General features: G+C 41.3%; 1 protein-coding gene and 1 long non-coding RNA gene across 4 annotated transcripts; one reads left to right on the plus strand and one right to left on the minus strand.

The window, feature by feature from the left end:
* Positions 1-449: 449 nt before the first annotated feature.
* On the minus strand, positions 450-8117 carry LOC140476956 (uncharacterized). Of its 2 annotated transcripts, none has more exons than XR_011960633.1 (3): positions 7986-8117; positions 1689-1722; positions 450-1556 (listed from the first exon to the last, which is right to left on the minus strand). It is a non-coding gene; the product is annotated as an uncharacterized lncRNA (long non-coding RNA). The 2 variants fall into 2 exon arrangements; XR_011960632.1 differs by having other exon boundaries at positions 7956-8117.
* A 25-nt stretch (positions 8118-8142) lies between these two features.
* On the plus strand, positions 8143-375924 carry fam135b (family with sequence similarity 135 member B). Of its 2 annotated transcripts, none has more exons than XM_072569977.1 (20): positions 8143-8374; positions 109040-109136; positions 129354-129433; positions 205030-205169; positions 215439-215509; positions 227374-227547; positions 228427-228553; positions 264753-264906; positions 270033-270082; positions 272966-273121; positions 276171-276244; positions 294313-294467; positions 302556-304614; positions 309029-309201; positions 310644-310735; positions 328820-328917; positions 351809-351960; positions 359986-360096; positions 373441-373554; positions 374739-375924. In XM_072569977.1, exons 2-20 carry the CDS (start codon positions 109060-109062, stop codon positions 374942-374944), a joined length of 4263 nt encoding a protein of 1420 aa, XP_072426078.1. In that variant the 5' UTR covers positions 8143-8374; positions 109040-109059; the 3' UTR covers positions 374945-375924. The 2 variants fall into 2 exon arrangements, with proteins under 2 accessions (XP_072426078.1, XP_072426079.1); XM_072569978.1 differs by lacking the exon at positions 8143-8374 and adding an exon at positions 61780-61787.
* The last annotated feature ends 200792 nt before the right edge of the window (positions 375925-576716 follow it).

Here is a 576716-nt window from a genome sequence, read left to right on the forward strand (position 1 = left end):
TTAGCCAAAAGCTAAGGGAATGATCCCTGAGAAATCTCATACTTCGGAGCATTGCATACTGAGGAGAAACTAAAATTAATTCTGCAGAATCATGGTATTTGTTTAGGAAAGTGAGTGGACCTTCAAAGTTTTAAGTTAAGAGAAATAATGGTGCAGGAGAGGTGAGGCAAAGGAGTAAAATGTAGAACTGAGTTTATTATGTTAAAAATCACACTACACCAGATTATAGTCCGACAGGTTTATCTGGAAGCACTAGCTTTCGGAGCGCTGCTCCTTAGACAACCACCTGATGAAGGAGCGGTGCTCCAAAAGCTAGTGCTTTCAAATAAACCAGTTGGACTATAACTTGATATTGTGTGATTTTTAACTTTGTACACCCCAATCCAACACCGGTATCTCTAAATCAGCAGTGAATTTATCACATTTTCTTTACAAATTGTCATGTGAAGTTGGCAGCGCTTGTTGTAATTGTTTATATATACAATGAAGTTTTTGATAAATGTGTGAAATCTTGTGGAGTCATTTATTTTGGTTATTTGGGTATTTAAAATCTTTAATGGTACCTACTGGAATTGTAATAGAATGCATTTAGTCTATCACTTGCTCCTTTCTCAATGATGAGCAGCAAGTCAGTGTCAGTTGTGTCATTATTTTGTGTCCACACCTTACCATTCTGTGGGCCACCCCCACACCAGCCCAAAGGAGTAGGCAATTTGGCCCTTCAAGCCTCACCAACTATTCAATATGATCAAGGCTGATCATCCAACTAGTTTTGTGTTCCTGCCTTCCCCCCCATATCTTTTAGACTTCAGAACTAAAGCTGATGTTTTTCTTTTAAACATTCAATGTTTTGACCTCAACTGCTTCCTCTGGAAGGTAATTCGTCAGGCTTACGATACTCTGAATGAGATTGATAAATTTCTCTTCACCTCAGTTCCAAATGACTTTCCCCACATCCTCAGACTGTGACTCTTGGTTCTGGGCTCCCCAGTCATCAGGAACATCCTGCCTGCATCTATCGTTTTAGAATTTTAGGGGTTTCTATGCAATCCGCCCTTGTACTTCTGAATTCCAGTGAATGTTCTCCTAACCGATCCAGTCTGTCTTCATACGTCAGTCTTACCACCCAGGAATCAGTCTGGTAAATATTAGTTGCACTCCTTCTGTAGCCAACACATTGTTCCACGGATAAGGAGTCAGAAACTGCACGCAATACATTAGAAGTAGTTTCGCCAAGATCTTACACAGTTACAAGAAGATTACAATTACAAGAAAACACCCCAGCACCTGTAGCTCCCCTCCTATTCCCACCGTCCCAACATCCCTTGCTGTTGGTCAGCCTCTCACTGCTCCCCCTACTGTCTCAGGAACTGGGCACAAACTCGATACTGGGCCCACCAGGCCGAAGCAGCCAGTGCCTCATTCTGGCTTGCAATGTTGTCATTGCCACCTCCTGGGAACGCCATGTTAGCAAAGAAACCCGCTGCTGCTGACCACTCCCGCAGGAAAGAACTGCTCCTGCCACTGCTGACATGCTGTGAAGGGAACTTGTCCAACTGAAAAAGGAAGAAAAAGAAAAAAACAAAAGTAAAAGGAAGAGAAAAAACAAAGGCTGATGGAAATGATGGGCCCTGAGCTCAGGACCCATGCTAAACGCTGCTTCTCCTCTGCCGCCATCTTGGAATTACCTTGGTTAGTCAACCCTTTGTGTTTTCTTCAGTTCTGTAATAATAAAGAGAAATAATTAGTAATTGTGATCAGGAAGTTATTTCCTCTCATATTGCAACTCTGAATATGTCTTCAGTTGGCCAATCTTCCCTTGTAGTTTTCTCACATTGACCAGCCAACAATTACCCAGTTGTAACTTCAGATAATAATGCAGTTAACTCTTGTTCTGCCCTTGAGGAGGATAGTATTCATATTCTTTCAATTCTGGATGTGCACATGCTTGACTTATTTTCTCTCCAGTAAGATAGCAAATGACAATATTCACAATACCTTGACATAATCACATGTACAGGCAGTTCTGCTATAACAAGTCTTTCGTTAATATGATTGTGTGAACAGGGAATGCTTTTTCTAGAACATGAAATTTTAAAGTGTGTGTTGGCTACCACGTGATTACGTCACCAATGCTTTAAGTGTATTTTTATTGTACAAATTTTGTGTAGCACAGGCTCGCTCAAGATTGCAACTATCACGTAATAGCAGCACTACATGTAGAGCCAGTCCGTATCCAATTAGAAAGACTAGTTAACACCAGTATTTAGAAAACTGTTTCTCGGGACCCTCTTGTGATGCAGTGGGTTGTCCCCACCCCTTGGACTGGGAAGCCCATGTATAAGTCAGGTCTGTAACAACATCTCTGAACTGTTTGATTAGAAAAATAAGTTAAAGAAAATAAATAAAACTTCCTGTTATTTTGCCATTCTAACATGCATTTATCTGTTTGGGCTACTGAGTATCAATTATTTTACACTCAGGTGGTTAAAGTGCCCCCATTGAATAGTCACCATCTAGATTGCTAAGGCTAGCAGCCCATTGTTATATTTAGAAATTTGCACCTTACAGTGGCCCTATAGTTTTGCAAATTGTTCTATTTTTGGCAGTTAATTTAACATGTCTGGAAGGATATGCACCTGATGGTTTAACTGCATTCTGCAGATGCTGGCTGATCTGTATGCTTCCAAATTTTGCTATTCTTTTTGTTTAAGACTTCCAATTTTTATTAGTAAAAGAGAGGTTTCCTTTTTTTGTAGTAAAATAAAGTACTGACCTTTGGACATTGCATGATTTCAGTACAGACCACAAACTGCACTTCAAAGCCAATATAGGGTGGAATCAAATACAGCGATGTAGACTGTATTGCAGAATCAGATGTAAAGTCTGACAAGTCCCAGCATAACATCAAAATCATCTTGTTCTACCTTTTATGCTTTTCACAAGTGACATGGTGAGATTCTCATTAGGTTGTTGTGAGACATGTCATTTGATGGGGATTAATGCTTGCTAAACACCTTGTTAATGCCACAATTCTCTTCTTTAACATTCAATTTACCAAACTCACCAAACTCTCAATGTTAGGAAAACTGGACAATGAAATCAGAGTATGTACCTGGCTAATCCAGCTCATCACTGGGTCTGAATAATCTTCATGTTGCCTGTGACAAAACTCCAGTCCACATCATGATGAATGGGCACAGACATTGGCATCCTGAATCTGCTGACTCATCGTGAGCATTGTGGCAACTTTCTGATATACCAGCAGTGTACTCTGGATGATTAGACTTACGTTGTGTTTTAAGGCTATGGTTGTGGGTCCAGTTGAGGTTATTCTCAGTCAGGAGATTCATGTCTCTGAGTGGATCATGGTCACTCTGCTGCTTCCCTGGTGCTTAGTCTGAGGGCTAAGGTAATGCTCCAAAAATCTCAATGCACCTCTGATTAAGACAAAAAAAAGTGTCTGCCCGCATTTTTGTAGACACTGTGGTGGGGAAATAAGGTAAAAACAAGGGCTGCAGATGCTGGAAACCAGATTCTAGATTAGAGTGGTGCTGGAAACGAACAGCAGTTTAGGCAGCATCCGAGGAGCAGAAAAATCGACGTTTGGGGCAAAAGACGTCGATTTTCCTGCTCCTCAGATGCTGCTTGAACTGCTGTGCTTTTCCAGCACCACCCTAATCTAGAATCTGGTGGGGAAATAAGTCAGCTAAATTGCTCAAACAACAGTAAGATAAACAGAGTGTCGGAGGCTGAGGGGTGACCTGAAAGAGCTTTATAAAATCATGAGGACCATAGATAGGGAGAATAGTCAAGTTTTTTCCCCAGGATAGGGGAGTCCAAAACTCGACAGCATCGGTTTAAGGTGAGAGAAGAAAGATTTAAAAATGACCTAAGGGACAACTTTTTCACACAGAGGGTGGTGAGTGTATAGAATCAGCTGCCAGTGGAGGTGGAGGAAGCTGGCAAATGGGACTACATTAATTTAGGATCTGTGGTTGGCATGAACCAGTAGACCGAAGGGCCTGTTTCCATGCTGTACATCTCTATGACTCTATAATTCATAGATTCAACGACTTGGCAGTAGCAATGTTTTTCTCATTTCAATCCTAAACAATTGGCTTCTAATACAATTGGCTTCTACACCATGTTTTAGAATCTCTGTCTCGTGGAACTCTAAACATTTATCCTCAGAAACCCATTCAGAATCTTAGATGTCTGAATAAAGTTACTTCTAATTCTTCTAAATTTCAGTAAATACAGACCCAGTTTAGTGTCTTATTACAGGACATCAACCATGAGTGGCTTAGCAGCGCCACCACTCATTGAGCTGGTCGCAACCTAAAGGATATAACTGCTGGACTGGGATTGCAGCAGGCAATGAGGGAACCAATAAGATACAAAATTATACATGACCTTATCCTCATCAAGTTGCCTGCTGAAAATTCATCTGTCCCTAACAACATCGGTAGGACAGAACACCGCACATTTCTTGTGGAGACAAAGCCCTGTCTTCACATTGAAATACTCTACATCGTTGGAAGGATGTGGAAGCATTGAAAAGTGTGTAGAGGAGATTTACCAGGATGTTGCCTGGTGTGGAGGGAAGGTCTTTTGAGGAAAGGCTGAGGGACTTGAGGCTGTTTTCATTGGAAAGAAGGTTAAGAGGTGACTTGAAAGAGGCATAAAACCTAATTAGAGAATTGGATAGGGTGGACAAGGAGAGCCTTTTTCCTCGGATGGTGATGGCTAGTACGAGGAGACTTAGCTTTAAATTGAAGGGTGATAGACATAGGACAGATGTCAGAGGTAGGTTTTTTTTACTCAAAGAGTCATAAGGGTGTGGAATGCCCTGCCTGCAACAGTAGTGGGCTCGCCAACATTAAGGGCATTAAATGGTCATTGGATAAACATATAAATGATAATGGAATAGTGTAGGTTGGATGAGTTATAGATTAGTTTCACAGGTCAGTGCATCATCAAGAGCCAAAGAGCTTGCACTGCGCTGTAATGTCCTATGTTCTATGTGTGGTGTGGCAATATCACTGTGCTAAATGGGATACACTGCAAGCTTACTTAGTGACTCAAGGTTGAGCATCTATGAGCTACTATGGGCTATCAATTGCAGAACTATACTCCATAGCAACCTGCTAATCTACCATTATCAACAAGCCAGAGGATCAATCTGGTTCAATAGAGAGTGCAGGAGGGTATGCCAGGATCAGGACCAGGTATACATAAACATGAGGCGTCAACCTGGTGAGGCAACAAAACAGTCTAGAGTTGAACAAGGCTAAGCGATTCCACAACCAATAGATCAGATCTAAGCTTTGCAATCCTGCCACATCCAGTCGTGATTAGGGGTGGACCAGGTGGCTCAACAAATACCTTCATGCTGAAAACGAGGGGTGCTCAGCACATCAGCGCAAAGGTAAGGCTGTTGCATTCACAACAATCTCTGGCTAGAAGGTCTGAGCAGATGATCCACCTCAGCCTTCTCCCCAGTTCCCCACCATGACAGGTTCAACCAATTTGATTCTCTCCATATGATATCAAGAAATGGGTGGAGGGCCTGGACACTGCAAAGCCTATAGGCTCTGGCAACATTCCAGCAAGAGTAGTGCATATGTGGTCCCTCATTCCTGTACCAGCTGAGGTCACCATGAAGGTCCTGCCTTTGCAACTTGTCCCTTGCCTGAGGCATGGTGACCCTCAGGTTAAACTCACAACCAGTTATGTCTCTCTCCCATGAGAGTGTGGTTCCCTGAGACTATGATAAGTACCCAACAATGTATAAAATTGCTTGAGTATGTCATGTACACAAAAACTGAACAAATACAACCTGGCCAATTACTGCCCTTTCCGTCTAATTGTGATAGTGTCATAGACTAATACACATGGAACCGAACCTTTGGTCCCACTTGTTCATGCCAACCAAGTTTCCCAAACTAATCTCGTCCCATTTTCCTGCATTTGGCCGATATCCCTTTAAATGGTTCCTATCATGTACCTGTCTAAATGCCTTTTAAATGTTCTAACTGCAGAAGATATGGATGATGTCTTCAAAGCAGCACTTACATAGCAATAACCTTCTCCATAGTGCTCAGCTCAAGTTCCACCAGGAACCACTCAGCTCCTGATATCATTACAGCTCACATCATGACTACCAAAGCCTGTCCACCACCTATAAGGCACATGTCAGTAGTGTAATGGAATACTCCACATGGATGCTGCTCCAATAACACTCAAGAAGCTTGATACACGCAGGAGAAAGTACTTAGCTTTGATTGGTACCACATCCACAAATATCCATTCCCTTCATCACCTTTGTTCAGCAGCAGCAATGCTTACCATCTACACAACTGCAGAAATTCTTCAAGACTCGTTACAGAGCACTTTACAAACCTACAAAGAATTACAAGGACAGCAGATACATGGGAACACCATCACCATCAAGATCCCCTCCAACCTACTCACTATCCTGACTCGGAAATATATTGCCATTCTTTCAGTGTCACTGTGTCAACATCATGATACTCCCTCCCTAACAGTTGGGTTGCCTCCACAAAAGGAACTGCAGCGGTTCAAGAAGACAACTCATCACTGCCTTCTCAAAGCCAACTAGTGATGGGCAAACAATGTTGGCTTAGCCAGTGACACTCACGGTGAATCACAGAATTAAAAAAAAACTCCTCCCAGAATTGAATGTAATGACCATCCAGTACACAGTAATCCAGCTATGGTCTTTCAATTTTAACAAGCCTTTTAAATTTTTTTTTTCACTTGAATCCTGTTAAAGTCAAAATATAGTTTGCTCTCTGAATAGCTTGCTGCATCAGCATATTGCCTTTCTCAATTACTTGTGCTGTACAAGAACACCCACACTTCTTTACTCTTTTAAATTATAGTGAAAGTCATCAGAGGGCCACTCTCTCATTAGAGAGATTGGACTGGTGGTGAGAGGAGAGGTTACCAAGGCAGGATCATCATAGTGACCTCAGCTGGTGCAGGAATTGAACCCACACTGCTGGCATACTGTTACCTCATAAACCAGTTGCCTAGTCAACTGAGTTAACTGGCACATACTGATCAGTCTCAGACTGTTACATGATATTCTGCACTATACTCCATCCAGGCGTATGATGGAGTTTTCCCCATTTCTCTATAGAGCATAGAACATTACAGCGCAGTACAGGCCCTTCGGCCCTCGATGTTGCGCCGACCTGTCATACCAATCTGAAGCCCATCTAACCTACACTATTCCATGTACGTCCATATGCTTGTCCAATTACGACTTAAATGTATTTAAAGTTGGCGAATCTACTACCATTGCAGGCAAAGCATTCCATACCCTTACTACTCTCTGAGTAAAGAAATTACCTCTGACATCTGTCCTATATGAATGCAGTTTCAAGAACACTCGAGAAACTCCACATTGTCCAGATCAAAGCAGCTGCTTGATTGGCACCACATCCACCAACTCCCACTGCCTCTCCCACCAACGCTTAGAAGCAGCAGTATGTATCATCTGTAAGACACACTGCAGATATTCACCAAAATTCCAAGAAGGACAAGGAAAGGACATGGGAACACCACCATTTGCAAATCCCCCTCCAAGCCATACACCATGATGTAGAAATATATCACGGTTCCTTCAATGGTACTGGGTCATAATTCTGGATCACCATGGCATTGTGGTGCACCTACAGCACATGGACTGCAGAGGATCAAGAAGGGAGCTCACTATCATCCGCTCAAGGGGCAACTGTGGCCTGGGTGTTAAATGCCAGATCGAGAGAGGCTCGCATTCCTTGAATGAATAAAACACACACACACACACACACACACTCTTTCTCTTTGTGTGAACGGGCCAAAAAATGCAGGCTAGCCACAACTGGTCGGTGCGCTTGCTAACTGCTGCTTTCTGTGTGTAATTCGGAGGAACGCGAACACACCGTGAGAGATGCTCGGGGAAGCAGACCCACCAGGGAATCGGGCGGGCAGAAATCAGGATGAGCTGAGAGAACTCCGGGTGTTGGTGCAGTTGGCCGCACTCTCCTTCACTTTCTCATCATTTTGGATGCCGTGTTTTAGTTGTTGCTGTGACTGACGTGACGTCAGCAGCCCAGAAGAGATTTCCTTCACAACAGAGATCTCCAGTACCCAGCGAGACAGGGCACTAGCAATAGAGAGAGAGAGAGAGAGTCAGATCCAGAGGAGGGCAACATGTGAAACATTCTCTGTTCTGGAAAGGGAAAGATAACCATGGCAACAGGAACATTGACCAACTAAGAGTGAAATAACAGAAAAGGAGAGCCAATCTTTCTTTTGGAAGGGACGACAAAAAGAAAATCGTACAGATCCCTGGAAACAGGTAGGAGGGAGTGATTGTGATGACCTATAGGTACAGTAATGGTTTCGTCCACGTGTTCACAGAGAAAATTGTATCAATGTCATTACATAAGTTGGCACAATGCGGAGAAGATGAGGATCAACTTTGCAAAATGCATATGTCATGTCATTTGAAGGATGATTTGGAAGATATTGTAATGGTTTAGCGGGAGCAGCACGCATTGTAGTGGACTGGTGAATTCAGTGTAATCTGGGGCTGGCTGTGTTTGCAGTCGGTGGCGTTGTTTTACTGCGGGTTGCAACACGACACAGGGAGCAACTGGAGGCGACAGTGTAGGCGACTTAGTGTGTCAGACAACGAAACGCATAAACAGCAAGGCTGTACGATACTACACAGCCAATTGACTTTTAAGCATTAAACCCGCTTGCTCTTCTAGAGATACAAGGGAATCCGAAAGCTCAGTTCTGGTATAAACAAGTAGTTTGAGTAAAGTCATATTTTATTCCCGTCAAACCCAATATCAGTCTTTTATTTAAAGTTATGCATTGAACGTATCTTGGCATTGTGAGTTATTAATGTGTTTTTTTTAACCTGGGGGTTGACTGTAAGTTAAAATGTAGAGGGACCTAGTGAGCTTTCGACAGAGGGGAAAAAGAAGATTGAGGTTAGATATCATCACCACCTCGTTGTGTGATTGCTTTAGATTTTTTTTCTGCTGTATTACCTGGTGCTGTTATTCCGTCTTGGCTTGTCTATTGATATTGAAGCCTGAATTATATAAAAAAAGTTCTATTTACATTGACATGTATCACATCATCAGGATAAATATTATATATGCTTATGATATCATTCAGACCACGTACCGTGCATCAAATCATGCCTCACATATTGCGTAGCCCCTTTCGATCTTACCTGCCTCACTCGTAGTACACTGTGATTGTTAACGAAATACGTTGACCATTAACTTGTCAGTCAGTATGTGACTGTGTTTATACATGTACATAAATGCAATATCTATTAATTTATATATCAATGTGTACACAGAATGTTCGGACATCTAATGTGTGTAATGTGCATTTACGTGCATTTATGCCACTATGTCTGTATGCAAATATGTATGTATGTATTCTTCTGTGGGTACCTGAGTTTGTGAATAAGTACGTGTGCATGGATGCATGCATGGGCACATACATGTTATTGACATTGTTCTGTGTGTATACTTGCATGTGTGCCTGTGTGTATGTGAATAAGAATAGGTGTTTATATATCCATAGATGCATGAACATTAAAATATGATTCTGGTTACATACATCTATATTATATATGCATATAGATATGTGCATATGTGAAATGTATATATGTACATATGTTTTTGTGTACAAATGTGTATATGCATATGAGTGCATGCATACATTATACACATATGTGTGCACATATTTGCAGACATGTTGATGTCTGTGCATTTATGTATACACATAGATAAGAATTTCTCTGAGACTATTCAGGCTAAGAAGCCAGACTGCAGCATTGGGATTAGCCTTATTTCTGCAAGCATTATTATCTGCAACAAGAATAGCACATAATAGTAACATGAAGCAACTTAATTAGAGTGCTGTTTGCTTTCATTATTTCATTGGGGCATATTTGTATTTAACCAAGACATAAACCCATCTTTTATGTTGCTATTATCGCTTCATGTTTGGATGTAGCAAGCAATGTGCGAATAAATATCTCTTGGTTTTTTTCAAATGGGTACAGAAAAGAAGTGGTTTCACCTCTCCTCCGAACCCTACCCTCACTCGATGACATTAAGGCAAGGCAGCCATTCTGAATCCACACTGAGCTCATCAAATGTAGCATCATAATTCAGTAACTCTATTCCATTTTGGGTGATGGTGTAGTAAAACTTGATAATGTTATTAACATTGATTCATTGGAAGAAAAATTTACTTATACCAATACATTTCCAAAGTTGTGCGATATTGTTATATCTTTCAAAACAAATTACTCCAGCACGGTTACCATGACCTGACAACAGGAGCGAAGCAACCTTTATGCAAGAGCTTTGCTTGAGATTTTCTCAAGGGCTACATATGTGGTTTTCAGTGCCTCCTTTTTCATTTCTCAGACACTCCCTTTTAACAGGTGAGGCAGTCATGCAAGTAACATTATCTGCAGTATTCATGTTGTGTTTTAGAGATTTCAGTATATACCATAGCCTTGAATCATTAAATAAACATGTTTTGTTAACTTATTGTAAATGAGTGACTCAGTTTCCAAAACTCAGTCCTTTTCAAAATAAAAAAACCCAGAAATTGTAGGAAAAACTCAATGGGTCTGGCAGCATTTGTGGAGAGAAAACAGAGTTAATGTTTCAGGTCCAGTGATTCTTCTTCAGAATCGATTTTAGGCAAGAAAGGGTTGGTATGTATGCCGAAGTTTGGGTGTGGGGAGAGGGAAGGAGTAAACAACAGGTGAAGATGGAGCTAGAGAGACAGAATAACAGTTGGTCAGACAAAAGAATGGGTGCTGTTCAATTTGAAATCATTCATTGCTAATTGGGACTGTCCGTGGCTGACAATGGGATGTTTGTGGTAGCAGATCAACTAGGAGAAAGTGAGGACTGCAGATGCTGGAGACCAGGGTTGAAAAATGTGGTGCTGGAAAAACACAGCAGGCCAGGCAGCATCTGAGGAGCAGGAGAATCGACGTTTCGGGCATAAGCCCTGAAGAGGGGCTTATGCTTGAAACGTCGATTCTCCTGCTCCTCAGATGCTGCCTGGCCTGCTGTGTTTTTCCAGCATCACATTTTTCATCTCTGTGGCAGCAGTCTGTATAATGACAATGTCTGATGTGTGGTGGTTTGGGTAAGGACATGGGAGAAGGTACTTAGGCCCTAAAATGATTGAACTCGACAGTGAGTCCAGAAGGTTGCAGGGTCTCTGAAGAGAAAATGATATGCTATTCTTCCAGATCGTACTGATCCTAACTGGAGCACAGCACCAATCCTGAGACAGAGATATTGGCCAAGGAACATGGTGCTATGTTGAAATGGCGGTTTCAGGGTCATTCTTCCAGACAGAATGTAGGTACTCTGTAAAACATTCTGCTAGTCTATATTTTGTCTTCCCAATTTTGAAGCTTTTCGAGGCTAAGTCAGTCTCCCAGCTGAGTGTATTGAGAATCTCGTCTGACAAGCCTGTGATCAATGATGGATTATCTAAATTCTAATTTTGGACTGATGTCTTAGTCTAGTAGTCTTACTCAGACAATCTAATAATTCAAGTTTTTTGGGATTTGAGTTTCCAGCTTGTAGTTTTTCTACTTCTTTGGGGGTGGCATGATGGCACAGTGGTTAGCACTGCTACCTCACAGCGCCAGAGACCTGGGTTCAATTCCTGCCTCAGGCAACTGTCTGTGTGGAGTTTGCATATTCTCCCTGTGTCTGCGTGGGTTTCCTCTGGGTGCTCTGGTTTCCTCCCACTTTCCAAAGAAATATGCATGTTAGGTGAATTGGCCATGCTAAATTGCCTGTAGTGTTAGGTGAAGGGGTAAATGGAGAGAAATGAGTCTGGGTGGGTTGCTGTTTAGAGGGTCGGTGTGGATTTGTTGGGCTGAAGGACCTGTTTCTACACTGTAAGTAATCTAAATCTTAATTCAAATTACTGCATAACTGATGCAGATCAATCTTCATATTGTCAGGAATAAACTGTGCCCCAAAGTGTTTTACTCATAGTAATTTTTTTTGGAATGGTAGGTCCTTAGTTGTCATACAAACTTTTCCTTACAGTTCCAAGTGCACATAATATGAACTTGTCCCACTCCAGGCACTGTGCTTGGCTGCTCTTCTTTCAGTTTGCGAATGATGGCAACACCCTGTCAGGGTGCAACAAAAAATACATTGTTATGTGAGTCTTTGAAAACAAATCTTGAATCTGTTCAGTTCAAATACTATACGTTGTGTGACATGCATTAGAAGCATTAAGGTAGGAATGAGTTCTGCAGGAAGTCTCTATTTATAATTTCATATTTTTCATGTCTAGTATCAACTATATAATCAAAGAAAGAAGGCTGTGATTTTAAAGAACACCTTTCATGAACAACAAATGTTTGCAAAGCATTTTTCAGACAGAAAACATTTTAAATGTTGTTTATGTTAAGGCAATGTGAGAAATGTGACAGCCAATTTGTGTGCATCAAACTCCCACAAATGGTACGAAACCAAATGACCACATGAATGAATTTTGAGATATTCATTTAAGGATCAATGTTTTGGAAGAATATCAAAGAGATTTTGCTTCCTCTTTGAAAACAGTCAAGGGGTCTTATAGACAGGGCAAGCATGCAGACATCTCAATAACATTTCCAACGGTGTAGTATTGTTCTATATTGCACTGTTGCATCAACCTAGTTTTTTTGCTTATCTCTCTGGAGACCTCAGGACCTTCTAATAGTACTGCCTAGATCACAACCGATGTGGTGGGGAATAGAGTCCAAATCAGAGGCCCCTTTTTGATGTTCTGTCCAAAGTATGATACTGTGCAATTATATGCAACGTTCTGCAAACTGCAATTGAGAGCAAGCTCTAAATAATGGGCGTAGAAAATGTGCCCGAAAGTGAGAAACCTAGAAAGTAAGGGGCAAACAAAGCCAGAACCGTGTGATACACTGAGCTTCAGAAAGTGAGAGTACACAAGAAAGCTAAAGGGTTATAGGTTGAGGGAGATAACCCAATCATTGGTATACCTGTGAGGAGAAGGGAGGACAGGTTTGAACTGGATGAACATGGACTGTCCAGCAGCCGACTGTGGGTGGAGATTGTAATTCAGGAATGTGCAACTCAACGTATTCCTGTTATCATACTAATTGCAAGTGAGAACTTTAGCTGACTTGCCTCCTCTCTATGCTTTGAGTTTAGTTGTATTGTCCAGTTAACTGTGATGGCTGCAATCAGGTAACTCTGTCCTTACTGGTGACAGTGCTGGGGCTTTGGACTTTTGCTGTGCAGCATTCTGAACAGTTGCACAGCTTTTAGGGAGCCTAGCTTTTTTTTCCACAAAGACAAATGGATTATTCAAAAGGAGTGCCAACTTCAAGCTTGGTGCAATGAAGCCAGCAGAAACACTAAATCTTGATGATGTATTTTTTTCATATATTGTTCCAGGTCTTTCAGGTATTTCAGTACTGAACTAAATGGCAACAAGGGAAAAATTATTCATTTATTTGTAACTTTCTACGCCTGACAACCCAAAGACAGTAAACTTCATTAGTTTCTCAAATTGAATGAGACCATTTCTCTTTTGATTGTGTTTTTATTTTATTACCTCTTCTGGAGGCAGAATGTTTGTTGGACGAAGGTAAAATTCCATTGCAGACTAGACTTTATGGTAGTATTAGAGAGGGTGCAGAAACGATTATGAGGATGAATCTTGGGATGAGGGACTTCTATGGTGCAGGTTGGAGAAGCTGAGTTTGTTCTCTTGGATAAGAGATGATATAGAGGTGTGAAAATGCTTACGGATGTGGACAGAACAGATGGAGGGAAAGCTGTTCCCATTGTAGCAGGTCGAGAACTGGAGGACTCTGATTTAAGGTAACGGCCAGTGAGATCAATGATGACATGAGGAAAAGACTCAAAAGGGAATTTGATGATTATTTGAAGAGGGAAAAAAAAGACTTCTAATGCTCAACGTGGCCCCTGGAACTCTGAAAGAAGTCCTTAGAAAATGTCAAGAAGAGCTTTTGAATGGTGGAGGGAAGGGGTATTGGGAGTGGGAAAATCGTGTTGATGCCCAGACAGGACAGGATTGAGTAGAGTTATGACCTTGTGACTTAGCAACAAGTAGATGTTCTGTTCACAAGAAGTTATGTCAAACTCTTTCACTGTGCGAGAATCTTGCTATTTGTGGAGCTGTACCGTAGTACTAAACTCAACTCAGCAGTGGGAATGGTAGAAATGGAAAGGATTTGAGGTTGGATGGGCAATGTACAGGAGACAGAAGGGTCGAGTACTGTATCACACATTAACTGCATGGATAAAATAGTTAAATAAAACCAAAATCCAATCAGAAACATTTTATTTTGACTCGCCAGAATATGGAAGAGTGGTAGGAGGAAACCAAACAACTGTCTACACATAGTTTGCCAGAAAGAGTGCTCTTCAGTGCATAACGATAAACAAAGATGGTTATCTAAGACCTTTTTCTGCCTTTAACCTTCCAATATAGCTTTAAAGATTAAATTTGAGAAATGTTTTGGGCTAATTAGGGAAAATAGAGTTGGAGTGTCATACAAAGATAGATAAGTGCTTCTGAGGTTACAATATTAGTTTGATGAAAAACGTAGAGAAAATAGCATCCTTGCGTGTTCTTCTATTGGAGATTTTCGGATCACGTCGGTGTGGCATTAGAGATATTCGATTCAGTGCACCTTTGTGTCAGGGCAGTGACTCTGATTGATGTGAATTATGAGGTGGGCAGGAACCTCTCAGCTGTTTTGCTCCAGCAGTGTTACACCACTGATACTATGCTATTGTAAGCGACACCACACTGCTGAATTAATATGTCAGCGACAGCACTGTCAGGACTGTGCAACAAGCTTGTAACACATTAGAGTATTGAGAAGACTGCCGATTCAAACTCAAATTGTGTGAATCTGGAGGAACACATTCATTGGAATATGAAGTAACACCAAAGTATTTATTTTTTGCTCCAGGTGCTAATTTTAGTGAAGCAAAAGCTGAAATGTGGGTGGGGAGCACTATTTTATGCTTGATAGCTATTAGCTTTCTCCATGTTTAATGCCCATTTTCTCTGTTTTGCTGGTTGGGTGTCACAACAGGCAGTTCCTGCACCTGCCAGCTTTGTTTATGTTCATTCAATCATTTGAGCATTTAATCGTAATTGACACCTCAATACCGGATCAAGGGGTGTTGCATTGTCACAGTTGCTGTCTTTTAAATGTGATGGTGCGACTACCAGTTGGGGTGAGAGATACCGTGGCACAACTGCACAGTGAGCAGAAGAGTTCTCTTCATGCCTTGACAACATTTGTTTTTTGGAAGTATGTCTGGTGTTCCCTAAACTAGTGGGGGGTTAGCCCTTTTACTTAGCAAATGCAGATCCCTGAAACCAAATGATGGCCTCCTTATTTGCTGATTTTAAGAGGGTTATGCAATCAGTCAGCTTTGTACGGGGGACACTTGTTGGACAATGTGCAGCATTGCTTATAGCTTTGCAAAAGGGTTTGAACAAAGGCCCAATGTTGAATGCTGCACAGGGACCCTATCCTCTCCTAAAATTATTTAGGAGGGAGTCCTCTTGCTGTGGTAGCTCAAGGTAGATAATCAGTCAGCAGCATGAGAAGGAAAGGTGTTGTAGAATAATCACTCCTGGACTCTATAAAAGAAGGAATCTGAATGGTTAAATATCCTCTTCCTTTGGACATTTTGATATTTTTCCTTCTGTCAGTACCATTAAAATAGATCAATTTTAATCCTTCTTTGCTGTGTGCATACTGGTGACTGTTTGTTATGTAACAACAATGAATCACTTTGAGACAATTAATTGTACACAGAGCACTTTGGGGCATCCTGATAATCATGATATGGTGCTGGAAAAATATAAGTTCTTTTTAGGTATCTCCAGAGTAGTCCTGGTTAATGCAGATTTGGTAACTGTTGGATTCTGGAACCTTTCCTAAGGAGATGAACTGAACTGGACATTATCAGTGACAGAACTAGGCAATCTGAAACTCCCTGAAACTGCCTCTAGCTAGAGAAACCACTACAATTAGTTCAGATTGAAATCATTGACTTGAATTTAAGTTACTTTGCAAGTGCTAACAAGAATGGACAAGTTCAGGAGATGAGTTCCACTATCTATTATAAAGTGTGGGTTTAAATTTTAATCGTAGCTAATAGCAGGGTCACAGAATAGACATTGTAAACTATTGTTTTAGTGTTAGCTTCTCCTGTTTTCTGTTCTTTCCTGACATACAATACTGTTTTATTAGCTTGATTAAATTCTGACAGTAGGTACAATGAACTCCAGTCTCTTCTTTCTCAATATTTATTTTTCAAGTAAAACTGGGAGATACAACAAATTAGAAAACTTTTCTCCAACAGTGGAATCCTGGTTGTTCAAATTCTGTAGGACTGTAGTATGGTTACTGATAGTTTATCTCCTTGTAGTACCTTGGATTGCTGACCCTTTTGTATTGTCTGAGTGTTGTAGATTCAGTCAAGAATACTATGAGCATTGATGCTAACAAGCTGTGACAATTTCACCCTCTAAATCTCATGCATTTATGGATGTCCTTGCTGCTTTGTGGCTTCACTAGGGTCCATTTTCTAGCGATCTCTGCTTGGTGGTGACAGTGCTGCCTGCTGTAGCACTTCTACCCTCCCCCATTGTTCTGAAAGAACCAATCTCTGCTTCGGGGATACCAGAAATAGCACCACTGTTGGAAAAAAAAGTTGGGAGTGTTTGAGAGAGAAAGAGAGTTGGAGCTTACAATAGAGTCACTGTATACATGTGGATGAGGAATTGGGGCTTAGAGGTGGCGGTTGGTGTTCTGGCAGATTGAATGCAGATCAAAAGGCCAGAGGCAGAGGATTTTCATCAGAAAGACAAAGGATGTTTTTGAGCAAAGAGCTGTGTGACCATTGGATGTTTCATGATACATGTAGGCATGCTCTTGAAAGCTGGTGGACAATTTAAAAAGTGGAGCAATTACTCCAAATGCAACAGCAGCTGTTAAAATGTACACCGGTCTCGATGCATGCACATATGGGGCCGGTGATGTCAGCTGCCCATGCCAAGTTTCGTGCGTGTGTTGATGATGTGTGCATTGACATCAGCACCAGCACATGCACAGACGGCAACACCTTTATTTCATTCACATTAATTTTAATTACTTTTAAGAAAAGAATGACTGATCCCCTGTGCTGTCTTGGTGGCTTCCTATGCTCCCTGCTGGCTCCTTGTGTCTGTTGAGTCTGGAGCTCAAGCATATATTGCCGTACTTTTTAGTGCCTTGTGTCATTTATATCTTCCCTTTTTGTACTTGTTTTTTCTCCTTGCTAAATATTTCACTCAGGTACCTAACCAATTGCAGAGCCTCACTCTCGGTCGTTCTGCTATAACGAACGTTTCATTAATGTGAATTCTTTATAACACAAGTGACAAATTGTGGACACTTTCTAAAGCGCAAACTTTTAAAATGTGTATGGACTATAACACGATTACACTGCCAACACTTGAAGCACTGTTTCTAAAGCGTGATTTTTTTGTAATGCAGGGCTGCACAAGAATGCAACCATCATATTGTAGAACCATCTGTAAATGCTCTTTCCTCTGTTGCTTTTTGACTACATTTTGGGATTAATAATCTTCCTGATGTATTCAGGAATGAATGTCTGGGACATTACCCAAAATAACTGTAAAGTTTCCCGATGCATTTGAAAAACTTTCAATTATCATTGTTATAAAAAAGCCTCCTCTGCTTCAGCATGACATGGCTTCCTCTTACACAATTTGCACCACCTAAAGGTGGTGTTTGAGTCATTCACAGCCTTAAGCAACTGACAGGAGAAATAGGCTCTACAACAATCCACAGCTTCCACAATGGGGAATACATGAAGTGCCAAATGGATGATTCATCTGAGCCTCCTCCTGAGGTCTCCAGCAGCACAAATGCCAGTCTTCAACCAACTTTATTCACTCATGGGATATGAAGAAATAATTTAAAGGTGCTGGGAATCACAAAGGTTGTGGTCCTGACAATATTCTGAAAGACATACTGAAGTACTTGTGTTCCACAACTATGAATGAATGATTTTATTATCGGCCACTCACCCCACTTTGTGTGATAAACTTGCCTCGCACATCTCTTTTCAACTACCCCCAGCCCCCGCACCCTGAACTTGTGTCCCCCAGCAATTGACACATCCAATCTGGGAAAAGAGCCTCATCCTTTCCACTCTCTCCATGCCATTCACAATCTTATAGACTTCTGTCAAGTCGCCCCTCAACCTTCTGCATTGCAGAGAAAGCAAACCCAGACTAAAATCTTTCTTCATAGTGTGTGGCACTGGAAAACCACAGCCAGGTAGGTAGCATTCAAGGAACAAGTGAATTGATATTTCGAGCATAAGCTCTTCTTCAGGAATTTAAGCTCAAAATGTCGATTCTCCTGCTGCTCGGATGCTGCCTGACCGGCTGTGCTTTTTCAGCGCCACAGTCTTTGACTCTGATCTCCAGCATCTGCAGTCCTCACTTTCTCCTAATCTTTCTTCATAGCTAAACTCCCCCATACCAGGCAACATTCTGGTAAACCTTTTCAGTACCCTATCCAAATCCTTTACATCCTTCTGGTGGTGTGGTCATCAGCATTGTACATAATATTCCAAGTGTGGCCTAACTAAAGTTTGATAAGCTGCAGCATAACTTGTCTATCCTTATACTCAAAGCCTCTTACAATGACAGCAGGCATGGCATAGGCCTTGTTTACCACCTTTTCTACCTGTGCTGCCACCCTCAGTGATCTGTGGACATGCACACCCAGCTTCCTCTGCTTATCAATATTCCTAAGTAGAGAGAGAGAGGAGAAGCTGCTGCTGGCATGGAGTGGATTGGCTTAGGAGTCTGAACACTACGTACTCTGCCAGTGCCACCATCTTGAAGACTAGCTGCCCTTAGACAAACTATTCCAGTATAGCTACAACAAGATGTTTATATGGCAACGAGCAATGTTGCTCAGGTATGACCTGTTCACAAAGCAGGACAAATCGAATCCAGATAAGTGCGAACTTGTCAGTCCACTTTCTACCATTAGCAAAGTGATGGAAGGGGTCATCGATGTGTTATCAAATGATACATACTCAACAACAATCTGCTCGCTGATGGTAAGCTTGGTCCCCCAGGGTCAGCACTTGGTCTAACATAGGCAAAGGCACTGAGGTGCAGAGGTGACTGCCCTTAACATCATGACTGCATTTAACTGAATGTGGCATAAGGAGCTCAAGGGAAAATGAAAACAAATGGGTAGTGGTGAAGAGATTGGAGTCATGGCCAGCAATAAGAATATTGGTTGTGTCTATTGGAGGTCTAGCAATCACTATTCTGGCATATTTCTGCATGAGTTCCTCAGCATAGTGTCCTAGGCTCAGCTGTCTCCTACTACCAGACGGTAAGAGGTGGGGATGATTGCGATTGATTGCACAGACTGTTCAGATTTAGACACAGACTGAAGCAGTCGGTATTCATAAGCAGCAAAACTTGGGCAATTTCTGGGCTTGGACTGAAAAATGGCAAGTGACATTTGTGGTACACCAATGTCTGGCAGTGACCATCTCTAATGAGAGAGATCCTAACCATGAGCCCTTGACATTCAGTGGTATTACTGTCGCTGACTCTCTTTCTGTCGACATCCTGGGGATTACCATTGATCAGAAATTATGCTGGACTACCCATATAATCTTGCATTTAATAACTCGCCTCTTGACTCCCTACAGATGGATACTCTCCAGTTGCCTGGATGAGACTTGAGAGGCCAATTGGACTTCCATTGCACTGTTTGATTCTAGGATTCTGTCCTTAAAGGATGATTTAATGTCTTTCTTGTCTTCAGGTTTGTTGGTGCAGTTGTTAAAGAGGTTGTCACTGGCACCCCAGGCTGACTCTGCCTGCAGTACTAGCCTGCTATTTCCATCAGAGTCAAAGCAATTTCCACCGCAGCACAAAACAGCCTATGCCTTGTGCAAATTTGCTGATCCTCTAGGCCTTTGTGCCACGAGAATGCATTTCATCAGTAATTAAGACGGAAGAGTGAAATGCTTACATATGAATTTGTAAACATGATATTATGGCACCAGCTTGGTAATTATATCCAAAATAATTAATCTCTTTAAAAGAATGTGTTATGATAGCAATGTTGCAAGAGACTATTGTCCTGACTGAGATGCAAGGCAGTCTAGGAGGAATCCTGACTTCTGCTGAGTTTACAAAGTTCAGCCAGGACAAATCAAGCACTTTCTGTGTGGATTTGCCCATTAGAGATGGGTTGGGAGGTGGGCAAGGATTGGGGTTAGGGTAGAGGTGCTTCGAATCAGGAGGCAAAGTGCAGAGTGGAGTGTCCATCATCTTCTTGGATCCTTTTCCACAATAGAGTCAGGGTGGGGGATGACCTTCCTGCTGGCACTTCAATCAGTCCTGATAAGCAGTTCATTGACAGCTGCTGCAGTTCATACAGCATTGCACACATTCTGTTTGATGAGAGTGGAGTAGGAGTTGTCAGGGTGTAGTGCTCTACATTGGGAGGTCAGTCAGTAATCGCTGCTGTCGGTGGACTTGGTGAAGTCCTTGGGATCAAACACCACCCTCTGATTCCATCCCCTCACTGTGGCTGCTGTGATCCATTCAGAGTGAGCCTACCCCATTCTGAGAGAGGATTGATCACGGTCCCAGCAGTGGCTGCCACTACGCGGTGGTACAGCTGAAGAGCTGTCATCCCTCCAATTTCCTGGTGGAATCTCTGCCTTTACAGAAGAGGAAAACCCAGTAACATCTTTACAGTGAGAGCTCTGGGAATGGCCCCTGTCTTTCTCGCTGTTTGACTAAGGCTACCATTGTGGCTATCAGTTTTTTAAATAATTCATCCACATGATGTGTGTGTCATTGGCTAAGCCAGCATTTGTTGTTCATCCTTAATTGGCCAGAGGGCAGTGAGGAGCCACTCATATTGTTGGAGTCACATGTAGGTCAGACCAGGTAAGGACGACAGTTTCCTTCCCTAAAATGAATCAGATATCTTTTTCCTGACAGTCGACGATGGTTTCATGATCATCATTAAACTCTTACTTTCACATTTGTTATTGAATTCAAATTCCACCATCTGCCATGGTGGAGTTTGAACCCAGGGTTTCTGGAACATTCTCTAGGCTGCTGGGTTAGTAGTCTCGCAATAATACACTAGGCCATTGCCTCCCATTGACACTTATATTAACTCTTGAGCGTGGTTGCTCTTGGACGTTATTACTATCACGTCCTCCCTATAGCTAGTGCTTGGGAGCTTGGACTTCAGAGTGTGGGGAGGCAATGACCTTATGGTGCTATCACTAGACTATTCAGTCCAGAGACCCAGGTAATGTTCTGGAGGTCTGAGTTTGAATTTCATCATGGCAGATGGTGGAATCTGAATCCAATAAAAGAATCTAATAATAACCATGCCATCACAATCAATTATTGGGGAAAAGCCCATCTGGTTCACTCATGTCTTTTAGGGAGGGAAACTGCCACGCTTATCTGGTCTGGTATACATTTGATTCCAGACCCACAGCAATGTAGTTCATTGTTAAAACGCTGGCCTGGACAGTGATGTCCACTTTCTGTGAATGAATTTAAAACAACAGTTGGTGAAAGAACTTTACTTGTTTGAAATGTTGAACCAGTTTAACAGTCTGCAGTAGCTGTATAGGTTACCACACAGATGAGTACACAAGGGATGTATTGGTGGACACCCCAATGTCTATGACTTCAGGATAAGGAGAAGGTTGAGAATATGAAGATGAAATGTCCTGGTTAAATTTAAAGCCTTCTCCTGTTGGCAGGAGAGGATTGGAGGGGTCATCATGGTGTTAAAGTAGCAAGACCAGAAACTCAATCCTTTTTTAATTTTAAAGTGCAGGATTCAAGTCACAGGTGTAGCTACCACAAAAAAGCAGGCTGGGACTTAATTATTATCTACCATGGTGTAATAAAAAATTACCAGAGACTGAGGGTACATTGTTGTCTGGGAGATCTACTTTCTCAACTGAGTGACTTTCAACTGACTTTATTGAATATAACTATACATGAGAGAGGACAGTTTTCGTGGAGCTGCACAGACCAATGCTGCCGTTCCAGTTACTCTGACATCAATAGGACAAAGCTCCATTCAGTATCAATACCCAGAGTGACGGTCCAATTCTCTTTACTCTGCAGATATCTGACCTGTAGGATTTCCAGCAGCCAAACTGATGCAGGAGCCAAAGAACTTTGGAAACTGAGCACTTGCCACTAAAATTCTGCCTCATGCTATAATTGAATGTTACGAGGCAGTGGGCCACTCGTATTAGTGAAATGTGTACCATGTTGGCTCATTGGGAGGCTGAGTTTGAGACCTCACTTTCCAAGAAATCCTGCCCTTTGTGTTTCAACATAATCGCCCTTCATTAATGTCAACTCCACAGAGTATAAGCACATTTTACGAATTGTAAAATGAATGTTGTTCTGAGTTGTTATGAATTTGAGGCAAACTCTTCCACATTGATAAGTGAAACAATGTATTTGCTATCTGAAAAGTTTACTTTTCTATTTGTAAAACAAATGCGAAACTCTAGTAAATTATGAAGGATTACAGAGTGCTCCTTTTGATGGCTGACATCCATTATCAACCTCCTGTTTTAGTTAAAAATCACACAACGCTAGGTTATAATCCAACAGGTTTAATTGGAAGTACTAGCATTTGGATCATTGATTCTTTGTCAGGTAGCTGTGGAGCAGGATCATAAGTCACAGAATTTATATACAACTGAAACAATATATTGAACAAACCTATTGCTGTTAAGTCTTTCATCTTTTAGAATGGGTTGCAGATTTTGGTTCATTAATATGTAAATCCCAGAACTTATTTTAGGTCACGATCTTGAGAAAACTTAAGGTTTTACTAATAAAAATGACATCCTAGCTCAGGCAGTGCAGTAATGGTGTGAGGTTAGAGTCTGTCTGTATCCCAATCTTGATTCAGACTGGTTCTATTTCCAAAGTAGGAATTTATAAAATATTACATGGATTGACTGCATGTAGATTGTGTGCTTTTTGAGCAAAATAGAACGTATCTGAAATTACAATTCTGCAAATGCAAATTCACCCCAAAGACTCATATGTGTTTGTGCGTGAGAGAGAGAGTGAGCGTGAGTGCGTGTGAGAGAGTGTGTGTTTGCTTGTGCGTGTGCTTGGTTGAATGTGTGTGTGAGTGTGATGGAGCATAAGCCTGTGAGAGGGTGTATGCGTGGGTGTGAGTGTGGGGTGTGTGTGGGGTGTGTGTGTGTGTGTGTGTGTGTGTGTGTGTGTACACAGTGTAATGGGGTCACCTGTCGTGTGACATGAACCAAAGGTCCCGGTTGAGGCCAGCCTCATGGGTACCGAACTCGGCTATCAGCTTCTGCTTGGCCACTCTGCATTATTGCCTATCCTGAAGTGCGCCTTGGAGGATGGTCACCCAAGGGTCTGAGGCCAAATGTCCCTCTAGTGTTCCCTGACTAGGAGGGAACACCCCTGTCTGGGCGATTGTTGTGCAGTGTCCATTCATCTGTTGTTGCGTATGCTTGGCCTAGCCAATGAACCATGCCTCAGGGCATCCTTGCCTGCAGCGTATGAGATGGACAACAAGGGCTTATGCCTAAACTCCTATTCTGTGGATGCTGCCTGACCTGCTGTGCTTTCTCAGCGCCACCCTTTTCAACATGCACTATCAACTGCATTACTGTGTCTTTTGAGCATCCGCCCAATGAACTTGGTAAGTGATGAAGTTAACAGAAGATGTATTTTAAAGTGCTGTCTGAACTGAAGGCTGCCTCACCGAAACAGGCAGAGCAGCTGTGTCCTCACTGTTGTCAAAGCACACAGACTCATATTTCCAGGATTTATCAGGTTTAAAATTAATGTGGGAATAATTGGTTTAGTGTTTGATAGTTACATTTGGCTGGCTTAGACATGAAAAATGGAAGGCTTTTGGATTGCAAGCCACCATCTAGGTTGAGAAAGATATGCTGTAAATTATAAAGTATGCAGGGTTTAAGTTCCTGACAGCCTGTGTAAATCACATTGTTGGTGTTGTATCTGCTGACTAACGATTGCATTGGAGTAATGAGTGTACAGATGCTTATTCTGTGATATGTCTCCTATTAATCAGCTAACTATGACTTGGTAAACTTCCAGCCATCAAATTACATTTGTTAATCATTCAGGTTAGGCATCATTAGGAATTGAATGAATTAGCACTACAGTATTTGGTCTTGAACAAAGTGTGGCGATTAAGGGGCATTTATTAGAGGGAGGAATTATGATTTTTTTGAAGAGACAAACAAAGAAGAAACCATTTCCACTGTTGGAAGGATTGGGACCGGGAGACACAGATTTGAGCTAATTGACAAAAGAACCAAAGGAAGATAAGAATTTTCTACGGTGGATTACTGTAACTTTGAACACACTGCCTGCAAAGTAGGTGGAAGCAGATTCGGTTGTAACTTGGAAGATGAAACTTGAAAGGGAGACATTTGCTGAGTTGTGGGGAATGGAACTATTTGTTAGTTCTTTCAAAGCATCAACCCATACTGGCTGAGTGGCTTCCTTCAGTGTGATTGTGTAATCCCAATATTTACCGTTTGATTGTAATGGAGCAGGAGTACCATAGAGATCGACAGCAAAGAAAAAGGCCCTTTGGCCCATTGAGTCACCACCTAGGAAGCAAACACCTAACTAACTATTCCAATCACATTTTCCATTACTTGGCCTATAGATGTGTATGCCTTGGAATCCCAAGTGTATGTCAAGATACTTTTTGAATGTTATGAGGGTTTCCCTTCCAGATTCTTACGACTGTCTGGGTGAAAATCTTTTTCCACATATCCTCTCTAAACATTTTACCTGTTACCTTGAATCTGTGACCCTGGTCATTGATCCCTCCATCAATGGGAAGACTTTCTTCCTGTCTACACCCAATCTATGATCCTTATAATTTCATACATCTCAATCATGTACACACTCAATCTCCTCTGCTCCAAGGAATACAGCCCCAGTCTATCTAGTCTGTCTTCATAACTAAGACTCTCCAGCCCAGGCAACATCCTGGTAAATATCTGCACTGCACCTTCTCCACTGCAATCACATCTCTCCTATAATGTGGTTTCCAGAACTGCACATAATAGTCTTGATTGCACTAACCAAGTTTTTATGCAGTTTCAGCATATCCTCCCTACTTAACTGTATGTCTCGGCTAATAAAGCAAGTATCTGGATTAGTGGTGCTGGAAGAGCACAGCAGTTCAGGCAGCATCCAAGGAGCAGCGAAATCGACGTTTCAGGCAAAGGCCTTTTGCCCGAAATGTCGATTTCGCTGCTCCTTGGATGCTGCCTGAACTGCTGTGCTCTTCCAGCACCACTAATCCAGAAACTGGTTTCCAGCATCTGCAGTCGTTGTTTTTACCTAATAAAACAAGTATCCATATGTCTCCTTGACCACTTTGTCTACATGTACATTCTGCTCTTCTGGGAGTGTTATCAAAATATTTCTCAATACAACAAATCTTATTTACATTTAAAAATTGAAAGTGGATTCTGTAAATCAGAAACAAAAACAGAAATTGTTGGAACAGCTCAGCAGGTCTGGCAGCATGTTTGCAGAGAAATCAGACTTAATGTTTTGGGTCTGGTAAGAACAATGACTGCAGATGCTGGAAACCAGATTCTGGATTAGAGTAGTGCTGGAAAAGCACAGAGTTCAAGCAGCATCCGAGGAGCAGGAAAATCGACGTTTCGGGCAAAAGCCCTTCATCAGGAATACAGGCAGAGTGCCTGAAGGGTGGAGAGATAAATGTGAGGAGGATAGGGGTGGGGAGAAAGTAGCATAGAGTACAATAGGTGATTGGGGGTGGGGATGAAGGTGATAAGTCAGGGAGGAGGGTGGGGAAAGGTAGCAAAGAGTACAAAGGGTGGATGGGGGTGAGATGAAGGCAATAGGTCAGAGAGGAGGGTGGAGTGGATAGGTGGAAAGGAAGATAGGCAGGTAGGACAAGTCATGGGGACAGTGCTGAGCTGGAAGTTTGGAACTGGGGTGAGGTGGGGGAAGGGGAAATGAGGAAACTGGTGAAGTTTCCCTGGGATGCCCTGGGGTTGAAGTGTTCTGAGGCGGAAGATGAGGCGTTCTTCCTCCAGGCGTCGGGTGGTGAGGGAGCGTCGGTGAAGGAGGCCCAGGATCTCCATGTCCTCGGCAGAGTGGGAGGGGGAGTTGAGGTGTTGGGCCACAGGCGGTGTGGTTGATTGGTGCGGGTGTCCCGGAGATGTTCCCTAAAGCACTCTGCTAGGAGGTGTCCAGTCTCCCCAAAGTAGAGGAGACTGCATCGGTTGGGTCTGGTGACCTTTCCTTAGAACCCAACTCAACTCAGACCTTACTTACATTTTGTTCAGGAGTTTCGAGTTCAGGAGAACTGAGTTGAAGCAACAAATGTGAATCAGTCTCATAATTGGGTTGTGGTAGACTGATTTAAATCAGTGAATGCATTGTCTGATTGTCCAAACAAGTACACTCACACAACTTGATATCTATGCTTTTTTTTCAGTTAGCCACTTGTCTTCCTCACCTTCATCATGGTTGGGTTCAATTTAAGGCCAGTGTTTTAGTTTTTCTTAAAAAAATGATTCATAAAATATTCATTCACGCCAAGCTATAGAATCTATTCATCGGCTCAGTAGTTAGAAACAGTCAACTATACAGACCTGGAAGGACTCCCCTTCAGTCTCTGCCCTATGATTTAAGCTGTCCTGTGATGCGCAAATTGTAGTTAGCTTCGATGGCCTTCGGTCAGAAGAGAGTAACAATTAATTTGGAGTCTTGCTCTTGACTGCTATTTAGTAACCTTGATAAAAAGAGCAGAACTGAGAACATGATTGGGCATGATTTTGATATTCCGCCACAACAGAATAGCCTGCAAACAAATTTCATTCTTGTGATGAATGGTCATTTGCATGATACTCCCTACAGCAATGGCAGCTGTGACCATATGCAAGATTGAGTTGGCACAGAGAACATGATTAATTGAATATTCACATTCATTCAGTCCTTTTACTGAGGAAGATACAGCTTTGCTACACTGATTTGTGTTGCTTCATTATGTTAACATTGGTATTAGTGCCCCTCTCTGTGTAGATCCCTTATCACTCCTCACAACAACCACCACCATCATCACGCCACGACTTCCAACTCAACCTAAAGGTAATAACTAAAAGGCAACAGTAACTGATAAGATGCTTGATTTGTTCTCACAATTGGAGCAGTTACTTTTTGCTGATAGGATACATTGGATGTGCCAAGCCCAGTGAAACAAGGCAATAGACCATTCAGACTCTTGATCCTTCTTAGTGATTTTGAAAACCTCAATCAAAACTCTCAGCCTTCATTTTTCCAAGGAGAACCATCCCAAGTTCCTCAATCTATCCTCAAAATTGAAGTTTCTCATTCCTGGAACCATTCTTGTAAATTGTTCCTGCACTCTCTACAATGTGTACACCTCTTTCCTGTCATCCGGAGTCCCAAACTATACGTGCCAACACGCTAACCGACACCAAATATTAACACCAATTTGTGAACAGTGTGGCATTAAAATTTAAAGTTGACCACAATCAAAAATAACTTAGAATTCTTTGACTCTATGTTGCTACAATTTTGTGACCATTTGTACATGTAGCTGTCCGATGTAAATTTCTGAATTCCAAACATAATTTTTAAAATAGATTTAACCATCTAAACACAGAGTACTGATTGCACACTCTAGCAATCAAAATGTCTGCAACTCGGTCAAAATAATCTAAAGTCACTTTAATTTGACCATTAGTTTCCTCAGAAACGGAAATTTCTAGTGTATAATATAACAAAAAAATGGTGTTTCAAAATGATGCAATTAAACGTCTTAATTTAGTTGGTCTTTTTAGTTTTGTTTTATTATGATTTTAATTAAAGGATTATCCCAAAAATGTTAGCTTTGAATAAATATTTTTGACCAGAACTGCAATTTTGAAATTTGTTTTGGTAATTTGTGCCTTTATTGTGTGCATAATTTGCCATGATGCATCACAGTCAGGGGTAAAGGTAAAGTCACAGTAACCCTACTGATTATTGTACTGCTTTCTCATTTGAGAGAGACGACTGGTGGCTGTTTAACCTGAAGGTCATTACACCTCACACAAGGCGAGAGGTTGAGAAGAAGAGTCCTGCATTGTCACCTCAGGAAGTGCAGCAATGTAACCTACACTGCTGGTCCATTCTGCATCACAAGCCAGCTGTCCAGCCAACAAAGCTAACCAACCCACCTTTGCCTTTTTGTTAGTCGCTTTAATGGAACATTTGAGCACTTGCACTTTATTTTGAAGAAAAACAACATTCAAAAACCTTTGGATAAGATTCGTATTTACTGTTTTATCAACAGCATTTCTATTGTTACTTTTCTTTATTCATTAGGGAATGTGGGATTCACTGGCCATTCCCTGGTTGCACCTTAGAAGGTGGACATAAGCTGCCTTCTCGAACAGTTACATCCACTTCATGTAGGGACACTCACAATGTTGTTAGTGAGGGAGTTCCAGGATATCAACTGAACAACAGTGGAGAAATGATAATATTTTCAACTCTGAATGGTGTGTGGCTTGGAGATGAACTTGATGATGTTCTCACGTATCTGCTCCAGATGGTAGTGATTGTGTTTGGAAGGTGCTTTCTAAAGAGCATTGGGCCTATTGCAGGAATGTTGCCAAGTTTTGTAACCTTTATACTTTTTACTGTGTTGTGTTGTAGCTTCTGACTTGTGTCCTATAAACTTGGAAAAGTGCAGTAAGCTTGGAAATTATAATTAAGTTGTTTTGCAATTGTATTTGAGCAGCAGCCTCTAAGTGTCACATCTGATTGTCAGCCTGCACTTCAACAATAGAAAATGTAAATAATTTACTCTCTAAAAGCAGTTAGAGAGACAAAGCACCTTTCTTCATTTGATGTTATTGCTTTTCAGAAAGAAAATAAGCTCTAATTGTAACCTGTGTTTTCTTGACGGCAGTATTCATGTTTATATTTTTATATTTTTCCTTGGATGTAAAACAGAGTATGAAAAACAGACAGAAGGCAAATGAATCAGAAGCACATATTATGATGCATACCCAAGAATTAATCTTAAATGTGCAACTCAGTATTTGGAGATCTATTAAAATGTGTTGTGAAAGATTGCTGACAGATGCTGTGCTCGGAGTGAAGCTAAATGGTATTTTTCTTTTCTTTTGTCCGTAAAACATGTCCAAAACTACCTTTTGTGCCGCTAATTGCATGTAATCAATATATCCACATTGATGTGGGCAATCTTTAGTTCTCTGTGCATGCCTGAAATCAGTGCAAAGCTAATTACAATATTGAAATTGTGATTTTTAGGTTATGTTAGCGTCCATTTCTGAAATCTGCCCAGCTTAATGCTTGATCCTTCATTTTAAAAAAGATTCTGTCAGTAAATCATAGCGAGAACGGTAGACGAGTAGTTTTTCAATTGCTAATTAACTATATCCTGTATCCTCTTTGATGGACAGACTAAAAACTGCTGAAGTGTACAGAGCATGAACACTGAACTAGGGATGCATTTGTTCTTGTCCTTCAATTGAATTTTCTCCTTCGTTCTTATTGAAGGAAAGATATACTGGCATTGGAGGCAGTCCAGCGAATGTTCGCTCGGCTGTTACCAGGTATGGAGGGACTGTCTTATGAGGAGAGGTTGAGTAGATTGAGTCTATACCCATTGGAATATTGAAGAGTGAGACCTTGTTGAAACATGCAAGTTTCTAGGAGAATTTAGCACAGTAGATGCAGAAAGGTTGTTTCTCCTTGTGGGAGAGTTTGGGGAGAGGGCACACTGTAAGGTTTTTGCATATTTAAACAGAAATAAGCACTGATGTCTTCTCTCAGTGCTGTAAGTCTGTGGAATTGTTGACCCCAGAGGGTTGTTCAGGTTATGTCATGAAGTATGTTCAAGGCTGAGATAGACATATTTGTCTTATCAGTAAGAGGATCACGGATTATGAGAAAAAGGCAGGAAAGTGGCATTCAGGATTATTAGATATGCCATGATCTCATTGAATGGCAGAACAGACTCAAGGGGTGAGTGGCCCACTCTGCCTTTCCTCTTATGGTCTTTCAGACATGTCTGTCTCTGACTTAATTCTAAACATTTTTTACGTACAACTTTTGCTGGAAAAACTATTGCTACTCCATTTACGTCTAAAATATGCAATTAATCCTTTCCAACTCTCCGCTTCGTGAACCTCTGAAGGTAAAACTTGATCACCACCACGTAAAAATTGAACCTTTCCAACAACAACCATCTGCCTAAATGTGTGTGGGGACCACATGTTTTTACAAGTCCTTCCTGTTAGCTAGTTCACCACTAATGATAATGTTTTTCACTCAGTTCATCTTCAGACTACTTTTGCCCAGTCTTCCTGACTCATGACTCTTTCTCTGTTTCTTTTCTTCTACTGACTGCTAACTGTGGTTTCAGCATGGAAAATCTCATTTTCTAATGTCTACAAGAAATAATTCAGCTGGTGTTCTCCTGGTAGCAGTGTGAGGTGTTATAATAAACAGAATATTTGTCAGTTTTTGATTCAACGATGTCTGACATTTCTTCCAGTTTGCATCTAGTATATATTTAACAAGAGCACTGTTAACGATTTTGCAGCATATGCTCTGTGGCTCTGTTTGAAGCAGGATACTGTGATGAAATTTGAGCATGTTTTATTCCATTCATTCTCATGAAATTTGAAAAATCTTCTGTCTGAAACTGAGCTTTACTGTTAGGCAGATTCCTCAGGGAGCTAATAAGTTGCAATCCAATTACACTACATCTCCAAAGCTTTGCTGGCTGTTCGATTCATCAGAAACGCCTCAGCCCACTTTCAGTGGCTATCTGCGACATATCTATCTTGTGGCCTTTCAAATTCTGCAAAAATCAATGTGTAGCGGTAGCCTACTTCCTGCTGTCTGTTTCCATGCTTGTACTAATGGCAGCTTTCCTACAGCTTGACACACTTGACACTGTTTCACTGTGTCTTCAATGCCCTTGTCTAACCCTGGCCACCAAAAATAGCTTTGCACTAGACTCTTCCGTAAGTGTTAATTATGAAAGGCATGTAGCAATTGTGATCTGTATGTTTCCATATTTACAACTCTGGCTCCGCACATTATGCAACCTTTATCGACTAACAATTCAGCATTACAGATTAAAAAAAAGGCTGGGTTCCTCATCTCAGCATTTGAGATGCCCTCCCATGTAATATAATTGTATAGCCTTAATGATACAGGGTCCCTACAGTTTCTCTCTCTGATGTCATCTGATGAAAGAGGCAACTTTTCGATATCCTGTTGGGTTGTACACCAGAACATATTGCAATCTGGATATTCCATCAGAGTTGCAATGATCTGATCGTCTGTACTTAAATGTCATGTTCGCAAGCTGCAGCTCAGCTAGGTACTGGTGTCTTCAGATTGAAAATAGCCATCAGTGGCTTATCAATTTTATCAAAAAGATGTATCTACTAAATTGCCTTATTTCAAAAATTAAAGGCAGTGCTTCATGTTCTAACTGAACATAAATTTGTTATTTGGCACAGAGGGTATTTCAGGCAGGTGTAATTAATCTCTCCTCACGATTATTCAACAGATATGGAGGTCCAAATGGAGAGGCATCATATGCTAGCTTAATCTTTTTGAATATGTTGTAATATATAAGCGTTGTATTTTTACCTAACTAAAGAGCTTAGTCACGTCCCTTTGATTAAAACCATGGACTCCTTTGCTCAAAAGGATGCAGTAAGATTGCCAAATTTGGTATCAATTTACTGTAATGATTCACTCAAACAGGCAAAACTGAGCTTAGAAATAGTCTGAGGCATGGCAAATTTCCTGTGGCTTAGGATGCTGCAGGACCTAGACCATTTATCTCTACTCTTTAACCCAAATCGTCTACAAAGTATAGAAATATTACTTGTTTGAATATGTTCACAAAAGCGCATGCTTTCCTAAACATTAGAACACCTTTTTCAACTGGTCACCATGTGCTGATCTATTCAGAGCTTGAATGAAACAAAAGAAAACTGCAGGTGCTGCAAATCTGAAACAAGGCCTTGTCATCACACAGGCTGCTTTCAGTGCAGCCAATCACAGAGCTGTTGGTATGTGCAACTCACAGAGTGACCAATAAACTAACTGGACTGTCCTCATCTGTACTGCTGAAGGGGTTCAGGAGGCAGTCTTTACAATGGTCCCTCCAGTGTCAGGCCATATGGGTAGAACCCAGGAATAAGAAAGGTGTAGTCACTATGATGGGCCTATTCTGTAGGCCTCTCCCAGTAGCTAGCAAATGAAAGAGGAACAGATATGTAAACAACTCATGGAAAGATGTAAAAATATCAGGTTTATTGTCTTTGGTGATTTTAACTTTCTCAGTATTGCCTGGGAATCCGTTTGTGACAGAGACAAAAAAAAACTACAGATGCTAGAATCCAAAGTAGTCAGGCAGCAGGCTGGAAGAACACAGCAAGCCAGGTAGCATCAGGAGATGGAGACGTTACGGATGTAACCCTTCTTTAGGACCATTTCCGCATCTGGCAACAGTCTCCAGATGGACGTTTGCTACAAATCCATAGACTCCTGGACTACATCTCCTCACACTCAGTATCCTGCAAGGACTCCATCCCATTCTCCCAATTCTTCTGCCTCCTCCGTATCTGTTCGAACAAGGAGATATTCCACTCACGAGCATCCCAGATATCCACCTATTTTGAACAACCTGCTTTTCCTCCTTCTATTATCCAGAGAGCCCTCTTCCACATTCCACTGCTCTAAACTCCCCCTTCCATCGCAATAAAGACTGACCTCACCTACAACTCCACTGTCTTCGCATCCAATGATCATCCTTAAACCTTCTGCCAACTCCAACTGGACGCCATCCCCAAGAACATCTTCCCCTCCCGACCCCTCTTTGTTTTCCGCAAGGACCATTCCCTTCAACAGTTCTTGGTTTGTGCCACTCTCCCCACCTCTGAACATCCTCTGAACGTCCAGTACTTTCCCCTGCAACAGGAAAAGATGCACATCACCCCTCTCACCTCCATCCAGAACCCCAAACAGTCCTTCCAGTTGAGGCAGAGGTTCACCTGCCTCTCATCCAACCTAGTTTACTGCATCAGGTGCACCCAATGTGGCCTTCTCTACATCAGGGAGATCGACGTAAAAAAGGGAATGGTTCTTCGAGCATCACAGCTGGTTGCATAGGGGCCTACCAGACTTCCCTGTCACCGCCCATTTTCATTCCCCTTTCCACTCTCTTTCTGTCATGACCATCCTTGGCAAAAACATGCAGCCCAGAGGACTTGGCATTGAGTTCTCCAATTTCAAATAACATCCCTTCTCTTCTCCTGACTCCCTTCTCAGCCTCTCCCCCTCCTTTCCACTCCTCCCTGCCACCAACTGGATTCCTTCCTCCCATTGACCAACCAGGTTGTACCCTCTACCTTTCTTCACCTATCCCCACTTCACCACTCCAGCCCCATCGCTCCCTTTGTCTACAGCTCCCCCTGCACCCACTCCAGTTCTGAAGAAGGGTTACACCCGAAACGTCGACTTCTCCACCTCCTGATGCTGCCTGGCTTGTTGTGTTCTTCCAGCCTCCTCCTATCTACTTGGGAATCTGTTTGCACCAGGTGCTTAGATGGGACAGAGTTTGTTAGGTACCTCAGGAAAGTTGACAGTTGAGGGAGCGAACCCTGATCTAAGTTCTGGTGTGGAGCCTAAAGATGGACCAAAATCTAAATATGTCATCTTTTCAGCCACTCCTGCAACCAAGTCCATGTAGTGCTTCCCATTCCTTTGGATTCACTTGGGAGGTTGAGAGGTAGACCCGACATTTGGGATATGTTTTACACAGGGTTGCATCCTGGAGAGGAACACAGAGTTGACCACAATGAGGCAAACCACTGTGTAGGCAAACCATTGCGTAATGGAAGGTAAGGCTACAAGAAAGTGACAGAACTGCCATCTGATGCAGTACCATCTGCAATCCTACACTCGAGCATGACAACATATACTATCGTTCTTAAGGTAACCCTGGTCCTTAATGTCTATGGGAGTGGTTTTCAGCCTCTGTACTTACCAAGTGAGAAGTGTGCCGCAGAAGGTTTGGAAAGCAGTGCTGTTTTATCTGAATGCCAAGTTTGCTTCTCTACTTATGATCTCTGTTAGAACCTCGATGTCCATTACTGAAGGTGGTATCTGCTGACACCAGGTGCCCCCATCGACTGCGCTTACCCAAACCTCAAAGTTGGGTGTGCAATGGAGTTGTTTGTCTCATTGAACTGTGCCTTGATTTTGAAAAGTTCGATAACTATGGCCTGTGGCACATGTTGCATTGCAACAGGTGCCAGAAGCATTGCAGCCTCGCTTGTTGTCCCTTTCAGTATCAAAATACAATGAGGCTCTGTCACCCACAAGTAACAACTTCATTTTAGTTAAGGCAGGTGAAGTTGAGGAAAACAGCGTTGCTCATTCCCTAACAGTGCACAGAATAATAAACTGCACACACATTGCCTTGTGAGTTCCACATTCAGATTTGGGAATACACATGGCTAGTACGGAATTCCACTCTTCAGTGTAGGGAGGTAATTGCCTCGTGGTTTATTGCTAGACTATTAATCCAGAAACTCAGTTAATGTTCTGAGGACCTGGATTCAAATCCTGTCATGGCAGAAAGTCGAATTGGAGTTCAGTAAAGAATCTGGAATTAAGAGTCTAAAGATGACCATTAATCCATTGTCAATTGTTGGAAAAACCCATCTGGAAGCTGCCATCCTTACCTGGTCTGGCATACATATGACTCCAGAGCCACAGCAATGTGATTGACTCTTAACTACCCTCTGGGTAAATAGGATTGGGCAATAAATGTTGTCCTAGCCAGAGATGCCCACATCCCATGAGTGAATAAAAAAAAGTGTGACAGCTTGCAGCAAAGTCTACATGCTGGTGCCCTTTGTCCTGAGAGTAGCCAAGAAGATGTCATCCTTTTATTGTTCATTCTTGAAATGTGTCAATAGCATTTATTGCAATCCCTTATGCTTCTGAGAAGATGGTGTTTCTGGATCTTCCTCTTGAGTCATTTGATGATTGAAATTACAATTTAAGCATTAGACTGGAGTCATGCATAGTTAGATTGGACAAGGACAAGGATTGTTCCCTAAAAGGCTTCGCATTCACCTATTTGTTTAAATCCATCTTTTTTCCTGGATATAAATTTAATTAAAATTCTCAAACTGCCATGGTTGCACTTGAACTTGCAATCTCTGGACTATTAGTCACTATCTCTGGATTATTAGCCCCCAAAACAGCCTCTCATACCTGACAGTCCTCATTATCCTATCTCTTAAACTCAACCCGTCAGATTGCTGCTTAGGGATATGGTAAGCTGGCTATGTAAGGGTCATAGCTCCAGCCTATAAACTGAAAGTAGAAAATGTGCAATGCCTTCAGTTGTTTTGCAAGCATTATTTGAGTTCCGAGACTGAGCTTCCTGGTTTGAGTTATTCTGGAAGAATACTGCTATACTTCCCTGACAGAGTCTGCAGATTTCTGGTTCTTTGTTGTTCACTCCATATCTTTATTGTCCTCAGGAGCCACTCCTTAAAACCACTCCTGATGGTGGCATGGTGACTCAGTGGTTAGCACTGCTGCCTCACAGCGTCAGGGACCCAGGTTTGATTCCAACCTCAGACAACTGCCAGTGTGGAGTTTGCACATTCTTCCTGTGTCTGCATGGGTTTCCTCCGGGTGCTCCGGTTTCCTCCCGCAGTCGAAAGATGTGCAGTTTAAGTGAATTGGCCATGCTAAATCATCCATAATGTTCAGGGATGGGTCGGCTAGGTGCATTAGTCAGGCGTAAATATAGAATAGGGGAGGATGGGTCTGGGTGGGTTATTCTTTGGAGGGTCAGTGTGCATCTGTTGGGCTGAAGGGTCTGTTTCCACATGACAGGGATTCTGTGATTCAACCACAGTGGAAGCAAGAATGAAAGAAAAAAAAGTAAAATGTAAAGTTGCCAGGATCTTAACAGACCACAGGGCTACTCTGTAATGAGAGAGAGATGACTGGTGGTGGCTTAATCTGAGGATCACCTCAGATGAAGGGAGAGGTTGACAACATGAGTCCTTAATGGTAACATCAGCCAGTGCAGGAATTGAACCCATACTGTTGACATTGCATTGCAAATTAGCCATCCAGTCAATTGAACTAACTGACCCCATGGAGCAGGAGAATTTTCTGCAGGATGAGGAAGAAAATGGAAAGAAAGGAATTCCATTGGAATCCACATTCTAGGATAGTTGGGATAGAGTACCGAAGACATTTACCAGGATGCTGCCTCAGCTGGAGAGTTTCAGTTTTGAAGAGAATTTGGACAGACTGGGGTTGGTTTCCTTAGAGCAGAGGAGATTGAGAGGAGACATGTTTAAGATGTATAAAATGATGACGGTCTAGACAGGAAGAAACCTTACCCCTTGATGGGGGGATCAGTGACCAGAGGACACAAACGTAAGGGGCAGGAGATTGAGAGGGGATGTGAGGAAAACATTTTGTCCCCAGAGGGTGGTGAGAATCTGGAACTCACTGCCTGTAAAGTTGGTAGAGGCAGAAAACCATAATATTCAAGGAGTATTTGGATGTGCACTTTTGATGCCAAGGCATAAAAGACTATAAGCCAAATGCTGGGAATTGGATTACATTAGTTTTATGGTAGTTTGTGACCAGTGCAGACATGATGGAGAGCTGAAGGGCCTTCATCTGTACTATAGGTCTCTGTCAGAGCTGCATAGTAGCAAATAATTGAAAGGTTTGTCCAAAGAATCCCTCTCCTTTCCAACGGTACCAACAGTCCCTCATCCTATGTGTCTCCAAGAATACTCTCAAAGTGTATGCATACCCGAAGTGAAGCTACAAATGGCGTCGAGCTTTGGAAAGAGTAATGTATAAATTAGGAGTCACATTTTAACAACCCTGGTTAGGCTGTTAAACTTAGACCGATGTTGACATCAAATTATCTCTGTGGCCTTTTGCCCATGCAGTTGAACTGTTAGCTTGATGGTCTTTAGACTGTGGCAGGGATAATATCTCACTCTATTGGACTGCCCTCGCTAAGATCCACAGGGCAGCACCTGAGAAACTCAAGCCCCCACAGCAGCTGCTTCTGATAGTTTGTACAGCAATTGATGGTTATAGTAATCAAAGTACACCATGTCTCTAGGGTGGCATGTTGTCTCAGTGGTTAGCCCTGCTGTTTCACATTGCCACAAATCCAGGTTCGATTTCTACCTTCAAGCAACTGTCTGTGTGAAGTTTGCACATTCTCCCCATGTCTGCCTGGGTTTCCTCTGGGTGCTCCAGTTTCCTCCCACAGTCCAAAGATTTGCAGGTGAGGTGGATTGGCCATGCTAAATTGCTCCCGTAAGTGGTCCAGGTAGATTAACAATGGGAAATGCGGGGTTACATTGGGAGGAGCATGGGTCTGGGTGGGATGCTCTTCAGAGGTTACTGTGGACCTGATGGGCTGAATGGCCTGATTCCGCAATGTAGGAATTCTATGATCTATGATCCAGATGTACAGGCTACCTTTAAAGGGCAACAGAGGAGCCCAATACCCTCGTTCTTCTTGCCATTGGGTGAGTTGCCAATGTGTGAGTCATGCCAGAATGTGCTAATGTATGCAACTATTCCTGGGATTGTAACTTTTGCACTATTCAAGGGCCTGGAACAGATCCAAATGTTCTTAATAACCTCTGGGATTGTGAATCGGGCCTTTCTGCTTTTGTGGCCTTTTCCTATTGCCTTCTCCTCCCTGCTCAAATAGAAGCCAAACCAGTCCATCAGGAAATTTACAACAAACACGGAAACCCAGACTCAGTCTGTACTTCACCCTTTAATTTATGTAAACCCAACTCCTGGTCGTATCCAGACGGATGCTTCAGGCTGATGCTGGGCTTTCATTAGAACAAGCTTTTTGAGTAATGTTATAGTGCGACTTTGGGTTGAAAGGAAATCACACATGGACAGTGTGAGGTACAGAGCAGGAAGAAAAGCCATCTCAAGGGATTGTTTCATGACAGTTGATGAATAAGGTAATTTTGGTTTGTGATGGATTATTAGAAAAAGCTTATTTGCAATTCCTTAAGACAGAAAGCCAAGTAGAAGGTATAAACTTTGCTATTAATAGCTGTGATCTAAGTATATACATATCGCAGATGTTCCAGCCAGGAAAAAGATATAGTGACTTTATTAAATGGTGGACACCACATGAATGATAGTTCTATTTTTCATACACTTCTACTGATCAGATAACAATCAAAATAAAACATTAACCTGATTTTCTGCATCACATATGTAGCAGCGAGCAAAATTCTCAAAGGGAGCATTAATAATACGATAAGAATCAATAAAAAAAACATGAAAATATTAGCTAACAGGAGCAACAATCATGTGATACTGATCAAACTCTTAATCTTTTTCTTCACAGAATTTCCATTGTAGATTTCTGAGACTTGCACATCTTTCACAACACGGGCCACGGCTGCACAACTAACCCAGTCTCTTTTCCTTCCCTTCCACAATTAACCCAGTCTCTTCCCCTTCCCTCCCACAACAAACCCAGGCTCTTCCCCTTCCCTCCCACAACAAACCCAGGCTCTTCCCCTTCCCTCCCACAACAAAACCGGGCTCTTCTCCCTCCATCCTCCTTAAATCCATTTACCTTTTTAACATCAGGAAATAATAATGCACAGCTTTTATCAAAGGTGTGATGAATTAATGTTGCAAGAAAAGTTAATGAACAAACAAAGAGAAAATAACATCACCCATGTGCTCTAAACTGTGTGTGTTGCCATGGTTTCCTGCCCGCTCTCCTGTACCTGAGGATGAGGTGGAGGAACCAGCCCGTTCTCTTATCGCTGCTTGAGGTGGAGATGCCCAAGGCTTTCATACTTGCCTTGGAGGTTCTTAAAAAGCTGCAGCATTGCAGGGCAGCCTTCGTCATGGGACTTGATGGCAGGGATGGCAGGGGTGTCGAGAGGAGGAGGGATAACTCCAGTGCCTGTGAGGGATGGTCCTACTCATCAGTTTCTTCGACAGCCTCAGGCCTTTCCTGGAGCCCTGAATTGCCAGCTGAGGCCAGCTGCTGATATGGGATCCATTCCAAGCATCTCTGTGGTAAATGGAAATGTGTTTTATCATGCTGCTACTGAACCCAACTAAAGTTTTGCTGCATATGTCTTGCCAAGAGTTTGAACACTCTTTCTTTCTCACTTTCTCTGTCTCTGTCTCTATCTCTCTCTCTCTCTCTCTCTCCCTCAGTGAAGGGGCTCATGCTGTTAAATCTGTAAAATCTACAGAGATTTATGAACGCATCCCAGTCCATCATGCAAGCTAACCTTCCATCCATTGACTCCACCTACACCTCTCACTGCCTTGCAAAGGCAGCCAACATCATCAGAGGCCACTATGGCCACCACACACCAACCTCTCCCACCGCCACCGCACCCCCCCAACCCCCCCGAACTGCAGTTATAATCTCTTCCAATCTCTTCCATTAGGCAGAGGATGCAAAAGCCAAGACCAACAGGTTCAAGGAAAACTTCTTCCCCACTGTTATTAGACGTCTGAATGAACCTCTCAAATTTCAAATCCAGTGTTGATCTCGCTCTTTGTGCACGTTCTCTGCAGCCGTAACATTGTATTCCTCGCTGTGTTCTGTTACGCTTAAGCACTTTGTACAGTATGATCTGCCAGTACTGCATGCAAAACAAAACTTTTCACTGAACCTAGTTACATGTGACAATAATAAATCAGATCTCTGAGCACATGAGCTATCTAAATTCCTCCATTGTCTGTCAATGGCTTCACATGGCTTCAGGCATCTCCAACATTTTAGATCTAAGTTGCCAGAAAACCACTCTCTGTGACACACAAGGTATAATCGCTTTGCCCATTGAGGTATCTGCCCTCTATCCCTGAAGGGCACAGCCTATAGCTGATTCTGTCTCACTCTCCCCCTCTTGTATGCACGTCTCATGATCATCCAGTACTACCCTTTCAGAGGAGGGGGTCTTTGCTGCTGGCAGGTCTGGAGGAATGACATAGCGGCGCAGCCACGAGAATCTCTCTCTCTCCACAAAGGAGGCTGGAGGTTGGGACGCTCTGCTCCCCTCTGTGGTTAGCTTTGTGGAAAACACAAAAAAATTGGTCTTGACAACTCTGGCTGCTCAGCTGAAACCTCAGCCTAACTGACGGTAGTTGTGTAGATACAGCGTGCAATATGCTCCACACATTTTATGCCTGATAGTCGAGCGAGGGACTTGCCTTGCTCTTCCCAGCCACTGGTCTTGCATATGACCTAGATGACAGCAATGCACAGTTCCAGAGCTGCCCTCTTCAATGGGATCAGAGTGTTGGTCAAGTAACACATTGCCGTCATCCGAAATGTTTCCACTAAGTTGTATAACCTCATTTCCCGCAGGCTGTGGAGATAAAGGCTTCTGAGAAGGCTGCTCTCTCGCCTATTCCTCCCTGACATGTGCCTGAGACATAGCTCTCCTCCTGTTCGATTACGTACAATGTGAATATTGCACATGTCACAATGACACAACTGCATTCTTAATCTGATAGCTTTAAGGAAGGTTATGGACACTCAGGTTAGCTCACATGAATTCTCCCATGTACAGACATAGAGATCTGTCATCCTGGATATAATTTGCCCCTCACCTTTGCAAACCTTACCAGATCTTTGGATCTGTTTTTACACAGGATCCTCATCTTTCTGCTGTTACTCCTCAACTATTGACCTCTGTTACAACTCCATCCACAATCTCCCTGTGCGTCTGAGCATGTTTCATCTTTGGGAATCTGGGTAAAGGAGTTTTCTACCTGTCTCCTATTGCACCATTTAACATATCCCAAAGCAAGGGGGTGGATAGATGGTGCTGCTGTGAATACCAGCTTCTGCCAGCACTCATATTTTGAAGTCTTTGCTGCTTCATTACCTCTGGTCCCATCATGGCTGCCATTGACCTTTTGTAAAGGGCTTTTGGGAACAGTATCATGTTTCTGTGCTGCCCCAGGCATTGCCAATTGAGTGCAGAACTGCAGTCTCCATGATGTAGATTCAGGATCCAGAAATGTTTCAGGCGTTGGGTTGCTGACTCCGGATGGAAGCGTCAGAAATGCTGTTGCACTGGAGTGAAACAGTTTCTTGTTGGGTTTTGATTTGCATTTGTTTTAAATCTCAACAATTGGCTGTCGCTCAGCATCACAAAATAAACCTTTAGCCTGATCTCAATAGAGTATTTAGAGGTGAACAGATGGATAACAAGTTAAGTTGGAATTTTAATCATATTTTGCGATATAGGTGGCAAATGTGCTCTCTGATATGGTACAAAAGTACACACACTAGCAAGGATTCAGGTTGGCTGTTGACTTACTTCATTGCAGCCATCATCCAACTCATCTGATATGATTGATTGAAAGGGAAAGAAAGTTATGAAATCTGTTATTAGATATTAGATTCCAACAGTGTGGAAACAGGCCCTTTGGCCCAACAAGTCCACGCCGACCTTTCGAAGAGTAACGCACCCAGACTAATTTCCTTACATTTACCCCTGACTAATACACCCAGCACGATGGGCAATTTAACATGGCCAATTCACTTGACCTGCACATCTTTGGACTGTGGGATGAAACCAGAGCAGACACAGGAAGAATTTGCAAACTCTACGCAGACAGTCATCAGAGACCGGAGTCGAACCCGGGTCCCTGGTGCTGTGAGGCCCTAATGTTGAGGCCAATCATCAGATATTTTTAAGAATAAGTTAGATATAGTTCTTAGGGTTAAAGGGATCAAAGCATATAGGACAAAGACGAGAACTGGGTGCTGAGTTGGATGATCGGGAGCTGAATGGTCCAGTTCTGCTCCTGTTGTTTATGTTTCTATGAAAGTCCCACCAAATCAGATTGCTTTCTGATGGAAAAAAGCTTAGCCGTGGCATCCTCTGAAGAGCGTACAAGACCTTACCTTCACTGAATATGTTCAAGGCTGAGTTTGATAGCTTTTTAATGAGCAAGAGACTCCATGGTCATGGGGAATGGACAGGAACAGAAGTTAAAGGCCACAATCAAATCAGGTGTGATCTTATTGACTGATGGAGGCCTGAAGTGCCAACTAACCAACTGCTGCTTGAATTCTTGTGTTCCTGTCTTCAAGTTTACACATTATAAGTAGTCACCTGCTTGAGAAGTAAATGTGTGCTGGTAAACAAACTGTGGTTCAAGACAGATTAGTGAGATTCCGTGAAGACAAAAATGAGCCACACCTCACATATCGGAGTTGAAGTGTTTTTTTTAATCACTGATCTGAACTTGAGTATGGAAAAAACATTCATATGAAAATGATTGATAATGCACTGTCTAACATTGGAAACAAGTGTCATACATGTTAAAGGACGTAACACCATCTCATACAACTGTCTAACCCTGGATATGCAGTGGGTAAGGCACAGCAAAAGTAACATGGAGATTATGAGCTAGGAACTCACCATGTCATGTTGTAAAGTTAAGCTCAATAAATCCAGTAAAGTGTGAGCTAGCATCATAAGAATGATGCTATTCACGTACATTCTTCTTCTTACCTGTTTGGATCTGGTGTGAGATGTAGGCCATTGTGTCTGAATGAATCTAAATGCTACCAGGTCACTTGGACAATAAATTGCCAGCATTTTACTCATGCCAAGCAAAAAAGCAAAATTTGAGCTCCTGGTATTAGAGAAATAAGTGTAAAGCGTATCAGATAATGCTAAACAACTAATAAATATGGAGTGGAAACTCAATGGACAATATGGGCTCTGGTGCGAAATATGGTTGAAACATGCGAAAAGTCAGATGGGGCCTATCTTGACGTCAGGAACATCTTGCTGCAACTTTTATGCAAATGTTGAGTGCTGAGGTGAGATTCTCATTAAGCAGCAGCAAGATGCCTGTTAAGAGGGATTATTGCTTGTGAAGGATTTTGTGAATATGCAGCTTTTTATTTTGCCAATCCACCAAACATTAGTGGCATGGAATTCAGAGCAGGTTCAGCTCACCACTTACTCCAAAATCTCAGGGCCTGCTCCATGGGCAACGGCCACACATACCCCTTGTCCATATGTGTTGCCATCCAACATGTCATAGCCTTTAAGAAGCTTCATGACACATCTCCAAACCACTGAAATTATGCTTCTGTTCTTCAGTGCTGCACCTCGGGTTGCAACAGCACTATCATAGTAATGCTGCTATACAGACACTGTGCTCAGGGACATGTACCCAGCACAAAGAGCAGACTGGGCTACTCCTCTTAGTTGTTCATTTGCTGTCATAGCATTCACGTTGAACCTGCCTGGATGTTCAGCATATTGCCTTGCCTTGACTTTTTGCACCTTGCCTCTCAGCCAGGGGTGCCAGGCTGACAGTACTGTTGTCTTACTGTGTTGTTTAGTGCAGACACAAACACAGGAAGCTGGTCATGGTTGTCAGCCTCCTTCAAGTCAAGGGAAGTGACCCTTAGTCACGTTGTCTCAATGTCCCAGCAAGGACAGACCCTGATGCCAGTCCAGGGGCTTGGACACGATGAGTCAGAGACAGGATTCTGTCCTCATGAGGGGTGAGGAGGAGAATGTTGGGCGGGTCACCATGTGTACTGATTCTTTCCTCTTGGAATCAGAGAGAGACACACATTCGAGGAGATGAAAGTAGGTGGCACAACTGTTACCTTATATGCAGGTGGGGAGGTGTCCCAAGTGAGTGAGTACAGAATGCTTGCAGGGTTTGTGCTTTTGGTGGCAGGGATGAGCAACAGTGAGCTAGAGAAGATGTCGCAGGCAGTAGGAGAGTGATAGAGCATGATCCTTGATGAGAGGTGGTTACATTAGCAGAGATAGAGTGAGCTTGAGGCATCGGAGAGAAGATAGCAGCATTTATGCTAGCCGAGTGGAGAATCTGCTTCCTGCACTGTTGGATATTCTTCAAGAGGGCTGAGACTACACTGAGTTGAGATACGACCTCTGACCTCCTGTTCTGGTCCTGGGGGAGAGGATGCCTCAGTCTGCCCAGAGGCATACTTCCAAAAACAGGAAATGATAGTCATTGCACAGAGAGCCACTTGGGGAATATGTTACCTCTGATTTGTTACAATTAGAAGTTGCATTCACTGAAGTGCTTACATGATTAACATGCCACTGGTAATAGAATCTCAGCATTGATGGGTTACAGGTGGAAGTGTAAAGATACTTGGATTTCTACTGAAGGTCATGGGGGAAGACTGGAATAGCGCTGCATAGGGAATTCACATTTAGTCTTTGGAGATTAAGTCTTCAATAACTTTAATCACAATGCTTATTAGTTATAGGAATGTAATCAGTTTGAAGCAAGTGTGACATTTATTGCTGTGGTTTGATCAGAGAAAGTGACTTGTGTTCAAATCAATCCTCTTAGCTAAATTATTTCTGTTTTGGGTAATACTTAATGTAGGTTGTTGGCTGATAGCCATGCTTGCCATTGAAATAATGAAATGACAAAATGGCTCAGCAATGCATTACACTTGAGTGTTATTGCCTATACATGTTATAGTCATAGTGAGATATATTGGGTTATCAAATGTACTGCAATACATTTATGTGTTAAGTGTTTATTGAAATACTTCACTCATCTTGCTGCCTTCTTTTCAGTAGTCTGGAGACATTTTGATTGTGATTGTTTGATAATTGTAGTATGATTAAAATTGTTAAGATAAACAAAAACAAACACTTAAAGTTCCTCTGGTTCACTTACTGTAATGACCTGACTCATACAAATAGCTGGATCACAAATGGGAGGCCTTCACTCTGCATTAATTCAAGGAGACTCTGTTATGAAGGATTTTTCCATCAATTCAATTCTCTTTCACGTATTCCTTTCCTTTTCATGAAATGCTGATGCTGCTATGAGCCATTTTCTTCACTACACCAGTGATTGAGTTATTTCAGAGTATATTCAGAAAGACCTGCTTAGTCTGCATGGCGCAATGCCATAGCACCTGAAACTTTGTAAACTCAAGCATCAGTGCTGTTGCTACTTTCCCTGCTTTGTTATGTCTTTATTGAGTGAATGTTATAGTGTTTTCCTCTGCTTCACAGATCATCTTCTGTATAGGACTTTAGTGCCCCCCTCCAATTGCTGAACTGAGTTTCAACCATAAACCCCATTAATACTGTGGCATATTGGACAGAGAAAGGTTTTCACAACTCACTGTGATTTTCCATAAGGTGTTTTATAGATCACGTTTGGAAAATATTCACTTTTTTAATACCAGAAACTCAATTTTCATTGATTGTTGCTTGACTGATTGGATATACCAAGGAGCCGATGGAAGACTTCTTCAACACTTCTGGTCAGTTTCGGCCGAGATTACCACTTAATGTTCTGGGATGATGATCAGAAACTGTACACTGCTCTGTATTTCAGAGTGGGCAAAGCTGAAAATGAGAGTACTCCTGTATCTCTGGGCCCAGAGAAACGATTTAATGTAGCTCTTCAAACAATCCAACTCAATAGCAATGTGAGTAAAACCCAATTGGAGAATGCGTATAGCCCACTTTGACATGTTAACAAAAAGCTAGTCAATCATGAGACTTATAGAACCCTGAATGCACATGGAAACACACAAATTAGAAACAGATTGGCCCCTTAAGCCTGCTCCACCATTCAATAATATCATGGCTCTTTTTGAATTCCACATTCTCATCTACTATTGATAACTTTAACTTTTGTTAAGTAATCAATCTACCTCTGCCTTAAAGATGACTCCACTGCCTTCTGAGGCAGAGAATCTATTGTCTGATAAAAGTATGCAACCCAGTGTTAGGCTGTCGCAAAATAAATAATGCCAATCAGAGTAGCTGTGTGACTGGGGTCTTCTGAGCACTATATATGTTAAACTCTTGATTTTTTTTTATTTGGCAAGCTTAATTCTGTCTCTAAGTGTCCTCTGCCCCGAATAGTACACCTGACATATCCTAAATTGATTTACTGTGCTACACTTCCTGATTGTTTCTCTCACAGAGAATGTTCTTCTCTTCACACCTCGTAATCTCAAGAGCAAAAACAGCCTTTTGTTTAACAGTAGCTAGTTGAGAGAAAGAAGTTGCTTGTTCTTTTCTGATTTTATTCCAGTGACCTTCTGTGATCCAGATTAAAGAGAGAAAACAGATTTGTAATGCCACAAAATTGCAATTTGAAACTAAAATGACGAGTACAAAGGTCAGTGAGTAATATAACTTTGCACAGTTCATCAGCAGTTACCCATTTCCTGGCACTCCTATTCTCAGTTGGATCTGTTTTATCTGTGGAGATACTCATTAACCGGAATAGTACAAAGCATCTTCTGGAACAATAATGAAACAAAAAAGCTAGCAAAGCTTTACTGACTGTTTATTTACTGTGTTGCAGGTGTGTTTAAATATTAAGGGAATTGAGATTCCAGATGATTAACTGCCGTTACATTATAATTCATGCACAGAACTCGATAAATAGCTCATCATATTGATACCAGATTTTACAGTAGATATACAAGTCATTTTTTAGAGCCCCTTCCAGAGATTACAATTGTTACACCATTTGTGCATGTGTTCGTCTCTCTCGCAAACGGAAAAATCTTCAATCCAAAACTGTTTGGCTATCTATGCCAGTACTACATAATTGGCCCTAACCCTTTGCTTTCTGCCCATAACCCTGCGGATTGTTTGTTTGTATTCAAAACTCTTTTCTGAGAATAACAGCTACATCTGCTTCCACCAGTTGTGGAAATCTTCCCTCCCCAATTGACGTTTTTGCTAATTACCTCAAGTATTGCTGCAATTTTCTTCTCTTCTTACATCAATGTTGTGTTTATAAACAGCACGTTACATAAATTTAAAAGAATAACTGCAAATGCTGGAAGGTAGAAAAGCTAGCAGAAATCATTCTGAATGGTCAGCAGCCAATTGGCATCTGACTGAAGAAGTCCAGTATTATCTAGAGGTCTGCTCCTTCACAGTAGATGAAGGGATCCATTCCAAAGGGCGCGACGGTTGTTTATTTTTCAGTGCTGACTGACCTGCCATGTATTTTGATTCTTATTCATCTAAGCTTTCTGCTGTGTGTCGTAATGATGAGGTCAAATGTCATTTTAAAGCTATAATACAAAGTAAATTCACTATCCTCAATTTATCACATCAAACTCATTCGTTACAAGTGCATTAGTGAACACATTAAATTTATTTTATGAAAGAGTTTAATGACAAATAATGTAAATGAGGCTTGAAATAAAGCTGTAATAACAACCATGATACAATTGTATTAGGAAGCTACCACGGGTGCATGGAAGAATGAGTGGAAATCCATTAGCCATGGTAAATATGCAACCAGGCAAAAGAAATTTGTTTCATCTGAATAATAGAGGGAAGGTGTTGAAGGAGCCTGATGTGGTCACTTTTGTCAAAGATTGGAGATAGGATACGATGGATTTTATGGAACAATGTGCTATGGTCACAATCGTTTGGTTTTGCACTCACAAACATTTTAAGGCAAGAATTAGGCTGGATATTTTTCATTGTCCAGAGAATAGTTGCCTGTGGAACAGGTTGATTTGCTCCACTACTTCAAAAGGTAATATTGCAGCGATCATTGTATATAAAAGGTACTTATCCCTGTATTATATGTCAGGGTTAGTATGATCTCCTATGCAGGCTTTGGTCAGCTAAACAGATTGAAGATAAATTTTTCAGATTAATTTTTTTCCCCAATTGCCAGGGGATTTTATTATCTTACCTCTCCCAGGGAATTTCATGTATTGGCTTGATAGATCAATGTGTCATTCTTTTTTGGGCTAAGCCACTTTGTTATATATGTCCTTCTTCTGTATTTTTAACCCATCTACTAAGTTATTCCTTATCTTTCATCCTATCTGATTACCATATTCTTTTCTGAAAACTAAAGGAAATTACTCTGCCATTGCTTCATCCTTTCTCTTATTTCTTTTTGATATTTAATCAGCTCCATCAATTAATTTACTGTTTAAAGTGTCTCAAATCCCACACTAGCACTTTAGCAGAAACACTAAGTGGGCAATTTTTGCATTCTAACAATGTTGCGTTTGAATGCGGCGCTTTGATAAGATGTTAAATATTGTCTCACGCCGTCAGATAAATATTGATGTGTCTCTTATGTCACTATTGTAAGAAAAGTGCTTCTAATATCTGAGACCGTACAGCTCCCTCATCCAATAATAGCAAAATCGTTCATCTTGGGGCTGATGCTATTTCAGAATGGAATGGTAGACTTGTTTGCTAAAATAGCCTCAGTTAATGCATTCCAAAACCAAGTGTGAAGTTTAAAATGTGATAATAAATTGCGCTCTAAGTGCAGGCTCTGTAATCTTTCCATTATGCTCTGGTGTCAAGCAATTTGGAAGGTAGTACAATGCTCCTTTTGTGAGCATATGTTGCTTCCATCCTGTGAGTTGATCATATGACCGTTTGGATTGCTCTCTCCATAGTCATGCTATCTAGATTCTGAGCTACGTCCGGTTAGGTCAGTGAATTCACTTTTCAGTGCAGTGTCTATCAATGTAAGGTCTGTGATCCTTCTAGTGTCGCTTTATCCCCGTGCAGAACTGGTGAGCCTGTGGGATTTTTGATCCATTTTTTGATCCTTTCTTTTTTTGATCCTTTCTTCCAAAATCACTTTTTTTTCCTGTGAAAGTGTTGTCTTATGCTGCAATACTGTTCTGTCAATGCTACTTAGAACACAAAAACATAGAAACTAGGAGGAAGGGAAGACTATTTGGTTCATTGATTCTACTTTAGTATTCAAAATGCTCAAGACTAATCTTGTGTCTCAGTGTTATACTCCCACTTTCTCCCCATACCCCTTGATATCTTTAATCTTAAGAAATCTTTCTATTCCTTAAGAGCATAACCATAAAATCATAAAAAATAGGGACAGGAATAGCCTGTTTGGCCTCTCGTGTCTGCTCCACCATTCAATAGGATCATGGCTAATCCAACATTCCTCACATCCACTTTCCTGTGTTTTCCCTATTATCTTTGATTCCCCAACTGATCAAGAATTTATCTATCTCAGTTCAGAAAATAAACAAGATCCACCACCTTCCCCCCTCCCCACCCCCCACACCCTCAGATGTCTTTGGCAAAGAGTTCCAAAGACTCTTAACACTCTGAGGGAAGAAATGCCTCCTTTTCTCATTCTTAAAATGGTGCTTCCTGATCTCAGTCTGACGTAACAGCATAAGGTCACATTGTGTAGGAGCAGAATTAGGCCATTCAGCCCATTGAGCCAGCTGTGCCATTCAAGGAGATGATAGATGATCTGTGAATCTTCAACTCCATTTTCCTAACTTTTTTCCCCATAACCCTTGATTCCCTTACTGATTAAAAAATCTGTCTGTCTCAAATTTGACTACGCCTAATGACTCAGTGTTGACAGCCTACTATGGTAGACAATTCACTGCCCTCTGAGAGCACAAATTCCTCTTTATCTGTGTCTTTAATGTGCAACCCCTTATTTATGGCTTCTGGACCTGGATTCTCCCACAGGGGGCAACAATATCTCCTCATCTACTTTATCAGGTCCCCTAAGAACCTTGTATGTTTCACATAGGACATCTCTTATTGTTCTACATTCCAATGCATACAGACCTATCTACTCCACCTCTCCTCATAAAGCAGTCCCTCTATACCTGACATCCGCCTAGTGAACCCGCTCTCAACTGTATCCAATACTAGTATATCTTTCCTCAGCAAAGGGGCCCATATCTGTTCAGTGTTCCAGCTGTGGTCAGACGAGTGTTTGGTAAGCTCTTAGCAAAAGTTACCAACTGTTATGCTCCATTCCTTTGGAAATGGACTTAAAAGCCAGTGAGTTGCATCAAATTGCTGTGAAAAGGATGAATAAGCTTGAAGAAGCGGATGGAACACTGGTCACTGATTCAGACACTGGAAATGACCAAAGCTGCATACAGTTCTCCACATCAACAGGAAAGTAAATTGTGAAGCGTGTATAAGGAAATTACAAATGAATGTGGATAGATTAAGCAAGTGTTCAAAGATCTGGCCAATGGACATTCTGTGGGAGAGTGTGAAAGTGTCAATTTTGTTGAGGAAATACAGAAAAGCATAATTTGTAAATTGTAGTAATTGCAAAACTTTGAGATGCAGAGGGATCTCGGTGCATCAATCACAAAATGTTAATGGGTGTGTGCAGTATGTAGTTAGGATAGCTGGTAGAACATTATTGTTGGTTGCAATGTAAATTGAATACAAGTGAAGTATGTTATGCTTCAGCTATAAAAAGCATTATTGGTGAGATAATTGCTAATGCACGATGCACATAATAAATCTCCTTATTTAAGGAGGGATATGAATATATTGAGGCAATACAGGAAAGTTTAGAATTGAACAGCTTCTCTTATGAGGACAAGTTTGACAGTCTATCTGCTGGAGTTCAGAAATATAAGAACTGACTTGACTAAAACATAACATCCTGAGGGGACTTCACAAAGTCTATGTAGAATGGATGGTTCTTGTTGTGGGAGAATCTAGAATTCGGGGTCACTTTGAAAATAAGAGGTCATCGATTTAAGCCTGAGATGAGGAGATTTTTTTTCTCTCAGGAAGTCATGAAGCTGTGGAACTTGGTTCCTTGAAAGGTGATGTAAGGCAGACACAGATAATTCTTGACGAGCAAGGTTGAAAGGTTATCGTGTTTGAGTGGGAATGATATTCACTTAGGTATATCTATTATCTACAGTGCGCTCAATCTTGCACTGTACTTGAAAGTACATAACGGAATCTGGTAGAGTTACTGTTGTTATACAGCAGTCAAATAGATCTCCTAACTTGCCCTAAAATATTTTCACCCCACACTGTGATTTACTTGTAACCTTGAAGGCTAATTTGAAGAGCTTGAGAGAAGTTGTTGCTGGCATAATTGCATTGCATCTGTTTCATTGCTGCATTGTCTGAGTGTTTTCATTATAGGTCAAAGAAATGTACTGTTGTTGACTGTAATTGCGATCACTGAGGCAGAGGTAAGGTTACTGTGGACTGTTTTACAAATTGTTGCATTATTCCGCATAATCTTTGGATCAGTGTAAATTTAATGTAAACCATTGTGTATGAAGTGGTGAAAATGAATCACTTATGTTGAGATCAATTTTATGTGGTCTGCACCTTCTATTGACTTTTTTTTAGTGTTTCATTGTTTTCTTTATGAGTCAGAATACAAATGTACAAATTAGAAGCAAGAGTTGGCAACTCAGCCCCTTGAGCTTGCTCAATCATTTCATGAGAACACAACTGCTAGGATTAATCAATGTTCATAATCTGTGCCTGATAACCTTTCACTCCCTCGCTGATCAAGAATCCATCGATCCCGCCTTAAAAGTATTCAAGTACTCTGCTTCCATCACCTTTTGAAGAACTGAGTTCCATAGACGCAGTATCCTCTGTGTGAAAAGTATTCTGCTTTTATCTTAAATTTAAACAGTGACCCTTAGTTTTAGATTCTTCTACAAGTGGAAACATCCATTCCAAATTGACCCTGTCAAGACCCCTAAGGATCACATATTTATCAATTAAGTCACCTCTTAGACTTCTAAACCCCAGTGAATACCAGCCTAAACAGGAGATCAGAATTCAAAAATAGCAAGATGTTAAAGTCTAGAGAAACAGGTAAGAGTTTCTTTGCTGTAATTTAGAATAATACTTTGGATTTGATTTTGAAACTTTAAGATTCACAAGATAAACTGCAAACCAGTTAAGATAATCAGTTAACAGAAACTGCTTTCCAGTGGCTCTGGTAGTTAGCTGTCAATTCGTTGGAGTGCAGGTAGACAGGATAGTGATAAAAGGCATTTGGTACATTTGTCTTTATTGGTCAGTGCATTGTGTGTAGTAGTTGGAAGGTCGTGTTGCAACTGTGCTGGGCATTGGTTCGGCCACTTTTGGACGACTGTATACAGCTCTGGTCTCCCTGCTGTAGGAAAGATGTTATGAAACATGAAAGGGTTCAGAAAAGATCTACAAGGATGTTACCAGGGTTGGTTGGTTTGAGGTATAAGCAGAGATTGAATAGGTTGGGGTTATTTTCTCTGGAGCATCAGAGGCTAAGGGGTGACTTTATAGAAATTTTTAAAATTGTGAGGGGCATGAATAGGATGAATAGTCAAGGTTGTTTCCAAGGGTAGCAGGATCCAAAACTAAAGGGCATAGGTTTAAGGTGAGAGGGGTAAAATTAAAAATGGACCTAAAAGGTACCTTTTTTATGCAAAGGATGGCGTACGTATGAAATGAACTGCTGGAGGAAATAATGGAGGACAGTACAATTACAACATTTAAAAGGCATCAGGATGGGTATATGAATAGGAAAGGGTTTAGAAGGATATGAGCCAAGTTCTGAAATGGGACTCGATAAATTTAGACTATCTAAATGGTCGAGTTAACCTGAAGTGTCTGTTTCTGTGCTGTACATCTCTGTGACTTTATAATTGGCTGGAAGCAGTTGTATGAATAGGATTTTTTTGTAGCATAAGTGACAACTTTAACATAATGAAACATCCCTGCCTGCTTCAGGGGAGCATTGTAAAACAAAATACTTTATGACACCAAGGTTCATAATGCAATATTTGGACAGGCAACAAATCACTTCATCTAAAGAGTGTCTTAAAGAAGAAATGATTCGGAGATGCCGGTGTTGGACTGGGGTGTACAAAGTTAAAAATCACACAACACCAAGTTATAGTCCAGCAGGTTTAATTGGAAGCACACTAGTTTGGAAGCACAACAGGTTGAATTGGAAGCTAGTGTGCTTCCAATTAAACCTGTTGGACTCTAACCTGGTGTTGTGTGATTTTTAACTTTAAAGAAGAAGGGTATGGTAGATAGGACAAAAGGAGTATGGCAGGCTCTTCAGAACAATTGAAATTGGTTGTGCAAGTGGGCCAGAATTAGAAGAGTGCAGGAATTCCAGTAGGTGGTGGAATTGTAGGAGATCATAGAGATTGGGAAGGGTGGTGGGATGTGAGAAAGGATTGAATAATCTGGAGTAACCAGAGGTCTCATCAATTGGCTGAATAACTGGTGAAAGACCTGCACTACTTCTTCCAGGGAAGGCCTTTTGCTACACCAATCATGCAGTGGTGAGATCAGCATTGGGTTTCACTTGGACTCTGGTTCCCTGGAGAGACAGAAGTTCCTTTCATTGAGAGCTATGTCTGAATAGATGATCGGGAGTGCAGGGGATCAGAGGCTGGGGTAGCAGAATAACCCCCAGCAGGTACCCCTGCTGATGACCAGCCCCACGGTCAAGTATGTTGCCTTTATTTGAGAGATCTACAACCCCAGCTCTTACACAGGTGATATCTTGTCTGCATCTGTTATGAATGTCACCATGTGGCTGTCTCTCATTAACTTGTGTTGATTCGAACAGCAATAGGCTTGAGACCCTTTGGTCATCCTTAATTGGCGGCAGGAGCTGGAAGGTCAACCACATGCCTGACCCACCTTAAGCCTATCTTTGGCTAAGGTGGGAATGTGGCAGTGTTTAAATATACCACCACCCTGCCTAATGAAGTATTTACCCTCTCTCCTCAAACTCACCAACAACATGATGATTAGATTTAAGGATGTGGATTTTAAATTCAAGCCGTTGTTTCATAAACTGCCAGTGTAGGTGAGAGAACAGAGAGTCATCCTTACAGGGTAAAATTGGGGAAAGAAAGGTGAATCTAGAAGCAGGGGTCAGAATCTCAGAAAAGAGACCACCAATTTATGACTGAGATGAGGAAGAATGTCTTCATATGGAAGGGGGTGAATCTTTGGAGTTCTCCGCCTCAGCAATCCTTTTGTACCTGCACAAAATGGACAGCAGCAGTTCTAAGAGGTGGCTCAATGCTACCATCTCTAGGGCAATTAGAGATGGTCAGTAAGTACTGATCTTTCCAATGATACCCACGTCCCGTTGAAAGATTCTTATCAATGATTGCTAATCTGATACAAAGCAACATTTAGCTGTTTGAGTCTGCTCCACCATTCAATATAATCAAGGTTCATCTACTGTCTCTCTCTGCCTTTACATTTTTTTAATAAAATCTATCTCTGCCTTGAATGTATTCAGTGATTTGGCCTCTACTGCCTTCTGTCATGGAGATTTCCTCATCTCACTCTTAAATTGTGTACTCTGTGTCCTGAGATTGTGACCACTGGTTCTCGAGTCCCCAGTCAAGGCAAACATTCTCTCTGCATCTAGTCTTCTCCAGCCCAGCTAGAATTTTTTAGGTTTCAATCAAAATCCCCTTTGATGCTTCTGCACTTGAGTGAAGACAGGCCATTTCCTCCTCATATGATAGTCTTGCCATCCTCAATATCAGCTTAGTGAACATCAAACATCCATTGCACTCCCTCTATGGCAAGTATATCTTTTCTTAGGTAGGAAGACCAAAACTGCACACAGTTTTCTAGTGTGGTCTCACCAAGGCCCCATATAACTGTAGTAAGACATCCCCACTTATGAACTCCAATCTAATTACAATGAAGGTGAACATACCATTTGTCTTTCTAACTACTTGATGCACCTGCCTGTATGCTTTCATTGACTGGTGCTCAAGGACAACCAGATCCCTTTGTACATTCACACTTCCATTAGATCACTTTTTAAATAATGTCCTTCCTTTCTGCTTTTCAGGCCTAACTGCAGAATTTCACACTTAGCCATGTGTTTGCTAACTCACTCAACTTGTTTAAATCACATGAAGCCTTTTTATTCCAATCACAACTCATAATCCCATCCAATTTTGTGTGTCAGTAAACTTGAAAATGTTACATTTGGTTCTCTCATTGCTGTATGTTGTCAATAGCTAGGACCTCAAACACTATCCTTCTGGTACCTCACTCATCACTGCCGTCAATTCAGAAAAAAAAACATTCATTCCCACTTTCCTGTCTCTAAACCAATTATCGGTCCATGCCCCTGTCCCATGTGCTTTAATTTGGCAAAAAGCCACCAATAAATTCAGTATCAAGATTGTAGTGTTGGAAAAGCACAACAGGTCAGGCAGCATCCTAGGAGCAGGAGAATCGACGTTTCAGGCATCAGCCCTTCATCACTAATCATGGCTTATGCCCGAAACATCGATTCTCCTGCTTCTCGGATGCTGCCTGACCTGATGTGCTTTTCCAGCCCTACACTCTCGACCCTATTCTCCAGCACCTGCAGTCCTCACTTTCTCCTACTACATTCAGTATGTCCAGGGCTATTTTCTTTAGCATGCTGGGATATCGATTATCAGGCCCTAGTGATCTGTAAGCCTTTAACCCCACGAAAATCCTCAGCAGCATTTACTTATTTATACTGATTTCATTCAATTCTGTCCTCTCTCTTTCAGCTTTTGGTTTCCTAGCATTTCTGGAAAATTACTTCTATCATTTTTTGTGAAGACAGAGCTAAAGTACATGTTCGATTCTTCTTCAATTTCTTTGTACCCCATTATAATGTCCCCAGCTTCTGACTGTAAAGGGCCTGCATTTACCTTCACTAATCATGTTCTCTTCAAATATTTAAGCAAGCATTTATGATCCGTTCCTATGTTTCCTGCAATTTTACACTCCTACTCAATTTTCCTCCGCTTGACCAAACATTTTGTTGTCTTTTTCTGAATTCTAAAATGCTCTCAGGCTTGCTGCATTTTCTGGCAAATTTATTTGTCTCCTGTTTGGATCTAATACTAACCCTTCAGTTGTTGCCCCAAATAAGAATGAATAGTTGTGTAATTTGTGAACACGTTCTTTAAGTATGAGCCATTACCTATCTGCTGTCAACCCCTTCAGTAAAGTTCCTCAATCCATCCTTGCCAATTAGTGTCTCATACCTTCCTTGTTCCCTTTGTTTAGATTCTTGATCCTAGTTTTGGATTGGACTACTTCACTTTCCATTTTATTTCAGAGTTCTGTCATATTATGGTCACACTGTCTCAAATCTGGTCGGCCTGGACGGGTTGGACCGAAGGGTCCGTTTCCATGCTTTATGACTCTAAGACTCTGAATGACCCCATACAAAATTGCTTAGTAATTCTTTCTTATTGCAAAGTACGCTGTCTAGAATAGACTGCTCCTCAAAGTACTGTTGAACAAAAATCATTATGTACACACACAGGAAGTCCTCCTCCACAACACCATTGCATTGGTTTGTTCAATCTGCAGTATATGTAAATTCAAGTTTCCCAGGATTACAGCTGCATCCTTATTGCATGCATCACTGATTTCTTGTTTGGTGTCTTCCTTTGCATCTCCACAACTGTTTAAGGTCTTTAGGTAATCCCCAACCATGTTTTTTGCTTCTTGGCATAACACGTGCTGTCGATATATCTATTCTTCTATTAGGGTGGGAGCTTTAGGATTTTGATCCAGGGACAATGAAGGGATGACAATGTAAATTAATGTCAGGATGGTGTGTAGATTAGAGGAGAACTTGCAGGTGTTCCCATGTCTCTTGTCCTTTTCGTCAGTGAAGGAAGGTGCTGTTGGAAGGAGAGGTCACATATCTGGATACTGTTATCAATACAGATGTTGGGATGCAACTGTTTTGGAGATTCCATTATCCAATACAACAGGTTTGGTTAATAATCCACAGCAAATAATCTTCTGGGGAAAGAAAGTACAACATAATTGAATTGCACACTACATTTGAGAGGAGCTCCAGGCTAAGGTTGTTTGGTTAAACAGACTCAATGGTATGCTGCTAAATAAACCTTGGGAAACATGTCAAGAAATTACTCAAATTGTTCAAAAATACATTTTTAAAAAAATGGCATTGGAGGTCCACCTGTGATGTAGTCTGATCCACCTAATCTGGACACTGTGGGCAGTTTAGCATGACCAATCCTCCTAACATGGACTGTGGGAGGAAACCGAAGCATTTGGAGGAAACCCCATGAGAGAATGTGTGAACTCCACACAGACAGCCTGAGACTAGAATCCCTTGGGCTGTGAAGGCAGCAGTGCTAACCACTGAGCCACCATGCCATGAATAGCTTGATAAAAGTTAAAGATAGTATTAGATTGAAAGGGGAGGATAATAATGTTGCCTAGAATAGTGGTCAGTCATAGAATCATACAGTAACAAAGAGGTCCTTCGTCGCTGAGACTGCCCTGACAAAACAAATCTTAAGTTTACATGAGTCTTACTTTCTAGAACTTGATCCAGAGCCTTGAATGTAATGACATGTCAAGTACTCATCATGTGCCTTTTAAATATTATGAAGTTTCCCACCTCAACTACTATCTCAGGCAGTTTGTTTCAGACTCCCATCAGTTTCTGGGTGAAAAAATATTCTTAAAATCTCCTAGACAACCTCCTGTTATCTAACCAAAGATTTTGCCCCTTTTTAATGATCTATCAACGAAGGGGAACAGCTGCTTCCTATTCACCCTGTCCATGCACCTCATAATGTTATGTACCTCAATCACACTCTCCTCTCAGCCTTCTCTGCTATAAAGAAACAAACCTGAGCTTATCCAGCCTCTCTTCATAGTTGAGACTCTCCATCCCTGGTGACATCATGGCGAATTTCCTCTTCACCCCCTCCATTGCAAAAACATCCTTCCTATAGTGTGGTGATCAGAACTCTAGCTGTGGCCTAACTAAAGTTCTGTACTGCTCCAACATGACCTCCCAGCTCTTATATTCTATATCTTGACTGATAAAGACAGGCATTCTGAATACCTTCTTACCTACTCTATTAAAAAGGTACCCCAAGATCCCGCTGGTTCTCTGAGTCTGAGAATTGGGTGTTTTTCTCAAATAAACAAATGGTCATAAAAACCTTTGAAAGACTGGTATACCAGAATAAATTAATATCGCAATTGTAAACCAAAATAGCCAAAATCTGCCAAATAAATATCCAGGCGAGACATTCTCAACAGGAATTCACATTTTGTAACTTTTTTTATTTCACATAGATCAACACCAACATACATGAAACATAAATTTAACAAGTACAAAAGTAAGTTTCACTTTAAATTGTTGGTACAACGAAGACATGTCTCACAGGACTACAGCACTGACTGTAAACATGACAGTATGTATGCCTGCACAGTTTCAAATATGTTGTTCTTTCTTCATAAGTTGTCACAAAATTGGGTGTCATCTTCAATTTTTGCAGGCATGATTATCATCAGTAAATCAGAGCTCTGTGAAAACTATCCCTTGGTTCCTCATAATCCTGCTGCTTTCAATTTCCATAGTTCCTTTTCAACCAAGCAACCAGTAAAACCCTGATTCAGCCATTTCTAAGCAAACACTCAACTCTGAAGTATCTCTGAGCTACTGACACAGTTTTTGAGGTTTGACACTTTTCTTTAGTCAGCTCACACATTGCTTTTCAGAGCTCCTGTTTTCTTTACTGCCAGAAAAAAAGGTATCTTCTTTAGAGTAATTTATTTTGCACCTGACATGAATTTTATGTGCTCTTCTTTCCATTTGTTTTCTCTTTGTACCTGCATCTAGACCTTCATCCTGTGGTGCTGTCCTTTGTGCTTTGTCTGCCAACTCATGGCTGCTTATCTTCACTTTCTAGCACCTTTCAAGGGTTACCAGGTAATTGTGGCCAGCATTCCTCTCTCTCCAAAAAAATTGCAAATGACCTCTTTGCAACTGTTGCAAACCCTTGAGTTTATTTCAAACATCCTCCAAAACAGTTATTGATTTCATAGATATTTTGAAGCAAATACAGTTCATTATTGGACTGCTTTTGGGTCAAAGGACAACATGCTTACCAGGAATGTAAGAATAAATTTTAAGAACTTTTATTAGTATGTTGAAAAAAAAGGATCAAATAATTGTTGGTCCTTCAGAGCCAGGACAATTATTGTCACAAACAAGGAAATGGCAGAAATGTTGAACAAATATTTTGCTGAATTCACTGTGGAAAAAAGATTACATGTCAGAAATGCGGGGTACCCTATGGGTGAGAAAGAGTGAGAAACTGGAGGTAATTAATGTCAGCAGAGAAAATGTATCGGAGAAACATGAACAACTAAGATACAGCAAAACCTGGGATTCGATGGTTTGCATTCAAGCATTCTAAAACAGGTAACTTTGGAAATGTTGGATGCACTAGATATAATTTTCCAAAGATCCTCAGAATTTTGAATGGGAAAGTAGAAAATGGCACAACACCATCCAAGAAAAGAGAACAAGGGAAAACAAGGGAATTTGCGGTTCATTTGTTCAGCAACATTCCCAAGAAAAATGTGGAATGTATTATTAAGGAATTCTTAACAATGGATGAAGAAATCCATAATATGATTTGACGAGATCGACATGCTTTTACAAAATGAAAATCAGGCAGGGCAAATGTGCTAGAATTCTGTGGGATATAACTAGTTGGGTTAAAATGGAACCATTAACTGTGGTAGTGAGGCAGGGATGATATTGTAGTCTGGATAGTCTAGATGGAGGATTGGCTCGTGAACAAGAAGCAGAAAACAGGGATAAATGGGCAAGTTTGCAGGCTGTGACCAGTAGAGCTATCAGATTAATGCCACGGCCTCAGCCTATTTACTCACAGTACCTTTATCTGGGTATTAATGTAGGTTGTAACATAGCTAGATTTGCTGATGATACAAATTTAGGTGGTAATCTAAACTGTAGGATACAAAGGAGCTATACAGAGATATTTACAGTTTAAATGGGTGGGCAACAAAGTGGCAGATAGAGTTGATTGTGGGTAAGTATGAAATTATGGTCAGAATAGTGTTCAGATTTTGTTTTAAAGGTGTAAAATCTTTAAGTGTTCATGTTCAAAGTGGCTTGGGTGTACTTATAACAAGGAACACAAACTTAGCATGCAGCTTTAGCTTGCAAATAGATGGCAAGCAATGTGTTGGTCTTTATTGTTTTTATAAGATGCCTGATAATCTGCCCCATACAGAGATTTGATGCATGAATAGTTATCTTATTGAAGCATGCATATTCTGCACAGCCTTAATAGAGAGGACCTTTGTTTCCCTTGATTGAGGAATCTAGAGCAATGATTACAGTGTCATCTGTGCCGTTTCCATGTAAAGGGACTCTGTTCTCTGCAGACAAGACTAATATGTTCAAGTCTCATGCCTTAATTTATTTACCCAGAAGCATGGGGAACCAATAATTCCTTATTACTTTCTCCATGGCAGTGTCTCGATCAATTGGAAATAACATACCAACCAATTAGTACCATCTTTTCTCCCTCATTATAAATTGTTGTCATCTGGTATTCTTGCATTTGTCCTGGTGAATGAAAAAGAAAAAAAACGCTTTGACGACATGATCCTCTTTTCAGTAACATCCAAGTCCCACAGTGTAGAATTGGGGTGTGGAGAAACTCTTCATTCAAAAGATTGCAAACGTTTGAGAATTCTCCAGCTGGAGGTTTGCAGTTGCTCTGTCATTGACTATGTTTAAGGCTGAGATAGACAGATTGGTGTCTTAGCACGTCAAGTGATTTGGGAGCCAATGGGAAGGTGGTGTTGAAATAATGACTACCTATGAAATCCATGTTGAATGGCAGAACAAGCTCAAGAGTGCATATCATGTTCACCTGCTTTGTGATCAAGAATGAAAAAAAAACACCCTGGGAAGCTGGAAAAGTGGGAAATGGGACAAAAGCACAGAATTAGTATCACTGAATTTGGAAATGGCACTTAACAAACAAATGAAGAAAAAAATATGGTTGACAAATAAATAGAAAAACTAAAGAATAAATAGAAATTCAAGAACCAGAAGTATTGAAAGGAGAAAGCACTGCAAAGGAAGAAAAAAGCAAAACCAAAGTAACTCTGTTAATAGGGCAAGAAATGAGAAGTGCATAGTGGAAACAGAATAAGTACAAAGAGCAAAATGAAAAAAAGGGGGAATTTAGTCAAGAGAAGTTTGTTTTTCTTAAAAAGATAAATGTTTTTCATAGAAAATGGGATGCACACTTCCCTGTCTGCAAATTACTTTCCTTTTCAACAGAAAACAGAAATGATTTATGTTAATGCAGTACCCGTCACACAGTGTGCTTCACAAGCTGTTTGCAATGGTGGACACGAATGTCATTTTATGTATTTGAAAGCCAAGGAAAATCTTACCTGCCTGTAGCATTTTCCACCTTACACTTCTTAATTTTAATTTTATTTACAGTGCTACTTTAGTATTCTTTGTCTTCCTTTGCGGCATTTTTTCCCTTCAATATTTCTGGTTCTTCAAGTTGTGTTCAGTTTTAATTATATAGTCAAGCGCCATCAGGATCCTTAATGAGTTCTTGTTCTATTAAACTTTAGGTCCTTTGCAGAGGAGGAAAATAACTTCACATTGCATGCACTATGATGAAGACTAAGCTGATAGATTTCTCATGCGGATAAAGCAGAAGGTGAATGTGAGATGCATTCAAATATCTGAACTTCTTGCTTCCAGTCAAGGTGAATGTTGATGCCAGTCTCTACGTCACTCATTTATTCTCCATCACAGTTGAATGGTCACAGAATAACCTTGTAATTGCATCTACTTTCAGGGCAATTATTTTCCCCCCATCCCTTGATTAACACTTTTATAAAAGATCTGGAACTGCTTTCTCCTTCAATTTCTCCCCTCCTTTAAACATTTAGTTATGGATTCTAAAGTATTTGCTTCCTTTCTGATCAGACATAACTGCTTAGAATCCTCTCTGTTATGTTATCTTTATGTTAATGGGAGGAGGAAACTAGTCGATAAAAAGATGAACAAAAGGCTAGAAAAAAGATTGAAAATGTTCTGGAGAGATCACTATAGTTGAGGATTTGTTTCTGTGTTTCTTTTCTGAAATCATGGTGCTAATTATTGCACAAGTCACTATTTAGGGTATCTGTTTCACTGAAACCCAAGTCGATTTTAAATTCACATATTTGACATTTTTGAAGAATTGCACAGTCATGAATTTAGATGTTATCACCAGATGCATGACGAAGGATCAACTCCCATGCCTAAACACCGGATATGCCTAAAACCTTAATTGTAAGTTGTTTTTTAGCTGCTGCAGCGCTGTACCTAGCATTGACCAAAAGATGCTGCATGTTTTCCATTTAATATTAGTACGAGATGTATTTGGCTAGATTTTCTGGGGAGTGACAGGTTGCCACTCTGGCCTCTTTTCTTTTATGGAAGACAGAGGCCATATATTTCTTAAAGGAGATTCCACTTAGAACTCCCTTCGTAATGTGGGACTGTCATTCTTTCGTAGTGTAGAACTGTCAGGGAAAGGCATTATTTATTCACATCCCTTCAAGGAGAAAGTCAAGTTCCTGGTCACGTGCGTGCTAATGAACATAGGAATTATAAGCAAGCGTCAGCCATTAGGACCTGCAAGCCTGTCCACCATTCAATAAGGTCACGGATCAGTTCCAAATTTTGTTTTTAATTCATTCTTGGGATGTGTGCTCCACTGGTTGGGCCAGTACTTATTTACTGCTTCTCTAGCCACCACCTTAAGCATTCGTTCCCTTTTCTTCCCAAACAGAGTATGCAGTTGAGTAGTACAGCAACCCTTCAACATCAGCTTCTAAATGCACAATCCCTACCAATGGAAAAATAAGATACAGCAGCAATACCACCATCTCCAAGTTTCCTTCTAAATCGCGCACCATCATGACTATATCACTGTTTTTTCACTGTCATTGGACCAAAATATTACAACTTCATCCCTGACACACCGAAGACAAACCTATGCAACTCCGAGTGCAGCAGTTCAAGAGATGGCTAACCAACTTAAGGTCAATTTGCAAGAGAAAACAGATGCTGCACATGCAGATGAACACATCCGAAAACACCAGTAATAATTCTGCTTTGTTTCCAGCGACCAAGCCAATTTTATATTTCTCCTGGATTCCATAGGCTTTTTTTTTAGCCAGTCTGCCATTTGGGACCTTGGCGAACACCTTGCCAAAATCCATTTCTACCATATCAACTGTATTATTCTCATCAATGTTCTTTGTTACTTCTTGAAAAATTTAATCAAGTTAGTTGGACCTGATCTTTTCTCCCTATTTATCTTCTTTTCTATCAACAAATGTTTGATGGAAAGACAAGCAGAAGTCTACTAATTGTCTGGAAAAATCTAAAGAAATGGGAGGCACGGTGGCTCAGTGGTTAGGACTGCTGCCTCACAGCACCAGGGTCCCAGGTTTGATTCTAGCCTCGGGTGGCTGTCTGTGTGGAGTTTGCACATTCTCCCCGTGTCTGCGTAGGTTTCCTTTCAAAGATGTGCAGGTCAGGTGAATTGGCCGTACTAAATAGTCATATAGTCACACTACGACCCACTGCCCCCAACTGAGGGTGCGGGGCGGGGGAGGGGAGAGTAAGAGAGTGGTAGATTTGGGGATGAAGGGGTGACTGAGGGAGGGGAGAAAGGCTGCCTCAGCCATTTTGACCAACCCCTCTGTCACGAACCTGAGGATTCCCTCACCCCCCCACCCCGTGTATCGGGGGGAAGCAGAGAGGGGGAGGAAATAGGGGTGCAGTTTGGAAGTTCGCTACCAAGGGCTCTTTGTTATAAAAGGCAGTGGGGGATAGAACATATATTTACAGGCCCATCATTCTAATCTCAGTAGTGGTCAGATTGTTGTAGTGAATTCTGAGAGAAAGGATAAACCATTACTTTTATAGGCACGGATTAACAGACGGCAGTTTGCATAGTTTTATGTGAGGCAGTGACTATGGCAGAAACAAGAGAAAAGGAGTTACCATCTGTCCCTGAAAGCCATTTGAAAAGGCGTCAGGCATTTACACTAATGAAGACCAGGTCCATCAAACATATGTTGATAGAAAAGAAGACAAATCGAGAGAAAAGATCAGGTCCATTTAACTTGATTGAATTTTTCAAGAAGTAACAAAGAACATTGATGAGAATAATACAGTTGACGTGGTAGAAATGGATTTTGGCAAGGTGTTCGCCAAGGTCCCAAATGGCAGACTGGCTAAAAAAAAAAGCCTATGGAATCCAGGAGAAATATAAAATTGGCTTGATAGCTGGAAACAAAGCAGAATTATTGACTAGTGTCTTTGTGAGTTTGTGGCTTTTTCTACTGGGATTCCGTAGGGCCTCGTACAAAAATATCTCTTTATTTTCTGGTGTATATTTATGATTTGGATGTAAATGCAGGTGAATTAATAAAGAAGTTTGTAGACGATAAAAGAAATGGCTATTGGGGTATTGTAGGTGTGAATGAGTGTAGTCCACAGGAAGATGTCAATAGACTAGTCACTTGGGCAAATGGAATTTAACCAAGAGAATTGTGATATGCTGCATTTTGGAAGATCAAACATGGTATAATGATACACAATTAATGGAAGAATATGAAAACGTATTGAGGAGGTGAGGGATCTTGAAGTGAACATCCACAAATCCCCAACGAGAACAGGTCGATAAGTTAGTTAAGAAGGGGCATGCAGAATCATTCTAGGCCTTTCCATGGTTTGAATATAAGAACAGGTTGGATACACTGGTACTGTCTAAATCACTAGTTAGACCACAACTGTGTGCAACCAGGTCACGTCATGGCAGAATGGATATAGTTGCACGAGAAATGGAATGGGGAGATTAATTCTCATTCTGTCAGGATACGTCAAATGCAACTATTAGGAAAGATGAGATAGGCTGGCCTTGTTCTTCTTAGAACGGAGACAGTTCCAGGCAGACTTCTTTGAGACATTCAAAATTGTGAGAATCCTGATTGGAGTGGTTGGGAGCTACATCTTTACCCCATCAAACAGATTAGTGATAAAGGGCATGGCTTTAAAATGTGGGTTGAAATCTTAGAGGGGAGATGTGTTGTGTTGTGACTCACAGTCAGTATGCCAGTATATCTTTAAGAGATACAATATCACAGCATATCTTCAAATGACATACTCATGACATCATTGTGCCATTGTATGTGACCTAAGAGTATCCAGACTTCATCCTCCATCTTATCTTTAAATTACTTGAAGAATGGCACACTACTGGAAACACCCCTTACTCTATTGTGGCTTATTGATGCAGTATGTTATGATGCCCCTATTTCTTATGTCAACTCCTTCCCAGCTCTCCTTTCTTTGAACTTCACATTTAATCCAGAAAATGCCTTCCCCTATATGGGCCTAGAAGTAAAAGGTTAAAAAGAGAGAAAACGAGTAGATATTCAAGTTATTCACAAGGTTGGCTAATGGACAGAAATTCTGATAAAAGGCTAGGGAGAAGCAAATGTACGGTCTCTTCAATGGGGTAACCCAGTGATTTGTAACCTGTGGGTTTGGTATAACTTACGGATAAAATAATGCAATGTGTTCCTGTGAGAACAGCAAGGAATCGAGAGAAGTATAGTCACAATGTTATCGGCATAATCTTAGAGATGGAAAAATTTGCTTCGCAAATATGTTGGAATATTTTGAAGGTATTGCATTCAATTAAGATAACTAGACAGATTTTAGCAAACTAAATTTCAGCCAAGTCTTTACATAATATCATTCTGGGGGTTGAACACATAGCAGAAGGGTCAAGCGATGCAAGTAGGTCACTGACTGAGATAATGCAAAGTAATCTTTAAGGGACCAGCGTGAGTTTGAAAGGAGATGATGGTGCACCATGGAGATTAGAAGAAACTGAGGACTGCAGATGCTGGAGATCAAAGTTGAGAGTGTGATGCTGGAAAAGCACAGCAGGTCAGGCAGCATCTGAAGAGGAGGAGAATCGATGTTTTGGAAATAATCCTGATTCCTGATGAAGGGCTTATGCCCAAAACGTTAATTTTCCTGCTCCTTGGATGCTGCCTGACCTGCTGTGCTTTTCCAGCACCATACTGTCGACCATGGAGATTAGCTCTGAGACCAATTTTGTGTTTTAGCTATATTAATGATTTGGTAGAATCAACTGTAACAAAAATGATCAAGTTGTCCAATTTTGTAAAATTAGGATTTAATTAGCAGGAGCAAGTGAGCAGTTGTAGGAGTATCTGCATTTACATTGGATCCAAAAGGGAAAGAGGGCTATTCATGTAGAAAAACACAATAATGGAGCTGGAAAAGTGAAACAAGTATTCGGAGTTAAAATGAAATGGGATGGGATTCAGAATCCGATTTGACCTTCTAGTGGTAAATCGCCTTGAACCATTAATTCAATATATCACCAGTATGAACAAGTATAAATATGATAGAAAACTGTGTAGCTTTAGTGATTGAGATGAATTCCTTGGGGCAAAAAAATAATTTTATCAGTAAGCCTCCTGGATGGTTAATGATTATTTTTGGATATCCCTGTGTGGTATTTATTCTTGGGAACATTGGAACATATTCCACTGGCTGAGTTAGCTAAAGTATTTCCAGTATTTCTGTGTAACTGCAGCCTCTGAGAACATTTTTTCCTGAGGGAGTCTTAGATTTGCCTAAAGTTAGCCTCTTTGTTATTTGTTATTTGTTATTTGTCTGGATGAATTAATGGATAACATGAATATCATTATGACTTTTGAGGTTGCATTGATGGTGTAGTGAGTTAAAGATGCAGGCAGAGGATGGAAATTTAGAGTTAATGACCATGATGCCCCAGTCCTCCATAAGATGCACTGCTGCTGTTTTCACAGATGCAATCAGCATGGACATCAGCAATTTGATCTCAAATGAAATTTTTTTTCCACTGCATTTCCACTGTTGTTAAATGATATAAAATTCAGTTTAATACAGTGTATTAAGCCATATTTATTGCTGAACAACCTGGCTGGCCCTGAAAAACTAATCGTTGAAGCCTGCAGTGTAACTTCTCCATTCCATGACTATAAATTGCATAGATTTTAAAATAAAAATTGAAGGAAAAATAAAGATCAAGACATACAGATAGTAACTGTAGAAGGTAGACATTGGCTGGGGTTGGGGGAGGAGGGATTGGTAAGTGGTCCAAGTGGAACAGTAGTAGTGTCATTAGGCAGGTAATCCAGAACCCAAGGCTCATCCTCTGGGGACACAGCTTTGAATCTCACCGGGGCAGATAGTGAAATTTGAATTCTATAAAATACAGAAATAAAAAAAAACTGACTTGATGCCAACCATGTTGATTGTTGTAAATTTCCATTGAGTTTTCTAATGTCTTTCAGAAGGGAAAATCTGCCATTCTTCTCTGGTCTGACCTACATGTATTTCCAGGCTCCTCAGTGCTCTCTGGATAATTCGAGATGGGCAGCAAATCTGAGTGTAGCTGTGACACCATCTTTGAACGAATAATGAAAATGGACAAAGGATGATGAATCTTGGGTCATATTAGCACTAAGTTGGCACATTATGTTTAATAGATCATACTTAGAGTCACAGAGTCATGCAGTATGGAAACAGGCCCTTCAGTCCAGCTCGTCCATGCCAGCCAGGAATCCTAAACCAAACTAGTCCTACTTGCCTGCGTTTGGCCCATATTCCTCTAAACCTTTACTATTTATGTACCTGTCCAAATATCTTTTAAACGTAATTTGTAGCTGTACCTGCCTCTACCACTTCCTCTGGCAGCTCATTGCATATATATATATACCATCCTCTGTGTAAAATGGTTGCTCCTCAAGTCCCTTTTAGATCTTTCCCCTCTCACCTTAAGCTTATGTCCTCTAGTTTTGGACTGCCCTACACTTGGAAAATTCCTTATCAATATCCCTCATGATTTTATAAACATCTATAAGGTCACCCCTCAGCCTTCTACCCTCCAGTCTGTTCATATAATTCAAACCTTCCAGTCCCAGCCATATTATTATTAATTTTTTTCTGCACCTTTTCCAGTTTAATAACATCCCTCCTACAGCAGGATGACCAGAATTGTATGTGGTATTCTGAAAGCGGCCTCACCAATTTCTTGTACAGTTGTAACATGACTTCCCCACTCCTGTACTCAATGCTCTGACAAATGAAGGCAGAGCCTTCTTCACCATGTTGTCTACTTGCCATGCCACTTTCAAGGAATTATGTACTCACACCCCTGGGTCTCTTTTGTCAGCAACACTCCCCAGGACCCTACTATTCACTGAGCAAGTCCTACGCTGGTTTGCCTAGCCAAAATGCAACGCCTTGCATTTATCTGAATTGAACCTAAACTGCAACTTCTTGGCCCATTGGCCCATCTGATCAAGATCTCGTTTTACTCTCAGATACCCTTCTTCACAGTCCATTATACTTCCGATTTTGCAATCTGTAAATATACTAACCATACTTCCTATATTTTCATCTAAATCGTTGATATAAATGACAAACAACAGTGGACCCTGAACCAATCCTTGTGGCACACTGCTTGGTTACTGCCCAACAGTCCTTAGAGGCATGGGTTGGCCTGTAGAGTATTAGGGACCCATGGGGAAAGGGAAGGATGGGTTAGCATGTGTTGGTATGGTGAATGGGTGCATAAATGTGATTGTCCATGACTGTGAAGCCGAATGTTTAAATACAACTGAAGGGAAGGCCAAGAAAACCAAGACAAATCTTTCAAACAGCCATGTTAGTACACAGCAGCCCCGTGTTAGTCCCTGATTTACATCTGGAGATCATTGGCCCAACTCCAACTTGTACCCACCACCATCCACCGAATAGAAGTCTCTCCACTTTTTCCTTAGATGGAGGTGGCGAGCCAGAAAATTTCATGACAGTTGTTACCCAACCAGGGAATAGCTTCACTTTTCAAAACTGACTTTAAAGTAGCAAAATTAATTGAGACCGGTCTTCATGCGTACAGAGCTGACAAGTTAACGGCTTTGAGGACTCTGTTGCATGTATTGAAACATTTAATTAGTTCAGTTAAGCTTACAATTCGAACTTCAAGTTCTTGACCTGAAATAATCTCATCCTTCTGTATTGATATAGAACTTGTTCACCTCTTTTTACATACATCCAGGGTCCTGGTGTGGTGTATGCGGCATTGTGGTAAATGTCATCTGCTAATATTGCAAATCTGCTTTCTCTATCTTCAAATCATGGGCGTTGGGTTCACTTACGGAAACTCCTTTGAATTTGTCTGCCCTTAAATAATATCAGAAGACTGTATGAGATAGAGGTTGCTCTTTACCTGTGAATCGTCCCAGGTCATTCTTAAACTGGTGACACAGTATGACCTGCCAATCAATTCAGACATGCCTGGGTGAAAAATCTAGTATCCTAGCACGTGCATCTTAGTTTTTACTCTGCTTCCCAGAGTTTAACAGTACTGTCAGAAATGGCGTTTCTAAGGTACTTTCAGGTTACTTCTGTAGAGAGTATGAGCACAATGTAGACTCACACATAAAGAGATACTTTATTTTGAAAACCAATGTTAGGCCTGAGTTTTGTGTTCACAGTAGAGAAATATGTTACAAATCCTGCAATATTAAACAATGATTTTCAACATCAGACTGCCCCAAAATGTTATGTAGCTAATTGAGCATGTTGAACTGCAGATGCTGTTGTCTTTGGGTAATGTGACAGACAGTTTGTGCACAGCATGCTGCAAACAGCAGCAATGCAACAACAGCTATTTATTAAACTGTGTGACTGATGTAGCTAAGAACCTGTCTGCTCTTCATATTCATTGGGACCACAGGGTCTGTATTAGTTCATCTGAGAATTTTTAGCAGCCCATCAAAAAGATGGCATCTTCAACAGGCCAGCATATCCACAACATTGCACTGAATTGCCACTGAAACACTTCAGTACATTTAATGTGTTGTGACAAGCTTTGAAACCTTGAACAGGTAAAACAAAACCTCAATTTGCATGCTGATATTGATTGTTCCAGCACTTGCCTATGCACAACTGTTATTGCCCACTGGGGGTATTAAGTTCCAAAGAAATCATTGACGGGATTATAGTTTTGATTGTTAATATGCATTCCCATCTCATTTGATATTGTTCTCCTGTTCTGCTCTAACTCATTCGTTCCAGATCCTTAAATCAGCCCTGCTTGACAAATAAAGACAGGCGAACATTCTAGAAGGGAGCTCTTCATCTAATCAAACAAGTTGAATAGCTGCCTAAAACAGAGAAAGGAAAATGAGGTCTGCTTCTCTCTTTAGAAGTGCTCAGTATTTGTCCAATGTTCTGGTTTTATTGCTTATTATCAGCTTTCACAGTAATTTGTTGAAGCATTTCTTGATGAGTATTCATGTGCATACAAGGATACAGTGTTCTGCATCAAACAGTGTTTTCTGCTGTGCAGACCTACAAGATCCATGTGTGTCATCAGTTTCTGAAGTGGAAACCAGGCAATCAGTACTTTTCTCCTTGAGAACAATATCAAGCTGTTTTCTTGGAAATATCCAATGGCTTCAACCACTTTCTGTGACAAAGAGTTCTACAGGCTCACCACTCCATGGGTTAAGAAATTTCACCTCATCTCAGTTGCTTGATTGCACATGGCAGAATTTCAACACTTTTACATGGAACAAATCTTGAAGTCATTGCCGACAATCATTCATAACGAGTCTGATTGTCCAGCGAGGAAATTCCATTTCATTGGTCATGGGTGCTGTAGGTTGTTGCATGGTTAATAAGTTTAGAGCTGCAACTCCGTCCACATCTGGCAGGTGATTCCTGGAGGTGGAATTGGTTTTTGGCCTCGAGATAATTGACATGCCTTCTCTCACTGCTTTCCATACTTCCTCTTGCTGCCACTATTCCCAAAACACTGTGTCCCTTCATTCAGGAGTTTCTTCCAAGTCAATTTGTTCTGTCTCCTATGTGTTAACATCTATGCTATATTTCTTGAGGGATTCCTTCATGAATCTTTTGAAACTATTCCGTTGTTGTTCTCTCATTTGATTGCCTTCTTGAGCAGGTTGAGAACGATTTCCTTTGGTAGTTGGAACTCAGGCGTCCTACACATATGCCTGGTTCAGAGGAGTTGGTTTTGGATGATCATGGCCTTGATGCTGGTGCTGTTAATTACTTCTAGGGTATTGATGTTAGTATGTCTGTCCTCTCAGCTGATACAGAGAATTCAGCATTGATGGTACATGTCAAGGGTCTTGAAGTACAATAGGCCAGATTTCTTAGCTATATGGAAGAATGAGAAGTATCACTGCCTTATACTCAAGGATCTTAACATCAACAGGATGTCAGGGGGAGTGAAGACTTTATGTATCTGAAAGTCGTGCTTGCATATCAGATGCAATGTTGAATCTCTACATCGATGTCAATCTTAGATGAGAAATAGTTCCCATATTTTGGAGAATTTCTCCTTTGATCTTAATGGAGGGATGGACCAGAACTTGACCCTCAATGGATTGGTAAAGGGTTGGAGTTGTCTTGAGGTTGAGACTTTGGTAAGTTTTGGCAGAAGAATTAAGTGAAGCTTAAAGATTCTCTTCTGAGAGAGCAGAGATGACGTTGTTATCCATATCCTGAAATTCCACAAGTGAGGTTGGTGTCACTTCTTGTATTTCAAGTGGTTGAGATTGGACTGTTTTCCATCTATCCTGTAGATAATATCCATATCCGTGGGAGGTTTGTTCTTGACAAGATGAAGAAAGGTAGTGATGAAGGTTGAGAAAATGATGGGGTTGATAACACATCATTGCTTAACCTCAAAGAATTCTATCATATTACCATTTAGTGAGGACCAACGTGAACATTTTGTCATGGAGGATAAGAAGGATGTTGCTGAATTTCACTGAGTAGTGAAATTTGTCAGGGTCTTCCATAGCGTTACCTGACTAACTGAGTCAAAACCCTTGGTCAGGTCAATGAAGGCCAACTGGGGTGGTTGGTGTTGTTCCTAGTATTTCTTTCAGAGTTGCTGAGCAGTGAAAATCATGTCCATCATTCTAGGTCTCGGTTGGAAGTCACATTGACTTTCAGATAGGATTCCCTCAGAGACTGGGAGAGCGCACCTCGCAAGTAATTAGGCCATGATCTTCCCAGCGATGGAGAGTAGGAAAATTCCTCAGAAGTTCCCACTATCCACTTTGTCTCCTTTCTTGAAGATTATGGTGATGGCAGTATTCCTGAGATTGGCAGAGATTTCTATTTTATCTCAAATTTTCAAGAACAGTTGTTGGAAATGGCAGGTATGTTCTACTCCTCAAAATTTGAAAGCCCCTGCTGGAATCCTGCCTACTCCTGAGGCTTTTACAATCTTCATGTGCCGAATAGTGACTTCAACCTCTTCTGCCACACTAAGTAAGATCGTCTTTGATGGGAGGTTGTGGATTTCCTCAAATTTGTCCTCATCAACAATTTTATTACAGTTGAGAAGGCCTTTGTCCGCCAGAGGCTGACGTTTTCTCTGTCTCTCAAAAAAGTGCCATCTTACTCTGAGCCAGTTTGTGACCAAGGGACAGGTCCCTATTTTGTCTTGATAGCAGTGAAGAAACCTTGAGTGCTCTGCTTGTCAGCAAGAAGTTGCTTAGCTTTATCATAATTTCCCTGTTTTTACTTTGTAACTCTGCCTTTGCTATTTGGTGAGCTCTCGCCTTTGCCTCATTTGATAATGTTGTTTTGCCTGGCTCAGAGAGTTGTCCTCTTCTTTTGGTTAGGTCTTGGATGATGTGGGCATTTTTGTTGAACCAGTCTTGGCGATTTCTGGTCTTGTAGCCTATGGTTTAGTCACAGCCGGAGGTGATGGCTATCTTCAGTTCTTTTGAGATTTTCTCTACTTCACTACAATGAAAGTCTTGCAGATTTTGGTGAAGACATTGTTTATATATTTGCTATGAATTCAAGTTATCATGCATTAATTTGATTGGACTAGCTGGCCACCCCATAGCAATAGATCCTGCTACTCGGGAATCAGTAGGTCACTCAGAATCATTCAGGTGTAACTGAAGAATGGTTCCAAGGTGATATTTAGTTGGAGAAGATGACAGAGGGAGCGAGAAGCAAATTCCCTGTTAGGTAGGGCTTCTGTTAGCTGTGCTTCTTTAAATAACTAAACAATGTGGGATCTGCATTGTGGGGACTGGGGAAGGTTCCTGGAGCAGTTGAGTAGTTCTGTGCCTTGAAGAGTTTATGGAGGCCATAGGAGCTATGAAGGGCTAAAAATGACCGAACCATTCAGGAAGAGATGTTGGAAAGCCCTTCTCCTCACACAGTCAGGTAGAGATTTGGAATCCTCTTCCATAAGCTGCAGTTGATGCGAGATCAGTTGTTAATTTTAATAAGAGTAGAAGTTTTGTTAGACAAACATATTAAAGAATATGAATCAAAGGCAAATATGTGGAGTTAGGCCGACTGTGATCTAATTGAATGGCAGTTGAACAGGCTTGAGGGGTTGAATGGCCTACTCTAGTTCCTCTGTAAATGTGCACAAACCGTTAAGCAGGTTAAATAAAATGGTTACAGTCTCTTACAGCATGCTGATAAAAGCCACACGACACCAGGTTATAGTCTAACAGGTTTATTTGAAAGCACTAGCTTTCGGAGCGCTGCTCCTTCATCAGGTGGTTGTAGAGTATAAGATTATAAGATCCAGAATCTATAGCAAAAATTTACGTTGTGATGTAACTGAAATTATATATTGAATACGACCTGGATTGTTTGTTAAGTCTATCATCTTTTAGAATGAACATGTTGGTTTCAGTTGTTTCATATGTAAATCACAGAACATTTTTAAAAGTTACGTTCTCAAGTGAACTTTAACAATTGGTGTCATGTTCGTCCAGATAATGCAATAAAGTGTGAACTGCCCTGTGTGAGACTGTCTTTAGATTAGATTACTTATTCTGTGGAAACAGGCCCTTTGGCCCAACAAATCCACACCGACCCTCTGAAGAGCAACCCACCCAGACCCATTCCCCTACATTTACCCCTTTACCTAACACTACGGGCAATTTAGCATGGCCAGTTCGTCTAACCTGCACATTTTTGGACTATGGGAAGAAACCGGAGCACCCGGAGGAAACCCACACAGGCACAGGGAGAACGTGCAAACTCCACAGTCATTTGCCTGAGGCAGGAAATGAACCCGGGTCTCTGGCGCTGTGAGACAGCAGTGCTAACCACTGTGCCACTGTGCCACCGTGCTACCTGTCTGTCTGGGTCAGACTGATTCTAGTCTAAAAAAAATGGATTTACAAAATCTTACATGGATTCATGCAATTCTTGAGCAAAATAAAATGTAATTCTGCAAGTACAAATTCACTCCATAACCTTAAGTGTGCATGTGGGGGAAGTTTATGAGTGTCTGTGAGAGAGTGTGTGTGTGTGAGTGTGAGTGTAAAGGGGTATAAGTCTGTAGAGGGTGCATGTGTGGGTGTATGAGAGAGAGTCTGCGTGAGTGTATGGGTCTGTAGAGTGTGTGTGCGTATATGGTCAAGAAAATTGGACAAGTTGTAGAGTTAAGAGACTTCAATTGCATGGTAGATTGATGCAGCTGTGGTTGTTTCCTTTGAAGAGAAGACTGAAAGGCCATTTTTTTGAGTGTTCAACATTTTGAGGGGTCGGACAGAGGAGATGAAAAGAAACCAATCTCATTGGTGGGATAATTGAGAAGAAGAAGTAATTGGCAAAAGAATAAGAGTTGATTTGAGGATACTTTTTATAGACCAAGTGGTTTTACGAGCAACAATGCATTTCCTGTAAACGTGATGAAGACACATTCATGGGGCGGCACGGTGGCATAGTGGTTAGCACTGCTGCCTCACAGCGCCAGAGACCCGGGTTCAATTCCCACCTCAGGCGACTCTCTGTGTGGAGTTTGCACATTCTCCCCGTGTCTGCGTGGGTTTGCTCCGGTTTCCTCCCACACTCCAAAGATGTGCAGGTTAGGTGAATTGGCCATGCTAAATTGCCCGTAGTGTTAGGTAAAGGGTCGATGTAGGGGTATGGGTGGGTTGCGCTTCGGCGGGGCGGTGTGGACTTGTTGGGCCGAAGGGCCTGTTTCCACACTGTAAGTAATCTAATCTAATTTCAAGCAGGGTAATCTAATCTAACATTCAGTTGTGCATTTTGAAAGGGAACTGGTTAAGTACCTAAAGGGAGAAAAATATTTCAGAATTTGGGAAAAGGATTGGTGAACTGGACTAGCCGTTGCTTTTTGCCTTGAGCTGACAGGATAAATGGCTTCCCTGTGGGCCATTGTACTTTTAAAAATTCATCCCTTTCTACTTATTGTGTGCTCACCTGCTAATCAATCATCACATTTGACAAAACAGCTTATTATTTGTGCAGATGGCCATCCTCTATCCTTAAGGTGGAAAGAACCACCTCAAAATGTTTTGAAATTGTGTGTGAAGTTGTTAAGGTAAATTCTCCAGTTCCATGTTCCTAGTAGTGAGATGGATTTGAATGGAGTACTGTATTTGCATTGTTTTCTAGAATGGCTTCCCTTTGGAATTGGGGGACTCATTGAATTTGCTTTTTCTATATATTCATTCATGGGATGAGGGCGTTGTTGACTAGGCCAGCATTTATTGCACATCTCTAATTGCTCAGAAGGCAGTTTAGAGTCAACCATACAGCTGTGTGGAGGCACATGCAGGCCACACCAGGGAAGGTTGGTCGTTTTTCCCCCCGAAAGGACATTTTTATTGAACTCACATTCCATCATCTGCCATGATGGGATTCAAACTCCAATCCATCACCCGGATCTTTGGATTAACACTTGCCTCCCCCAACTCAATCTTCTTGCTTTCAGCCAAAATTATATGAGCAATGAATGAAAATTCAATAAGTTGCTGCACATACGAAAGGAAATTGCACATTCCATACTCATAACGAGATTATTCTTTTCTGATTTGCCATTCTTAATAGAGTGATAGTGGAAAAGATGGAGACCAGTCAGTCCATTCCAACCCAGACATGCTGTCAATCAAGCAATCCAGTCAGTCCTATCCTCCTGGTCTATCTGCATAATTATACAAGATTACTTTCTTGAAGTGCCATCCATTGCTTTAACGTTGGCTCAGTGGTTAGCACTGCTGCCTCAAAGCACCAGGGTCCCAGGTTTGATTCTAGCCTTGGGCAACTGTCTGTGTGGAGTTTGCACATTCTCCCTGTGTCTGCGTGGGTTTCCTCTGGGTGCTGCAGTTTCCTCCCACAGTCCAAAGATGTGCAGGTCAGGTGATTTGGCCATGCTAAATTGCCCGGCGTGTTAGGTTCATCAGTCAGTGGGAAATGGGTCTGGGTGGGTCACTCTTCGGAGGATCAGTGTGGACTGGTTGGGTCAAAGGGCCTGTTTCCACACGGTAGGGAATCTAATCTAATCTAAATAATTATTTGTTTCTGTTTCCACCAGGCTTTTTAAATAATAAGTTCCAGGTCATTGCCACCAAACTGCAGAAATGGCTGTTCTTCACATTTCCCCCCTGCAAGTCTTGTCAAAACCTTAAATGTGTGTCCCCTAGTCTTTGACCCATCAGCTCCTCAGAAAAGCTTTTCTTCAGTTTCCTTATTTAGACCTGTACTAGTCCTTAGTAAATCACCCCTCAATCAGTCTCATTTACTCTAAGGAGAACAATATCATTGGGCACAACAAAACAAAATATTGCAAATGCTGGAAATCTGAAACAAACATAGAAACCCAGCAGATCTATCAGCACTTGTGCAGAGAAAAACAGAGTTAACGTTTCAAATTTAGTCTGACCCTTCTTCAGAAAAACACCAACCTAAACCTGTGGCTAAGTCCACCATCCCTGGAATCAATCCAGGATCCTGAAGTTGAATTTTTGAAATCCTTTTTAAGAACAGTTGGAATCCCTGAATTATTCTAAAATAAAGTGACTATCTGTTATCCTAAATCTGTGAAATGATGACCATGCCTCATTAGCATTCAGTACATTATCTTTCTTGTAAGGCTCATTCATGAACTCTTAACAGAAGGTCCATACCTTCACCAGCATTCCAGTGAGATGCATCCAACTCACAAAACACTTGACTTTGGGTTTTGGAAGAAGAAACAAAGCTGAAGCCATATCCTGTCTTCTCTTTGGTAGAGATGTAACCTATTGGCATATTTCCATTTCATGCCTTCAGCTGGATTTTTGGTTTATTCTCTGTGAAGGTTGCAGAGTAATCATATCCCAACAACTTATATTTGCTTGCTGCTCTTTTTCACAAATGCCACTGGACATTTAACTTCAGCTTTCTGCCTGAAAAATGTTTCATCATTTCCACCTGCACCTTCAGGCAATGTCGTTTGCTTCCATGTATTTTTCTTTATTGTTGAACTCGAGCAAGGAATGTTGCCAAATCATTAGCCTGGAACTGTAGATTACATGTCAAGTGACTTTGCCACTCCAATAGTACCACCCCACGCATATGTATGAAGCCTTTGCTTAATGCCAACCTGCAGAACGCATATCGTATTAACTCTGATCTCCAATTACCCTCCCTTTGCATTGCAATACTACTGTTTTGTGCCTGGACCTGCCCAAGTATCTCTCCAGTTGAGCCTGTGAAAGCTTGGTCTTTGACAAGGTGGAGGAGCAAGTACTCTTGCAGTCATAGAGTTATAGAGGTATACAGCACGGAAGCGGACCTTTCAGTCCAACTTATCCATGTCAAACAGATATTCTAACCTAATCTAGTCTCATTTGCCAGCACTTGGCCCATATCCCTCCCTTCCTATTCATATACCCATCCAAATGCCTTTTAAATGCTGTAGTTTTACCAGTCTCCACCACTCCCTCTGGCAGCTCATTCTTTACATGCACCATCCTCTGCATGAAAAAGTTGACCCTTAGGCCCCTTTTATATCTTGCTGCCCTCATCCTAAACCTATGCCCTCTAGTTCTGGACTCCCCCACCTCAGGGAAAAGACCTTGTCTGTTTATCTTATCCATGCCCCTCATAATTTTATAAACCTCTATAAGATCACCCCTCAGCCTCCGACACTTCAGGAAAAACAGCTCCAGTCTATTTAGCCTCTCCCTGTAGCTCAAATCCTCCAACCCTGGCATCATCCTTATAAATCTTTTCTGAACCCTTTCAAGTTTCGCAACATCCTTCTGATAGGAAGGAAATCAGAATTGCACGCAATATTCCAACAGTGGTCTAACCAATGTCCTGTACAGCCAAAACATGACCTCCCAACTCCTGTACTCAATACTCTGACCCATAAAGGAAAGCATACCAAACACCTTCTTCACTATCTTATCTATCTGCCACTCTACTTGCAAAGAACTGTGAACCTGCAATCCAAGGTCTCTTTTGTTCAGCAACACTCCCTAAGACCTTACTATTAAGTGTATAAGTCCTGCTCTGGTTTGCTTTCCCAAAATGCAGCACCTTTATTTATCAAATTTATCACATTTATCAAAATTAAATGCAATTTGCCACTTCTCACCCCATTAGCCCATCTGATCAAGATCCTGTTGTAATGTGAGGTAACTTTCCTCACTGCCCACTACATCTCCAATTTTGGTGTCATCTGCAAATTTACTGACTATACCACGTATGTTCACATCCAAATCATTTATATAAATGGCAAAAAGTAGTGAACCCACCACCGATCCTTGTGGCACTCCCCTGGTCACAGGCCTCCAGTCTGCAAAACAACCCTCCGCCTCCACTCTCTGTCAGTCACGCTTCTCAGATTGGAGGTAGCCAAAATTAGTTTTAGCATTAGTCCAGGTTGCACTAAACCGCAATATCTCTGGTCATTATCTGAAAACAAACTGGTGCTGAATTGCCTTGTACAAATGGGTGGAGTTTTGTTTTTGATCAAAATATCAGTTACCTTGCATCTCCATCTTGACATCCTTGAATTGTTGTGGTATTATTTGTTCAATTTAGCTTTGAAATTCATTCATAATAGTACAGAAAGAGGGCTAGTGGTTCTGAAGTGCTTTATGCTGAATAAAGACAGTGAAAATATGTTACACTTGAAATGAAGTTAGATATTATAAATTGCTTTGGAATGGGTGAAAATGCAGTGAGTTTTGCTCAAGCTCTTGACTTGCCAGCAACAATGGTGAGAATAATTATTAAAAATACTGATAAATGAGTTGCTATCCTGATAGTGTTATCCTTTGCTTGCGGATAAATTAAGTAGAATTAATCAGCGTAGAATTATAATGGACATGGAAAGACTGCTAACCTTTAGAATTGAAAATCAAACTCAACAATACACATCTCTTAGTTTAATGCATAGTCAGGAAAAGATTAGGATTTTTTATGATGATATATTGTCAAGAAGGCAAGACTTCACGGCTTGATCAATACACGCATTTGATTTCCTCAGCTTTCTCATGGTAGGGTAAATAGATTGCTGACAGTTCCTACACTTTCATTGCTGTGGGTCCTGAGTCACATATAAGGCACATCAGCCAAGGATGACAATTTCCTTCCTTAAAGGACATTAGCGAATCAGGTGGATTTTTCTGACAATCGGCAAAAGTTTCATGATCGTCATTAGACTTCTAATTCCAGATATTCACGAATTCAAATTCACCATCTGCCATAACAGTATTTAAAGTGGGCCCCTGGAAAATCAGCTGGTTTCTGGCCTAACAGTCTTACGAAAGTACCAGTAGGTTATCACCTTTATTAACTTAATAATGCTAATGTACATGTTTAGATGGAAATGTATATTTCGCTTGGAATATGACGCTTGATTTGTAAATTGTTTTGACATCATGTTGCATAATGCTAAATTTTCAGCAATAAACTTCTGACTTTAATTGTGTCCTTCCTGTACATACATGGTGGATAATGCAAAACAAGACCAGAGCCAATCTTAACATGTTGTAAGTTTGCTCGTTGAGCTGGTAGATTTGTCACATGAAGGTTTGTCATGGTTCGTCACCAAACTAGGGAACATCATTAGTGTGCCGCCAGTCAAGGGCTGGTGTTATGTCCCACTTTCTATTTATGTGTCTTGGCCTGTTATGGTGGGTGGTTCTTTTTCTCAGAGGTTGGTAAGTAGAGTCCAAATCAATGTGTTTATTGATGGAGTTCTGGTTTGAATGCCGAGCCGCTAAGAATTTCCATGGGTGTCTCTGTTTAGCCTGTCCTAGGATGGATGTCTCAGTTGAAGAGATGTCCTTCTTTGTCTGTGTGCAAGGCTACTAGTGATAGCTGGTCTTGTCTTTTGGTAGCTAGTTGGTGTTTGCGTATCCTGGTGGCTAGTTACCTGCCTGTCTATCGAATGTAGTGTTTGTTGCAGTTCTTGCAAGTTATTTTGTAAATGACATCCATTTTGCTGGTTGTTGGTACAGGAAATGATATCACTCACCTTAGCAGACCAAGGCACATAAATAGAAAGTGGGACAGAACACCAATGCTTCACCAGAGGCTCACTGATGATGTTCAGAGTGTGATGCTGGAAAAGCACAGCAGATCAGGCATCATCAGATGAGCAAGATAATCAACATTTCGGGCAGAAGCCCTTTGTTTCCTGATGAAGGGCTTTTGCCCGAAATGTTGATTCTCTTGCTCCTTGGATGATGCCTGACCTGCTGTGATTTTCCAGCACCACACTCTCGACTCTGGCACAGATCATAGTGAATGATTATGATGTGGTAGGCATCACAGAGACTTGGTTACAGGGGGGGTCAGGACTAGCAGTTAAACCTCCAAGGATTTTCAACTTATCGAAAAGACAGGGAGGTCGGCAGAGGGGGTGGGGTTGCCTTGTTAGTTAAGAACAATATTAAATCTATGGCTCTGAATGACAAAGCGTCAGATGATGTGGAGTCTGTGTGGGTGGAATTGAGGAACCACAAAGGCAAAAAAACCATAATTGGAGTTGTGTACAGCTCTCCTAACAGTGGTCAGGAGCAGGGATGCAACATGTACCAGGAAATAGAGAAGGCATGTCAGAAAGGCAAGGTCACGGTGATCATGGGAGACTTCAATATGCAGGTGGACTGGGTAAATAATGTTGCCAGTGGATCCAAAGAAAGGGAATTCATGGAATGCTTACAGGATGGCTTTTTGGAACAGCTTGTCATGGAGCCCACAAGGGAGCAGGCTATTCTGGACCTAGTGCTTTGCAATGAACCAGACTTTATAAAAGATCTTAAAGTAAGGGAACCCTTAGGAAGCAGCGATCGTAATATGGTAGAGTTCAGTCTGGAGTTTGAAAGAGAGAAGGCAAAGTCGGATGTAACGGTGTTATAGTTAAATAAAGGTAATTATGAGGGCTTCAGAGAGGAACTGACAAAAATAGACTGGAAGCAAAGGCTTGCGGGGAAGACATTAGAGCAAAAATGGCAGGAGTTTGTGGGTATAATTAAGGACACTGTACAGAGGTTCATCCCCAACAAAAGAAAGATTATCCAGGGAGGGATTAGACAGCTGTGGCTGACAAAGGAAGTCAGGAAATGTATTAAAGAAAAAGAGAGATCCTATAAAGTGGCCAAGAGCAGTGGGAAATCAGAAGATTGGGAAGGCTACAAAAACAAACAGAGGATAACAAGGAGAGAAATAAGAAAGGAGAGGATCAAATATGAAGGTAGGCTAGCCAGTAATATTAGAAACAATAGTAAAAGTTTCTTTCAATACATAAGAAACAAATGACAGACAAAAGTAGACATTGGGCCACTTCAAAGTGATGCTGGAAGCCTAGAGTTGGGAGATAAGGAAATAGCAGGAGAACTTAACAAGTACTTTGCATCAGTTTTCACAGTGGAAGACAGGAGTAATATCCCAACAGTTAAAGGGTGTCAGGAGGCTGAATTGAGTATGGTTGTCATTACAAAAGAGATAGTGCTAGAAAAGCTAAAAAGTCTTAAAATTGATAAATCTCCTGGCCTTGATGGGATACATCCTAGAGTTCTGAGAGAGGTGGCTGAGGAAATAGCGGAGGCATTGGTTGAGATCTTTCAAGAGTCACTGGAGTCACGGAAAGTCCCGGATGATTGGAAGATCGCAGTTGTAACCCCATTGTTCAAGAAAGGATCAAGACAAAAGATGGAAAATCATAGGCCAATTAGCCTAACCTCGGTTGTTGGTAAAATTCTAAAATCCATCATTAAGGATGAGGTTTCTAAATTCTTAGAAGAGCAGAGTCTGATTAGAACAAGTCAACATGGATTTACTAAGGGGAGGTCATGCCTGACAAACCTGTTGGTATTCTTTGAAGAGGTGACAAGTAGGTTAGACCAGGGAAACCCAGTGGATGTGGTCTATCTAGACTTCCAAAAGGCCTTTGATAAGGTGCCACACGGGAGGCTGCTGAGCAAGGTGAGGGCCCATGGTGTTCGAGGTGAGCTACTGGGATGGATTGAGGATTGGCTGTCTGATAGAAGGCAGAGAGTTGGGATAAAAGGTTCTTTTTCAGAATGGCAGCTGGTGACGAGCGGTGTCCCACAGGGTTCAGTGTTGGGGCCGCAGCTGTTCACGTTATATATTAATGATCTGGATGAAGGGACTGGGGGCATTGTGGCGAAGTTTGCCGATGATACGAAGATAGGTGGACAGGTAGGTAGTACTGAGGAAGTGGGGAGGCTGCAGAAGGATCTAGACAGTTTGGGAGAGTGGTCCAGGAAATGGCTGATGGAATTCAACGTGAACAAATGCGAGGTCTTGCACTTTGGCAAAAAGAATAAAAGCACAGACTACTTTCTAAATGGTGAGAAAATTCGTAAAGCCAAAGTACAAAGGGATCTGGGAGTGCTAGTCGAGGATTCTCTAAAGGTCAACATGCAGGTTGAGTCTGTGATTAAGAAAGCGAATGCTCTCAAGAGGGTTGGAATATAAAAACACCATTGTGCTACTGAGACTTTATAAAGCTCTGGTTAAGCCCCATTTGGAGTACTGTGTCCAGTTTTGGTCCCCACACCTCAGGAAGGACATACTGGCACTGGAACGTGTCCAGCGGAGATTCACACGGATGATCCCTGGAATGGTAGGTCTAACATATGTGGAACGGCTGAGGATTCTGGGATTGTATTCATCGGGGTTTAGAAGATTAAGATGAGACTTTATAGAGACGTACAAGATAATACATGGCTTGGAAAGGGTGGATGCTCGGAAATTGTTTCCGTTAGGTGAGGAGACTAGGACCCGTGGACACAGCCTTAGAATTAGAGGGTATAAATTCAGAACAGAAATGCGGAGACATTTCTTCAGCCAGAGAGTGGTGGGCCTGTGGAATTCATTGCCGCAGAGTGCAGTGGAAGCCGGGACACTAAATGTCTTCAAGGCAGAGATTGATAGATTCTTGTTGTCTCGGGGAATTAAGGGCTACGGGGAGAATGTGGGTAAGTGGAGCTGAAGTGCCCATCAGCCATGATTGAATGGCGGAGTGGACTCGATGGGCCGAATGGCCTTACTTCCACTCCTATGTCTTATGGTCTTATGGACTCTAATCTCCAACATCTGCAGTCTTCACTTTCTCTTCACTGATGATGTTACCGAGCATGGCGACAAAACGTCTGAGAAAAACCTACCAACTCAGCGAGCTAACTTACACCCTAAACCTCAACCTGAGCTACAAATCTTCTCAAAAATTGCAAACCAATCTTTGTTCGAATTAATTTACCTAAGTGTGTGGAGTTCGACCATTGATCAGCCATGATCTCATTGAATGGTGAAATAAGCTCAAGGGGCTGCATAGCCTTCTCCTGTTCCTTTGTCTTGAATGACTACAGTCCATTTTAGTGTTTCAACGTCATCAATACTGTGAGAAAGAGAATTTCAGGATTTTGACCAGTGAGAGTAAAGATGCATGTATATAAATGCAAAATATTTGCAAGTCAGAATGGTCTGTGGCTTGGAAGGGAACTTACAGGTGGTATTGTTCCCTTGTGTTTGCTGCCCTTGTCCTTCTAGCTGCTGGATTTTATGGGTTTGAAAGGTGCTGTCCATTGAGGGACCTTGGTGAGTTGTTGACTCTGTTGCATCTGTCGATGGTGCACACTGGCAGCAGTGTGAGCCATCACTGCTGGAGAGAATGCCAATTGTAGTGGATGGAGTGCCAATCGTGGATGGTGTCAAGTTTTTTTGAGTTTTTCGCGGAGCTTCACTCTTGTTGGAAGCAGCTGAAAATGGTTGGGTGTTAGACACTACCCTGAGGGACACCTCAGAAAGTCCTGAAGTTGAGGTGATAACGTCTAATAACTGCTGAAATCTTCCTTCGTGCCAGATTTGACTCCAACAAACTTCAGGTTCTCCCCCGATTCCTATTGTCTCTAGTTTTGCTCAGGTTCCTTGTTGCCACATATAGCCAAATGCCGACATGATTCCCAGGGTGGCATCTGACCTCACTCTCACCTTACCTCTGGAATTTAGCTGTTTTGTTTTTGTTTGTCTTTGAACCAAGGCTGGAATGAGGTCAGGAGCTGTGTGGCCCTGTCTGAACCCCAAACTGGGTGTCACTGAGCAGGTTATGCTGACCAGGTACTGCTTGATAGAACTTTGGTGATATCTTCCATAACTTCATTGATGACTGAGAGTCAACTGATAGGGCAATAATTGACCATGTTGGATCTGTCCTCTACTGGGCAATTTTCCACATTGGCACATAGGTACCAGTAATCTAATTGAACTGAAACTGCATGGCAATAGGCACTACGAGTGCTGAAGCACGTCTTCAGTACTAATGTTGTATGTTATCACATCACATTGCATATTTGCAAAGTTCAGAGTCTGCAGCTATTTCTTGATATCACTGTGGATTAAATTGATTGAAGACTGACATCTGTAATATTGGGGACCTCTGGTTGAGATGAAGCCATAAGATCCTCGCTCCCTCATCAATGAGGATGGGAATATCTATGAAACCTTTCCCTCCAGTGAATTGTTTATTTGTCCGCCATCATTCACAACTGGCACGGCAGCAGAGCTTAGATCTGCTTTGATCCAGTAGCTGTGGAATCATTTAGTCCTGTCTTTCACTTGCTGCTTATGATGTTTGGCATGCCAGTAGTCCTGTTTTGTAGCTCCACTAGATTGATGCTGCATTAGTAAGTGTGTCTCGTGGTGTTCCTGGCCATGCCCTTCTGCACTCTTCAATCAAAAATGAACTCTTTCAGACCAATTAGCAATGTGTCTTCCAAAAAAAAACCTCCCTCCAACCCTGTTTGTGTCTCCTGACACCCTTGAAGTGTTCACATTACACACGTAAAGATTTTTGCACATCCACAATTTGGTGTGGAATACCTGAGTAAAAAAAAACATGGTGCCACCCAAATAATGGCAACAAATACTGGGCAACCGCCATATCCATGGAATCTGTTCCGCAGTTTCAGTTATCCGTGGTTTGTTGCAGCCCGAAAGTATTACATGGAACATTCCAGAACCCGAAACCAGGAGACTGCCATGGAGGGAAGTTTCCCATTTAAATGAATGGGCTTGTTCCTATCCATAGTGTCGGGCATCCGGGGTAGGTCTTGGAATGTATCCCCTGCGGATGCGTGTGGGGAATTACTGTAGGAGCAAATGGAATGGGATAGTGTCACTGGTAAAACTAGAAGGGATACTGTGCTTTGATTATTGCAAATGTGTAGTGAGAACATTTTGGGGTGGTTGGGGTCAGCAGACATTCTCTATCACTACATATCCTCCAGATGTCTCTGACTAGGAGATATGGTTGTTCTGTCAGTGGTGACAACATTGGTCACCTAATGGTGAAGAATAGTCACTTACCCAGTTAAAGTGATACGCATTTTTCTTGCAAGTCTTTTGAAAGCCTGTGTTGTGAGTATCGATCTCCATTGTTATAAAAGGAATATTGAACAGAAATAAGTTGGACTGAACCTTTGTCACTTTTGGAATTGGAGGATGGTGTGTAGAGCACTTAGCCAGAGGTGGATGGTAAAGACAAATGAATATTTTGAAATCTTGAGCCATTTTTGAGGTGAGTGCATTATTTGAAACCCTATGGAAGGAATGGATTTAGATGATTTTATTTTGTTCTTTCTTCACTGATTTCCATAACCAAAATGTTCAGCACAGTACATTGCATTATTATAGATGCTTGTTATCTTTAGTGGAGGTAGATGAAAACAAGTTGCCCAAGGTGACTTACTCACTGAGCTTTCTGTTCACTTTCGTCACTGTTCAGCTTGACCTGACAACGCATCAAGATAACACAGCCAGCCCAAGTTACATGAACCATATTCTGTTGCTCTGTGATACGTCCCATTAATGACCATCCTATTATTACTGACCCGATGCAAATCAGGTTGAAGTATGTGTTGTCATTCTTGTGCTCCTGTTGAAATAATTTGACATGGTCAATCTTTTGGGATTTTCTGCAGATTCCCTGACAGAAGCTGTAAGTCAGCCAATAAAGTTGCTATGGCAATGTAGAAGCCTCTTGACACAGGTTAGACTAAAATAGCATTCCAAAAGCACACTTCAAAAGCTATCATGTAAATGGAAGAATTTTTAGCAGATGGTAAATGTATTGAGACTGCTCCTGTTTTACAGGCCAATCACTGTTACCTCCCACTCAATAAATCTGTCAATTCCTTCTTTGTTCACAAATACAGCTGATTGTCCCCTGACCCAGTTGCTCCAGGCACTGTCCACATCTATTATTACATTGTCTGTGAAACAGCTATACTGAATAAAAGCAGGACAGTTATATTGGAGTCAAACAAAACTTTGATCAAGCCACAGCTGTTATATTCTCTGTAGTTCTGGTCACTGCACTATATGTGATTGCACTGGAGGGAGTGCAGAGGAGATCCATAATGATATTGGCTGGGATGGAACACTTTAGCTATGAAGAGAGGATAGACTGGCTCATGTTGTTTTATTTAGAGCTGAGCAGACTGAGAGGGGACCTGATTGAAGTGTCTATGAAGGGCCTCCAGGGTGGATAGAAATAAGCTGTTCCCCTTCTTTGAAGGGTCCATATCAAAGGGGCATAATTTTAAGGTGAAAGGCAGGAGATTTAGAGGAGATTTCAGGAAAATCTTTTTCACCCAGAGGGTGGTAGGAATCTGGGAGGGTAGTTGAGGTAGAAGACTCACAATTTTTAATGAATACGTTGTTAAGCATTCAAGGCTGATGAGCCAAGTGCTGGAAATTGTGACAAGCGTAGATTTATACTAGTTTTGTAAGTGCAGATTCCATACTGAATGGTTCTATGTGCTGGAGGAGGCCAAGATAAACCATGTACTTTTCACTTCAGTCTGCAGATTGTTGTAAATACGTCAGCCATTTCTTTTGTACTGACGCTATGAGTTTACCCATCTTTGGGAACACAGTTATTCGTGGAACCTAATGTGGTGAATTCTCGTAGGAAGCCTTTAAAATCCAGCAGTGGACAATTTAAAAATTCAATAAGAGAGGAGATGATAAAACATCAGAGTAAGCTAGCTGGTAATATGAAAGAAGATTGCAGGAATTTTTGTTTCAATATCTAAAAGATAAGAGAGGCACGAGTGGACATTGGGTCATTGGAAAATGAGGCTGGAGAAGTAGTATTGAGGAACAAAGAAATAATGGAGGAAGTGAACTGGTACTTCACATCTGTTTTCACATCTGTTGACACAGCAGCATATCAAAATTTCAAGGAAGTCAGGGGGCAGAGGTGGCCATCAAAAAGGAGAAAGTACGGGGGAAGCAGAAAGATCTAAGTCACCTGGACCAGATGGACTACACCCCAGAGATAGCTGAGGAGATTGTAGAGGCATTGATGGTGATCTTTCAGGAATCACAGGATTCAGGGAAGGTCCCAGAGGTGTGGAAAATGGCTAATGTAACACCCTTGTTTATAAAGCAAGGAAGGTATAATATAGGAAACCATAGGCTGGTTAGCCTGACATTGGTTTTTAGTAAGATTTCAGGGTCTACTATTACTTGCAGAGTACTTGGAAGTGCATAGCAGAATAGAACTGAGTCAACATAGCTCCGTCAAGGGACTGTCATGCATGAAAAATGTGTTAGAAATCTTTGATAAGGTAATGAACAGGTTAGACAAAGGAGTAGCAGTGAATGTGATCTATTTAGATTTTGACAAAGTGGCACATAAGAGGCTGCTGAACAAGATAGGATCCCATAGTATTTGGGGCAGGTACTGGCATGGATAGAGAATTAGCTGACTGATAGAAAGGAAAGAGTACCGATAAAAGAGTCATTGTCACAATGGCAGCCAGTGACTCATAGAGTTCCACAGAGGTCCATTTTGGGACCACAACTAGTATTTATGTTATACATTAACCATCTTGACAAAGGATCTGAGGGCAATGTTGCTAGGTTTGAAGATGACACAAAGATACGTGGAGGGTCAGATAGTGTTGAGGAAATGGAGATGCTGCAGAAGAGCTTGGACAGGCTACGAGCCTGTGCAATAAAGTGGCAGATTGACTACAATGTGGGAAAGTGTGAGATTACATATTTTGGTGGTAAGAATAGAGGCAGAGACAATTTTCTACATCGAGAAAGGTTTCAGAAATCTAAAGCACAAAGGGACTTGGAAATCATCGTTTCAGATCCTCTCCAGGTTAACATGGAGATTGAGATCTGGATGGAAGCAACTGGGGAAAATATCAATAGTGGGCCCTCAATTCCTGATAAAAGGAAACTACCATTTTGGTTTTCTTTACTCTTGGTAGGAGTAATGGCATGAAGAACGTTCCTATGATTAGGTAACCAGAATTTCAAACTGTACTTAAGGGCATAATAGAGAAATGCTAACTTCCTGTATTTTTTTGTTTAATGATGTATTGACATAGCCTGCCTAAATGGTGATATATTATCTACCCAGTACCTGCAAATTGAAATTGCACATTGGTTTTCTGCTGAATGTGATTGCATTTGCCATTGTAATATATGTGGGTTGACCTATAATGATATTGGCAGGTTATTGAAATTGCAGCTTTTTTTCTGTGTTAAGTTGAATTAAGCAATTCATTCAATACACTGGTCAGTTTTCTGGACCTATGTTCACATTTTTATCTCATGCTTCTCCTTTAGCATATCCATTTGCTCCCTGTCAGGTCTGCAATCTGTTCATTTCTGTTATGAATTCTCCAGCCAAGTCTCCAGTCACTGACGTCAAATCCCACAACACATAACTGTCACATGTCTTTATTAACTCATTAGTTTGAGGTTCCTTGACTTCAAATTATAAGTCCAAGAACATTGCCTCCTTTATTGTGGCATTTCTCATTAAGTTCAGCCATGCAATTTTAACTGAATGTGTACAACTGTCTACATACAGATGTTTTCAGTATACAATCTATTTACTTGACTATAATTATACCATTACCGAAATATTGATATACATTTAAAGCATCACATCTTTCATGTGGAATGTTGTCTGACCATTAGCAACATAATCAGACCCTTTTAAATTGTTCTGCCTTACAATTGGATTATCAGTAATTTGTACCTCAACTCCAGGTATCTCCCTTAGTCATATAATTCTTACCATTCCAGCCTAAATTTAAGTTTTCTGAGATCAAGAATTCCAAATTTTCCATTACCCTTTGTGTGAAGAAGTGATTTTTGACATTTCACTGAAACAGCCCAGCTTTGTAGATCTTCCTTTTGTATTGATTGTGATTGTCACAGTTGCTGTGATTTGTGACCACAGGCTAGTATCCTGGGGATTCTGTTAGAAGTTTTTAGTGTTTAAATATAGCACCATATCTGTACTGCATATCATAATATTATGACAGTATATTTTTACATCATACTGGGGCAGGAAAGAAAAACTCTCAGAAGGCACCACCTCACAGAGATGCCTTTTCTGTTTAATTTTGTTTTATTTCTGATATGAATGCCTTTTGTGCTGCTGAATTATAAATTACATTGTATTCTACAGAGTAAAGAGCACTCTGGGATGATGTATAACTGGATGAATTAGGAAAGAACAAACAGTGCCTTGGGAATCAGAATCCCAGAGAATCAGCAGTAATGGAATCAATTTTGTCTGGTGACCTCAATGAATAGATCTATAAATGATGCTACTAATTTCAGAGTCAGTGAAGTGAAATGACTGCAGTCCTTAGCCAGTATCTTGAGTGGATAAATGAATATTAAGATAAAGTCTTCCCTAGTCATAACGTTTCCTTAGTACTAATGAATATCCTATTCACATCATTAGTTGATCTTTTGCCAAATAAGTATTAACTGTTTAAGAGTTACATACAGATCTGTTAGGGTATGTCAATTATACATGCCCTCTACTTGGAAATAATAGAATCATAAAATTATTGATGAACGTGGAAGCCATTTTTCCCACTGGGCCTTTGTTGTCCCTTTGATACAGTTGTCCAATTAATCCAACCGCTCTCCTTCTGTTGCTCTGTGATATTTTCCTTTCTAAGTGATGATCAAATTCTAATCTGACTGTTGCAATTGACTCTTCTACATCTTTTTCTTCATAAAGTTGTGCATTCTGGAGCACAGCGGAAAGTTTTGTTTCCGGTGTTTTTGACTAATATCACAAATCTCTTCTGACGAGAGGTTGCAGACTTGAAACATTCTCTCCACTGATGCTGGCAGGCCTGATGACTATTTCCAGCATTTTATGCTTCTCTTTCAGATTTCCAACATAAGCATTTTTTTGTTAACTTAAACCTTTTGTTTACTGACCCTGATTTTTTTTGATAAAGTAAGCAAGGAGAAACTTCCTCCAGTGATTTTCGATGATTCTTCCTCCAGTCAGCAAAATAATTTTTCCTCATTACTTTCCGTTTGTTAGCAACAGCATAGCTGGTAGTCAACTAGTGACTTTCCCAGGGGATGACTGTGTGCAGTGCTGAGCCTAGAATACCCCACTCCCTGCTGTTTTATCTTGATATGGATGGTAACTATCTGGTTTGGTTGGTTGATGGCGGCAATAACACACGCACTGGCTGAATGTTTTCTTGGTGAAAAGAATTAGGAAATTTGTGCTGTGTAGAACCACTGCTACCCTTTAAGGTCAGCACCTGAGCAAACATAGTAATCTGTTGGATGATATATTGCAGGACTGTGGTGATATAACTACAAACCCTTTTGTTAACTACAGTGCATAGCCATTAGTCGGAATTTGCATAGCACCAAGCTGAGTGTGCACTCGGCTGCAGTGGAAACAAAAGCATTGGTCATCAGATGCTCTAACATGGATGCTCCACATCTGCATAAATGGAGTTGTAACTAATTCCTTGCTGGAAAGATCAAGCTTCAAATTCTGAGGATTGCTCAGTCCCAGATTGATGCAGAATTTCTCTACGCTTCTTCACATAAATTGCAAGCTTGCAGGCTTTTTAACGCATCAAGTCTTTTGACATATGGACCCATTGACCTTCTTCCAGAACTCTGACAATGGTCATATTGGATTCTAAATGTTAACTCCACTTGTTGCTTCACGTAAGTGTTATTTCAGCATGCTGTATTTTTATTCTGGCCTTCTGTGGCTCAACCCATTACGATTCTTGTCTGAATTCTCAGCAGCAGAACTTGAGTGTGACCACCCTCTCCTGAAAGCTGGGTGCTACATTATCTTCAGCTCTGCCTGACCTCAGCACACTTCTGTCCAGTATGTCTCAATGATACTTTCTCTTTGGGATCCATGTATTGTCAATATAAAGGTCAGAGAATGTGAGTGTGAGTGGTGTGTCTTCATCGTCACCACCTTCTTGGTCTTTCTTAACTTTTCAGGCCAGGTTGCAATTCATGTGCAATGAAGAAGGGTCAAGGGTAAGGTGCAGGCTAGAATGGATGTAACTGTGGGATGAGAGGGATCTGATATGTGAGATGGACGATGATTAGTATAAGGTTACCTTCATTGTTAATAGGTTGGTTAGTTGCCTTCCTGATAATGGTCAACACTGTCTCCTCCATTTGGGGTTTGAACATGAAGGTATATGTCCCCCTCAGGTAATTCTCACTGCCCGTGGTACTTATGAGAACTATAGCAGCGCCAAGTGTGCGAGGTTAAAGTAAAGCTCATAAATATTAGGTATGAACCTGAAAAGTACTTCGTTGGTTGGAAATTGCTTTGAGAAGTCTAGCTTCTTTTCTGACAAATTAGCTATTGTCTGAGTAAAAGTTAGAGATATTGGTTGTGTCTTTGGACTGTAATGCCTTTCTCAAAAGTGCTGAAGAAAAGGTTGGGAAGTCTGCAACTTCTGAATCTCCATCTCATGGTTGAAGTATGGAGCTGCAGGCATTTCTGGGAACCACTGATACTCTCGCTTGTAGCTTAGTAATTGTTCATCTGGGGGAGCTGACAAACAAGGGATGTGTGACATACCGACTAAATATAACCCATAGCATGGCTTAAGCATTCTAAGCAAGTGTCAAAAAAATCTAAGTATGCAAGTACAGCATTATAGATTACGTTTCAATTTAGCAATGTGCAATTTCAATTTGATCTTATGTTGACATTTCTGATGTAGTTGAAGGTGATGAACCAACATCTGGAGAACTGCATTGCAATTCATAATTCATAAAAACATGTCTCACCCCATACAAAGAACACTTATGCATTGAAATTCCTACTGATTTATCTTCCTTCTGCTCACTGGGGAGTTACTGATGGATAAATAGTACTTTAGTTATTTTATAAAACCTTAAATCTTTCTAATGGTATTTCTGTTCCAGTACACACAATGGATTATGCACTAGGTTTTTTTTTAAATTTGAAAAATAGCTTTTCCTTTTTAATTTTCTTGCTTGTTTTGAAAGCAGTAACATGCTGAATTGTGTACTGCTGGTATTCTAATGTGTCAAACAAACAACTAGATTAAAGCCTGAAAGGCCTGATCATGTGGGTAGCTTAGTTGAATTATATCGTCCTTATTTGATGTCCACAAATGGGCACTTCTAACAGACCATAAGATATAGGAGCTGACGTGGGCCATTCAGCCCATCAAGATCACATCAACTCTCAACCGTGGCTGAGCTGAGAATCTGCATTGCCAGTTTCTTGCCTTTATTTTTCTAACCCTTGATTCCCATAATGATTAACAATCTGTCTATCCCAGCCTTGAACATACATAGTGACCCAAGCTCCTTAACCCTCTAGTATAAGGAGTTCCACAGGTTCACTGTCCTTTGAGAGAAGAAATTCCTTTTCGTCTCAGTGGGTGATGCCTTAAGTTAGGCCATCTGATCTTCGGCTTTCCCACAAGGAGAAACAACCGTTCCACATCCACCCAGAGAAATCCCTAAAAATCTTCATGTCTCAGTAAGAATACCTCTCATTCTTGAATGAGTACAACCCTGAATGATTCAACCTCTTCTCGTGACATCATCCAAGCACACATCTCTTCCACTAGGATCAACCTAGTGAATCTTCTCTCAATTACCTCAAATACCCATACATCTTTCTTTAGTAAACGAGTTTTAACAAGTCCTTAATATTTCTATACTTGATTCCTTTTGAATTAAAGGGCAACACTTCATTATTTGTTACCTGTTGAACTTGTCTGGTTGCTTTTTTGTGATTGATGCACTCCCAAATCCCTCTGCGGTGTAGCTTTTGCCATATAAATAGTATTCAGTTCCTCTACTCTGTCTGCCAAAGTGCATTACGTCACATTTTTCCACATTATTTCACTTCATATTTCATCTGCCAAGTTTTGGCTGACTTGCTTAGCCTCTATATGTCCCACTGCAGAGTTATCCTTACCAGTTGCTTTCCAACTTATTTTTGTTTCATCTGCATCTTGGCAGTATTACATTTACTTTCTTCATCCAAGGTGTTAATATATTGTAAATAATTGTAGCCCCAGCATAGATTCTTGTGGCACTCTACTAGTTTGAGTTTGCTGTCTGAAAATGCCATCCCCACTTAATTCTAGCTTTGTTTTTGATTAGTGAGGCAATTGTCTATTCATGCTAATATAATGCCGCCAACACTGTGGGTTCTAATTATGTTGCATAATCCAACATTACCCTATTAAATGCCTCTGAAATTCCAAGTTTATTAAATCTGCTGCTTCCCCTTTATCTATCTGCATGTTGCCTCCTTAACAAATTCTAATAAATTTGTCAGGCTTGATTTCGACTTAATGAAATCATACTAAGTCTGCTGATTCATACTATGTTATAAATCAGACTACATCATCTTATAATCCAATGGGGTTTATTTGAAACTATAAACTTTTGGAGTGCTGCTCCTTTGTCAGGTAGCTAGTGAGCAGAACATAGAAAACAGAATGTAATAGAAGAGCATTTGGAAATGCGTAGTATGAACATGATGTGGTGGTGCCAGTGTCAGACTGGGTTAAACAAAGTTAAAAATCACACAACACCATGTTATAGTCCAACAGGTTTATTTGGAAGTATAAACTTTTGTCAGGTAGCTAGTGGGGCAGGCGGACAAAACACAGAATTCTGTGTACTTCCAAATAAACCTGTTGGACTATAACCTGGTGTTATGTGACTTTTAACTTTGTCCATTCCAGACCAACACAGGCACCTCCAAATCAGACTCGACTTCAGTTAACTCCACCCTCAATTCTTGACAATTACTCCTTATTTAAACTTAGCACCGAATTTCCAACCTAAGTTCCTCCCTCTCAAAGTGACTGCTAATTTCTACCGTGTTGTGGTCGCTGTTTCCGAGGGGCTCTTTTACTCTAACATCATTTATTGGACTGCCTTATTACCTTTCGCCAGAGCCATTAATAGCCTGATGCCTGATTGAATTCACATCATATTGATCTTGGAGACTTTTCCAAATGTACCCTATAAGAATCTTCCTTGTGGCTACCTCTGCCAGTCTGACTATCCCAATATAAGTTAAGATTCAACTCACTCACGATTAGTCTACTACTTTTGTTACGTGCCCTTGTTTTCTCCTGATTTATTCTTTGTCCCACGGGATAACGATGGTTACGGTGCCAATAGATTACTCCTATCAGTGTCTTCTTCCTCTTTTTGTTTCTTATCTCCACCCTTCTGTATTGTGCATTTTCCAATCCAAGATCAGGAGGTGTACCATGATTACCAGAAGCTTGAAATTCTGCCATGCTTTTTATAATCCCGTTATTTTGCATCCCCGGCATACCCACCAACATGCCCCTCCCTTGCCCCAAGCGCACGTGCTCTTCACTCCTGCCAACCACTTCTACCTTAATTTCCTCATGATTCTTTTAGGTCATTCAGTCACAGGCCAGACTGAAGAAAGAAATCACACCAGTGATCACACTTATGATCTTGCAAGTCTGTGTGACTCCATGCAGCAGTGTATGGCCTGTCCCATTCTTTTTTGTAAGAAGGAAATCTCTGCACAGTACAAAGTAAAGTTGGAGACAGCATCTTTTAGAATATTGATATCAGAAGATTTAACCCCTTGTGCCTCTTTCACCTATTAGTGAGATCATGGCTGAGCTGTGATCCAACACCTCTTATTCCATAAATAATAGAAACCCCTAAATAATAAATTTTAAAATAGCAATTGGCCTAACAAAAGCAACCATGTTTGCAAAGCAGTGTTCTGAACTGTGCCATCTTTTAACCGATAATTTTGTTCTGCTGGAGATTCAAGTTTCCAGGAACTACTAGAAGAGGCTGTTAACAACTCACAACATCCAATCTAATCAAAAACAAGAAACTGGCTCTCACCAACTGTACACCCTTAGCCCACGTCATCAGAAGCAAAATCCCTGGGCACCTCTGTTCATATAAAAAAGAAATTTAAATTATTATTAATTTTTCCACAGCAACGACCTTTATAATGATTCACATCACTGGGTGGCATGGTGGCTCACAGCGCCAGAGACCCAGGTTTGATTCCAGCCTTGGGCAACTGTGGAGTTTGCACATTCTCCCCGTGTCTGCGTGGGATTCCTCCGGGTGCTCCGGTTTCCTCCACAGTCCAAAGATGTGTGGGTCAGGTGAATTGGCCATGTTAAATTACCCATAATGTTAGGTGCATTAGTCAAAGGGAAATGGGTCTGGGTGGTTTACTCTTCAGAGGGTTGGTGTGGACTTGTTGGGCCGAAGGGCCTGTTTCCATACTGTAGGGAATCTAATCAGTGAACTATCACTGCTACTTTTCAGTCTGAAACCTCTTCCTCAACTGATGAGGTTTCAAGTGTCTCCTTTTGGTGAATGTCTGCACATTCATCACATGCGATTGTCTTTTTACTGAAATAAATAGTTAAAAATCACACAACACCAGGTTATAGTCCAGGTTATTTGGAAGGACTAGCTTTCAGAGCACTGCTCCTTCATCAGATAGCTAAATAGTCACAGACTAATTCTCTGACTCTTCACTGAGTTTTCAGAAAAGCTGCAGGCTTTTCCTAGTCCTGTGAATTTCGATTGTGAAAACATCTCAAAACCTTTTCCAGCTCTAGTAGCCTAGAGACCTGCCAAAGTTAAACAAAAAGCTGAAAGAACTGCTGATGCTGGAAAATATAAACAAAAACAAAAATTGCTGGAAAGATTCAGCCAGCCTGGCAGTGTGTCCAGTGACCCTTCTTCAGAACACTTGCAGGAAAAAAAGAATCTGGAATTAAAAATCTGCTGATGACTATGAAAGCATCGCTAAGCTTCAGTAAGAAGAAGGAGAGTTGACTCTATTCATAAGAAACAAATTTGAAAATAAATGCCTGAAGGTTGCATATGGAAATGGCTGTGATAACCTGTAAAATGTAAGAGAGTAACTATGAGGCAAGTAAGTCTTTTAAGGGATTAGAAAGATTGTGGAAGGTGAAGGTCTAAGTGATAGTAATTCTTTCTGTAAAGGACCATGGAACTGAGAAAATGATGCATTTAAGAAGGGTATGGAATTAGCCTCCTTGGTGAGGTGGAACCTTGAAACCTCTTCAGTGAGGTGCAAGCTCTTAATAAAACGATTCCTTTCTTCAGCTTTGTAGATACAGAATGCTATGCAGGTATGAAAATGTCTCAAAAGTGAACTGTGGAATTGTAGTAATATTGAGTTAGAAGAATGTAGACTACTCTGACCTTGCCACTTGTTAAATAATTTACTTTTCTCCCATACATTGTAGCAAAACTGGCCAGTTTTCAGCTGAACTGAGATTGTTTTGTACTTTTAAAGTGCATCGAGCATGTAAGTGATAAAGCAAAATCAATCTCCCTAGTACAACCTTCATAATGTAAGAGTACCCATCCTTTCAACTGATTGACGGAAGTAGAAATTGTACCAAATTACCCTTTCCCTCACTGACAATGGATTCTCACTGGACCATTCATCTTTATCCATCCTCAGGACAGATTGGACAGCAACTTCAGTTTGGCATGATCCTTCTGCCAACACCATCAAGAGGATGTTCCAGAAGCACCATAATTTTGTCCATCTGCTGAGTTGCAACTGCAATGCTTGTTTCTTTTACACGGTTCTTTCACACATTGTTTCATTAAGGCTGAAATAAGACATTGTGCACCACCCAATGTGATAGCTCTTCTTGATACTAGATTCCTGTTTCAGCCAGGATCCTGATACAATTGCAGGATTGATGTCTGTCCCAGCCTCCTCATAAAACCTTTAAATGCGTAATGAATCTCTAATGTTAACATACTGTAAGAGCTGTAATGTTTATGGATGCTTCTAGTATTCTGAAGTGGTGTTACTTCTAAGTACTGGCAGAGACGGTGTTTTGGTTCCCCTGCTTCAACTCCCTGAGTGCTGCAACTCTCAAGAGCTGAATAAAGATGGGTTTTCTTATAAGTTTAAAAAAAATGAAAAAATATATTTTACTCAATAGTGAAGATGAACATACTCACACTGTCGTCACACATACAAAAGAAAAGATGATTAGATAACAGGTAGCACACATTTTTCAGATTTTGAAAGTCATCCTCCAAAAAAAAACTTGATTGTCTTGACTGAAAGTTTGAAGTGTTGCAGTCCTGATAACTTTTGTTTGGGGGGGGGATCTATTGAAAAACCTCAAAGTTAGAATATAATGAAGATGGATTCATAGTCGTTTACTGCTTGTAGTACCAGGTTTCTCCAGCTTTACTACAGTTGAGGTGCAGTTGAACATTGGAGGCAGTCACCTGACTTGGTTCCATGATTAGGTAGTTTAACGTCTGTAGTGGGGAAAGTGCTCGAATCTATAATCAAGGAAGAAATAGTGAGAAATCTGGATATAAACCGTCCCAATGGGCAGATACAGCATGGGTTCATGAGAGGCAGGTCATGTTTGACTAATTGACTGGAATTCTTTTAGGACATTATGAACACGGTGCACAATGGGGATTTGGCGTATCTGGATTTCCAGAAGGCATTTGACAAGGTACCACAGAAAAGGCTGCTGTCAAGGATAAAGGTGCATGGCGTTATTGGTAATGTATTAGCATGGAGAGAAGATTGGTTAACTAACTGAAAGGTAAGAGTGGAGACAAATGTGTGTTTTTTTGGTTGGCTATTGGTGTGCTTCAGGGATCGGTGCTGGAATTGCAATCGTTTACAATTTACATCGGTGATTTGGGGACCACGTATAGTGTGTCAAAGTTTGCAGATGACAATAAAGTAGAGAAAAGGTGCAGAGGACATTGAAAGTCTGCAGAGAGATATTGATAGGTTAAGTGAAGGGACAAGGGTCTGACAGATGGAGTACAACTTAAGTAAATGTGAGGTCATCCATTTTAGTAGGAATAAAATAGAATATTATTAAAATGGTGAAAAATTGCAGCATGCGAAAAGTTGGTTTGCAGGTGCAGAAGGTAATTAAGAAGGCAAATGAAATATTATTCTTCATTGCTAGAGGGATTGAGTTTAAAAACAGAGAAGTTACGCTGCAGCTGTATAGGATGCTGGTAAGGCCACATCTGGAGTACTGTGTACAGTTTTGATCTCCTTACTTGAGAAAGGATGTACTGGCACTGGAGGAGGTGCAGTGGAGATTCACTGGATTGATTTTGGAATTGAGAGAGTTACATTATGAGGGAAGATTGAGTAGACTGGAACTATATTCATTGGAGTTTAGAAGACACATATAAAATTAGAAACATATAGAAACATATAAAATTATGAAGCCATTGGATAAGATAGAAGCAGTGAGGTTGTTTTCATTGGTGTGTGAAACTAGAGCTATGGGACAGAGCCTCAAAATAAGACGGAGCAGGTTTAGGACTGTGTTGAGGAGGAACTTCTTCACCCTAAGGGTTGTGAATCTATAGAATTCACTGCCCAGTGAAGCAGTTGAGGCTACCTCATTGAATGTTTTTAAGGCAAAGATATTTGAACAGTAAAGGAATTAAGGGCTATGGTGAGAGGGTGGGTAAGTGGAGCGGAGTCCACAAAGAGATCAGCCATGATCTTATTGAATGGCGGAGCAGGCTCAGTGGGCCAGATGGCCTCCTCCTGCTCCTAGTTCTTATGTTCTCATGTCAAGGCATGCTTGGATTCTGTGTCTTCCGATGGGTTGTAACATAGAGTACTGCGCCTTTTGCTGGTCTGAATGTCTTATATTTTTCTCCCTGCTGCTCACAAAATGTTCCTAATTTTGTCCTTTATAAGCAACCCGCTGTCCGTCAGGTGACTGAGTACCTGTTAGCCATGTCCTGGCAAATGATCCCAGTTTATCAATGTACATATCTTTATGATAAGGTGGGATTCCTCTCAAACCCAATCTTGGAAGTCCCACTCCAAAGCCCAGAAGTCTGCAAATCCGTTCTGACTGAGTTTCTGCAAATATTTGGATAATAGCAGCCATTCATCCACACAAAGATTGAGTTGCTCTTTAGTATAGTCTGGCTGAAATGTCCCAAAAATGTTCTAATATCCTGTCCAGCCATGTGAATATCTGTCAGGGCCTTGTGCAGTCACATGAATAGTGATTTAAAAAAATGGGGGGAAATGTCACCCGAACTCTCAATGCCAACTTGCTCTCTACTTTCTTTTAAAAGTTATGTCCTCATTTCACATAAATCTGAGAGTTCATAATACATAAGCATAACAATTAGCTGATTCAGATTTCAGCTTCCTTTGAAAGCAATTCATCGTAAGCAGATGAGCAGAATCCACTGCATGGGCAGAGGCTGACATCTTTAGTATTCAATTTACAACCTTTTATCACTATGCTCAAGTTAATTGATAGCGATAATCTATACCCTTGCTAGTTCACACATGTCATATCTATGATTTCTTAAGAATAGATTATTCTATATTATACAAACAATATGTTTTATGCGTGCTTACTTTGCATATTGTATTATGTCATATCCTCGTTCATTCCCCCACATCTTGCCCACCTTTGCTATATTTCCTCATATTTTCTTTACAATCCCGTAAAGGAAACAGGCTTATTTGAGACAGAGGTTCACAGGCCCCATCAAAATATTTGGAACATGAGTACAGGTGAAAATTTGTCAAGTATTAACATCAAGTTTCAGTGGTGTCTGATTTTAGGCTATAATTTTCCAAATTTACATGTTAATTTTGCGTTCTTCAAGCCATCACTTTAGCTTAGTTTTGAAAATCATTCGGCTTCCTATTTGCTTTAGCATACTCGATAGAATGATATTTCGGATCCAGTCATATGAATATGAGAGAATGTTGGAAACAACGGATGTAGATCGGCAAGATGTGACACAAGCATAGTTGATAATTGGCCTACTTTTACGTTATAAATTCTGTGATACTCGTCCAGCTTTTTGGAGAGTGATTGCTTCATTGCTGGTCATGTTAACATACTGATAATGTTTCTTTGCTGTCATAATTTTTTTTATAGGTTGTGCAGCATATGAATGTAGATCCATAGAAATGTTCTAGCACAGAGGGAAGCCCTTCAGCCCATCATGTCAGCACTGTCTGAATAAACTAGCCACCCCTTTTAATTCCACATCCAACACTTTGCCCACAGCCATGCAGGTTACAGCACTCCAGGTGCAAATCCAAGTTCATTTTAAATGAGCTGAGGATTTCTGCTGAAACCATCAAACTGGGCAGAGAATTCCAGGCACCATCACCCTCTAGGTATAAACATTTTCCTTCATGTCTACTGATCACATTACATCTGAGATTTCTGCTAATTGATTTCTGTGGAGAAAGTGAGGACTGCAGATGCTGGAGATCAGAGCTGAAAAATGTGTTGCTGGAAAAGCGCAGCAGGTCAGGCAGCATCCAAGGAGCAGGAGAATTGACGTTTTGGGCATAAGCCCTTCTTCAGGAATGAGGAGGGTGTGCAAAGCAGGCTATGATAAAAGGTAGGGAGGAGGGACTTGAGGGAGGGGCATTGGGAATGCGATAGGTGGAAGGAGGTTAAGGGGAGGGTGATAGGCCGGAGAGGGGGTGCGGGCGGAGAGGTCGGGAAGAAGATTGCAGGTCAAGAAGGCGGTGCTGAGTCAGAGGGTTGGGACTGAGATAAGGTGGGGGGAGGGGAAATGGGGAAGCTGGAGAAATCTGCATTCATCCCTTGTGGTTGGAGGGTTCCTGGGCGGAAGATGAGGCGCTCTTCCTCCAGGCGTCGTGTTGCCATGGTCTGGCGATGGAGGAGTCCAAGGACCTGCATGTCCTTGGTGGAGTGGGAGGGGGAGTTAAAGTATTCAGCCACGGGGCGGTTGGGTTGGTTGGTGCGGGTATCCCAGAGGTGTTCTTTGAAACGTTCCGCAAGTAGGCGGCCTGTTTCCCCGATGTCGAGGAGACCACATCGGGTGCAGCGGATGCAGTAAATGATGTGTGTGGAGGTGCAGGTGAATTTGTGACAGATATGGAAGGATCCCTTGGGGCCTTGGAAGGAAGTGAGGGGGGAGGTGTGGGCGCAAGTTTGACATTTCTTGTGGCTGCAGGGGAAGGTGCCGGGAGTGGAGGTTGGGTTGGTGGGGGGTGTGGACCTGACGAGGGAGTCACGGAGGGAGTGGTCTTTCCAGAATGCTGATAGGGGAGAGGAGGGAAATATATCCCTGGTGGTGGGGTCTGTTTGGAGGTGGCAGAAATGACGAAGGATGATACAATGTATCTCGAGGTTGGTGGGATGGTAGATGAGAACCAGTGGGATTCTGTCCTGGTGGCGATTGGAGGGGCGTGGTTCAAGGGTGGAGGAGCGGGAAGTGGAGGAGATGTGGTGGAGAGCATCGTCAACCACGTCTGAGGGGAAATTACAGTCTTTGAAAAAGGAGGCCATCTGGGTTGCTCAGTATTGGAATTGGTCCTCCTGGGAGCAGATGCAGTGGAGACGAAGGAATTGGGACTATGGGATGGCGTTTTTACAGGGGGCAGGGTGGGAGGAGGTGTAATCTAGGTAGCTGTGGGAGTCGGTCGGTTTATAGTAAATGTCCGTGTTGAGTCAGTAGCCTGAGATAGAAATGAAGAGGTCTAGGAAGGGGAGGAAGGAGTCTGAGACGGTCCAGGTAAATTTGAGGTCGGGGTGGAAGGTGTTAGTAAAGTGGATGAACTGTTCAACCTCCTTGTGGGAGCATGAGGTAGCGCCGATACAGTCATCGATGTAGCGGAGGAAAAGGTGGGGGTTGATGCCAGTGTAGCTGCGGAAGATGGACTGTTCCACATATCCGACGAAGAGGCAGGCATAACTGGGGCCCATGCGGGTGCCCATGGCTACTCCTTTGGTTTGGAGGAAGTGGGACGATTGGAAAGAGAAGTTGTTCAGAGTGAGGACCAGTTCAGTCAGTCGAAGGAGAGTGTCAGTGGAAGGGTACTGGTTGGTTCGGCGGGAAAGGAAGAAGCGGAGAGCTTTGAGGCCTTCGTGATGGGGGATGGAGGTGTATAGGGACTGGATGTCCATGGTGAAGATAAGGCGTTGGGGGCCAGGGAAGCGAAAATCATGGAGGAGGTGGAGGGCGTGGGTGGTGTCCCGAATGTAGGTGGAGACTTCTTGGACTAAGGGGGACAGGACCGTGTCGTGGTATGCAGAGATGAGTTCGGTGGGGCAGGAGCAGGCTGAGACAATGGGTTGGCCCGGGCAGTCAGGTTTGTGAATTTTGGGCAGGAGGTAGAAACAGGCAGTGCGGGATTGTGGGACTGTGAGGTTGGAGGCAGTGGATGGGAGATCCCCTGAGGTGATGAGGTTATGGATGGTCTGGGAGATGATAGTTTTGTGGTGGGAGGTGGGAGGTCAAGGGGGCAGTAGGAGGAGGTGTCCGCAAGCTGGTGTTTAGCCTCAGCAATGTAAAGATTGGTGCGCCAACTTGAGTCCTGCTCCTTGGATGCTGCCTGACCTGCTGCACTTTTCCAGCAACACATTTTCAGTAATTGATTTCTGTGCTGAGGTACTGAACTTCCCTGTCAAACCCTTCATTATTTTGTTCATCATCCTCAGACTCCTCCATTTTAAGGAAGGCAATGCTGCTCTCTTGAATCATTTCTCTTGCTGCAGTTTTCAAGCCCAAGCAAAGGTTTTGTAAATCTCCTCTGTGCTTTCCGTCAAGCAATTGTGTCCTCCCTGTAATATAATGATGAGAACTTTATGCACTTTTGTGGCTGCAATCTAACCAGTATCTTGTATAATTCCAATATTACAACTCTCTGCTTTTGTATTCAATATCTCACTCCAAAAAATGTTACATGCCATTTGTGTTCTTTAACACCTTACCTACCATTCTGACATCTTCAGGGAGGTGTGACCATGCACACCAAGGTCTCTCACTACTCCACTCCTCTCAATATCCTCCTGTTTATTGTGTATTCCCCTAGTTTGTTTGCCCTTCCCAAACGCATAACTTCAGATTTTTCTGGGTTGCATTCTATCATTTACTGTTTTTCTGCCTAGTCAGCTAAACTATCGATATTGTCGTGTAGTCAGCAACCATCATTTTCAATATCAATTGCACATTCAAGGTTTGTATTGTCTGTAAATTTCATGCCTCCCACATTTGAGCCTAGCTTCATAATATATACCAAAAGCAGCATGGAGCCCGACACTGAATCATGTGGAACACCACTGAATCTAATTTCCATTTTCATAAAACACCTACACCCCACAGTGTAGATAGAGGCCATCTGGCCCATCAAGTCTGCATGGAACCTCTGAAGAAATCTCATCAGGAATGAAGGGCTTATGCCTGAAACGTTGACTCTCCTCCTCCGTTACTGCTTGACCTATTCCAGCGCCATACTCTTCGACTCTGATCTCCAGCATCTGAGGTCTCCACTTTCTCCCAAGACAAAAACATGTTGACTCTTCCTGATTATTGTGCGCCTTTTCAAGGAACAGTCTACTGGAATCAAAGAATCAATATTGATTCTAGTAATTTTTCCACCATTGAGCAGACTGACTGATGTAGACTTATTTGGCCTGTCCCTTGCACCCTTTTTGAATACTAGTCTGATGTTCATACAGCTCCAATCCTCTGGTACTTTGCCTCTGTCTGGTGAGCATTGGAAAAATGACCCTCCAAGCATCTGCTGTTTCCTCCCTGGCAACCTCAGATGCAATTTATTCAGTCCTGGTGATTTATCTACCTGCAAGGAGGTCAGACCCTTCAGAAACTCACTCCTCCTTTTGCTTATAGTGTTTAGTAATTCAAACTCATCCTCTTTACCTTGGATGTCTGCATCATCCATCTCTTGTGTGAGACCGAGACAAAACTCACATTAAGAACCCTGCCCACACCTTCTGCCATGCAGAAGCCACCCTGAAGATCTTTGATAGTTCCTATCCCATTCTTAGACATCCCCCTAGTATGGATGAAACATCTTTTGATTTTCCTTTAACTTAGGTCTGCCATCTGCTACATTGTATTTTTTGGTGTGATTGTTGCAGTTCTGATCTATTTCTTCTGACTTTCTGCTCAGTTAGACCCCAATAAGAGTCCTTCTCTGATGTGGAAAACAATTCAACTGTGGTGTTGAAAAGGAAATTACATTGGTGCTTGAAGTTGATAAACGTGGAGGGTTTGGAGGGGAGGGTGGAAGAATGGGGCCAGCTGAATTGCTCTTGCAGAGTTAAAAATCACACAATATCAAGTTATAGTCCAACTGGTTTATTTGGAAGTACAAGCTGGGCTATAACCTGGGGTCGTGTGATTTTTAACTTTGGCCTCCTCAGTCTAACACCAGCACCTCCCCATCATGGCTGCCATCTTACAGAGAGGTGTGATCTCAATGTGCCAAATGAAATTCTTGTGTGCTGTAACTCTTCAATGCTTCTGATCAAATATATATGTGAACAGAGATCATTTATTGTTGATATCTGCTTATAATTTGCGTAACTGTTGCGTAGTTATAACAGGCGCAAGAAACTGCTGCTAGAAACAGGTGGTAACTTATAAATACTTCCAGTGCAGTGGAAATAACAGTCTTCAGACTTCCATGCTATTTCTTGATTTAGAATATGCAGTAAGCCATTAAATGTACAAAACATGCACTTAACTTGTCAGATTGGATATGGAAGTGATGATCCAAAGGGGAACAGTATTATTTTTCAAGGATGGTCTGCAAGTAGTTTCATGCACTTGTTTCTTGTTCAAAGTTTTTATTCTGCTCCAGGTCTGACATTGTTATATTTTACAATTATCTTTGGAAGATTTGGAAAACACATTTTCGTACAGAATCCTTGCTCTATCTGTTGCCCACAGGAAGAGAAGGAGAATGTAAAAAGGAATATGGGGGAGGTGAGGTTGCATTTCAGATGGATTTGTTAGTGGCTGTCCTACCAACCACAAAGTTCCCCATAGAGACAGTGTCAGAATTGCGCTGTATACTAGTAATTTGATTTGCAGTTAAACTCCACCACTGACAAAGTAGTTTGTGAAGATTACAATAGTCCGTCAGTTTTAGGCCTGAGGATCATTGCAGGGAGTTTGCTCTGCTGCCCAGCTGCCAGAAGGGGGAAGTGCTTAACAGGCAGCTGATCTTGCTTTCACAGAATACATCGTATTATCCCCAATTAAATGGGAATTGTGTACTGCAGACATACTGCAGACACTAAGGGGATGCAAAGGATAGCACTGTATGAGAGAAGCTCCCTAAAAACATGCAAGTGGGTGGAAAATTTACAGTCGTACTCTTCAGCATATCTTCCTGTGATTCGAAATGCGCCTCTGGGACTTTGTTGTAGAGTTCAATGCAGGTCTCCTGTTCCACTACTCAAATATAATCCATCACCAATTGTTGTTGGACTATCTGGATAAATACAAGTTGATTCAAGATTGCAAACATAAAATCTATGGATGAATATAGCATAGAAGGATGCAATTTGGCCCATTTTATCTATATCAGCACTTCTGTACACCTGCCCAATTACCTTGTCTTTCACCATAGCCCTCAAAGTGTGTTCCCCATCATGCATCCTGCTATATTTACATTTTTCCAGTTTGGTTTTGAAAGTTATTGCCTTTCAAGAATGCTTTTGGCATAATAACAACGTACCGATGAGACATGCTTTCTCATCTCATCACACTTGATTGTAAGGAGGAGGAATTTGATTTAAGGTTGGGTTTGAGAAACTAGACTCAATCTCTTTGGCTTGAATAGATTATTGGAAAATATGACAGCAAAGCAGAAAATAATGGAATCATATATGCACTACGCGCTGTGTAAAAAATCCCTAAGACCCCTTTTAAATCATTCTCCCTCTCACCTTAAACCTGTAGTTTTGAACTCCTGTACCCTGGGGAAAAGATGTTGGCTATTCCCCTTATCTCTGCCTCTCATGATTTTATAAACCTCTCCAAGGTCATCTGGTAAAGAGTCCCAGCCTATTCAGCCTTTCCTTATAACTCAAACCCTCCAGTCTTGGGAACATCCTTTTAAATCATCTTTGAACTCTTTCCAGTTTACTAGCGACCTTCCATTAGCAAGGTGAACTGAATTATATGCATTATTCTAAAAAGATTCTATGAAATTAGGGATTCTAAGTGGCCTCACCAATGTCTGATACAGCTGTAGGAGCAATGGAACTATTTTTTTTCTTGGAGTTTCACATGCCAGGATTTTAAATTGAATTTATATTTTCTTCATTGTGGGATGTGAGGATCTCAGGACTCAAGGAAATGGATGTATAAAGCTCAGCAGTTATGATTAGGAGAGAGAGGTAAATTGAGTTGCAAGAGATGGTGATTGTAAAGTGGCAACTCAGACAGATGCCGAGTTGGAGTGTACGGTGGGCAAGGGGAGACTTAGAATGGGAAGGGAAGAGGTAGGCTGACTGGGGCTTGGGGGTTTGGACTTGATTGGGATAGAGAAATATAGATGTGCAAGAGAAGGAAACCAGATTGGGTGTGGAGTCCATATTTTCTTAGGAGCTGAGAGTGACAACAATGTGCTGAGTGGTTGTAGAATCATTAAAGGAATAGCCAGTAAAATGTAACTAAAACCTGGGAACTCTCCAGACCATAGCAGTACAGGATGAGTATCAATAAATTAAAGAATTGTGTTATGATCTGATGATAATACTGGACAAGTCAGATTCTGGAGTGAAACCTGGCTTGATAGATCATAAGTTTATTTTTTGCAGTTTCTTTACTGTGGTAGTCTGTATTGTACTTCTCTCAAAAAAAATTATTACTCAAAAAAATGATGTATAACTGACAATTTACAAAGATTTTGGCAAAAACAGCAAAATAAGATTCACTTTTTCCCCAGCAATATCCTTTACCGACGTTCAACCCCAGTGAAATATTACTCCTATCTTCTCTTTAAAATCTCTTATTGAACTGATGTGCTTGTAAATATTTCCATTCAGTGACTTTCTGCACACTCACAGAATTTGATTCTTTCTGATAATACCTCCTGAGAGGCACAATCATCTCTGCTGACTCACTGAGTTTCTCACTGAACTCTAATAGTAATCTCAAGGCTTTGACCAATTTGAAACTGTTAATTAACATGTTTGCTAAAATGAATATTTTCTTCTGAATTGAAACCTACCCTTTGCCCCTGACCTTCACTTCTGTTGGTCATAAAAACCCAAGTAACAAAATTGACAGCATTCATCTCACCAGGTTGTTTATAGAGTCATTTACCTTAAGTAACAATACAGCTTGATATGGCTGTCTGACCAGCTGTGCTTTTCCACCACCCAGCATCTGCAGTCCTCACTTTTGCCCAGTTTGATATCCAGTAATATGCATTGAAGTAGTTTAGTGAATGGCATACTCCCAGAATCAGTAAGTGCATCATTCATAACATACTGAACCAAAAAAGTGACTGTTTTGAGTCTGTGCTAAGTTAGCTGATTTATATCAAAGGTAAATTGAGCTAATGCATACTGCTTTAGTACTGATGAACAAGCGAAGGAAATGCGGGAAATAAATTAGGTTTTCTGCTCCTGATCAATGATCTACTTCCATCTGTGAACATTGACTGAGGGTTGAAAGTTGCGCTACAAAGCCTCCTATTGTGAAAAATCTCACTGATTCCCTTCTCTCGGTTTGCACATGAAGAATCTTCTTTTAGATACCGATGGGCTACTGGTTTCCACATGACTGTACAGAACCTTGAGTCATTGCTTTGTAAGAAAAATATCAATAAGGGTATGTCGTGAATTCATTGGGAGATAGGGTTTACATAGATGGCATTTAAATTCTTTTGGAGAATGAATGAGTTCTCCCAGAGAACAAACTGTATTCCGAGAAAGCACTTAGGAAATAACAAAAATAGTCAATGACTAATTGTCAGCTGCTCATAGTCCCTATTAGCAGCTATTCATTATCCCAGGCTGACCCTTCACAAACTCCTTTGTCTGTTCATCTGTTTTTCTCTCTTTCGGCTCTATCTCCAACTATCATTTCATTCTCCTCTTCCTACCATCTTCTGCATAAACAGCAACCTTTTCCAAACTGCCATCAATTTTGAAGGAGGGTGACTGGACCCGAAATATTAATTCTACTTTCTCTCCACAGATGCTGCCAGACCTGCTGAGGTTTTCCAGCAATTTCTGTTTTTGTTTCTGTTGTTATGATAAAATGGAACAGAGTGAAAGTTTTAAAAGTGCACATTTTGGTTAAAGCAGCATTTTTAATGTTACTGAAACAGTTCCTGGTTGCGATGTAACTTGCTTTCTGCTATCTTTGCTTCCAGGTGATGCTCTGGTACAGATCATGTCTGAAGTTCAAGGAACCATTGAGTTTTCCGTTGAATTGCACAAGTTCTACAACGTTGATCTCTTTCAGCGAGGGTGAGAACTCTTTTAATTGCTGCACTTCCATGCTATGGTTATTTGCCACTAACAAGTCACACCGAACATCTTATGCAGATCATAGTGTTAACATACAATGCACATAAAAATACAATTCAGTGGTACTGTCATTTTCATCAGCATCTTGCATTTAGCTTTATATCCTCAGTGAACAGAAACACAACAATGAGCACCCGAGCTACAAATCTTCTCGCAAACTTTGAATCCTTAATACAATTATGAATACAATGCATAAACCACAGTTTCAGTGGTAGAATCTCCTTGTGACTTGAACTGGGTATTGTGTAAATTCCTTGCTTAACATTGTAGCAATACTCCTGTAAAATGCAACTTCATGTAAAACACTTGAAGTGAATCAGCAGCCAATGTAAAATCTTTGGGAGCTTTTACGTTAAGAAAAACAAGTAAAGTATTATAAGCTGTAAGTCTAAACACTGTAAATCACGATATTAGTATATTTGTTGATAAAAAATGGCTTCAAGTAATCAACTACAAGAGATCATTCGATCTGGTTGGCAATAAAAGCACCTCACCCTCTGGGTTTTTTCAATTCTCAAATATCTCAATGTTTGAGAGAAGGACAAAGAAAATGCTATAAAGACACTGAAAAATGACAGCATTGACATGATTAACTGGGTTGAGCCAGCTTCTAATCGTTCAAAATCGAGACAACTCTTCCATCAGTTTATGTCAGGACTCAAATGTCTTAATGATGGGTTGGAAGTAGTGGACAAAAAGGAAAGAAAAGTAAGCAAATCCTCCACTTTGCACTCTTCTGCCTCATGATTTTAAGGGGCGGGTGGTGTTAAAGAAGGCAAGCAAGATAGGCAGGATAGATGAGAGGATTTTAGAATTTGAGGCCTAGCTTTCCAAAGGCACAATTGCCCAGTGGTAGGACAAAGGGTTGCCCAAAAAATCAGACCTTTGGGGACAGGAGTGTGGATGGTACAGGATTGTCTGGAGGAAGTCACAGAGGTGGCAGGCAGGTATTTTTGTCCTCATATGGAATGGACGGACATGCAATTTTACGCTGTTGGTTTACTGATTCCATTTGGACAGTCAGCAATTTTACTGAAAAGGGAGCTGGAGTATCCTGGTAACCATTCTGATTTGGAACCAAGTTTGTTAACAAGCCTGTCTGGATGCTCAGGGATAATTGATAAGTTTTGTGGGCAGGCCGTGGGCGTACAGCATGAATCTGGGCACAAGGCCCTTGTGGTACATTGTAATGTCCCTACTTCTGAACTGGGACGTTTGGGTTCAAATCCCACCTACTCAAGAGGTATGTAAGAATATCTCCGAACACGTTAATTAGAAAATATCTACAACATGGATCTTTAGCAGCCCAAATAGAGGGAAATTGCAACACAACAGAAGGTTGTACCATTCACTGAGGGGTGCAAGCTGGGAGGAGTCTTCAATCATTGGCACAAAGGTAGCATTTCAAATAGTTTTTAAAGTTACAATCGCCTATAACTATACCTGTCTTGACCCCGGATTTGTTCCATAGTTCAGAGATGGATCTTGATGTGGTGTCTCCTGCAACATGTGTATTGCATCTCACTGATGTACTATTTGTGTACAAAGCATACAATTTCAAACAGGATGTGGGACAGTGAAACTCATCTCCATTGCTGGATTCCTGCAGTGTATGGCTTTATAAGTAGTGCCTATGTGACCATCAAAGTGCTGAGTGAGAGCCCAGACATTTATCAAAAGGAAGCCCTTCTAACTTTTGGTAATCCTGAGCACTGCTACTCTTCAAATTATCACAGCAACTCTGTGCCTCGATTTCAGGAAACAAGATGGCTATTTATACATCTACATGATCTTGAGGTGAAGGTACAGAGGTGTTAAAATGTCCATTGAATGGGCTGTTAAATTCCCGAGGATGCAACATTCATACTCGGAACAATCGAATGGCTCCCTGCAGCACACTGTTGCAAGGGTCTTGCATATTGTGGTCTCCAATGCTTCACAACATGGTGCTCAGAAATATGCCAAGTTTAAAGAGGACAAAACCCTAGATTAGTGTAGTTCACTGGAGAAAAAAAGAGGAGGGCAAGTAGGAGAATGATGCAGAACATAACATTACAGAGAGTTGGTCAGGAAATGCCTGATGCAAGACAATTTCAAAGAACATAACTCATCCTTAAGACTTACTGCTGTAGCACAAGCTTTGAACTGCCTTTTTGTTTAACAGATAAGATATGAAATGTCCCATTCTTATTGACAGTGCAAAGTACGCAACTCTCTAATAACTTCAATGCCTGTTCAAAGACGATTGATTCCCTTCATCAGTTTTTCCATTTCTCAGTCTTTGTCATTAAAGAATGGAAATGTTGTGTCATGTGGATCTCCAGTGTAGCACAAGAATAAAAATCTACACAGTTACAAATGAAAGTCACTGAAGTGATCCATTCAGTACAGTAATCGTTGTGGTGGCCTTTGCACCCAATAAATTTGACGTGATGTTCCCTTTCTAGGAGAACAGACTGCAAATGCTGGAGACCAGAGTGGTACTGGAAAAGCACAGCAGATCAGGCGGCATTGGAGGAGCAGGAGAATTAGATAATCAGGAATGCTTATGCTTGAAACATCGATTGTCCTGCTCCTCAGATGCTGCCTGAATGGCTTTGCTTTTCCAGCACCACACTTTTCGACTGTCCTCCTTTTCTGGCTTTGGCTGAGAGACTGACTGCCTGCTTGTGTGGGTCAGCTTGTAGCTGGGATGTCAGTGGTGACCTTTGTGACTGTGAAGGCATCTGCAGAGGACATTGCATAGGCATCAGTGTGGGAGTGACCTCTTCAATGGAGGCCTGCTGTTAGATGGACCCTTGGTCAGAGAGGCCACAAAGGCCAAACCTTTGGTGTCTCGTGATGGATGGTACCTTCACGCTGTTCTGTAACTGTTTCAGCCCTTGGCTGGTGCTCTATATCACTGGAGGTGTGCTACTGGCATTCCCTACATGTATTTTTAGACTCAATACCACAGACCCTTCAATGACACTTTTGAACCTATATTTTATGCATGCTAATGCATTGTTCCTGTGCTCACTAGGAGTGCTGCCACATGTGCCTGTTCATGAGGTTGGCTACTCTCTCATTAGAAAGCTACCATTGTTCAAAACCAAGAGTCACATGATGCTGATGAATAGAATGGGTTCTCTGGACCCCATTATGCCTGATCAAATCCTTCTATCTCCAAACCCAGCCTGCTGGTTTGACTCTTCATCAGAATTGTGAAGATTAATTGGACTCGAAATGTTTTGAATTTGTTTGTATGTATATTCAAACTTTTATATCTTTTACCCAAAGGAAGAGGGTGGAAGAGAGTATAGCTGCCAGCAATTTCTGTTTTTATTTCAGATCTCCAGCATCTGCAGTTCTTTGTTTTATTTTACTGTTAGTTTGGCTGCCTTCTCCTACCATCCCGCCAGACTTCACGAGCAGCATCTACACCACTGAGCAATGGCTGCTGCTGTGCCCTCAGGTTGGCTGGGCTTTCAGAATTCTGTCTCCAGCTCATGCCTGCCACTGCTAATTGGCTACCAAACCCATCTTCCAGCTGACTAGGTGTCGACCTCATGGAAAATTGTGGCCTTTGATTACTCTGTACATGACCTGAAAATGGTTTCAGTGTCAGAGTCCTGACCCCAAGTGGAAGACCTTGCCCAAGAGGCTAAGGATTGAACACAAGTATCATAATATTTAAATCAAAGCATTGCGTTAGAAGGAGCTTTGACAGAATTATCTGACTGAGAACAGTTGCTTGTATTTCATTAACTATGATGTAGAAAGTTAGCACTGGGGAATAGCCATTTATCGTTAACATCGAAGCTTTCAAGTCTGTTTAAGCACACCAATGTCCAGAGTAAAGTCGCAATTCTGCACAGCAATACATGCTTTGGTTTCAAATGCTGGAGAATACAATCTATTGTAATTGCATAATGTTTTTGTCGCTCTTATGCAAATTATCTATATTCCCTACAGTGTGGAAACAGGCCATTTGACCCATCAAGATCTTGCTGACCCTTAAGAGCATTCCACAGACACCGCCCCCCCCCCCCTTACTCTGTCTCTGTAACCCTGTATATCCCATGGCTGATCCACCTAACTTACACATCCCTGAACCCTATGGGCAATTTAGCATGGCCAATCCATCAAACATCTTTGGACTGTGGGAGCAAACCGGAGCAACCGAAGGAACCCCACACAGACATGGGGAGAACATGGAAACTCCACACAGATAGTCACCTGAACCAAACCCGGCTCCATGGCACTGTGAGGCAGCAGTGCTAACTACTGAGCCACTGTACTGCTCCAATTTTGTGCTCTCTTGACTCAAAACATCAGCTTTCAATCGGCCAATACCAAATTTGGACCAGTTAATGCTTTGTGAACGGCATATTCTTTCTTATCTCATTTTTATGTGGAAGCTATCCAGTAAACAGATATTTTGATTATATACAGTGGCTACATTGGAGCCCTTGGCTTAAGGCCAGTATCACAACACACAATCAAGAACATTTACTTGTTGGACTTGGTCCAACACGCTGCTGCAAAAAAGGTTATTTTGCTCAGTTGCTGCTGATAAGTGGAACTTCTGTTACTTATTTACAGATTATTGTTATCTCTTGTTTCTTTCTCTTTTCAAAGCAATATCATAAAGTACCATGAGAGATTTATGAGAAAGAGAGCTTAATGTTGGCTGGAACTCTAGCTGCATCAATAGAAATATATTGATGCACTGTTTATTAAAAGTTATATTAGATTTGGGCCAACCATCCAAACAAAAAAATGGCCAAGAATGTGCTATAAAAGTGTAATCTGTTATGATTGTGGTTTCTTTTTTGTCCACTTGTTCACCATCAATCAAACTGTTGTTGACAATATAGATAAGTTTCAGACATAAAACGAAAATAGTGAGTACAAGTTCAATATACAAACTGGTAAATTGGTACAACTGTAAAACAAGGTTTGATGGCTTGATGTCACTATTTGCATTTTAGTAGCTGAATCTTATTAGATTTTTTTCAACTATTGGAAGGAATATTCTTACTTAATTGCCAATGTCATGATATTTAGATAAAAATCACACAGCACCAGGTTATAGTCCAACATGTTTATTTGGAATCGCTAGCTTTCGGAGTGCTGCTCCTTCATCAGGTAGCTGTGGAGCAGTACCATAAACAGAGTTTATAGCAAAAGATTACAGTGTCATGCAACTGAAATTATATATTGAAAAAACCTAGATTGTTGTTAAGTTTTTCATCTTTTAGAATGAGTTGCAGTTTTCTATTAATTAATATGTAAATCCCAAAACATTTTTTAAAGTCACATTCTCAAGATAACTTAAGGTTTTATAATTGACCTTATAATTGGAAGAAATGTGAGTCAGGAATGTCTGGATGATCCAGGCCAATGTTTCATGCCAAACCAGTAAAAGTTCAAATGTTGATTGAAGTCTTGGTGTGTGGTTGAACATTAAATTATTGCTAACTAATGCTGCTCTCCGCAATGACTGAGTGAGTTTATATGGTACATTGCTGTGTCTCACACACACATGGTGAAGGGTGTTGGGATTGCAGTAAATTATTTCACTCAGAATGATAGGACATTGGCACGACAGGTCTCAATAGTTTTGGTCACAAAAGTGAAAACTGACCACATTTTGGAAAGCTAGTATCAAAACGGATTAACTGTGACAGCATTCCAGGTGTCTACACTTATATTGAAGATGAGGTGCGACTTACTGCTGATGCATTGACTGGTACAGAGTTAAATTCAGCCTGAGTATCTGCAGCAGAAAATGGTTTGTTTTCAGAACTGGTACTCACCTCTTAATAAGGACAAACATTATATTTATGGCATTGCTGAAAAATGCTCCAATGATGTTGGGCAGCTTTTCAAATTGGATTTTAAAGGAAATCCTGGCTCATAATGAAGTGCAGAGAATTTGAACTGGTATGTAGCAGCTTCCAGTTAAGATGAAAATATAGTGTGTGAACTTTTAATCATCAGGATTATGCTTCTAAATGCATAGAAGTGTACCTGTTTGTTGTTCTATTCTTAGAGTGCTTGACATTGCTGGTGAACTTTATTCATTTAATAATATCACATAGATGTCTTGCTTGTTATGCAAATTAGTGTTGGGATAAGGAGAGAAAAGTGTGTGAGAGAGAAAAAGCAGTGATAATAATTAATAATTAATGTATTTGCCATGAGCTATCAGGTAGTCTGTGCTTTTATTTCCTCCCTACTTCCCAATTCAATTGCTGCTCAAATTAGCATTTAAATCTGGAAGGAAGCCAGATTTGAGATATGAAATACTTCAATAGCCAGCAGTGTTAGGAGCCTGAACTGTTGCTGCAGTGAGAAGGATTATTCAGATACTTTTACATGTATCTGGCCTGGATAATTCTATCCCCTCCTCACCAAGCCTGTCCAGCACCTTGGACAAATGATGCCAATGTTTAAAGCAAAACCTGAAAGCTGATGATTGCCATAAACTTGGGGCTGCTTTACTATAGTTATTAAAAGAAGGGAATGTACCACATGTTGCTGGCTTGCTCTGTTGTGCTAAGAGTGCAGACTGCCTGTTTGAATGTGGTGGCATTCACATTGGTAGTGAGGCTGAATGACCTTTAAAAGCCACTGACCAGTACAACTTATCACCACATCATCAACAGTTGAAAAGTAAGTGCAGCCTTGCCATTATTAGCCACATTCAATGAATAAATTCAAGACATAACCTTATCGTTCAGGGGCTTGCTGTAGTCTGTGGGCACCCAGCCAAGATTTAAAATACTCAAAATGTGACAATGAATTCATATTATTGAGATTTGCCTAATTTATCTAGGGAAATGCTTCTTTAGAATTTCCCTTCATGAATTTAAATGTGTCAGATAGAGTGTGTGAAATAGATTAAAAGTCACGTGTAGAAGGAATCAAGGCTTGATAAAACAAATATTTGTTCCTTATTTCGTGTTTTCAATATCCTTTTACTTCGGCTTTACAAAACGTGACTATGTAATACCTTTCCCCATCCCCATCATTGATATACTCCGAAACATAAGGGAAAGAAATTGGATCATGCATGAACTACGAATACCACAAATGCATAATGAGTCTGTATAATATACCTCTTTGTACAGTATATTCATGGAAATATTGACAATTGAAAATAGATGGGTTTTCAGACCACAGGACCATTGGCAACAGGAACAGGTAGAGGCCATTCATCCCTTTGAGCGTGCTCCATCATTCAGGATCATTGCTGCTCTGACATTCCTTCTGTCCACTTTCCTGCCCTTTCCCTCTTAACTGTTGATTTCCCCTATTGATCAAGCATCTATTTACTTCAGCCTTAAATATACACAAAGATGCAGACACCACAGGTGGCTGTGGCAAGGAGTTTCAAAGACTCCTCATCATCTCAGTCTTAACTTGGCACCCCTTCATCCTGAGGCTATGCCCTCTCGTCCTGGAGGAGATGCTCAACATTTACATTGAACTAGTAATTTAAACGCATGATCACATTTAGCATTTATCTGCTGAAATGTTATTTGTAACCTTTGGATGATTCATTGCGAAAGCTTAGGGACAGAGGAATGGGAGGCAGATATTTTGCCCTTGAGCCTGTTCCATGATTGAATGAGATCATGGCTGATGTGTAACCTAACTCTGATTGTCCGCATTTGCATTTAATCCTTAATAACTTTGGTTAAAGTTACCTATCTAAAGACATCTATCAATCTTAGATTTAATATGACTGATTAATGTACTATTAATTGATGTTTGTGGAAGGTAGTTCCAAATCAGTGCTACTGTTTGTACATCAAAGTGTTCTAAATTTCATAATTGATAAGTCTAGCTTTATGTTTTGGATCATGCTGTTTGGTTCGAAACTTTGAAACAAGTGAGAATAGTTTTCTCAACACTTTCTCCAGCTGTTCCTATTTGCATCCTGAAAATTTCATCCAACTTGCTCCTCAATCCACAAGATGTCAAGATCTAAAATAAAATGTTCATATGGTGTACACATTTCTGATTAGGTTGGTAGTTGCTAAGTGCACTGCAGTAACTCACCACGACATCTCTGATAACACCTTAGGAATCCACAACCTCCACCACCTAGAAGGACAAAGACAACAGATGCAATAGGAACACCGTCACCCCCAAATTCCCGTCCAAGCCACACATCATCCTGACTTGGAAATATATCATTGTTCTTTCACAGTTGCTGGGTCAAAATCTGAAACTCCCTTCCTAAAAGCAGTGTGGGTGTCCCTCAGTGGAGTTTAAAAGAATGAGAAGCAAGCTTATTGAAACATACAAGATTCAGAGGAGGCATGATACATTGTTTCTTCTCATGGGAGAGTTTAGGACCAGACGATGTAACTTCAGGTCAAGGGTTGCCCAGTTAAGACAGAGATAAGAAAGATTTTTTTCCCCATCAGAGAGTAGTGAACCTATGGAATTCTTTACTGCACAACTTTGTTGAGGCTAGGTCATGAAGTTTATTCGAGGCTGAGATAGACAGATTTTTAATCAGTAAGGGAATCAAGGAAAGTGGAGCTGAGGGTTATCAGATCAGCAATGATCTCACTGAACAGCAGAACAACTTGATTGGCTGAATGGCCTAATTCTGCTCCTATGTCATATGTCTTAAGACAACTCACAACCAATTACTCAACAGTAGTTAGGGATAAATGCTGACCTAGCCAGCAATGCCCACAAGGCATGCGAGATATTATTTTTACAGAAAGCTTTCAGGCATAGCTATAACTTGTGAGAGTCACTCTTGTGACCAGTGAGTTGCAAATGTTCATATTTCAGTTACAGTTTCGCAAATAGCATGATAAGAAAATTAAGCTGATTCTAATAAAAGTTACACATCACAAAGAGTTTAATTGATTAAATGAAATAAATCAATGACTTTATTTGAACACTGCTATTGTGTTTTGGCAGGCAATGTATTGTGTTGTGAGTAATAGTGGCTTGAGGATCGATGAACTTTGTAGCCGTGAACTCTTGTTTTATTGTTCATTCCTTCCTTCCTGTGTGCTATTCTTTTTCCTTTTGAAGCCTGTGATGCAGAAATTGCAATTTAACACTGAGTGCTATTTTTTCAGAAACTCAAATTGCATGTATATTTGGTACACAGCTAGTGACTGTGGAAATTCCTTCAGTTTTGTCTTGAATTGCTAAGATGGTGTCAACTCAACTTGAATATAGAATCAGGGGCTGACTGACAATGAAGTGACGAGTGAGACTCCCAGTCAAAGTAGTCTTTTTGCTTCAGATAAGAATCAATGTTGACCTTGATGCTCAATCACAAACTGAGGTTCAGCTTCTATGCAGAAACAGAACTGTTTTGCACTTGTATTCACCATTGTGTGTGAATTCCTTTTAGTTTCCCATTTTTCTTTTAATCTAAAGTTTAATCCAGTCTAGGTCTTTGTAAACATGTTTTGGGTGATCTTTTTTAAGCCTGTTACTGATCAATGTTACGATATTTCAACCTTTCATTTACATTTGTCAATGAAATTGTTCATTCTTCTGTGATACTGAACCAACTCTCTATTCTAGCTCCCTTGTGATAAAGACTCATATTCCAAGTGCATTTTGTCTTCCTCTTTATATCAAAACATTTGCTTTTAATGATTAATAAGGCTTATTTATATATTCATTTGCTCATCCACAGATCCTGGTATCTCAGCATTAAGTTATGATTATTTATCTTCCTTGGATTTCAAGTGCATTACCTCATACTTCAACATTGTTTTGCCAAACATGCCTGATTGGTCTACATCATTTTCTAACTATTGTTTCCATCTACTCAACTAACTGTGCCAACTGGTTTAGGATCATAGAGATCTACAGCACCATCAAATTTGGACCAATTAAAATCGACCATCTAGCCTGCTGGCTCAGTGGTTAGCACTGCTGCCTCATAGCGCCAGTGACTCGGGTCTTTTCCAGCCTCGGGTGACTGTCTGTGCAGAGTTTGCACATTCTCCCTGTGTCTGCATGGGTTTCTTCCTGCAGTGCAAAGATATGCAGGTTAGATGGATTGGCCATGCTAAATTGCTCATAATGTCCGGGTGGGGGGGGGGGGGGGGTGCAAGATAGGTGGATTAATGCAGAAATACAGGTATAAAGTAGGGGAGGTGGGTCTTGGTGGGATGCTGTTCAGAGGTCGGTGTGGACTCGGTTGGCTGAATGGTCTACTTCCATACTGTAAAGTTTCTATAATTCTAACTATTCTGATCCCATTTTCTAGCACTTGGCCCATAGTCTTGTGCATTTGCGCTGCCAAGGCATACACCTAAATACTACTTAAACATTATGAGACTTTCTGCCTCTATCATTCTGAGTGCCAGATTCCCACCAACTTCAGGGGAAAAGTTCCTATTTGCTTACCCTATCTATGCCTCTAATAGTTTCATACATCTCAATCCTATCCATCCCCACCCCCTCCCCGCCCCCATTTAAGTCTCCTCTGTTCCAAAGAATAACTATCTATCCTATCTCTCTTCATAACTGGAACACTTCACTCCAGGCAACATCCTGGTGAATCTCCTTTGCACATTCTCCAGTGCAATCACATCCCTCCGATAATGTGATTCCAGACCTGCACAAAATTCTCTAGCTGTGTCCAAACTAAAATCCCAGTTGCATTCTCCATGGCAGTGTCTCAAACAATAAGAGCTCTGAAGAAAATATAAAATTTGTAAGTTATTAAAGTGAGCCCTTCCCATCTGATTAGCATCAAAAATGTGTCAGAAAGCAACTGCAAATGGACACTGAATATGTGTTACCAAAGGGCACAGTGCCATTGAGTAATTGGACAAGAGAAAGGGTTCCGCAGAATAGAAAATAACCTCCACTCCATTTGTCCATTCCCCCCATCAGTAATTAATTATTGCTAAAAGAAAATATCATTTTCAATGTTAAATGAAAGTAACTGGAGAAAATGGAATGACATACCACAAGCAAAACATTAGATTGCAGCATTTAGATTGATTGCTTTGAAACTACATTACAATATCATTTTAGCCAGCAAGCTGCTTGTCAGCTTGATTTCCCATTCTCTTCAATTCTAAATGAATGTCTCATCTCTCTACACTTAATTAAATGGTGACTGTTGCGATAGTTTACATTAAGTTTGCAGCTTCAGCTTGAAGACTGTGCTAACTCTGGCTCAATGTCCTTGGGCTGTGAAGGTTAATCAAGCTGTGTACTTTGTTCCTGCGCGTACATTCTGAGTTTCCTGGTTACCTCACACTGATTTCTTCTGAAAAATGTACACAAAATTTGGTTGAAATTAGAACAGTTGCAGCCACAATGCCTTTCATGACTGAATAGTCTTGGAGAAATTCACTATCTCTGCTTGCATATTAAAAATGGCTACTTGTGTCTAACTTACTGCACATCCAGCTCCTATACAGTTCAAATCACTTCACATCCCTTTCCGTTATTCTGGAACTGGTTGTTAGTTACTTCTTTGAGAAGGTGCTTACTGGATATCAACCCTGGGTATTTTGTTTATATTCTGTTCACCGGTGTGGGTATTGCTGTCAAGATTTGTTGCCCATGTCTAAGTGTGCTCAAATGGAGATACAAGACCGTTTCTGAGGGCAGTTAGGAGTCAGTCACATTATCATTGGCCTGGCATCACATAGGTTAGGTAGGTATGAAAGAGTCTAACAGGTTTTTTTTAATGTTAATTTATGGCACCATTATTAAGACTAACTTTCATTTCCCAATATTTATTAATTAATTGATTGAATTTGAATTCCAGTCACCACTATGATACAAGTGTATTAATTGGACATTTCAAAAACTAGTCGGGTGACTTTACTATTATTCCATCATCTCTGTTTGGCTTCTTGGATCATTTGGGATGAAGTGTCAAAGGTTGCTGGCAGATTAAGAACTATGTATCAAAGGAGATGGTAAATTCAGTGTAGGAGAGGAGAAAAGAAGTAGAGAAAATAATGCTGTTGTATCGCTGTGTATTTAAATGTATATATTCACTTTATTTTCTTTTTGAGTATATTGTTTGAGTTATGCACTGTCTAGGAGGAAGTAAGGACTCCAGATGCTGAAGATCAGAGTTGAAAAGTGTGGCGCTTGTAAAGCACAGCAGGTCAGGCAGCATCCGAGGAGCAGGAAAATTGTCATTTCGGGCATAAGACCTTCATCAGGATTGGCCACATTCTGATGAAGGGTTTATGCCCAAAACGTCGACTTTCCTGTTCCTTGGATGCTGCCTGACCTGCTGTGCTTTTTTAGTGCCACACTTTTTGATTTATGCATTGTCTGTCAGACATGAATGACCTCTCCAGCTGCCTCCATTCCAGTGTTGTTCATTTGCACACAATCCCTTCTGATAAGTGAACCAAGTGAACCAATTGCAACTGATAACTCCTTTTTTAAGAGTTGAACATTTTATTGGCATCCCAGAATTGGAGTTCGTTGAAATGGTGCCAAATGTCAGATCATTCAATATGCAGCTGACCTTCCTCGTGAGTGCATTTGCTGCTTACTTTTTCCCCAAAACTACGTTATCCAAAAATATCAATTAATAGCTTCAACGTAAAAAAAACATCTCATCACTGTGAAATTTGTGGATTGAGGTACATTGTTACCAAACATTTTTGCCTTGGCTGGATCTAAGGAGTGATTTGGTTTACCTTACTAGAGGACCAAATATTATTGAGTCTTAACAAGAGGAGGATCTTGATTTAAGAAGACATGGTTTATTACACTATAGCAATCAGAGATAATTATATTATTAAGATAGACAGTATTATGAGAATAGTGATTATAGGTGTGCATTCCTTATTCTTACCGAAGCCAGTGTGACATTGTCAGATTGTTTGCAGCACAACGCTTTCTCTAACATTAGCCCTTTCTGAATCACTTCTCAATACAAAATCAACAGCAATCATAGAAATTGCTAGAGAAGCTCAGCAAGTCTGACTGCATTTATGGAGAGAAAAACAAGGTTAATGTTTTGAGTCCAATATGACTTCTTCAGAACAGTTTTAATACATTTCATCAGTTCAGAAGTTTGTAGTGGGGGGAATCTTCCAGAAGTTCTTCTTGCACAACTTTAGTGTACACTACTGGAATGACTGTCTTCCTAACAGAAGATCTCAACTTTTGTATCTGTTGATGGGTGTACTTTTAATGTTGGCTTAGCACATATGTCTTTAGAGTGTTTATATCTTATGAAGTGATTAAGTTCTGTTTTTGTCATGTGACTGGGTTATTCATTGCCATCTCTCCTCAAGGTTTCTCTGTGATTCTTACTGGTTTTTGATTCTCGCATAATTTGGATAGCTTCCTCCAAATTCAACTCTTCCTCAGACTGTATTGAATCTGACAAAGACTCATCCATAATTCCAACCGCATTTCTATTTCTTATGAATTTTGATTCCATTTCCACAATTTTCCATTGATTTGTAAATTTTATCAATGAAACTATCTATAGATTTCCCTGGATGCTGAACTCTTCTGTCACATGTCGATCTTTGCAGAATTTTATTTGTTATCAGGTTAAGGTCTCCACTTGCTATCATAGCACCCTCATTGTGAACTGTAAGTACTCTCTTCTCCCCACTTCTAGTCCCATCAGCCTCTTTTTTGCACCATTAATATCATGTTGTTCCCTACCCTAGTGGGGATTGTTAACTTTACGTACTCCAATACGTTTGATTCTTGGCTAAACCTATAACGACTGATCCTACTGCTTTTTGGTGGAGTTTGTAACTTCCAGGTTGGACTAGCCTTTAAGCTCTTTCTAGCCCACACTGCTTCTTCTATGCTTCTTATCAAAAGGTCTGAAGTAAAGGCTTTAGCCTGGAGTGCTGTTTCTCCTTCATTGGCCTTTCCACGAGTTCCAACTGACTGTTTCTTCCAGTGCTTGTGGCTGCTTTTCTGGGATCCAGTAGATTGTTTTCAAAACATTTTATCATTTAATGTGGCAATTGTCATAGAAGTTTGCCACCATCAGCTCTCTTTCCTTAACTGGGCCTGAGACATCTGCATTACTCTAATTCTAGCATCTTGTACAATTTCATTGATTTTTGTTACTGTACTATTTGTGATCCTGGCTTCACTAGCCAAGGTAGTAAACACTGGAAGTCTCTTTTCTCCTTTCCAATCTTGCATCTTCCTAAATCTTTCCCTTTCAGCCTTTAAAACCCCTTTGAGCAAACTTTTGAGCAATTACTCATCGTCGATAAATTTAGTTTGGTGTCAGATATTCTCAGGTATTATGTCTCTGAAATATTGTGAAGTGCTTTACTGTGGTAAAGATGCTGTATGAATGCAGATTGTTATTATTGTTGTTTTTGTCTGGAAGAAGCTGAGAGTATTTAATAAAAGGGTTTTGTGTTTGAGAATTGTCACCATTTCTCACATTGCCAATAAGTTTCATTATATAATTTGAGAAAAGTTTGAGATTTTTTTGCCTTTTTCAATATCTTTATACTGCAGGAACTCAATTGGACAAGAAATGGGGTCATTCGAAATCTGAGCAACAACTGTTTCATGTAACATTATCCATGAAGTCAATTTTCGATCCATATTGGGCATATTTTTGCACGCTTGCCTTCATTGCTCAGACCATTGAGTAGAGGAGTTGGAATGTCATGTTGAGGTTGTACAAGACATTGGTGAGGCCTCTTCTGGAGTATTGTGGGCAGTTCTCATCACCCTTAATAAGAAAGATATTATTAAATTAGAAAGTGTTCAGAAAAGATTGACCAGGATGTTGCTGGGAATGGGTTTGAGATACAAAAAATAGAGTGAAAAGACTGGGACTTCTTTCACTGAAGCACAGGAGATTGAGGAATGACCTTATGAGGATTATAAAAGTCATGAAGGGCATAGATAAGGTGAATAGCAAGTGTGATTTCCCTAGAGCGTATGAGTTCAAAAGAAGGGTGTGTATTTTTAAGGTGAGTGGAAAAAGATTTAAAAAGGACATGAAGGGCAACATTTTTACACAGTGCGTGTGTGAAATGGCGGATGCAGATACAGTTACAACATTTCAAAGATGTTTGGTTAAGTTCATGAATAGGAAATGTTTGGGGGTATTATGGACCAAGCCAGACCCTTTCAAACCATTTCAAAGAATTAGCCTGGTTCCTAACTTTTCTACTTGTTTCAAGCAAGTATAAAGTGGATATTCCAGGAGTGATGCAGCTGGCTAAAACCCCTCGGTTCTAAACAGAATTTATTAACAAAGTACCGAATGAAACACAAGCAAAAGAGAACAAAATATAGAATAACAACCTATCAGAAAACTCAACTTAATGATGCTGTTCCAAACACCTGCAATGGTCCCCATAAACACCCCCTTGGCAAAAAGGTAAAATCAGACACAGATTCTTACAGGAGGGAGAGAGTGAGAGAGAGAGAGAGAGATGTAGGCAAGATTTAGCATGGAACCTCCTTCTTCCATGAAGCCGTCCCTTTGGATTGCTAGCTAACACCTGGCCAGCAGCTCCTGAACAGCCAGATTGCTAAAACCAAAACAAACCAGAGAAAAGCTGAGCTGGGAGAACTGGCCACTCCCCTTTCATTGCACAAGTGTTTATTTTAAACTTAAAAGCTTCTTCAAGTAGACAAATCCAAACATCTCGGAACCAATGACTTTATGTCCCCTCTGAAAAAAAAGACAAAATAACCTTGCTCAAGGAGCAGCATCATCACATACAGCTATGGGCCAAGTGCAGGCAGGTGGGATTAGTTTAATTTGGCAGCGTGGTCAAAGTGGACTGGTTGGACTGAATTTGTGGTTCCATGATGTATGATTTTATGACTCAAGCTTAAATTTTCTAATAAGTCTCTTGTGAAAGACCTAATTGGGAGAAAGTAAGGACTGCAATTGGGCACTTTCAGAAAATCTATGTTCAAAATATCAATTGCAATTTGCCTCTAGCTAGTCACTCTCGCAAAGAATTCAATTATGTTTGTCAAACACCACTTAACTTTGATGACTCAATACTCGCTGTCCAAGGATTCACCCTCTTTCATTTTGACCTTGTTATCGGTTCCAACAATTTTCCTGCAAAGCAATGCTCAACAAGTAGGTTGATTCTAGCTGACAGTGCAACAGGAACTTTGCCAACACTTTCCTGATTAAAAGCTAGCAGTATCCCACACAGAAAGAGAAGTTCCTAAGACCTTTGCCAACTTGCACTTAAATTCACGTAAATCAAGAAATGTTACCCACCCATTTGAGAGATATGTAGGCATTTTTCTTTGAACAAAGAGAAACAATCACATAGAGATTTTGTTCATGAACTAATTCCCAACAACTGTAACGTTTTGTTTTTGCAGGATCAATATTTCTAGTTTTAGGTTGGGAAGGAGGGAAGTTAAATGTGCAGGAAATGAAATTCTAATATGTAAATCTAATATGGCTCCAAATGAAAAAAAGAACACAAATTGACTCCTGCTGATCATCTATTGAAAATATATAGGGTCAGCAAAGGTCTGGTGATTGTGAATTCAGTGTTCATTCAGCTGAGGTCTGGAAGATAAATGAGAAACTGTGTCAGAGATTTGCTTTGGAAACTGAAGATTGTCAAAGCAGTAATAGAATACCAATTTTATTTCAACTTCTGGATTGAATTTCAGTGAACGTTCATGTCTTCCCACCTTTCATTCACATTGACATTTTGGAGCAGGTTTCTGGTATAATTGAGACTGAGATCGCCAGCCATTTACATATTACTCCTCCGAGCTGAACTTGTATCCTATTTGGTGCTACTGATATTAGCCAAAGCAACACAGACTGTTACCCAAGTAGGGAATCTTCAGCTTTCTATAAAGCACACTGTTACAAGTTTTGGAATTGTCTCTGATATGCTATTAGGCATAATACCACTCCTCCCAGCAGTCTTAGCATCTTCTGTTCAGTGTGTGCAACCCAATAACTAATTATACATCAATGTTAACGCAAGGATCCCTTTGTGAGTTGGATTGAACACTTTGGGCCAGATTGCTGTATAGATTAACCAACTCTGGAAGTGTTTAAAATGATGTGAGGGACCTGATTCTGGGATTTCCTTCCTCATTCCTGGAGCCAGTAATTTTTGCCAATGTAAGAGTGGATGGAGTGACCCCTCACCTTATATTCCTGGCCTGGATAGTTCCATTTCAGAGATGAAAATCTCTTACCCCTGTCTTCAGCCCCAACCCCATCCTCACCAAATGTTTTATGAAGTGAGGCCAGCTTCTCAAGGACACAGGGCTCAAGGACCCTGTGGGGGGCTGGGGGGGGGGGGTTCTGATTTGCTAATTGTCTTATTATTTAAAAAATGAGAAATTAATAGACCAGGACATTTCAAGCCACTCAATTTAACCTCGAAAATATACAAGTTATTAGAAAGAAGTGGGCGGCACGGTGGCACAGTGGTTAGCACTGCTGCCTCACAGCGCGAGAGACCCGGGTTCAATTCCCGCCTCAGGCAACTGACTGTGTGGAGTTTGCACATTCTCCCCGTGTCGGCGTGGGTTTCCTCCGGGTGCTCCGGTTTCCTCCCAAAGTCCAAAGATGTGCAGGTTAGGTAAATTGGCCACGCTTAATTGCCCGTAGTGTTAGGTAAAGGGTAAATGTAGGGGTATAGCTGGGTTGCGCTTCGGCGGGTCGGTGTGGACTTGTTGGGCCGAAGGGCCTGTTTCCACACTGTAATGTAATCTAAAAAATTCTGAGGAACAGAATTTACCTCTTTTTGTATCCATGCAGATGAATCAAAGATAGTCAGGATGTATTTGTTAAGGCAGGGTCATGTTTGACAAATTTAATCAGTTTGTTTTTGCAGCAGTTTTGATAATGGTTACACATTCACCATGGTCTACATGAACTTGATTAAGGCTGTTGACATGGGAGACTGGTCAAGAGAGGAAGATTCCATGGGTCCTAACACAAAGTGGTATTTGGGATCCAGATTTGGCTGAGAGGAAGGAAGCAGTGGATGATAAGTAGAGGGTTTCTGTGACTGGAAGCTGGTTTTGTTATGGGCCAGACTCCCTCAAAATATATTAAGAAGATGGACCAGGGCCTAATTGTTTCTTACTTGAAGGGCAAGCTGTGGGCAGTTCATTCCAGATGCAACTAGATTGGTCAAACTACCAAGTTTGAAGCAAAACACTTTACTCATATACTATAGTTAAAAGACAAAGGAAGAAAGAAGAAACTGGAACAACTTAACGTTATTGGAATAATAGATTATTTCCCTATTAAACTGTAACTGTTCCAATATAGTAACATCCTTTGAACACACCCTGGACAAAGACAAATTCAGGAAAATAGATTGCCTCACAGGCAATGTTCTGGTTTGGGAGGGAAAAGATCAAGAGAAAACTCTTAAAAGAGAGAAAGCAGGGAGAGATGTTCTGTAGCCCCCACTCAGCTTTAAGACCTAGCAACAGATGCCACTACTGAAAAACTAAAACCAAAAATCCTGGTTCTGTGAGAGGTTGCCCCTCCCATTCAGGCTGTTTCTACTTTTTTTAAAAAAAAACACAGGCCTCACAAGCTATTTACAGGCTGTCAGTAGATAGCCCAGCACCTCTGTCTTAAGAACTTAAAAAAAAAGTACACAGTACATCTCTGAAAGCTACAGTAACGTCACAGTTTCCAGTGGTGTTCCATAGGGCACAGTGCTGGGACTTTTGTGTTTGTGGTGTACTTTCATGGTTTGGGTTTCATTATTGGGGGATATGATCAGAAAGTTCATTGATGACATTTGGATGAAAATTAGCCAGGTGAGAAGGATCACCATAAACTGGAATAGGTTATCAATGGACTGGTCAGCTGAGCAGAGCAGTGGTAAATGGAATTTAATCTTGGAAAGTATGAACTACTTAGAAGTACTAACATGGCAAGGGATTACATTAGAATGGTAGGACTCTGAAGATCAGAGGGATCTTGGTGTGCACATCCATTAATCTGTGAAGATAGCAAGGCAGAGAATTTAGGTTGTTAGGAAGGCTGAGGGTACACTTGTCTTTATTAGCACGGGCATGGAGTACAAGAGCAGAGAGGTTATACTGGAACTGTATAAAACATTGGACAGGCCACAACTGAAGTACTATGTGCAGTTCTATTCACCACATTATTGGAAAAGTTTGATTGCTCTAGAGAGGATGCAGAGGAGATTCACCAAGATACTTCATGGCCTGGTGGGTCTGAGCTTTGAGGAAAGGATGGATGGGTTGTGGTTGTTTTCCTGAGAGCAGCAGAGTTTGAGAGGGGACTTGATAAAAGTACGTTAGATTATGAAGGGCATAGATAGGCTGAATAAGAAGGCACTTTTTCTAGTAGGGGAGGAATTAATAAGCAGGGGTAAAGATTTAAAATAAGACATAGAATGCTAAGAGGAGATGTGAGGACTATTATGTTCACCCAGAGGATGGTGGGAGGTGAGAACTCAGCTTTTGATTTGATTATTGTCACATGTACCAAGGTACAGTAAAAAAAAACTTGTTTTGTGTGAAAGAGAGATTTGTCAGAAGCTCTCATAAAGTTTAAACAGTATTTACACTTACATTGCCGTAGCCTCCAGGGCTCTGGGCCAAAGCTGGATTAGTGTTGTTTGATCTTTGTTGACCAGGAAGGAAATGATGAGCCAAATAGCCTCTTTCTGTACTGTGAATATCTATCAGGTTATAGCAAAGGATATGAGTTTTGATAGTCGAGGTAAAATAATGCATACTGTTGCTCTGCGATGCCACTTATCACTCTGTAGTTGTTTACCCGAGTGGTAAAGTCAAGGACCAGAGGGTATCACTGAGGGGGAGTTACTTCCCTTGTAAGGTAGTGAATTTGATTAATACTTCTCCACAGAGGGCTGTCAAAGCTGGGTCATTAACTGTGTTCAAGATTGAGACAGACAAACAGATATTTAATCAGGAAGGGAATCGAGAGTTATGGGGAAAAGGCAGGAAAGTGGAATTGAGGATTATCAGATCAGCCATGCTATCATTGAATGATGGAGTGGACTCGATGGGCTTAATTGGCCTATTTCTGCTCTTGCATCCTCTGATGTGTGATGAGACTATTCTCTATATGAAACTTTCAGCATGTCTTTCACTGTTAAACCAATGAATATGCTGTCAAAGCAACAAGCTTCTCTAATTTCTCAATCCTGTTCTATCTTTCAGGTATTACCAGGTGCGCACAGCTCTGAAAATCCCACCCCGAATTCCTCACAGGCTGACAGCAACACTGACAGGACCCACAGGTAAGAAACAGAAGCAGAACGCTGAGCTGGCCTTGCTGAATTACGAGCTCTTAGTCAAAGCTGCCCCACAGGAATGCCATTGTAAATTTGTTGTGAGAACTTTCTCTCCTACAGTGATCTTTTGCTTGAGTTTAACAAAAAATGCTTGGAAATGATTATTCAGAACTTCCAATTTGAAATATGCAAGATAAATTGGATCAGTTTGTATCATTCAGCAGTCCTCTTGGATTTCCTTTCCTCATGAGTTCAGATAGAATTTTAAATGAACCCGTGTGATTAAAGGCTACCGAATCACAGTCACTGGGACATCCTCTGTCTGCTGCCTGAATGGCTGTTCTGTTGATGATCTTGAATAGTGAACGTCAGGAAGCTGTTCTTCCCATTCTCATCTGCTGCCTGTGCATCTGCACTTTCCAGAGTCACTGGACCGTGTTCAGGAGTAAAAATCATGGCCTGAAGTGGCTAAGCTCAGTTGAGCACATAAGAAAATGAGAAATAGGAGTGTATTATTTAATCCCTTGAGGCTGCTGTGCCATTCAGTAAGATCAAGGCTGATCTGATTGTAGCCTGAACCCCAGTCTCTTACTTACCCGCTGCAACCTTTCACTCTGTTGTCAGTCACAGTTCTGTTCATTCACCTGTGATTTTGTTCATATTCTGACAGTAGCTTTGCTGAGCTGAGCCAACACAGCAGAGATCTTTGTTACCTCTGAGCTGTCAGTCAAACTCCAAGGCAAAGCTGGGATCACAGGTTGCAGTTCGTCCCTTGCACTAACCTGGCCCGCAGTCAGCCTGCCTGGCAGACTTTGCAGTAAACAATAGTACATTTTATGCTGGAAAAGCATCTGGAATCCATCCTTGATCAATCCCAGTGCACAGCTGAACCACAGAACCGCTGTGCTTTCAGCAAGGTGCAGAATGTTCTGGCACATACATAATGAATTAAAAGTTAAGACCAGTGAGTGGAAGGCACAGCAAGTGCATCATTAAAAGGCAGCTGTATCTGAAACTGGCATTTGTAATTCATTGGGTGTTGTCATAATTAGTCAAGTTAGGAGGATGAGATTTTTGAAAAATTTTAACTCCACAAAACAAGAGTCTTTGAATAATCTTAATTACATTATATGGCATGTTATTGGTGTACACTGAACCTGCTGAGATCGTCCTGTGACATCTTCCTGCAGTGTGCTGAAAGCTGCTGACAACCAGCTGTTAGAATTATTTCGTGACAGGGAACTTTTACAACCATTTAACAGTAACCTGCTGCTTAAGAGGAAAAACAACATTGTACAACTGACAGAGAAACAAATGTTAACGATGTCACATTGACAATGATTTTGATAGAATGAGTATATAGGAATGGAGAAAAGAGGGACAACTTGGGAATGGGATTTGTGGGGTATTTACACAATCATAAAGAGGTCATGGAACAGAAAGTGTCCAGTTGGCCTATTTAATCCGTACTCCAGGCATTCATCTTTTTATTCATTCTTATCTAACCTTATAGGGTCATAGAGATTTATAGCACAGAGATACACTGCACCAGTCAAAAAAAGCCCATTTATTCTAGTCCCATTTTCCAGCACTTGGCCCTTCACCTTTTATGCCATGATGTTGTAAGTGCACATCTAAATACCTCTTAACTGTTACGAGGATTTCTGCCTCTACACCTTTACAGGCAGTGAGATCCAGATTCTACATCCACACCTCCCTGGGCATTGATCCCTCTGCCAAGAGGAGAAGTCCCTTCCTGTATACCCTGTCTACGGCCCACGTAATTTTGTACATCTCAATCATGTCCCGCCTCAGTCTCCTCTGCTCCAATGGAAACAGCCCCAGTCTGTGCAATCTTTCTTCTTTTCTCACATGTCCAGTCCAGGCAACATCCTGGTAAATCTCCACTGCACCTCTGCAGTGTTATCACATCCCTCCTTGAATGTGGATTCCAGAACTGCATGCAATACCCACAGTGATCTTACCAACTTTTCAGACAGTTCCAGTATAACTTCCCTGCTCCTAAACTCTATGCCTGGGCTAATAAGGGCAAGTTTCCCATATGCCTTCTTAACCACTTTATCCAATTGCCCTGATACACTAAAGGGCCAATGGACGTGCACATCAAGATCACTCTGATTCTCAGTGCTTCCCAGGATCCCACCATCCATCTTGGATTCCTTTGCCTTGTGTGTCTTGCCTCAGCGCAGCACTTTACACTTGTCTGAACTGAATTCCATTTGCCACTGATCAGCCCATCTGTCAAACTGTCAACTTGCTTTTATTTACTAATCTAGATAGATATACCCCTTCAACTACTAGTGAGTTCGACTTCTCATCACTCTTCTTCTGAATTTCTTCTGAATCTTGGATTCAGTTTTTGTTGATGGCTAGCTTATATTGGTTGCGTCTGGCCATTCACTACCCCACCAGTGGTAATTTGGTCCATGGTTCCTAGTCAAACTGAATTAAGTCCAATCCACACTTTTGCAATCACACACACCCAGAATGTTGTGCACACAGCCTTGGGCCTGTGCATAGAGCTTTGCCCTTGTCTGTTCAATCTCTAGTGACAGCAACATCGATAGGACCTGTAGGTTAAGAACACAGAATGCAGCACACTAAGCTATTATTGGTGAATTATTATGCTTGAAGCTGTCTTTTGAACAGCATTTTGAGTGGAATTTTCTGGACTGCTGCTGGTGGGTTTGAAGGTGGTGGTGGGTTGGAGTTTGTAAAATGCAGCACATGGCCAGCCCACCACCACCTTGCCAGCTCCTGACTGTCTCCCATTTTATGGTGGACCTTTCAGGTAGCTCACACACCCTTCAGCTTTATTGAAGCACATACATTTGACTGGGAGAGGAACTTGCAGCTGATGGTATTACCAATCACCTGCTGCCCCTGTCCTTGTCGGCAGGACAGATCACGGGTTTGATTTGTTTTGTAAACTGTCTATACCCTTGGTGGTGACCAACCCTTCAATCTGCATGACAGTGCTGCAGCTCCCTATAATGGGACTTTGTCCTTAGAAGGGGCAAATATCTTGGCCTTAGCCAATTATCACCGTAATGAATGTTAAATAGCTACAGGGCAGCTGGCATTATTAGAGGTACATTGTCTGTTGGCCCTTTAACTGAAAAACTCCATCATCCAAAAAAACCTGTAAGTTTGACTACATCTGGAGTCATGCTATTTTCTATATTGTTAATTTGTTGACATGACATGGGTGTAGCTGGCAAGGGTAAGCATTAATTCCGGTTATTGCCCTTGGTGATGAACTGCAGACCTAGGCTGCTGCAGTTGCATGCTGCTGATACATCCACAGTGCTCTAACGGAGGAATTTTGGATCCATGATAGGAAAGTAATGTGATTGTGTCCCAAAGCATGTGACCTGGAGAGGAATTTGCAGCCGTGATGTTAGCAAACTGCCCATGTCCTTCTTGGCAGGACAGATCACAGGTTTGATTTGATTTATTATTGTCACATGTACCTAGGTACAGCGAAAAGATTTGTTGTGCGTGTAGTACAAGCAGATCATGCCATACAAAGTGCCTTGGGGTAATAGAACAGAGCATGAAGAGGGAGATCACCCTTTAAATTTAATATTTGAAAGGTCCATTCTGAAGTTTGATAACAATAAGTATGAACCTGTTCTTGAATCTGTTGGTAAGTGTGTGTTTAAGCTTTTGTATCTTCTGCCCAATGAGATGTTGGAAGAGATTATAACCAGGGTGGGTGTGGTCTTTGATTATAAAAAACCAAAATAACTCCGGATACTATAAACAGAAACACAGAGATTGCTGGAAAAGCTGAGGACCTCTGGTAGCATCTGTGGAGAGAAATCAGAGTTAATGTTTCAGGTGGACTGACCCTTTTTCAGAACTGAATTTTGAAGAGCAAGACTCTGCCAGACCTGCTAAGCTTTTCCAACAATCTGTTTGGGGGTCTTTGATGATGTTGGCTGCCTTCCTGAGGTGGTGAGAAGTATAGATGGAGTTAATTGATGGAAGGTTGGCTTGTGTGGTAGATTGGGCTGCGCTCCCAACTGTCTGTAGTTTCTTACTGACCTGGGTAGAGCAGTTGCTATACCAAGCCATGAAGCACCCAGAGAGATGCACTATAGAAAGCATTTTATCTAAACTGGTAAGAGTCTTTATGGACATGCCAAATTTCCCTAGCCTCCTGAGGAAGTAGATGCATTGTTGTGCGTTCTTGACCGTAGCATCAATGTGCGTGGACTAGGACAGAGTGTTGGTGATCCTCACTCCGAGGAACTTGATGCTTTCGACCATCTCCACCATTGATGTCGACAGGGACGTGCCCTTCACCTTGCTTCCTGAAGTCAACAACTAGCACTTTCATTTTGCTGATGTTGAGGGAGAAGTTATTATCTTTACACCGTGACACCAAGCACACTATCTCTTTCCTTTATTCTGTCTCATCATTGTTTGAGATCTGGCCTACAACAGTGGTGTCGTCAATGAACTTGTAGATGGAGTTAAAATGAAATTTAGTCCCACACTCATGAGTGTATAGGGAATCTTCAGTTGAATAATGAACTTTGGTAAGTTCCTGAATTGCATCTTGTAGATGGTAAACATTTTGTGGTAGCAAACAAGTGATTGCTTTGTCCAAGGTAGTTTCAAGATTCTCAAGTATTGTTGAAATTGATTTGATTTAGGCAAGTGGAGAATATTGAATCACAATCCTGTCTTACCCCTTATAGACAGAGAGCGGGCTTTTAGTAGTCAGGAGGCACGTTACCTCTTGCAGGACATCCATCCTCTGAAAGTCCCTTGTAGCCATCTTATTATTTAGTTATGATTCTGGTCAATGGTTACCCCTTACAATATTGATGGTGATAGATTAAGAATTAGCAATACTTTTGAATATGAAGAGAAGTTGATTTCATATTGGCCATTGCTTAGCCTTTCATGTGGCATGAATGTTAGTTGCTACTTTAGGTCTTTGCCTGAATGTTGTCCAAATAATTGAAGATGTAGGATCTGATCGTGATTGATCCTAGGACACTCCACTGAGGAGCACAAAAGGGTTTTTGTGGCCCTCCGAACCACGAGGCCTGAGCTCAACCTCTTCCTGCTCCAGGTTGATTTAAAAATATCTACCCTGATGAAAGCCTGTAGTGGTACAACTGTAATCTCCAACTGCAACCATTTTGCACTGTATGAGCTATGACTCCAGTCAGTGAAGAGTTTTTTCTAATTCTTACTATGTTCAATTTTGCCAAGATTGCTTATGCCGTACACAGTCTAATGTTGCCTTAATGTCAAGAGTTGTCACTTTCATCTCTGGACATCAATTCTTTTGACTATTTCAGAAGAAAGGCTGTATGAGGTAACCTGCTGAATCTCACATTGAACATGCAGTTGGTTGGTATGTTCTGCTAGAGGGCAGTATGACTGATGCCTTCCATCACCTGGCTGAGGATTGACTGAAGGTGTGGTACTTGGCCAGATTGGACTTGCCGTCTCTTTGAGGATTTGCCTGGGCACTTCTCTTCATTGCCAGTGTTGTAGCTGTACTGGCTTATCTTGCCAGGGAGCTTGGTTGATTCCGGAGCACAGATTTTGACCACCACCACCAAGAGATCAGCACAACCCATTGTCTTTGATCTATCCAGTGTGCTCAGTTTCTTTATCACATGGAATGTTTCAAATTAGCTGAGGATTGGCTTCTATAATTGGGGCTTGTCTAATGGTGAATATAAGATCTTTGTGGGAGGTCAAGATTCATCCTATGCTCGATGCTTCTGGTTGAAAATGGTTCCTTCTTGGCTTTTGCATACATGTGCCGAAGCTGTGTGAAATTGCTGGTGTTGGACTAGGGTGGACAAGCTGTGTGAGAGGAGCATGATCATAGTTGTACACTTTACATGTGAGTCTTGAATTTTGCAATTGAATTAAGAATAGTGATGCACAATGCCCTCAACTGGCTGAGGAATTAATGAGGTGTTTTTGGCACATCAGTGGTGTAGGGTAGTTGAATGTAATGAAGAGGTCTTTGAGAATTGGCACCATCATGTTGACGAAAGTGAGGACTGCAGATGCTGGAGATTAGAGTCGAGATTTTGGTGCTGGAAAAGCACAGCAGATCAGGCAGCATCTGAGGAGCAGGAGTATCAATGTTTTGGGCAAAAACCCTTCACCAGGAACCCTAATCCAAACCCTAACCCATCATGCTGGGCTAACTGACTTTCTAATAAATTATAACAATTCCATGACATTAACAGTGCCCCTTATCCCAGGTTGCCAGGAAAGATGACTGTTTGTTGTTGAGAAAGGATTCCTACTCCTGCCTAGAAATGATTTCTCCCAGTGCTACTGAAGGCAAATACTAGTTGTGGAAAATTGTTGTTAGTTTCAGCATTGGGAACAACATTAAAACCATAAGACCATAAGACATAGGAGCGGAAGTAAGGCCATTCGGCCCATCGAGTCCACTCTGCTATTCAATCATGGCTGATGGGCATTTCAACTCCACTTACCCACATTCTCCCCGTAGCCCTTAATTCCTTGTGACATCAAGAATTCATCAATTTCTGCCTTGAAGACATTTAGCGTCCCAGCCTCCACTGCACTCTGCGGCAACGAATTCCACAGGCCCACCACTCTCTGGCTGAAGAAATGTCTCCGCATTTCTGTTCTGAATTTACCCCCTCTAATTCTAAGTCTGTGTCCACAGGTCCTAGTCTCCTCGCCTAATGGAAACAATTTCCTAGCGTCCACCCTCTCCAAGCCATGTATTATCTTGTACTTTTCTATTAGATCTCCCCTTAATCTTCTAAATTCCAATGAATACAATCCCAGGATCCTCAGCCGTTCCTCATATGTTAGACCTACCATTCTAGGGATCATCCGTGTGAATCTCCGCTGGACACGCTCCACTGACTCAACCTGCATGTTTACCTTTAGAGAAACCTCAACTAGCACTCCCAGATCCCTCTTTACTTTGGCTTTACAAATTTTCCCACCCTTTAGAAAGTAGTCCATGCTTGTATTCTTTTTTCCAAAGTGCAAGACCTCGCATTTGCTCACATTGAATTCCATCAGCCATTTCCTAGACCACTCTCCCAAACTGTCTAGATCTTTCTGCAGCCTCCCCACTTCCTCAGTACTACCTGCCTGTCCACCTAACTTTGTATCATTGGCAAACTTCGCTAGAATGCCCCCAGTCCCTTCATCCAGATCATTAATATATAATGTGAACAGCTGCGGCCCCAACACTAAACCGTGTGGGACACCGCTTGTCACCGGCTGCCATTCTGAAAAGGAACCTTTTATCCCAACTCTCTGCCTTCTGTCAGACAGCCAATCCTCAATCCAACATTAAAGGTAATCAATTGTGCAAGCATACCATCAATCCTATATTCTGAGTTATAGCATGGTTTTCCAGCTAAGAATCTTGTATTCATTTGATCCTGGAAACCAAGAATAATGGGCAAGCTATTGCATTATATTCTTTCATGAGATCTGCAGCAATGACAATTTTATAATAGAGCAGGAGGGGTCCTTAGTGTATAAAGGTGGTGTTGCACATTCTACACAATTTGGTTTCCACCCCTGCTACTGCAATATAGGGGGCACTGCCACTAATTGTGCAGTATTATTAGGATGAGAGAAACTAGCTTGCCCATCATGGCTGTGCCAGCTCTCAAAGAAGAATCTGCTTAAGTTTCTTCTGCTGACTTTTCTCCAAGTATTTCTCCACTTCCCTTTCGAAAGTGCTTTAGGTTCTGCTTCTCTCATTATTTCCACGTTTGAACAATGTTGTAACATTTCTACTTGTCCTTCCCATTATTGAAGCACATCATCCACAATTCATGGCTCAGTGGTTAGCACTGCTGCCTCACAGCGTCAAGGATCCGGGCTCGATTTCCCCCCTCAGGCGACTGCCTGTGTAGAGTTTGCACATTCTCCCCGTGTCTGTGTGGGTTTCCTCCGGGTGCTCCGGTTCCCTCCCACACTCCAAAGCTGTGCAGGCAAGGTGAATTGGCCATGCTAAATTGCCCAGTGTTAGGTGCATTAGTCAGGGTTAAATATATGGGAATGGGTCTGGGTGGGTTACTCTCCAGAGGGTCGATGGGGACTTGTTGGGCAGAAGGGCCTGTTTCCATACTGCAGGGAATCTAATCTAATCAAACTCCAGCAACAATAGCATTAGTGGCGATATTATAGAAGCAATTTGGAGGAAATAAAATTTGGCAAAAGGTACAGAAGTATAAAATTCATCAAGTCTTTATGCAAATTAAAATAAAAGAATGCTGTAAAATAAATTTTAAAATATTGTTCAAGTTTAACTCAACATAATTCAGGGTGAGCAACACATGTTATACCTGTTGCTGGTTTGAGGCTTGGATGAAGGGAATGGGTGCCAATTTGATGTTTACATGGAAGCTGTAGTTACATGGTACAGGTGTATACCAATCTGATAGTTGTAATCAAAATGTTCAGTGTGTTGTTACTCACCTCTGCAGCAGCTGAGACCTGAACCAATGCCTTCTGGCCTGAAGCTATGGTCACCACCGCTGCGCCACAAGAGATCTCATGCATACCATTCTGTTCCTGAGTGATGATGGGCTCAGTTGCAGGCTAAATTCAATGGTTGGTCTGCTCAATGCTGAAACATTGATAGGAGAGAGAGATGCATGCAGATTGTACAAAACCAGCTTTGTGCACATTCTCTGTTCATTATGAGTAGACCCCTTGACATCTTCCCTCGAAACACTCGGAAGTCATAAATTGCTGGGACAGAAGAATCACCACAGTGCTTCTCTCCCTTTTAATGTTTCTTTGCTTCATGCAAGAACACATTATCAACACAGCTTGCTGCCTCAGACTAGAAACGAAGCTAAATGAAGGTTTCCAGATACGGCTCCTGAGAGACTGTTTCTGTTTCTATTCCAATGTACTTTTCATCCACACAGCCTTTGAAATATCCTTTGATTACTCTTGAGCTTCTTATTGATTTAGTATTAGTATTGAAACAGTGACAGAGTATTATTAGTTTTCATGTTGGTGCTAGTTAAGAAAGAAAGTGCCGTAACCTGGCAGGAGATCTTTCCTTTTTAAAGCAGAAAGTGACATCAATTTCTTCAGTCCACCCTGCCTTCAGTGATGGGTCCTGTCTTCCTGTTTAGTATTCTTTGCGTCTCTTGTGCTCACATTTCCATTTTAAATAATATGAAAAATAAAATTGATTGCTTCCTCCTCCTGCTCTGTGACATGCTTCATTTGATTGGGTCTAAGTGGAAGATCCACTAAGGTTTCTTTGCTCAGGTGGATATTGCAGTCAGGACCTGATAGCAGGGTTTCCATATTTGTAGAAGGATTCTGGAGAGGGATATTCTTGCTGCCTGCAGTTTAGTTTTGTAGTCAGCTCACTCAAAGCTCAAGACAGTGGATAAATTGTCACTCCTTTTTAACTGTGAGGCTTCAAATTTCACTATCATTGTTTGCACTTTGTATTTTGAGGAGGACTGGTTTAAGATGCTACTGCTGCTTATTCAGTAAGCTCTGCTCTGACAAGTCTTCGGTCTGGAAATGCTTGATAACATGTAGATGGTTTGCTTTTCGAAGCCATGACAGCAAGTCCTTACGGACTGAGCTCTTGGTGCTGTCTGTTAGCAGGCAGTCATATGCTAACAAATGCAATGCAATGTTTGTTCCAGTCTGCACTGGGAGGGAGCCTCCAAATTAGCTGCACTCACTGCAGTGCTGATGGGGAAGCATGCTGTCACTCGTTTGATGTTGTGTAATGTTGGAGCTGAATCATTAGCAGCAGTGACAAACATTACTTATTAAAAACAAAACTCGCTGACCAAATCACAGATGTTTTGCTCTCTGGTAGACATGTTCTGGAGCAGACGTGAGCCACAGCCAGCAACTCTTCGTTTTTACTACTCTTCGCTACCTTAACAAATTTCATCTCAGCAATGTAGATGTATGCAGCTGTAGACAAATGAAGAATGTAGATCCATCGGATCATGTAACACAGCAGCCAGAGAGCCTTCTCAAGGGCACTTAGGGATGGGGAATAAATGCTGAATGTGTCAGAATTGCACAGCACCAGTCAATGAGTGTAGGAAAATTGTAGCCTATCGGGCATATGTGGGAACCATCAAAAATGCGACCCAATTAGTTCCATTCCCCTGCTCCCAGGAAAGAGTTCCCCTTCAAGCAGTTAAAGAATTCAAATGCTAGGTTTTGAAAAAAAAAATCAGGGACCAAAAATAGAAATTGCTGAAAAAGCTCAGCAGGTCATAAGTTCAATAGGAGCAGAATCATGCTGATATGGTCCTCACCCCCATTTTTCTGCCTTCTCTCCATTTACCTTCAACCCATTACCAATTAATGATCTGTGTAATTCCTCCTTAAATTTACTCACTGTCCCAGCATCCATCACGCTTTGGGGTAGCGAATTCCACAGATTCACAACCCTTTGGGAGAAATAGTTTCTCCTCAACTCTGTTTTAAATTTGCTACCCCTTATCCTAAGACTATGATTTTTTAGCCTAGAATGCCCACAAGAAGAAGCATCCGCTCCATGTCTATTTTATCCATTCTTTTATCATCTTGAATATCTCAATTTGATCTCTGCTCATACTCCTAAATTCCAGAGAGTATAGGCCTAAACTGTTCAATCTCTCTTCATACAACAAACACCTTATCTCTGAGATCAATCTAATGAACCTCCTGTGAACTGTCTCCAATGCCACTACATCTTTCCTCAAATTCCTGATGAAGGGCTTATGCCCAAAACATCAGTTCTCCTGCTCCTCGGATGTTGCCTGAACTGCTGTGCTTTTCTAGCACCACACTCTCGACTCATGTATCCTGGTGGCTAGTTTCCTGCCCATTTGTCCAATGTAATGTTTGTTGCTGTCATTGCAGGGTATTTTGTATATAATGTTTGTTCTGCTGGATGTGTGTATGGGGTCCTTTAAGTTCATCAGTAGATTTTTTGAAGTGTGGTAGTAGGTTTGTGGGCTGCCATATTGCTCAGGAGCTGGAGTAGTCTGGTGGTCATTGCTGTCGGGTGTTTGTATCCCTGATTTGTCTAGCAGTGAGGCCAGTGTTTCTTTGGCCAGGCTGATGTTTATTGAAGTGAATAAAGTCATCACATCAAAGGAAACACTGACCTTGTTGTCCTGTATCTCGGTGTTTTTGATGATGTTAAGGAATTCCTGCGTAGAGTGGATGGAGTGTTGACTCTTCTAACAGCTGTTTTAGTTTTTGTTGCAGTTCCTGGTGATGAAACAACTGAAAACAAACCCACCAGCAAACCGACAACCTGACTTCTTTACATTTATGTTCCATTCCTTTAGCCATAATAGCCAAAATTCCGTTCACTTTATTTATTATCTTTACCTGTATGCTAGTTTTCTGAGATTTTGGATCCAAAGACACTTTCCTCAGAACTGTGCTCAGGATCACTGAACCCGAAATGTGAACTCTGATTTCTCTCCACAGATGCTGCCAGACTGGCTTTTTCAGCAATTGCTGTTTTGTTTCTGATTTACAGCATCCGCAGTTCTTCCAATTTTTGTCTAGTAATCACGGAAGTCAGGCTGTACTTTATGCTGTTTATGCTGTTAAATTTGTCAACCAGAAAAAGCACTTAGCAACATAAATGTCTGGATTCAAACAAATTGTGTAAATTTCTGAAAAGCAGATATCTTGAGGTAATTCTCCCTCGACTCAAACTTCCAGCCTGACCTGAGCTGATACAAAGTTCTGCTGTCTCTTGATTTGCAGCAAACCTGTTCTTCCATCACTTTGGTGCTTGTTTCCCTAGCCTGCTTTGAATTGCTTCAGCCCTGAACAAAGAAATACCATCCTGAAACCTCTGTAGCTGTCTCACCTCCTTTAATATCATCCTGACAATATACTTGTTTGACAAAGCATTTGGTTATCTGTCCTAGTATCTTCTTCCACGTTATATATTGTCTGAGAACACAGGTGAAACACCTTTTTAATATACATTTGTCATATTAAAGGTGCTATAAATTGTCAGTTACTGGTTGGAATGAGTGCACAAGGTGGTTTGTGCAACGGTGGCTGATCCCTCATATGACTTGAATGCACTAATTTTACCTCAGCATGTTTCAACAAATGAGGAAATAAATTGATCAGGTTTCTGGTACTAGTGGCTATCCAATTCTCCCACTGCTGATGGCAGTTTTTAATGTAAAACTGGCAGCTTCCATAAATTTAAGTTTATGATTTAATTCAAATCAACTTTAATTTCTCTATTTCTGAGATTACATTGTGGGTGGTAATGTGAGGAATAAATAACTGCACAGCAGGAAGATACATGCTAAATGGGATGATCGTTCTTTGAATAATACAACTGCTCCATGTTTTATATTCAACCGTATAATGATGGCAACAATGGTCGTGGCCCCTATGAACTACTTCATGAACCATGAACATAGCAACGTGGCACAGTATGCCATGGTATTGCCACATTGTCTAAATGTTGAGCTCCAAACTGCTTTTCTGCACAGAGTTTGAGTCCACTTAAAAAAAAATTTCCAACAAGCAACAGCAGGAGAGCAGGTAAATAGAACAAAGTGATCCATAAAGTGTTTTCATTTAAGCCCTGTGCCAAGTGCTCCTCATAAAAACAAATCAGCTTATTGAATGCAACCTGTTGATTTGCTTTTGTAAATGTACTGTACCTTGATTATGATTCAGTTGTGAGCTGAATCTATTGAAAGGCAGTAAAATCTGATTTTTAATTTAATGCAGCCCTACACAGAAATATCCCCAATGAGGTAAAACTTGTCTGATGCACATTTACCCTTGTTTTTCACTTAGCCACATCATGCTCAGGGATTAGATTTCAGTTTGTGGCTTGACTTTGATCATGATGGCAAAAGTGGAAACTAGAGTGGTGCTGGAAAAGGGGATGGAGGTGATAGGTCAGAGTGGATAGGAAGATAGATAAGACTAGATTACTTACAGGCCCTTCAGCCCAACAAGTCCACACCAACCCTCTGAAGAGCAACCATTCCCCTACATTTACTCCCTCACCTAACACTACAGGCAATTTAGCATGGCCAATTCACCTAATCTGTACATTTTGGACTGTGGGAGGAAACCGGAGCACCCGGAGGAAACCCAAGCAGACACGGGGAAAATGTTCAAACTCCACACAGACAGTTGCCTGAGGCAGGAATTGAACCCAGGTCTCTGGCGCTGTGAGGCAGCAGTGCTAACCACTATGCTACCATGCTGCCCATGGTGCACAGTGCTGAACTGGAAGGTTGGAACTGGGGTGAGGTGGGGGAAGGGGAAATGAGGAAATTGGTGAAGTCCATACATCTGTGCCCTTGTCCTTCAACTGGTCGTGGATTTGAAAGGTGTTTTTGAAGGAGCTTTGGTAAATTTCTGCAATGCATCTCATGGACGGTACACTCTGCTGAGCTTTGGTGGCAGTGGGTGTGGATGTTTGTGGATGTGATGCCAATCAAGTGGACTGCATTGCCCTGGATAGAACCGAATATCTCGAGTGTTGTTAGAGCTGTACTCATCCTGACTCCGGACTTGTGCCTGCTAGATGGTGAACAGCTGTTGGGGAGTCAGAAGGCAAGTTACTCACTGCAGTGTTTCTAGACTTTGACCTGATCTTATAGCCACATATTTATACGTTGAGTCCAGTTCAAATTCTGACTAATAGTAACCCCCAGGATGTTGATGATGGGGGATTCTGTAATGGCAACACATTTGAATGTCAAGGAGCGATGTTCATTTGTGCTTATTGAAGATGGTTATTGTTGAAGAGTGTGGTGCTGGAAAAGCACAGCTGCTCAGGCAGCATTTGAGAAGCAGGTGAGTCAACGTTTCAAGCATAAGCCTGTCATCATACGTCGACTCTCCTGCTCGTCGAATGCTGCCTGACTGGCTGTGCTTTTCCAGCACCGCAGTCTCAACTCTGACCTCCAGCATCTGGAGTGCTCACTTTCTCCTCCCTGAAGATGGTCATTACCTGGTAATTGTGTGATGTGAATGTTACTTGCCACTTTTCAGCCCAAGCCTTGATATTTTCCAGTCCTTGCTGTATTTGAATATGGACTGCTTCAGTGTCAGAAGAGTCACTCAATATGGTGCAATCAACAGTGAACATCCTAATTTCTGACTTGATGATGGAAAGAAGGTCATGGATGAATCAGTTGAAGATGGTTGTGTTTTGGACAAATAGCTGATTTAGACTTTTTGTGACTATACTACGACATTCAGTAAGTTTTCACTTTGAAATTAGTCACTGTGTGGGTTACATTGTAGCATCAGTAGCACTATCAGGCTGTCACTTTTATAGTTCAATTAAGTTTCAATTAAGATGGAGGGTTTACATGTGTATGAAACACTGGCATATGGGAACACAAGAACATAGTTCCTCGTGTATTTTAAACATCTGTCTCATTTATTCTAGCAGTTCGGTGTCAGATGAGGCAAATAGGCGTAGTGATGAGTAGTAATCATGAGTGAGTGAGCACTGGAAAGCACTGGAAATGACAACATTGTTGACCTTGCAAATTCCTATTGGGCAACATCAGAGGACACTGCCGAAATTGGAAGGGCTGTCCCACTGATTAGGTCTGCCATAGTTAGATAAAGTCATACTCACAGAATCATACCTTTCAGATGATACGCCACATATCACCATCACCATCCCTGCTTATTTCCTCTCCTACTACCAGGACAGACTGATCAGAGGTGTGGTGAAGTGGTATACATTCACTTTGATTCCTATGAGGTCTCATGACATCAGTTCAAACATGGGCAAGGCAATCTCCTGTTGATTTTAAAAGGACAAACAGTACAATGAAGCACTGCTGTCCTCAATGGCCGAGGTCATGTGCTCCATTTCATTAGAAGATGCCAGTTTTAGTACTGTTTGTCCTTTTGAAAGACACATAGTCTGAACTGAAAAATACCAAGCAAACAGAGGGGTACCCAATCTGAACATCATCACAGTAATGGAATATCAAACCATGGAAGAGTCTGAATTGCAGTTCAAGAGGAGATTAGCTGTGGCAGACCAGACATTCCAGTGTTCTTCGTATGCATCATCGAGATGTGCCCCCATAGTCTAGACACATAATTCATCTGACTTATTTGGGTCTCTTCTCCTGATTGTCTTTTTTCCAAATCAAGCCTATTTCTGGGTCTGGTGACTGTGCCAGGTTTAGAGAAGCAATTTGCCTCAGACCCATTCTGTGGGGTGAGTAGGTAGCCTTAGCACACACCCCTCCCATATCCAGGATATAGATTGAATTCTGAGGCTCCTAGGCTCATGTGTCTCTAAGAGGGTGAACAACCAGAGTCTTGTTGTAAAGCTTGGGTTGTTGGTACTCACCTTGGCAGGGCATATTGTGTCATTCTAACACTGACAATTACAGCAATCCCATCCTAAATTACCTGGTCTGTGTCGGTTCCCCTTCTCCTGCCACCTCCTCTCCATTATGGCTTCCGATAAGACCTCCAGGTCGATCTCCATGAGATCCTTGGGAGTTTCTGGGATCCAAATGTCACTGAGATGAATAATCAGGCCTAATATTCACAGTCCTCCTTCACTGTCCATTTTTAGCCACTTAATATCAACTATGTGGACTGTTTATGAGTTTGCTTGTGCTTTTTTTCCTGCTGCTGTATTTTAGCTGACAAATCTGCCTCCACATCAATAGGTGTCCCCATGGAACTTCTTATATATTTATTTGTTTTAGCTGGAAGAAGCTTCAGAATCTAAAATGTTTCTGACTCACATTGTATTAGCGGACTGCTGCTATCGTATATTCAAATGTCTGAGTCGCTGTATGACTTGAATAACCAATTAATTTGTGCCGAATTCCCAAGGTTGAATGTTTCTTTCGGAAATAGGTGTGATCTGACCTGTCTGTTCATTAATTGAACCATCTACTTTATTATGCATATACATAAACATGACACAGGATCCTGGAAGGAGTGTTGTTATAGTTAGAAACAGTCAAAGGCACAATCACAATTATAAAAGTGTGGTGGATTTTTGTCTTGTACCAGATAGATTGGGATGCCTGTGAAACTCATCATATCCTTCATTTTTCTCTTCCTCCGACAATTTGAACTTGTTGAGTTCATTCAGACAGCTGTTCTTGTATCTTCTTTCTATCTTGAAGGTATCCTGTACCAAAATGGCTCAAGGGTGTTACCTTGAATCAGGTGACCACAGAGTCAAGAGTCGAGACCGCATTGCTGGAAAAGCATAGTAGGTCAGGCGGCATCCGAGGAGCAGGAGAATCAACGTTTCGGGCTGGAGCCCTTCATCAGGGATGAGGCAGGGAGCCTCGGGAGTGGAGAGATAAATGGGAGGGGGGTGTGGGGTTGGGGAGAAGGTAGCTAAGAGTGCAATAGGTGAATAGAGGTGGGGGGTAAAAGTGATACGTCGGAGAGGAGGGTGGAGAGGATAGGTAGGAAGGAAGATTGACAGGTGGGACAGGTCATGAGGACAGTGCTGAGCTGGAAGGTTAGAACTGGGGTAAGGTGGGGGAGGGGAAATGAGGAATCTGGTGAAATCCACATTGGTGCCCTGGGGTTGAAGGGTCCCGAAGCAGAAGATAAGGCATTCTTCCTACAGGCGTCGGGTGGTGAGGGATTGACAATGGAGGAGGCCCATTACCTGCATGTCCTCAGCAGAGTGAGAGGGGGAATTGAAATGTTCAGCTACGGGGTGGTGGCGTTGATTGGTGTGGGTGTCCTGGAGATATTCTCTAAAGCTCTCTGCGAGAAGGCATCCAGTCTCCCCAATGTGGAGGAGACTGTATCAGGATCAACGGATACATTAAATGACATGTGTGGAAGTTCAGGTGAAACTTTGATGGATGTGGAAGGCTCCTTTGGGGCCTTGGATGGAGGTGAGGAGGGGAAGTGTGGGTGCAGGTTTTGCAATTCCTGCGGTGGCAGGGGAAGGTGCCAGGAGGGGAAGATGGATTGTTAGGGGGTGTGGATCTGACCAGGTAGTCACGGAGGGAACAGTCTTTGAGGAAAGCGTGTAGGGGTGGGGAGGGAAATATATCCCTGGTGGTGGGGTCCATTTGTAGGTGATGGAAATCTCAGGAGGAGACATGCTCTCAAAAAAATTTCCCAGACCTGCAGCAGACCTCTGTATTTCTATATCCTCAGGAGAATACATGCTCTCAAATAAGATTAATGAGTTCGACACATGCTGTGACCTTGAATGTTTCTTCACCGCCTTCACCTCTGTGCTTACTTTATTCAACCAAGACACCCACCCACCCCCAAGGACCCCTTCTCCCACCTCCAACACACTCCATCCACCTGGACACCCCGTACTGGCCTGCTACCTGCCCTTTATTTCTTCATTTCAAGCTGCCACCGTGACATCAACCGCCTCAACCTGTCCAACCACCTCACCCACTCCACCCTCTCACCCTCACAATGTACAGCCCTCCACTCCCTCTGCTCCAACCCCAACCTCACCATCAAACTAGAGGACAAAAGGGGTGCAGTGGTAGTTTGGCGCACTGAAGCCAGGCGCCAACTCGAAGACAGCTCGTCTTACAACTCCCTCGACCATGACCTCACCTTCCGCATCACCAAACCATCATCTCCCAGACCATACACAACCTCATCACCTCAGGAGATCTCCTACCCACAACTTCCAACCTCATAGTTCGGGAACCCCACAGAGCCCGATTCTACCTCCAACCCAAAATCCATAAGCCTGACTACCCTGGCCGATCTATCATCTCAGCCTGCTCCTGCCCCACCGAACTCATCTCCACCTACCTTAATCCTGTCCTATCCCTCGGTCTAGGAATTCCCCACGTATGTTCGAGACACCACCCATGCTCTCCACCTCTTCCAAAGCTTCCATTTCTCTGGCCCCCAATGCCTCATCTTCACCAGTCCCTTTACACTTCCATCCGCCATGACCAGGGCCTCCAAGCCCTCAGTTTCTTCCTCTCCTGACATCCCCACCAGTACCCTTCCACTGACACTCTCATTCATTTGGCTGAACTGGTCCTCACCCTCAACAATGTCTCCTTCGAATCCTCCCACTTCCTCCATTCGAAAGGGGTAGCCATGGGCACCTGCGTGGACCCCAGCTATGCCTGTCCCTTTGTCAGCTACGTAGAACAGTCACCATCTTCCGGAGTTACACTGGCACCAGTCCCCACTTCTTCCTCAGCTACATTGATGACTGCACCGGTGCCACCTTGTGCTCCCACAAGCAGGTTGAACAGTTCGTCAATTTCACACATTTCAACCCAACCTCAAGTTCATCTGACACCTCTCTCCCCTTCCTAGATCTCTCCATTTCCATCCACGAGGACCGACTCAACACCGACATTTTTTACAAACCCACCGACTCCCACAGCTACCTGGATTAAACCTCCTCCCACCCAACCTCCTGCAAAAATGCTATCCCGTATTCCCAATTCCTCCGCCTCCACCGCATCTGCTCCCAGGAGGACCAGTTCCACCACAGAACACATCAGATGACCTCCTTCTTTAAAGTCCGAAATTTCCCCTCCAACATGGTTAAAGATGCCCCCCAACACATCTCATCCACGTCCAGTATGTCCACCCTCAACCTAAATGGACCCCACCACCAGGGATATATTTCCTTCCCCACTCCTATACGTTTTCCACAAAGACTGTTTCCTTCGCGACTACCTGGTCAGGTCCATGCCCCCTAACAAGTCACCCTCCTCTCATGGCATCTTCCCCTGCCACCTCAGGAATTGCAAAACCTGCACCCATGTTTACCTCCATCCAAGGCCCCAAAGGAACCTTCCAAATCCATAAATGTTTCACCTGCACTTCCACATGTCACTTATTGTATCCGTTGATCCCGATGTGGTCTCCTCTATGCTGGGGAGACTGGACGCCTTATTGCAGAGAGCTTTAGAGAACATCTCTGGGACACCTGCACCACTCAACCTCACCACCCCCTGGCTGAACATTTTAACTCACCCTCCCACTCTGCCGAGGACATGCGGGTCCTGGGCCTCCTCCATTGCCACTCCCTCACCACCCGACACCAGGAGAAAGAATGCCTTATCTTCCACATCAGGACCCTTCAACCCCAGGGTATCAAGGTGGACTTCACCAGTTTCTTCATTTCCCCTCTCCTTGGGACCCTTCAACCCCAGTTCTAACCTTCCAGCTCAGCACCCCCCCTCATGACCTGTCCCACCTGTCAATCTTGCTTCCCACCTGTCAATCTTCCTTCCCACCTATCTGCTCCACCCTCCTCTCTGACCTATCACCTTTACCTCCACCTCCATCCACCTACTGCACTCTTAGTTACCTTCTCCACAGCACCACCCCCCCTCCCATTTATCTCTCCACCCCTGAGGCTCCCAGCCTCATTCCTGATGGAAGGCTCTGGCCCAAAACGTCGATTCTGCTGCTCCTTGGATGCTGCCTGACCTACTGTGCTTTTCCAGGAACACACTCGACCCTAAACTCCAGCATCTGCAGACCTCCCTTTCTCCTTGTTGACCACAGAGTCAAATCCAACTGCACAGATAAGAGTGCAAAATTTATACTGACATGCCATTGGAATATTGAGAGAGTACTGCCTTGTCAGAGGGTACTGTTTTTAAACTGAGGAGTCTCAGGGAGATGTAAACCCATCCCACTGCACTATTCTAAGACAAGACTTGCAGCTCTCTGTGGTGCCCTGATGAATGTTTATCCTTTACCAAGACCTTTTTTTTGAAAGAAAAAGTTTGTTTGATCATTATCAGATTGCTGTTTGCAGAAGTGTGGTGTTAACAGCTGACTGCCATGTTTCCTGCATGATCATAGTGAGTAAAAATAAAAAGCAAACTCACTGTTGTCTCACAGGACGATAGATAGGGCTGCTCTCTTGTTAGAGGGAGAGAGAGGCAACAGTCATGCTGAGTATACTTCAACAGTACTTCAGTGGATGCGAAGAGCTTTAGTCCAGAGACCAGGGTTGAGTTCCTGCCTCGGGCAACTGTCTGTGGAGTTTGCACATTCTCTCTGTGTCTGCGTGGGTTTCCTCTGGGTACTCCAGTTTCCTCCCACAGTCCAAAGATGTGCAGGTTAGGTGAATTGGCCATGCTAAATTGCATGTAGTGTTAGATGTAGGGGAATGGGTCTGGGTGGGTTGCTCTTCGGAAGGTCGGTGTGGACTTGTTGGGCTGAAGGGCCTGTTTCCACACTGTAAGCAGTCTAATCTAAAAATACCTGATCTTGTGAAACAGAAAATGCTCGAGAAACTCAACAGGTCTGGCACCATATTTGGCGAAAAAGCAGAGTTAATGTTTTAAATCCAGTGACCCTTCTTCAAAACTACTGGTAGCTCGGAAAAGATTTTTTTTAATGCTAATGACAGGGTCTGGGCAGGAAAGGACTAAGCAGATTTGTGGTGTTGGAGCTCAGAGAGAGAAAAAGAATGGAGGCTGACAAAGGAGTGATTGATAGTGAGCCAGGGAATGAGAAAAGCTGATATTGGGGACTATGAGTAAGTGAACATGGTTTGGCTGTGTTAATCAGCCCATGTTATGACAGGGCCCTGGGTGTGTAGATGGACAAAGAACATGGAATAAGGCTGTAAAATTAGTGAGCTTGTGAAAAGTGTTTTAAAAATACAAAGCGAATGCAACAGAAACAGTTGCTGGAAATATTGAGCAGCTCTGGCAGCATCTGTGAAGAGAAATCAGAGTTAATGTTTGTCATTGTTAACCTTTATCATTGGACCTGCATGTTATCTCTGATGTCTCTTCGCAGATACTGCCAGAGCAGCTTATTCACTGTGTCTTGGTACACATGGCAATAAAATCAATTCAATTCAATTTTTTCCAGCAACTTGCGTTTTTGTTTCTGATTTACATTATTTTTGTTTCTAACCAAATGCAACCTAGATTATGTTCCATACAGTGTGGAAACAGTCCTTTCAGTCCAACAAGTCCACACTGACCCTCTGAAGAGTAACCCACCCAGACCCATTCCCTATATTTACCAATGTACCTAACACTATAGGCAATTTAGCATGACCAGTTCACCTGATCTGCATATCGTTGGACCATGGGAGGAAACGGACCACCCAGAGGAAATCCACACAGACACGGAGAATGTGCAAACTCCAAACAGTCGCCCAAGGCAGGAATCAAACCTGGGTTCTGGGTGTTGTGAAGCTACAGTGCTAACCACTGAGCCACTGTGCTGCCCCAAACCTTGGTTTCTCAATTTGAAAGGTATTGAAGTGAAGTTTAATTGAATTCTGTCTGAAAATCATTTCATTACAGAGTACCAGCCCTTTAATTTTCTTGCCTTTATTTTAATTCATTCATCACATCTAGGTGTTGCTGGTTAAACCAACATTTATTGCCCATCCTTAGTTGGTCATGAGAAACCTGCCAATCCTGAAATTGTTGAGTCATGCTGAGGTACACTAGGGTGTGGGAGTAGAATGATGCCTGGCTATTTGAGAGGAATGTATTTGTTTCATTTGTTTTCACATGTGGCCTTCCAATAATGCTTACTCGTTAGAGTTTAAGACTGACACTGAGCATTTCGCTTGGATAACCTTAGTAAATCAAGATTAATTGCAATGTCTTTGTGATGTCCCAATAGAATTAACTAATTTATTGTAAATAATTTTTCTTGTGATCTGTGTGGCTCATTGGATAAGCCCAGTGATTTCATGGTCATTTCCATGGTATTTTTTGATCCAGGTGATTAAACATGTCAATTGAAATTGACTTGTAGTAGGGAGAGGCTGCATAGACTGGGACTTACTTCACTGGAGTGTAGGAGGCTGAAGGGTTATCTTAAAGTTCATAAAATCATGGGGGTTAGAGATAAGATGAATCGCAGGTCTCTTTTTCCTGAGGTTTGGGATTTCAAAACTTGGGGGTTTGTTTTTAATGTGAGCAGACAAAAAACTTACAAAAGACCTGAGCAGCTTTTTTCTCATTGAGTGATTTGTGTGTGGAATGAACCAGAGGAAATGGTGGATGTAGCTACAGTTGCAGTGTTTAAAAGACATTTGGAAAAGTATATGAGTAAGAAATGTTTAGAGGGACGTGGGTCAAGTACAGGCAAGTGGGCTGGTTTAGTTTGGGATTATGGTTGGCATGGACTGGTTGGGATCTGTTTTAATGCTCTATGAATCTATGATTTCTGGGAGGGAAAATGTGTTTTACAGCAAGTACTGATTTTAGGATTAGATTTGCTCAATGTAGGGTGATCGTTCTATTTAAATTGCACCTCTATGAACAAGATGATTATTGTTTTGAGTAGTCAACATTTGATACAGTTCACCGTTACCAAAATGGTTGCTTATGTGTATGGAGTCTCTCCATTCTGGTTTCAAATGACATTGCAATAGGTGGTGGTGAAATGATTCAAGTAAAATGAGGTTGATCTGTCAGAGTTAATGTGGTCCATTACCTAATGTGTTGGACAGAATAGAATGACATGGTTTGTGCTGCTAGTGCAATCTTTTACTGGAGGACTTTAGAGCTCATGTGTGCCATAGGCTTGCATTTCTTAATGGATTATCAATTGATTCATCAAAAGTAACAATGTTAAGGAAGTAGTTCAAATGTTTGAAACACCTCTGTCTATTGATTGTTAGAACTGCTTATTCTTTCTGAAGAAGATGAGTGCTGAGACAATTGATTTATGATATAACCCTGATATTGACTGAATCAGTGAAACATCTGACTTCATACCTTCTAGTTGAAATCTGTTTCCTCAATGATTTGGAGATACTTATTGGTTTTAATCTCCAACTTTGACCAGCAGTGAACAGTGACAAGTTCATTTTCAACCTCATTTGCTGTTTGACCTTCAGATGAACTTCCAATTGCATGTCGTAATTGACATGCAGGCTACCTACTTCCACCTTCCTAACATTGCCGGTCTCCATTCCTGCATCAGCCGGAACTTTTTCTCCTGTTGTTGCTCTCCTGGCTAGCCCTCCCTCCATAGACTTCAGCTTGTCAGAAACTCTGTTGCCAGTGCCCTAATCTCTACCAGTTCTGTATCTTCCAAGACCCTTGTGCTTACTGGCCCAAGTTGCTTCCTATCTGGTAAATGCCTCACTCTTAAGAATTCTTGGCTTTGCATAAATCTCTGCCTAACCCAGTGACTTTAGGCTCTAATTCTCTGAATGGTCTTAATGTTCTTACAACTTCAGGTTCTCGTTGATTGTCCACTAATTTCGCCGCACTCTGGCCTTCAGCCATCTTTGGATTAAGTTCTGGAATTTGCTGTTAATTCGTCATCCCTCTTTTTATTTTCCCCCTTTAAGATCAAAATTAAAACTGAGCCATATTTGCCAATCCTGCCTATTTTAAGCTCTCGGAGTGTGGCAGCATTGTCAATAATTATTAGGAGGAACTTGCTAACAATTATTCAAAATGGGGGCAATTTGCCCATCAAGGTGCACCATGCTTTGAGTTCTAGCATCTTAATGGTGAAGCAGAGAAAGAAGGAAAGGATCGGATCTTCACTTCAGGTCCCTCTACCTCATGTGCCCAAACATCTATGGTTTGACAATTGGCCTGATTGCTTAATTTAAAGGCCAGTGGCAGAATCCCATGACCCTGAGTGCACAATCTTCTTGGATCGAGGGATGGCTGCCAGTGATCTCCCGTCTGAATCAGTGTCAGTTTGTTATAAAAATTAATCATTCCTGTTGCAGTGTAGATTGAGTTCTTAAAGATCCTTGAGGATTTTTTTAGACTGAAGGGTCTGCATGTCAGGGGGGCAATTATTCCTTGTCTCATTATTCTTAGTACTAAAGAGATCAGAGTATGGGGAGAAAGCAGGAATAGGTTCTGAGTTGGATAATCAATGACCCCATTGAATGGTGGAGCAATTTTGAAGGGCTAAATGATCTGCTCCTGCTTCTATTTTCCATGTTTCCATTAGATAGTGAAGAGTTTCTAAAGTATTTATTTCTAAGGTCTTGAGCTGCAAGCCCACTTTAATGCAAAGTGTCCTCTTGCCGAAGGAATTGAAGTATGAGCAAGGACTGGGACCTTGTAGGGTCATTATTGGGGGTTTCAGTGACAAGCTGTCCCTTACTATTTATTATCACCACATATGCTAATTAAGTGGCTTGAATTACCACCCATCCCTGGCAGTGACTAGGTGATCCGCAGCCATGTTGCTGAGGATTTGGAGTGCTACTAAAAGGCACATTCTGTTTTCACTGTTCACTTGCTTCTGGAGATTTGATGGGAACTTTTGCAACACCCAGGAAGACTTGACTTTCTGAGGTAGATTATGAAGGTTTTACCAATTACTGTGAACTTTTATACTGAAACTTTTCTGAAGACTTCATCTGAAAACAAGTGCTGCACCATTCTAGTTTATCAGACTTTTGTTTTGATGTAATAATGAAAAAGGTGTGATTACTCTTGGGAATCTACTCTGGGACCCTTTAGTCTCTGGGAGAAGAGGAAAACCGTGAGGCTGGGCTGTAGCACCATGAGCTGCTGCAGGAGAGATGGCTAGGAGGTTGAGTTGAGCTGCTTGCCAGCACCCTATTTAACACCCTATATGTTCTGTCCCTCTATCCCTGAACCGACCTTTCAACATGCAATTTAGTGTCTGCTGCATTCCATACTTTCAATGGGAATGGGTAGACAGAGCATATGTATGTACTGCTGAGAATTGCTGGCAAATAAAGCATGACTGTTAAATCTTCAAATGTCATGTTTGAGTGCATGCAGGCAGTTTCAAATTGTGTAAGTCATCAATCAGGTCCAAAGCAGCATGCAAAACCCAGACTTACATAAAATTGTAGTGTACTAGCAAATGAAAATTGCTTTCTTTTCTCATCCTTTCACCACAAGAGCCCAGGATGGTATGACTTCAAATCCCAGCAACAAGCAATTCTGAAGCATTTTGATTGTTTTGTGTCATTTAATTTGTTTATTTCCTAATCAGGAGCTGGCTAAATGAGCATTGAGGTATCTTTTAAATCTGAATATATTAAGCAGGAGTTTCTTATTGCTAGTGTATTGTCTACGTATCTGTGCTGAGTTAACTGATGCCAAACAGAGGAGCAGCTAGGGTTTTATAATTCTAATGTCAGTAAAAATGGGAAAACTGTGTATTGTTGTCTGGTGGAAGTGAACATGTGGGGAACTTGTGTAAGTATCAATCCTTAAATTGAAAATAATGTCTAGACTAACAAAGAATGGATGGGGTAAGTGAGAGCATTTAATGTCATGGTGCAGAAATAAAATTATTCAGGACAGGCCATAAAAGAAAACAAATGCATGCACAGGAATGACATACCTTACTAAATGCTCTATTATTTTGATATGAAATCTGTGCACCATCATGACATCTTTCTTCAATTTGAATGTGTAGTTTTACACAATGAGAGCCAAATATTCTGAAGTAAAGACCTGGGTTAGTAGTGGTAACAAGATATACGTGAACATGAGATATGAAAACATTACTAAGCAAAATGAAACTGGATCAATTGTTGCTAATTTAAAAAAAACTTAAATCTGACAGCCATAAAATTTGGGATTAAATTAAGAGCCCCAAACCACTCTAACTTTGTTTTTATGTACAAGCATATCAATCTGCACGTGCTTGTTGAAGGAAGCTGACCAGGCCCAGGACAACAAAGGACCTGAAAGGTTGTATTGTGATCAAACAATACAACTGGGACAATCTATTGTCTGCCTGTTTCCTTTCTGCTGCTGCTTATGGGATATTGGATATCCTTTGGTCACCAAATGCATGTTATTTCCCTGAATGCAAGCATGTCTCAAGGAGCTAAAATTACCTGCAATGTTAATCATGGCCTTTGTACCTACTGTTAGCTCTGGGAATGAAATGAGCATTATGTCTCAATTATTGAGCACATGCTTTATGACTTAAAAGATTGCATCTGCACCATGACTGACAGCAGGTCCTTGGGCAGATGTTCTCTTGTGTTCAGATGAAATTGAAATATTTAATTGTGTGGATGTAAATACTCTGGAGGGACAAATGTTTGTCTTCCATTTTCACTTTTACCCCACAAATGTATTTAGGTAATTTCATTCTTCGGTTAACATTTATGAATATTCCTCCTTGCCTTATCCCAGATATTAGGCAACCAATACATCTTTCAAGAAGAAAGTGTCTTGTGTGATTTAAAACAATGTAGAGCAGTCTTTCATTGGAAAAGGAAATGAGGGGAAAAGTTTGAAATTATATACTTGGCAGTGATGAGGTGCTTTTATGCTGTTGAAGTGCCCCTGATATCTGATTGCTTGCACTAGCCAATATAAAATTACTCCTGTTTGATCATCTGGAGGTAATTTCATTTCTGCCATTTTTAATTCCATTTTCTTTTCAGTCTTCTGATGTGCTACTGGTTCCATAATGATCTTTTAATACTCTGAACTGATTGAAAGCCCTGTGTCCTGACCCAAAATTGTATTATCCTGCCAGCCATGCAGCTGCAGCTTTGTGCTTAAGTGTGAGGTGTTGCACTTTGACAGAACTAAGCAAGGAACTAGCAGATACACCAAATGGAAAATTGCTGATGGCTGCAGAAGGATAGGGAGATCCATGAGTGCAAATAACTTGATAATTCCCCAATTGTATGAGTGAGGGCAATTAAAGCAGTTCAGTTTTTAAGCCACAGCTTTCCTCAATCGGTAGTCTACATATCGCAGTCAGTAGCCTTGTTTCATGATGACTGAATCTGTCCCCATGTGGCTGCAGGAGGACCAGTCTTTATGGTCTCCAAGCGTCAGGGAATATTCACCAACAGCAACTCAGCACTTTATAGAAACAGCCTGCCTCTATCTCAACCTCCATAAGAGACATAAAAGACTGCAGATGCTGGAATCCAAAGTAGACAGGCAGCTTCAGGAGGCATGGATGTTTATGATAAGCCTACAGACTCCCATAACTACCTGGGTTATACCTCCTCCCACCCAGTATCCTGCAAGAATCTCATCCCATTCTCTGAATTCCTCTTCCTCCGCTGCAACTGCTCAGACGAGGAGACATTCCACTCCCAAGCATCCCAGATATCCTCTTATATTGAACAATGTACTTTTCCTGCCTCTGTCGTCCAGATAGCCCTCCACTGCACCACTTCTATTGCCTGTTCCACTGCTCTAAACACCTTTCCCACATAATGAAGACAGTCCCCCTTGTCCTCACCTACCACCCCACCAGTCTTTGCATCCAGCACATCATCCTTAAACACTTCCACCAACTCCAACTAACCTCCACACCAAGAACATATTCCCCACCCCAACGTCTCTACTTTCCACAAGGACCTTTCTCTTTGACAGTCCTTGGTTTGCACCACTCTCCCACCGAACCCCCAGGTACCTTTCTCTGCAACCGGAAAAGATGTAAAACTTCCTGGTACACCACCCCCTCACCTCCATCCAGGCCCCCAAACAGTCCTTCAAGGTGAGACAGAGGTTCACCTGCCTCTCCTCCTGCCTAGTTTATTGATCAGGTGCTCCCAATGTGGTCTTCTCCACTTTGGGGAGACAAAATGTAGACTTAGGGAAGAGTTCACCGAGCATCTCAGCCGGGCTCACAGAGGTTGCCCGGACCTCCCAGTCACCACCCATTTTAATTCCCTTTCCCACTCCCTTTCTGACATGGCCATCCTTGGCCTCCTCCATTGCCACCATGAGCCAAACCAAAAATTCCGCCTCATCTTCTGCCTGGGCAGCCTACAGCCTGGAGGACTCAACATTGAATTCTCCAATTTTAAATAACCTCCCTTCCCATCCCCCAACCCCGCTCCCCCTCATTTCCACTCCTCCCTGTCACCAACCAGATTCATTCCTCCCACTGATCAACCAGGTTGTACCCTCGACCTGTCTTCACCTATCCTCACTTCACCACCCTGCCCCTGCCACACTCTTCATCCGCTGCTCCCTCCACACCCACCCCCAGTCTTGAAGAAGGGTTACGCCCAAAATGTTGACTCCTCCAACTCCAGATGCTGCCTGGCTTGCTGTGTTCTTGCATGCCTACTCTATCTCAACCTCAGCCACATCGATGAAACCACATGGAAGTCACAAAAGAATCAGGCTTTGTAGTTGAACAGAAGTATGCACATGTTCATCTGATAAGGTATCGGTTTTGTTACGTTTGTTATTTTTTTAACAGCACATTCAAACTGCACTGAGAGGATGGTTCTGTTAAGCAGCAGTAATTGATTCTGGGCTCTGTGGCTAGATTAAAGTGAAAATCTGGAGTAATTACATGGGATCTTTTAAATCCATTGATGTAAATAGTGCAGCTTTTGTTTAACCTTTCAGTTTAAATTCTCTAATAATATAGTACCCCTTCACAGCGGCTTTAATTTAGATTGTGTTGAAAGCTTGGAATGGAACTTGAATGTAAAACTTTCTGCATCAGAGATGGGATTGCTGTGAGCTGATCAGTAGGGTTTGAAGAAGCAGGCTCTGCTTTACTGAGTCCCATTATGAACTGCACTCCTGTGTGCACATCAATGGACCTTTGTTTCACAAGGTACAAGCTTAGACTAAAAGTAGGTGGCATATTGATGCTGGTCATGGCTTATGTCAAGATCTTTGAAGCCAATGGCTGGATGAGGAAGAATTTCTTCATTGAGTTGTGAACCTGTGCAATTCTCTCCTACAGTAAGTTATTGGGGCCAGTTAATTAGATATATTCAAGAGAGAGCTGGACTCGATCTTTGCGGCTAAAGGGATCAAGTGGTATGGGGAGAAAGCGGGAATGGAATACTGAGATTGCGTGATCTGTCATAGTTAAAGATCACATAACACCAGGTTATACCCAACAGGTTTATTTGGAAGTACTAACATTCAGAGAGCTGCTTCTCCATCAGGTAGCTGTGGAGCAAGATCATAAGACTGTCTTATGACCTTGCTCCATAGCTACCTGACGAAGGAGCAGTGCTCCGAAAGCTAGTACTTCCAAATAAACCTTATGGACTATAACCTGGTATTGTGATTTTTACCTTTGTCCACCGCAGTCCAATACTGGCATCTCCACATCCATGATCAGCCATGATCATATTGAATGGTGGTGCAGTCTCAATGGGCTGAATGGCCTACTCCTGCACCTATTTTCTATATTTATATTATGGGATAGGCTTACTTGGAATCATAATAAATGTACATGAGGCCATACTGACCATTAAAGGTTTAATCCCTTGTACATATCCATTACACTAAAGTTGTCTTCAATAAAAATCCATTTTCTTTTTTGTAAACTGTAATAGGTTCTGTTTCCAGTATCATTTCTGTTCTGAGATTTCATATGCTAGTAAATCCCATGTTTCAAAAGTTAATTGTCTGGATCCTTCTGGTGATTTTAAATTTATGCAGACACTATTTTGGACTGACCAGTGATGACACTGGGGTAAGCATTCTGATAGGTAAAAACAATGACTGCAGATGCTGAAAATCAAATACTGGATTAGTGGTGCTGGAAGAGCACAGCAGTTCAGGCAGCATCCAACGAGCAGCGAAATCAACGTTTCGGGCAAAAGCCCTTCATCAGGAATAAAGGCAGTGAGCCTGCAGCATGGAGAGATAAGCTAGAGGAGGGTGGGGGTGGGGAGAGAGTAGCATAGAGTACAATGGGTGAGTGGGGGAGGAGATGAAGGTGATAGGTCAAAGAGAAGAGGGTGGAGTGGATAGGTGGAAAAGAAGATAAGCAGGTCGGACAAGTCAAGGAGACAGTAACTGAGCTGGAAGTTTGAAACTAGGATGAGGTGGGGGAAGGGGAAATGAGGAAGCTGTTGAAGTCCACATTGATGCCCTGGGGTTGAAGTGTTCCGAGGCGGAAGATGAGGCGTTCTTCCTCCAGGCGTCTGGTGGTGAGGGAGCGGCGGTGAAGGAGGCCCAGGACCTCCATGTCCTCGGCAGAGTGGGAGGGGGAGTTGAAATGTTGGGCCACGGGGCGGTTTGGTTGATTGGTGCGGGTGTCTCGGAGATGTTCCCTAAAGCGCTCTGCTAGGAGGCGCCCAGTCTCCCCAATGTAGAGGAGACCACATCGGGAGCAACGGATACAATAAATGATATTGGTGGATGTGCAGGTGAAACTTTGATGGATGTGGAAGGCTCCTTTAGGGCCTTGGATAGAGGTGAGGGAGGAGGTGTGGGCACAGGTTTTACAGTTCCTGCGGTGGCAGGGGAAAGTGCCAGAATGGGAGGGTGGGTCGTAGGGGGGTGTGGACCTGACCAGGTAGTCACGGAGGGAACGGTCTTTGCGGAAGGCGGAAAGGGGTGGGGAGGGAAATATATCCCTGGTGGTGGGGTCTTTTTGGAGGTGGCGGAAATGTCAGTGGATGATTTGGTTGATGCGAAGGTTTGTAGGGTGGAAGGTGAGCACCAGGGGCGTTCTGTCCTTGTTACGGTTGGAGGGGTGGGGTCTGAGGGCGGAGGTGCGGGATGTGGACGAGATGCGTTGGAGGGCATCTTTAACCACATGGGAAGGGAAATTGCGGTCTCTAAAGAAGGAGGCCATCTGGTGTGTCCTATGGTGGAACTGGTCCTCCTGGGAGCAGATCCGGCGGAGGCGGAGAAATTGGGAATACGGGATGGCATTTTTGCAAGAGATAGGGTGGGAAGAGGTGTAATCCAGGTAGCTATGGGAGTCAATAGGTTTGTAAAAATGTCAGTGTCAAGTCGGTCGTCACTAATGGAGATGGAGAGGTCCAGGAAGGGGAGCGAGGGAGAGATAGTCCAGGTAAATTTAAGGTCAGGGTGGAATGTGTTGGTGAAGTTGATGAATTGCTCAACCTCCTCGCGGGAGCACGAGGTGGCGCCAATGCAGTCATCAATGTAGCGGAGGAAGAGGTGGGAAGTGGTGCCGGTGTAATTACGGAAGATCAACTGTTCTACATAGCCAACAAAGAGACAGGCATAGCTGGGGCCCATACGTGTGCCCATGGCTACGCCTTTGGTCTGGAGGAAGTGGGAGGATTCAAAGGAGAAATTGTTAAGGGTGAGGACCAGTTCGGCCAAACGAATGAGAGTGTCAGTGGAAGGGTACTGTTGGGGACGTTTGGAGAGGAAAAAACGGAGGGCTTGGAGGCCCTGGTCATGGCGAATGGAGGTGTAGAGGGATTGGATATCCATGGTGAAGATAAGGCGTTGGGGGCCGGGGAAACGGAAGTCTTGGAGGAGGTGGAGGGCGTGGGTGGTGTCTCGAACGTATGTGGGGAGTTCCTGGACTAGGGGGGATAGGACAGTGTCGAGGTAGGTAGAGATGAGTTCAGTGGGGCAGGAGCATGCTGAGACAATGGGTCGGCCAGGGTGGTCAGGCTTGTGGATCTTGGGAAGGAGGTGGAACCGGGCAGTGCGGGGTTCCCGGACTATGAGGTTGGAAGCTGTGGGTGGGAGATCTCCTGAGGTGATGAGGTTCTGTATGGTCTGGGAGATGATGGTTTGGTGATGGGGGGTGGGGTCATGGTCGAGGGAGTAGTAGGAAGAGGTGTCCTCGAGTTGGCGTTTGGCTTCAGCGGTGTAGAGGTCAGTGCGCCAGACTACCACTGCGCCCCCTTTACATTGGGGAGACTGGGCGCTTCCTAGCAGAGCGCTTTAGAGAACATCTCCGAGACACCCGCACCAATCAACCAAACCGCCCCGTGGCCCAACATTTCAACTCCCCCTCCCACTCTGCCGAGGACATGGAGGTCCTGGGCCTCCTTCACCGCCGCTCCCTCACCACCAGACGCCTGGAGGAAGAACGCCTCATCTTCCGCCTCGGAACACTTCAACCCCAGGGCATCAATGTGGACTTCAACAGCTTCCTCATTTCCCCTTCCCCCACCTCATCCTAGTTTCAAACTTCCAGCTCAGTTACTGTCTCCTTGACTTGTCCTACCTGCCTATCTTCTTTTCCACCTATCCACTCCACCCTCTTCTCTTTGACCTATCACCTTCATCTCCTCCCCCACTCACCCATTGTACTCTATGCTACTCTCTCCCCACCCCCACCCTCCTCTAGCTTATCTCTCCATGCTGCAGGCTCACTGCCTTTATTCCTGATGAAGGGCTTTTGCCCGAAACGTTGATTTCGCTGCTCGTTGGATGCTGCCTGAACTGCTGTGCTCTTCCAGCACCACTAATCCAGTAAGCATTCTGATAGCCATTGTCTGAAAGGGGGGGTTCTGAAAACAAACAATAAACAAAATCTTGATTTACCTCTTTTTTCCAGTTTTTCTGGCCAAACTTTCCAAACAGGGAATTGGACATCAGAAGTCAAAACTTCTCATGCAGTTCCCACTGCGTCCTTTGCACTGGGACTTCTGCTGGGTGCTGATGCACATCTTAGAGGGGTGGACGGTGGATGTGTCCGCCTGATCTCCAGAGAGCAGAAGACTGGGACCAGTGTTTTCTAATTCAGCTTGTAACATCGCTCCATCCTTTTTGACTCTTTCTCTGTTCTGAGCTGAAATGTTTCAAGCTTTCTAGAATTGTGAGCTTTTTGAGGGATGACTCATTAGGAGAGAGTACCTGGAAAAGGTGCTATGGTCTTGGAGGTATGTGAGAGTCCAAATTTGCCATAAATGTGAAAGATTAAAGGGAAATCATACCATACCACACTGTCCATTTAAGACAATATCCTCAAAGGAGAGGTTTGTAGAAGTTCAATTTTCTCAAGTCAAACAAGAATTAGTGTTGGAGTATAGAAGATCCGAGAGGTGACTGTAATCCTTGTATTTGTCCTTTGAATCCCTGCTGCAAATCATGGAGATAAGTTGCGGAGCACTGAAGATTAAGGGATGATCTACTTTAGATGTTTAAGTACAGTGGGACAGATAAAGAACATCAGTGTCAGGTGAGGAATCCAGAAAGGATCATAATAAAATTAAATTTAGGTGCTTCATGAATGAACTGACAAAGCGTTTCTTCTGACAAATTAGAGGAAATTTGGAGTTCTCTTGTCGACAATCTTGAGTTTATTTTGTCCGTTTGGCTTTCATGACAGATGTTTGTTTTTTGTTTGGTATGGATATCGAACTATATGAGATAACGGCAAATAATGATACAGGTCAGATATAATCTAACTGACTGACAGGGTACTCCAGGGGCTCACTGGGCTACACATGGTCCTGTCCTCCATTTCCAACTCTATAAATGATCATCTAAACTACACAAACCTAGTCAAATAGATTGTGAAATGCAACGATGAAAGAGATCAAATAAGGCAGTTTGATATGAGATGGATGCTAATAACATGAAGTTGTTTTTTTTGGGGGTGGAGGGGGTTGTAGAAAAACGTTTTGTAGAAAAGTCTTACAGAATACTAAATCTGGCCATATCACAACTGCAGCCTCTTGTAATGAAGATCACTTCTTATCAAAAAGAATCTGCAACACTGCTTCCTTTTTGATTCAAATCCATTTTCTTTAAAAGTTTAATATTGGTGATCCTAGTTTTAAGAATACATCAAGTATCTGTGTGCATTTTAGTGAGTCAGTTGCATCAGTGTAGCATAGGTGATTGATTATTCTGCTATTGTGTAGTCATTCGACTAAGTTATGATGGAGCATGTTTCTGTTAACTTATCTTTTTCCTCTTCAAATACTGATTAAGCTATTGTACAGTTCTGTTGCTTGATTTACTTTCACTCCACTGCATAGTGTCCTTTTTATGCTGTACTTCTTCAAAGTCCTATTTATTGCTTCAGACGTTTGTCCTCCTGCCTGCTTTGCCAAGTCCTGAACCAAAGACGGCGTGAGAAGATAGTGCAGCCCATAGCTGCAATGATTCTCGGCTGCTCGGACACACGTTTGTTGGTGAAATCTCCCTCGCTCTACTTTTGCTTTATTGATGAGAGAAAAGTGCATAATTAGCCAGGTAACTGGCTAGATCAGTTTAACCTCAAATGAGTAACTAACTAGTAATAATAGCACAACGTCATGGAGCTGCTTTCTTGGAAGGTTGTGGGAGCAGATAGCTATGATGATCAGTGCCAAGTATCAAACCCTGAGGACTTGGATGTAATGCTGCAAAACAATTCAGTAATTGCACAAGTTGTCAAGGTCAGTGCATCTTCAGATACCATATGCTAACGCATCTACAGGAGTAGACCATTTAGGCCCTCGAGCCGTGCTGTCATTGAGTGAGATTAAACTGAGGTGTAACCTGATCCCACATCCCTGTTCCCCTGCCGCATCTGTTGGCAGAGAAATAGATAATATTGAGTCTAGTGTGGCTGTTCTTCAGAACTCATGCCCATGTACACTGATACCCCCTATTTCTATGGTCATCAAAAATCTTTCAATCTCCCATTTAAGTTTCACAATTGATCTAGCGTTTGTGGAAGTGAGCTCTAAACTTAAGCCCTCTGCGTGTGCAAAGCTTCAATCTGAAAACTTCTATTCCTGTTTACGTTGTGCCCGCTCCTTGGTTGTGTTGCTGACTGAAATGGTTGCTCCCTATTTGCTCTTGTCAGTCAGGAATTGTATCTCTCTCTCATTTTGTTTTTCACTTGCCTCTCACATGCGCTTCATACTTGTAGCTTGTACATACTGCCAGCTATTCAATCGTGGGAGCTGCTTCACTCAACATTTGCCTCACTGGCTTCCTCCTTGATGATATTGTGGCAAATGGCCAGCAGAGGGGATCTGAAATTTGTGTGTGTGCCAGTGGGCAAGGTGGCATTGAGTATTTATTGGGAAGGCCATTTGCCGAGACTGTGTCTCTAACTGTGAGACTGAAACCATTTGAAAGTAGGAACGGTCCCCTCAAAGCTGATTCTCCGAATCACGACCCGGTTTTCCCACCTCTTATTACCTTTTCTAATTTCAGTGGATAATGCACTGCAAAAGGTGCATATATGCATTATGTCTTCAAATGCGTGCAGTAACTTAGTTTTGATTCACTTCGAACAAGTTTAGGTTAAGTGGCAAGGTTCCTAGTGGAAAGAGGAGCAACTTTGAGATGGACTGATGAAAAGTCAAGGTTAGCTTTTTGCAGAAACAGATTCCCTTTGGAAGCCTCTCAAAATGGCAGTGGAATTTTTGTGAACAAGGCAGGCCCAATCTCCCATAACTGCAGCCCCCAACCTGGCCTGTTCCACTGTGTGAAATCTGAAATTCCTCTGCACCTTCTGTGATATCACACCAGTTACTCAGACTTATGGACATTCAATGGAATCATGAACTGTAGACTGGTTTCTGGAACCTTTTTTTTTAAAGAAATATGTTTAAAGAAATATGTAATATGCATAGTGTATGGAATCAATGAGTCAGATAATAACAATGGTAATAATTGTAATATTTAGTGGGGGTAGGATGTTCATTCAGAAACATGTATTAAAAAGTGTTTTTATTTTCATGTGTGTCAAACATTGCTATTCATATTTATAATAACCAACATTCTCCTGCTCCACACCTTTGTTTTCTTTTCCAAATGCAACATAGAATGGGGAGGGGGGAAAAGAAATAATAACATGCTTTAACCTCATTGTTATTACCATTTTGGGAAGCTTGAATTGGCTTCTCTCTTTTTAATCTGCTCAATTGCTCAAGGCACATTTTTATTTCTTTCGAAGGTGCAGCTACATACTTCAATTAAAACATAGAATCGTCTCTTTCATTTGAACTATTTTTCTTCTTGTGAAAGAGGGATTGTATTATTTCCTAAGCACGACAAAAATAATTAACTATAACATTAAACACACACAAACATTGGTATAATGCTTACAAAAGGAAGGACGTCTAGCACAAAAAGGAAGATTAGAGATATATCGTGCAAAAGGTCTGGAAGTCTTTGAGGTGGAAGATTTTAATGAGACCATGACTGTTTAGTTCATCATGCCTCAGCAGTTGTGAGATCGGAAGCTATTTTAAAGTTTTCAGTGAATAGATGTTTCTTTAACTTTTTTTCACTCCTGGGATGAGGATGTCTTTGACTAGGCCAACATTAATTGCCCAGAGGAGAGTTAAGAGTCCACCATATTGTTGTGGGTCTGGAGTCGTATGTAGACCGGACTATTTAAGGAGACAGATTTTCTGTTCCTAAAGGACATTAGTGAGTCAGATGGGTTTTTCCCGACAATCAGCAATGGTTTCATGGTCAATATTAGACTCTTAATTTCAGATTCGTTTCTGAATTCAAGTTTTGAACCTGGGTCCCCAGAACTTAGATGAGATTCTGGATTAATAGTTCTGTGATAATACCATAAGATCATTGCCTCCTTTGCTTTAACATCACTCATCATTGTTATTTGAGAGGCTGAGAGAAACAGTGTCTTCCAGTTCTGCTGTTGTCAGTCAATCTACCTTCTTGTTCTTTATATGGAAGTTGTTTTCTCTAAAATATGGTTTGATTGTGTAACCTTTTTTTTATTCACTGATGGACCCGAGTGTCATTGGCGGGCTGGCCATTATTGCTTGTCCCTAGTTGCCTTTGAGAAGGTGGTGGTGAGCTGCCTTGAACTACTGCAGCCCACGTGCTGTAGGTTTACCCACAATGCTGTTAGAGGGAATATTCCAGGATTTTGACCCTGTGGCAGTGAGGGAACAGTGATATATTTCCAAGTCAGGATGGTGAGTGGCTTAGAGGGGAACATCCCATTTATTTGCTGCCTTTATTTTTCCATGGAAATGGTGGTGAGTTTTGAAGGTGCTGTTTAAGGATTTTAAGAATGTCTACAATGCTTCTTGTAGATAGTACACTGCTGCTACTGAATATCGGTGGGAAAGGGAGTGGATGCTTGTGGATGTGGTGCCAATCAAGTGGGCTGCTTTGTCCTTATGGTGTCAAGTTTCTTGAGTGTTGTTGGAGCTGCATCCATACAGGCATGTGGGGTGGGGAGTGTGGTGGGGTTAGTATTCCAATACACTCCTGACTTGTGCCTTGTAGATGGTGGACAACATTGCTGAAGGGCTTATATTTGAAGTGTTTTCTCCTGCTTCTCAGGTGCTGCCTGACCTGCTGTGCCTTTCCAGCACCGCACTTTTTGACTCTGATCTCCAGCGTCTGCTGTCCTCGTTTGCTTCTTTGTAGATAGTGGACAGACGTAGGGGAGTCAGGAGGTGAGTTACTTGCCACAATATTTCTAACCTCTGACCTGCTCTTATAGTCAGTGTTTATGTGGTGAGTCCAGTTCACTTTCTGGTCAGTGGTAACTCCGAGATAGTGGGGGATTCAGTGATGATAACACCATTGAATACCAAAGGCACTAGTTAATTCCGTCTCCACAAATGTTATCCACTTGTCAGGCTAATGTTGTTCTTGTGATCATGCATTGCTTTCACTATCTGAGAATTTGCAGATAGTGTTGAACATTGTGCAATTATTCGGTAAACATTCCCACTTCTGGACATATGGAAGGAAGGTTATTGATAAAGCAGTTGATGATGGTTGAGCCTCGGGTACTCCCCTGCGGACCTTCTGCAGAGAGATCCTGAAGCTGAGGTGACTGACTTCCAGCAACTGCAACTATCTTCCCATGTGCCAAGTATGACTCCAGTCAGTGGATAGCATGCCCCCTGTTACCCTTCAATTTTGCCAGGGCTCCTTGATGCCACACTTGTTCAAATGTGGCCTTGATATCAAAGTCTGTCACTCTCCCCTTACCTGTGGAATTCAGCTTTTTTGTCCATGTTTGAACCAAGGCTCTAATAAGGTTAGAAGCTGAGTGGACCAACTGGGTGTTGCTGAGGGTGCTGCCTTGATAGCACTGGGGCTGACAGTTTCCATCACTTTTCATTGATCAAGAGTAGACTAATTGGGGTGGTATTTGACCAAGTTGGATTTGTCTGTCTTTTTGAGTACAGGACATAACTGGGCAATTTTCTGTATTGTTGGGAGATGGCAGGTTATAACTATACTGGAAGAGCTTGGATAGAGAGGTGGCAAATTCTGCAGCACAAGTGGGTAGCATGGTGGCTCAGTAGTTAGCATTGCCTCAGCTCCATGGTCCCAGCTTTGTTTCCATCCTTGGTGACTATCTATCTGTGTGGAGTTTGCACATTCTCCCTCTGTCCACGTGGATTTCCTCCAGGTGTTCAGGTTTCCTCTCACCATACAACGATGTACAGGTTAGGTGTATTGGCCATGCTAAATTGCCCAGGCTGGCAGAACACAGCAAGTCAGGCAGCATCAGGTGGCAAACTTGCCATTTCAGGTGTAACCCTTCTTCAGGGCTGGGGTTGGTATAGGGGGAGCTGCATATAAAGGGGGAGGCAGTGGCAGGGTGGTGAACTGGGGATAGGTGAAGACAGGCAGGAGGTATCACCTGGTTGGTCAATGGGAGGAATGAATCTGGTTGGCAGCAGAGTGTGGGGAGGGCTGGGAAGGGAGTTGGGAGTTGGGAAGGGAGGTTATTTTCAGTTGGAGAACTCAGTTGGAGCCTGGAGGGCTCAACATCGAGTTCTCCAATTTCAAATAGCCGCCTGATGCCTGCTGGCTTGCTGTGTTCCTCCTGCCTGTCTACTTAAACATAGAACATAACAGTGCAGTACAGGCCATTCGGCCCTTGATATTGCGCAAACCTGTGGAACCAATCTGAAGCCTATCTATCCTACACTAATCCATTTTCATCCCTATGTTTATCCAATGACCACTTTAATGTCTTTAAAGTTGGTGAGTCAACTACTGTTGCAGACAGTGTATTCCATATCCCTACTACTGAGTAAAGAAACTACCTCTGACATTTGTCCTATATCTATTGCCCCTCAATTTAAAGCTATGTCCCCTCATGCTAGCCATCACTATCCGAGGAAAAAGGCTCTCACCGTCCACCCTATCTAACCCTCTGCTTATTTTATTTGTCTCAATTAAGTTACCTCGCAACCTTCTTTCTAACGAAAACAGCCTCCAGTCCCTCAGCCTTTCCTCATAAGACCTTTCCCTCATACCAGGTGAATCTCCTCTGCACCCTTTCCAATGCTTTCACATCCTTCCTATAATGTGGTGACGAGAACTCTACACGATACTCCAAATGCGGCCGCACCAGAGTTTTGTACAGCTGCAGCATGACCTAGTAGCTCCGAAATGCAATCCCTCTACCAATATGCCACTTTAACAACCCTACCAATCTGGGTGAAAGTGAGGACTGCAGATGCTGGAGGTCAGAGTGGAGTGGGGTGCTGGGCTGACTCCTCTTATCCCTGATGAAGGGCTTATGCCCAAAACGTCAATTTTCCTGCTCCTTGAACACTGCCTGACCTGCTGTACCTTTTCAGTACCACATTCTCAACTATCAACCTGGGTAGCAACTTTCAGGGATCTAGGCACGTGGGCACTGAGATCTCTCTGCTCTTCTACACTACTGAGAATCTTACCTTTAGCCCAGTCCTACTTATTCCTCTTGCTCCTTCCAAAGTGGGTCATGTCATACTTTTCCGCATTAAACTCCATTTGCCCCTTCTCAGCTCATCTCTGCAGCTTATCTATGTCTTTTAGCATAGATAAAGACTTTCAGCATAATCCAGAACTCCATCGGCCTTAGTGTCATCCGCAAACTTACCAACCCATCCTTCTATGCCCTAATCCAGGTCATTTATAAAAATGACAAACAGCAGTGGCCCCAAAAACGATCCTTGTGATACATCACTAGTAACTGAATTCCAGGATGAACATTTTTCCATCAACCACCACCCTCTGCCTTCTTTCAGTTAGCCAATTTCTGATCCAAACCGCTAAATTGCTCTCAATCATGTGCCTCTGTATTTTGTGCAGTAGCCTACCATGGGGAGCCTTATCAAATGCCTTACTGAAATCCATATACACCATATCAAAGGCTTTACCCTCATTCACCTGTTTGGTCACCTACTCAAAGAGGTCAATAGGATTTGTGAGGCATGACCCATGCTTCACAAAACAGTATTGACTATCATTAATCAACTTCTTCCTTTCGAGATAAATCCTATCCCTTAACTTTTTCCAACACTTTACCTATATCCAAAGTAAGGCTCACTAATCTATAATCACCAGAGTTGTATCTACTCCTCTTCTTGAACAAGGGGGCAACATTTGCTATCCTCCAATCTTCTGATCCTTTTCCTGTAGACAATGACAACATAACAATCAAAGCCAAAGGCTCTGCAGTCTCCTCCCTGGCTTCCCAGAGAATCCTACGATAAATTCCATCCGGCCCAGGGGATTTAACTATTTTCACACTTTCCAGAATTGCTGACATCTCTACCTTGCGAATATCAATCACATCCAGTCTTGTCGCCTGTATCTCAGTATTCTACTCGACAGCATTGTCTTTTTCCAGTGTGAATACTGACGTAAAATATTCATTTAGCACTTTTCGTATCTCCTCGGACTCCACACTACTTTCCACTACTATCCTTGATTGGCCCTAATCTTGCTCTCCTCATTCTTTATATTCCTGATATACCTATAGAGAGCTTTGGGTTTTCCTTGATCCTACCTGTCAACAAGTTCTCCTGTTCCTCTTGACTCTTCTCAGCTCTGTCTTTAGGTCTTTTCCTGGCTAAGTTGTAACTCTCAAGAGTCCTAACTGGGCTATCACGTCTCATCCTAACATAAGCCTTCTTTCTCTTGACAAAAGCTTCAATTTCTTTAGCTAACCTCCCTCACTCACTTGCTTTGACAGGTACAGACTTATCAAGGACATGCAGTAGGTGTTCCTTGAATAAGCTCCATATTTCAATTGTGCCCACGATCTGCAGTTTCCTTCCCCATCTTCCACATCCTATAGCTTGCCTAATCACATCATAATTGCCTTTCCCTGTGTTATACACTTATCCCTTTTTATTGCTAAAGTAAACCAAACCAAGTTGTGGTCACCATCAAAGTGCTCATCCACTTCCAAATCTCACATGGGGGAAGGTTCATTACCCAGTAATGTGGCCTTGCCCCTGGTTGGCATGTCTACACTGTGTCAGTAAACTATCCTGCATACATTGGACAAAAACTGACCCATCTAAAGTACATGAACTATAGTATTTACAGTCAATATTTAGAAAGTTAAAGTCGGCCATAACAACTGCCCTGTTAGTCTCACTCCTATCCCAAATTACTTTTGCTATCCTTTTCTCTACATCTCTGGAACTATTCAGAGGCCTATAAAAACTCTCAACAGGGTGACCTCTTCTTTTCCTGTTTTTAACCTCACCTCAGGTCAAGGGCCAAGGAGCAGTGGACTATGAACTGGGATCCCATCCTGGCAGAGGGATGGAGTGTGCTAGGGCCCTCTAGTTACCAGCAAGGAACTGAGAACTAGCTACTGTTGTATTCAAGCTGGGGAGGTGGAATCAGGAGCTGTCTACTTGTAGAGGTCTACAGGTCCAGGGAGTTCTGAGGAGGATGGAGACTACAAGAGCGCTGGGGAAGACATGGAAGCCAAGTGGGTGGGCGGTGCAGAACTAGTGGGGTGGTATTGATGGAGGGGACAGGGAGACCTCTAGGAGAAGTGTAAGGTCAGGGAGGCTGTAAAGTAGATGGAGTGGGGTACAGGGAAGCTGAAGGGAGAAAGGTGGGTAGGGATGAATGTTACAGAGGCATTGTGGTGAAAGCAGGGTACATTGATGCTAGGATTTGCAAGGAGGCTATGGGCAAGTTGAATTTCTCAATTAAACTTGGTGCATTCCTGAAAATCTCCTCCATACGTGGTGATCTGGTTAAGTTTCAAGACCTGGTTCAAGAAAGGGTTCAAAAAAGATTTACAAGGATGTCGCCAGGGTTGGAGGATTTGAGCCATAAGGAGAGGTTGAATAAGCTGGCGCTATTTTCCCTGGAGAGTCGGAGGCTGAGGGGTAACATAGAGGTCTGTAAAATCATAACTGGCATGGATAGGATGAATAGACAGTCTTCTCCCTGGGTTGGGGGAGTCCAGAACTAGAGGGAATAGGTTTAGGGTGAGAGGGGGAAGATATAAAAGAGACCATAAATATGGAATGAGCTGCCAGAGGAAGTGGTGGAGGCTGGTACAATTGCAACATTTAAAAGGCATCTGGATATATGAATAGAAAGGGTTTGGAGGGATATGGGCTGGGTGCTGGCAGGTGGGACTAGATTGGGTTGGGATATCTGGTCGGCATGGGCAAGTTGGACCAAGAGTCAGTTTCCGTGCTGTACATCTCTATGACCCTATGACATGGTATTTGCGTTTAAATATATACATACGTATTTCCGAAACAATGCTACGATTTGACTAATATGCTATTTCTAAGATATCCAAAATCTCATGAAGACTTCAATAAAATCACAGCTTTCCAACCCATTTGCAGGAATCCATTATATCATCATCAGTTTTATTCCTACTTATGCATAAAATTGTTTTTCATGTACGTATGAAGGCAAATGATCTTCTGCTCCCAACCCTACTCTAGTAGCAGAGCAGTCTCCAGTTCATATCCCTTAACAGTGCAGGTCCCTATTGGGTAGTTCAGAAAATTTGTTTTGGTAGATTAATTATGGATCATTAAATATTGTGCTGACATGCCAGTTAGTAAGAACATGTTAAATGGTTGTGTGAGAAGTGATGATTATAACAATGATAGCTACTTGTTAAAGGTGTGAAGTACATAACTAACCTTCTTATGGAGAATACAATGAATAATCTCTCATTGCCTGTAGATGAAATAATGTGTTTGGAATTATTATTATTTTGTAATACACTCAGAAATTGGTCTTTCATCATTGGTTCAATATCTGCAGGCAATTCAATTCAATTGATGAGCTTAGTGCATTTACTGTCCTTGAAATTGGTGTCTAGGAAGCCATGTAAATATGCTGGACCCGAAACATCAACCCTGCTTTCACTCCACAGATGCTACCAGACTTGCTGAGTTTTTCCAGAAATTTGTTTTGTTTCTGATTTCCAGTGTCTGAAGTTTTTTTTGGCTTTCGTACTGTGTAAATACTGTACATGAAAAAAATGTTAAAATTAAAGAATAATGGAAAATTTTGAATGGAGAGAAAATTCTTGCCAAATATGCTCAAGGTCAGACAGCATCTGAGGAAAAAGGCACAATTAGTAATTTAATGTTTTTCAAGCAAGCTGTTGCAACTAATTGGACTGTTGAGCAATTTTAACTGCTTATGCAGGCAAGAGTAAAGCACTTTGAGAACAACAAAGAAGATTACCTCAGAGTACAATGGGACTTTGATCAGATAGGTCAGTTGGCTGAGGAGTGGTGAATGGAGTATAATTCAGATAAGTGTGAGGTGCTGCATTTTTGAGAAGCCAATCATGGCAGGATTTGTATACTTAATGCAAGGTTCTTTGGAGTGCTAATGAGCAGAGATCTTGGAATGCAGGTTCATAGTTCCTTGAAAGTGGAGTTGCAGGTCGATTAGATAGATTCATCTCATGGAGATGGTAATGACATGATAATTGTTTTATACACAACAATGTCTTTACTTCCTCAGGAGGCTAACAGACTTTGGCATGTCCACAAGGACTCTTACCGATTTTTATAGGTGTACCAAATTTAAGCATTCTATCTGAATGTCTGTCCTTGGTGTCTCCACTCTATTCTGCCCTCTGTTCTGCTATCCTGATGCACATTGTATGATACAATCTACCTGTACAGTGTACCAAACACGACATTTCGCTGTATTGTGTTACATGTGACAACAATAAATCTTTCAGTCAAATGGCAATTATCATGCCAAGACTGAATATTTCCCACATCAGAAATGGAAATGATTGTTTCAGATCTATTTGTGAATGATGCTGAACGTTGTGCAGATATTGGCGAATGTTCCCACTTTCGACCTTTATGATGGGGGGATGGTCATTGATGAAGCAGCTGAAGTTGGTTGGGTTTGGGTACCACACTGGGAAACTATGGGCTCTTGTGGCTGTGACTTTACCTTTTGAAGCAAGAGCCAGGGATTGAAAACCCACCTGTTCGAGAAGTGTGAGATAACATCTCTGAACAGGTTGATTCAGATAATATCTCTCTCCTGTGCACTTGATGCAGAAATGTCCTGTTGCAATGATGATTGATGTCCAACAAGCATAGCTATTGCTTTTTGTGCCCAGGTATGACTTCAAACAGAGAAGAGCTTTCCATTTAATTCCCATTTGAGTTTAGTTTAGCTAAACATTTTTTTTGTGTCTGTTGATTAATTCTCCCTCCACTGCACTCTGGACAGTGAGTTCACAACCTTCAGAGAAGTAGTTTCTCCTCCTCTTGGTTTGAACCTTCATCCTCTCTCTCAATATCCATGATCTGTTGCTCGAGACTGTCTCACAAGAGGAAGAATCTGTTTAACATCCACTTTATCAATCCCCTTTAGCATTTTAAATACCTGAGACTCCCCCAAAATCTTCTGAACTTCACAAAGTACAAGCCCAAACAGTTCAACTGTTCCCTCTATAACAGCCTTTTCATCCCTGGAATCAACCTGGTGATCCTCCTGTGGACTGCCTCCAGTGCCACCACAGCCTTCCTCAAGTTAGGGGACCAAAACTGGACACTGCCTTGTATAATTGTAATAACAATTTCATTAATTTTATAATGCAATCCTCTTGCAATAAATGCCAGGATTCGATTTGCCTTATGTGCTGCACCTGCATACCCACTTTCTGTGATTCATGCGCAAAGATGCTCAGATCCCTCTGCACTGTTGCAATTTGAATCTGCTTCTTGTTTAAATCATTTTGGCCAAAAAATAAGGGCAAATATTGACAATCTCGTACTTGTTCACATTAAACTCCAGCTTGATTCTGGCTCATTCACCAAGCCTATCAATATCCATCTGTAAGCTCGTTATCTCCTCAATACAGCCTGCTTTCCTACCTATTTTAGTTTCATTCATGAATCTTGATAAATTACCTTCTGTCCCTGCTTGCAGATTATAGATTGCAAATAGTTGAGTGCTGAGAAGCCTGTGGTATCCCAGTAGTTACAGTTCATCATCTAAGAAGGACACATTTGTCTCTATCCTATGCTTTTTGCTAGTCAGATAATCCTCTATCCAAGTCAATAATCTACCCTTAACACCCCAGATCCAACCTTCTTCTGCATAAGTCTTGATCAGTCTTTGTCAAATGCTTTCTGGAAGCCTAGATTCACCATTTTTCATTATCCACTTTGCTGGTTATAGCCTCAAAGAACTGAATTTGTCAAACATGACTTCCCTTCATAAAAATGTGCTCACACCGGTGTCAGATTAGCATGTTTCCAATCCAGCTCCTAATTGAAGTGATCTACAGGCCCCCTAATGTTAATCACAATATGGGACAAATTAAAAAACCATGCAGACACCGATGAATTGACCTTTGTTTTTCCAAGTGTTCAGTTATCTCCTCCTCCTATGTTTGGCTTCAGCAACCTATCCTCGACAGAGATCAAGCAATCTTGTCCACAGTTTCCCATTTTTGCCTATCTCCTTCCCTTCTTGAATAAGGGGGTGAGTTTAGCATGTTTCCAATCCAGCCACTAGTTGCAGTGATCTACAGTCCCCCTAATGTTAATCACAATGTGGGTCAAAATACAAAGGAATTTTGGTTACTTGTAATAAAGGAATCACAATCATGAGTGTCATTATTTTAAAACAGGAAAAATCAGATTGGTATCAGTAACCTCAATGAGGAGTTTATATAATGCTGTTGAGGTACTTTCTTAGAAATCCACATTTTGGAACTGACCAAAGAACAAGTTATATTAGACTTGGTATCATGTAATTTGACAGGATTAGTTAATGTTGTCAGGGGTAAGACATCTCGGTCAGCAGCAACCAAAATGTTTTGCATTTTTAATCCTGTTTGACAGGGAGAAGATTGGGTCAAAGTCCATTATTTTAAACCTAATTAAAGGAAACTATTTGGGTATGAAATCTGAGCTAGCTGCAGAGAGCTGAGTTAGTGGGATACAGGAGAGATCAACAGCGACGCAGTGGCAGATATTCAAGAGAACACTTTAAAATTCTTAGCCTCGACTCTTGTCAATCAAAGATCTATCCAACTCATTTTGGATGAATTTCGTGACCCAGTTTCCACTGCTTTTTATGGAGGACAGTTGCTCAGCCTTCGGGGTGCAGTGGGGGGGGGGGGGGGGGGGGGGGGTGAACATTCTCCTTAATTTCTTAAAAGGGGGATCTCTTATTAAAAATGCTTTCCCTAGTTCGTGTCTGCCCACAAAAGGTAACATCTTCTTGATTTCTATCGTACCAGTTTCACTTTGGATTTTTTCAATAAGGTCATTTGTGGTGTAATATTTCCATAATTCTAATACAAATTTCTTTGTATGCCATGGTGCTAGCACCTCTGGGACAGTGAAATAACTCCACAAGTCATCCTTTATTTACACACTAACAGTCCTTGACTGTCGTATTGCCTCATGCAGAATCAGACATTAATGTGTCAATCTCTCTGACATTCAACCTTTTTATATGTCAACCAGGACTCCTTAATTGGACCAGATTAAAAACCCTAATCAGGGAGCTCCTATTCTATGATGTACAATTGGCTGACCTCATGGCAATCTCTACAGATTTGTTTGCTTGTTTGTTTCCGTTCCTGAGTAAAGAGTAAGTCATTTGTCTAATCAGTTCTACTCCATAATTCAGAATGATCATGGCTCCGCCACCTCAAAACGGACCCCACAACCAGGGATATATTTCCCTCCCCAGCCCTTTCTGCCTTCCACAAAGACTGTTCTCTCCGTGATTACCTGGTCAGGTCCATACTCCCCAACAACCCACCATCCCGTCCTGGCACCTTCCCCTACCACTACAGGAATTGCAAAACCTGCGCCCAAACCTCCTCCCTCACCTCTATCCAAGGCCCTAAAGGAGCCTTCCACATCCACCAAAGTTTTACCTTCACATCCACCAATATCATTTATTGTATCCATTGCTCCTCTACATTGGGGAGACTGGACGCCTCCTAGTAGAGTGCTTTAGGGAACATCTCTGGTACATCCAAACCAATCAACCTCACTGCCCTGTGGCCCAACATTTCAACTACCCCTCCCACTCAGCTGAGGACATGGACGTCCTGGGCCTCCTTCACCGGCGCTCCCTCACCACCCGACACCTGGAGGAAGAACGCCTCATCTTCCGCCTCGGAACACTTCAACTTTATGGCATCAATGTGGATTTCACCAGTTTCCTCATTTCCCCTTCCCTCACCTCACCCCAGTTCCAAACTTCCAGCTCAGCACTGTCCCCATGACCTGTCCTATCGGCGTATCTTCTTTTCCACCTATCCACTCCACCCTCCTCTCTGACCTATCACCTTCATCCCCACCCTCACTCACCTATTGTACTCTACGCTACTTTCTCCCCACCCCCACCCTCCTCTCACTTATCTCTCCACCCTTCAGGCACTCTGCCTGTATTCCTGATGAAGGGCTTTTGCCCGAAACGTCATTTTCGCTGCTCGTTGGATGCTGCCTGAACTGCTGTGCTCTTCCAGCACCACTAATCCATTATCTGATATATTACCATGCTCCCTCAACCTCCCCTACTGCTTGGTCTCTCTTATTCAAGAAAGATTTCAAGAAATCTATCTAATTCTATGTTCAGTGACATGGCCTGAATCACCTTCTGTGGTTCACCACCCTCTGAGTAAGGACATTTCTTCTCTCGGTCCAAAATGGCCTTGCCATGTATCCGGAGTCAGTGAGTTTTGTTTGAATGCTGTTAGTGGTAGTGAGGACATCTGCTGGAAGTTATGTTTTGATTGTGGCATTCTGTTGTTCTGACTAACCTGTGAAATAGATCTCCCTATTTTGGCACAAGTCCCAGATATTAGTGAGAGAGGACTTGCAGGGCTGACTGAGAAAGGTTGATCTCTGACACAGGAACAAGATTAGGACACTTGGAACTTGATGCCAGATCCATCAATCAATAAGATCATGTCTGATCTGATTTTGACTTCAAGTCAACTTTCCTGCATATCCCCAATAACCTTTCATCCCTTAGATTCTTATTTACTATCGGCTTTGCTTTTAAAAAATATTGAAAGATTTTTCATCCATTGATTTTTGAGGAAGGGAATTCCAACCCTCAACCCTCTGAGCGAAACAAAATATTTCAACTTTTATTCAAATGAGCCGTCTTATTTTTTAAATATAATCTCTGGTTCTATATCCTCCCACATGAGGGAAGTTGTTTCTAATGTCCACCCAGTCAAGTCCAGTCAGGATCTTACATAATTGAACCACATCTGACTCTTATAAACTCCAGAGGATACAGCTATAGCCTTTCTAGTCTTTCCTCATAAGGCAACCTGCTCATTCCAGATATTAGTCAAGTTAACCTTAGAAGGCACCTTGGGTGTCCAGGTGAAGATGGATTGACCACATGGTTCTATTCTTATCCAGTAGTGCTTTGATACAACTTGCTTTCTAAACCATTTCAAAGAGCAGTTAAGCATCACATGCCAGAACAGACAAGACCTCCTATTTCCTCTTTTAAAAGACAGTAGTGAGGTAGATGGGTTTTCATCATTATCCAGTAGTACCTACTTTTTAAAAACATTCTATTTGATTAATTGTATTTAAATTTCTCTATTTGCCACGCTGTATTTTGAACTCCAGATGTACCAGCCTCTGGATTACTACTCCAGTAACATTACCACAATACAGAACTGTCCATAAACCCATGAGAATGTAAGGCCCCTCCTGCCTTTTTTAATATAAGAAGACATATGGACCACAATAGAAGGTTATAGCAATTTATATTTAATGGCAATAGTGCCACTTGTAGAGTTATGCTCATAGATATGTCTTTGCAGCCAGTAATATTCACAAATAATTTCAGCTAGTTTTCTGCAATATGTTATGAATGCACAAAAAACCTATTCATTTGGGTTAATCATTTATTGGCATTTCATTTTCTTTTGTAATGAATTTTAGGAACATGCAATTTCTGATAGAGACATGCTTAGAAGGAAATAGGAGCAGGAATTATTCCTGATGAAGGGCTTTTGCCCGAAACGTCGATTTAGCTGCTCGTTGGATGCTGCCTGAACTGCTGTGCTCTTCCAGCACCACTAATCCAGTATTTAGCTTCTTGAGCCTTCTATGTCATTTGACTAGATCTTCTACCTCAACTCTACTTCTCCACAATATCCTTTATCCCCTGCTACCTTTTGACATTGCCAAACCTCTCAGTTTCAGTCTTAACTATACTCAATTAGTGAGCCTACACAGCTTTTGGGGTTAGAGACTTCGAAATGTTCACCAGTTTCTGATTTGAAACAGTCACCCTTCTCTGAATTGTTCTTTCCTGACTGAGTTGCACATAAATAAAGAACACTATCAAGTGCTTTAAGTCAGAAGTACTGTTGCTCTTCTACGTTGTTCTTTAGCCTATGATCCTCTTGCCCTTCCATAACCTGTGAAATATGATCATAATATCAGGAGATTGTGGATCTAAATTGCATCTAGGACCTCAGTGTAGAGTCAAGGTTACAACTCAGCACATTGAGTCAGAGCTTCAGTGTCTGTCTTCGATTAAACATTAAGATGAGACTTATTGTCATAATAATTAATCAACACCACTAAAAATTGATCGATTCATTCATTGCTGTTTTAGGGGACCTTGAACTCTGTACAGTGCCTGCTGTGTTCATCCAATTAGCAAATGACTAAACATGAGTGATTTATGAAATGTAAAAGGTTTTAGGAAATCCACGGATGTAAGATGTTATATAAATTCAAGATTCTTGTTGAAAGTACAAAGTGTTTCAAACTTTAATTACTGTGTTTTGCTGCAGAGAGAAATTATTTGAAAAAAAAGGCTTGAATATAAAGCAACAATTTGGTGCAAATTCAGACAATGTAATTCTAGTGGTGATTGCGCAGGCATGGACAACTGGTGAAATTTTAAAGTTTTATTATTTTGAACTTCTGAGATTATTTGCTCACCGCTCATTAACTGTTCTGGTGATATTGATATTAATGAAAATGCAGTAAAAGAATCACCTTTTTAACCTTCACGTTGCATGTGATATTATGTAAGGTCACACCTTATGTCTATGAGCTCATCCAGCCATAAATTGTTATTGCCATCAGGAGTGACTGAAGGCAAGCATTAATTAAATTAACAGCATTGTACTTGAGGAAATCCAATTTCAGCTTGGGCTGACTGTAGTGCTGACATTCTGTATAATATGGCTGCGTTGGAAAAAATCAGCAGTTTTTTATTCTTAATTCTTAGGATGTAGGCATTGCTGGCAGGTCTGGCATTTATTGACCATCTGTAATTACCCTTGAGAATGTTTGTGAATCACTATGGTCCATGTGGTGAAGGTACTCCATAAATGCAGTTAAATAGACAGCAACAGTGAAGGAACAGGAACATAAGCCCAATTCATATTGGTAATTTGAAGCTTACAAATGATGGTCTTTTCATCCATCTGCTGCCTTTGTCCTCAAGGTGGAGGTAGCAGGATTTGGATGGGTTACCAAATAAACAGTGGAATGATACCATAGTGCATCCTATCAATGGTATTTGGCACAGCTATGATACTAATGTGATATAGTGAATGGCTTTTTAAACTTGTGAAACGGGACTGCTGAAGGAGACTTTTTCATCTCCGATAGGAGTGAGCTTTTCAAAAACTTTGCCATCCAAGGCAGTGGAAAGTATTGTAGATATTACAGAGCTCTGATAATCCAGAGGTGAGCCATTCACCCCACAATTCGAACCTTTTGTTGCAGCCTTGGCATTTATGTAAATGACCAGTTTGTTTCGACCCTGGCTGATTCAAGAATGTTGATGGTGGGGAGCTTGGCAATAGAGTCGCATTACATATCAATCAACAGTCTAAGCCTGAAAGTTTACCAGGTGTTGCTTTACGTAGGCATGGAATACTGCAATTTCTAATAAAATGGTTATAACACTCAAATTGTCATTGACAGCACCACATATGATCTTGTTGGTAAAGGAAGGGCATTGGTGAAGCAGATGAAGATACGTGTTTGTTATTGAGGGGGGAAGGAGGGGTCACTGCTACATTTGAATAATTCAATGTAATTTAATCTGTTTGTTCTAAAACCAACCTTGAAGATTGTTGTAGGAGGATTAAATAAAATTTATAATAATTTCCCCTTCCTTTTCAAGGTTACACTGGCTTTATGTGATTAAATCAAAGAATGATTTGCATTATTTAGTGATCACAATACATCTCCAAAGATGTACTTTTTTTTTGAAAAGTACGTTTTGGATTGTAGTTATGGTTGAAATGTCGGAAATAGCCAATTTGTGCTTCGTAATATCCCACAAATGACATTAGGATAAGCTGCTTTTTGTGATGTTGATTTGAGAGGTAAGTGTTTGCCAAGAAACTAAGGACAGCTCTCTGTTTTTCTTCAAAATAATGCCACAAGTGGGCAGTTGGCATCAGTTTAAGGTCTTCTCTGTAAGCTGGCACCTGTAACAGTGCATTGTGTTCTTTATATTGCACTGGTGGCTCTGCCTTAGTTTTAGTGCTCAAGATCTGGAGTGGGACTTGAACACCAAACCTTGTGATATAGAGGTGATTGTGCCACCAACTGAGCTGTGGCTGACATAGCTGGACAGTTCCCACACCCACCTTCAGAGGAACTAGTCTGTTTCTGTCCTACTGCCAATGGCTTTGCCAAATTTGTGATTTAAAGATTGCAGGATAGCAGTGCAATGATTTGGGTGAAAGGGCTGACTAATTGTTTGATTCACATGCTGATGATAGTTTCCTACCTTAGTTGTTGCATGTTGTAAAAAGTCATAAGAAATCTGCATTGGGATATAGATATTTCAAGTGAGTGGTCAAGAAACTATCAGATCCAATACATGTAGGAAAATATGAACTTCTCTACTTTAACAGGATGAACAGAAAGGCAGCATATTATTTAAATAGTGAGATTGCAGAACTCTGAGGTACAGAGGGATGCAGGCCACCTGGTACATGTATAATAAAATAGAATTATGTAGATACAGTAAGTGATTAGGAAGGCACATTGAATGCTTTTCATTGTGAGGGAAATAGGAAATAAAAGTAAGGATACTTTGTTACTGTTTTAGATGGCATAGGTGAGATCACTTATTTTCTTCATGCATGGAAAGGTGGGTGTCAATGGTTCTTCCAGCATATATTGCTCATCTCTGGATTGCCCTCAAACTGAGTGGCTTCCCAGGCCATTTCCGAGGGCAGCTAAGTGGAACCGCATTAACGTGTCTGGGAGTCACAAGTAGACAAGACAAAGTAAGGGTGGCAGATTTGACTAATGGACCAGATGGATTTTTATGACAATCTGACAATGGTTACATGATTGCCATTAGTTTAATGTTTCGTCTGTTTATTTTTAAATTAACAAATTCAAATGTTACCATCTGCCATGGTTGGATTTCAGCCTGAAGTTGTCAGAATGTTAGAGTGGGACTCTGGATCACTGGTCCAGACTAGTTATCATCATGCCATCACCACCTCGTCTGGAGACCTCAGTACATATTTTGTCTCCTTATTTAAGAAAGGATATAATTGGGTTAGACAGTTTTCTTTAAAAAGGGAATGGGTCAGAATTCTGATAATTATAGAGGTAGTTAGCCTAACATCTGTATTACAGGATGTGGTAGTACATTATATATTCAGATAGAAACAAATACGGAGAGTCTTGACAGGTCTGGTCACATCTGTGGACAGGGGTTGAAAGAGAAATAAAGATATTGTCTAAATGAAGTTGTGGATGGATGAAAATGGTTCCGGTCCACTGAGAGCAAAGTAAACAAGACGCTGGCAAGACCATTGTGTGGAGAGAATGAAAGAAAAATGGAATCAGGCTCTGACGTTTTGAGATTCACTAATGGGTTTGTGAGGCCTAAATGTGCCTGAGAAGTAAATGAGATGTGGTTCCTCAAACTGCATTGCTTCGTTGGAACGTTTGCAATAAGCTCAGGACACATATTAACCAACAAACAAGGTGTTTATTTTTAAATGGCAAGCACCTAGAAGGTCAGGGTCAACCTTGTGGACACAGCTGACATGTTTGGTCATCCAGTCAGCATTTAGTCTCGCCAATGTAGAGGAGTCCACATTGTGAGCAGTGAATACTGTAGAGTACATTGAATGAAGTACAGGTGAAATGCTGTTGCATCTGGGAGGTATTTTTGGGACCTTGGGCATTACAAACCTTAGTTAGGCTCCATTTGACTAGAAACTTAATTGCATCAGCTATGTGAATGCTGTAGCTATAAAAGCAGATCAGAGGCTGGGAATTACCTCTTGTCTGCCTGTGCCTTTTTATTATCGTAATGATGCAAATTGAGAGTATAATGGAATATTCTCCACTTGTCTAGATCAATGCAGCTTCAACAACACCCACTATCCATGCCAAAATTGTCAGCTTGATCGGCACTCTATCCGCTCCCTTGAATATTCACTTCCTCCACCACTTTGAGATACAGTGGCTGCAGTGTGTAGCAAATACAAGATGCTCTGCAACAAAGCCACCTTTTGACAGCAACACTCACGCTCACTACTTCTACCGGCCTGAAGGTGGCAGACACGTGGGAACACCACATGTATGTTTTCCTCCAAGTCACCCAAAATGCTGATTTGGAAGAGTGTTTCTTCAGTGATTGGGTAATATTGTTAGATTTCCACTGTAAGGCTGTGGGTATACTTGCACCAGTTGGACTGAAGCAGTTCAAGAAGAATGCTCACCACCACCATAAGGACAACTAATGATTTCAATGTCCCATGAAGGACTAATGATAAAATAAAAGATAAATTGTGTTTATTCAACTTGTGGTAACAGAGCGAGGTTTGTTGCCGTTAATGCAGATGATGTGATCTATATGGTTTTTTAAAGATGTGGTATAAAGTGCCACTCAATAAGGTTGAAAGAAAAAAATAAGTTTATGGAGTAAAAGAGGCTTTGGAAGCAAATATTTAAAGTTGTTTGAGTGATAGGAAACAGATTAATGATAAATAGTTGTCTTCTGGGAAAACAGATGCTCTTTGTTAGGATTTTGATAGGATTTCCTAGCGTTTGTTGCTTGCATTACTGTTTTTCTTGATATAAACCACATGGATGTAGGTCAATTTCAGAACTTGCAAGTGCGGTGAACAGAGAGAAGAGTGTTGAGAATGGTTGTGAGGAAGTGTCTCTGGATTTAAAGCATTATCGAGTCATAGAGGTGTACAGCAGGGAAACCGACCCTTTAATCCAACTCGTCCATGCTGACCAGATATCCCAACCTAATCTAGTCCCACTTGCCAGCACCTGGCTCATATCCTTAAAACCCTTCCTATTTATTTACCCATCCAGATACATTTTAAATATTTCAATTATACCAGCTTTCACAACTTCCTCTGGCAGCACATTTCATACACGCACCACCCTCTGCGTGAAAAAGTTGCCCCTCCCTTTTTATATCTTTCCCCTCTCACCCTAAGCTTGTGCCCTCTAGTTGTGGACTCCCCCACCTCAGGGAAAAGACCTTGTTTATTTTATCCTATCCATACTCCTTATGATTTTATAAACCTCTGTAAGGTCACCCCACAGTCCAGGGAAAACAGCCCAGCCTATTCAGCCTCTCCCTATAGCTCAAATCCTCCAACACTGGCAATGACCTTGTAAATCTTTTCTGAACCTTTTCAGGTTTTAACTCTGCTTTGGCTTCATAGATGTTGCCAGAGCTGCTGAGTTTCTCCAGCAATTTATTTTTTTTGTTACTTCACATCTTCAGTTTCCGCAATTCTTTGTTTTACTTTTTATGGGAGAAGAATGACAAGTAACTTCAAGAAGACAGAGACAGGTTAGTGCTATTGTGGGCACATGGCAAATGAGATTAATGCAGAAAAATAATAAGTGGTACATTTTGGTTAAAGGAACAAGGAGAAGGGTGATTTCCAAAGAGTATACAGGAATAGGGAAACAAGGCTATGTGTGCAGAACCATCAAAGGGAGCAGAATGGTTTGAGAAAACAATTTAAAATGTCAAAATTGGAATTTCTAAATCAAGGCACTGAGTACAAAAGCAAAATGATTATAGTGAACTAATATAAAATATTGATTCTTCTACAGTTTATTTGTGTGCAGTTCCAGGCTCCACAATTTCAGGAAGATGTGGGTTTGCAGAAGAGATTTTTGAAGGCAGTACTTAGGATGAGGGACTACATTTATGTGGATAGATTTGAGAAACTATTGGTATCCTTATTGGAGCACAGATGTTTGAGTGGAGATTTGCTTGGGTTGTTAAAGATTCTGAGATTCTAGATTGTGATGATGCTGTCACTTTAAAAATCTTATTTTGTCCTTGGCTTTGTTTTGAAGAGAAGCCGTAAAGGCAGAGGTGCTGAAGAGTCTAGTTTTAACAATGGAAGGGGAATAGCCAGTTCTCCCAGTTCAGGTTTTTTTCTAGTTTGTTTTTAGCTTTATCAGTCACAAGATGCTGGAGTCCAGGAGAGATGCAAGCATTAGTAAAGAATTCCTCTGACACTCTCTGAAATCTGTGTTCCCTCCTACCTGTAATAATTTGTATTTGAATTTACCCTTCTGCCGAGAGGTGTGTTTACGGATGTTACTGGATTGGAATTAGTTAGGTTGCTGCATTGGATTGATTAAGTTTTCCAATAGGTAAATCATTTCTAAATTCTGTTTTATTTTGTTCATGTTTCAAATATAGTGTTTAAATAAACTGTTTTGCTTAAAGCCTAGTGGTTTGACCAGCTGCATCACACCCAGAACACCCACATCTCCCTCTCAAAATAAGAAAATGTTAAGGTCACAGCTACCTTCTTAAAATATTTTGAGGGGGTCTGGCCTGGTCCATAATAAGATAGAAGAACTGGGAGACAAAGAGCAGGCTGTTTTGAAAAAAGAGCCAAAAGTGACTTGAGGAAGCATGACCCTGTCCTTTCCTTAGACGATCATTTTAACAGTGTCCTGCTTGCATGCTGCAGTGTTCTTGTGAATCACGGCGCTAACTGTAAGAGCAACTCCAGATTAGGCACTTTTGGACTAATATTGAGTTCAACACCTTCAAATTGTGAACTTTTTCTTTCCTTATCATCTTAGCTTGTTACATTCTGCAATCATGTCCTCTCTCTCCTCTCCCCACCCCCAGGTGGACTGACTGTGTCCTTTCAAGTCTGGCAGGAGACCATTGTTCTGCTATTCTCTCATTCAAATCATTTAATTTGAACTATCAATGTCTTTTCTCCACCAGCACCACAATGCCCCCCCCCCCAGCCAACCCAAACTGTAGCATAAATGCTGTCACCTCCACACTTCTCTTCAGCTCTGAAGTGTCATCTAGACTCGAAACATTAGCTTGCTCTCTCTCCGTGGATACTGTCTGACCTGCAGTGATCTTCAGCATTAATTGCTTTCAGTATCTTCAAAGAGTGAATGGTTTGGATCCAGAGTATGTTGCCTGAGAGAATAGTGGAGGAAGATTCAATTGCAATTTTAGTAAAATAATTCAGTCAGCACTTTTATATTCCATCTGCCAGGTTTTTGCTGATTCCTAGCAGGTGTTCGCTCTAATGATGGAAAATGTGAGGTTGTACACTATGGCAGGACAAATAGAGCTAAAGATTATTTCAATGGATATTCACTACAGAAAACTACACCACAGATATTTGGAAGCCTTTGTGCTTAAATCACACAATGTTGGCTTACAAGTTCAGCAGGCCGTGGGAAAGGCAAAGGGGATGTTGGCCTTTGTTTCAAAGGGAATGTAGTATAAAAATAGGGAGGTCTCACCAACACTATACAAAACGCTAGCCAGACCACAGCTGGAATAATGTGAACAATATGGGCCTCTCATCAAAGGAAGGATATACCGTCATCTGAGACAATCCAGAAAAGTTTCACTAGGTTGATTCTGTGTATGGAGGGACTGTCCTGTGAGGAGAGGTTTGTCAGAGTGGAGTTTAGGAGAATGGAAGATGACTTTATTGAAACATCACTGATTCTTAAAGGACTTGACAGGATACATGTGGAGAGAGTGTTTCCCCTTGTGATGGGTCTAGGACCAGAGGACATAATCTCAGAATATAAAATCGCCCATTTATGACAAGGATGAAGAGAATTCTTTTCTAAGAGGGATAAATCTGTGGAATTACTTACCATAGGCAGCTGTAGAGTCTGGGCAATTTACAAGCTGCTTCAGCCTTGGATATATTTAATCAGTGAAGAATCAAAGGTTATGGTGTAAGGCAGGAAAGCTGAGTTGAGGATTATTAGACCAGCCACAATTTCCTTTAGTGGCAAAATACATGTGATGGGCTGAATGGCCTACTTCTGCTCCTATGTCTTATGATCTCAAGGAAAGAAATGGGGAGTCGAATTAGGTAGGCCTTTTTCCACCCCTTTACACAGGGCAGTCTATTTCCATCCACTGTTATCATACCTGAGGAGTGCCAATCATGATTATTCAAACATGGAGAACATCGCAGCATGACTGATACCAATGATAGGTAAGAACAATGTCCACATGTTATATATGCTGTCTAACAAGGATCATTAGAACAGGATCAGCACTTGAGAAAATTGAAATAGGATCTTCTGGACTTTGTAATTTTGGAGAAGATTTGTAGCTCAGGTTGCAGATCAGGTTGTAAATTTGCTCATTCCTGACGAACAGCTTGTGCTCAACATCGACTCTCCTGCTCCTGTGATGCTACCTGACCGGCTGTGCTTTTCCAACACCACACATTTTGGCTCTGATCTCCAGTCTTCATTTTCTCCTTGTAAGTTTGCTCGCTGAGCTGGTAGATATTCTCGGATGTTTCATCATCATGCTGGATAACATCATCAGAGAGTATCTAGTGAAGCGTTGGTGTTCTCTCCCACTTGCTATTTATGTGTCTTGGTCTGTTGTAGTGGGTGATTTCACTTCCAGTTATTTTTCTAAGAGGTTGGTAAATGGGGTCCAAATTGATTTGTTTGTTAATGGAGTTCCAGTTTGAATGCCAGGCCTCTAGGAATTGCCATGCATGTCTTTGTTTAGCCTGTCCCAGGATGGATGTATTGTCCCAGTCGAACTGGTGTCCCCCTTTGTCTGTGTGTATGGATACTAGTGATAGTTGGTCATGTCTTTTGGTGGCTAGTTGGTGCTCATGTATCCTGGTGCTTGTTTCTTGCCTGTCTGTCCAATGTAATGTTTGTTGCAGTTCATGCAGGATATTTTGCATATGACATTCATTCTGCTGGTTATTGGTACTGGGTCCTTTAAATTCATCAGGAGCTGTTTCAGTGTAGTGGTAGGTTTGTGGCCTACCTCATCATTAAGTTGTCCAGAGATCTGTCACTAGTATCCATACACACAGATGAAGACCAGTTCGACTCTGATAATACAACGATCCTGGAACAGGCTAAACAAAGACGCACGTGGGAATTCCTAGAGGCCTGGCATTCAAACCAGAACTCCAATAACAAACATATTGATTTTTGGACCCCATTTACCAAACTCCCAAAAAGTACCAGAAGTGATATCACCCACCACAACAGACCAAGACACACAAGTAATAAGTGGGACAGAACCCCAGCACTTCATTGGAGGCACACTGATGATGTTATCTAGTATGGTGACAATGTCTGAGAACAAATCTACCAGGTCAGTGAGCACACTTACAACCTGATCTTCTGAACTTTAAATCACAGTAGTGGTGTATTGGGATTAGATTGGCTCCTCATCGGTAAATTTTAATAGTATGATTACCAGAACTTTAGTGCGTATTGTTGGTACATGACATTTATGAACCATAAACATAAACCATCTTGGGTTGTGTTTGGAGAGTTACCTTGAGCTACATAACACTCAGCTGAAACACAGTCTCTATACTATGAAATTAGGCTTTAATTCTCTGTCTTTTAATTCATCTTCTTGGAGCCAGAGTCTTTGGGCCAGCTACTGTTTATGTTATTACATCTGTTTCTATTGCCCTATCAGACTGCCAAGAAAATGATTTAGAAACATAAATGTCAGGATTCAAGTGATGAATACTGGGCTTCTGGTTTCAATTAAAAGATCAGTCACAATTTAGTTTTTGTTTTCACCCTGTGGTTTAATCTTTGGCAAATTTCATAAACCATCCCTAGTTTTAGGAATTCTTTTTGAATTATACTTCTAACTGTATCTACAACTATCTATAAACCTATCCGAGAGTCCAAAGCCGTCTATATGCTGACTCACAGCAAGTCTCATTCATTTGATCTCTGCTGATCCATATTGGCATATAGCCCTGGTTCTGTCTTCAGCTGTCTGGGCTCTGATTAAACCTGTCTACCTCGATCTCCTAGATGCTGCATTAATCCTATGTTTCTGACAAAGCTTTGGCCACCGACACCAAATTTCCATGTGTTCTGGTGTCAGGTTTTTCCTTTCTTATGCTCATTTTGAAGTGGCTTGGGATTTTTCAAGGCCCTGTGTTTTGAAGGTAATATATAAATACTGTCACAGCTGGCTGAGGAAATATGCTGGAAGTAAAACTCCTCTCTGCTAGGATTGTCACAAAAATTTTAAAAGGTACACCAAATTTGCCAATTTGCCCGACTTTCAAACAGAGACTGATAGGAAGCAGCTACCAGTTTTCTCTACTGACCAATACTATGTATTTCAAGTATTTTGACTAGGTACTGGTATAGATTGCCATGTAATAGTACTATTTTAGATGAAATTATATCTTATTGTCATGTGTACCCGAGTATGAATCCAGTGAAAAATGTATAGGGCCTCCACTCTCTGGCTCTATCTTAGGAATACAATAGTTAAAATTAAGAACAAGACCCAAAACTGAAACAAAAAGGGAAGTAAATATTTAGGTCACCCTTGCTGCCACCATGAGTCTTGAGCTGGGTTGACTCCTGCTGTCTGCGCTGGTCCCACCAATGCCATGGTGCTGCTACCACTTCACCCCCCTCTGTTGCTACCTCGAGTCCTGCACCTCACTGCCTACACCTGACATCGGAGTCACCACTGGGCCCACCTCACCAACATGGCCACCATCTTGGAACCAATCAAAGTATCAGAGTCCACCACAAATGCAAGAATGTTATCATTTTGAGCGAGCGCTGACATCAGAACAGCCGTCGATGCCAATGTGGCCACCATTGTCTCGAGTCCTGTGCTGGACACACCAAAGTTGAAGTCACCACACTTCAATTTCAACCACACTTCAACCACACCACATCTTGCTGCGGGGCCCATGCTACCTGCCATCACCAGTGCCACTGGTTCCGCTGCAGTCGTGCTCCCAAGGACAAAAGGTTAAGAGAGAGCTATAGGAAAAAGGAAAAAGAGAAATGGAAGGAAGCAGTAGACAAGCAGGAGTCTGAACATGCTACACCACTGCCGCCATCTTGGATTTATCAATTCCAATTTCAGAAGCACTTTTATGTCCAGGATTGGTGGGGGCTTTAAACAGTTCTTATATTTCGGAGCCACCAGTGATCACAGTCAGTTCAGGACTCTCCTGTTCTCTAACACTTTTTTGTCTCAGCAAGACTGCTGTGTTCTTGAAACTTTCTTTAAAAATGAGAAAAGAATGCCCGGTGTGACAATGGAAGAAACCTAATTAGTCAAACCCAGTCCAATTCAAATGTGAAATAGCTGCATTTGTGTGAATTAGGCGAGCTTCGATTTAGATGTAATGTACTTGCTTTGAAATCGATTTAATCAGAGATAATTTCTTACATGATCAATTGACAAACCTGGTGATGAAACAAAATAAAAAATGATGATTTTGTGTTCAGATGAAATCTCTTTTCACCTGCATTTTTTTTCCCTTCTCCCACCGCCACCAGCACCCACACCTACATACAGTTTCCTTCCTTTCTTTCTTATGGCTCTTGTCTCTTGCTGATATGTTTCATCCAAAGTTGTAACCTGAACCTTTCTCAGGCCGTTTGGTTTCCACTTCTCAGTCTCAATGGCTCATGGCAGGATGCTATCATAATCTTACTTCCTTTCCACACAAGCATAGATGCAATAATTTTCACTTCCCTTCCAGAGTGAAGCTGCTATTAATTGCCGTACTGTAACTGACCTATTTAAGTTCTGTTTAATCATGTTGAATGTTTTTCTGTATACTGTTTTTCAGCTCCTTTCACTGATCTATGATAAGACAGTGCTTTTGGCATCAAACCATCTGTACCTGCAATTTTCCACACTCTGCATTCCCTTTCCTAGCATTTCCTTGAGGGCAAAGTGTTAAGCAGAGACTTGAATCTTCCCTACAGGGCAAGAAGGGAAGCAGAACAGAGTGTGAATGAAGAGTTACAGTGGTATTTCTTTGAACAGATGGATTAGCAGGAGTGTTAGCAGAAATTGGCAGGAGATCATCCATTCTCTAATCCAGAAATAGTTGAGACACAGTTGGGAAGATCTAAAGGAGAGAAATTAGAGCAAGGTTTTTACTGAATCAAGGAACTGACATTAGATGAAGGGATTCTGGCATACAAATATTGGAAAAAAAAATTCTAAAATACCTCTCTTTGACCTGTTGCAATTAAGGAATATCACCTCCAAGGAGCTAAAGGAAGGAAGAAATTTAATATCATTTCAGTGAAAAACACTTAACGTTCTTTAATTTATCTTCTGCATCTGTTAAACTGCTTGAGGTGTTACTCCGTTAAATTAACAGGCTGCATTGTGTGGCCCTGTGGCAGCTAGTTTTTTCAGCAGTGGGAGTGAATTTACATCCACAGAATTGTGATTACTTCTAGCTCTAATTTCAGCCACCAATTTGACGACATTACTGCATCAGGGAGCATCTGCTGGAAGTATGCAGATTTTAATGTCAATCAGCTTAAAACGCAGTTGATAGGATTTTTTTGATGCAGTGTGTCATTGTGAGGATTTAACTGTGAGGCCACAACCTGCCCACCTAAATGGACCAGAGCTGAAAGGGATTTTGCTTCCTCGATGTCTGGCAATAATTAACACGCCATTGTACAGGTCAATGCCTGGTGCCCTGGCAGAGTCTGTGTGCTCATCTTGAGGCAGACTGCTGTCCCATCTTCAAATTTTCAACTTAACCACCCCTGCTAGCCAGAGAGTAGCTACTCTATGATAAAGGAGAAAGGGCATAGCTGTCCACTTGGGGGTGGACAGCATGCAAATATTGGAAGATATTCCAACATAAAATCTGATAGAACAGACCATTGTGCATGTCTCTCTCCTGCACACGATTATCATCATGAGGCTAAATTCCTAATTGCTATCAGCTATACAGCATCACGATGATAATGATGAGGGGGAGATAACCAAAACAATGATTCATCTGCCTTTGACATAAGTAAATGATTCCCAAGTCCAACAATTTCATCACTGACCATTGCAGCGTTCACCAGGTTATATTTCAAAAATAAAATCCTCCAGAAAATAAATCTTCCAAATTGAATATATCATTCCATTTGCATGCAGGTATCAGTTGATTAGCCCTGCATTGTTCTTTGGTCATTGCATGTTCAGAACGAAGTAGTGTTAACCCAGTGTGGCTGGTGGAAGGCTGTTGACTTTCAGGAAGGGACACTCTGGGATTACTTTAACTTGAAGCAATGCCTGGACCCAACTTTGAACTACACCTATCTCAAACAAGTCTGGCCTGGGTGGATGAAGGGCAGAAGGCTGTGCACACGTAATTGACACAAGGGCTGATGGAAAAGAGGTGGTGGGTTTTGGGGCGCCTGTGGGTAGTGCAGCCCCGGACATGTGCAAGTCATTAAATGCAGCGCCAGGCAGGTGGTAGCTGACTGCAATTTGCTGAGGAGAGAGAGAGAGCATGAAAGAGCAAGAGAGAAGTGGTGGCAGTGAGCAAGAGAGAGGGTGGGTACAGCATTGTCTGGCCTGGTGAGGATGGGATGTGCATGAGTCCGTCCCGGGTTCTGCGAAGCCATGGCCCTGGAACGTGAGCTGAGATGGCAGAGCCGTCGCTGCCCGAGTGACTGATGCCACTGTTCAGCCAGAGGCTCTCAGCTCTGCCCCCTGCCCCACTAAGCCGTTAGCCCCGGCCATCGTGCCCATAGGGCTTTGCCAGCCAGCCGGTGGTAGCTGGCAGCCTCCCCCTCCCCCCGCCAACTCCAGCCCACCTCGGGGACATAGGCATGGGAGTGAAAGTGGGCAGAGACAGTGTATCCTCTCAGGTGGTCACAGTATCCACTGGCACACAAATAGATACAGCATCCACTGGCACCCACATGATTACAGTATCCGTGGGCACTAGAATAGCCCCAGTTCCGACTGGCATCCAAGGGGCTACAGTTTCCACTGGCATCCAAATAGATACAGTACCTGCAGGCAGTAGAAATAGCCCCAATTCCTACTGGCACCCAAATGTCTACAGCATCTGGGGAATCCCAACTAGTTTCAGTGCCCACTTGCTCTCAAACGGTTATAGATTGTGGTCACTGTGCATGGCAAGAGTGCACGGAAGCTGCACCAACGACCTCACCGCTATCTTCAGGACCTCATGCTGACCATTGATCCTGTCCTCAGCACCCTTTCTGCTGGCCAGGAGACGGCGAGCAGCAGCTGTAGAAGGAGAACCTTGGAGACCCCATGTCTGATGCCAGCCCATTGCCTGTGGCAGGGAGACAGTGATGGGGGCCTACAAGCAGACGGGAGTGATGGCCCAGATGTACCCAAGTGGAAAAGACAGGAAAACTGGGACAGTCCTGGCGGTCTAAGCCTGGTGAATGGCCACAGCGAAGATCCGGGCCCTGGCAAGGATGCCAAATGTAAGAAAGAGGAGGATGAAAACATTGTGCCCTTGGTGTGCCGAGACGTTAATGTGATGGGCAGGGCATAGCAGGACATGCAGTTGAGACTGCAGATGCAGGACTTGGTCAACAACTATATTATGCCCTGCATGAATTGCTCTGGCATCCGCGTCAAGGACAGTTTTCTGGGGGAGGGACTGGGCAATAAGGTCCTCATGGAAGTGCTGACCCTTCACCCGAATGGGATCTTGATGGACGGGGAAGGTAGTCAGCCCTCTCAGCATGCCCACCTGGAGTATCAGAGGTGACAAGACCTCCAGGGTGGATGACAAGGAACAAGCCTGTGCCAATATTGGCCTCTTGATGGCCAGGATCGATGAGCTGCTCACTGATAGCGCTGGCAGACTGGGGACATACGTGATCAATGGGAAGACTATGGTAAGGGATACTCTGGGAGATGGACATGCTAAGGGTGGGAGCCAATGTTTGTTTGTAAGGGCCAATTGCATTGTGCTTGACCTGTCAATAATGTACAGTCTGTTATTAAGTTACATTGCTGTGATTGTGGGAAGGAAGACAATTTGAGCCATACCCTCCATTCTCAGCAGTCCCTCTTGTCCGCATGTGAGTATTTACGTACAGGTAATTCTGCTCTTACACTGTCGTTGCTTTCCTGTGTGACCCCACGCTACAAAAAAATCACGCTATACAAATCACTGAAGCTGAGGCATGACCTTATAGAGGTTTATAAAATCACAAGAGGCATGGAAAGGGTAAATAGACAAGGTCTTTTCCCTGGAGTGAGGGAGTCCAGAACTAGAGGGCATAGGTTTAAATTGAGAGGGGTAAGATTTAAAAGGGAACTGAGGGGCGTTTTCCACACAGACAGTGATGCGTGTATGGAATGAGCTGCCAAAGGAGGTGGTGAAGGCTGGTACAATTACAACGTTTAAAAGGCATCTGGAATGGGTATGTGATTAGGAAGAGTTTAGAGGGATATGGGCCAAATGCTGGCATATGGGACTAAATTTAGGATGCCTGTTCGGCATGGACAAGTTAGACTGTAGAGTGTGTTTCCGTGCTGTACATCTCCATGATTCTCTCAATCACATTTAAAGTTTTGGCGATGCAATCACGCTACAGCCAACACATGTTTTGAAAGTATCCGCTTGAGAAACGGTGTCCCCTATTTGTCAATAGTGTTACAAAGAATTCATGTTGACGAAATGTGCATGATAGCAGAACGACCTGTATGTATATCTGTGTCAGGGCCACACTCGCTGAAGTTGAAGTCAGTGTCTTTCAAATGATAGGAAAGCAAAGAATGAGCAGGGCTACAGGGGTCAGGGCATGAAGCAAACTGGTCCTTCAGAATGGCAGGCATAATGGGCTGAATGGACCCCTCACCCCATGGCAATTTTGCAACATGTGTTAGCTAACATATTTTGACAGACTGGATGCTACCAGTCTGTTTTAACCCCCACCCCTTCAAACAAAATAAGTGCGCGAAATTAGACCAGCTGACAGCAAGGAGTAAGTTATTTTAGACCCAGAGAAAGTGCGCAAAATTAGACCAGCTGACAGCAAGGCATCAACTATTTTAGACCCAGAGAGGTTTGTTCGGTGATTACATGAATCTTTACATTTCTCTGTGTCTGAGGGTTGTGAGTGGTTGGAAGGTGAGAATATGTAAGACTTAGGTGAATAAATTTCTGGATACTCAAGGGAATTGGACATGATATTGGGAGTGGGTGGGAAAGTGAGGTTGAAGCCTAGTAAATAGGAAGAGGATCAGGGCCCTGCTCCTGTATTGTGAGCGTGCATACCATCTTTTTTCGAATCAGCCTGTTCAGGGATGTTATTGTACACCTCGAGCAAGTGGGACTTGAACCCTGGTCTTTCTGGGTAGACGTAGGGTCACTACCACTGTGCCACAAGAAGGCCCTGCACATGTTTACATTTATGATTGGCCTGAAGCTTTTGCCATTACAATGGGAAAGATTCAATCATCTCATCAGCAGCAGTTTAATACGAGGTGCTGTGTTAATCGGATTAGGCTGCCTTTAGCCCATAGTTCATAGAAGTAGCTTCATCCTGACGTTAAGTTTCTTTAGGAAAGATGTTGTTGTACTTGAAAGGGTTCAGGAAAGATTTACAAGGATGTTACCAGGGTTGGAGGATTTGAGCTGTAGGGAGAAGTTGAATAGACTGGGGCCGTTTTTTCCCTGTGGTGGGGGAGTCCAGAACTAGAGGGCATACATTGAGATTGAGAAGGGAAAGATATAAAAGGGACCAAAGGGGTAACAGAAGGTGGTACTTGTATGGCAAGAGCTGCCAGAGGAAGTGGTGGAAGCTGGCACAATCACAGCATTTAAAAGACATCTGGATAGGTATATAAATAGGAATGGTTTAGAAGGATATGGGCCAAATGCTGGCAAATGGGACTAGATTAGTTGGGGTGTTTGGTCAGCAGGGATGAGTTGGACCAAAGGGTCAGTTTCCATGCTGTACTCTAAGTATGACTCTAAGTATTCTGGCAGATGTTGGAAGTAGCAATGCCTTTGGCCTAACAGACGATACCGTCATGTTTTATTCTTAACTAACAATGGGATCAAAGTCATAGGGGATAAACTGGAAAATATCTACTATGAAAAAACCTCATGAATCATGTGAAGATGAGGGAAAAAAGTAAATGTTAATAATTCAATATATTGTCTCTGTTACATAATCAATCATGAATAAAACTTCCATTCAGAAAGAACAGAACCTTCAAATATCTTCAAGTAATAAATCTCACATAAAACAAAATTCTATTTGAGCTCCAACATTAAAGAAGTCTCATCCGCTAATATCCTCAATAAGCTATTCATTACATATTGAAACTCAGAAACCCTTACTGAGCTCACTCAAGCTTTTCTAACTCTGCCAAGCATTCATAACAATATAAATAAAACGGTTCGAGAAAGGTAAATTAATTGCTCATCAAAGTAGAGCATTCGACGTCTTTTTCTTTTTGGACCTTCCTCTGCAAATCAAACAGTTTTTGTTTTGAAAAGCTCTCATTAGCAGCTGTGGCTTGTTTTAAAGTTTATAGAGCAGGTGATTTTTTAAAAAAAAACTCCAAAACCTAAGAACTATCTGCCCTTCAGGAGAATTTATGTATACTCCACCAATTTATGACATTCACACCATGGATAAGACACTGGCAACAGTCACAGTTGAATCTGTTTCAACTCTCAGCTCATTTTAAATGGACCACCAGCGTTGTGATATGGAATGTGCAAATTACAGCCCATTGTTTTTCCCTTATTGTCAATAAAGCTTCATCCAGAAATGGTTTGTTAAATCTGTATCCCATCAGCTATTTTTATGGACTCAGAGTCTTCCTACTCTCAAATCTATGGCATGAGGAATCCGAGGTGTAAAACCATGACCTGCTGCTGTATTCCATCACATACTTCAATCATGTCTCTGTACCCTTGTCATAATTTGAGCACCAGCTAAGAACTTTATGATTATTTATGTTTTGATCTTGTGAGATTTTACAAAGTTACAATTTAATATAAGGTTGAGTTACCATGGAAATGGGAGGGGTACATTGTTTCCTTTTCTAGTTCCACATTTTCACACACTACAAATTTAAATGTACCCAGTTTGATGATATGGTTAATTACATGGGTCTCAGACTGTGTCATGGATACTGTTAAGAACAAGATTTGGAGGAACCAGTGTTGTACTGGGGTGGACAAATTTAAAAGTTACGCAACACCAGGTTATAGTCCAACAGGTTTACTTGGAGGCACTAGCTTTCAGAGTGCTACTCCTTCATCAGATGGTTGTGAAGCAGGACCATTAGACAGAATATATAACAAAAGATTACAGTGTCATGCAGTTAAAATGATACATTGAACAAATCTAGATTAAGTCTTCATCCTTTAGATTGGATTTTCTAGTTTCAGTTCTTTAATGTGTAAATCCCAGAACTTCTTTTAAGTCACGTTCTCAAGATAACGTCAGGTTTCTTACGAAAAGGTGACATCTTAGCTCAGACAATGCATTAAAGGTGTGAGGTTAAAGTCTGGCTGTATCCCAATCTTCAGTCAGACTGCTTCTATTTCTAAAGTAGAATTTACAAGATATTACGAAGAGAGGTTGACTAAGCTCGGACTTTTCTGTCTGGAGAGAAGGAGGAAGAGAGATGACTTGATCAAGGTAAAGAAGGTAATGAATCAGAAACATGGATAGTCAATAGCCAGAGACATTTTCCCCAGGGCAGGAATGACTGGCATGAGGGGTCATAGTTTTAAGATGTTAGGAGGAAGATATAGAGGAGATGTCAGAGGTAAGTTCTTTACGCAGAGAATTGTGAATGCATGGAATGCATTACCAGCATGCTAGTGGAAGCAGAGTCATTAGAGACATTTAAGTGATTGCTGGGCATGCACATGGAGAGTAGTGAATTGAGGAATGCGTAGGATAGGTTATTTTATTTTAGATTAGAAATAATCCTCGGCACAACATGGTGGGCTAAAAAGCCTGTTCTGTGCTTTGCTTTTCTATGTTCTATGTTCTACCTTTTATGAAAAAATATTTAAAAATCTGAATACCAACCTATTTCAATGGAGTTTAATGTTGCAGCTCTACCTCTTAAAGACTGTCTGCATTGCAGGGCTAAAGAAAAACATTCTGAATTACCTGACTAACAAGATGCTAAAAAAAAACTGTATTCCTTGTACTTAGAGTGAATGCATGCAAATGTAATTATGTTTTTACACCTTGTAATGAAATTCATTTATAAACTACTATTCATTTCACCAAGAGATGTGATCCTTTTTATTAATTAATAAAATTTTTAAACAATTATGGCATGTAGGTGTTGCTAACTACTCCAATATTTACTGTGACCCGGAATTGTCTTCTAGAACCACTGCAGTCCAGTAGGTAGATCTATAATGCCATTCAGAGAGAAGTCCAGGATTATAACCCAACAATACTGAAGGAACAACCATATATTTTCAGTCAGGATGGTGAGTGGCTCGGAGGGGAACTTGCAGGTTTAATATCTTAAAATTTTGAACAGAGAGCAATTTGCTCAGGAAAAGGCACTGGACACAACAGTAATAATGATGCACCTACAAGGAGCAAGAAGCTTAGCTGGAGTCATTTTGTCTTTTGAGATGTCACATGGCTCATTTTGAATGTAATAAGACCAGTGCATTTCTGAAATCAGTCAGATAAACAATTTGGCTTGCTTGCTTCCTCTCCTTTCTTTGTAATTCCGTCATGCAAAATGTATGAGCTAATCCTAGCAAAAGTCATTATTACAATGCAGGGAGAGTTCCTCAAGTGGATTTTTTTGAGAACTCTTCATTTCCAGAAAAAGGAACTTAGTCAGCTACGACTGTTCCAGGAAGTCTCACCACTACTAGTAGCTAATGAATTTTAAACACAGATCAGTATTACAACTGAGGTTGAGTGTGTGTTGCTGGAAAAGCATCTTCTCTTCGTAAGACAAGCCCTCCAGTCCAGGCAACATCCTGGTAAACCTTCTTTGCACCCTCTCCAAAACCTTTCCTATAATAGGATGACCAGAATTGCACATAATATTCCAAATCTGGTCTCACCAGGGTCTTGTAGAGCTGCAGCAAAACCTCTCAACTCTTAAATTCGATCCCCATGTTAATGAAAGCCAGAATACCATATGCTTTCTTAACAACCCTATTCACTTGGATGGCAACTTTGTGGGATCTATGCACTTGAACACCAAGATCCTTGTGTTTCTCCACACTGCCAAGAATCCTGTCTTTAATCCTATATTCAGCATTCAAGTTCAACCTTCCAAAATGCATCACTTCACATTTAACCAGGTTGAACTCCATTTGCCATTTCTCAGCCCAGCTCTGCATCCTGTCTGTGTCATGCTGCAGCCTTCAATAGCCCTCAATACTATCAAAGGCACCTCCAACCTTTGTGTCATCAACAAATTTATTAACCCACCCCTCAACCTCCTCATCCAAATCATTTATTAAATCTATGAAGAGCCGAGGCCCAAGCACAGAGCCCTGCAGGACCCCACTCAACACTGACCTTCAGCCAGAATACTTTCCATCTGCAACCACTCTCTGCCTTCGGTTAGGCAACCAATTCTGAATCCAGACAGCCAAATCTCCCTATATCCCATACTTGCTGACTTTATGAATGAGCCTAATATGCTATTAAAATGTTATTATGCTGAGCATTTGCCAGTGCCTCTATGTCCCATTGGCAGACATATACTTCAAAATGTTTCAGAGGCAGTAGTAGTCCCAGGGTTTAAAATATGCCTTTCTGGTAAACCTTTCCTTTTTCTCTTCCCAGTATTCAGACAGGGAAAATCACTGACAAAGACAGTACAAAAATAATTGAATTCAAGGTAGTTTATGGAGAGAAAAGGGTAGTTAAATTATGTAAATAAGTAGAAAATATGTGGATCTTAGTAATAAAGATGTTATATGTGTCACAAAGCTAGTTTCTTTTTTCTAAAAGTTTTTCTTTTCTCAAGGATACTATGTCTTGTCTTTTCAGTGGGGGGTAATAAACCACTCTCAGCACCAATTAGTCTAGTTTGGTACAAAGATTAAAGGGTCTTGAGAGGCCTCTTTATTGATACGTAAATAAAGAAGACTTTAGGCCAAAGTGGTAAAAACGATAACTGCAGATGCTGGAAACCAAATTCTGGATTAGTGGTACTGGAAGAGCACAGCAGTTCAGGCAGCATCCAATGAGCAGCGAAGTTGACGTTTCGGGCAAGAGCCCTTCATCAGGAATATTCTATTCCCGATGAAGGGCTCTTGCCCGAAACGTCGATTTCGCTGCTCGTTGGATGCTGCCTGAACTGCTGTGCTCTTCCAGCACCACTAATCCAGAATTTAGGCCAAAGTGGTCAAGTTTTAGAAGTGACCTGTATAATGAAAGGGGAGTGGTTCCCCCCACCACCGGCTTTTATTGGGACTATTGTGTGTATTTGGAGCAGCATTATTAGGTCTACTTTGGATTCATTGACTGCTGTAGGGATTCTTCATTCTGTTCTTTGTGTTTCATTGTATAATCTTGTGAATAAATTTTTGTCTGTTCTAAAACGTGGTAGTCAACCTAGCTATCTCAATCTGGGAAATTTTCACTGTACACTTACCAAAACAAATTGCAAAGTTACGGTCTGGACTGTCTGCTTAAGAATATTTTGAGTAGTCTGGTCTAGTCCATACCAGATTGGGAGATCTTTGTGGGATTTTAAACAGTGAGTGGTAGGTGCTAGTGTCTTTATTTTAGGTGCTGGTTTGGTTAGGTAGACAAAGCTTGGGATAGTAGTGCCTCTTTCAATTGCCAAAAGGTTTCTGGATATGGATGCGGTGACTTTGGAAGTTTTGCAAGAGGGGAATAAGACCAAGTAGCAGGAATTAGCAGAGAAGCTGGAATTGGAACTGTCTGCATCTGTGAAGAAAGGAGACTTACTTACAACAGTAGCTCAGCTTTTAAACCTGCTGGAGAAACCATCAGAATCCATAGAGATGGCAAGAATTCAATTGCAAATGAAGTAGCTTGAGTTAGAGTCGAGAGATAAGGAACGCACAGCAGAAATGAAACAGTTTGAGTTATGATTAAAAGCAGAAGAGGGGGCAAAAGAGAGTGGAAGAGCAGAGAGAAAAAAGAGGGTTTCTGAACTTCAAAAACTGACACTTTAAAAGGAAAGTCAGCTTAAAAGGTTGGAGATAAAGGCTGAAGATAATCTCAGTGAGGAATTAGTACAGACTTATGTGGAAGAGCAGAGATTTAAAATGGCAAGATTGGCAGCTGAAGTGGCTGATTAAGAGCTGGTCCATAATACACGGTTTGGCTTCCAGAATCAGTTTCAGTCCACGAGGGATGGAAATTGGAGCAAAGAGAAATCCTCACGTGGAAAGGGAAAGGTTCGTCTCAGTGAAAATCATAAGGATAACTTACCACAGGGTAAAAAAGAAGCCCTTGAGGGGGACAAAGAAGTTAAAAAGCTCCGGTGTTTTAATTGTGCCACTCCAGCCACACAAAATCAGTGTTGGTGGGCTAGGAGAAAGCCAGATCTAGGAAAACCAGACAAGCCTGAATGTTTTGTTGGACTAGTAACAAAAAGAACAAGGGAAGTTAGATAACTGCCTCAGAGCATACAAGATGTTCAGAGGTTAATTTAAGGAGGAAGTGCCATATCTGCTTAAAAAAAAATACATGCAAGGGTAAAGTTTATTCACATAGACCAGGAATAATAGGTAAGGAGGTTACAGTATTAAGGAACACGGGATCCTTTCAGTCTGTAATGCTGAAGAATGAGGAGACATGTACTCCTGAGGAACTACTGCCAGAAAAGGTACTGGTAACAGGAATTCTTGGTGCGACAAAGAGTGCTAAATATGTAACTTGAGGCTAGAGAGTCCAGAGAAGAGTGGAGAATTTGTGTTAGGAGTACAGAGCAAACTCTCAGCTCCAGGAATACACTTTTTCCTTGCAAATGATGTAGCTGATTCACTGGTAGGTGTGCTGCCTATTCTAGTTGAAAAGCCAGTGGAAATGCAGGCAACTGAAGACATGAAGGATGTTTATCCAAAAACTTTCCCTGATGGTGTAGTCATAAGATCACAGAGGCACAAGCTGACACAGGAAAGTTCAAAAGGCACAAATAAGGAAGCTGACATAGCATTATTCAAGACCTTTTTGATCAGATAAGTGGAACAAAGAAGGAGCAAATAGGTCAACATACAAGTATCTTTAGCTCTGCTAAGCTGATCGAATTACAGCAGAAAGATGAGAACTTAAAATAGTTGTATCAGAAGGCACTTTCAGAGAAGGAAAGTGAATGCGTGGCATTACTTAACAAATGATGTCTTAATGAGGAAATGGAGATCATTACACATTCAAGCAGATGAGAAATGGGCAGAGATTCATCAAATTGTTTTGCCAGTAGGGTATAGAAAGGAGGTGAAAAAGCGCAGCAGGTCAGGCAGCATCCTGATTCCTGAGGAAGGACTTATGCCTGAAACGTCGATTCTCCTGCTCCTTGGATGCTGCCTGACCTGCTGCGCTTTTCCAGCAACACATTTTTCAGCTCTGATTTCCAGCATCTGCAGTCCTCACTTTCTCCTATAGAAAGGGGGTGCTGTGAGTGGTGCATGAGCTACCACTTGGAGGTCATTTAGGGGTGAGGAAAACACAGACTAAGATACAAACACATTTTTGCTGGCCTGGACTCATAAAGATGTCGTTGAATTTTGTCAGACGTGTCATACATGTCAGCTAATTGGAAAACCACAGGCAGTAATAAAACCTGCACCTTTAATACCTATTCCAGTGTTTGAGGAACCTTTCACAAGAGTCTTGATTGATTGTGTAGGTCCCCTACCTCAAACAAAAAGTGGGAGTAAGAATTTATTAATAATAATGGATGTGTTGACTAGGTTTCCAGAAGCAATCCTGTTTTGCACCATCACATCTAAAAGAGTTGTAGAAGAATTACTTAATTGTTTGATTAGATACAGATTACCAATAGAGATCCAGACTGTTCAAGGAGGTTATGGATAAGTTGGGAATAAAGCAGTTCAAATCTACTGCGTACCATCTGAAATTGCAGAAAGCACGAGAGAGCTGTAATGGCCATGTTGAGGGCTTATGGTCAGGATTATCCAGATAATTGGGATAAGGGAGTTCCGTTTGTGCTTTTTGCGATCAGAGCTGCATTGAATGAATCGACCAAATTCAGTCCGTTTGAATTAATGTTTGGGTATGCAGGAAGAGAGCCGTTAAAGTTGATTAAGGAGAAGTTAAATCAGTCAGAATTCAGAGACCACCCTTTTGGACTATGTGTCAAATTTTAGAGAATGATTAAATAGAGTGGGAGAGTTGGCTAGACAGCAATTAAAAGTATCAAAGTCAACACCGTTACAAAGACTGCTGCATATCTAATTCTATGGTTGGAGGACTGTCGAAAAAGTGGGACAAGCAACTTACATTTCTAAGTTGGACTTGCTCAGAGGTTCCTGGCAAGTACCTCTGTCAGAGAGAGCAAAGGCAATCTTGGCTTTCGTAACGCCAAATGGACTATATCGGTTCAAAGTCGTGCCATTAGATATGAAAAATGGTCCAGCCACTTTTCAGAGACTGATTAATAAGGTCATTTCCAGATTACCCAACTGTGTCGTATATATTGATGACCTGGTGATTTTTAGTCATTCGTGGAAGGAACATTTACAGCATTTTTCGGACTTGATTGATTGACTTTGGTGGTAAATCTAGCTAAAAGTGAATTTGCCAAAGCCCAAGTCACCTTCCTGGGACATGTTATTGGACATGGATAAATGGCCCCAATGGAATGCAAAAATGAATGTAATTGGGGAATTTCCCACACTGTCCATGAAAAAAAACAGTACTACGGTCCCTGGAATTGAGTGGATTTTACCAAAGGTTCGTTTCGAACTTTAGCAGTGTAGCTGTTCCACTCACTGAATTGTTAAAAAAAGGGCAAGAAGTTTCCTTGGACAGTGGACTGTCAAAAAGCATTTGACAGCCTAAAAACTGTGTTAACCACTGCCCCAGTATTAGCCTCACCGGATTACGCAAAACCTTTCAAGGTGGCTATCAATGCCAGTAATGTGGGTGTCGGTGTGGTGCTTCAGGAGGATGACGAGGGGATCGAGAGATCCATTGGGTATTTTTCCAGAAGGTTGAATGTTCACCAACAGAAATATTCAATGGTGGAGAAAGAGACTTTAAACTTGGTGTTGGCATTACCACATGACAGTGTTTATATTACCAGCAGTGCATTTTAGACGACTGTGTACACTGATCATAACCCATTGACATTTGTGGAAACAGTTAAGGACAAAAATGCCAGACTGTTTCAATGGAGCTTGTTGTTGCAGCCATTCAATTTGACAGTTGTGCATGTGGCAGGTCATGAAATCATGATGCTGATTCGTTATCGAGATTCGAATGTGATACGGAGGCATTCGGTAGCCGGTGTGCTGCAGCCTGAATTTGCATGTGGTTGTGCATATTTGCACATTTATAGTTAGTATAGCGTATATGTGTGTTTAGACAACCAACTGGGTTTTTAAAGGGGGGGGGGAAATGTGTCATAAGGCTGATTTCTTTTTTCTAAAAGCTGTTCCTTTTCTCAAGGATACTGTGTCCTTGATTTTTTTTTTCAGAGGGGTAATAAACCACTCTCGGTTCCAGTTAGTATGGTTTGATACACAGATTAGAGGGTATTGAGAGGCCTTTTTGTTTATGTGCAAACAGTTGAGACTTCAGGCCAAAGTGGCCATGTTGTAGGAGTGACCTGTATAATGAAAGGGGAGCGGTCAGCTCTCTAGCTGAGCAATTTAGTTTAGTCCAGAACTAATGAGAAGTTCAACAGTGAGCTGTGTGGAATCTGTGTGTCTGTCTCTCACTCTCACTCTTACTCTCTCTCACTCACTCACTCACTCACTCTCTCTCTCTCTCTCTCTCTCACTTTCTCTCCCTTTCTAACCTCAATCTGCAAACATGTGTTCCATTTGTAATGGTTTTTAAGGGGCTTTGCTTATTGTGACTGTTGTGTGTGTTTGGAACAGCATCATTAGGTCTAGTTTGGATAGACTGAGTTCCGTTGAGGTTCATTATTCTGTTCTTTGTGTTTTATTGTGAATAAATTTTTGCCTGTTTTAAAACCTGGTCGTCAACCTAGCTACCTCACTCCGGGTAATTTTCACTGTACACTTACTGAAACAAATTGCAAAGTTATGGCCTGGGCTGCCTGCTTAAGAATGTTTGAGTGGTCTGGCCTAGTCCAGAACAGATGTCTTTGGTTTTTTACTGCTGTTAAGAATTCTCTTTTGGTCAGAAGTTCAAATAATTTCAGGAATTGATAGTAGCCTGAATTGCATTCTAGAGCAATTTGAGGCGGTGAAGGTGATTTGTTTCGATATACACTGAAGTTGTTTGTTTTTTGCAGGTGATTCGGTCCCCAGTCCACCCTTCATTCATGACAGCACAGTCTACAGCAAGATATTCCAGATCTTGTACAGAAATGAAGAGGTCGTAGTGAACAACTCTAGCCTTTTCAGAGTTCATCTCTTGTTGGATGGAGAAAGGGTGAGTTATTTTGTTAAATATTGTATTCTTCAGGGTAACAACACTGCAAGTAGGAAGCAGGTTTTGAAGAGAGCAGGGGTCAGATTTTCTGCATAATTGCATTGTTGCCCAATTTCAAACCTACGTTTCCATCATCAAGGTTCTCTGCCAATAGCACTGGATTACCACATTCATCCTATAACCCATTCTCTTAAAATTGTCTCCATACATAAATTGCAAACATGCATTTTCAATTCGTTCTTGAATTAGCTGCTTTTAATCGTACACTTTGGGAACATTATAGTCATTAACTGTCCCTGCAAAAGAAAAGCACGTATGAAAACTGGATCAGTAAGCCAGAACTAACCAGTTTAATGAACTGTTAAATACTCAGCAAACGATCAAATAACTGATGGAAAGCCCTGTATATAGAACATAATCAATGTTTATTGTATCAATAATTGTCATTATTCTTATTTTCTTAAATCACTCTACGTGCTATTATATTTTCAATAAATTTTGACACTTCATTTGGGAATATTTACTAATTAGGAAAGGAACTAGCAGGAAAATGATCAATATAATCATGATCATGATAAGTGTTGTGTTTTTACATAGAAATTTACAAAGAAATGAAAGAAATGCTAGGATCACTGAGCAAGACTCAGCTTAAGCACTGACAGAATAATGTATTGACTTTAATGTAGAGGACAGATAATACACTCAGTACAGCTCGAGCTTTGTAATGATAGGTACTTCCATTTGGGAATGCAAATATAGAGTCTTTGTTTTTGCAGGGTGATGGTGAAGTAAGAACAAAGGGAAGAATGCTCAAAATGGAGGCATAAAGTGGTGCCTGTGAGCAAATGATATAACAGGCTACCCTGACTAGTTTTGTGCTTGCAAAATGCCTGAGAAAGTTAACTAGTGTAGGAATAAGTTTAAGAAGGTGGAGTTTAGGTAGAAAAATAATCTCAATCTTGTTGAATGGCGGAACAGCCTTGAAGAGCCAAGTGATATATTCATTCTACTTTTCCTTATGTTCTTGTAGCTATTGCATGGACAGTCTGCAAGAATGCTGTAGTGTCTAGTTTTCCACTCTTCTCACCATCTTGTCCCTGCACCATAACCTGTGAAGGCACAGGCACAATGTAGACTCTAAAAGCACCATAAGGCAATGTATTGGAACATTTGTGGACAGAATTTCTTCAATAATTATGCCCCTTTATAATACTATCACTTTCTGAATAGCAATTAAGGACAGGCAACAAATGTTGGCCTTATTAAGCGATGTCCACATCCGAACAGTGATCAAAAAATAAATGCCTTTTTTTTTAGATTCCCTACAGTGTGGAAACAGGTCATTTGGCCCAACAAGTGCACATTGACCCTCCAAAGAGTAATCTACCCAGACCCACTTCCCTCTGACTAGTGCACCTAACAATATGAGCAATTTAGCATAGCCAATCCACCTGACTTGCACATCTTTGGATTGGACCGTGGGAAGAAACCAGTGTAGACACGGGGAGAATGTGCAAACTCCACACAGACAGTCGCCCGAGGTTGGAATTGAACCCGGATTCCTGGCGCTTTGGGGCACTGAGCCACTGTGCCGCCCTAAACTTACTTAGTTACAAATGAATAAAACAACAAAAAAAATCAGCAATCAAAAGAAACAGATGTTGCTAAAAACAGCTTTGGACAAGTCTATCTAGCATTTTTAAATGACACTTTAAAAGCAGTGTGAAATGTCTTTCAGCCAAAATGTAAAATAAAAATACAGCAATTTTATTGGTATTGTCTACCTCCTCAGCTGAATCTAGAACATTGAAATACAATTGTCACTGTTCAGAAGACTTTATGAGATCTCTTTTCTCACTGCTCATTGCTCCAGGGTCCCTTCCCTCCTCTGGAGAAACTCCTCTGCTGGTGTCTTCATGATGATAGATCTTCAAATATATTCCCTTTTGTTTCAAAATCAATTCAAACGTGGTTTACAGTAAAAGCGAAGACAAAAATAGATTGCTTAAATACTTCTCTGTAAATGTCACAATCAGAACGTTGACGAATGATATCTCACTTTGGGGAAGATTTGACATGGCTAGGCAAAGAGAAGCCCTAAGGGAATATTGGAAGGATTTTCTGAAATGAAATCAAATTGTTATCCAAAAAAAAATCATGGATTATGGTTATGTATCAAGAGAGTTGTTAAACCAGCAAGGGGAGGGATGTGAGACTATCCCAACATCAGAAAATTTGGCAAGAACTAGCCATCTTTCCCTGTCTTTATATATCCTCTTCTTTAAGAATGTTAAACTAGATTGCAGCTCACTTGGCAGCTCATTCCCCCACCTCCAGTCTTCACATTGGCAGGAGTGTTTATCATCGACAAGATGGACTGCTGCAGTTTACCCGGGCTTTTCAAACACACCTTTCAAACTCATAATCTCTACCATCTGGAGGACAAAAGCAACATGTATACCTGTGAACAGCGCCACCTGAAAGTTGGCCTGCAAACCACTGACTATCCTGATTTGGAAATATATCACCACTCCATCAGGGACACTGGGTGAAAACCCTGAAATTCTATCCTTGACAGCATTGTCGGTCCACCTACAGGCCCAAGACTGCAGTAGTTTAAGAAGGCAATTCTACCACCACCACCATCCCCTGGGCAATAGTTAGTGATGCTTATACCTGTTGAACTGTTGTAAAGCAAAATGCCATCATAAGCTTGCAAGCTTCAACAATATTGGCATTTTCCATGGTGTACATGGTGCATCCAGTGATATTGATTTACAGTATCAGGTGTGCTACACCTATTAATTCATGTGTTTAAATTAGCTTGGTGTTTTATAACCCAGTTTGTGTAAGCCAGTCATATTGTATTTAGTCAGAAGTTTTGTTGCTTTGAATCAAGTTACACCTGATATTGTAAATCAATATCACCAGATTTACATGAACACCTTGAAAAATAGCAATATAGTTGAAGTTTTCAAGCTCATGATCACATTTTGCATAATGTAGTTTTATAATAATTCACAGGGTGTAAATATCAGTAACTATGTCAGGATTGACACCAAGGTGCAGCTTAGAAGGAGCCAGATTTTTCTTGTGCTCTTGGCATTTAATAAAATGCACTGCCTGGAGTGTGTAGTATTTCCCTGTACTGCTTTGTTTTTAACATATAAAAGCTCCGGTTGTAACTCAGATATGATATAACTAACTCGAGTAAATCCAACTTGTTCTGAAAGCCATAACTCATTTCACACCAAAGAGAAAACTTTGAAAGCATTGAAAATTAACTGAAGAACATGAAATCAAAATACATGTTTCTGCCAAAAAACAAATCACCTTTATTCATTTAGCCTGGACAGTAATGGCGAGGCAAATAAGTGGCTTGTCTTCAAAATCAATGCTGCTCAGTGATTTGTTCTGGGTATAATCAGGATTGGTGAGTCAGTGGTTGGAGGATGAAAGAACATTTAAGATGAAAGTTGAATGGTTTTAAATTTTTTTGATTCAGGTTTTAATTAAAAAAACTCCTCCATGCCAAGTCATGACTCAACGTATGCACAAACAAAATATGTTTAAAATTTACAGACACACTTTTGGTAGTTAAAGGGGTTTTTATGGAACATGTTGACCTGAAGCTGTCTAGTACCCCACATGCATTATCACACAGAAAACAAGATTCTATTTTGTCTGGTCTTTCTTTCGAGCCTAGATGTTGTTTTGCAGATGCAGCAGTTTTGGTCCTGCTGCTCGCGAAGATTTTAATGCCACTCTTCTGTTCAGCTTTAATATTTTTTCAACCCTGTCCTCCTCTCTCCCATACCAATCCCCTAATGTATTAACCAGTATACCAGGCTCAAGGAGCTGTATGGTCTACCTTGTATTTGGTTGTGTTCTTATATTGACATCTTAGACATCTAAACTATTTCTACACACTCTTCCTTTATAATAAACATATACCTACAGAAATAAATGCACAGTGTAGCATCTTTTATTGTAACACACTTGTCCCCTTGCTTTCTGAATGAGCTGTATTTCATTTCTTATTGAGAATGCAAAGGGTCAAAGATGAAGCAAGACATTGCAGCTGTTTTCCAACTTTAATTCATTTAATTTGATTTACAGAAAAACTGTTTTTTCCTAAAACATGTAGTAACTGTTTTTCTCAAGCTGGAGAGGATTCAGAAGAGATATACCAGAGTGTTGCAGGGTATGGAAGGTTTCAGTTATAAAGCAAGGCTGGGATGTTTCTCACTGGAGGTTGAGAGGCGATCAGATAGTAGTTTATAAAATGATGAGAAGTACAGGTAGAGTTAATAGTAGTTGTCTTTTCCCTAGAATGGGAGATTTCAAGATTAGGGGAACATTTTTAAGGTGAGAGGAGAGATTTTTTAAAAAAAGGCAAATGTTTTGCACAGAGGCTTGTTTGTGTGTGGAAAATTCGAAATGGCACAGAAACAAGGCGAATTCAGCTGATAATGAGATGCAGAACATGGAATAAATAAGTAAAAATATACAGTTTAGTTTGCCATGGAACCTTAAGATACTGAATAAGAAATAATGTGGAGACTTGTACCATTAAAAAAGCAAAGCCTTTAACTGATTACATTATTGAAATCAAGCCAGGATTTGGAGGTACTGGTGTTGGACTGAGGCATACAAAGTTAAAAATTACACAACACCAGGTTATAGACCAACAGGCTTATTTGGAAGCACTAGCTTTCGGAGTGCTGCTCCTTCATCAGGTGATGAATATTTTGTATTTTGTAACTACTGTCCGAAATCTACCTGGATTTTCTTTCGTGATGGCAATTCTTAAGTTATAGGTTGACACATTTTTTCACACAGTTTCAGAGTATGGGATACAGTACAACTATTATGAAAACAAGGCAATTAGTATGTGCCATTTGGCCTTGTAGAAACAGTAAAAGACAGTGGAGGAATAGGAAAGTGACACAAGAAACAAGGCTATTTGTAGCTGAGAGATATCATCTATTAATCCTTTTCTTGTCCTTGACTGTCTTGATTCATGTTGAAGTCTGCAAACTTTTTAAAAAAATTCATTCATGGATGTGGATGTGACTGGCTGGGCCAACATTTATTGCCCGTTTTTAGTTGTCATTAAGAGACGGTGAGCTGCCTTGAACCTCTGCAATCCATTGACAGTAGGTAGACCGACAATTCTGTACGAGAGGGAGCTTGAGGATTTTGATTCAGTGACATATAAGTTGGGATATAAGTAATAGTTGGGGAGATGCATGTTTTCCTCTTACTCAAAGGTGGTGGGGTGATTTATATCCATTCTCCGTATTTGCTGCACTCTGAAATTTTCTGGAGCATCCCCAGTTGGTACAGACCAAAGAATATACATCGAGGTGGGAATTCGCAGTCTCCGTCTTATTTTCTCTTTCAGTCGTCACTGGGGCACTTTGTAGTTTTTGTCTTGCAGGTGGGAAAATGGGAAGCTGATTATAAGTGAGGTGGGATTACATAATAACGAGATGATAATGCACGCTGATACACGAAAATAAGCCTGTTGCCAATCACTAGCAAACATCTCATTTTGCCGTTCAGAACTTGGTCGAAAAATGGGATTCATTGCTCTTGATGCCGAAGTTTCTCACTGGCAACATTTCCAACGTTTTGACCAGTGCTCACATTGTTCACAGCCTGGAATGATTCTACCCAAAGTTAATGCTTCCAACCCAATATGTTTCTTTTGAAGAGACGACAATGTCTGGTTTTATTTCTAGGATTCACAACACTTTGATTTTATTTCAAATGTTTGGCGTAGTTAATTAACAAATTGGAAATAAAAACTGATTAGATACTTGATTTGAATTTGAAATACTAGAAAGAATTTGTTTGCTTCTTTTTGCCTCCGATCAGTTTGAAACATGATGAACGAATTATGTGTTTTCTTGCCACTGGAGTAGGAATCCCAATTCAATAATTCAACAGCAGGCTTTGTGAGATTTAAAACAAAGGAGATTATTTCTCTCATTACTCTGAATTAAAAGTCATGTCCCACACTCTCAACACATAGATTAGATGTTGTAGGTTACACTTGATATTTATCTGAATTACTAATTTACAATCCCTAACTTCCCGCATATTGTCAGAGTAGGGCTGTAGTTTCTTGGATAGTAAAGTGGTTTAAAGTAGAAGGGAAGGGTCTTCTCTCAGCAGGCTGTGAATTTACCTATTGTCAAGTTTGTATGCTGTTTCAGGTGACCTTAAAGGTGAAACAGATCAGAAGATGCCTCAAAATTGGAATATCCCACTTTCAATGTATTTGCTACTAATTACTTGTTGGCTGCTTGGTAACCTTGTAGATGTGGAGGACCCTCTTGCAAATAGTTTTCACTGATCTTGAAAAATAAACATATAGCAAACATGTCAGTCTCACCATGTAAATTTTCGGATGCATCCAAATAAGCAGTGTTGATTTGAACATCCCATGGTGTGGTTTGATGCTTTAAAGAGTAAAGTCAGTGTCTTTGTTTTTGTTTGGCTTGTTCAATTGCTGTCATCTTTTTTGACTGATTTAAAAGTCAATTCTTGAAACACCTTAGTCTGAAAGGTCCCTTTCTTCCTCCTTGAGACTGAGGAATAGTCCTCATCTGCAATAGAAATCCAGTAATCTGGGGCATCCAGAATGTCTAGTTTTCAAATAGCAAATTAGTTTGAACTAGACATACCAGCTGTAGGTATAATAATTGCTACATGTTAAGATGATCGAATAATCTATATAAGATGCAATGATTTTTGTGTTGCCAGAGCAACTAGATAACATTAAATATTGTGTAAAGAGAAAAATCGATAACAGTCAAGAATCAGAAAGCCAATTTAAAAAAGCTTCCCCTCAGAGAATTAAATTGTGTTTTTGAAATTCTTGTACCCTTCTTTGTGGTATGAGAGAAGGCTGCAGTATAAGGCGCTTTTTCTTGTCTCCTTCCATGCTTTTTTTTAGGCTTTAATTGTCCTCCCTGTGATTCATGTTCCTCCTGTACAGAAATTCTCATCAACCATGGTAATTTAGTTAAGGTGCCCTGTGTTCTCTGGTCAGCAGAGCAGTTATGTAATTAAGACATGTTTGGACACTTGAACATATCTACTTGAGCCGAGTACTTATCTCTTGGTGGTACAATTATTTTTGATGGATGCAGTTGACTGCAGATTCAGAAAAGACTCCTAGTCCAAATAATTAGTATAAATTTCTCCTTCCAAAATGCATAGATATTCTTTGAGTGCCTGACCTTAAAAGTTTGAAAGTACAGACTTTTTGCAGTGCATTGACTGCTTTTCTGTAATTTGCAGAGATAACCTATGCCTCTTGTTGCAGTTGTTGAAACAAAATCTGTTTAAATAGTCTGTAACTGTCAAAAAGTGAATAGCTTTTACTCAATGATATGTTTGAAATATTTGACAAATGCCTTTTACATAGGTATGATTTTATTTGGCATAGATAACATTGGACTGATACAAACATTGCCTTTTACTATTAATTAGAATCCATGGTGGGGAGGAGGGATTGGACTTTATCATTAAGTGGTCAAAAAATGGAAATTTATTAATCTAATCTACCAAGACTTTTATTGAAATGGAGCAAGAGATGAATAGCCAACGCAACTCCAGCATGTGGGATATCATCTTAGATACTTGGATAGAGCTGGAAGTCTCCAGTTTGTCCTACTTTGAAGCCAAATGGTGTGCTAACTGTCAGAAACTGGCAGCTGCAGTGACGCAAATGGCCAAGGGTATCATTCCTTATGGATAAGATGTAGTAGGACTGCTTCTCTTCTGACCCCTTAATCTCTACCTGCACCATTGAATCCAGCAGACAACAGGCCCTCCTTCGATCATAAGATGTCAGGTTGCATGCCTGAGTCAACAATAGGATTGCCTTCCTGGGAGCAGGTACCTATTCAAGGTCTAGAATCAGATCAGCAACTCTGCTACATGTTCCCAGCATTAAGGTCCAGATTTCTTTGGGAGTAAACCTCCATCCCATGATGAGACTGCTCCCCCAGCCCATTTGAGATGACTTCCCCACTGGTGATGTGTGCCTTTCAAGATCCACTGTCCTTTTATTCATAATCCTTCAAACTCAAGGATAACAAAATGTATCAAATGTGAAACAGCCATAAAACAGGATATTCCATCCGCCATGTTCTTACCTGCTCACCCAGTCTGTTGAAATCCTTATGTGCCTCTTTGCACACTCCTCACCACTCACACTTCCATTTATACCATTCACTAGCATGAAAATATTATATTTACTCCTCACATCTATGTCAACTGGGGTTGGAGCACAGATCCTAGAGTGCCTCAATATTTGTTGCCTGTCAACCTGTGCATAACCTGTTTATTCTTTATCTTGTTTGATTTTCGTTCTATTACCTAAACCTCAGTGCAGGATGTTGCCACTTATCCCATTGTTCTAATTTTGCTTACTAAAATCTAGAAGACCATACTAACAGCTTTCTGAAACTACAAAATATATCATCCACGTTCCTCTTTGTCTAGCCTGCCAATGCCATTCTGAAAAATCTCCAGTGGATTTGTCCAACATGATTTCCTTTTCATAACTTCATTTTGGCTCTGCCCAAGCGGCTCAGTACTTGGTATTTCCCTACGGTATGAGTATTACCCAAGTGTTTCAATTCTCTCTTGCCTAGACATGGCTGTACTAAGCCTTTTTGCCAGGGCAGTGGAAGCCAGGCTTTGTGTATATGGACTACATGATAAACATGGTTCTCATGATGATTGCCAAACTCTTCATGGAGAAAGCCATGCATGCCCATGCTAGATCCATGACAGAACCCAAGGATGGGTATGGGTCAGCATAGTCTCTGCCACTTTGTATTTCTCTCTTGTTCATCTCTCTCTACCTTTTCATGGCCTGGAAAAGACAACAGACTTTTCATTGATCCGGAGCCTGACAGATCTCTGGTTGATAAATCTCCTTCAGCTTCTGATGTGTGTGCGTGTGAATTATTGACCACCAATTCTATATCCAAATCTTCCAAGGAGTGGGTGATTGCAGTATAGCTGGAGGGGCAGAAGGCAGGCTGTAGCAAGCCTTCCTTGTCAGAGATAGAGTCACTGCTTTTATCCATGGGATTGGGCTTTTACACCTTATGATCTGCAAGGACAAACAAAATGAAATAGACTGAACTTGTTCTCTGTGTATCAGGGAACCACAGGTTCATACAGATTTCTCGTGTGCTCTTGTTCAAAACCAGGAGGGAGGCGTTCTTTCTCTGCTGGCTGGCTAACTGTGAGGGTTGTGTGTGGGACGTGGGAGGCAGTGTTTAAGGTGCTGTAGCAGGTAGGGTAAAGATGGTTGTATGACTCTGAGGTGTCTTCAATGGGCAGATGGGAAGCTAGAGCTGCCAGGCTTCCTTTTTGGTTTGGACTTCTCTCCAATATGTATAGACTACTGGATGGTAGGAGGAATAGGCACTTGGAATTGGCTATTTAACGGCCTCATTAGGACCAAGTATCCCGCCCTCCAGTGCCCCCTGTGAATTAGGTAGCAGGATGGATGGATAGGTATGAGACAGGCTGGTGTGCAATGAATTGAGTGAGGCTTTCAAGCCTGCTTGTGGGGAGCAGTAAACTCCACCTGAAATATTTTGAACAAGTGGGTATTTCCATCCTCACTAGCAAAGTACATGAAATCGTGCAGAGGTAGGTGCATGGCTTTCTCGTGGCTGCAAGGATGTGACTCTCTCAGAATTGTTACCACGCCAGAGGCCACTCGGCCTGTCAAGCCCACACTGTTTCTACTTGGAGCCTGCTACGTGATTTGACAAACAACAGCCATCCAAACTCACAGAAAATGTTTCAACTTGTGAAGGAGAATGACCGAACACTTCACCTTGTTTCATTGAACAAAAGCTTGAGGACACCATTTCCCTGGGCAACACCTTAGCTCATCAGAATCAACTTTCCCGGTTTGAATTTGAAGAAAAGCTGGCAAATGACTGCCGGCTAGCACTCTGCATGACAACATTTTGATCAAATGAGTCCACTTTTCAACCATTCACACCTTTTTTGCATGCTGTATAAGTTGTTGTTTGCTTTCAAATTTGGTGTTCTTGTGATTCTGTCCTCATTGGTGGAAAATGAAAAGAGCGAGAAGCATATTTCATTTTTTATACAACAATACTCAAGAGCCTTGTTTCTATCAAATATCTATGACATTAATTGTATATTTCTGTCACAGAGCATTGCAACTTTATTTTATTCTTATTTCTCATTTTGCAGGTGGAAGAAGCCTTGAATGAAGTAGACTTCCAGTTGAAGCTTGACCTGCATTTCACAGACTCTGAACAGCAGTGAGTAATATTTTAGTGTTTCACTAAAAATAGTAGAATTCCAAATGGATTACTGATACTAAATAGAGTAATTTGCCAATAAGGACCACTCGCCTGTCATGGCTTGTTGTTGATAATAGGTCCATAATTATTATTTCCCCTTCTTCAGTCAGCTGTATGCATTAACTTGTCATTGACAGCATTTTTGCCACTTTTGGGACTTAGTCACACAAAGCTAGTCTGACTCATCATTACAGTTAGAGTCGTGGAGTATTACAGCATGGAAACAGGTCCATCAGCCCAAACTGGTCTATGATGATCATGGTGCCCACTCAACTCATTCCAATTGCTTTCATTTGGTCCATGTCGCTCTAAACACTTCCCATCCATGCACCTATCCAAATGTTTTTAAAATTGCTATTGTACCTGCCTCAAACACTTTCATTGACAGCCCATTCCATATCAGCACCATTCTTTGCGTGATGAAGTTGCCCCTCAGTTCCTTCTTAAATCTTTCCCCTCCCACCTTAAACCTATGCCCTCTAGTTTTCAATTCCTCATCCCTGGGAAAAATACTATATGCACTCATTATTTTCTTCATCTCAATAAGGTCACATCTCATTCTCCTACTTTCTAAGCAATAAAGTCCTATTCTGGCCAAGCTATGCCTATATCTCAGGCCGACTCCTAGCAAAATCCTTGTAAATCTTATTTACAATGTTTCCAGTTTAACTACATCTTTCCTAAAACAGGGTGAACAAAACTAAACACAATACTCCATGTGCAGTTTTGTACAGTATTTTGTACAGTTCAGCATGACATCATGGCTCTGGAACTCAATCCCTCTACAGCCCTGCCTCAGCTGAGGGCCACACTCTCTCAGAATTGCAAAGGACGCACTCTGTACTTCATCCTCAGGAGAATTCATACTCTCAACAAACAGTATTTCAATTCCATCTCAAACATAAAAAACTGTAAGATACAACAAACTTTTATCTACCCACCTCCATAACCAGCGCTCCTCAAACATTCCAGAAGATTCCCCTGGCCTCAGAATCTATTCCGCCATCAGCCATGCGGCTGATGCAGCTGCCACCCCCACGGTGATTGATGATGTCACTTCCGCCCCCATCATGGCCACTCTCACAACCACTTCCACCCCTCACAATTCCTCATGCATCACACATGACATCACTTCCGCCCCTCACATCATCACTGATGCCACATGCTCAGTGACTTCCGCCACCCCTACTGCCGTGGTCACCACCACTTCTGCCCCTACCAGTGCCACTCACCTGCATTCTGCTAACACGCCCCCCACAGACCCCACTGTCATTATCCCCACCCCTCAGAACCCCGAGGGGAACACTACCCCTGCTCATGACTCCACCCCCATTCCCCCCACCATCACACCCACTCCAGTTACAGGCTCCGCCATCACTCCCAGCTCTACACCCACACCCGATCCAAGCTCCCAGCCCTGCCGAGTTTTCACCATCCCTCCAGACCTCCCCCTCACTGAGGACGAACGATCAGTCCTCAGCAAAGGACTCACCTTCATCCCCCTCCGTCCACACATCAATGAATTTCATACATGCCATGACATCGAATAATTCTTCCGTCGCCTCCGCCTCCGAGTTTACTTTCACAATCAGGACTCCTGCCTACCTTCCGAGGACCCCTTCGCCCACCTCCAACACACTGCATCCACCTGGACACCCCGCGTTGGCCTATTATCTGCCCTCGATCTCTTCATTTCCAACTGCAGCTGGGACATTAACAGCCTCAACCTGTCTACCTCCCTCCCCCACTCCAACCTCTCACTCTCACAACGTGCAGCCCTCCAATCCCAACCTCACCATCAAGCCAGCGGGTAAAGGGGGCGCAGTGGTAGTCTGGCGCACTGACCTCTACACCGCTGAAGCCAAATGTCAACTTGAGGACACCTCTTCCTACTGCCCCCTCGACCATGACCCCACACCCCATCACCAACCTATCATCTCCCAGACCATATAGAACCTCATCACTTCAGGAGATCTCCCACCCACAGCTTCCAACCTCATAGTCCGGGAACCCCGCACTGCCCGGTTCTACCTCCTTCCAAAGATCCACAAGCCTGACCACCCTGGCCGACCCATTGTCTCAGCATGCTCCTGCCCCACTGAACTCCATCTCTACCTACCTCGACACTGTCCTATCCCCCCCTAGTCCAGGAACTCCCCACATATATTCGAGACACCACACACGCCCTCCACCTCCTCCAAGACTTCCGTTTCCCCGGTCCCCAACGTCTCATCTTCACCATGGATATCCAATCCCTCTATACCTCCATCTGCCATGACCAAGGCCTCCAAGCCCTCCATTTTTGCCTCTCCAGACGTCCCCAACAGTACCCTTCCACCAACACTCTCATTCGTTTGGCCGAACTGGTCCTCACCCTTAACAATTTCTCCTTTGAATCCTCTCACTTCCTCCAGACCAAAGGGGTAGCCATGGGCACACGTATGGGCCCCAGCTATGCCTGTCTCTTTGTTGGCTACGTGGAGAAGTTGATCTTCCGTAATTACACCGGAACCACTCCCCACCTCTTCCTCCGCTACATTGATGACTGCATTGGCGCCATCTCATGCTCCCGCGAGGAGGTTGAGCAATTCATCAACTTCACCAACACATTCCACCCTGACCTTAAATTTACCTGGACCGTCTCTGATACCTCCCTCCCCTTCCTGGACCTATCCATCTCCATTAATGATGACTGACTTGACACTGACATTTTTTACAAACCCACCGACTCCCACAGCTACCTGGATTACACCTCTTCCCACCCTACCTCTTGCAAAAATGCCATCCCACATTCCCAATTCCTCCGCCTCCGCCGGATCTGCTCCCAGGAGGACCAGTTCCACCACAGAACACACCAGATGGCCTCCTTCTTTAGAGATCGCAATTTCCCTTCCCACGTGGTTAAAGATGCCCTCCAACGCATCTTGTCCACATCCCGCACCTCTGCCCTCAGACCCCACCCCTCCAACCGTAACAAGGACAGAACGCCCCTGGTGCTCACCTTCCACCCTACCAACCTTCGCATAAACCAAATCATCCGCCAACATTTCCGCCACCTCCAAACAGACCCCACCACCAGGGATATATTTCCCTCCCCACCCCTTTCCGCCTTCCGCAAAGGCCGTTCCCTCCGTGACTACCTGGTCAGGTCCACGCCCCCCTACAACCCACCCTCCCATCCTGGCACCTTCCCCTGCCACCGCAGGAACTGTAAAACCTGCTCCCACACCTCCTCCCTCACCTCTATCCAAGGCCCTAAAGGAGCCTTCCACATTCATCAAAATTTTACTTGCACATCCACTAATATCATTTATTGTATCCATTGCTCCCGATGTGGTCTCCTCTACATTGGGGAGACTGGGCGCCTCCTAGCACAGCGCTTTAGGGAACATCTCCAGGACACCCGCACCAATCAACCACACCGCCCCGTAGCCCAACATTTCAACTCCCCCTCCCACTCTGCCAAGGACATGGAGGTCCTGGGCCTCCTTCACCGCCGCTCCCTCACCACCAGACGCGTGGAGGAAGAACGCCTCATCTTCCACCTCGGAACACTTCAACCCCAGGGCATCAATGTGGACTTCAACAGTTTCCTCATTTCCCCTTCCCCCACCTCATCCTAGTTCTAAACTTCCAGCTCAGCACTGTTCCCATGTCTTGTCCGGACTAGTCCTACCTGCCTATCTCCTTTTCCACTTATCCACTCCACCTCTCCTCCCTGACCTATCACCTTCATCTCCTCCCCCACTCACCCATTGTACTCTATGCTACTTTCTCCCCACCCCCACCCTCATCTAGCTTATCTCTCCACGCTTCAGGCTCACTGCCTTTATTCCTGATGAAGGGCTTTTGCCCGAAACGTCGATTTCGAAGCTCCTTGGATGCTGCCTGAACTGCTGTGCTCTTCCAGCACCGCTAATCCCCTCTACCAATGTAACCTAACACACTATATATATTCTTAACAGCACTATCCACCTGGATGGCAACTTTCAGGAATCTATGTACGTGGACTCCAAGATCCCTCTGCACATCCATACTACCAAGAATCTTCCATTGACCCAATATTCTGCCTTCCTGTTATTCTTCCCAAAGTGAATCACCTCACAGTTATCTACATTGAGCTCCATTTGCCACCTCTCAGCCCAATTCTACAGTTTATCCAAGTCCCCCTGAAATCTGCAACATTTATCCACACTGTTCACCACTCCATAGACTTTAGTGTCATCTGCAAACTTACGAACCCATCAACATATGCCTGCTTCCGAGTCATTTATAAAAATGACAAACAGCAGTGGTCCTAAAACAGCTCCTTGTGGCACACCACTAGTAACCGGACTCCACGCTGAATATTTTCCATCAACAACCACTCATTGCCTTCTTACAGAAAGCCAGTTTCTAATCCAAATTGCTAAATCAACTTTAATCCCATACCTCTGCATTTTCTCCAATAGCCTACCACATGGAACCTTACCAAAGGCTTTATTGATGTCCATGTATACCACGTCCACTTCCCCACCCTCATCCACATGCTTGGTCACCTGAGAAAACTCAGTGAGGTTTGTGAGAAATGACCTGCTCTTGACAAAACCGTGTTGACTATCTCCAATCAAATTGTTGCTTGCTCGATGATTATAAATCCTATCTCTTATAATCCTTTTCAAAATGTTTTCTACAACAGATGTAAGGCTCACTGGTTTATAATTACCTGGGTCATCTCTGCTGCTCTTCTTGAACAAGGGCACAACATTTGCAATCCTCTAGTCCTCTGGTACTAAACCTGTAGACAATGATGACTCAAAGATCAAGGTCAAAGGCTCCGCCATCTCCTCCCTAGCTTCCCAAAGAATCTTCAGATAAATCTTACTACTTGCACAGATTCGAGAATTGATAATGCCTCCTCCTTACTAACCTCACCCTTTCAAGCTAATAGCCTGCATCTCAATCTTCTCCTCTACAATATTCTCCTTTTCTTTAGTGAAAACAGATGAGAAATATTCATTTAGCACGTCTCTGATTTTCGCAGGGTCCACACATAACTTCCCACTTCTGTCTTTGACTGGCCCTATTCCTACCCTAGTCATTCTTTTATTCCTCACATAACTGTAGAAAGTTTTAATATTCTCCTTTATTCTACCTGCTGAAGACTGCTCAAGTCCTCTCCTTGCTCTTCTTACCTGTGTCTTTTAATCCTTCCTAGCTAACCTGTAATTCTTCATCACCTCATTTGAACCATCTCGTCTCAACACCACATAAGTCTCCCTTTTCTGCTTAACAAGAGGTACAATTTCTTTAGTAAACCACAGTTCCCTTACCTTATCACTTCCTCCCTGCCTGACAGGGACATACCTATCAAGGACATGCCTGATAGGGACATACCTTTCAAAGAACTATTTAGTTGTATTTCTAGGTTTCTCTGTTCCACAACTCTCCTCAGGATCCTATCATTTACTGTATAAGTCCTACTTTAGTTTCACTTTCCAAAGTGCAGCACCTGACACTTAACTGTATTGAATTGCATTTGCCAATCCTAAGCCCACTTCCCCATCTAATCAAGATCCCTCTGATCAAGTTCAGAGGGACTCCTGTATTTTTGAGAGGGAGAGGGACTATTTTTGGGCTAAGATAATAAAATGTTAAGTTGTACAACCAGGATAAACTGTCCTGCACTTCCCATGCAAACGTGATGATCAAGAAAGCACAACATTGCCTGGTTTTCCTCAGGAAATTTGGCATGTCTATAAGGACCCTCACTAATTTTACAGATCTTTCGTTGAGAGCATACTGTCTGGGTGCATGACTGCTTGGTACAGCAACTGCTCTTCCCAGGACCGTAAGAAACTACAAAAGGTTGCCTACCATCATGGAAGCCAACCTTCCAGTCATGGAGTTAACTTACACCTCTCTGCCAGCATCATCAAAGACCTAGCTCACCCCAAGAAAGCTCTCCTACAACCTCTTCTGTCAAGCAGAAGATACAAAAGTTTGAACACATACACCAACAGGTTGAAGAATAGTTTTTCCTCTGCCATTATTAGACAGATGAATGCAATCTGTAACTTCAAATAGTGCTGACCTTGAGAATGTTAGAGAATGTTAATCTTGCCTAGCGCAGGTCCTATGCAATGTAACCAAGGTTTACACTCTTTCCAAGGTTTTTTTTCACCCTATGATCTATATATCCTTGCTTACTGTGACCTGCCTGTACAACTCAATCAAAGCTTTATTACTTGTACCTAAGCAGAGTGAAATCAATCAATCAATCATATTTGCCTGTTTCAGAGAACACAGAAGTCCCATAGCGTTATTTGGAGTTCACAGCAGTCTTCTTCATCAGTTATCTTGCAAAAGCATGGCTAAAAAAGATTCACTAATTAATTATCTTAATTTTATCTGTGGAAGCTTGCGGTGTGCCAGTTTCTTGCTGTTTGCTTGCATAACAATAACTGCACTTTGAAAGTAACAAATTAACTGTGAACTCCTTTGAGATAGCCTGAGACTGTAAAGGTGTTCCATAAGCAGCATTATTTTCTTTCTTGTTTTGCTGGAAGCTAATTCAAAGGTAATGGAGATCAACTTTTGAGAAGATAAACAAGTTTATTGGCACATTAAAGATATTTAATTAATTAACTCTCAAGAGGATTTGACAAACTCAAATTTGTCCATGCTTATTCTTTCACAATTATTCTTTAAACATTTAACAACTAATATGTTAGTGTATTCCAATATTTTGTGCATATAATGTAGGAATTAGTTTTGTCTAATGGTGTGGAAAATAAGGCAACAGATTGCTATCTGATTTTTGCTATCATCTATTTTTCATAGTTCTCATGAGCGTTTGTAGAGTACATACACTTGACATTCTTAATAACCAATATTGTTGCATGGTTTTCAGTGCAATAATTCAGGCTGTATTTTGAATGGTGAGTTATCGGAAAAGCCTGTCAAATCATCTCTCAAAATCTACGCAATTAGGAGCCAAAGATAAAAAGAAATACATGGATTCATCAAAACAAATGAAAACCCCATAAAAAGTTCACAAAATTCCATTGCAATCTGGCTATTCCAAGTGGAACATATTTTAATTTTTTCTCAGCCTGCTTACTTGGATAGTTTGAAGTTATCATTTTGTTCCTATTGTCATCAATGCCCAGAATCGAAACGTAGTAAATATAAAAATAATAAAATGCACACCCGATGGAATTTAGTTCAGCTACCTAGTGTTATCAGACTCTGGAATTCCTCTGATCTGCTTTTTCCAGTACATTTAGCATTCCTCTCATCCAATTCCCTTCCCTTCTATCCTAAAATGATAACGAATGTTAAGGGTCAATCCAGTTGTGTGCAGACTTCTGCAACTTCTTCTCAGTGACCATTCTGTCTTTTTGAGTCATGACATTGAGCCAAGGCTGTTGAGCAATGGAGGAGTACAGTGATAGAACAATCATAATCCAGGCGGCCTCATGTACTTTTGGAACTGATGCATTTTCCTGTAAGGGTGGCTGAGTCATATAGCACCACAGAGACCCAGCTCAATTTTCACTTGTCTCATCTGTCCCTGAGGCTAACTTCTGTTCTGGCTCATTCAGTGTCAGCTAATATATGTTAACAATTTTATGCAACTCATTAAATGACTGAACCATGAAGACCATCCACACATTTGCTTTTTGACCAAAGCATTAGAGAGATGAACAAGAGTCAAAAATCAGCTAATTTTACCATAATTCTTTGTTTTTTTCATTTAATTCATATACCTGTACTGAGATGCCATATCATGTGGATGATGGATGAAAATTTCAATGTTAACAGTTGTACGTCTCTAGTTTGAATGACCTGTTGATAATGTCAACAAACATTTACATAGCATCTTTCATATAACTAAACACTCCAGAACTCTAGCAGTGGAACAACAACCGTTGGAAAGGGACGCTAAACAGCAAAGATGTAAAAGCTGAAATCTCTGCTACTGATTTGATTCGACTTGATTTATTGTTGTTGCATGTACCTAAGTAGAGTGAAAAATTTTGTTTGTGAGAAGTACAGGCAGATCATAGCAAACAATGACAGATCATAAGGCGCTTAGACAGAGCAAGGCATGCAAGACTGCAGCTGCACTGGAGGTGCACAAGAAAAGGTCAACATTCTACTGATGGTGTAGCAAATGGAGAGGTATTTATAACAGCTCAAGTCGAATGTTCAAGTTGTAAAATAGGACTGGAGATGATTGCAGGGAAATGGTGGAATGAGGCCTTGAAAGATTTACAGGAAAAAGTCAAAGAACTTCAAGTTAATATGCTCATGTCAGATTCAAAGAAGAATGTCAGTTGGCGTGGATGAACTCGAGAAGACGTGGAGCTGTGCAAGGTGGAACTGAAAGTTCAAATGGAGAGTATTGGAGAAATCGGGTAACGATTTATTGAAGATCTATCTGAGTGCTTTTCATAATTTAGATGTGACACAGGACGGTGTGAACTAGGGAATGTGCCAGAACTGAGAGTATGTGTTAAAAGTTTGAAATGTAGACTCTCAAGTTGCACATGTCAGGTTCATTTTGAGTAAATAGCTTTCATCCGCTTCAATTCTAACTGTGCTGAACTGAAGGAAACTACCTCACTCAAGAATTGATAATGTTCAGGCATTTGGGCAGTAAGGTAGCCCTCATTTAAAGTTGTGATTGCATGCCTGAAAATCACAATTTAAAGTGAACTATAACTTCTGATAGCAATCAGTGTTAAAAATGAAGTTAGCTTCTTTTGGACACTTCTTGCTGAGAAAAAAGAATGCACATTGAAGTACCGTTCATTCAAAGCTGTAATAATTTGCAAAATCATAAAAAATCAATAAATATCAAGAAATGCAGTATGGATAGCTACTATAGGAAATTGTCAGCAGAAAAATGATTTTTGAAGTGAAAATGCTGCACATTTCTAAATTAATTCATAAATAAAATCATTTTGCAATAGCATACATTTAAAAATATTTTTAAAAACACAATATTAATATAATCGTAAATACTGCATAAATAAATCATAAAAAAGTTAAAAATTGCACCTACCCATTGTAGATTTACATTGATCAGTTGTAAAAGTTGGTAGCAAAGAAAATGACCAACTTCTCGCATAAATAGAACACAAGAGTTCAGGAGTTCAGAATGGGAGCCAGCAGCAACTAAAGTATTGGTGGTGACATACATCGGGTATTTTAAATGTAAGAATGTGAACTTTGGACAGGGAGAAGAGGGAATGAAGGTTAGGGCAGAAGGAGGGGTCTGGGCAGATGCTATGGCCAGGATCCAGGCTGGATGCTAGGATAAGGTAAGAGGACCTTCTGAAGCCTGCAATGACTGCAATGGACACTGGGAATTTTAAAACTAAAAATGGAGGGTGGAAGCAAGAGTATGGGGAAGAAGAACTTCAGATCAGAGGGAAGGAACCAAAGCATTAGGGAAAAGGTAACTTGCACAGCAAGCCGTGGAACAAGAGGTCTTTGGTAAATTAGGAAATAACTCGCAGCATTATATAGATTTATTGATATATTTTATTAATAGCTTTGAAATGAAACAACACCTGGTGAATCAATATTAAATGGGGACTAATTGTCCAGAACAACCATGGAAATAAAGATGGAGAGGAAGAGAGCCAGGTGACATCAAGATGCTAGGAACCTGTGTGACTTTTATTTCAACAATCAAACAAAAATGAACAGAAAGTAAGGATGGATTAAAGGGCAAATTGTATTCAATAAAGATGCTTTAAATCATGAAAACTAAAATGATGCCACAGATTTACTGGAATTGCTTTTGGCACATACAGCACTATATGTAGCGATTTTAAAAACTTCCAGGCCTCTGTATAATTTTCAGTAGAGTTCAATTCTTTTACTTTCCACAGGAATTGGCCATTATGTTGCCTCCTGCAGAAGCTTTACCTCGTCCGGGTTCCATGGTTAACCTTAGCACGTCCTTAGCTCAGTCCACAACAGTGCTGATGGCATAGAATCCCCAGAATCATCCTCATCCCATCGCTCAGTAACACCCCAGTGATACAGTATGTGGTTGGCTCTGATAAAAGAAGTGTAAAAGCAGCAGTACGTTTTTGTCATAATCCCTGCTGCTTAACCCAGACTTCAGTTTTCATTCTGTATATATAACTCCTCACATTCTACCTGCTTCCACCTCCTGCTGAAATTTGATCTCTGAGAGCTCTGTGCTTTTAAGCCACAACCTTCCCCTTTGTCAGAAACCTGAGGTTGTGTTTCTTCATCAGTAATGGCCTGACTCAAAAAATACTAGCCTTGAAACCAAAGTACAGACAGCAGCTCGCTAGCATTTCCACCCTTGGCTTCACAAATAGTAGATTTCATCACAAAATATGTAAAAGAGAAATACGTTTTGTCAGTGTAGATGTAATCAATGTACACACAGCTTGAGAAAGAGCAGTTATTACTGTGTGTCAGAGTTGTTTTGGCTGGGGCATCCTGGGCACTGAGTGTTAATTATTGCAAATCGAAATTAAATCAGTCCAGATATTTATCCATTTATACTGTGAATCTGAGTTTAAGTGTCGCAGATGTCCTGTTACACATAATGATGTTGGCATTTCACTTGAACAAATTAAAAACAGTAAATGACTGAAGTATGGTAATACTCAATAGGACAGTTATATCATTAAGTATCAACAGTGTATTCAAAAGTTGTACTTGGAAAATGTAATTATATCAGAGGCTGAACATAATTACAATCCAATAATTTTCTTCATTTCGATGCAAAACTTGCACTCCTGTAATTTTGAAATGTGACTAATATACTTCACTATGTGTAACAGTGCAGAGGTGACCATGTTTCTGGGTTTGCCGTTCATTTTTCTCTATGAATGTTAGTTGACACTGTCCAGATGTTTTGACTTTTGTTCTTGCTGTGGGCCTTTGTTGACAGTAAAAGTTATGGTTTCATTAAACAAAAGGAATGGGAAGGCTGAAACTTTTCTTTTTATTGCAATTGTTTGTCTGAATCCAAGAGTTCTCTTCAGACAGTTCTGCTATCTTCCATCTTTGATTTTCTTGCATGACTCACTAGACCCATGGGAGAGGAAGAAATGACATACTCACAAGATAATAATATTTACCATTTTGTAAAAATTGCTGAACGCTGAAAAGTGTTTTTTAAAAATTTAATTAAAAATACATGCCAATTTAATAAAATTGAATCAACAATCAATTCAACTGTCATAATCAGAGAGCTCATTCTTATCAGATGCCAGGCTTTTAAAACTAGGCTTCACCACCTAACCCAAGACTTACTTATTTTATCTTGTTTTCTTCCCTACTCCTTTCAATCTGTCTACTGCTTTGTAGTCTGAGGCTTAATTCACAGCAATTTCTTGTTTTTCTTTCCAGAGCTACTTGGGTCGCAATGTTTTCTGTTTGCAACATCTACCCTGAAGCAGTGTTAGTGTGCTTCTTAAAAATCAGAAACTAGACAGCTCTTCATAAATGAATAGTTACATGAAATGGAGAATAGATTCTTTCAGGTTTGGTGTCATGGAAATGGTTAGTTTAAAGAGGCTTCACTGAATTGTGAAGATCAGAACCGAACAAACAAGAACTCATTATGTCTCTGTAACCATGATTTCTCTATTTACACAAAATGAATAATGGTTTTGTTTTGGTAATTTAATGTATTATGCTTTCTCTTTTAAACCAGTGACTTAGAATGCACGTAAATCATTCCAGGATTTTTATGACTACTTTTGCCCAATGTTGAAGAATCCTTGTCAGAGCTGTGTTTCCCAGTTACATCTGAAATCCATTTTCCCGTTTGCCGACAGGTTGAGTGACATTGCAGGAATACCCTTGATCAGCAGCCGGAGGCTGGGTCTTCACTTCCATCCAAGGAGAGGCTTGCATCATCACGTACCAGTCATGTTTGACTATTTCCATCTCTCCGTCATATCCGTGACTGTGCATGCATCGCTTGTTGCTTTACACCAACCATTGATAAGGTACAGTGGTGAATATGATTGCAATACTTTCTGCATATTTTAAAGGGGTGTCTTAGCAGAAAACTTAAATGTGTGGTAACTTAGACCTCCAAACAGTTTTTATAGTAACAGTGGCAGTGTGGTTCTTCCCAAAGTAAAATGCCATTATTGAAAAGAACAAATCAAACTTTAAAAACTCATCATATTAGGCATCATCTGTGAAGAGAAGCAGAGTTGGTGTTTCATGTCAATGATTCATCAATTCTACTTGTCTCCGTAGATGCCAATGGACCTGTCAATTTTTTTTCCAGTTGTTCTAACTCTAATTTATATTTCCCACATCCACAGTATTTTGCTTTTGTATTCATTGAATATAACAGCAACAGAAAAAAAGGTTGACTTATCTGCGCAGTCTACTTTGCAGCAGAACCTAAAGTCATCCCAATCTGTTATGGATTCCATACAAAAGTACAGGACATGTCTGTACGTCACCAACAGAGAGTATTTGTTTTGTGTGTGGGGAAGTGTTGATTAGGAAAACAAAAACAAAATTTGCAGTGTATAAAAAAAAACCTCCCAGGTAATTTCTTCACATGTCAATCAAGCAAACTCCAAGGTTGCATTAGCAAACACACTTAACCTCATACCCAACTATGCTCTGCAGTTCGTAATGGCTAAACACTGGCACAGTGTAGAAGACAGTGCTACCTTCTGTTGTATCTGACCTGGGCAATACTCACTCTGATTAAAAGTAGGAAGAGATGATGGAAAATAAATCTTCCATTCCCAATGCTTTCATCCCTCACCTAAATGATCACAAAATGTCATCCGATAACCCCATAAACCCCAATGCCCCATGTACATTCTTGAATTACACTAGCATTTGTTTCTGTCCCTTAGTTTCCCTCGACTAAGCAAAGGGATCTGGCTTGGGAAAAGTGGTCAGGAGATGGAACCGAATGTATCAAATCTGAATCTTGAAAACCTCATGTTTGGGTCTAGCTACTACAAGCAGCTTACAGTTGAGGTAAGCGAATTTCCACCTCATTGTTTTGCTGCAGGATATTTCTGAGATTCAGATATTTTGCCATATTTTTGTGATGGACCTACAGATCATTTCTCTCATGCATTTGCCTTTCCTGTTCGTTTTGTTTTACTGTATTGTAATTATGGTCAAGTTGCATTGTACTATGATTTATTTAAATGTCTTTCATATATAGTTGACTTGTTTTATTTGCTTGGAGAATTTATAAGGGTGCTAAGTTTTAAAGACAGTGAAGAATTTAATGTCATTCGTACTAGTAAAATCAGTGGTGGTGTTGTCAAGCCACTTTTGGTGATGGACATTGCAGTTCCCCTCCTTCCCCACAGAATACATTCTGCACTCTTGCCATTCTCAGTGCTTCCGCCAAGTGGTGTTCAACATGAAGTAGAACTGACTCACTAACAGAAGGTGGAGGGGCAGTATGTGGTCATCAGCAGAATATTTCCCTGGTCATGTTTGACATGATGACATGAGACTTCAAGTGGTCCAGAGTCAATGCTAAGGACTCCAAAGGAAATTCTTTCCCAACTGTGTACTACAATCCTATCACTTCTGCTGCATCTTGCTGTTGGTGGGACAGAACATTCCAGCGATGGTGATGGCATTGATCTGGTCAGTTTGTGTCAGGGATTATTCGGTATCTGTGACGGTGTCACATGTGACAATACTCTGCCTTTAAGAAGTGTATTTTGTCCTTGTTTTGTGAAGAGAAGTTGAGACAGAGGTGCTGAGCATTATGGTTCAAGCCAATAAAGTAAACATCTTGTGAAGCCTTGTTTTGTTTTGAAAAATTTGGAACAATAGAAGCAGCCTGAATGGGTGTGGTCAAGCTCCCACAGAACTAGGATTTTTAGTTTACCTTTCAATAGCTATTGGGGTTGTAAAAGCTACTATATTTCTGTATCTCTGTCTCATGCAAACCCATCTATTTTTCTGAATTTGCCTTTGCCAAGAGTGTGTTTATTGAATCTTACTATATTGGAGCAGTTCATGAATAGTTTATTATTTTAAGTATTGTGATCGTTAGTTAGGCCAATTCTATTACTTTTGTTTTGTCTGTATTTTAATGGTAATATATTAATAAATTGTGTTTTGTTTCAAACCAGGTAGTTTGACCCATCGAATTGCATCTGAATGCAATGCCTTTAAAATAAAGGCAATGCTTGCCTTTAAAATAAGAAACGCTAGTGGGTCTAGGCTATTTCCATCACATGTTTTGAGTGGCTTTAGTCTGTTCCATTACACACACTGCTGCTTAACAGTTCCTGAGACAGCACTCCCAATTTTGGCACCAGCCATCAAATATTGCTGAGAAGGATTTTGCAAGGTCATTAGGTCTGTGTTTGGCATTGCTTCCAGTGCCTAGATCAACAGCAGGTTGATCTGACTTAATTTTTTTTTAGACTTTCTAGCAATTGTTATAACTGAGGTGGCTAGGCTATTTCAGAGGGCAGTTAAGAGTCAACCACATTGCTGTGGGTCTGAAGATATGGCTAGACCTGTTCATAAAGACATATTTCCTTCTCTGAATCACATGAGTGAATCTGATGGCTTGCTAAGACAATCATCAACAATGATTTCATGATTATCATTAGTCTTTTAATTCTAGATTTTAGTGAGTTGAAATATTACCAATTCCCATGGTGGGTTTTGATCCATGTCCCAAAACATTAGTCTGTAGCTCTTGATTACTATTCTAGTGACATTATCAGTAAGCCACCAACTCCGCAAGGTAGATTGATTTCTAGAGTGGAGTTGGTGAGAGATTGGATTGAATGGGCTTACATTCTCTGGTATGTCACAGAAGGACAGGTGAAGTCATGGAAATGTTTAACATTTTTAGGGAGCTTGACTGGATTAATACTGAGTAACTGAGACTCCTGTCTTAATAGTCCAGAGCTAGCAGATAGTGTTTATATAAAAGTTGTGCTATTTAGGACTGAGATGAGAAGAAATTTCATGACTCAAAAGGTTGCCTGGTATGGTAGGAAGATCGTATGAGAAAAGGCTGAGGCACTTGGGGCTGTTTTCATTGGAGAAAAGAAGGTCTAGGGGTGACTTGATAGAGGTGTACAAGATGATTAGGGGTTTAGATAAGGTTGACCATGAGAACCTTTTTCCACGTATGGAGTCAGCTATTACAGGGGGGCATAGCTTTAAATTAAGGGGTGGTAGGTATAAGACAGATGTTAGGGGTAGGTTCTTTACACAGCGAGTCGTGAGTTCATGGAATGCCCTGCCAGTAGCAGTGGTGGACTCTCCCTCTTTATGGGCATTTAAGCAGGCATTGGATAGGCATATGGAGGATAGTGGGCTAGTGTAGGTTAGGTGGGCTTGGATCGGCGCAACATCGAGGGCCAAAGGGCCTGTACTGCGCTGTATTTTTCTATGTTCTATGTTTCTATGTTATTAAACTTTGGAATTCTGTATCCGAGAGAGTGGTGGGCTGGGTTTATTGAGCAACTTAGAAGACTGATATTGACTTTATGGAATTATAGGCAAGACTCAAAGGACAGAATGACTTATTCCTCTGTTATTCCTATTTCTAATCTTAATTTACCCAACCATAATACCCTGATGTTTGTAACATCTCTCAGAGAAATAGTGATGCAGAGGGGTTTAGGATGAAACAGTGAAGGATAGAGCCCAGGCATCTACATTACTGCCTGAGTCATAAGAATTTAGATTTCACAAAAATAGAGATGATAGATCTTTTAAGATACATAGCACACATCAACTAGTAAGTGCAACAAGAATGAACATTTTAATACTGTTCTATAATTCTATAATTGGTAGCTGATCTAGGTGAGCATAGATAATGATGATGGGCTCGAGCAGGATCAAATCAGAAGAGGTTAAGTTTAGTTGATATTGTAGAAGATGGGAGTATGTCCAATGGATAATGGAAATAGTGCAGAATGGAAATGATGGAATAACGTATTAGGTGCAGACGGTGTGTATACAGGCTCAGAGGCTCAGTTCAGAGTCAAATAGGGCAACAGGAGTACATATAGTTAAACATTAACCTGTAACTGTAGAGGATGGCATCAGTGCTAAATGAAATATGAAACTAGTGAACAGTCTGAAAACTTGGTTGAGGTAGGGGGATGGATTTTTTTGGAAAAGTACAAACTTGGGGGCAGCAGCTGAAGATCTTTGTCTCCAATGTTTATCTATAGGAAATAATACCTCATTCAAAACTGATTTTAGACAAGCCTTTTAAAATCTTCGGTCCAAAGTAGATGTCGTCTCACCATCTTTCCATTCAGCTACACGATTTTTTCCACCTGCTTAACCTGTCGAGACACTTTTCCAGCTTCAGTACTTGCACTGTAACTTCAGATACTGCTATCACCAAACTTAGTTGTACAGCTTTCTGTTCACCTATGTAATTGATAAATATATTGAAAAGCAGAAAGCAGATCCCTAGAATCACTACTAATCATAAGCTGCCAATTGGAGTACATGGAGAAAGTGAGGACTGCAGATGCTGGAGATCAGAGCTGAAAATGTGTTGCTGGAAAAGCGCAGCAGGTCAGGCAGCATCCAAGGAGCAGGAGAATCGACGTTTCAGGCTTGAGGGGCTCATGCCCGAAACGTCGATTCTCCTGCTCCTCGAATGCTGCCTGACCTGCTGCGCTTTTTCAGCAACACATTTTCAGCAATTGGAATACATGCCCCATTAACTGTGCTCATTTGTCTCCTACAACCTAGCTAATTCATGGCTAATTTACCAGCTTTCCTTCAATTCATTAGATTTATGTTATTGCTAACAATATGGAGTCTTATTGATGCCATCCAGAAATCCATATGTAGAATATTTACCACTCTGTATTCTAACACATATTGGAAACATAGAAACGAGCAGCAGGAATAGGCTATTTGCTCTTTGTGCTTGCTTTGCCATTCCATGTGATCATAGTAATCCTCGACCTCACTGCCTTGTAATATTTAAAAAATTATCATGCTCATCCTTAAATATCCTCAGTAAACTGGCCACCACAGCCTCTCTGTTCACCTCTGTTCACCTAGAGATTGCCATCCTCTGATTTAGTGAGCTCCTCAAAAAAAAAATTGACAAAATAAATGAAATTTAATGTTTACAAATTAATTTTGATTTTCTCTGATCAATTCCAATTTGATCAAGAGCTCAGTTGCTCAGAACCTTATGGCAATGTTTTTTACTTCCCCACAACAGATGTTAAACTATCATTTACTGGCTTCTTTCTCAACTCTTGTTAAATGCTTGACTGACATTGATAATTTTCGAACCTAGAGTAATAATTCCTGAATCAGAGAGTTTTCGATGATCATGATTAAAAATTTGCTCACCTCCTTTTGCAATGTGCCGTGGAAAGAATCAAGTTCTGAAAGTGTCAAGTTTGGTTGAATTCTTCTTTCTATTAACAATTTTTGTCCTTTAGTTAAATCCGGAAGCTCATCTGTTAAATTATTTTTGTTTCTTGTCACATCATTCATCTATTTCCTTTACCATGAGGACTTAGTCCTATTTATCTATTCACAAATCCATCATTCCAATGTTTTTAACACAAATTATACCTGCTTCTGTCTTTAAGAGGCCAATTGTAGCCTTAGCCATGGATTTTTTTTTTGCTTAATACACTTTTTAAAAATCTTTTAGCATGGACTTTCCTGGTGAGGTTGTACAGGTCAGTCTGTTATATGAGCTGCCAGAGGAAGTGGTGGAGGGCATAGGTTTAGGGTGAGAGGAGAAAGATATAAAAGAGACCTAAGGGGCAACTTTTTCACACAGAGAGTGGTAAGGATATGGAATGAGGTGCCAAAGAAAGTGGTGGAGGTTGCTACAATTGGAACATTTAAGAGGCATTTGGATGGGTATATGAATAGGAAGAGTTTGGAGGGATATGGGCCGGGTTCTGGCAGGTGGGACTAGATTGGGTTGGGATATCTGGTTGGCATGGATGAGTTGGACCGAAGGATCTGTTTCCATGCTGTGCATCTCTATGACTCTATTTTATCAATACAAATTCGCTGCAATGAGATTGATGAATTGGGAAAGCTGTTTCTAAAATGCAAACTTTTAAAATGTCTGTTGGCTGTCGTGTGATTACAGCACCAATACTTTCAAGCATGACTTTTCTATAACACGGCAGTTGCACAAGAACACAGCCATCAAATTATAGAAGAACTGACTGCATTGTATTCACTTTCCTACAGCTCTTACTAATTTCTTCGTATTTTCCTTGCTACAAACTGTACTGTACTTTGTATTTGAAAAAATCTTTATTTTAATTTTACACTGCCTCCTCTCATTGAGTGTAATTCCTTAAATTTTCAAAGTCTGAAGATTGACATGTGCCTCAACATAATTAATTACAGATCAGAAGAAATCGGTATGATTTTTTTAACTCTTTCCTGACATTTTTCTGTTACTGTGCAATATCTGAAGTGTGATGGGGAGCAAGCTGAATAACTGCGAAAAATGGTGTTTATTGTGGGGAAATAAGAAGTCACCCACTTCAGACCTCCAGAAAGAAAACTTGTGCAACATATAATTTGAATGAACTAGTTTTTTAAAAAATTATTAGGACTTTTTAAATCACAATATGAACTCATCATTGCATTTTAACTGCTTTGGCATTAACTTAAATACAAGTGGAAGGCACCGCTTTTCAAACTGACATTACGTTTTTTTCTACAAGATACATATTTTCACATATTATTATCCATTTTACAAGGTTTTTAATAAAAACAGTATCATCTGCCATACAGACCAAATCATTTAACGATTTTATTTTATCCAATCATTGGGTAGTGGTGTTGCTGACAAGGTTAGCACTTGCTGATCAATTATATTGTCCATGCTGCTTCTCATTCACTCCTGGCCTCTCTTTGATGTTGCATAGTTGCACAGCAGATGTGTTGTAAATGCATTAAAGGTTTAGATTGCAACATATAACTGTAGGTGCACCAATGTTGCCTTCAGTAGAGAATTCTGGCCCGTTATACAGAGAAGCTTTGATAATAAGTAAGTCTGTGTAGATACACATGTTCAGTACAGTTGATTAAACAGTTGTCATAACACCTGCAAGTATATTGTTCAAAGACTGTCAAGTGTCAGTCGGAAGCATTTTGGTCCTGTACAGACTAAGCATTTTATTCACTAGCAATCTGCTCCTAATTGATGTTTTGCAAACCTTCAAATCTGCATGTCATGGTTGTTTATTCTCATCGCTGCAATTAGCTTGATGTAGCTATTCCCAAGTAACTGATGTAATTATTCTCAAGTACACTCTACTCCTTGATTTATTCAGAGGGAGTACAAATCAAGGGGTTCAATTTAAAAAAAAAATTCCTAACATAGCTCAAAATGAGCCAAGTGCTTTGTAGTAAATTATTTAATGCATACAGTAGGATTGATTGTTGGCCTTAATACCATGGAGCTGGTACCCTGAAAGATTTACCCCAACCTAATTACAATTTTGTTCTTGTCTTCCTTTGTGCACTACTTGAGCTCACCTTGTCCATCAGATCAACCTTTTCCATGGACGCCATTTCTACAGTACTGTTTGCAAACCAATATCCCATTCTTTTAAACCCCAATGTTAGGTGATGTTATAAAGTGCACATTCCCTTTTCCCTCCCGATACCTCTTCCATTGTTTGCTCCAGAAGAAACTTTCTCTCAAGCCACTTATTGCGATACTTATTGAATCCCAACTATCTCCCTTTGACTCACAATTTGGCATGACATTTCTGGAGCTGCGAGTTTGCTAATCACATCCTCTCCTCCACTTTTGAGATCTTGGCTCCTATTAAAACTATTGCTTCATCTCACCCGAGACATTGTCTTGGTATATTACCCTGCCCATTTCTATTAAGTCAGAGGGATGCATATTTGAATGTTTATGGCAGAAAACTGGTTTGTCTATCCTTCACAATGTCTGGCTGGAAGACATAAAGCATTATTAGACACTGTCCTTCATTGCCAAATCTCTTTACTATTCAAAAATCATCTTAAATGCAAAATGTTTTGCGTCACAGACCAGTTTAAGAAATGAAGCTCCCAAGCTTACTTCACTCTCATCATCAACAACAAGTACGAGAAGAACATGGACTTGTGTCATCATAATTAAAACCATCCATTCAGCTGGCTTCTTCATCTATCTCACTGTGATAAGCTTCATTCAGTGTTCATCACATCTCTAGCTCTGAACTCAAACTTTCCTCTGGATTCTTTCCCATCTCCTATCTTAGCTTTCCCCAGCTCCAGGGCACCTACCTTCTGCTTCCTCAATCTTATCGTGATCAAATTATTAACCACCAAATGTCTCATCCAGGGTTGATTGTTAGCTGATATTGTTAATTCTGCCCTTTCTCCACATACTGTCTCCCTCACTGACAAAACATCCATTAAGTCACTCCTCAAAATGTCCACCCTCGATCCAACCTCTCCATCCTTACCCCAATTCCAACTTGTGTTTCCTCTGCTGTGTTCTTGAATATGTTTTCATCTCCCAAACCTCTAGACTCTTTCCTGCAATTCCATTCTTCCTCCAGTCAGATTTCTGCCACCTTTACATTGCTGAAACACTAAAGTAAGGGAGACAGAAACAATAAACTATAGTTTTACAGAAGTTATTTTGGAAAATGTATGAATCTATAATAAAGGATGTAATAGCAGGGCATTTAGATATACACAATATAATCACACAATGAAAATATGGTTTCATGAAGGGGAAATCATGCCTGACAAATTTATTACTATTCATAGAGGAGGTGCCAATCAAGAATAGATAAAAGAGAAGCAGTGGATGTATTATGTTTGGGATTTCAGACAATGTTTGATAAGAGCTCATGGTGTTGGGTGTAGCATATCAACATGGATAGAGGATTGGCTAACTAATAGAAAACAGAGTCAAGAAAAGCATGGGTGGAGGTAGTGGGATAATAGACAGTTTAAAACTTTAGGCAAAATGTGACAGCTAGAATAGAATGTGGGAAAATATGAGGTTTTGGAAGAATGGAAGAGCTATATATTATTTTAATGGGGAAAGACTACAGAAAGCCGCAGCCTCCATGCATGAATCACAATGGAAGGCAAATTACTGTTCACCTTTATTTCAGAGGGGATGGAGTTTAAAACTAAGGGAATCGAGCTCAAACTATACAAGGCACTAATCAGACCACCCTTCAATACTGTAAATAGTTTTGGTCCCCTTACCTGAAGAAAAATACACTGACATTGGAGGCTGTCAAGAGAAGATTCACTAGGCTGGAAGCTGAGTAGATTGGGTTTGCTTTCATTGGTATGTAGAGAAATGAGAGGCAACCTAATGGAGATAGATAAGATTATCTGGGGGGCTTGACAGGTAGATGCAAAGAGTTTGTCTCCCCTCCTTGGCAAAATCTAGGACCGGAGCAGGCTTTTGCCCGAAACATCAATGCTGCCTGACCTCCTGTCTTTTCCAGCACCACTCTAGTCTAGACTCTGATTTCCAGCATCTGCATTCCTCACTTTTGCCCAGCACAATCTCAGTGTATAAGGCAGAGATGATGTGGATTTGATTTGAAGGGGAGTAAATCTGCAGAATGCTTTACTGCAGGGAGCTGTCAAAGTTGGTTGGTAAGCAGATTCAGTGTTGAGAGAGAAATTTTTGATCAGTAAGAGAGTAGAGGTTTGTGGGAAAGGTAGGAAAGTGGAGTTGAGGATTGTTAGAGCAACCATGATCTCATTGAATGATGGAGCAGACTCGATGCAAACATTAGCTTAATTTTGGTTTAATTTTTTTTGTTGTTAAATTCACAAATGATATTCGTTAGTTTGTGGAAAGTTGTTTGTTTTGTAGTATTTTTTAAAGAAAAGCCTTCTAGTTGTTCCTTGTAGCCTATCCTTCCAGGTTAATTTTTGGAGCTGTCTCAAAATCCTGTGAGCAGGTATAAATAGAGATGAATTCACCCAGGCAACATGGTAAGGTTCTGTGGGCAGAGCCTGCTTCCAGCTCAGTGATTTTAACACTAATGCAAAAAATGGTGAAAACTCAGGTTGTATTGAATGCCTTTTATTGTTGAAATCTTGCAAACTTATGCACCACTTTTGCTCAAAAGGGGGAGCAGATACAACATGGTCTGGTAGGAACCTCAACGCACTGCATGCAAATGGTCATGGGAGAGCTGTGTATTAATGCAGCAACATTGTGTTTATAGGAAAACATACTTAAAGATAGAATATTCTTCTTAAACTTTGCTCAGTGTTTGGTGTACACGATTGTGGAATTATTTATTTAATTTACTGTTACAGAGTCCTAACACTGAGAAAGATCCTTCGGTCCAATTTGTCCATGTTGACAAAATATCGTACATTAATCTGTCCCATTTCCCAGCATTTGTCCCATATCCCCCTAAACCCTTGCTAATCATAAACCCATCCAGATGCCTTTAAAATGTTGTAATTGTACCTGCCTCTATTACTTCCTTTGGCAGCTCACCCCATACATGTACCACACTCTGTGAAAACGTTGCCCCTCAGGTCCCTTTTAAATCTTTCCTCTCTCATCTTAAAACTATGCCCTTTAGTTTTGACCTCTCCAATCCTGGGGAAAAGACCTTGACTATTCACCCCATCCTTCATGATTTTGTAAACCTCTGTAAGGTCACCCCTCAGCCTTGGACGCTTCAGTGAAAATAGCCCCAGCCTATTCAGCCTCTCCCTATAGCTCAAACCCTCCCACCCTGGCAATATCCCTGTAATTTGTTTTTCTGCACCACCTCAAATTTAACAGCATAATGCTATAGCAGGGAGATCAGAATTGAACACAATATTCCAAAAGTGTTTTTAACCAATGTCCTGTACAGCTTAAATGTAACATCCAAATGTTGTTGAATATATTATAAATCTAAAATATAAAGTGATCAATAAGGAATTTCCAAAGGTACACCTGCTACCAGCTCGATAACAAGAGCTTGGAATTATATAAACTGCAGCACCTGCAGGTTCTTCCCAAGTCTCTCACCATTCTAGCTTGCAACTATATCACTGTTCCTTGCTCTTGCTGGGTCAAAACTTTGGAACTTCCTTCTTAACAGCACTTACCAACCCACTATGGACTGTAGCAGTCGAAGAAGATGGCACACCACATTCTCAATGGCAATTAAAGTATGTGCAGCAATAGTCAGTGGCCATCATATTCCACAAGAATAATTAAATGGATATACAAGGTCATGCAGCATCTCATAATTGACTTTCATCGTGTTGCTTTCCTACAGTCGCATTTTAGCAATGGCTGAGACTTTTTTTATCACCAAGACCTGATGGGACATGTTCTCCTGGGCCTTTATGATAGGTTTAACAAATTGACTCCACCAAGGGATCCTGTTTGATCCATAGTTTAAAAGCAGCATTTGCTTCTTCAGCAGTAGCAGCCACACTGTCAGAATGTGGAAGTTGCTTCCAAAGCTTGACTCATTCAAAGTTTCACATTATTGTTCTCCCTTTGGTACAGCATAATGTAGTATGTTTCCAAAAGGAGTAGCTTTGTCATCATTAACAAAGTCGATGGAAATGTTTTCCTCCAAACTTAAAGGCTGTGAGAATGAAGACTTCTGTCTTGTGTGAGATTGATGAAGGATGCTGGCATGAAGAAACATATCCAATCTAATTACATTGAGCCCTGGTGAAAAGCAGCATAGCACCAAAAGAGAGTACATCTGAGAATGCTTGCACTTCTCTGTCATGAAGAGATGTATAGCACCATTGGGAGCGCAAGACAAAATTATTTTTCCTCTGCATTACAGCTCCAATCTACTGTCCTCCGATATTGTCATGTCTCATCTATCTTTACAGGGAATGGGATAGTGCCAATGGTTCTCAGTCTGAATGATTACTTGTCATTTTTGGCGAACCTTACTTGATTATTTTTCAAAGGTTTATTCATGTCTGCCTCCGATGGCATATTGCAAGGAACCCAAAGGATCCACCCCCTCAGTGTCATAAGTAGAAGATCTGGTGCAAGTCAGCCTACTTAAATTGCATTGACTCATGAGTCATGGGACAGTCATGGAGAAGTCAGTTTGAGATTGTCTAAACTTCACATCTTCGTGTAGAAACGTGGGAGGTGGTAGGAGGTGGAAGAGAGCAGATTTGACAAACGTTTGATGAGTTCATGCTCCTGATAACTAGTTTGGGAATCTTATTTAACTAGATGCCTGTCTATGAGCAGATGCAGGTAATAACCGGTATAACTTCTAACCACAAGCACGTCATGTACGAAATTTAAAAAACCGAAAGAACTGTGGATGCTGGAGTTCAGGAACAGAAGTAGCAATTGCTGGAAAATCTCATTAGGTCTAGCAGCGTCTGTGGAGGGAAAGCAGAATTAACATTTGAAATTACCTGACAGTTCTTCAGAACTGGTTGTAGCTAGGAAATGGTTGGTATATGGGGTGGAGGGAGAAGGCAGGAGCAAATGATACTTGGAGATAGAGCCCAGAGACCGAGAGAAAAACCATTGGGCAAAGGAGGAGGTAAAGGTCAGTCTGAAAGGATCAGTAGCCACTAATGGGGACCATTAGTGGCTGACGATGGGTTGTTTGTGGTGGTAGCTCATGTGATGTCAAGTCTAGTGTGTGGATGATGGGGTAAGGGCATGGGCAAAGGTGCTCAGGCCCTAAAATTATTGAATTTAATAGTGAGTCCAGAAGGCTGCAGTGCCCCCAAGTGGAAAGTGAGATGTTGTTGTTCTTCCATGATTTGGAGATGCTGGTGTTGGCCTGGGGTGTACAAAGTTAAAAATCACACAACATCAGGTTATAGTCCCAACAGGTTTAATTGGAAGCACTAGCTTTCAGAGTGCGGCTCCTTCATCAGGTCGTTGTACCTGATGACCACCTGATGGAGGAGCAGTCCTCCGAAAGCTAGTGCTTCCAATTAATCCCGTTGGACTATATTGGTGTTGTGTGATTTTTAACGTTGTTCTTCCAGTCTGAGCTGAGCTTCTTTGGTGCACTGCAGCAAGCCCAGAGACAGAGTTGTTGGCCTGGGGATATGATGGTGTTTGAAAGTGGCAGGCAACAGGAAGCCCATGGTCATTTTTGCAGACAGAATGTATGTGTACTGGGGAGAAATTGCTGAATCTGTTTTTCATCTCCCCAATGGAGAGCAAACCTCAATAGGGCCCTCCCAGTTCTCACTTACCACTTCACCAGCATCCACATCCAAAGGATCTTTAGCTGCCATGTCTGCTACCTCTAGTAGGATGCCACTACCAGACACATATCCCTATCCTCTCCCTTGTCAGCATTCCACAGGGACTTTTCCATCTGGGATACCTTTGTCCACTCCTCTTCCACTCCCAACATCCCCCCGACACCCACTGCACCTTCCCAAACAGTAGCAGAAAGTGTAACATCCAATGGTTTACTTCCTTCCCTCCTCACTATTCAAGGCCCCAGACACACCTTGCAGGTGAAACATTTTGATTTAACTGCTACTTACTCAATCTAGTCTACTGTATTCTCTGCTCACAATGTTGCCTGCCCCATTTTGGGGAGACAAAACACAGATTTGGCTACCACTTTGCAGAACACCACCTTCTGTCTGCAAAATATGACCCTGAGATTCCTGTTGCCTGTTACTTCATGCCACCCTATCTCCTGGCCAACATCTTTGGCTCAGGCTTGCTACAGTGCTCCAGCGAACCTCAGCACAAGCTGGTAGAGCCACACCTGATTCTCCCCTTGGGGACACTGCAGCCTTCTGGACTCAATATCGATTTTAGGCTTTGAGCACCTTCTCCCACACAGGTCCCATTATCACATTGGCTGCTACCATAAACAGCCCATTGTCAGCCACTAATGGTCACTGTTAGCAGCAAATGAATCTCCCGGGCTGACCTCTCCCCACTTCTTTGTCTGCCCCAACTATTTTTCTCTCTCTCTGGGCTTGACCTCCTGGGCTCTCTCCTCCTCCTCCTCCCACGTCATCTTCATTATATATACCAACCTTTTCCGAGCCACAATTGGCTCTGATGGAGGGTTCCTGGACTTGAAGAGTTGATTCTGTTTTCGCTTCACAGATGCTGCCAGACCTGCTGAGTGTTTTCCAGAACTTCCTCACATGTCCTTCTAAACCTTTGAGGCTGAACTTCCTGTTTTGTGCCTTTGGAATAAATAATTACCCATGTCGAATTTGTTGTGAAAACTCATAAGAGGAAGAGGGTCTTCCCACAGTAGCACGCCCCAATCTTCTCACCATTTACATCTTCTTGTATGATTATATGCTCTACTGAATAGATATAGAAATATCTACACCCTGCTTTCCCCACAAACAGAATAATGCACAAGACAAATGACTTGATGAAATGTGGGAGTGTTGCCAGTGATGGTTTATACTCTATTCGGGCATGACCCAGGAGTTGAGTGAAGGTGAAACTGACCGGGGTGGTGGTAAAATGAACAAAAAGCAAGATGATTTGATTAAATTAAATTAAAACCATGTTCTTCTTGGCTGTGTTTTCCAAATGTTACTTTGTAACTGTCAGAGTGGTTTCAGATCAGAGATACAAGTACTTTGAAGCTGGCCTGCAGAAAATGAATTGTCACTTTGATCACAGAAATCAGGCCATCATGGCAATTATTTCCTTCATGAATAATCAGAGCAAACATGTGAAAGCAAAGTTAAACAGATGTGATTTTATCTAATGCTTTACAGTAAGAAATGTAAGAAATTGTCAGAAAACATATTAAATTATACATCAAGTCTGCATTAAAACCACGCTGTGGTAACAAAAGAAATTAAAAATTGCATTTGATCAAAGGCTTTTAAGGATACCAGAAAAAGCACTAAATCTGAGGAATTGGAATATCTGAGAAACCAGCAAGGGAGGGACAAGAAACTGATTAAGGAAGGCCAGAAAGAATATTAAAGATGAACAGCAAAAGCTCCAGTAGGCATATGGTGAGGAAACAATTATCTAAATTAATCAGAGATCCATGCCAGGTGAGGATAGGAGAACTTGTAATTGGGAACAGGGTAGTAAAGTACCTTTGTGTCAGACTTCATGGAAGAAGATACAGAAAATCTCCCATAAATACTAGGTGATCAAGAGACTTGCAAAACTGAGGAACGAAAATAATTTATGATTTGGAGATGTCAGTGTTGGACTGGGGTGGACAAATTTAAAAATCGCACAACACCAGGCTATAGTCCAACAGGTTTAGTTGGAAGCACTAGTTTTTGGAGCGCCACTCCTTCATCAGGTGGTTATAATCCACTTGATCACCTGGTATTTTTTTAAAAAACTAAATTTTTGAGAGGTAGGCATCAATGGCTAGGCCAGCATTTATTGTTCATCGCCATTTGCTCTGAAGATGGTATTGAAGAACTGTCTTCTTGAATGGCTACAATCTGTTTAGGTATATTCATGGTGCTGTTAGGAAGGGAATTCTAGTATTTTCACTCAGTGATAATGAAGGAATGGCAATATATTTTGAGGTCAGGATGTTGAGTGGCTTGGAGAGGGACTTGCAGGTACTGGTGTTCCCATGCACCTACTGTCTTTATCCTTCTAGATGTTAAATATTATGCATTTGGAAGTTGCTATTAGAGAAGCTTTGATAAGTGACTGCAATGCGCTTTGAGATGGTAAATGCTTTTGCCACTGTGCAATGTTAGGAATGGAGGAAATGTTGAAGGTGTGACAAGCAAGCAACCAACTTTATCCTGGATGGTGTCAAGCTTTATGAGTGTCAAGTTCCTTCAGTGTTGCTGGATCTCCCCTCATTCAGGCAAGTAGGTTCCATCACACTCCTGGCGTGCACTGGAGATGGTGGACAAGTTTTGAAGAGTGAGAAGATGAGTTGGTGTCTGTGGAATTCCTAGCTTTTTCACATGGTCTTGTAGCTATTGTATTTATGTGGCTTGTCCCGTTCAGTTTCAGGTCAATGTTCACTTCAAGAATGTTGGGTGGCATGGTGGCTCAATAGTTAGCACCTCTGCTTCAGGAACTTGGTTCAGTTCCAGCCTTGGGTGACTGTCTGTGTGGAGTTTGCATATTCTCCCTGTGTCTGTGTGGGCTTCCTCTGGGCGCTCCCGGTAAATGTAGGGGAATGGGTCTGGGTGGGTTGCTGTATGGAGGGCCGGTGTGGACTTGTTGGGCCAAAGGGCCTATTTCCACACTGTAAGTAATCTAATCTAATCTAAGGGGCAGCCTGTGTATGGAGCCAGCGGAACTTGGTTAGATCTTAGCTGAATAATTCCCATGTGCATTCACAGAGGAGAAAGACATTGTTGCTGGGGATTTTGTTTGGGATGATGAGGTTCCAGAAGATGTTAATATTAATAAGAAGGAGGCATAAGGCATTTTAATGGGGATAAAGATGCATAAATCCTCAGGGCCTGATGAGATGCAACCCAGACTGCTATTAATGGCAAGGAAGCAGATAGCTGGGACTCTGACGGAGATATTTAATACTTTGTTGGCCATAAGTGAAGGGTCAAATGACTGGAGGATAGCTCGTGGTTCTTCTGTTCAAGAGGGACAGCAGGGATAGGCCATGTAATTAAAGGTCAATTTGTCTGGTAGGGAAATTACACAGAGAAAAAAAATCTGAGGGACAGGATTAGTCACCGCTTGGAAAGGCAGGGATTGATCAGGGCGAATCAGCACAGATTTGTTAGAGGGACAAACTTAGTTTTTTGATATATTCATGAAGGTAGTGTAGTTAGTGTGGTTTACATGGATTTCATAAAGGCTTTTGACAATGTCCTTCATGGAAGGCTGGTTCAAAAGGTAAGAGTCCATGGGATCCAAGGAAAGTTGGTTTACAAATAGGAGGCAAAGGGTGATGATGGAAGGCTGGTTTTTATGATTGGAAGCCTGTGACCAGTGGAATACTACAGGGATTGGCGCTGGGGTCCTTGCTGTTTGCTATTTACATTAATGACTTGGATATGAACGTAGTAGGTATAAATAGTAACTTGGCAGATGAACACAAATGTTGGGGGTGTTGTTGATAATGAGGAGGATGGTCTCTGGATTTATCAGGTGTAAATTGGACAGAGCAATGGCAGATGGAGTTTAATCGCAATAAGTGTGAGGTAATGCATTTTAGGAGCTCCAATAAGGAAAGGATACACAATGAATGGTAGGTTCCTCAGGAGGACTGAGGAACAAAGGGACCTTGATGTACAAGTCTATTGATTCCTGAAGGTGTCAGCACAAGTAGACAGAATGATGAAGGAGACAAACAGAATCTTCAACAGCATATTGAAGCAATAAATTTATGTTGTAATTATATAAACATTGGTTAGGCTGTAGAATGCTGTTCATCACACTTTTGGAAATACGTGATTGCATTGGAGAAGGTGCAGGGGAGATTCACTAGGATGTTGCAAGTGATAAAAGTCTGAGTTATGAGGAAAGATTGGATAGGCTGGGGTTGCTTTCCTTGAAGCAGAGGAGGCTGAGGGGTATGCAGAATAATGAGAGTGATAGACAGAGTAGATCGTGAGAATCTTTTCCCCATGGCAAACATGATTGAGTTTTTTGAAGAAGTAATAAAGAGAATTGATGAGAGCAGAGCGCTAGACGTGATCTATATGGACTCCAGTAAGGCATTCGACAAGTTTCCCCATGGGAGACTGGTTGGCAAGGTGAGATCTCATGGAATAGAGGGAGAACTAGGCATTTGGATACAGAACTGGCTCAAAGGTAGAAGACAGAGGGTGGTAGTGGAAGGTTGTTTTTCAGACTGGAGGCCTGTGACCAGTGGCGTGCCATAAGGATCGGCGCTGGGTTCACTACATTTTATCACTTATATAAATTATTTGGATGTGAGCATTAGGGGTACAGTTAGTAAGTTTGCAGATGACACCAAATTTGGAGGTGTAGTGGAGAGCGAAGAAGTTTACCTCAGATTACAATGGGATCTTGATCAGATGGGCCAATGGGCTGAGGCGTGACAGATGGAGTTTAATTTAGATAAATGCGAGGTGCTGCTTTTTGGGAAAGCAAATCTGAGCAGACTTATACCCTTAATGGTAAGGGTCTTAGGGAGTGTTGCTGAACAAAGAGACCTTGGAGTGCAGGTTCATAGCTCCTTGAAAGTAGTCGCAGGTAGATAAGATAGTGAAGAAGGCGTTTGGTATGCTTTCCTTTATCAGTCAGACTATTGAGTACAGGAGTTGGGAGGTCATATTGTGACTGTACAGGACATTGGTTAGACCACTGTTGGAATGTTGCGTGCAATTCTGTTCTCTTTCCTATTGGAAAGATGTTGTTAAACTTGAAAGGGTTCAGAAAAGATTTACAAGGATGTTGCCAGGGTTGGAGGATTTGAGCTATAGAGAGAGGCTGAATAGGCTAGGGCTGTTTTTTCCCTTGGAGCATCTGAGGCTGAAGGGTGACCTCATAGAGGTTTACAAAATCATGAATGGCATGGATAGGATAAATAGACAAGGTATTTTCTCTGGGGTCAGGGAGTCCAGAACTAGAGGGCATAGGTTTAGGGTGAGAAGGGAAAGATATAAAAGAGACTTAAGGGGCAACTTTTTCACACAGAGGGTGGTACGTGTATGGAATGAGCTGCCAGAGGAAGTGGTGGAGACTGATACAATTGCAATACTTAAAAGGCATCTAGATGGGTATATGAATAGGAAGTGTTTGGAGGTTGCTGATTAAGTGGGACTAGATTAGGTTGGGATATCTGGTTGGCAAGGACAGGTTGGACCGAAGAGTCTATTTCCGTGCTGTACATCACTATGGGTCTGAGTCTGTGCCTAAGATCAGAAGACCTATGTCAAAATTAAGGAGTAAGTTGTTTAGAGAGGATTGGAGAAAAAGATTTTCCGTCCAGAGGGTTGTAGAAATGTGGAACATGAGGTGAGGGTAAGGGTGGTATAGGCAGGTACTCTCAGAACATTTAAGAAGCATCTGGATGAGAACTTAAAATTCTAAGTGTAGTAGACAATGGATCAAATGCAGGTGACTGGGATTCATGTAGTTTGATGTCGGTTGGTTGGCATAGACGTGGTGGGCAGTCGGGCCTGTTTATGTGCTGTATGACTCTATGACTTCTGGAGTAGGCAGAGAATGGGAACTGGAGCACACTCAATGAGCCTTCACTGTTGAGAGTCAAAGAACTTTGGGAGGTAAAAACAAGCAATATAAAGTCATTGCTGCTGTTCCTTTATGTATTCTTGAATTCACTGCACAGTGACCAAGTTGTCTGGGCCCTCTCAATGAATTCTTTTTGATGCTTGGTTTTCATTACAGTGAAAACATCAACTTGGGGCAGAGATTGTCTCGACAATGCTGAAGAAACTGTATGCCATTTCTTGTGTGTAAATTATTGGATCACTTGTGCTGTTTCTGTCATGATTTTATACTGTATGATTGTGATCAGCTGCCTCCAAGATTGCAAAGATTTGTTGAAATTTCAATTCAGCTAAAGCTTTGCTTTATGCTAGATTTTGTTGTGTATCTCCTGGTTGCTTTTGTCTCACCAGTCTTGGTTTCTCCTGGCGGAAAGACCAAGGACTTCTTTGCAAGTCCTTTGTTGTTGTGGACTTTAGGTTCAACCAGCCACCAGGCAAACAGCACAGTGCCTCAATGGTTAGCACTGCTGCCTCACAGCGCCAGGAACCTGGATTTGATTCCATCCTTGGGCGACTGTCTGTGTGGAGTTTGCACATTCTCCCTGTGTTTACGTGGGTTTCCTCTGGGTGCTCTGGTTTCCTCTCACAGTCCAAAGATGTGCAGGTTAGGTGAATTGGCCGTGCTAAGTTGCCCGTAGTGTTCAGGGATGTGTAAATTAGGTGTATTAGTCAGGAGAAATTTAGAGTAATGGGCCAAGGGAATGGGTCTGGATGGGTTACTCTTCGGAAGGTTGGTGTGGACTTGTTGGGCCAAATGACCTGTTTCCACACTGTAGGGATTCTAGGTATGTATTTCAAACCAAAGGGCTGAAGTCTGAGAGATTTGAGTGAAGTTCTAACTTGATAGAGTAATATTGGTGAGATCTTTGATGTTAATTTAGGTTGCCTTCACTGTTTGGGAGTCAGGTCAATGAGATAAGGTGGTGACTGGTCTTGCAACCAGCAGTACCTATCATGGCTTGAGCTGCATGGACTCCTCTACTGTCCCATGCTGAGTGATGACATAGTTGAACAAGTGCCAGTGTTTGGACTTTGACTGTTGCCACAAAATCTTGTCTTGTTGATGAAACAGAGTGTTGGTGATAAGAAGTTCATGTCTGAAACATACTGAAGTTCAATGGTTCAATACCTTAACAGGGAAGACCGTGGAGGAACAATGGCGGATATTTCTGTGTATGATGCAGAAGATGCAGGATCAGTTCATTCCTAAAAGGGAGAAAGATCCCAGGAGGAGACATGGGCGGCCGTGGCTGACGAGGGAAGTAAAGAAACATATAAGGTTAAAAGAGAAAAAGTATAACTTAGCGAAGATAAGCGGGAAAACGGAGGACTGGGAAGCTTTTAAAGAACAACAGAGGATTAGTAAGAAGGAAATACGCAGAGAAAAAATGAGGTACGAAGGTAAACTGGCCAAGAGTATAAAGGAGGATAGTAAAAGCTTTTTTAGGTACGTCCAAGGCAAAAAAATGGTTAGGACAAAAATTGGGCCCTTGAAGACAGAAGCAGGGAAATATATTACTGGGAACGAAGAAATGGCAGAGGAATTAAATGGGTACTTCAGATCTGTGTTCACTGGGGAAGACACAAGCAATCTCCCTGAGGTAACAGTGGCTGAAGGACCTGAACTTAAGGGAATTTCTATTTGCCAGGATTTGGTGTTGGAGAGACTGTTAGGTCTGAAGGTTGATAAGTCTCCGGGACTTGATGGCCTGCATCCCAGGGTACTGAAGGAGGTGGCTCGGGAAATCGTGGATGCGCTGGTGATTATTTTCCAGAGTTCAATAGAATCGGGGTCGGTTCCTGAGGATTGGAGAGCGGCTAATGTTGTGCCACTTTTTAAGAAGGGTGGGCGGGAGAAAGCAGGAAATTATAGACCAGTTAGTCTGACCTCAGTGGTGGGAAAGATGCTGGAGTCTATTATAAAGGATGAAATTACGGCACATCTGGATAATAGTAACAGGATAGGACAGAGTCAGCATGGATTTATGAAGGGGAAATCATGCTTGACTAATCTTCTTGAATTTTTTGAGGATGTAACTCGGAAGATGGACGAGGGAGATCCAGTGGATGTAGTGTACCTGGACTTTCAGAAAGCTTTTGATAAAGTCCCACACAAGAGGTTAGTGAGTAAAATTAGGGTGCACGGGATTGGGGGCAAAGTACTAGATTGGATAGAGAATTGGTTGGCTAATAGGAAACAAAGGGTAGTGATTAACGGCTCCATTTCGGAATGGCAGGCAGTGACCAGTGGGGTACCGCAGGGATCCGTGCTGGGACCGCAGCTTTTTACAGTATATGTAAATGATATAGAAGATGGTATCAGCAATAACATTAGCAAATTTGCTGATGACACAAAGCTAGGTGGTAGGGTGAAATGTGATGAGGATGTTAGGGGATTACAGGGTGACCTGGACAAGTTAGGTGAGTGGGCAGATGCATGGCAGATGCAGTTTAATGTGGATAAATGTCTGGTTATCCACTTTGGTGGCAAGAACAGGAAGGCAGATTACTACCTCAATGGTATCAAATTAGGTAAAGGGGCTGTTCAGAGAGATCTGGGTGTTCTTGTCCACCGGTCAATGAAGGCAAGCATGCAGGTACAGCAGGTAGTGGAGAAGGCTAATAGCATGCTGGCCTTCATAACAAGAGGGATTGAGTATAGAAGCAAAGAGGTGCTTCTGCAGCTGTACAGGGCCCTGGTGAGACCACACCTGGAGTACTGTGTACAGTTCTGGTCTCCAAATTTGAGGAAAGACATTCTGGCTATTGAGGGAGTGCAGCGTAGGTTCACGAGATCAATTCCTGGAATGGCAGGATTGCCTTACACGGAAAGACTGAAGCGACTGGGCTTGTATACCCTTGAGTTTAGAAGACTGAGAGGGGATCTGATTGAAACGTATAGGATTATGAAAGGACTGGACACTCTGGCAGGAGGGAACATATTTCCGTTGATGGGGGAAATGCCGAACCAGAGGACACAACTTAAAAATATGGGGTAGACCATTTAGGACAGAGATGAGGAGAAACTACTTCACCCAGAGAGTGGTGGCTGTGTGGAATGCTCTGCCCCAGAGGGCAGTGGAGCCCCAGTCTCTGGATTCATTTAAGAAAGAATTGGATAGAGCTCTTAAAGATAGTGGAGTCAAGGGGTATGGAGATAAGGCTGGAACAGGATACTGATTAGGAATGATCAGCCATGATCATATTGAATGGCGGTGCAGGCTCGAAGGGCAGAATGGCCTACTCCTGCATCTATTGTCTATTGTCTATTGTCTATTGAAAAGAGGAGGATTCTGTTGGAGTCTGATATCCCTGCTGTTTCCTTGTCAATTACACACTTCCAGGGATTTGCATTCTTCTGGCATTGAAATGCCCAAGAGAAAACAATTTAGTGCCTACTTAGATTTAGGCTAGAGATTGCTCAAGGTCAGTGTAGAATCTATTTTAGGTTTTGTCTGTTCCCTCAAGGTAAGAGGATGTGATCTGATGGCACTGATTTGCTGATTCCTCTTTGGACTGAGCTGGACACTTGTGGAGTCCTTGCTTATCCCTCCAGGAGATTACTGAGGTAGCAGACAAGCTCATGTTTGATGCTGAAACCCACTCCGTGGTGGTGATATTCCTTTGGTACCTCTGCTGCTTGCTTTCTCTGTCAGCTTTCATCGATATGCCGTGTCTCACTTAGGCCAGCAATGTCACTGTTGGAGCCCCTGAGTTCCCAAGCTGTGATACACTCAGGTGATGTGCTGACTTTCCAGCTACAGCATTTATGTGACTTGTGAAGGTTGTCAGTGTTGACTGTGAGTGATGCACTGGTTGTAATGCCATTTAATGAAAGGAAGGGAGGCTGCAAACAAGAAATAGAACAGAGGTTGAGAAGATCAGTTGAAATTCAGGATTGTGGAAAAAGTATCAGTATTTTCCATCAAAGATAGCCCCTTTCCATCTATGCATTTAATTTAATTTAATTTGTGCAATTAAAACAGTAAACTGCTTTAGGACCTACAGGTTGGGAATCAGCATGCTGGGACTCCTGTAATGAGGATATAAACACCGTGAGCCACCGTGTTTAACAGGCTAGATGAGTACGTCATCTGTTCTGTTGACCCTGAAAATTACAATGGATAATATTACATCTGATTTCCATTTCTAATCAACTTCCTGCCAGAAACAAGGGGGCAAGCTACATAGGGTGGCAAGGTGGCTCAGTGGTTAGCACTGCTGCCTCACAGCACCAGGGACCCAGGTTTGATTCTGGCCTCGGGCAACTGACTGTGGAGCTTGCACATTCTCCCCGTGTCTGCGTGGGTTTCCTCTGGGTGCTCCGGTTTCCTCCTACAGTCTAAACATGTGCAGGTCAGGTGAATTGGCCATGCTAAATTGCCCAGAGAGTTAGGTGCATTAGTCAGAGGGAAATGGGTCTGGGTGGGTTACTCTTCGGAGGGCCGGTGTGGACTGGTTGGGCCGAAGGGCCTGTTTCCATACTGGAGGCAATCTAATCATTCCTTTAAAGGCTGCCAGAAAATTGCTTCAGTGTAAACACTCAATCGCAGAACAGCAAGGACATAGCAATAGAGGTAGGTTACTATGTAGCATTGTTGCAATATGTTGTAGAACAGTATAAAATTAGAAGTGCATGCATGTAGATAGCACAGCACATTTTGTGTAGTTTTTACCCAAATCTGTGAATTTGGGTTCAAGGCAGACTGTTGAAGAGAAGAACAAGTCAAGAATGGTCTTCTGGCATGGGCTTTTTGTACTATGGTTTGCTACATGTAAATGCCATATGGAGACTAAGTACTACACTGCATGATTTTCATATTCTAATCTCACTACTAAATTATTGAAAGCCTATTTCATAAATTGCATTAACTAATGCTGGTTGGTATGCCTCACATGGGAAAGGGCCCTTGCTGATTTGGCCAGCATTTATTGCCCATCCCTGAATACCCTCAGGAAAATGGTTGCTTGCCACCTTTTTGCGTTTCCATCGCATGTAGGCACATTCAGAAAGAGAATTTGAACCAGCGGTAGTGAAGGAACTGTGATATAATTAAAAGTCAGGACTGAGTATGGCTTGGAAGGGAATGTGCAGGCAGCTACAACTGGGTAAGAACGAGCGAACCAGTTGCCCTCTTTTCAAACTCCTTAGTTTATCCCAACTAAGGTTTAAATTCTTTTTAGGATGAGACTATGTATCTCCCTGAGCTACTTAAGCCTTTCCAATTCCAAGGAAACTGTTTCCTGAGGCTGCAGAATCTCTGGGTCCTCACTGGTACCCATTTAAAATATTGAGTTGCTGCCTCATAGCTGGTCGTACTTGCCTCATGCAAGTGTGAGTAAAGTTCATGGGCTTTTACTGTCAACCTACTCTGCCACAGCATTCATTGTTGGATTGGCTACTTTAACTGATACGCTGACCATTTGAAAGAAATATAAATGGCTCCATCTTCATCAAACTTGGGATTACACGGCAAATTTCACTATCTCAGCCCTGAATTAAGGTGGTTTCCTAAATTGCCTTTAATGAGCATATTGGGATTCTCCCTTCTTAGCACACATATCTAATGGCTAAACCCACCTCACCTGCATCTCCCTAGACACGATGGGCAATTTAGCATGGCCAATCCATCTAATCTGCACACCTTTTGCACTGTGGAAGGAAGTCAGAGCGTCTGGACGAAACAGGCGCAAACATAGGGAAAATGTGCAAACTCCACCACAGGCTGGAATCGAACCTGGTATCCCTGGCACTGTGAGGCAACAGTGCTAACTACTGAGCCCCTGTGTAGCTTCCTCTTTATGTTATTTCCTAGAATTCTCTTTTTCCTGTTTTTTTTTCTGCTGAAATTTTAGTTCTGCTATCTGCAACTCTGAATTTTCCTGTATGTTTCAGTATCTTCAGCTTCTGTCTGCAGATGTTTACTGCCCATTCTGCAATTTCTGTTTTGTAGCTTTCAGACGGAATACGACCTTGAAGTGTCTTGCAGCACCTTCTGAATCCTACAAGGCCAGTGCCCTAACTTATAATGAGTTTTCACAGCCTATTCCACGAAGGCATTAACATCAAAACTGGACCTCCTGGCTCTTTATTTTTGCAGACCTCAGAAAAGCTATTTGCTGCTTTTTTAAGTAGCTTTCAAAGGAAAATAATATTTTCCCTACTGCAATTCTTTTGTCAAGCTATGAGAACTCTCAGACTCTAGTCTCCAATTTACTTTGCAACCTGGTGAATGGAAATAAACCAACTCCTTTCTTTTCAACCTTCATGGCCAGTCAACAAAAATAACATCTCGCATAAGGCTATACCTCTTACTTTATTGAAATGTAGCTAACTACTTTTACAGTAAGCAATAAGGAGCAATCACAAGGTATCCATGAGTGAAAGAACAAGCAATGTTATTGCTTCCTAAACAACAATCAGAATACCTGGGTGCTGTGAAGGTCCTCTTGTTGCCCCAGTGTTAGTGTCCCTACTCCTGTTTCAGGAGAACCTCTTTCAAGTCCCAGCTGCTACAGAGGTGTGTAATAACATCCCTGATTAGAAAAATAGTTTTTTTTAAAATTCCCATTGAAACTCTTGAAAGAACAATTTGGGAAAATCAGTTGGAGAAAGGTCCTCACTATATGTACACTGGAGAAATGGAAATGGCTGCTTGTCCGATCACAAGATGGTTTTCTCCTATAGTAGCTGCTCATAATTTTAGCTAATGAACCCAGGAGCATCAAAACCACCACAGAGTGGGACAGGTCAGGTTCAGGAGCTGCCTTTTTACTGGCAGCCAGATGTGGGAAGCCAGGATCAACTTTATACCAACATCGGCGTCTGCCGGGTCCACCAGTGATAGTGAGGTTGGGGCTTGACAAGTTGCAGAGAAGGTCAGGAAAACTGTGAGGGAGGTTAGCGGAGACAGGAAGGTGGCAGGGCAGTGAAGAAAACAGGAAGGCTACCAAGTGGGTGACAGGCAGGCTGAAACAGGATAGTGGGAGAAAGCGAGGCTGCAAAGTGAGTGGGGTGGAGTGAGGAGAAAATTATGGGGTAGAATATCTCAAGAGGAGTCCTCAAAAAAAAATTGTACTGTGCAGGAACTCCAAGAAAAATAATTAAGATCCACCAACAAGTAGACAGTCTTCTTGCAGTTACCTGGGGCTTCATGCACATACACACAGGATGTACATACATACGTACGTACACGTACAGAAGTTCAAAATTAAAAGGTGATAATCCCTGTGCCATGGAAGATAAAAGATCAGACAACATCTGTTTTTGTAGCTTTCAGACAGAACAATCTTATGTCCTTTGGGTATCCTTAAGGCTTAAGGTTTTAAGCCCTGCCCGTGGTTAGTTAGTTGTCTTTTTTTTTAAGCTGTCAAGGCCAGTTGTAAATATTACAATTACCCTTTACGTTCTCAGTTATCTGATGTTTCATTCCAGTACATGCAGGCAAGCTGGGCATGTTGCTCCTTGGGGAGCACAGAGCTTTCTCAGCCTGTGCTCAGCACTGTGTTGTTAACTGAACCCCCTCTGGTCTAACAAAAAAAGAGCTTCTTGAATTAGCAGCTGGTTTTGTATATTCTCTTGTCTGCTGAGGTTATGTATACAGACTTCATAATTTCAAGTGATGTTTCATCTCCGAGAAAGAAAATTCTCATCACAATGTAAATCAGATAAGAGATGACGATCTTTAATGCTTCCCACAGGGTATGGCAATCTGGTTTCATTTCCCTTGGAGAACAAAAATTAATTTCAGATTACTCTGTCTTTATAGTTTAATGGATTTTGGTTTCATGAAACTTGGCCTTTTTAAAATTCAATCATGTGATGTGGGCATCACTGGTTAGGTTCGGATTTACAGCTCATCACTAATTACCCAGAGGATGGTTAAGGTGTGGGTCCACAGTTGCATGTTGGCCAGACCTGGTCAGGATAACAAGTTTCCTTCCCTAAAGGACGTTAGTGAAATAGATGTATTTTTAGAACAATCAACACTGGTTACATGGTTGCCATTGTACTAGCTTTTCCTCTTGTCTTCAGCTTTTCTTTTCCATTCAGATTTCACCACCTGCTCAGAACATTAGCCTGGGATTCTGGATACTTATTGACATTCCTACCATGCCACAGCTTTCCCCCCAATTGTTCCCTTCAGGCCTACAAATATGTTTTCTGCCCCTTGCTGTTGCTTATCTCTACTCATACAGGTTCCATAGCATGATTTTCTGAATCAATATACTTCTTCACAATTGCATTGATGTGTTCTTTACTAACAATACTACCACAACTCCCTCCCCTTTATGGCTGTCTTTTCTAAATAAGAATACAGCTGGATGTTTAGTTCCCATTTTGGTCTCCCTTAACCATGTCTCCATAATTGCAGCTATATCTGTTTGCGCTGCTACTTAATCAATCTTGTTGGGAATGTTCTATGCATTGAGACACAAAGTCTTTGAGGTGTCCTTTAAACATTGTTAGTCATCTTAGTTTTCTTTTGTACTGTCGCCATATTTATTTTTCTCATATGATCTTTCTGCCTTCCATTTTTGCTTCTCACCTTCCTATGTTTTGTTTCTGTCCTTATTCTCTTATTTCTGCCTCCCTGCTCTGGTTCCCATCCCTCTACCATTCTTGTCTAAGTCTTCCTAACTTGAGAATGCCTCTCCAAGGCCATTGGTCACAGTCCTGCCCAGACGCAACTCATTCAGCTTCTTAATCATTCCTTCCCTAAAACTAATCCCGGTGACCTACGATTCTGAATTCCTCCCTCCTATGCTATTTTTCCAGCCACACATTCATATAGTAGACCTTATTATTTCTATTCTCATTAGATTTGATTTGGTTTATTGTTGTCTTATGTACCGAGGTAGAGTGAAAAGCTTTGTGTTGCATGAAGTATAAGCAGATCATAATATACAAGTACATACAGTTCATAGGGTGTTGAGGCAGAGCATGGCATACAGTTATGGCTGCACAGGAGGTGCGCAAAGACAAGATCAACCTTAGATTTGACATTAGAGAGGTTCATTCATCAGTCTAATTATGGTAAAGAAGAAGCTGTTCTTGAACCTGTTGGTATGCGTGTTTAAGGTTCTGTATCTTCTGCCGACAGAAGAAATTGGAAGAGAGCATTACTGCGGGTGGGAGGGGGTCTTTGATATTGGTGGCCTTTCCATGGCAACAGGAAGTATAGATGGAGTCTATGGATGGGCGGTTGGCACTTGTGATGACCTGGGCTGTGTGCACAATTTTCTGTAGTTTCTTACAATCCTGGGCAGAGCAGTTGGTGTACCAAGCTATTATGCACCCGTTAGAATGGTTTCTATGGTGCATGTGTAAAAGTTAGTGAGGGTCTGTATGGACATGCCGAATGTCCTAAGATGCCTGAGGAAGAAGTGTTGTTGTGCCTTCTTGACCGACACATCCATGTGGGAGGTCCATGACAAATGGTTAGTGAACTTTACTCCTAGGAACTTGACGCTGTCAACTCTCTCCATCTCAGTTCCATTGATGTAGACAGGGGCACGTCTCCTTTTTTCCGGAAGTCAATGATCAGTTCTTTTGTTTTGCTGACATTGAGGGAGAGATTGTTATTATGGCACCATGACACCAAGCATTGTATTTCCTTCTTGTATTCTGACTCATCATTTTTTGATATCTGGCTTACAATGGTGGTGTCATCAATGACCTTGGAGATGGCATTTATGCATAATTTAGCCACAGAGTCGTGAGTGTATGGGGAGGACAGTGGAGGGTTGAATACACATCTTTGCGCAGTGCCAGTGTTGGGGATTATCATGGAGGAGCTGATCTCTTATTGAGATCTGTGGGTCAGAAAGCTGAGAATCCAGTTGCAGCAGGTAGAACTGAGACCTAGATCCTGGAGTTTTGAGATTATAATGTTGAGGGTGGAGCTGTAGTCAAAAAGTAGGAGCCTGATGTAGGTATCGCTATTATCTAGATGTTCCAGGATGAATGTAGGGCTAGGGAAATGGTTGCACTCTGTCCAACAAAAAGGTCCTTTGGAGTAAGTGACGAGCTGAATCAATTCTACATTGAGAATTCTTGACATCGAGCTTGTGGGGCACATTTTGTAAGTTGAAAACTGAGTATTAATGAGGCAAACTGCTATGTTAATAAGGCATTTAGCAAGCTCTATTCCCCCTTAATTGGCAACTCACCTCTGCCGAGCAAGAGACTCGCATTATTGAACAGGTTATTGCTGTGTAAGAGCTGCTTGGTAGTACGATCGATGACCCCCTCCATTGGTTTGCTGATATCAAAAGCAGATTCAGGCAATAATTGGCTGATTTGGTTTTGTCCTGCTTTTTGAGTACAAGACATACATGGGTAAGTTTCCACCGTATTAGGTAAATGCCAATGTTATAACTTAACTGGAACAGCTTGGCCAGGAGTACAGTTGGTTCTGGGGCATACAGTCTTCATGCTCTTGCCAGATTGTTGTGAGGGCACATAAACCTTTGCCGTCCAGTGCCTCCTCCAGTTTTTTTTTTAATGTCACATGGAGTGAATTAATTTGGCTAGAGACTGGCATCTGTGATACTAAGGACCTCAGATCATCCACTTGGCACTTCTGGCTTTTGTGTCTACAGGAAACTGGATTATGGGAGGATTTAAAACCCTCTACCTCACTCATATTGGACAGCAGAGGTTCAGAATTCAGGGAATAAAGGATGTTACATACAGCAAATTTGGACACCCTGTTGCGAATGTTCCACTTCTGTTTTAATCACACAGCTTTGAGGCATCTGATTAATCTGCTCTGGAGAAGCAGATCAGTGATTCTATTTAAATAAAGCTGCATCCCTCGGAATTTGGCAGTTATTTAAATCTAACACTGTAGACTGTGATTTCCAGGGCTCAGGAAACCTGGCAGCTAAAAGATTATATGTCAACTGCCAAGTGCAATATTTAAATGCTTCCCTGGGCCCTCCAGCTAATACTCTGAAATTTTTAGTCAATTCTCCTCTCTCCCAGCCTGCAATCTCCTAGTCTGCCCACCTTCCTCTTTCTCAATATAACCAAATCTTTGTGAATGTGCACCGTTCCTCAATTTGCCTGTGACTGAAACCCAGTATCTGTCATGGTCACATTGAATAGCAGAGAAGGTTTGACAGTCCATATGGTCTTCTCCTGCTCCTATTTCTTATGTTCGAACATTCTAAAGTATCTGTTTTTAAATAAGACAGTCTCTTGCTGGCTTTCCAAGCCAGTGGAGTTAATTAAAGAGCAAAAACAAAACAGAAGATATGGCTTGGCTCTTGATCAATACTTTGAATCTGTCTGCGGTGGTGTGGGTCTGTAAACAGTAGTGAGATAAAAGAGAAGGTTGAGGCTATACAGAATTAAAGAGTCCAAGTTAACTCGACCTGGCAGGCGAGAGCATGGCAAGGACCATTAAACCACTGCAGGCTTTAGAGTCTAGAGACACCCACAATGCTATTAGGAAAGGAGCTCTAGGCTTTAGGCTCAGCAACACTGTGGGAACAGTGAAAATGTTCCAAGTCAGGGTGATGTGTGGCTTGAAAAGAAACTTGCAGCTGGTTGTGTTGCCATATATGCTGTGCTTCACTTGCCCTTCTCGGTGTTAGAGGTTGCAGGTTTAGAAGGGGAGCCTTGATGCAGTGCATTTTATTGATGAGATATGGTGCTACCACAATGTTTGGTGGTGAAGGAACTGAGTGTTGATGAAAGGGGTACCAATCAAGTGGTCTTCTTTGCCCTGGATGTTATGAAGTTTCTTGAGTGTTTTTGGGCTGCACTCATCCAGACTAATGGAGAGTATTCCAGTACACCCTTGACTTTGACTTATAGATGATGGGCAGGCTTTGGGCAATTCAGGGGTGAGTTACTTGCCGCAGAATTCCTGGTCTCAGACCAGCTATTTGAGCCACAGTATTACTTTGGTCCAGTTCAGTTCCTAGTTAATGGTAACTAGCAGGACGTTGGTAGAGGGAGGTTCAGCAATGGCTAGAATTTGTCCTGTTGAAGGTAACTGTTGCCTGACTGTAGTGGATGTGATGGTTGCTTGCCAGAACAACCAAAGCCCAGGTGTTGTCTTGGTCGTGCGACATATGAATAGAGACTGTTTCAGTTTTTGTGATGTCGAAGATGGTGCTGAACATTGTGAAATCATGAGAAATGTTTGGATTCTGACGTTAGTCAGGGCAGGGTCATTCATGAAGTAGCTGAAGATGTTTGAGTCTGCAACACAGCCTTGAGAAGCATTTCTACTGATGTCATGGGGCTGAGCTGATTTAGCTTTCAACAGTCACCTTTGTGTTCAATATAAATCCAACCAATGAAGAGTTTTTTTTTTCTCTGATTCCCATTGATTCTAGACTTAGTAATGTTTCTTGATGCCACAAGTTGCCTTGATGTCAGGGACAAACACTCCCACATCACCTCTGAAGGTCAACTATTTTGTCCATTTTTGCAACAAGGGTGTAATGAGACCCGAAAGTGGGCCTGGCAGAACCCAAACTGAGTGTCAGTGAGCAGGTTATTCCATTCCATGTGCTGTTTGATGACCCCTTCCAAAGACTTTGCTGATGGTCAAGATTAGACTGACAGGGCAGCAATTCACTGGGTCGGATTTGTTCTGCCGTCTGTACACAGGATATAAGACCATAAGACATAGGAACGGAAGTAAGGCCATTTGGCCCATCGAGTCCACTCCGCTATTCAATCATGGCTGATGGGCATTTCAACTCCACTTACCCGCATTCTCTCTGTAGCCCTTAATTCCTTGTGACATCAAGAATTTATCAATCTCTGCCTTGAAGACATTTAGCGTCCCAGCCTCCACTGCACTCTGCAGCAATGAATTCCACGGGCCCACCACTCCCTGGCTGAAGAAATGTCTCCGCATTTCTGTTCTGAATTTACCCCCTCTAATTCTAAGGCTGTGTCCAAAGGTCCTAGTCTCCTCGTCTAACGGAAACAATTTCCTAGCGTCCACCCTCTCCAAGCCATGTATTATCTTGTAAGTTTCTATTAGATCTCCCATTAATCTTCTAAACTCCAATGAATACAATCCCAGGATCCTCAGCCGTTCCTCATATGTTAGACCTACCATTCCAGGGATCATCCGTGTGAATCTCCGCTGGATACGGTCCAGTGCCAGTATGTCCTTCCTGAGGTGTGGGGACCAAAACTGGACACAGTACTCCAAATGGGGCCTAACCAGAGCTTTATAAAGCCTCAGTAGCACAACGGTGCTTTTATATTCCAATCCTCTTGAGATAAATGACAACATTGCATTCGCTTTCTTAATCACGGACTCAACCTGCATGTTTACCTTTAGAGAATCCTCAACTAGCACTCCCAAATCCCTTTGTACTTTGGCTTTATGAACTTCCTCACTGTTTAGAAAGTAGTCCATGCTTGTATTCTTTTTTCCAAAGTGCAAGACCTCGCATTTGCTCACATTGAATTCCATCAGCCATTTCCTGGACCACTCTCCCAAACTGTCTAGATCTTTCTGCAGCCTCCCCACTTCCTCAGTACTACCTGCCTGTCCACCTAACTTTGTATCATCGGCAAACTTCGCTAGAATGCCCCCAGTCCCTTCATCCAGATCATTAATTTATTATGCGAACAGCTGCGGCTCCAAAGCTGAACCCTGCGGGACACCGCTTGTCACCGGCTGCCATTCCGAAAAAGATTCTTTTATCCCAACTCTCTGCCTTCTGTCAGACAGCCAATCCTCAATCCATACCAGTAGCTCACCTCGAACACCATGGGCCCTCACCTTGCTCAGCAGCCTCCCGTGTGGCACCTTATCAAAGGCCTTTTGGAAGTTTAGGTAGACCACATCCACTGGGTTTCCCTGGTCTAACCTACTTGTCACCTCTTCAAAGAATTCCAACAGGTTTGTCAGGCACGACCTCCCCTTACTAAAGCCATGTTGACTTGTTCTTCCAAGAATTTAGTAACCTCATCCTTAATGATGGATTCTAGAATTTTACCAGCAACCGAGGTTAGGCTAATTGGCCTATAATTTTCCATGTTTTGTCTTGATCCTTTCTTGAACAAGGGGGTTAAAACAGCGATCTTGCAATCATCCGGGACTTTCCCTGACTCCAGTGACTTTTGAAAGATCTCAACCAATGCCTCTGCTATTTCCTCAGCCACCTCCCTCAGAACTCTAGGATGTAGCCCATCGGGGCCAGGAGATTTATCAATTTTAAGACCTTTTAGCTTTTCTAGCACTTTCTCTTTTGCAATGGCAACCATGCTCAACTCAGCCCCTGTCTCCCTTTAATTGTTGGGATATTACTTATGTCTTCCACTGTGAAGACTGACGCAAAGTACTTATTAAGTTCTCCAGCTATTTCCTTATTTCCCATCACTGGGCTTCCAGCATCAGTTTGAAGTGGCCCAATGTCTACTTTTGCTTGTCGTTTGTTTCTTAGGTATTGAAAGAAACTTTTACTATCATTTCTAATATTACTGGCTAGCCTACTTTCATATTTGATCCTCTCCTTCCTTATTTCTCTCCTTGTTATCCTCTGTTTGTTTTTGTAGCCTTCCCAATCTTCTGATTTCCCACTGCTCTTGGCCACTTTATAGGATCTCTCTTTTTCTTTAATACATTTCCTGACTTCCTTTGTCAGCCATGGCTGTCTAATCCCTCCCCGGATAATCTTTCTTTTCTTGGGGATGAACCTCTGTACAGTGTCCTCAATTATACCCACAAACTCCTGCCATTTTTGCTCTACTGCTTTCCCTGCTAGGCTCTGCTTCCAGTCTATTTTCGTCAGTTCCTCTCTCATGCCCTGATAATTACCTTTATTTAACTGTAACACCATTACAACTGATTTTTCCTTCTCTCTTTCAAACTCCAGACTGAACTCTACCATATTATGTTCGCTGCTTCCTAAGTGTTCCCTTACTTTAAGATTTTTTATAAAGTCTGGTTCATTACATAGCACTAGGTCCAGAATAGCCTGCTCCCTTGTGGGCTCCATGACAAGCTGTTCCAAAAAGCTATCCTGTAAGCATTCCATGAATTCCCTTTCTTTGGATCCACTGGCAACATTATTCACCCAGTCCACCTGCATATTGAAGTCTCCCATGATCACCGTGACCTTGCCTTTCTGACATGCCTTCTCTATTTCCCGGTACATGTTGCGCCCCTGGTCCTGACCACTGTTAGGAGGTCTGTCCTTAACTCCCATTATGGTTTTTTTGCCTTTGTTGTTCCTCAATTCAACCCACACAGACTCCACATCATCCGACGCTATGTCATTCAGTGCCATAGATTTAATTTTGTTCTTAACTAACAAGGCAACCCCACCCCCTCTGCCCACCTCCCTGTCTTTTCGATAAGTTGAAAATCCTTGGATGTTTAACTGCCAGTCCTGAACCCCTGCAACCACGTCTCTGTGATGCCTACCACATCATAATCATTCATGATGATCTGTGCCATTAGTTCATCTGCTTTGTTACGAATGCTATGAGCAATCAGGTAAAGTGCCTTAATGCTAACTTTCTTATCATTAGAGATATTGGAAGTCATAAGACGTCCTAAGTTATCCTTCCTTTTTGCTGCATTCCCAGTCTGCCTCAAGTTTAAATCCGCCTGCACATATGCTATCCTCGACAAATTTCCGCACTATCTGGTAACGTTGGAGCTGGAATGGGACAGCTTGTCTAGGAGTACACCTAGTTCATTAACATAAGTTTTCAGTGCTGTTCAGTTCATCAGAGATGTGGTATTTTTACTTTGCACAGCAAATACAAATATTGCACAGAATCATGAATTTACTCAGTTTCAAACTTTGTCATGAGTTTCAATTTATTTTAATTATGTCTCTAAGTAATCTGCAATGCTTTATTTTCTTTGTATTCCCAGTTTCAGTTGTCCCTACTCTTCAGTATTGTGTCTAATTTAATTAATAAACTTGTAATTTTTTTTCTGCTGATTAATGCACTTTGATCATACGAATTGCCTCTCATGTGTTGTTACAGACAAACTCTCATTGTATAATATCATTAATCAGCAATAACAGTTTGTTTTCCTCACCTCAGTTAACTGGGCTTTGTGTTCCACTTCAGTTTACTTTGGTTCCTACTGAGATGTTTTACAACATTATGCCACATCTGGTAGCCCTCCTGTTAGAACTAGTTTGAATTGCTGTTGATCGGAGAAGTTTGAAAGTTATACATGTATGATTTTCTGGGTGACTCCCTCAAGGATTAAAAATTGTTTTGATTTTAATTCATCTCATGCTGGAGAGAGTAAATCTGCTTAATTTCATTGTGTTCAATATTATTCCAAATTGGAATGTGATTGATTTTAATGGAGGACTATTACAGGATAAACTTCTATTCATGTAAATGTAAATACGTAATTTGTTTTTAGAAAAAGTATATATATTTCTGTCTGCAGGTTTTTCCATTTTACATGCTCCATCTCATCATGAGTTAGGTTCCATGACACTGGGAGTCCATTGGTATCCTTCCCACATTTTCATCTTTAAAGATTAAGTGTAGACAATTACATTTATTCTGGAAAGAGAGCATTAAAGCCTAATTTGATTCTATCTTCATTCAATATCCGCATGGTCACAGGAGACAGAGGAAATTCAGTGGCTTCCATTTGGTGTCTTTGAAATCACTAGAATCGATAAGTTAAAGGACTAGCTTTAACCTGTGCTGTTCCTGCTTTGAAATCTTCAGCATTCTTTTTTGTTCAGTCATGGGATATGAGTACCGCTGGCTGGACCAGCATTTATTACCCACCCCCAGTTGCCCTTGAGGAACTGGTGGTGAGCTGCGACTAGTTAACACTCATACAGATTATCTTTTCAGGTTATGCCGTGCTTTGAGGAGATTTCGAATAACACTTGCATTCTCTCTCCATCAATTTGTTTTTCTTCAAAGATGAAATCTTATCAGCTTGGGAAAAGAAGCGATTCCTTCAAATAACGTGTTGCTGTTTATTTTTAATATTGCTTAAATGTTTTGTGGGTGAATTCGGAGAGTTTCTTTAAATTAGGCCATTGAAGTGTCACTCCCCAACTCAAAATGAGTAAAACTCAACCACTGTTTTTCACAGTTAAAAATCACATGACACCAGGTTATAGTCCAACAGGTTTAATTGGAAGCACTAGCTTTCAGAGCGTCACTTCTTCATCAGGTGGTTGTGGAGGACACAATTGTAAGACATAGAATTTATAGCAAAAGTTTAGTGTGATGTAACTGAAATTATACATTGAAAAATACCTTGATTGTTTGTTGAGTCTTTCATCTGTTCAAATACTATGATAGTTTCACTTCTTTCATGTGTAAATCACAAAACGTTTTTTAAACGTTACATTCTCAGGTTGACTGTAACAATGGGTGTTAGCCAGACAATATGTTGAAAGTGTTAGCCCCTGTGTTCTCTGTATGTGCCATAATGTTTAGACTAATTCTGATCTAAATACATCCAAATCATGACTATTTTTCGCCATTGCCAAGGCATGCAACTTCTTTGTAAAAGTTGAGAAAGCTCGTTGGAAGACCCAAGTCCTAAGTCAAGACAATGGTAAGGTTGATAGGAATCCAAGAAAATTAATGTCAAGATTGACCTTTAAATCTTATAACTGTTCCAAGATGGGGAATAGTGAAGGAAGGGAAGAGTTCCCCAGATTTGATCCCAGGAATGATGATTTGCAGTTGGTTATGTTTAGAGTTGGAAACTGACAATGTAAGGAGAGGGCCAAATGTGGAAGACACAGTATTTATTGTGAAGGAGGAACAAAAGAGAAAAGCTCTGGGAAGCCCTGACAATGCTGAAAAACAGCAAAAGCAAAGTCATAACAGAAAAAGTGCATCCTAAATGTGACTTAGTCATGGACTAGGCATTGTTCTTTTAACATAAAGTGTTACAATTCTGTTTGTTGCATGGAAAAATGTCGGAATTATTTAATTGTGTCCATACATGGTCCATCTTGGTTATGGTTGTCTTGCTTTCATTAATAAGAAATGTTGAGCATGAAATTCCGTTGTCTCATATCAGACATTTTTTATTCTTTCTATTAGGGGAACACAAATGTCACCTCTGAGGATTGTATGCAGCATGTATACCGATGGCATGAAAATCTCTGCCGAGCTTTACTTTCTGCTTACAAAGGACTTCTTTGCTACTTCAGTGCAATCATGAAACAGATCCCAGAACTTCATCAGATTCAACTGGGTAAGAGAAGTGGATTTTTAAAGTGTAATATTGCTGTTGTCTTCCACTTCACCGCTTTAGCTTACCTATACTAAACTGCAGTTTCACTGGTATCAATTATACCATACTGTGAGGCCAGGCATTGTCATGGTTATGTTACTGAGCTGAGAGAATATGGGCTCAAATTTCACTCCAGGTTTGGGAAATGTATTTTTTTGGGCCATTTGCAACTTGTACAACCTGAACCGATGACCTCTCATATCGCTACCATGTTTTCAAGCCCTGTGGATCTGAATGATCAAGATTCAGGTCTGCTACCTTCCTGGGGACGGGGAAGGATGAGTGCTGATGAGATTAGAAAGCCCATTAGGGTTGTTGCCTATGCCCCTACATCAATTTATATGCCTCTCCACATTCCCTTATCCACCCCACGTATCATTCAGGCCACTTCATCCTTATTTACAATATTAGGGCGGCACGATGGCTCAGTGATTAGCACTGCTGCCTCACAGTCCCAGGTTTGATTACAGCCTTGGGCAACTGTCTGTGTAGAGTTTGCACATTCTTCCCATTTCTGTGTGGGTTTCCTTCAGGTACTCTGGCCTGCTGTGTTTTTCCAGCACAACATTTTTCAACCATAGTTCTTAGGTGCATTAGTCGGGGGGGTGGTGGTGGGTTACTCTTCAGAGGGTCAGTGTGGACTTGTTGGGCTGACGGGCCTGTTTCCACACTGTAGGTAATCTAATCTAGAAGCCATGGGAAAACAGTGGGAAGACTTTGAAATGGGCATTCAAAAATAAACCCCAAACAATCAAATAAAGATATCACACAGTAAACCTCCGTTTTGTACTGCTTTGAAAAAGATTTAGAGAAAGTTATATTTTTTCAACTGGTCACTGAGTTGTGAAAAACAAGCATCTAGTCATAAACCATGCTAAAGGCCAATAATTATCCATCAATCTATGAAAGCTACCAAAATGGAGAAACAGCCCTTTGCTTAGTTAACTAAGTCTCAGATAATAGTATCTGAGACTTAGTCAAGCATTCGTGAAAGGCTCGGCCATCAAGGCAATCCATGCATGCACAGCAGATAGCTAGGGGTATTTTTTTAAGCTACATCAGATAACCTCCAGGAATTCTAAGATCCAGAGAAATTGTTTTTAAAGCTTTGGGACTGTAAAAATTTCAATCACTTCAGATCATGCCAAAATAATTATCCAGCACAATTCTATACCATTTGAATGTAGAGGCATCACACTTTCACAACTATAAAAAGTACTCTTGTAGCTTAGCCTGTGCACAATGTTGGTCAATGCAATTGTCAATCTGCCTTGCAGGACAGTGCTCAATGATCGATCACTGCAGTTAACACTCGTCTAACTTAGAAGTCCAAATCTAACTGTGATATTTAAATATTTTGTCAAAATATTTGACACTTACCTGCCAGAATGTTTCCACTATTTACATTGGCTAGGCCACTTTTGGAATATTGCATGCAGTTCTGGTCTCCTTCCTATCCAAGTGAAACTTGAAATGTCTAAGAAAAGATTTACAAGGACGTTGCCATTGTTGGGGGATTTGAGCTATAGGGAGAGGCTGAATAGGCTGGGGCTGTTTGCCCTGGAGCATCAAAGGCTGAGGGGTGACCTTATAGAGGTTTATAAAATCATGAGGGCTATGAATAGGATAAATAGACAAAAGTCTTTTCCCTGGGGTGGGGGAGTCCAGAACTAGAGGGCACAGGATTAGGGTGAGAGAGGAAAGATATAAAAGAGACATAAGGGGCAACGTTTTCACGCAGAGGGTGGTACATGTATGGAATGAGCTACCAGCGGAAGTGTGGACGCTAGTACATTTGTAACACTTAAAAGGCATCTGGATGGGCGTATGAACAGAAGGGTTTGGAGGGATATGGGCCGGGTGCTGGCAGGTGGGACTAGATTAGGTTGGGATATCTGGTCGGCATGGACGGGTTGGACAGAAGGGTCTGTTTCCGTGCTGTATGTCTCTATGACTCTAATTAACATGTTTCCAGAGGCTGTCAAAATATGCATCGCCCAATGAAAATATATGGGACTTACAAGACAACTTTTCCCTTGGCCTGTCAATGGTGACCTAGGCATCACTGACTGTGCATACAAAATCACAAACTAAACATACCTCCCCACTCCCCCATCCCCACCCCAACTACTTCCTTCTTTGGAAAGTATATTTAGGTACCTTTTTAGGAGGCAATTCATATTTTTGGTTGAGTGACTTCGTTTTTGACAATTTTCACTTACATTCCTTATTTCTTTGGGAGACAAAGATTCATACTTACAACTTCAAATCAGATGGTAACTTGAGAATATCATTTCAGTGTTATAAAATCTGTAAATTTTTACAACTTCACAATTTCAATACAATTGTCCATGCACCTATTAGACTACAATTAAAATTGAATTGTTCTACATGATGTCCTTTCGATATATAATTCCAATCCCACACCAATGGTATTGACTCTTCACTCAACTCTGAATTGGCTGCTGCCACCCTCCCCTTCCCAGGATTATTCAGGTTGGGCAATAAATGCAGTCCTTGCCAATGACTCACTTCTTGAGAATGTCCAAATGGCATTACATACTGAGAAACATATTCTTTATAAGTAATGTCAGAAGTGGGATTTGAGCCTGTGTGCTTTTAAAATGACTGAGGAGGTGAGGACTGCAGATGCTAGAGATTAGAGTTGAAAAGTTTGGCACTGGAAAAGCGCAGAAGGTCAGGCAGCATCCGTGGAGCAGGAGAATTGGTGTTTCGAGCATATGCTCTTCGTCAGGAATTTTGGGGCTTATGCCCAACATCAATTCTCCTATTTCCCAGATGCTGCCTGACCTACTGTGCTGTTCCAGCACCACACTTTTCAACTATTTTTAAAATGACCACTAGCATATGGCAAGGCACAAATTAAGAGTCTGAGTCCAGCACCCTTAATCACTCATCTGTCCTTGCATAGAGTTACTGCTTCCATGTTGTGTCCATAACCTTGCTCTTTTTAACTGCCACCCATCTCTCATTGCTTACTCTTGCTGCATAAGCACAATATGAGGGTTGAAGCACATTGACATACACATTGTAGCCTCTTTTTCCACTTTGAAAAAGGCAGTACTTTTACTCTTATTTGCCTGTGGCTGAAAGTAGTTGTGTGATATAATATAGGAGCTGAATATTTTGGCAAATCGACCACATCTTTTTCTTTAAAAATCAATTAAGTACTTCATTCATAAATTATCTAAAAGTAAATGCAGGTGTAAACAATTCAATTCTATGAAGAAAATATTGTGGAATTTTGACATCCCTCATTAGAGCTTTAATACAGTTGCAACAAAAAAAAATTTCTAAATTTGAAAGGAAACTATGTGCATTCCCATTCAGGCCACAATGATATCTTGAAAGTTAACAGACCTTCATTGTACATTGGCAGAAAGACTTAAATGGTGGCCTCTCCCCACTACGCCTTGGTGATAGATGTCCCAAGCTTTAGTGCATGTTCTGGATAAGGGAGGGGGGAAGAACATACCCAACATTGCCCTCATCCAGATGCTCACCTTTGTATGCAGCTGCACCAAGTTGTGTGTAGATCCTCAGTACACAAACAACAAGTGTCACTACATGCTGAGGATGTACCCATCCCTAGCGTTGCAAAGGATGCCAAGTAGTTGGACCGTTACATTTCACTTGTTCTTCATGGAAACATTTGCCGAGAAAACCCTTGACAACAAGTCCATCAGGCAGTGTCAGCTTGCAATGTCCCGCAGAGAAAGGAGAGGATCAATTCTGTCAGGTGGGTCCCTGAGCAGACTGTCATTTTGAAAAATACCTCATAGCTTAAACTTTCCATTAAGCACCAAATCATAGCTTGGACTGGTGATGAGAGGGGCAGTACCTGTCAGGTCCTTCATACATACCTGTACACTCAGTACCACTGCTCGCTGCCCTTAAGAAGACTGTGGTGGTGAAGACGCTGTCACACATCTCCTTTTGGAAAGTGCCTTTGCAAAGAAAGCCCAGCAACTGATACGGGTATTTCTCTCGAGGTTTATCCCGAGCAGGTCTGTGATGGAGGACCCTGTGCTGTATGGGCTTCCCTGGGACACACACCAATGGAGCCTGGAGGACCACCAATTAAGTGAAAGATACTCCTTGGTCTGCCTGAAACTTTTTGATCCTCCAGTACAAAAGGTTGACCTCAACCCAGTGTTACAGACTTGTATATCTTAAAGATAACAGGGTGCCTTTTGCAGGTTAGTACTAACTCTCTACTGTGTGAAGGTCACATTTCCAAATCTGATGGAAATCTGATGGCAGAGAAGATACAGCAGCACATAGAAATGGTGCAGCTATTTTCAGAGGTCAGCTAATATGTGTTTTAATTGAAGTGTCATTATTTGACTTCACTGTTCATGTGCCATAAGTGACCCATTCTTTGTTCAGGTATGTACGCCAATGGGCTGTGGGGTATAATTCATATCCAATGAGTTTGCTAAATAACCAAGATGCAATTGACGTAAAGCTAGATCAAAACATAACATACATCACACAGCTCTGCATTCCAAATCTTATTCCTCCAGGTAAGTTTAAACATTAGAATGCTGCAAGTTAGAAAGTTGATTTTGAATGTGAACTACATTCAATGGCATCATTTTGAACTGAGATAGAAATTTCAGATCACTGCCGCAAAATTTACCCCACAACCTCATTTTCATAAGAAGTGCACTTAAAGATAATGCAATCATCAAAATAACCATCATTGGGAAACAAAAGACTGCCGCTGCAGAAAATGCACAAGTTTGTCGGTATCTGTTAATTTTTTTAGGCATATATCGTTTCTCGCAATATTTCTATCAAACATCTACACCAATAATATTAACTTGGCTTTTTTTCTGTCAGATATTGGTGGGGTTTGTTTTTTGAAGCTTAAAAAAAGTTAACATCAGATGCGAAGTAGAGAGCACAGGGAACAATGGTGATGGATAAAATTGCATCTTCTTCACACTTCATGATTCAGATTCCATTTGCAGTCTTTCTTCTGTCTATACATTATCACACAATGTATGATAGTTACTTTGTAATTGAGAGATAGAATTCTGATCGTTTTTTTTTGCTATCAGAGGACTGCCTCATCGAAGAAGCATTGTGCCAGCTTCGCATTAACTTGCAGGTAAGGATTTTATTTCCCATTCTAAAAGTGTCTGCTTTATATTTGAATGAAATTGAACTTTGGCAATTGGGAAAAAATGGGCAGGAGCAGATCATCCACCCACTACTGTTCATTTAAAATTTCTGCCAAAGTCAAATTTTAATTTTCATTGTGACTTAAATCTTGGGCAGCACAGTGGTCAGTGGTTAGCACTGCTGCCTTATAGTGCCAGGGACCTTAGTTTGATTCCAGCCTCGGGCGACTGTCTGTGTGGAGTTTACGCATTCTCCCAGTGTCTGCATGGGTTTCCTCCAGGTGCACTGGTTTCCTCTCACAATCCAAAGATGTGCAGGTTAGGTGAATTGGCTGTGCTAAATAGTCCGCTATGTTCAGGGATGTGTAAGTTGGATGCATTAGTCAGTGGTTAAATGTAGGGAAATGGGTCTGGGTAGGTTACTCTTCGGAGGGTCAGTGTGGTCTTGTTGGACTGTTTCCACACTGTAGGGATTCTATGATTCTATCTAATAGAGTCAAGAATGAAGGTATATAGGTTCGGAACAAATAAATTTATAAAAAGCAGCAAGTATTTTCTGTGAGGTATGAAATGGCAACAGAAATATAAATTAGGATAGTATTTTAAAAGCTGTTTATAATAATTATCTGTGACAGTAGATATTCTTCCAAAGAGCTGCAGCTGCCCAAACTCCCAACATCACATTGTCTATTCCACACAGAGTAGAGGAGATGCTGTAAATGCAGAAAAAACAATGCAAAGTCAATAGATGAACTTGCAGATGGGCATTGGTGCAAGTGCTGTTTCTAATTTATATGAGCAGCTTATTCAATGATCATAATTGGCAATACCAAACCAGGTGTACTAGTTCAAATCTGAAGAGACTGGTTAGAAGCAGAAAAATAAATTAAACCAAAAACTTAACATGTCAGGTAAAAGATTAAAAGATATGGCTGATTATAAAAACTGAGTCATCAGTCCTGAATTAAATGAGCAAAGAGTTTAGATGAAAGGCTTCAGAAGATTATCTTGGATACATTCAGTTGTCTGAAAAGCTATCAGAATGCAGAGTTTGTAAAACAATCAAGTACAAGTCAGTAAAAGTCTGCTTAAAATCATATAGTAGCATTAAAATACCATAAAGTGAACACGTTATCCAATTTTGGTTACTTTGGCACAAAGGAGATACTTGAGGATGTGACAAGAAAAGCCTTTAGATTCAGAAGATTGAGTTATACTGAGAAAGTGCTTTATAATATTGAAAGGGGAGTAACTGAGAGATAAACACTGCACAGGTATGCCCTCTCCATTATACAAGCCTGACAGGTATCACTGATGTTCATTCCAACAATATCAATGGATTTGATCTTTTTGAAAGATCCTGTATCTACTGTTTTGTGACTTTCTCAAAATGCATTCTGTGGACTTCAGAATGTGAGAGGATTTGCAAGACTTTTCGATCTCCATTCTTTAGGCTGAACCCAATAAGCACCATTTGGACTTTCCCTAAGAAATGTGATGCTTCTTCTTACCTATCCTTGATTAGCTAGCAGATTTTCTGTTTGTTTGTATTGGTGTGTTGTTTTTTCACCCATGTCTAGTTGGCTGACATTGTTTTTCAAAAATTAAGCGAAGAGATCTCAGTAGAATGCTGCATTATTTTGTTGGTTATTGTTTCTCACTGTGATGTTATGTGCTATTGTCCACTTATGAGTATTCCTGCTGCCACTGTTGACATGTCAAAATATAAAGGAAAGAAGCATTTTGTGATCTTAAACCCAACTATTTCTGAATTCTAAAAATAGTGAATCAATTGATGAGGTAACACATTCACCATAGTTCCAATTTTAGAATTAAAGAATATTGCAGGTGTAGAAATAGAAAAAAATAAATTGCACAGGAAAATGTTTTGAGAACAGTTTGAATGATTTGTAAGGGCCTTGTAACCATTTTGAGCATTCTCAGGGTAATACATTCTCACTATAATCTCCAACTGTTGTATGTGACAGTGTGACATCTACAGGAGTAAAAGGTACTGCAGATACCAATGAGGTGAATGAGTTTATGCTGCTCGTTACCACACTTGTCGCATTTTTATCCTCCAATGTGTTTGTTTGTTCAAAGGAAAAGCAGCAAATCTGAATATGTAAGGAATATATAAATCAAGAGCAAGTAAAGGAGACAATAAGAAACTGCTAAACATTTAAATGCCAGATGGTGGAATTTGAATTCAATAAAAATCTGGAATTAAGAGTCTAATGATGAAAATGAAACCCTTGCCAATTGTCAGGAAAAAAAAACCCAGCTGGTTCATTAATGTTCTTTAGGGAAGGAAACTACCATCTTTACCTGGTTTGGTCTATGTGTGACTCCAGACCCACAGCAATGTGGTTTTCTCTTAAATGCCCTCTATGTAATTTGAGATGGGCAATAAATACTGGCCTTATGTGTGATGCCCTCATTCCTATGAATGAATGAAAAAAAATTATTTTGAATGCCCAGTTAACAACTTAATAATACAAATAAAATTAAAGTAATGGAATTACTCAAATATTTTTGAAAACAAATGTCACCTCTAACTTTTTGTCAACAATGGAAATTTCTAATGTGCAAAATAAAATTTTAAACAACATTAAACAGAATAAAATACATATTTAACCATAACATGTTCTATTATAAGAATGTTAAGAAATACACCATGATTTAACAGCTCAATGTTTTTGAATTTTACTCCTGTTAACATTTCATCATTTAATATATAAGATCTCTACTTTTATCTTGCTGCTCAAAATATGTTACCTCATGTTCATAACACTGCAAGTTTATGAAGTGTGACTGTAGGTTTTAAGGTAAGTTCTTTTGGTTGTAAAATATTTATGATTTTCTTGCAGATGTTCAACAACCCAGACAAAGTGGCAGAACAGATCAGCAGGGACCTGGCCCAGCTCTGTTCCTGCCTTGCAGCGCTGTGGAGTCAGTTTCTAGACAGTATGACACTCCAACCAGACGTTACAGCCTTCTTAAGCCAAGATCATCACAGTCTGAGGGTAATATAACAATTGTAACATACACAACATCTTGTTTTGTTCCACCCAAATGTAACCATGTTGTGACTCAGATTGTTCACTTACAATAAAGGGTTATTAACAATTAAATGTTAAAAATACAATGTTTAATTGAAATCTGGTTGGAGAGGACTTAACAAACTCACATAGAAAAAGTGAGTCTTCTGTTATGTTTTTAGATGTCCAGGTACAAAAGGGATCACACACTGTTCCACCACTTCCTGAAAGAGGTCAAACAAAAACGACCCTTTTGCCTAGATTGAGTCCATCTATCAAAATTTTCTCTTATATCTCTTGGAGTATATGAAAGTCCCAATGAGGTTGCCAAACCATTCAGCCATTTTCCCCCCAGAATGATTTTCTCTTATTATCTCTATGACCACATGGCTTTCTTAAAAAAAGTCTACCGCCATCTTAAAAAAAGCATTTGTTAAAAAAAAGCAGACAAGAATTGCATAAAAAGATCTGATGGGAGTAAAAATACTTGGTTAAATGACACCTGGCTGTTTAGTAACTGCAAATCGGAAAGAAAGGAGGTTGTGTAGAGGAACTGTCAACGTGGAGGCCAAGAGGAATGAGACAAATCGTACTATGGCCTGCCTATGAATTAGAAGTATGACACAGCTCCTCAAGTCTGCTTCAAGATTATTTCTGACCTGCTAACTCTACATTGCCACCTACCCCAACAACCTTCCATATTAAAAATCTAACTACCTCAGTCAGCAATGTATTAAAACGCACTGCCTTTTGAGGAACAAAAGCTCACAGTCCTCTGTAAGAAAACATTTCTCCTCATCGATCTTAACTGGGAAACCTCTATTTTTACGTAGAGCTCCCTAGTTTTAGCTTCTCCCACAAGAGGAAACATCCTGTCCTGATCCACCCTGTCAGAACCCGCCGAAAGTTGTATATTTCAGTCAAGTCATCACTTACTCTTAACTTTTGCAAGTACAAGCCTAACCTGTCCAACCTTTCCTCAGAATACACATACATTAGTCTCGGAAGACCTCTCTGAAATTCTTCAAGTGCATTGACATAATTCCTCACAGCATTTAAAAAGTATCTGGATGAGCACTTAAAATGCCAGGGCATAGTAGGACCAAATGTAGGGAAGTGGGATTATTGTAGTTTGGTGTTTGTTGGTCATCATAGACATGGTGGACCGAAGGACCTGTTTCTGTTTTGTATGATTTTATGACATAGCTGTCAGACTAGGACTGTGGCAGGTGGTGAGGTTACCAACATATGGAAAAAAATACTTGACTTTGTCCTCACAAATCTGACTTTGGCCATTGCATTTATGCAAAAAAGTACCGATAGAAGTGATCACATAAGGTCCTTTATGTGAAGGTGAAGTCCTGTTACCATATTAAGGATAGCCTGTACCAAGTTGAATGGCACTACCATAATCTGAAATGGAATAGACTTCAAGTGGATCTAGTAATATAAAACTAGACATTTGTGAGGCACTATTTGCCATCAGAAGTATCTGTAACCTCATATCCCCCACTCTGCTATTACCATCAATCCAAGAGATCAAGCATGGTTCAGTACAGAGCGTATGAAGGCATGTCAGCAGCAATATCCTGAATACCAACAAATGAGAGGTCACCAAGGTGAAACTATAACATAGACTTTCCAAACAACATGAACAGCAAGTGACAGACAGGGTTAAGAGATCCCATGACCAACAGATCAAGTCTTAGCTCTACTGCTCTGTTATTTCCAGTTCTGAATAGTGGTGGACAATTGAATATCTCACCTGAGGAGGAGGCTTCACAAATATTCTTACCCTCACCAAATGGGGAGTTTAGCACTTCAATGAAAACAAGAAGACTGAAGTGTTTTCCGTCATTTTCAGTTGGAAGTACCAGGTGGATGATCCATCTCGGCCTTCTCCTCAGGTCCCCAGCCTTGCCAGGCTTCAGCCATTTTGATTCCTTCCATAACTAGGAACAGCTAAGGGCACTGTATAGTGCAAAAGCAATGCACCCTAACAACATTCTGGCAATTGTACTGATGAATTGCTCCAGGATTAGCCACGTCACTAAACAAGCTGTTCCAGTACAGATGTAGTACTGGCAACTATTTAACAATATGGAAAACCTCCCAGGTAAGTCCTGTCCAGAAAAAGCAAGACAAATCCAAGCTGGCCAATTATCATCCTATTTGTCTCCTTTTGATTATCAACAATGTATTCAAAGGGGTTGTCATCAGTGCTCTCAGGCAGCACTTACTCAGCAACAATCTGCTCGCTGGTGCTTAGTTTCAGTTCGTCACATCTTACTGACCCTGATCCTCCAAATGGACCAGAAAAAATAAACTCAATAGTGAATGACTGCCCTTAACATCAAGGTAACAATTGTCTGTTTATGATATCTAGGAACTCTACCAATGTGATCCAGCAGCCACTGTGAATCAGTAGTAGGGCTGGGTGACAGCAGCAATGAGTGTCTACAATTTAGTGTTGTACATGGCTCAAGTGTACGCATTGCCATTAACTCAGTCTCAGGGCAGCACCATCTTCAGCTCCTTTGTCAATGTCCATCTGCCATGGTGGGGTTCAAAAAGCACAGAGAGAAAAGTTGGCAGTGTTAACATGTTGGTATCAGGATACAACTTGATTTAACATTCTGTGAGATTTCATTTACTGCATGTATATGACAACCGAATGCCAGGCCATGCATTTCGAAGAAGATAGCAACATTCCATTTTCATAAAGCTGATAACAACGCATCTTCTGGCTTTGTAATTGAACTGTCGTTGATCTGACTTTGTACATAAATAGCGCTGAGTGTCATTAGGCTTATTGTTATTTTGACACTGAAAACCTGCTAAGTAATTACTGTTTCTACAGGCTAAATTGTGAAATGCAAATTGTACTGTGCTTCAACGGCTGTTTTTGTGCAGGGTTTTATTGGTGAAGTGATATAGCTGAGTCAGAGAAGCTACACTTGGTGACAATTAAATTAAAAATAGAAGAAATAATTTAGAAAATTGAGATGAAAGAAACTCATATGTCTCTCTACAGGTAAGAAGATTCTCAGAGGCTTTCTTCTTCATGGAACACCAGAAGCAGATGGCACTTACATTCCAGGAATATGTGTAAGTCCTTCTCTCAATCTCCATTTTAGGATAGAGTTTATTTTTTAATAAGTACTTATAGTTTAGTTATGTGTAATGGGCAACAAGTGAAGAAACAAATTATATTTTCAGTTTTATTCAATAGAATACTGATGTCACATCATATTGTCTGTAGTTTTTATATCTGTCTTTATTATAATGTACCATATGTCCTCAAGCCACAAGAAACAAATGCTGGAAGAGATTCATGTTTCTGGCTTTATCAGCACAGGACAAGTGTTTCATCACTTTGAAGTTGAAAGAATGAAACAGTTTCACATTTAAAATCCATATAGCTTTGTAACTACATTGTACTTAAGATCTATAAATAACATTGTAATGATTTTAATCTTTATGTATTTGGGTATATCATGAAATGCTATTTTGTTAACCCACCAGTGTAAAAAGGTTTGATACCTTAAGGAGACAGGAAATAATAGGAGGTAAACTCAGTAAGATGACCATCACTCTTAAGAAACTAATCATCAATCAGACATTCTACGCATTGCTAATTTGAGACTGAACATGTGATCTTTATGTATTAGATGGCCAATTAGAGTTCAGGATGCCCCTTGATGATGTGCACAGGGTAGCAAGGGTTAATAAACTACACCAGTTAGTAGCTTAGTGTGCCAAATGAGTGCTGAGGAAAGAAAACAGAAGAACTTCAATCAGTGAAACAAGAGACACGTGAGCTTGAAGTCCCAAGATAGCATTCTCATTAGAGCCATTGTAACAGGAGCCATTCTAGTAAGAGCCAACTAAAAATCAATGTCTTAACATTCATAATTGTTCCTTTGTAATAACCTCTGTGCATATTGTGAAAACAAGCTTATACTTGGAATGGTCTTGCAATTTATCAGAATGCAAAGATGTTTTTAACTGACTCTCACAACATTAAGTCAAAAATTGTGGTGCTTGGAAAGCACAGTCAGTTAGGCAGCATCCGAGGAGCAGGAGAGTCGATGTTTCTTCACTTTCTCCCACAAAATTAACTCAGTCTACAATTTAAATTGACATAACTCTTACAATTAAGATTCAAAAATGAACCCTGAATGATGCACATTTGCAATTGCCAGGTAACTGATTCCGTTTTATTAGACAAGCCCTGGTAGTTAAATTAGTTATGTTCCATACTTGGCAATAGGTGAATTTCTGTGCTCTCACCTGTGATGATTTTGATGCTGGGGAGAATTTAACAGACTGGAAATATGTAAGGGGGTACATCTTTACCAATTACATCTACTACTAAAAGGTCTGTATCTTCCTGTATCACCACCAATTTGAGGCCATTTGCATTTTTAACGGCCATGTTGTGTAAATTTTATTGTAGTCTTTTGGAGGGAATCCCTTGTTCATAGGGACTCAATAGCTGACCAAGCCACCTGGCATTGGAAACAGTGGGATGGGCTGTGCACTTTTGGTAGACTTGATGCTGTTCCTTTTTCCCTGTGACTTCCCTCCTTTCTGCTACCCAGTGAAGTTCCTAGGCCTCCAATGGATGTCGTATCAGTAGCACCCATTCAAAAGTGTTGTCAGCTTTTAGCAGATCTCAGAGGATAAAATTTCCAGCCTGCCTGGGGCCCTTCACCCCAGATGAACGCCCACTGCAGGCCCTGTAAGTGGCTGAGTGTAATGAGATACAGCAGCCCATCCAGGTAAAGGGTGAACCAGGACTCATGCTAGTTCTCCAACTGGTGGTTGAGACCCTCAGTGCCTCCATGAGACTCTGCGCAATGAAATCATGCCATTGAGCAGAAGCTGTGTTATTGATGGGTTGGGCTTATGCAATTGTATCCACACTATCAGCAACACTGTCATGGCCAGTAAACTAGATGGAATACAGTAAAGGAAAGGAGATGAGAAACAAAGAAAATGTGTTCAGGAGAAGGCCATTCGGCCCTTTGGTTCTGCTCAGCCATTCAGTATGAACATGGCTGTTCATCCAACTCAGCCCCTGCTCCTGATTTTACCCCATTCCCTTTATCCCTTAAACCCTAAGAACTATATCCATTTCCTCTTTGAAAAACATTCAATATTTTGGCCTCAGCTGCTTTCCGTGGCAGAGAATTCTACAGGCTCAGCAATCTCTGGGTATCAAAAAATATTCTTCATCTCAGTCCTAAACAGATGACCCCATAGTCTTGGATGTGACCTGTGGTTTTGGATTGAATTGCACTGGCCACTATTATGTATTTTGCAGCAGTTACTTGAGACATTAGCAGAGGCCTGGACAAATGGAGGAATCTTGGGCAGAAATTTGCATGGCAAAAGAAGATGATGAATGTAGTGCTGAAATAAAAAGTAGAAAGTGATGGAGAACTCTGCACCGAAACAGCAACTGTGAAGCTAGAAACAGAGTTGATGTTCTACTGTCAATAAAATTCTTCTTCCAAACCTGAACGTCAGATTCTGAAGAAGATTCATATTAGACACAAAACATTGGGTGGAATCATATAAGACTCTGAATTATATGGACTATGGTGTGATGTGTGCCAGAATCAAACGAGATAATTTAGTGAAGCCCATTTTGGCGTTGAGATTGTCATGCGGCAACTTGTAGATAATTTAATTAACCTGTTCAGCTATCTTGTAATGCATGTCTAGTGCAGGTGGGACTTGAAACTGGACCTTCTAATCCAGAATGAGAGACATACCGCAACATAAAAAGAGTCCTTTGCAAGATCTTGTACACTTTTCTCAAGTGATATTGTGAGATTCTTACTAAGCAGTGGTTAATTCCCAATTGACACTCATTGTTGTGAGTTGCATTTCTTGTTAACAGCCCAACTTGTAGGATCAGTTTGCAGTCTTTCTAAACTCACCATACAGATGAGTCATCAGGAAATCTTGACATTAAAAGCGTGACTGTTTCCTGGCAGGTTCAACTTGCTACAAAGGACCTCCATGTTGGACACTGGAGACCAAGATCCCAGGCACGCTGTATTAGGACTGGATATGCATAGCCAACATTCATTAACATTGGCATCTGATGTGCCAACCTCTATAAATTCTCATGGTATACATCAGATTCATTTACAGGAGGCTTCTGTAGTTTACTCTTGCTCTTCCAGCTGCACTGGTAATAATTACTGTAGTTGTTCAACAATGAGTGTCAATTGGGAATTAACCACTGCTTAGTAAGAATCTGACAAAATCACTTGAGAAAAGTGTACAAGATCTTGCAAAGGACTCTTCTTATGTTGTGGTACGTCTCTCATTCTGGATTAGAAGGTCCAGTTTCAAGTCACACCTGCACTAGACATGCATTACAAGATAGCTGAACAGGTTAATTAAATTATCTACAAGTTGCCGCAAGACAAAACACTTGATGCTTGTGAACAGCACCCAGTTCATTGTCTAGATCAGGCTATAATCTCTGGGGTTTTTTGCTCACTATCAGTGCTCACGATCTCAGAGCCTTTTGGATACTCACTTGCCTGGCATTTTATCTAGGCTTGTCTTTTATTTCCCCCTTAACAGGGATATCAGGCTAATATCACACATATCTTGCTGTGCAACCTAGTGCAGATTCAAAGCCAGGAAACCTGCCACAGTTGTCTCCAGGATACGGATCAGTGACGGGAATAATCCTCACTCAGGATACAGAAGGTCAAGGGCAGCCTCTGATACCAGTGCAGACCCTGCTGTCAGAGTCAGAGATCTTCTGCTCATTGGCATTATAGAGTCATAGAAATGTACAGCATGGAAATGGACCCTTTGGTCCAACTTGTCCATGATGACCTGATATTCTAGGTGAATCAAGCCCCATTTACCAGCAATTGGTCCATATCCCTCTAAACCCTTCCTATTCATATATCCACCCAAATGCCTTTTAAATGTTGTAATTGTACCAGCCTTCACCACATCCTCTGGCAGTTCAGTCCATATACGCACCATCCACTGCATGAAAATGTTGTCCCTTCGGTCCCTTTTAAATCTTTCCTCTCTCACCATAAACCTACTGGTTTTGGACTTTTCCATTCTGGGGAAAAGATCTTGTCTATTTACCCTATCCATGCCTCTCATAATTTTATAAACCTCTAAGTTCAGAATTCTGGGTAATCCATGATGGAGAACTGGAAACAATTGTGGCTGTAAGAGATGCTCTTTTTTTTTGAGGTATTTTCAGTGTTGGAGCTGATTTCCTCGAATTCTAGGAGCAGTAATTACTGTTTTATTCATTGTTGCACTGTTTTGGAACTTTCGGAAAGATCAAAGCATTAATTGCCGAATGACAGACAAATCTGTGCCAGTGATTCATTCTGCCCTACTGTGGTTTGATTCGCTTCTGGGATGAGAGCGAGGCAGGTATTCTGCGAAATGAAAGTAGGTGGTATAGCTATTAGTATAGATGCAGGTGGGCAAGTTTCCAATGTAAGTCAGTTAGCTGCATAGAGAGCTTTCAGGCCTAGTTGTGTGGCAGGTTGTGGTGGGTGAGGGTGAGTGGCTAAAATGTGCGAATGGTAGAGCATGAGCCTCGATGGAGAGTACAGTTATAGAGAGTGAATGCAAGGTATCGGAGAGAAAACAGTGGCACTGACCCTGGTGGAGTGGAGTAAGATACTGACCTTGTTCTTATTGGATGGTGGCACGGTGGCTCAGTGGTTAGCACTGCTGTCTCACAGTGCCAGGGACCCAGGTTTGAACATATAGAACATAGAACATAGAAAAATACAGCGCAGTACAGGCCCTTCGGCCCTCGATGTTGCGCCGACCGAAGCCGACCTAACCTACACTAGCCCAATAACCTCCATATGCTTGTCCAATGCCCGCTTAAATGACCATAAAGAGGGAGAGTCCACCACTGCTGCTGGCAGGGCATTCCATGAACTCACAACCCGCTGAGTAAAAAATCTACCCCTAACATCTGTCCTATACCTACCACCCCTTAATTTAAAGCTGTGTCCCCTGGTAACAGCTGACTTCATTAGCGGAAAAAGGTTCTCACTGTCAACCCTATCTAAACCCCTAATCATCTTGTACACCTCTATCAAATCTCCCCTAAACCTTCTTTTCTCCAATGAGAAAAGCCCCAAGTGCCTCAGCCTTTCCTCATACGATCTTCCTACCATGCCAGGCAACATCCTGGTAAACCTCCTCTGCACTCGTTCCAATGCCTCCACATCCTTCCTATAATATGGCGACCAAAACTGCACACAATACTCCAGATGAGGCCACACCAGAGTCTTATACAACTGCAACATGACCTCAGGACTCCGGAACTCAATTCCTCTACCAATAAAGCCCAGTATGCCATATGCCTTCTTCACAGCACTATTTACCTGGGTGGCAACTTTCAAAGATCTGTGTACATGGACACCAAGATCCCTCTGCTCATCCACACTACCAAGTAGTCTACCATTAGCCCAGTAATCCATCTTCTTGTTACTCCTACCAAAGTGAATGACTTCACACTTAGCTACATTGAACTCCATTTGCCACCTTTCCGCCCAGCTCTGCAACTTATCGATATCCCGCTGTAACCTGCCACATCCTTCTTCGCTGTTCACAACTCCACCGACTTTCGTGTCATCCGCAAACTTGCTCACCCAACCTTCAAGCCCCTCCTCCAGGTCATTTATAAAAATGACAAACAGCAATGGTCCCAAAACAGATCCTTGTGGAACACCGCTAGTAACTGCGCTCCAAGATGAACCTACACCATCAACTACTACCCTCTGTCTCCTTCCAGCCAGCCAATTCCTAATCCAAATCTCTAATGCACCCTCAATGCCATACCTCCGTAGTTTTTGCATTAGCCTGCCATGGGGTACCTTATCAAACGCCTTGCTAAAATCCATATACACCACATCTACTGCTTTACCCTCGTCCACTTCCTTGGTCACCTTCTCAAAGAATTCAATAAGGTTTGTGAGGCACGACCTGCCCTTCACAAAACCATGCTGACTATCCTTGATCACATTATTCCTATCCAGATGTTCATAAATCCTATCCCTTATAATTCTCTCTAAGACTTTGCCCACAACAGAAGTAAGACTCACTGGCCTATAGTTACTCGGGCTATCCCTGCTCCCCTTCTTGAACAAGGGGACCACATTCGCAATCCTCCAGTCTTCTGGCACTATTCCCGTAGACAATGACGACATAAAAATCAAGGCCAATGGCTCTGCTATCTCCTCCCTAGCTTCCCAGAGGATCCTAGGATAAATGCCATCAGGCCCAGGGGACTTATCTATTTTCATCCTTTCCAGAATTTCCAACACCTCTTCCCTACATACCTCAAAGCCGTCCATTCTAGCATCGGGCGATTGTCTGAGTGAAGTTTGCACATTTTCCCTGTGTCTGTGTGGGTTTACTCCAGGTGCTCCAGTTTCCAAGGATGTGCAGGTTATGTGAATTGGCCATGCTAAAATTGTCCATCGTGTTGAGGGATATGTAGATTAGGTGCATTAGTCAGGGGAAATGTAAAATAATGGGTTAGGGGAATAGCTTTGGGTGGGATACCTTCAGAGGATCAGTGTGAACTTGTTGGGCCGAAGGGCCTGTTTCCACACTGCAGGGATTCTATTCTATTCTACTGTGCTGAGCATTCCTTTGTTGTTGGTTACTGCCTCAGCCTGAGTGGCAATCTCGGACCAAGTTGCATTGGTCTGCTTTGTAGCATCCACTGCTGATCCAGGTGAAAGAGGAAGTTCCACTTGTGCAACACCCTGTCCAGCAGGAGTTCCAGGAGCCTGGCTGCAGAGTAGGGTGCTGATATTCTCCTGTCTGCCATATGTCAAGAACCATGCGGGGCAGCATTGGACTGGCCGTGTTTGTCTGGGTGCAACAAAGGGCTTTTAAAGATGGCTCCGATACTCTGGATGCCAGCAAATTCCGGTTGCCCCTGTGAGTATGTGAGATGGGATGGAAGTCAGAATCCCTTCAGTGCAGAAAGAGGCCATTTGGCTCAATACCGACCCTCCAAAGAGCATCCCAGTCAGACCCATCCCCTCATCCTATCCCTGTAACCCTTAATTTCCCATGGCTAATCCATCTAACCTATAAATTCCTGGACACTATGGGCAATTTAGCACGGCCAATCCACCGAACCACATTTTTGGACAGTAAGAAGAAACCGGAGCACCTGGAGAAAATTCAAGTGGGATTTGAAAATTGTCATGAAGGCTTAAGCACAAATGAATGCCGGGGGTTTGGTAAGGTATGGTGAAAATACCCACACTGTTTTGCAGCAAGAATAATCCCATGTAACTCACCAAAACCCCCCATTTAACCAAAACAAAAACCGTAAGCACTTGCTCGCCAGGTGCCGCCAGACCTGCTGTGTTTCTTTTGAACTTTCTTGGCAGGGGAGATGAAATGATCAGTGCGGACAGGGGGGTGGACACCTGCCTCATCAGCCTGGACCAGGAGGAAGCCTTTGACAGGATATCACATACGTATGTGAGAGATGTTCTCTCCAAAATGGGCTTTTGGGAGGGAATCTATAATTGGATCAGGCTGCTCTACACCAACATTGTCAGTGCAGTCTCAATCAGTGGGTGGGAATCAGATAGCTTCCCAGTCAGATCTGGAGTCAGGCAAAAACAAAGTCTCAAAAACCTCATTGAATTTTTTGAGAAGGTGACCAAGCATGTATATGAGGGTAGGGTAGTTGACGTGGTATACTTGGACTTCAATAAACCCTTTGATAAGGTTCCACATGGTAGGCTGATGGAGAAAATTCAGAGGCATGGATTTGAGGGTGATTTAGCAGTTTGTATTAGAAACTGGCTTTCTGGAAGTAGGCAGCGAGTGGTGGGTGATGGAAAATATTCAGTCTGGACTCTGGTTACTAGTGGTGTGCCACAAGGATCTGTTTTGGGACCACTGCTGTTTGTCATTTTTATAAATGACTTAGACGCAGGCACAGGTGGATTGATTAGTAAATTTACAGATGACACTAAAGTTGGTGGAGTAGTGGACAGTTTGGAAGAATGTTACAGGTTGCAGAGGGACTTGGATAAACTGCAGAATTGGGCTGGGAGGTGGCAAATGGAGTTCAATGCAGCTAAATGTGAGGTGATGCACTTTGGGAAGAATAACAGGAAGGCAGAGTATTTGGTCAATGGAAAGATTCTTGATAGTGTGGACGTGCAGAGGGATCTTGGAGTCCATGTGTGTAGATCCCTGAAAGTTGCCACCCAGGTGGATTGTGCTGTTAAGAAGGCATACAGTGTGTTAGGTTTCATTGGTAGAGGGATTGAGTTCTGGAACCGCAATATCATGCTGCAACTATACAAAACACTGGTGCGGCCACACTTGGAATATTGTGTACATTTCTGGTTGCCCCATCACAGAAAGGATGTGGGATGTGGAAGCATTGGACAAAGTGCAGAGGAGATTTACCAGGATGTTGCCTGGTCTGGAGGGAAGGTCTTATGAGGAAAGGAAGAGAGACTTTGGTCTGTTCTCATTGGAAAGAAGAAAGCTAAGGGGGGATTTGATAGAGACATACAAAATGATCAGAGTTTAGATAGGGTAGACAGTGAAAGACGGTTTCCTAGGATGATGACGTCAGCTTGTACGAGAGGGCAAAACTACAAATTGAGGGGTGATAGATTTAAGACAGATGTCAGAAGCAAGTTCTTTACGCAGAGAGTCATAAGGGCGTGGAATGCCCTACCTGCTAAGGTAGTCAACTCAGCCACATTAGGGAGATTTAAACAATCCTTAGATAAGCACATGGATGATTTTGGGATAGTGTAGGCGGATGAGCTGAGAACAGTTCACAGGTCGGCGCAACATCGAGGGCCGAAAGGCCTGTTCTGTGCAGTATTGTTCTATGTTGTATGTTCTAACTTTTTAAAAAATTCAGATACCTGACATTTGCAGTGTTTTGCTTTTATTTCGATGAATGAGATGCTGCCTTACTTTCTCTCACAACACTTCATAGTGGAATAGTGAAACACAGAACCAGAGGCAAAGGAATTATTTAAAAACAAGAGGGAGTTGGCAGGGTCAGGAGGATACAGAGAGGACATTCCCAGAATTTGCCAATTAAAGGTAAGGTCTTTGAAGACATTTAAAGGAATTATGCCAAAAAATTGGATTCATGGAAATAGATACTTTGAATTAAAAGATGAGTTAACAATCAAAGAGACAAATAGTACAATGGAAGAGGTCAAAATCTTGCCAGTATCTTCAGAGGATGTCAGTCAGTAGGAGACAGCATGTCGATAAATAGAATTACTATGTAAATTAGATTCCATGTGAGTTCTTTCCCCATTCCTTACCTCTAAATTGTTAAAATGTGACTTGTATTTCTTCCTTTTATGAAAATGAAAGTTGTGTCTGGATCAAAGTTTTTAATTGCCCTGTTCCAAAAAAAATTCAATTTGGTCACCTTGAAATATCCTTTGGAAGACAAAGGGAGGGAAGAGACATTGCAACAGAGATAGAATGGATGGTGAAATTACTCTGTGTACTGGAGATTTAAATCCGTTATGATGCTGAATTTGATGAACCCACATTAGAGTTGATACTTGATTGATATCATTTCCATTGTATTTTGACAAATGGCACAGAATGTTCTCTTTCAATTAGCCAAAAGCAAAATTTGATTTCTTTTTTCTTATCTCTGAGGAAAACATTGCAGCTTTAAATTACATAAGATAACTGAAAGCCATTTTTAAAATGAAAATCATTATTAATAATCCTGTCAAGGTACACTTATAAATGACTGTGTTCTGTTGCAGTGAAGAGCACTGGTCATTATCCGTTTTTATTGTGTTTTCAAAAAAAAATTGGCATTAAATCCTTTATGGGAAAGCATCTTTTGATCTGTTTTATTGAAAGACAACTTTGTTAATAGTATTAAAACAACTGATCTCCATTGGTTATTCCCTTAGGTCATCCACTTGGCATCAGGTCGTTTGGTCTAGAAAAACAAAATGATTCTGCATTTCCGTGCCTAAGTTATAACCAGTGTGGAGAGTATGTTGCTGGAAAAGCACAGCAGGTCAGGCAGCATCTGAGAAGCAGGAAAATTGAAGTTTTGGTCTGGAACCCTTCATCAGGAATGAGTCTGGGAGCCTCAGAGGTGGAGAGATTTTCCTGCTCGTTGGGTGCTGCCTGACCTGCTGTGCTTTTCCAGCAACATACTCTCAACTCTGATCTCCAGCATCTGCAGTCCCCACTGTCTCCTTATAATCAGTATGTCCTGCTGGGAAATCATTGGGTTAGAGTTTAACTTCTAGGCAAAGAAAAAGGGCAAGAAAGAATGTGAAATACCTAAACGATTTCCAAGTCGTCACTAATAACTTCATGTAGGTACTCCTCGAAGCTGTTGTGTCCCAGGCATTGAAAAGCAGTGCTCATCAGATCTGTTCAGGTCCTGTAAACCATACGGCAGTCAGAATGGCAGGCAGGCAGAGGCCCATCTAATAGATATTGTCTGGTGAGCAGAGTCGAGAGGTTCAGATTAGAAACCTCAGGGATGCTGAAAAGGACAATGGAGGATAAGATTGAAAACCTGGATGAACATAGAACATTACAGTGCAGTACAGGCCCTTCAGCCCTCGATGTTGCACCACCCTATGAAACCAATCCAAAGTTCATCTAACCTACACTATTCCATTCTTGTCCATATGCCTATCCAATGACCTAAATGCCCATGAAGTTGTCGAGTCTACAACTGTTGCAGGCTAAGTGTGTTCCATGCCCCACTACTCTCTGAGTAAAGAAATTACCTCTGACATCTGTCCTATATCTATCACCCCTCAATTTAAAGCTAAGCCCCTTCGTGCTAGCCATCACCATCCTAGGAAAAAGGCTCACACTGTCTACCCAATCTAACCCCCTGATTATCTTGTATGTCTCAATTAAGTCAGCTCTCAACCTTCTTCTCTTTAACAATAACAACCTCAAGTCCCTCAACCTTTCCTCGTAAGACTTTCCCTCCATACTAGACAACATTCCAGTAAATCTTCTCTGAAACCTTTTCCAAAGCTTCCACATCCTTTTATAATGCAGTGACCAGAACTGCATGCAGTACTCCAAGTGTGGCCGCACCAGAGTTTTGTACACCTGCAGCATGACCTCATGGTTCCGAAACACAAGTCCTCCACTAATAAAACCTAACACACTGTATGCCTTCTTAACAGTCCTATTAACTGGGGTGGCACCTTTGAGGGATCTATTTACATGGACACTGAGGTCTTTCTGCTCATCTACACTACCAAGAATCTTACCATTTGTTCTGTATTCTGCAATCCTGTTACTCCTTCCAAAGTGAATCACCTCACACTTTTTTTGCATTAAACTCCATTTGCTACCTCTCAGCCCAAGTCTGCAGCTTATCTATGTCCTCCTGTAACCTACAGCATCATTCAGCACTACCCACAACTGTACCAACCTTCGTGTTGTCTGCAAATTTACTAACTCATCCCTCTATCCCTTCATCCAGGTCGTTTATAAAAATGACAAACAGCAGTGGAGCCAAAACAGATCCTTGCAGTACATCACTAGTAACTGGACTCCAGGATGAACATTTCCCATCAACCACCACCCTCTGCCTTCTTTCAGTTAGCCAATTTCTGAGCCAAACCGCTAAATTGCCTTCAATCCCATGCATCCGTATTTTGTGCAATAGCCTACCATGGGGACCCTTATGAAATGCCTTACTGAAATCCATATTCACCACATCAACAGCTTTACCCTCATCTACCTGTTTGGTCACCTTCTGAAAGAACTCAACAAGGTTTGTGAGGCATGACCAACCTTCACAAAACTGTGCTATCCCTAATTAACTTATTCCTATTGAGATGATTACAAACCCTATCTCTTATAACCTTTTCCAACACTTTACCCACAACCAAAGTAAGGCTCACTGGTCTATAACTACTAGGGTTGTCTATAGTCCCCTTCTTGAACAAGGGAACAACATTTGACATCCTTCAGTCTTCTGGTACTATCCCTGTAGACAATGATGATATAAAGATCAAAGCTAATGGCTGTGGAATCTCCTCCCTGGCTTCCCAGAGAATCCTAGGATAAATCCCACCTGGCCCAGGGGATTTATCAATTTTCACACTTTCCAAAATTTTTAACACCTCCTCCTTGTGAACCTCAATCCCATCTAGTCTCATAGCCTGTTTCTCAGTATTCTCCTTGACAACATTGTCTTTTTTCCAGTGTGAATACTGACAAAAAATATTCATTTAGTGCTCCTCTATCTCCTCTGACTCCACGCACAATTTCCCACTACTGTCCTTGATTGGTCCTAATCTTACTCTAGTCATTCTTTTATCCCTTATATACCTTCATGCTGGGGAAGAATTTGTCGCCTCTCAATGCAAGAAGTTCAGTTGTGGGTGAGATGATTATCAAGGTGGAGAGGGGTGAGTGATCACAAGAATCAGTATCAGAGAGTTTTGGATTGAGGAAATCTTTAAGGCTAATCAAAATGTTCAAAATGGAGGGAAACATTTGCATTATTTCATGCAAAAACCACTGATTTATGGGGTGTTGAAATCCTCCCCTCCTGAGTGTGTGTGAATTTTTCAGAAGAGGATAGAACACTCAGTTTAGTTGCATTTATTAATAATAGGTACTAAAAGATACCATTAATTCTGATGCAACTCTGCTGAAACATAAGGCAGTGTCTTCAGCAGAAAACCATGCAGTCCTCAGTACTATTGCATCTCCACAAGGTGGAAGATGTTACTGTTTTTGACTGAAAATCTTCAAGATTGAATAAGGTTGGATGATGTGGACTGCAAAAGTTCAACTGGATTATTGAATTGGTTAAGTTCATTGCCTGGCTGGAGAAGAATGAAGAAAGTAACATTGGATGCTTTACTTTGAGACTGGGATAAAAAGTAAGCCAAGAAAAGAATAACATAAATCCTTTGACTATTTTCCAACTGGTTATGGTTGCTGACAGAAAATGTGCTGAATTAGCGGTTTTTTAACCAGGGCTATTGCAGTTGCTGTTAGTAGCTGGTGCATTACAGTACTTTATAAAGTCTGATACAATGAACACCTCTACCTACAATGAGAAAGCGAATTTAAATCTGTTTCTCCTTGGTCCTTGTCCTTGGTGTTAATTGAAGGATTCAGATAATTTATGAAATTTCCATCCTCCAAAACAATGGAAAAATGACAGTACATTCTGAAATGAGTCCATGAATGCCAGTATCCCATCACTAAGTCATCCTTTATTTACATGCGCAGACTACATGACACTGACCAGCTAGCACAGAGCTGGCTCCTATAGTGATCAGAGCCACTGACACTCCTGTTTATATCAGTCAGCCAGGACTCCCTGATTGCATCAGGTTAACAGCCTCTGTCAGGGAACTCGTATTCAATGAGGTTCATCTGGCTGACTTTGCTCCAATCACTACACAGTTACTTGCCCTACATCAACCTTTAGCTCTCAGCAAATCATTATTCTTCAAGAGTTGTTTGTTCCTGGGCAAAAAAGAAGCTGATATTGATAAATCATGTAAAACTGATTGACAAATTCAATAATGACAAGCACTGAATCTACTTGAAAGGCAGAAACTCAGATACACCTGCAAGGGGAAATATTCTTTCTCAAAAAGAAATAATGTATGTGTGTGTATGATATAAAGCACCTTTCACAACTTAATGTTTCCAAAAAAATTGATGCCATCAAAAGGTTTCATATTTGATCCTGTAGGCATGGTTGCAATATAGGAAGAATGACAGCTAATTTGTGCACAGAGAGTTCCCAGTCTTCTTTACTGATATTGGTTCAAGGATAAAGATTGACGTGAGACCACATCCTCTGCTGCTCTTTGAATTGTGCCAATGGATATTTTACATCACTCTGACAGAAAAGATGGACTGGAGTTTGAACTCTTACAAAAACCACACCTCAATGCAGCACTCCTTCAAAGTTACATTGTTAAAAGTGACACAACACCAGGTTATAATCCAGGCAGCATCCAAGTAGCTTCGAAATCGACGTTTTGGGCAAAAGCCCTTATTATTCCTGATGAAGGGCTTTTGCCCGAAATGTCGATTTCGAAGCTACTTGGATGCTGCCTGAACTGCTGTGCTCTTCCAGCACCACTAATCTAGAATCTGGTTTCCAGCATCTGCAGTCATTGTTTTTACCAGGTTATAATCCAACAGGTTTACCTGGAGGCACTAGCTTTCAGAGTGCTGCTTCTTCATCAGGCAGTTGTGCTCCTCCAACCAAATCCACACAGGCACCTCCAAAGGTACCACTAACTGCTGGCTCAAAGTGGAGAAGATCTCCAAGAAGATCATGCAGCACAATCACTTGATGAAAGGGCAGCGCTTCAAAAGCTATTGCTTCCAAATAAATCTGATGGACCATAACCTGATTTTGTGTGATTTTTAATTTCGTTCAGCCCAGTCCAACACCGGCACCTCCAAATCAGTGTGACATTGAAGAGTCATACTGCGTTATGTGCTCAAGATGGGCTTGAACTCAGAAGTAAGGCTGCTGTTATCGAATCAAGGCAAATAGATTAGGCCAGCTTTTAACGTTTTCCTTGTTCTATTTAAACAATGAGCATTAGAAAGTGTGTCGATCAGTCATAGGAATGGAATTCGGCTGTTTAACAGTGAAATTCTGTCCTAACATGCAGTGATATCTTAGGTGATGTGTGACCTAGCTCCATCAAACAGTTTTTGTCTTTGCTCCACACATGTGCCAGGCACTAAACATATTGAACAGGAAAAGTGCCCCTTAACATTGAACGGCATTACCATTTCTGAATCTCCCCCTTATCAACTTCTTGGAAGTTATCCTTGACCAGAAATGGAACTGAACTAGCCATAGAAATACTGTGGCTACAAGAGCAGGTCAGAAGTTCATAATTCTGTAACGAGTAAGTAATTAGTCATATGTCTTCTCAAAGCCATCTGCAAGGCACAAGCCAGGAGTGTAACAGAATACTCTGCACTGATCTGGATGAGTGCAGCTCCACTAGCACTTGAGCAGCTTGTCCAAGACACAGTTAAAAATCACACAACACCGGGTTGTAGACCAACAGGTTTAATTGGAAGCACTGTTGGACTATAACCTGGTGTTGTGTGATTTTTAACTTTGTACACCCAAGTCCAACACCAGCATCTCCAAGTCATATCCAAGACACAGCAGCCTGCTTGTTTGGCACCCCAACTTCCATATTCAATCCCCTCACCACTGACAATAACAAGAAGCAACTTGTACTATCTACAAGCAAATTCCCAAAACTTTTTTGACAACACCTTCCAAACACATGACTTCTATCATTCAGAAGAACAAGGGCAGCCAATGCATGGGAACACCACCATCAGTGGCTTCCCCTCCAAGCCACATATCATCCTAATTTGGAATTATATTGCTGTCCCTTCCCTATCAGTCAGGGTTCAGGAACTCCCTCCCTAATATCTCTGTGGGTGTCCCTATAAATCAAGAACTGCAACAGTTTGACAAGATAACTCACCAAATCTTCTCCAGGGAAATCGGTGATGGACAATATAAAAGATGGGTTAGCTAATGATGCCCACATCCCAAGAATGACTTTTAGATTAGATTAGATTACTTACAGTGTGGAAACAGGCCCTTCGGCCCAACAAGTCCACACCGCCCCGCCGAAGCGCAACCCACTCATACCCCTACATCTACTCCTTACCTAACACTACGGGCAATTTAGCATGGCCAATTCACCTGACCTGCACATCTTTGGAGTGTGGGAGGAAACCGGAGCACCCGGAGGAAACCCACGCAGACACAGGGAGAACATGCAAACTCCACACAGTCAGTCGCCTGAGGCGGGAATTGAACCCAGGTCTCTAGCGCTGTGAGGCAGCAATGCTAACCACTGTGCCACTGTGCTGCCCACAGACAATATCTATCACTAACAGAAATCTATCAACCCGGATTTGACAGCGATTGATATTTATGTTAAGGAATTACAGACTAATCACAGACTATCTTTTAGGAGTGTTATAATGTCCAATAGTTAAAAACGAGTAAACGGTAAAGGGCACTGGGCAGGAATTATTGTTATGGTACAGACTGAGCCTGGAAATGTGAGTGATTCTTCCATCTGATAAATCTGGTGGTCAATGTTCTAACCAGTTTTCAGCCATCTCACTTCAAGTCTCTACCCCTTGAGTTAAATAGAGTGACAAGGAGAACCATTTCACAAGGAATGACATGAATGAGACTGAGTAATGGTTTTACCGGTAACATGGAATGAGTGGTGAAGGTGAGGTGCAATTGAGCTAATCAGGAGTGGGAGAAAAGGTGTACTGAACAATGGGACTGGGATCTGAGGGCACAGCCTCAGATAGAAGGGATGGACTCTTTAGAACTGAGATGAGGAGGGATTTCTTCAGCTAGAAGGTGGTATTCTATGGAACTAATTGTCCAAAGGGCTGTGGAGGCCAAGTCAAGTCACTGAGTGTATTTAAGGTTGAGATTGATTGGTAAGTTGATCAGGGGTGACGGGGAGAAGGCAGATGATGTGTTTGAGAAACATATCAGCCATAATCAAATGGCAGAGCAGACTCTTTCGGGCAAATAACCTAATTCTGCTCCTGTGCCTTATGGTTTTCTGGGCTAAAGGTGAACCGTTTGGAATTTGACTGAGGAATTCTAAATGAAATTGGCTTGTACAGGAGGGAATACGGTCGGTTTGGAAAAGGAGATCTGATTTCAAATTAGTAATTGGCACAGCTTCACCTGTCTTTTGTGCAAGAATGTTTTTCAAAAGTAACATCATCATAGATATTCCATTAACCAGTCTGCCCACAACTGTATTCCGTATATTGATCAAATACTTTATCATGAAGCAAAACTGCAATTGAACAGCCTTTATTTCCACTTTATCAATATGCAAAAAAGGTATCAGTGGTCAGTTTCTTTGCAGTTCAAGGATTTCAATAGTAAAATAATTCAAATTTGATTTCCAATTTCTAGAACAGTTCGATGTTGGGAATTTAAAACTAATAAACAGTGTTTTTGAAAAGATTTGTGGCTAGGGTTGTGGGTGAGGTTATAGATTGGTTCCCTGAGCTGATGTGTTTTTTTGCAGAATTTCATCGCCTTGTTAGGTGACATCATCAGTGTGTCTTTGTTAAGTTGTTGGTGCTCTGTCCCACCTGGCATTTCTATGTCTCTGTTAGTACTTCCAGTTCTGTGTCTGAGTGGTTTGTGTATGGGGTTCAGTTCAATGTGTTTATTGCACTCCTGTTGGACATAAACCAGTGAACACATTTCACCAGCTCCTCACAAAGATTAAAGACCCAACACCCCCATCCAACAGGATGAGCGTAATCTACAAGACACCCTCCAAAGACTGGGAAAACACGACAGAGCACAAACAGGAAGAAAACTGACCGTGCAAGTGCACAAACATCAACTCGCCACTGCCAGGCATGACCAGCAATCTCTCATTTTCAATCACACAGACAATGAAGGACACAAATTCAACTGGGACAATGTAACCATCCTGGCACAGGCAAAACAGAGACATGCCAGAGAATTCCTTGAAGCCTGGCAATTCAACTGGAACTCAATCAATAAACACATTGAACTGAACCGCATAAACAAACCACTCCGATACAGAACTGGAAATACAATCAAACAGAGACACAAACATACGAGGCAGAACAGACCACCAACAATTTACCGAAGATACACTGATAATATCGCCTAGCGAGGCAACGAAACGTCTGCAAAAACAAAACTGCATCAGCTTGGCAAACGTATCTACAACCTTACTAATAAACAGTATTTCTCATGTGAGCAATCACCATTCATCTTTTTCAACGAGTTTTATACTTAGCAAATTGCTGGAGAAACTCAGCCGGTCTAGGTGCATCTTTGGAGAGAAAGCAGAGTCAATGTTTTGAGTCCAGTGACCCTCTTCAGAAAGCTCTCTCTCCACAGATGCTGCCAGAGCTACTGAGTTTCTTCAGCAATGTGTGTGTTTCCGATTTCCAATATCCACAATCCTTTGTTTTATTTTATCTTTATCCTCAGATTTGTTTATCCACCCTCAACACAAAGTTGTAAGAACATTAAATCTCACTTTGTTATTTCCTACTTATAGAATCCAAAGGCACAGCCAGATTGCAACAGCTGTCAGAAATTCATCCTACCTCACCAGTATGCCTCCATTGCCCATTGAGTGTCTGGATATAGATGGAGACTGGAGTAATCTTCCTATTATATTTGAAGATCGATATGTAGAATCTGTTTCTAAAGGTTGGTCACATTTTCTGATTTACTTTATACATCAGCCATTCCATTACATGTGCACTATATAGAAAGATCATTTCTATTGAATTATAGCCCAGTGAAAGGGGAGATTCACCATAGTTCACACACTCTCTGATTCTGTCTCAGATCACTTGAGGCTCCAGGTGTTTTGGCTGGCTTTACTCAAGCATATGTGTAGTGGATAGCAATATCCCTGATTTAATTACAAACAAATACTTTATGCTTCATTAGTATTGGTTACATTACCAACCAGCCTACTTTGGCAGCCATCCAATTGAGAGTCTGCAAGTACTCTTCTTCCACTAAATGCATGAGCACTGGCCAATCCCATCAGGGTTCATTTGATTAAATTGTACTGACCAGTTTTAGCCATGACATGTTAGGAAATTATTGACATCACTTCTTATTCCATGTAAGTACAAGCTACATTCTTGCAGTATCCCTTAATCCTGTTAACAGCTGGAAACTGATAACATAACCAGCTCTTAACCAGGTTTACTGGCTTGTTTGTGAACTGTTTCTGAATCTTGCTGTCTTTTCCCCTTTCACCTAACAATTGACATTGTCACACTTCATGATTTTTGAGTCTGCTGTCATTCACATTTATAGAAATTAAAGTCCTAGCATTGTTGTAGAAAGATCCAGATTAAGATTTCATCCAAAGGAACGAGATGTTTTGAAGAGACTGACCACTATTGCAGTACTCAAACCTGTAGTTTCAGGCAGGAGCTTTTTTTGAACTCATCCTGGTGAGAACCATGAGGTGACTAGCCTGATTGAGGACCTTGTCAGTTTGATCAGTAACTGAATTAGTTGGTGATGAGACATTGAGAATAGGATAACGGACATCATCCGACTGTTCCATTGTCGTTAGTATAACTGACGCAGAAGAAGGACAGTACAGTACTAGAACAGGCCCTTTGGCCAACCAAGCCTGCACTGACACACAATGGCTTTCTAAACTAAAACCATTTTACATCTATGTGACCTATTTCTCACAAGTTGCTGCCTATTCATGTATCTGTCCAGATGCCTCTCAAACATTGCTATTGTGTCTGCTTCTACCACTGCATTCCAGGAACTTATCACTCTTGCTTTGTAATAAGCTTGCCTCTCACAGCTCGTTTAAACTTTCTCCCTTTTACCATTAACATATGCCCCCTAATAATTGACATTTCTATCCTCAGGAAAACAAAACTCTCTTACTATCCATTCCTCCCATAAATTTGTCTCATAATATTTTAAACTTATATCAAGTTGCTTCTCAACCTCCCAGTGAAAACAAATCAAGTTTTTCTAATCTCTCCTCTTAGCTAATACCCTCCAAACCAGGCAACCTTCTGGTAGACAGTTTCTCAATCCTCTCCAAAGTATCCTTCTGGTCATGTGGCAACCAGAACTGTACTCAATATTCCAAATGTGACTGAACTAAAGTTGTACACCTGACTTGCCAATGTTGATGTTCTGTGCCCTGACCGCTAAAGGCAAACATGCCATGTGCCTTTTTGGCCATCCTGTCTACTTGTGTTGCCATTTTCAGGGAATTGTGGACCTGGACACCTATGTCCATCTGTATGCTAATGCATCTAACAGTACTTCCTTCCGACATTGGACCTTCCAAAATGCATAACCTCACATTTGACTAGACTAAGCTCCATCTGTCATTACTCCATCTAAGTCTCCAGCTAATTTATGTCCTGTATTCTTTGGCAATCCTCCTCTCTATCTGCAACTCCTCCAATCTTTGTGTCATCCACAAACTTACTAATCAGACTATCTACATTTTTTCTCCAGACCATTTGTATATATTACAAAAAAAAACAGGGTCCCAGCAATGATCCCTGTAGTATACCTTCTGTCATAGATCTCCAGTCAGACAAATACCTTCCACCACTATGACCAAGGCTGTTCTGTTTCCATCTTACTAGCTCTCTGAGGTCCCAATGCAACTTCACCTTTTTTAATCAGCGTGCCATGAGGGACCTTGTCAAAGGCCTTGCTAAAGTCCATGTAAACTCATCAATCATCTTTGTCACTTCATTAAAAAGCCTAATCAAGTTTGAGACAAGACTTTCCCTGCACAAAGCCATGCTGCCTGTCACTAATAAGTCCATATTTTTCCAAATGTGAGTAAATCTTTTCCATAACAATCTTCTCTAATAATTTCCCTATCACTGATGTAAGGTTGTAATTTCCCAAATTATCCCTTTTGCTCTTCTTAAACAAAAGAACAATGTTGGATACTCTCCAGTTCTGTGGGACCACTCTTGTGAGTAAAAAGGAGACAAGGATTTCATACAAGGCCCCAGCAATTTCCTCATCTTCTTCCTTCAGAGTTCTGGGATAGATCCCATAATACCCTGGAGACTTGTCTAGTATAATGCTTTTCAAAATACCCACCACCACCTCTTTATTTTTATATTGACATCTCCTACAATGTCAACATATCTCCGTCTGGCCTCATCCACCTATCTTCCTCTATTGTGAATAATGCAAATGAATACCATTAAAAAGCTCACCCACTTCCTCCGGCTCCAGTCATAAATTCCCTCCTCTGTCCTTGAATGGATCTATTCTTTTCCTACCTACTGTCTTCCTCTTTATATACATTTGAAATGCCTTGGGATTTTCTTTAATCCTGTTTGTCAAGGACATTTATGGCCCCCTTTACCTCCCCTAATGCCTTGTTTAAGTTCTTTTCTGCTTTCTTCATATTCTTTCAGGGATCTGTCGCTCTTCAATTTCCTAAATCTGATGTATGCCTCTTTTCCTTTTTGACTAAGCTCACAATTTCTCCTGTCATCCCATGGTTCCTGAACCTTGCTATTCTTATCCTTCACTTTCACAGGAATATGCTGGTCCTGAACTCCAATCAACTGGTCTTAAAACAATTCCCACATGACTGATGTGGATTTACCCTCAAACAGCTGCCCCAGTCTACAATCAATTTAGTTCTGACCTAATGTTGTCAGAGTTAGACTTCCTCGAATTTAATTCTTTCACCTGAGAATTAGATTTATCCTTATCCATAAGTAAATTAAATGCTCCCCCACTCAAACTTTGATCACCTAGTTGGGGTAATTCCCCCAAAATAGATCTAGTATGGCCCCTTTCATAGTTGGAGTATCTACATACTGCTTGAAGAAACCCTCCTCAATGCACCTAACCAATCTCCATTTCCCCCACCACCACCCCCACCCCACCCTCCATTCCAAGGCCTGGCAATAAGGAAGTCCCAGTCAATATAAGGGAAGTTCAATTCACGCATCACAACAATCCTGTTGTTTCTACATTTTTCCATAGTCTATCCTCATGTCTGTCGCAGTTCCTCTATCTCCGGCTGTTATTCTTCTGCAGGCTATTGGGAAGCCTGAAGGACAATAACATCAACATGAGTACACCCTTCCCATAACTGAGCTCTACCCACATGAATGAGTCCACCAAGGTATCCTCTCTCAGTACAGCTATGATATTCATCATAGCTTTATGCACTCATTCAAGCTCTTATGTTCGTCTGCCTTACCTAGCATACTTATCATGTTAAAACACTTAAGATGCCAGTCCTACTGTGTTCAGTAACCTCCCCTTGTCTGTGTTACTCCTGAGCCTTACTGGTCTTAGTCTCTAACTCCTCCTTGGTCATTTCACTTCCTGTCCTATTCCTCCAGTCCTGCCCCCCTGCCATACTAGTTTAAATCCTTCTAGTACACTAGTAAACCTCCCCAAACACTTTTGGTTTTAATGGATTAACAGCATTATTATAATAGTAAGCAGACAAATTCAAAACAAATACATTAAATAGTCATTCACTAAAATTACCAGCAGCAACTTATATCCTGTGAAATCTATTAACTGTTACTCATAACCAAAACTTTCTGGTGGTGAAATGTTGCACTCCTGAGCCAAGTGAAGTGAAGTGGAGATTGAATGCCGCCGTGATTGCCGTTTGTAACCAAAATTTTATGGCCACTGTTTCTCGATATTGACATTAGTTATTCCTTTCTCAGAGTAGCAGGTTATGGATCGAGTTCACAAACTCGGCTTAACCACATGGTTGAGGCAAACACCAATGTACGTCATGAATACACAGTCGTATCCAAATACTGCCTTATACAGGATGTTGACATTCTGATATACTGCACTTCAGCCCATTAATCCCCCCACATTAATCTGGCAAAGCTTCAATACTGTTTTAATTAATAAATGTACATTAAATATAAAAGAAGCCAAGTTACAGACACCTGCAACAAGTCACCGTTTTTGTTTCTCTTGGTGGGAGCAGTTTTTTTCTCAGCCCCACCTGAGGGAGTAAGTGCCTCCTCTTACTTTTGAGTGTAATATTCTTTCATGGTTCTTTATGCAGTTGAACGGTTACATACTTGAGACTGATGTCCATCCCTTTTTGGATTCTGAGCAGCATTTTCTTTATGAAGGTTGACATCATGTGATCATAAACCTGTTTGTACAATAGCATGACTCAAAGGCGTAATAATATCTGCTTATCACCTGAACTGGATATTTGGGCTTTTCATGTTTCTTAAATCTCTCTGAGAGAAAACTGAGCAAACAGTTGGTGACATCAGGAAAATACAGACACTAGGCTCACTTAATTCAGCTCACAGAACTTATCTTAAAATGTCACTCACAGTTAAGGAATGCACCGTGGTAATACAGATTAGAAGGTCGAACAAGATAATCTCTGATTATTCTCCAGCATTTCTAAGCTCTTCACTTTGGTAAAAACCTTCACAGTTTTCCCATTAAAAACCATAACTGCTGTTCTGTTCCAAATAACCTGGCTGCCAGCTTCCAGTCTCTTTCTTGTATCTTTTTGCTCACAGCCATGAGAAGGGATCAAAGGTTTTACAGGACAATGGGTATGAGAAGTCTGCCAATTTAGGTTAATAATTTGGCTATTTACAATCTCTCCCCACCCCCCCACCACCTCCCCCCCCCGCCCCGACCTCAAACTACTTCTTGCCTATGCATCTCATTAATTTGTTTAGAGAGACCACACATTAAAAAGGAAGCATTTAAACATAACTTTTTTTTTAGATTTTCTCTCAAAAGGAAAGAAATTTCCAACTGTGACAAGTCATAGTCATAGAGTTGTAGAGGTTTACAGCTTTGACCTTCGTCCCAACTTGTCCACACCGCCGAGTTTTCACAATTAATCTAGTCTCATTTGCCTGAGTTTGGTCCCTCTATACCTATTCCGTCCATGTAACTGCCCAAGTGTTTCTTAAATAACAAAATTGTACTTGCCTTCATACTACCTCAGGTGGTCTGTTCCAGACACTCGTAGATAACATCTACTGCACTGCCCCCATCTACTTTCTTGGCCATCCCTTCAACAACTTCATCAAATTTGTGAGAGATAATGTCCCTTACACAAAGCCATGCTGACTGTCCCAAATGAGTTATTGCCGCTCCAAATGCCTGGAGATCCAGTCTCTCAGAATCCCCTCCAACAACTCACCCACCACAGATGTTAGGCTCACAGATCTAATCTCAAGCTGAAAGCAGAAAAGCCACAACTAATTTTGGAATATATTGGAACTACACTGACTGCAGTTTGGCTGGTTTGAGAAATGGAAGAAGATCCTCTTTGGAGGCTGGGTTTGAGGCATGTTGTCAGGCTAGAGTAAAGTAAAAACAAGGAGAAATAGAAGATATGCGTACACTTCCATGCTTTGGGAAGTATTCTTTAGAAGTCCTGATTTGATGAATGCACACTCTTCTGCCATGATAAAAGCATGTACTCTAAAATATTCTTAGCTTATTTTTAACATGGTAATGAATGATGACTAGAACATTTTGAAACAAAGTCTTTATTTTTTCTATTTTGAGTGTACCTAAGAAGGGATCAAAATTCAGGTGAAGTGATGCTTAGATCAAACAAAAACCTACATTGTTGATGCAAACTGCCATTTGCACCACCTACTGGTGTTGGAACAAATGAATACAGTTGGTGTACAGATGTAAATTTCAAAGAAATTATGATCCACAAGATTTCACAGCAAAGGAAGAGGCTATTTAATCCTTTGCGTTCAGCCTGCACTTTCCTAAGACCATCCAAAACTAATTTTAAAGTCCTCTCTCTGTAGTCTTGCAACCTCACCTGATTTATTCCTGACTAAAAAGATGTGAGCTCAGTCTCACTTCCTCCCAGTGATAAAATGTTCCCTCTTCAAAGATCAAATGAAGCAATGGAAAACGAGTATGTAAATAAGACTATAATTTTCTCCTATCAATCCCTGTAAAATCAGTTGAAATAAATGGGAGATCACCTCCTTTGTTGAAAGAACATCAGATAAAAATGCTAAGAGGGTGCTCTAATCTGGAAGGAAATGAAAACATTCAGTAGGTCAGGGAGCACTTGTGAAGAGGGAAATGATTACTAGTTTAGAGCATTGACCTTTGAGCAGAAGTATATGTTTCTATCTCGTGGCATAATTCCAAAGCCTAATCATTCTTCACACATTAAGTTTTCTTTCCTTGGCTATTTAAGTTTTCAAGTATGGGCTAATGTACTTATTTCTTAATTTTGTTAGCAGCCATAAGGGGAAGAAATGTTCACCACCATGATTTGTTTTAGCGCCATTGCCAATAACAATTATTCTTGCAAGCCAGTGTAATTTTATACATGCTAGATATGATAACCCCTTCAAGTTACATGGGGAATTACTAATTAAACTCCCAATGGAGTTTGTTGAGTGTGAGTTCCCTTGTAACAGGTATTAGCCTTTCCAGCTGGAACTCATCACCTGAGCCCTTGATCCCACCTCTAGAAGGATGCTGTTGTGGACCGAGAGGCCCGGGTTCAAGTCACACCTCCAGAAGTGTATAATAATATCTCTGAACAAGTTAATTAGAAAAATAGGTTAATTAATAAAAGACCTCTCGAGACTCTTGTGGCACAGTGGTAGTGTCCCTACTTCTGGACTGGAGGTCTGGGAGGCTTGGGTTCAAGTCCCACTTGCTCCAGAAGTGTGTAATAATATCACTAAACAGGTTGATTAGAAAACTAAATATAAAAAAAATTAAAAAGTTGTAGTTAGGTAGCACCTGCTTCAGAGGTGTGTAATAACATCTATGAACAGGTTGATCAGAAAATTAGGTTAAATGAAAAAAAAATGCCTCTGAGCCAGAAGGCCTAGGTTGAGGCCCCGCCTATTCCTAAGCAGATACATGATAATTTTTTTTTGAAAAGCAGACACAGTAGACCATGTGCATACTGGTTGTGAGTATATTGATTGCATTAAAAAAAAACAGCCCCAGGAATGTGTCTTCAAACTGTCTTTCCCAGCTGGAACTAGCCAATGGACACTATAAGTAGTGGCACTATTTTAGTAGAGGTACAGAGGAAGGTCATCGGACCTGAAAAGTTAACCTTGATTTCTCTTCACAAATGCTGCCAGACCTGCTGAGCTTTTCCAGCAACTTCTGTCTTTGTTTCTGATTTACATTATCCGCTGTTGTTTCAGCTGTACTTTAGAGTTCAACAATAATTGATGTTCCTTTCCAGTCACGTTTCCTGAATTGTTACACCAGTTTAAAGGTGTCCTAAAGTGAGGCTGTAAAACTGTTTGATGGGCTTGTTTTGTACCCTGGCTGTTATTAAGGATTGCCAGGCGAGGTGAAGCAAGGGAAAAATAAAACTTTAGAAAAATAAACTTTTTCTCCATTGAGGCATCTACTCACTGTGGTACCATGTTATGTTTACCAGAAGAACAAACATATGTACCCATGTATTGTTTACTTTCAGAAAAAGAGCTTTTTCCATTTACTTCTCTTAGCACTGCATCCTAATTTGAACTTGTAAAATTGAACTTCTAAGATGCGGGATAAACATCCCTCAATGGTGTGCTTTAATTAACATAAGCCCCTTGGTTCACCAGTGTGATGCTTTTACTTCAATACATCACACTGGGCACGCTAGTTATTTCCTTCAGAATGCTAATTGGACAATCATTGAACAGCAACCACATTCTTAACTTGACCTGGTTGAATATTCTGTTGACATGTAGTATTTATTGGGCTACGTTATAAATTGTGTTTTCCTATTTGCAGCCAACCACATGTTTGATAATGGTGCATCGAACAGGGAGATGGGACCCAAGGTGAATCATGTGTCGGGCACAAACATTTCAGAGTTTGGAGGTTTACCCATTGAAGTGAAAGGGTACCAGCAAATACGTGATGGTGTTTTGAATTCCAAGGCCTTGAAAGTGCTTGCGACAAGAACATCTGGAACACAGACACTGAATGAAACTGTTTCCTTGGAAACGATGTACAACTGTGTGGATTTGGCTGCTTTTGTCAGCCAAGAATATGATGAATTTAGTGAAAATGAAGTCAAAAGTATTCAGAACTCAGAAGCAGATAGGTTTGTTGGACCATATCAAGGGGAGCTCTCTACAATCTATGAAAACCATTCTGAATCACTCCGATTGAATGAAAAGTCACTGAATCCTGAGCAGCAAGAAACTGTCTCTGAATGTAATGATGCCAAATTAGACAAACAGTTGGGATCGACGTCAGGCTTGATGTACATTGAGGTGAAACCCAGCACCAAGGATCCTTATCAGGGTGAGACTGTGTTAGTCTGCTCTCCAAATAGAACAAATACCAGCGAATGCTCTGTCTCTAATGACACTGAAATTAGTGAGAAGGAAGAATTTAGTGAATTAGGTTTGGACTTGCCCTATTCTGTTGTTAACTCTGAGCATATGGACAGTGAGTCTTTTGAACACGAATCTGTAAGAAGGAGGATAGAGAATGCCGACTATCCCATTATATCTGGGGCCATGAAACGATCTCTTTCATTAATATCTGATTCAGGAATAGAGAGTGAGCCCAGCTCCGTGGCTTGGTCAGAGATGCGTAAACCACTGGATTCATCTAGTGACCGGGACCTTGTGCACCAGATAATTAGAGCACAAGCTATCCACAGGAACTCACTGGAGGGTGGTCAGACTGAAAGTGGCACCAGTTTGCCCAGTGGGATTCAGGCTTCTTTGACATCAATCAGTTCATTACCTTTTGAGGATGAAGAGGAGGTGGAACTCAGCAAATTGACCAAATCTGTTTCAGCCCCACAGATCAGCAGCTCAGATCAAACAGGTGAAACCCCAGAATCTTTAATACAGCAACAGATAGTTGATGAAAATCAATGGCTGAATAGGAATTCCTCAGAGAAGGAAAGGGAAGATCAACATGATATGCGTTCAGTTCAAAGAAACGACAGTGAGGATTCTAATTCTCTGTCAGATAAAGAGATCCTGCCAAAGCATTTAGAAGATTCAGTACTGAATAGTAGCAGCAAAATGGAGCCCATCAAAAATGCTCTCATTCTGGCAAGAGATCAGTGGTGTTCCTCTGAAATGAATAATAATATTGACCAGCCTCCAAATGTATTCAGTGCTGATAGCCATAGCGATTCGATAAGTCACAGTGTTAAAGAGCTTGTATGTAAGGAAGTAGAGTTTAATAGATTATTAGATACAGATGTTAACAATTCTGACCCTGACAGTCACACAGAAGAGATTAAATTGCTTTCTGCTGAGCTGCAAAATGGCGATCATGAATCATTTGGCGGCGATAAGTTGCCAAATGCTGTGTTTGTGCCGAACAGCAGTGATGAGACAACGTGTAAATCGACGACACAGCCTGACCTGCTGACTGAGTCTTTGGAGCTGACCAAAGCCACGTTCAGTGATGTCCTCTTGCCTGACAGAACATGTCATGAAGAAGCTCCCTGCCTACACGAAGGAAAACGAGAAATGGGGCAGCAGTGTGACAGCTGTACAGGAGTAAAAGATGGGGGTGAAAACCTGTCAATGGATACCAACAACGGTGAACTTCAGCCTCTGGTTCATGGTGGAAATTCCTCTGAAACTGGTAACACAGGCATCGTCTTTGAGAAGAGGAACGTGGTTGAGGTGGTGAATCTTTCTGTTTCATGCACAGCCACGTGCCTGCCATTTTCTTCCATGCTGAGGGATTCGCCAGTTTCCTTTCCCTCAAAGCAGTTAGCGTCTCCCGTTACTAGACAGCCCATTGGCTCATTTGGCGTTGTCTCTTCTACTTCACAGGATGCTGATGCAGAAACCAATGAGAGAATGGTGAGGTAAATCTACAGCCCGTCACTGATTTATATCCTATCTCAGTCTGTGCACATGCCTTGGGATTATAGGATAAAGACACCTTCTAGTGGTGAACTGAGACATTCAAAACAGGCCAGACTGAAGTTTCTTATTAGAACTGGGTTAGTCTATGAAAACTGCCCTATCAATAAGAAAGTCAGACCTGTCTAAAATACCACAATTGACAGTCAGGAAAAGAAAAAATTCTCAAGTAAATTCCCAAAGTTCTTGCAACAACTAGAACAGGATTAAGCTTTATATATATTTTAGTTGGTCATCTTAGAACATAGAACAGAGAAAAGTACAGCACAGGACAGGCCCTTCGGCCCACGATGTTGCCGAGGATTATTCCTAAATTATTCCGATATTAGTTGATCTGTAATCAATGTAGAGGACCATACACAGTAAGAAGTCTCCAGGCTGGGTGAAGAATAAAAAGATTGCAGCATCCGAATGTACTTAGGACAAAGGAGATGGGAAAATGAATTGATGATTCCCATGTTCTTATGCAAACACCTCAGGTCAGATTACACTTGATGAACAGCTTGCTTCATACATACAAAGACTGAAGGTGCACATCCAAAATTAGGATCATTTACATAGGGAATCATTAAGGCACACAATTAAAACTGCATAGTGCAAGTTGGGGAGAAATGGTGCCATGGTAATGTTACTGGACTAAATCCAGAGACTCAAGAGAAACAAATTGCTGGATGTTTCCCCCCACAAGTGTGTTTTTGGTTGGGGGAAGGAGATGGAAAACATAGGGTAAGTGCCAATCCCATCCAACTGCCCATCAACCTCTCAAATCATCCTTTAAATCCCAGCCGACCTACCATATGTAAATTGAACTTGTTCGAGGCTCAGTGACCTCAGTAATGCCCTGCCAATGCCATACCATGGGAGTTGGGAGCAGGCGAGTAGGAGTGGTCAGCCCTTTTTGTAAGATTTCAAAATGGGCGGAGAAAAGGGGATGCTGCCTTTGGATGGTGCCCATTGTGAGCTCCCCCAAGAAGATAGTATTCACTTCCTTCCTAACCACACGTATTTAAACTTCCCTGACCCATGCTCCAATTTAACAGCATCCAATGTTCTACTGGGGCCTCCTTCGAAGGTCTGCCCATAATCTCAGCAGGGCCTACAACTTTGGTATTGCTGTATGTGCTGGAGATGTCACCCCATCTAACTGTCTGGCAGCTTCTGAGGGTGTGACTTGTTGCCACTGAGGGCCAGCATTCCCCCTCTGCAATGATTTAGAATGTCTGTAGCACTTTCTGGTCATGTGCCCGTTCACTTGCCCCTGACTTTCCTACTGCCGGGAATGAAGAGGATCTCTGCCCACTGGTCCAAATCCCAACGCGGTAGCATTGTGGAATTTAAATTTGACTCAAAAAAAGTCTGGAATCCAAAGCTAGTATCTTTAACCATAATCTTTATCGTTGAAGCCCGTCTGATGTATTTTAGGGAAAGAAATCTGACATCTTTACCTGGTCCGATGTACATATGACTCCAGGTCTAAAGCAATCTGGTTGACTGTTATTGCCCCCTGTAATGGCTAAGTTAGCCATTCAGTTCAAGGGCAGTTAAGGATGGACAACAGATGCCTACATTCTGTGCAAGAATAATCAAAATCAAAATGAAATGCTGATTCATCAGTGCGACAACAGGAGGAAGCTATTCTATACCTAAGATGTTTCGTCAGTCAGTTAAGTGGGCTGCACGGTGGCTTAGTGGTTAGCATTGCTCCTTCACAGTGCCAGGGACCTGGGTTCGATTCCACCCCATGCAACTGTGTGGAGTTTGCCTATTCTCCCCATGTCTTCATCAGTTTCCTTCCAAAGTCAAAAGATGTTCAGGCGAGGTGGATTTGCTTCGCTAAATTGCCTTTGGCCTCCAGACATGTACAAGCTAGCTAGATTAGCCATGGGAAATGCAGGGTTAAAGGGATAGGGTAGGGTGTGGGTCCAGATACGATTCTCTTTGGAGGGTCAGTGTGGACTAAATGGGCCAAAAGCCTACTGTAGGGATTCTAGAATTTGTGACTGGTCTGTATCTTAACTCTGCAAAAGTGAGGACTGAAGATGCTGGAAACCAGAGTCTAGATCAGAGTGGTGCTGGAAAAGCACAGCAGGTCAGGCAGCAGCCAAGAAGCAGGAAAATCAACGTTTCGGGCAAAAGCCCTTCATCAGGAATCAGGTTTCCTACTTGCCTTCATCACATGTCCTTTAGTACTTTCACCAAACAAAAATCAGTCAACCTTTCTTTTGAAATGGTGTGAATAGATTCCAGTCCCCCAAACCTCCTTATGTGAAACATTGTCCCCTCCACCACTTAGTGGAATAATTCCATGTTAATACAATGCTTCAGAGTCTGCTTTGGTGACTGCAGAATTAATTTTGAGAACAGTAGATTAGATTAGATTCCCTACAGTATGGAAACAGGCCTTTTGGCTTAACAAGTGCACACTAACCCTCCAAAGAGTAACCCACCCAGACCCTTTAAACGTCATAATCTAGAACGATCTGAGAGAGATTCTAAAACCTCTGGTAGAGTTGGTGATTTCAAAGAGTTCTGGCTTGCTCACCTTAAAAGCTACCCAGGAATGATTAGAGGGAGTACAAGTTGGCATAATTCCTGCTTCATCACTAAACTGACACCCCACCACAGCAATTGCTCTGACTGTCAATTTGTGTTCCTGCTCCCAGCCCATCCTGACAGCTAATGCCAACTGTTACCTGACTCTAGACCAAGCTCTCCACATCTGACCGATGCCCCTCCCACACACACACGCACACACCCCCCTACTCCTCGTCAACTTCCCTCTTCCCAACTTGCCCTTCCAGAAGACTTTGCCCCAAACCCTCTGCCACCTCGTCAACTTCACCCTCACCTACCCCTGATGTCTAACTGTCCAGAGACCAGAAGACTTGCACTAAGTTTCAACAACTATATTGTCTCCTTGTAGCATTCCTTCTTTGCATACCATGAACAAAATTACGTTATCCCAGAAGACAGCAACAATATTTTGTATTGACTTTATCCTTTAAATGGAGTACAGAACATGGAGTAGCAGCTAAAATAATAAACAAGCAAAGTACCTCTGCCCAGCTATATGACTTTAAATGAAAGTGAAGACATAAACAGGAACATTTTCCCTATATACCTGAAAGCTGTCATGTTGTTTAATGTCTTGTCAAGAATTACTAGTGCAATCTAATTTGAATTATTCTCAAAATTATGCTTTAGACAAGCCACTCACTTTGACATATAGGTGTTGAATGTTGTTTTGAATAATCTAAACTTATTGTCATTCAGTGCTTATAAGCAGCCAGACATCTGTACATTCAATTTACAATTCTCGAGTACTAGAACACATTACACAAAAGGAAAAAAAAGCAAAGAACTGCAGATGCTGGAAAGATAGGAGAAAAATAGGAATTGCTTGGAAAACTCAGCAGGTCTGACAGCATCTGTGGAGAGAAAGCAGAATTATTGTTTCGGGTCCAGTGACCCTTCCTCACTACTTTCTTTGGATCTAATTAGGAATCAGGGATAGGATTTTGAATTGCTTATGGAGGCAGGAAGGGTAAGGCACATCCTTTAAAAATAGTGCTCCTCGTCTTAATGTCAGTGACCTGATGCCTTCAGGTTGCACTGGAATTTTCAAAGGAATGGACAAAGGAAATTGGGAAGACCTTCAGTTAATGGCATGTTAAGTTCCTTGAGGTGTTGGCTCATGAAATTTAGAAGGAAATTTTTGAATCATGAATTGCTAAATCTGAGTACTCCAGTTGTACACAGCTGTCAGGTTTGATAAGAGATTAAGGTTAATTCGAATAAGGAAAAAACTTTTGCAAAGAGGGTTATTTTGTGAGATCTGTTGCAGCACATTTGGCTGTTTGATGCTTTTCTGTGCTGTGAGGCCGGTGGGCCTCCAATGAGCTATCTCCTTCTCTTCTGCAAGATAGCATCAGGATCTAACATGGCTGCCACCTGTCTTTTGACAATCGTGTCTGCAGGGCAGCTCCTGTTAATGCTACTAACTGTGCACTTGGCTTCCCACTAGCCTAAGTTGGGCATCTACATTTGAACATTTCATTGCGTGAGCAACACACTTACAACACAAAGTGGGGACCTGGAAATTATCGAGGTGTCAGGTTCCCAAATCCAGATTGAAAATCAAGCCCAAGGTTAATTTCTTTCCTAATGTGGAGAGGTACTCTCAAACACTTTCATTGTAAATATGCAGAAATATTTAAGGGGTGTCAGAGCAATTGTCCCATTCAAATAGTGATTCAGACTGTTAGGTGGGAAAGCTCAGGCCAGGGGTTTTGTGCCAGTTCTGTCTTTGTGCTGCACATATACAGATCTCAACATGGTACCTTCTTTTTGTTTCAGTTTTGTTCAGGCCAAAGACGAGTTACTAAAGGGACTGAAGTTCGAAGGGTTGTTGTACAGTGATCTGCCTCTTCTGGCTTCCGAGATCCCTTATTTCACTCCAGAGGAAGAGGAGGAGGAGGTGAATTTGGAAGAGGGAATCCACCTGATTATCTGTGTTCATGGATTAGACGGTAGGCAATGACTGTGGAGTCAGTTTTTAGAATAATACCCCTCACTACACTCACAGCCCCAATGAGGAGATTGAATAGCTGGACTGCCTACTCAAGATAAGCCATCTCTAACCATCCCCCTTTATTGTTCTCTGCACACATCTGACTTCCTTGTCAAAAGCCTACTTCCTTCTGTCTCTACTTTAATTTAACAGAAAGGTTCTCCTCAATTCACCTACATCCACTCTGTCAAAATCCCAAATGTCTATCTTTTGACCCCCACAATGTTTCTGCAGCTGCCAGTCTGCTGCTCAGCCACTATCTCAGTGTCTCTTTCAATCCAGCCCCCAGTAAAACCATTACTCTCTCTCTCACATCCAGGTTATTCCTCAAACCTGTCACTTCCTTAGGTTCGAGGGATGCAAACTTGAATGGGCATGATAGGCAACTGTTTAGACCTGCCTGGATCCAGAAAGCACGATCAAAATATGCCCACAATTTAAGGGATTGTCCTGCACTTGGGGACATGGGTGACAATCTGCCCCACCTTTCTGTCTCTACCCTCAGATCTGTGACCAATAGTTGTAGCATGGTACAGTTAATGTCATGAACTCTAAAATGGCGCAATTCCTCTTGAGAGGCTGGACGTTGATATATTGTAATCCTTTTCTTGTTGCATCTTTGCTGAACAGAGTAAAGACAAGCACAAGCATATCAAATTTCAAAGGATCACAACAGTGTGTTTGTCCGAATGGGTGCAAGATGAGAACCTTCAGCAATATTCCACGTCTGCATTGAATAGTAGAATCTTGCTAAATGAAATTGTTTTTAGTCAAGATTAGAGTGGTGCTGGAAAAGCACAGCAGGTTAAGCAGCATCCAAGGAGCAGGAAAAATCGATGCTTCAGGCAAAAGCCCTTCATCAGGAATAAGGCTGGGGTGGAGAGATAAATAGAAGGGGGGTGGGGCTGGGGAGAAGGCAGCTGAGAGTGCAATAGATGGATGGAGGAGTGGGTGAAGGTGATAGGTTGGAGAGGAAGGTGGAGCAGATAGATGGGATGGAAGATTGACAGGTGGGACAAGTCATGAGGACATTACTGAGCTGGAAGGTTGGAACTGGGGTAAGGTGGGGGGGACGGGAAATGATGAAACTGGTGAAGTCCACATTTTTTTTGTAACCCTGACACAAATGCTTAATCTTTCTCCATGAATTTGCTGCCTTATGTGTAATTGGATTAAGGCCAACAAACCTCCAACTTCCCAGTCAACAGCTATTCAATAGATATGAGCCTTGATGTTCATTGTCAAGATATCCATAAAATGCATGTTTAAGATGAACTCCTTACTTTCACTGTTTGCAGCTATCTCAGGACTGAATCTGAGCAGGAGCGGTAATTTACTTGATGGCTGTACTTGTCCAGTTGGACATGCTGAGGGTAATTAAAGAATAGTTCTTCTTTTCAGGTAACAGTGCAGACCTGAGACTTGTGAAGACATTCATTGAGCTGGGACTTCCTGGTGCCAAACTGGATTTCTTAATGTCCGAAAGGAACCAGGTAGGCTAGAATCAGGTGAATCTGAGTAACCTGATCTTATTGGTGGGGAATAACCTCTGGTGTTTTGTTAATAATTTGACATCTTAGAAACAAATTGGAAACCGTTGGAAACAAATATGAAATAAGGAAAAACATAAAATCCCTACAGTGTGGGAACAGGGTCATTTGGCCCAATAAGTCCGCACTGACCCTCCAAAGGGTATCCCACACCGAACTATTTCCCAACACTATTACTCTACATTTCTCCTGGCTAATGCACCTAAACTACACAACCCTGAACACTCTGGGCAATTTAGCATGGCCAATTCACCTAAGGTGCACATCTTTGGAATGTGGGAGGAAACCATAGCACCTGGAATAAACCCACACAGACATGGGGAGAACGTGCAAACTTCACACAGACAGTCACCCAAGGCTGGAATTGAACCTAGTTCCCTGGTGCAGTGAGGCAGCAATGCTAACCACTGAGCCATTGTGCTTAGACTTTTCCTTTCTGAAACATTGACCTATCCTTCTCGTTTCAGAAAAATGAAAACTGAAAGAACTGCAAATGTTGGAAATCAGAAACAAAAATGGAAATTTCTGTTTTTGATTCTCTTTCAGCTGTTAGATCAACCTGGTGGGCCAGTTCTGGAATGTTCCACTTCTACTAGTTAAGATTGTATAACGGAATTTTAGAATTTATAGTACCGAAGGAGGCCATTCAATCCATCGTGCTTGCAGTAGTTCCTAAAAGAGCTACCCAGTTAGCCCCACTCTCTATTCTTATCTCCGTAACCCTCGAAATCAATCATTTTCAAACATATATCCAGCTCTCTATTGAAAATTCCTGTGGGATCCACCTTTGCCGCTCTCTCAGGCAGCACATTCTAAATTCTAACAAGTCTCTGAGTAAAGAAGTTTCTCCTGATGTCACTCCTAACTCTGTTACTGACAATTCTGACAGTGTGACCCCTAGTTGCTGAGATACCAACTAGTGGCAGCAAAATGGGTGGCACGGTGGCTCAGTGGTTAGCACTGCTGCCTCACAATGCCAGGGACCCAGGTTCGATTCCAGCCTTGGGCGACTGTCTGTGTGGAGTTTGCACGTTCTCCCCGTGTCTGTGTGGGTTTCCTGCGGGTGCTCCGGTTTCCTCCCACAGTCCGAAGGTGTGCAGGTCAGGTGAATTGGCCATTGCTAAATTGCCCATTGCATTAGGTAGAGGGAAATGGGTCTGGTAGGTCTGAGGACAGTGTGAAACAGATTGATATGCTAGAATAGGTTGATGTTAGGAAAATAAATCCCCTGGGCCAGATGGAATATACCCAAGGTTACTACAGGAAGTGAGGTAAAAAGATTGTTGCACCTTTGTTGATGATCTTTACATCGTCATTGTCCACTGGAGTACTGCCAGATGATTGTAGGGTGGCATGGACTTGTTGGGCCAAAGGGCCTGTTTCCACACTGCAGGGAATCTAATCAAGACACCCACCTTATCCTTCTTAGTTAGAAGGAAACTTGATTCACTTCAGTTTGAACACAGAAGTCAAGGATTTACAGACCAACTGCATATAATGTGGTATACATGCTTTGTTGATGTTAATGATTAAAGAGAATTCAACAAATGTGAGAGAAATTTCACGTTCCTGAGGTAAATAATTTAATCTTCACTGAATTTAGGAGGGGGTAGTGAGAGTGGTTACTTAAGGGTTAGAGACTTGCTAAATTTATAACCTCGTACAGAAAAAGGTTACAAAGATCACCCCTAATGATTAAGGAGTCATCAGCTTAACTTCACAAGTGGGCAAAATTCTGGAAACACTTTGGTATAGAATTGATAGTCCTACAAAAAATGTGTGTTTAATTTAAGAGAGTCAGCGTGGATCTGTTGAAAGGGAATTGTGCCCAACTAACTTGCTGGAATTATTTGAAGAGATGGTTGGTAAGGGTGAGGCCATGGATGTGATGGACTTCCAAAAGGCATTCAATATAATGCCCCACAACAAAGGAAAGTTATGAGTCTTGTGATAAAAGGAACAGTATCAACATCAGTATCAACAGATACAAAATTGGCTAAGGGATAGGAAACAGAAAGTGTACAACAGAAATGTAGAGGTTATATTGGAAGCACTTGTTGATAGTGCTGGACAGGTTTGTCCCGCTGAGGCAAGGACAGGATGGGAGGTTGAAAGAACCTTGGGTGACAAGGGATGTGGAACAGCTAGTCAAGAGGAAGAAGGAAGCTTACTTAAGGTTGAGGAGGCAAGGATCAGACAGGGCTTTAGAGGGTTACAAGGTAGTCAGATAGGAACAGAAGAATAGACTTAGGGGAGCTAGAAGGGGCATGAAAAAGCTTTGGTGGGTATGATTATGGAAACCCTAAGGCATTCTACACTTATGTGAGTAACAAGAGGATGGCCAGAGTGGGGGCAAGGCCGATCAGCGATAGTGGAGGGAACTTGTGCCTGGAGTCAGAGGAAGTCGGGGAGATTCTTAATAAATATTTAGCTTCATATTCACTACTGACAGGGACCTTGACATTTCTGAGGACAGTGTGAAACAGATTGATATGCTAGAACAGGTTGATGTTAGGAAAATAAATCCCCTGGGCCAGATGGAATATACCCAAGGTTACTACAGGAAGTGAGGTAAAAAGATTGCTGCGCCTTTAGTGATGATCTTTACATCATCATTGTCCACTGGAGTACTGCCAGATGATTGTAGGGTGGCAACTGTTACTCCCTTGTTCAAGAAAGGGAATAGGGATAATCCTGGGAATTACAAACCAGTCAAGTCTTATGTCAGTGGTGGGCAAAGTATTGGAAAGGATTCCGAGTGACAAGATTTATGATTACTTGGAAAACCAAAGTTTGATTAGAGATAGTCCACATGGCTTTGTGAGGGGCGAGTCATGCCTCACAAACCTTATTGAACTCTTCGAGGATGTGATAAAACACGTGGATGAAGGTAGTGCAGTGCATGTGCTGTACATGGACTTTAGCAAGGTGTTTGATAAGGATCTCCATGCTAGGCTCATTCAGAAAGTAAGGAGGCGTGGGATACAGGGAAATTTGGCTCTCTGGATATAGAATTGACTGGCCCATAGAAGACAGAGGGTGGTGGTTGATGGAAAGTATTCACCCTGGAACTCAGTGACCAGTGGTGTACTGGGACCTCTGCTCTTTGTGATTTTTATAAATGACATAGATGTGGAAGTGGAAAGGTGGGTAAGTAAGTTTGCTGATGACACGAAGGTTGGAGGAGTTGCGGAGGGCTGTTGTAGGTTGCAGTGAGACATTGACAGGATGCAGAACTGGGTAGATATGTGGCAGATGGAGTTCAACCTGGAAAAGTGTGAAGTTATTCACTTTGGCAGGTCAAATTTGAATGCAGAATACAGGATTAAAGGCAGGATTCTTAGCAGTGTGGAGGAACAGAGGCATCTTGGGGTCTGTATCCATAGATCCCTCAAATTTGCCACCCAAGTTGATAGGGTTGTTAAGAAGGCGTATGGTGTGTTGGCTTTCATTAGCATGGGATTGAGTTTAAGAGTCATGAGTTTATGCTGCAGCTCTATAGAGCCCTGGTTAGACCACACTTGGAATATTGTGTTCAGTTCTGATCACCTCATTATAGGAAGGAGATGGAAGCTTCAGAGAGGGTGCAGAGGAGATTTACCAGGATACTGCCTGGATGGCACGTGCTATGGAGAAAGGTTGAGGGAGCTAAGGCTTTTCTCATTGGAATGAAGAAGGATGAGAGGTGACTTGATAGAGGTGTACACGATGATGAGAGGCATAGATAGAGTGGATAGTCAGAGATTTTATCCCATGGTGGAAATGGCCATCATGAGGGGGCGTAATTGTAAGGTACTTGGAAGAAGATTTCGCAGAGATGTCAGAGGTAGGTTCTTTACTCAGAGAAGTGGTTGCATGGAATGCTCTGCCAGCAGTGGTAGTAGAATCAGATACATTTGGGACATTTAAGCCACTCTTGGATAGATACATGGAAGTTAATACAATGAAGGGTATGTAGGTTAGTTCTGTCTTAGAGTAGGATAAAAGGCTGGTACAACATCGAGGGCTGGAGGGACTGTACTGGTCTATGTCCTATGTATGATAAACTTACATACAACACAAACTGCACCTTATTGGAGTATTGTGTAAAGTTTGGTGTACCATACTTTAGGAAGGACATCACCACGTCAGTGGGAGTGCAGAAAAGATTGATGAGAATGGTTTTAAGGGTGAGACCCTTCCGTTATGAACAAATATTGGAGAAGTTGGAATGTTTTCCTTGGGGAGTGGTAGGCTCAGAGGAAATTTGTTCAAGGTTTTAAAAACTATGAAGGATCTGGACAGAGTGGATTGGGAGAAACCGTTCTCAATTATAAGTGGATCAAGAAGCAGAAGGCACAGCTTTTGAGGTGTTTTGCAAAAGAAGCAAATATGAAGTGAGTTTTTTTCTAAAACAAACATTTTTACACATAAAATGATTAGGGTCTGGAATGCAATGCCTGGAAGTGTGGTGGAAGCAGGTTCAATGGAAGCATTCAGTGAGGAATTGGACAGGTATTACTACGTGTAGGGTCATGGAGAAAAGGCACAAAGGCACAAAGTAAAAATAATGAGCCAGCTGGTATAATACATAATGGACTGAATGGCTTTCTGCAACATAATTCTGTGATTCTGTTTTAATTAGAATTAATTTTAGAACACCAAAATCTATCTGTTCCCCTGTTCTTATTCCCCCTGTCTAGGAAATCATACTAAATCTTGGAAGGTAGATGCCATGACTTTGAATCAATATAGAATGGATGTTAAAATGGAAAGGATAGTCTCAGGCAGATTGCTACACTTGGCATCGATGTAAACACTGGTCATGTTCCCCTATGACTGAGTGATAGAGTCATAGAGATCGACAGCATAGAAAAAGAACAAATAAAATAACACTGAGTGAAATTAGGATAGGCTTCATCAACGACCCAGGTTCTGAGGGGCATCATTAAGGAGATGAGGAGAGGCAAAGAAGCTTAAGCATTAATGTCCTATTCTCCTTTCTACAACAACCTACTCGCATCTTCCTGATGTATGTGTGGGTGAACAGCATTCAGGAGCTTGTGGTAGAATTGGAGAAATAATTTGATCGATAATTAGAATTTAATCCCAACAGGCCCTTCAGCCCAACTGACCCTCCGAAAAGTATCCCACCCAAACCCATTCCCCATTACTCTACCATTGACCCCTGACTAATTTTGCTAACCTACACATGCCTGAATACTATGGGCAATTTAGCACGGCTAATTCACCTAACTTACACATATTTGGATTGTGGGAGGAAACTGGAGCACCCAGAGGAAGCCCACACAGACATGGGGAGCAGGAGACAGACAGGAAACAAGAGTTAGGATCATGATGAGCACTTGATTGAATCAAATGGCTGAACAAGCTTGAGGGACTGGTGGATTATTCTTGCTCCCAGTTTCTGGTGTTCTTACCACATTCTCAGATGGGAAGTGAAGGCTGAGAGTGCTGGAGAAAGCAGAATACAAAGAGGGAAAGCAAAGTTACACACAAAGAAAAATCAAAGAAGGAGACTTGGAATTTATGTTAGAATATTTTAGTGTCAACTCCTGCAACTGTTGTATAAACACAGTCCTGAGCTAATGACCGCATTAGCAGTTCAACGAATTGCCCCATACATTTCCAAATGGATTTTCTCACACACTGCCCTGATTGAGCGACTGGCAAAAACAAAATCAAAGAATAGAGCTTCCACACACACTCTCACAGTGTCCTGCTATTATCTTTAGTGGTGGATGAACATAAACACTGAAAGTGAGGTGGGACATTCAATGTACAAGGTATCACACAGCAAATAGTGACTAGGAAATAGCTAGTATGCTGTCTGACATGAAAGTGAATTCCGTTGAGCTGAAGAAATTGACCTTGCTCTTGATTACCTGTTCAGTGACCCAGATTATGATATGTGGGTGCACACAATTGTCCACACTCGCTGCCTGGACCCGCACATAAAGATTGACCACCAGGGCTAGATCTCAGAGGGTGGCCAGTGCCTGTGGAACGTTATCCAAGCAGAAGACAAGAGAAAAAGTAGACAGCCCAACAATTAAACACCTGGTGTGAAAAATAATAAAACCTACAGGCTCTTATCAGACATCAGTCTCTGATGAATTATCAATGTCAGCAGCTGCTATTCTTCATAAACAGACCTAATATCTCTTAAATTAAAATCCACAGGAGGCCGATATTTCAGTCAAAGCTGCTGCAGTTTGAGAATGCAGACTAAATGCACTAGAGGGAGCTGTTATCCAACAAATGAACATGTTGGTCGAAAACAGATAGACAGCTGAGCTTGCTCAGTTTTTCATTGTGTGTTTTTCCTTCAGTGTTGGAAAATCAGACTGAGTTTGCACACTGTAATGCTGAGTTCTTAATCCTTATATGAATGCATAATTGCTCAGGCTCATTGGTTACGCTGGAAACTCGTGGTCAGACATCAACTAGTTGAACTCAGATTGGAACAGGTTGAAATTACAGAGGGGATGGGCTTGGGTTGAGGGGATCCATTTGTTCTTTGATGGTTGTACTGGTTCCACAGCAATTATCACATCTTCACTCATCTCTCCTTCATGTCAGCTCTGTGCAGTATCTCGTCCTCTAAGTTCCCATGGCAAACAGCCTTTAAAATTCTGGATGCACTACCAATCAAGAGCCATGGGGGGGGGGATCATGTTCGACCACTTTGTTGTGAGTAACGTTGAGGATCTGGGAGGATATCAGTAATGTGGAGTAAAGTACATGGTACAATATATGGTGCTTTCACAGGCATTATTAGCATTTATTTCCCCTTCTTCGTAAGCCTTGAGATGGAGGTGGTGGGCATTCTGCTCGAAATGCTGCAGATCTTCTTGTGAAAGTGCTTTCAGGTCGTAAAGTGTTTTAGAGTTTTCAGCCACTGATGATAGAGGGACTGTGGCATATTATCCGTGCCAGGATGATGAGTGACCCAGAAAGGAAATTGGAGATGTTCCATTGCCCTTTATTTTAGACTGTCAAGGTGCTGTTGCATTGGACCTGCATCCTGCAGCTCCACCACTGCAAGTTGTGAAACTGAATTCAGTGAGTCTGTTCCTTGGTGAGCTAGCGTCGGAATAAAGGCCATGCTGTTGTAATATGAAAACCCATTCACCAGTGTCGGTCAGGGAAAGGGAACCTTCCCTGGCCCGAGGGTTTGGTGGTCTGTGGCAAGCCACTTGTAGAATAACCCTATAAATGAAAGCTCAAAATTACCAACTCAAGGCATTTAGATGTGCTACATAAACAGAGCCCAGTCTCATCTCAAATATCAAAAGGAGGAAAATACTCAGCCGTTACCTGATGGTGGAAATATTCCTTCCTTTATACCATCATGTAAACCTGATGATTGTAAAAGATATCTTGGACCTGTACCTAATTAACATTGTATTGTACTTTTTTGTGATTTTTGGAGAACAGTCAATATTTTGCAAGGAATGTCTTCTCCCACCAGAACTAATCACAACATAGAATCAAATTATGTTTTTTAGATTTAGATTTTATCATCATGTGTGTTCAAGTATAGGAGTACAGTGAAAAGTGTATAATGTCACCACACACAGTCCCATCTTAAGTGCAAAGACACCTGGGTACAGAACAATTAGGTGCAAAGTAGTAAAAGAAACAAAGTTTGAAAACAAGGTTAAATCTTCACACAATAAGTAGAAGAATAAAGAAATAAGATAATAATGAACATTGAAATACTTTTTAGTGTAAACTAGAAAAATAAAGAACCAAAGTTAAAGGTTCCTCAGTCTGAGTCTTCTGCTTAGCTCGCTCTGCGGGAGACCTCAGCTGCCTGACCTTGACACAGCCATCGGAGATACCAGTGACCTCCCTCACCGCTCACTCTTCCTGCATTGAGCTGCGATGCCATCGCTGCTGCTGAAGCTGCCATCTCCTGGATGTCCCCTTCCTGAAGAAGGTCTGTTGGACCGTTCATTATCTCCTGTCTGAACACCAAGTCTTGCATTACCACATTTGGCTTCAGTGGCTCACTTTGCATTCATTTGCACACCTCCTCAGGTCCAATCATTCGGATGAGCATTTTTATCCAGGTCGGCCTTCCCGAGTGAATGAAAGCGGTCCAATGGCAGTTTGTGAATAATTCACAGGATAAGTTTCCTGTGAATAACCAAAGAACTGGAGGTAGTTTGCTGGTGCTTTTGACAAGTATGCAAACCAATTCAGCAACGCGATGGAAGTTAAAACCTGAGATTAAAAGTTGCATTGAAGTTTAGGAGAGACAGACAGGATGAGACAGAAAGATAGGACCTGACTGAGAGGGAATGTAATAAGGTCTAAATTAGCCTTGCAGTGCAGGTATGGAAACATAAAATAAATAAAGTTAATGAGCTGCAGACACAGGTAACCAGTGGTACCAGTGATCACAGTTACAACGGTGTGGCAATAATGGAGACAAGAGAAAGGGAAAGGCTGTCTGTTGAATGTTCCTGGATACAAGGTGTTCAGGAAAGTTAAGGAAGGAAAGAACATGGTGGTGGAGGAGAGTGGTGCAGTGCTGGAAAAAGAAAATATCCTGGCGAGGTGAAGGACATGATTATGCACAAGAATCATTCGACAGACCATTGCGTTGCTAGGTTTATTCTGTATGCCAACAACTCATGGGATATGGCGGAGAAAATTTGCAAGGTAATGCAGATGAGTGGAAGAAAATGACAAATAATGGGACACATTATTCTCATTATAAATGTAATAGTAATAAATTAATCACCGAGGGAGGGAGGATTTCCCTGTGCATTCAGGTTATTTCCAGAACAGGGATGGAGATGGAAAAGATTCCATCATGTGTCAATTTAGGGCTGAACCTTATGGGAAACTAGGAAAGTGTCATGTTTTTTAAAAGGTTTCTCACTATAAGGCCTAGTGTGTTCTCTCAAGTGGCCATCCCAAACTCGCCTCATTAACTAGGTAATGAGGCACCAACCTTCTATCCCCTCACGTCCTTAACCACACTCAACTCATAACTCTCTCTAAATCCATACTACTTGTTCCCAAGTACACAATGTAGCTCAGATTTTTGTCATTGCTCAATGTGGGACCATCTGATTCAGAGAAGACTTTGAATGATTCAAACACTCCCCATTCTTCACCAACACCAAAACAAGCAGCAATTAAACAAATGGAAGGTGCATTTGCTTCTCAGACCAGAAACTAGCTGCTTGCTTGCCAAGCACTCGATGGAAGATCACTGCACCTGGCTTACATCTCCTGGAACAGGTTGTCAGTTAAGTCCTGTCTGGCTGGTGGCTTCTGACACTGCTGCGTTCTGTCATGTGAATGAAATATTCCTCCTGCTCGCACTTCTCCCCCTCAGAAGCAAGCTCCTGCTCTCCTAGCTCATCAGTTCCATCACATTCCCTCTCTGCCTGGATGCGGCACGTTACTGGAATGTACCCACTGAACAAACCCCCTCCTCACAACAGTCAAACCATTGGAACCTCCCCTTCAGGAGACCTGTTGTGTAGCCCTGGGTAAAGAATAGGTTTCATCGTGTCTCGGCTCAGCCCTGATCAGGGAGTCATCAGGCATGGCCAGAGAGGATAGGCCTTGTCTCCCAGTAACCTCCCATGTGAGAGAGCCAGCATCTCAAACACACCTTGAACATGAGAGGCACCATGGCAGCTCTCAGGATACAATGTGCGAATGTTTGCAAAGTGGTACCAGTGATCTCAGTTAACCTGTATATAAGCTGCATTATAATATGGCCCTTTCACCGTGTCCCGCGTGTAGTTTATCACATCCTGCACTTGAGAGAAAGCCACTGTGTTGTCAAATTATCCTGTCCGAGTTGACCTCGTCACAGAGAAACCAGATGGAACAGTGTGATCTGGCACAACTGTACTGGTGTCAGCCTCAGTACGGTTGTGAGTATAGAATCTCATGTTGTCCAATGCACAGCCAGCACTGTCTCTTGTATGTTCAGTTTTCTTCCTGCACTGTCCTTGTCCCCTCAGCATCACCAGGATTTTGCCTGCAGTCTCCAGCATTGAATCCCTCTGCCACCCTCACCGACTACAAGAACATCCTATGATAAGCAACAATCAAACCATTGGAACCTCATCTTCAGGAGACCTCTTGTGTGCTGCGCGATAGACCTGGTTAAAGAATCGGCTGCATTCCAGGACTGATCATGGCCCACCCACTGACGAACCTGCATGAATAACCCTGATTGAAAACTGAACAGGCTGCCTACAGATCCTCAACTGACCAGCAGTGAATCCCCTGACTCTTTGCACTGACCTGCCATTCTGACCATGGTCTTGTCCCCAGACTGCGGTAAGCTAAGCCCCGGCCCTGATGGTCTTGAGTGGACAACTGGCTGTACTGAAGTGCCTGGGATGTGAGTGAACAGTCCCCTTGACTGACTGACTCACCCACTGAGGGCAGATCTGCTTGAATTTTTTTTCATTCATTCATGGGGTGTGAGCATCACTGGCAAAGTCAGCATTTGTTGCCCATCCTAGGCAGCCTTTGAAAAGGTGCCTTCCTGAACTACTGCAGTCCATTCTCATGTAGGTAGAGCCACAATGCCGTGAGGGGGTACTTCTGGGATTTTGACCCAGTGATAGTGAAGGAACTGCGATATATTTTCAAGTCAGGACGGTGAGTGGCTTGGGGGTGGTAGTATTCCCACGTATCTACTGCCCTTGTCCTTCTAGATGGAAGTGGTCATGACTTTGGAAGGTCTGCCTTCAGCAAATGTCTGCCGTGCATCTTGCAGATGGTCTGCATTGCTGCAACTGTGCTTCGGTGCTGGAGGAAGTGGGTGTTTGTGGATGTGGTACCAATCAAGTGGGCTGCTTAATCTTGGATGGTGTCAAGCTTCTTGAGTGTTTCTGGAGCTGCACACATCCAGGTAACTGGGGAGTATTCCTTCACAATCCTGATCTGTGTCGTGTAGATGGTAAACAAGATTTGGGGATACAGGAGGTGAGTTACTTGCTGCAGTATTTGTAGTCAGTGTATTTACATGGCGAATCCAGCTCAGTTTCTGCTCAACGGTAATTGCCAGGATGTTGATAGTAAGGCATTCAATGGTGATAATGCCATTAAATAGAGTTGTAGAGATGTACAGCATGAAAACAGACCCTTCGGTCCAACCCATCCATGCCGACCAGATATCCCAACCCAATCTAGTCCCACCTGCCAGCACCTAGCCCATATCCCTCCAAACCCTTCCTATTCATGCACCAATCCAAATGCCTCTTAAATGTTGCAATTGTACCAGCCTCCACCTCTTCTTCCAGCAGCTCATTCCATACACGTACCACCCTCTGTGTGAAAAGGTTGCCCCTTACGTCTCTTTTATATCTTTCCCCTCTCACCCTAAACCTATGCCATCTACTTCTGGACTCCCCGACCCCAGGGAAAAGACTTTGCCTATTTACCCTATCCATGTCTCTCATAATTTTGTAAACTTCTATAAGGTAACCCCTCAGCTCCAGGGAAAACAGGCCCAGCCTGTTCAGCTTCTCCCTGTAGCTCAGATCCTCCAACCCTTGCAACATCCTTGTAAATCTTTTCTGAACCCTTTCAAGTTTCACAACATCTTTCCGATAGGAAGGAGACCAGAACTGCATGCAATATTCCAACAGTGGCCTAACCAATGTCCTGTATAGCCGCAACATGACCTCCCAACCCCTGTACTCAATACTCTGACCAATAAAGGAAAGCATACCAAATGCCTTCTTCACTATCCTATCTATCTGCGACTCCACTTTCAAGGAGCTGTGAACCTGCACTCCAAGGTCTCTTTGTTCAGCAACACTCCCTAGGACCTTATCATTAAGTGTATAAGTCCTGCTAAGATTTGCTTTCCCAAAATGCAGCACCTCGCATAAATCTGAATTAAACTCCATCTGCCACATCTCAGCCCATTGGCCCATCTGGTCCAGATCCTGTTGTAATCTGAGGTAACCCTCTTTGCTGTCCACTACACCTCCAATTTTGGTGTCATCTGCAAACTTACTAACTGTACCTCTTATGCTCGCATCCAAATCATTTATGTAAATGACAAAAAGTAGAGGGCCCAGCACTGATCCTTGTGGCACTCCCCTCGTCACAGGCCTCCAAGTCTGAAGAACAACCCTCCACCACCACCCTCTGTCTTCTACCTTTGAGCCAGTTCTGTATCCAAATGGCTAGTATTCCCTGTATTCCGTGAGATCTAACCTTGCTAATCAATCTCCAATGGGGAGCCTTGTCGAATGCCTTACTTCCATATCGATCACATCTACTGCTCTGCCCTCATCAATCCTCTTTGTTACTTCCTCAAAAAACTCAATCATGTTTGTGAGACGTGATTTCCCACGCACAAAGCCATGTTGACTATCCCTAATCAGTCCTTGCCTTTCCAAATACATGTACATCCTGTCCCTCAGGATGCCCTCCAACAATTTGCCCACCATCGACGTTAGGCTCACCGGTCTATAGTTCCCTGGCTTGTCTTTACCACCCTTCTTAAACAGTGGCACCACGTTAGCCAACCTCCAGTCTTCTGGCACCTCACCTGTGACTATCAATGATACAAATATCTCAGCAAGAGGCCCAGCAATCACTTGCCTAGCTTCCCAGAGTTCTCGGGTACCCCTGATCAGGTCCTGGGGATTTATCCACTTTTATGCATTTCAGGACAACCAGCACTTCCTCCTCTGTAATCTGGACATTTTGCAAGATGTCACCATCTATTTCCCTACAGTCTATATCTTCCATATCCTTTTCCACAGTAAATACTGACGTAAAATACTCATTTAGTATCTCCCCCATTTTCTGCGGCTCCACACGAATGCCGCCTTGCTGATCTTTGAGGGGCCTATTCTCTCCCTAGTAACCCCTTTGTCCCTAATGTATTTGTAAAAACTCTTTGGATTCTCCTTAATTCTATTTACCAAAACTATCTCATGTCCCCTTTTAGCCCTCCTGATTTCCCTCTTAAGTATACTCCTACTGCCTTTATACTCTTTTAAGGATTCAGTCGATCTATCCTGTCTGTACCTTACATATGCTTCCTTCATTTCCTTAACCAAACTCTCAATTTCTTTAGGCATCCACCATTCCTTATACCTACCAGCCTTTCCTTTCACCCTAGCAGTGTCAAGGGGCAATGGTTAATTGATCTATTATTTGAAGATGGTCATTTCCAGGCATTTGTGTTAACTGAGAACAACTCCCGTTCGACTTTGAAATGGATCCGTAGGTTTGAAGCACATGTAGTGTGTTTGCCATGTATGCTGTAGGCATGAGATTAATGTAACACAGTGCCAGACCACAACTTCTCCACCCTCTTGATTGTTGACTGTGGACAACTATGACAAGCTGTGCCACAAACAACAAAACAACACAGAGCCTTTTTAAGGGCTGGCTGAGGGGGCAAAACACAAAAAGGGCAAGATAGAGATGCTCTGATCATCCAGTAAGGTGGTAAGTGAGTATGTTCTGAGAGTGAGTGAGCAGCTGTCTATTGGAAGGCTGTGACTGCACTGGAGAGGGTGCAGAGGAGATTCCCCAGAATATAGCCTGGGATGGAAAGTCTCAGTTATGAGGAGAGACCGGATAGACTTGGTTTGTTTTACCTGGAGCAGAGGAAGCTGGGGCAGGGGGGGGAGGGGGAAGGGGGTGGATGGGATCTGATTGAGATGTACACAATTATGAGAGGCAGAGACAAGGTAGAGCATGCAATTGTTTTTTTTCCCCAGAGCAGGTATGTCTAAGACCAGAGGGCATTCCTGAAGAAGGGCTTATGCCTGAAACGTCGACTCTCCTCCTCAGATGCTGCCTGACCTGCTGTGCTTTTCCAGCGCCGTCCTTTTCGACTCTGACTCTCCAGCGTCTGCAGCCCATCATGTTTATGTTCACCTAGCATAAACATGATGGGCTGAAAGCGCTGCTTTTGTGCTGCATGACTCAGTGAAATACAGAATTGTTCTGTAAATAGAATGGAAGTGTGCCAGGATCACGAGAGGAAACAAATGCGTACCAGATACCAATGTCCATTGACATGGGATGCATATAGTCACTGCCCATAGAACGTTCCCTGAGCCTTGGTGCCAGCTGTCCAAGAGAAGCAGGCAGTGAGCTGAACCCCACTCAGATGTGCCTGTCGGGAATTCATGCCAACTAGGTACTAACTAGCAGGAGGGACAATTGGAGCCCGCCTATTAATGAGGCAAGGTTGTGTAGAAATAAGGAAGCTCATAAGAAAGAATCCTTCATCGATAGGCCTCTTGCCACTCAAATTACAATCGCAACTTGATGTCTAGGACCTGGTTGGAAAATACAACTTTTTTTGATCTCAGTCAGGAAATGTGGCACTAGACATTTCACCCAATATTTCCAAATTTCTTACTGTAGCCCATGTCCTTCAGGCCTGGAAAGATTCTGCCATGAAGGAACAGTGATTTTAGAACCTTAAGATGTAGGTTATTTCTTGTAAAAGGCAATGAACAATTTAGAGTGAAAATGCTTAATTGCAAGAGGGCCATTTTCTCTGAGATGAGTAACAAAAGCAGGAATTGCTGGAGAAACTCAGCAGGTCTGGAAGTATCTGTGGGAAGAAAGTAGAGTTAATGTTGCGAATCTGATGAACCTGCTTTCATTGAAACATTAGCTCTGCTTTCCTTTGAGGTGAGGACAGATCTGACTTGGGTGAATTGGAATCAAAGATTGACAAGCAAAACCATTAATGAGTAGAGTTCTGCCTTTAAAGAGGAGGTGATTCAGGAATTGTTGAGGTATATTCTTGCAAGGGGTGAAACCCAGAACGATGGAGTGGCAAGAACAATTGAGAGGAAGATGAAACAGAAAAGGAGAGAGCGTGTCAGGTAGATAATTCAAATGAGAGCTGACGATAATGAGGTGCAAAGAGGGAGAAGAAACTGGCTGCTAACACAAAAGGGAATCTAGAGTCTTCTATCCATACCTAAATGCTAAAAGATTACTAAGACCAACAAAAGGGACATACGCAAAAAGGCATGGGCATAGATGAGGTAGTAAATAAGTATTCTACATTCATCTTTACAAAAGAAGTGGATATTGTGACAATCATGGCTGAGATACTCAGTGTACCAAAACTTGATAAGAAAAGGCATTTGCAAGGCTGACTATAATCAAATTTGATAAAGAATAATTGATAAGTTTGTTGGACTGATTCCTGAGATGGCAGATTTGTCAAATGAGGAGAGATTGGGTTGACTGGGCCTGTCCTCACTGGACTTTAGAAGGATATGGGGACCTCATTGAAATGAATAGCATTCTGGCCTAGACAGGCTGGATGTAGGCATGATGTGTCCCTTGGTCAGCAAGTCGAGAACAAGGGTATACGGTAGGCCATTTCAGACTGAGATGAGGAGATCTCTCTTCATGCAGAGGGTAGTGAACCAGTTAATCACAGAAGATGATGGAAACTGTGTCACTGAATATATTTAAGAAAGAAATGGATTTCTCAAAGCTAAAAGATACTGAGAAGTGCAGGAAGAGAGGAGGATTTGGACATTGTAATAGTGTATCAGCCATTATCTTGTTGAATGGTAGAGGAAGATCGATGGGTCTACCCCTACTCCTATTGTCTGTGTTTTTATGTTACCAGGATAAAACACAATGCACAAGGAGAAGTTTGGGTTTTCCAATGTTTCTTTGATTGCAAGAACACTGGAGAATATTGACACGTTCTGGGCTTTAGGAACATTGCAAATACATTCGAGAAGGTGCACAGAAGCTTCACAAGAATGGTTCCATGGATGAGAAACTTTATTTACTTGACTAGTTTGGAGAAGCTGGGACTATCCCTCCTTTTGTGAGGAAGTGATTTGACCGCGGAGTTCAAAATCACGAGGGGTCTGGACCGAGTGAAAAGGGTGAAACTGTTTCTGTTGTTGGAAAGATTGAGAACCAGAGAGCACTGATTTATGGCAATTGGCAGAAGAAGCAATGGCAACAAGAGGAAAACATTTTCATCAAGTGAATGGGGATCTAGAGGGATATATCTGAGAGGGCAGGATCACTTAAAGCTTTCAAAAGAAAACTGGATAAGCACCTGAAGTGATAAATATTACAGGACAACCAGCAATGGACAGGGTGTGAAGGAAGGATGGGTGAGGTTATAGCTGTGAGAGTTTCTCTTGCAGGTAGCTAGCATGAACTCAACAAGCTGGATGGGTTCCCATGCTATAATCATTCCACGCTTCAATCACTACACTTTGTAAGTGCTTTGTTGTTCTGAGACAGTCTGAAGCTGATGCATAAGTGCAAATTCTTTACATTGCTATATCTGTTCTTCGAAGGAGCTCAAAATCCTGCCCTCTTCAGCTTTCCCTGACAATCTGCTCGAGTTCTTCAGCATTCCTTTGTGTCAAGAAATGGAGATAATAGGTTGTGGAGATGTCGGTAAATCATAGTGTCTCTAAATATATGTAGCTTCGATTTATTCTTGTCAAAATCAGACAGGACTACGTACATGTGTAGATGAAAAGCAATTTAATCTTGATTTACAATGAACATCAAGTATATCAGCAAGGCAGCATCATAAACTGTAGCAGTAACGCCACTGCAAGGCAGCATTAGTGATCATGATACAATTGTTATCGCTATCCTAGAGGCTAGACCAACTTTCCTCTTCCTTAGTGTCCTTTCTCTTCACAATTACTCTGGTCGCAGCTCCTCACTCTTACCCAAACTTAACATACATTTAATCTGAGCCCTTTGCAGAATTAACATTCTAACTATTTGATCTCCATAGTCTCTTCCCACAAGTTTCATCGCCTTATCCACTTGACGCACACAGTCAGGCTTAAGGAAATGCCTGAATATTGATCAAAGTATTCTGGCTCAGAGGTACGTTTTCACATTTTAGATAAAAAGTAACATTTTTCACAGCTACACTCAGTAACTTTGTCTAACAAAAAAACCTCAGAAGTATTACCCAGCAGGTTTCATCTCTCGTCAATTCTGTAGCAGGATCTATGCTACTGCTTGGATTAACCCTTTCCATTCTGATCGGTGCGATTCACAGAAGGGTTCAGGTACAGAAGCTTATTCAGCCCATCACATCTGCATTGGCCTTTGAAATGAGCTCCATTACCTATTAGCAACTGCGTACTTTTTCCCCCATGACCTTCCACATTATTGCTATTCAAGTACTTGTCCAATGTCCTCTTGAATATCTCAGTTGAACCGGCCTCCCCCTCCAGGCAACACATTTTGGCCCCTTAGTACTCATTGTATGGAAAAGCTGTTCCTTACTCCCAACATATCACTTGACTGGCTGCCCCTTATTAGAGTGTTACCTGAAAGGAAGCATCAACACATGTTTAAACAGCATCCATAAACTGCACAAGAACAACAACGTCAGCAGCTTGAATTTACACTGATCTTTCACTGGAAAATGCCCTGAAGCTCTTCACAAAGGCATCAGATAAAACTGATTGCCAAGTTAAAAAGATATTTGGAGGAGTGACCAAAATCTTGTTTTCAGGAGGGCTTTGGGTGAGAAAAGATAGGTGGAGGAGGTCACTGTGGAGCTAAAGGTTATAAGACAAGATGCACACAAGGACTGAACAGGAGAAACACAGCAACTGGTAGCTTTCATATAACAATTTAAGATTATAAATAAATTCAGTATATTGTGTTATCTTTTGATGGGAGAAAAGTCTAGCATTAAATGAAACACTTTTCTGGTAAATTGCCCAAATAGAATTACCACGGCCAAATTTCAACCTAGATTGTCTGTAGCATGGGAGGGAATGAGTGGGAAGGAGCTGCAATTGTACCTTTGAATTTTGCACAGCAGTAAATTAAATAGTGAAATGTGAATGAATAATTGCTTATAACGAACAGAGGGAAAGTGAAAAGTAGAAAAGAAATTGTTGTCAGATTTACATTCCTGAACGTAGATACAAGCTGCTCAAAGTGAAGTGGCTAATAATCTTCGTGCTGCGATCCATTTTTCTGTATGTTTTATTTGATTTTGCTCTTTGTATTTGTCTGCAGAGCGACACCTTTGCTGATTTTGATGCAATGACTGATCGACTCTTAGATGAAATTATTCAACATATCCATCTCTACAATCTGACAATATCTAGAATAAGGTAAATGTCACAACTCTTATTTTGTATAATGTTTCCTATTGAAAAGAATCAAAATTGCATGGGTGTAACTAGCAAGTAAGTAATTTACACATTTAAACAAAAAATAAAGTGCAGAAACCTTATAGACATGCATAGCATGTAATAAAGCCAATTTATTATGACATGCTTGGTAGACGATTCCATTTTTAATTGTGGCTAAATGTTGTTTCAGTGCATCTTCCTTTTAATCTATTGGTACATCTGTGGGAGACTGGAGACTGTATGCTTCTTTATGCTGGTGCTTGCAAGTATGCTATGAAAATTTGAGTATGGGCGATCTTAATCTAATCCTTATTTGGTGGTCTCCATCAGATAGGTCACAGATTCTATGGTGTTGGCAGTCTTGTTACTCTGTTACTCTCCTGAATTGGGCATTCTGACATCCTAGGATAGAGTACAAAGAGTTTTTCTTTGCAGGTAAAGGGTGACAACTCAGAATATCTGCAAGACAAATAATGCATGAGGACTTAGAGGGTTTTCAAGTAAGTGGGGCAAGTGTTCCTTCTGACAGCTCCTCTTATGCTCTCGCTGCAATTTAGATTGGAAAGAACTCAGTACACAAACCACTTCAGCAATCCACCCATTGCACTTCTGCAGAGCTTGGTAATACTGCATTCTGGTGCATAGCTCCAACAGCATCGCTCCGAAAGCTAGTGTGCTTCCAATTAAGCCTTTTGAACTATAACCTGGTGTTGTGTGATTTTTTAACTTTGTACACCCCAGTCCAACACCGGCATCTCCAAATCCAACAGCATGGTTATTAAAGTCTCTGTCTCAATTCTGTGGGATACATGGCAGGTTATCCAGCAGTAATGAGAGCATGATCAGTGATTGGGATCTTTGTGTGTCCCTTGAACTTAAATATGTCTGAGATGTGAGCACTTTTGGATCAAGTGCTCCTATTTTTCTTATATAAACATCCCCTTCCACCCTACTTAAATGTTTTGACCCTTCCTCCAGCCATTTAGAATGGGTCAAAACTTAGAATTTAACAGTGAGCCAACATTCTACTGTCATTACCCAACCTGGGAAGAATTGCCTGGAGAAAAAAAAAGTGTTCTAAGACTATGAATTGCATCCCCTCCTCGTCATGAGCACAAAGTACAGACAAACAAAATAGAGTGGAAAGTTAAGAAATAATTGCACAGATCTGCAGCAGCTGTGCTTTGTTGGACAAAGCAATATATATAAAAATAAGTTAACTGCACTAATGCCTTTGGGAAGAATTGGCATCAAATTGTAGTGAGTCACCATGTCCATCATAAAGTGATAGTTAGCTCAAAAATCATTTCATGCTGCAGATTGTCTAAAATGCTCTCCCCGCAAAATGTTTGCCTCGATTTACAGACCGTTCTTTGCCTCTCCTCCATGTCCCTCTAGAGACCATACCAGGCAGACATAATAGATCATATCCAATTCACTCAGCAAATGATGCACTCTCTGTAATTGTTGAATGCGGACCTGTGTGAACAGAAAGGGGCAAGCTTTGAAACACACAAGTAATTATCTAGCTCCCAGCTGTCACTCATTTCTGCCTTTCCTCCAAAAGAGGTGGAAAGAACAAGTTTGAAAATGGATTGTTTCTTTTTATTCACAACTGCAGAGTAATTGTCAGCAACTGCTTATTGCCAGGAGATTACCCTGCACTCGTTCTTGCTGATTGTTGTCAATTGCAAGTCGGAGAACATCCTCAGTTTAAAATTACAAGAAGGGGGAAGAGTATATTTTGTTCAGAGTGCTGCCTTCTTTTCAATTGGAAATCAATATAAACTATCCTTTCATACCTCGGCATAAAGGCTGAGAATTTCATGGGCAAACTAGTGCAGCTTGTGATATGGCATTTTAGATTCATTCAAAGCCACAAGTGTACTGACACTGCACATCATATTGGTATGGACCCCACCCCAGCCCTTCATTAAATCGAGTTTCTGCATTTCTTTGTGGACGCCAATAGTTTGGTTTTTAAATTTTAAAAAAGTATGCTGAACATGTAATTAGTAGAAGTGGGATGGTCATTCCACCATGACATTAAAATTATATCTTCATTCTCCCTACCCACCCACTGGCAAATTGATTATCTATGCCTGCCTGTTTACTCAGCCTTTAATGGCCATTTCCTCATGATCACCTCTGCTTCACCTTTTACAGTCTCCTTTAAATTGAGAGGTGATAGAAAGAGGACAGATGTCAGAGGTATGTTCTTTACTCATAGTAGTAAGGGCATGGAACGCCCTGCATGCAACAGTAGTAGACTCAACAAACATACATACAGACTGCAAGAGTTTTCATACATATGAAAATAAAATGATTTGTGAAGACAAATGTAGACCCTTTCCAGTCTGAAACAGGAGAATTAAATCAAGAAAATGACAGAATAATTAACCAGCTCCATTCACAGAAGACACAAGTAATTTCTCAGAAGTGCTGGGGCAGCAGGGGTCTTTTGGAAAGGAGAAATTGAAAGAATCTAGTATTAGTTTTTTTTATAAAAGTGATGGAGAAAAAAAGTAGGCCTGAGGGCTGATATACCCCCAGGGCCTCAATGTACAGGTCAGGATACTACAGGAAATGGTGTGGAAATAGTGGATTTCTCATTTGTCCTCGAAAATTCTGTGGCTTCTGGAACAATCCTGGCTACTTGGAAGGTGGAAAATGGAATGACACTACTTAGAAAAGGAGAGCAGGAAGAAACTGAATTACTGAGTGGTTAATCTAACGTCGGTAGTAGAGAAAATGCTGGGGTCTGTTAGAAGGTATGTCATAACAGGACACTTAGAAAATACTAACAATTACACAAAATTGACATGGAGTTACAAAATGCAAATCATGTTCGACAAACCTATAGGAGTTTATTTTGAGGACATAATTAACAGAGCAGACAAAGGAAAATCAATGGATGTTGTGTATTCGGATTTTCAGAATGATTTTGATTAAATTCCCAGGGTATGGTGCACAATCAAGTCATGTGGGATCAGTGGTAACATCCCAGCAGGGAAGGTGAATTGGTTAGCAGACAGAAAACAAAAGGAATAAATAGTTCATTTGTGGAATGGGGTACCACAGGGACCAGTGCTTGGGTCTAACTGTTCACAATATATATATCAACAATTTGATTGATGGAATATTTACAAGTTTGCTGATGATGCTAAAGAGGCTACAGGATAATTTTGACAAGTTAATTAAATGTACAGATGCATGGCAGATGAGGTACAGCATGGATATATGTGAAGTTGTTCACTTCAGTAGGATAAGCAGACTGGCAGAGTATTATTGAAACGGTGAGAGATTTGGAAAGTTTGATGTGCAAAGGAATCTGGGTGTCTGCACACCAGTCATTGAAGGTAAGCAAGCAGCTAGGAAGGCAAGTGGCATATTAACCTCAATTGCAGGAAAATGGAGTACAGGAACAAGGGTGTATTGCTGTGGTTGAACAGGGCCCAAGTAAGACCACATTCAGAGTATTGTGTGCAGTTTTGGTCTCCTGATCTGAGAAAAGATATGCTTCCCATAGACAGAGTGCAGCAAAAGCTCATTGGACTGAATCATGGAAAAGTAGGCCAATCATATGAGGAGACACTGGGAGGACTGGGCCTGTATTCACTGGAGCTTATAAGAGTGAGAAAGGACCTTGTTGAAACATACAAAATTCTGACAGGGCTGGACAGACTGGTGCAGGGGTTATATTTCCCCTTGACCAGAACAAGCGTTCACAGTCTCTGGGTATGCCATATGCCATTTTGTACAGAATGTGGAGCAATTTGTCATTCAGAGGGTAGTGAACCTGTGCAATTCTCTGCCAAAACAAAAGGCTATGGAGGATGAAATCACTAAATATATTTAATCAGTAAACAGACTTCTAGAAACTAAAATTGTCAAGTAGTATGACTTTAAGATCGAGGATCAGCCATGATCACAATGGAGAGCAGAACATGATGGGTTGAATGAACATAGGAACAGGAGTAGGCCAATGTTTCATTTCAAAGCAGAGTGCCTGTTAGTGGAATTGAACAGGTAACATATTCTTTTCAACTTTCAAAGAAAAGTTAAATTTGTTGTTTAAAAAAAAATTGTGCCATAAAACCTGGCAAAGAGGCTAATGAGACCTTACCCTCCATCTCCTACATGTTGTGACACTTTCCCCATCAGTAAACGTTCTTTAATGAGAGACGACACTTACGCAATGATGGGAAATAGAAGGGTCAACTTGCATTTGCAGAACAGATTCCTATTATGAATCAAACTGAATTAAAAACACATCTATCTTAGATTGCAGCATCTAATAGTTATAATTATTGCGACTAGTGCATTGCAGACTTACGGTTCAGCAATTTCACAACTCGTCAGAATAATTTCCCCAGTGGTCACAAACTCTCTGGGGTGGTGCATTTTTATTTTAAAGGTTTCAAAAACTCTCTTCTGCACATAAAGAATTCTCGAGGAGTAGTACCATTTTCCTGTGGACCTCACAGTGATGATCCCAAAACAAGCCCACCATACAGAAAGGGTGTGGGATGACAATGGCAGAGGAAAATTGCTCTCCCAGCAAATGAAAACTAGAAATTCACCACTGTTGCCATGGGGAGCTTTGCACATATATTTGCTCAAGATTACCTCATCCGACACAAGGATAAGAATTTGACAAAATACTCAGAAGGAAGAAAGCAACATTGGAAAAAGCAGGAAATTTGAACGAGTGAAAAGAAGAGGAAACAAAGACAAGAAAATAAATAGAATAATTGACAACTTCATGTTGGATGGTTCAAAACAGGAGTTTTGGTGAACAAGGCAAATAAATTGAAGGAACATATGGCCAGTTTAGTTCTAATTTCTGGAGCCAGGAACTTCCCACACAGAGAATGTCTCATTGCTCAGGGTTAGTTCTCTGAAACATGAAACTCTGATGAGCATTCAGGTTTGGGCTGTTAAAAGAGGACATGAGATAGCTTTGGCAACTAGGATTAAAGAGAATCCAAAGGGTTTTTAATAAATATATTAAGGATGAAAAGGATAACTCGGGAGAGAATAGGGCCCCTCAAAGAAAGATCAGCAAGGCAGCCTATGTGTGGAACCACAGGAGATGTCAAATGAGTATTTTGCATCAGTGTTAACTGTGGAGAAGGACATGGAAGATATAGAATGTAAGCAAAAAGATGGTGACACCTTGAAAAAAAAATGTCCATATTGCAGAGGAGGAGATGTTGGATGTCTTAAAACGCAAATAAGTGGATAAATCCCCAGGACCTGAGCAGGTGTACCTGAGAACTTTGTGGGAAGCTAGCAAAGTGATTGCTGGGCCTCTTGCTGAGATATTTGTATCATTGATAGTCACAGGTGAGGTGTCGGAAGAGTGGAGGCTGGAAAACATGGGTGTCTGTGTTTAAGAAAGGTGGCAAGGGAAAGCCAGAGAACTGTAGTTTGGTGAGGCTGACATTGGTGATGGGCAAGTTGTTGGAGGGAATCGTGAGGGAAGGAGTTACATAAATTTGGAAAGGCAAGGACTGATTAGGAATAGTCAGCATGGTTTTGTGCACGGGAAATCATGTCTCTCAAACCTGATTAGATTTTTTTTTGAAAAAAGTAACAAAGAGGATTGACGAGAGCAGAGCGGTGGACGAGATCTATATGGACTTCAGTAAGGCATTCGATGAGGTTCCTCATGGGAGACTGGTTAGCAATGTTAAATCTCATGGAATACAGGGAGAACTAGCCAATTAGATACAGAACTAGCTTGAAGGTATAAGGCAAAGGGAGATAGTGGAGGTTTGCTTTTCAGATTGGAGGCCTGTGACCAGTGGAGTGCCACAAGGATCAGTGGTGGGTCCACTGCTTTTAATCATTTATAGAAATGATTGGATATGAACATAGGAGTTATAGTTAGTAAGTTTGCAGATGACACCAAAATTGGAGGTGTAGTGGACAGTGAAGAAGGTTAGCTCAGATTACAACAGGATCTTGATCTGATGGGCTAATGGGCTGAGGAGTGACAGATAGAGTTTAATGTAGATAAGTGTGAGGTGCTGCATTTTGGAAAGGCAAATCAGAGCAGAACTTGTACATGTAATGGTAAGGTCTGAGGGAGTGTTGCAGAACAAGGAGACCTTGGAGTGAATGTTCATAGCTCCTTGAAAGTGGAGTTGCAGGTAGATAGGATAGTGAAGACAACGTTTGGTACGCTTTCCTTTACTGGACAGAGCATTGAGTGTAGGGGTTGGGAGGTCATGTTGCAGTTGTACAGGACATTGGTTAGGCCACAGTTGGAATATTGTATGCCGTTCTGGTCTCCTTCCTATCAGAAGCATGTAGTGAAACCTGAAAGGATTCAGAAAAGATTTACAAGGATGTTGCCAGGGTTGGAGAATTTGAGCTACATGGAGAGGCTGAATAGGCTAGGACAGTTTTCCTTGGACCGTAGGAGGCTGAGGGGTGACCTTTATAGAGGTTATTAAATTAGGAGCTGAGGGAGAGTCCAGAACTAGAGGGCATAGGTTTAGGGGGAAGAGAGAAAAGATTTAAAAGGTACCTAAAGGGCAACGTTTTCATGTCGAGAGTTGTGCATGTGTTGAATGAGCTGCCAGAGGAAATGGTGGAGGCTGGTGTAATTGCAACATTTAAAAGGCATCTGGATGGGTAAATGAATAGTAAGGATTTAGAGGGACATGGGACAAGTGCTGGCAAATGGGACTAGATTAGTTTAGGATATCTGGTCGGCATGGACAAGTTGCACTGAAGGGTCTGTTACTGTGCTGGATATCTCTATGACTCTTAAGTAGCAAATAGCATTCACGCCATGGATGTATGTTTGTATATTCTTGGTATTCAGGGGGTTGAAGGGTTGATAGAATCCCGATGTGTGGAAGTAGGCCATTCAACCCATCGAGTCCACATCAACCCTCTGAAGAGAATCCCATCCAAACTCCCCCACCTGCTTATAAGCTTGCATTTCCCATGGCTAATCCACCTACCTTGCACATCTTTGGAATGAGCATTGGAGACAGATGCAGGGAGAATGTATAAACTCCACACAGTCTCCTGAGGGTGGAATTGAACCCAGGTTCCTGTTGCTGTGAGCTACCGTGTTATCTTAGTACCTAGGCTATTGAGTTAGGTGAGAATGTAAGGTTGAAATTACAATTAGTTCAGCAATTATATTATTAAGTGATGGACTACCCAGAGGGGACCAAATGGCTCATTGCTGTTTCTCTCTTGAATGTTTGTATAAATGCCAACAGTGAATATGCATGCAAACAAGTCATTACAGGTCTCTTGCAACACAATGGTAGAGTCCAGACCTCCCACTCAGGAGGCCCAGGTGCGAGTTCCACCTATTCAATAAAGGTATGTAATAATCTCTAAACAGGTTGATCAGAAAATATCTAAACACAGGCTATTGTCTGGTAGTTGTAAAGCATGGTTGTTACTTGTTACTTAAAAGCCGAAACATTAAAATTCACAGCAGTTTCAACACTATCAACAAGAGACTCTAACCATCTCCCGTTGATGTTTATTGGTACTGAACTGGGTGAGCTGAAAATGTGTTGCTGGAAGTACAGCAGGTCAGGCAGCATCCAAGGAGCAGGAGAAATCGACGTTTCGGGCATAAGCCCTTCTTCATGAATGGGTGAGCTGGGTGAACCTTATAAATACTGTGGTTATCAGAACAAGGCAGAGGCTGGGACTCCTGCGGTGAGCAACTGACCTGCTGACTCCCCAAAGCCTGCCAACCCTCTCTTTTGGTAGACTCCTCATTATTCAAGTATTTTCAAGCTATAAGTAACTTAATTGTCTTTTGCGGGTCCTCTTGTGACTGAAGCATACGATGTGGGATTGTCATGGATTCCACAAAATGGCCAGATCATTTTAACATTGTTAGTTCTTGACAAAATTTCGACTGCTGTACTACCTCTGGCCTGTCTTTAAACTTAGTGGTTGCTGTGGGTTTGCTGTAGCTTGTCATCCAGACAGAGTGAACTAAATTTCAATGCTTGGAGTGCTCCACATGGTTAAGCAATTTTAATGTTCTGCCAAGGGAAGTAGTCTGCAATGCAGGAAAGTTTTTTCTTCAAAGAAACTATCATTGTATCATTTATACTGTCCTCTTTGATGTTGCCCTGAGACCATTCTCCAAAGAAGATCTGCTTGGGGATTCTTTTGTTGTCCTTATGACCTACCTGTCTAAATGAAATTGAAAGTGGCGTCCATGCTATCGAGCCCTAGTGCGGATGGTCCTCGCTGTTTCAGACTTTGTCGTCTTGCCATTCAGTTGTCAGGCAGAAATTCAGGTCTTTGGTTAAAGCATTCCAGAGCTTTGTCTCACCAAAGTTCGGTACTTAGAGCAAGCTGATAAGAACAGACTTACAGAAATTGTTCTTTGTCTTCAGTTTAAAGCCATGGTAAATTTTAGATCTGACAATGGAGTCGGCCAGAGACCGAACTCACTTTCTGGATGCACGCTACTCCATCAGTAGCAATGTCACTAGTAAGCACGTTACCATGGAAATTAGGGGTGGAAAATAAATTCTGACTGAATCAGCCTTGTTCGCATCCCAAGAAGTATTTGGAAGTGCAGACTTGATGGGCCAAGGGGCCTGTTCTTAGTGTGTGATTTTGTGATTCGAAAACCTGCTTTTTTAACTTTGCTTCTGATTTGTGTTACCTCTACAGCCCTGTGTAGGTGAGCTATAGGATTTGTTCTTCTCTGGCAGGGAAAGTATCTCTCATGTCAATATTCACAACTGAATGCTAGTCAAAATACAAGGTACACTCCTAATTGCTGCATAACCAACCTGCCCCTCTGTTTTTCTGCTATAACACTATGCTGAGGAGTGATCTCTCCGGGACATACTATCCATGTAGCAATCATCACAGATGCATTATAATAAAAAAATGGTTGAGATGCAAAAATTGTAGCCCAATTTCCTCAGGCTGACAACACCCACTGCACATGTGTGGGTCAGGACATGAGAAACCCCCTGGGGCTGGACATATGGCCAGTATATGCATTTCACAGGTACTGAAGTACTCAGTTATACCCACTGAATAAAAGGAGATGGACAGATTTTTAAATTAGTAATGGGTTGAATGGTTACGGAGAGTGGGCAGAAGTTTAGAATTGTGGCCAAGATGAGATCAGCATGATCATACATAGTGGAACCGGCTCAAGAATTCTCACACATTAGTAACATGCTCATGAGGAATACGACTGATGGAGATACCTGTGCAGGTTTGAAGGGCTGTATTGCCTACTCCTCTTCTTTGATCATATATTCTCTATAGCCATATAATTGAAATTTAATAAATTAGACTTGTTCCTGATCGAGAGAGAAAGAAAACACCAGGTACTTGTTATTCAAGTCCTTTTATATTCATGAATTTTGTGTTGTACCCTTTTCCCTGAAGCTAATGATCCCTTATTTCCGATCTCTAGAACCAATTGATCTATTGATAAAAATACAAAATTTACAACAATTGTATCTTGATTTTTTAACCAGTTTGTTTTAAGTGCCTTGGGTTCTATCACTCCTCACTTGGAGTTAATACGAATGTTTCTGATTTTCTCTATGGTTGGTTTAGTTTGCTCCCAATGCTTCATCTCTCGCCTTCACACTCCTGGCATTTTGCTTTAAACGTCTGACCTGCTCCAGATCCTTTACTTTTTGGCTTCTGATCTGAGAGCATGTTTTGGCAGTGTGGAATCCTGCTTTATAATTAAACTAGTCGGACAGTAACAATAGAGATTCAAGCAAAACGAAGGTGAAGTTCCACTTATGTCAGTAAATCATTCACAAAGAAAACACATATTATAGTCTGGCAAGATTGTGGAGGTGAATATACCACAAAAATCAATTAATCATCTGATACAGAAGGATCTTCATGCTCAGAGTTGTGGGGTCTGGGGTGTAGACTGGTTGAATTCTTAGTTCTTTCTACATAGATTATGGGTCAATAGCATTCTGGCCCATATCTTCTGAACATATCTCTATATGCAAAAGACCAGAATTTTCGCATGACAGAGTCTCACTATTTGAGTGAAAATGGCAGATGGCCATTTAAATTATGTTCTTACGTCACTGAATTTAGTACCCTTGGTTTGCTCAACTTATTCGGATTACCTCTGGTATGAGCAGGTCAGAACTTTGTAGACTTGTTTACATAGCCAGGGTAACCCTTTGGAGAGAAAAGATGCACTCTTAAACTTCTTTTTGAAGTAGGCAACATAAAATTTCTGTCAAGCTCATTGGAACTGGCAACAATTCTGACAACAATGAACTGTCAGGATTTTCAGCAGCTCCTGTCAAGAAACCCTATCAAAACTGTTGAGAGGTCCTGTCAAAGAATCCTGTTGAAGTGTAGCTGACAAAAATGTCAAAGGGCACTATAAAGAGGAGCAGAGAGAAATTTCAAGAGGACTTGCAAAATCACCTGTCAATGGGAGCTGTCAAGAGATTTAAAAATTCTGACCTATAAATATTTGAAAAATGTGCCTTTGTTTATTGCCAGTTCACTCTGTTGCCATATCTATGAGAATTTGCGTAATTAGATTGATGTTATGCTTTTGATTTCACAACCACCCATTAACATAGTCGGGTTCCTGTAATTTGTCAGTTTGATTGACAGCTACAAATTGTAATAGGCTTTTGAAATAGGGCAGTAATCAGTTTTTATGAGGGAATTGTGTAGCTGCATTAAATGTTTATTGTTATAAAACTCAATCTAGTTGAAGGAAAGTGAAGGTAGTAAAAGGGTTTTTTATGCATATCAGTGTTTTTTTGCCAGTGTGCTGAAGTCTGCACACAAGCTTCAAACTTTATTTAATAGAAAATTAAATTCTCATTTCTGCATGGGTCCTGAGTTCTACCTATGGTGGTCACTGCAGCTGTATGTTCTGTAATTGCCATATGGGGGCCATAATTTGGTAGTAAGTTGGCAGAGGCACCCAGATCTGGATGAGCAGTGCAGCACATGGAGGGCATGAGAGGTCATGAAGGTTGGGCAAAGGTCAAGGTTGGCATGGAGGGTATGGGTCGTCATGGTTTCATGTAGCTACAGCATGGAGAGAGTGTGCTGCGAGAGCTGGGAGGTTGGGTTTGAGAGCTAAGAAAATGTTCCTTACTTCATTCAATTCTTTTTATTGTTGTTAAACACTGAGGGAAACCTTTCTCACAACCTGCCTCTGCAATTGGTAGTCTGTGCTCTCATTCTGGGGTTGCTTACCAGGGAATGCCATCACCCCAGCATGAAAATCTGACATTTAGGACCACTATTTCCCAGGTTGAGTTTGCAGAGTTGGGAAATGTCCCAATTTGCACACTGAACCTAGAACGAAACTCAGAGCATAATGTTTGCTACATTCACAGTCAGTACTGGGAACAGCTATCCAAGGTATGCATCACAAAAATGGACAAGTTAAATATCCACAGACCTGAAACATTAACTGTTTTTACATTAATAGATGATGTTGCGCACCCAGTTGAGTACTTTCAGCAATGTGTTTTTATGGCTTAAAAAAATGATGATATTTTGATTGAATCATGGAGCTAGACTTCACAATTTAAGCTGCTGAAACTGAAGGTGGGGAATAATGCGGTGACCTTCCCTCTTACCCCCCAACTCATGTCGGATTTTATAGTCAGCAGAAATGCTATCAGACAACCCATCAACCCTTAGATCCACTGAGGGCCTTAATGACCGCTTAAGACCAGAAGACATAGGAGCAAAGGTAGGCCATTCAGCCCATCATATGAAATCATGGCTGATCTGAACTACCTTCTCCACTTTCCCACCTTTTCTGCAATAACCCTTGATTCCCTGATTTTAAAAAATCTGCCTCATTGTTAAACATGTTTAATGACCTCTGCCTCAACAGTCCTCTGTGGTAAAGAATTCCATAGATTCACTACCCTCAGAAGAAATTCCTTATCTCTCTTTGATAAGGAGTCAGGGGACCCCTTATTCTGAGATTATGCCCTCTGGGCCTAAACACTCCCACAAGAAGAAACAACTGTTCCTCAACTATCCTGCCAAATCACCTTAAGATTCCTGCACATTCCAATAAGATTGCCTCTCATTCTTCTAAATTCCAGTGAGTGCAAGCTCAACCTACTCAACCCCACCCCATAAGGCAATTCCTCCACGCTTGGTATCAAACTAGTCAACTTTTTCTGGCCTGCCTCCAAAGCCAGCGAATCTTTGCTAAGGGGCCCAAAACTGTTCATAGTATTCCAGCTGTAGTCTGAGTAGTGCCTTGTGTAATTTTAGCGAAGCCTCTCTACTTTTATATTCCCTTTGAAATGATAGCCAGCATCTTATTTGCCTTTCCCATTGAATGGTAGTTTTGTTTTTAGGGACAAGGACTCCCACATTACTCAGTTCCATAGCTTTAGGTAATCTTTCCCCTTTTAAATAAAGACAGGTTGATTTTGCCTCTACCTTTTTTTCGTGTGTGTGGGACAGGGTGAATGGAAGCAAGGTAGATAACCTGGCAGTTACGCTGAGCAGCCTATTGTCATGGAGGAAAGGGAGGACCTCCTTTAAAGACACAGTCTGTGAAAATTGGAGGGATCACTCCACCATCTCAATTAAAATTTAGCAGCCTCTCTAACCCCATTCTCCACACTCCTGACCATCTCTTGCTGGGTTCACCCCATGTGACCCACAACTAAATACCAGACTTGAGCTCCAATGTTGTTCTTCTCAAGAACTGCTTGTCGTCTCAGCTGTGGCCACCACTTGATCCTGGTGCTGTTGAGACGACAGAGCTTTCAGCCCACCATGTTTTCCAACTTTCTCCTGGGACAATTAAATGCTGTTTTGTGCCATAGAGTAGCCAGGAGCTAAGTCACAATTGGCTTTTCTGTGGAGAGGCAGGATATATGCCTAAAATCCAGCCCATGGTTTGTATGGGGACTTGGAGGAAAAAAAGTTTGATCAGAGCAAAGTAAACTATTCAAAATGTTTTTTTAAAAAAATTCACGATAAAATCTGAGGTTGACTGCTCATGTCAGAGCACTTCTCCGAGGTATTCTTTTAAAGTGCAGAAATCCATAAAAAACAGTCATAAAAGCTACAAGATAATCTGTCCAACTCTGAGCTTGTCAAACATCTATAGATCATTTGAACTTTCTTGGCCTCGCTACCTCAGCCTTTGTCAAAAGTAAACAGAAAGTATTCTTGGAAGCAAAACTCTTTGAACTATGCAGAGGAAACAGCTGACATAAAATGTAACAATATGAAGACTAGGGAAGGCAATGGGGTAGTGATATGTCAGGGAATTAGTAATTCAGAAGACGAATGCTGTAATCAATAAGTCTGGAAATAAAAGCTAGATTGAGTGATGATAACCATGAAACTGCCAATAGTCATTGTTAAAACTCATCTGGTTCATCATGAAGGAAAGCTGCTGTTTTTTTTTGAAAAAAGGTGTGACCCACATGTGACTCTAGACCTACAGCAATTCAGTTAACTCTTAATTGGTTTTCTACAGCATATCAGAAGACAATTCAGTTCAAATGGAATCACAAATGGACAAATACTCATGTTGCCAGAGCACTCATGCCCCATGAAAGAATAAGAACTAAACCCTTAGAGAACTAAAGATGTTGAACTGATGAAATATTGATTGGAAGCTCTTTAGATCAAGTAGATTGGATGGGGCGGTGTTTGTGCAGTGTGTCCAGGAAGCTTTTCGAACGCAGTATGTAGATTGTCCAACCAGAGGGGAGGCCATATTGGATTTGGTACTCGGTAACGAACCGGGACAAGTGGTGGGCTTGTTAGTGGGTGAACATTTTTGTGATGGCGACCACAATTCTGTGACTTTCACTTTGGTTATGGAGAGAGATAGGTGCGCACAACAAGGAAGTTTTTACAATTGGGGGAAGGGAAATTACGATGCTGTAAGACAGGATTTGAGGAGCATACGTTGGGAGCATAGGCTGTCAGGGAAGGATGTGGTGGAAATGTGGGACTTTTTCAAGGAGCAGATACGACGTGTCCTTGATATGTATGTACCGATCAGGCAGGAAAGAAATGGTCGTGTGAGGGAGCCTTGGTTGACGAGGGAGGTTGAATGTCTAGTAAAGAGGAAGAAGGAGGCTTACATAAGGTTGAGGAAACAAGGTTCAGACAGAGCAGTGGAGGGATACAGGATAGCCAGAAGGGACCTGAAGAAAGGGATTAGGAGAGCTAAGAGAGGGCATGAAAAATCCCTGGCGGATAGGATCAAGGATAACCCCAAGGCATTCTATGCGTATGTAAGAAACCTGAGAATGACGAGAACGAGGGTAGGTCCGATCAAGGACAGAGGTGGGAGACTGTGTATTGAGTCGGAAGAGATAGGAGAGGTCTTGAACAAGTACTTCTCTTCAGTATTTACGAACGAGAGGGACCGTATTGTTGAAGAGGAGAGTGTGAAACGGACTGATAAGCTAGAAGAGATACCTGTTAGGAAGGAAGATGTGTTGGACATTTTGAACAACTTGAGGATAGACAAGTCCCCCGGGCCTGACGGGATATATCCTAGGATTATGTGGGAAGCAAGAGAGGAAATTGCAGTACCGTTGGCAATGATCTTCTCGTCTTCACTGGCAACTGGGGTGGTACCAGGGGACTGGAGAGTAGCGAATGTTGTGCCCCTGTTCAAAAAAGGGAATAGGGATAACCCCGGGAATTACAGGCCAGTTAGTCTTACTTCTGTGGTAGGCAAAGTAATGGAAAGGGTACTGAGGGATAGGATTTACGAGTATCTGGAAAGACACTGCTTGATTAGGGACAGCCAGCACGGATTTGTGAAGGGTAGGTCTTGCCTTACAAGTCTTATTGAATTCTTCGAGGAGGTGACCAAGCATGTGGATGAGGGTAGAGCAGTGGATGTAGTGTACATGGATTTTAGTAAGGCATTTGATAAGGTTCCCCATGGTAGGCTTATGCGGAAAGTCAGGAGGCATAGGATAGAGGGAAATTTGGCCAATTGGATAGAAAACTGGCTAACCGGTCGAAGTTAGAGAGTGGTGGTAGATGGTAAATATTCAGCATGGAGTCCAGTTACAAGTGGAGTTCCGCAGGGATCAGTTCTGGGTCCTCTGCTGTTTGTAATTTTTATTAATGACTTAGAGGAGGGAGTCGAAGGGTGGGTCAGTAAATTTGCAGATGATACAAAGATAGGTGGAGTTGTGGACAGTGAGGAGGGCTGTTGTCGGCTGCAGAGGGACTTAGATATGATGCAGAGCTGGGCTGAGGAGTGGCAGATGGAGTTCAACCCTGCCAAGTGTGAGGTTATCCATTTTGGAAGAACAAATAAGAATGCGGAATACAGGGTTAATGGTAGGGTTCTTGGTCAGGTGGAGGAACAGAGGGATCTTGGGGTCTACGTACATAGATCTTTGAAGGTTGCCACTCAGGTGGATAGAGTTTGTAAGAAGGCCTATGGAGTATTATCGTTCATTAGCAGAGGGATTGAATTCAAGAGTCGTGAGGTGATGTTGCAGCTGTACAGGACTTTGGTTAGGCCACATTTGGAGTACTGTGTGCAGTTCTGGTCGCCTCACTTTAGGAAAGATGTGGAAGCTTTGGAGAGGGTGCAGAGAAGATTTACCAGGATGTTGCCTGGAATGGAGAGTAGGTCGTACGAGGATTGGTTGAGAGTTCTCGGCCTTTTCTCGTTGGAACGGCGAAGGATGAGGGGTGACTTGATAGAGGTTTATAAGATGATCAGAGGAATAGATAGAGTAGACAGTCAGAAACTTTTTCCCCGGGTACAACAGAGTGTTACAAGGGGACATAAATTTAAGGTGAAGGGTGGAAGGTATAGGGGAGATGTCAGGGGTGAGTTCTTTACCCAGAGAGTGGTGGGGGCATGGAATGCGCTGCCCGAGGGAGTGGTAGAGTCAGATTCATTGGCGACCTTTAAGCGGCATTTGGATAGGTACATGGATGGGTGCTTAATCTAGGATAGAAGTTCGGCACAACATCGTGGGCCGAAGGGCCTGTTCTGTGCTGTATTGTTCTATGTTCTATGTTCTATCCAGCAGCTATGCTGAAACATTAACTTTGTTTGCAATGCTCACCAACTAGCTTTTGATTTTCAGCACTTTGACTCAATTGCAGATTTCTACCACACAAATAGACAAGTGAGGCTACAAAAATTAACTTGTACTCATTTCTCTTATAGACCAGTGCTGTGTAGAGGCCATCACCTCTGAAAGTGCTGGTAAGTGAGAGCAGACACGGAGATAAAAGGCTCTAAAAGGAAAAAAAGTTATAGTTAACGGTGTCAAAGGATGCAGAAGTAGAAGGAAAGTGCACTGACGTCATTTCATTTAGATTTTTTCTAAGGCTGTTTTGATTCCAAGAGAAGGACAAAAACAAGATAGAGACAATGGTATGAGTTGAAGAATTGAAAACATGGTCAAGGATTCATTTCTTTAGAATTGAGATGTGAGAGTATTACTGACGAGACCAAAGTGCATTTGCTCATCCTTAATTGCACTCAAGGGTGAGCTACCTTCTTGGCCTGCTGTAGTCTTTGAGGTGTAGGGAGATGCTTAGTAATTAGCAGAGATCCAGTAAAGTGACAGAATGGTAATACAGGTCTGAGTCAGGGTGCTGTATGCCTTGGAGGGGAACTTGCAGGAATTAGGCTCCCATGCCACTTCTGTCCTTGTCCTTCTAAGTGGTAGAAGTTGTATATTTGGAAGGTATCGTTGTGAATTCCTCCAGTGCATCTCGTAGATGGTATTCACTACTACCAATATGCTTACATGATGAAGGGAGTTAATGCTAAAAGGTGGTGAACGAGGTACCAATTAAGTAAGCTGCTTTATCCTGGATGGTGAGGAGTTTCTTGATTCTGGTGCATAAATGTTACTTGCCACTTGTCAACCCAAGACTTGATGTTGTGTAGGTTTTGTATATGGACATGGATTGTTTCACTATGAGAAATCGTGAAGTACTGGATGCGGTACAGTCATCAATGAACATTCACTTCTGATCTTATGATGGATGCAGCCACTGAGGATGGTCAAGCCAAGAATACTATCCCCAGGAACTCTTGCAGTAATCCCCGAGGCTCATGTTAGTGACTTCCAACAACCTCAAACATCTTCCTTTTGTTCTACTGATTCCAATCAATAGAAAGGTTTCTTTGATTCCCATTGTTCGAAGGCTTCTATCACATACTCAGTGAAATGTTGCATTGATGTTGAGGCAATTACTCTTATTTCACCTCACCTCTCATTTTTTTGAACAAGTTTGTAATAAGGTCAGAAGTCAAATGGTGAGGAGGAGAGTTTGGAAGTGGGATAGCAGTTTCCATGAAACAAAAAAAAAGGTGGTGAAGAATTAGTGACAATACCAGTTTTAAAAAGGAATCCTGAGAGGGGTCAATTATAACATCCAGGAGCCGATAAGCTCGTTAAGTTCTCAACAGTTTTTAAGTATTGAGATCAATGGAGGAGGAAATTGGTCTAATGGATTCAAGGGAACAGTGAAAAGGAGCTGGAGTCAGAAATGGCTTGATGACTAAGAGTAAGTGAGCAGAGCACAGGGGGAAATTGAGGTAAATCAGCTTATGCGGCTGAATGAAAGGTGTCAAAGATCCCTGAGCTCTTTGTACATTTTTGGAGTTGAAGGTACAAGCAACAAGGGGTGATTAATAGTTGATTATTGTAAGGTGGTATTAAGGGCTGCTTGTCAATAAAGAGGCAGTTAATAGTAGATGATCCTGGGTTTTTTTTTCTTCTTTGGAAAGTAGATAGATATACCTCAAGGTGTTTTTTGTCATTCAAAATGCCAATGCAAAATGATCACAATGTTGAAAAGTTGCAAGTAACTGTATATTTGTGAATTGACACCTTGAGAAAATAAAAAGGAAAAAGAGAACAATATAACTGATTTATAATGAATAATTTGCTCCTTTTTCTTCCACGATAACAATTGATCATATCAAGAAAATGCCACCAAGGCTTATTTTCATTTTAAAATAACTCCTGACTTGACCTGATCAAACTTTTCAAAATTACAAATAGCAAAAGTATCCAAAGTAACAAGGAAACAAATTTGAAATGAGAACGAGTGCATTCAGGTGGAACTTTTTTTAACTCAAAGCATAATGGCACTGTGGAATAAGTTATCAGGGAAAGTCATTGAAGTGGACATTATGAATGGGTACCAAAGGTAATTAACATTTTTTTCTCAAGTGGAAAAGAAATGCTGGGGTGGGAGGATAAAGTGAAGATGGTTAGCTGTGATTGAGAAGCACTGGGTCCAGGGTTGCTGACCTTAGTAATAAATCCATGTTCTGAAAACATCTCATTGTTCATGCAATCAGGTTTGTTTTCTTTATAAATGTATGATCTAACTCATCATGACGTGCATACTAGTTATTTAATCTCCTTAGGTAAAATGCTGCACAATTATTTGTTAATTCTTACTGGAGTGTAAGTTTACTTCTAGAATATCTACCCAGTGATCACTGCTGTCGAAATACTGTGGCCTAAACTGTTTTCTGGTCAGAGGAATAGAAAACAGTTGAAAAGCTTTTGTAGCAATTTTTCTTTACTGGAGAGAATTGAATTGAACAAGAATAAAAATATTATTTGGATCTGTGTCAGAGATTTTCACCACATTTTGTGACCACTCATATTAGTCTTTTAGAAATCATTACCCAGTTCTTAGATAATTCATGGAGCTACCTTAGTAAGAACAGTAACCACATACATGATATTAATATGACATTATTGACTTAGACTATCACCAGTTGCTCAGTGAAGTCAAGAGAAATACAAAAGCTGAGCCAAAAACAAGTGTTTAGGATGAATAACCAAAACCTTGGTCAAAAACCTCAGTGTCAAGTACAGTTAAAATCCAAAAGGGGAGATAGAAAGAGCTCCTGAATCTTATGAAAGAAAATACCGCAGATGCTGGAAATCAAATAAAATTTTAAAATGCAGAGAAACATAGTAGATCTGGCAGCACCTATGGAGAGAGAGAAACATTTTCCATTCCAAAAGGACAGTTATTGGACTCTTAACTCAGTTTCTCTTGCCACAGCTGATACCAGACCTGCTGAGTTTCTCCAGCATTTTCTGTTCTAATTCAAAAAATCTATGGTCAAGGTGTCAAAAAGCAGGGCCACCAGTACTGTGGTAAAAAGGTAAAGAATACACAAGACACCAGATATGAAAGTCAGAATATTCACACCCTGATTCTCTTCTGACAGGCTTTCATTTAGTAGTAAATCACACTGGGGTCCTTTCTCAGAACAGACTAACTCTCAACTAGAATGCAGAGAATTCATCTGGTCTCATTTATAAAGACGCTTCTGCTTTTTATAGTAGGTGTCCTAACTGTCTAGAACTACTGATAAAGCCAACACAGGCAGGATTCAGCAGGACAACAAAGTGCAGGTCATTTTAGTGTATTTCCTAGTTTCCACTAGGCATCTTACACTTTACTAATTTACTAAAGTGAACTTTGAGAAAAAAAAGATTGAATTGTGCACTTTGTATCATAATAAAAAACAGTTCTTAATAACCTCAAAATAAGGGAAGGTTGTTCGGTCCATCAAATATATGCTGTCCCAAAAACCTGAAGTAGTGAATGTGCAATCTGATGCCTTCATAGTCACTTAATGTTTGCCCTTGCAGCAGATGAAGTGTATATGAATTTTATTTCAAGTTTTTCATATATCTTTGTTACACATTTTGTTGATCTCAGTAAGATAATGGCACTAAAATGAAAACCTCTCCAAACCTCAAAGAGCATATTTAAGCAAAGGATACCAGCACTTAAGCAGACAGGACTAGGTATTCCTTTACGATTATCATGAGCTGGATCTGCCAATAACTAGTACAAAATCACAGAGTAACAACTTTTAAGCATCAACTTACTCCTTGAGTAGTTAGAATGAATTTGCAGTGTAAAGTTCTCCTCTTTTCAGAACTAACCACAGAAAATCTAGCTAGTAGGCAACATGTTGTGATTGGAACCAGGTAGATGTCATTGAGAGAAATCCTTGATTGACCCAGGTCGACCTGGGTCAATCAGGGAGTCCTGGCTGACAGGTACAAGCAGGAGATTCAGAGAGTCTCCTGACTGCAGGGGACTGATCTGAGCTGCACGTGTCAATATAGAGTGACTTGGTGATGGGATTCTGGCCTTTGGGATTCTGAAATATCTGCACAAAAAAAAAATCAAAAGGTTGAAAGAAAGTAAAAGGTGGATGCTACTACCTCAATGGGAAGAGATTAGGAGAAACAAGGGGTGGTTTGGTGGAAGCTGATGTTGTCATCTAATATGATTTGAAGGAGGGCCTGAGATACAATGGTTTAAGGGAATGGTATATATTAATTAAGAGTTAATTGGGTTTGAATTAGTTGAATAAATGTGGAGAGCTTGTAACCTGTAAGGCACAGCACGGGGGCACAGTGGTTAGCATTGCTGCCTCACAGCACCAGAGACCAGGGTTCAATTCCCACCTCAGGCAACTGTGTGTTGAGTTTGCACATTCTTCCCCTGTCTGCGTGGGTTTCCTCCGGGTGCTCTGGTTTCCTCCCACAGCCCAAAGGTGTGCAGGTTAGGTGAATTGGCCAAGCTAAATTGCCCGTAGTATTAGGTGAAGGGGTAAATGTAGGGGAATGGGTCTGGGTGGGTTGCTCTTCAAAGGATCAGTGTGGACTTGTTGGGCCGAAGGGCCTGTTTCCACACTTAGTAATAGAGTTTAATGCACTGTTGCAAACAAATGAAGCTCTCACTTAAATGTGTGGACTTCTACTTCTGTTTAAATATGGTTAACTTTTGCTGTGTAACAGTTGAGGCCTGTGTGATTTTGCTCAGTCATCTGCAGCCCCTTCCCTTGAAAGCTAGGATTTACATTCACAGACACACATGCATACGTGCTCTTGCTCCCTGCGGGTAGAATTTTCCAACATGAAGCTTGCACGAAGTTGTGCCTTGAAGCACCTGCTCCCTTATGTTTGGTCTAAGCTTGGAAAAGTGACTTCCTATCATCTCCCTTCAAATCACAGCAACACAATGCTGCAAAAGGTCCTGTGTTTCACAAACATACACCAGTGCCAACACAGTCACACCCACCAGAGGGAATGTAGTCAGTGAAGTTGAAGTGCCAGGGCAAACAAGACATGTTGGCAAAAATTAAAGAGCAGGAATCTGCTGGACAGATGATCACAAGAGTGGCATCAGTTCTTCTACACAGGAGTCATATTGGCAAGCAGGGTCATGCTTCTTTTCAACGACAAATGAGACAAAAGTGCTGTGATCATAACCGTTGCTTCACTTGCTTGTTGGCTGCATCAATTGTGGCTACATAAGCTGACAGTGTAATACTCGACTGAAATGAGCTGGAGCCAAAAATATTGCGGCCTGCAGTGCCGTTGATGGAATTGCCAGGTTGACTACTGATGGCATAGCATATGTTTGGGTTCTGTAATTGCCTCTCTACTGATTTAGAGCCTGTGGAGACAATTGCCTCTAAGCATTGTTGGTTAGGTGTTTTAAGAGTTGTACAATGGGAAATAAGATCAGTGCAGATCAGCTGTCTGTTGATCTGCCTTGGAACTATCTAAATTTATAGTACAGGAGGAGGCTGGTTGTGTCATGTGCTTTGTTTTTGAGAGCAGACTCACAGAGCCATGATTTCTCCCCACAGTCCTGCATCTTCCACTGCTTCAACTGTCTGCACAATTTTCTTTCTCCAACAACTGACAAATTTCTCATCACCTGTCAACCTATTACACTACAGCCAATGCTGTATTGCAGGAGCAAGAAATGCTTCACCTTTAAATTAATTTTGACTGGTAACCCACCGTGGTTTGCACTCTGTTCTTAGGCGCTTTGTGATTCAGGCTGCTTTTATGAAAGGTAGAATTGGAAGAGCTCCTTTTTTTGAATCCTGTTTTCCTGCATCCACTCCAGTTGTGCTGAAATCCTGTCAGTGTGTCAGAGGTAGCCCACTTCTGGTTATTCAGATGATAGAGAAAGAATACTTCTTACAGACAGAAAGGAAACATTTCAACGTGATTGAAATAAAAACTGCAATAATAAATGTTGTCGATAAAATCTACCAATGCACCCCCTACAGTAATCATCAGGAGAAAGGGAAAACAGCAAAGGAAAGGGAAGCTAATCTCTTCAGAGCTGCAGAGCCAAACACACTGCTCTTCAAAAATGTTGAAAGCCCAATTCTAAGAGACATAAATCATGCTTCAGAGACCTTTGCTTCCCATTTGAGATACGTGAAGACACTACCACTCTATGGATGAGAATGTTGAAAAATTGTGGCACATTACCTATGGCTTATGGTCCAATTTTCCAACATTTGCTGTGCTTGGAAGAAATTACCATAAACACAAGTGTTGCTTGTGTATCTTGAGCTGAACTGCAAATGTTCAAGGGCTACTTATGGCCCACTGATGTAAATTTTACTCATTAGAATGTCCTTCACTTAATCATTTAAAGGAAGCTGGAAAACACCACACACTGGCTGGTGACAAAACATTTTTTAAAAAACACACTGCTAATGATTTCTAGCAATTGCTAAATGGTAGCCAGAAGGTTTTCACTAACATTCCTTTTCGGTTTCAGCTATTAATATAGACTGTAACATACTTTAGCTTGCCCTTCTGCTATAGACCTTGATCATTCACCTTGATTTCTCAATCTAATTTTCAGTTCTGCTGTCACACTTTGTAATATCGTCCAACCTTGATATTTGTTTCCAGCCTCTGGACTTGCTTATTCTCCATGTTAATGGTCAGCATCACATATATATCGTTCACTGCCAAGATTGGAGCTGTCAGGTATTCTGAGGTTTTAATTCATCTTCTGTGTTTCTTTGCAGCTTCATTGGTCACTCACTGGGCAACATCATCATTCGCTCAGTGCTGACACGGCCAAGGTTTCGATGCTACCTGAACAAGCTGCATACGTTCCTATCACTTTCTGGGCCACATCTGGGAACACTGTATAATAATAGCACATTGGTTAGCACAGGTACGTTGAGGAGACTAAAATTTATTTTGGTAATAAAATGAAGACCACGCCATGGGTTTTATACAATACTATGCTGTTAAAAGTAGGGCCTTTTATATTGTTGTGGAACAGAGATCCAAGGGTCCAGGTACATAATTCTTTGAAGATTGCATGTAGACAAGGTGGTTACGAAGGCATTTAGCAGGCTTTTGCCCCTTATTCAGACCTTTGTGTATAGGAATTGGAATGTAATGTTGTACAGGAGGCCTCATGTGGAGTTATAAAGCAAGAAACAGACCCTTCGGTCCAGTCGCCCCACCAGCCTGCTCCTGGCCCATATCCCTCCAAACCTTTCTTATTTGTGTACCTATCCAAATGTCGTTTAAATGTAGTGATTGTACCCACTTCCTCAGGAAGTTCATTCCACATGTGAACCATCCTCTGTGTAGAAAGTTTGCCTCTCATGTCTTTTAAATCTCTCTACTTTCACCTTAAAAATGTGCCCCCTCGTATTGAGATCCCCCGTTATAGGGAAAAGACAGATACCATTCACCCTATTTATACCCCTCATGATTTTATAAACCTCTATAAGGTCACCTCTCAATCTCTGACGTTCCAGTCAAAAAAAAAGCCCCAAACTATCTAACCTCGCCGCAGAATTCAAACACTTAATTCCTGGCAGCATCCTGATAAATCTTTTCTGGACCTTCTCCAGCTTAATAATATCCTTCTGCTAAAAGGCCAACTAAAATACAGTACTCCAAGCACGCTTTCCTTCATTGCTCAGACCTTTGAGTACAGGAGTTGGTAAGTCATGTTGAGTTTGTACAGGACATTAGTATCCAGTCCTGTTGCCCAGTTATAGAAAGGGTATTATCAAGCTAGAGAGGGTTCAGAAATGATTTACGAGGATGTTACTGGGTTTGGGTTTGGAAAATTTGAGTTATAAAGAAAGACTGGACAGGCTGGGACTTTTCTCACTAGAGCTGAGGTGGTTGAGAGACGACCGGATAGAAATTTATAAAATAATGAGAGGTATAAGATAAAGTTAGTGGTAGTTGTCTTTCCCCCCAGATAGGGGATTTCAAGATGAGGGGGTACATTTTTAGAGAGGGGAAAGATTTTTTTAAAAAAGACATGCGCAACAATTTTTTGTTTACAAAGAGGGTAGATGGTGTGTGGAATGAACTGCCTGAGGAAGTGGTGGATTTGGGTACAATCACAACATTTTAAAAGACATTGTGATCAGTACATAATTAGGAAAGGTTCGGAAGGGTATGGGCCAAGTGCAGGCAGGTGAGACTAGTTTAGTTTAAGAACATGGCTGGCATGGATTGGGGTTGGACTGAACCATGATGCATGATTCATGGCAGATATCTAGCTATGGTGATGTATACTTGAAAGGATTGTAATGACTGGTTGTAAAAGAAAATCTCTGGTGATTCTTTTGCTGATGGGGAACCAATATATATCCCCAAATGTATGCTGAGGATGCTCTGACTAACATTCATTTGCCACTCGTTCATAGACAGCTGACTGGATTTCTTCCAACAGAAACCATTCAGCTTCTCCTCCAAACCTAACTGTGTTTAATCCTCCTCACCAGTCACTAGCTCCAGCAAAACCAAATCATATAAATCCTCCGTCTCCTGTTAACTCGGAGTAAAAAAGGTCAAACACTGCAGTGTATACATGCCAAGGCCACTTAACATTCATCACAGTCTGTCACCTCCCTCCCTTCACTCCCACGGCTACAAAAATCATAATCCTTGCTTTTGTCTGCTGTCTCCAGCTTCACATCCAAACATAAACTCCCACTTTAAAAATCTTGTGCATTTCTTCTATCCCATAATAATTCCCATTTGCCAAATATCCCTATTGTCATTGACCTTCAGGGGTTTCCTATTAATATAAAAGTGAAAAAGTTATTAACATTTGAATCCTCACTCATATTCAGTACCTTTAAGACAGAAAAGATATGAAGTACATTTCCTGTAGGATTCTATGATAAATCAGCGGATTTGTTGATTTTTCTTTCTAATTTCACAAAGTTATTCAATTGAATATTTACAAATTGCTTTGAAGAATCTTGAACTTTCAATTAATGAGATATTCATTCAAGAGATGATTGTCCAAGGTCAACCTTGAATAATACTACTAATTTGAGGGACTGGAAGATAAACAAATGCAGACACAGTAAGGGGACACTTTCATAGTCAGGAGTGGTAAAAACTCTTTGCTTCACCCAGTCACTTTAATATCTGATTAATTATTCATGTATGACTACCAAGTTATTTATGACAAACAATCTCAGTAAGTAGCCCTAATTGTCATCATAAAAAAAAATCTATTCACATGCTAACATTCTCACTGATATTTCAAGTGTGTACTTCTAGTAAATTCAAGTCTCTTCAGAAAAGATTTTTGAAATTCTTTGTTTTTTTGCCTGGAAATAGAGTTTCTTTTCTCTCTATTTAGTTGGAAATAAATGCTGGCTGATGAAAGGCACTAGAGGCAATGACAGATTGCTGAGCGTACAGCAATAGTTTAGTTGTGATCTTAGACAACAGCTGTTCCCATAGTTTTATACTAAGACATGTTGTGTGCAATTCAAATCTACTCAGATGCTAATCAGATCTAAACAAATCTTTATCAAGACCCAATTTGTTCGCAGGAGAGATTTAAGAGTCAAATCAGCATGAGCACACTGTCCTTTCACCTCTGGGATTTGCAGAATAATCCAGCTCAGATAGATGCAAGTTATCTGTTTGTGTTTAAGAATGTCGACATCATTCTCTGTCTGCATTTTTCATGACGTGGATTCTTTTTTTTAAATATTTCTTGCTTGCTGCCTCTTTCGTGTTCATTTTCTCTCACTCTCCATGTTTCTCCTGAAAGGCTGCTGCATGCGATGAATTTGGCTGCCTGACTGAATTGCCAGTGATGAGATTCACAGCACCCCATCTGCGACAATTCCACACTAATTGGCAAACTCATTCAGACTGTATTGAGTGTAGGGGAATCGCAGTGTCACACTGAGGCAGCAGCACAAGCCACATTCATTCCCCATTGCATTTCTGAGCCAAGACAGCCAAGGAACTGTATGTTACAACATATTTCAAGTACTGAATGGTGAAAGAACTGACTTTAATTGTAGTGGAAGCCCCATTACCTGCCACAGCATTCAAATGCTGTCAAAACAAAAGAAAACTGCGTTGTCAGGTCTGGAACTGGGCAAGTGATTATTTTAGGCTCCAGCTGCTTTCAGCCAGAGAAGGCTAGCTTAAAAAAAAATAGCTGGAGCTGAGGTGACCCAGTAACAGTGTCCGTAGCTCTGATTCAGGAGGCCTGGTTTCAAGCCACACCTGTCCCAGAAGTCTCAGAACATATCGATTATAAAATATCTATAAAAGTGAAAATAACTGGTTCAGCCAACTCACAACAGCTGCTTTCTTTTCTGTTCAGATTGGAGCTTACAAATCACCTTAGAATAATTCCAATGTTGAATTGGCCTCAAAGTCTTTTGACAACTATTTCATCATGAAATGTCAACCTCAAGGTCAGAATTTGTTACCCCATCCCTAATTGCCCTTGGTCTGAGGGACTAGCTAGATCTATTTCAGAAGGCAGTAAAGATTAATGACATTGTTGTGGGTATCAAGTCACATTTCACTCTGACCAGATAACAGTAGCAGATATCCTTACCTAAAGCACATTAGCAAACCTCATGGGATTTTTAAACAAAAAAAAATCAATGGTAGTTTTGTGGCACCATGAATGAGACAAGATTTCAATTCCAAAATTTATTAACGGTATTTAAATGCCACTATCTTCTCTTTTGCAACTGAACCCATGTCCTGGGACCATTATCTCAGTCCTGGAGATCACTCAGACACTGACATTTCAATGACATCAGTGTCCTCCACAAAACTAAACAAGGCACCTTGCAAAGACAGTCAGGAAGCTTACTGCGCACTTCATATAGTTTTATACTTTGCCACTCCCATCACCACCCCAACTTCTAATTCATCTGCTCAATGGATGACACGTGTGAGGCACTGAACAATTTGAACATCTAGTTGCTTAGCCAAGATCTGCTTGATCCATGGTCACATTGACAATACAAAGTGTAACTTCTCAAACTTAAATAAGACAATACCAATAAAAAAAAGTCATTTTTTTCTCCAGGGGATTTGGGAGTTGTTGTCTGACCAATATATGCTGCCTATCCCTAGTTGCTCAAGAAGGTGGTGGTAAGCTACCTTCATGAACCACTTTTCAAATGCCATTCATTTTTTTTTGCCTCTTCTAAATTTTAACTCATAACTCAAAATTTTAAATCATAACAAAACACAAAGTTGGGTGGGGAGAGGGTGACTGCATCAGCTTTAATTCTAGCCTCCAAATCCTTCCATTGATTTGTTTCTCACCTCTCTTCTTGGTTCACCTCTGGGCATTGTTGTTTTGAATATTACTTTCCTCCAAAGGTGTAAACACAATGTCTGCTACCCATTCCAGTAGCAGTTACACTGCCTCATTCCTTCCCAGAAACTCAGTGCAAGGCCTGAGCTATGTGGGTGCAAATGATGCTAACTACTGAATCTCAAACCTTTGGGAGCCCATCTATTGGCTGAGTAGCCTATCAATCTGGACATTGCGTAGTGAGAATAGCCAACCTGATGGAGGCTTTATTGGTTACTCAGCCAATGATCTAAGTTTCTCTGAACAGCCCTGATTATTGGCTGATTTGGAGGCAGCCAGATAGCCAATCCCTCCCTTCTTACTGACATTGTGCATTGCTCATTTTGGGCATTGTTGGGTTCTTCAATTTCCTTTAGATGGACTCCAGGCTGCTCGAACTGAAGGTAAGGTTAAGCCTACAATCATACTAACTAGGGGCAGGAGTAGGCCATTCAGCCCCTTGAGGAGTTGGATACTGCAGATGGTGGAGATTAGAGTCAAGATTAGAGTGGTGCTGGAAAAACACAATAGGTCAGGCAGGCATCCGAGGTGCAGGAAATTCGGCATTTCGGGCAAAAGCCCGAAATATTGATTTTCCTGCTTTTTGGATGCTGCCTGACCTGTCGTGCTTTTCCAGCACCACTCTAATCTTGACATCCAGCCCCTTGAACCTGCTCTGCTGATCAGTATGATGATAGCCAATTTGATTGTAAACTCAAATCTGCATTCCTGCCATCCCTGACAAACAATTGCATAAAAAGCTAATAATCTATTCACTTCTGCCTTATAAATTTTCAAGGACTCTACCTCCACCATCTTTTCAAGCGAGGAGTTCCAAAAACTCTCAGCACTTTAAGGAAAAACAAAATCGCCCATTCTCTATTCTAAATGGGATGTCAGGTTGGTAGGTAGTACAGTGTTAGGTAAATATGGTGCTAGATCAGTAGGGTTAGGTGCCAAGGCTCAAGGGGCCCAGGCATATGATGGGGTATTTAGCACAGGTCAGGGTGACTGGGAAATATTAGATCCAGTGGGAGGGTTTGCTGTGGATGAGATGTCAGGAGCTTTCAAAGTGGATGGTTGTATGTTGAACCTTGAAATCACAGCATACAGCAAACTGACTAATGAGAAAGATTTGATTAGATTTATTATTATCACATGTACCGAAATACAGTGAAAAGTGTTGTTTTGTATGTTCTACAGGCAGATCATGCCATACAAAGTGCATTAGGTTAGCAGAACAGAGTGCAGAATTCAGTGTTACAGCTGCAGAGAAGGTACAGAGAGAGCGATCAACATTAACATTTGAGAGGTTCATTCAAAAGTCTGATAATAGCTGTCTGTACATGTATTTAAGTGTTTATATCTTCTGCCTGACAGAAGAGGGTGGATGAGAGTTGAACCAGGTGGGAGTGGTATTTGATTGTGATGTGTTTGCTTTCCACTAACACTTCTGCACTCCAAGGCATTTGTCAGAATGTAAATATGAGGTGTTAGCATTCCAGAGGGGTTTGGATTTCAGGTTTAGCAGCAGGAAAAAGATGTCAGGTGCCCAGGTGATATGGGGAGTGGTGAAGGCAGAGTTGTCAGGTCTGGCAACAGGGGCTATCAGGCCTTTAGGATAAAGGGTTGCGCTGGATCAGGTTCTGCAGATTTAAGGAATCTGGGGGAGGTGGAGTTGGATGTCAATGTGGGAGTTTGTGGAGTCACTTTGATAATTATTCAAGAGTTAGCCTAGATTTGTAATAGAGTAGGAGAAAGTGAGGACTGCAGATGCTGGAGATCAGAGCTGAAAAATGTGTTGCTGGAAAAGCGCAGCAGGTCAGGCAGCATCCAAGGAGCAGGAGAATCAACGTTTCGGGCATAAGCCCTTTTCCAGGAACACATTTTTTCAGCTTAGATTTGTAACAGACCCAAGCAACTATTTACTTAACTGCAGCAGAAGCCTGTACATTCTCTGATTGAAATGGACACTTGAAGAGGGTTCCAAGCAATTGGCAAATTACCCTATGAATGTTCAGTTTTCTAGGCAACCTGAAGTCTGCTATTTCAGGGAATCTACAGGGTCCCCATGTGTAACTATCATCTATGCGTCAAAAATGACTATCTGGCCAGCAGAAAAAAATTTGGCCATTAATTCTCCCTATGTAGTCAACCCTACAATGTGAGTATTGTTATAGGGCCTGTACACTACTCCCACAAGTGGATCTTGCTTATAGCATTTCTTTTTTCTACCCAAACTGTTTCCACATCTTGCTTTCCTGAATTTAGTTCATCCCCTCTGTTGTGCAAATGCAATCATGAACTATTGGACCCACGCTATCACCTTTTCCTATTTTCCAGTCATTTCTACATGTCCAGTATTGATGTCAGGTCCGAATCCATGGTATTCTGCAGTCATGTCTCTGTCATTGCTACCGCATTGTATTTATTCATTTCTAACTGCAGTTCATCTGTTTTGTTTCAAACATGACGTACACTCAGTTTTAGTTTTATTCACTTTAGTTTTTTTTTCCTTTTTGTTTTCTTTATAAATTGTAAATCCATCTGTTGGTTGACTTTTCAATTTGCCCTCTCTATCACTCCCTGCAGCAGTCTGTTTATTATTTTTTTATTAGTATCTTTCTCTTTGGCCTTGACTCTTTAATTTACCATAACTTCCCAAGTTTGATTCTTGCCCCCATGATTTAGTTTAAAAACATTTCTAATTGCCTCATTATAGACTTGGCAAGAATACCATCCATAATATGGTTGTGCTGCACATTATCCCATCTGTACAAATCCCACTTTCTCCAATACTGATATTATACTGAAACTGACCTCACACACACACACCAGCCTTTGATCCTCTGTTTTGTTTTCCCACTATATTTTTCCCTTCCTGGCTTCTCCATAATCACTTGATCATGGTGTGGCCAGGGTTTCCTATATACATGCATGAGAGAGTCTATGGGACAGTGAGAATGACAGAAAGGCTGTGAACCTGTCAAATCAAGTGAACCGGACACATTTACAGAAGTTAAGAGGTTTGATTTGCAGATGGACTTACGGTGTTAGTGTCCCTACTTTTGGGCCAGGCTTAGTTCCCACTACAGGACATGATGGCTGTGGAAGTGTGTTATAACAAGGTGCTTAAAAATATAGAGGCTCTTATCGTACAGTGATAGTGTCTGTACCTATGGGCCAGAAGGGTTGCATCCAAGTCTTGCCTATCATGGGGGTGTGTCGTAACATATCTGATCAGGTTGATTAAAGCAGCTTGACCCTACTCTGGCAATTACTCCTGATTTGGGAGACCTAATGGATGGAAGGAGGATTTTTAATGCAAAATATATTGGGGGAATGAGATGCCTAGAAATAGAAGAAGCACCAAAACCTTAAATTTCTCTCCGTGGACCTGCTTCAAACAATACTTGCTTTAGCCATCTCCCCACATTCTGTATGCGTTAAAAATCAAGTTGTGCATCACTTAATCAGGACTTGACTTGTCTTCTCTCCTATCGTTGTCATTGTCTGAACCAGACAGGGGAGTGCTTGGGCTTTAATGATTTCTCAGTAACTGATTGTGCCCTTTCACCAATTTAGGTCTTTGGCTCATGCAGAAGCTGAAAAAGTCTAGCTCACTGTTACAATTAACCTTCAAGGACCAAGCTGATCCTCGCAAGACTTTTCTATATAAACTCAGTGAAAAGCCAGGTAGGTGCTATGTGATCTGTGTATTTTCGAGCAATTGGGTATTATTCCATTGAAACGCATGCTGACGTTTTCCCTTTCCCACCTCCAATCTCTTCCTGTTTCCTTGCTGCTCTGAACAAAAATAACTAAAGCTGAGGCACTGATGAACAAATGCAAGATGACTTTCCACACTTCACACAAGTATTTGTTTAGCACTTGACCCTTGATGTTGCTGTTTGGAAATGAGTCAATCAAAGTCAGCATCACAGCCGAGCCTTTCTTCATCTGATATTCACTGTTATGTGTTGAATAGGAATCTGCAACAGTTCTAGCAATTTCTACACTCTTATTTTACTTTTCCGAAAATCTAATACTTTCACATTTCTGATGATATTAAAAATACATCTTCTGCTTTCTGACTTGCAAAAATAACTTAGTTCATGTCTAATTATTAATTCTGATTGTGGTAAATAGCCAGCGAAAATCCATTTTAGATTTCTGCTAGGTATTCATTGTATCGATTGACAGAAAATATGGTGCATTGAACAGAATTGCACAAGCTAAACTAATTATTCATTTTTTTTCGACTTAAATAATACACAAATTTTAAATTTTAGATTTAAATTGCATACACATTAAAAGCTCAATTTGTGAGAGTTTTATTTCCCTTTGAAAACTATATAAACATAAATAATCAAGTAATTCTTCAAAGAAACTTTTCAATTCTTCTTTTTAAGTATGTGTAATGCTGGCTCGTGATTTCAGAAACACAACAAAGAGTTAAAAACCCTGAGGCACGGTCTATTTGTTTTAAACCATTTGTTCCTTTGAAGACTGGTCTATCAATCCATCATGATCAAAGCTGCAATATTGTTTGACATGATACAGCACAGGTTAGTCTACAGTGTCATGAAGAAAAACCAGTGGAATGCTAATGGAAAGTTAAACATGCACCATCTGGAATCTTAATTGGTACAACATTTCAGATTCAGAGTAGCGAAAAAGTATTGGAAACTGCTGGCAAACTCAACCTAAGGTTTAGCTTGAAATATGTTTAAATGCACAGCTCAGCTCACTATTTAGTTAATCAGTAATATCTGCTATTCTGTGATCCTCTCTGATATCTATTAATGTGTGTGTAATCACACACATTTATTAATTTTCCAGCCAGGTTTAAATCACTGTGGATAAAACATTACAATGCTTCACATGCAGGCTTGCAGAGGGGGAACTGATGAGTGGGGCAGAAGTGGGTAGCAAGGAATTGTAAAAAGTCTTTGGAACACACCCAGCCTGGCCTTCCGTCCATCTCGACCTTGACATACTTTTAGTCAAATGAAATATAGCCTAGCTTGGCCTACCTGCCTTTGCCCAGATTGAGACCCTTACATGGTCCTTCCATCCATCCGAAGTTCAGAGTTAGGGATGTTCCCTGCTCTTTGCACAGTGTTCAGCACTATTTCTGACTCCTCAGATACTGAAACAATTCATGGTCAAATGGTAATAGATAATATTCAGGCTTGGGCTGACAAGTGCCAATAATAGCATTATACCATGACCATCTCCAAAAAGAGTGAATCTAACCATAGAGTCATAGAGATGTACTGCATGGAAACAGACCCTTCGTTCCAACCCATTCATGCCGAACAGATAATCCAACCCAATCTAGTCCCACCTGCCAGCACCCGGCCCATATCCCTCCAAACCCTTCCTATTCGTATACCCATTCAAATGCCTCTTAAATGTTGCAATTGTACCAGCCTCCACCACGTCCTCTGGTAGCTCATTCCATACACGTACCACCCTCTGTGTGAAAAAGTTGCCCCTGAGATCTCTTCTATATCTTTCCTCTCTCACCCTAAATCTATGCCCTCTAGTTCTGGATTCCCCAACCCCAGGGAAAATATTTTGTCTATTTATCCTATCCACTCCCCTCATAATTTTGTAGACCTCTATAAGGTCACCCCTCAGCCTCCAAAGCTCCAGGGAAAACAGCCTCATCCTATTCAGCCTCTCCCTATAGCTCAATGCTCCAACCCTGACAACATCCTCGTAAATCTTTTCTGAACCCTTTCAAGTTTCACAACATCTTTCCGACAGGAAGGAGAACAGAATTGCATGCAATATTCCAACAGTGGCCTAACCAATGTCCTGTACAGCTGCAACATGACCTCCCAACTCCTGTATCAATACCCTGACAAATAAAAGAAAGCATACCAAACACCTTCTTCACTATTCTAACCATTTGGCATTCAATGAATATATTCACTGAAGTTTCTACTGTAAACATCCAGTGGCTTATTATTAACCAGAAAGTGAACTGGGCTAGCCACATAAGTATTGTGTTTACAAAAGTAGGTCAGAGACTAGGAATCTCTTGTGAGTAACTCATCTCCTGACACTATGTAGCCTGTCCGCTATTTACAATGCACATGTCAGGACCGTGATAGAATACTTCCCATTTGCCTGGATAAGTGCTGCTGCAAAACCATTCAGGAATCTTGATATCATCCAGAACAAAGCAACTCTCTTGGTTTCCCAGAAGGAAAAGCCAATAGCACAGGATCAGTGAAAGACTTGTTCGTGATGGGAATTGAAGCCAGAAGATGTTACTAATTTCAGGATCAGTATTATAAGTCGTTGTTGAAGTGTTATTGGTTTGGGAGTCCGCCATACTGGTCAAGATGCCTGTTGCAATTGCAGCACTATGAAAATGTGTATTATGACCAGCGTTCTCTTGAGTTTCTTTTTCTTTTTCTGTGAGGACCACTGAGATCCATGTGGTAGTGGCTTCTGTCATCAGCAGCCAATGTTGTGATCTGTGTCAGGACGCTGATTGCTGTGTGCAGAATATTGGAGTGCCTATATTTGCAACTACACAGCTTGGACAGACGCATCTATATGCAGTAAGTGTGACAGTCTGTAGTGCAATACAGAGATGCTTCCCAGATAGATTCCTCAGGGTCTAACTTGATATAAAAGTCCATACAGATGGGACTTTGTGCTTCAGATGGTGTATATGGCAACATCAATTGCAGAACATATTTAAGAATTTGAAAGATGCTGTATTGAGAATGTCATTCAAGGTGCACAGCCAATATAAAAAAGACAGCTCGCAGAATATAAAACTCCAGAATAAACTAACTCCCACGCCAAACATTGCTTGCTTTCTCTGGGTCTGATCAACTCCACCATTCAAGTTATAACTGTAGACCCAGGCTCAGTCTCTGTAGACCCCTTCAACAGTCACCCCTTTCAAGTGTAGCCAAGGGCCAAGGCAAGCTGCAGATGGGGAGAAAAAGAGGGAATAGTAATTAATGCCTGTGCACACGACCAAGTTAGCAGCAGGATGTGAAGAGTTGAGATATTGATCACAGATGCTGTAAAATGGTATCAAGGGCATGTAGGTGAATACACAATTAAAGTCAATGACCGTTTACAATCGAGCTTACCTTTAGCTGCTCTCAAATAACAGGAAAAACTACAGCTTCAGTTCAGGGTGATCATCCGTGTTGATGAAGTGGCCATGGATTAATCTCTCACTCAGTATATCATAGCCTGAGCAGCCAGGATCATGACAAATATCAAGTTTGTATTGAAGCTAAGAATACTTTCCCTTTGATGTTATGTGATTGCCACACTACCCCCTGCATTAATACCTGTCCAGTGCCACCACATCCGCAAACATTTACTCTCCCCACCACAGACGCACAGGAGAAGCAGTGTGTACCATCAACAAGATGCACTGCAGAAATTCTCAAAATCTCTCTTCAACGCTACCTTCTTCAGGCCCACATCCTCTAACTGGATAACAGAAAAAGTGAGCCAAAGCCAACAGTAACAAGAGGCAAAATCAGTTTTCACATGAATATGGGGTACACCAAGCTATTCTTGACCACTATCTGTCATCCTCCTTCATCTCTAAATAATCAGACTGCTTGGCTGTTAACTGGTTTTGGATGAAGTTCCTCAAGCTAAATAATAGGAATATTGTCTTCAGCTCCTCGTACAATTCCATGCCCTAGTTACCGATTCCCACTTTTTAACTTGTAGCTATGTTAAGTTGGACTAAACAGTTCACAGACTTATTGACTCTGAGTTGCAATTCCAATCCTAGACCTGAACCCTCAATAAGACTTTTTATTTCACCCACTGAAACAATGTCTGAAGCCTTTGTTACCTCTAGGCCTGACCATTCCAATGCATTTCTTCCTGGCCTCTCACACATTAAATTTGAGGTCATTCAAAATTTTGCTGCCCACTGTCTGATTTGTACCATGTCCCATTTGCCCATCATTCACTGACCCATAGGGGCTTCTGTTAAGCAACACCCCCAATTTAAAATCATCCCTGTTGCTGTTGTCTCAACACTCGCTATCTCTGTAATTTCCTTCTCCCACACAACTCCTGAGATATTTGCTCTCCTCTAATTCTGTTCCCTTAAGCAACCCTGGTTTTAATTGCCACACCATGGGTGGCTGCGTTCTCAGCTTCCAAGGCCCCAAACTCTCTTTCAATCCTTGAATTACTACTTAAAGGTTCTTCACATTAGCCCAGATATCTGTTAATGAGACTTTCTGGGAATTTATCTCTTATAGCATGTTTGTGAAGTCCATTAGGATGCTTCTTTAGATTAAAGATGCCAGCCATTTTTGCTGTTGTTTTGGACACGTTCGTCTTGGTGATGACCTAGGTATAAATGCGAGGTGCTGCATTTTGGGAAAGCAAATCTTAGCAGGACTTATACACTTAATGGTAAGGTCCTAAGGAGTGTTGCTGAACAAAGAGACCTTGGATTGCAGGTTCATAGCTCCTTGAAAGTGGAGTCGCAGGTAGATAGGATAGTGAAGAAGGCGTTTGGTATGGTTTCCTTTATTGGTCAGAGTATTGAGTACAGGAGTTGGGAGGTCATGTTGCGGCTGTACAGGACATTGGTTAGGCCACTGTTGGAATATTGCGTGCAATTCTGGTCTCCTTCCTATTGGAAAGATGTTGTGAAACTTGAAAGGGTTCAGAAAAGGTTTACAAGGATGTTGGCAGGGTTGGAGGATCTGAGCTACAGGGAGAGGCTGAAGAAGCTGAGGCTGTTTTCTCTGGAATGTCGGAGGCTGAAGGGGTGACCTTATAGAGGTTTACAAAATTATGAGGGGCATGGGTGGGGTAAATAGACAAAATATTTTCCCTGGGGTCGGGGAGTCCAGAACTAGAGGGCATAGATTTAGGGTGAGAGGGGAAAGATATAAAAAAGATCTCAGGGGCAACTTTTTCACACAGAGGGTGGTACGTGTATGGAATGAGCTACCAGAGGACGTGGTGGAGGCTGGTACAATTGCAACATTTAAGAGGCATTTGGATGGGTATATGAATAGGAAGGGTTTGGAGGGATATGGGCCGGGTGCTGGCAGGTGGGACTAGATTGGGTTGGATTATCTGTTCGGCATGAATAGGTTGGAATGAAGGGTCTGTTTCCATGCAGTACATCTCTATGACTCTATGGTTAGATTCACTCTTTTTGGAGATGGTCATGGTATAATGCTATTATTGGCACTTGTCAGCCCAAGCCTGAATATTATCTATTACTATTTGACCATGAATTGTTTCAGTATCTGAGGAGTCAGAAATAGTGCTGAACACTGTGCAAAGAGCAGGGAACATCCCTAACTCTGAACTTCGGATGGATGGAAGGACCATGTAAGGGTCTCAATCTGGGCAAAGGCAGGTAGGCCAAGCTAGGCTATATTTCATTTGACTAAAAGTATGTCAAGGTCGAGATGGACGGAAGGCCAGGCTGGGTGTGTTCCAAAGACTTTTTACAATTCCTTGCTACCCACTTCTGCCCCACTCATCAATTCCCCCTCTGCAAGCCTGCATGTGAAGCATTGTAATGTTTTATCCACAGTGATTTAAACCTGGCTGGAAAATTAATAAATGTGTGTGATTACACACACATTAATAGATATCAGAGAGGATCACAGAATAGCAGATATTAATGATTAACTAAATAGTGAGCTGAGCTGTGCATTTAAACATATTTCAAGCTAAGCCTTAGATTGAGTTTGCCAGCAGTTTCCAATACTTTTTCGCTACTCTGAATCTGAAATGTTGTACCAATTAGATTCCAGATGGTGCATGTTTAACTTTCCATTAGCATTCCACTGGTTTTTCTAGGGTGAGAGGGGAAAGATATAAAAGAGATCTCAGGGGCATTTTTTTCACACAGAGGGTGGTGTGTGTATGGAATGAGCTACCAGAGGATGTGGTGGAGGCTGGTACAATTGCAACATTTAAGAGGCATTTGGATGGGTATATGAAGAATAAGGGTTTGGAGGGATATGGGCCAGGTGCTGGCAGGTGGGACTAATTGGGTTGGGATATCTGGTCGGCATGGATGGGTTGGACCGAAGGGTCTGTTTCCATGCTGTACATCTCTATGACTCTATGCCTCTAAGCATGGTACCAAGGTCTGGAGTGATTTCACACTATTCTCAGTGAGGAGAATGGAGCTGGTGACCAGGACACTTGCTAAAAATATTTAGTGGGATTTTGGCTCAACCCAGTATTGGAGCATTCCTGAGAGTAATCCTGAGCAAAGTATTGTTTGGAAATGTCGGCTTGGACAAAAAGCTTGCAAAATAAAATTGCTATCCAAATTACTATTAAAAGCATAAGTCACCATGAAAAATGTGCAATATTTATGTGATTTAAAGAGATCAATGTTGTTGGCAGCTGTGTTTATTAATGAGCATATGCACCAATATTAAGTAGCTTCTTACAAAGTACCAACATCTGTCAAAAATACTGAAACAGATGTTCTTGCAAGTCGTAGTGCCCCTGTAAATGTTGTGATGACGGCTTTATTAACTGCAGTTCGGCAAGAAGTAATGTAATCTGCAAGACAAAACTCATTACTGCTGATAACCAAGTACAAAGTGTTCTATTCTGAAATATGGGATGTGAAATCATCTGAAGTTGTATCATGAATCTGAGAACAGCCCTCAAGTTTCTGTGATGCGTGCATGGTACAGACGAACAAGCAATCTCAATTTTCTCAGAGCTCCTGGCAATTTGATCTCAGCTTTTGCTTATTGATTTGTACCTTGCCAGCTGAATAAGGACCAGCAGAGGACTTTTCAAATAAAATTTACCAATGTTCATCACTGTCAGGATAAAAATCGAGGCATACAGACATAAACCCAGAAAAGGCTTTCACTATTACTGTTCTCTGAAACGCCTCAAAGAACATGCCTAATAACGATTTACTTAGAAAGTTGCTCTTTCAGATTGCAGATTCAGCTTCCAATTTGTATCCTGTGAGATTCCCTATCCAACAATGAGATGAATGATCTACTTTGACAATGTTGACTAAAGGTGAAAACTGGATGACATTGCGTCACTGCTAGCTTGACAGTATTTGACTTAAAATGGTTGTTCAGGTCGTTTTTGAGTCCTAACTCCGCTGTGGGTCAGTTAAGAAGAAAAAAGAAGAGTTAAAAGCAATATGATTAAGGATGTTTTATTTTTAAATAGAGTCATGAATTATAAATGAGGCAAAAGTCAAGAAAAGGAAATGAATGAGTGAAATAGACTATTTCATTTCTCAAGACGTAAATTTTGTAAATCAGAAACAAAAGCAGAAGTTGCTGGCAAAGCTCAGCAGGTCTGGCAGTGTCTGTGGAGAGAAATCAGAGTTAACATTTGGGGTTGAGTGACCCGCCGTCAGAACTTTTACCTGAAATGTTAACGCTGATTTCTCTCCACAGACACTGCCAGACCTGCTGAGCTTTGCCAGCAACTTCAGCTTTTCATTTAGCAATTCTTTAGTGGTAAACGTGAGCATTTTACAATTAAGGATTGAATGATAAGGTCTCCAGTGAGTCAGATATTTAATGATCTGCTTGATCTCTCTGTTTCTCAAGAACAATTATGCTGTTTCCAAACATTAAAGCAGAAAATTCTAAGGATATTCGAACATGATTCATTTCAAACTTTCTTGCCCCACAGTTAAATAATCCTGTGACGTTCATATCTAAAGCCCAAAAGCAAAGACTGGGTATTTGCCCAAGGTGCCTGCAGATTGCAAATTCTTGAATCATTACTTTTTATCAGTAATGTTGGTTTCAACGTCTGTACACAAACTGAAAATATTTTGTTTTACATTGCTTGCTCAAGGAGCTTGAAATTTTCACAATACATAATGTTTAAAAGTAATATTTTGATGTTTTTCTTCCTTCAGAGCTGAGTTTGAGCATTTAGGAATTAATGTCATTCAGAGGAATTTAATTGCTGAAATCAATTGAACATTGTACTTCCTTTTATTTCTATCGACTGATGTGGGTGCAAAGTGAAAATAATTTTGGACTGTGTGAAACCCATTGCAGGCATCTGCAGGGCATTACAAAAAGCTGATCATTATTAGGTATATAGTAGCACTAAACTTTAAAGAGGTCTTTTAAGTGGCCATAAAGGTGATGTGGAAAGTAGAAGTGTTGCACTAGCCTCGCGAAATATAAATACCCAGAGATGCCATTTTCAGTGGTTGTACTGTGCAACCACTGAAAATTACTCAATTCATAGTGCATAAATGTCAAAAATCCCAAAAATGTGAAGAAAATATCATCTGTCCATATGGCCCAATGCACACTGTCCCAAACAATAGGGAGCTAAATGTCTCATTCAGTAAATAGTTACTGTTTCAATGCTGATCTGTGAAAGAGTTAGAGGCTATGACTCAGTCGGCTCTGTACCAACACATATGCAAAATTAAATAAGTAGAGGCATTTGGGCGGCATGGTGGCTTAATGGTAAACACTGCTGCCCCACAGTGCTATGGACCCAAGTTCAATTCCAGGCTTGGGTGACTGTGTGGAGTTTGCACACTCTTCGTGTGTCTGCGTGGGTTTCCTCCAGGTGCGCAGGTTTTCTCCCACAGTCCAAAGATGTGCAGGTTAGGTGAATTGGCCATGCTAAAGTGTCCCTAGTGTTTAGGGCGTGTAGGTTAGGTGCATTAGTTTGAGGTAATTCTAGAATAATAGGGTAGGGGATTGGGTCTGGGTGGGTTACTCTTCGGAAGGTCATTGTGAACTTGTTGGGCTAAATGGCCTGTTTCCACACTGTGTTGGGATTCTATGACATCATATCACAATGTCGTGATATGCATTCTGTTTTCAATGCTTGCAGTCATTTCACTTTTTTGAAGCAATATTTTGCTCCTTATGAATCAGTCAAAGTGTGCATTCAGTGTGTGGATTTTTTAATCCTTACTCCTGATTTGTATTCGTCCTTTACTGAAAACTCTTTCATGACTGAATCAGCCCCTGAGGGCACAGTCATCCATAATCAAGTTCTTTTCATGTGTGAACAATTGTAAGCAACCTATTTACCGAAGGAGGGCTTTTTTTTTAACCCTGTTATTCTTCCATTGGACACTACTACCAACACCAACATTTGTTCCCATCCCTCATTCCCCTTGAACTCAGTGGCCCGCTAGGCCATTTCAAGGGTCAGCCATTTTGCTGTGGGTCTGGAGTCACATGTCGGCCAGGCTGGGTAAGGGGCATACTTCCATCCATTGAAGAGCATTAGTGAAACAACAATTGGGGATTGCCTCCGTGTTGGTGACCATGGAACTAGCTTTCAATTCCATTTTCATTGATTGAATTTAAATGCCACCCTGGGAAGGGGAGGGACTTCTACTTCTGATCCCAGAGCATTAGCTCTGGTGTACTTGTCCAGCAACATGGCCATCACGCCACTGTCTCCCCTACATACAAGAGATGCCCAACCTGATTCTCCTCATGTAACATCCTGTACATTTGCTGTCCAGCCAGAGACATTGGATGTTGATCAGATCAAGGACGTCAAATTAATCATTACTTTTGACCCAGTTAAAGTCCCCCAACCTTTTCTTATTCTTTCATGGGATTAGAGCATCATGGACAAGGCGAGGATTTGTGGTTCATCCCTACCTGCTCTTGAGCAGCTGGAGATGAGCTTGCTTCCAAAATTACTGCAATGAACCTACGTTGTTGTTTGAAGGGACTTTCAGTATTTTGAGCCAGCAACAGAGAGGGAATGTTGATAAGAGTCTCAACTCAGGACAGCGTGTGGCTCACATGAAAACTTGAAATTGGTGGCGTTTCTATGTGTCTGCTTCAAGATAATAGAGCTTGTGAGTTTGAAAGATGTGTTCAAAGTTTGATGAATTTCTTTTATTCATCTAGGTGGGGGGACTGGTCAAGTAGGTTAGTTCATCCTTGCATGCATTGAGCTTCTTGGATGTTGCTCAAGCCACAATTATCGAGACAAGTCAGTGCATTGTACTGATTAAACCAGAGATATTCGTGGATTGCAACACTGAGTGCGAATTATATTTATTGCAAGTAACTATTGGAAAATCAGGAGATGTTTTGTCCATCAATTGCAGTGAATCAGGTGGGATAAAGCCCATCATGGTTGACAGCCAGTAAAACAAACTGAAGTAGACAGGCAGGAGGCTGGAGGAACACAGCAGGCCAGGCAATATTAGGAGGTGGAGGAATCAATGTTTCGATTGTGAGGTGGGGATGGATGAAGACAAGTAGAGCATATGACCTGGTTGGTCAATGGGAAGAATGAATCCGGTTGTGGTAGGGAGGAATGGAAGGGAGAGGGAGGGGTGGGGCAGGGAGTCGGGGGATGTGAAGGGAGATTATTTGAAACTGGAGAACTCCGTGTTGAGTTCTCTGGGCTGTAGGGTGTCATGGCGGAAGATGAGCTGTTGTTCCTCCAATTTATGGTTCGTTGTGGCAATGGAGGAGGCCAAGGATGGTCATGTCGGAAAGGGAGTGGGAAGGGGAAATAAAATGGACGGTGATTGGGAGGTCTGGTCAGCCCCTGCAGACCCAGCTACAATGCTCAGTGAACCATTCCTTAAGTTTACGTTCGGTATCCCCAAAGTACAGAAGACCACATCTTTGGGGAGACCGAACGATGTTCTTGGTGGGGCATATTTGGAGTTTGTGGAAGTGTTTAAGGATGATACGTTGGATGTGGAGACTGGTGGGATGGTAGGTGAGGACAAGGGTGAATGACACTATCTAGCTGCCAATGTACCTCACCTTCAAACTAGCCAGCTGCTACCCAGTCCACTGACTACCCTACCTGTCAGCCACCCATGAACATACTATCTCAGTCAGCCCGGCCAACCCAACGTCTCGGCATGCTCCTGCCCATCTAACTCGTCTCTTCCTATCTCAACCCCATCCTCTCCCCCTTGGTTCAGGTACTTCCCACCCACGTCCGCGACAGCAACCACACCCTCCACCTCTTCAGTAACTTCTAGTTCCCCAACTCCCAGCGCTTTATCTTCATTATGGACGTGCAGTCCTTATACACATCCATATCCCACAAGGATGGCCTCCATACCCTCCGCCTGTTCCTCTCTAACAAATACATCCAGTCCCCCTCCTTCAGTACTGTACTCCGTTTTGCTGAACTGGTCCTCATCTTCATCAATGTTTCCTTTAACTCCCTTCTAGTTTTCCAAATCCATGGGGCGGCCATGGGCACCCAATGGGCCCCAGCTATGCCTGCCTCTTTGTCGGCTGTGTCAAACAGGTCCTCTTCAGTACCTACACAGGCACTGTAACTCAACTCTTCCGCTGTTACATCGATGACTGCATCGATGCGCGTCCAGTACCGAAGCTGAACTGGAGCAGTCCATTGACTTCGCTCACAAATTCCACTCCACCCTCAAATTCATTTAGTCTATTTCCCTTTCCTTTCTTGACCTCTCCATTTCCATATTCGGCGACAGTCTCCAGATGGACATTTACAAGAATACCAAAAGACTCCCATAGCTACCTGGACTACACCTCCTCCCACCCAGTATCCTGCAAGAACTCCATCCCATTCTCCCAATTCCTCCACCTCTGCCGTGTCTGCTCGGGTGAGAAGACATTCCACACCCAAACATCTTAGATGTCCACCTATTTCGAACAACGTGCTTTTGCTCCCTCTGTCATCCAGACAGCCCTCCGCTGCATCATCTCTATTCACTTCACTGCTCTTTATTGCATTGGGAGGGGCGTGTTTAGACCAGAGTCACCTTTGCCCTCACCTACCACACCACCAGTCTCCGCATTCAAATCATCATTGTTAAACACTTCCACCAACTTCAACTGGACACCATCACTAAGACCATCTTTCCCCTCCCGACCTCTCTCTGAATTCCACAAGGACCATTCCCTTCACCAGTCATTGGTTTGCACCACGCTCTCCACCAACAACCCCCCCCCCCCCCCCCCCCCCCCCCCCCCTCACCCCACCCCGGTACCTTCCCCTGCAACCGGAAAAGATGCAAAATCTGCCAGTACACCACCCCCCTCACCTGCATCCATGGCCCCAAACAGTCCTTCCAGGTAAGACAGAGGTTCACCTGCCTCTCCTCCAACCTAGTTTACTGCATCAGGTGCTCCCAATGTGGCCTTCTTTACATCATGGGAGACAGAGCATAACCTTAGGGATCAGCTCACCGAGCATTTCAACTGGACCCTCAGGGGTCGACCGGACCTCCCAGTCACCGCCCATTTTAATTCCCCTTCCCACTCCCTCTCCGACATGACCATCCTTGATCTCCTTCATTGCCACAACAAACCAAACCTCAAATTGGAGGAACAACACCTACAGCCCGGAGGACTCAACATTGAGGTCTCCAGTTTCAAATAACTCCCTTCCCACCCCCCGACATTCTTTGCAGCACCCCCCCATCCCTCCCTGCCACCAACCGGATTAATTCCTCCCATTGACCAACCAGGTTGTAGCCTCTGTTTGTCTTCACTTATCCCTTCTTCACCACCCTACCCCCTCCACCCCCTTTATTCGCAGCTTCCCCTTCACCCACCCTCAGCCCTGAAGACGGGTTACACCCAAAACATTGACTTCTCCACCTCCTGATGCTGCCTGGCTTGCTGTGTTCTTCCAGCCTACAGTCTGTCTACTTTGGATTCCAGCAGGTGCAGTTTTGTCCCTAGCAAAATTAACTAAGCTTGTTTATTCTGATAATGTGTGTTTCCTGCAAGTTAACTGAGTGGATGAAAGCTCACAGATTTCAATTTGGATTCTGTTAAATTCACAGATCCTACTGGCTTGCTTAGAACCCAGAACTCCATTTCTCCTCTCACAGATCTGGATTGCATTAGACTCTTGTTACTGAGCTCATTGTTGCTTTTGACAGATATGGGAGTTAGTCATGATCATCCTTCTCAGTACCAGTAGACCTAGTGAGACTGAGAAGGAAATGAGTGAAGTAAGAACTTCTAATAATTGGAAAACCAAATGCTTTATTTGAATCAAACTTCTAATTATAAATCTTTTGTTTTGACGTAGGGCTGCAGTACTTCAAGAATGTCATGCTTGTGGCGTCAACGCAGGATCGATATGTTCCTTTTCATTCTGCCCGGATTGAAATGTGTAAGACAGCACTAAAAGACAGACAGACTGGTAAGTATCTCCTTATGCTTTGTTTTGTTACTTCCTTTCTTCCTTCCTTTGCAAATGTGAGATCTTGCACTTTGGTAAAAAGCATACAGGCATGGACTGTTTTCTAAATGGTGAGAAAATTCATAAAGCCAAAGTACAAAGAGATCTGGGAGTGCTAGGCCAGGATTCTCTAAAGGCTGACTTGCAGGTTGAGTCTGTGGTTAAGAAAACAAATGCAATGTTGTCATTTATCTCAAGAGGGTTGCAATGTAAAAGCAACTATGTGCTACTAAGACTTTGTAAAGCTCTAGTTAGGCCCCATTTACAATACTGTGTCCAGTTTTCGGCCCCATACCACAGGAAGGACATACTGGCACTGGAGCGTGTCCAGCGGAGATTCACATGGCTGATCCCTGGAATGGTAGGCCTAACATACGATGAACAGCTGAGGATCCTGGGATTGTATTCATTAGAGTTTATAAGGTTGAGGGGAGATCTAATAGAAACTTACAAGATAATGCTTGGCAGTGCGTGGAAAATATCATAGCGTATCCCACAGAAGCTGGGAATTTGTTTCCGTCAGATGGGATACGAGCACCCATGGGCACAGCCTTCGAATTAGAGGGGGTCAGTTTAGAATGGAAATGAAGAGATGTTTCTTCAGCCAGAGAGTGGTGGGCCCGTGGAATTCACTGTCACGGAGTGCAGTTGAGGCCGGGACATTGAATGTCTTCAGGGCAGAGATTGATATATCCTTGATCTTGCAATGAATTAAGGGCTACGGGGAGAATGCGGGTAAATGGTATTGAAAAGCCCATCAGCCGTGATTAAATGGCAGAATCAACGCGGTGGGCCAAACGGCCTTACTTCCACTCCCATGTCTTCTTTATGGTCTTCTTTATGCAGCTGAAGCTGAAAATATATCATTTTCTTCCATTGCAATGGCTGACCCATTCAGAATCAACTTGTCAGCCAATCAGCACCCTTTTCTCCTGTATTATTAATTGGTAAGGTCATTTGAATTCGGGCATTCTTTGCATTTGTCCTGATGAGTGCAGGTAGAAAAGCTTCAGCAACGTGTCACAATTACAGCAATATTCAAATTCTGGGCTCGCAAGTAATCGTATGTCTTTGAAATATCAATTTCTATTGTGAATATCATACATTTCTTTTTCTTCTAATGTTTCCTTTTCCTGCTGGAACAGGTTCTGTCTACACTGAAATGATCAACAATCTCCTTCGGCCGGTGACAGAGACTGAGGACTGCACTTTGATACGCTATGATATTTTCCATGCACTGCCAAACACCGCCAATGCATTGATTGGACGGGCAGCTCACATTGCCGTCCTTGACTCTGAACTGTTCCTGGAAAAGTTTTTGCTGGTGGCAGGTCTAAACTACTTCAAGTAGCACCCAAGTTTCTCTTCCTCATTCGGAGCACCCCAAAATATTCCAGCATTTTCAGATGTTTTCTTGTAAGAAAGCACTGACTTGAGTCAGTTTTGATTCTTGATTACAAACATCCATTTATTAACCCATGTGAAAAACATGATTGTATTGTAAATAGTACGAAAAATAATTTACATTTCAGATTAAACCTATCTAAAAATACTTTCCTGCCTTAAAATGCATACAGACATTGAGCAAAGGCTTTCTGTGAGAAGCAACTTGAGTAGGAGATTCTGATTTATCTTTTATTTATTGTTTAACTGTCATGTGTCTATCTCCACGTGATAAAAGATGAATGTTGGTTGCTTCCTCTGGAATAAACATGGCACTGCATTGGCTCCTCAGACAGAAACTCATAATTTTGAGTAGAGCCAAATGCAACGAATGTCTTCAGATACTTGCATGCCCGTACTTGTGCCAGTTTAATCCCGAGTGCCCCCTACAACAGTCCATTTCCCCTTTATGAGAACCATTCCATGCAATGATGAGAGATCTGTATAATAATGAGTGAAGAAGAATAATCACACGTGGGCAGTGTTATTGTAGGTTTAGGTGATATCAATTAGTGTGCAAATGGTTCCTGACTCCCAGCTATGAGTTTGGAAAATTAATCACTCCCTTGTGCCTGCTGTTTCTTGTATTAGTTAGTGTGAAGTGCACCCCAGGGGTTTTCATTAATTTTTCATTAACATATGGATTAATTTTATTCATAACTCAGCAAATGCAAAGGCTGATGACTTTGTGAGTCTACCTTGGTCGTGTTGAGTGAGTGATTCATGACTAAAGTAAAACCAAATTATTTATGCCTTGATCATTGTGAGGAACATCAATACTGGGGAATGGAATATTATTTTTGCTCTGGCAGAAGTGCGTACTGCAAATGCTGGAGATTAGAGTCAGGATTAGAGTGGTGCTGGAAAAGCACAGCAGGTCAGGCAGCATACGAGGAGCAGGAAAATAGACGTTTCGGGCAAAAGCCCTTCATCAGGAATCCTGATGAAGGGCTTTTTTACTGAAGCATCAATTTCCCTGCTCCTCGTATGCTGCCTGACCTGCTGTGCTTTTCCATCACCACTCTAATTTTGACTATTAATTTTGCTATGTTCACTCAGGTGAAGCACTCACAGAAAAGATATAGTGTGGTTCAAGTTCATTATAAACCCAAAGCCTTAGTTTTTGTGGAAGATAGGGAAAGGAAGTTGGTTTGGATGTACAGGCAGTCCATAATGTATGAACATCTGGCCTACAAATGCTCACACTTACAAACAGGATCCCATATTAATATTAATTTTAAGCATCTGACATGCAAATGTTTGTTCATGCATATGAACGACTATTATATTTTGTACTGTATTGTGTTCTGGTTTGCATACAAATCACCTTTAAGAATGAACTCAAAAACAGAACCTGCTCTTAACTCAGGAACTGCCTGTACATTTGAAAGTGGAAAATTGTTGAGCTGCAAAGTAGGCCTAGAATATAGTGGTATAGTGATTATGCCACTGAGCTAGTAATCCAGCAGTTCAGTTGAAGACACAGGTTCAAATCCCATTGTAACTTCTGCTAGAATTTAAATCCAAATATTTGGTCTTGGGTAAGAGATGAGTCTCAGTGATGGTGGTCATGACAATTGTTATCAAGCGTTGTTAAAAACTGATCTGATTCACTGATATTCTTCACGGAAGAAAATCTGTCATCCTTGCCTCTCCTGGCCTACTTATGGCTCCAGACCTCAACAGTACGTTTGACTCTTAAATTCACTCTGATAAGGCCTAGCAAGCCTGTTCGAGGAAACTTAGCAATAGAGAACATATTCAAGTAGAAGATTAGAGAAAACAGAGAGCCCGCACAGACAGATTAAAGTAGCCACCTTTTTGGATCAGTTCACAATTTGTTAAAGAGGGAAATCACCAGACAGTGCTATGGGTTGAGGGGGTGTCTGAGTACCTGATGGAATAAGCATAAACAGTTTGTGGACGAAATGGCAGTTTGAGTTTTAAACTTTAATTTCTTACTATGGCACTCGCTCTAGCTGCATTGAGAGAAGCTTGATGTAGTTCATGATTTTGTGTAAAAGCTTCAATAAGGGAGTTTCATAGTTAATATATGTTGACTTCCATGGAACTAAAATTGGGATAAAATATGAAATGGGCTCATGACTCATTAACATTTATTTTATACTGTCATAGAGAGTCAAGATCAACCTGCTTGACTCTGGAAAAAACACTAGTAATTGCATTCCCAAAGCATTGACGTGAAAAAAAACATTTCTACCAAACAGCAATTTAACTTGAAATCCTTAAATCCAATCAGACAGCTTTAAGGGAGAGAAAACAATCATAAGCACATTTGGTTGACTCCTTGACACCCCTATTTAAATCCAGTCCCTACAAACATGCACTGCCTATCTCTTTCTGTCACACTCTATCCCTGAAATTTACAAGCGTAAGGACGCAGTTTTAAGGTCAGGGAATCCTGAACGAAATGTCTCCCTCTGGATGGCAGGATCAGATTAACATTTTTACAAGTCTGTTTGCCAGCAATAGCAAGCCAGCTTGAGAGGAGAGACTAAGAGCAGAGTAGAGGAGACAATTGCTGAAGATCGGAGTGATCGGGAGACGAGAATAAGATTGTGAAAGGAGTCGGAGAAGTTGGGTGAGGAGGAGAAATCTATGGAAGGCCAGTCATATCATGGATTGAGCTGATAAGATTGCAGAGATTTTGAGCAGTTTGAGACTGCATGAGAGAAAATAACAGCCCACAGCGGGTACCAAGAGGACATAACTTACTGATGAGTGATCCAATTGCTGGGGACATTAACAGATTTGGTTTGAGGGAGATGGTTGGTAGTGGGCCTGGGTAGTTCTCCTGGAAGCTGAGTTCTAAAGCCTCATACCTGTTCCATTCAGCAATCCTCATTGCCCTTTAGTTTCTGGGTTTCCATAACCTAGAAAACCCAATCAGCCAGCATTAAAACTGGACTAGGGGGACTTATCTCGTGAGAGAGATTTGATCACCAGTACCCTACACGCCCTCCATCTGGCTTCCAGTAAAATCATGAATAAATCAATTGTGTTAGAGACTTGTTACATTTTTACCTCCCACCTGATCCAAAAGCACCTACTTTGGAGGGGTTATGATTCACCATTCTCTTCCCTCAGACAGAGATTATGGTGAAATGATTTCCTTTTTTGAAAAAAAAAGTTATTGTTGGAACCTGTTGACTGATAGTCTGGAGGTAAATGAAACCTATCTGTTGTCCCACTGAGGAGATCAGTCTTGACAAATGTTATGAGCTTCATGAAATTATAATGTCAGTCAGATGCAATAGATCGGTTCAGTTTTTTTTAAGGTACTCAGGCTTCTGGCCTGAATTTTCCCATGAGTACTGGGAACAGGATTTTGGCACCATTTATGCATCCCCAGCCTATACATCTCAGGAGGGTGGCCAACAGCAGACCTTTGCCTGAGGCAGCCTTCTTCATCAGTCCAGCCAAAGTTGGTGGTTGGAACAGGGTTGCAGGAGGACCAGCAGCAATAGCAGCCCCACTGGGATGGAGTCATTCTTACAAAGCTACATAAATTTCAATAACAAAGAAAGAGCTGTTAGACCCATCATAGTGTGTGAGCCTAGCAAAGTTCAATTGATGTTGGAGAATGGCCATTGTGTCGAGTCATAATTGCTCATGTGGAGATTGCCCATAGCAATCTATCCCTGCAGCTCTTAGCCAGAAGTGGGATAGCATCAGGGAGCCATCCCAACAGGGTCCTCTGCTATTTTCCTTGCCCCACTGTTCCCCCCACCACTACCCCCTTCACAAACCAGCATCCAAGGTTGCCTCCCACAACCCAGGAATATATTTTAGTCTCCCTCTGTACGTGAATGACATGAGGGAACAAAAATGTGACTGAAATTGCAGCATTGATGGGGAATTAATCATAATATTAGAATTTGATTTTATTGTGTTTTGGATCTCCTTCCATTAATTGTAAAAGTGCCAGATCCTACTGCAGTGTTTTATGCATTAGTAAATATTTCCATATCATGATATTATACTGTAAGGGCCTATGCGCACTGTTTATCTTCCATAATTGCTAATACTTACATACTGTGGTAACCTAATTCTAACAGTATTTGAGATTATACATGTAAGAATATAAAATCCAGTTGATAAATCGCACCTTTAAATGTGCTTTTCATTGAAATAACAGGGTAAAAGTAAAATAAGGAAATGATTTATACACTGGTACAATCTGTTACCTAGATGTTAGTTACTATAATATAGGCCCATCATATTTGTGCAATATAAGTCCATGGTTAGCTGATGCTTGCAACTGACATTTCAAAGTGGCATCCATCTCTGGGTTAGTCAAAATGTGTAAGGAATTTTGCTACAATAAAAAGCAAGGTGCTGAGGAGTGGCATTTATGTCAGCTGCCTGCCCCCTACCTTTTCAAGCTGGAATTCTGAAATAAAGCAGAAACTGCTATGATAATACGATGCATTGAGCAGTATCTGGAAGAGAAGGTATAGTGGGGTAGATACTATCCTCATGTAAATGTGAAAATGTGACAGATTGAATTAATTGTCCTTTATAAATCCCAAAAGGATGGAATGAAAATTATAAAGATTCTATACTGAACAGGCAATTCATTCTGTCAGAATGTAGAGAAAGGTTTACACCAATATTTATGGTATAAAACTGATTTGGATTTTTAAAAATTTCCTTTCTAATCAATCTGCAGTTGTGTCAAATGAATTGTTAGTTCCTCCTTGTCTCTTTGCACAAAGTTAGCTTTAACCGCACCCCCCCAAGTTCTTTTTTGTCCTTCCGCCTTTTCCACTCATTTTAGTCACCAAGTCTTATCAATATTCCTCCTGGGGGAAAGAAAACTTGCCTTATCTTAATATTTTCTAAATATTTTCTATTTTCTATTGCTCTGTTGAGTAATTTCCATGTGATGTTCTGTCACAACATTGTTTAGTCAAGTGCTAGTCACACCCAAGGATCCTAAATGTAAAAGAGTATAGACCCTATTATTTAAAACTCTTACCTGGACAAGATGTAGGCAATCTGCATGTCTCCTTTTGCAATGATGTGGCACCTTCTGTGGTAGCTGGTACCATTAAAAATTAGACATACAACCAACATGACTGAAAGATTCAGAATCAAAAGCATAGAGTTGTGTCAAACAACAATGCTTTTTTAAAAATTAAGCCATTTTAGAATTTTGATGAAATTTAATTTCCTTTCCAATCCTTCAATTTCCATTAAGTTGCGTGGAAAGAACAACCACAATTGCTAATAACATCATCAGGCAGGGCTACTACATAACAGTGTGAGGGAGCTCAATTACTTGAAGTCCAGTTGACAAGGTCATTGAAGTGTTGTTGGGTAATGGACTGTATTTGCTGTCACCTGCAGACAGGGCTTGAAACAATTGTGAGCAATAATAGCTCTGCTTCAGCATCATCCCCTCTATAAAATCTTGACAAATGCCTGATTTCCCATATGGCCAGAACACTGTACTCTTGCCACATCTACACAGAAGGGCCATTGTTATGAGGCACAAGTATATGAAGAACTCAGAAAAATAGAAGATCTAGCCAACTACTGTCTATCCTGTTTTATTTCAGATAATTCATGATCATCACAATCTTTATTTATTCATTTTGGTATTGGCCTAACATTTTAAGATGGCAGCTCAGGGTACATATGCACATTACACTCTTGCTTTTATTACTATAATGGACATAATAAGCAGCCTTAATGCACTCTTATTTAATGGTTTGAACAGTTAACATTAGCATTAACTGCTTTAATATTGTGACCTTTTTTCACAGTTCATTTCATTAAGTAGTTACAGATTGATTCTTTCCTTTTGTGGGTCTATGTCACACATTGACATTTTGCTACAGGCCCATTTACATCCAGATTTTCTATCAGCCTTGTCAGTTTAACAAGGAAATCCAAAACCAACTTGCCCTAGGTTCAGGTGCTGAATTTGAGTAAAGGTGCTTCTCTGAACCAATTCCAAATTGGCCGCCCGATAATTGAGCTTTACAGATAAAATAAAAAAGTTCTGCGTTAAACTAAATAGACTGTGCTGGGTCACAGTTGAGTCTGTGATCAAATTATCACTAGATTCATCAAGTAGAAAAGAGCATTCCATTTTAACCTTGCCAATTAAGAGTCCCACATTATATGGATGAATGAACTTGTTTTGTTATTCTATTCATTTGCCTCTTCTCTCCCCCTCCATAGGTTACACGATGTAGTCAATGACAGATATAATTGTTCAATCTCTCTCTCTCTCTCTCTCTCAGGCCTTTTGACTTATTGCATTTCCAAATGTTCTTTTTCAGTCTCTACCAATCCCATGATTCATTATTTCAGATAATGTGCACCCAGCTACTCTGTTCAAATCATTATTTAAGCCATTTATGTAAAAAGAAATGAATAATTTCCATCACCTCAAAGCCGAAGAGCTTGTTTTGTTCAAATGTCCTCATCATCCATGACATTCAGGCTTTTACAAAGAAAATCTTGATGTTGGCTCATCATTTTATCTACTCTCTTCAATCTTGGTGGTGTTTACTCCAAAGATCTTGATCTATCACTTAAATGCCTTCATAAGACTAATTGGTGTTCCTATGGCTCAGTGGCCATGTCTCTACCTTTGGGCTGAATGACACAGGTTCAAGTTCCTTGCATTTGCGAGGTATATTAGGCCATATTTGAACAGGTTGACTGAGAATATGTTTTCTCCAATCGAGGCACAAGTAGACTCTCATTCTCAAATAAGACAGCCAAACATTATCTGATGTTTTTGTCAAAGTGGCTAGTCAACAGCAAGAAAAAATATCTCCCTAATCATACAACAGACAAGGAGACCATTCAGCCCATCATGCCAGTTCTGGCTCTTTGAAAAGACTGCCCAATAAGCCCCACTCTGTTGCTCTTTTCCCAAGAAATTCCTTAAATGCACTCTTGGTCAGGCAGCACCTGAAAGGCTTTTACATTTTGGATGGGAAACTCTATAAGGACAAATGAAACTTTAGAACTTTTAATATCTGTTTCAAGTGCCAGTCAATTCTTGTACCAGCTTCTGTTTTTATTTCAGATTTCCAAAATTCACAATCCAGAGTTTTATGGATGTTCCCATGGTGCTGTAGCAAATTTAAAGTGTGACACAGCCAGGTTCTCATTCCCCACCCCCTCCCCCCCCCCCCTCTTTTAGTATTGCACCTGCAGATGGAACAAATAATGTCATCAATCCATTAGCAATTTAGAGCATTTTGACATTTTACCAGTTTGCCCACTTGAAACCAAACATCAATCTACCCTGGTTCCAGACCCAGTGCTGAAAGGATTGACTTTGGGACAAGCATACAAACATACATGGACAATTTAATAGATATCAGATACGTGCAGAGTGGGATGCCTTCAGACTTTGGCTGGAAAGTTCCTCAGAGCTGCTGCCATTCTATATATAAACAGGAATTATGTTATACTTAAGGCAAAATAACCTTTGAAGAGTATAAGCAGCACCAAGGAACTTCCCAACCTTTATAATTATTCATGTAAATTGAAAGCAGAAATTTATTGTATACATTGATGCCATTGCAAGATGGAAATCTTCTATTTATTTTGACTAAAACTGTGTACAGAACAGATAGTCGTCAGTGCCAATATGATTCTACTATTTTTCTACATTTGCTTTTGCATCATTCATGGTGGCTTGTGTTCTGTGTACAAACCAAATAAAGTTCTTGACTTCCTTTATTCGGAACCCATTAAGTCTTTTATTGTGGCAGTATTTGAATCTTATGAGAAATCGGCTAAATGAGATTTTTGGTGAGTTTCCTAGAGGGTTTCTCTCCTCAAGCCCTGAAGGGTATTATCGTGCTGTTATGTAAAACTTTGCTGAATCATTATGTATCATTCCCTTATTCTAAGGCTTGCTATTGGCAGTAGTACCCATCAATACCAAGACATCCTGGTGAAGTCCAGCCATGCACCCACTCAAACATTGGCAGTCCACAGTTGCCTCTCACATTATTTTTTCTTTTGAATATTCATTCACAGACTATTAGGCCAGCAGTTATTGCCCATAGAGCAGTTAAGATTCGACCACATTCCCATGCATCTGGAGTCTCAGATAAGATTAGATTCCCTACAGTTTGGAAGCAGGCCCTTCGGCTCAACCAGTCCACACCGACCCTCTGAAGAGTAACCCACCCAGACCCATTTCTCTCTGACTAATGCACCTAGCACCATGGCCAATTCACCTGATCTGCACATCTTTGGACTGTGGGAGGAAACCCACACAGACACAGGGAGAATGTGCAAACTCCACACAGACAGTCGTCCGAGGCCGGACTCGAACCCGGTACCCTGTCGTTGTGAGGCATCAGTGCTAACCACTGAGCCACCGTGTCGGATAGATTGCCTTCATTCAAAGACATTAATGAACTGGACATTTTGGTTTCCTCCATACCCCCAACAACGGTTTCACAGTCATTATTAGACCCTTAATTCCAGATTTTTATGGAATTAAAATTCCACCATCTGTCATGGCAGGATTTGACCACAGAACACTCCCTGGTTCTCTGCATTAATAGCTCAGTGATAACACCACAAGGCCATCACTGTCTAATGGGAGAGCTACCACAAACCAACACTTCTCAAGGCAAAGGGTGGTACAGCTCACACTGAATTGCTCATACTTTAATATATTGCAAAGTCTCACATGTAATGCTGTTTAAGGTCCAAGCCACACAGATTACCTAGCCCACCTTACAACCTGGTTGAAGTCAGTGCCACTTTTTGTCTAAAACGCAGTACCACTCACAGCTCTTCAGCTTCCATCACTTCCCCACGTTGCCTGCTCCAACTGTTCAGAGCACAGCATGCTCGGATTATTGCAGCATGCCTTGTCCAGAATGAACTATGAGGTGACCCTAGACCAATCCAAACATTGAAACCTCATCTTCTTGAGGCCTGGAATCTGCTCTGCCATTGCCCTAGTTGAGGAATTAGCTGCATTCTATCCATCGGGGGGTGTATGTAATGGAGTCCTTAACTGTGAAGATAGACCATCCAGTAACCATCCTTGTAAGGTATCTGGCCCTTAAACTGAACTAGGAACATGAGTATTCTCAAGGATGTGGGCATCACAGCAGCTCCCAGGGTCCCTGACACAGATGTCTAAGATGTGGTATCAGCAGTGCACTGGTGACTTGCTGATTGATGAAGTGGAACCCTTTGCTGTTGATAAGGTCAGCTGTGTTTTGTTATACTGCTGTCAATGCAATATATGTACAACCTATAGAGCTCTGCATCTGGGAGAAGAAAGTTACTAACAGGCTGCAGCACTGACCTCGTCATGGGGTGAAGTGATCCAGCACAAACTGTATCACCAACAGCCTTCAGACCTCTGTGGCTCGATGATTGGGAGATTCCACACAGGTTTCTAATGGGTCCCTGAAAGTTGCCAGTTGCATTAACACTTTAGTGTAGCTGCCACCATGACAGCCACTGGGATTTGATGGTCACCCACTCCTTCTGCTCCTGTTCCAGTAGTTGGCCTAGTCTTGTGACGGTGTACCTGGACATCCTCAGTGTGTGGCAATACTGCATCTCCCTAACTGAGGATGAGATACTCTGGCTCTCCTGTACCTCTTGCATAGGTTGAGGTGACCTTTAGCTGCAATCTCAGTTGCTGCTGAAGCTTGTTGCTGGTCCGAGTCCGGCTGACACATTTATCCCTCCTCCATTTCTCTGGTTGCATCACAGCAACTTCAAAGCTCCGGCTGTGATTGGATCCATCAGTCATACTTGCAATGAACCTGCCTGGGGAACATAAGAAACACAAAACTTCTTTAATCATATAAGCAATCAGCATTTGTGTTATGTACAAGTGACGGGTTAGCATAGTCCTCCGTGGAATGCCTACCATGGAACTTTTACATTGGATCTTATTCCTATTCTCTTCAGTAGTCACATTACACGAACACAGTGAGAGATTATGAATTTGAGTACTAAGATCTTCTCTTCACTTGGGTAAAGCAACATTGCAGATAAAATATATATCTACCGCTTAGGGTGTGAGGGAATCATTCCCGAACCTGTCTGCAGCCTTTAAGATCTTGCAGTACCTTTTGTGTTTTGTGATCCACAAATGCCACTTTTTAATGTCAGCTATGCTTAATTCTGCTTCACAGAGACGTTAATGCATAAGACTACAAAGAGAGGAGCAGAATTAGGCCATTCGGCCTATCAATCCATTATTCAATCATGGCTGATATGTTTCTCAACCCCATTCCCCTAACTTCTCCCCATAACACTTGACCTCTTTACTAATCAGAAACCTATATATCTCTGTCTTAAGTACACTCTTTATGACTCAGCCTCCACAGCCTTCGGTGGCAATGAGATTCACTACCCTCTGGCTGAATAAGTTCCTCCTCATGTTAGTTTAGGTGAGAGGCAACCTTATGGAAGTTTCTAAAATAATGGGGGTTATAGATAGGGTTAATGGTAGTTGTCTTTTCCCTAGGATGGAGGGTTTCAAGATTAGGGGGTACATTTCTAAGGTGAGAGGAGAGTGATTTGAAAAAGATATAGGGGCAATGTTTTTACACAGAGGGTGGTCAGCGTGTGGAATGAAATTCCTGAAGAAGTGAATATTGGTACAATTAAAGTGTTTGGATAAGTACATGAATAGGAAAGATTTGGAACGAAATGGGCTGGGGCAGGCAGATGGGGCTAGTTTAGTTTGGGACTACGTTTGGCATGGACTGTTTTGAGCGAAGAGTCTGTTTCCATGCTGTATGACTGTATGATAATGACTCTAAAGAGTCATCCCTTCACTCTCAGAGTGTCCCATACTTCTCATACTCGTGGAAGCATCTTCTCCACATCCATCCTGTTCAGGCCTCTCAGTATTCTGTAAATGAGATTCCCACCCTCATGCCCCTATATTCCATCAAGTTCAGACAGGAGTTCTCATACAACAAACCCTTCACCCCAGGATCGTTCTTGCAAACTAAATATTGACACCCACCAAAGCCAGCACATATATCCTTAGACTTGAGTCCCAAAACTGCTTATAATAATCCAAAAAAAAACAGCTTTATACAGCCTCAGCAAGACATTATCTGTTCTTGTATTTCAACTCTCTTGAAATGAATGCTAACATTGCGCTTCCCTTCCTAACAGCCAACTGAACCAGCAGGTTAGCCTTAAGATAATCCTAAACTAAGACTCCCAATTCCCTGTGAGCTTCAGAGTTCTTAAGTCTTTCCTGTTTAATAAAAAGAATTTCCCCTTAATAATGAAGAGTCGTTAAAAAGGCTGGCAGCACTCCAGGTGGACAAGACGTAATGGGATGCAGCCTAGATTGCATACAGAGGTAAGGGAGCAAATCATTCAGTTATTGACAAAGATTGTGTAGGCCCTCTCTGAATGCAGGATTAGCCCCAAGAGATTGGAAGATTGCAACTGTAACAAGGGGCAAAGGATAACGTAGAAAATACAGACCTGTCAGCTTCACATCAACAGTGGGATAACTGATGGAGGCCATAATATGAGATAAGGTAAATATATATGTAGAGAAAAATAAGGTAATACTTGACAGTCAATATGGCTTTGTGATGTCAGACAAATTGAATTGAGTTCTTTGACGAGGTGACATGGGCAGTAGATGGGAGTGATACTTTGGATGTTGTATATTTGAGCATTTCGAAAGCATTACTGCCTCATTGTGGGTTAGTTAGCAAATTAGAAATATTTGGGGTTGATGGGTGCATGGTAGTCTGGATTAGAAGTTAGTTAAAAGACAGGAAACAAAAGCTGGGTACAGATGGGCACTTCTCAGTTTGGTGATGAGTTTAAAATGGTGTTCCCCAGTCATTAGTTTTAGGACTCTAGCTTCTTCTGATTTATATAAACAATTTGGCATTGGCGTTGCAAATCTCTAAATTTTCAAATGAGACTAAGTTAGGGAGAACAATTAATTTTGATGATAATGCTGATGACTTAAGATAGACATTGACAAGTTAGCCAAATGGGCAGACATCTATCAGATAAATATCAATGCAGAAAAATGGGAAGTAATACATTTTGATCAAGGAAACATGGAGAGACAATCCAGGCTCAATGGTACAACATTGAGGGACGTACGGGAGCAGGGGGACTTAGGTTTCATGTATACAATTCTGTGAAGGTGGCCAGGAAAGTTGAAACTGTTGTTCAGAAGACCTATAGGGTTTATAAATAGAAGCATAGAATGCACAAGCAAAGAAGTGATGCTCCATCTGTACAAACCATTGGTTAGACTACATTTGGAATATTGCGTTCAGTTCTGGGCACCTTATTTAAAAAAGGATTTTAAAACACTGCTGAGAGTGCAAATCAGATTTACTAGAATGATGTCAGAAATGAGGGATTTCAGATACAAGGAAAGATTAGAGAAATTGTGCTTATTGTCTTGGAGCAGAGAAGATTAAGAGGTGACCTTCCTGTGGTGTTCAAACTTAAAAACAATTTTGACAGAGTAAACAAGGATATTTTGTTTCCACTAGTTGGTATGTCAGTAACTAGGGATCAAAATTTCAAAAGTGTCAGAGAGAGAGAGAGAGTGAGGATTGAGGTGTGGTGAAACTTCTTTGCTCAGAGAGTCATTAGGTTTTAGAATTCGCTGTCTGGGAGAGTGGTTGAGATTCATAGAGTCATAGAGATGTACAGCATGGAAACAGACCCTTCAGTCCAACCCGTCCACGCCGACCAGATATCCCAACCCAATCTAGACCCACTTGCCAGCACCCAGCCCATATCCCTCCAAACCCTTCCTATTCATATACCCATCCAGGTGCCTTTTAAATGTTGCAATTGTACCAACCTCCACCACTTCCATTGACAGTTCATTCCATACACGTTCCACCCTCTGTGTGAAAAAGTTGCCCCTTAGGTCTCTTTTATATCTTTCCCCTCTCACCCTAAACCTATGCCCTCTAGTTCTGGTCTTCCCCACTCCAGGGAAATGACTTTGCCTATTTACCCTATCCATGCCCCTCATAATTTTGTAAACCTCTATAAGGTCACCCCTCAGCCTCCGACGCTCCAGGGAAAACAGCCCCAGCCTGTTCAGTCTCTCCCTATAGCTCAATTCCTCCAACCGTGGCAATATCCTTGTAAATCTTTTCTAAACCCTTTCAAGTTTCACAACATCTTTCCGATAGGAAGGAGACCAGAATTGCATGCAATATTCCAACAGTGGCCTCACCAATGTCCTGTATAGCCACAACATGACCTCCCAACTCCTGTACTCAATACTCTGACCAATAAAGGAAAGCATACCAAATGCCTTCCTCACTATCCTACCTACCTGTGACTCCACTTTCAAGGAGCTATGAACCAACACTCCAAGGTCTCTTTGTTCAGCAACACTCCCTAGGACCTTACCATTAAGTGTATAAGTCCTGCTGAGATTTGCTTTCCCAAAATGCAGCAATTCGCATTTATCTGAATTAAACTCCGTCTGCCACTGCTCAGCCCATTGGCCCATCTGGTCAGGATCCTGTTATAATCTGAGATAACCTTCTTCACTGTCCACTACACCTCCAATTTTGGTGTTATCTGCAGGTTTCAAAACAGAGCTGGATCTGTATTTCAAAGTGCTGAAGTTAAAGGGCCATGGAGAATATGATTCACTAGATAGCTCTGTCAGAAGCCATTACAAACACAATGGGTTGAATGGCCTCTTTCTGTACTATAACCTCTATGGTTCTAAAGTCTGAAGTAGTGGTGTACAATTTAAGGTGATTTAAACCAAGATTAAATATGTCACCAGGTGGTTGTAAAAGATATTTAGGAAACTGGATGAAGAGATCAGAAGCTTTTTCTGAAGTCCTAGCCCATAAGTGTCCTTGATGTCAAATCACTATAGCAGATTATTTGGCTCAAATCACAATATGTGGTATCTTGCTGTGTTCAAGTCATCAGTTGTGTTAGCTACATTACAACAGCGCCTCAAAGCACTTTGAAATATTCTGAGTTAATTTAAATGCTATAGAAACATAAATCTTTTAGTTGATAATCTGTTCGACAAGTGCAAGTATTTATGTGAAACTGTAAATTAAAGAACATTAACTGATTTGATCATTTCCATACTTCAAAATACATTACACCAACAACACAATGAACTGTTTAACTCAATGTTCTTAATGGCTTGTTTTTATACCTATCATGAAACAAATAAGTCACATTGTGTTTGCGGGTAAACAGTTTGTGTAATTTTAATAAATTTGGTTGGCTGATGAAAATCATAAGCAAATGTAAAATACTGACAGCAACAGAAAAAGTGGCTATCAAACTGCTGTCAGTCATAGAAGCCCTACAGTGTGGAAACAGGTCTTTCAGCCCAACAAGTCCTCACTGACCCTCTGAAGAGTATCGCATTCAAACCCGTTCCCCTACATTTACCCCTTACCTATACATCCCTGAACACTATGGGCAATTTAGGATGGCCAGTTCACCTAACCTGCCCATCTTTAGATTGTAGGAGGAAACCAGAGTACCCGGAGAAAACCCAACAGATGCAGGAAGAACGCACAAACTCCACACAGACAGTCGCCCAAGGCTGGGATCAAACCCAGGTCCCTGGCGCTGTGAGTCTGCAGTGCTAACCACTGAGCCACTGTGCCACTGTGCTAAAAGCCAAAGTGGTTCTCTGTTGGCCTTAAACTCTTTGGGCCGATACCTGACTCTGGTCCCACACCAACCTGGTTATCGTTTAAGGGTAACCTTCAAGTCCCACTGTTGTATCAACATTTTTCAACTTGGAATGGGCCATAAATGCTAGTCCTGCCAAGGATATATGCATCATATCTTTTTTAAATATGTTCAAACACAAAGTAGCTCTATATTCAATTTTTCATACATGCCATGAACATTGAATGTACACAGGCAGGAGGCTGGAAGAACACAACAAGCCAGGCAGCATCAGGCCCAGAAGAAGAGTTAACTGAAAACATTGACTTCTCCACCTCCTGATGCTGCCTGGCTTGCTGTGTTCTTCCAGCCTCCTGCCTGTCCAGTTTAGATTCCAGCATCTGCAGGTTTTTTTGTCTCAAACCATGAGCATTGAATGGCCCATTTTGGTTTCTGAGGCTGCAGCTGTGCACCTCTGCCACTAGATGGCAATCCTGAAGCAATAAATCTTCACTACAATTATTGTATTCTTGAAATTTTGCTTCAACCTGGCTTCCTCTGGGTAAAATAATGGCAAGTTCATCAGTTCGTGCAAGTGGTTTCTTCCTAAGGAAACCAAAGACGAACAAGTTATATCGAATTATATATTTTTAATGAGAAGATTGGTCCTGTCAATGTACCACACAATCATCATATCCTGTTGCATTAAGGCCATCCCCAATGTTCTCGCACAGTAAATTGATATCAATCCAGTTACCCTGAGATTATCAGTTATATGATATTTCAGTAATGATCTCCAGGATATATGGGTCGTGGTGCAGAATCGCAAGATTGATCTGAGGTTTTTTTAATATAGTAAACCATAGTTGCACCGAGAGTATTTATTGCAAATGCACATACATTACATTATAATAATGTCATAAATAACTCTAACCTCTTCTCTGCCTTCCTTTGAATTCTGCAAGCAAAGCTGCTTATTTGGAATTAAGACTAATCTCATATTTCCAAGCAGATGCAATGCGGGTTTAACATTAATCCACAAAAATAAACAGTCAGTAAAAATGTTCAAAGATTAGATGAAAACGGCTTTATGAGCAGTACATTAAATACTCCAGTGTCTGCCAGATCACGGGCAATTGAGTCATAAGACACACGAGCAGAACGAGGCCATTCGGTAATCGAGACTGCTCCAGCATTCAACGAATTCTATCCTACACTGAGTATTTAGATAATTCACATTTCTCGCTTGCTCTTTTCTCCTGTAATTTGTCATCAGTTAATTACCACGAACAGTTACGCATAACATTAGGATGACCATTGTCCCCTTGCCTGCCGACAGCTGAGGGTTAGTTTACTATTCCGTCTAAATATAAAGTTAAAAATCACACAACACCAGGTTATAGTCCAACATGTTTAATTGGAAGCACACTAGCTTTCGGAGCGACGCTCCTTCATCACCTCCACTATCACCTGATGAAGGAGCGACGCTCCAAAAGCTAGTGTGCTTCCAATTAAACCTGTTGGACTATAACCTGGTGTGGTGTGATTTTTAACTTTGTCCACCCCAGTCTAACATCAGCATCTCCGAATCATGTCTAAATATAAAATGTCTTAATTTCCAAAGCAATATCTTAATAATAGAGCACTAATGGCATCAGAGAATGCTAGATCAATGGAGCATCACAGATTCACAGAATGGTATGTTTCAGAAGGAGCCCATTGTGCCTACAAGGCCTCTTCAAATGAGCATCATTATTGAGTGCCAATCTCCTGGTTGCACAATATTTCTATGTAAATAATTATCTGCTTGCCTCTGCCAACATTTCCAGGCAGTGCTGTCCATATCTTGATGACTCGCTTTGTGAAAATGTTTTTTTTTTCTTATCACTCTTGCTTCTTTTGCACATCACTCTCACTCTTGTTCACTTTATAAGCTAGAATAGCTTTTCCCTACCTTCTCTATCTGGCCCACTTCTATCAAATCTCCTCTGAGGCTTATCTCCAATGGGGAACAATCTTAACTTCTTCAATTTATCCTCATCACTGAAATATCTTTTCATTCCTGGAATCATTGCTGTCAATCGCTTCTGCACTCCCTCCAGTGCATTCACACCTTTCCTATAATAGAACATAGGACATTACAGTGCAGTACAGGCCCTTCGGCCCTCAATGTTGCGCCGACCTGTCATACCAATCTGAAGCCCATCTAACCTACACTATTCCATGTACGTCCATATGCTTGTCCAATGACAACTTAAATGTACTTTAAGTTGGCAAATCTACTACCGTTGCAGGCAAAGCATTCCATACCCTTACTACTCTCTGAGTAAAGAAACTACCTCTGACATCTGTCCTATGTCTATCACCCCTCAATTTAAAGCTACGCCCCCTCGTGTTTGCCATTCCCATACTTGGAAAAAGGCTCCCCCTGTCCACCCTATTTAACCCTCTGATTATCTTGTATGTCTCTATTAAGTCACCTCTCAACCTTCTTCTCTCTAACGAAAACAGCCTAAAGTCCATCAGCCTTTCCTTGTAAGATCTTCCCTCCATACCAGGCAATATCCTAGTAAATCTCCTCTGCACCCTTTCCAAATCTTCTACATCCTTCTTATAATGTGATGACCAGAACTGTACACAATACTCCAAGTGCGGCTGCACCAGAGTTTTGTACAGCTGTAGTATAACCTCATGATTCCAGAACTCGATCCCTCTATTAATAAAATGTATGCCTTCTTAACAACCCTGTCAACCTGGGTGGCAGCTTTCAAGGATAAATATGGTCCCCACAATAGTAAACCATAGCTGAAGTCTAACAAGCTCATCACCTCCTTACTTTTGTACTCTATGCAGAAAGTGAGAATTGCAGATGCTGGAGAGCAGAGTCAAAATGTGCGGCACCGGAAAAGCGCAGCAGGTCAGGCGGCATCAGAGGAGCAGGAAAGTCAACATTTTAGGAATTGAAGGGCTTATGCCTGAAACGTCAACTCTCCTTCTCCTTGGATGCTGCCTGACCTGCTGTGCATTTTCAGTGCCACACTTTTTCACGTTTGTACTCTATTCCCCAATTAATAAAGCCAAGCGCATTGTATGCTGTATTAATTGCTCTCTCTGTGTGTTGTGCCATCTTCAGTGATCTGTGCATATATACACTCTGCTCCTGCACCCCAATCACAATTGTACACCCTGTGTTATTTTGTCTTCACCTCATTGATCCCTGCAACTTTTCCTTTTGTTTTCATAGATGATAAATTTGGGAAGCTAGTTGCTGCTGTACCCACAGTTGAATTAAATTTTATGCTATGCAATAAAAACCGGGAAAATTCAGTCTGAAAGGGACTTCAATTTCCAACACTGCATGACATTGCTACCTTAGCACCACTCTGCTGCTATCTGCCAACACACCTACCCAACAAAGTTTCATCATTATATATTCAAAAATTATACAGGTGCTAGCAGGTTTAAAGATCACATGTAAGGACAAAACTTAAATAAATAGAAGAAAGGCCATAATTCCAGGTCTGATATTAGGGCTAATGATGGAATTTCAATTCAATAAAATTTTGAATTAAAAGTTTATTAATGACTGTGAAACCATGGTCATAAAAGTCGATTTGCTCCCTCCAAGTGTAGTGATTGTCACGAGGTCAGCCAGTTAGACCTCATAGAATATGGATTCTCTGATTGAGGTTGTTAATCTGGTCCAAACAGAGACCCTTGGCTGATAGATATAAACAAGAGTGTCAGAGTTTCTGCTCATTGAGAACTGGCTCTGATGGAGCTGGATTACTGTCAAGGACTCTCCATGTATAAATAAAGAGTAACTTGGTGACGGGACACTGGCTACTGTGGATTTATATCACAGGGAGACTCCTGTTCTTACTTGATCTGGTCTAGATCTAACTCCAGAACTGCCCTCTGAAATGGCCTGGCAAACCATTCAGTTGTGTCAACTGCTAAAGGGTTTTAGAATGAACCCTGGCTTTGAGCTAGGCATCACAAACAAGGAACTGTCAAACCTGCAAAGTCCTTACTCAAATATGAGGGCTAGCACCGAAATTGAGAGGGCTGTCTCAAACAGTCAAGCATAAGCCTGACATAATCATTTCCTATTGTTCACTGTTGTCCCAGATAACATTATCACCATCTAGTTATGCTCTTTCCAAGTGGCAGGACAGACCCAGCCGAAGTGGCAGGACAGCAGTATAGGGTCAGGAGAGAGTTGCCTTGGGAGTCATCATTGATGCCAGACCCCATGAAACCTCATGACAACAGGTCAAATATGGACAAGGAGGCCTCCTGCTGATGATAGAATACTGACCCCCTATCACCAACACACCCCCTCTCAGTTCTGCTCCATTTTGAATGTCAGCTGGAGAAAGATCTGGGAGGGTCGAGTATGCAGAATGAACTCTGGGTGGATGACTTCAATGTCCATAACCAAGAGTGACTCAGCAGCACCATTACTGACCAAGCTGATCAAGTCCTAAAGGACGTAGCTGCTAAAGTGCACCTGCAGCAGATCCTGAGACAACCAAAAAGAGGGAAAATCACACTTGACCTCATTCTCACCAATCTGCCTGCCACAGTTACACGTGTCCTTGACAATATCAGTAAGAGTGACCATTGCATAGTTATTGTGGAGACAAAATCCTATCTTCACATTGAGAATATCCTCATCATGTTGCATGGCATGCTGTGCTAAATGGGACTGACCTTTAACAGCTCTAGCAACGCAAGACTGGGCATTCATATGGTGTCACAGGCCAGCAACAGCAGCAGAATCTTATTCAAATACAATCTGAAACCTCATGGCTTGGCATGTCCCCCATCCAATATTTACAATCAAACCAGAGGATCAAATCTGGTTCAGGAGATTGAGGAGAGCATGACAGGAACAGCACCAGACATACCTAAAATCCTTCAACTCTGCTGAAGCTGCAAACATTCATGCCAAACAGCAAATGATCGACAGAGCTAAGTGATTTCACAAACAACAGATTGTACCTTAGCTCTGCAGTCTTGCCATATCCAATTGTGAATCGTCATGGATAATTAAATAAGTCTCTCCAAAGGAGGACATTCCATGAGTATGCCTATCCTCAATGATGGAAAGGCCCAACACATCAGAGTAAAAGACAATGCTGTAAAAGTTTGTAACAACTTTAAACCAGAAGTGCTGAGTGGATGATCGCTTGCAGACGTGCCTTGCATCACAGTCAACAGGCTTCAACCAACTCTATTCATTCCCTCTCAACCTAGACAAATTCTGGCAATAGTACTGAAGACATAAACTCCCAACTTTGACGTATCCCCAGCCAAGCTGTGTGAGTACTGCTGCTATGTTAAACTGATCAACGATGTGGAAAATTGACCTGGTATGTCCTGCACACAAAAAGCAAGACAAATACAACTTGCACAATTGGTGACTCATCAGTTTACTTGCAGTAATTAGTAAAGTGATGGGTGTTGTTAGCAACAGTGCTATCAAGCAGCTGCTGCTCAGCAATTACCTGCATGGCTGCTCAGTTTGGGTTCCACTCGGGCCACTCAGCTCCCGACTTCATTGCATTCTTGGTTCAAATAAGGACAAAAGAGCTGAATTTGGGAAATGAGGTGCGAGTAAATGTTCTTGACATCATGGCTACAATGGGCCGAGTGTGGCATCAAGGACCCCGAGCTAAACTTGAATTACAGGGAATTGGGAGAAAACTCCCCATTGGTTACAATCGTACCTGACACAAAGAAAGATGGTTGTGGGTGATTGGAGGTCAGTCATTTCAGCTTCAGCACATATCTGGAGGTAGTATCCTTGGCCCAAACACCTTCAGCTGTTTCATCAATAATCTTCCCTCCATCATATATTTGCTGATGGTTACACAATGTTCAGCACCATTCTTGTCTCCTCTGATAGTGAAGCAGTCTATATTCAAATGAAGTGAGACCTGGACAATATCAAGGTTTGAGTTGACATGTGATTATATTTGTGCTACACCAAATGCCAGCCAATAATCATCTCCAAAAAGAGACAATCTAACTATTATCCTTTGACGTGCAATGACATTATCATTGCTGAATCCCCAACTATCCTGTGGGCTACCATTGACCAGAAACTGAACTGGTAGCCACAACATTATTATGGCTACAAATGCAGGTCATAGGCTAGGAATCCTGAAGTAGTTACCTCATCTCCTCACTCCTTAAAGCTTATCCACCATTTGCAAGGCAGTTTTTTTGTTATTGTGATATGTACTTTATCTAGATAATTATATATAATCTTTTGGTCATGCTTTAAATTAACTTATTAGTGTGGATCATTTTATATTACCCCGGATATTTCTTCCTCTACATTTTCATACTGAAAAAGCTTCAAAAACAAAGTAATTATAGCCTCACTGAGAGAGAATTTTCACTGGTATCTTTTAAGCTCAATGTTACAATGAGATCTGCTCCATCAAAGAGCTTCCCAATAACATTGGGAAAGTTAGAGCCAAAATAACATTGTCATAAAAACCATGTTGCACTAGTTATATTTCAAGTTTCCACGTCTCCCCTCAATATTATGTTTGGTAGTTTGGAGAACCATTTAGTAATTTCTGCTCCCAAAACCATCACCTTCTCCAGGTCAGTCCCTAAGAGTAGACTGACCTGATGCAGCTGTCAGCATACCAGATCATTTTCCAAGTTCCACTTCCATAACAGAAGTTGGATCAGGAGAAGTGCCTGGGAAGTAGAAGATTTTAAGGAAAACAGCCATCCAGCCAACTGAGCTAGCTAATCAGATTAACTGGACAATGAAACAAACTGTAAAGATCATTTTAGTTTTCTGCAGTTTTGAAATTGAAAAAAAAAAGCTGTTTTAAAAACCAAGGGTTATTGAAGGATTGCTGCACTTTGTAAAAGCAAGTAACCTGATGCTCATTGTATTTATTCTTTACACAGCTACTTGTTAAAGTAGTAGTGGAAGCCTAATTTGTAGCCATCTAGAGCCAAGCCACGTGTACAATGGAACTTTGTCTGGCACCAAGTGATTGATTAGTCTGTGAACTAGTGACCAGTTACTGAAGACATTGGCCTTCTGCTTGCCAACAATAATGTGTTTGGCTCCCAAGTCGCTGAACTGCTTGAGGTATGAATGTTTTGGCTATCAGATGTCTGGAGGAGAAGGAGCTTTTTATGATCTGCATTAAAAAAACTCATACCTGAAGATATCTAGTTTTTTTTTGTCTCTTTCCCTCAGCAGTTGTTGTTCTTAACCAGTAAACCAGAGACATTCTAAATAGGAACCAGCCAATCTTTACCTTCACAGTCAAGTGAAAGTGTGTGGAGAAGCAGAATCAATACTTCCAGATAAGTCAAAAGGACTTTCTCAGTGAACCCTATGAACAGGGACCATTATCTTGCTTTCTTAATCTTTCCCTCAACCCATAACACCCAATACTTGTGTCTGTGTTTGTCTCTGCATAGAGGGGGAAATTATAAGGGGATTTGAGTTTTAATTAGTAAATCAACCGTTCATAATTGTTTACTTGTTGTTAGTATCTACTTATTTGAAACAATATAATTATTGTTAATCACAGAAACCTGGGCTGTGCTTTATGTTAACCAAGGTCTAAAATGCAGGTAAACCAGGAAATTTGATTACCTTTTAAAAACTTTACCTTTTATGAAAACTCCAGGAGTAGAAGAGCTTTATTTCCTGTTCTGCAATCCACTGAAATACAACAGAAGCAAAAAATCACAAACACTGTGCAGGAATGCTGTCAAGCCAATTTAACATTGAGCCATACAAAGAGATACAAAGGGACAGAAACGTCCAAAATCTTGTTCAAGGATATAAGTTTAAAGGAGAATTTTAAAGGAGGCATTAGAGGGTTAGAGTCAGAAAGATTTCAGGATGAATTTCAGAATAATATTTAGGTTGCAAAGATTTAGGTTGCTATTCTAGACAGCACTTGGTTAGAGATTAAAAAAAAAGAAACAGCAGATGCTGGAATCCAAAGTAGACAGGCAGGATGCTGGAAGAACACAGCAAACCAGGCAGCATCAGGAGGTGGAGAAGTCGATGTTTTGGGTGTACCCCTTCTTCAGGACTGGGGGTGGGTGTAGGAGGAGCTGCAGATAAAGGGCAAGGTGGGGACAGGGTGGTGAAGTGGGGATAGGTGAAGACAGGCAGAGGGTATGACCTGGTTGGTCAATGGGAGGAATGAATCCAGTTGGTGGCAGGAAGGAGTGGAAGGGAGCTCCCAGTCTCAGCCCATTTTAATTTCCCTTCCCACTTCTTTTCTGACATGATCATCATTGGCCTCGTCCGTTTCCACAGTGAAGCACACTACAAATTAGAGGGACAATAGCTCATCTTCCGCCTGGACAGTCTACAGCCTGGGGGACTCAAAACTTTCAAATAACCTCCCATCCCATCTCCCGACTCCCTTCCCACTGTCTCCCCCTCCGAGCCACCTACCAATTTCATTTCTTCCACTGACCAACCAGATCATACCCTCTGCCTGCCTTCACCTATCCCCACCTCACCACCCTGCACCCACCACCCCCTTTATCTGCAGCTCCCCTTACACCCACCATCAGTCCTGAAGTTGGGTTACACCTGAAACGTCGACTTCTCTACCTCCTGATGCTGCCTGGCTTGCTGTGTATTTCCAACCTCCTGCCTGACTATTCTAGATAGCACTGTCTGTCAACATTAGATGAAGACAGCAGGCACTCTCAGCAGACCCTCATTTTAGCAATGCTCACCATCCAAGCCTAACCATGGGAGAGTGATCACTTGCATGAAAGAAAATATTGTACTTTGTTTCCTTGGATGTCCCAAAGCTTCATATCGAGCAAATACATTTCTGAAACAAATTTGTTGCTGTTACTTGAGCGAACACACCAGATAAATTATGCATAGCATCATCCCACAGGAAATAAGTTGTATAACCAGCGAATCTATTTTTAAGAGCTGTGGATGAAGAGAGTAATGTGGCTGAGTCCTAAGGTAACAGAATGAGGTATGAGAGTGCAACTGGTGTCTATAGACTAAGACTCCATGAATCAGTACATAAAACAAAAGGAAACAAAAGGACTTACATTTTGTAGCAAAGCTGCAATACCAGGCTTTTTTGTTAAGATATATTTTATTGTTTAACTGAAGTACTGTGCACACATTTCAGGCTTTCACTGTTAAAATACACAATTACCAGTAATGGATTGTGTCTGCACACGACCTTATTTAACATTAATAAAGCTAGGCTTTTCAAAGGTTATAAGGAAAGCAATTTCCATCCTCTCTTCTTTTTCTTCCTAATATTGCTTTTAACAATATAAATTCAAGAACAAGGTTAAAAATTGGCACATTCGTCACTGCTTGAAAGTGTGGCCATCTTTACAGCTGATGAACAGCGCACACAAATGGGAACAATTAGCGTAATTGCAAATTTCAGCAAAGACAGGCTTATTATCCCTTTTGTAAATTGATCCAATTTCTGGATCAGTCATTGATTGTGCAAAAGGGTAAGTCAATCATTTTAATCTTTATTGCAAAAAAAGGATAGACTTTTTAAAAAGGTCAGTATTACACTCAAGAACCTTTAAAAGAGGTTTTTCAACGCACGATTATCTTTGTAAAGGTATGGCCCCGGACTTAATTCAGCTAAGGGAGAGTGTCAGGTAAAAAATGAAGGCAACATTTCGCCCACTATGGACTCGTTTCTTTTCTCCCAAAAGCTGATAATGAGCAAGTACGAAAAGTAAAATGCGGTTGATTCTGGAAATGTGAAATTAAAACAAAAAAATTGTTGAGAATATTCAATAAGTCTGGCCACATCAGTGGACAGAAACACAGCTAACATTTTCAGCTAGCACTATTTCATGTTCTGATGAAAGATCATTGACCTGAAATGCTAACCCTGAAAACTTGTATGTTTCTGCAAGCAAGTAGAATGCCCTCAAGAAGCTAGCAGGGTCATACTTTAAATTGACAGATAATTTCCTGATCATCTATTTGGATGAAGTAATCAGAATAGTGGGTATAGATTTGTGATCCACATTGTTACAAGATATTGGGACAATAATAGATTCATATCGCAGATTCACAACGATTTGTTTAGTACTGGAAAGTACTGATGGAGATTAGAAAATTTTGACTGCTTTGTTGTTTGAACGGAAGAGATAACGGATGGTTTGCATTTTGAGAAATGCATTTGTGTACAGCGTCCTGGCTGATTTGCTGTGCCAATATCATCTCTACCTCTGCTGTAAGTGTTTTCACTTTAGTCCTGGAACAACCATTAAAACGCATCTTATGAAGCATGGCATCAGAAATGTGAAGTGAGATTGAGTAAATCTCAGAGCTGTGAGAGAACCAGCTACATTTAAGAGATAGAATTATATCTGCAGTCTTCAATATTGAATTTCCGGGCGAGCCAAAATGGCCTTGAATTTTCCTCTCACTCCTGTGATTAAAATTAAAAGAAATATAAGACATAATAGTAATTTGTTTCAGTCTCAGCAAGAAATATATGCAATAACTGCAGAACTGGATTTTTAAAAAAATTACACATGTAACAGTTTAAACTCTATTAACAGCACTGGGGAAAGAATTCTACAAGCTAATTAGTCTCACGACGGATAAGGGAAGCCAAACAGGAGAGATGTAGGGTTTGCAGGTTTTGAAAACATCCTTTGAATCCAATATTAATGCTACTTATGACTGGTATATATCCAAAGGCAGAGCTCAGAGGAGCTCCGCATTGATCAGTATGTGACGACACAAAAGCTAGCTAAATACTATAAGTCTGGGTAACTGGAATATGAGCTCATCAGAAATAGGATTGACTTAAGCATAAGAGATCCTGTTGTGAGACCAAGTCTCTTAAGAGAGAAGAACTGTTTAAAAAGCTCAAGGTTTCCATCAATAAATTGAAACTGAATCATTGGCCTGGCTCCACTGAAGGACACTATAGTGCACTGCAACTTCTGTAACTGAATACACCAATGTTGGCCAGAGGTTGGAGGACCTTGGAAACCTCATACACAGTGAACTTCTCAGCCTTCAATGGCACTAGGACTACAGAATCGTTGCTATTAACTGATCATTCATCTTTCCTAACTGGTATGGAATGATGCTACATTTACATTGAATGCTGCACATGATACATGAAACTAGTTGTTATACTTGGATATGAGCTACATAGTATAGAATAGAACAGAATAGAATCGAATCGAATCGAGTTTTATTGTCACATGTACGTTTACATGAAAAATATAGTGAAATGTTTAATAAGTTGCCCTACCACGGCACCTATAATAGTGACAGAAGTCATACATAATATTTAAAAAACTTAAAATTAAGAGCAGGACCAGAGGACTGAAGAATCATAAAAATTATGGCCTTAATTCAAAATTGATTATAAGGATAAACTTCAGAGGTGGGGAAGCTTACATGGACAATTATTTAAAATAGTGCAAGTAGTCTCATGAGAAAGGTAGGTTGACTAGGAAGTACATTTCTATTTTTGTTGTCCTTATTTGACCCATGTCGTTAACTCTTAACTCCCCCTTTAGAGAAAGACTTCTCAGGGCATTTAATTTCATTTTATATATATCTGGAAGTAATTTTGCGCACATCAAAATGGTTTTTCTCATCAGCAAAGCACATGTGATAAATTTTACCTGTTTAACACCATCAGTAAATCACTGTCATGTTTTCCAATTGTTTAATTTATATGCAAATCATTAAAAGGCAACGCAGACCACTAAAGGAGAGAGCGAGGAGGCTTAATCAAATTGGACTTGGAAGGGAAGATAAAACTGTCTGTCCCCTGAGGTGCCCACCTCTCTCTCAAGGCATCGAGAGTATTGGTGGACATTGCGTGCTCCCTCTTCAAGGACATTCAGGCACAAACGTAGCTAACGAAGAGAGTTAGACAGTCAGCAACTGTGACTCCCTCCACTACCTGCCGCCTGGACCAAATAATGGTCAGCGTGGTCAGGTCCAGGAAGAGAGCCATGAGAAGGTCCTCTGACTTTCCTGCACCACCCCTCTGCACCAAAGATCAAGAATGTGAGGCTGAGGTCTAACCAAAAGCACAACAAAAGATGTTTCAAACAAAAAGAAAGGAGGTAGGTGGGAGGGGAGTGTGGTAATCCCCCACAGACAATATATACAAGGTACAGAGACTACAGAGCACTGCAAAATAAACAGTCAAGCTGGGAGTCCATGAGCTATTGCAATGTGCAGTTACCCAGGATAGCTGCTGACTGCATCCACCTCAGGTTCCCAAAGGGAAGCAGAAGGATTCCTGCATAGAGAGCCCTCCACTGGGGATTCCTGCTGCACAGCAGTACACCATGTCATGCCCGAGCAGTGCACAAAGGAGTACAAATGAATGGTGTGCAGAAGCAGTCCTCTCTACAAGAAGCACTTCCACCGCAGGTGGATGGACTCAGAGGGAATTCCCATGAGGTGGCTCGGGGGGTGGAGCGCAAGCTTCTGAAGGAGGTTCAGGAGCCTAGGGCCAATGTGAAATTCCACCTGGACAGTCTGAGCACAGCTAGTTTCAGGTAACAGTGACTTCTCAGTATAATAAAGACCTACTTCTCACGGGCAATTAGTGATGACCCATAAATGCTGGACCCGTCAACAACACTAACAGCCTCAGAATGAATATAAAGCAAGTTATTCTGTTCTCTTTTATAAAATGCTTAACCGTTTCTATTATGCTTTTTGTCAAGTCTTCCTTCAAATCTGCCCTCAACTTCTTTAATTTCTTTTTCACATTTTCTAGCTTTATTTTTGATTATTAAACCTGAAATTGTCATATGACATTGTTAAAAATCAGATTGCAGTTTTAATTTTACTTGCCCAACCAAGGAATTACAGCTTAGGCTGCATTTCCATTTTTTTTTTCGAAATATGTCTGTTCTATTTCCTAATTATTTCCTTTTTGAACAGTCACTATATTGAATGGATGGAAACTGTAGATGGTGAAATCTTTTTAGTTTTCTCTGTCTTGTTAATTGATGTAATAGCTCAGATACCTTCTGAGTGAAATATCAGTAATCTCATGATTCTCTACAATTCTATTAAAACCTCTCAAATTGTTTGTTAGATAACATATGAGCACTGATTTTCCTGAAAATCATAATTTCAATCATTAAAATCATGGACTGGACAGTGGTTACATTTCCAGGGCTAAAACAATTAAACTTTCCATTCAGAGCAATCTTTCATCCAACATAGTCATACAGAGCAGAACAAAGTCAAACAAAAAATGGAACAGGATCTGTCTTTGATCAGATTAGTGCAAGTTGACAACTTTGCTAAAAAGATGTGGAATGGAGGGAAGATTCTTTCCTTCACTGTCTCATTTAGAAACAGGAATGGGGGAAGAGGAGGTTAATTAAATTAAATCCCAACCTCAGGACATCACTCAGAGCGCTTGTTGCTATGTGCTATTGGTGACAATTTAGAAAGGATTTTATATCCTTAATGAATGGTTATTCATTGCCGAGCAATTTTGAAGAAAAATTACTGGAATTTTAAATGTTTTCAACTCAGAACAACTTTGTGGACTCCGTCACAGACAAACAGTTAAGCAATATGAATAAACCATTTTTATACACAGTATTAAAAAACAGGAAATGTGGGAAATTTTCAACAGGACTGGAACATCTGACACCAACTTCATCCATTTCTCTCTGCGCTATCTTATGCAATGGTATTATTTTGTTTTAACATCATTATCTTATCTGAAAACTTTTAAAAATACTTCAATATCTATATATGTTAGTTTACCTAATATTTATATCTTTCTTCCTACCTCTCGGTACATCTCTATATTTAAAGCTATTATCTATAACTCATCGAATGTCAATATAGTCGTATATTTATTGGTTATATTTATTTTCTTCCTTCAGCGTTTCCAGCAGCTATTTTTCAAACAAATAGTCAGTCCCAATGAATCATATAGTGTTAAATCCTTTGCAGCCAAGCATGAGATAAACCAGCCAAGCCTGTCATGATATCAATGTCATTTGCCCCTCAGAGAGACCAGAAAGTGAGCAGTAGGTTGCTCCAGTATGGTCAATGGAGCAGTGCATCTGTTAACTCACTTCTTTATGTGTGCTGTGATTGGCTGCTCTATATGGAATTACTTCAGAACTGACTGTACTTAAAGGCAATAAGTTATATTTTCAGCTTGTTTTCTTCCTATCAATTTTGAAATCTAGAAATTCCCTTGTTTAAATTGCTGGATAAAACCGTCAGTTCTGCTATAATGTGCTTTTCTTCAATGTGAATTGGCTATAATGCAATTGAAGAATTTAGACCATTATTTGTAGAATACAAACATTCCTTATCTGCATTGGCTATAATTTGATTCTGCCCCATTAGTTTAAATTGTTGCTATTACGTGATTTTCTTATAACGTGGGGTCACATGGGAATGGAACTATCAGGTTATATCAGAACGAACTGTACCATGACTGGGAAAATTAAATATTAAGAATCTCAAGTAACATTTACAAACTCTGCAAAACTGAATATCTAATTAACTAGCTACATATAAAATATCCACCTAGCTTTGTTATTAGGATTTTCATGGACAATGAGTACTTAGCAAACGAGAGACAATGGAACTTTTACAGTACAACACAAAACTCCTCACTTCTCTGTTTGCTACAAGATGTTTTGCCATTATTTTCAGAATGTTGCTAATGGATTTATATTATAAGTGGTAACATTTCTAACAATTCAATGCCCTGCTAGTTTGCTACTCAGTATGTAGAGGTCTCCAGCTTATACTGGTATGTCTAAAGTTGGCAAGGAGAAAGTCAACTAAGGTTCTCACACTCTATTATTAAAAATGGTAATGAAGCTGTCAGAATACCACACAATCCAAACAGTTCACTCATGTATTTTACAAAAGTAAAATCTCAATCTTTGTTGAGCGGTCTTGTATGCCACCATAGTCCCATATGTACATGGTTTACTCTTAAGTGCCCTGTGAGGTAACCATGCAAGCATTCAGTTCTGTTAAAACACTATCAGGAGACTACATTGGACAGAAATTCTTTGACAGGAAAGGAAAGGTTAGTTGGATCATCAGTCCTCTCAAAGACAGTTCAAATGTGTAAATACTATTCCTGTAGCAGTTGGGTTCTGCTTATTACATTTACATTGTATTCAACATTGTAAATGTGCTGAAACTCAGCAAGGCTAGTTTCGCCTTGACCATTTTTATAGTTGAAAGTTGTCAGCTGTGAAGAGTTAGAATTTTAATGCGTTGAAAAGTGTATGTAAAAACCTAAAGAACTGAGGATGCTGTCAACCAGAAACAAAAACAGAAATTGCTGGGAAACCTAGCAGGTCTGGCAGCATCTGTGGAGAGAAATCAGAGTTAATGTTTTGGGCTGATGGACCTTTCCTCAGAATTGAATTAGTCAACCTATTGTTGATAAGCTTCTGGCTTTGTATTCATCAAATGTTTACCGATGCACCCAATTGATGGGCTCTCCTACTTCAGCTGCTCAGAACCACCTCTTGAACAATACTCTCCAGTGATTTTATTTCATCCCCGTTGCATAGAATGCTTCTTCTCAGCAATTTACTTACTTAGTTTTGAATATAAGATGGGTTTTATTTTTAAATCTAGCAAAAAGACTTCTCTGTCAGGAATCATTGATCAATCTAATATTCTTCTCTTTTGTCGTTGTGCTTTGGCAAGGGAACAAGCTTTGCAGCTGTTTGATGTTTTTTTTGTTGCAAGGCTTCCCTTACATTATGATGATAGTTTAAGCAATAGCATGTCAAGCAATTACAAAGAGCAAATGATTAATCGTTTAAGGAAACAAGACCTAGAGAGCTAACCACCACAAAACCTTTTAGTTTGTTTTGCTTTACATAAAAGTCGGAGAAAGTGTGGACTGCAGATGTTGGAGATCAGATTCAAGAGTGTGGCAGTGGAAAAGCACAGCAGCTCAGGCAGCATCCAAGGAGCAGGAGAATCAACGTTTCGGGCCATAAGCCATTCATCAGGAATGAGGCTTGTGGGCCGGGTCGGGGGCACTGACAGATAAATAGGGGTGGCGGGGTGCTAGGGGGAAAGTAGCTGGGAATGTGATAAGTAGGTGAAGGTGGGGGAAAAAGTGATAGGTCAGAGATGAGGGTGGAGCAGATAGGTGGGAAGGAAGATGGACAGGTAGGACAGGGCAAGAGGCTAGTGCCGAATTGGAGGCTTGGGACTGGGATAAGATGAGGGGAGGGGAAATGAGGAACCTGATGAAATCCACATTAATCCCCTGAGTTGCAGAGTCCTAAAGTGGAAGATGAGGCATTCTTCCTCCAGGCATCAGATGGTTAGGGTTTGGCGATGGAGGAGGTACAGGATCTGCATGTCCTTGGTAGAGTGAGAGAGTAAGTTGCGCCTGCACCCATCCCTACCCCCACATCTCTGCCCAAGGCCCCAAATGATCATAGAACATAGAACATAGAAGAATACAGCGCAGTACAGGCCCTTCGGCCCTCGATGTTGCGCCGATCAAAGCCCACCTAACCTAAACTAACCCACTATCCTCCATATACCTATCCAATGCCCGCTTAAATACCCATAAAGAGGGAGAGTCCACCACTGCTACTGGCAGGGCATTCCATGAACTTACGACTCGCTGAGTGAAGAACCTACCCCTAACATCAGTCCTACATCTACCCCCTCTTAATTTAAAGCTATGCCCCCTTGAAATAGCTGACTCCATACGTGGAAAAAGGTTCTCACTGTCAACCCTATCTAACCCCCTAATCATCTTGTACACCTCTATCAAGTCACCCCTAAACCTTCTTTTCTCCAATGAAAACAGCCCCAAGTGCCTCAGCCTTTCCTCATAGGATCTTCCTACCATACCAGGCAACATCCTGGTAAACTTCCTCTGCACCCATTCCAGTGCCTCCACATCCTTCCTATAGTATGGCGACCAAAACTGTACACAATCCTCCAGATAAGGCCGCACCAGAGTCTTATACATCGGACAGAAATTTACCTTTACTTATACACATGTCATCTACTGTATCCGTTGCACACGATGTGGTCTCCTCTACAGCAGGGAAACAGGACGCCAACTTGTAGATTGTTTCAGAGAACATTTCTGGGACACCCGCATCAACCAACCCCACCGCCCTGTGGCTGAGCACTTCAACACCCCTTCCCACTCCACCAAGGACATGCAGGACCTGGGCCTCCTCCATTGCCAAACGTTTATGCTCAAATTGAACCTCCTCATCTCACCATTTCAGCAACATCTTGGGTATTTCTGGTTCTGTTCAGACAATTGAACTCTTCCTTTAATTGGGGAATGCCTGGATGGACTGAGCTCTCGACACACAAGAGAACCAGTTGTTAATTGTGAATAATCCTTTGTCCTCACAGTGATTCAGTCAGAATACATGTGGTTCTCAAAGGAAAATGGTTATTAATTCTCATAAGCTTCACAAAATACCATTTTCTTATTAATGGAAAACCCTGGATTCTTGAAATTCTTGTGAAACTTATACACTTTGAATAGGCAATACATTTCAGAAAGATGTAGAAACCACTGTCTCATGTGCCATGTGAAATCTTACTTTAAAACTAAACTCAACCACTCATTGCCTGGAATGTGCTAACTATGCCTTTTGGTGTTACAGTGGTTTTAACTTGGGGGTGCTGGGAGAAAGTGAGGACTACAGATGCTGGAGACCAGAGTCGGGAGTGTGGTGCTGAAAAAGCACAGCAGGTCAGGCAGCATCCAAGAAGCAGGAGAATTGACGTTTCGGGCAAAAACTCTTCATTAGAAAGTGGGGTTCAGTGGTGAGGGTTGTGGCAACCAGAAATTCAGAGAGGTAGAGACACTGAGAAACTGATGCACACAACCCTTTCTGCCATTTTTCAGTGCAATGTGGAGAAAGCCAGAGCTTTAACAACGTTTCAGGATAAATTGTCAGTTCCACAGTTTTCCTCACCTCCAGCAAAGTACCACCACCACACACATCTTGCCTTTCCTTCCTTTCATAATTCCAAATGCATCATTACTTCCATGACACCAGGTCCACTCCTCCATCACACTCAATTTCTCCTCTCCCTCCACAGCACCTTCCCACGAAATCACAGGAGAAATAACACTAGTCCGTTACAGCCTCTCTCCTCATTGTCCGAAGCCGCAAATACACCTCACGAGAAGAAGTAGCAAGTTTTTGGACTTCTTTCATTCTAATATACTGCATTTGGCACCCATAATGTGGTCTCCTCTACATTAAGGTACCAAATGACTGCTTTGTGGAACACATTTGCTCAGTCCGCAAGTATAACCCAGACTTTCTGCCACTTGTCATTTTAATATCCCATCATGCTCACTGTTCTGTATTTCGCTTGCTGTAGTGTTTCGGTGATGCAAGCTGAAGGAACAACATTTCATTTTCTGATTAGACATTTTACAGCCTGCTGGACACAACGGTGAATTCAGCAACTGAAGACCACACATTCTGCCTTTCATTTTGTACCCTCATCTTCACAACATCAACAGTGCTGATTATATTCTATGATCTATATTCTATTCTACCATTAACACCTATTCTCGACCATTCACTCTTCTTATAAACATTCTAATTACTCATTCCTTGGATGTCAATTTCGTTGACTGGATCAGCATTTATTGTCCTTCCCTGATTGTCCTGGAGAGGGTGGTGTTGAGCTGCCTTTTTAAACTACTTGAGATTGTCAGGGCACTCAGAAGACTGTTAGTGTTGGGGAGAAGGGTGGGGGTGAGTTGGGGGTGACTTTATTACACTAAAGGAACAGTGATATAATTTCAAAATGGGATGGCATGTGTAGTTTGGAGGGCAGCTTGGAAGAGTGGTGTTTGCATGCATCATCTACCCTTGTCCATCAAGGTCTTGGACATCATAGGTTTGGAAGGAGATTTCAGAGAAGCCTGAGTGAGTAATTGTGCGTCGATGGTGAAAGTGGCAAATGTTGAACCATTACCACTTTTGCGTCAGGATAAATTGCATTGTAAATGAGGTGTCTCCTGAATGCAAAGTGGGCAAGTCCTTGCCCAGAAGTCATTGGCTTCCCATTACACATACAATAAGTAGCTCCCCGGTGAGGATCAGAAGATATAAAGCTGCAGTACATGTCTAAATTTGCTCATTACACCATTCCATTTGACACTTCCGAATAACAGAATAATTAATGAGTTCATTATAATTAATTTCTTACAATTTTTTTTGTCAGCTGTGATTGCTCAACACCTAATTTAGGATATCATTAGCGACTGGAGGTGAGAGTTACCCTCCAGTGACCTGTGCTCTCCCTTGAGGATAGAAACAGGTTCGAAACTTAATAATCTTGTAATAGCTGCCATCACAACTAATAGTTTATGGAAATTGTTTTTCCCTTATCACTTGGACATAGTGCATTATTTTAATACATCATTTGACTTTACTTCAAATGAATGGAAAAGAAAATCAATAGAACCTTCTCTCTCTCTTATATACATATATTTGTATATATGTATCATCTGTGCAATTGCAACATGTAAATACATTGCATGCATTAGAATTTTTAATTAAGAGATAAAACATGCTTTTCTTTGATAATAGAGCTAAGAGCTCACGATTTTAAAATTTTAAATTTTCCTGTGATGATTCACTTTGTAAATGTTCCGCCCTCACAGTCCATGAAGGTCCCAGATTCGATCCCCCGAAATTATGAAAAAAAATTTAGCTGGCATTGAAATACAGTGTCTGGGCCTAAAAAAAGAAAACTCAGGGATTTCTGTTCGACTCGATCCCCCTGTGATTCCATCCCAAATGCACTGCTAATGTGGGCCCATAGCCCAAGCGTATGTCAGCAAACAATGAGGAGCAGGGAAGAATTGGTGGGGGAGGGGGAAGATGCAGACACAAAAGCATTTTGTTCAGTCATCATGAGCCCAACTAAAATGATCTTATCACGATTCATTCATGGTTGTCTAATTTAACTGCATTCTTCCCACTTGGTAATGATCGTTTGCAGCTTGTTTTTAAACCTTTTCTGAAGAGAGACAAATATATAGTGCTTCATAAATTCCGATAATGCTTGAGATAAACAATTGCTTTTGAAACGTCATGAAGTCATCAAGTTGTTGGAATATTGAAGGAGGCCACTCAGCCCATCTGTGCTGGCTCTCCACTGAAATATAACACCACTCCTCAGCTTTTTTCCCAGCTTTCCGTATTCATCCCTATCAGATTATAATTAATATCTCTCTTGAATTACTTGTTTGAAGCTTACTCCACCACACACCCAGGCAGTGCATACCAGAGCCTAACTACCACAAGTTGCGTGAAAAAAAGTTTTCCTAACTTCATCATTACTTCTTTTGCAAAGGATGTGAAGACCTCATGTATTCTTTCCTTTCAACAATAGAGTGGTTATAACATATGGAAAAGTAGCCAGCCGATATTCAATAGATGGTGAGGGGAAAATTGAATACAGGAATTTAGGAACAGGAGTAGGCCATTCAGCCTCTCTCAGCCTGGTCTGCCATTCATTAAGATCATGGTTTATCTATGGCCTATTTCCAATTGCTTGCTTGAGCCCATATCCCTTGATATCCTAACTTCATAAAAAATTGTCTCTCTCAGACTTGAATTTAAAAATTGAATTAGCATTGACTGCCATTTGGGATAGGAAGTTCCAAACCTCCCCTACATTGTGCATACAGAATAGCTTTCTAACATCATTCGTGAATGGCCTTGTATGAATTCTTAGACTATACCATCTGATTCTAGAATTTTCCATTAGTGGAAATAGTTTACCTTTAATTGACTCTCTCTTTCCCTGTTAATATCCCGAAGACCTCGATTAGATCACCCCTTAACTTTCTAAATTCAAGATAATAAAGACCTAATTTGACTAATCTCTCCTCAGAACTTAACCCCTGAAGTTGAAGTATCATAGTTGTAAACTTGCATTGAATAAAGAGAATCTGGCATTTGTTGTTTTTGGGACAAATGTTGCCAAGGACACAGAGAGAACTCAACTGCTCCTCTTTCAGTGGTGACGTGGGGTCTTTTAAATCAACCTATTTTTTCCTTTTAAAGGATGTCACCAGCAAGGCCAGTACTTGTTGCCGATTCTCCCCTTGAACAGCATGACTTATTTTGTGCAGTTAAGATTAAATCCTTTATCTTTGAACCGGAGTCAAATGGAGACCAAATAAGGAATGGATGGCAGATTTCCTTCCCTCAAACACATCAATTAACCAAATAAGTTCTTACAACAATCAATGAATGTTTTAGACTGAGACGAGCTTCATATTTATTACATAATTAATTCAGTAAATCTCAATCCAATCCTTAACTTGGTGGGATTTGAACCTACGACATGATAATGTTAGGTTTGGCCCTCTGGATTACTTATCCAGTAACATACCATTGCAACATCATCTTCCTTGAGAAGGCAGAAGGGCCTTTGACTTATTATCTCAAAAATCTGTCATTATAATGTCAAACTGCATTCTGTGTAGAAGGAATTTCTGACTCCAAATCAAGAATACCACTGGTCAAACAAAGTGCTAATCAGTTAGGATGTTTTTTGCCGTATACCACACCACCTTCACTATGACTCTGTCACTCCATGATAGGGACAAGCTAATCTGAGGTGAAACTTTGAATCTACTCTCTTGGATAGTCCAGCTACCTTACTATATCTACATGTCAGCTAGTCATAGGCTCAGACGTTGATTTATGAAGACCTGAAAAAGTTAGTCCAGTAACCGTGCTGCTCATCAAACAAACCTTTTTTGCCTTTGACTGTTATTGGTTTATGAATTGCTTTTTCATCTCATCCATCCAGGTGAGTGGTGAGTAGGATTATTGAAACAGGAATAGGGCATTCAAGCATTTGAACCTATCCCACCTTCTGATCCATTGAGATGTATTTCATTCCATTTGACAAACTTTCCTCATGATACTTTTCCCAAACCATGACTATCAGAATTGGAAATGTCTACTGATCCAGCATTCTCAGCCTTTGCTTGGAGACACAAGTTACAGCAGAGGTCACATGAATATCGCAAGTCATAGGTGTACAATGTATGCACATTTTCTGCCTTCTAGATTTTTTGCTTTCCCTTAGACATCTTACTGTGCTTCCACATCATCATCTGAAAAACTAGCAAAGCAATTTTACTTCTTAATCCAAGATATCAACATGTAATCTGAAAAAAATAGATGCCCGACATGATCTGTGGAAAGGTTCTATGATTATATGATTACTTTTATTCCAACTCTATCTTCTACTTCTTAACTAATTATTAACCTGGGCCAGGTGATTACCTCCAATGCCTTTTGATTTCAGCCTGTATAGTATTATGATGGTATAGAAGAGGATAATGTATCTTGAATTGAATTGTATGATTTAAAATCAGGGACACTGGCAAACTGAAATGGCCCCAAAAAGAGGCAATCTCTGATCATGCAGTTTGGCCAATTTTCATAGAATTAACATGGATTAAACTGGAAGTGGGTAAAAACAATGACAGCAGATGCTGGAAACCAGAGTTTGCATTAGTGGTGCTGGAAGAGCATAGCAGTTCAGGCAGCATCTGAGGAACAGCAAAATCGACGTTTCAGGCAAAAGTCCTTCATCAGGAATAAAGGCAGAGAGCCTGAAGCATGGAGAGATAAGCTAGAGGAGGGTGGGGGTGGGGAGAGAGTAGCATGGAGTACAATGGGTGAGTGGGGGAGGGAATGAAGGTGATAGGTCAGGGAGGAGAGGGTGGAGTGGATAGGTGGAAAAGAAGATAGGCAGGTAGGACAAGTCATGGGGACAGTGCTGAGCTGGAAGTTTGGAACTAGGGTGAGGTGGGGGAAAGGGAAATGAGGAAACTATTGAAGTCCACATTAATGCCCTGGGGTTGAAGTGTTCCGAGGCGGAAGATGAGGCATTCTTTCTCCAGGCGTCTGGTGGTGAGGGAGCGGCGGTGAAGGAGGCCCAGGACCTCCATGTCCTCAGCAGAGTGGGAGGGGGAGTTGAAATGTTGGGCCACAGGGCGGTGTAGTTGATTGGTGCGGGTGTCCCGGAGATGTTCCCTAAAGCGCTCTACATTGGGGAGACTGGACTCCTCCTCCCCCACCCTCCTCTAGCTTATCTCTCCACCCTTCAGGCTCTCTGCCTTTATTCCTGATGAAGGGCTTTTGCCCAAAACGTCGATTTTGCAGCTCCTCGGATGCTGCCTGAACTGCTGTGCTCTTCCAGCACCACTAATGCAAAACCTGGTTTCCAGCATCTGCTGTCATTGTTTTTACCTAGTTGATTTTAACCCTACTGTGAATCCTCTTGCAAGGATGCCTGCCTTGAAGAAGTTTTCCTCCTCTCTCTACAAGAATCTCAGGGAGTCCCTCTCCCATTGCAACTCCCAGGTCATTTCCTCTGCCCTGAAGCTCTTCAACCATGTCCTGAAAAAAACTCGCTACCACGGCCACATTTGCTTCCTCAGTGCCTGCCTCCATAACCAACTCATCCCACACAGACTCGGACCACCTTTAAACCAGCAGAGTTTGGATCCAAACAGGACAAACAGCACAGAATACAGATTCGAAAATACCAGCAACGGTTCTCCTTCAAGATCCTCCGCTCCACGCTTGCAGTAATGCACCGGCACCTAACCTCTCTACAGTCAGCCCTGCCTCAGCTGAGGGCCACACTCTCTCAGAATTGCAAAAGACCTACTCTGTACTACATCCTCAACGGTCTCCTCTACATTGGGGAGACTGGACACCTCCTAGCAGAGCGCTTTCGGGAACATCTCCTGGACACCCGCACCAATCAACCACACCGCCCTTGGCCCAACATTTCAACTCCCCCTCCCACTTTGCTGAGGACATGGAGGTCCTGGGCCTCGTTCACCGCCGCTCCCTCACCACCAGACGCCTGGAGGAAGAATGCGTCATCTTCCACCTTGGAACACTTCAACCCCAGGGCATCAATGTGGACTTCAACAGTTTCCTCATTTCCCTTTCCCCCACCTCACCTTAGTTCCAAACTTCCAGCTCAGCACTGTCCCCATGACTTGTCCTACCTGCCTATCTTCTTTTCCACCTATCCACTCCACCCTCCTCCCTGATCTATCACCTTCATGCCCTCCCCCACTCACCTATTGTACTCCATGCTACTTTCTCCCCACCCCCACCCTCCTCTTGCTTATCTCTCCACGCTTCAGGCTCTCTGCCTGTATTCCTGATGAAGGGCTTTTGCCCGAAACATCGATTTTGCTGTTCCTCGGATGCTGCCTGAACTGCTGTGCTCTTCCAGCACCACAAATGCATAAACTGGAAGTGAACAAGCTACAATTAACGTTTTATTCAAAGATAAAGAAAATAACCAGAGCCAACTTCACGCTATTCTCTCAGGAGGAATGAAAATGTCTTCATTTTCTCTCTGATTTTCACCATCAAGAGAATTTTCCCACATTGAGATGAAAACATCACTTGCTGTCAGATTAGACTACAAAGCTGCAGTCTCAAAAAACTCTCTCTTTGTGGCAGAAACTGAGACATTGGATTTTTGTCTGAAAAAGTGATACAAGTTGGAGACCTCTCTCTCTCTCTCTCTCTCTCTGCTTCAAAGCAAGACAAGAACATTTTGACTGGAAAGAAATACCCAGAAATGGAAAACTTAAGAAACATCTGTAATATTCCTCCTGCTGAACGTTCCAGAAGTCAACTGCATTTTTTGGTTGCTACTCCAGTATCACAACCTCCTATGCCTGCAGCCAGAGTCCACTTTAAGGTTTAGAGTTTGAGTTAAAATAATGGCTTGTTTATAAGCCTTTCAAACAATTATAAATCTATTGAATTACCTCTTCTCATCATCAATTCTAGCAGCCCTGGGTTACTAAGCACCTCCACCCTCCATCCTTTTTTTGCATTTTTACCCACAAAGAAGAATGCTTTTCATGTCAATGGTGTCACAATTGCTCAAATGCCTTCTGGACATCTGATAACTATGGATGTAAAACAATAAATCAATGTAATAGCTTTGAAATGGAACTGTAAAATATCAGTGTGCGAACACATAACACAATGATATTCAATTATTTTGTTGCTATTTCAATAGAGACATTAAATAGGGTTACATTTCTCTTTGAGAAATTGCTTACCAATTCATTCACTTCCTTTTGCTTTTATGCAAGATAAATGCTTTTAGACAAATTAATTGATACATTTACAGAGACATTTTATCACTGTTTACTACTTTTCTACGAAATGTTTAATAATATGCTAATACATACGTGAAAGAATCAGGTGCTTATACATAGGAAACATCCTGTTAGACACAATAAAACTGCTGACATTTTCCTTCTGATCACATTGTGAAATCAATGTAACAGATGGGCACTGAATTGCATATCAAATGAGACTAGAAAATGTAAAACAACAGAGGAATTGTACAGTCAAAATTATAGAAAAGCAAATGAAGGTAAGTGCTTTATAGTGTGTTACTTTGACTATCCCCTTCAACAAATCATTCAGTAGATTTAACAATCTATTCTCTGAAAATGACACGACATGGTCAGTCATTAAAAATGTTGCTTGACTGCCACATTTGAAAGGGCTGCATTACTGACTTGTATCCAGAGAGTGGCGCTGCAAGCTTGCAAGTTGTCGTGCTTACCATTGTGCACATGACCAATAAACAACAATCATGCACTCCCTGGCATCCATCATAACAAGGGGTTATTGCTGGATCATCTGAGGCCCCTGCTTTTGACAATGACAAATACATTTCCTGTTGTTATCTTGCAGATTATTTGTAAAACACAATTTGCCATAAAGGCTTGTGCTTAAGCAGTCAATGGAAACAATTCTCAATTAGATATTTAATCAACAAAATTTATTTACTAGGAAATGCAGGCAAGGATGATTCAGTAAGATTTAACTTCCATTGTAACAGATTAAAATGAAAAGCAGCTTAACCTTGTAGTAAATGTTCAGTAATAAAACACATAATCTCACAAATTATTCATCATTTCCAAGGCTTTACTAGCTCATGTCTTTATCTGTCAACCTCCCTACTTTCTAGGAGAAAGTGAGGATTGCAGATGCTGGAGATCAGAGCTGAAAAATGTGTTGCTGGAAAAGCGCAGCAGGTCAGGCAGCATCTAAGGAGCAGGAGAATCGACGCTTCGGGCATAAACCCTTCTTCAGGAATGAGCATTCCTGAAGAAGGGCTTATGCCCGAAACATCAATTCTCCTTCCCTAATTTCTACCCTAGTAGTGCTTGTTCAGGTTAGTTAATGTTCTATATAGTCAGGACGGGTTTTACCTTTGTTGAAGAGAAGGAATTGCCACCAGCAGCGATATTCCTCATGGTGTCCAGTGGCCACATGGAAATCAGGATACTAAGAAAATGACTGGATTTTTCCTTGAGTTGAGCATAGCCAGAAATCACAGGTTTTTGTTAGTACTCTCTTCTTCTGACTTTGTCCACCCCCCGTCCAACATCAGCACCTCCACATGACAAATTATGCAGAAGCCTTTGAAAATGGTCTACATTTTACCCAGAATGCAATTTCTTAAATGTCAGCTTCAATGATAGGACTTCTGGACTGCACTCATTTGCGATCATAATTTGATGTTCATCTGACTTTGGTCTGCATGAATCCGCAATAGCAGAAACATAGTTTCCAAGCAAGTGTGCAGCTTTACTAACTGCATTATTTTTGAAAACTAACAGTCAGAAAGTACAGACTTTAAGCATGAGGCAGTGATATTGGTTGGAAGGAGTAGACGACTGTTGGGAGAATCAATTGTAACTGCCTTTCCCATACCACCTAGGAACTTTGACCTCACAATGGAATTGCGTTGGATTAAGATCAAAGACATAAATAAATGATGAATGTATCAGGCCAAAGTGAACACTGACGTTTCTGTAAATCCATTTTTATTGTCAATGTTAATCCGTAACTGCAGCATTTTTCAAATTCTTTTTTCTCCTCCTCCATGCTAAATCACTGTTAGGAAATAAATTCATAGACGAGACAGCAGGCAATAATCATTTTACCTTTAAATTTCTGTCAGTTCTTATCACAAATATATCATGACCCATGGTAACAGAACAATTATTCCAGTCGCTCTTTTTGCCTTCAAATGTGGAGGGTACAGATAATTGACAAAAATGAAAGTATGCCAATGGCCTTCTGGGTAATTGTCTTGCAAGATATAATATTAGTGATCAGGGAACTGCTGCATGAAAAACAGTTTTCTGTTCATTAGATTCTGAGCATTATGTTGTGGACAGTAGCCCAGATAGGAGTGTCGTAAATCACTTGTATATTGATGCAATTTAAATGCAAGGATGAGAAATTTACAGTTGGAGGCATTGACGAATCAACAGACATTATAGGTTATCAGGAGCTCCATGGACAGATGACGATGCAAGGTACAGAGAGGAGATGTTTGGATGAGAAGGAATTTAGAAAAGACATAGAAGGAATGCTGGCCAACAATGCATTGGAATAGCCAAGTCTGGTGGTGCCAAATGCATGAGTAAGTGTTAAAGGGACAGGTGAACTAAAATGCTTTCAGAGTCAAGCAAGGTTTCAGAAATGCATGTAAGACAGAGAACATTCAAATAATAGCAAAATACTATGCCTACTGGAAACCTGCAATAAACATAGAAATTGCTGAAGATATTCAGCAAGTCTAGCAGCATCTATGGGGCAAGAATTATAATTAATATTTCGAGTGCAATGATTCTTCTTAGACACATTTCCCAAGATGTAGTGAATATGTGTATGGTCGTTAAAGGTTAGGGTTCCATGGGACAGTGTGGTTGCAAACAGATTAGTACAACCATCTGAGGCTTGTGAGAGAGATTGGCGGGTAGATTGAATTAGTGACAAGGTAATGACTTTGGTCTTCATATTTAACTGATAGCAATTACATATCATCCAAGAACATAGTGTGCAGATGGTTAATCATTTAAGGAAAGTGACAATGGAGGAGTCAAAAGAGTGGTATGCAGGCTTGGGTAAATGTTGTCTGCTTACATGTAGAATTAGATGATCTTAGAGTCATAGAGACATACTGTCTGGAAACAGACCCTTTGGGCCAACTCATCAATGTTGACCAGGTTTCCCATTTGCCTGTTTTTGGCCCATATCCCTCTCAACCTTTCCTATTCACGTAGATATCCAAATATCTTTAAAATATTGCAACTCCGCCTGTATCTACCACTTCATCTGGCAATTCAATTCACAAAGGAACCATGTTCTGTGTGAAAATGTTGCCCTTAGATTTGTTTAGTATCGTTCTCCTCTCACCTTAAAATTATGCCCTCTAGTTTTGAACTCTCCTACCTGAAGGAAAAGACCAATGCTATTGATCTTATCTATGCCCTTCATGATCTTATAAAACTCTATAACGTCACCTCTCAACCTCCTACATTCCAGGGGAAAAATGTCTCAGCCTTTCCAATCTCTTCTTATAACTCAAACACTCCAATCCTTGTAAATCTTTTTTGCACCCTTTTCAATTTAATAGTAACTTTTTTTATGGCAGAGGGTGACTAGAACTGTACACAGTACTCTGAAAGAGGCCTCATTAATTTCCTGTAGAGGCTCAACATGACATCCTAACTCTTACACTCAGTGCTCTGACCAATGAAGGCAAGTGTTCCAAATGCTTTCCTCACCACCCTGTCTAACTGTGATACCTGACACTGTGCCAGGGAAGGGAACATAAATGAAGAGATTTCAATACAGAGTTGTAAGGAAGTTGAACAACAATTCAAACAGCAGAAACATCTTTAAAAACTTTGCACAAAATGAATTTTGATAATGGGGTAGTATGCAAGTATGGAAAAGGTAAAGGTATATTTCTGAGCGGAGATAGACATCTGTGAAAATTTCCAAATCTTTATCCTTTAGACGGAGATCCATTGGAGGAGTACACATATGTAGATAGTGTCCCTTTGGTACCACTTGATATCTCTTAAGCTCTTTGGTTGTATAATACACTCTTTTGGACAATGCTAAAGACAATACCTATTGTGGCAAATTTTCTTCCAGTAATTACTCAGTTATGAAATATTCCTTTCACATTGCTTTGAATTAGTTTGTGATTTAGTGGTTCACACAAGCTGTTGGAATGTATTGTATGGGTAAAGTATGAAAAATACAAATGACTTAATGAGCAATTATGCGGATACCAACTTGCACAATCAGGGTCATATGCTTGTTAAATAAAATAATACACTTCACCCCCTCAGAAATGTTATTAAGATCCAGCAAACAGATTTGGAAAGACTTGCAGACTAATTCTTCAGAACTTGCTTGTCAACATTGTAAATTTTCAGTCAGCCGAACTAATATGATGTGCCATGTGCTTTCAACCACAATCCAGCAATGTTCACCAGACCTAAATATGGGGAGTGTAACATGGCTGTTAATGGACCTCAGCACAGCATGTCAGCAGCTTCAAGAGCTCAAATACTGGTTACAGGTATGAGACCATCCACATGAGATAACACAACTTGGAAGAAAGAAAGAGAAAATAAATACTATTTTTCTCGTCATAAAAGAGTTTACAAATATCAATATCGCCAAGAATTTCATACTTCCAGTCATTTCTCTTTCAAAAGCTGATTGGGGCAGATGTTGGGGGCAGATGGCTGGAAAATAGGAAGTCTTCAGAAATGAGATAACAAGAGTCCAGAGAAAGTATAATCCTGTTAGAATGAATGCTGGTAGGTATAGGGAATGCTGGATGACTAAAGAAATTGAGGGTTTGGTTAAGAAAAAGAAGGATATGTCAGGTAGAGACAGGATAGATCGAGTGAATCCTTAGAAGAGTATAAAGGCAGGAGTATACTTAAGAGAGAAATCAGAAGGGCAAAAAGGGACATGAGATAGCTTTGGCAAATGGAGTTAAGGAGAATCCAAAGGGTTTTTACAAATACATTAAGGACATATGGTAACTAGGGAGAGAGTAGGGCCCCTCAAAGATCAGCAAGGCATCATTTGTATGGAGCAACAGGAGATGGGGCAGATACTAAATGAGTATTTTGCATCGGCATTTACTGTGGAAAAGGACATGGAAGATATAGAATGTAGGAAAGTAGATGGTGACATATTGAAACATGTCCATGTTACAGAGCAGGAAATGCTGGATGTCTTGAAATGCATAAAGATGGATAAATCCCCAGGACCTGATCAGGTGTACCCTAGAACTCTGTGGAAAGCTAGGGAAGTGATTGCTGGGCCTCTTACTGAGATATTTGTATCATTGATAGTCAGGTGCCGGAAGACTGGAAATTGGCTAACACGGTGCCAATCTTTATGAAAGGTGGTAAGGACAAGCCAGGGAAGTATAGACCAGTAAGCCTGATGTCAGTGGTGGGCAAGTTGTTGGAGGGAATCCTGAGGGACAGGATATACATGTATTTGGAAAGGCAAGGACTGATTAGGGTTAGTCAACATGGCTTTATGCATGGGAAATCATGCCTCACAAACTTGACTGAGTTTTTTGAGGAAGTAACAAAGAGGATTGATCAGGGCAGAGCAGTAGATGTGATCTATGTGGACTTCAGAAAGGTATTTGACAAGGTCCCCTGTGGGAAACTGGTGAGCAATGTTAGATCTCATGGAATACAGGGTGAAACCCCACATTTGGATACAGAACTGTCTCAAAGGTAGAAGACAGAGGGTGTGATGGACGGTTGTTTTTCAGACTGGAGGCCTGTGGCCAGTGGAGTGCCACAAAGATCAGTGCTGGATCCACTACTTTTTTGTCATTTATATAAATGATTTGGATGTTAGCCTAAGAGGTATAGTTAGTAAGTTTGCTGATGACACCAAAATTGTAGGTGTAGTGGACAGCAAAGAAGGGTACCTCAAATTAAAACGGGATCTTGATCAGATGGGCCAATTGACTGAGAGTGGTAGGTGGAGTTTAATTTAGATAACTGCGAGGTGCTGCATTTTGGGAAAGCAAATCTTAGCAGGACTTATACACTTAATGGTAAGGTCCTAGGGAGTGTTGTCAAACAAAGAGACCTTGGAGTGCAGGTTCATAGCTCCTTGAAAGTGGAATTGCAGATAGATAGGATAGTGAAGAAGACATTTGGTATGCATTCCTTTACTGGTCAGAGTATTGAGTGTAGGAGTTGGGAGGTCATGTTGCGGCTGTACAGGACATTGTTTAGGCCACAGTTGGAATATTGCATGCAATTTTCGTCTCCTTCCTATTGGAAAGATGTTGTGAAACTTGAAAGGATTCAGAAAAAAATTACAAGGATGTTGCCAGGTTTGGAGGATTTGAGCTATAGGGAGAGGCTGAACAGGCTGGGGCTGTTTTCCATGGAGTGTCAGAGGCTGAGGGGGCAACCTTATAGAGGTTTATGAAATCATGAGGGACATGCTTAGGATAAATAGATAAAGTCTTTTCCCTGGTGTGGGGGAGTCCAGAACTAGAGGGCATAGGCTTAGAGTGAGAGTGGAAAGATATAAAAGAGACCTAAGAGGCAACCTTTTCACTCAGAGGGTATTGCATGTATGGAAAGAGCTGCCAGAGGCAGTGGTGGATGCTGGTACAATTGCAACATTTAAAAGGCATCTGGATGGGTATATGAATAGGAAGGGTTTGGAGGGATATGAGCCAGGTGCTGGCAGGTGGGACTAGGTTGGGTTGGGATAACTGGTTGGCATGGATGGATTGGACCAAAGGTTTGTTTCCATGCTGTACATCTCTATGATTCTATGACACTAAGTCGGAAATATTTGTATTTCTCAATCTTTGTTCAAGCACTGGTATGCACAGACCACTGGATCACTTATTGAATATAATTTTAAACTTTACGTTCAATCTCTAATATTACATTGCAAGTGTTGAATCTGAAATGGCATTGAAATATTTAATTACCATTGGCCCTATAACTTTGGCCTAAATTTAGCTTGACCAACTTCATTCCTGAATTGTATTTCACAGCTAGCACTGATAGGGAACACTAATAGCTTACATTCATTCATGATTAATTGATCATGACTTAAATTTGACTTTGCTGTTATTTTATGCTGCCAATTTTAGATTGTTTGGAAACTGCTGTCTTGCATTGCATGTATAAAGTGACATATGGCACATTCATTGGTTCTTAAGTATGTGGCCCTGAAGACTCACTATTATAACGTTCTTTGGGTATCCCAACCCATCTGGGCATGTGTGTGTACAGATGACAATGTTTATAACTGCACCAGCTCATCTACATGAAGGACATTTAGTGAAATGTCAGATCAACAGAAATTTTAAGAAAGCAGATTCTAATTTTGGAAGAAGCCAACCAAAATAAAATGTTTAATCACAGGACACTTGCAGTGCATCCAGCATAAACTGCTACACTTATAGCATCTGTGTAAGAACTGTGACACATTCAGTTGGAGAAACATTGGCAATAGAGCACATTCAGATAAAGTATTACATTTTGTGAGGCTGCGCTGCAACAGAAATTTGGAAGTAAAAAGTGGATTGTGTCTGCTTTTTTTTTCCCACTTCCTCTCTCTGAAGCCTTTTCCTTTTGTTGGATTCATTCTTGGTATGTGGGTCTGCTAGCTGGGCCAGAGTTTATTGTCTGTTCCTAGTTAGGATATAGAACATAGAATAGTATGGTACAGGAACAGGCCCTTTGGCCTACAATGTTGTGCCAAACATGATGCCAAATTAAACTAATCCCTTCTGGCTGCCCATGGTCAATATCCTTCTATTCCTTGCTTATTCATATGCTTACCTATAAGCACCTTAAATACCCCTATTACATCTGCCTCCACTGCTATCCCAAGCATCATATTCGAGGCACCTACCACTCTCTATGTAAAAAATGTGCCCCTCACATCTTCTTCGAACTTTCCCCTCTTCCCTTAAAAGGTATTAGACATTGAGTATTAGACATTGCCCCTTGTCTAATATTAGCCCTTATCTAAGTTGCCCTTGAGAAGGTGATGATGAACTGCCTTCTTGAACCACTGAAGTCCATGTGCTGTAGGTAGACCCACAATGCCATAAGATAAGGAATACCAGGATTTTGACCCAACAGCACTGATGGAATGGCGACATATTTCCAAATAAGAGTGCTGAGTGGCATGGAAGGGAACTTTGGCGGGAGTGAAGTTCTCATTGCCTGTCTATCTATTGCCCTTCTGGATGGAAGTGATTGTGGATTTGGAACATGCTGTCGAAGGATCTTTGGTCAACTTCTGCATTTTGAACCTCTATCTGTGGGAACCAATAATAGATATTCACTCTAATCTCAAGTAATTATGTTGTTTAAGCTGGCTACTGGATCGTGGGCTAGTGCTTGAAAGTATGACTCTGTTTTGTTTTGACCTTAACTTTGTATGAAACCCTGTTCAGTTTACTGATGGGGATCCATGTGGGGCTGTGTCTAGAAACAGCAGGTTGGATTTAGTTTTGGATGGTGTAACAAATTGGAGTCTTTCCTGAAATTGACCCTGTAGACCAGTGCTGAACAAGTATTCAGGTAAGATAAACTTTTCGTAATTTATTTGGAATCAGCTCTACTGATAGATCATCTTTTAAAATAAATTTTGAATTAAATGAAAAAGAAAAGACATTTCTTGATAATTCTAATATTAAAGTAATAAAAATGCTTGGAGCTACAATATCAAAAGTTGTTTGGAAATTAATGTCACACATTGAATACATTAAGTGATTTTAATGTATTTTCAATTAAGTAACACTGAAGTTTCATTACGATAACATTTCTTGATATTAAAGCCTGTCAGAGTACATCTATACTTTTAACATGCAGTGATTAGCTTTATTAAGGCAAAGGTTCTGAGCCAGTAATCCCACAAACAACCTGTCATACTAATGAATAATCAATTAATTTGATTTAGTGGTCTTGAGTTGAGAGGAATGTTGGTCAGGATATCTGAGAAAAAGTCACTATTCCTTTTCAATCTGGTCCATGTAATACCTAATGTTTATTGAATTGAAGGGTGTTATGTACAGTGGCCCCAGCTTTTTATTCCTGAATCAGAGATGCAGAGGTTGGAAAAATCCTGGCTTCTCAAACTCAACATTAAAAAAATCACTGACTGCACTGATCATTTATTGTTTGGGATGGATGGAGTCAGGCCAGATAACGCAGGAAGTGCAGAGGAGGTTGCCAGTTTATGAACTAGGCTTGTCAAATAGTTTGCCTGAGGACTCCTGCTCTGTGTTCAGAGTTTATAGATAAAGATTAAAACAAGAAATGTCTCTCTTGCTCTAACAACTCACTCTCCCTGAACCATTCATTTCAACCCAAGCCACTTATTGACCCATCACCGACAGCCTTTCATACTCTATGTGCACCAAGTTATCATCAGATTTTTTTTTTAAATCAATGTGTTGAAAGGACTTTGATTCTGAACCTCTGTCATTGCCTGAGTTGTGGTGGCAATTAGATTAAACCACCACCAGTCGTTTCTCTTTAATGAGAGAGCAGTCCTCGGGAACTATAATGTCTTTACCTTTATATTCTTGAGCAATTGTCATTTTGGGTTCTGCCAGTACCTCTCAAGTCCTGACCTCATTATAACCTTGGTCCAAACATGGATAACAGAGTTGAATTCCAAAGGTGAGGTGAGAGTGTTTGTCCTTGACTTAAGGCAGCAATTGTCTCAGTGTGATGCCAAGATTTAAGTCCCGATAAAAATGGAGCCATTGGGAATTAGTGAACTAACTGTCTGCTGATTGGATTCATATTGGCACACAGGAAAATGGCTGTGTTTTTTTGGAGGCTAAGTATCTCACTGCAAGGACATCAGTGTAGGAGCTCTTATAAACATGTGAACATAAGAACAAGGAACAAGAGTAGGCCATTCGGCCTTTCGAGTGTGCTTCACCATTCAACAAAATCATGGCATTTCTGATTTTAATCTCAACTCTATCTTCCTGCATACCATAGATAATTTTTCATCCCCACAGCAATTAAGAATCTATCTAATTCTACCTTAAAAATATTTCAAGATTCTACATCCACAGCCTTTTAAGAAAGTGAATTCCAAAGAATCGCAACCTTCAGAGGGGAAAAAAAAGCTTTTAGATTAGATTGCCTACAGTGTGGAAATAGGCCCTTTGGCCCAACTGACCGTCCTGAAGAGTAACCCACCCAGACCCATTTCCCTCTGACTAATGCACCTAGCACTATGGGCAATTTAGCATGGCCAATTCACCTGACCTGCACATCTTTGGATTGTGGGAGGAAACCCACACAGACACGGGGAGAATGTGCAAACTCCACACAGACAGTCACCTGAGGCTGGAAATCAAACCTGGCACCCTGGTTGTGAGGTAGCAGTGTGAGCTACTGTGCCGCCCCAGGAACATCTCTGTCTGAACTATGACTCCTAGTTTTAGATTCCTCTACAAGAGATAAGAGCCTTTCCCCATCTACCTGGTTCAAACCCCTTGTGATCTTATATGTTTCAATTAAGTCACCTCCCACTCTTCTAAACTCCAAAGGATATCGGCCTAGCCTGTCTAACCTTTCCTCATAAGAGGATCCTCAGGGTAATATCCCCAGCCCAACCAGTTTCAACTGCTTCAAGAATGACCTTCTGTCCTTCATAATGTCAGAAGCAGAAATGTTTGCTGATAATGGCACAATATTCAGCACCATTCATGACTCTTCAAGTTCTGAAGCAGCCCATGGTCATATGCAGCAAGACATGGACAACATTCAGGATTTTGTCGGATAAGTGACAAATACCATTCACTGCACACAACAGCCAGGCAATGCCCATCTCCAGCATGTAAGAATCTATTCATCTCTGCTTGACTTTCAATGTCATTATCATTGCTGAATCAACATAATTAACCAGAACATAAACTGCACCAGCTGCATAAATACCATGGCTCGAAATCTGCATCAGAAGCTAGGAATTCTGTGGGGAATTACTGTCTCCCCAATATCTGTTTACCTTCTACAAGGTCCAAGTCAAGGGTGTGATGGAATACTCCCCATTTTCCTGGATAGGTGCAACTCCAACAACAATAAACAGATGGACACCATTCTGAAAGCTAATGATTAACACCTTATCAACCATCTTCCACATTCCACTCCCTTCATCACCAATGCACAGTTAGTAACTGCATGGACCATTTACAAAATATATTGCAATAACTCAGCAGGAAGTTCAACAGCACTCTCCAGACTATGACCGCCACCATCTAGAAAGAGGAGGGCAGCAGATGGACGAGAACACCAACACCTTCAAGTTAGCCTCCAAGACACATAACCTTTTGACATAGAACTATGTTGTCATTCCTTCATTGTTGCTGCATGAAAATCCTGAACTCTGTTCCTAACAGCACTCTGTCTGGGTGTACTGACACTCTAAGGACCTCAAGGCTTCACAAAGCCAGCTCACCACTACCTTCTCAAGAACAATTCAGAATGGAAAATAATGCTGACTTAGCCAGTGATGCCCACCATGAAGGAATAAAAGAAAAATAGTTTTTACACTTTTAATGCATACATTTCAAAATTGCAAGGGTGCTGTACCTCTCTCAAAGATGTCTGAGGATTTGATCCAAATGGGTTCCACAGTGATCCAAAAGAAATGCACTGAAAGCAAACTTTAGCTTTCAGATACCAAAGTCCCATCTCTTTGGAAACATTTCATCATATTCATAGCCAGTTGCCTCCAATAATTGCATGTTTACAATCCATAGTCCCTATAAAAATGAAAATGCTGGGTTTGGGATCAGGACTTTGGATTCCTGACTCCTGGTATTTTTGCTACTACAAAACTGCACTTCATTACCGTACAAATATGGGCTAGCATTTGTTTTAACATTAAGTGTGAAGTCATGGTCCACAACAGATTATTAATATCTTTCAATTGTTGAGGGAGACAATTATTTATATGCAGCTTGAGGGGCACCAGTCTGCAGTATATAGATTCAAAAGGTGTGGTTCAAAAGCTGGAAAAGCACAGTTGGTCAGGCAGCATCTGAGGAGCAGGAGAGTCGATGTTTCAGGCATAAGCCCTTCATTAGGAATGATGAAGGAAGGAATGATGCAGTGTACTTGAAGGCAAGGATACAGTTCCCATAAATACCATAGCCAGAAAGGGAATTTGGCCCATGGGTGTCATTCTGCACTATACATCAGCCAACTAGCCAACTGGACTAACTCACTTACACTTCAGCTGGAATGGCAGAATGTAATGATGTTTGTCAAGGTTCATCCGAAGTAGCTCTGTAACGTGAAGCTCTACAGTCTATTTCCGCACACCGCAGCAAATATCAACTTCATGTGGAGGATCATCAACTTGGTGGAAGATGTTGTTTGGTCTGTCCAAAACAAAGAGTTCCAGAACAAAGAGTTGACCTTGACTGAGTGTTGTGGACTGGGACATTCCAAGGTCCAGGATTGCAACCTGAGGGGCGCACTAATGCTTGGCGTAGCTGCTGCCAATGCACAGGAGGGGAAGATCACTTCCTGAGGTCTGCCTGCTCAAGTTAATTGGGGATCCATTCAATTATTTGACCCTCCTAGTGCCTCACATGCACGTACAATTAGATTCGATCAAGTAAGAGATGTCTTTGGCATGTTTGGATAGAGTCTAACTGCAATGATTGTTTCCTTGATATTCTATTGTACAGAATCGAATTGTGTTATGACTATGTATACATAAATAAAGATTTTTTTTGAATAAAGTATATATTTGAAATAAAAAGAAGCTTGATCAGTATAACTTTATGGTACATCTTAAATATTGCGGTGGAGTACCATGCAGACTGAATTTGTGCATTAATAACTTGAACTCAGAATCTTCTCGCATTGAGACAAAAGGAAACAGAGACAAGTAGCCCCAGTAAGCAAGTGAAAAGCTCTACTCATTACAACTTATACCTAAACACTGCCCAAGTGTTTTAATCTTTTCACTATAAATGGAAGCACTTGATTCTCATGATTAAAACATAGAGAAATGCTTTAGTTCTATGAACAGCTTCAGTTAGTTTGCCATAGGGGCTTCTAAAATAACCTACTCTTTGAGCACAGGCAAAATTTGATAATTTCTTCTGGTCGGTGACCAATTAATCAATGCACTGCCCAGTCCTAGACTCACCAAGGTGGCAATAGCAGAAGGCTAATTTTACATTGGTTTTGTTATAGTCATACTGCCTCTGTACTGAGTTAGCTGATGTCAATGGGAATGCCAATAAGATCTGCTGAAATTGACTGCATTATCCCTGGAGCAAGGCAAAATAAATAATTGGATTTGGTTTTCTCGATCATGACATGATTCCTTTGCACGAACATTGGGGGTAAGCAGGTTCAGGCTCAGTTATCATGTCATCTCATTTCTGCAACCCATTTCACAGACACCCCTCGAGAGCACTGTCCTCAAAATCTGTTCCACAAATCTATTTGTTTCTTCTTTAGAGAGTGCCAAAAAAAACCCAAAGTGATGAACCAAGTTTCATTGTAGAGTATATGCACCAGGTTATAAAGTATAAGGAAATGTGGGGAAGGGGAGAGCAGAGTGGGAAATCAATGTAAATTAAAAATTAGTGCTGGTGAATGACATGTGAAGTTTTAAAAGCTACAGGTTACACAAGTGTGAAAACACTCATAATCATAATTATTTTTTGAAAGAAAAATGCAACATTATCAAGCACTCGCCACTTTCTATTGAAAGGTGTGGATTTTTATTTCTCCTTAAGGCATTGAATAATGATGCCATAGAAAGTCTTAATTAGGAATTAATCACTGAGGAGTCATATCATAATTGAATGTCAAAAGGTGAGGCTAAAAATTAATAAATTCAGTAGTGAGCTGTAGTTTCCTTTCTCCAATTAGCTACCATTTTTGTGTGCTTGGATATTGTTACCAAAGATTAGATACCACAGCTCTCAGAGACAGTAACAAAGCAGGAATTCACTTAACTCTAACCCTAATTTCATACTGAAGCTCAGCCCAGTTTCTTACATCTGTCTGAACTTGCACTGCAATACACTTAGAAGTAATGCATTTCTTGGCATACATGGTAAAATCCACTCCTCTGTCAGCATGGCATATATTGTGAACCAAATGCAGAGAATCCTTGAGAAACCCAGCAGGTCAGTTGGTCTCTGTGGAGAAAGGAACAGTGTGAAAGTGCAAAAGACAAGGAGGTATTTAATAATACTGAAAGAGGAAAAGACAAGCAAAAATGGTTGGAGATTAAGATGTTAAAGGGAGAGAATGGGTCTTCTCTCGTCTGTATTCCATTTCCTTCTCCCAGTTTTTCTGTCTCGATCACGTGTTCTGATAATGTCACCTTCCACTGGACTGCCTCTGATATAACCTTCTCTTCCCCCCCCCCATAAGGACTCTCCCAACTACTGTTGACAGGGCCCTCAGCCATGTCTGACCCATCTCTTGCAGTTCAGCCTCACCCATTTCTCCCTTTCCGGAACGACAATGTTCCCCTTGCCCTTATGTTCCACCAAATAGACTCTTCATTCAAAGGGTAATTTTCTGCCATTTTCACCACCTCAGAAGAAGGCCATACCAAATGCATCTTCCCCCTCCTCCACTCTCAGCATTCTGCAGGGACTGTACCCTCCTGGAACCATCTGAGAAATTTCCTGTAGAGTCAGCCACTGATCCCCCTTATTTATTTTAGTTTAAACGATAGATACAAAGTGGAAAAGGATGCCCACACAAAGTCTTTGGCAGAAGATGGACTCAATATTGGTTGGTAAAATAGGATCTGTTCCACAGTAATTAGTTACCTTAAATCTGAGTTACCTGATAGTCTCTTGTGAGCTATCAGGCTCGTTTTAAGAGTGAGTATGTCTTACTGTCAGCCATGTCACCTTAGCCTTAGACTAAAAACTAGAAGACCTAAACACACACACTGACACACATACAGACACAGACATACACACAGACACTCACAGACTTATGATATGCTGTCAATGGACACTTTCAGGTACTAATTGTCTTGTACAAGATTTCTAACAATTGGCTTTACTAACGTTAGTACAGGTGTGATGTCACAATGAGTATCTAGGCATTTATACTGAGAACCTGAGTTAAAATCTGACCATGCCTGCTCATGAACTTAAATATATCTGTAATAAAAAGCGAATATTAGGATTGATGATCATGAAACTATCAGCTTGTCATGAAAGAAACCCGACTGGTTTATGAACTTTTATAAATTCATAAGATATAGGAGCAGAATTAGGCCATTCGGTCCATTGAGTCTGCTCTGCCATTCATTCAAGGCTGATAAGCTCCTCACCCCATTTTCCTGCCTTCTCCCCATAACCCTTCAACCCATTACCAATTAAAAATCTGTCTAACTCCTTCTTAAATTTACTCACTGTCCTGGCATTCACTACACTTTGGGAAAGTGAGTTCTACAGATTCACAATGATTTGGGAGAAGTACTTTCTCCTCAACTCTGTTTTAAATTTGCTCCCCTTTATCCATCTCTCATCCTAGAATGCCCCATAAGAGGAAGCATCCACTCCATGTCTATTTTATTCACGCCTTTTATCATCATGAATACCTCAATTTGATCTCCCCTCACACCTCTAAATTCCAGACAGTATAGGCCTAAACTGTTCAATCGCTTCATACGACAAACCCCACATCTCTGGGTTTAATCTAATGAATCTCCCCTGAACTGCCTCCAATGACATTACATCTTTCCTCAAATAAGGGGACCAAAACTGCATACAATACTCAAGGTGCGGTCTCAGCAATATCTTGTCGAGTTGCAACAATACTTCCTTACCTTTGTATTCTATACCTTTAGCTATAAAAGTCAACATTCCATTCATTTTCTTTATTACCTGCTGTACCTGCATGCTAGTTTTCTGTGACTTATGAATGTGTACACCTAGATCCCTCTACACCAGAGCACCTCGAAGTCTCTCGCCATTAAGATAATAGGTCGCCTTCCCATTTTTTTGACCCAAATGCAAGATCTCTCACTTATGCATGTCAATCTCCATCTGCCACATTTTGGCACACTCTCCTAACCCATATATATCTATTTGCAAGGGTCTTATCTCGTCATTGCAAGTTAACGTCTTATAGGGAAGGAAAACGTATTGACCTGTTTCGATGTGACCCTACAGCCATAACATTGTGAATGAATTTCCCAAGGACAATAGTGGTAGGCATTAAATAGTAGCTGTTCTAGCAATGCTAGAAAACCAAACACAATTTACAAATAGTAATAAAATATGAAATTCAGAATGATCAAATTCAAGGGACTAAAGGGTTAACTCTCTACAGACACTGCTCCTAAAGTTATTCTAATTTGTCTTGTAAACTGTCTCCACCCTTCATGTAGAATTGCAGCTCTTATCCCATTCTCACTGGCAAAGACAAACTGCTGATATTTGAAGCTCCCTTTCTGGTGGTGTGTGGTGGCTCAGTGGCTAGCACCACTACCTTGCAGGGCTAGGGACCTAGATTCAATTCCAGCCTAGGGTGCTTGTCTGCATAGAGTTTGCATATTCTCCCCATGTCTGTGTGGGTTTTCTCCTACAATCCAAAAATATGCATGTCAGGTGAATTGACCATGCTAAATTGCATTAGTGGATTACTCTTTGGCAAGTAGGTGTGGACTTGTTGGGCCAAAGGGCCTGTTTCTACACTATAGGGAATCTAAACTTGCATAGTTCAAGCAAGCTAATGCTACACTAATGGCGCAAACTTTAGAGACCGAGACAGGCAACTGCCTTATCTTTAACCTTGTCCTTTATCTTCACAAAAGTACAGATTGTCTTATTTAGCCTTCTATGCTGTCTGAAGTAATAGTAATACATTTCAAACTTCATTAACCTTCACAGAACATTTCTGTCTTCCATCCTTTGTTTAACATATTTAGCAAGTGAAAAGTCCATGTTTCACTATTAATACCGACTGTAACGCATTATTTTTAGCAAGAACATTCCTCATGGCTATGTCCCCAAATGCACTCCGAAGTATTGAATTGAGGCACAAAGAACCAGAATGATCCTAGGCATAAATTCTGCTCTGGGCTGAAAGAGCTAAAAGGAAGGATGCTAAAATTGCCTTCAGTGCATCAGGATATATGATAGAATGTGGCCTATGTGAATACAAATTAAGAAAAAGTGGACTGAACTGTGTGAAATATGCTTTCTTCCCAATGACCATGGTAGTGCAAGTTAGTCAGCTGAGGTGTAAGGAAAATGCACAGACGGAATCACAAAAGCATAAGTCTCAGAACAAAGAACACTGGTTCCCTTTTTCCCTGTGGCAGTGGAACGTGCAGGCAGACTATAAAACTAGGATTTGTTTTGTCTGTATTTAAGGTCGTCATAGTCACTTGAAATAGAAAATCTTTGTTAAGTCAAGTACAAATAATAAAAAGAGAAAGATCAGAATGCAATCTAAATGTGCATAATATTCTACAACAAGAGTTTCAATGATTATCCCAAATAATTTGAGGTGACTACTCAATGATAGTTGAAAAGACGCCTGAGTGAATCCATATAGATTTTTGCATAAATGGTTAGGTAATATGCCTGTAGCAGCTCTACAATTCTCACAGTGAGATACAAAGCTAGATATTCCCTAATGGTTCATTTTCCCTGTGATATTTTCTTTGTCTTAACTAATATAAAGTCCCAAGATCAGAATCAGTTTGTAACTGAATACCTGAAAGCACATTGATTGTGAAATAATCCTTTAATTTATCATTTTTGTGTTAAAAATAGTTTAAAACATTAATATTGACTTCTAATTCTCAAAAGTGTGACACTGAAACTAATTGTCCCTACACTACTGCAGCCTTGTCTGGCATCAGTTAATTCAGCACACATATGTCTGCTCACTCTGTCTGATCAGATGGTTCAGCTACACAGTACTTCATTGACAGGGCTCTCTGCTGTCATGCTCAATTTTCATTTCATTTCTATCTGGTTACATGAAGTCTGATTTTGTCCATATTACATTCAGCTTAGCCCAGGGTTATCATTGCCAACAAATAACTACTGGTCACAAGCAGGTTATAAATGAGAAGAATATAGATGTGCTTTAATTTTAGTTTTAAACTCTTCAGGTACAATTAACATATGCATTGGAATACAATAAACAGGCTATTTTAACCTCATTTTGAACAGTGCACCAGTTATGATTTATTTATTTCTCTCTCCCTTTTGTGAGATTGGGCTTCCTTTTATTTGTGCAGTAATTTTCGTTGACAAGCCTACTTGCTTGTGCTTCTTTAATATTTGACAGCAAAGCCTAAAGACATAGGACTGTACTCTGAATAATTTAGGAGATGATAATCCTTCTCCTTCTTAGTGACCTGAAATGTCTTCATGTACCTAGGAGACAGGAATTGCTATGTTGGGACTATCAGAAACAATCTGCTCCATCAAGGTTCAATCCAGTCCATACAGGCTGGCATAGATGGTTAAAACACTGTCCTTTTTACCTCGTGGACCTGGGTTTAAATCCAGTCATGATAAAGGCGATAATTGCCTTCTCTTTCTGACAGCTGAAAAGAATCCTAAGTGAATGGTTTCTTACCAGTGTAATCCAGCTGTCAGTGTATATATTAAACTCGAGTCAGAACTGCACCAAAATTTATTATTAACTGGCTGCTAATTTGGAAATGTATTACAGCAGAGTGATGAGGGATATACATTTGAGATGAGGATGTTTGAGAATTGTGTCACTGTAGAATTCTTTTGTACCTCCATTCCAGAATTTCAATTAACTACATTTTTAATATAATATGGAACCTTGTTGAAGGACACCACCAAGGATGAACTAATATCAATTCAAAGATGCACGAGTCATGAATCATCATGAAGCTTGAATTGTACAAAATCATAATTTAGAGCAGACAAGGAATATTAAGGATCATAGGAACATTGAAACAGGAGTAGGCCATTCAACCCCCGGACCCTGTTCTACATTCACTGAGATTATAGCTAAGCTGTGGCCTATATCCGTACAACTGCTTTTGGGCCATATCCCTAATACTTCTGCTGAACAAAAAAAGTCTCAGAATTAAAGTTACCAATTGATCTAACACTAAAGACCCTTTGTGAAAGGAAGCTCCACAAGTGCTTCATAACATCTCTCCTTAATGGTCTCGCTCTAATTTTAGTCTGTGCTGCCCAGTTCGAGAATCTCTAACCAGTGGAAATAGTTTTGCTTTATCTGTCCTGTATTTTCCTGTTAACTTCTCGAAGACTTTGATCAGCTCTCCTTTTAATCTTATAAATTCAAAAGAAAATAGGCCTAATTTGTTTAATCTCTCCTCATAACTATACCCCTGAAGTTGAAGTATCATTCTTGTAAACCTACATTGTACTCCCTCCAAGGCTAATATATCCTTCCTAGGAATGTGGTGCCCACGTCTGCTCATACTACTCCAAGACTGGTCTAACCAGGGGCATAGGTTCTTTATCCTTATACTCCAGTCCAGTGTGTGTAAAGACCAGCATTCCATTAGCTTGCTTGATTATTTTCTGCACCTGTTCATGACAATACTGAGCGAAGTCATGAGTTCTACAGTTTTGATGTCCATGAACAGACGGAATGAAACAGAGAATGGAATGATGTTCCACTCCCTGAGGTGCCAAGAATAAGAACAAACAAGATGGCTGAATTGGGTAAGAATGTATTCTCACCAATGAAATAATTTTGAAATTAAGTCTTTCCTCTTTAGCTGCCAAGATGAATTTCTCACCATCAAGTGGCTAGAAGCTTATGTACTTCTATTTGCATCTCATTAATTTCACAACTTGCTGGAAATAACTTACAATTCCCACATAACTTGCGTCCAATCAAGAAACAAAATACTTCAGAAACCAAACTGCATAAAGCAAGCATGTATTTGTTGAACTTGTTCTTTAGCCTCCTATCCAAGTGATTACATAGCTTTGGCTCCCTTTATCAAAAATATCTCAATGGTCCTTGACTTCACCTTGCTGTAACCTCTACTGTGGCAGTAGGTACCTTCATATGAATGAGGGAAAAATGTGTCCTGCATCCATCACTCTACACAATTGGAGAACAGAAATACCTGTGGCGTAGTTATGAATAATCAATTGCAGAAGTCTCAAGTACAAATTTATGATAATTTATTCAAGTGAAGCAGATGGAGAGTGTATTCTAGGGCCAGCTAGAGTAACCCTGATGAATACAGAAAAGGTTAGTATTTTATACAATTTTCTGGTCACGTAGGTCTCATTATCCAAATTCCAACCTTGATTTATACAAGTATTAAAAACATGTCTATTCTAGGTTATTGGCTATTAGCTAATATCTTCTCTATCTAGTCAAGGATATTTTCTCTATTTCTTATAAGTATCCATTACCTTCTTGTCTCTCAATCTTTTCTCACTCCAAAGCCTCTCTGGAACATTTTGTTCGCACTGTGGTTTGTACAAATTCCAGCTGAACTAATTTTCAGGGTCCACAAAGTTCCTCTTGTATATTTGGAAAGGTCTGCTTTTCAGTTTTCCTTATTTACCTTATTGTCTAATTTATTCTAACACCAGCCTATTGGGTGGCTACTTAGGTCAGGAAGCAACTTTAGTTATACTGGCGGCACTTAAGCACAGAATAAAAGCAGGCAATTTGTGGCTTGGAGGTTCTGAGTAGATAGCAGCCCCCAAAGTATAAACCATAGGAAAATGTGAAATGTCAATATGAAGGCAAGTGGTGATATGAATGGCATTGTACAAAGTCAACATCAGAGGTTGTGCATGTTCCTGCAGTCTATTTAGCAATCACACAAGATCTATTCATGAAGTGCATGGTGATGAGCGAAATGGAAAGTTTGAATATCTTTAGTGGGATGAGAGGGCATTGGTTAGGCCACTTTTAGTATACTGCGTTCAATTCTGATTTCACTGTGATGGGAGACATGTTAAGCTTGAAAGGGTGCAGAAAAGATTTACAAGGATGCTGCTTGGGTTGGAGGGCTTGAGATGTAGGGAGAGGCTGAATTGTTTGGGGCTATTTTCCATGGAATGTCGGAGGCTGAGGGGTGACATTTTAGAGATTCATTAAATCATGAGGGGCACAGATAGGATGAACAGCGACTGTTTTTGCCCTGGGGTGGATGAGTCCAAAACTAGAGGATATAGGTATAAGGTGAGAGGGGAAAGAGTTAAAAGGGGACCTAAAGGGTAACTTTTTCATGCAAAGGAAATGTGTGCATGAAATGAAGTGGCAGAGGAAGTGGTAGAGGCTGTTACAATTGCAAAATTTAAAAGGCATCTGGATGGGTACATAAATAGGAAGGATTTAAGAGAGATATGGCCAAATGCTGGCAAATGGGGTTAGATTAAATTAGGAAAGTGGTCAGCATGGGTGGGCTGGACCGAAGGGTCTGTTTCCATGCTTGTATAACTCTATGACTCTATGAGAGTGAAACCCAGTTAGTTAGGCACAGTCAGTGCAGAGGCTAAGCCATTTTTAGTCTTGGGGTTGGTAGAGGTGTGTATGGTGGCTGTTTCAATGCAAACGCATGTGACTTCTTTTTATTCACTCATAGGATTTGGCGACGGTGGTGAACTGACTTAGAACATAGAACATAGAACATAGAACAATACAGCGCAGTACAGGCCCTTTGGCCCTCGATGTTGCGCCGATCCAAGCCCACCTAACCTACACTAGCCCACTATCCTCCATATGCCTATCCAATGCCTGCTTAAATGCCCATAAAGAGGGAGAGTCCACCACTGCTACTGGCAGGGCATTCCATGAACTCACGACTCGCTGTGTAAAGAACCTACCCCTAACATCTGTCCTATACTGACCACCTCTTAATTTAAAGCTATGCCCCCTCGTAATAGCTGACTTCATACGTGGAAAAAGGCTCTCATGGTCAACCCTATCTAAACCCCTAATCATCTTGTTCACCTCTATCAAGTCACCCCTAAACCTTCTTTTCTCCAATGAAAACAACCCCAAGTGCCTCAGCCTTTCCTCATACGATCTTCCTACCATACCAGGCAACATCCTGGTAAACCTCCTCTGCACCCGTTCCAGTGCCTCCACATCCTTCCTATAGTATGGCGACCAAAACTGCACACAATACTCCAGATGCGGCTGCACCAGAGTCTTATACAACTGCAACATGACCTCAGGACTCCGGAACTCAATTCCTCTACAAATAAAAGCCAGTACGGCATATGTCTTCTTCACTACACTGTTTACCTGGGTGGCAACTTTCAGAGATCTGTGTACATGGACACCAAGATCCCTCTGCTCATCCACACTACCAAGTATCCGACCATTAGCCCAGTACCCCATCTTTTTGTTACTCTTACCAAAGTGAATCACCTCACACTTAGCTACATTGAACTCCATTTGCCACCTTTCTGCCCAGCTCTGCAGCTTATCTATATCCCGCTGTAACCTGCCACATCCTTCCTCAATCATCCTTAATTGAATGCCAGCTTAGCCAAGCATTGGGACCTTACAATCTTGCTGGATAATCTGAAATTTGGGTAATCGAATGCTGGATAATTGAGGTTACACTGTATTTCCAAATCAGAATGGTGAGTGGTTTGCAGGGGAAAATGCTGGTTGTGGTGTTCCCATGCAGTTGCTATCTTTGCCCTGCCAGATGGTAGTGACTGTAGGTTTGCAGGATGTTGCCGAAGATGTCTATTAGGCCACAGTCAGTCCTGGATGTCAAGCAAAATCAGTCTGGGACTTGTTTGTTAATCATTTATAGTCTTCTTACAAATTGAATCTGAGTGGTGGTCCATTGTTATTCGCAGGTACCCTGCAAAGTCTATCAATGTGGAATGGATCATGGTCAGTGGGAAGGTGAGATTTTACATAATCTAAGGGGTTTTATGTCTATCCGGGCCATTATTGGAGTTTAGGTCAGTTTAAGAGTGGAAACTAGCCTATTCATATTTGGTGGCTGAGAGGATGGTCACAGTCATAGGGAGCAATTTAAATATAATAGGATGGGATCTAATAGGGTATGGGATGAAACTGGAGTCAAAAATTGTGGTGCTGGAAAAGCACAGCTGGTCAAGCCGCATCTGAGGAGCAGGAGAGTCGACGTTTCGAGCATAAGGTCTTCATCAGGGGATGCTCAAGAAAGCTAAATGGGAGGAAGGGTGGGGCAGGGCGTAGGTAGCTGGGAATGCAATAGGTCGATGAAGGTTGGGGTTGATGGTGATAGGTCAGAGTGGAGGGTGGAGCGGACAGGTGGAAAGGAAAATGGACTGGTAGGGCAGTTCAAAAGGGCAGTGTTGAATAGGAGGGTTGGATCTGGGATAATGTGGGGGGAGGAAATGCTGAAACTGGTGAAATTGATCCCACGTGTTTGGAGGGTCCCAAGCCAGAAGATAAGGCATTCTTTCTCCAGGCGTTAGGTGGCTAGAGTTTGGTGGTGGAGTAGGCCCTGGATTTGCATGACCTTGACAGAGTGGGACGGGGACTTGAAGTGTTCGGCCACAGGGCAGTGGGGTTGTTTAGTGCATGTGTTCCAGAGATGTTCTCTGGAGCATTCTGCAAGTTGGCATCCTGTTTCCCCAATGGAGAGGAGACCACATCATGAACAATGAACATAACAGATGATGTGTGTGGAGGTGTAGGAAAATCTCTGTCAGATATGGAAGGATTCTTTGGAGCCTTGGATGGAGGTGACTGGGGAGGTATGAGCACAGGTTTTTCACCTCTTGTGGTGGCAAGGGAAGGTGCCACGAGTGGAGGGTGGTTTGGTGGGTGGCATGGACCTAACAAAGGAATCATGGAGGGAATTGTCTCTGCTGAATGCAGAGAGGGGTGGGGAGGGAAATATATCTCTGGTGGTCTCTGTTTGCAGGTTGTGGAAATAGCGGAGGAAGATGTGTTGTATCTGGAGGTTGGTGGGGTGGAAGGTGAGTCCCAGGTCCTTCTGTGCTTGTTGCGATTGGAGAGGTGGGGTTCAAGGGCTGAGGTACAGGAAATGGAGGAGATGGGCTTGAAGGCATTGGTGATCAAGTGGGTGGGGAAATTGCAGTCCTTGAAAAATGAGGCCATCTGGCATTTCTGGAGCAGAAATAGTCCTTCTGGGAGCAGATGTGATGGATGTGGAGGAATGGGGAGTAAGGTATAATGTTTTCATAGGAGGCAGGGTGGGAGGAGGTGTAGTCCAAGTAGCTATGGGAGTTGGTGGGTTTGAAGTAGACGTCTGTGCTGAGTCAGTTACTGGAAATAGAGATAGAGAGGTCCTGGAACAAGACGAAGGTGCCCAAGATGGCCAACATGAACTTGAGGTCAGGGTGGTAGGTGTGTGTGAAGTTGATGAACTGTTCAACCTCCTCGTGGGAGCACAAGGTGGCACTGATACAGTCATCGATGCAACAGAGGAAAAGGTGAGGAATGGTGCCGGTGTAACTGCAGAGGATAGACTGTTCCATGTCCCCAACAAAGAGGCAGGCATATCTGGGGCCCATGTAGGTGCCCATGGCCACCCCTTTGATCTCAAGGAAGTGTGAGGACTCAAAGGACAAATTACTGAGGTTGAGGACCATTTCAGCAAAACAAATGAGTGTGTTGGTGGTATGGTACAAATGGGTAAATGGGAGAGAAAGAAATGGAGGGCTTGAATTGAATTTATTATCACGTGTACCTAGGCACAGTGAAAAGCTTTGTCTTGTGAGCAATACAGGCAGATCACATAGTTAAGTAGCATAGATAAGTAAATAATAGGCAAACAGCGGCAAAAACAGGCAAATATGAAGAGTTTGTGAGTCCATTCAATATTCTAATAACAGTGCAGTAGAAACAGTTATGAAACCAGCTGGTGCGTGTGTTCAGGCTTCTGTACCTTCTCCCTGATGGTAGAGATTGTAGAAAAACATTGCCAGGGTGGGATGGATCTTTGAGAATGCTGATGGCCTTTCCTTGACAGCGGGCCTGGTAGATAGATTTTATAGATGGGAGGTTGGTCTTTGTGATTGCCCGAGCTGAGTTCACCAGTCTCTCCAACCGTCTCCGATCTTGAATGGTACAGTTGCCATACTAGGTAGCGATACTTCCAGACAGAATGCTCTCAATGGCACACCTATAAAAGTTGACAAGGGTATTCACCATCATGCTAAATTTCCTCAGCTGTCTGAGAAAGAGGAGACATGTTTGGGCCTTTGTAACCAGAGCATCTACATGAAGAGTCCAAGAAAGCTTGTTGTGGATGACCACTCCCAGGAGCTTAACACTCTCCACTTGCTCTCTCTCTGTGCTGTTAATGTGTAGGGGGGCATGAGTAACATCCTGCTTAAAGTCAATAATGAGTTCCTTGGTTTTGCTGACATTGAGAGCTAGGTTGTTCTCAGTGCACTATGTGCTATCTTGCACTGTCTCTTTTTAGAACCTGTGATGTCATTCAGTCCTTGCCATATTCACCGGGTGTCTGTCTGGGTCTCTAGTTTGGATCAGTATTGGTCTTTGGCTGTCTTAATGGTTCTGCGAAGGTCATACTTGCATTCCTTGTATTTGAGTGGGTCTCCTGATCTGAAGACCTCATGCGGGTTTTTAGCAGGTTCTGTATGGCCTGATTCATCCAGGGTTTACTGTTAGGGAACACCCAGATTGACCTTCTCAGTATGCAATCCTCCACATACTTGCTGACAAAGTCTCCGACAGTGGTGGTGTACTCGTCCAAGGTACCTGTGGACTGTTTGAGCATGGCCCAATCAGCCAATTCCAAACAGCACCAGAGTTGATCCTCTGCCTCCTCCAACCAGCACTGGACCTGTATCGGTGAGAGGGGTCTCCTGCTTGAGCTTTTGCTGTAAGCCGGGAGAACAAGCACGGCATTGTGGTCGGAATTCCCGAAATGAGGTCTGGGGATGGAACAGTAGGCATCCTTCACAGTGGTGTAGCAGTGGTCTAAAATGTTCGGGCCCCTGATGGGGCAGCTAATGTTCTGGTGGTACTTGGGCAATAGCTTCTTTCAATTGGCTTGATTGAAGTCGCCTATCACAATAAACAAGGCCTCAGAGTGTTCCATCTCCAGGGTGTTAGTGGTGGAGTACAGCACATCCAGAGCTTCCTCTACCTTTGCTTGTGGTGGTAGGTATACAACAGTTAGTAAAGCAGAGGTAAATTCCCGTGGTAGATAAAAGGGGCAGCATTTGATGGTGAAGAGTTCAAGGTTTGGGGAGCAATGGCTGCCCAGGGATGCAATGTCCATGCACCATAAGTTGTTGATTAAAAAGCAAACCCCTCCACCCTTTGTCTTAACTGAGGATGCTATGTGGTCCATACGATGGATAGAATAACCATCAGCCTGAAGTGCGCTGTCGGGAATGGATGGGTTGAGCCAAGTTCCTGTGAATCAGAGTGTGCAGCAGTCCCACAGTTCATGCTGGAAGCTGAGCCGTGGTCTGAGTTCATCCATCTTGTTCTCCGGAGATTGTACATTTGCTAGGAGTAAGCTAGGCGGGGGGGTCTTGAAACCACGTAGTCTCAATCTTACCAGCAGACCAGCATGTTTACCCCGCTTCCTCGCAAGTTTCTTACATTGGAGTGATCCGGTAGTATGGTGGAGTGGATTCTGACTGCTTCTAGTTAAGGGATCCTTTCTAGGACCCTGTGGAGCAGGGAGGTTGCAGTTTGGTGTATTTCTGAAGAGGGTCTGCTTAGGATCCAGTATAGCAGGTTATTTACTGTGTTTTTTTTTTAATCAGAGAGTGTGTGCTTAGGACCCAGTGCAGAAGGTAAGTTTCTGCTTATGTTCTTATTTGTCCAGTTAGGTCCTGGTTTCAGTTACTGCCAATTTGTTGCTTCAGGTCCAGCCATGTTTTTAGCAGAGGTGTTTGGGCTGCTCTCCAGGTAAGTTCTGATAGATTTCATGTCAGGCAGGCGTTTTATGGGGTTGGAACCATTTCATGTTGATTCTTCTTCCTGGGGCAGGTCTCTCAGGCCCCTTCATTTTCTTGCAGGCCCCAAGCCTGGAGCTCGCATAGACTGCCTCCAGCTGGCCTCGCCTTCTTCCGGGGTGGTCGGATGGGTTATGGGCACCACGCGGTCTTCATCCATTAAGCTGGCTTTGAGGATCGGAGGAGTTTCAAACCTGTGAGTTTAGATAAAACAGAGTTTTTAGTAATTTTTAAAAGCATGCTATTAAATTTAAAGCGTTTAAATTTAGAACAATTGTAGGAAATAGGAAACTTAGATCTGCAAGCAGGAGCTCGGAAGGAGTCGACCATATCTGACGCCATCTTGCTTGAGGCTTTCCTCGTGGTGGATGGATGTGTATAGGGACTTGATGTCCATGGTGAAGATGAGGCATTGGGTACTGGGGAACTGAAAGTCATGGAGGAGGTGAAAGGCATGGGTCATGTCACAAAGGTATGTGGAGAGATCCTGAACCAACGGGACAGAACAGTGTCAAGGTATGCAGAGATAAGTTTGGTGGGGCAGGTGCAAGCAGAGACTATGGGTGGACCGAATCAGTCAGGTCTGTGAATTTTGGGTAAGAGGTAGAACCAGGCGGTGTGCGGTTCCCAGACTATGTGGTTGGAGGCTGTGGATGTGAGGTCCCCTGAGGTAATGAGGTTGTGGGTGGTCTGGGAGATCATTGTTTGGTGATGGAGATGAGGTCATGGTTGAGGGGGCAGTAGGAAGAGGTGTCCGTGAGTTAGCACATGGCTTCAGTGGAGTTGAGGTCGATGCACCATACTACCCACTGCATCCCCCCTTTGTCCGCTGGTTTGGTGGTGAGGTTGAGTTGGAGTGGAGGGAGTGGAGGGCTGTGCCTTGTGAGGGTGAGAGGTTGGAGTGGGTGTGAGGGGTGGACAGGTTGAGATGGTCAATGTCACAGAGGCAGTTGAAGATGAAGAGATTGAGGGAGGTAACAAACCAGCATGGGATGTCCAAGTGGATGGAGTGTGCTGGAGGTGGAAGAAGGGGTCCGCAGAGGGTGGGTGGGAGTCATAAGGCAAACAATGGACAGTCCATCTTATGCAGCTTCACTGGCACCATTCCTCACCTTTTCCTCCGCTACATCGAGGACTGTATCAGCACCACCTCCTGCTCCCACAATGAGTTTGAACTGCATCAATTTCACAAATACCTTCCACCCCAACCTCAAGTTCACCTGGACCATCTCGGACACTTCCCTCCACTTCCTGGACCTCTCCCTTTCTGTTTCTGGCAACTGACTCAACACGGACATCTACTTCAAACCTACCAACTCTCATAGCTACCTGGACTACACCTCCTCCCACACCCCCTTCAGTAAAAATGCTATCCCTTGCTCCCAATTTCTCTGTCTCCACCTCATCAGCTCCCAGGAGGACCAATTCCATTCCAGAACATCCCACATGGCCTCCTACTTTAAGGACTGTAATTAGCCCTCCCACATAGTCAACAATGCCCTCCAGCACATCTCCTCTACTTCCTGCATCTCTGCCCTTGAACCCCACCCCTCCAACCGTAACAAGGACAGAACCCCCGGTCCTCACCTTCCACCCCACCAACCTGCAGATACAAAGCATCTTCCTCCGCCATTTCTACCACCTACAAAAAACCCACCACCAGAGATATATTTCCCTCCCCACCCATCTCTGCATTCCGCAGAGACCATTCCCACCATGACTCCCTTGTTTGGTCTCTATTCCTGGCACCTTCCCTTGCCACTGCAAGAAGTGTGAAACCTGTGCCCAAACCTCTCCCCCTCACCTCCATCCAAGTCCCCAAAGGATCATTCCATATCTGATAGAGACTCCCCTGCACCTCCACATACATCATCTACTGTGTCTATTGCTGTGTCTGTTGCTCTCTTTGTGGTCTCCTCTACATTGGAGAGACAGGACGCCAACTTGCGGAACATTTCAGAGAACATCTCTGGGACACACGCAGTAAACAACCCCACTGGGTTGTTGCCAAACACTTCAACTCCCTCACCAAGAATATGCAAGTCCAGGGCCTCCTCCACTGCCAAATTCTAGTCACCCAATGCCTGGAGGAAGAACACCTCATCTTCCGCCTTGGAACCCTCCAACCATACGGGAACAATGTTGATTTCACTAGTTTCCTCATTTCCCCTTCCCCCACCTTCTCTCAGATCCAACCTTCCAAATCAACACCCCTCTCTTGACTTGTCCTACCTGTCCATCTTCCTTCCCACCCATCTGCTCCACCCTCCACTCTGATCTATCACCATCACCCACCTTCATCTAATTATCGCATTCCCAGCGCATTCCCAGCTACCTTCGCCCAGCCCCAACCCATCCCATTCATCTCTCAAGACACCTTGCTCCCCCACACCCCCTCCCACACATTCCTGATTAAGAGGTCATGCTCAAAACATCAACTCTGCAGCTCCTCGGATGCTGCCTGTATGGCTGTGTTTTTCTAGCACCACACTTTTTGACTCTGATCTCCAGCATCTACACTCTTCACTTTTTCCCCCTGATGGGAAGAAAATACAAGTTCATACAGGGGTAGGGGAGGTTGGGGATCAAGGCAAGTTAATTTCACACTGGTCTCACTTTGGGAAGAGTATAGGGCCAACAAGAGCCTTGGGCAGCTTGATAGTTATGTGCTTGGGACTAAAACAGCCATATTGATGAAGAGTTGTCAAGGAAGAAGGGGTTGAGTGATACAGGTGAAGAATAGAAGAATGTCATGGGTCATAGGTAGGGCTTGCAAGCCACTACAGTGAACACAAATTCTAAGGTTCACCTTACTGATCTGAAAGTCTACTGAGCAAAAGGCAATATGACAAAGCTGCATCATGGTGGAAGGAATAGATAATATTTTTTTTTAACAGACATGCAGGTATTTGAGGATCTCTAAAGGGCTGCTCCACAATACTCACACAATGCTATCCATCTGCCTTCAATTCAAACTTACTCAGCATTGCAGTGCAGTGGTAATGTTGCTATCTCTGGGTCAGAAGGTGGAAGTCAAACACCACTGCCAAATGTGAAGACACAAAGAGTGGTTGATTAAGATATATTTTTACCTTGCACCATTTAATTGTGTAAATTTAATTTTTTTAAATTATAGCACACATCCAAGCAAGTTTTCCAGCACATTCCTAAATTGTGCCTTGCAGATGATGAATGGACAAAGGGGAGGCTGGAGGTGAGTTATTTGCTCCTGGATTTCTAGTCTCTGACCTGATGTTTAACCACAATACTTATATGATTGGTCCAGATCAATTTTTGGTCAGTGGTCATCCAGACTGTTGATAATGGGAGATTTAGTGACAGTAATATTGAGCAGCGAGGGGAGATGGTTAGTTTCTCTCTTGTTGGAGATTGTCATTATCAAGCACTTCTGTGATGCCATTCATCGAAGCTGGCAGCCAATTTAATGTCTCTGTCTCAAAGATAATATCTACAGCAGCATTGAGCTGAAGTGTTAGCCTAGATATGGCCTGGAGTAAGACAACTTGCAAAGGATAGGTTTGGACAGGAATCTTCAATCATCCTGTTTGCTGAGTAAAAATCAGATGTTTTAAACATAAATTTGAATGACACACAGGAAAACATTTCAGGGGAGAAATGAGAACAATAATATTGATAAAATGTAGGGACAATAAAAAGGTTGTGATGGATAATGTCAGATTGAGGATGCAGGTAAAATAAAGACAGTAGGTTACAACACAAAGACTCTTTGAATCTAGTCCAAATACACTCATACTATTAGAAAAACCCTTCCAAATGTGAATATAATATAAATCTTGGATCAGTGTGGACAATAAAGAAAGTTAATAAAACCTAAAGACATGCCTTATTTGACATTTAAGAGAACATATCATATTCTGGCCTTAAATTTGATGCCTTACAAATCATATCAGAAATGCTCACATGAGCAGAGAAATACATACTACCAAAGAATAAGATCTCCAAAGGTCATAGGTTGTCACCTCAACCATGTAAATTGATCTTTCATATTGCTTCTCATTTAACAATCATAACTACAAAATTAGGATATAAGCATTCATAGTTTCAGAATCATGGCAGATGCAACATTTCTAGTTTTGGCAAGAGAGTTAGCGCATGCACAGCAAAAATTTAGAATCCCTACTTATTTAGAATCCCTACTGTGTGGAAACAGGCCCATCGGCCCAATAGGTCTGCAATGACCCTCTGAAGACTATCCCACACACAAACCCATTTCTCTACATTTACCCCTGACTCACACACCTAACCTATACATCCCTGAACGCTATGGTCAATTTAGCATGGCCAATTCACCTAACCTGCATAACTGTGGATTGTTGAAGAAAACTGGAGCACCCGGATGAAACCCATGCAGACACTGGAAGAACTCAACACAGACAATCGCCTGAGGCTGGAATCGAATCCGGGTCCACATTGCTGTGAGGTCCTGGTAATATGCAGAGTAGGAAGATCAATTAGCATAATTTTACACCAGTAATGCCACGTTACACCTTAATTCTATCTGACTACCAATCACTTTTAACCATGCACAACATAAGTTACTTTCAGCAGTAGAAAGGAGTCTACTGTGAAATAAGTCAAAACCAGATGATGAAGCACAACATAAGACACAATCCTTTGACTTGATAGTAGTGTTATTCACTCGATGCAGCCCTACAGCTTATTTTCTCCTAGTACTCAATGTCACAGCTGATTTTCTTTTTATGATTTCAGCCCTTGATTAAACAATGCACATTACCTTTGTATCTTTAGCACACAATCAAGCCATGAACATATACCAGTTTCTTCTTTTAATAGAAAACCATTATACTATACAAAGCAATCAAATAAAAAAAAGGCTTTTCATCATTCTTAAAACTTATCGTAATCCAGGATATCCCATTCAAAAGAACAATTATCCATGCAGCAAACTTTTCCCAGAATGCTATTTGCATAGGATTTATATGAAAGTGTTAGAAAATATTTTATTCACTGAAGTGATCTGGGTGGCATTCTCTGTGCAATATTTATAGCCCATCACTAATTGACCTTAAGAAGGTGGTGGCGAGCTGACTTCTTGAAGCACTGAATGCTGATGTCGTTACACCCACAACACTTAGTAAGGGAATTCCAATATTTTGATGCAGTGTAAATGAAGAAACAGCAGTATATTTCTAATTGAAGTTTGACTGGGAGAGAATCTTACAGGTGTTCCCATGTGTCTGCTGCTCTTATCCTTCTAGATGGTGGATGTTATGGGTTTGGTAGGTGCTATCTAAGGACTATTGGTGAATTTCTGGCCTACATCTTGTAGGGAGTGCACACTGTTGCTACTGAACATGGTGGTGGAGGGAATGAATGCACATGTCACTCTACTTTTTAAGAAGGGCAGAAGAGGAAAACTAGTGAATTACAGTCCAAATAGCCTAATATCAGTGATGGAAAAATTGGTGGGAGTGGATAATTAAGATAGAGTAACTGAATACCTCAAAGATCTTCAGTTAGTCAGGGACAGTCAGCATGGATTCATGACAACCAACAGTTTCAAAGTTGGGCAGAGACAGCATTGCCAGCGGCTATGAATGTGAATGCAATGTTGGGCTTGTTCCAGACTGAAACAGATGATATTTACATCATCTCCCAGTTTGCCATCTCTTGTTGTATGTAATAAGTCCTTGAGATTCTGTATGTAAAGAGAACTGCATTGCACTCTTGCTTGGCAAAGAGTCTGCAATGTGGTGGAGTGAGCACATGGCTTTACCAGATGTCAATTCTCTAACTGTGCAAGATGCCTTTGACTGCACGCATTTCAAACACTGCATAGAAACTTGGAGAGCTACTGCAACTGGAAGGCTGTTCACTCTGTCACTTTCCAGCCGTTCTATGACTGGTTCATAGAAATCATTTGATAGAAGTCAAACATGGGCAAGGAAATCTCCAGCTGATTATCGCCTATCTCTGGTGAATCCACTGGTGAATCAATATTCCTCTATGATGACACCACCTGCAGGAGGCAGTGAGGGTAGTAAAGGCACAGAAGGCCAATCACTATCTATCACTGTGTGGCTAGTGGCAACACTTCTGACCGAGCTGCCCATGTCCTAAAGGACATTATTGCTTGACTGGTTCTGTGGTAGATGGTGAAGGAGCCTACAAGAGAGTAAGATTTTGACTTCATCTTCAACAATCTGGCTGCTGTGGTGTTCCAGTCCACTAGGTTCTTGTGGAGACAGCGTCGAGCTAAATGAGACAATCTTCAAGCAAATCTGACAACTCAAAACTGGGCACCCATGAGGTGCTGTAGACCCCCAACAGCAAAAGAATTGTACTCCAACGCAATCTCTCACCTCATGGCTGAGCATAGTCCCTCTCAACCATTACCATCAAAGTGGGAGATCAACTCTGATTCAGTGAAGAGTATAGGAGGGCGTGCCAACAGCAGCATCAGACATCCGTTAGAGAAAGGGTCTGGGTCATGGTGGAAATTAGTGAGACAAGTGTTAAAAGTTTTACATTTAAGTGTTAATCCTGTGTTAAATCTTGGACAGCTTGTCTACAATTTAGTATTTTAGTTAAATATATTGCTTTAATTTTACAGTCTCTTGGATGCAGGGCTAATCAAGTAAATCAAGGCCCCGAAGGCAGGTGAGAAATTAAGTAACTGGCTCAAAAGGTTTTATTTGTAAAACCATATAGGGTATTTATCTGAATCCCACTGATGTAAATAAGAAAGGCTAAGTATTTTGTCTTGAAGTGCTCTGGCTCAGAGTTGAAAAACTTAGTTTGTGAGAAAGGAATTAGCTTTTTAGAAAGGGAGATGCTCTTTTCCATTCTCTATGCTCGGCCTCAGTGAGACCAGTGAGAGGGGTGGGTTTTGAATACATTCAAGCAATACATACAGGTAAAACATAAGCTTATCAAATGTATCTGGAAGCCAAGGTATGATAAACGGCAGCATTGGCAAGTAAAACTGGGTGATTATTTCTTTTGTCCACTCGTCACACTAAAACGCTTTTGTTTAAATTTGGATTGTTTGAAATTTAAGTAATAAGGTAAGCTCTTTAGATATACAGTATACTTAAAAGTCCCTTAACTTGAGGAAGTAATGAAAGGCAAGTAACGTAAGGGTAAGCCATGGCAGGGCAGCTTGGCCAGGTGGAATACTCCTCCAAAGGGTGCTAAAGCAGCTCAGTGGTTAACTCTGCTGCCTCACAGTGCCAGAGACTTAGGTTTGAATCCAGCCTTAGGTGACTGATTGTGTCGAGTTCGCACATTTTCCCCTTTCTGCATGGGTTTACCCTGGGTGGTCTGGTTTCCTCTGACAGTCCAACAATGTATATGTTAGGCGGATTGGCCATGCTAACATTGCCCCTTAGCATTCAGGGATGTGTAGGGTAGGTGGATTAGCCATGGGTAATGCAAGTTAATGAAGATAGGGAGGGGGTCTGGGTCTGAGTGGGATGCTCTTTGAAGGGTCAGTGCAGACTCTTTCCTCATTATAGGGATTATACGATTCAATGCCACCCATATCCCATGAATGTATATTAAAATAGATGATCGTTGTGACCATTTGAAGTTTGGCATACTTACATTCATGTTCTCTACCAGAGGACACATGGTATTCAGGGTGAACATGCCAATTGGATACCTATTTCCCTTAATGGCAGGAGATAGCATGGAGGGTTGTTTTTTGGACTGGAGATCTGTCACAGTGGTGTTCCACAGGGATCAGTTTTGGGTCCTCTTTTGTTTGTCATTTATATAAATGATTTAGATGACAATACAGAAGGCATGGTTAGTAAGTTTGCGGATGGCATCAAAATTGGTGGCACAGTGGACAGTGAAGAAGGTTTCCTGAGATTACAAAGGGATCTTGATCAAATGGGTCAATGAGCTGAAAACTGGCAGATGGAGTTCAAACTGGATAAATATGAGGCATTGGATTTTGGTACAACAAACAAGCACAGGGCTTATGCAATTAATTGTGGGACATTAGGTAGTGCCATAGAACAGAGGGACCTCGGTATGCAGGTACATAATGTTTTGAAGTTGGTGTCACATATAGACAAGTGTTTGGCATGCCTGCCTTCAATGTTCAGTCCTTTGAATGTAGGAGTTGGGAAGTTGTGCTGAGGTTATAAGAACTTTGGTGAGACCTCTTGTAGAATACTGCATCCAGATCTGGTTGCCCAGGAATAAGAAGGATATTATTAAGAATGAGAGGGTTCAGAAGAGATTTACCAGGATGTTGTTGAATACAAAGTTTTGAGTTATAAAGAAACGCTGGGACTTTTTTCATTGGAATGTAGCTGGTTGAGAGGCGACCTGATGTAAGTTTATAAAATATGAAAGGTATAGATAGAGTTAATGGGAGTTGTCTTTTCCCTAGGATGGGGCATTTCAAGAGTAGGGGGCACAGTTTTAAGGTAAGAGGAGAGAAATTTTAAAAAAATCAATGAGGGAAAATGTTTTACACAGACGGTGGTTCACGTGTAGAATGAACTTCTTCGGGAAGTGGTGGAGATGGGTACAATTGGAACGTTTAAAAGACATTTGGATCAGTACATGAATAAGAAAGGTTTGGAGGGATATGGGCCAGATGGGGGCAGGTGGGACTAGTTTAGTTTGGGATTATGTTTGGCATGAACTGGTTGGACTGAAGGGTCTGATTCTGTTTAGTATGACTCTGTTAGAGATTTGTAGAGAGATCAGCAACAATAAGGCTCCTGGAATGATGATGAACCATATCTATCCCATGAGTGGGTCTATGATTAGATGCTTCAGCCTTTGGCTATATACTACCTTATCCTACAAGAGAGTGAGAAGTGTGTCATTGTGTTGGTGTAATGTTTGGATTAAGCACCCAATATGGTGAATAGTTGACATTGTTTCCAAGTTATCAGTCATGAATTTAACAGCATAAGTGTGTGAAGACCATGTGAAATTTGAGTTGGGACTGGAGATTGTTGGCAGGTGAATAGAACGTGGTGTGCGGTTGATAGTTCAATTACTGGGAAAATGATATTTGTGGATAGGTTTTCTCAACGTGATCTCTCATATCAGGCCATTACATCTCAGGATGCTGCAATCAGATGATCAACTCTAGACTTGTAACAGTGACTATCATGTTTACTTGATTCCACTTCCATTATCGTGTCTGTCAAAGGGGGCATTTTTGTATGGCACAGGTTCTAGACCAGACAGACCTGTTTCTTTTAAGACAGGTTCACTATGTCAGAACATATGGAAAGTCACAAAGGTATCCATTTCTCCGTCAGTCACGCTCTGTATCGTTGAGTCAGTGTAATTGGCTGTGTGTGTATAATGTAATCAGCAGTGATATCAGTAAGTACAGAAATCAGACTATATCTGTGATATCATCGCTTTCTAAGTGGGTAGAATTATAAATAAACTTCAAAAAACTCTAATACAATAGGATCTGACTATCTTTGACATAGGTTATGCAGTCTAAATAGAGTATTGATGCTATATTGATATTGAATGGCAGAGCTGGCTCAAAGGGTCGAATAATATACTCATAGAAACATAGAATATGGTAGTAGGAGTAAGCTATTTAGCTCTTTGATTTTGCTGTGCCACTTGTATGATCATGGCTGATCATTCAACTTAATAGCCTGTTCCTGCTTTTTCTCCATATTCCTTGATCCCTTTCGCACCAAGACCTAAATCCAACTCCGTCTTGAAATCGTATGATGCTTTAGCCTTGACTGCATTCTGCGGTAACAAATTTCCCAGGCTCACCACCCTCTGGGTGAAAGAAGTTCTTCAAAACTCAGTCCTGAATAGTTTGCCCTTTATCCTTAAACTGTCACCCCTGGTTCTAGACACACCAGGCCATCAGGAACATCTTTTCTGCACCTACTCTGTCTCTTCCTGTTCGAGTTTTATAGATTTCTGTGAGATCCCCCCCTCATTCCTCTGAACTTCTATAAATATAATTCTGAACATTTCAACCTCTCTTCATAGGTCAGTCCCACCATCCCAGGAATCAGTCTGTTAAATCTTTGCTGCACTCTCTCTATAGCAGAAAAACTTCTCAAGTAAGGAGTTCAGAATGCTTCATCTTACACTTATTCAGATTAAATTCCATCTACCATTGCTCTGCCCAGTTTAACAACTAATCAATATCTGTCTGTAGCCTGAGACTAGCCTCATTGCTATCAACAACACCTCAGTTTTCATGCCATCTGCAAACTTACTATTTATACCTTCTACATGCATATCAAAATCTTTAATGTATGTAAGAAACAGCAATGGTCCCAGCACCAATCCCAGTGGTAATGCTGAATATCACAGGCTTCCAAACACAAAAACAAACCACTGCAGGACCTCATTTCTTTTTTGCCCATATTGTTTGCATGAAAATGTGCCATGACTGCTGGCTGTTCACCCTCCTCCTTCAGAACGCCCTACAGAGATCCCTGACCGTGGCACCAGGGAGGTAATATACCGTGCAAGAGTCTTGTTTGTGGCCACAGAACAGTCTGTCAGTTTTCCTTACAATCAAGTCCCCTCTCACTAGCACTCTCCTAGTCTTTTCTCTCCCCTGCTGTTAGCAGAGCCAACTATGATGCCGTAGACTTGACTGTTGCTGCTTTTGCCTCAGAGTCCACCTCTCCCAAACAGTATGAAAAATAATATCTGTTTGAGAGAGGAATAGCAAAAGGAGAGACCTGTACCACTTGCCCACACTTACTCATCTTCCTGGCGATCACCCAACATGTAGCCCTGACTCTGGTGTGACCAGCTCACTAAACGTGCTATTCATAATGTCCTCAACATCATTGATGCTCCACAGTGAGTCCATCTGCAACTCCAATCACTCCATGCAGTCAATCAGGAGCTGCAGTTGAGCACACTCCCTGCACACACAGTCACCACAGACACTGAAGTGTTCCTGATTTCCCCCCTTATTGCAGGAGGAGCAGTCCACAGGGCTGAATTCTCCTGCCATTGTGAACCTTATCAATTACAAACAATAAATTAGGAATCAATTGCTCAACCTTACAGGCTTCTCACCAGAACAGATTTCTCTCATCCACTCTCCGTTCTCAAAACTACGAGCAGTAAACATATGAATTTTACATTGTCTCCCTCCTGGTGCTACTCACTCATTCTCTGGTTCCAGGTGCTCTCTCACCAAGGTTCTGTAGAAGCTGCAGCAATACATCCCTGATCCCATACTCGAATCCTCTCACTCCTATCGTCTATGTTTCTAAGCAAAAGGTGATATGGCTCATCCTCTTGTTTGCCAAGGCCTCTCATGCTACCTCCAGCCAACCTTGGGCCAGACGTTTTGTTCTATGGCAAAATTAGTTGTTCTTTCTGCTCAATGTCTTTCCAGCTCTTCAAGCATTTGTTTCAGCCAGAATGCACACCATGTTTAAAAACAGAAGGCTGGCTTTGGCCTTATGTGAACATGAGACACATCAGCACTGCTCAATGAGCATAAGATACAAAGCTTTGATCATGATCCCCACGGCTAATTTTAAGGGCTATCCAATTTTTGCTACCCTCCCACATCCACAGTTTTGGCTCTTTTTCTCATTCTCTCACACACACATTCTGCATAAACGTGGGTGGCACGGTGGCACAGTGGTTAGCACTGCTGCCTCACAGCGCCAGAGACCCGGGTTCAATTCCCGCCTCAGGCGACTCTCTGTGTGGAGTTTGCACGTTCTCCCCGTGTCTGCGTGGGTTTCCTCCGGGTGCTCCGGTTTCCTCCCACAGTCCAAAGATGTGCAGGTCAGGTGAATTGGCCATCCTAAATTGTCCGTAGTGTTAGGTAAGGGGTAGACGTAGGGGTATGGGTGGGTTGCGCTTCGGCGGGGCGGTGTGGACTTGTTGGGCCGAAGGGCCTGTTTCCACACTGTAAGTAATCTAATCTAATCTAAGTAATCTAATCTAATCTAAACCTTGGCTATGGCCAATACAACATCCAGGATGCGTTTTATAGCAATCTGAATCAAAATGACAAGTATCGTGTGCTTGGAAATGACTGACTTCACATCAGACGGTGGGGTGCTGGGTCATCAATATTGATTTCCATAAAGTGATGAATTTTGCAAATAAATGTATTACACAGCTGTATGTATCACAGAAGCTGTCCCTGCTCCCCACCCACCCCACATCCTGCCTGGAATCATTCATGCAGTTTAATAATACAACAATAAAATATGTAAGAAGGCATCTTGAGGGAAAGTGTTTTCTTTTCTGTCATTTGCTATTTGTCACAGTTCATATTATCTCCATGGCAAAGAGATGCTCCACAGTGGTTTTTCAAGTCTATCTGTGTATATTTTGTATAAATTATTACAAAGTTGATATTTTTTGTTTGCGCTGTCAGTACTGTAGAGATATTAACCCTAGCAATAATTCCAATAGGTCCTTGCAAGCTTGTTACACTGATATCAGCATAGCTATATGTGTTTTAGCACTTAGCACTTATGGCTATGCTGACAACACTACTACAGCACGTGTTATTAGATAACATAAAAATTCAACACATTTGCTTTTCTGTTTATCCAGAAAAAATGATTTGGACATTTTTTTCAATCATAATTTTTATGATGTGCACATGCTCATTTGCTTTCTTACAGCTTAAGATTGCTGATGAAAGAGATGAGGATAAGTGGGTGGATGGGGTCTGTGAAGAAACACAAATACACATGCACATATTGCCCCAACAGCCTATTTTCCAGTTGTTGGTTCCCTCTTCACAGTTTCAGACAGCTAAAAGGAGGGCAGTATTCAATGGAAGTAGCAAGTCTTCATTTGGTGGCAGGGCAGAGAGATCATCCACAGATCTTCCAATCACCAACTTAATTGGACTTAATCATCACCAAACATGTGACCAGTGAGACCATTAAATTCTACCCCGACTTGCATCCAGTGTCTAGTTCCAGTTTGAGTATTCACAGTAATTTTAATTAATATTGGTTTAATCGTCAAGTGCAGCTAAGGAATTTAAGTGCAAACCTGAAAGGTTAGTGATTGGGGAGTTCAGCACCATGTGAGAAAAGAAGTACTTATTTCTTTTTGCTTTTGCATTTTTGCCCTTCTCACCTAGATTCCAAGATGGCAGTGGAGTAGGCCTCCTCAGCTGGACTCTGACTGCTTCTCTTTCTTCTGAAAGCAGCTGAAGTAGCACCCTGGCAGCCTGTGCATGCAGCTGGTGAGCCTGAATGGCAGTTGGCCGTGAGGTAGCAGTGGGGAGGTGCGGGATTGAGAGATTGAGCTGAGTGTGGGAGAGAGAGAATTTCATTCTGCGGTGAGATGGCAGTGCAGAGGTATGGGGATCAAGAGATCGAATCCAGTGCAGGGGAAAGATTAAGCCCTCATGGGGAAAGTGCAGCATGGAGTGACTGCAGGACCAAAGCTAAAGAAAAACTATAATTTGGAACTTAAAAGTTTATTTCTTATTTACTACTTTACACAAAGAATCATGTAGTCATAGAGATGTACCACACAAAAACATACCCTTCGGTCCAACTTGTCCATGCTGACCAGATATCCGAAGAGTATCATCCCATTTGCCAGCATTTGGTCCATATCTCTTCCTATTCATATACCTATCCAGATCCTTTTTAAATGTTGTAATTATATTATCCTCCACCACTCCATCTGGCAACTCTTTCCATACACGTATCATCCTCTGTGTGAAAAAGTTACCCCTTAGATCCCTTCTAAAACTTGCCCCCTCACCTTAAACCTATCTCCTCTGGAAGAACTGTCATGTTGAACTTTTATCTTATTTCTTTATTTTCCCAACTTTTACCCAAGATTTTGTCCCTAAGTACCTGGTGCCTAAGATGGTGCCATGAATGCCAACATTGTAAACCTTTCGCTGTCCTCCTGTATCTCTCTACTTGAGTACAAATGACAATAAAGCCTAAATCTAGTTCTAGTTGGAATTGGCTCTTGCTCTGTGACAGAAAAGGAACTATTTGGTGAGTTTCTCGTAGTGGTTAGGGTCTGTTCCTTCTCTCAAATTTCAAGTAGTGTAATGCATCAATAATATTAATGATAAAGTAAATAAGATATATAAAATACAACATAAATAAGTGAATACAAGAATTAAATGTTAAGCAAGATGATGTGCCAAGAATAGACAAGCGGGAAGCTGGAAGAACCCAGCAAGCCAGGAAACGTCAGGGTGTGCAAAGGCTTCAGTGTGTTGGAGGTTTTGGAATCTATTGTGATTCAGGCAACTATTTCTGTTATCAAGGTTCACAGCTCAACGAGTTCTAACTTGGAGTCTGTTGGCAGGATTCTGAATTGCCAACCCTGCAACACATTAAGGAAGGGATAGATATCAAGAGGCAAGCACTTCACTGAGGATAGCATCTTCTGATTTAATCAATGTTCAGGGGTAGGAGAGAATGCTAAGTGGACCCAAAGGTAAGGTGTGCAGGAGTGCCAGCTTCTGCAATTGTCTGATAGTTTTTAAGGTGCTCTCAGTTTTTTCAGATGAGAGTAGGGACTGAGCAAACTGAACATAGCACCATGATACAGGAAACCAATCAAGTGGGTGGAGCAATAAGGAATGCAATAGTAGTCATTGGGAGAGTCGTGACAGGGATTGACAGGATTCTCAGCAGTAGAGAGTACAGATGAAGTAAAGAGAAAATGAGTGATTTGGGAACTGAGGGTCAGATAACAGCAGAAAGCATCAGAACAACAACAAAGAATGCAAGAAAAATGAAAAATAAATGTTCCAAAGATAGTAAAACCATTATATCTGAAGTTAGAAAAGTATAGATCCAAGCATGCAAATTGATTATGTTAAAAAAGGGCATAATATATGGAAGCTGTTTAGAATTTAGCAAAGCAGGTCAAAAGGATTGATTAAGAAAGGGAAAATAGAGAATGATAGTAAAGCTTGTGCGGAACATAAAATTGACAGTAAAGATTCCTATATGGTGAAGATAAACGTAGTAACAAACAGGGGAATTTTTAATGGGAAACAAAGACTGACCAACCGACTATAAAATCTGAATGTATACTTTGGTTCTGTGTTCACAAAAGAGGACACAAACGACAAACTAGAAAAGTTTAGGGAGTAGGATGAACCAGAGGAAATCACAATTAGTCAGGAAATGGCATTGGGAAAATTGATGGAATTGAAGGCTAATAATTCCCAAAGTTTGATCATCTACATTCCAGTGTACTGAAGGAAGTGGATGCATTGGTGTCATCCCAATAAACTCTGGAACACTTGCTACAAATTGAAGGGTAGCACCACACTGCGACTCTAACTGACATTCCTGAATTGGTTGTTCACCTTATTTTTCAGTTGCTAGTGAGGATATTACCAGATTCAAGCACCAGTTAGGGTTACCAGGAAGATCCCACCTTCGCAACCTCACCTGAGGTGTGGTGATCCTCAGGTTAAACTCACCACCAGCTGCCTCTCTTTCTCTAGTAAGGAGCAGGCTATGGTCCTCTGACAATGCTGCAGCCTATAGTCATCTGAACCTATGGCAATGTTTTATTACCACTGAGACACCAACTCTTCTATCAAATCAACCATGATCTTATTGTATGGTGGAACAAGTGCAAGGGGCCTAATGACTTACTACTACTCCTTGTTCTAAAGTAAAAAGCAACTGAAAGTAAAAAGATAGAAAGAGAAATAAAAGGATAGACAGAAATAAGAAAGCTTGGATCGTCAAGAAATTTTTTAAAAATCAATAAGCTGGCATGGATGAGATGGACCAAATGGCCTTTTTCTGTGCTGTGACTTTTATGGTTGCAAAATGGAATGGAATTTTAAAAAAACTTGAACTAAAAGCAGAGAGGAAACTCAGACAATATAATTTGGTTTGAGAAATACTTTTGTTGCCTGTGAAACATTCTATACAGATATTTCAATCACTTCCATAGTCTTCATAAAATGCTTTTAATCAGGTGCTCTTTCTGTATGAGCCAAAGAAAGAACCATGGTTAATGAAGTAACTCTTACACAACAAATTATATTAACTTTTCCCCAAACAAATGAAAACACATATACTACCCACTCTGGTCACCTTATGTGGGCTGCTGGTCCATCAGGCCTTGCTTACAGAAGCTGAGTTTAATTTAGATTGTCCAGTTTTATTTGGGGCTAGTTGCTTAGGCTGTTGACCACTTAGCTACACCTAGACAAAAAGTCTAAGCTTTATGGGGATAACCTCTCAAATTTGTTTGGATGGCTTACACTTACAACTTACATATTCTCAATATTCATTTAAGTCTCACAGATGACCATCAATGCATCCAATATTTTGAGATTGACAGGTTGAATGGAGAATCTGGGGATTATTCCTGGTGACCCTTCCTCATAGGGAGACAGGGCAGTATCAGGAGGCACCCAGTGGGAGGAGAAGCTCCACACATTCACCTCAGAAGTGTCCTCTGTCCTCTTAGGACACTCCAGGGATGGTCAGGGCTCCACCTCCATTATGCCTGCCTTCCTCCATCGCTTAGAAGTTCATGGTGAAAAGGGTCCACCTACCTCTGGCAAGGAGACTCTCAGTAGGTCTGGGTTGACTGGACACATATGTGCCCAGGTTCACCTGGACAAATTTTCAAGGCCAATCAACTCCATTGTTGAGCAGAAGTTCTCCGCCGCCAGTTACAGCAACTGGGACATAGTAGGAGAGAAAGAAAAATAAAGCCATTTTAAGGACACATCGATGATACAGTCACATTACACTGTATATGAAGCCTCACATTTCTGTAAATGTCAGTGTTTGCAATAAACCAGTCAGTTTGAGAGCGCCCTGAATGTAACTGTGCCAGCACGACACCGAACATTGTGTTTTACAGGATGTTCTATGAATCAGTGTCTGTTGAGAGCCTGCTAAATCATGTGGAAGCAAAATGAAGAAGGTGTATACAAGGCAATGAAGTCTGCACCAACTCTCCTTCCTCATGACCAAAAATCTGTATTCTTTACCATGTCTCTCTGTGTGTGAAAGTGTTGGTGTCAATGAAGTAGTCAGCAGTATTTGGCACAGGGAGGTGTATAACACCCGTGGAGCCAATGCGCTGGGATCTTCAGGGATTAAGGAGCTCCAGGCCTCTGCCATGTACAATGAATGAGTCTACATGTTGTACTCTTACTCTCTAAAATTACTGGTCTTATGGTCCCCTCCTCCGCAGGTCAAGTTATTTTACCCTTCTACTACTGCAAGTGTAGCTGCAGTCATTTTCTTTCCCATTCTATAATTTCAATTTGCAGCATGATGACCGAAGGTGACAGTGAATGTTCTTTGACCAGTGACTTGCAGCCGCTGCTTCTGTATGTTGGTGAGGCCCCGAACAAGTAGATCCCTTACCTGAAAGTCCTTGCTCCAATTTTCTAGGTTTTGCTCTTCTCAGGTCTATACCCAATGAGTGCTTCTTCCAGTATTACACTCCACCAGCAGAAGTCAATATGTTGGCTATGCTGATTGGAGTGCAGAGAATCTCCCAGCAACTTTGCAGTGGCTGGCCGAGGGGGACCATTGCAACCAGCCCTCCATAAGAGCTTCCACCTACCCACGATACACCATTACTCCCAAACCCAACCCCCTGGCAAATGGGGATATTCATGCCACATCATGCACTGTTCCGCAGTCTTTAAACCTAAATATAACTGATCAATAAACCCCCTTCCCGCACTATCCCATTCCCATCCACACCTTACTGTAATCACCCCCTTACAAATACAGATGCCTGTCTTCACAATTTCACCTTAACTCCTCTTCCCCTCTCCCGCACCCATCTCCCCTGCAGCCACTCCTGATGTCCTGCAGCCCTCAATCAGCACAAATATTTTCCCAAGTCTCCATCCTTTGGTAACAGCAACCCCCTTGTCTCCCAGTACATCCCTACCCACTTATGTCTCTGCACAGATCTGATGGACAGACTGTGGCCTTAACCAGACAGTCAATAGAACATAGAACAATACAGCACAGAACAGGCCCTTCGGCCCACGATGTTGTGCCGAACTTCTATCCTAGATTAAGCACCCATCCATGTACCTATCCAAATGCCGCTTAAAGGTCGCCAATGAATCTGACTCTACCACTCCCTCGGGCAGCGCATTCCATGCCCCCACCACTCTCTGGGTAAAGAACCCACCCCTGACATCTCCCCTATACCTTCCACCCTTCACCTTAAATTTATGTCCCCTTGTAACACTCTGTTGTACCCGGGGAAAAAGTTTCTGACTGTCTACTCTATCTATTCCGCTGATCATCTTATAAACCTCTATCAAGTCACCCCTCATCCTTCGCCGTTCCAACGAGAAAAGGCCGAGAACTCTCAACCTATCCTCGTACGACCTACTCTCCATTCCAGGCAACATCCTGGTAAATCTTCTCTGCACCCTCTCCAAAGCTTCCACATCTTTCCTAAAGTGAGGCGACCAGAACTGCACACAGTACTCCAAATGTGGCCTAACCAAAGTCCTGTACAGCTGCAACATCACCTCACGACTCTTGAATTCAATCCCTCTGCTAATGAACGATAATACTCCATAGGCCTTCTTACAAACTCTATCCACCTGAGTGGCAACCTTCAAAGATCTATGTACATAGACCCCAAGATCCCTCTGTTCCTCCACCTGACCAAGAACCCTACCATTAACCCTGTATTCCGCATTCTTATTTGTTCTTCCAAAATGGACAACCTCACACTTGGCAGGGTTGAACTCCATCTGCCACTCCTCAGCCCAGCTCTGCATCATATCTAAGTCCCTCTGCAGCCGACAACAGCCCTCCTCACTGTCCACAACTCCACCTATCTTTGTATCATCAGTCCTGAAACAAGAAGTGCTTTCCCAAAAATGTGAGCCCTACTCCCTGAACAGACCACATATCTTTCATAATTTATTCTACCTTTTTGAGTGAGGTGGATTTGTATGTATAAATGTTCATCCCTTTTGAACAATATGGCACAAATTGCATTAAAACAGTCATCTAAAAAAGCAAGACAACACAATGCCTGAATTATTCTTAAAGAATTGGATGTTATCATCCAAACAAGCAGAAAGCCAAAATGAAACAAGGCAGAAATACAATACTGACAGAAACATGATGCAAAAATTTCCTTGATCTTTGCCATCTCTTAATTTCACACATAGCATGTCACTGCACTCTGTTGCAACTCTGCTTACTTACCTGTAGCTTTTCATTGATTACCAATTTATACCCGATTTGTCTCCAGTCTCTTTCATTGATAACCTGGGGCAATGAGCCAAACACTTAGCTCTTTATGTTAACTTGGCTTATTTAAAGGGGAAATGTATAATCAGAGGGACTCCGATGGGGCGTTACCTGCCGAACTTGAAATTCAACTGTAAAGAATAAGTTTGATCCCTGCTATGTGTTGAATGAGCTGGTTTCATTTGGCAATTGTTAGGATATGATCACATTATCTGAGACACGTTTGAAGGAAGGACAGGACTGACAGCTCAATGTTCAGGGTATAGACATTTCAGGTGTGACAAAGGGGATGTAAGAGAGGTGGGGGCATTGTGTTACTGACATTGATGAAGCATCTTCTGGAGTTCTGTATTCTGTTCTGATTTCCCTCTTACTGGAAGGATATAATTAAACTACAAAGGGTTCAGAAAAGATTTATCAGGATATTGCCAGGAATGGAAGGTTTTGGATGGAAAAATAGACTGGAAAGACTGGGACTTGTTTCATTGAAGTTCAGGAGATTGAGGGGTGACCTTATTGAAATTTATAAAATCATGGGGGGCAAAGACAAGGTGAATGACAAGGTTCTTTTCCCTGGGGTAGGGGAGTTCAAAAACTAGGGGGCATATTTTTATGGTGAGAGGAGAAAGTTTTAAAAAGACATGAGAGACAATATTTTTACACAGAGGGTTCTTCGTGTATGGAATGAACTGTCTGAGAAAGTGATGGATGGAGACACAATTGCAACATTTAAAATACAATTGGTTAAGTTCATGAATGGGAAAGGTTTAGGGGGATATGGGCCAAGCGCAGGCAGGTGGGACTGGTTTAGTTTGGGAATGGTCAGCACAGGCATGGTTGGACTGAAGGGTCTTTTCCCTGCTGCAAGACTCTATGAGTCAATGACTCTAAGTCAACTCTAAATGGACTTTGTACGACAACATTTAAGAGGCATTTAGATGGGTATATGAATAGGAAGGGTTTGGAGGGATATGGGCCGGGTGCTGGCAGGTGGGACTAGATTGCGTTGGGATATCTGGTCGGCATGGACGGGTTGGATCGAAGGGTCTGTTTCCATGCTGTACATCTCTATGATTCTATGACTCTATAACTGGGATATACTCTCTATCAATCCCACTACCAACATTTTGATTTTCATTGATCAGTCTGGACGGGCAACAAAATCCTTCTTCAACAGGATAGCTTGAGCAGTCCCCAGGACCCCTCAGTACAATTATGGATTTGAATGCGAAGGAAAGGAGGCCATTTTTTTTTCAATAAGCATCCTTCATATCACTCACCCTAGCTACAATGCCTTTTCCACTCACAGCAGCATCTAGCTCTTGTCTCTAAGTTATTGTTAAAACTACAATCTGAATCATAAATTTTTCTTTCTTTTTCAGGCTAATCCTTATCAACTCCAATAATTCCCATGAGTTTCCCTCTCAATTTCCAGCATTCCAAAAATATGTCTCACCTCATGGCAGTGGAAGAAGCTTGGCTTCTGCTCTTCAGCTCCACTGTCAGTACTTCCCCTTCTGTTCTGAGGAGAAAACCTTTGGACATTCCCAGTTATCCTTGACTGCTCAGATTCCTTTCTTCCATATTTTTAATATCACTTTTGAAGTTATGAGTGTGACAGGAAAAATGTTTAGCTGTATGGATTAGCTCAAAATTGTCAACCATTACAGGTCCCTATTTAGCAGTTGCAATGCTTTGGTCCTCAACATGAGTTCTTAACACAGAAGGTAGCGTGTTTTCAATGTCCTCAAGGAGAATAATCTCTCTCAGAGCTTCATATGTGCTTTCAGCCTTTAATGTTCATATCCTTATCAAATTTGTTTTGCTCAACCCTTTGAATTCATCATAGTTTTGACCCTGGCTGCTTCCTTAAATTCTGAAACCAACGCCTATCTGTGTTGGGCTCTAATTCACATGCAACCCATACATTATTCTTCACAGCATCATAATCCCGAGAGATCTTCTCAGGCAGTGAAACAAAAAAATTTCTGTGCTTTACCTGTAAACATACTCCGTGCTTAACAAAAATGACTATTTATTACAAACAAATAGACTCTAGCTACAGGTAGAGAATTATGAAATGTCAGTGTTTAGCTCTGCTAGGTAAAACTGTAACACCATTCTCGACTCCCCTTTCTACATAAAAACACACACATGCACTATAGACAGAATGCAACCTGGGGAAAAAAAAACTCTACGGTTTCTAATCATAGGATCTGGATTAGTTCAATTGAGGAAACCTGGTCGGAATAGACAGGTTAGGCTGCAGGGTCTGTTTCTATGATATATAACTCAATGATTCAATAACTCTGTATGATTCTATGATCTACTGAGATGGGTCTTGTGCTGATCACTTTGATGTTGTTTGGTCTTTTTCTCTAGATGCTTTCACTGGTTTGCAGATAGTACAAAGTGACTGGTCCATGATGACCGAAAGTCTCTACTCATTAATTAAAAAGTCAGGCTGACAGCAACTAGTGGAGGGTTAATAAATTGGTTTTCTTCAGCCTTAATATAGCTTTTACTACAGAGAACTGGCATTGTATTTGCAGGTTCTAGTTCATGTACCAGACCAGATCTCTGAAAATATATTACAAAGGTAGTCTAGATCCTAATGTTTTCTTTATTTTAAAGTGTAAAATGATGTGTTCCAGATGCAATTTGATTCGTCAAACCTCCAATTTTGATGCCAAATGCACTTCATTCACACATTCTAGTTAAAATACAACAATTTAAAAAAAGAACAATACAGTTGTAACTCTATTGGAAAACTTAACAGAGTAATAGATTAGTTAACTACCAAACAGTAATTATTCCAATATAGTAATGTTCCATAAACACACCCTTGGCAAAAAGGAAAATTCAGAAAACAGATTGTTTCACATGCAACTCCAGCAGCTGAGGAGGAAAAACATCCAGAGAAAATACTTCAGCGGTTAGCACTGCTGTGCTAGGGATCCACGTTCGATTCCCACCTTAGGCAACCATCTGTGTGGAGTTTGCACCTTCTCCCTGTGTCTGCGTGGGTTTCCTCCGGATGCTGCAGTTTCTGCCACAATCCAAAGGTGTGCAGGTTGGGTGAATTAGCCAAGCTAAATTGCCCATATTGTTCAGGAATGTGTAGGTTAGCTGCATTAGTCTGGGGTAAATGTAGAATAGTAGGGGAATGGGTCTGTGTGGGTTACTTTTGGGAGGGTCAGTGTGAACTTGTTGGGCTGAAGGGTCTATTTCCATTCTGTAGGGATTCTATTTAAAAAAATCTCTGAGAGTGTGGCAGCCAGGAGAGATGTGCTGTTGCTTCCAAACTTACTGAAAATCCAGCAACAACTGCTACTGACAAACTAAGAAACTAAAAATCCTTGTTCCGTTGGAGCTTGAACACACCATTCAGGCTATATCTATTGCTCCAACTTAAAAAAAAGCCTCCCAAGCTGTTTACTTTATGGGCCCTCAATAGCCATTGTGGCACCTCTGCCTTAAAAACCCCTCTTCAAAAAAAAATTCAGGACAAAATAACCTGTTAAAGCCATAATCGCATCTCACAGGGTATGGAGAGGTGGGTGATTGGAACAATCTTCACCTTCATAGAATTCCTACAGTGTGGAAACAGGCCCTTTGGCCCAACGAGTCCATACCGACACTCCGAAGAGTAACCCAGCCACACCCATTACCCTACATTTACCACTGAAAATACACCTTATTTACACATCCCTGAACATTATGGGACAATTTAGCATGGCCAATTCACTGAACAGGCACATCTTTGAACTGTGGGAGGAAACCCATGCAGACACGGAGAGAATGTGCAAACTCCACACAGACAGATGCCCGAGGCTGGAATCGCTCCTGGGTCCCTGGTGCTGTGAGGCATCAGTGTTAACTACTGAGCCACCATGCTGCTCAGATCACCTGATCTGTGTTCTTGTGAACCTCAAATCTAAAGAAGTATAGAGCATTTATAACTTAATAGTGTAGGCAAGGGGTAAAATATAGAATGATGTGCTATATCAATGAGTAGAGATAAGGTAATAGAGGAAATTGTAATGGGGGTCAGAGAATGGCAGGAAAGGGCACAACAAAGAAAACCTTTAATTTTAAACATCAATCAAAACTAGATGCTAAAAAGGTATCGAAAAAGTCAAGGCTAAAGGCTCTGTATCTGTAGCATTAATAACATAATAAAACAATTGATCAAACATATTTTAGTAATTTATTATACAAGTTGATAGTCATTATGATGAAAAATCTTCAGAATGACAAGGATTGTGTCTTGAGTACTGAAGCACAGATGACTTCAAGAAAAATAGGAAGCTAGGTAAAGGTAGAGGCTTCAGCAAGAAAGACATAGCAACTAGTAAATTGGACTAATAAATTGGTTTTCTTCACCCTTAAAGTAGCTTTTATTGGTTGTTGTACATTCTAACTTGTACTCAATGGTTAACAGTGCTGCCTAACAGGGATCCAGGTACAATTCCAGCCTTGGGTGATTGTCAGTTAGAAGTCCCAGTTTCCTCCCACTGTCCAAAGATGTGCAAGTCAGGTGGATTGGCTATGATAAACTGCCCCTAGTGTTGAGGGATATGCAAGCGAGGTGGGTTAGCCATGGGAAATGCAGAGTTACAGGAATAGGATAAGAGTCCGCTGGGTGGGTTTCTGTGGACTTGATGGGCTCTTTGGAAGGTTTCTGTGGACTTGATGGGCTGAATAGCCTGCTCCCACATTGTAAGGATTCTATTATATGACATATATTCAGTAATTTAGAGATGACCTTGGATTTGGGGATCAGAATGCCAAATCACTTTGGAGGGAGATGAGGAATAGCAGGGGAAGGAATTCACTAGTGAAGTGGTCCTCAGGCTCTTTATCAGTAACCACAATGTGGGATAATGTACACAAGAGGAGATATTTGTTGCATGTGACAAAGAGACAGCAATAATCATGTGAAATTAAAATGCCATGAATGCTGGAAATCTGACATAAAAACAGGAAGTGCTGGAGAAACTCAACAAGTCTGGCAGCGTCTAGAGAATGAAACAGAGTTAACATTTTGAGTCAAGTATAGCTCTTCTTTGGAAATTGTCAATAGTCATAGGCTACTTTGATCTACATCTAAACTGGAAAATGTCAGATTGGCAGTCAAAGCTTGGATGAAGAATTCATAGAATGCTTCTGAGAGGAGCATGTTTTGAAATTGACCAGGAAGTAGGTAATATTAGGTCTGGTATTATGTAATGTGACAGAATTAAATAATAACCTGAGTGTTAAGGGTGTAAAGGCCCCTCAAGGTATCACTAATCACAGTATGATTGAACTTTAGGTCTAAGACTAATAATTTAAACTTTAGCAAGGGCAATTTGTGGGCATAAAAGTTGACCTAACTGAAATGAACTTGTATAGATCAATATAGATTAATAGAAATACACTGGCAGATATTAAATGAGATATTCAAGAATGCTATTATATTCCTACTTATTCCTATCATCAAGCAACATCCTAAAGGGAGGATCTGTGGTTAACTATAGAAGTTGGGGACAGCATCAATCTTAAGTAAAAAACAAATAACTGCAAATATGAGTTGTAAGCCAGATGATTGGTCAGAATATGACAAACGACAGACAATGACAAAAGGTTAATGAGAAGGAATAAATTAGAGTATGAGAGGAAACCTGGGAAAACCTGGCTAATGTGTAAACAGTCTTGTTAACATTTTAAAATTTGAATTCACTTTCTGGGAGCAAATCGGCTACAATCCCTTGCATTGGCTGATTAAAGCTCAGAAGTCAATGGGTAGGTACTGGCTTCCCACCATACTTCCACTTCAGTCCCTGACACCACTGTCTAATTCCTTCCTTTTGTGATACTGCAATTACTTCTGGTTAACCCTAACCCTATCCCTATTGCACAACTGCAATTTGGATCGATAGACTTTTAGATCTAACTTCACTTTTTCCCAGCTGAGATTTGTCATTGCATTCCAACTTGACCAAAAAGTGGACAGAAAAACAGACAACTTTGCTGCATTGCACTTCTGATCAGCTAGAGTTTCATATTGGAGATATAGGCCTGTAATGATTTTGGTCTATTAAATGGTCGATCATCACAACCTTCAGATCTTGGCTGGTGGGCAGGTTTATAAAGATTTCTCACAATTAATCAGCAAGTACAGGATCATTAAAGTCTATTGTATCTTATGCAGTGCATGAATGATATCATATCCTGTTATAACTCTTGGATCCCTCCATAAAGGTTTTCACTTGCACCCTGTTAATCTTGTTGGCATTTCCTGAAATTTAAGCTTTTTTTGCATGTACTGATGTCATGGTGACATTAATTTTTTTTTAAGTATCTGGTAATGTCCAGCCTAGAATCAGCATTATTTTGTGTGAAACTCTGAACAGATACCTTTCTAAGGCAGTGAATGCAGGAAAGCTTCACCACATTGCTTAACTGATTTTGTGAAACACAAGAATATAGATTGCATTTGGCATTGGGATTTACGTGAATATATTTCAGAGCTCAGCACCTCAGATACTCACTAAAATGATTCATGTACTTTATAACTTCTCATGTCATGGTTTTATTACCATTATTACTAATAAAACCCTCATGCATTAACATGCTTCACTTTCAGACATATGAAAGTTTTAACTGTAGCAAAATGCAAAGGGCAATCATTTGATTCTGTGAAGTAATAATTTGCAACCAGCAGCGAGTAAGCAATCTGTTAAGTTTCCAAGTCAGCAAAAAGTGGATCAGCAATTTGTTACAATGATTTAATGATTTTAACAGGATCAATTCTGCCGCATCCTGACAAATTGGTCATATTAAATAGAGAATGAGCAAAGTTATCCATCCTTTTGTTCATTCTCTTTTACCTAGAGCTAGATGTTGAGAATCATATTGTATAAAACAAATTATGTAAATCAATGACACGTCATTGTGACTTTCTTGTGGCAGAACATATTTTTGAAACATCAGTAAAAATTGAGAAGCTAGTTTCAATCTCTTGAGAGTGATCGTTGTTTGCAATATTATTATTCTAATGTAAAGTATACTGAATGCTATTTGTGCAATTTGTTATATACTTTTAAATTGTATTCAAGATTTTGTGCCTTTGGATAATGTCTCCCATTATGAGTAGGAGAATTAATATTTTAAACGTTGAAGAGAAATGGTTCATATTATTGGCTGTTTTCCTCATCTGACTTTTCTATTTCATCTTTCTACCTTCAAAACATATTTGTTGTCTATCTCTTAAATTACACTGCTTATCTTTAAGAACCGACTTTGCTATTCAATTGTGTATTTGAATGGATCGGATTAAAGAACTGAAAAATACATTCAGATGGTCTAATTAAAAAAGTGCCTCTCAGTAGCAGAAATATGTAGAAATATATTCTCGATTTCTTTATAGTCAGAAAAATGTTGCTTTACTGTATTCATAAAAAAACATTACTTTTAAAAAGATAAAGCAGTTTTGAACCACTAACTAATAATAATAGAGTGATATCTGATTTCAAGACTCTCACTTTGCTGGCAATATATCATTTATTTTACGTGTCGCCATACTGATGATAATTCAACATCATTCTGTAAGTGCTTAAAAAGCGTATGCAGTAATGATAAGGAAATGGCTATTACACAATTTAAGTTCAGTTAATGATGAGCTCAACTGGTTCTCGCCTGAAGTTTATGTCAGATAGAACTCATCTTTCCCCATGTCAAGCTAGGTCTGAGGTCATCATTTTGAGCCCTGACCAGTTTCTTTCATTTTCTCTCTTTTATTGTGGTATTTAGTCAACCTATCTTGACAAAGAGAAACCTTCAGGGAAGCACTGAACACACAGAAACAGTAAGTTAATATCGGTGTGGCACTGCTATTTATTCAGCAGTCTATTTTCACTACCCACACTTATATTTTCACTCAAACAAATCCCCAAGAGCAGATGGCTTACATCCTCAGGTACTAAAGCGAATAGTTGTTGCGATAGAAATGGGCAGTCTTTGATTTTCTAGAACTCCCCAGGTCCTCGAATGACTCCAGCAAATTGGAAGATGACAAATGTAACACCACTGTACAAGAAAAGAGAGAGAATACAAGGACTTACAGGACACAACAGGGCATTCTGACATCAGTCATTAGTGTTGGAATCTACCATTAAAAAAGTCTTACTATGATTTTCTAGTAGTCATGATTTGGAGATGCCGGTGTTGGACTGGGGTGTATAAAGTTAAAAATCATACAACACCAGGTTATAGTCCAACAGGTTTAATTGGAAGCAGAATAGCTTTCAGAGCGTTGCTCCTTCATCAGGTGATATTACCTGATCAAGGAGCGACGCTCAGAAAGCTAGTGCGCTTCCAATTAAACCTGTTGGACTATAACCTGGTGTTGTATGATTTTTAACTATGATTTTCTAAGTGTTTTTTTATGATCAAACTCAATTGGATTTTGTAAAAAAGAAACAAAATCAAAAATTGCTAGGAAACACAGGTCTGGCAGCATCTCTGGAGTTAATATTTTAAAATAAGTTCACGGAGTCCGATATCACATCATCAAGTCACCATTCATTTATGTGTGGACAGTACATGGACTCTGACCAACTAACTCAGAGTCAGTCACTAAAGTGAGGAGAATCCCTGAGTCCCCTGTTTGTATCTGTCAGCCAGGACTCCCTGAGTAACCCAGGTTAACAGCTCCAATCAGGAAACTCAGACTCAATGAGATCCACCTGGCCAACCTCATTCCCATCTCTACAAATTTGTTCTGAAGAATGTGAGTGTTCTGAAGAAGGACTCTGGACCCAAAATGTCAACGTTGCTTTCTCTTCACAGATGTTGTGGACCTGCTGGTTTTTTCCAGCAATTTCTGTTTTTGTCTCTAATTTCTTGTTTTTCTGTTTTGTGAAAAGGAAATTGCAATAGACAAACATAGTGGAGATTTTTGAATATGCAACTTGTAGAGTAGATAAAAAGAAATTGGTAAATGTGTTATGCTAGAGTTTCTATAAGGCATTCAATAAGGTACCAGACAGAAGATTACAAGGCAAGTTAAAGATTCATGATGTTCATGAACATACTGGAAATGTAAGCCTGTGAGGTGGTTACAAGGAAGATGTCAAAACAAGGATGACATGTGACACAATAATTAGTACTGCTACCCCACAGCACCAGGATCCTGGGTCCTTGTCCACCCTTGTGTGACTCTCTATGTGAAAGTTTATATGCTCACGCCATGTCTGCATGGGATGAGCTGGTTTCTCCCACAGTCCAAAGATGTGCAGGTTAGGTGGGTTAGCCCATGGTAAATGTGGAATGCTCGTCATCCAAATGGCCTCTTTATACACAGTAAGGAATCTATGAAATATAGGTGCATTACCTCAGTTGGCAATAGATGGCTTATAAATAATATAGTAAGTGTGAGGTTATTCACTTTGGTCATAAAAATAACAAAACAGAATATATTTTCTAAAAGTCATGTTCATGTGTAGAAGGGCCACACTGATCACAGGAAGGCACAGGTACAATGAGAAATTTGGAGGGTAAATATCATGTTGTCCTTTATTGCATGTGGATTAGAGTGCAAGAACGAAACCTTGCTACAATAATAAGGGCTTTGGTGAGATCAAACTCGGAATACTATGGGCAGTTTTGATCTTCATAATTGAGGAACAATATACTTCCTTCAGACTGGTACAGTTTACATTTGCAATTGCTCTCGGAGATGAAAATGTTGTCTAAATGTTGAGAGTCTGAGTAAATTACACCTGCAGTCTCTGACGTTTAGAATAATACAAGGTGAAAATATTAAGAGGCCACATAATAACGTTACCAGCCCCTTTCTAAATCCAGCAATTCTTGCCTTGTGCTATATTACCTGTGTCTCATGGTAGCACAAGACCAATTCTGCCCATGTGGTGAATTCTGGAAGTTTAAGGAACTAGAGGAAGGGAAAGGACATTCAGGAAATGAATCTATTTAAATATTTACATTAATAATTAATTCTCTGTGCTCAATTTACCTGATGTGGAATAATATTGAAAAGATCTAGGCACATGTAACAATATCAAGTAAATTCATTTCGTATTGCAAGTCCACTTTAATAGGTTATGTTAAACATGAATATATAAAAGGGATGGTGAGAAGTCCCCAGACTCAGGCTCCATTTTCTTGTGATCTGACCACACTATGACATAGTTCCTGACATACATTCTCAGTAGATATTCAATGAGTAAAGATATCATTAACCCTATACTCTGAAGTATACATTCCTACAAAACATACAATGCCATATATTGAATGGAGAGAGGTTAATTAAATCAATTTTTTTTCAAATTTATACTATATAGGAGGAAATGGTCATGCCAACAGATAAAGTTTATTTGAAATATATGTACAAGAAAGTGGCTGTACCAGGTTAGCTAAATGCAGCTGGAATAATTGATGAGGTCTGACAAACAATTCCAGTAATCTTTGTCTGGTGCGGAACAATTCCAAAAAAAAAGGTTTGTGCTACTGTTGATATTGTTGACTCAACACAAACTATGTGCAAGAGTAACAGATGAGAAAATGGTCCACTTGGTTGCTCAACCAATTTGTGTGCACACAGATGAGATTGTCCACATTGGCTTGCTCATTGGTCACCATGTACCTAACCCCACATTGTCTCCAAGCCACTCAGAGAAAACTTTGCTCCCTCATTCACAGATGCTGTTGACAGTGATGGAGCAGGACAGTGAATGGCATGACAGCAGTGAGGTATTGAAGGCAGTGAGCAGGGCAATGGGCATAGCAAAATACTGATACCAGGGCTTTTGACTGGTGCTTTGGTGAACAATGAAAACTGAAATCCAGAACCATGGTATTAGGTTGGCTGAATATACTTAAAGAACATCTAAGACTACATATTAGAGAAATAGTTGAGTAAGTAACACATTTTATTCAGGCTGCACATATTGAAATGTCTTTGTTTAATATTTCAACTGGTCCTATTGTTTGTTTTGTGCAATTTTCTGCAGCATCGCTGACAGTAATGTCGCAGGCATCATGATTGCATGTGTGTTGAGTATACCTGATGCAGTTGCAGTGGTGAAAACTGTGATGGCACAGTCACAGTGTAGATTCAAATGAAAATGTCACCAATTTGATGAACAGTTAAAAAGCTGAGGACAAATGTATGCATGATTTGGTGTTAAGCTTATTCAGTTTGTAATTTATGTGTTCAAAATTTTAGGAAAAAGAAAATACAGTTTGAACCAATGACCCACCCTTTCTTTTGGTTCCTCTGAAACCCATATTTCTTTCATCTCATTGTATCCCTTAATCCATTTTATGTCCGGACATAAATCCAGTTAGTTCTTACACTAATTTATACGATTTGCTTCAGTGGTCTAACCTGGTAATTTATATCATATACTTAAGGCGCTTTATGTAAAATCGTTCTGTCACACAACCCTTAATTCTTGAATAATTCATCAGAGCAAACTGTTACATGATGCATTCTGATTTTCTTTTTGTCTTTTTATGCTTTATGGCTGAAATCAGATACAATTTGGACACTTGATCGCAGTCTGAAAAGTAGAATAACTCCATTAAAAGCAAGAAAAAAACAGGATTTTGTTAATTTATTTGTGAGTGGGGAATAACAAGCCAACTAATTAAAGCACATTGCAAACAGTTCAGAAAAGCTATTGGAAAGGATTTGGAGAATTAAAGATTACTGGGTAGATTTAATTTACCAATTAATAGTATTAACTTTCTGGCACAGAATACCACATTGATGCAAACAAACCAAACACCTCTGTTTAATCTTGTCAATTAGCGGATATCATTATCGATGGAGCAATGCAGTTAAATGCGCACTAACATAGTGTCTCTGAAGTAAATTAGGTGCCCCAGTAGCTACAAACCATTTTGTGATAGAAAGGATAGGACAGTTCCCAGCCTTTTGTCAATTACAATTTTCAGCTATCTGGTAAATCAAACCTTTAATTTTGTTTCTCTCTTATTATGAAAAAAGGTGGACTCTAATTGACACTTGCAAATTAAGACACAGCAGAGGGAGAAGTAGAAAATGTTAGAATATATTAGCAAGTAGTTCTCAAGGAGGTCTAAGCAACTGACCTTCTGGTTACTAATATGAGTTTCTTGTCATTGAGGTAGTTTACTGTGGCCCATCCTGTATCTATCCTGAGCCTTTTGGGCGGTACGGTGGCACAGTGGTTAGCACTGCTGCCTCACAGCGCTAGAGACCGGGGTTCAATTCCCGCCTCGGGCAACTATCTGTGTGGAGTTTGCACATTCTCCCTGTGTCTGTGTGGGTTTACTCCGGGTGCTCCGGTTTCCTCCCACAGTCCAAAGATGTGCAGTTTAGGTGAATTGGCCATGCTAAATTACCCGTAGTGTTCGGTGAAAAGTAAATATAGGGCAATGGGTTTGGGTGGGTTGCTCTTCGGAGGGTCGGTGTGGACTTGTTGGGCCAAAGGGCCTGTTTCCACATTGTAAGTAATCTAATCTAAAGGGCTGTCAAATTATCAGTGGTAAGGATAGACCACTAAAGAATCTTAAACACAGGCATTTGTCTTATATAGCATGATGTGATTTAATGCATGCAAACAATAGATACCATTAACATGGTCAGGCCTATCAGGAACCTGGCAAAAGTGAGAACTGCAGATGCTGGAGATTAGAGCTGAGAGTATGGCGCTGGAAAATCACAGAAGGTCAGGCAGCATCCGAGGAGCAGGAGTATCAATGTTTTGGGTAAAAAGCCTTTCGCAATTATTAACTTATTTCTTATCTGCCTGTTCAGAAAAGTTATGACAGACCGCTGAAGCAGAAGGGATTTGAACCTGGGCCTCCTTGGCCAAAGATAGGAACATTACTAGTGTGTCATAAGAGTCTCTGATAACAATTAACTTAAGCAACAACTCCCCAAAGCTTTTCCGTCTGGTCACATCCATGCATATACAGTAATGACATTCACACTCAGCACTATTCCATCTCCCTCATAATCTCTGACCTCAGTCTGCAGGTTACAGAATTCAACTAGAATACATTCTGTTCTGACTTGAAGACTGTAACTCTTTGAGACAAGGCCAATTAACCTTGAGCCTGATTTGCTGTAAATCTTTTCTCTATTGGAGGATCTTTAAATTCCTGGATGTTCTTCTTTGTGGTCATCAACTATTGCTGACTGCTTGTCAATTTTAATGTTTTAACTGCTGATTGAGTGATGATGCTTTCTTAAAGTTCTTATCACTTATTTATATAAGTGATAAGCCACTTGCCACAAAAATAGCCTCTATTCTTCAGGATCAAATGAATTCTGTCTGGCCTTCACTGATCATCATGTTGTATCACCTGATTAGCAAAGATTTGGTGGGGCTGGTGTTGGACTGGGGTGTACAAAGTTAAAAATCATATAACACCAGGTTATAGCCCAACAGGTTTATTTGGAGGCATCAGCTTTCAGATACTCCACAACCACATGATGAAGGAGCAGCACTCCTAAAGCTAGTGCTTCCAAATAAACCTGTTGGACTATAACCTGGTGTTGTCTAATGTGGTTGAGAAAGTTTGCTGTTGTCCCTCATGGTCTTTTCAATGCTGGGTCTGACAACCTGAGAATAGATGACTATAAAATCCTAACAAGAAGAGACACTCCTCTTACATTAAAAAATGTGTCGTTTATTGATAGATATAATCATCAAACGAATTAATGATGATGATTTTTTCATTGTTTAGTTTTATGCCAACACTAAAAATTTTGGGTTCAAGACACACTGATCAAGGGGCAGAGAACATTATATTGAGGTTTTACAGAATATTGGTGAGGTCTCTTCGGGAATACTGTGTCCAGATCTGGTTGCCCAGTTATAAGAATGATATAGGTACCCCACCCCCCCATCACCAAACCATCATCTCCCAGACCATACAGAACCTCATCACCTCAGGAGATCTCCCACCCACAGCTTCCAACCTCATAGTCCAGGAACCCCGCACTGCCCGGTTCTACCTCCTTCCCAAGATCCACAAGCCTGACCACCCTGGCTGACCCATTGTCTCAGCATGCTCCTGCCCACTGAACTCATCTCTACCTACCTCGACACTGTCCTATCCCCCTCTAGTCCAGGAACTCCCCACATACATTCGAGACACCACCCATGCCCTCCATCTCCTCCAAGACTTCCGTTTCCCCGGCCCCCAACGCCTCATCTTCACCATGGATATCCAATCCCTCTACACCTCCATCCGCCATGACCAGGGCCTCCAAGCCCTCTGTTTTTTCCTCTCCAGACGTCCCCAACAGTACCCTTCCATCGACACTCTCATTCGTTTGGCCAAACTGGTCCTCACCCTTAACAATTTCTCCTTTGAATCCTCCCACTTCCTCCAGACCAAAGGGGTAGCCATGGGCACACGTATGGGCCCCAGCTATGCCTGTCTCTTTGTTGGCTATGTAGAACAGTTGATCTTCTGTAATTACACCGGCACTCCCCACCTCTTCCTCCGCTACATTGATGACTGCATTGGCGCCACCTCGTGCTCCCGCGAGGAGGTTGAGCAATTCATCAACTTCACCAACACATTCCACCGTAACCTTAAATTTACCTGGACCGTCTCTGACACCTCCCTCCCCTTCCTGGACATCTCTATCTCCATAAATGACGACTGACTTGACACTGACATTTTTTACAAACCCACCAACTCCCACAGCTACCTGGATTACACCTCTTCCCACCCTACCTCTTGCAAAAATTCCATCCCGTATTCCCAATTCCTCCGCCTCCGCCAGATCTGCTCCCAGGAGGACCAGTTCCACCACAGAACACACCAGATGGCCTCCTCCTTTAGAGACCACAATTTCCCTTCCCACATGGTTAAAGATGCCCTCCAATGCATCTCGTCTACATCCCGCACCTCCACCCTCAGATCCCACCCCACCAATCGTAACAAGGACAGAACACCCCTGGTGCTCACCTTCCACCCTACCAACCTTTGTATAAACCAAACCATCCACCGACATTTCCGCCCACCTCCAAACAGACCCCACCACCAGGGATATATTTCCCTCCCCACCCCTTTCCGCCTTCCGCAAAGACCGTTCCCTCCGTGACTATCTGGTCAGGTCCACGCCCACCTACCACCCACCTTCCCATCCTGGCACTTTCCCCTGCCACCGCAGGAACTGTAAAACCTGCGCCCACACCTCCTCCCTCACCTCTATCCAAGGCCCTAAAGGAGCCTTCCACATACATCAAAGTTTTACTTGCACACCCACCAATATCATTTATTGTATCCGTTGCTCCCGATGCAGTCTCCTCTACATTGGGGAGACTGGGCGCCTCCTAGCAGAGCGCTTTAGGGAACATCTCCGGGACACCCGCACCAATCAACCACACCGCCCCGTGGCCCAACATTTCAACTCCCCATCCCACTCTGCCGAGGACATGGAGGTCCTGGGCCTCCTTCACCGCTGCTCCCTCACCACCAGACGCCTGGAGGAAGAACGCCTTATCTTCCGCCTCGGAACACTTCAACCCCAGGGCATCAATGTGGACTTCAACAGTTTCCCCATTTCCCCTTCCCCCACCTCACCCTAGTTATAAACTTCCAGCTCAGCACTGTCCCCATGACTTGTCCGTACTTGTCCTACCTGCCTATCTCCTTTTCCACCTATCCACTCCACCCTCTCCTCCCTGACCTATCACCTTCATCCCCTCCCCCACTCACCCATTGTACTCTATGCTATTTTCTCCCCACCCCCACCCTCCTCTAGCTTCTCTCTCCACGCTTCAGGCTCACTGCCTTTATTCCTGATGAAGGGCTTTTGCCCGAAACGTCGATTTTGAAGCTCCTTGGATGCTGCCTGAACTGCTTTGCTTTTCCAGCACCACTAATCCAGAATAAGAATGATTTTACTAAGCTGGACTGGGTTCAGAAGAGATTTACCAGGATGCTGACAGTTATGGAAGATTGGAGTTACAAAGAAAGGCTGGATAGGCTGGGTCTTTTTTCACTTGAGCATAGGAGGTTGAGAGGTGACCTGGTAGAAGTTTATAAAATAATGAGAGGTACAGATCGAGTTGATGGTAGTTGTCTTTTTCCTAGGATGAGGAACTTCAAGACTAGGAAGAACATTTTTAAGATGAGAGGAGAGAGATTTAAAAGAGACATAAGAGGCAATTTTTTTTACACAGAGGGTAGGTCGTATGTGGAATGAACATCCTGAGGAAGTGGTGGGTGTGGGTACAATTACAATGTTTAAACGATATTTGGATGGATACATGAATAGGAAAGGTGTGGAAGGATATGGGCCAGGAGCAGGCAGGTGGGACTAGTTTGGTTTGGGATTATGTTCAGCATGAACTAGTTGGACTGAAGGGTCTGTTTCCATGCTGCATGACTCAATGACTCTATGACAAGGTCAATAACTGTCTTTAGGGTTAGGCTTGTTTAAAACTTTGTTTACTGCATAATACTAAATACCTAATAGTAATAGTAATAGTAATAGTTACTAATAGTAACCTAAAATATGCCAGGCTTGATCTTATGTTACAATATTCCCTGAATTCTATTACTCTTCCATCAGCGATCTGACTAACAACTGTGCCATGCTGTACTATTTATGCCCAGTGGTGAGCAGTTCTGTGACATCATTGCAAGAATGCTCTGGGAATCTAAAGTCTTTACAATTACAACTTTTAGTTATGTCACATTTGAGTCCATTGGTTCGTTCCAGAAGACTTAATATTTTTGTGTCCAAGTCATAGAACAAAACAATACAGGAACAACTCCTTCAGCCCACCATGTCTGTCCTGACTATGATGCCATTTTAAACCAACCCACAACATCTTATAAAATTAGGTTGGGTGTAATTAATGCAACTTTAGCCATTAATGTTTTCAGAACAATCTCCTTATACGACAAATCTTAGTTAGCCACAAAATATATGAAATGTGAGATAAGATTATCCACACATTACTGCATGATAAGTTATGATAAACATATAAATGTAAATCATTATAAGACTGGAGCTTCCCTGGGGCTATTCCAGCAGTATTGCCACATTTTCAACAGAAATGTCATGGGAACAAAGAAAGAGTTGATTTGCATTTGTGATAAAGTTACAAAAGCAGAGCAGGAGCTTCATCATGCAGTTAAGAAGCTGGGCATTCTGAGGGGTAGCTACCAATTTCTTTGGACCCTTTCCACCTTGCACTCCTCCTCCTAACAAAAAAAAAGTGAAGTATAAAATGATTAACTCTGTGCTTCACCTCCTGAAAAGACATCGTAAGCATTTTGAGAAAATGCTGCAGAAATACTAACAGTCAAGGCAACTAGTGACATTTATATATTCCCTTTACTGTAGTAAAACATCTCAAAACAATTTACTTTAATCATATAAAACAAAATATTTCCCACAGAGCCACTTAAGGTATCCAGACAGATGACCTTATGTTTGTTCAAAGAGATATGCTTTAAGAAGTAACTTAAAGGAGGCAAAAAAGAAGCAAAGAAGGTTATTGAGAGAATTACAGAATCAAGGATGCAGACAGTTGAAAGCATGGCCACCAATGGTACTGCATTTAAAATTATACATGTGCAGAAAATACTGCAAGAGTACTGAAGAAATCATGGAAGAATACAAGATTAGAGGATTTTGCAGAAATAGAGAGAGCAAGGCCGTGAAGAGATGCGAAGACAAAAAAGAGAATTGTAGAATGATGATGATCTTGCTTTACTAGAGCCTATACTGAGAAAACTAGGCAAAAGTGAGGACTGCAGATGCTGGAAACCAGAGTTTACATCAGAGTGGTGCTGGAAAAGCAAAGCAGGTCAGGCAGCATCCGAGGAGCAGGAAAATCGACGTTTCGGGCAAAAGCCCTTCATCAGGAATAGAGGCAGGAAGCCTCCAGGGTGGAGAGATAAATTGGGAGGGGGGGGGTGGGGGTGGGGGTCGCTGTTGAGAAGGTAGCAAAGACTACAATAGGTGAATGGGGGTGGGGATGGAGGTGAAAGGTCAGAGGGGAGGGTGGATAGGTGGGAAGGGAGATTGGCAGGTAGGACAGGTCATAAGGACAATGCAGAGCTGGAAGGTTGGAACCAAGGTAGGGTGGGGGGAGGGGAAATGAGGAAACTAGTGAAGTCCACATTGATGCCTTAGGGTTGAAGTGTTCCAAGGCGGAAGATGAGGCATTCTTCCTCCAGGCGTCGGGTGGTGAGGGAGCGGTGGTGGAGGAGGCCCAGGACCTGCATGTCTTCGGCAGAGTGGGAGGCGGAGTTGAAATGTTGGTCCACGGGGCGGTGGGGTTGATTGGTGCGGGTGTCCCAGGGATGTTCTCTAAAGCGCTCTGCTATGAGACGACCAGTCTCCCCAATGTAGAGGAGACCACATTGGGAGCAACGGATACAATAAATGACATTGGTGGATGTGCAGGTGAAACTTTGATGGATATGGAAGGCTCCTTTGGGGCCTTGGATGGAGGTGAGGGAGGAGGTGTGGGCGCAGGTTTTGCAATTCCTGCGGTGGCAGGGGGTGTACCAGAATGGGAGGGTGGTTTGTTGAGAGGTGTGGACCTGACCAGGTAGTCACGGAGGGAACGGTCTTTGCGGAAAGTGGAAAGGGGTGGGGAGGGAAATATAATCCTGGTGGTGTGGTCCGTTTGGAGGTGGCGGAAATGTCAGCGGACGATATGGTTAATGTGAAGGTTGGTAGGGTGGAAAGTGAGGACCAGGGGGGTTCTGTCCTTGTTACGGTTGGAGGGGTGGGGTTTGAGGGCGGAGGTGTGGGATGTGGATGAGATGCATTGGAGGGCATCTTCAACCACGTGAGAAGGGAAATTGCGATCTCTAAAGAAGGAGACCATCTGGTGTGTTCTGTGGTGGATTGATCCTCCTGGGAGCAGATACGGCGGAAGCGGAGGAATTTGGAATATGGGATGGCATTTTTGCAGGAGGTGGGGTGGGAAGAGGTGTAATCCAGGTAGCTGTGCGATTCGGTGGGTTTGTAAAAAATGACGTCAGTCATCATCAGTCATCATTAATGGAGATGGAGAGGTCCAGGAAGAAGAAGGAGGTGTCAGAGATGGTCCAGGTGAATTTAAGGTCGGGGTGGAATGTGTTGGTGAAGTTGATGAACTGCTCAACCTCCTCGTGGGAGCACGAGTTGGCGCTGATGTAGTCATCAATGTAGCGGAGGAAGAGGTGAGGAGTGGTACTGGTGTAACTGTGGAAGATGGACTGTTCTATGTAGCCAACAAAGAGACAGGCATAGCTGGGGCCCATACGGGTGCCCATGGCTACCCCTTTGGTCTGGAGGAAGTGGGAGGATTTGAAGGAGAAGTTGTTAAGGGTGAGGACCAGTTCAGCCAAACGAATGAGAGTGTCAGTGGAGGCTATGGTGGGGACATCGGGAGGGGAAGAAATGGAGGGCTTGGAGGCCCTGGTCATGGTGGATGGAGGTGTAGAGGGATTGGCCCACCCCCCCTCCCCCCTCCTCCCATTAATCTCTCCACCCTGGAGGCTTCCTGCCTGTATTCCTGATGAAGGGCTTTTGCTCGAAACGTCAATTTCCCTGCTCCTCGGATGCTGCCCGTCCTGCTGTGCTTTTCCAGCACTACACTGATCTAAACCCTATACTAAGAAAGGGTCATTGGATGAACAAGGCTTAGTATGGGCATACCTTACCCTAAACAGACCATTGTTGACAGCAAACTGCCCTGCCTTCAGGACAGCATTGACCATAAGACTGGACAAACCTGATATGGCAACCACTGTAAAACATATCAGAATGTCGACATGGATACTACCATTACACATGGGGACACCACCCACCATGCGGCAGGTAATCATGTGACTTGGCCAACATTGTCTATATGAAACGCTGCAGGCAAGGATGCCCGAGGTATGGTACATTAGCGAGACCAGGCAGTCGCAATGACAATGGATCAATGACACTGCACAACAATCACCAGACAGGAATATTCCCTTCCAGCTGGGGAACACTTCAATGGCCTGGGACATTCAGCCTCAGATCTCGGGTGACCATCCTCTAAGGCGGACTTCGAGATACTCAACAACACAAAGTGGAGGATGGTAGTTGGAAGGCATAACTAGAGAATATCAAAAATCAAAACATTAATAAAAAAGCATGGAAGAAAATGCTAACACCAATTGAGGTGGAGATTGAGAAGTTCAAACTTGTGTGATGGAATTAAACTGTCTTAGTGAGAAAGCTGAGCAAAGTGTAAAATATTGGGGTTGTTTGAAGTGAAGTTGGATGCTAAACTGGTTGAGTCTGAGAGGAAGAAGTTCCTATGAGTCAAATGGCCTTTCAATTTCCTTAAGGTTTTCTTATAATCTTGCATAGATCAACCAAATTGTTCAGATCTTTACTGGAACAACTAAGGCAAATGAACTTTCACCTGGTAATCCTTTACTTTGGAAGATCTTGCGTTTAATTTTTTAACATGCATTTCTTTCTCTTTCAGATATACACTGATCTGCATTATGTTTTCTGTTTTAATTTCTGATCTTGGGAATAGAGCATTTCTCATTCTTTCTCTAAGAAATGCTAAAGAAGGTGAACATTTTATATTTGCTGCTTTGGTTTTACACTTTGACTATGTGGATTGTAAACCAGCTGTATTGGCAATAGGAATTTGTAGAAGCCTCAGTTTATCGGTATTATCACAGGATCTGAGTGCAGCTGATAATAATTTGGAGTAAATCAAATTGAAGATGTTAACTTGAGCTTTTTCCAACAAGTGAAATTTAAATTAGAAAATCTAACTCTGAGAATAAGTGTGAGGAATTTGCTTAAATTAAGCAGCTGATAGTTATTCTTTGTTTAACTTTTATTCCTAATTCATCCTGTCAACCCATGCTTAGATATTTTGTCAAAGGTTGCAAACTGTGAGACTATAAACCATGTGGGACAAATATTGAAGTGTTCTGGAAATTTCTCAACGATATCAAAGAAAGTTTGATTGGTTTTAGCTGATGGGAATCATTTATATTGACCAGCTGAAATGCCAAAACTAAACATGCTACTTATAAACAGCTTACACTTTTTGTGATTGGGAAATCTAGCATGTCATTTGAACTTTGCCAAACGGAGTAAACTTTTTATATATGGTCAATCATTTCATTATTGTTGACAGAGTTTCCACACATTATGAAAACTAGTTATTTCATTGAGGTGAAGAGCTTCTGGATTCAGGAGATTAAAAAATCTTTGTATCTAACTCTCAGGTCTGCTGTCTTCCTTCAGAATCTCTGCAATTAAAATGTTGTGAATATGTGAGTGTACTGTACCTTTAAGAGAGTGAAAAGCTAGCAGAACTACCTGACACAGCACTACATGTTCTGAACAAGACACCTGGAGACGATAAAACAAATTCAAATTAGGCCAATCAGTTTAACCTATACCCTGAAAAAAATACCAAACTCCAATTAAGTTTTGACTTTAGTATATTGATAATCCTAAAAGCCAATGGCACAATCCAATGCTTTGGGGGGTATAAGTCTGGGGAAAATTTCACAGTTAAGGGAGAACTGCCATGCCACCAGCATCTGCAGACTCTCCGGAAAATTGCTCTCTTAAAGGTACCTTTATCGATCAGTAACCTCTGAAGCAGAAATCCCTAAGAATAGGAAAAGAAAACAGAGGAAGACATAATGAGAAGATTCAACATCTGGCTGGTTTTGAAAAGTTGAATTATGGTAAATCTTAATCAGGGCTTTTATCGGACTAGTATTATAGAAGGGCAAGTAAATGTAGTGTAATGTAGTGTACAAAACCAATGTAGTGTACAAAATCCCATGCAAGGACTGCACAAAACACTACATAGGACAAACAGGAAGTCAGCTAACGATCTGTATCCATGAACACCAACTAGCCACGAAACGACACGACCAGCTATCCTTAGTAGCCACACACACAGATGACAAGCAACATGAATTTGACTGGGACAACACTACCATTATAGGGCAAGCCAAACAGAGAACAGCCAGGGAATTCCTAGAGGCATGGCACTCATCCACAGACTCTATCAACAAACACATCGACCTGAACCCAATATACCGGCCACTACAGCGGACAGCTGGAACTGACAACTGGAAGCGGCAGAGACAGGCCACGATAAATGCCGGAGGAAACATCACAGAAGCACTTCACAGGAGGCTCCCAAGCACTGAGGATGTCACCTAGACAGGGGACGAAACGTTTGCAAGACAAATTCCCAGCTCGGTGAACAGAACCACAACAAAGGGCAAGTAAAAGATAGGTTGGAGGAAGGAGTTGTAAATAGTTGTTAGTTAATTATTCTCTGTTACACTTTAAGAAATAAAGTTGTTAATTTTTATTTAAACAGCTCTTGGCCTCTTGAATTTTCACAGATTACTGCACAGGATAAATCTTTTCTGTGTTGTTGGTTGAATTAAGCAGGAGGGATTACCCCATGTCATAATAGTTTTGGGGACTCATCATTGGGATTTGAATAGGTTTAAACAGATTTGAATAGATTTGGGGGTACAAAAATCCTGGCAGATTTAAACACTTGCAGGTTAATGTCCTAGATCTTTAAATAAAACGTAGGGTGTGAGACAATTTGTTTAATTTCGGTGACCTGTGGTTGATTAAATTAAAATTGAGAGAAATGGCTCTTAAAATTGCTAAAGAGGTTCTGGGATTTGAAGATGATTCTCAAATTTGCTGAGAAAGTTTAGAAGGAAAGAAAAAGGCATATCTTTAGAATTAGCAAAGAAATTAGATTTGGCTTTAACCAAGGACAAAAGGAAAGCTGAAATTTTAAGAGAACTATTCAAACACCTAGGTGTGTCAGAGAAACAGACAAGTGCAGTTGAGGTAGAAAAATGTAAATTACAATTGAGGAAAATGGAGTTAGAAGATAAACAAAGAGAGAGAGAGAGATGGAAGAGAGACGGACAGAGAAAGAGAAAGAGAAAGAGGGAGAGAGGAAGGAAAAAGAGAGAGAAGTATCTTAGCTAAACAAAGAGAGAGAAGAAAGGGAGAGAGAAAGATAGATGGAAGAAAAGAAAGAGAGACAGTTCTTAGCTGAGCAAAAAGAGAGAAAACTTGAACTTAAGAAGTTGAGACTTAGTCAGCAAAGTCAAGTTAACAGAATGTAGATTAAAAGTGAAGGTAATGATATATACAAATATGTCAAAATTCTGCTACATTTTGATGAGAAAGATTTTGAAGCCATCCTTATTTCATTTGAAAAATTGGCTAGGCAGATGGAGTGGTCTGAGAATTTATGTGTAATGCTAGTTCAGACTAAACTGGTAGGCAGAGATAAGGAGGAATTTGCCATGTTGTCAGATGAGGGGTCAGGAGATTATGAAGAGGTTAAACAGGCTATTTTAAGTGCTTATGAATTGGTACCAGAAGCATATAGACAGCAGTTCACTGCAGTTAGGCGGTAGTGTGGGGGTTAAAAATATATATGTAATCAGGGGATTTTGATAAAAAAGAAAAAGAAAAAAAAAGAAAAAAAAAATAGACAGCAGTTCAGAAACACAGAGAAGGAATCAGGTCAGACTTATGTTGAGTTAGAAAGAATTAAACATAGTCATTTTGATAGATAGGTGCATGCTTTGAAAATAGATAGGACCTTTGAGGCTCTAAGAGAGATTATTCTGCTAGAGGAGTTCAAAAACTCACTCCCAGAGATAGTAAGAATTCACATGGAGGAACAGTAAGTTCAGGAAGTGAGAGGGGCAGCACAATTAGGAGATGAGTACATGTTGGTGCATAAGACAAGCTTTTGGCCAGAATTTCATCCTGTGAGGGATAGAAGTTGGAAGAAGGGCAGATCCTACACTATGAAACCAAGGGTAGAGTACACTGGTAAAAACAGGATTAAAAAAAGCCCAAGAGGGTGGAAAGGAGGTGGAAGGCCTCAGGTGTTTCCACTGTGATAAATTGGGACATATAAAGTGCTGGTTGTTAAAGAAAGGCATTGTGGGAAAAGATGTGGTAAAAAGCCAGTGGCAGCAGTAGAGATGACCCCAAGAAGAGTTGAGGAGCTGTAGGAGAGTGCACAGCCTAGGCAGTGGCTGGGTATGGAGTTAGTACCTGACCTTTACAAAGAATTCGCCTCTTTGAGTAAAGTTTACTCAGAAAGAACAGCGGGAGAAGGACAAGAATTTATAATTTTGAAAGATACAGGATCTAACTAGTTGCTAATAGGAAGGGATCAGTCAATATGAACTTTTTCTGATCTGTTACCTGAGAGTGTGGTAACTTGTGTGATAGATGGACAGAAATTTAGTGTTCCACTGTGTAAGGTCAGTTTGGAGTGCCAACTCAAGACTGGGAGAGTAACAGTGGGAGTGTTTGACAGAGTGTCAGTTCCAGGAATTCAGTTTGCTCTTGGGAATGATTTGGCAGCATCCAAAATGGGAGTAACATCCCTTGTTATGGAGAAGGCCAAGGAAGACCAGGAAACTGAGGAGTTAAAACATAAATATCCTGTTATTTTCCCAGACTGTGTCGTAACCAGATCCCATGATCATAAGTCACAGCACAAAGTGAAAAGTAAATAGAAAGACAAAGGATTTGAGGTTCAGTTAACGGATACCCTGTTTGACACAATGGTGCAGGAAAAATCTGAACAGGTAGTGGGTCAGACAGAAGTGGTTACTCCTGAAAGACTAAGAGAATTGCAGCAGCAAGACAAGAAGATAAAAGATATATGTTGTACACTGAAAAGGAAGCAGAGAATATTCTGAAGGGTTATTATCTGAAAGACAGAATCCTGGATGTACGTTTGCTTGCTGAGCTGGAAGGTTTATTTTCAGATGTTTTGTCACCATACTAGGTAACACCATCAGTAGCCTCTGGTGAAGCATTGATAGTACGGCCTGCTTTTTATTTGTGTGTTTAGGTTTCCTTGGGTGAGTGATGTCATTTCTTGTGGTGATTTCATTTCCTGTGGTGATGTCATTTCCTGTTCCTTTTCTCAGGAGGTGGTAAATAGGATCCGAGTTAATGTGTTTATTGATAGAGTTCTGGTTGGAATGCCATGCTTCTTGGAATTCTCGTGCGTGTTTCTATTTGGCTTGTCCTTGGTTGGATGTGTTGTCCAAGTCGAAGTGGTGTCCTTAGATAGAATCCTAAGATGGAAATGGAGACCACGACAGGTTAGTGAAGAGGAAAAATGCACCAGATCGTGTTGCCAGTAGCATACAGACAGGAGGTGTTATAGTGGACACATGAACTACTTGTAGAGGTCACCTAGGGGTATGAAAGACTCAGGCTAAGGTGCAAAAACATTTTTATTGGCCTGGAATGCACCAGGATGTGGTTAATATTTGCTGAATGTGTCATACATGCCAAATGGTAGGTAAGCCTCAGGTGGTAATAAAATATATAACCTATAAAACATATAACATATAACATATAAAACATATAAGCCTCAGGTGGTAATAAAACAGGTGGTAATAAGCATATAGACCTTTGTTGCCAATTCCCACATTTGAAAAACCTTTCACATGGTTATAATTGATTGCATCGGTCCCCTCCCAAGAACTAAAAGTGGGAACCAGTACTTGTTAACCATAATGGATGTATCTACCAGATTTCCAGAGGCAATTCCATTACGGAGTATCAAGGCAAAAAAGGTGACAGAGGGGTTAGTAGCTTTCTTCGCACAGTATGGGCTATCCAGAAAGATTCAGTCAGCCCAAGGGTCGCATTTTACTGCTAGGCTGCTTAAGGAAGTTGTGGATAACTTAGGCATATGACACCTTAAATCCAGTATGTATCATCCTGAATCCCAGGGAGCTTTAGAAAGGTGGCATCAGACCTTGAAGACAACGTTGAGAACATACTGTCAGAATTACCCGAATGACTGGGATCAAGGTATCCCATTGTATTGCTTGCCATTAGAGATGCCCCAAACAAATCTACTCAGTTTACTCCCTTCGAGTTAATATTCAGGCATGAAGTGAGAGGCTCTTTAAAATTAATTAAAGAAAAATTGACGGGACCAAAGTTGGAGATCTCACACTTAGATTATGTATTGGAGGTGAGGTAGAGACTAAATCCAGATAGGAAAAAAGGTATCAGGTATGTTATGTGAATATGTTGAAATACCTGGAGAAACAGGTGTTAGTTACTGTCCCACAGGTTGAGGAATCAAATCCAGATGATGTGGTTTTTGATGTGCCTCAAAAAAGATTAAAAAATAAAGAATTTCTTGAGGAGTGGGATAGGTTAGTCAGCTATCTGTCTCAGGAGCATAGAACATAGTTGAAAGATTTGTTACTGCATTACAAAGAATCAGATGGGGGGGACTAATGCTGTTGTACATGAAATAGACCTAGGGAATACTGCTCTGATAAAAACAACACCTCTGTCGGCTTAATCCTGTCAAAGCTAGAAAGGTCCGGATGAAGGTGGAGGCCGTGCTCAATGAGGACATCATCAAACCAAGCCAGAGCGAGTGGAGTTCACCGATTGTCTTAGTTCCCAAACTGGATGGGACACAATGATTCTGCATGGAGTATTGGAAGGTTAACACCATTCCAAAATTGGACTCGTATCCAATTCCTAGATTGGAGGACTGTATTCAAAAAGTCAGACAAGTCAGTTCCATCACCAAGTTGGACTTAATGCGTGGTTACTGGCAGGTAACTTCATCAGTGACAGCGAAAGAAGTTTCTGCATTTGTAACCCCAAGTGGACTATATCAGCTTCAAGTGATGCCCTTTGGAATAAAAACACACTTGCCACATCCAAAGACTCATGAACAGAGTTGTGGCTGGGTTAACAAACTGTGCAGTCTATTTGGATAATGTAGTGATCTTTAGGAAGTCCTGGAAAGATCACATGGTACAGTCAGCAGAGCTCTTTGAACGAGAAGCAAAACTGGTGATAAACTTAAATAAAACTGAATTTGCGAAAGCAGAGGTGATGTTCTTGGGACATCAGTCCTGAAAGGTTGACCACACGCAATGACGAAAGTCATTGAGGGATTTCCATAACCAGCCTCGAAGAAAGGGGTGCTTCAATTCTTAGGACTCAGTGGATTCTATCGGAAGTTTGTTCCAAACTTCAGCAGTGTAGTGGCACCATTAACTGACTTGCTGAAGAAGAACACAAAGTTTTGGTGGCCAGAACCTGCCAGGAGGCATTCAACCATTTGAACTCCATATTAACCATCAAACTAGTTTTAGCTACGCCGAACTTTTCAAAACCTTTTAAAGTCACCATTGATGCTAGTGACATAGGAGTTGGATCTGTATTGCTTCAGGAACATGAGGATGGGATTGAACTGCCAGTTGGTTACATTTCAAAGAAGATCAACATCTACCAGAGGAAATATTCCAAAATCAAAAAGGAACTATTACAACATTTTAATGTGTATGTCACGAACAATGTGTCGGAGAAGGTGTTGTACATGGATCACAATCATCTTACATTTTTAGAACGCTTGAAAGAATATGAGAGTATTTCATTGGAGACTTCTGTTATAGACTTTTAATTTAAAAATCGTATATGTTGCGGGCAGTAAGATTGTAATCACAGATGTGTTATCACAGATTTAACTGAATTGAATTGAATTGAATTTATTGTCACGTGTACCGAGGCACAGTGAAAAGCTTTATCTTGTGAGCAATACAGGCAGATCACAGAGTTAAGTAGCATAGATAAGTAAACAATAGGTAAATCGTGGCAAAAAACAAAAACACAGGTTCAGACAAATGTTAAGAGTTTGTGAGTCTATTCAGTATTCTAACAACAGTAGGGTATAAAGTTAGATGAGATTTGTGTTTGTTTAATGTTATATACATATATACAGTTATATGGGAAGAAGTTAAGGTGAACTTAGATTAAAGTTATCTATATGTTCGGGTAATGTGTTTAAAGAATAGAAAAAAAATGAAGCCATCTTTTCATTGTGATGGTTCATTTTTTTTCCTCAGGAGGGAGGTGTTATGAAGATGTGGGTGTACAGTACCTTTAAGAGAGTTAAAATCTAGCTGAACTACCTGACACAACACTGTTTTCTGACCAAGATATAATGTAATATTTGGTCAAACAACTTGATTAGCTTGTTGCCTGGAGATGACAAAACAAATTCAAATTAGGCCAGTCAGTTTAAATTATAACCCTAAAAGAAAACCAAACTCCAATCAAATTTGAATTTAGTATATTGATAATCTTAAAAGCCAATGACACAATCTAATGCTTTGGGGGTATAAATCCAGAGAACATTGAACAGTCTGGGGGAGAACTGCCAAGCCATCAGCATCTGCAGACTGTCCGGAGGAAGCTCTCTTAAAAGTACCTTTATTGATCAGTAACCTGTGATGCAGAAATCCCTAAGAAGAAGAAAAGAAAACAGAGGAAGACATAATGAGAAGATTTAACATCTGGCTGGTTTTGAAAAGTTGAATTATGGTAAATCTTAATCAGGGGTTTTATGACTAGTATTATAGAAGGGCAAGTAAAAGATAGGAAGGAGTTGTAAATAGTTGTTAGTTAATTATTCTCTGTTACACTTTAAGAAATAAAGTTGTTAATTTTTATTTTAAATATTTCTTAGCCTCTTGAATTTTCACAGATTACTGCACGGGATAAATCTTTTCTGTGTTGTTGATTTAAATTAAGCAGGAGGGTTTACCCAGTGTCGTAACAAGAAACATCCTGATGTTCTCTGACATATTCAGTTCTATTATGTTATTCCAATTCTCGAACTCCAATCTCTCTCGAGCTCACCAAATCCTCCACGTATGAGTTCTCGATCTCCATCATGAAGCCACCAATCAATTCCACCAGGCACCTGACCTCTCCCCATCATGAAGCCTTTGATCCAGTACTGACCACTACAACCCACTCCCCAGCCTGAAAATTAAGGTAATTAATCGGGCTGGCCTTCGGGGTGGCAATTCAATTATGATTACATCGTGGAATTAAAACAAGTTTCTGGGTAATTCCAAATTCCTCCTGACTTTCATGCTGATCCATTCCCTGACTTTATTTCATTCTTTATCATTAGGTCAACACTCCTCCATTTCAATTTTGTCTCCATTTTACCTATCAAGGAATGGTGCTGTTGAGCTGCATGACGTATTGCTTATCATCTTACATGATTTGCATTTCACTGCCAAATCAAAGCCACCCATCGACTGGAAGAAGAACACGTCATCTTCTGCCTCAGGACCCTACAATCAAATGGCATCAACATTGACTTCACCGTTTTCAAATCTCCCCACCTCATCCCAGATCCAACCTTACAACTCCCTTGATCTGATCGACCTGTCTATCTTCCTTCCCACCTATCTGCTTCACCCTCCTCACTGACCTGTCACAATTACCTCTTACCTGCATCCACCTATCGCATCCCACCTACCTTGCCCCCAGCCCCACCCCTAACACCCTACATATCTCTCAGCCCCCTTCCCCCTCCACATTCCTGATGAAATATCAACTCTCCTGCTCCTTGGATGCTGCCTGATTTGCTGTGCTTTACCAGTGCCACACTTTTTGACTCTGACTCTCCAGCATCTGCAATCCTCGCTTTCTTTCAGTAATATTTCAACAGTCAAAGGAGCATATGAAAACAATGGACTTATTGAAAGAGGCGTTGGTATAACATAGCTGCACTTAATATGTTCAGCTGCACTTAACACTTGGAAGCCAATTTTGACATTGTCTTATCAATTTCAGCTGCTGCTTGGTTTAACATTATAATGAGGTTACCCTTTTTAGTAATAGAATCATTGATGGTCTAAATCAAGCCTTGCCTAAAAATCTGAACTGGTAATATGTAAAACTTTATTTTCCCTGATTGATTTTAACACTGCCCTTTAGTGGGCTAAACAAGATAAAATGAAAATTATATATCCATATGCTATTTGACCAAGTTTATAGGTTATGCACACTCATCCTGTTCTCATCCAGCATTCATATAGTCACACTCTCCACCAAAAGATTAATTGTTTGTGATCAAAAGTGAAAAAAAAACTGCCTGAGGTTTTTCATTTTCTTCATGTGAAAACTCATTGCTGGTAGCGCTACTGTTACTGAGAGTAGCTAAAGCATCAGACAGGACATCAAACCTGGTCTTTATTTCCATGTTCTACACTGGCTGTGGATTTGTCACCTGTTCTGTTGGCAGACAAAAGGCATTCATGCAGTGACAGACATCTCTAATTAATGATAGCAAATAAGCAAATACTGGAGATGTGGCTCTACAATGGGTATCAGCATGGGTGGTATAAAAAAGCAAGACTTTGATTCAGTAAAGATCACTCAGCTTCTATTTGAGATCTGAAATTAGCAAACCAAATAAGCAAATCTCATTGTCCATACGCTGAGATGTCACTCTAAGAAGTTAATCATGAAAGTAGTGGTCTTATCCTTTTTGTTGTTTGAGAATGTATTAACATTTAAAATCAGCTGAACTGCCAGGAACCAATGCATAAAAGCCTATGAGTATAAAGGCCTATGCTTTACTAAATGAACAAATGTTAAAGTCTCTGAAAAAAATGGGTCATGTTAAAACATCACAACATAAGGGTTTGGGGGAACAAGTAAAGGCTGCAAGGTCTGAATAAAAGATTTGTCCCATGTTGTTCAATCAATCTTTACTCAGCGAGTCGTGAGTTCATGGAATGTCCTGCCAGTAGCAGTGGTGGACTCTCCCTCTTTATGGGCATTTAAATGGGCATTGAATAGGCATATGGAGGATAGTGGGCTAGTGTAGGTTAGGTGGGCTTGGATCGAAATTAATCTGATTAATTTCGAATTGGATTCCTCAGATATCTGACAAGTTAATACTGATAGACATCGTAGGTGGCATAGTGGTTAGCACTGCTGTCTCACAGACCTGGGTTCAATTCCCACCTCAGGCGACTGATTGTGTGGAGTTTGTACGTTCTCCCAGGTTAGGTGAATTGGCCATGCTAAATTGCCCGTAGTGTTAGGTATAGGGGAATGAGTCTGAGTGGGTTGCGGGTTGGTGTGGACTTGTTGGGCCGGAGGGCCTGTTTCCACACTATAAGTAATCGAATCTAATAAATTTATTAAATAAATTAAAGCCCACATGTTCATAGCTATCCATAGTTTGAGAATATAGATGGCCATAAGAGTTCACCTAGTTAAGCTGGTTGCTTTCCAAGGGAATAAATATGATAAGCTTCTGAGCTGTCAGTGTGATAAACCTTTGTCTCTTAGGGAGACAATTCTGTACTCCTATCTTCCATACTGCTACCAGAGCTCAATTCTTTTCATGGGGGGGTTTATATATTTTCATTATTCTTTAATGGGAGATCACCATTGCAGAAAAGCCAGCATTTGTTACTGATTCTTAATTGGTCACGAAGAGGACAGTTTGCTATGCCATTTCCGAAGGCAGGTAGGAGTCAACCACATTGTTATGAGCCTGGAGTTAGAACAGGTCAGAACAGACAAGGATGGAAGATTTTCTCCCCCAAATGGATATTAGTGAGCCAGATGTGTTTTTAAAGCAATAATTGGCGATAACTTCATGGCTGTGATTATTAAATCCAGCTTTATGTTCCAGATTTTTAAATTGAATTCAAATTCACCAGCTACCATACATTTGAATCCTTCCACCCAAGGCATTTGTCTGTGCCTCTATATTACTAGTCCAGTGACTTTGCAAGTATGTTACAATCGCCTAATGTCTCATGTATATTTGGTATATGGAATGGGTAAATCCATACTTATTAAATTCTGCAACAATTGACAGAGGCACGATTTCCTCCGATGTATATTACAAAAGAACTTCGACCAAACTATTACAAAGATTGCTACAAGAAATAAGAAGGAAAAGAAAAGGGGCGACACGGTGGCTCAGTGATTAGCACTGCTGCCTCACAGCACCAGAGTCCTAGGTTCAATTCCAGCCTCGGGTAACTGTCTGTATGAACTTTGCACATTGTCTGCGTGGGTTTCCTCCGGGTGCTCCAATTTCCTCCCAAAATCCAAAGATGTGCAGGTCAGGTGAATTGGCTATGCTAAATTGCCCATAGTGTTAGGTGCATTAGTCAGAGGGGAAATAGGTCTGGGTGGGCTACTCTTCGGAGGGTCAGCATGGACTGGTTGGGCCGAAGGGCCTGTTTCCACACTGTAGGGAATCTAATCTAAAAAAACTCTTCTGTGTTGAAATTTCCATGTGTGCATCCTTTATTCTGTCAAGAGGGCAATATTCCATCAATTATTGTGTGGAGAATTGAATACGAATGTAGGGAGGTAATAATTCAGTTGTACAGAGCAATGGTAAGACTACATCTGGAACACCGAATTCAGTATTAATCACCTTATTTAAGGTAAAATCCAGATGAAATGAAGGATGGTCAGACAAGGTTTACTGAACTGGTAGCTGTGGATTTTTTAGTTATTCATTCATGAGAATTGGCTGTGTTGGCTGGGTCGGCTTTTATTGCCCATTGTTAATTGCTCTTGAGTTGGTGGTGATGAGCTGCCATTTGAACTGTTGTTGTAGGTCCATTTGTTGTAGGTGCATTCACAATGATATTACAAAGGGCGTTCCAGGATTTTGAATGGTGACAATGAAGGAACTATCATATATTTCCAAGTCAAGCTGGTGAATGGCTTGGAAGAAAAATTGCAGGCGGTGGTGCCCTCGAGATGTCTGCTGCTTTATCCAGCTAATTGGTAATGGCGTTGTTTTGAAAGGTGCAGTCTAGGAACACTTGCAAAATGTCTGCAATGTGACTTGTAGATGGTATACACTGTCACTACTGTGCATTGGTGGTGAAGGGAGTGGATCCTTTTTGATGTGGTGCCAAACTTCTTGAGTGTTGGAGCATCTTTGCAGAGTTAGATGCTTGAAATGGGATTCTTGCTGCAGGAATGTTCTGACCTGCTTTTGTAGTCACTCAGTCCAGTCCGATTCAGTTTCTGGTCAATGGCTACCCCAAGAATGCTGATGGTTGTGGATTCAGTAACAGTAAAGTGAAATGGCAATGGTAGTTTTCTCTCTTGTTGAAAATCTGACTACAATATATGGTAAGCATATGGTATACTCTGTATACAATATAGAAGTACATAAGCCATGGTCTGGTTTGAATGCTCTTTGGAAGGTCGAGTGTAGAGTCAATGGGCCGAATGACCTGCTTTCACATTGTACAGATTCTATGATTCTACTGATTCTCAAAGGCCTGAGGAAGTGTCGTTAAAACTAACACATTCAAGTACTGCACCTAAACCCATAGTGGTCTCTAGAAGTTTTCTTTATTTATTCATTTTGTGGGATGCGAGTATCGCTGACTCGGCCAGCATTTATTGCCTGCCCACTGGTTGCCCTTCAGAAGGTGGTGGTAAGCTTCCTTCCTGCTGCAGGCTGCCTGCTGTGGGTTGGCCCACAATGCCATTAGGAAGGGAATTCCAGGATTTTGATCCAATGACAGTGAAGGAACGGTGACATTTTTTGGAGTTAGGGTGGTGAGGGGCTTGGAGGGGAATTTGAAGGTGATGGTGTTCCCATGCTTCTGTTGTCCTTGTCCTTCTAGTTGGAAGTGGTCCTGAGTTTGGAAGGTGCTATCTAAGAAACTTTGGTGAAATTCTGCAGTTCAACTTGTAGGTAGTACACACTACTGCTAATAAGCGTTAGTGGTGGAGAGAGCAGTTGCTTGTGGATGTATTGCCAATCAAGTGAGCAGCTTTGTCCTAGATAGTGTAAAGCTTCTTGAGTGTTATTAGAGCTGCAGTCATTCTGGCAAAAGGGGAATATTCCATCACACTCCTGACTTGTGCTTTGTAGATGCCAGACAGGCTTTCGGGAGTCAGGTAGTGAGTTAGACCTTGCAGTATTCCTCATCTCTGACCTGCTCTTGTAGCCACTGTGTTAATATGATCGTCAAATTGAGTTTCTGGTCAGCGATGACTCTCAGAATGGTGATGGTATGCGGGTTGTTTTGAAGAGTATGTTCAATTATTGTATACTTAAGTCTGAGAAGTCAGATGTTCAATGTTTATTTACCCAAATGATTAAGAAGTAAAGTATATGCAAAAAAAAGTCCTCATTAACGAGGAAATTGATCCATTAGCTGATTTCAACTAAGGCAGAGGTTGGGAAAATAGAACATAGAACATAGAACATAGAACATAGAAAAATACAGCGCAGTGCAGGCCCTTCAGCCCTCGATGTTGCACCGACCGGAGCCTACCTAACCTACACTAGCCCAATAACCTCCATATGCCTATCCAATGCCCGCTTGAATGACCATAAAGAGGGAGAGTCCACCACTGATACTGGCAGGACATTCCATGAACTCACAACCCGCTGAGTAAAGAATCTACCTCAAATATCTGCCCTGTACCAACCTCCCCTTAATTTAAAGCTATGTCCCCTAGTAACAGCTGACTCCATACGCGGAAAAAGATTCTCACTGTCAACCCTATCTAAACCCCTAATCATCTTGTACACCTCTATCAAATCTCCTCTAAACCTTCTTTTCTCCAATGAGAACAGCCCCAAGTGCCTCAGCCTTTCCTCATACGATCTTCCTACCATGCCAGGCAACATCCTGGTAAACCTCCTCTGCACCTGTTCCAGTGCCTCCACATCCTTCCTATAGTATGGCGACCAAAACTGTACACAATACTCCAGATAAGGCCGCACCAGAGTCTTTTACAACTGCAACATGACCTCAGGACTCCGGAACTCAATTCCTCTACCAATAAAGCCCAGTACGCCATATGCCTTCTTCACAGCACTATTTACCTGGGTGGCAACTTTCAGAGATCTGTGTACATGGACACCAAGATCCCTCTGCTCATCCACACTACCAAGTAGCCTACCATTAGCACAGTACTCCATCTTCTTGTTACTCCTACCAAAGTGAATGACTTCACACTTAGCTACATTGAACTCCATTTGCCATCTTTCTGCCCAGCTCTGCAACTTATCTATATCCCGCTGTAACCTGCCACATCCTTCTTCGCTGTCCACCACTCCACCGACTTTCGTATCATCCGCAAACTTGCTCACCCAACCTTCAAGCCCCTCCTCCAGGTCATTTATAAAAATGACAAACAGCAATGGTCCCAAAACAGATCCTTGTGGAACACCGCTAGTAACTGCACTCCAAGATGAACCTTTACCATCAACTACTACCCTCTGTCTCCTTCCAGCCAGCCAATTCCTAATCCAAACGTCTAATGCGCCCTCAATGCCATACCTCCGTAATTTTTGCAGTAACCTACCATGGGGTACCTTATCGAACGCTTTGCTAAAATCCATATACACCACATCTACTGCTTTACCCTCGTCCACTTCCTTGGTCACCTTCTCGAAGAACTCAATAAGGTTTGTGAGGCACAACCTGCCCTTCACAAAACCATGCTGACTATCCTTGATCACATTATTCCTATCCAGATGTTCATAAATCCTATCCCTTACAATTCTCTCTAAGATTTTGCCCACAACAGAAGTGAGACTCACTGGCCTATAGTTACTAGGGCTGTCCCTACTCCCCTTCTTGAACAAGGGGACCACATTCGCTATCCTCCAGTCTTCTGGCACTATTACTGTAGACAACGACAACATAAAAATCAAGGCCAATGGCTCCACTATCTCCTCCCTAGCTTCCCAGAGGATCCTAGGATAAATGTCATCAGGCCCAGGGACTTATCTATTTTCACCCTTTCCAGTATTCCCCGGACCTCTTCCCTACATACCTCAAAGCCACCCATTCTAATCACTTGTGACTCAATATTCACATCAGCAACAATGTCCTGTTCCTGAGTGAATACTGATGAAAAGTATTGATTTAGTGTCTCTCCAATCTCCTCTGCCTCCACGCACAGCTTCCCACTACTATCCTTGACTGGACCGATACCTACCCTAGTCATCCTTTTATTCCTGACATACATATAGAAAGCCTTAGGGTTTTCCCTAATCCTACCAACCAAGGACTTTTCATGTCCCCTTCTCGCTGCTCTTAGCTCTCTCTTTAGATCCTTCCTGGCTACCTTATAACTCTCAATCGCCCCAACTGAACCTTCACGCCTCATCTTTACATAGGCCGCCCTCTTCCCTTTTACAAGGGATTCCAATTCCTTATTAAACCACGGCTCCCTTACAAGACCCTTTCCTCCCTGCCTGACTGCTACATACTTATCAAGGACACCCAATAGCTGCTCCTTGAACAAGCTCCACATATCATTTGTGTCCTTCCCTTGAAGCCTATTTTTCCAATCCACACATCCTAAATCATGCCTCACCGCATCATAATTTCCCTGCCCCCAGCTATAACTCCTGCCCTGCAGTGCACATTTATCCCTCTCCATCACTAGAGTAAAAATATATCCCAATGACCTAGGCTTGAAGTAAGTCAGTCAATGGTCCTCATTCAAATGGTTTCTTGCATTCTGTTTAAGGAGGTGATGTCTGGATTGGATCAAGTTTAGCTGTAATGATCCCAGAGAGTACCCTTGCTAACTTGAAAGCAACACAAATACAGGCTAAAGAGGCAGATATACAATACCACCTTGAGGTGGCAGTTCAAGAGTAATTAAAAGAGGAGAGAATATCAGCAAGAAAAATAATTTTGGCACAACCCACCATTTCATTACTAGAAAGCTTCTAGGAAAAAAAATGAGTAAAGCACACAGATAACACACTATATTAAATCTACAAAAGTAATTATGGACATGGGATGAGATTGGTATTTAGCCACCCAAGAAAATTCTGTGTTTGTTGGAGCTGTTAATGGATGGACTCAAAGGACAAAGACAGCCTACAGGCAAAGTACCAGACATAGAGTCATTTCAGAACTCCACGTAGTACAACATTAATTTCAAATTTAACAACACAGGCAGTAAAGAATGATTCATTAGTGCTGGAAATGCATTCCATGGTTGGCTTCACTCTCATGATATCAAGTATAGGGCACAGTCTTCAGACTGCCCAGACAACTAAGTTGTTACTCTGTCCAAAAGCATGGAGATTAAATGGAAACAAAGAGTGCAATTTATTTAATGATGTTTTTCAGTCTTTAAACTTCCAATGGCTCATTCTTCTGTTCCACATTGGAGTCAAACTTAACTGCAATACTTACAATCCAGGGCAGCATCTTATATAGGAGCATAGAAAATGGGAGCAGGAGTCAGCCATTCTGCCCTTCGACCCTGGTCTGCCATTCAATATGAACCTCAAAGTCTTTAATCCCTTCGGCTCAAAAAACATTATCTGTCTCCTTCTTGAAAACGTTCAATGTTTTGCTGACAACTGCTTTTTGGGCAAAGAATTCCACTGGCTCACCTCTCTGGCTGAAGAGGTTTCTCCTAATTGTAGTCCTGTAACGTCTAACCTATACCCTGAGACTGTGACCCCTGGTTCTGGTCTCCCTGGTATTTATTCTGTCTGGTCCTGTTACAATTTTATAGGTTTCTATGAAATCTCCCTCATTTTTCTAAACTCCTGTGAATATAGAATATATGTAGATGTCTGAATGATGTGCGAGATTTGGAGCAGAATAGATGAGAAGTCCGGTGAGACTGATCTTGATGTCAGGAGAATTTCATGCTGTCTTTTATGCTTTTGCCAAATGGGATGTTAGTTTCACACTAAGCAGTAGTGTAATTAATTGGGTTATACCTTGTTAACTCCCTTATTAATGACTCCGTCACCTCAATAATATACAGTGTCCTATCATACCATATATGCCAAATGAGCTAGACAACAAGCAATCTTGACATTGAAGTCAGAGTGGGTAAATTCCAACTTCAGCTCATCACTTGTTCTCAAGGACCTGCATGTTGCTTTGGACAATTGGCATTGGCACAGGCACCAGCTGCACACATTCTTCATCCATAGACATTGGCATCCAATGACCAACTCTCCATGACCATCGTGGCACCTCCTCGATACACATGTTTGGCACTCAAGAAACTAGCATTCGGAGGCTGCAAGGAGAGTGTGCGTACAGGAACAGACATGGATTGAACCACACTGCATCTCAGACCTGCTCACTTTCTCTCAGTGCTCACTCACTTAGCATCTATCTACATATTCATATTATCTACATTTTGCCTTGCTTGCCTTGATATGCCAGTCAGTGCATTGAGCCAGAGCCAAAGATTATCAGTACAGTAGTATTGGCAAGCTACTATTCCGTAGATAGAAGCAGACGGTGGTTTTCTGTAAGAATCTTTTTGGTGGAGGGTGGATATTTTGGTATCTGGCATACTGAGTGGTTAGGTTAAGAAATACAGAATTATATCAACTACCTGTGCAGACTGCATTTGACCAAATGGCCATGTCAAAAACTGGGTGGACACTAGTCCTCAGCCCAGTCAATGAGGTAGGCATTTATATTCAGAGGGTCCCAGTACTGGAAGTCAGGGGCGCAGTCAATACACTGCCCAGGGGCTTGGCCATTGTCAGTTCTCAGCTTGTCATTGGAGATCTGTCTGACCCTAATCTGGGGGGTGATACAACAGTCTATCCTGTGGGAGCAGTAACAGCCAGGGGCTCAAGTAACATCAGTCACGAAACTGACAGCGGTCAGGAATCTGGTCAGTCATGTTGAGGAGCTGCTTGTCAAAGGTAGTCAGTGCACTAGAGGGAATACATTCTTGAGAATGGCATTGTTAAAAATTATTAGTGTGTGTGGGTGGGGCAATTGGGACCTGTTGGGACGATAGGGGAACCACTGCCTAAAGGAATAGGAGAGTCAAGGCTGGGGGGATTTGGAATGCAGAGGCATTTATGGAGGTTGGAACAAGGATGTTGATCAGGACAAACCCAAGATGGATGGTGAGTCATTGGAGGGTATGATAAGTAGGAGAAGAGGTTATTGGCAATGACCATCACCGAGCCCTCCACAAGGGGAGCATAAAGGAGCAGGGTAGGGATCTTTCAGGGATAAGGTTGGGGTTCAGGGAGCATGGTGGATATCTGGAGGCAAATTTCAGTGTGGTCGGTCTCCACATGGAGGTTGATGGGTGGAAATGGTCTGTCAGGACAATGTGAGGTAAATAGGGCCTGCATTCCGTGGCATCACTGGCCATTCTCTAGATAATAATTGCAACCGGAGAGTGGCTCAGACACTGTCCAAGGTGGTTACAGTCAGTGTCATTTTGATGGATGTCAGTGTGGGATCCATGTCTGCTGGATATTAGGACACAGAAGGGGCAAATACATGAAGCAGGCGCTTGCAACCCCAGTCACATTTCATTTGCAAATATTTCTTTGCCCATATGCAATGCACATAGAGCGTATGCACTTATGGGTTCAATAAAACAAAGAACTGTGAATGCTAGAGATCTGAGGTAAATAAAAACCCAGCTGTCTGACAGCACCCAGGGGGGAAAGAAAAGGGACTGCTTGGCATCTCATTACAGTAAATGCCAGCTGAGTGTAAAAAGACCATTATGGACTGTGAAGGCCAAATGTCAGCATTTGGTTCACATTGTGGGTGGAAACCACAGTCTGTTTTTAAATCCTTTATGTTCCCTTTTGCTGACTGTCAATAAACAACAGACCTGGTTAAAGGAAGTAGCAAGGAGGCAAGAACACTCCTCAGTCAGTTATCTGGTGAGGCCATGTGTAGTGGAAGGGACAGTGATGAATGGACAATATCGCTAATGATATCAGAAGTAGGAAGTGCTGGGGGTGAGTGCACCTGCATTTGGGAACAAGCAATAAGGTGAAGTGACACTTGCATCCAAGGGGCGTACCAAGCAAACGTGAAGTGGGTGTTGCTTAAACAACATGAGGAGAACTTGGACAGTGGTCAACCACCCAGTCTTCATAGTCATCTTGAAGAGGATGAACAGCTCAGAGGGACAGACATTCAGGCAATGTGGGAGAACATCAGGAAAATCAGGAGCAATAAAAAGCCTATGTCAGGAGGTATCAAAGGCTAAGTTTAAAAGAGTAATGTACTAAGGTACTACATCAATCCAGACAGTCACCCAAAGCTTTCATTGTGTCAGGACAATTGCTGGATTTCCCTAGATAAGGAGATGTGTTCAACTACATATGACCATCCCTGCGCTCACAGGTCACATGTATTGTGAAATATACTCTTAACTTGTCAGCAACTTTAAATTACATTATTTTATCTCCCTGCTTTCTTTCTATTCAAATAGAGTCATAGAGTCATCAAGATGTACAGTACAGAAACAGACCCTTCAGACCAAATTTTCCACGCTGACCAGATATCCTAAATTAGTCCCATTTGCCAGCAGTTGGCCTGTATCCCTTTAAACCCCTCTATTCACGTACCTATTCAGATGCCTTTTAAACTTTATAATTGTACCAGCCTACACCACTTCCTCTGGCAGCTCATTTCACATATGCACCAGTCTTTGCATGAAAGACCCTTTATAAATGTTTCCCCTCTCATGCTAAAACTATGCCCTCTAGGTCTGAACTCCCCAACTCAGGAAAAAGACACAGTCTAATTACCCTAGTGACAAAGCTGCTCCTTTAACAAGGTTATGCTGTCCTAAGTTTTTATTTCAAAGAGGTCGTAAATGACAGACTCTGAAAAGTCTGGGGTTGAAAGGTTTTAGGGCCATTTTGATAATAGCTAACAGATACTGCCTCAGGCAGAATGCTTTCAAGTTTTAAAAGAAAAACACTTGTACAATGAAAGGGAGTAGCCTGTTCTCCAAGCTCAGCTTTTCTCTGGTTTGGTTTGGTTTTTAGGAGGAGTATTGTATAAAATGCTGGACCTAAAGAAGCAGGTTCAGGCTGGTACTCTCTCTCTCTGACATCTATCCTGTAAGACCCTGTATTTAATTTATCTTTTGTGCCAAGAGGAGTTTATGGGGATTGTTGCAAGTATATGAAACAGCATCATTAAGTTGAGATGATCTGTTGGGTTTTTGGTTAAGTTATGCTGTACTTTGTTCTCTTTTGTTTATGTTTTATTTAGTAATCTTGTAAATAAATTCTGTTTTGTTTGAAACTAAGTGATCTGACCAGTGGCATCTCTTCTGGAATATCCATATCACACCTGCTTAAAACAGCTAGCAAAGGTAGGGTCTGCACCTCATGATTTTATTAACATCTATAAGGTCACCTCTCAGCCTCCGATGCTCCAGCTCTAGCCTGTTCAGCCTCTCCCTGTAGCTCAAATCCTCCAACTCTGGCAACATCCTTTAATATGTTTTCTGAACCCTTTCAAGTTTCACAACATCCTTCCTATAGGATGGAGACCAGAATTGCACACAATATTCCAAAAGTGGCCTAACCAATGTCCTGTACAGCTGCCCAACTCCTATACTCAATGCTCTGCCCAATAAAGCAAAGCATACTAAACACTTTCTTCACTACCTTATCTACCTGAGACTCCAATTTTAACCTGCACTCCAAGGTGTCTTTGTTCAGCAACACTCCCTAGGACCTTACCATTAAGTGTATAAATCCTGCCCTGATTTGTCTTTCCAAACTCTAGCACCTCACAGTTATCTAAATTAAACTTCATCTGCTACTCCTCGGTCCATTGGCCTATCTGATCAAGATCCTGTTGTAATCTGAGGTAACCTTCTTTGCTGTCCACTTCACCTGCAATTTTGGTGCAAACTTACTAATTATACCTCCTATGTTCACATCCAAATCATTTATATAAATGACGAAAAGCAGTGGACTACACCGATCCTTATGTCACACTAATGGTCACTGGCCTCCAGTCTGAAAACAACCCTCCATCACCACCCTCTGTCTTCTACCTTCAATCCAGTTCTGTATACAAATGTCTACTTCTCCCTGTATTCCATGTGATCTAACCTTGCTAACTAGTCTATCTTGAGGAATCGTGTCAAACGCCTTAAAGAAGTCCATGTAGATCATGTCCACCAATCTACCCTCATCAATCCTCTTTATTATTTCTTCAAAAAACTCAATCAAGTTTGTGATTTCCCATGCACAAAGCCATGTTGACTATCTCTAATCAGTCCTTGCCTTTCCAAATATATGTAAATTCTGTTCCACAGGATTCCCTCCAACAACTTGCCCACCACCAATGTCAGCTCACCGGTCTATAGTTCCATGGCTTTGCCTTACCACCTTTCTTAAATAGTAGCACCACGTTAGCCAACCTTCAGTCTTCTGGCACCTCACCTATGACTATCAATGATACAAATACCTTAGCAGTGGTCTCAGCAATCACTTCTCTAGCTTCCCACAGAGTTCTTGGCTATACCTGATCAGGTCCTGGGGATTTATCTACCTTTGTACATTGTAAGACATCCAGCAGTTCCTCCTCTGTAATATGGACATTTTTCAAAATGTCGTCATTTATTTTCCCACAGGGATCATTTCACACTCTTCTGAATTAAATTTCATCAACCATTTCCTTGTAATTCTATGATGTACTTTGAAATTCTGTACCATCCTTCTCATGGTTCTCAATGTCTCCAGTAATCTACCTATCATGAAATTATGTCCTGTTCTTCCGGTTCCATGACATAGATGTTCTTCAGCTCAATCCAAATAAAATCTCTGCCACTTTGAAACGAAGGATGAAAAGCCAGACTGTTCTGCTAGTGGGGGAATTGTGAACTAGGGGACATAGTTACAGAATAAGGAGACATTCATTTAAAAATAAAGTGAAAGGGAATTTCTTCTTTCAGAGGGTAATGAACGTCTGGAATTCTCTACCCTAGAGTGTTGAGGGGGCTCAACATTTCAAGAGGAGATAGATGGATTTTCGAAATTTCCACTGAGCTGGCATGAAAGAGGAGTTGAGACCTGGGTCAGATCAACGATAATCTTGTTGAATGTCAGGGCAGGGTGAAGGAAATGAATAGCCTACTGCTCCTCCAATTTCTTATGTTCTTATGAAAGTTTCAGATATCAAGTTGGATGATGGATTTCCAAATCCATTAGTGTCTATTTTATATCCTCGTAGGCGGCCTATTAACAAGAGTTATGTCTTCATTCATTCATCTAGCTCAGTTCCAATTAACAGGTTTCTTCTTGTACAGAAAGTGCCAGAAATGCTAAATACTTCCAGAACTTTTTTTTTTGGATTTTATTTCTGCTTTCCAGCATCTCCAGTTCTTTACTGACAGACAAACTTTAGATTTGTGCAGGTGAGAAGAAAGCTCATTTTGCCTGTAACGATAATACAATATTGAATTGCTCTGAGCAAAGATGGCAAACATTCATTTTGGTTGTCGGAATAGTTATGCCTCAAGTGAAGGAGCAAGATCTCCAAGAGTTATTATGTGTCCCTACAGCCACAATATCAATACTACAGCATTTTTCTCTTCAAGGTAAGACTAATTACAATGGAATGAGGGCAGAGCTAGCTGGAAAGGACTGACCTAAGGGTTTAGCTGCAAAGATGGATGAGGAACAATGGCAGAACTTTAAGAAATAGTTATGGATCACAACAAAAATACACCGAGGGAAGATTCTAGGAAGGGATAAGCCAGCCATGGTTATTGAGAGCAGTTAAGAATATCACTAAAAAAAACTATGTGGAAAATGTGGCCAAATGATTAAAGATTTAGAAACCTATTAATTTTTTTTTTAAAAAGGCAGAAAATAAACTTTGAGGGTTAACTTGCACATAAAATTATTCTGAATATCAAGAACATCTTTAAACATATGAAAAGTGAGAGGCCAAACTGAACATGGGCCCCATTAGTGAATGAGATGAGGCAATAATAATGGGGAACCAGGCAATAGCAATGTAGTTGAAGAAGTACTTTGTTCTATTCTTCACAGTGGAAAGCACAAATAGCATTCCAAAACTACTGGATAATCCAAGGGCAAGAAGCTGAAAGGGAAAAACATACAACAAGCTATTACTAGTGAAAAAATAGTAGAGAAACTAATGGGGTTAAAGACCAATAATTCCCCTGCACCTGGAGGGACACTTGCAAGGATATTAAAGGAAGTAAGAGAAAGTGAGGACTGCAGATGCTGGAGTTGAGAGTGTGGTGCTGGAAAAGTACAGCAGGTCAGGCAGCATCCAAGGAGCAGGAGAATCAACGTTTCAGGCATTAGCCCTTCATCAGGAATGAGGCTTGTGGATCAGGGCTGAGAGATACATGGGAAGGGGTGGGGTTTGGGGGAAGGTAGCTCAGAAGGTGATAGGTGGATGAAGGTGAGGGAGAAAGTATAGGTCAGAGGAGGGAGTGATGGACAGGTCCAGAGGGTGGTGGCGAGTTGGAGGCTTGGGACTTGGATAATGTGGGGGAGGGGAAATGAGGAAGCTGTTGAAATACGCATTTATCCCATGTGGTTGCAGGGTTCCGCGGTGGAATATGAGGCGTTCCTCCTCCAGACATGGCAGGGGAAAGGTGCCAGGAGTGGGGTGTGGTTTGGTGTGGGGTATGGACCTGACGAGGGCATCACAGAGGGAACGCTGGTAGGGGTGGGGAGGGAAATATGTCTCTAGTGGTGGAGTCCCTTTGGCGGTGGAGGAAGTGGTGGAGGATGGCGTGTTCTATGCAGAGGTTTGCGGGGTGGAAGGTGAGAACTAGGAAGGTTCTGTCCTTGTTGCAGTGGGAGGTATGGAGTTCAAGGGCGGTGGTGCGTGAAGTGGAAGAGATGCACTGGAGGGCATTGTCAACCACATGGGAAGGGAAATTGCGATTATTCTCAATTTCTCCCCCAAAACAACTTCCCTTATTCCCAATTCCTCTGCCAAAATGCCATCCCTTATCCCCAATTCCTCTGTCTTGGTAGCATCTGTTCCCAGGATGACCAATTCCATCTCAGAAAGTCCCAGATGGCCTCCTTCTCCTACGATAGCAACTTCCCTTCCCATGTAGTCAACAATGCCCTCCAACACATCTCCTCCACTTCACGCACTGCCACCCTTGAGCCCCACCCCTCCCAATGCAACAAGGACAGAATTCCCGTGGTCCTCACCCTCCATCCCACAAACCTTAGCATACAATGTATCATCCTCTGCCACTTCCGCCAAAAACAAAATTAGTACCTACAGGCTAGTTGATGTATAATTGCCATTGTAAAAAAAAAGGTGGAGACTATTACAAAGGATTTATTTAATAGCAGAACATTTAGAAACACATTTGATCAAGTAGAGTCAGCTTGGGTACAGGAAAGGGAAGGGTTCAGGAAGGGGAAATAATGCAGCAAATGTGTTAAATTCAGGACAGTTAAAGTGGAAGCAGTAGTTGTAATATATTAGGTTTTCCAGAAGTTATTCGATGAGGTACCACCTGTTAGGTTCCTTAATAGCTAATGGTCTGCAAGGTTGTAGATTAGCATGGATAAAGGATTGGCTAACTAATAAGACAGAGAGTTGGGATAAGGGGGGACATTTACAGGATGTAACCTATAACTAGTGGAGTGCCACAAGGATCAGTACTGGGCTATCATCAATTATAATATATTAGAGAGTTGGATAAGGAAAGTGAATGTTCTCTAGTTAAGTTTGCGGTGACCTTATTGAAACATCTAAGATTCTTAACAGACTTGATAGGGTAAATAGAGAGAAACTTTTTCCCTTTGTGGGAGAGTCGAGGACAAAACATAATCTTAAAGTAGCTGCATGCTTAGTTAGGACAGAGCTGATGAGGAATTTCTTCTCTCGGAGGTAGTGAATTAATGGAATTCTTTACACTGAATGCGAAAGAGGCTACGTCATGTAAGATATTCAAGTATGAGTTAGAAAGATTCTAATCAGTAAAGGAGTTAAGCGGTATGGAGAAAAGACAGGAAGCTGAAGTTGAGGGCTCTCAGATTAGCCATGATTTCATTGAGTGATGGAACAGATTTGATGGATCAAAAAATCGACGTCTGCTCCTGTCTTACTTTCTCACAAGAAAAAGCTGAATGTGACCTTTACTATAAATTGAATGGTCATCTCTTGTTTGGATGAGATTAATTTATCTTTTTTCAATCATTTAAACAAAGGCAAACACACGAAAGAGGCTAACCTTCAGAAGGGAATTAAAAATGAACTGCGATACACAGAAAGCGAAGGCATTTTAACAAAGCAAAAACTGAGTCTAACTTCGGGCTTCATATCTTACAAACGGACAAAGTTTAATTTCCCCTTTACATGACAGAAACCACACTCTGTGAATGTGGAGATTACTCTGAGAATCTATTAACCTGGCAATTTGAAAACAACAAATGGCGGTCAACTTAATTGTATGCATGGAAAGAACTGAGGGAAAGCATAAAATTGACACAATAGAAATAAATTAACCTTCTTGGGCCCTTAGGGAAGGCTGCAAATGATCAGAAGTTCTTTGATCTAGCTCATTCCAAATTAATTACCACAGGTCAAAAATAAAATAGCAAATTACAGCTGTAAAAATTGTAGGTGTGATAAAAGATTTAGCTTAACACCCAAGATGTTTTAAACCAGGAAATTTGGTTTCTCTGGATGTTTCAAAAATGCAGTTTAAAACTGTCTGCTTCAGATTGTAGGTTAATTCGTTTCTGCTTAAGTTTACAATGGTCACATTCCAATGGGTTTTCACCACTAGCAAAACAAGGTCCTGTCCTGGTCCGTCTCGTCCTGTACTGTCCCATCCTTGCTTTATTGTCAAGATACCAAGAACTGACAACCTGATGTTACACAAAGCTGAGTAATTCTATCAAGGCCTCTTCTTTCCAATATCGTGACAAAAAAGATTAGGGTGAAAATAATGAGAGAATACTTTCTTCAGATATCGACTGTCCGAGGTGGAATACCACTCAATTCTTCAGAATTGACATGGCTCATAGACAACAGCACAAAGTTTGCAAAATGCATAACTAACATAGAGTAGGAGCGTAGGAACATCCTCAGCCTCTCAAGCGTGTTCCGCCATTTAATGAAGCATGACCATTTTGTAGACTAACACAATATACCTGCCTTTGGCCCATATCCCTGAATACCTTTTCTTACAAAGATTTATTTATCTCAGAGTTAAAGTTAATAACTGACCCTACATCCACTACCATTTGTCGAAGCGAGTTCCAACCATCTGTCTCCCTTTGCTTCTTAACATCTCTCCTGAATAGTCTGACCCTAATTTCAGACTGTGCCCCCTAGTTCTAGAATTCCCAACCAGTGGGAGTAGTTTATGTTTTACTTATTTTGTATTTTCCTGTTAATATCCAGATGATTTCAATCAGGTCACCACTTAACATTCTAAATTCTAGAGAAGGCAGGTCTGATTTGTATAATCTCTGCTCATAACTTAACCCCTAAAGTCCAGATATCATTCTTATAAACCTATGCTATACTCCCTCCAAGTCCAATATATTCTTTTTAAAGTATAATGCTCAAATCCGCTCATAGTACTGCAAGTGTGGTCTACCCAGGCTTTTGTGTAACTGATGCATATCTTCTGCATCATTATACTCTAGATATAAAGGCCAGCATTTCATTAGTTTTCATGTTTATTTTCTTATCTGTTCATGACATTATAAAGATCTAAGCATCTGTACCCCAAAGTCTCTTGACATCTACTGCATCTAACTTCATACTATCTGGAAAGTCACCTGATCTATAATTTTTCGGTTCAAAATGGATAACCTTAAACTTGCTCTTATTTAATACCATCCCCCACAGTTTTTCCCACTCACTTCAATAACCATTTGAAATTTATGCTATAATCTATGCTGTCTATAATTTCACCTAAATTACTGTCATCAGCAAATTTGGATATTTGACTTTCAATGCTGACATTACTAAATAATGTGAATAATTGAGGATTCCTGTAGGACCCCACTGGACACATCTTGCCAATTTGAGTATCTCCTCATTATCCCCACATTCTGTTGCCTGCCACTCAATCAATTTCCCACCCTTGTCAGTAGTTTATCTTCAATTCCTTCTGCACCAACTAATGATCTCTTATTTGGGACTTTATCAAATATCTTCTGGAAGTCTATATAAACAACATACACCGACATTCCCTTATCTCCATGTTTAGTTACCTTTTCAAAAAAGGTTTGTCAGGCATTTCCTACTTGTCGTGAATTCATGCTGGCTCTCCGTGATTAACTGAAAATGTTCAAGGTGTTCAGTTATTCCATCCTTCATATAGAGTCCAATAATTTCCCCACTACAAATGTTTGACTAACTGGTCTGCAAATCCCTGATTTTCCTCTTTTTCCCTTCATAAAAATAAATCAAAACAATGTATGATTGGTCACTATACATATTAAGGATGCAAGCTGTATTTTCATGAATGCTTCAGGCTGTTTTATTCTGTAATAACAGGTACTTTCTGCACTCTAGGAAATACAAGGTTACTACCTGCAAAACAAGGTACGGTCAGGATAAGATCAGGACAAGGTCAGGATATGACTTTTTTTGTTGCTTTGCTGTTGAAAATTCATTAAATTTTACTCAGTTCAGTGACCAATCCTTGTCAACAAGGTACTTTGTGAACATCTCCATATTGTTCTGCTTTTGTTTATCTTTGGAGATGCCAAAAGCTTGCAAACCCATATTATTCAAAATCAAATCTTTTTTTTGTTGTGGTATAATTTAAAAATCAACATTCAACATCGGGGTTTTTTTTGTTGAAATGTCAAGCAACCTTTAAGTTGCACTGATGGGAATATAATTTTTATTGATAAACTTTATAATGAATCCAGAGTTTCAAGCATGTTATAAACTATTCCGTAATCACAGTGTTGCTTACAACAGAATTGATATTAATGAAAGAGGACAATTTAGGATATTATAAAAATGATATAGGATATATAACATCTGACTAATGTAATTTTTTAAAAAATGATTACATTACTTCGCAGTCAGGAACCTCAGACAACATCAATTCACCCAGCACAGAACAAGATTTTGTGTGGCACAGTGGCACAGTGATTAGCACTGCTGCCTCACAGTGCCAGAGACCTGGGTTCAATTCCTGCCTCAGGCAACTGTCTGTGTGGAGTTTGCATATTTTACCTGTGTCTGGGTGGGTTTGCTCCGGTTTCCTCCCACACTCCAAAAATGTGAAGGTTAGGTGAATTGGCCATGCTAAATTGCCTGTAGTGTTAGGTGAAAGGGGGAATGGGTCTGGGTGGGTTGCGCGTCGGTGTGGACTTGTTGGGCTGAAGGGCCTGTTTCCACACTGTAAGAAATCTAATCTAAAAGATAAAATCTTTTACATAGAGATCACGCGTGGGAGCCTTGCCTTCACTTCCAGAAATATTGTCATTACTGATGATCTGTGTTGAAGGATTCCTTAAAGACTGAATTTTCCTAGTGTTTACTGTATAGCATAAAATTTCATTTAAAACAAAACTGAAAGAACTGTGGATGCAGTAAATCAGAAACAAAAACAGAAATTGCTGGCAAAGTTAAGTAGGTCTGGCAGTCACTGTGAAGAGAAATCAGAGGAAGGGTCACTTTACCGAAAATGTTAACTCTGAATTTCTCTCCACAGGTGCTATGAGATCTGCATGTCTGGACTCAAGCTAGGCAATTTGGATGTACTGTATCATACTTCCTGAAGTGTATCATGCTGCAAGAGGACAGCAAGCAGTAAGTTGGAGGCTGAGAGCTTTTTACTATTAGATCACATGCCATGATCTCATGCCAACATCATGAGCTTGCCCTTAACACATATGATGCAAAATTTAATTCTAAAATAAAACAAAACCATGTATGCTAGAACTCTGAAGCAAAAATGGAAATTACTGGAGAAACTCAGCAGGTCTGTCAGCATCTGTGGAGGGAAAGTAAAATCAATGTTTTGCATCCAGTGACCCTTCTTCAGAACTAATACCATCTTTTCCTAGCTACAATTAATTGTGAATTTCTCCAAAACTTTCCGTTTTTGTTATATAATTCTAAAAGTTTGAGGATCCTGCTATGATTTGGGGGCACTCATTTTGGGGCTTTACCAATCATAAAATGATCTATTTATGCCCACTCTCTGTTTCCTATTACTGAGACAATCTTCTATCCAAATCAATATGCTACCCTTACCCTATAAGCCTGTACTTCTTCCACAATAACATTTGATGTGTTATCTTGTCAAATGTTTTTTTTTGGAAATCTAACTACAGGACATGCATTGATTTCCCTTCATTGACAGCACATGTTATTTCCTCAAATAACTCTAATAGATTGATTAAAAATAAGTTCCTTTTCACAAAGCTATGTTCAATTTGCTTGGTTACCTTGAACTTTTCTAATTATCTTGTTACAGCATCTTTAGTAATATTTTCTAACATTTTCCCCAGGGCAGATATTAAGCCAGTTGGCCTGTAGTTTTTGTTTTCTATCTCACTCTCCTTTTGAATAATGGAATTAATTTGCTATTTTACACTCAAATGCATTCTGACATCATTACAATACACTAATAATTTGGTCTCTTATGATTCCTGACTTTATGTCACATTAGTCACATCTCTTCAATAACTTGTAAAGATCACTTTTGAAATATTTTATCAATTCATCTGGACCCCGCACATTTTTCAAAAAAATCTTATCCTTTCAAGAACTCCATCGGAACTGCTTGAAATAATTGTCAAAGGTTTTCATATCTCTTTGAATTTAGCTGTTTAATTTATGTCTGAGTAAACATCAATACTGTACACTATACTCCCTTTGTGCACTTTTGTTTTCTTTCAAAATAATTACTCTGCAGTAGTGGCATTTTTTCCCTATATTTTAAGGTTTCCTAGAGAGTTTTTCCATTCATTATCCCTGAAATATATATTTGTTTTGGAATCGTGCTAAGTTTCCTGCTCCATTCTCTCTATCTTCGAAAAAGATAAATTATTTTAGACCAGATTTACGTACTGTTTTAAAATTGTCCAATGCAGTCTGCTTTCATGGTTTTGATTGTTAATTCCCTGATCCTCCTCTCCCAGAATATACAGGGTTTCTCTTGTGGTCTTCTTAGTTTAATGGTTTCACCTTAGCCTCATGGAATCAGTGATGTCCGATTGAAGCAGTAACTTGTGTATTTTTATAGATTATTGTCCTTTCATAACTGCATCATTCAAGATTTCCCTCTTTGCACAAGGAATATTTTGTCTTTAACTCATGAAAGCCTCAGATCTGGCCACCTCATTGGCTTAACATGCAATTGGGAATATTCAACTGACTATCGTCTTAGAGTCGTAAAGCACAGAAAAAGTCCTTTAGTCCATCATGTCCATCAAAAACAACCACCTAAATATTCCAATAAGTTCCCTACCACAGATGGGACGACACAGTTGCTCAGTAGTTAGCACTGCACCCCAGGGACACGGGTTCAATTCCAGCCTCAGGCAATTATCTGTGTGGAGTTTGCACATTTGCCTTGTGTTTCCGTGGGTTTCCTTTGAGTACTCCAGTTTCCTCCCATAATCCAAAGATATGCAGGTTATGTGGATTGGCTATGCTAAATTGCCTGAAGTGTTAGGTACATTAGTCAGGGGAAATGTAGAGAAATAAAGGGGCGGGTTACTCTTCAGAGGGTCGGTGTGGACTTGCTGGGCCGAAGGACCTGTTTCCACACTGTATGGATTCTAAGATGCTAGCTTCACTGACCTGTAGTTTCCTCATTTTTCCTTATCACACTTCTGAATAGTAGCATCACATTAGTTGTCCTTCAGTCCTCTTGCACCTGTCCTGTGGCCAGAAGGGAATTAAAAATGAATTTCAGACCTCCTCAAATCTCCTCCCCTGCTTCCCACTTCATTCTAAATACATCTCAACTGATCTGTGGATTTATCCACTTTTAAACCCACTAAAGCCTTTACTACTTCCTCCATCTCAATTCTGATTTATTCAAGTATATCAAAGCACACCCGCCCCGATTTTTGTACCTAAATCATCTTTCTTTATAGTGACTATAGATGCAAAGTGCTCTTTTAAAAACTCAGTTATGTCTTTCAACTCTACACACAGATTGCCACTATGGTCCCAAATGTTCCTAATCTTTCCATGGTTCTTCTCTTGTCTTTTAATATTGTTATAAATTGCCTTGGGGTTTTCTTTAATGTTATCCACAAGTGTCCCTCATTACTCACTTAATTTTTTTCATTAAGTAACCCCTTGCATTTTCTATTTAATTCTAGGGCATCCATTGATTTGAATCTTTGGTACCTGCCGAAAGCTTCCTTAATCCAATGCTGTGCATCCCTTCACATTCAGGATTCTCCAGGCTTGATGATCCTACCCTCCAACTGTATGGGAACATGTTGGCCCTGCATTCTCACTATTTCACTTTTGAATGACATCCACTGCTCTGATATGAATTTACCTGCAAATAGCTACTCCCAATTTACTTTGGCCAAATCAGCTTTCCCATAGTTCAGAACTTTTATTTCCTATTATTCTTTCTCCTTATCCACAAATATTTTAAATGCAGCCCCCAGCACTATTCATTGCCATAACTATCATCAGGAATTATTCCTCAAACTCAAGACCACACTACCCCCTCTCTTGTAGGACTTAGATTGTGCTGGCATAAAAATTCTCTCCTGGCCACATTTTAAGAATTCTCTCCTGGGCACATTTTAAGAATTCTGCCCCTCTAAACTTTCCATAATTTCTCTACTCTAGTTAATATTGAAGAAATACTTTTATTACCCTATTACTTTTTGGAATTCTCTGAGATTTGCCTATGTATCTTGCTTTCTGTCTCGTCTTGACTGTTTGGGGTCTTTTGTACAACCCTAGCAAAGTGATTGTCCCCTTTTTATTTTAAGTTCTACCCATATGGCCTCAATTGAGGAATATTCTAAGATATTAGAGTTAGAATTCAAATCCCTACAGTGTGGAAACAGGCCTTTCGGCCCAACAAGTCCACACCGACCCTCCGAAGAGTAACCAACCCTGACCTAGTCTCCTATCCTATATTTACCCCTGACTAATGTCGTAACCTACATATCACTGAACACTATGGGCAATTTAGCATGGCCAATTCACCTAACCTGCTTATCTTTGGATTGTGGGAGGAAACTGGTGCACCCAGAGGAAACCCACGCAGACTCGGGGAGAATGTGCTAATTCCACACAGATAGTCACCTGAGGCTGAAATCGAATGCTGGTCCCTGGTGCTGTGAGGCAGCAATGCTATTCACTGAGCACATTTTCATCCTTACTACAATAAAACATTTCTTCATCAATATTGAAGCGCCATCTCCTCTTCCATAATCCTTAACCCTGCCACCACGAATACATTGCCATCATCACCATTCCAGCTTTCACCCGAAATTTGTATACCCTGGGAGAGTGAACTACCAGTCCTACCTCTCCTTCAACCATGTCTCTGTGATAGCGATAATGCCATACCTCCGTGTGTTAATCCAACCTCACAACTCATCTGCGTTACTTGCAAGAGTCCTTGTATTGAAATAAATGCTCTCCAGCTTGGTCATTGTTCCATATGCCTTGGCTATATTTGTACTACCTTTGTTTGTCTTCTATAATTGCATGTCTCATGCTCCACTGTATCCACTCTATATCCCAATCCATTACATGATTTTACATTGATAAGAGGCAACATGATGGCACCAGTTAGAAGTCTAACCTGAGAATACAGCACTTTCTCAGGATTACACAGGATATCAACCAAGATGCTGTGGCTAAGTTCTTTAATCGAAGCTTGAACTAGCTAATTGAGAATGACTTTGCTACAATTGCACCAAAGCTGCCTGCTCAGGAATGACCTAAACCAACTAAATGGATTTGATTATTCACTGTGCTATTAAACTTCTCTAAATTTTCCAGTTTTATTCTATTTTTCCTTCCTCCTTCTAAATATACTTGGTGAGAATGTTGCAGCTGCACTGAAGCAGCTTGTTGGGAGAGAATACATTTTCTTTGGGAAAGGATGCTGGTAGCAGATGTCAGAATGAATTGGATTAATGTTGGGTAGAGTCCTTGTGGTTATACAGCATAGCTTCCCCAGAGTAGTGACAGGGACAAGAACCTTTAGGAGATACTTGAGATGTTGGAACTATGTTCATTGAAGCAGAAAAGCTAAAATGAGATATTTTTTAGGGTGCTTTTAAAGTTGTGGCAAATGTTAATAAAGCAAATCAAAAAGGTGAAATTATTTCGATTGAGTACTGAATTAATGATATTGGCCCATCAATTCAATTATGAAGGGTATGAGAAAAAAGGTAGAAAGTCATTTGTTCACATGAGTGAGTTTGGAACACAAAATGCTTCATGACGTGGAAAGGAAGAGGCAGAGGGAATTGTGAAACAACAAAATTGATTGCAAGTCCTATCAGATCGAATGGATCGGTTGGAGAGACAGTTAGAGGCAATGAGGAATTTACAAGAGCAAGGGGATGTGATGGATGGCAGTTATAGGAAGGAGATGAAGTCGCAGATACAGTCACATAGATGGGTTCGCTCCTAGAAAGGTAAGAGAGGTAGGCAGGTAGTGCAGGAGTCTTCTGTGGCTATCCCCATTTCAAACAAGTATGCTGGTTTGGAAAATATAGCAGGGAATGGATTCTCAGGGGAACGTAGCATGAACAGCTAAGTTTCTGGTATTGAGACTGGCTCTAATGCAATGAGGGGTACATCGAGTTCAGAGAGATCAATTGTGTTAGGGGACTCTCTAGTCCAAGGCACAGACAGACATTTCCGTGGCCAGCAGAGAAAAATTGGAATGGTGTGTTGCTTCCCTGGTGCCAGAATCAAGGATGACTCAGAGAGGGTGCAGAATGTTCTCAATGGGGAGAGGGGTCAGCAGGAGGTCATTGTTCACACTGGAACCAACGACACAGGAAGGGAAAGGTTAAAATTCTGAAGGGAGATTACAGAGAGTTAGGCAGGAAGCTAAAAAGGAGGTCCTCGAGAGTAGTAATATCTGGATTATACCGGTGCTAAGAGCTAGTAAGGGCAGGAGTGGGAGGATAGAGCAGATGAATGCATAGCTGAGGAACTGGTATATAGGAGAAGGATTCACATTTTTGGATCACTGGAATCTCTTTTGGGGCAGAAGTGACCTGTACAAGAAGGACAGATTGCACCTAAATTGGAAGGGGACAGATATACAGGCAGGGAAATTTGCTACAGCTGCTAGGGAAGATTTAAACTAGTAAAATGGGGGTGGGGGATGGGGGTGGTGGGACCGAGGGGGATAGGGAGGAAAGAGACCAACCTGAAATTGGTACAGTTGAGAAAAGAAGCAAGTCAAACAGTCAGGGCAGGCAGGAACAAAGCAGAGAACAAGGTAGGACTGATAAATTAAACTGCATTTATTTCAATGCAAGGGGCCTAACGGTGGAGGCAGGTGAACTCAGAGCATGGTTAGGAACATGGCACTGGGATATCATAGCAATTACAGAAACATGGCTCAGGGATGGACAGGACTGGCAGCTTAATATTCCAGGATACAAATGCTACAGGAAGGACAGAAAGGGAGACAAGAGAGGAGGGGGATAGTGTTTTTGATAAGGGATAGCATAACAGTTGTACTGAGGGTGGATATTCCTGGAAATATATCCAGGGAAATTATTTGGGTGGAACTGAGAAATAAGAAAGGGATGATCACCTTATTGGGATTGTATTATAGATGCCCTAATAGTCAGAGGGAAAGTGAGAAACAAATTTGTAAGGAAATCTTAGTTATCTGTAAGAATAATAGGGTGATTATGTAGGGGATTTTAACTTTCCAAACATAGACTGGGACTGCCATAGTGTTTAGGGTTTAGATGAAGAGGAATTTGTTAAGTACAAGAAAATTTTCTGATTCGGTATGTGGATGTACCTATTAGAGAAGGTACCAAACTTGACCTACTCTTGGGAAATAAAGTAAAGCAAGTGACTGAGGTGTCAGAGGGGGAGCACTTTGGGGCCAGTGACCATAATTCTATTAGTTTTAAAATAGTGATGGAAAAAAATAGAAAATGTTGAAGTTCTAAATTGTAGAAAGATCGATGTTGACGGTGTTAGGCAAGAACTTTCAAAACTTATTGGGGGCAAATGTTCACAGGTAAAGGGACAGCTGGTAAATGGGAAGTCTTCAGAAATGAGATAATGAGAGTCCAGAGACAGTATACTCCTGTTATAGTGAAAGGAAAGGCTGGTAGATATAGGGAATGCAAGATGACGAAATAAATTGAGTGTTTGGTTAAGAAAAAGAAGGAAGCATATGTCAGGTATAGACAGATAGATCAAGTGAATCCTTAGAAGAGTATAAATCTTCTAGAAAAGTATAAATTTTTCTCTGAAAGTTGCCATCCAGGTTGATAGTACTATTAAGAAGGCGTACAGTGCGTTAGGTTTCATTTGTAGTGGGACTGAGTTCCAGATCCCCAATATCAAGCTGCAACTATACAAAACGCTAATGCGGCCACGCTTGGAATATTGTGTACAGTTCCGGTCGCCATATTTCAGGAAGGATGTGGAAGCATTGAAAAAGGTGCAGAGGAGATTGACCAGGATGGTCTGGAGGGAAGGTTTTATGAGGAAATGCTGAGAGACTTGGATCTGTTCTCATTGGAAAGAAGGCTAAGAAGTTATTTGATAGAGACATACAAGACGATCAGAGGATTAGATAGGGTAGACAGTGAAAGTCTTTTTCCTAGGATGATGACGTCAGCTTGTACGAGGGGGCATAACTACAAATTGAGGGGTGATAGATTTAAAACAGACATCAGAGGCAGGTTCTTTACGCAGAGAGTGGTAAGGGTGTGGAATGCCCTACCTGCTAATATAGTTAACTCAGCTACGTTAGGGAGATTTAAATAATCCTTAGATAAGCACATGGATAATGATGGGATAGTGTAGGGGGACGAGCTGAGAATAGTTCACATGTCAGTGCAACATTAAGGGCCGAAGGGCCTGTTCTGTGCTGTATCATTCTAAATTCTATGTTCTATAAAGGCAGTAGGAGTATAATTAAGAGGGAAATCAGGAGGGCAAAAAGGGACATGCGATAGCTTTGGCAAATAGAATTAAGGAGAATCCAAAGGGATTTTCCAAATACATTAAGGAAAAGGGTAACTAGGGAGAGAATACGGCCCCTCAAAGATCAGCAAGGCGGCCTTTGTGTGGAGCCACAGGAGATGGGGGAGATACTAACCAAGTATTTTGCATCAGTATTTACTGTGGAAAAGGACATGGAAGATATAGAATGTAGTGAAAAAGATGGTGACATCTTGAAAAATGTCCATATTATAGAGGAGGAAGTGCTGGATGTCTTGAAAAACACAACAGTGGATAAATCCCCAGGACCTGATCAGGTGTACCCTGGAACTCTGAGGGAAGCTGGGCAAGTGATTGCTTGGCCTCTTACTGAGATATTTGTATCATCGATAGTCATAGGTGAGGTGCCGGAAGACTGGAGGTTGGCAAACGTGGTGCTACTGTTTAAGAAAGGTGGTAAGGACAAGCCAGCGAACCTGACATAGACCAGTGAGCCTGAAATCAGTAGTAGGAAAGCTGTTGGAGGGAATCCTGAGGGACAGGATGTATTCGGAAAGGCAATGACTGATTAGGGATAGTCAACATGGCTTTGTGCATGGGAAATCAAGTCTCACAAACTTGATTAAGTTTTTGGAGAAATAACAAAGAGGACTGATGAGGGCAAAGCGGTAGATGTGATCTATATGGACTTCAGTAAGGCATTAAAACATGGTTCCCCATGGGACACTGGTTACTAAGGTTAGATCTCATGGAATACAGGGAGAACTAGCTATTTGGATGCAGAACTGGCTCAAAGGTAAAAGAAGAGGGTAGTGGAGGAGGGTTGTTTTTCAGACTGGAGGTCTGTGACCAGTGGAGTGCCACAAGGATTGGTGCTAGGTCCACTACTTTCCATCATTTATGTAAATTATTTGGATGTGAGCATAAGAGGTATAGTTAGTAAGTTTGCAGATGACACCAAAATTGGAGGTGTTGTGGACAGTGAAGAGGGTTACCTCAGATTACAACAGGATCTTGACCAGATTGCCAATAGGCTGATAAGTGGCAGATGGAGTTTAGATTTGATTACATGAGATTAGATTAGATTACATTACAGCGTGGAAACAGGCCCTTCGGCCCAACAAGTCCACACCGACCCGCCGAAGCGCAACCCACCCATGCCCCTACATTTACCCCTTACCTAACACTATGGGAAATTTTAGCATGGCCAATTTACCTAACCTGCACATCTTTGGACTGTGGGAGAAAACCGGAGCACCCGGAGGAAACCCACGCAGACACGGGGAGAACATGCAAACTCCACACAGTCAGTTGCCTGAGGCGGGAATTGAACCCGGGTCTCAGGCGCTGTGAGGCAGCAGTGAGGCAGCACCACGCCGCCCACTAATTCAGATAATGAGGTGCTGCATTTTTAGAAAGCAAATCTTATACACTTAATGGTAAGGTCCTAGGGAGTGTAGAGTTGCAGGTAGATAGGATAGTGAAGAAGGTGTTTGGTATGCTTTCCTTTATTGGTCAGAGTATTGAGTACAGGAGTTGGGAGGTCATGTTGCGGCTGTACAGGACACTAGTTAGGCCACTTTTGGAATATTGTGTGCAATTCTGGTCTCCTTCCTATCAGAAAGATGTTATGAAACTTGAAACATTTTCAGGAACGATTTACAAGGATATTACCAGGGTTGCAGGATTTGAGCAATAGGGAGAGGCTGAACAGGCTGGGGCTGTTTTGCCTGGAGTGTCGGAGGCTGAGGGTGACTTTAAAGAGATTTATAAAATCATGAGGGACACGGATAGGGGAAGTAGACAAAGTCATTTCCCTGGGGTGGGAGAGTCCAGAACTAAAAAGTATAGGCTTAGGGTGAGAAGGAAAAGATATAAATCATACCTAAGGGGTAACCTTTTCACGACGAGTGTGGTACGTGTATGGAATGAGCTGCCGGAGGAAGTGTTGGAGGTTAGTACAATTTCAAATTTAAGAGGCATTTGGATGGGTATATGAATAGGAAGGGTTTGGAGGGATATGGGCCAGGTGCTGGCAGGTGGGATTAGATTGGGTTGGGATATCTGGTCAGCATGGACGGGTTGGACCGAAGCGTCTGTTTCCGTGCTGTACATCTCTATGACTTTATTTGAAGCAGGCAAAGCTATGAGTGTAAACAGAATATTGTGAATGTAGATCTCTTGAATAAGAAGACAGCTTAAACACAATGGACTAAATATTCTTTTTGTGAACTGCATGCTTCTAATATTCTGAATTACTCAATTCAGTGCATGGTAGAAAAGACAAGCTGAAGAAAATCATAACTTGCAATTGCATCTATGCTGCCTAGGGATCTTTGGAGAGACATTATATTCTACATTTCCCTAATTTTCAAATGTATTACTATCAATTCCTGGGGGAAAGATGAAATGGTAAAATAAGAAGGTCTGCTTTGGCAATTCAGCAAAGTGAACTAAGAGTAGAATACTTTTGAGAATTTCATTCAAAATGTATTAAATGACTAGAAAAATATTGAATATTTCAGAGATTCTTTCAGTTAGCTTAATTTATTATTAATTGAAAAAAAAACTGCATCAGTAACTTTATAGGGATATATAAAAAACTACTTTTGCAAAATCAAGAACATTGTTTGAAAAAGAGAGGGAATATGAAAGAATTTTGAGATTTTGTGTTTGGAAATGTAAGTTATGCAGAATGAGCTACAGAGTGGCAGGCTACGGATTTACTTCTAGAAACTCTCCACAATAAGTGATCAGAATTGACTGTTCTAACCAATGCTCTGTTTGGTTCTAACCAATGTTCTGTAAGGATCACTTACCTCCAAACATCATTAGAGCCTTGGGGCTAAACTTGAGACAGAAGAGCTGAATTCCAGAAGTAAGGTGAAAGGAAACTGGCCTTGACAACAAGGTAGATTTGACAGAGTGTGGCATCAAAGAGCCTGAATAAATTTGAAGGGAATTAAAATCAGAAAGGAAATTTTCCAACTGTTGAAATCATACCCTGCAGAAAGGAAGGTAGCTTTGGTTTTCAGAGGCCAATTTTTTAGCCCCAGCACATTGCTGCAGGTGTTCCTCAGGGTCTCAGAAGCCTGTCTAAAAATGATTCACCTCATATCGTCTCTGATTCTTTGTCTAATTATGTTGCAACTGCAACCATGAGCTAGTCTATGTCAGTGGAATTAATCTCTCCCTATCTACTCCACTAAACAAAAACCTCTTAATTGTGTTCTAACATTTTACAATCTAAGGTAGCGAATTTAAGTTTTTAATAGATGTCCCCTAAAACTCCATCATCTCCGTGAGCAGTCTTGTCAACATTCTTGCATTTTCAAAAATATCTTGAAATCCTTCTTTAAGAATGTTGCCTAGAGTAGGACCCAACCCTTCTTTTTAATTTTTTAATTCTCTCTGGTCCCACTGTTAATGGGAAGACGGGGGATTCTTAATTAAGACATGAAGGGAATGGACTCCAATCAGGTTGGATTTGGATTTGATATTCATTTAAATAGAAATCTTTCACTTTTAAGCCCACCTGTTTCTTGGGTGGTGGTGGAGGGAGGTGTGGGGTTAAATTCCTGCTTTGCTTCGATTGAACAAAGTCAAGAACCTTGATTTTTCTTTTTACCAAGATTGGCTGTGACCTCCTAAAACCTGCTACTGTTTTTATCATTGGTTGCCAAGCTTTATTTCATCTGTAACTTTGAGGCCGTGCTTTGAACATTTTCTTTGAAAACTTTGAAAAAATAAATGGTTGAAATATTGATTCTCAGCAGCTCACTATAAGAATTGATCCTGTCCTTTTCTTTTAATGTGGAGAAATTCTTACTGTTATCAGCAGGAGGTTGACACTTTGATCTTCTGAACCCTTGTCCCCTTGTTGTACTACCAGTGTATACTCTGAATTTGTATTTTCTATACAAGAGGTAAGGATCGTGTACACTTTTGTGAGGTCCTTTCCCAGTCAACTTCTTTTTAAGATTAAAAAGTAAAATTTCTACAGAAACTTATTCATGTGGTGCTGATGTTCAGCACCAGAATTCTTCTTTTACTAACGCTGGGGTTTCAATATATTTTAATAATTCCTGGCACCTTGTTGTCCATGAATGGCTGGACCAGCATTTAATGCTCATCCTTCGTTGTCCTTGCGAACGTGGTGGTGATGTGCATTAGAACATAGAACAATACAGCACAGAACAGGCCCTTCGGCCCACGATGTTGTGCCGAACTTCTATCCTAGATTAAGCACCCATCCATGTACCTATCCAAATGCCGCTTAAAGGTCGCCAATGAATCTGACTCTACCACTCCCTCGGGCAGCGCATTCCATGCCCCCACCACTCTCTGGGTAAAGAACCCACCCCTGACATCTCCCCTATACCTTCCACCCTTCACCTTAAATTTATGTCCCCTTGTAACACTCTGTTGTACCCGGGGAAAAAATTTCTGACTGTCTACTCTATCTATTCCGCTGATCATCTTATAAACCTCTATCAAGTCACCCCTCATCCTTCGCCGTTCCAACGAGAAAAGGCCGAGAACTCTCAACCTATCCTCGTACGACCTACTCTCCATTCCAGGCAACATCCTGGTAAATCTTCTCTGCACCCTCTCCAAAGCTTCCACATCTTTCCTAAAGTGAGGCGACCAGAACTGCACACAGTACTCCAAATGTGGCCTAACCAAAGTCCTGTACAGCTGCAACATCACCTCACGACTCTTGAATTCAATCCCTCTGCTAATGAACGATAATACTCCATAGGCCTTCTTACAAACTCTATCCACCTGAGTGGCAACCTTCAAAGATCTATGTACATAGACCCCAAGATCCCTCTGTTCCTCCACCTGACCAAGAACCCTACCATTAACCCTGTATTCCGCATTCTTATTTGTTCTTCCAAAATGGACAACCTCACACTTGGCAGGGTTGAACTCCATCTGCCACTCCTCAGCCCAGCTCTGCATCCTATCTAAGTCCCTCTGCAGCCGACAACAGCCCTCCTCACTGTCCACAACTCCACCTATCTTTGTATCATCTGCAAATTTACTGACCCACCCTTCGACTCCCTCCTCTAAGTCATTAATAAAAATTACAAACAGCAGAGGACCCAGAACTGATCCCTGCGGAACTCCACTTGTAACTGGACTCCATGCTGAATATTTACCATCTACCACCACTCTCTGACTTCTACCGGTTAGCCAGTTTTCTATCCAATTGGCCAAATTTCCCTCTATCCCATGCCTCCTGACTTTCCGCATAAGCCTACCATGGGGAACCTTATCAAATGCCTTACTAAAATCCATGTACACTACATCCACTGCTCTACCCTCATCCACATGCTTGGTCACCTCCTCGAAGAATTCAATAAGACTTGTAAGGCAAGACCTACCCTTCACAAATCCGTGCTGGCTGTCCCTAATCAAGCAGTGTCTTTCCAGATACTCGTAAATCCTATCCCTCAGTACCCTTTCCATTACTTTGCCTGCCACAGAAGTAAGACTAACTGGCCTGTAATTCCCGGGGTTATCCCTATTCCCTTTTTTGAACAGGGGCACAACATTCGCTACTCTCCAGTCCCCTGGTACCACCCCAGTTGCCAGTGAAGACGAGAAGATCATTGCCAACGGTACTGCAATTTCCTCTCTTGCTTCCCACATAATCCTAGGATATATCCCGTCAGGCCCGGGGGACTTGTCTATCCTCAAGTTGTTCAAAATGTCCAACACATCTTCCTTCCTAACAGGTATCTCTTCTAGCTTATCAGTCCGTTTCACACTCTCCTCTTCAACAATACGGTCCCTCTCGTTCGTAAATACTGAAGAGAAGTACTTGTTCAAGACCTCTCCTATCTCTTCCGACTCAATACACAGTCTCCCACCACTGTCCTTGATCGGACCTACCCTCGTTCTCGTCATTCTCAGGTTTCTCACATATGCATAGAATGCCTTGGGGTTATCCTTGATCCTATCCGCCAGGGATTTTTCATGCCCTCTCTTAGCTCTCCTAATCCCTTTCTTCAGGTCCCTTCTGGCTATCCTGTATCCCTCCACTGCTCTGTCTGAACCTTGTTTCCTCAACCTTATGTAAGCCTCCTTCTTCCTCTTTACTAGACATTCAACCTCCCTCGTCAACCAAGGCTCCCTCACACGACCATTTCTTTCCTGCCTGATCGGTACATACATATCAAGGACACGTCGTATCTGCTCCTTGAAAAAGTCCCACATTTCCACCACATCCTTCCCTAACAGCCTATGCTCCCAACGTATGCTCCTCAAATCCTGTCTTACAGCATCGTAATTTCCCTTCCCCCAATTGTAAAATCTACCTTGTTGTGCGCACCTATCTCTCTCCATAACCAAGGTGAAAGTCACAGAATTGTGGTCGCCATCACCAAAATGTTCACCCACCAACAAGCCCACCACTTGTCCCGGTTCGTTACCGAGTACCAAATCCAATATGGCCTCCCCTCTGGGGATCGTAATCAAATTTGTTGGAGATGGTTATAGTTTGGCACGTTTGAATGTGACTTGTCTTTTGTTGGCCCTTGTCTGGATCATGGACAGGTCTTCGAGTGCTTCAGAGAACATCTCCAGGACACCCGCACCAACCAACCAACTCCACAGCCCCATGGCTGAACACTCCCACTCCACCAAGGATATGCAGGTCCTAGGCCTCCTACACTGCCACCCCCTTACCACCCAATGCCTGGAGGAAGAGTGTCTCATCTTCCACCTCAGAACCCTTCAACTCCACGGCATCAATGTGGACTTCACTGGTTTCCTTATTTCCCCTCCCCTAACTTATCTCAGTTCAAACCTTCCAACTCGGCATCACACTCATGACCTGTCCTACTTGTCTATCTTCCTTCCCACCTATCTACTCCACCCTCCTTTCCGACCTATCACCATTAACCCAACCCCAATCTACTTATCGCATTCTCAGCTACCTTCCCTCCAATCCCAACCCCCTCCCATTTATCTCACCACCCTCTCAGCTCACAGCCCCATTCTTAATGCAGAGCTTTTGCCCAAAATAACGATTCTCCTGCTCCTCGGATGCTGCCTGACCTGCTATGCTTTTCCAGCACCATAAACCTGACCATAATCTCCAGCATCTGCAGTCCTCACTTTTGCCTGCTTCAGTACTTGAGGAGCTGCGAATAGTGGTGAACATTGTGCAATCTGCAGCAAACACCTCCATTTCAGACCTTATGATGAATGAAAGTCATTGATGAAGCACCTGCAGATGGTTGGGCCTAGCTCACTACCCTGACGAACTCCTGCATAGATCTCCTGGAGCTGAGATGACTGATCACTGACATTTACAACCACCTTCATTTGAGCTGGTTACCCAACCCCAGAGAGTTTTCCCTTGATTCCCATTTACTTCGGTTTTGCTAGAACTCCTTGATGGAATACTCAATCAAATGCAGCCTTGATGTCAAGTGCATTCACTCTCATCTCACCTCTGGAATTCAACTCTTTTGCCCACGTTTGCAATGTGGTCAGGAGCTGATAGCCACAGCAGATTCCAAACTGAGAGTCAGAGACCAGGTTATTGCTGAGCAAATGCTGTTTGTTAGCACAGTCGGTGATCTCCTTCCATCACTTTACTAATGATCAGGAGGAGCCTGATGGGACAGTAATTAACCTGGTTGGATTTGTCCAGCATTTATGTTTGTACAGGATATACTTGGACAATTATTCACATTGTGAGGTAAATGCCAGTTTTGCAGCTGTAATGGAACAGTTTCACTAAGTTATTGATGGGCACAAAGCTCCTGCAGTATCCAATGACTGTGCAGCATTCAATAAAGCACATAGGGCTTTTGTGATGCAGTGGTAGTGTCCCTATCTCTAAACCGGAGACTTGATTACAAATCCCAGCTGCTCCGGAAGTATGCAACAACATCTCTGAATAGATATATTAGAAAATATCCAGTAAAGTAGTAAAATACTGAGCTTGATGTTTTCAGCAGAATATTTTAAAACAAAATAATCAAGAAGATATCTTTGAAATTAGTGCCCCGTTTTTGATAAGAAGACAGAAGTTAAAAATGTCCAAAATGTCCTTCAAGGAATGAAAAGTTCTTGCCTCATCTACTTGGAGATGTTGGATTATAACCTGGTGTTGTGTGATTTTTAACTTTGCCTCATCCAGACCAATTTACAATGATGTGGTTAACTCTTCAATGCCCTACGAATGACCTTGCATTCACTTGCATCAAACCACAGATCAGGCTCAAAAAAAGAATGAAACCAGACAGAGTACCTGGCCAATCTAGAAACCAGAGTAACAGTGGCAAACTCAACCCCGTGGACCCTCAAAGTTCTCTTCATTAATGTCTGGGGCATATTGCCAAACTTGGCAATGCTGTCACACAGCCTGATAAAATCATAGTCATCGAATTATATCTTACAATGTCTCATCACCATCCCTATGTATGTCCTGTTTTGCTAGCAGGACAGACTCAGTAGAGGTGGTATCACAGTGGGTATGCAATTATGAGCAAAGTTGCCCTGGGAATCCTGGACATTGATACAGATTCCATGCAGTCTCATAATATCGGATCAAATATAGATATGAAAACCTCCTGCTGATAACATCCCATTCCACTCATGAATCAATCCTCCTCTATACTGAATATCACTGTGATAAATCACTAAAGGTGACAAGGAGGCAGAACATATTCTAGCTTGGGGATTTCAATTTCAATCACCTTGGTAGCACCATCACTGATGGGGCTGGTCGATTCCTAATGAACTTAGCTAACAGATTGAGTCTGTGGCAGGTGCTGAAGGAAACAACAAGAGGGAAAAATAAACTTGACATTAAACTGGCCACAGATGCATCTGTCAAAGGCAGTATAAGCTGGAATGACCACTGCACAGTTCTTGTGGAGATGACGTCCTGCCTTCACAGTGGGGACAGCCTCCACTGTCTTGTATGGCACTATCACTGAACCAAATAGAATATACTAGAAACAGACTTGCAATCCAACAGCTGACACCCATGAGGCAATGTGAACCATCAGTTGCTGTACAATTGTACTCAGATACAATTTTCAACCTCATGATCTGGTCCAGGAGGGGATGCACACCACAATAATAATGTCACTGAAGTTGTCATCCAGAAATTCAGTTTAATGTTTTATCTGTCATAGGAAGAGACAGGGTGTAGTGGTAATGGCATTACAATAGCATTTCAAAAACCCAGACTACTGCTTTACAGCAGGTAAATAGGAAGGCAAATGGTATGCTGGTCTTCAATGGAAGAGGATTTGAGTTCAGAAATTACTGCACTTAAACAGGTATTGTGTGCAGTTCTGGACTCCTTACCTAAGACAGGACATACTTGCTGTAGACAGAAAGCAGTGGAGGTTCACTAGGCTGGTACTAGGGATAGCAGAACTGTTGCATCCAAAGAAATTTATTCAATTAGACCTCTGTTCACCAGAGTTTATAAGGATGAGATGAGTTCTGTTTGAAACTTATAAAATTCTCACATGGCTAGACAGGCAAATGCAGGGAGGATGTTTTCCCTGGCTGGGGAGTCGAGAACCAGGTGTCACAGTCTCAGGATATGGAGGAGGCCATTTAGCATAGAGATGAGAACCATTTCTTCATTCAGCGGATAGTCAACCTGTGGAATTTGCTGCCATAGAAGATTGTGGAGGCCAAATCACTGAGTATATTAAAGAAAGAGATTTATAGTATCAAGGGCATCAAGTGATGTGGAGACAAAGCAGGAAAATGGCATTGAGAATGAGGATCAACCATGATCATATCAAATGTGAGCAAATTTGACCTAGTGAATTACTTCAGCTCCAAGTTTTTACTTTTTTCTTCCTCTATCCTTGCCATCAAACCAAGGGGTCAACCCTGGTTCAGTGAGAGAATATGGGGGTATGCCAGAAGTGGCACCAGGTATGCCAAAACATGCAGCTGCAAAACAGAACTACTTGCATGCCAAACCTAAGGAGCAAGTAAGACATAGGGCTAAGTGATTTTATCACCAACAGATCAATTCTAAGCTCTGTAGTCCTGTCACATCCAATAGTGTATGGCAGTGGACAATTGACTCACTGGTAGAGGAAACTCCACAAATATCCTGATCCTCAATGATGAGAGCCTATAATTTGTCACAATCTTCAGCGAAAAGTGCCAAATGGATAACTTATCTCATCCTCCTCTGAGAAGCCCAACATCATAGATACAGTCTTGAGCCAATTCAGTTTGGTCCAGGTGATGTCAAGAAATGGAGGGAAAAACTGGGCACATAGCTTTACATGATATCTGGAATTGTAGAGTTATAGTATCATCCCCTCATTTTTATTCTGCAAACGTAATATATAGCTCAGTGTTTTATTTGCTTTATCACCTGTCACATCAAAATGATGCATGTTCAGTGCCAAATCTGACCTAAATCCCCAAGCTCCTCACACTTATTTAACTGTTAGGAAACATAAGAACTCCAAATACCATGTTTTGCCAAAGTGTTGGCTTGGTATCTGTGCCAGTGAGTTTAGTGAAAATGCCAAACATCAAGTTGTGTTGGAGAAAGTGAATCAAAACGTGTGGCACGAGAGAAGCACAGCAGGTCAGGCAACATCTGAGGAGCAGGTGAATTGACGTTTCGGGCATAAGCCCATCATCAGGAGGCACCATTCACTGATTGTAACCTTACTGGGAATCCTCTTGCTAGGATGCCTACCTTAAAGAAATTCTCCTCTCTCTACAAGGATTTCAGTGAGTCTCTCTCTCTCTCTCTCTTACAGCAACCCCCAAGTTATTTCCTCTGCTTCCCAGCCCCCTCCCATTTATCTCTCCAACCCGGAGGCTCCCTGCCTCCTTCCTGATGGAGGGCTTTTGCTCAAAATGTCGATTTCCCTGCTCTTTGGATGCTGCCTGACCTGCTGTGCTTTTCCAGCATCACTCAAATCTTGACATTGATATCCACAGTTTACCAGTATGATACAGTTGAGCCTTATGCCCAATTTTCAGTGGACCTCCAGCCTCTATCTTCAAGTGGCATTGTAGGCTCACAACCAAAATTGTGGTAGTTTCAGTCTTTCAGTCTGGCATTATCTAGACTGAGGATGTAGAAATCGAGCAACATAATATTCACAAGGAAAACAATTCAGCAATAGGAATTGGGAAGAGCAACACAATCAGATGAGCTAGAAACAATCAAAGACTAAAGAAAAGAGAAATGTGGTCATGATGGAGAAAACAATCATTGAAGGTGCTGAGCTTAAAAAAACGTTTTGAAAAGGTTAAATTATTTCAGTTGCAATGCACATACGATGGAAAGTAAACCTATTGAACTGAAACAGTTATTTTCGTAGAAGATCTGGACTGACCAGAAACCTTGTTGCAAACTGGATAAAAACTGAAAACAGAGCATATTCTCTTTATGGGACACAAAGCACGTTGAGGCACCAATTAGAGAATGTGCATACAATGGGAAAGGTCTAATTTTAGATTAGATTAGATTCCTCACAGTGTGAAAACAGGCCCTTCAGCCCAACAAGTCCACACCAACTCTCTGAAAAGAAACACACATAGACTCATTTCCCTCTGACTAATGCATCTAACAGTATGAGCACCGAACGCACACATCCCTGATTATAGTGTGCAATTTAGCATGGGCAATTCACCTGACCTGCACATCTTTGGACAGAGGGAGAGACACAGACACAGGGAAAACGTGCAAACTCCACACAGACAGTCACCCGAGGCTGGGATTAAACCTGGGTCCCTGGCGCTGTGAGGCAGCAATGCTAACCACCGTGCCATACAATAAGTTTGATCATTGTAAAGGAAACTTTAAGGAAGTGTGATCCAAATATATTGGAATTTTGCATGAAGTTTGAAAGTGATTCAGTTCAATCTGAAACTTGGATATTAATAAATGCAAAGGTAACTACAACTGTATGAGGGTAACTTGGGGGTGGCATGGTGGCTCCGTGGTTAGCACTGCTGCCTCACAGCACCTGGGCTGGGTTCGATTCCAACCTTGGGCTTTGTGGAGTTTGCACATTTTCCCTGTGTCTACATGGGTTTCTTCCCACAATCCAAAGATGTGTAGGTTGGGGTGGATTGGCTATGCTAAGTTGCCCGTAGCATTCAAGGGTGTGTACATTAGGTGCATTAGTCAGGCATAAATGTAGAGTAATAGGGTAGGGGAATCGGTCTGGATGGATTACTTTTCGGAGGGTCGGTGTGAACTTGTCGGGCCAAAGGGCCTGTTTCCACACTGTAGGGATTCTATATTGGCAATGATAGATAAAGAAACTACATGAAAAGGTGTGAGGGTGGAGAGGCAATTGTTATCATTTAAAAAATTAATAGTTTACCACAAATTTAAATTCTTCTCAAGCACAAAAGCCGAGCCATAAAAGTGACTCAAATAAAATAAGAACAGAAGTTATCATTTGTATTAGACCAAAGGAAATGATTGTAATCTTATCAAGGGTTGTAAGCCTGAGGATTGAAAGTATTTCCAAATTCAGCAAAGGACATAGAAGAAACAGACCAAGAAAGGGAAAAGTATACATGAAAACAAAGTAGCAAAAAAAACATGAAAACAAATGGTAAAGTCTTCCATAGCAATGTCAAATGGAAAAGGTTCGAACAGGCAAATGGAGGCCTAGTATTGGCAGAGACCAGGTGTTTTATAAACCTGTTATAGTTTTTTTTCTGAGGGTGTACCCAGCTGAATAGATAAGGGGGAATCTAGTGGATGTGGTGCATTTAGATTTTCAGAAGGTTTTTGAAATGTCTTACACAGGACGTTAGTAAGCACAATTAAAACACATGGGATTAGGGTTAATATGCTCGGGCTAATTAAAACAAGAAAGTAAGACTAGATGGGTCATGCTATGTCTGACAGTGTGTGAGAAATAGGGAATTGCAAGGATTAGAGATTGAGCCTCAGATATTAACAATCTGTGTTAGTGGCAAGAACATGTGGAGCAATACTTGCAATATTTCCAAGGGATTTGATGATGCAAAACTAGTTGAAAAATGTGAATTGTGAGGCAGATATAAAGAAGTCTTCAGGGACTTAGACAGACTAAATGAGTGGGCAAGAACATTATGAATGGAATACAATGGAGGAAAATGTGAAGTTATCAATTTTTGTCCGAGAAATAGAAATGCTAACTACTTTTTAGATGGTGAGAGTTTATGAAGTATTGATGTGCAATGGGACCTGCTCATACTTATTCAGCATGAACTTAAAGTTAACATGAAGGTGCAGCATGAAGCTAGGAAACAAATAGTATTTTAGGAATTTTGAGTACAAGAGCAAAGAGGTCTTGCTGAAATTGTATAGAGCCTTTGTGAGCCTGTGTACAATTTTGGTCTCCTTACCTGAGGAAGGTATATTTACTACAGAAGATGCATTAGAAAGATTCACCACTTATATTTTGCAATGGCGAGATTGACCTCTGAATAGAGATTGAGTCTATCACAGAGAGTTTGGATGACTGAGAGATGAGTTTATTGAAGCATTCCAAGTCTTACAGGACTAGGGAGAGTAGAAATAGGAAGGATGATTCCTCTAGCTATGGGGGTTCATGGGTTCAGTATCAGAATAAGGGGTAGGCTATTTTCCCACATTTCCCACTCTGTTTTGAATTGGAACATCATTGTTTATGGCAAGGGAAATTGAAAGTAAACAATGTGTTGCCACAATTGTACAGGGTTTTGATGAGACCACACCTGATGTATGTGTACAGTTTTGGTTTCTATATTTTAAAAAATGGATATTAATGTGTGAGCGACAGTTCAGAGGACGTTCACTTGACTAAGATGGAGCAATAACTGTATGAGGAAGAGTTGGACAAGTTTGTCATGTATGCATTAAGAAGAATAAAAGGTGATCTTATAAAAGATTCATGAGGGGAATTGACCAAAGTTGTAAATTTCTTTGTGTGGCAGGGAAGAAAGGGATACAGTTTTAAAATAAGGGGCCTCCATTTAGATCAGAAATAAGGGAGTAATTTCTCCTTAAGAGGGTTTTAAACCTTTGGAACTCTATCAGGCAGTCACTAAATTTTCTTAAGACAGAGGTAGATTATTTTTTGACTAACCAGGGAGTCAAATGTTATCAGAGGTAGGTTATAATGTGGAGTTGAGACCATAGTCTGATCAGCCATGATCTTAATAAATGGCAGGGCAATTTTGAGTTGCCAAATGGCCTATTCCTTTTCAGAATTTGTAAGTTCAAATGGTTGTATGTTTTCATTCAATACTAAGATTTCGAAGAATTTCTTCACTCAGCGTGATGAATCTCTGGAATTTTCTGGTTCGGAGCGCAGAGGAGGCTATGGCATTGAGTATATTTAAGACAAAGATCAATATATTTTTACATATTAAATATACCAAGGGATATGAGAGTAGTTTAGGAAATGGCATCAATTAAGATAGAAGATCAACCAGAACCTAGTTGAATAACAGAACAGCCTTGAGGGGTGAAATAGCCTGTTCCTGCTTCTATTTACAATATTACAACAATAAACAATATAAGAAAGATGGCAGAATAGCATTGTGTATTAAAGAGGAAATACATGCTCTGGACAGAATGAATATAGAGAGTGGGACAGACAATGTTCAAGTGGTTGTAGTTCAAGATAAAAATGGGGTCCTCATCAAGTTATTCGAAGTGTATGTAAGTTAGCTCGCTGAGCTGGAAGGTTTGTTTTCAGACATTTCATCACCATGACTAGGTAACATCATCAGTGAGAGTCTCCAGTGAAACACTGGAGGTATGTCCCACCTCTCTATTTATAGTTATTGATTTCTTAAGGTGGCTGATGTCATTTCCAGTTCCTTTTTTCAAGGGAAGGTAGATAGGATCTAAATCAGTGTGTTTATTATGGAGTTCATGCCTCTAAGGATTTTCTTGCGTGTCTTTGTTTTGCTTATCGTAGAACAAGAAAAATGGGCACCCAAAAAACACAATCCGTCGATTCTGCAGAAACAAACCCAACCAAGCAGACACAACACAACGAAAAACTGCAGCCGCTTTACCTTACATCAAAGACATATCAGAAATGATTTCCAGACTACTCAGACTACTTGGCATCATGGTCACTCACAAACCTACCAATACACCAATACACTACCAACAGCAACTAATGAACCTCAAGGATCCATTAGATACTACCAACAAAGCAAATGTCCTTTACAAAATACCTTGCAAGAACTGTAAAAAAACACACTACATTGGACAAACAAGCAGGAAACTTGCCACCGGATACATGAACATTAACTAGCTACCAAAAGACACAACCCACTATCACTATACATACATACAGACAAAGAAGGACACCACTTTGACTGGGACAACACACACATCCTAGGACAGGTGAAACTATGGGCATGCACGAGAATTCTTAGAGGCATGGCATTCATACCAGAACTCTGTCAATAAGCACATTGACTTAGATCCCATCTACTTTACCTTAAAAAAAAGGACTGGAACTGACATCACCCACGTTAGGAAACCAAGACCTACAAATAGACAGGTGGCAAATACCACCAGCACTTTACCAGAGACTCTGACTAATGATGTAACCTATTCATGGTGACGAAATGTCTGAAAACTAACCTTCCAGCTCAGCGAGCTAACTTACATACTTATCATTAACCTGAACTCCAAATCTTCTCAAAAATTATTATTTGGAGTGTATTAAGACTTCTACATTGTGGGAAGGAAATCTGCAGTAATATTAGAGAGATGACTAGAACAACAAAATTACTGTACTGAGAAATTTTATTTCACAATTTATTAATATGAACAGAGAAGGAGTAAAATGTTTAAAGACATTTTCTACAATGATATCAGCCGGCTTACATGAGTAATATAACACGAGCTAAAAGTAGATGAATGATAAAGCTTTAGGTCCAAATAAAAATTGAACAAAACTTGTACAATAAATCGATCAGATTAGATCCAATCTGTTGATCATTGAGAAGTGAGCCAATGGACTTCAGCTGAACTGAAAATTCAGAATGCAGAATTTTAAAGCAATGGTCAGATTTTTTAAAAAGTTGCAAGCATATTGAAGAAGTATATTCCATTAAAAAAGGTAACAATACTATTAAGTTTGCAGTGCCTTGAATGCATGGAGGATCCAAACCAATTAAACTGAAGGAGAGAACTGATGAGCCATGTAAGTGTAATAATGAAGAAACTTAGAGGTCTTCATAGAAAGTGTAGTTGAAATCAAGAATTCTCTCTTGTGCAAGATCTGGATGCTGGGCAATTTGAAACTTCCAAGACTGTGATTGATTTTTATTAGGTAAGAGTATCAAGGGATATGGAACAAAAGTGAATAAAGGGAGTTTAGTTTGAATTGAAAGACAGAACAAAACCAAGGGACTGTGTTAATATTCAAGAGGCAATGATCAACCCTTATCAAACCTGAATAAAATTGCAGTTTAAATATTCAGTTTAAACATGCTCAACTTTAGACAAGGTTACAACACAGCTTTATTAAGTTGCTATCGATCCTGAGGAAATATGAATATGTAAATGACTGTAACTCTTTTTTTCTCTTAGTTTATTATCAGAACAACTAACAAGTCAACAACTGAAGTGAAAACCAATGAGCGAAACAGTCAAACACAGCAGGGGTACCAATCAGAGGCTTTTATAAAACAACATTCAAAGCTTCAAAACCCCGTTCAGAACTGGTTGACTTTATTTTCTCTGAATCGCCTTATGACTGTGGGAAGAAACCAAAGCATCCAGAGAAAATCCACACAAACACGGGGAGAGTGTGCAAATGACAGAATACTTTTGCTTGTGTGTTTGCACCCATCTCTGTTTTGTTATCTTACCTAATGACTTAATTATTCCCATATGTCCTGGCCAGCCTCCCAACTTTCCAAAAAATTGGAGTTTCTTGGGTAATTTGGGAGGCACAGCAGAAATTCATCCCAAAAAAGGAGAAACATATGAAGGTGAGGGTGATGTGACTATGGCTGACAAGGGAAATCAGGGACAGAATAAAATCAAAAGAAAAAGCATATAATGTTGTGAAACACAACTCTTGTGGTGCAGTGGTAGTGTCCCTATCTCTGAATAAGGAAGCTTGGGCAATAACATCTCTGAACAGATTGATTAGAAAATATTGATTAGGAAGCCTTTAAAAACCACCAGAGGACAACAAAGAAACAATAAGTGCAGAAAATGAATTCCAAGGGCAAGCTGGCCAGTACTATAAAAAAAGATTGCAAGAGTTTTTTTTAGATTATATACAAGTTAAGGGAGAGGCAAGAGTAGATATTGGACCACTGGAAAATGAAGCTGGAGAAGTAAGTATGGTGAATAAACTACAAAGATACATTGCATCAGTCTTCATGGTGGAAGATACTTGCAGTATATCAGAACTTGAAAAGAGACAGGAGCAGAGATGAGTGTAGTGACCATCACTAAGAAGAAGATGCTGAGGAAGCTGAAGGATCTGAACGTGGATAAATCACCTGGACTGGATTGACAACACTCTAGGGTTCTGAAGGAGATGTCTGAGGAAATTATGGAGGCATTGGTGGTGATCTTTCAGAAATAACTGGAGACAGGGAGGGTCCCAAAAGACTGGAAAATGGCTAATGTAACACACTTGTTTAAGAAGAGAGGCAAGAAGACAAGAAATTATAGGGAGTTAGACTGACCTCTGTTGTAGGCATGCATTTAGAGTCCATTGTTAAGGATGAGATTGTGGAGTACTTGGAATTGCATGGTAAAATAGAACTGTTAGAATTGTTTGAGGATGTAATGAGTAAGTTAGGCAAAGGAGAACCAGGGGACATGATCTATTTGGATTTCCAGAAAGTGTTTGATGTGGTGCTGCACAAGTGGCTGCTAACTAAGATAAGAGCCCATGGTGTAAAGGTTAGCTGACTAGAAAAAGGCATAGAGTGGAAAGAAAGGGGCCTTTTTCATAAGTGGAGTTCTGCCAGGGTCAGTTTTGGGATCACAAATATTCACATTACATATTTATGATCTGGATAAAGAAATTGAGGTCATTATTGCTAAGTTTGCAGATGACACAAAGATAGGTGGATGGACAGGTAGTGTTAAGGAGAAGGTGGCTTCAGAAGGGCTTGGACAAGCTTGAAGAGTGGACAAAGAAGTGGCAGGTGGAAGACAACGTAGGAAAGTGTGAGATTATGCACTTGGGAAGAATAGAGGTGTACACTACTGTGTAAATGGGGACAGGCTTTGAAAATCTGAAGCACAAAAGGATTTAGGAGTCTTTGTTCAGGATTCTCTTAAGATTAAGGTGCCACTGACAGTTAGGAAGGCAAATTTATTGTTCAAATTCATTTCAAGAGAGTTAAGATACAAGAGAAGGGATGTACCACTGAGGCTGTATAAAACTCTGGTCAGATCAAATTTAGAATATTATGCACAGTTTTGGGACTTACATCAAAGAAAGAATGTGTTGGTGTTGGAGGAGGTGCAGAGGAGATTTACAGAATGATCCCAGTGATGAAGGATTTGTTTGATGAGGAGCAGTTAAGGACTCTGGGTCTATACTCTGGAGTTTAGGATGAGGATGGAACTGATTGAAACTTTTAGAACATTGAGAGGCCTAGATAGAGTGGATATGTAGAAGATGCTTCCACAAGTAGGAGAGACAAGGACCTGAGGGCACAACTTCAAAATGAAGGCATGACCCTATAGAACTGAGACAAGGAGGAATTTCTTCAGCCAGAGGCTGGTGAATCTATGGAACGTATTGCCACAGAAGGCCAAATCATTGAGTATGTTTGAGACAGTGATAGATAGCTTCTTGACTAATAGAGGGATCAAAGGTTACAGGGAGAATGGGACTGAGAAACATATCAACCCCAATCAAATAGCAGAGCAGACATGATTGGCTAAATGACCTAATTCTGCTCCTATATTATATGGTCTTATGGTCTTAACTACATCAAAAAAAAATGTCTGTTCATAATTAAACCTGTCCCATATTTAACTTACCTATTATTCCTGAGATCATTAAGGTGCAGACTTCCAATGCCACCAATTGAAAATTGTCATCTTTGTATTCAATTCCTTTCATGGTTTCAGCCCTCATAATTTGAAAATCGCACTTAGCCTTGATGGTTTTCTTCAAATCCTACATATGTCACATTTTGACTTCTTTTGCCTTCCTTCTTATTTCATCTGATCAATGATAATCATGCCTTCAGCCATCCAGATCTGCGATTTTGGCAATTCTTCTGTCTTAAGAAGTTCCCATTTCCCTCTTCCCCAAAGGTTCATGGATTTTAGAATTTTACAAAGTACAAGATTGCACAGACAATTTGATTCAACTGTAAACATTTTGTTCATTAGAAATCTCCTTGAATCCTGATATGCATATCTCTAAGATAGTTTTAATGACACTTCACAACACCTTGAATTGGTATGTCCAATTTAAATTATTCCACTATTTAACCTCATCTCATACCCACACAAACAATCACCACAAGTTATTAGGACAAACTTTGCTGAAGAGCAATAGGAAACACCCCATGTTTCCACCCAAACCTCAATCAAATCAGACTCCAATCCCCTCATCCAGATTGATTGTTAGATTCTTCAAGCTCTCAGCCCAATACACCCAAGGATTTGGTGGATAACTTTCAATCTTCCATGTGGTTGATCCTTAAGGTGAGGAATAATATGCTTGAACCAGGCTGACAGCTCCTGATTGTCTTTTTGACTGAAGTTCTTCTCCTGACCAAGATTACTTCAATTTGGCTAGAATACTTGTGGTCTCAACATGGTGAATGTAGGCCTGAGTTAAGCTGACTGGTCCTACCTCTTCTGATTGCAGTGCTAAGTCCTTCGATCTTGTTCCATTTATATAGATCCTTATCAAAGTACTAGATAAACATTTTGTGAGTCCATCCTGTTGGATGGTCAGTGCTCAACACCTCTTAAGATTCCTTTCATCTGTCACAGTCAGATCTATGCAGTGTTGATGTTATGTCCACCACTGGAAACAATGAACCTCACCAAGGCAAGGTATCTCTAGCTCCAAGGCTGATATGCGTGTCAATGCTTTCTCTCTTTCCTTGGTGAGAGTGAACAACTGTTGTCTGGGGCCACTTCATTATAACAACGGTCTCCATAATTTCTTAATTTTGTGACATGTTGGCTGTTGCTTGTATCTCGTGCAGTAATGGTCCAAATTCCAGTCCTTTCAGGAGTATCAGTTCTACTGCAATGCTGGAGTACTTGAATTTAATCCCTTACAATATAGTCTGGCTCTGTGTTTTTGTTGAGGCCATGGCTTTTATTTGCAGTCTGTGCCCATAATTATTCCATAATTCATAAATTCCAGTTTCAGAGGAATTCTGATCCTACTCATTAATCTCCCTGCCTCTCCACCTCTCCTTCTTTTGAGGCCCTCCTTAACACCTGTCTTTTGACTATCAGTTTTAGTCACCTATCCTAATAAAAAACTTTGACTTGGTGCCATGTATTGGCTGATCATACTTTAATGAATTATCTTGCAACATTTTCTGATATCGAAATGCTTCTAGGAAAACAAGGTATTGCTGCTGCTGCTATTGCTCATTCAAGTCTTTTTGTTTCTTGATTGTTGAGATTATTTATACAGTTGAGCAGTATTTATAGTTCTTATTTTGGATTTTATATATTTATTTGATTTATGTTGTATTTCAGCATTTCTTTGCATTTATAGATTTATTAATATATTTGGGTATGCCCATTGTTCTTTTGGATCTGCTTTGATATATTTAAAAGGTCTGTTAATGGATTTTCACTGAAATTTAAGTTGAGCTTGCTGGTGAACTTGCAGTGGCCCTGGGAATACAATTTTATGCAAAATGCCCTTCTTGGATTAGTATTCAGTGCTAAGATATTTTTACAGTATTATCTAGGCCCAAGTAGGTTGTCAGATATACTGTAACTTACACCCAGTACTTTGGGGACCAGTCAATGACAAACAGGATAATAAGTAAGTGAGCCACACAGCAGACGTTTAACCAAATATAGCATTTGTTTCAGTGTCATGTTCTTTGGAAGACGAACTTCTGAATATTGTTAATTCTTTTTGTCAAGTTGTGCTCTGTGCTTCTCAGACATTAATACTATTCACCTTCAGTTGTTCAATATTTGCATCTTAATGAATTGCTTCTCTTCTGTTTCAATACCTTTCCCTTAATATCAATGGAGGAAAAACATTTAAAATAAAAATAGCAGGCCAAATGGTTTATTCCCAGGGCGATGCTTCAAAGATTTGGCCTGAGTAAATCCATTCTCCTTCTCAGCTCAGATAAAGACTAGCCACACCTCGGCAGCAATCAAGATGCTTATTCTTGCATGAAGCTGACAGCATAAAAGGCTGATCATTCCTACACCAACACAGAAAGGTGACAGTCGGACTGAAAGTGCCTGCTGGTCTGTACTGCACTTGAGAGCATCAGAGACTGAGTGCCTTTTTCATTTGAACTTTCCATCATCTGATACAAATGCACGCTGTCAGCAGGATTAGGACTGCCCAACTTTGATTGATTTTTTTTCATTTGCCCACTATCAAGATAAATAATGGAACAGATTGCATGAGGTAGGGGCAAAGAAAAGACCTGCTATTTAATATAAAGTAAATGTTGAAGTGTCTTGCATTTTGGAGACTACAGCAGTGACTGCAATCCCAGTTTTGAACCAGAGTATAGTGAAAAAAGAGACTGGAGAAAGTACTCTACTTATTTATCATAGGCAAAGATATGAACCTAGAGAGGCAGCCAGGATTATTTCATAAGGCATTGTTACAAAGTTTATTGTGAGAATCCAAGAAATTGAGAGCATTTAAAAAATGTCATTTGAACACGGAGTACATCCAGAAATAGATTTCTGTATATCTAGCAATTAGAAAGCATTCATAAGTGATAGCAGCCTGAAACTAGGTCGAGAAATATATGGCAGGTCAGTTGATAATGGAAAAGAAAGGGCCTAAGTCAACAACAAACATTTTACTTTTCTTAATTTTTAGATGATATTTAGTGGTTAGAATGAAGGGCAACAGGGATTCCCAGTGTTAACATCAAGCATAAACAGGTCAGATTCAGCATAGTTTAAACGGAAGATGAAGTGTCTATGATTCCACTTTAATAACATATTTCAATTGCAGTTTATCAGTGAGATTCCTCTGTCATAAGTGTTCCATGTCAGCTTCAGAAACTTTGTGTTAATCTTTTCTGATAGATTGGATTAGTACAAAAATGCAAAAAAAGTTGAAATTAGATTAACAATATTGGGTTGTATTTGCTAAGTCAGTTGAAAGTTAAGCATCCATGAAACAAAATGTGTCCCTCATCTGTTGAAAAAAAAGTCAAATATTCAGTTTTCATTGTTTTTGACTCTTTTTAACACAATTTCAGGCATGTGCTGCTGATGGTTCATCAATTATTCAGCACGTGTAAATTGGGGTATAATGTTGAAAGGCTTAGCAATGGTAGAGCTGCTGTTTAGCTGTGTCCAATCTGCATGAAGTTACTTCATGAACAAGTTCAGGAAGCCCATTTGTTAAGGGTATGAGGTGGCTGTGCAAAACAAGTGTCAAATCCTTCCTTAATGAGGGACTTGTGGGACAATCCCTGTGCAAAATTATTATGTAATGTGGTGTGTGAGAATCCATAATGAGGCTTGGCTGAAAGCTCAGGCATCCATCACATCGTTGAAATAATTGAGCCCATGCCTGATTGATAGTTTCTTTTTTATATTCATTAATGGCATATGGATGTCACTAACCAGGTCAGCATTTCTTATTTATCCCCAGTTCAGCTTACTAAGCCACATTAGAGACCTTAGAGTCATACAGCACAAAAATAGACCCGTCAGTCCAATCAGTCTATGCCGAACATAATCACAAATTAAACTAGTCCACCTTCCTGCTCCTGGCCCTTATATCTCCAAACCTTTCCTATTCCTATAGCTTTCTAAATGTCTTTTAAATGTTTAACCATGCCTGTATCCACCACTTCCTCAGGAATTTCATTCCACATGCGAACCACCCTCTATGTAAAATAATTGCCCCTCATGTATTTGGTTTATCTTTCTCCTCTCACTTTAAAAATACACCCCCTAGACTTGAAATGCCCCATCCAAAGAAAATTACACATATCATTAACCTATCTATACCTCTCATTATTTTATAAACCATGATAAGGTCACCTCTCAACCTTCTACACTTCAGTGAAAAAAGTCCCAAACTATTTAGCCTACCTTTATAGCTAAAACCTTCCATACCTGGCAATATCCTGATAACTGTCTTCTGAACACTCTCCAGTTTAATAATATAAAGACACAAAGGAACCACAGAGATCGGTATCCCATCACCAAGTCACCCTTTATTTACATGTACATAGTACTTGACGTTAATCCAGTTTCCTCAGAACCAGCAACCAGACCAAATTTCTATGTATCTAGATCACATGAAGACAAGAGCAAGTAAAGATGGCAAATAGTTTTACCACTATAGATACATAGCCACCATTAGGTGAAATGTTTAGTTCCAATTTTTAAAAAATTCAATTCAAATTTTACAAACACCTATGATGGGATTCAACTCCTTGGCTCCAGAGCATTAGGCTGGGTCTTTGGATTACTGGTCTGATGGCATCACAATGCTACCACCTCTCCCTAATTCTGGTCCTCTGATTTTTTGCTCTTGAATTTGTAATGCTTACTTGTACAATATTATAAGAGGTTTCACTGACACTTTAAGCTATCGATTCTTTGAAAGGTCTGGATGATTTTAATTTTCATTGCCCAATAGTAAAAAAAGACTTTTTAAATAGTGGTGAATTACAAATGGAGGTAACCTCTGATGTCATCATGAGTTTGCACAGCAACTTTATTTTTATGAATCGTAGCAATTTTTAACGTGAACAATTCTGCTAGAGACGTTTCTCCATTGCTCCTTACACTCATAATTATTTGACTATGCCTCTCACCTTTTATTATCTCTCACATCCTGAACAGATGTTCTAGATCAATGTTGGAAGTTGCATTGTCGCAGTCAGTCAGTGCTTATGCTCGGCGCATTTCTCTATTTTCCTGTACGACTGCTGCAGCTAGCACCTCTGTAGGTTATGAGCTCACAGCGTTGAGAAAACCCAGCATTGTAATTCATTCATTGTTGTGACTGTCAATCTCCCTAGTAACAAATGTTAGAAATCAGCTCTCATTTCCATGTGGCAAGTCTCACATGCTGAATAGAGAACAAGCATAAATATTTACAACTAGTAGATGAGGCTTCTCTTACCTTTTGATGTTACCACACATGTCTCAACTGCAACTTCTTCAATTGTTTTGTATTTTAGCAATTTTTCTCTGATCTTTTCTGCTCAGGGATTTCCTCCTTTGCTCCGCATACTTTGCAGAAAACCTATTTTACATGGTCATCCTGTCCCCTGAGTCTCCATTGCATTCATGCCCCACTGTAAATGATCCTTTCACAAGCCCTAAAAAATGGGGAGCTCCTTCCCAGTTCTTTAACCTTTCATTACATATTAACATTAATTTTTTTAAAAAACTTGTGACTGTTACTAATCAATTTACTTTGAATTGTCTTAAACTTCAATGATATCCTTCTTTTTAACTCCATCCCTTAATAAATAACAAAAGAACATCCTCAGTGTTGTAATGGTTACTAAGTGAACAAATCTGTTGAGAGGTTACTTCAGCTCTCTTCTTCATTATATTAATGAAAGGGAAACATCTGTTGGCGTTTTATCCATCTCAGAGATAAAATTAATGTGATGAAAATTATTCACGCTGGGTACTTTTCAAGGGCTGAGCAGTGCAGCCCATGGTAGAACACCCTGTGAATTACTAGCCATCTGTTATTTTGTATGTGTGTCTGTCTATTGTATGCATTATATGAAAACATTAAATTATTACAAAACTTCTGCAACCATAGTTTGAAGAATGGATTCATGAACTATTTTGCCACTGTCCTTTTGAGATATGATGTTTGAAAATCAAAACCAAAAGTTCTTTTATTTCAGTAATGTCAAATGTACCTGCTGTACAGAAACTGATTACAATTTTAAAGGGACAGAATGTAATGCACTGGATACATTAAGGAGTAACAGACAGAAAACAGAGAGCAGGAACAAATGGGTCATTTCTACATTGGGAGGCTGTGACTAGCAGCTACTCCACAGAGCAGTACTTGGTCCCCAGCTGTTCACAATGTATATCAATGATTTGGATGTCAGGACCAATTATAATATTTCAAATTCATGAATGACATAAAACCCAATGGGAACCCATGCTGCAATGAAAATGCAAAGTAATCTCAAGAGGAACTGGGTACGGTTATGAGTGAACACGATCATGGGAGATGGAATACAATGTGGAAACATTTGAGGTCATGCATTTAAGCAAGAGGGACAGATGTGTGGAGTATTCCTAAAAAATAAGAAGCAGTAAAATATAAAGACTCAAAGGGACCACAGGGGCTGGTATCCCATCACCAAGTCACCCTTTATTTACATGTGCATAGTACTTGACACTAATCCAGTTTCCTCAGAACCAGCTTTCAGAGTGAGCAGAACCTCTGATACTCCAGTTTATATTTGTCAGCCAGGGGTCCCTGTTTGGACCAGGTAAACAGCCCAGTCAGGGAACTCATACTGTATGATGTCCATTTGGCTGACCTCATTACAATCACTGCACTGAGTGTTCTTGTGAATCAGTCACTGAATGCAGACCTGCAGGTATAACAGGCATTAGGAAGGCTAATGGCAAATTAGTATTAGCATTTGAGGATTGGAGTAGCAAAGACTTCTTTCTATTGCATAGAACCTTTGTTATAGGTCACCTGGAGCTGCATGTACAGTTTTGGTCTCTTTACCTTTAAAAGGATAATCTTCCTATGCAGAAAATGTAACATAACTTCATGAGACTTGTTTGTGGGATGGTTTGAGTGTTCTATGAAGAGATATCGAGAAAACTGGTCATGTATTCTGAAAGTATCAAAGAATAAGAGTCAACACTTATAAAATATTAATGGTATAGGTAGGTACCTGTGGGTAAAGTGTGCTCCATGCATGGTTGAAAAGTCTAGAACCAGGGGAGAAAATTTCAAAATAATGGGAACACCGGTAGGATACTTAGAGATGAAGAGAATTGTATTTAGAGGGTTGTGAGCCTTTGAAACTCTCTATCAGAGAGACTGTGGAAGCTCAATCATTGAGTATGTTTAAGGTCAAGATGGACAGATCTTTAAGTGCCAAGGATGTAAAGAGAAATGAATACTATGGGAAAGAGTCACTGATTAACCGTGGTAATGTTGAATTATGGAGTAGACTAAGGAGCTGAATGGTCTTCTCCTGTTCTGATATTCCTACCTCCCCACCTATGTTCTTAGGCAGACTGCTGTGAACTAATTGAAACAGGCCAGATCCCAGACTCTGGTCAAACATGCCTGTGAAATTAACAGGCTTCTGGTCATCAGTCATGGCTGTCTGTGGCTCATTGGTGACTGCATGCTTGTATGTTCAAGATCACACCAGGGATTTGAGTGTAAGACTGAAGCGGATACTGCAGTACAGTAGTGAATAAATCCAAAACAATTGGAGATACTATCTTGAAGATAAGCTGCTAAACCATAAGACTATGAAATATAGGAGCAGAATTAGGCCATTCAGCCTATCAAATCTGTCCTGTCATTAGTTCATGACTAATATGTTTCTTAACACCATTCTCCTGCCTTCTCCCCATAACCCTTGATACTAATCAAGAACCTATCAATCTATCTCTGTCTCAAATACACTCAATGGCTTGGCTTCTGTAGCCTTCTGTGGCAATGAATTCCACACATTCACCTGCCTCTGGCTGAAGAAATTCCTCCTTTTCTCAATTCTAAACTAAACTAAACTAAACTTTCTTCAGAAATAAATCTGAAGTTCCATGGCACTGTTTGAAGAAGAGTGGAATACTTCTGTAACCAAACCAGCAATATTGAAAAGGGAAGATGATCTGGCTGTTACCTTCATGCTGTGAATAGAATCTTGCTGAGTGCAAATTGACTGTGATGCTTCTTCTATTACAAATCTATTTCATTCGCTGTGATCTTCTTTGGCAGACTCTAGGTGCTATATGAACGTAAGTTTATTTTTTTCCTCTCAGCAATTCCTGTTGCAATGAGTATATTCATGCCCATAAAGGTCTCAGGCGATGACTGGTGTTCATATGCTTTTAGCTCCAAGCCAAATCAACATTTTCTCCAACAGCAAGAAAGAAGGCTGAAGGCAGGAAAAAAAAACCTCAGAAATACTGATTCAAAAGAAATCGTGAGTATGGTGTTATCAATGAACTATTATGCATTTTTGGTTGAAAGACAAAATAATTTCACATTAAATATGAACTGTATAGAAAGAAACAGGCACATTCACTGAATTCATTAAAGAAAGAAAGCTTAAGATTCATCATCTAAATGTGTTTGTTTTGTTTGTTATTTAAAAAAGTGCATTTAGGAATTTAATGGGCCACTGCACAGTATGGTAGAACACACGCAGCGGGTATGGGGAGGAAAAAACAATACAGTGGATTAATTGAGAAAGGGTACCTCAAGGGGGTATTCCACAAATTAATTTAGATTTCAGTATCAATAATATTTTGACTGTGAAGAAATACATACATAAAAATCAGGATACCACCATTGTTGTGATAAAATGTGTATTTGCTTTTAACTGGTTTTAAATCAATATCCATCATTCCCTTGACTCAGTAAATCCTTGATTTATGTCACATCTTTTTCCCCATATTTTCTCACCTCTTTTCCAATTTTAGTCATCAGCATCAAATGAATGTACAGCAAACACAGCATGTGCTGGATGCCCGCTGTTTCAATGCCCGTTTTGATGTCTAGGCCTCATTCTAGCCTTCCCAGACCGACCCCCTACTCCTACTTATCACTCAGCCTCCTTCCCCCCACCACATTCCTGATGAAGGAATTATGCCCGAAACGTTGATACACCTGCTGCTCGGATGCTGCCTAGCCTGTGTTCTTTTCCAGCACCACTCTTTTCAACTCATCTGTGCATGTCAAACTGATGCTCTGATGGCACTTGCTGGTTAGAGCACATTGGTGATTTATCAACACATAGGTAGAATGGAATGGGAGTGGGATTGTATTTGGTTGTCTGTGGTGGGTGTGTGTGGGAGGAAGAGGTGTTCCAGCATGTGTGGATAATATTTAAGAAAATTGCAAGGGCTAAATTCAGATTGTATTTTTGCAGGGCCATGAACAGCAATGTGGAAATGGAATTGAGCTGAATTTAACCACATCTTGTGATTTTCAGAGAATAAATGTTTGCTGTTCTTTCCAAATTTTCCCATTCAGAAATGAAACAGGCTGCCAAGGAAGAGTGTGACAAGGAGGCCATGTCACAAGGAGTGTGTTGTTTCAATCAATAAGTAGAAGGTGCCAATATACTTTACAATTTACGTGTGAGGTATCTGATGATTGATTATGCTACTGTCATTCACTGTCGTGGCTCACGCATGCAGACAGACCATTTTAAGAAATGACATGACAAACATTCTACATCACCATATTCAGAACACACAAAGGGTGCATTGTTGTCGATATGAATACTGGGGCACGAATAAGTAGAATGGATGGCTTTGAGATATGTAGAGAAGAGGTGTTGGAAATTCTGGCAAGGGTGAAAATAGATAAGTCCCCTGGGCCTGATGGCATTTATCCTAGGATTCTCTGGGAAGCAAGGGAGGAGATTGCAGAGCCATTGGCCTTGATTTTTGTGTCCTCTTTGTCGACAGGAGTAGTGCCAGAGGACTGGAGGCTAGCAAATGTGGTTCCCTTGTTCAAGAAGGGGAGTAGGGATAATCCTAGTAACTATAGGCCAGTGAGTCTCACTTCTGTTGTGGGCAAAGTCTTAGAGAGAATTGTAAGGGATAGGATTTATGAACATTTGAATAGGAATAATGTGATCAAGGATAGTCAGCATGGTTTTGTGAAGGGCAGGTTGTGCCTCACAAACCTTATTGAATTCTTTGAGAAGGTGACTAAGGAGGTAGATGAGGGGAAAGCGGTAGATGTGGTATATATGGATTTTAGTAAGGCGTTTGATAAGGTCCCCCATGGTAGGCTACTGCAGAAAATACAGAGATATGGCATTGAGGGTGAGTTGGAGGTTTGGATTAGGAATTGGCTCTCTGGAAGAAGACAGAGGGTAGTAGTTGATGGCAAAGGTTCATCTTGGAGTGCCGTCACTAGCGGTGTTCCGCAAGGATCTGTTTTGGGACCATTGCTGTTCGTCATTTTTATAAATGACCTGGAGGAAGGGTTAGAAGGTTGGGTGAGCAAGTTTGCGGATGATACGAAAGTCGGAGGAGTTGTAGACAGTGAGGAAGGATATGGCAGGTTACAGCGGGATATAGAGAAGCTGCAGAGCTGGGCAGAAAGGTGGCAAATGGAGTTCAATGTAGCTAAGTGTGAAGTGATTCACTTTGGTAAGAGTAATAAAAAGATGGATTACTGGGCTAATGGTAGACTACTTGGTAGTGTGGAAGAGCAGAGGGATCTTGGTGTCCATGTACACAGATCTCTGAAAGTTGCCACCCAGGTAAATAGTGCAGTGAAGAAGGCATATGGCGTACTGGCTTTTATTGGTAGAGGAATTGAGTTCCGGAGTCCTGAGGTCATGCTGCAGTTGTATAAGACTCTGGTGTGGCCGCATCTGGAATATTGTGTGCAGTTTTGGTCGCCATACTATAGGAAGGATGTGGAGGCACTGGAACGGGTGCAGAGGAAGTTTACCAGGATGTTGCCTGGTATGGTAGGAAGATCCTATGAGGAAAGGCTGAGGCACTTGGGGTTGTTTTCATTGGAGAAAAGAAGGTTTAGGGGTGATTTGATAGAGGTGTACAAGATGATTAGGAGGTTAGATAGGGTTGACAGTGAGAACCTTTTTCCACGTATGGAGTCAGCTATGACAAGGGGGCATAGCTTTAAATTAAGGGGGGGTAGATATAGGACTGATGTTAGGGGTAGGTTCTTCACTCAGCGAGTCGTAAGTTCATGGAATGCCCTGCCAGTAGCAGTAGTGGACTCTCCCTCTTTATGGGTATTTAAGCGGGCATTGGATAGGTATATGGAGGATAGTGGGTTAGTGTAGGTTAGGTGGGCTTTGATCGGCGCAACATCGAGGGCCGAAGGGCCTGTACTGCGCTGTATTCTTCTATGTTCTATGTTCTATATTCTATATTCTATGTTACAAGATTGCACACTTGCATTCTTTAATTTGGCATCATTTTTACTGGATAAACCATGCCACTCCCTAAGACACGCTGTTGGATTATGGATTGAAATTATCTGAAGAAACACTCAGGAAAAAAAGAGAATGTGAAAATGAGGAAACAAAGTTACTGGATAGTCTTTATGACCTTCGTTTGGAAAAAGACGTTAATAGTCACTGGGGTTGTACACTGGAAATCAAACCCCGCGAGTCGTCATAAAAGTTGAAGATTTTCAAAAGTACACCAAACTTCCTGATTTACATGACTTTGAGAGCCAGATTGGTAGGAAGCACAAAAACAGGTTTCTTTCATAAAATTCCTACAGTGCAGAAAGAGGCCATTCAGCCCTTTGATTTTGCACTGACCTCCAAATAGCATTCCCCTTATCCCTGTAACTCAAATTTACCATTGTTAACCCACCTAGCCTGCATAACTCTGGATTTGAGCATGTACAATCCACCTAACTTGCAAATATTTGGACTGTAGGAGGAAACCCATGCAAACACCACACGATGGTGCAAATTCCACACAGCCAGCTAAGGCTAGAATTGAATCCAGGTCCCTGTTCTGTGAGGCAGCAGTGCTAGCCACTCAACCACTGTGCTGTCACTTTTACTTATTACTTATCGTTACATATAACAAGTAATTAAACTCTAGCTACAAGTAAACAGTAATAAACCTCAGCCTTTAACACTACAAATTAACTCTCTAATCCTTTGATAAACCTTCCCTTACAGACAGACAGAGAGGGTAAAATGGTAAAAATGGAAATTTCTAGAGAAACTCAGCATCTGTGGACAGAGAAATAGATTTAATGTTGAGTCCAGTGACCTTTGTTCAGAAGAAGAACAATACCTTGTACTACATACAAGATACATTCCAATAACTCAGCAAAGCTCCATTAAAAGCTCCATTCCAACCAATGACCCACTGCACTTAGGTGGACCAGGGAAGTAGAAGCACAGGAGAATGTGCAAGTTCCCTTCCAAATCACACATCATCTGGATTTGAACTAAGATGCTGCTCCTTCATTGTCACTGGACTGAAATTGTGGGGCTCTTTTAACTCCACGTGGACAGCTGTGGTTCAAAGAAGTGACTCACCATTTCCTTCTCAAGTGCAATTAGCGGTGGGCAGCAAATACCGATACTACCAGTAATGCCCACATCTTATGAAAAAAATAAAAAGCAATATTGCAGGATACAGAAATTAATACAGTCATCAACCTCCTAGATTAGATGTTCACTTGCATGCAGAAATAAAGAGAAAGGAGCATTAAAAATTAACTTCAATTTTTAAAAAAAAAATATTACCAGTGTTTGTCTTCTTTGTCCTTGTAAAGATGTAATACTGACACTGTTGTTTGTGCTCAGTAAACCTTATTGACCTGTTTTTGTTCATTATCAAGTTGAATATTCCCAGAGAAGTAACAGCTGTGAGATGACCACCAGTTCTAAGCAAAATTATGACATTGGTACTTTATTAAGGATATCACCAGCCTTCCAGACAACATTTGTTCTGTAAAGTGCCTGTTATATCACAAACAGAAAAAAAGCTACTCATCAAAATGGATAGAGAAAGGATAATACTTTTAAGGCATGTAGCAGATGTGCTCTGCTCTAAAACTAAGCTGATGATCCTTCCAACTATTATTTTGTATTATGGAGGATTGCTGAGGGCTATAGTTTTATTGTTAGGATGCATTGATGAACCTTCTACTCTTCTGGTGACCCATGAGTAAGTATCCTCAAAATTTTATCTTCGGGGTACACACCCAGCAAATATTTTACTCAAGGAAAGCTTTGCAATGTATTGCACCAGATTTGCAATAGCACAATGAAGCTTCTCGCTTTTGTAGCCTCAGGAAGTTCCATATTAACTCACTATTAATGAATGACCTTTAAGTTTCAGTCATTCTGTAGGAAAGATAGCAACTCATTTATCCACAGACAGCAAAGCAGATTAACAGACCGTTCATCAAGTATCAAGCAATGATTATTTTCAATGTGAGAATGGAATCATTGCCTTTGACATTCAATCACATTACCATTGTTGAATCCTACCCTCACCCCACCCACTATCAACGTCCTGGACATTTACATTCACCAGAAACTGAACTGAATCAACCATGTAAGTATTATGGTTACAGGAGAGATTCAAAGGGTAATGATTCTGCAGCAAATAATTCATCCCCTGAAAATCTAATGAAGTCACCATTTATGAGACATAAGTGAAGAGTGTGCTGGCATATTCTCCACTTATCTGGTGCAGCTCCAAAACTCAAGAGGCTTGGTACCATCCAGAACAAAACAGCTCTCATTATTAATAACTCTATCATCACCTTCAGCATTCACCCTCTTCACAACCAATGCATCTCCTTGTAGTTTGTACTATCTACAAGATGCATGAGAGTAACTCCTCAGTTTTACAATGTTATGAAAGCAGCTTCTAATCTATTGATGTCTGCAAACTAGAATAGCAAAGTCTGAGAAGATCATAGCCTGCAAATTCCTTTCAAAGTCACTCCTAACTTGGAAGTACACTATCATCCCTTCACTGTCGTTGGGTCCAAATCCTGGAATTCCTTTCCTATCAGCACCATGAGTGTTCCTTCACCCAAGGACAGTAGCAGTCCAAGGAGGGACCTCAACACTCCTTCTTCAGGACAATTCAGGAATGGCAATAAATGTTGACTTGGCCAATGAAGCTTACATCCATGAACAAATATAAAACAAATAGTCAATTTCTAATTGGAGGTGACACTGGAGATGAATACCATGGCTCTTCTTTGCATTGTTTATTCTCTTGGCAAGATTTTTTTGTGGCTTATTAATCAGAACATGCTGTTCAAGGAACTGTTTAATCGCATTTCAATACCATTTGATTGGAAATTTCTATGTTGCATTCAGTCACTGTGGTTTCATTCCCTGATGTGCTGTACTGATGGAGAACTTGTCTAGCTTTAAGCCTTTTAATACTCTTTGGTCAGTTTTCACTTCATCTTTAGCTAATTAAACACTGTTTATTGACTAAATGTGTTTTTAATTTTATGGAAACAAAATACAATAGATTCTAGAAGTCTATGTAGAATATTGTACATGTCAGCATTAAATATTGTCAAGCTATTGATTAGATTATTTTGCTCACTATACAGTATAAAAAAGGATTATTTTTCATTTTCATACTCATTTTACATTTTTTGTGAGCCTGGACTATTTTGATTACCTTCTTTCAGTATTTATTTATTTGAAATGTTAGGCAGTTTATCTTTAAAGATGTTTCATTTGCCTTTGACTGGTGTTGTTGAATGACCACCAGTAACGTAACTTCCAGATCATGCTAAATTGTATCATCTCGGTTACTGTCCGTACCCAATGGTACAACTCCATTCCCTAGATCATTTGTTAATTCTTCTTGGTGCTTCCTTGATTGGTATTGGGATAGAAATGCAATCCCTCAAAAGCATCCTGGCTTTAACCAGTTGAATAACAACACATTTGAAGCCAGATTGTTTGCATGTGAGCTTTGAACAAATGGCCTATTTTGTAACCTATCTGCCTAATGCTGAATAGGCATTTCTTCTGTATGTTTTAGGTGCACCTGACCCTTCAAAGATGCCCCTCACAAAGTCTCCATGACAGGAATGTTATTAGTTTCCCACAGAGGTTAAAATCCCCAAAACGTGTCATGTAGAAGCTGAGCATTATTTTTGCTAATGTTGTGAAAAGGTATTTGGAGTTCGCAGTCCATATTTAGTAAATTAAAATAAATTTCTTATTTCTACATACTGTATCTCATCATTGAACTGTGTATCATCTTTTAATGCTAATAGTGAGCACCAACCAGAAGTTTTACTCTAGTGACTTATTAACACTCCTTTGACAGAACTTCCTAAATCTCCAAATTCCACTAACCAAAAAGACAATGGCAGTAGAGACATGGCAACACCACCACTTGCAAATTCTCATCCAAGTCACTCATAATTGTGACTTGGAAATGTATTGGCAATCCTTCACTGTAGGCTGGGTAATCAATCAATCCCTTCCTGAAGTCATCGTTGACGTTGTTATGCTGTTATGCCCAAGGACTGCAGCAATTTAAGAAGACAGCTTACAATAACTTCTCAAAGGCAATTAACACTGTCTTGCCAGTGTCACTCACATCCCATTAATGAACATAATTCAAAAATGGATGTTGGTTGGGGTGTCTTGGGACACAATGATAATTGCCCTATCTCTGAGCCAGGAGGCCTGGGTTCGAGTCCCGCCTGCTTCAGCAGTGTGTAATAATATCACTGAAAAGTTTGGTTAAAACATGCATTAAAATTAGATCTCTAGACATAATAATAAATTCTTTCTCTGTTCCATTGATTAAGGAGATACTGTTGGTTGCCCTGGAACTCTGTTGCCGATTATCCTGTTTCACTTAAGTGCTATCATCAGTTTGCTCTTTTGTATATGTTATAGTCATGTTCACTAGAACCATCTGAGATACCTTGGGTGGATATTATAGAACAACAAGCAGTAGCACTGGTTAGCTCCATCCAGCATCAACCCTTTATATTCTGATGGGCAGAAATTATCTTGTGATGTATATGAGCAATTCCATGATGATATTTAAATCAAAGCAAGGATGTTTTCTAAATACATGGTCAACATTTAACCCATAGCTGACATTATGAAAATAGAATATCTGCTCATTTGTTTCATTGTTATACATTACGTTGTATGCACTGCACCACAAATTATTTCACTGCCTGTCCAGTGGTTTGGGCTACTATCATATGAGTATTGCTAATGGTCACCTCATCTTCAAATACATTTTTCCTCTGTCTTTCAAGCAGAATAGAAAGATTGGATACACCTGTTATTTAGTCTAGCAGCAGACCCACATTAAAGATACTATAAAGTATTCTTGGAGCTCAGTATCAAGATTCCTTCTCAGTTTTGCCATTATTGCCTGGGGATGGTTCAATTTGAGTTCAGACATAAATACTGCACTGTTTCCGTCAGTTCACATCAGTGCTGTATTTAACATAATCCAGATGATGTATGCACATTTGTTCACCATTAGATTACTTAGAGATTATTTCTTGTTTCTCTTTCAGTGATAAAGTAATGTTAACTTATTTCTTTATTGAACTTTTTAATTTGCTTTGCTGTGAAATGGAAATTAGTTTAACTGAAACACACTTTTTCAAAGTAAAGTCTAATCTAATGGATTCTCCCTACAGGCCTTGACTACTGTAACAGAAGTAGAAAAATTTAAATTCGAAGTGTTGTGAGAAAACAAAATTAAGTAAATATTGTTCTTAAGAAGGCATAGGGGATGCTTCCCTTTCTAAGCCTGAAAGGTTGCCAGAGCTAGAATGCATTTAAAAAATACTTGGATGTGCACTTGAAGTGCTGCTACCTCCATTCAAGATGGAGAAATGGGATTAGGCTGGATCACATTTTCAATATTTCTCCATTCTAAAATATGTATTACATTAAAATAATCACAGTTAGCACTCATTTCAAAGCTAGATATTGCAATGACTATGACACCTAACTCACAATCTAGTGATTATGAAATCAAGTCGAATATGAATTTGTGAAAATAAATATACTGAATAAGATAATTTAGGGGCTAGCAAGAGGAAATAAATGAGCAAACAAGTTGTTGGACTAGTACAAAAACCAACTGTTAACTGTGACTGGTGGAGCTGTTGCCTCTGAGTCAGAAGACTTGTGTATTATGCCACAAACTCTACAATTTTGGGGTGTCCTATCTGGAGTCATAACGTACTAGGAACCTAGCACAGGAACCAATTATGAAAATGTTCATCCTTTTCTAATTTAATATATGAATTTAATATTCATGGACAGAATTAACTAAGAATGTGGACAAGATTCATTGATCTCCACAACATTATTGGAAAAGATTCAATTGACTTAAAAGGCTGAAATATCTTCTATGTTTACATGACAATTTTTCCTTCCATAAATCCTAATCATGCAGTTAAATTAGTTGCCTGTATTTAATGTATTCAGAAAGTCAAAATTAACCGAATAAACACAAAAAAACAAACAATGGCTCACTATTGCATTTCAGTAGGTTCTCCAAATCTCTCAGAAAATGGATCTGTAGCTGTCAGTTTCCATTTCTACTGTACTTGTCAAAATAAGCAAAATAACCATATTAGCAGCTGAGTTGTCTTCTTTCAGGTTCATTCCATCTCTTGTCTGTTATTGGGCTATTTTCAGGACATAAGAGCTTTTCCTTTTTATTTAGCAGTTGATTCCCAGTGGCCTCTGCTGTCCCTCTGAATCAGTGGAGGAGCATTTTGCCTGTAAAATACATAGATTAAAAAAGTCCCTCTGTAATACAAATAATAAATACAAACACATTGACAACCGTCTCTGCTCAATGAACAAAATGTATCAGGACTAAAAATATCCAGTAAATGATTCTGCCACTCATCTTTGCCAAGTGACAACACCACATAAATGAATTTCTCCTCGTTTAAATAATCCTTGCTTATGCATGCATCAGAAGTGCTCCACAATTCAGTGAATAACAAAAGCTGATTTACCCCTCCCATCAAAATAACGATAAAACCAGCATATATTGTGTCTTATTTGCAGGGCAGACAGCTAATTTGCATAGACAGAGCCAACGCACAAACAGGAGAAAGGGAGAATTTCAAATAAGTAGGCTTGTCATCCACATAGAACCTGACCATGAAGTCAGTCTTGATTATATCTGTGTGACAGCTTCGGTTTTATTTATTTTTACTCCCCTTTCCAGTTTTGATATGTGTGTATTCACCCTATCGCACATCATCTACCCTCTCCACGTTTCCTCATTATTCGCAGGAGAATTGGTGTCTGTTTGCCATCCCTGCTTAAATTAATAGATTATTTGGCATGAGCTACATCTTTCCTGGCAGTCATATGCTTTTGATTAACCACGCATAATGCAATGACAGCATGTGGGTTAAAGCAATTTCATACCAATCACTATCCATTATCCAAATCGTCATGACACATTGCAAGGTCTGACACATCTGTGGGCCCCACAAAGAGCGCTCAGTCCTTCATTCATGGCCCTGGACACAAATCATTGATAGTCCATGAAAGCTGTTCGAAAATTATTAGCATAGTAATGGGGGACTGAACGAATTACAGTTAAAAGTGAAGTTAGGAAGCCATTTTGTCTGTAAACATGAAGTAAATAAATGACTTGCAATGTTTAGACCAGGAAGCAGAAATCTTCACATTCTTTCAAACAAAAAAATTAGAAGCCATTTGGAAGCCTTTTACATCTTTGTCTAGTTTGCCTTGAAACAAGCATTACTGCTCACATAGCAAGACTTTTCTTCCTCCTGATTTAAATGAATAATTTTAGTTTTAGTGTGGCACAATACCTGTTGAGGGATGATTGTTACTCAGTAAGAGGTCACACAGAATTTCACATAGTGAATAGTTGCAAATTGCAAAATTATTTAAATAGTTGTATTTTAATCAATTTTCTGCTTTTACTGTTTCATATGTTTAGTGAGGTTAAATGATTAGGCATTAAACTCATTTAAATCAAGTTTCAAATCATCTGAGCCTAAGCATTCTTGTTTATGGCATATTTATTAATAAATATTTTATTTTTTTACAATGCACAACTTGACTCGTTAATTTGAAATGGAGAGCTATCTTTTAGATGAGTTTTTAGAAAAAAATTGTTCAAAAAAGAGGACCAAAAATGGATTTGTTTCCATTTCCAGAAATAAAGGTATTAAACAGGGGCCCAGCAGCACAACACTGTATTCCAGCTAGTGTACACATCTTGAAGGCTGTCTTTCCTGAAGGAGATTTGCAATGTTTGTGAGAGACTTATTTCTCATTGCCTTGGAAGGGATTGTCTGCAAGAGGATTCTCACTGTCTGAACGTTAGGGAAGACAGAGAGCTTTCTGAGGCAGCATGGAGGTCTTATTAGTTTATACTATATTAAAATATGCCATATGGATTTTGTGTGCAATCAGGTGCAGTATCTTTTAGTTGGTCATTTACACTATTTGGACATGGAGGTTGCTGCTGCTACGATATTCTACCCTCTCTCTTCTGAAAGAAGAAATAGTTGCTGTCTATCTTTCATAATCATGCTCAGAAGACAGTGTCAATCATTTTCAACCTATCAGCCATTTAAAATTCACTCTCCAGCGAGCACACTGTGGCTGTTGTCTGTACCATACCCATTCTGCATTTCCAAGCTCTGAAAGAGTGCCATAATGCTTCGTAATGGTGCATCAATTATTTGCATGGAATGGAATTCATTTGCCATTTGCATCAAGATAAACTGTCAAGAGGAGGGAGAGAGTCTGCAAAGGGATAGAGATAGATTACGTGAGTGGCCAAAGATTTGGCAGATTCATCATGATGGATAAAAATGTGAACTTCTAATTGAATGGCAGAGCTGACTTGAGAGCAAATTAGTTTTAATTGCTAATTGTCAAGGGGCCGAGTGGTCTACTAATGCTCTTAATTAGTATGTGCATTTTTTAATCACCCAAGCCTGTGATCTCGACCAACTAAAAGGACAAGGACAGGAGATAAGTGGGAATATGAAGTCTGTGATTCACTACCATTATCTCCATGGCAATGACTTCTCATTCTGCCTGTGATATACAAATAAATAACTATTGAAAGAAAATGGAACTATCTGATGGAGGGACTTTACTGCATATTCTTTTCACAGGGAGTTAATGATTTAGTGGTAGTATTACTACACGATTAATTAATCATTATGGTGGCCTGTGTTCAAATTCTGCTACAGAAATTAATGTAATTTGAATTTAATAAAATGTTTTGCATTTACAGTCCAATGATGACCGTGAAACCATTGTCGATTGTCAGGAGAGAAAAAAAATCTGCTTCACTTATGTTGTTTCGGGAAGGAAAGTGTTATGCTTACCTGGTCTGGCATATGTGTGACTCCAGACCTACAACATTGTGGTTGACCTTGCACAGCCATCTGGGCAATAAATGTTTGCCTGACCAACTTTGCCCACATCCTGTGAATGCATTTTTAAAAATCAATACGAAAGAATGTGAGTCAACTCAGGAAGGTAAAATAATATGGGAAAAATTGATACCAACAAATCTGTGAGGTTCCTATGTCAAACATAACTTAATAACACTTTCTAATGACATTCTCTGTCACTACTTTAAGTGATTTGTTTAAAATATCTCTTTATGTTATTAGCTTGAGTTGGAAATTGGAACATTCAGCCACAAGCCTTCTTCCTTTCTAATTTTTCAAACCCTATCAGTCTTCAAAGTTTGGGAGAAGATTTGTAGCTCGGGTGCTCGTTGTTGTGGTTCTGTTCGCCGAGCTGGGAATTTGTTTTGCAGACGTTTCATCCCCTGTCTAGGTGACATCCTCAGTGCTTGGGAGCCTCCTGTGAAGCACTTCTGTAATGTTTCCTCCGGCATTGAAAGTGATTTGAATCTGCCGCTTCCGGTTGTCAGTTCCAGCTGTCTGCTGCAGTCGCCGGTATATTGGGTCCAGGTCAATGTGCTTATTGATTGAATCAGTGGATGAGTGCCATGCCTCTAGGAATTCCCTGGCTGTTCTCTGTTTGGCTTGTCCTACAATAGTAGTGTTGTCCCAGTCGAACTCATGTTGCTTGTCATCTGAGTGTGTGGCTACTAAGGATAGCATCTTCACAGAAGAAGTTGTATCAAGAGACTGTTCAAAAGGGCCACAACACACAGCCGTACACTAGAACTGCAAAACAAGGAAGAAGAATACCTATACAATGTATTCGCCAAAAACGGATACCCTCGCGATTTCATCAACAGATGCCTAAGGGAAAGACAACGGAAGAGGACGTGCCACAACCCAAAGGACTAGCCACACTACCATACATCAAAAACATTTCTGAACTGACAGCCAGACTACTGCGACCACTAGGACTCATAACAGCACACAAACCAACAGCCACTCTCAGATAACAACTCACCAGGACGAAGGACCCGATACCCAGCATGAGCAAAACCAATGTAGTGTACAAAATCCCATGCAAGGACTGCACAAAACACTACATAGGACAAACAGGAAGACAGCTAATGGTCTGCATCCATGAACACCAACTAGCCACGAAACGACATGACCAGCTATCCTTAGTAGCCACACACTCAGATGACAAGCAACATGAGTTTGACTGGGACAACACTACTATTATAGGACAAGCCAAACAGAGAACAGCCAGGGAATTCCTAGAGGCATGGTACTCATCCACGTATTCAATCAATAAGCACATTGACCTGGACCCAATATACCGGCGACTGCAGCGGACAGCTGGAACTGACAACCGGAAGCGGCAGGTACAAATCACTATAAATGCCGGAGGAAACAGCACAGAAGCGCTTCACAGGAGGCTCCCAAGCACTGAGGATGTCACCTAGACAGGGGACGAAACGTCTGCAACACAAATTCCCAGCTCGGCGAACAGAACCACAACAATCTATCAGTCTATCTATCAATTTTTTGCTGCTTTATCGACTTACTTCTCCTTAAATTTATCTGCACTATTCATCTCACCTATTCTTTGTGACAAGACCATAAGACATAGGAGTGGAAGTAAGGCCATTCAGCCCATCGAGTCCACTCCGCCATTCAATCATGGTTGATGGGCATTTCAATTCCACTTACCTGCATTCTCCCCGTAGCCCTTAATTCCTTGTGACATCAAGAATTTATCAATCTCTGCCTTGAAGGCATTTAGCGTCCCGGCCTCCACTACACTCCACGGCAATGAATTCCACAGGTCCACCTCTTTCTGGCTGAAGAAATGTCTCTGCATTTCTGTTCTGAATTTACCCCCTCTAATTCTAAGGCTGTGTCCACAGGTCCTAGTCTCCTCACCTAACGGAAACAATTTCCTAGCGTCCACCCTTTCCAGGCCATGTATTACCTCATAAGTTTCTATTAGATCTCCCCTTAATCTTCTAAACTCTAATGAATGCAATCCCAGTATCCTCAGCCGTTCCTCGTATGTTAGACCTACCATTCCTGGGGTCACATCCATGTGAATCTCCGCTGGACACGCTCCAGTGCTAGTATGTCCTTCCTGAGGTGTGGGGACCAAAGCTTCAAATGGGGCCTAACCAGAGTTTTATAAAGTCTCAGTAGCACCACGGTGCTTTTATATTCCAACTCTCTCTTGAGATAAATGATAACATTGCATTCGCTTTCTTAATCACACACTCAACCTGCATGTTTAGCTTTAGAGAATCCTCGACTAGCACTCCCAGATCCCTCTGTTTTTTGGCTTTATGAATTTTCTCACCGTTTAGAAAGTAGACCATGCTGATATTCTTTTTTCCAAAGTGTAAGACCTTGCATTTGCTCACATTGAATTCCATCAGCCATTCCTGGACCACTCTTCCAAACTGTCTAGATCCTTCTGCAGCCTCCCCATTTCCTCAGTACTATCTGCCTGTCCACCTAACTTTGTATCATCGGCAAACTTCGCTAGATACCCCCAGTCCCTTCATCCAGATCATTAATATATAATGTGAACAGCTGCGGCCCCAACACTGAACCCTGCGGGACACCGCTTGTCATAGGCTGCCATTCTGAAAAAGAACCTTTTATCCCAACTCTCTGCCTTCTGTCAGACAGCCAATCCTCAATCCATACCAGGAGCTCACCTCGAACACCATGGGCCCTCACCTTGCTTAGCAGCCTCCCGTGTGGCACCTTATCAAAGGCCTTTTGGATGTCTAGATAGACCACATCCGCTGGGTTTCCCTGGTCTAACCTACTTGTCACCTCTTCAAAGAATACCAACAGGTTTGTCAGGCACGACCTCCCCTTATTAAATCCATGTTGACTTGTTCTAATCCGACCCTGCTCTTCCAAGAATTTAGAAACCTCATCCTTAATGATGGATTCTAGAATTTTACCAACAACCGAGGTTAGGCTAATTGCCCTATAATTTTCCATCTTTTGTCTTGATCCTTTCTTGAACAAGAGGGTTAAAACAGCGATCTTGCAATCATCCAGGACTTTCCCTGACTCCAGTGACTTTTGAAAGATCTCAACCAACGCTTCCGTTATTTCCTCAAGCCACCTCCCTCAGAACTCTAGGATGTAGCCCATCGGGGCCAGGAGATTTATCAATTTTAAGATCTTTTAGCTTTTCTAGTACTTTCTCTTTTGTAATGGCAACCATACTCAACTCAGCCCCCAACTCCCTTTAATTGTTGGGATATTACTCCTGTCTTCCACTGTGAAGACTGACGCAAAGTCCTTATTAAGTTCTCCAGCTATTTCCTTATCTCCCATCACTGGGCTTCCAGCATCAGTTTGAAGTGGCCCAATGTCTACTTTTAACTGTCATTTGTTTCTTATGTATTGAAAGAAAATTTTACTATAATTTCTAATATTACTGGCTAGCCTACCTTCATATTTGATCCTCTCCTTCCTTATTTCTCTCTTTGTTATCCTCTGTTTGTTTTTGTAGCCTTCGCAATCTTCTGAATTCCCAGTGCTCTTGGCCACTTTATAGGATCTCTCTTTTTCTTTAATACATTTCCTGACTTCCTTTGTCAGCCATGGCTGTCTAATCCCTCCCCGGATAATCTTTCTTTTCTTGGGGATGAACCTCTGTACAGTGTCCTCGATTATACCCACAAACTCCTGCCACTTTTGCTCTAATGTCTTCCCTGCTAGGCTCTGCTTCCAGTCTATTTTCGTCAGTTCCTCTCTCATGCCCTCATAATTACCTTTATTTAACTGTAACACCATTACAACTGATTTTTCCTCCTCTCTTTCAAACTGCAGACTGAACTTGACCATATTATGATTGCTGCTTCCTAAGTGTTCCCTTACTTTAAGATTTTTTATAAAGTCTGGTTCATTACATAGCACGAGGTCCAGAATAGCCTGCTCCCTTGTGGGCTCCATGACAAGCTGTTCCAAAAAGCTATCCTGTAAGCATTCCATGAATTCCCTTTCTTTGGATCCACTGGCAACATTATTTACCCAGTCCACCTGCATATTGAAGTCTCCCATGATCACCATGACCTTGCCTTTCTGACATGCCTTCTCTATTTCCCGGTACATGTTGCGCCCCTAGTCCTGACCACTGTTAGGAGGTCTGTACATAACTCCCATTATGGTTTTTTTGCCTTTGTGGTTCCTCAATTCAACCCATACAAACTCCACATCATCCGACGCTATGTCATTCAGTGCCATAGATTTAATTTTGTTCTTCACTAACAAGGCCACCCCACCCCCTCTGCCCACCTCCCTGTCTTTTCGATAAGTTGAAAATCCTTGGATGTTTAACTGCCAGTCCTGAACCCCCTGCAACCACGTCTCTGTGATGCCTACCGCATCATAATCATTCATGATGATCTGTGCCGTTAGTTCATCTACTTTGTTACGAATGCTACGAGCATTCAGGTAAAGTGCCTTAATGCTAACTTTCTTATCATTAGAGATATTGGAAGTCATAAGATGTCCTAAGTTATCCTTCCTTTTTGCTGCATTCCCAGTCTGCCTCAAGTTTAAATCTGCCTGCACACATGCTATCCTGCTGCTTATCTTTCCATTTAACTCCATACTCCCTGTCGCTTTCACTTTCCCTTCCCCCCAACTCAGAAGTTTAAAGTCCGACTGACCACCCTATTTATCCTCTTCGCTCGAACATTGGTACCAGATCGGTTCAGGTGGAGACCATCCCAACGGTACAGATTCCCCTGGTTCCAAAACTGATGCCAATGCCCCATGAAATGGAATCCCTCTTTCCCACACCAATCCCTTAGCCACGTGTTTACTTCCCTAATTTGCTTATCCCTATGCCAATTGGCACGTGACTCGGGCAGTAATCTGGAGATTATGACCCTTGAGGATCTGTACTTCAATTTCCTTCCTAGTGCTTGATAATCCCCAAACAGGTCCTCCACCCTAGCTTTGCCTATGTTGTTAGTCCCAACGTGGACCACAACAACTGGATCCTCCCCCTCCCACTCCAATATCCTTTCAAGCCGGTCGGAGATGTCCCGCACCCTGGCACCGGGCAGGCAACACACCATGCGAGACTCCCGATCCGGCTTGCAAAGGATACTATCTGTCCCCCTAATTATAGAATCCCCTATAACAACTACTTGTCTTTTTGCTCCCCCCTCTTGAATGGCCTTCTGCACCATGGTGCCGTGGTCAGCTGGCTCATCCTGTCCAGAGCCCTTTTCCTCATCCGTATAGGGAGCAAGAATCTCATACCTGTTGTACAAGGTCAAGGGCTGAGGCTCCTGCACTCCTGAACTCAAGTTCCCTCTGCCTGCCTCACTTACAGTCACACTCTGAGGTCCCTGATCACTAACTGAATGTGAATTACTTAATCTCCCAGGTGTGACTGCCTCCTGAAACAAAGCGTCCAGGTAACTCTCCCCCTCCCGGATGTGCCGCAGTGTTTGAAGCTCAGATTCCAGATCATCAACTCTGAGCTGGAGTTCTTCCAGCAACCAACACTTGCTGCAGATGTGGTCACTGCCATTCACAATGGGATCAGCCAGCTCCCACATCATACAACTACAGCACATCACCTGCCCAGCCATCTCTGCTTAGTTAATTACTTTATTACTTTGTATAAATTTGAGTTAAAATACTTTCTGATACCTTTCTGCTATAGTCTTTTTCTAAAAACCAATTAATAGATAAACCAAAAAAGTAAATTTTTAACCAGTCACTGATAAAGAAATAGAAAATACTTACCTTAACAAACCAGAGTCCTATATTAACTATGTTAGAGGAGGAGGGCGGGTGGGAGACACTACATTTGTAGAGCCTCGGGTAAGATTTATATACTCACTGCTTTCCTTCCCGGCTGCGCCTCTGGTCGTCATCACTTCCCCCTGCTTTTCCCGCTCCTTCTGTGAGGAAAAAAAAACACACTGTTGCCCGCTACCGGTAAGTAATTTTAATACAAACTGTCTTACCTTAGCTGTAGTCTTCCGGGTTCATTTAACCTCAGTTGCTGCTCGCACTGATATTAAGTCCTACATGCTAATTATTCTCTTCTGACATTTTTCTTGAATTCCTCATTGAATTTTTGAGAGACTATTGTATATTTATGACCTCTGATTTATGATTCCCATATTTCTACAATTTCTACCCTCTGAAGACCATCATTATTCCTAAAGACCTCTATGAGATAACCCTCTATTTTCAAGAAAAAGTAGCCCACCTGATTCAACTCTACTCATCAGTATTACCTCTCAGCTCTTGTATCTCCAAAGAATGTTACTTGTCAGTCCACTAATTTATTGCCAGTAGTTCCTATCTGGGAGGTTTTCTTCCTTCTTTCTGAATTAATTGTAAATCAAAGAGATAGTACCTCTTTCAGATGAAAAAAAGTCTCTGACCCACTAGATTTCAGGGAACTCAAGTGAAAGCATCTAAAGGAGTTGACTTGAAAGGAATGTATTACAATATGTGGACAACTCTGTGTACCAAGCAGAAGTATAAAAACCATTTAATTATAATTTTGAGAAGGAAATACTTGAATAAGGAAACATCAATTATAACTTAATTAAGGAAGGTGGACCAGCCTGTCGAGAGCAGACTATGAAAAGTTACAAGACCATTAGATCTCTACTTGATAACTGGACCAAATTCATTTGAAAATTGCAGCAGGTAGATCAGGACTTGTCTTGGCCTTAAAACATAACCCAAGGCATCTGGCCAAGACTCCAGCTTTAAAATCACGAAGCTAATGAACTGCAAGAGTCAAACGTGTCTGAAATAGTTGCCAGATTAACTGGCCTCAGTCATAGAGATGTACAGCATGGAAACAGACCCTTCGGTCCAACCCATCCATGCCAACCAGATATCCCAACACAGTCTAGTCCCACCTGCCAGCACCCGACCCATATCCCCCCAAACCCTTCCTATTCATATACCCATCCAAATGACCTTTAATTGTTGCAATTGTACCAGTCTCCACCATTTCCTCAGGGCAGCTCATTCCATACGCGTACCACCCTCTGAGAGAAAAGGTTGCCCCTTAGGTCTCTTTTATATCTTTCCCCTCTCACCCTAAACCTATGCCCTTTAGTTCTGAACTCCCCCCACCCCAGGGAGAATACTTTGTCTAATTTATCCTATCCATACCCTTCATAATTTTGTAAACCTGTATAAGGTCGCCCCTCCGGCTCCAACGCTCCAGGGAAAACAGCACCAGCCTGTTCAGCCTCTCCCTATAGCTCAAATCCTCCAACCCTGGCAACATCCTTGTAAATCTTTTCTGAACCCTTTCAAGTTCCACAATATCTTTCCAACAGGAAGGAGATCAGAATCGTAATCCAAGGTGGAGGACAGGAAACATTTCTGGCTGTAACAGCTGCTCCTTTATTGAGGTATTTTAGGTGTTCGAGGTGATTTCCTCGAATCCCAGGAGCAGCAATTACTGTTTATATGCTGTTGCATTGTTTTGGAAATTTGGGAAAAAAAGTCAAAACAACAGCAGTTTTAAAAGGGAGAAGAACAGACAAAGGAAGCACATGGTGACGTCAATGCAGGAGAGAGAGAGAGTGAAAGAAACTGACACCACAGTGCACCTGCACAGTTACTGCCTTTGCTGTTTGAATTCATGTATCACTGGACATCTGAGTCCTATAAAGCTGAAATATATTCCTGTTTACCTTTTGCTGTATATTAAAGGAGAATCAAATAATTTGCAACATAATATAATTTCATATAAAAATCATCAATGCCTCACCTACCTACATAAATATACAAAATATCTTTTAGTAATCTTTAAGTTAATTATGGTTTTGGGTGATAACGTAAAATGGATGCTGTCAATTCAGACAGTGAAAATATGAGTAATATATTAGTATGTAAAGGATGCTGAATCAACATCATTCATTATCACCCAAAGTTAGGATTACACCCTAGCATTTCAGAATCCTTCTTATTGATTTTATCAAGCCGTGCCGCAGCTAATACCTCCCTTAGCTGACTGGATCGGAGCTGGCATGAAAAGTACGTGCCAGTAACCATGCAATTGTCACATCCTCGTTTGTCAGTGTTATCTAAAATGCACAATTCAATTCACACCTGAATCAAAAAGGAAAAATGACAAGGAAAAAGATAAGGAAAAGTTAAAAAGGCAAATAATCTTGGAGGAGCCACTTTAAATTTATTTAAATCTAGGTTTCCAAATTTTCTGAACATTAATAGATAACAGGCAGTGTGACTTTTTTTAAACACATTGGCTCTGAGCTAATGTTCTTTTACTTACAAATTTTACAGATATTTTCACCTTTTCAAATAAATAATCAACAGAATGGGCATATATATGCAGACAATTACATTCATATTCAAATGTATCAATGGACCACATCAAAATAAGATTTTGTTTGTTTACCAGAGATAATGAAATGATTCTTTAATGTGTCATATTACTCATTGACATCATATGAGCAGTTTTATTTCCCAATCAGTATATTTTCTTTATCGAAAGGTCTTAGAAAATATTTTCGTGATTTAGTTAAGGGTATTTCTTTGAGAATTTTTGGTCTTCTGTTTCAGTCACCCCTCTCAAGTTTGCACAGGAAAAAGTGCATTATAATGCACTATGCAATTCAAATGTAGTCCTTTCAAATACTTGATGGAAAAAAAAATGAATGTGGATGGAGAAGTTGAGTCAATTAATACTTCCAACAACTCACAGTTTATTGCAATCTATACAGGTCGAATACTGTCAAAAATCACTTTACTTTGCATAACCTTGCTGCTCCAAACTGGCATTTTCATTTCCTACCAGTCATTCTAATTACGGGGAGTGTGATAAGGCCCAGAATGTTCCATTAGTAACCATTTACTGCTGCGAGCTCAGGTCTCAACAAGGGGTATACGACTGCACAAAATAATGTATGTAGGATCCAGGCAGCTACGAGGGAAAGGAGACACTAACTCATAGTCCAACTGTTGCACAGTAAAAGAACCAGTGTGTTAATGAAAAAAAAAACACATGCCTTCTGTTTAAAAATGTTATAAACTTGTGTACGGATGCAGCAGAGAACAATTGCTTTCCCTGTGATTCATCGTTCCAAACCTAGACAGCAGTGCTATGTAAACTGGGACAAATAGGCAATCTGTGATCTGTAAGCGCAATCAGTCCAGCTCATAAAGGCCAGACAACTCAATGTCTCTTTGCACTTCAATTGCTTATTTACTTCATTGTGTTTTTTTAAAAAATTCATTCATTTGTGGGATGTGGGCTTTGCTGGCTGGCCAGTATTTAATCCCTGTTCCTAGTTGCCCTTGAGAAGGTGGTGGTGAGCTCCCTTTTTGAACGACCACAGTCCAAATGCTGTGGGTTGACACATAATTCCATTTGGGAGGGAGACCCAGGATTTTGACCTAGGATTGTTGCTCAAAGTTTCTCATTTCTCAAAACAAAACTTCTCTACCAGAAGGGTGGGAAAGCAAGATACAATGGGTTTTTTTCTCTGAGTGTCAATGCAAAACAAATTGTTCAGGATTGTCCCATTCTACTTCCCTAAAGATTTATTCACTGTTAACTTCATTCATGGATACATTTCTAATCAGCCCACCAAGATTTATCTGTATCAGCAGCGTGAGTGACAAATGATTGTGAGAGAACATGAATTTTCTGATTTTCTCAACACACCCAAATTCTTTCTGCACTTTAGGGACAGTAATTAAAACTGAGATACATTGTACTGGATTTCTACCCTTTTTGTTTCATTGCTGAAATGTCCTATTTAACAGCACAATAGGAAAACAATCACTACAAATGCACCACTGGTTCAAGAGCCTGTTATATTGCCTTGTCAAGGTGTAACTAGGTGGAGTAGGAGGATGGGAATAGAACAAAATCTGTCATGCTTGTAACACCCACACCAGATGAAAGCATATTCATTTCATGAGTTTCTGTCTGAACGAAGTTTGCGTAGGTTGGAGAATTTAAATTCCATTTGAATACCACATAACAGTGAGTTTCTAAAGTGGTGGAGACATAGAGCTGAACAGCATGGAAACAGACCCTTCGGTCCAAATCATCCATGCTAACCAGATATTTTAAGTTAATCCAATCCCATTTGCCAGCATTTGGCCCAAAGCCCTCCAAACCCTTCCTATTCATGTACCCATCCAAATGCCTTTTAAAAATTGTAATAGTACCAGCTTCCACCACTACCTCTGGCAGCTCATTCCATACATCACCCTCTGATTTAGAAATAAAAATAGCAAGTTACATTGCTTTGCTGGGTTTGTTTATGTTAACTGGGCACTAGTAATCAATTGGGCCTTGATAGAATTGATGTTGACATTTTATTTTCCCTTGGGAGTTGTGTCGAGGATATTTGAAAATGTTTCTATGTTGCTGCCTTCTGTGCTGTCTGCCTGTCAAAACCTAGCCTCAATTCCTCTCTCCAGACTCTCTGAGCTTTAGTTTTCCTTCCCACCCTAAAGCCCCAAAAACTTTAGGGTGGGAAAGAATGATCCTTTCCAGACCTCTCAATCCAGTTCTGCAACACACATTTCTGAGCCCTGGTGCTCTGTGAGTGATGGAGGTGCTAGCCATTCAGATTGCCTGTGATTCCCAAGAGTGAAACTTACTCCAGAATCACATAATTCGGCAATGTAGGCCATTGGAGCATTTGAAGCAGTCTTCTTTCCAGTATGTTGGTTTGCCACAGACTTTTCTTCAGAGAGGTGGGAGCAATCAATCTCCACAATAGCTCCCCTTACAATTCTCTCCACTCAAGACAAACGTGTGATGAAACCCCTTTTTATTGTTTCCATTTTGTACTGTGCAAACGAAACAATCTGTGATTATTATAACGTTTAGAGAACAGGTAGTTCAAAGTGTTTGGTATGTTTGCCTTCCACAAAATATTTACATTCAATAGGGCCTAAAAACAAGGTTTGGGCTTGTTGTGAGGTTTGAGATAGTTCACTCAGAACACTTGAACAGCCAATCTAAGGTAGATGGACGAAGGTAGTTATCTTAGGGACAAGGAGAGGAGGCTCCACCTGAATCAGATGTTGTTGTACTGGGCTTTAAGATATTATGGCTAGTGATAAATGAAGGGAACCAGGAGTTATAGCAAGGTTTCAGGATTCTGGTTTAAAGAAATGCTGTTGGAACAATGAAATATGCCAAGCAACATTAATTTAGTTCAGCTGAAAGCAAGACTGAAAGAAACCTCCAAGTAGTATTTGCTTGGTGCAGCAGAGCAAGATTTAAGCTCGGAGAAATACAACAGCAGCACCAGCATAGTGAAGTTGACTGGATGTGGAAAACTGAAATTTTGTGTGAGAATGCATGTTGGGTTACAGTCTCCTGAATCCAGAAGAGGAGTCCTGACGAGAAAGTAAATTACCTGAATGTGAGCCATCATTGCAGTAGTCTCAGTTAGATAAACTTGTGAGGGACTTCCAAAAGTAGAACTTTGAAATAGAAAAAATTCAAATCCCTTGTAAACATTTAATTAGATTTGATGAGCTACAGAGTCAATAATATCCAGAGGTTTGTGTGTGTGTGGGTGGGTGGGTATGTGTGTGCGTGCGTGTGTTTCTGTCTGTCTGTGTCTGGGGGGAGGGGAAGTTGAGGAATATGGATTGCTGAGGGATCATGGAAGCTGTCTTGACTGTACTTGCTATTTGATATATTATGTGGGTCTTCAACCATTGTTTGTTTTGGTACCCATGTTTAACTCAGGTTAATTCTGAGTGTTGTGAATAATTGGACTTGTATTGAAAATTGTACCACTACATTAAATTCATAAAGCTTTTTTTGTTTCCTTAGAACCTTCAAATTGTACCGTTACATTCCTTTTGTAAGCTCCTGGGATCTCACACTTAGTCAGGTTATTTGAAAAGAAAATTACTGATCTTGACAAAGGGTCACTGGACTCAAAACATTGACTCTGCTTCTCCCTCTATGGATACTGCCTGACCTTTTACGAATGGCAGCTTGGGAGATATCTTCATATCAACATGTTCAGATACGTCATTAAACATCTCTGGAGCAGGTGGGACTTGAACCTATGTCTCTTGACTCAGAGTAAGGGACTCTACTACTGTGTCACAAGAGCCCCTATATACGGCGTTCAATATTATTTCACTGCCATACATACTTTGATGATTAGATATCTTTTAATCAATCTGTTTCGAGATGTGATGACACACCTCTGGAGCAAGTGAGATTTGAACCCAGGACTCCATACTACCACTGCACCACAAGAACCCTCAAAAATCTGCATTTTATATTACCCTGTCAGGATGCACTATGATACATTATTAAGATAGGTTGGACTTGAAGCTGGGCTTTCTGATCCAGAGGCAGGGACACGACTACAGTACTGTTAGAGCTTTATGACAGCTTGAATATACATATGCCAATGTGGAACAACTGATCCAGCAATTGATTTAAGGGAGAGCTGTATGGTTTGACAATCCATGGCTCTGTGCTAAAAGAAAGATGTTTAAGATGCCTGGAAGTTGTTGAAACAGAAAACAGAAAATGTGTTTTGCTTAATAGTTGGTGAAATGTGCTGTAAATACAGCTGATGGCACTATTGGACAAATCAGATGCTTGAACGAAAGCTGGGACATGAAGGGTAGTTTCATTTTGCTTACTTAATGTGGTGGCTAGTCACTCAGACATATTCACACAAGGCTGCTTTTTTTTTGGTAAGCAAGAGAACGGAAGTTTATTACACAAAAGAGGAAAGGAGAAAGAAGCAACTGTCTAAATATGCTCAACAGTAAAAATGATCTCAAAGCACATGGCAAAATGAGGGGTTAATCTGTTTTTCAATGCTATCCTTATAGAAACTCAAGTCCAAAGAAAAGACACCTCCAATGTCAACTCTTTATGTTCTACTTAACTGACTTACAGAAGCAAGTGCATGGGATGAGACTGATTCTGAGTTTTGACTTTTGATTTGATTTTGATTTTATTGTCACGTATGTTGCAGTAAAAAAATTACAATAAATGCAGAGAAAAGCTTTCATTTGTTGCCACAAAATGACACCATTTTGAATAATTCATGAATAAGGGAAAAGAAGGATTTGGCTTGAAGGGAAGCCATCAGTTTTGAGCCAGCTCATAGCCATCAACAATGCCTGCACTGCCATCCCTCCACAACTGCTTCCCCATCGTCTACACTGAACCCAATGGACATCGAAGTCGCTGATCCTCAGGCACCATTTTTGCGGCTGAGCCAATACTCATCCAGCATCACTTTGCCGCCTCCAGTGCTGGACTGACCAATATCAGAGTCGTGTCTCTCACCACTAGGTCCACCTCATCAAGGTTACCGTGATGCCCTTCCACCATCACTTCACCACCGCCAGTGCCGGACACAATAACAACAAAGTCACCAATCCTCAGGGGCCATCTTTTGCCGCTGGGCCTATCTTGCCAACATCGCCTCTGCCAACGTAGCAGCTGCGATTCCAGGTCCTATGATTGCTCTGGAAAAGTAAGTAGGGACGCACTCTCCACTGCCCTGGGCTGATTTGAGGTCCATGCCCTGAGTGTGCACTCTGGGCTCTTGCTGTCACCACTGCCTCAGGGCAAGTAAATAAATTTAAAAAAAGAAGGGGTGGAGAAAAAGGAAAAATAATAACCGTCAGAGCCAATGAGCTCTGGCACGGGAGCCCTTCTCCACCCACAACATGGACCAGTAGTGTGCAGTATTGTTCAGTATTGTATGCAGCTTATCTTAGGAAGGATGTTCTTGCTACGGAGGGAGGTTACCAGAATGATTACTGGGATGGCAGGGCTGCTATGTGGAGAGAGACTGGATCAGTTAGTTCTACATTCACTAGAATTAGATGAGTGAGTTGGTGGAGGGAATCTCAGAAACCTAACTTCTAATATTGATAGACAGGGTGAAAGCAGGAAGGATGTTCTTGATGACTTCAGAACTAGGAATCATAGTTTATTGATATTTCAAACTGAAAAAGGAAGAAATTTCACCACCAAAGAGTGGAGAGGTTGTGGCATTCTTTGTCACAAAACAATGTTGAGACTAAATTATTGAATGTTTTCATGAAGGAGTTAGATTTGGTTCTTTGGCTAAAAGCATTAACGCTTATAGGGAGAAAGTGGGAACAGGGTTCTGAGTTGAATCAAAGCAGAATCAGTTAAGGAGAACCCTGAAGCGTTTGGATTGGGGTGACATTTCTCTCCACTTAAGTCTCTATATGGGCAGTGTTAGCCAACAGATCAAGCAGAAGAAGAGTCATACCAGAGTTGAAATTTAAATCAATTTCTCTCCACAGATGATGCTGAGTTTCTGCACCATTCTCTATGCTTGTTACTGAGTCAGGGTTGATCATATTGAATAGCGGAGCAGACTCGAACAGCTGAAAGACCTACTCCTGCTCCTATTTACTATGCTTCTAAATTGAAAACAAAGCTAATGGCCTTCCATGTTTACTCTACCTGTCAGAACCACCAGAGAGTAAACAGTTTTCTATTAACATCAAATGGAACCACAATCACTTTTTCACTGAGGAAACATTTGAATTAAATCACTGTTCTCAAAGGACACTCTGAGAAAGGAAACATTCACATAAGTAACGGACACATCAATTTTAAAATGCAAACTTATTATCTACCTTTCATCACAAGATGAGAAAGAAAGAAACTTTGCAGTTAGAGAAATTATTCCATGCTAATACGAGCCACATTAACCAATTTCAATTAATGGGTATGGTCTGCATGCCTCAAAATGTTTCCCCTCAGCCAATTATATTTCAATTGAGGCTAGATCCAAAAAGTCAGGTATCTATACAGTTCTTTCCTAGTATTGCATAGTGCAGCAGGCAAAACATTCTAACAGCACAACAACATATTTATAGTTAAAACACTTTGCCAATGGTACCAAAGGATTAAAGGGTTAAAAGCCATTTTCATTCAAAGGATGTTAGAAATCTGAAAATCACTTCCCTAAAATTGTGTGCGTGCTAGGATAATTAGTTTTCAAGACTGAGATTGATAGAATTTTGTTCGCTAGTAGCATGAAGGCATTTAGGGCTGAGTTATGTCAGCCAATCCAAGGTCACTATCAGGAAATTGATTTCTCTCCAAAATCGTATTCATCATTTTTCAAGTTTTACATATTTGATGACTTGTATTTACATATGTTTGTCAAAGCAGGAATTCCATATCCATATCGATAATGGGATTCATTTCTACTTGTGACATCCAATGTTAGCTTCAAGCATTAAGAACCTCAAAATATGATCATGTATTACATATTCTGAGTTAACGAGTAGTTTGCCTTATCCAACTGCACACACATTATACAGTGATGACAATCAAAAATACTCCATTGGCTGTGAGGTGCTTGGCAGGCATTGAAGACATGAAAGATATTCTGGAAGCACAGTTCCTTATTCTATCCTTCTCAAACTTGCAAGAATAGTTCCACATAATAATGTATTTAATTTGCTGTTGTTGTTCCTATTGCATAGCCATTTCTCAGACTAATCATCAATATAGTTTCATTTATTTAATTTGTGTTCTGCCTGAAGTTATTGACTCTTCCTGGAGTAGTGCTAAGAGGTGCCAGGTTTCCTTCAGTATTTTACTTTAGTGACCTTTCTTTGTGCATGTATCCGGTCTATGAGTATTGGCAAGCTATTCTAACAACTGACAAATGCTGCTTATCAGCTAGGATGGATTTCATTGTAGATCTCTGAAGACATTATAAGACTGTGTTTTAACTCACTATTTCACCGATGTTTTATTCCTGAATTTTCATTATTCATGGTGTACATGGCCCTGTTGTCAGAAACAGCCATTTTCTCACATTTGCAAAGTGCTTTTATGATGCTCAGATTATTTTTACAAAGAAATATCAATCTCAGCAGAAATATTCTTTTTTCTTTACTTTTGTTAATGGATCTGTCCATATCTTTGCTTTTCAATGCTGAGTATGATGTTCATTACTGCCTATAACAAGGCTTCAGAATGTAAAGCATTCACCTTTTTCGATGTGTGTGTGCCTTTGCGCAATAGATAATGCAAATCAATAAATGGTCTTTGCTTCTATACTCTTCTCAAAAGTTATTGTATGAGATTCAGTATTAAGGATAGAAAGAATGTCAGTTTGATGGATGATGCATGAAATAGAAAAGGTGGTAGTCGCCTGAAAACTGAAAACACCTTTCAGAGCTCTTAGACATTTGGATATCTAACCTGTCACCTTCAGTGTTTCTTAACAGCTATGAAGAATGACCCTGAACAATTGATCTGTTCTTCATGGTTGTCACTGAGTTCCACATGAACAAAGATCTGAAAAGATATGATCGGTCAAGGTTATCTGTGTCTTCAGGGATTATGACCAAGCAGAATTGTTTTCTGTCGAAAGTGGGGTACTGAAAAAGCACAGCACATCAGGTAGCATCCGAGGAGCAGGAGAATCAATATTTCGGGCAAGAGCCCTTCACCAGGAAAGAGGCTTGTGAGCCGAGGTGGAGGAGAGATAAATGGGAGATGGTGGCACTGGTGGAATGGTGGCTGGGTGTGTGATAGGTAGACTAAGGTGGGGTAATGGTGGTAAGTCAGAGATGAGGGTGGAGCGGATAGGTGGGAAGGAAGATGGACAGGTAGGACAGGCCATGAGGGAGGTGCCAAGTTGGAAGTTTGGAACTGGGATAAGGTGTGGGGAGGAGAAATGAGGAAACTGGTAAAGTTGACATTGATGCCGTGTGTTTGGAGGGTCCCAAGGCGGAAGATGAGGCATTCTTCCACCAGGCGTCAGGTGGTTAGGGTATGGCAATGGAGGAGGTCAGGACCTGTATTTCCTTGGCAGAGTGGGAGGGGGATTTGAAGTGTTCAGTCACAGGGCAATGAGGTTGGTTGGTGTGAATGCCCCAGAGATGTTCTCTGAAGCGTTCTGCGAGTAGGCATCCTGTCTCCCCAATGTAGAGGAGACTGCATCGGGAACTACGGAAACAGTAAATGACATGGAAGTGCAGGAAAACTCTGACGGATGTGAAAGGCTCCTTTGGGGCCTTGGATGGAGGTGAGGGGGGAGTTTGGGCACATGATTTGCAATTCGTGCGGCGGCAGGGGAAGGTGCCGGGAGGTGAAGGTGGATTCGTCGGGTTATGGACCTCGCTTGGCCTTGAATAAGATGACAATATGTTTGGGATCTGGTAATGGTGTCATGAATTTATGGAATCAGGAGATATTTAAATATTTAGTAAGATTTAGTTTTGCCCCAACAAAGAAGATTTTTGATCTGTAAGAATGTTTTTCATTATACTTGATAAGTTCTTTTGTTTATCACCTGGTTTTCACATTAAGGGGTGACCGATAAGGTAATGTTAGTCTATATTCTGAGAACCTGACTCTTAGAAAACTACATATTTCCTCACTCCTGGAAGATAAACTTAAAAATCACACAATACCAGGTTATAGACCAGCAGCTTTATTTGGAGGCACTAGCTTTCTGAACACTGTTCCCTTATCAATTGGTTGTGTTGATAAAGATCATGCTCACAGAATTTATAGCCAAAGGAGTCCAGTGTCATGGAGATGTGATACAGTAAACGATCTTAGATTAAAACTTTCACCTTTTAAAATGAGATATGCTGGTTTCTGTTTTTTGATATGTAAATCCCAGAACTTCTTTTAAATTACATTCTCAAAATAGTCAGCTTCTTAAACAATAGGTGTGAATTCTGTCTGTATCCTGATGCTATGTCAGACTGACAAACCCTCTGTATGGTTTTACAGAGTTTTACATGGATTCATGCAGCTTTTGAGCAAAATAAAATGTAATTCTGCAAAAACAAACTTACCCTATAAGTTTATATCCGTGTGCTTTTTGAAGCAACAGATTGAGTGTATGTGTGTGTAAGCTTGGTTAAACTTGTGTGTGTGAGTATAATGGGGTACGTGTGAGAGGGTGTATGTGTCGGTGTGAGTGCAGGGGAAAGTATGTGTGTGCTCTCTCTATGGGCTATAAACTGGTGTTGTGAGATTTTTAACTTTGTCCACCCCAGTTCAACAGTGGCACCTTCAGGTCCTCAAAGATAGATCTTTTGGAAGAGGCATGCAAACAGCTTGTGCTAATTTGAATGAGGTAACGAGAGTAGTGAGTGGATTATGTGCAGTGAAAATGAAGCAAGAGATTTACCAGAAGCTGTTTTTGTTCAGGTAACTGCCACTACTTTTAAAGAACAGCCAGCAAGGGTGCCTGCCTCACTCTGAAGAGGCTCATAATTGCCCTTGAACAAAAAACGGTAAAAACCAAAAGAACTATCGACACTGGAAATCAGAAACAAAAACAGAAATTGCTGCAAAGTTCAGCAGGCCCAGCAGCATCAGTGGACTGAATGGTATAATTTCTGCTCCTGGGTCTTTTGGTCATCTATGGAGAGCAACCAGTGTTTCTGAACTAGTGACCCTTCCTCTGAATGTGACTGTGACTGTGAGCCACCTTCTTGAACAGTTGTAGTCCATGGGGTTTGGTACTCCCACAGTGTTGTTTAAGATGTGAGGATTTTAACCCAGTAATATTGAAGATAAGGTGATCCGGTTCCAGCCAGGATAGTATACTGCTCCAAACTGTCGAGCCAGGAGCGACATTGTGATAGATGTCTCTGAGCATGTCTCACTGTTGGTTGTTCTTGTCTTCTCCACGTTCTCAAATCTGATTTTACCATTGTCATTCTCTAGTAACAAGTGCAAGCCATAGGACCATGAGTCACTTGATTTGCACCAAATGTCTCTTTCCTCACATTAATCCTGCCTTTCTGAACTTCCACTTTCATAGAGTCAAAACTGCTCGCTGGTCACCTTGAAATGAAGGAGATGATAACAGCAAGAATCTGATTAAGAAGTATGATTATTTGATCTGACATTGTTGCCAACAGCTCAGCTACTGACATTACACAAATTTTAGACACTAGCATTGAGCTGAAATCAACAGTCCTGTAGGATCGAACCAGGAATATGGTGGAAGGATGATTAACATGTGCTCCGGTAATCTCACAGACAAGTCCCACGACATAAGGCTCAGATAAATACTTTGATGTATGGCATACAGGAGAAAGCTGATGAACATGCTCACAGAGTTATGGTGCATTGACAGGTCTACCAAAGAGACTGTTGTTATTGTAAAGGAGCATAAGACAAAAACAAAACTGCAGATGCTGGAATCCAAAATTAGACAGGCAGGAGGCTGGAAGAACTTAGCAAGCCTGGCAGCATCAGGAGGTGCTGAAGCCGACATTTCGGGTGTAACCTGTCTTCAGGACTAGGGGTGGGTGTGTGGGGGGAGCTGCAGATAAAGGGGGTGGTGGGCGCAGCGTGGTGAAGTGGGGGGATAGGTCAAGACAGGTCGAGGGAATGACCTGATTAGTCAGTGGGAGGAATGAATCCAATTGGTGGCACGGGAGCAGTGGAAGGGAGGAGGAGGGGTTGGAAAGGGAGTCGGGGGATGGGGAGGGAGGTTATTTGAAATTAGCGAAATCAATTTTGAGTCTTCTGGACTGTAGAGTTGAGAGTGTGGTTCTGGAAAAGCACAGCAGGAGAACAGACATTTCGGGAATGAGGCCTGATTCCTGGTGAGGGGTTTTTGTCTGAAACGTCAGTTCTCCTGCTCCTCAGATGCTGCCTGACCTGCTGTGTTTTTCCAGCACCACCCTCTTGACTCTCCCCTCCAGCATCTGCAGTCCTCACTTTTGCCTGGACTG

Source organism: Chiloscyllium punctatum, chromosome 5 (genome assembly GCF_047496795.1).
Source record: "Chiloscyllium punctatum isolate Juve2018m chromosome 5, sChiPun1.3, whole genome shotgun sequence".
Classification (NCBI taxonomy): domain Eukaryota; kingdom Metazoa; phylum Chordata; class Chondrichthyes; order Orectolobiformes; family Hemiscylliidae; genus Chiloscyllium; species Chiloscyllium punctatum.

Excerpts from the sequence above, each read along its gene's own strand:
- fam135b (XM_072569977.1), top strand. The coding sequence starts at position 109,060 with ATGTCTGAAGTTCAAGGAACCATTGAGTTTTCCGTTGAATTGCACAAG. Across the intron at positions 309,202-310,643 it reads CTGTGTTCATGGATTAGACG|GTAACAGTGCAGACCTGAGA; the intron begins GTAGGCAATGAC and ends TCTTCTTTTCAG. Across the intron at positions 310,736-328,819 it reads TAATGTCCGAAAGGAACCAG|AGCGACACCTTTGCTGATTT; the intron begins GTAGGCTAGAAT and ends ATTTGTCTGCAG.